This window comes from Gorilla gorilla, chromosome 16 (genome assembly GCF_029281585.2).
Source record: "Gorilla gorilla gorilla isolate KB3781 chromosome 16, NHGRI_mGorGor1-v2.1_pri, whole genome shotgun sequence".
NCBI lineage: Eukaryota > Metazoa > Chordata > Mammalia > Primates > Hominidae > Gorilla > Gorilla gorilla.
This window is the reverse complement of record NC_073240.2, coordinates 90245687-90783587: the sequence shown is the minus strand read 5'-3', so window position 1 is coordinate 90783587 and position 537901 is coordinate 90245687. Positions and strand designations below refer to the sequence as shown.

Genomic DNA, 537901 nt, shown 5'->3' with positions numbered 1-537901 from the left:
ATCCAACAACACTTACTATATACCAGGCACCATTCCTGCCCTAATGGAATTTCCAGTCTAATAGGTAGGAGATCAGACATTAGACAGATGATAATACAGATGAACATAATATGAAAAAAAATTTTTTTTCCGAAAAGAGGTTTTTTTGTTTTGTTTTGTTTTGTTTTTTGAGACGGAGTTTTGCTCTTGTTGCCCAGGCTGGAGTGCAATGGCGTGATCTTGGCTCACTGCAGCCTCCACCTCCCGGGTTCAAGCAATTCTCTTGCCTCAGTCTCCCGAGTAGCTGGGAATACAGGTGCCCACCACCATACCCCACTAATTTTTTGTACTTTTGGTAGAGATGGGGTTTCGCCATGTTGGCCAGGCTGGTCTGGAACTCCTGGCCTCAGGTGATCCACCCACCTCAGCCTCCCAAAGTGCTGGGATTACAGGCATGAGCTACCACCCGGTCTGAAAAGAATTTTAAGGGGAAAGTGAAGCATAGGATAAGGGACTACAATGGGTGAGCTGGTTAAGATTTTTGTTTAAACTTTAACGTATTCACATATTGCATTTTGTGACATATTGCATCACAAACCTTACCAAAGTGTATATTGTGCCTTGAGGTGTTAAGGGATAAGCAACAACCTAACGCAGTGAGATTTAAACTGAGATTTTAGGGGTAAGTAGGAGTTTAACAATGGCGGGTGAGATAGGGACAGGAAAGAGCAGGGAGGAAAAGTGACTGGGGCATCTTTGAAAGACCCAGACAGGAAGGAACATAGAGAGTTTGAGGAATGGAAGGAGGGCAGTGGGGCAGTGGGGCTGGGTGGTGGTGAGCAGGTGGTGGGATGAGAGAGAGGCCAGGGAGGCAGTGGGGCCAGTGAGAGGCTCTGGAGACCACAGAGGTAGCTTGGATATTCTACTGAGAATGATAGGAAGCCAGGGGAAGGTTTTGAGGACAGGAGGGACTTGATATGATTTGTGTTTTGAGAAGAGCGCTCTGGCTACTAGGTGGAAAATTGAATATGCAGGGGCAAGAATGAAGCAGTGAGACCTGTGAGGACATGCTGCAGACCATGTTGGGGACTGTTTTCCAAAGGGAGGAGCTAACACACAAGGAAGTGCCCAAGGCAGTCAACCCACTGGGTGCAGGAAGAAAATATTGAACTTCCGTTTCTCTTACTTTTTATCTGACAATGCACTCATTCATTGGATACCAGTGTTTTGTGACTACTGCATTTTTCATTAATCTGATTAAATGGATTGAAGGATTATCCAATTGAGTTTTAACTAAAACGAGTCTCAAAAAATGAACAAGTGTGGCCAGGTACGGTGACTCACGCCTGTAATTCCAGCACTTTGGGAGGCTGAGGCAGGCGGATCACCTGAGGTCGGGAGTTCGAGACCAGCCTGACCAACATGGAGAAACTCTGTCTCTACTAAAAATACAAAATTAGCTGGGCGTGGTGGCGCATGCCTGTAATCCCAGCTACTCAGGAGACTGAGGCAGGAGAATCGCTTGAACTTGCGAGGCGGAGGTTGTGGTGAGCCAAGATTGCACCATTACACTCCAGCCTGGGCAACAAGAGCGAAACTCCATCTCAAAAAAAAAAAAAGAAGAAGAAGAAGAAAAAAAAGAAAAAGAACAAGTGGCTTTACAAGATTCCTGCTAAGAAGTCTTATGTTGGAAGTCGTATTATTAATATTAACAATGCAATCACAAGCAAATCACATGAAAATGGTGGATCTGACATTCTTGTTTTCCTAGTATGAGATCTTTTTTAGCCACACTTTGAGATTAAAAAAGACAATTTGATCAAATCTTACATTTGTGTCCAAGTGAAATGTGGAATTAATAAAAAGCCTATTTGAAATGCGTGTTTTTATTATAGTTAATCACAAACCTTACCTAAGTGTATATTGTGCCTTGAGATGTTAGGTAAAATGATCATATGAAGTTATCACAATTAGCAAGACATTTAAAAACTGCCTGTTTTCTCTTTATGTCATCCTTTATAAATTTCTATTTTATGTTTTATAATACATATTAGTAGGTATCTGCATATAATTTGCCAGTTAGTAAATATACATATATTAGGGGTGCAGGGTCAGCTTCTATTTCTATATATTTCAAATTACATAAAGTATAATTCTGTCTTCATCAGGGAAAATACCAAATAAATGTGGAAACCGCTGGTCTGCTTATGATGGTGGCTTTGGTACAAGTGATGGATATGGTGAACTGTTGTTGAATTCTGGATATATAATACTTTGGATGTGGAGGTGACATAACTTGCAAACAGATTGTGGAACAGAATAATGATTTCTAGGCTTAGGGCTGAAAATGGAATGAAGGGTGGAGAAGACTCAGTGAGGAAGTGATGGGAAGGAGGGTGCAGAATATCAAAGGTTCTAGTTAACCCATGTTAGCTTGAAGATACCTAATGGACCTCCGAGCGGAGATGCCAGGTGTGTATGCAGTTAGATATATGAACTGGGCCAGGCACAGTGGCTCATGCCTGTAATCCCAACACTTTGGGAGGCTGAGGCCAGTGGATCACTTGAGGCCAGGAGTTTGAGACCAGCCTGGCCAACATGGTGAAACCCTGTCTTTACTAAAAATATAAAAATTAGCCAGGCATGGTGGCTCATGCCTGTAATCCCAGCTGCTTGGGTGGCTGAGGCATGAGAATCGCTTGAACCTGGGCAGCGGAGGTTGCAGTGAGCCGAGACTGCACCACTGCACACCAGCCTGGGTGACAGAGCAAGACTCCATCTAAAAAAAAAAAAAAAAAAAAAAAAAGATAATGAACCTGGAGCTCTGGGGAGAAATTGAGGCACAGAGGTAGTTTGAAAGGGATGAGTACTTAGCTGTCATTGAAAGTCCCAAGCCTGGATGAGAGGTTGGAAAGAGGAGTGGCCACTTGGATAGGAGGATGCTCTGGTCTGAATGTTTGTAGTCCCCTAGAATTCATATGTTGAAACCTAATCACCAAGGTAATGGTATTAGGAGGTGGGAGGTGATTAGGTCTGAAGGGCAGAGCCCTCATGAATGGGACTAGTACCCTTACAATAGGCCCTAGGTGTGGTGGCTCACACCTGTAATCCTAGCACTTTGGGAGGCCAAGGTGGGAGGATTGCTTGAGCCTAGGACTTGGAGGCCAGCCTAGACAACAGAGCAAGACCCTATTTATGCAAAAATTAAAAAAAAAAAAAACTAGCTGGAAGTGGTGGCACATGCCTGTGGTCCCAGATACTTTGGAGGCTGAGGTACATGGATCACTTGAGCACGGGAAGTCGCGGCAGTGAGTCATGATTGCACCACCTCATTCCAGCCTGGGCAACAGAGCAAGACCCTGCCTCAAAAAAAAAAAAAAATAGACCTAAGGGGGCTCGCTTGCTCCACCCACTATGTAAGGACACAGCTAGAAACCTCTGTCTGTAAACTGGAAAGTGGGCCCTCTCCAGACAACAAGTCTGCTGGTGCCTTGATCCTGGACTTCCAGCTTCTGGATTGTGAGAAAAAAAAAAATGTTGTTGTTGATAAGCCACTCAGTTTATGGTATCTTGTTAAAGAAGCCCAAAAGGACTAAAACAGTAAAATCAGGAGAATTTGGTGAATGTAAATCCAGTGAAAAATGGGTTTCAAGAATGAGGGAGTGGAATACTACGCAGCCATAAAAAGCATGAAATCACGTCCTTTATAGCAACATGGATGCAGTTGGAGGCCATTATCTTAAGCCAATTAATGCAGGAACAGAAACTCAAATACCGCAGGCTCTCGCTTATAAGTGAAGCTAAACACTGGATCCTTATGGACATAAAGATGACGATACCAGACGGTGGGAACTACTAAAGGGGGGAAGGAATGAGGGGAGCAAGGGTTGAAAAACTGTTGGGTATTATGCTCACTATCTGGGTGATGGGATCAATTGTACCCCAAACGTCAGCATCACACAATATAGCCAGGTAACAAACCTGCACATGTACCCTGTGAATCTAAAATAAAAGTTGAAACTATAAATACGTAATAGATAGAAAAAATTAAAAATGAAGCTGGGAAAAAAAGAATGAGAGAGTTGTTTACATTTTTAAAAGTTATCTTTTAGAGATGCTGAAATATTTTACCAACAAAATGATATAATGTGTAGGATTTGCTTCCAAATAACAGGGAGGGGAAGATGCAGAGGTGAGTCTGGGCAGGACTTCCCTGGCCGTGGGTTGGAGGTGGTTAGGCTGAGTGGTGTGTATGTGAGTCTCATTGTTTTATGCCCTCTCCTTCCTTTTATTTTTTTTTTTTTTGAGACAGAGTCTCCCTCAGGCACCAGGCTGGAGTGCAGTGGTGCGATCTCGGCTCACCGCAACCTCTGCCTCCTGGATTCAAGTGATTCTCCTGCCTCAGCCTCCCCAGTAGCTGGGATTGCAGGTGCGTGCCACCATGCCTGGCGAATTTTTTTGTATTTTTAGTAGAGAAGAGGTTTTACCATGTTAGCAAGGATCGTCTTGATCTCCTGACTTCATGATCTGCCCGTCTCTGCCTCCCAAGGTGCTGGGATTACAGGCGTGAGCCACCGTGCCTGCCTTTTTTTTTTTTTTTTTTTTTTTGAGACAGAGTTTTGCTCTTGTCACCCAGGCTGAAGTGCCATGGCGAGATCTCGGCTCACTGCAACCTCCGCCTCCTGGGTTGGAGCAATTCTCCTGCCTCAGACTCCTGAGTAGGTAGCTGGGATTACAGGCGCTGCCACCAGGCCCAGCTAACTTTTGTATTTTTAGTGGAGACAGGGTTTCACCATGTTGGCTAGGCTGGTCTCGAACTCCTGACCTCAGGTGATCCACCGGCCTCAGCTTCCCAAAGTGCTGGGATTACAGGTGTGAGCCACCACGCCCAACCTCATGCTCTCTCCTTCTGTACATGTTCAAAATTCTCCGTGATTAAAGGAGGCAGCAGCGGAGGAACACAGGGCATGATTCCCTCTGCCACAGGCTGCTGTGAGGTGGGATAAAATGAAGGCTGAGAATGGACTGTTGGGTTGGGCAAGGTGACGGGCACTAGATTGCTTTGACAAGAGGAGTTCTGCTGGAATGGCGGGCATCCAGGGATCAGGGCACTGGCAGAGGGGGTATGAGGAGAGGAAGGCAATGAGGACAGGCCACTCTCTTGAGCAGAGCTTTTTTTTTTTTTTTTTTTTTTTAATATAAAAAGGAGAGCTGAGAAATGAGGTGGTAGCTAGGGGACATGAGGAGTTTAGGAAAGGGTTTTTGATGTTTTGTTAACATCAGAATATTGCAGGAGATGTTGCAGTGTGTTTGTACTTGGTTGGAAATGACAGAGATTAAATGAAAAGCTGCTGATAGAAAAACAGCGCTGGGGAGAAAGAGGACTGTGGCAGTGCAGTAGCTGGGTCCGGGGTCGGCTCTGTGACAATTTTAGGGTTCTGTTACAAAAGAGAGAAGGGGAGAATGGATATTGAGGAATAACTAGCAGCCTTAGTCACACTAGGATTTGGGCAGGAACAGGGGTGAAAAGAGGAGGGTGAGTGGCTTGAGGATGGGACCCAGGGACAGGCAGTATTGATGAGAAATTATTAGGAATTCTTTCAGCTGTGAAGGCAGGAAATTGGACCAGAGTGGCTGAAGTAGATTGAAGATAGGTGGCTGCTGGTGTAGGGTCATTGGTTCAGTTGTGTCAGGGCCAATGACTGAGCCGTTCTCCTCCCGTTTACACAGGCTCATTAACCCAGGGAAGCTGCATACACCCTGGAAGGCAATGCTTTCATAGAAACCAGCCCTCCTTTCGAATTTTGACTTCCATCCCATTTGACTGAAATGGGTCACATGGCTACTCCTAGCTGCAAGGGAGGCTGGGACATTGGGGGAGATTGTCATGCTGGGAGTTGAGGTGTTGGATGGATCGTTTGCACAGATCCCAGGGTGCTAGGAAGGTATGAAGAATGATGATGGGGCAGTGGCAGAGAGACACAGTTAGCCGTGACTAGAATACTCAGTGAATGAGGAAGAGACCTGAAGAGGACTGTGACAAACAGGCAGGGTGTGGCCTAATGTCAATTGTTTCAGAAAGGCTGGGGGTTTATGGAGGACCGGAAGGGAGGACAGCTACCCCTATCTCAGGCCAACTGGAATGAGGATCATGAGAGGGAAAATAGCCCTCATTTGAGGAGGCCATAGGGGAAGGGTTGCCTGCAGGCATCAGCCAGTTTTCCTACAAGGCAAGAAGGTGAAGGGAATATTCAGAGTGAAGGCGGAGGGCACAGCGGGTTTGTGTAGGGGTGCACTGCAAATTCCAGAAGACACACTAGGAAGGCTGAGGAAGGGTGGGAGATGGGGTCAGCTTATGGCTATGCAGAGCTGTAAGGGGTTAAAAATCTACATGAGGAGGATGACCTGAGCTTGAGGGTGTCCCATCTGATAGTTTTAACTTTCTCTGAGGAAGGAGGCAAGACTGAGTGAGCGGGGAGTTGGAGGAGTGGGAGTTGGGGGAAAGAGGAGAAGGTTAAAGCAGCTTCTCCAGAGAGTGGAAGGCGAGTTGGCCAGGCAGCCATGAGAAAGGCCCTGGCTGTGTTGAGGGGCCTGGCTGTAGCTTCTCTCTCGCTCTTCCTGAATTCCCCAGGCGGAATTACCACACCCTTTTCTGCATTCCTATGGCATTTTTCTAATGGAAAAGTTTAAGAACAGCCTAATAGCATGGAATTTCTACCCCTGAAAAGCATATTTGTAAAAAAGCAAAAATCGAACCTGGGTTATGGCTCTCATACCTTCGGTTTACATCAGTGATTGGATTGAAATTGTTTTCAGTTGGCTAAACTGCTCCAGGAAAAAAAAAAAAAACAAGTGTGGCGAGGTGGCGAGTGTTGTGTCCCAGCCAACTAGTAAACTCAAGATATTTTAATTAAGATGAGAAAAAGAAAGAATAGCGAGAATGGGCCGGGCGCGGTGGCTCATGCCTGTAATCCCAGCACTTTGTGGGGCCGAGGCGGGCGGATCACGAGGTCAGGAGATTGAGACTATCCTGGCTAACACGGTGAAACCCCGTCTCTACTAAAAATACAAAAAATTAGCCGGGCGTGGTGGCTGGCGCCTGTAGTCCCATTGGGAGGCTGAGGCAGGAGAATGGCATGAACCCAGGAGGCGGAGCTTGCAGTGAGCCGAGATAGTGCCACTGCATTCCAGCCTGGGCAACAGAGCAAGACACCATCTCAAAAAAAAAAAAGAAGGAATAGCCAGAATGAGTTGAGGAGAGGTTTAATTACGCTTGGAGCTAAATGCAATCAAATAGATTTTTAAATGGTCTGTGTGTGAATGTGTGTGTACACTAGAAAACTCACACACACAAAAAGAACTATAAAAGCTTGAACTGAGGAAAAGAGTCTTGTTTGCATAAAAATAATGACCTTGGACCACCAGAATCCCACGTAGGGTGTAATAGATGGTAAGACCCCCAGAAAGCCATAACCCCTAATGGCCCTACAAATGAAGTCAGACAAGATAAGGAAAAACTGAGGATCTGGCATGGATAGCTACGGTCAGAGAGCAGAAACTGGCCTCTTCAGGGGTAAAAACTACCCTTAGATCAAAGGAGCTCAAAATATCTCCCTGCCAGGGTCTTGGTATGCTGTGGCCCAGTGAGTGTAGTGTTCTTCCTCTTCTTCCACCCTATAAATGATAGTGTTTATTGCACATGTCCAGTCCTTGTTCCAACTGTGTGAGATAGATATGGGCTGGCTGACAACACGAGTTCGTTGCTTTTCTTTTTAACTTTTGAATTTTAATTATAGATCAAGTTTCTCTCTCTCTCTCTCTTTTTGTTATGGATACCCGGTGGCTCACACCTGTAATCCCAGCACTTTGGGAGGCTGAGGCGGGCGGATCACCTGAGGTAGGGAGTTCAAGACCAGCCTGACCAACATGGAGAAACCCTGTCTCTACTAAAAATACATAATTAGCTGGGCGTGGTGGCGCATGCTTGTAATCCCAGCTACTAGGGAGGCTGAGGCACGAGAATCACTTGAACCCAGGAGGTGGAGGTTGTAGTTACCTGAGATCGTGCCATTGCACTCCAACCTGGGCAACAAGAGTGAAACTCCAACTCAAAAAAAAAAAAAAAAAAAATCAGACCAGGCATGGTGGCTGATGCCTGTAATCCCAGCACTTTGGGAGGCTGAGGTGGGCAGATCACCTGAGGTCAGGAGTTTGAGACCCGCCTGGCCAACATGGTGGAACCCCATTTCTACTAAAAATACAAAAATTAGCCGGATATGGTGGCACACACCTGTAGTCCCAGCTACTCAGAAGGCTGAGGCAGGAGAATTGCTTGAACCCAGGAGGTGGAGGTTGCAGTGAGCCGAGATCATGCCGCTGCACTTCAGCTTGGGCAACAGAGCGAGACTCCATCTCAAAAAAAATAAAAATAAAAGATAGACCAGGCGCGGTGGCTCACGCCTATAATCCCAGCACTTTGGGAGGCAAAGGTGGGCGGATTACCTGAGGTCAGGAGGTTGAGACCAGCCTAGCCAACATGGAGAAACCCCGTCTCTACTAAAACTACAAAAATTAGCCAGGCATGGTGTTGGGCGCCTGTAATCCCAGCTACTCAGGAGGCTGAGGCAGGCGAATTGCTTGAACCCGGGAGGTGGAGATTGCAGTGAGCCAACATCGCGCCACTGCACTCTAGCCTGGGCAACAAGAGTGAGACTCTGTCTCAAATAATAATAATAATAATAAAAATAAAAATAAGTAAAATGGTTAAAATATTCCTATGTGTAAAAAAAGGAAAAAAATATGTATATATAATAAAATAAAAAGAAATACAATGGTTAAAATGGTCAGCTTTATATTATCTGTATTTATTATAATAAAAAATCTTCAAGCTAGAAAAAATCAATTGAGCAAATTTGTATGGCCTATTTCTAGGTTTTTAATGCTAGTTCACTAACCTATGTGTCTTTCTCTGCTAGTACCACACAGTCTTGATTACTGTAGCTGCATAATAAATCTTAAAAGCAGGTAGTATGATTCCTAGCACTTTATTACTTTGTGTTGTTCAAAATTGTTTTAGCTATCCTAGTTCCTTTGTCTTTCTATATAAATTTTAGAATAAGCTTATCTATATCTAGAAAGAATCTTGCTGGAAGTGCTTGAAACTTAAAAATCAATCTGGGGAGAATTGACATCTTTGCTATGATCCTCCCAGTATGAGAACATGTGTATCTCTTCACTTAGTTAGGTCTTCTTGGATATTTTTCAGTGTTTTGTAGTTTTCAACATACAAGTTACGTACATGTTTTGCTAGATTTCTATCTAAAATACTTTTTTTTTTTTGAGACAGAGTCTTGCTCTGGTGCCCAGACTGGAGTGCAGTGGTGTGATCTTGGCTCACTGCAACCTTCACTTCCTGGGTTCAAGCGATTCTCCTGCCTCAGCCTCCTGAGTAGCTGGGACTACAGGCGCACGCCAACAAGCCTGGCTAATTTTTTGTATTTTTTAGTAGAGACTGGGTTTCACCATGTTAGCCAGGATGGTCTCAATCTCCTGACCTCGTGATCCTCCCACCTTGGCCTCCCAAAGTGCTGGGATTACAAAATATTTCTTTTTTAAAACAATCGTATATGGTATTTTATATATATATATATATATATATTTTATATATATATATATATACACACACACATATAAAGGAGGAAAATGTATATATATACACACATATGTATATATATTTTCCTCCTTTCTTTTTATTTATTTTATTTTATTTTATTTTTGAGACAGGTTCTGGCTCTGTTGCCTAGGCTGGAGTGTAGTGGTGTGATCTCTGCTCTCTGCAACCTCTGCCTTCCGGGCTCAGGCGATTCTTGTGCTTCAGCCTCCTGAATAGCTGAAATTGCAGGCTTGTGCCACCATGCTCAGCTAATTTTTTTCTATTTTTTTGTAGAGATGGGGTTTCATTATGTTGCCCAGGCTGGTCTCAAATTTCTGAGCTCAAGTGATCTGCCCACCTCAGCCTCCCAAAGTGCTAGGATTACAGGTGTGAGCCACCACGCCTAGCCCCCGATTTTTCCTCCTTTCTAATGTATGAGTTTAGTGCCATGCATTTTCTTCTTAGCACTGCTTTAGTTGTGTCTCACAAATTTTCACACATTATATTTTCATTTTCATGCAGTTCCATTTAAAAAACTTCCCTTGAGAGTTCCTCTTTGGACCCTAGGATTGTTTAGAAGTGTATTTAGTTTTCAAGTGTTTGGAGATTTCCCTGTTATCTTTCTGTTAATGATTTCTGGTTTTATTCCATTGTGGTTGGTGAATATATGCTGTATGATTTCAGGTTTTTTTAAATTTATTGAGGTTCATTTTATGGCCCAGGATATGGTGTATCTTGGTATAATGTTCCATGGGTGCTTGAAAAGAACGTGTATTCTGCTGCTGTGAGGTGGAGTGTTCTTCTATAAATGTCAATTAGATCCTGTTGGTTAGTGGTGTCTTTGAGTTCTTCTATATTTTGATTTTGAGTTTTTTGTTTTTTTTTTTTGAGATGGAGTCTTGCTCTGTCACCCAGGCTGGAGTGCAGTGGCGCAGTCTCGGCTCACTGCAACCTCTGCCTCCTAGGTTCAAGCAATTCTCCCACCTCAGCCTCCCGAGTAGCTGGGATTACAGGTGCCTGCCACCACACCCGGCTAAATTTTGTATTTTTAGTAGAGATGGGGTTTCACCATGTTGGCCAGGCTGGTCTCCAACTCCTGACCTCAAATGATCTGCCTGCCTCGGTCTCCCAAAGTGCTGGGATTACAGGCATGAGCCACCACTCCCGGCCTATATTTTTATTTTCTGTATAGCTGTTCTATCAATTGTTGAGAGAAATGTTGAAGTCTCCAACTATAATTGTGGATTTGTCTGTTTCTCCTTTCAGCTCTATCAGTTTTGCCTCATATATTTGTACAGCTCTGTTGTTTGGTGCGTACGAATTTAGAATTGTGTGTATCTTTGTATTCTTGGTAGATTAACCCTTTATCATTCTGCAGTATCCATTTCTAGACCTGGTGATTTGCTTTGAAATACTTTATCTGTTATTAACATAGCTATACTTTGTTAATTTAGAATTAATTAAGATGTTTGAGTCTTTTTTCATCTTTTTACTGTCAACTTACATATATTATTATATCTGAGATGAGTTTCTTGTAAATGACATATTGTGTCATATTTTTTTTTAAATCCTTTCTCCCAATCTGTCTTCTGATATATTTAAACTATTTACATTTAAGGTAATTATTGATTTATTAGGGCTTAAGTCTGCCATTTTATTGTTTGTTTTTCTGATTTTTTTCTCTTTTTTTACCCCTTGCTTACCTCCAGGTTACTTGAACTTTAAAAAAAAATCCATTTTGATTTATCAATTGTGTTTTTAAACGTATTTCTTTTGTATAGTTTTCTTTTAGTATTTTGTCTAAGTATTCATTATGTACGTATAACTTACCATGGTCTCCTGGTGAAGTATAGTAAAGTATAGAAAGCGTACCTCCTTTTGGCCAGGTGCGGTGGCTCATATCTGTAATCCTAGCACTTCGGGAGGCTGAGGCAGGTGGAGCACTTGAGGTCAGGAGTTGGAAACCAGCTTGGCCAACATGGTGAAACCCCTATCTTTACTAAAAATATAAAAATTAGCCGGGTGTGGTGGTGCATGCCTGTAGTCTCAGCTACTCAGGAGGCTGAGACAGGAGAATCACTTGAGCCCGGGAGGCAGAGCTTGCAGTGAGCTGAGATCACACCACTGTACTCCAGCCTGGGCAACAGAGCAAGACTCTGTCTCAAGAAAAAAAAAAAGAGAGAGAGAAAGAAAGAAAGAAAGCTTGCCTCCTTTTAAGTCTCTTTATCCTCTCCCACTTATAATTGTCTTAAATATTTCCTTTACAAATATTGATAACCACATTAGGCAATATTGCAATTTTTGCTTCAACCATCAAACATTTAGAATACTCAAGAAGAGAATGAAAGCTTATTGTATTGACCATAGTTTTACTCTCCCCATTGTTCTTTCTTCTTTCCTGATGTTCTAAGATTCCTTCTTTCATTATTTCCTTTCTGTTGTAAAGTCTTCTTTTAACCATTCTTTTTCTTTTTCTTTTCTTTTCTTTTGAGATGGAGTTTCGCTCTTGTTGCCCAGGCTAGAGAGCAATGGTTCAATCTGGGCTCACCGTAACCTCTGCTTCCCGTGTTCAAGCGATTCTCCTGCCTCAGCCTCCTGAGTAGCTGGGATTACAGGCGTGTGCCACCACGCCAAGCTTATTTCTGTATTTTTAGTAGAGACGGGGTTTCACCATGTTGGTCAGGCTATTTTTGAACTCCTGACCTCAAGTGATCCACCCGTCACTGCCTCCCAAAGTGCTGGGATTACAGGCATGAGGCACCGCGCTCGGCCCTTTTAACCATTCTTTTAGGAAGTAGGTATCTGGGGGTGATGAACTCTCTTAGCTTTCCTTCAGTAGAGAATGTCTTAATTTTTCCTTTATTCCTGAAGGATATTTTCACTGGATGTAGAATTCTTCACATAAAACTTCTAGACACAAAACAGTTCTCAAAACAATATTTGAAAATATTGTGCCACTTCTGCCTGGCCCCATGGGGCTTCCACTGACACCATGGGTAGGGGAACCTCCTTACCACAGAGAGATGGAGGGAGTCCAGCTTCCCACTCGGCCTTCTCTGACCACCTCCAGGCAGCGAGGAAGAGGGGTGCCTCGTTCTCACTTGGTTTTGGTGAAAGCCCTGGCTCTCCGCCAGGCCTCCTCTGCCACTGTCCCAGCAGGGAGGGAGAGAGCATCCTAACCTTTGGATGGATGTGGTTCCCCAAGTGGCCTCCACTGACTTTGCAGGGGCTGGGCCTCATTGCCACTGAATGGAGATAAAAGTGCCAGCCTTCCACTTAGCCTTCTCTGATACCACCCTGGCAGAAGAAGGGGCCACCTCTTTACAGCTGTGCGAGGGTGGAAGTCCAGGCTCCCACTCAGCTTTTCCACCATTTGTTTACTCTGTGGAGTTTGGCTGCACTAGAGTGATTATTGGCTAAAAGTTTCTGTCTGGCTAGGCTGCTCCTTTCCTGGTTGCTTGACTAGACAGCAGCCCTTCTTGGGGCTTCTCTTGTCTGTGTTCATTGTTGTATTAAGTTGTCAGCTTCTCCAGGATCCAGTTAAGATATAATTAAGGCAGAATTAAAACCTAGAGGCTGGGTGTCATGGCTCACACCTGAATCTCAGCACTTTGGGAGGCTGAGGTGGCAGGAGCGCTTGAGCCCAGAAGTTCGAGACCAGCCTAGGCAACATAGTGAGACCTCATCACTACAAAAAAAAATGGGCACCGTGGCTCACGCCTATAGTCCCAGCACTTTGGGAAGCCGAGGCAGGTGGATCACCTGAGGTCAAGAGTTTGAGACCAGCCTGGGCAACATGGTGAAACCCTGTATCTCTAAAAAAAATATATAAAAAATTAGCCAGGCGTGGTGGCAGGCTCCTGTGATCTCAGCCACTCAGGAGGCTGAGGCAGGATAATTGCTTGAACCCAGGAGGCAGAGGTTGCAATGAGCCAAGATCGTGTGCCATTGCACTCTAGCCTGGGCAACAAGAGCGAAACTACATCTCAAAAAATAAATAAATACATACATACATAAAAATTAAAATGTATTAGCTGGTTATGGTGGCACATGACTGTGGTCCCAGCTCCTGGGTAGGCTGAGGTGGGAGAATTGCTTGAGTCCAGAAAGTTGAGGCTATAGCGAGCCGTGATTACACCACTGCACTCCAGCCTGGACAAAAGAATGAGACCCTGCCTCAAAAAAAGAAAAGAAAAAGAAAACTCAGAGAACTCCTGCTGTGTCTTTCCCTGGGTCCCAAGTTCCCCAGCCAGTCTCCTTTCCCCTCAACCTTTCAGAGTCCTCTTATGTTTATTATATATGATATTCAAGAGTTTTTAGCTTTACATAATGGGAAGAATAGGAATAAATGTGTCTACTCCATTTTGTGTAGAACCAGAAGCTGTGGGAATCATTGTTTTCATTAAAACTTATCTCCTGGAAGAGCATTCCATGCTCATGGATAGGAAGAATCAATATTGTGAAAATTGCTATACTTCCCAAGGTAATTTATAGATTCAATGCCATCCCCATCAAGCTACCAATGACTTTCTTCACAGAATTGGAAAAAACTACTTTAAAGTTCATATGGAACCAAAAAAGAGCCCACATTGCCAAGACAATCCTAAGCCAAAAGAACAAAGCTGGAGGCATCATGCTACCTGACTTCAAACTGTATTACAAGGCTACAGTAACCAAAACAGCAGGGTACTGGTACTGGTACCAAAACAGAGATATAGACCAATGGAACAGAACAGAGCCCTCAGAAATAATACCACACATCTACAACCATCTGATCTTTGACAAACCTGACAAAAACAAGAAATGGGGAAAGGATTCCCTATTTAATAAATGGTGCTGGGAAAACTGGCTAGCCATATGGAGAAGGCTAGCCATATGGAGAAAGCTGAAACTGGATCCCTTCCTTACACCTTATACAAAAATTAATTCAAGATGGATTAAATACTTAAATGTTAGACCTAAAACCATAAAAACCCTAGAAGAAAACCTAGGCAATACCATTCAGGACATAGGCATGGGCAAAGACTTCATGTCTAAAACACCAAAAGCAATGGCAACAAAAGCCAAAATTGACAAATGGGATCTAATTAAACTAAAGAGGTTCTGCACAGCAAAAGAAACTACCATCGGAGTGAACAGGCAACCTACAGAATGGGAGAAAATTTTTACAATCTACCCATCTGACAAAGGGCTAATATCCAGAATCTGCAATGAACTCAAACAAATTTACAAGAAAAAATCAAACAACCCCATCAAAAAGTGGGCAGAGGATATGAACAGACACTTCTCAAAAGAAGACATTTATGCAGCCAACAGACACATGAAAAAATGCTCATCATCACTGGCCATCAGAGAAATGCAAATCAAAACCACAATGAGATACCATCTCACACCAGTTAGAATGGCAATCACTAAAAAGTCAGGAAACAACAGGTGCTGGAGAGGATGTGGAGAAATAGGAACACTTTTACACTCTTCGTGGGACTGTAAACTAGTTCAACCAATTTGGAAGACAGTGTGGCGATTCCTCAAGGATCTAAAACTAGAAATACCATTTGACCCAGCCATCCCATTACTGGGTATATACCCAAAGGATTATAAATCATGCTGCTATAAAGCCACATGCACACGTATGTTTATTGAGGCACTCTTCACAATAGCAAAGACCTGGAATCAACCCAAATGTCCATCAATGATAGACTGGATTAAGAAAATGTGGCACATATACACCATGGAATACTATGCAGCCATAAAAAAGGATGAGTTCATGTCCTTTGTGGGGACATGGATGAAGCTGGAAACCATCATTCTGAGCAAACTATCGCAAGGACAGAAAACCAAACACGGCATGTTCTCACTCATAGATGGGAATTGAACAATGAGAACACTTGGACACAGGGTGAGGAACATTACATTGGACATTACTTGGACACAGGGTGGGGCCTGTTGTGGGTTGGGAGGAGGGGGGAGGGATAGCATTAGGAGATATACCTAATGTAAATGACGAGTTAATGGGTGCAGCACACCAACATGGCACATGTATACATATGTAACAAAGCTGCACGTTGTGCACATGTACCCTAGAACTTAAAGTATAATAATAAAAAAGAATAAAGATTGTGTCTTACAGACTAAAAAATAATAATAAGAAAACACAAAACTTATCTCCTTTGGGCAAAAAAAAGAAAAAACCTTATCATCTTGGGTTATATTCAAGCAACCTCTTTAAGAGTTTGCCGCATTTTCTAAACTGTAAATTCTTAGAATGAAAGAACTGTGTTTTATTTGTCTTCATATCCCTAGTTCTTAACAGAGTAGGGACTCAATAAATACTTTTTTAAATTGTGTTGTAGTATGTTATTAAGTATTCATTACTTACCCAAAGGAAGTTAGGAATTTGTGCAGATACCGACAAGTTACCACTAGAGGGCAGCAGCAACAACTATTTACAAAGGGCTCTTAAGCCTGCATGCCACTCCGGAATTAAACCTTTCCCAAGAACTGCCTATCCTTAGTTTTCATAAGACAAGCAGAAGCCTGGGAACTGATTGTAGTTGAGCCTCCCAGGGAGACAGAGGACCCTGGGTGACTGACAGGCTGCACCTGGAACACTGGGGCCCCATTCTTTTGGAGAAAGATGCTTCTCCCTCTTCCTTGTAAAGGGAAGAGAATTCACATATTTCCAGCATCTGGTGGGACAGTCATGATGTGCTGGGTTCTCCTCATAGTGGTTCTGCAAGGCGGGCATTATTTCTTCCTTTTTTTTTTTTTTTTTGAGATGGAGTTTCACTCTTGTTGCCCAGACTGAGGTGCAATGGCACGATCTCGGCTCACCACAACCTCCACCTCCTGGGTTCAAGTGATTCTCCTGCCTCAGCCTCCCAAGCAGCTGGGATTACAGGCATGTGCCACCACGCCCGGCAAATTTTGTATTTTTAGTAGAGATGGGGGTTTCTCCATGTTGGTCAGGCTGGTCTCGAACTCCCGACCTCAGGTGATCCGCCCGCCTCGGCCTCCCAAAGTGCTGGGATTACAGGCGTGAGCCACCACACCCGGGCTATTTCCTCCCTTTTACACATGAGGAACTGAGGCTCAGAGGACCTCTCATAGCCAATAAGAGGGAGTGCTGAAGTTATGACCCAGGCCTGACTGATCCCAGTCTCTTTCAAGTAGTCTACACTGCTTCCCCCAGGAGATGCAAGGACAGCCTCTGCCCTGATACAGTAGACAGGAGAAGAGAGTTCCTTGGGCAATGGAGGGCCCAGCGTTGTGGCGGTAGAGAGCCAGGCAAGGGGACATGCGCAGAGGAAGCTGCATCCCAGCCCTCCCTGCCCCATGGCCTGCAGCCTCTGAGCCCTGAGCCCTGGAGCGGGTCTCCTGGGGACATGGATTTTCCTCTACATCATCCATTCTGCCCAGGGTCTTAGGACTCCAGTGGTACCTGGTGGTCTCTGGGGGAAGCCATCCCTTTGTGGCAGTATTTGTGGGCATGAGGAGACAGGGTTGGCCCTGAGCCACCTTTCTTTAATGCAGTGATGATCTACTCTGTGTTTAAGAGTTGTGTGATCTGTGGCCAGTGCAAAGTGAAAATGCAGGACCCCTTGTTTAAAAATTAAGAATTTCAAGATGGCGACATCAGAGCAGGAAACAAAGCACAGGTGCCTGCGAAGCATGCGAGCCTGTGCCATGATACACGTCACATGTCCATGAAACCAGCCATGTCTGGGGCACTATTTCTAATAAAGACATGATAACAGTGTCCATCTTTTAGGCACGTACTTTGCGCTATAGTCTGTCACTTTAAATATTTTATTTCTTTTAAGCTTTCTAGGGCTGTTTTTCCCCCCTGTGTGTTTTTATCCCTACAATGAGGAGGTTGGACTAGACCAGTTGTTCTTAACTCTAGTTACACATTAGAAGTACCTACGGACATTAAGAAAATACCCAAAGCTGGCCCCATCCCCAGAAATTCTAATTAAACTGGACTGGGGGAGGGGTCTGGGTATGTGAATAAACGGCTCCCTTGTTCTAAGACTCTAGTTTCTATTTGAGGGTGATGATGACAAAAATATCCTTCCCCTCCTTTGAAAAAGCAGCTGAGGGATCTGGACCACTCTTGCTGCAGTTGGGCAGGGAGTCTTGAGGTCTCAGGTCTGTGAAGTTTTGCTGACAGTCACACGAAGAATATGTGTCCCTGGTGGGTCTAGCTAAGGGGCAGGTCTCCTGGGGACATGGATTTTTCTCTACAGCATCCACTCTGCCCAGGGTCTACTCCAGTGGTACCTGGTGGTCTCTGGGGGAAGCCATCCATTTGTGGCAGTATTTCTGGGCATGAAGAGACAGGAGCGGCGTTCCTTCTGCTTCTGGGATCTTCCAGCTTGCCTAGCTTCCTTCGTAAAGCCAGAGCAATTTGCGAAAAGCTGTTATAGAGAAGAAAGCAACAGGAAAATAAAGTTGACCACACACTTTCTGAGTCCCTGGCATTGTGCTGAGGAGCATTTGAATTTGATCCTCCAAAAACTCTTCTGGATGAGTCTTTTTTTAGGTCCCCGTTTTTATAGCTCAGAAAGGATACGTTGCTAGGCATCACACAGCTGATGAAGTGGTCCCTCTACTGACTGCGGGGCAGGGGCCAGGACTGTGGTTCGGAGAGGCTGTGGAGGTGGACTGGGGTACAGAAGTGGTCAGAGAGGTGCCCTGTCCTCTATCTGACCTCTGCTAGCCTGAGGCCTGGGACCCTATGCTCTTCCTCAAGCTCCACCCACTCCTACCCCAGCAGTACTCCCTGGCCAAACAGTGTCTACAGGCCAGTTCAATCCCAGACCTTTGTGGGACTGGCCCTCCTTTTTCTAGCCAGGGGAGCTGAGTCGTGGCTACAGCCAGTGAGGTGCGGCCCAGGCCTGTCTTATCAGGACTGCAGAGAGCCCAGAAACCCCTCACCTGTGAGAATGATCTGGAACACTGGGTCCATTCACCGATCCGGAAACCCAAGGACAAAAGGCAGGTCCCCTGGGGAGGCCGCCCAGTCTCCTCATGGGAGCCCATCAGGAGATGGGGCTAACACAGACTCAGGCTGAAACTCTGTATAAAATCGAACACCTTCTCTGAATCCTAGTTACGCTGCAAAGAGCCAGAGTGTGGCAGCCAGGGTGGGAGCAGGCCACACCCTGATGGCCATCAGCCTCTGGCTCCCCTCAATGGGGGTAGCCTCACTTTTGAGGAAGGAGCTCAAATTCCCCTCACCACAAACACAATACTCAGAGGGGCTTGTAGAGGTTCAGGGGAGGTGTGAGGTCCCAGGTGAAGGAATGAGAAGGAATGGAGACCTCAGTTTGAGTTTCGGGGAGCGAGCAGGATTGCAACCTTCCTAATAGAGCCTTGGCCAGAGCAGAGGGGAGGGCTGCAGCTGAGGCCCCACCCTCCTAGGAAGCCACACCGTCCCCTTCAGGACTGTGGACCTGCAGTTTCACAACCCTGAGCTGGGCTAAACCAGTGAGACCTGGACCAGCTAATGGGAGCATGAGCAAAGATTTCTATCACACTGTGAATTCTAGGGCTGCCAAGTGATTTAAGAGTAAAGGGCTGGAGGATCCATTTTGAATTCATTCTTCAAAAGTGTAGGGTCAAATGAAAAGTGTTTTCTGAGATGAAACTATGATATGGGTTGGACGGTGGTGATGATCGCACAACACTGGGAGTATATTTTGTGTACAAGAATGTTTATAGCAACCTTATTCATAATAGCCCCAAACTGGAAACAGCCTAGATGTGCGTCAATAATAGGAAAATTGGTAACAGTGCTAGAATCACACAATGAAATACTACTCAGAATAAAAAAGATCAAACTACAGATACATGTGGTAACATAGGTGACTCTCAAAATCATTACGTTTAGTGAAGGAAGCCTTACACAAAAGAATATGTTCGGTATAATTCAATTTATATACAGTTCCAGAACAGACAAATCTAACCTATGGAGGAAAAGAATGACAAGAGTGGCTTTGTCTGGTAGGTGGGGCAGGGATTGACTAGGAAGAGGCAGGAGGTAATGGTAATGGGGTTGAATACTGCTCTATATCTTGGTAGGGATTGGGTTGCTCCGGTTTATTCATTTGTCAAAATTTGGAAAAGTTTCACTTAAGATGCTGCATTTTTTTGCTTATGAATTTCACCTCAAAAAATTAAACAAGGCTGGCCGAGGTGGCTCACGCCTATAATCCCAGCACTTTGGGAGGCCGAGATGGGCGGATCATGAGGTCAGGAGTTCGAGACCAGCCTGGCCAACGGTGAAACCCCGTCTCTACTGAAAATACAAAAATTAGCCAGGTGTGGTGGCGGGCACCTGTAATCCCAGCTGCTCAAGAGGCTGAGGCAGGATAACTGCTTGAACCCGAGAGGCAGAGGTTACAGTGAGCTGAAATCAGGCCATTGCACTGTAGCCTGGGCGACAGAGCAAGACCCCGTATCAAAAAAAAAAAAAAATTCAACAAATACTGAACTTTAGTTAATGAAAGGCATGCTGAAGTGATCAGGGGAAAAGGTGTTGATGTCTGCAATAGACTTTGGGATCCATAAAAAATAAAGTGGATTGATGGATGGATAGAGATGAGACGTAGCAAATGTAGTAAAAATTAATAGTACAATCTGGGTGATGGGTGTAGGAATTTTGACTGTAAAATCATTATGTTTAAAATTTTCTATTTAAAAATGCTGAGAAAAGATATATTGCTATATCATGGAGTAGCAAGTAAAATTTATGTGACTTTTCCGTGCTAGAACAAGAGTGTTTCAGCAGACCCTTGAATAAGTTTGGCCTAAAGCACCTGCTGTTCCCCACAGTTACGTACCATTACTGATTTTTTTTCCTTTCTTTCTCTTGGGAAGCAAATGAGCTAGCAAACTGTGCCTGATGTGTGCTCTGTCTCTCTCTCTCTGTGGCCAGAAATTCTACCTGTTTGCTGTTTTAACAGACTCAAGAGGGCTGCCCACTGCACTTGTCTGAAAGCTGTAACCAAGTTATGGTTGGTTATTTGTATGTCACTAAGGCCCATAGTTTCTGCCCAAGGAAAAGTGATAAAATAGGTCAGGTCACCTCTCCCCTTTAAAGCAGTTGCGTTAGTGTGAGCAGCATGGCTGAAGGTTGGCACGTGAAATTCTGTGTCGACATCCTAAGATTGAGATGAAATAAGTAGAGATCTAGACTCTTCGGAGTTTTTCTTGTTGTTGTTTTTTGTTTTGTTTTGTTTTTGTTTTTTAGAAACAGGGTATTGCTATATTGCCCAGGCTAGTCTCAAACTCCTGGGCTCAAGCAATCATCCTGCCTCAGTCTCTGAAGTAGATGGGACTATAGGTGCACACCACCACACCCCGCTGGACTATTCAGACATTTGAAAGACACTATTGTATCCGTAGAAGCTGAAAAACCAGAGTGGTTATTATGTGAATATCTTGAGTATTGTCTTAGGCAGAGGATAAAGAGAAGAAAAGAAAACCCCTGTGACTGGAGTCTGCCCCTTGGTGGACTAACTCTTCTGACTCATCATTTCATACCATAAAAAGTGGAACTACTGCCTTCCTGAATTGAATGCAACAAGGGTTTCAGACAATGAACTTCAAAGAAACACTGTGTTCCTTGTGGACTGCTTGGGGCATGCCCTTCGACCCCTGAGAGTTATCCTCACTCTCTCTTGTTCCTAGGGCCACTGTATTAGTTTCCCTGAACTGCCTTAACAAAGTCCCCAAGACTTAAGTGGCCAAAAACAGCAGCAATTTATCCTCTCACAAGTCTAGAGGCTAGACATGAAATCAGTGTTGGCAGGGCCATGCTCACCCAGTGGTACAGGAGGGACTCTCTCCCTGCCTTTTCTAGATTCTGGTGCTGGCTCTCCTAGTGTTTCTTGGCCTGTAGATGCATTGCTTCAGCCCCATGGCCAGCTTCTCCCTGTGTGTCTTCACATCCTCTTCCCTCTGCATGTCTTCTGTCTCTGTGTCAAATTCCCACTTTTTTTTTTTTTTTTTTTTTTTTTGAGACAGAGTTTCACTCTTGTTGCCCAGGCTGGAGTGCAATGGCGCGATCTCGGCTCACTGCAACCTCTGCCTCCCTGGTTCAAGTGATTCTCCTGTCTCAGCCCCCCGAGTAGCTGCAATTACAGCGCATGCCACCACGCCTGGCTAATTTTTTTATGTTTAATAGAGATGGGGTTTCATCATATTGGTCAGGCTGGTCTTGAACTCCTGACCTCAGGTGATCTGCCTGCCTCAGCCTCCCAAAGTGCTGGGATTACAGGGGTGAGCCACCGCGCCCAGCCTCCCACCCTTTTCTTTCTTCAACTTTTATTTTAAGTTCTGGGGTACATGTGCAGAATGTGCAGATTTGTTACATAGGTAAACATGTGCCGTGGTGGTTTGCTGCACAGATCAACCCATCACCTAGGTATTAAGTGAGCATCCATTAGCTATTCTTCCTGATGCTCTCCTTCCCCTTACCCCTACCAACAGGCCTGAGTGTGTTGTTGCCCACAACCCATGTGTCCATGTGTTCTCATCATTCAGCTCTCACTTAGAATTGTGAATATGTGGTGTTTGGCTTTCTGTTCCTGCATTAGTTTGCTGAGGATAACAGCTCCTAGCTCCATCTGTGTCCCTGCAAAGGATATGATCTCATTCCTTTTCATGGCTGCATAGTATTCCATGGTGGATATGTACCACATTTTCTTTATCCAGTCTATAATTGATGGGCATCTGGGTTGATTCCATGTCTTTGCTTTTGTGAGTAGTACTGCAATGAACATATGCATGTGTGTCTTTATCAAACTCCCCTTTTCGTAAGGATACCAGTCATATTGGAGTAGAACCCACCCTGATGACCTCATTTTAATTTGATTACTTCTGTAGAGGTCACCTCTACAGGTAGAGACTATTTCCAAATAAGGTCTCATTTATGAGTACTGCGGGTTAGGACTTGAGCTTCTCAGGGGGACACCATTCAACCATAACAGGCACTTTGGAAAAAAAAAGATTTGAGGAACATTGCATTCATTATCTCGTGTAATTGTTAGAATAATATTATGAGGTGCATTGTGGTTGTTTTTAACATCTGAGGAGACTAAGGTGGAGAAAGGCATTAGATGACTTGGTCACTATCACCACAGTTGACACTTATTGTCATAATGCGCAGCATTCATCCTTTTCCTTTAGTGACGGCATCCTCATTTCCGTAAAGGTAGAATTGCTTCCCCTCAAGTCCCTGGCTGTGCCCCCAAGCTCCTTCATCTCTAGCTTGTATATGTAAGCCATATTTAGACAGGATCGTTTGAGAAGGGCTGCCTATGGACATAAAAGTAAAATAATAAATTTTACACAGAAATGAGGGTATCCTGGTCATCATTTTGTTAGAGGCCCACTTTATTCAGAAATAGCATCAAGATGAATATATTCCAATATTTTGATTTGCATTCAGAAATTCAGGTTGAGCCTGGCACAGTGGCTCACGCCTGTAATTCCAGCACTTTGGGAGGCTGAGGCAGGAGGATCACTTGGGCTCAGGAACTCGAGACCAGAAATCTAGGTTGTTTCTAATATTGTCCAGTGGAATACTGTATGCCCGAATTAATTGTTCAAGTGGGGAAAAAAGGCATTTTATAGTCCACTTGATTATTTTCAAAATAGAAATATTTTTTTAAATCAGAAAATAAGAAATCAAATAAATGCTATTATTTAAAAATTTCAGATGACACAGTTACGAATATCATCCAGAATTCTACTGCTATTAACATTTTGACGTATATATCTGTGTATGTAGCTATTCTTTTAAAATGGGAGCATAGTATGTTTATTATTTCATAATTTTGACTTTTTAAACTTAAAATTATATTATTAGTAACTTTACATGCCAATGAGCAACTCCACATTATCCTATTTAAACAACAAGATGAATTGCTTGGAGAAAAATTCTTCCAGGTATAAAACCCAAACCTCGGCCAGGTGCAGTGACTCACGCCTGTAATCCCAGCACTTTGGGAGACTGAGGTGGGTGAATCACTTGAGGCCAGGAGTTCGAGACCATCTTGGCCAACATGGTGAAACCCTGCCTCTACTAAAAATACAAAAATCAGCTGGGCGTGGTGGTGTGGGCCTGTAGTCCCAGCTACTTGGGAGGCTGAGGCAGGAGAATTGCTTATGAGCGGAGGTTGCAGTGAGCCGAGATCGCACCATTGCACTCCAGCCTGGGAAACAAGGGTGAAGCTCCATCTCAGAAACAAAAGACAAAAAAACCCAATCCTCCTGTCCAGGCAGCAGGACCTGGTGGCAGTATCTCGGGGCTGCCTCCACCTCTGCCTCTGGCCTCATCTTGGTCCCTTTCATCCTCCCTTACCCACCTAACCAGCCTTCATGCCCCTCTGCAGTCACTCCAACATCAGCCAAGAATCTTACCTAGACTTTCTATACACTTATGAAAACACCCAACTTCATGTAAATAAACATCAACAGTGGCTTTACCAATTCCAAGTTTATTTTTTTTCACTTAGCAAGAGGTTTGAAGGAAGGCGATCCAGTGTGGGAGCAGCATTTCCACAATGTCCTGAATGTTTCAGGCCACTGTCTTTCCATTCCAGGGTCCTTGCCATTTGGCTTTACCCTCTGTGTGGTCACTAAGTGACTACTTCACCTCCAGCTTCATGTCTGTGCTCTAGACAGGAAGAAGGCAAAAGTAAGGCGGAAAGAGAAGAAGGAGGAAGTGGTGACACCTGTATTAAGAAACCAAAAAGTTGACCGGGTGCAGTAGCTCAAGCCTGTAACCCCAGCCTTTGGGAGGCCAAGGCGGAAGGATCACTTGAGCTCAGGAGTTTGAGACCAGCCTGGGCAACAAAGTGATATCCCCTCTCTACAAACAACAAAAAAATAGCCAGGCATTATGGCATGCACCTGTGGTCTCAGCTACCTGGGAGTCTGTGGCAAGAGTATCCCTTGAGCCCAAGAGGTCAAGGCTACAGTGAGCTGTGTTTGTGCCACGGCACTCCAGCCTAGGTGAGAGAGAGAGAGACCCTGTCTCAAAAATAAATAAATAAATAGAAAAAGAAAAGAAAGCAAAAGCTGTCCCAGAAATTTCTAGAACATTTCTACTTAGCAGAACTATGTCACATGGCCATGTAGCTGCAAAGAAGTCTAGAAAGCTGAGTATTTTGTCTGGATACATTGTCATCTTTAAAAAAAAATCAGGCTTCTGTTAGCAAGGAAACAAGAGAGAATGGATATATATATTTTTTTGTTTAGAAACAGTGTCTCATTCTGTTGCCTGGGCTAAAGTGCAGTGGCATAATCATAGCTCACTTCAACCTCAAACTCCTGGGCTCAACTGACCCTCCTGCCTTAGCCTCCCAAGCTCCCAAGTAGCTGGGACAACAGGTGTGCATCACCACGTCTGACTAAATTTTTGTATTTTTTTTGTAGTGATGGAGTCTTGCTATGTTGCCCAGGCTGGTCTCAAACTCCTGGCCTGAAGCAATCCTCCCATTTTGGCCTACCAAAGTGCCAGGATTACAGGTGTGAGCCACCGCACCCAGTCTCATTTAATCTTCACAACCTTTCAGAGGTGAGAAACTGAAGTTCAGAGAGGTCACATAACTTGTTCAAGGTCACTTGATAGTAAGTGGTAGGTTTGTTTGTTTGTTTGTTTGTTTGAGATGGAGTTTCCCTCTTGTTGCCCAGGCTGGAGTGCAATGGCGTGATCTCAGCTCACTGCAACCTCCGCCTCCCAGGTTCAAGCAATTCTCCTGCCTCAACCTCCCAGGTAGCTGGGATTACAGGCATGCACCACCATGCCTGGCTAATTTTGTATTTTTAGTAGAGACAGGGTTTCTCCATGTTGGTCAGGCTGGTCTTGAACTCCCAACCTCAGGTGATCCGCCTGCCTTGGCCTCCCAAAGTGCTGGGATTACAGGCGTGAGCCACCACACCCAGCCTAAGTGGTAGATTTTAAGTCAACTTTGTGTAACAAATTACTCATGCTACACCTTAAAATTATCTCAAACTCGGCCCGGCGCGGTGGCTTACGCCTGTAATCCCAGCACTTTGGGAGGCTGAGGCGGGTGGATCACGAGCTCAGGAGATCGAGACTATCCTGGCTAACACGGTGAAACCCCGTCTCTACTAAAAATACAAAAAATTAGCCGGGCATGGTGGCGGGCGCCTGTAGTACCAGCTACTCGGGAGGCTGAGGCAGGAAAATTGCTTGAACCCGGGAGGCGGAGCTTGCAGTGAGCAGAGATTGTGCCACTGCACTCCAGCCTGGGCGACAGAGAGAGATTCCGTCTCAAAAAAAAAAAAAAAAAATTATCTCAAACTCATCCGTGGGGAAGATACTTTGGTGGAGAACCATGACTCTGACAGTTTATTGTCTAGTAGGGGCAACAGACACAGACACAACTGATCATAACACAAAGCAGACGGAGGTGAGCACTTTAATGAAGGGACAAGGAACGTGCAGCAATGCCTCAAGGACAGGTGAGGTTTGAGCAGAGCTTTGAAGTATAGACAGGACTTGGGATTTTTGTAAGTTTCATTGTGGGAGGGTGTTCCAAGCAGAAAGAGCAGTATGGACAGAAGCAAGGAGGTGGGAAGCTGAGTTGAGCAGAGGCATTCACATGAGGCAGAGTGGGAGATAAGGGTGGGAAGCTGTGCTATGGGTGTGTTGTGGTTCTGTAACTGCCTAGCTCAGGAGTCTGGGCTTTATCTTTATTCTCTGCAGGCTGGGAAACCAGAGAAGATTTTGAACGAGGAGAGAACTGAAAGAATTGCATTTCGGTTTTCACTGGGGAGGAAAAATTGTGAAAGGAGAAGAAAAAGGGAAAGGCATGGATCCCAAAGATGTAGCCTTTGGAGGACAAATTTGTCAGCATTCCCCAAGTGCTGGCAGCCGAAGAAGACTCAAGCCTAGAAGCCCCACATTCACCCCAGCAGGCACCTGTGCAGACACTGACTTTGGTTTGGAGCTGATGGAGGGTGGGAGAGGAAAGCCTTTTATCCAAGCCTCTGGGGAACTAGGGGGAACAGAGCTGGGATGGTGTCCATAAAGCCAGGGCTGGGGACCAAGCATCAGGCCAAGAGGACCCTCCCAGGTAACTGCCTGTACCACCCTGTCCCCAGCCCACTGACTTTTACTGCCAAGTTGGGTGACTGTGCATTTAACCCGAGAGTGGCCTGGGTCCAGCCTGAGCTGCTCTTGCCATACTGGCAGGGGTTGAGGTGGAGACAGGGTTGGCTTGGAAAGACTTCAAGTCAAATATGAAGATAATTTGATTCATTCAGCTAATGGCCAGTTGGGATGGGCAATTAGTGCAATTAGTGTGAGAACTGAGTGGTGTAGGAAGTGTGGTCAGCATTGTTGGTTCTTAGCATAGACACATTCCATTTGAAGATGACAGGGAACACTGCACAAGTCAGAGGTGCTGAGTAGGTGACATTGTCCCCACAGGCACCTACAGGCCTAGTGTCCTCTCATCTGAGCATCTCTGACTTCATGGGTGTGGTCCTGGGGCAGCCCAGTTCTTTTTTCCTTAGCTGTTATGTTTATTCATTGAGTGTCCTTGTGTGTTTATCCTGATTACATTCATATACACACATACATATACACATACATATATAACCATACACATATACCTATATTTCTTACTAAAAGCTAATACTTGCTTATCACAGAAAATTTAGAAAATATGCATAAGCAAATTGAATAAATTAAAATCATCACCCAGAGTTAACCTCTATGAACCTGTTATGTAGTTCCTGACAATGCTTATTTCCCAGTGGGAACATACCACAAATAAACATTGTCAGGAACTACATAACATTTAAAAAATAGATTATATCAATTTTAATCAATTTTAAAAATAGATTATAGGCTGGGTATGGGGGCTCACACCTGTAATCCCAGCACTTTGGGAGGCCTAAGCAGAAGGATTGCTTGAGCCCAGGAGTTTGAGACCAGCCTGGGCAACATAGTGAGACCCTGTCTCTACCAAAATTTTAAACATTTAGCCAGGCGTGGTGGTATGTGCCTGTAATCCCAGCTACTTGGGAGGCTGAGGCAGGAGGATTGCTTGAGCCCAGGAGTTTGAGGTTGCAGTGAGCTGTGATTGAACCACCACACTCCAGCCTGGACGAGAGTGAGACCCTGTCTCAAAAAAAAGAAGGAGGAGGAGAAGGAGGAGGAAAAGGAGAAGGAGAAGGAGGAAGAAAAACACCATCTTGCAATCCCTAATCCTAATGAAGTAATTGATTCAGGCAAGTAGTATCAGTGGATGTTAAAACCATTAGGTAAAAAGTTTCTAGGGGGAAAATGACTGGTCTAAGGAAGAAAATACAGTTACACTGGAGGGAATCGTGTCCACCATCTTAGCATTACTGCTAGTAGGATGACATCCTGTGCTTTCCAAGGCGATGGATTAGGCAGTCCACATCACCTGGGATATATTCTTCCCAAAATATTAACCTGAGATCAATCAAGACTTTAAATCTAACTTCCAGTTTGTAGGAAATGCAAGGGATATGGAACATATTAAGTGACACCACAAGGAAAGAGTCAGATATATAGACAGAACAATTCAACTGGACACCGGCGTGGGTTCTTCAAATCAATGTTAAAACACACACACACAAACACACACACACACACACACACACACACAACAAAAAACAAAACCAGTGGGGATTCCTTGAGATTAAAGACACATAAGTTACATGATAACCGAATCCAATTCTTGGTCCACAGTTGGATGCTGCTTTGAATAAACCATCTAAAAAAATCATTTTTAGGGTAGTAAAAGAATTTTGTGTAAGAATAAGGTATTAGATGATAATAAGAAATATGTTGATTTTTTAAAGTGTTATGGTAGCTTTGAAAAGATGCCTACTGAAGTATTTAAGGATGAAAACATTTTAATAGCTCCTTTGATGTTGTCACTTTAAAAACTTAAGCAGAAAAAAATAGATGAAAAAATATGGCAAAATGTTAAAACTGTTAAATTTGAGTAATGAGTATATTTGGATGATGGGTATTCATTATAGTACTCTATTTTTCTATATGTTTGAAGTTTTTCATATTAAAACATTTTTAAAAATAATAATATTTGCTCAATGGCAAATTCGCTCAAACATTAAAAAATCTGGAGATGTCATATAGAGAGTGCCTGGCCAGATGCCTGGCTTCTCTGGAAAAATCAGAGTACCTGGCTGTTGGGCCCATATTTTCAAATGGAAACATCTGGCCCTGAGCAGTGGCTGCTCCTTCAGGTCCCCTCTGGTCCCCAGCAGTTCTCCTCTGCCCACTTCACTCAGTTTGCCTAAAAAGGCCCAATAAAACATAAAAGCAACAATGAAGCCATTGCTTCCAGGATATGTGGAGAAGGAAGGCCCCTGGTAAGAAGGAGGGACCAGCTTTATGCTGATGACTCCTGCGGCTGAATGAGAACCTGAGGCGATGCAGGTGGGTTCTGTCCCAGGCAGCAGGTCAGTACCCAGAGGCGTTTCTCAGGGTAGTGTGGTTGGCTCTGTGGTGTGTCTCAGTCATGTGATTTTAGGTCGCTGATATATGTGAACATTTATCATTATTCTTGGCTGCTCATGCACACTCTTCTTCTTTTAGGGTGTCCTTCACATTTTGAGTCTGTGCCTCCCAGGAGTAGGAACTGGAAACTTACTTCCCCAGCTTCCTTTGCAGCTAGGGCACAGACATGTGACCTGCTCTCCACCAATCAGATGCAACCTTGGAGCCTAGGAGTTGGGAAGTGAGAGTGGTTTTGACAGGGTGGTGGCAGAAGCACTCAGACTTCGAAGGCAGCTGTGGCAGGGTTGCGTGTTGGCATGTGGAGCCCTGCATCCACTACATGAGAGGCAGCGTGGCCTACGGGCAGCAGAGTTGTTTCCTCGTAGTGGCTCTGCCTTGTCACAGCTGTCAAGCCTGACCTCTGCCTTCACAGAGATTCCTCGAGAGGCACAAAAAAGCCTTTTCTGCTTAACTTGCCAGAGTGGGTTCTGTTGTTTGCAGCCAAAAACTCTGAGTGATTTGCCACTTAATCTCTCTAGGCCTCTTACTGTGAAGAATGAAGGAGATAACATAGCCTGGAAGCCAAGCTCTCTACTTCCCCCAGACCTGGTCATTCTGAGAGTCAGCCCCCACTGAGATGTGCAGCCCCAGGGTGCTGGGAAGGCATCAGCTGGGAAGGTGCAGAGAGAGGAAGCTGTTGTCATCTTAGTGAAATCTCCAAAAAGAGCCTTGTCTTGGCCGGGTGCAGTGGCTCACGCCTGTAATCCCAGCACTTTGGGTGGCCGAGGCAGGTGGATCACTTGAGGTCAGGAGTTCAAGACTAGCCTGGCCAACATAGCAAAACCCGTCTCTACAAAAAAAAATACAAAAAGTAGCCGGGTGTGGTGATGCATACCTGTAGTCTCAGCTACTTGGGAGGCTGAGGCACAAGAATCACTTGAACCCAGGAGCCGGAGGTGGCAGTGAGCCAAGATTGCACCACTGCACTTCAGCAGGGGCGACAAAGCGATATTCTGTCTCAAATGGGGGAAAAAAAAAAAAAGAGCCTTGTCTTGTCTACCTTGACATTAAGCATTTGATTCATGTTTCTTGACAAGGAAGAGTTAGTCTTGCTAATCAGATAGGGCAAATGAGAACTGAACTTCTTCCAAGCCACTATGAGCTGTTCCCTTTGGGTCCTTTTGAAACTCAAGAATCTCCTGTGATGAATACTTCTTTCACAATGCTCCCAGAGCTTAATGGATTAATATCACCTTGGTCTTGGGACTCTATGTTCCTTTGATCGTTTGATCCCCAAGACTCCCAAAGAAAAACGAAAGAAGAAGGCCACACCACAAATTCTGGTGTTGAGAAAGAATACATTGGAGTTAGCCAAATCAATTAGCCACATGATATATAGCAGCCATGTCTAAACACTGTTTTCTCTCATTTTTTAAAATTTATGAATAAAAAATGTCCTCTTTGGCTTCCCAAAGTGCTGGGATTACTAGCATGAGCCACAGCGCCTGGTCTAAACGAGGCTCTCGGACTCATCTGTACTGGTACCAATCGGGATGAAACATCCGCCTCAGAGCCCCCTCTCATCAGCCCAGGGGCTACTCACAGCACGCAGTGAGTGGAAAGAGGAAGACTTCCACTGCCCTGACTCAGTTGCATTTTCAGCTCACCCACCCCAATCTCCTTCTTAACCACCTGGGTCTGCCCACCTTCCTGCCTTCCTCTGGGATTTGATCATGGAACTTAATCCCCAAGGCTCACGTGGAGACGACCCAGCAACCCAACCATCCAAAAGTCAGGAGCTGAGTCACTGGGGCCACTTAGACTGCAGATTAATAATAATTTACTACTAATAATGACAGCCAACATATAGTGATGACTGTGTGCCAAGCACTGTTCTAAGAACGACACATACATTAACATTTCATTTTCATAATAACTCCATGAGGTAAGTACCATTATCTCCATTTAATGAGGTAGAGAAGTTAAGTGACTTGCCCAAATTTACACCATCTCATTCCCATGCTCCCAATTGCCTAATTACTCATAAGGGTAAGAGGCAAAGTGGAGAGTGAGTTGATAGAATTGTATCATAATTCCCAGGTGAGCTTTTCACTCTGAGAAGGTCTTGGAGGATGAGGACATTTCTCTAGACTTTCTGTGAACACGAGACAAGTCTTTTCTCAGTATTTTCAAGGGTTTGCAATGGCCCTCTGGGTGTTCAGTTGCCTAGACGAGCAGCCACAGGCGTGCAAGGAACCTGACATCTTAACGAGATGGCTTGGCTCTCCTGTGACCAGGTGTACAGTTCACTTAACCTCTTTGAGACTCAGTTTCTTTCTTTTTTTTTTTTTTTTTTGAGATGGAGTCTCGCTCTGTGGCCCAGGCTGGAGTGCAGTGGCGTGATCTCAGCTCACTGCAACCTCCGCCTCCCAGGTTCAAGCAATTCTCTGCCTCAGCCTCCCGAGTAGCTGGGATTACAGGCGCCTGCCACCATGCCTGGCTAATTTTTGTATTTTTAGTAGAGACAGGGTTTTACCATCTTGGCCAGGCTGGTCTTGAACTCCTGACCTCATGATCCACCCTCCTCAGCTCCCAAAGTGCTGGGATTATAGGAGTGAGCCACCGCGCCCAGCTGAGACTCAGTTTCTTTATGTGTTAATCAAGAATGAAGATACTACTCAGCTCATGGAGGTGCTGTGAGGATTAAATGAGATTATGCATGGAGAGTGTTTATGCAGAATAAATGAGTATTCATTGTAATTATTAGCTGTATCGTGTCTTCCCCATTGTCCATTATCCACACACGAGAGTTATATTCTATGTAACAAATACAAGGAAGATGGAAAGGCTCCAAGCCACGTAACTCTGCTAATCCTGTGAGAAGACTGTCAAACCTCTGAAGATCAAGGTAAAGCAGAGGTCACCAGACAGTGCTAACCTTGAACTGATACCTGCAGGATGTCAGCCACCTGTTGGGTGTCACAAAAGTCATGAAAAAGTAGAAGAAGACAAAACAAACCAGGAAGGGAGGCTTGTGACAGCCCTACCTTAACCATAAAGAAGGCACTAAAGGATAAGAAAATAGGGAAGACACTATACCTATTCAGGGAGAACTAAAGGGAAGAGAACAAAACAGGCTTGGTTTAAATCATCCTTCAGCTGCAGACGTCAGCGCTGAAGCCGGTGCCCTGCATTGCTCACCCCTAGTCCTTTGGGTAGTTTAATTTTAGCACCTTCTTTACAATTATGTTTTTCTTTTTTAAGAAAGTTATGAGTGTAATTATATAATATTTCATACATACAAAATATATTAAAAACTGAACAGTTTTAAAGAAAAATAATAGAATGAGTACCTATATACTCACCATCCAGCTTTAAAAATGAAGTTGCCAGTGCCCTAGAAGCCACTGTGTGTCCCCCTTCCGTGATTCCACACCACTCCCTCCTCACCATTCTTTTTTTGTTTTGTTTTGTTTTTTGAGACAGAGTCTCGCTCAGTCACCTGTGCTGGAATGCAGTGGCACGATCTTGCCTCACTGCAACCTCCGCCTCCCAGGTTCAAGTGATTCTTCTGTCTCAGCCTCCCGGACTACAGGCGCGCCACCGTGCCTGGCTAATTTTTGTATTTTTAGTAGAGACGGGGTTTCAGTTACTGTGTTGGCCAGGCTGGTCTCGAACTCCTGACCTCAGGTGATTTGCCCGCCTCAGCCTCCCAAAGTGCTGGGATTACAGGTGTGAGCCACCACGCCCAGTCCCGCATGACTCTTCTGAATTCTGGGTCACTCATTTCTCTGATTTTCTCTATCTGTGAACCACTATACATGCCTCCCTAAACGTTACGCTGTTAGCTGTGCCTGCCTCTCAACTTTACCTCCTTTCTTGTTTTCTTTTCATTTTTAAAAACTTTTTATTTCATTCCCCCAACCATCCTACTTGTTTGGGATTTATATGGTTTATGTCTGGTCTTTTTAGTGGTTATCCTAGCTCTGTATTTTTTTATTGTGGTAAAATATATATAACACAAAAGTTACAATTTTAACCATTTTTAAGAGTTTAATTCAGTGTTGTTAAATACACTCACATTGCTGTGCAATTGTCACCACTATCCATCTCCAGAACTTTTTCATCATCCCAAACTGAAACTCAGTACCCATTAAGAAGTAACTCTCCTTCCCCAATCCCTGGTAACTACTATTCTACCTTCTGTCCCTAGCTTTAACATGCATACCTAACATCATGAAGCCAAAAGTCAATCAGTATCTGTACATTCCTCCCAAATAATATAGGAACCTTAGAATGCTTTAATTCCAATCACACTTCCCTGACTTATATGGTATTCTCCCTCAGCATTTGAGCTTGTTTCCCACGTCACACACACAGATTTCAGAGTATTTAATATTTTTGTAAGGACAATATAAACTTAATCTTATTCACATATTTGCCAACATCTTTGCTCACCATTTCTTTTTCTCCTTCTTTCCTTCCTTCCTTCCTTCTTCCTTTCCTTTTCCCTTTTCCCTTTTCCTTTCCTTTCCTTCTTTCTCTCTCTTTCTTCCTTTCCTTCCTTCCTCTCCTTCTCTTTCTCTTCCTTTCTCTTTCTTTCCTTCCTTCCTTCCCTCCTTCCTTCTTTCCCGCTCTCCCTCCCTCCTTCCCTCCCCCCCCTTCCTTCCTTCTTTCCTTTCTATCTTTTTCTTTCTTCTCCCACTCTGTCACCCAGGCTGGAGTGCATTGTACAAACATGGCTCACTGCAGCCTCCACCTCCCAAGGCTCAGGCAACCCTCCCACCTCAGCCTCCTAAGTACCTGGGACTATAGGTGTGCAACACTATGCTCAGCTAAGTTTTAAAAATTTTTTGTAGAGACTGGGTCTCGCCTTGTTGCCTAGGCTGGTCTCGAACTCTTGGGCTCAAGTGATCCTCCTGCCTTGGCCTCCCAAACTGTTGGGACTACAAGTGTGAGCCACTTTCCCAGCCCCATTTATTTTTCTATCTCAGTTCTTCCATCTGGGATACCTGAAGTACATTGTTTAAATTTTCTTTAGTAATAATTTTTTTTGTAGCACACTCTGTTTGTGTTTGTCTGAAAATGATTTTATTTCACCATTCTTGAAAGATATGGAATCTTGACAGCTGTTTTCTCTTAGGACAGCAAAGATATTATTCTGCTGTCTTCTGGTTTCAGTTGTTGCTGTTGAGAAATTAGCCATCAGTCTAATTGCTATTTATTTGCAGATGACCTGTGTTTCTCTCCAGCTGCTTTTTGGATTCTATCTCTCTGACTCTTGTGTTTGTGTTATAGTTTTGCTGTGAGGTACCTGAGTTTGGATTTCTTTTTGTTTATCCTGCCTAGGATTCACTGAACTTCCTGAATTTGAGGATTAGTATCTTTCAACAATTCTAGAACATTCTCAGCCATCATCTCTGCATATTACATTTTTCCTATTTCATTACTTATTTCCCATTGAAACCATTATTTTATATAGTTGAGACTTTTCACTGTATCTCTTAATATTTTTTATCCTCTTTTTAATATTTTTCATCTCACTGTCTTTCTGGGCTGTATTTGTTGTATTTTCTTCAGCTCCGTATTTTCAATTCACTAATTCTTTCTTCTACTATATCTAATCTTAAATTTGAAACAGGTTGGCAAATCATATCTTATGAGCCAAATCTGGCCCATAGCTTGTTTTTAGGTTTTTTTGTTTGTTTTGAGACATGGTCTTTATCACCCAGGCTAGAGTGCAGTGGCACAATCACAGTTCATTGCAGCCTTGACCCCCTGGGCTCAAGCTATCCTCCCACCTCTCAGCCTTCTGAGTAGCTGGGACTACAGGCATGTGCCACCATGCTCAGATAATTTTTGTGCTTTTTGTAGAGGTTGAGTTTCACCATGTTGACCCAGGATGGTCTCAAACTCCTGCGCTCAAGTCATCTACCTGTTTTGTCCTCCCAAAGTGCTTGGCTTACAGGTGTGAGCCACCATACCTGGCCTTTTTTTATATGGTCTTTGAGCTAAGAATGTTTTTTAAATTTGTAAAGCATTGTAAAGAAAACCAAATAATATGTGACAGAGATCTATAAAAAATGATAAAGGGGATATCACCACCGATCCCACAGAAATACAAACTACCATCAGAGAATACTACAAACACCTCTATGCAAATAAACTAGAAAATCTAGAAGAAATGGATAAATTCCTCGACACATACACTCTCCCAAGACTAAACCAGGAAGAAGTTGAATCTCTGAATAGACCAATAACAGGAGCTGAAATTGTGGCAATAATCAATAGCTTACCAACCAAAAAAAGTCCAGGACCAGATGGATTCACAGCCGAATTCTACCAGAGGTACAAGGAGGAGCTGGTACCATTCCTTCTGAAACTATTCCAATCAATAGAAAAAGAGGGAATCCTCCCTAACTCATTTTATGAGGCCAGCATCATCCTGATACTAAAGCCTGGCAGAGACACAACAACAAAAGAGAATTTTAGACCAATATCCCTGATGAACATTGATGCAAAAATCCTCAATAAAATACTGGCAAACCAAATCCAGCAGCACATCAAAAAGCTTATCCACCGTGATCAAGTGGGCTTCATCCCTGGGATGCAAGGCTGGTTCAATGTACGCAAATCAAGAAACATAATCCAGCATATAAACAAAATCAAAGACAAAAACCACAGGATTATCTCAATAGATGCAGAAAAGGCCTTTGACAAAATTCAGCAGCCCTTCATGCTAAAAATGCTCAATAAATTAGGTATTGATGGGACGTATGTCAAAATCTCATCTTATAGCTCCCATAATTCCCATGTGTTGTGGGAGGGACCAGGTGGGACATAATTGAATCATGGGGGCAGGTCTTTCCCATACTGTTTTTGTGATAGTGAATAGGTCTCACAAGATTGGATGGTTTTAAAACTGAGAGTTTCTCTGCACAAGCTCTCTTTGCCTGCTGCCATCCATGTAAGATGTGACTTGCTCCTCATTGCCTGCTACCACGATTGTGAGGCCTCCCCAGCCATGTGGAATAGTAAGTCCATTAAACCTCTTTTTCTTCCCAGTCTTGGGTAGGTCTTTATCAGCAGCATGAAAACATACTAATACACATATGTCATTGTCATTTCATTTTGTCTTTATCCTTATCATAAGCATCAACCAACATTCCTGTTAGAGTTATGGTGAATTGCAACAATAGGTTGGCTATGGATATGAAAAAATGTTCAACATCAGCAGTCACCAGAGAAATGCAAATTAAAACCACAATGGGCTGTCATCTTACACCGGTCAGAAAGGCTATTACTAAAGAGACAAAAAAATAACAGATGTTGTTGAGAATGTCAAGAAAAGGGAACTCTTATATTGTTGGTGAGAATGCATATGAGTACAACCTCTATGGAAAACAGTATGAAGATTTCTCAAGGAACTAAAAATAGAACTACATTTAATCCAGCAATCCCACTACTGGGCTTCTACCCAAAGGAAAAGACATTAAAAAGATACCTGCACTTATATGTTTATCCCAGCACTATTTATGATAGCAAAGATATGGTATCTATCTAAGTGTCCATTAACGAATGACTGGATAAAGAAAATGTGGTAGACATACATATTGGAATGCTATTCAGCCATGAAAAAGAGTGAAATCATTTGCAGCAACATGGATGGAACTGGAGGGCATTATCTTAAGTGAAACAATTCAGACACAGGTAAATATCACATGTTCTGACTTATAAGTGGGAGCTAAATAATGTGTACACATGGATGTAGAGTGCGGAGTGATAGACAAAGGAGACTCAGAATGGTGAGGGGTTTGAAGGGGGTGGATGACAAGAGATTACTTAATGGGTATAATGGACATTAGCTGGGTGATAGATACACAAAAATCCCAGATTTCACCACTACGCAATTGATGCATGTAACAAAATTGTACTTGTACCCCATAAACTTATAAAAATAATTAATAAATAAGTAAATAAAAGCAAACATTGAGAACAAAAAAAATAGGTTGGCTATGGATACAAGAGTTTGGCAAAAATCAGCAAAAGTATGTTATAAGAATCAGTTGTCTATATGGAATTTACAACAAAGAGTATTATATATTTTATCGTTATTATTTGTAAATTATGTGCTATACATCCTTTATATCTGTACAATTTATGTGTGTATATATGCATGCTTTTTTTTCCACATCGTGGGGTGGACCCTAAGACTTATCTCCTGACCTCCCATCTGGGGCAGCCATCAGAGTGCAAGCTAAAATCTCCAGGATCCTGCAGAAACCCTCAGAGTACCAGCCAGTTTCAAGTCTCCTTAATCCTCAGTTTTGGGGTCTATGGATTACTTATGTTTGTGTCAGTTCACAAGGATATACCTAAGAGGATATACCTCAGTTCACTGAGGATATACCTGAAAAGATATTTTATTTAAATTTTTTTTGTTTTTTTTTTTGAGACGGAGTCTCGCTCTGTCGCCCAGGCTGGAGTGCAGTGGCGCGATCTTGGCTCACTACAAGCTCCATCTCCTGGGTTCAGGCCGTTCTCCTGCCTCAGCCTCCTGAGTAGCTGGGACTACAGGCGCCCGCCACCAGGCCCAGCTAATTTTTTTGTATTTTTTTAGTAGAGACGAGGTTTCACCACGTTAGCCAGGATGGTCTCAATCTCCTGACCTCATGATCTGCCCTCCTTGGCCTCCCAAAGTGCTGGGATTAGAGGCACGAGCCACCGCGCCCGCCCTTGTTTAATATTTTATTCAGCATTTAGGTTTTTCTTTAGGAGGATCATTCAGACTCATGCTTTCCATTGATTCCCAGCTACACAGGGCTTGGCTAACCTTTAGGATTTGCTTATTAATTATACCTGTTCACTCCACAAGGATGCAGACTCAGCCCTCTAAGTACGTGCAGCAAATGAGCAGACTATATCTGATTGTTATGCCACTTCCTGTCTCCTCATGAAACATGCTTGGATTTAGGGTGTGAGGCTTTGGGTGGCTCCATTGTTCTGAGTTGCTTTGTTGTGCTTTCATTTTGTGAATGGGTACAGGTAACTTTAGCTTGGGTGTGAGTTATGATTAGTAGTAGTAGTATTTTGGTTCTTCTGCAGTCCTGCTCAGGTTGAGTAGAGCAGCATTCCACAAAAAAGGGGGTGGGATTCATTTTAATTGGCATCCTTGGCTGACTGGTAAGCAGCTGGGCCCCTGTCTTAGTCTGCTCTAGCTGCCATCACAAAATACCACAGACTGGGTAGCTGAAACAACAGAGTTATTTCTCCCAGTTCTGGACGCTGGAAGTCCAAGATCAAATGTCAGCCAGCTCACCTCCTGGTGAGGGCTGTCTTTCCTGGCTTACAGATGGCTGCCTTCTCTCTGTGTCCTCACATGACAGTGAGCGAGCAAGCTCTCTAGTGCCTCTTCTCCTAAAGACACTAATGCTGTGGGATCGGGGTTTCACCCTCGTGGCCTCATTGAAACTTAATTACTTCTTTACTCCAAATACAACCACATGGGGGATTAGGGCTTTAATATAAGAATTTAGAGGGGAGAAAATTCAGTCTGTAGCAGGCCCTCTGAAGAGGAGGCTCAGTATGAGTTCTAGAGTCAGACAGATCCAAGTTCAAAGCCCAACTCTGCCATTCACTAACATTATGAAATATCTTTCTGACCCTCAGTTTCCTATTCTGAAAAGTAAAAACAAAAAGTTCAATTTCAGAGGGTGACTGTAATGATTACATTAGAAAACGTATAAAAAGCAGCCAGCACAGTGCCTGTCACACCACAGGGGCTCCACAAATAGTTGCCAAGATGATGTTAGTTAAAGTGTGGTCCGTGGACCAGCAACAGCAGCATCACGTGAGGTCCTGATAAAAATACAGAATGTCAGGCCCCATCCTGGACCTGCCAGATCAAGATCTGCATCTTAACACCATCCCCAGTGATTTGAATGCATGTTGAACTTTGAAAAGCACTCAAGAAAATGCTATGAGTTGGCCCAGTTTGGCAATAAGGCATATTGGGAATGCTGTGACGTAAATCAGGGGGCCATCAGGAGGAGCCAGGGCCAGCCAGCATTGTGATTTCGTTTGGCCCAGCTCAGCCCTGAGCAATGCTTGAATGGAGGAAGGGAAGGGAGCCAAAGCCTGGGGACCGAGACTCCTGAGAGCTGACCGCGCGCAAAGTTTCCCAACCATCTAACTGCATTGTCTCTAAGGGCAAAGCTGGGTGAGGCCCCAGCTGGTGCTGCTGCTATCTAGGGGCTCTGGCTGGTGGGCTGGGTCAGTGGTCAGCAGTGGATACAGAAGACTCTTCCTCAGCCAGTTTCTTTCCCGCCTTGTCTGAGCTACTGGCTGTTGAGAGAATCTACCACTTCTCTCTCAACTCTGGGCCTTTGCACCTGATGCTTTCTTCAGTGCTTTTTTCTCCTGGCTCTTTCCTACTCATCTTTGAACACCCAGCTTAAAGCCACTTCCTCCAGGAAGCTGTCTCATAATAATAATAATTAAAAACCTGTCTCATAATAATAATCCTCAGCTGCTCCTGTCCTCGCAGGTGTCTATCCAGGGCTCACTCTCACCACACTGCCGTATGGATGACTGTGCCCCTGTCTGCCTCCCTGCTAGCTCCTTGAAAAAGTCTAAACAGCCTTGATGTCTGGGCGATGAGCTTAGGATCCAACAGTGCCTCTGCCACTTTCCATCTCCATGACTTTGAACAAGTCTCTGAATTTCTCAGAGCTTCACTTTCCTCATTGGTAAAATGGAGACAGCTCTTTTGAGGCTTGAATAAGATTAAAGGAAACACACTACGCAAAACTTTGCAGCCACAATTCAGGTGTGCAAGAAACATCACACTTACTTATTTTCTTTAGTTCAGGTTAAGTCTGACTGCAGTAGGCTGGAGGGAAGTTTCATTGCCCCTACTGGGCCTTCCTTCCTTCCTTCCCTCTCTCTCTGCTCACACAGTAATATTGGAAACTTTCATGATGTGCAGAGAATGAGAGAAAGGCCTGAGATCTGGAGTCCCACCCTGGACATCAGAGATTTGTGCACTGGAGTGTGCAGGATGAGATAGCAGGTAATAGGAAGCGGTCCCACCTCCATCACACACCAGCTATGTAGCCATGGGAAATTTGCTTGATTTCTCTGACTGTCAGTTTTCTCCTTCTTAACATGGGGATAATGATAGTGCCAACTCCACAGGGTAGTTCTAAGCACACAGCTGATCTATAGAAAGCTTTTAGCATAGAGTGAGTGCAAAGCATGTTGATTTAAGAAAGGTTAACTAGGCCGGGCACAGTGGCTCACGCCTGTAATCTCAGCACTTTGGGAGGCTGAGGCGGGTGTATCACTTGAGGTCAGGCATTCAAGACCAGCCTAGCCAACACAGTGAAACCCGTCTCTACCAAGAATACAAAAATTAGCTGGACGTGGTGGTGGGCACCTGTAATCCCAGCTACTCAGGAAGCTGGGCAGGAGAATCGCTTGAACCTGGAAGGCGGAGGTTGCAGTGAGCCGAGATTGCGCCACTACACTCCAGTCTGAGTGACAGAGCGAGACTCCGTCTCAAAAAAAAAAAAAAATAGGAAAGGTTAACTATTGCTATTATTAGTATGTATAATGGGAGTCAATGTAAATTAAAATGATTATTATTGATGGTATAGTCAGCCATCTTGCTAATTCTTTTATTTCTAATAATTTGTTTATTGATTCTTTTGGTTTTCAATGTGATCGCATAATCTGCCACTATAGTTTTGTTTCCTCTTGTCTGAACTTTACTCCTTTAATTTCATTATCTTGTCTTATGACCTGACTTTGACCTCTGCAGCCATACTAGGTAGAAGGGGTGACAGTGGGCATTGTCCTCATGTGGATTTTAAAGGAGATGCTTCCTATATTCCCCACAAAGAATGATGTGTTCCCATAGCCCAGAGTTCCCCAAACTTTTTGGCACCAGGAACTGGTTTTGTGGAAGACAATTTTTCCATGGAGGGAGTAGGGGCGGCGGGAATGGTTTCTCATAAGGAGCATGCAACCTACATCCCTCACATGCACAGTTCACAACAGGGTTGGAGCTCCTGTGAGAATCGAATCCTGCAGCTGATCTGACAGAAGGTGGAGCTAAGGTGGTAATGCTCGCTAGCCTGCCACTCACCTCCAGCTGTGCAGCCTGGTTCCCAACAGGCCACAAATCAGTACAGGGTGGTGATGGGGGACCCCTGCCACAGCCTTTCAGTAAATTAAGGTAATCAGTGTGTTTACCTTCTTTCATGCCTATTTGTGGATCTCTCTCCACTGACCTTTAGACCCTTGACAACAGAGACTGCATCTGCCATGAACTGGACAAATTCCCCCAGGGTTGAACTTAGCAGAGACTGGCATTAGCCAAGGGTCTAGGCTGCCTGCTCCATCCTGAGGCTGCCCCTGAGTCCAGCCTTCCACCCCATCTCCTAGCCCTCACCTCTCTCGCCAGATACAGAGTCCACCAGTGTTTTGATCTTGGACTTTCCCGCCTCCAGAACTGTGAGAAATAAATTTCTGCTAAGCCATCCATTTTCATTATAGCAGCCCGAGCAAGCTAAGACACCAGGTGAGGGGTCTGGGGCCTGGAGGACCATTGGTAGAGTCAGGGCCTTGGGGACTTGCTTTTGGAAACCCTGCCTGACATTATGTAGGAATGTGAAATCCCTAACATTTCGCATTAAATACAAATTTGCCATAAAATAATTTGAAATTATCCGGGGACATTTCTTGCTCTTCTTTTTGCTACCAAAGCATACTTGTAAATTTTGTTACAACATTTTTCATATGTACAAAAAGGAGGTAAAGAATAATACAATACAAATCTGTGGGATTCACCACCTAACTTAAGGAATAAAATGCTACCTAGAGGATTGAAACATCCTGTGTGGCCTCTCTGATCCACTCTCCTTACAGCAGAGATAACTACCACCCTAAATTTGGAGGATATTGTTCCCATTCATTTCCTTAAACTTTATATATATTCCTTACAGAGATCTAAAGTGTTTGCCTTTTTTTCAATTCTGTTACAATGATCTATTAAAATAATTTTTGTAATTTTGCATGTGAAGTTATTTTGTTACGAGTTACATAAGTTATGATTGTTCTGATTTTTTAGTCATCGTTACTCACTGAAATTCTTGAAGAAGGAGAAAAATCTAGCCAATGAATTGATTTCAAGTGTTATGACATGTTTCAGATATAGTTTATAAAGTTGAAGTAATAGTGTGTTGTGTGGACATTTAGCAAAAGGGTCACTAATTTTGACTTTGCAGTTTTCCTTTCATATTTTGAAGCCAGTAATTTTTTTTCTCTAGTCTTATAAATGTTTATGTGAGTAAGAAAACCTCCTAGGACCTAGCACTTTAAGGACTTCACACTAGTGCCTCTCCCAGTCTTGCCACGAGAGTCCTCGATGGGTACACAGCAGCATTGATATCAGAAGCCAAACTAAAGGTGGTGGTTTGGAGCACCCGCTGAGCCAGGCCCCTGTCCTAAGCATTTTGCATCTGTTAATTCACTGACTCCTATAAGATAGGTGCTACTGCCAGCCCATTTTCCAGAAGAGGAAGTAGACACAGCATGGTCACGGCCAGGTAGAAAGGGGTGGGGCTGGGATGTGAACCCAGGCAGTTTGGACACTTCATGATGCTTGCTGCCTGCCATTTTCTGAGCCCCAAATGCACACACATATACATGTATTTTCTCAGACTCCTCACAAAAACCAGGAATCATCCCCATTTTACAGGAGAGGAGACTGGCCCAGAGAGGCTCAGGGACTTGTTCCAGGTCACACAGCTGAAAGTGACAGATTCTGTGATTCCAAACACTGCCTGTGCCTTTAAGTACTCCACACGACTGCCTCTCCCAAACTTGCCACAAGGCAGCCAGGATGAGTTCCCTATACCCACTCACTACCTCCATCTCACCCCTCTTTCTGCTGTACAACCTTGCCAGGGAGGGGGGCAGGCGGCGGTCCTGCACGTGTTAAGAGAGGGCATAGACAGCCACCAGGTGCCAGAGGACCTGACCTCACTGCAGTTGTCTGCCTCTATTAGCCCAGGGCCCCTGCAGTCAGGAGGAGGCTATTTGCAGGCCCTTGGCCCAGGCCTGGCCTCTCCTCACCCCTCCCCACCATCCTTCTCTTTCTCTGGGCTGCTGTCCTGCCCAGGGCAGCTGGCAACCTGGCTGGTTGCTTCCCAGGTGCGATAGTCTCAGCTGACTGCCTCTCCTCCCCCAAGATCGAGACTTATCGGTCATCAGAATCATTCCTGCCATCCAGACCCAGCTCAAGGTCATCCCCAGAAGTTTCCAGCACCTGCTTGCTGCACGGGCCCCCTTCTGCCTTGCCTAGAAATGGGGAGAGAGGGGGTGGCTGGTTTTTTTTTTTATGAGCCAGATCCTTGCCTGGAGTCCTCTATATTCCAGCGCAGGGAACAGAGCCAGAGTAAAGTTAGAAGGTGAAAGGACAGCAGGCTTCAGATCAGAAGACCAGGGTTTGGTCCCAGGCTCTGTGCCTCCCTTCTATAACCTTGGACTAGTCACTTTCTCTTTCTGGGCCTCAGTTTCCCAAACCAGAAAGGATGTTGTGGGGCTAGACACTCTCCACCATCCTTCCTTCTAGGAGTGTGAGACTAAATCTGTCCCCTGAACCAGAATATTGGGTTTGTGACAGTACTGAGTTTATTATATTAACATATAATAAAAATTATATAGCATATTATAAATTAATATTTTTCTTTAGTTAGAAATACTGGCAAACTCATCCCTTGCCATTTCAGGAAGAAGCCTCACTGACTGTTCAGCCAAGAAGGAAAGAGGAGACTAAGATGGACCCAACATCTAGAGAAGAGAAGGTGGAAGCAGAGGCAGAAGCAGGAAGTGGGAAGCAGCAAGTGGGAAGGGAAGCCCAGCTTTCCAGTTCTGGCAGTGCAGAGCACTAGAACAGTAGATGGAGCTTTTAAAAATGAAATGCCTGAACCTTACTGTAGCCAATCAAATCAGAATTTCTGGGAGTAGAGCTGGGTATGAGTGTTTTTGGAAACACCCCGGACGAGTGTGATGTTCCATGAAGGTCAAGAACCACCATTTAAGAGCAGTGGTTCTCAAACTTTGGCGTGCCTCTGAACCCCCTGAAGAGTTTGGTAAATACACGACACTAGACCCCACCTGCAGAGTCTCCCACCCAGCAGGTCTGAATGGGGCCTATATTCATTTCCTGTGGCTGCTGTAACAAATCACCACAAACTCGGTGTCTTAACCAACAGAAATCTATTCTCTTACAATTCTGGAGGTATGAAATTGAAAATGAGTCTCACTGGGCTACCATCAAGGTGTTGGCTGTGTTCCTTCTAGAGGCTCAGGGAGAATCTGTTTCCTTGCTTGCCCCCTCTTCTCGAGGCCACCTGCACTTAAAAGCTTTTTCCCACTTTGTCTGGTGTCTTGATTCTTTTTTTTTTTTTTTTTTTTGAGACAGAGTCTTACTCTGTCACCTAGGCTGGAGTGTAGTGGTGCAATCTCAGCTCACTATAACCTCTGCCTCCCTGGTTCAAGCAATTCCTGTGCCTCAGCCTCCCGAATAGCTGGGGCCACAGGTGCCTGCCAGCAGGCCCAGCTAATTTTTGTATTTTTAGTAGAGATGGGGTTTCGCCATATTGACCAGGCTGGTCTCGAACTCTTGACCTCAAGTGATCTGCCCACCTTGGCCTCCCAAAGTGCTAGGATTACAGGCCTGAGCCACCGCACCCGGCCTTGGTGTCGATTCTTTATGCTGTTGAGATCCTTGGAATGTATATGTTCTTCCATACCTCCCTTCTGTTTCCTTCACTGAAATTCAAAGTGATTGATATAACAGTACTTCCTGTAGTTTCTTTTCATTTTAACCAAGCCTAAATCGAAGTGTTTTTTTAAATAATTATAACTCCTATTTTCTTATAGGGATACACAAAATGAAGCAAGATTATATAAGTCAAAGGAAGTAAGAATGAATACGGTACAAGGCTAACGACATAAAATTGAACTAGTAATGAAGCTACTTTAAAAAGACACACCATGGAGTTGTGCATTTTTGCTGCAAGTGGGTACATATTTGGTGTAAAGTTTCCTGGCAGCCAAGACCAAAAGGGAAAACTAGTTAGTTACATAGTTCATAACTGTCCATGTGGTAGAAAATTAATCTACTGCTTAGGAATCTACAGCTGAAAGACCAGAAAGACCCTGTGGGAAGTGGGAAGCCACACCCTCAAGAACATCTTTCCAATAGATTCAAAGACAAGTTTTATGAAATGTTTCTTCTGGCAAAACACAGGAGAGTAAAGCTGATTCTGTAGGGAATGTTGTGAGTCCACCCAGGGATTCATTCTTCTCTTGTTCTGGCTTAAACCTGGGTTAATTTTAGAGTGTCTGGATCATCTGGTTGACCTTAAAGGAGAGTTAGATTCCCAGAAGAAAGAAGGTCGGCCAGTTAGGAAGCATTCTGTTGCTTGATAATTGCAAGCAACAGGAAGTCCAGCCCTATTGGCTGAAACAAATATATTTCTGGACTCGTGTGATTTGGAAGCTCAGTGGTAGTTTTAGCATCAGACAAGACTTTACTCAGAGCTTAAGTGCTCTCACCCTCCAAGTGTGGGAGTATCCTGGACCTCCCCAAAACGCAACTAAAAAGTTAAAGGCCAGCATAGCAGTGGGCCTGTGTAAGTCCTTCCTTCCTATAGTGACTTGTCAGATTAGGTCCGATTAGTCAGATTTTGGAAACTATTCCTATATTTCTTCATTATATTGACTGGAGAAGAGAAGGTGTTTTCCCCACCATTCTCAGTGAAAGTCCCGAGTTTCAATCTGATTGGATTAGATTAGGTCACACACTCATCCCTTAACTGATCACTGTAGACTGGAAAGCACTAATTAACCTAGGCTAGATTACATATCCTAACTTTGACCTCACTAGACCCAGGATGAGCAACTTGTCTGGGAACAGGGAGCAGAAACAGTGGAGCAGAAACTTTTGGGTTTTAGAATCAGACAGATCCAGGTTAGTTCATTTATTCATCAATTCAAAACACTGGGTGTAACATACCAAATAAAACATATCTAGTCCCACCCCTAACAGAGACATTAAACCAGTGTATCAGTCATCTATTGCCATGTAACAAACCACTCCAAAACTTAGTGACCTAAACAATGACCATTTTATGTGCTTACCATTGTGCAGGTCAGCAATTTGGGCTGGGCTCAGGTGGGTGATTCTTCTGGACTAATTCATGTGGCTGCAATTGGAGCTGGATGATCTAAATGGTCTCACTCCTAGGTCTGGCTGTTGATGTTGGCTGTTGGCTGAGCCAGGGGCTGCCAGCAGGCTAGCATGGGCTCTTCACTCAGCAGCAGGGTTCCAAGAGGACAAGCCCAACACACATGTGCTTTTCAAGCCTGTGATTATCAGGGCTGTACTGCAGCATCTGCTGCAATCAGTAACAACCACATAAGAAAGCAATGACAAGTTATGATTACTGCTCTGAAAGGAGTGAGCAGGATGCTGTGAGAGAGGGTTACTATTCCAAGTGGCACCTGGGCCAGCAGCATTGGCATCACCTGGGACTTGTGAGAAATCCAGCATCTCAGGCTCCCCTGCAGGTCTCCTAAATCAGAATCTACAGTTTAACAAGATCCCCAGCAGATGTGTGTGTAAGGTAAAGTTTCAGAAGCTGGTGACTATTAGGGGGGACAGAGGAGTGAAGGAGGGGGAAGAAACAGCACAGCTAGTTTATGCCACTTGGTGTGCTTCTCACATCCTTATAGTTTCTGCCGTGACCTGGCTACCAAGCCAGCAGGGGCCTTCTTCCACTGTCCTGGGGCTCCATAGGAGAGCCCCACATTCACAGTCTTACAGTGAGGACAGCTTTGGTTCAGTGGGTATCACCCAGAGGCAAGCGCCTAAAACTGGAGTTCCACTGGGCTTGGCAGGGAGCTTGCCCCTGATAGGTGGGAACAAATGGGGCCTCTGTTTATGCATACACAGTGCCAGGTGGGGACAGAGGCCAGTGTTGGAGCAGCCAGTTCTGAGCTCCCTAAAGACCCCTAGGAAAGCCAGACCCTCAGGGCTGCTTGGTCCATCAGCCCCTCACCTGGCATGGAGGATGATAGTGAGTTGTCAGGTCCACAGCCATAAGGCTGTGAAGAGGCTTTCCTGGTGGGCAAGTGGGTAGCATTCTAGAATGCCATGCTAGAATGACTGTGTGTCCCATTTGCACAGGGCAGTCCTGTTGACACCTGCCATCCTGTTGTAATTATTAATAATGCCCCTTCTCATTCTGGTTGGGATCATAAATTGAAAGGGTCACCCTACTTAAAGCCTGAGTTTAATCTCAGAATTCAGGAAGGTGCCTCTGAAAGAGCACTGGACCCTGAATCAGGAATAGGAACTCTTGTCTTGCCCTGCTTCTGGCAAGCTGGGGGACCTCAGGCATGTCCCTTTTTCCTTCTGGCTTCAGTTGCCTTATATGTCAGAATCAAGGGGTTGGATCAGACAATCCCTGCTAGCTGGGGAGTAAATGAATGTGAAACGTTATCCTTAGGGGTTCTGCTCCATCAGCTTCATGTTGATGAGGACATTGTTCTCTCTCCAGCATCTTTGATCCTATGTCCTCTGGGGACCCCACATTCTGCTAGTTCCTCTCCTGGTCCGCAGCTTGCAGGAACCCTGAACTCGTGTCTCTGAGGCTCTTCCTCGGGGCTCTGTGCCAGTGGGGCCACACTGCCTGTCTGCCTGCCTACTCCCCCATACTCTGCTCCACTGGGACCCTTCTTTAGCCTGTACTTCCTAGTTGTGTGATATTGGGGACAAATAACTTAATCACCTGTGACTGTTTCTCCATCTGCCATGGGAGATAGCAATGTCATTCTTGCAGGATCATGGATAGTGCACACAGCATCCGGCCCGTAATAGGGACTCACCAAGGCACTTCTATGCCTCATATGTCTTCAAATTGACCACCTGGAGGGCTCAGCTCAAGTCTTCAATGAGTTGAGAACTAAAGGAAGTGATTTGCAAGTGTGAAGACTCTAGAAGTTTCCTCTCTGTAACACTCTGCAACGCTCTGAACATTTCTTTTTTTAAAAAAAATTATTTACTTGTTCATTTATTTAGAGACAGGCTCTTTCTCTGTCACCCAGGGCAGAGTGCAGTGGTGTGATCACATCTTACTGCAGCCTCCAACTCCTAGGCTCAAGCTATCCTCATGCCTCAGCTTCCCAAGTAGGTGGGACTACAGGCAAGTGCCACCATGCTCAGTTAATTTAAAAAAATATTTTGTAGAGACAGAATCTCACTATATTGCCCAGGCTGATCTCAAACTCCTGGCTTCAAGTGATCTTCCTGCCTTGGCCTCCCAAAGTGCTGGGAGTACAGGCATGAGTCACCATACCTGGTTGTAAGTGGAAGTTTCTATGAAAGTTCTCACTCCTCAGCTCTGCCTCACAGACTACATGCTCCACCTGCCATTTGACTAATTGCAGGGAGGAAGGAGGGAAGCAAAAGGGACACTTTATCCTTTAAAAGGATCACATAGCTCCTGAGGGCTTTATCCTAGCAACACTATGTTGTGAAATCAAACTTTCTTGCCTGACTCTTGCTTCTGCGGTCTTACTTTGGGACATTTTGCTCCAGCAGAAAGAGCACCACCTCTGCAATCTGAGAGCCTTGTCCCCTCTGAACTCTACCTTTCTCTTTTTGACAAAGAAACATTGTCCCCAACTCACAAAATCATGGGGGTTATGCTAGGTGGGATTGTAAAGTATCTGTCCTGTGGTAGGACTCAATAAACTTAGAGCTTTTCCTGCCTTTTGCCCTATTGTCTTTCTGATTGCTGAGAACATATACTTTTCTGTGGGGCAAGATAAGAAAGCAAGAGTTTTAATGTTCTAGTTTCTATTGCTGCATAACAAATGATCCCCAAACATACCTGCTTGAAGCAATAGTTTTTTGCTCATGATTTTGTGGGCCAGAAATTTGGGAGGCTTCTCTGGGCAGGTCTTGCTGAGGATTTCTCACGTAGTTATGGTCAGATACTAGATGGTGCTGTCATCATCTGAAGGGTCAAATGGGCTGGGTGTCCAAGATGACTCACTCACCACTGGCAGAAGATGCTGACAGTTGGCAGAGGACTCCATTTGAGACTGTCAGCCAGACCACCTACATATGCCTCTTTGGCATGACAGTCTTGGCTAGTTGGATTTGTTACATGGAGGCTGACTTTCCCCAGGAGCAAGCAACTCAAGGAGACCAAGCAAAAACTGCATGACTTTTTATGACCTAAGTCTCAACAGCTACATACCATTGTTGCAGGACTTTTCCTTAGTTCAGTTAAAGATGGGGTCCTTGTCCGTCCTATGGCCATGAAAATTAAAGTTCACAGATGGTTTGGAGGGTGAGTAAAGCAGGATTTTATTGGGTGAAAAGGGGAAAAAAGGGGGAAACAGGGACTCTCGCAAGGCCAGAGTCCCTCCTGTAGAGCACTTCCTGCCCCCGCCTTTCGAATCCCAGGTTCCACAAAGGAAGAGGAGGAGCCTGACTCCTCACTGCTGCAAAGGGCGTGAACTTCTGTGGCTCCACCCAGTGCCCAGGCTACTTGGAGTTTTTTCTGGGGAGCCCCTCCCACCTGGCTGTCTCGCCATCACTTCTGCCATACTTATCTGTGGAAACCAGATTCAAGAGGATGGGACATAGAGCTCACTTGTCCTTGGAAGGAATAGCAAAGTTACATTGTTGGCCAGCATGTGGATGGAAGATTATTGAGGCCATCCTGTGAAATACAATTTGTCACATCTCCCAAAGTCATATGTAAATGTGAGCTTTTTAGCAGTCAGGATTCTTGCTCATAAACTACAGAAACTGGCTCTAGTTAAAGTGAAGATAACTTATTTGAGGACCTTTAGGACTCATAGAATTGATGGAGGTTGGAAGAACAAGATTGGAAAATGGGTCAGAACCAAGGAGTTCTGGAGGACTGGGTGGCAGGTGCCCCAACAAAGGAGAGAGCATAAGGGCTGTCCAGTCCAAATAGCCTGAGCCGCCACTGCTAGAATAAATATGACCTCCACGTACCCAGCTCTGAAGAGCAACACTTAGGAAGAGCGAGTTGATTGGTTGAGTCACATGCTTGCCTCCTGATTGGACCAGCATAGACAGAGGGAGGAGCCATTTGGACCTCTTACTTTCCTAGTGGGAAGCTAGGACGTCCTCCCGCAGGGATTGTGCTCAGTGTGAGATTCTGTAAAGGAGAGGTAGAATGCTTTAGGGGCTGAGTGGGGGAAGGGTGGGCAGATGTTGGATATTCCCAAACGGCAAATGTCCACCAGAGAACTCAAAGACTCAGACACCCCACCTGCTGTAGTTAGTGCCCACATTGCTACAAGGGGTGGAGAGCTGAAGAGGAAGCTCAGAGGGAGCAGAATATCCTCAAAATATTAAAGGACTGGCACTTTGAGAAGGGATTTGATTTGTTCAACACAGGTAGTTATAGGACAGATTTTTGGCTCAATACCAGGAAGAACTTAAATTTTTTAAAAATTATATGTTTAGTGTTTTGAGTAGGTAATACAGTCATTGAAAAAATATGAAAAGCAATGCTGTGAAAGTCTCCCTCCCACTACTGTTCCTATCCACTTACCCCTTACTTAATTCCCCACCTTCACTCCTGATGCTAATCTTAATAGTGTCTTGTTTATGTTGCCATAGATTATTTTTCCTTTTGAGTTTTTAAATTTTACTTTTGGCCGAGTGTGGTGGCTCACACCTATAAGTGAGACCCCATCGCTCCAAAAAAAAAAAAAAAAAAAAAAAAAAGGCTGGGTGTGGTGGTGTACACCTGTAGGCCCAGCTACTCAGGAGGCAGAGGTGGGAGAACTGCTTGAGCCTGGGAGGTAGGCTGCAGTGATCGCACCTCTGCCCTCCAGCCTGGGAGACGGAATGAGACCCCGTCTTAAAAAAAAAAAAAAAAGAAAGATAAAATTTACTTTAAAAATTGTGTTAAGATTTACATAACATAATATCTACCATTTTAACCATTTTTAAGTGTGTGGTTTAGTGACATTAAATACTTTCGCATTGTTGTGTGAACATCGCCACCATCCGGCTCCAGAACTTTTTTCTTTTATTCATTTATTTATTTTTATTTTCTTTCTTTATTTTTTTGAGACGGAGTCTTGCTCTGTCTCCCAGGTTGGAGTGCAGTGGTGTGATCTTGCCTCACTGCAACCTCCACCTCCCAGGTTCAAATGATTCTCCTGCCTCAGCCTCCTGAGTAGCTGAGATTACAGGTGCCCACCATCACACCCAGCTAATTTTTTTGTATTTTTAATAGAGATGGGGTTTCACCATGTTGGCCCGGCTGGTCACGAACTTCTGACCTCGAGTGATTCCCCCCGCCTCAGCCTCCCAAAGTGCTGGGATTACAGGCGTGAGCCACTGTGCTGGGCCCAGAAATTTTTCGTCCTGCGAAACTGACACACTGTACCCATCAAACAGGAACTTCCCATTCTCCCCTTCCCCCGCCCCTGGCAACCACCATTCAACTTTCTTTCTATGAATTTGATTACTCTAGATACCTCATGTAAGTGGAATCATACAGTATTGCCCTTTTGTGACTGGCTTATTTCACTGAGTATTATGTCTTCAAGGTTCATTCATGTTGTATCATATGTCAGAATTCCCTTCCTTTTTAAGACTGAATAATATTCCATTATATGTAGACACCACATTTTGTGGGTTTTTTTGTATTTTTATTACATATATATATATATATATATATAAAATGGAAATAGTGTCTGGCTATGTTGCCCAGTCTGGCCTTGAACGCCTGGACTCAAGTAATCCTCCCACCTCAGCCTCCCAAAGTGCTGGAATTACAGATGTGAGCCACCACACCCACCACATTTTATGTATTCACTCATTCATAGATGGACATCTGGGTTGCTTCCACCTTTTGGCTATTGTGAATAACGCTGCTATAAACATGGATGTACAAATATCTCTTCAAGGCCCTTCTTTTAATTATTTTGGCTACAGACCCAAAAGTAGAATTGTTGGGTTATATGGTAATTCTATTTTTAATTTTCTGAGGAGCCATATTATTGAGTTTTGAAAGTTCTTTCATATTTTAAATAGAAGTCACTTATCAGATATGTAAGTTGAAAATATTTTCTTCCAGACCATTATTTATCTTTTAATTCTCTTAGCAGAGTCTTTAAAAAATCAGAACTTCTTAATTTTGTTGAAGTACAATTTATCCCCCAAAATTTATGGATTATGCTTTTGGTGTCATGTCTAAGAAATCTTTTCTTTGAGAAGTCCTATTGTTTTCGATTTTACATTTAGGCCTATGATCCACATTAAGTTAAATGTTGTAAGTAATGTGAGGTATAGATTGAGGTTTGTTTTGTTTTGTTTTTCATATGGATGTCCATTTGTTCTAGCACCATTTGTTGAAAAGTTTATTCTTGGCTGGGCGCAGTGGCCCATACCTGTAATCCCAGCACTTTGGGAGGCTGAGGCAGGCAGATTGCTTGAGCCCAGGAGTTTGAGACCAGGCTAAGTAACATGGTGAAATCCCATCTCTACAAAAAATACCAAAAAATTTAGCTGGGCATGGTGGTGCACACCTGTAGTCCCAGCTACTTGGAAGGCTGAGGTGGGAGGATCACTTGAGCCCCAGAGGTTAAGGCTGCAGTGAGCTGTGATCAGACCACTGCACTGCAGCCTGGACATTGGAGAGAGAGACCCTGTCTCAAAAAAATGAAAATAAAAGTTTATTCTTTCCTCATTGAAATGCCTTTGCAGCTTTGTCAAAATTCAATTGACCATATATGTGTGACTCTGTTTCTGGACTCTATTTTGTTCTATTTATATATACCAGGAGTGTCCAATCTTCTGGCTTCCCTGGGCCACATGGGAAGAAGAAGAGGTGTCTTGGGCCACACATAAAATACACTAACACTAACGATAGCTGATGAGCTTTTTGAAATTGCAAAAAAACTCATAATGTTTTAAGAAAGTTTACGAATTCGTGTTGGGCCACATTCAAAGCCATCCTGGCTGCATGCAGCCCATGGGTTGCAGGTTGGAAGGGCTTGATGTATACTATCCTCTCACCAGTACCAACTGTCTTGATTATTATAGCTTTGGAGTAAGTCATGAAATTGGTATAAATTCTCTAACTGTGTAGTTCTTGATTGAAATTATTCTGACTATTCTAGTTCCATTTTTTTTTTTTTTTTTAGAGATGGAGTTTCGCTCTTGTTGCCCAGGCTGAAGCACAGTGGTGCAATCTTGGCTCACTGCAGCCTCCACCTCCTGGGTTCAAGCAATTCTCTTGCCTCAGCCTCCTGAGTAGCTGAGATTACAGGTGCCCGCCACCACACCTGGCTAAATTTTTGTATTTTTAGTAGAGACAGGGTTTTGCCATGTTGGCCAGGCTGGGCTCGAACTCCTGGCTTCAGGTGATCCACCCACCTTAGCCTCCCAAAGTACTGGGATTATAGGTGTGAGCCACCGGCCCAGCCCCATTGCCTTTTCATACAAACTTTAAAATCAGTTTGTCAACTTTTTGTTGTTGTTGTTGTTTGTTTTTTGAGACAGAATCTCTCTCTGTCACCCAGGCTGGAGTGCAACGGCGTGATCTCGGCTCACTGCAACCTCTACCTGCCGGGTTCAAGCGATTCTCCTGCCTCAGCCTCCCGAGTAGCTGGTATTACAAGCACACGATACCATGCCCGGCCAATTTTTGTATTCATTTTTAGTAGAGACGGGGTTTCACCATGTTGGCCAGGATGGTCTCGATCTCCTGACCTTGTGATCCACTCGCCTCGGCCTCCCAAAGTACTGGGATTACAGGTGTGAGCCACCATGCCTGGCAGCTTGTCTACTTTTACAAAAAAAAAAAAAAAATTCTGCTGGAATTTTTATTGAATTGCATTGAATCTAAATCAGTGTGGGAAGAATTTATATCTTAGCAATATTGAATTTTCCAATCCATGAACATGGTATGCCTCTTCTTTTTTTTTAAGTTTTCTTTGTTTTTGTTTTGTTTTGTTTTGTTTTGTTTTTGTTTTGTTTTATTTTGTTTTGAGATGGAGTTTTGCTCCTGTTGCCCAGGCTGGAGTGCAGTGGTGCAGTCTCGGTTCACTGCAACCTCTGCCTCCCCAGTTCAAGCAATTCTCATGCCTCAGTCTCCCAAGTAGCTGGGATTACAGGCACCAGCCACCACGGTCCTGGCTAATTTTTTGTATTTTTAGTAGAGACAGGGTTTCACCATGTTGGCCAGGCTGGTCTTGAACTCCTGACTTCAGGTGATCCACCCGCCTTGGACTTCCAAAGTGCTGGGATTACAGGTGTGAGCCACTGCACCTGGCCTCTTTGATTTTTTTAATTAGTTTATAGTTTTCAGCAGACAGACCTTGCACATATTTTGTCAGATTTATACCTAAGTATTTCATGTTTTCTGGTACTATTATAAATAAAGCTTCAATTTTTTTTCAAATTCCAATTGTTTATTACTAATATATAGAAATTTATTTGATTTTTTTTATGTTGACCCTTCCCTTTGATTGTTAATCTTCATTATAGATTAACTTCCCTCTTACCTTTCTCACATAAAGACTTTATGGCTATCACATTGCCTTAAGATGGAATGTTAAATATACTCTTTTAAATTGAGTGAGGAAATGAAAATCAGCTGTAAAGAAAGGAAAACAAACTATAGAGAAAAGAAAACAGACTATCACTAATTAATTTGTTGTAACTCTTATACCACTCTTGTATAGAAAATGCTGTAATCCCATTAAATTTGTTTTCTACCTGTATTAGCAAGAACTTAACTCTTAACTTTGGAGCACAAATCCCATTTCTCTGGAGTCTTTGTCTCCTGGATGATTATTTTCACCTTTTCACCTGAATAAACTTTAAACTGGATTCTGATCCTTTTAATTCTTTCAGGTTTATAGAGAGAAGATTCAAGCCTCAACAGGCCAGGTCAGTTGGACAAGGTGACCTTTAAGCCCTCTTCTAGCTTCATGAAAACAGATCTGAAACTTGCCTGATCTCAGGAATGGTAGTGAAAACACCATGTACCTGAACGGTCTGGTGGCAGGTATGTCCTGTGTACTTAGTATTCTCTAAGTTCTGGGAGGGGCAGGTTATCTGCCAGGAAGAGGCAGGAGATTCCAGCATCCTGATGTGCTTAGCAGTATCATCTCATTCACCAGACAGGTAGCCCTTGTGCCTCTCCACTAAGGCTAACTGCCAGGAGGATAAGGTGTGGGTGGGTTTTATTCACTGCTCCATCCTCAGAGGCTAGCAAAGTGCCTAGAAGAGGGAGAAATCTCTAGTGTTTATAGACAGACCAACACTCGTACCCTGAAAGGACACAATACCACAGGGGATTGGTAGAGGTAATGATTACAGGCAACAGATTGTTCAAAACAACTATATTTAGGCAAGTATATTTTTGCAAAACAACGAAAGCTCAGTGTTCCTTTCAAAATGAAAACTTTCCTTTTCCATACCTCACTATCAATTATTTCAGTCTCAGATATGCCCCGTTCTGTTTCTCCCACAATATTTGACTTAATTAACAATACGGTCGATTGTTTACAAGGAAGTTATTTCTAAAACTGTAGTTCAAAATCACATCTGATTTTTTCACCTGACTTTTGTGGTATAGTTGTTTTTGTTTTTAATGATGTTGCCGGGGTTAACTTTTTCCAAAAGTAGTTTTTAAGAGTAAAAAACTGGTGGGAAATCATAAATGGCCAAAGAGGTTAAATAAATTATGTTACCTTCATTAAGTAAAATATTTGCAGCCACTATAATGATGTGAAATTTTATTTACTGGTAAGAAAAGTTCATAAGGCATTACTGAGTGGGGAAAAAATCAGTTTATAAAACACTATGTATAATGTGATTCCACCTTTTGTTTTTAAAATATATTTTATATATTTAAATATATTAATATGCAAATATAAGAATACCTAAATATAAATATATAAACATTCTAGAACAATATACAACAAAATGTTGACAATGGTTATCTCTAGCATTTCAAATCATTTTTGTATTCTTCGTATTTGTTATAACAGGGTTCCTTTCTTTATTTTTTATTTTTATTTTTATTTTTTTTTTGAGATGGAGTCTGTCTCTGTCACCCAGGCTGCAATCTCAGCTTACTGCAACCTCTGCCTCCCGGGTTCAAGTGATTCTCCGGCCTCAGCCTCCTGAGTAGCTGGGATTACAGGTGCCTGCCACCACGCCCAGCTAATTTTTGTATATTTAGTACAGACGAGGTCTCGCCATGTTGACCAGGTTGGTCTTGAACTCCTGACCTCAGGTGATCCGCCCTCCTCAGCCTCCCAAAGTGCTGGGATGATATGTATGAGCCACCATGCCCAGCCAACAGGGTTTCTTCATAATCAGGAAAGGCTACTGTCATCTTATGAAAAACATTTCAATAAAAGTACATTTCCCTCTAAGAACACAGCTCTGGAATTATAATGTGAGTAAGTAGAAATGAACAAGAACTAGATCTAATACAGGTTTCATAAAGTCTTCTATTGCCCAGCTCTCTTGTGGCCCCCAGAGCTGTCCATCTTCACTTGCCAAACTGTGCCCACAGCGAGCCCCCTTAACTCCAAGTCCTGGTACTCAGCACCACCAGCCTGGGCCTGAGTACCTCTCCCTGAGCTGGGCCTGCATGGAGCAAAAATTGTGTAGGCAGCCAGAGTCCCAGCTGCCGGGGAGGCTGAGGTAGTGTTGCTGCTGATAAAGCCACTGTCCATCCAGCAGGGGTGAGACCCTTTAGACAATCTGTACAATCTCTGGGCGCAAGAGTTTTCCTTTCTCTGTCTTCCCTCTCTTCGTCGTCCCTTTCTCTTTTCTTTCCTTGCTTCAACTTTCCTTCCCTTGCTTCCACTTCCCTTCCTTCATTTTCTCCACCTGGAGAAAATTCCCTTCCTTCATTTTCTCCATCTCCCAAACACCTGGAGGTCACAAGGGACACAATGATGAATCACCCACAGTCCCCCTTAAGGGACCTGCAACTAGAGAGGGAAGCAGGTGAGTCCTAGAGTCCACCTCTGTGTGCTCCGTGCCCTGAGGGAGGGCCTCCTGGAGGAAGTGACATCTGCCTTAAATCCTGAAGGATGAGAATGAGTTGGTCAGGAAAGACAGTGGATAAGAGCCCAATCCTCATGGGCAAGTTGGTTGCTGCTTCAGGTTCCTGACTGGCCCTCCTGTTCCACAGGACCAATCCTGCCCAGGAAATGGCTTTAAGCCATTTGTTGGCTGGGGTGAGCTCCCTGGCCATCTCACACTACTGCCTCCCTGACAGCCCAGCCCACCTGGCCCTATGATGGCAGCAGGGCCTGGCTGATGCTCACCCCATAAATGCAGCTGAGTCAGGGTATGTTTCCATGCTCAGGACTTCCTGGAGGGGCTTGCACAACTGCTCCTGCCAGGTCATGGCCAGGTTTTCTAGTTCTCACCATCAGCTTGGCAATTCTTCCTTATTTTGAATCCAGATCCTTCCTGCTGCATTCAATCCAGTGTCTTCTGCTTTATCCCCAAGGTTTTAAAAAATGAAGAAAAACTGGTCTCCTTGTTCTGTAGGAGAACAGCTGTTCATCTAGAAAGCCGTCCCTCCTTCATTGTTAAGCCCTCGGGCTTTAAGCAAAGATGTGAGGTCTGCTTTAAGCAAGAAAGTATTTGGGATCTTTCTCATTACTCTCGCTTCGACCATGGACCACCCTGGGCACTCAGATCCATTTGCCATTTGGGGGCTATAATTGAATTAAAGACCAATTCAGAGATTATTAGCTCATATGGAACATTGATTGTCTCTGTGAATAAATCCACTACCCTCTCCAATTTTCTCCTAGTAACTAGTAACAGTTTTAAAAAGTATCCCATAACTAGTAACAGTTTTAAAAAGTATCCCTTAAGAAGATAGATGTTGGAGAGGTCAGTTTCAGGATGAGTCAACCTTGAAGTTAGACATGGGAGTTGGAGACCAGGATAGGAGTATTGCAGCAAGGGTGAGGAGGCTCACTAAGATCATTCAAAGGAGAACAAATAAACATCCATTGTTGTGTAATTTTAAAATGTTTTAATACATTCTACTCACGGGGTGTGGTGGCTCACGCCTGTAATCCCAGCGCTTTGGGAGGCCGAGGTGGGCAGATTACTTGAGGCCAGGAGTTCGAGACCAGCCTGGCCAACATGGCAAAACCCCATCTCTACTAAAAATACAAAAATTAGCTGGGTGTGGTGGCGCATGCCTGTAATCCCAGCCACTCATGAGGCTGAGGCAAGAGAATCTCTTGAACCCGGGAGGCAGAGGTGGGAGTGAGCCGAGATTGTACCACTGCACTCCAGCCTGGGCGATAGAGTGAGACTCCGTCTCAAAACAAAAACAAAAACAAAAACAAAACAAGAAAACATACATTCTATTCAACAAAGGAGAGGGAAAGATGGTTTGGAGGGAAGCGCTGGATACAGTCAGAAGGAAGCATCCATCGGGGAAGTTGGTTTGGAAGAGTTGGAATAAGGTCGGAGGCGGGAGTCTTGCCAGGATGGAACAGAATCCAGAACTGCTGCCTGGGCAGCTCCCACCAGAGCCAGTAGGGACCCTGAGGTTGGGGGACATGAAGGACTTTGGGGTCAGCGTGGCTACGCGGGCCTTTATCTCCTTCCTGTATTCTGTCATCGTGGATGGTAGCCTTCAATGGAGAGGCCACATGGGCAAGCCCTATCCTCCTACTCCACTCTATGTTCATCTGTCAAAGCCCTTTGAGTGCATCCTCAGTGCTCTGTAGGTCCAATGCTCTACCCACTTTAAGTTCCTGTAGGGAGTTGGAGAAATAAGTTGTGACATGCACACCCATGTGACTTTTGCCCTCTCCCTGCACCTTTAACTTCTGATTCGTCCCATGCATGCAGCTTCACCTGCACGTGCCCAGGGCATGTTCTGGTGTCTTCCCTCATGCCGAAATCAATTCAGTCCAGAGAGGAGGTGACTGGGAGCCACCATGGGGCATATCACTGGTCTTTAACTGGCTGTTAGGTCCAGAGGCAGGACAATCAGAGACCCCTCTCAGGGCCTTTGCTCTGTTCTTAGAGGTAGAAGGCAGCCTGTGCCCCAACTCCCTCACCCCCTACAAACCACACTCCAGGCAAGGGTGGCCAGCAGTAGTCTGTGGGTCGTCTCTTCCTTGTGAGCACACCCTGCCACAGCACTGCTTCACAGGAGAGAGACATGTGGACAAGCCCCATCCTTCTATTCTACTCTGTACTCATCCAGCAATTGCTGCAGAGCCACCCCATGGTGGCTCTGCAAGTGGCTAAGGATACAGGGCTTAATAAGACACCATCTTTTGTAGCCAGCCTCCAAGATGTATCCTTGGGATCCTTGCTTCTGGCATTCACACACTTCTTGGCCCCCTCTCACGTTGAATCAGGGCTGGCCTTGATCACTGGATTACAGTAGAAGTCTCAGCAGATGACTTCCAAGGTGAGGGCATTGTAGTTTCCACCTTGCTCTCCTGAATGGCTCGTTTCAGGGTAAGCCAGCCACCAGACCATGAGGACACTCGAGCAGCTCCATAAACAGGACCCTAGGGAAAGATACTGATAATATCTTTCCCCTGGATAATAGCTAGCATTCATTTTCCAGCCGTGTGAGTGACCTACCCTAGAAGTAGACCCCCAGCCCCAATCAAGCCCTTAGATGACACATGATTGCAACTACATGAGAGATCTCGAACAAGAGCTGCCCAGCCCTGACACTTCCAAATCCACAAAAATTATGACCGATTTTTTTAAAAAAGATTATTGCTGTTTAAAGCCACTGCATTTTGAAGTGATTTGTTATGCATTAGTAGATAATAAAAAGCAAACTGACTTAGCCGTTTTCACTACTGTCCTAAATTCTCTGCAACAACATCCCTCCTTATGTCCTGCACACTGGGTAAACTACAGCACCTGCCATGTCCTGGATAGATGCATGGGAGTGGAATTGCTGGGAATTAGGATAGGGGTATGTTGGCTTTTACCAGTTTATTTTCCCACCAGTAATGTATGAGAGCTTTATCTCCTCCACTTCCTCAACAACTCTTGGCATTGTCCGTCTTTACCATTTTAAGCCATTCTGATGAGAGTATCATAGAATCTCATTGAGATTTTATTTTGCATTTCCCTGACAACTAATGGTGTTGAGTGCCTTTTCAGGTGCTTACTGGCTCTTTAGGCACCCTCTTTTGTAAAATGCTTATTCAAGTCTTTTGCCCCCAATGTTTGTTGGTTTGGTTGCCTTTTTCTTATTGATTTGTAGGAAACCTTTATATATTCAGGATATGAGTCCTTTGTCAGATATATGCATTGGGAAAATCTCTTGTCCTCTTCTTAATCTTTTGATTAAAAGAGGGTTTTTTGTTTTAATGAAGTCTAACTTAAAATTTTTAAAAATTTATAGTAAGTGCCTTTTACATCCAGCTTAAAAGATCTTTGCTTGGTCATGGAGACCGCCCCCCACCCTACTCTGTTTGCTTCTAGGAGCTTTATTGGTTTACTTTTCACATTGAAGTCTATGATTTATCTTGAATTAATGTGTATGGTGTGAGGAAGGGGTCAGAGTTCCTTTTTTCCCCTATGAATATGCATAGAAAAGAACATCCTTCTCTCTGTAGAATTGCATCAGCTCCTTTGTTGTAAATCAAGTGACCATATATGCATGGATCCATCACAGACAGTTTTAAAGGTATAGATTTCCAGATCCTCAGCTTCTCTATGTCTTCTTTTCTGATGTGGATCTATTTGCCTCTACAGTCAAACCTCAAGCCAGTCTTCTTTTCCCATCTCATTCACCTTTCCAAATAAGGCCTTTAACCCAAGCCCAGTCTGACCATGGTGCCTGAACTAGACATGTGCAAACCGCTGGGAACCCAAACAAAGCGGCGACTGGAGAATGCACACCCCTGAGAGAAAGACCCCTTCAAAGCACAGAGAGCATCTGCTGTAGATATTGAGGGGAACAGCACCTTGTTCCATTTAAGGGACAAATTCTAGGTGGCAAGACTCTGTGCATTGTCTGTCTATTTTGCTTAGAATTAGAATTTAGAATTGAAATGTTATGGGCAGGCTTTGTCTTGAGGCTGTGTATTAACACATTTATTTGAGTTTGAAAATCATTTCAGATTTTCTTTTGATGGTTAGTAAGTCTAATTGGGCTGACTGGGTTGGCAATGAATTCTGGCTTTGCCAATTAGCTTATATGGCAGACATTTTCCATAAATTAAACAAACGAAATATGCAACTCTGAGGTTCTGGAGAAAATATACACAACATGAGGGAAATTATGGTTTTTTGCAGCTGTTAAAATTATGATATGAAATTTAGATGTCAACTTAAAATTGTGTAACAGAGTATGCAGTTTTCCAAAATTTATTTAGGGGATGTACAACAGGAAATGTTGAAGACCACTAGTCTAAGGCAGTGGTTCTCAACTCCGGTTGCAATTGGAATCACTTAGAAAGTTTAAAAGATGATGATGCCTGTGCTTCTCCCCAGGCCAATTAAATCAGAAAAGCCAAGAGGGAATAGTTTAAAAGCTCCCTGGGTGATTCAAAGTGCAGCGAGGCCTCAAACCACTTGCTCTGTCCTCCACCCTGCCCTGTTTCTCTGTACTCACGGCCATCTCAGCCCCTCTCCCTTCCTCACCCCCAATGCTCAAGGCTGTCTCTCCAACCCCCAGACCCATATCTAGCCCCAAGCCTAGACGTTACCTCTTGGACATTCACAGGCCTTTCAAACATAGCATGTCCCAAACCAGTCTTGGCAACATTTTTGATCACGCATTAGTAAAAACTGTGGGGAGTGTACATCCCAAAATATGCATATTAAAAAAAAGCATACATATGAATCACTATGTTAATATGTTATGTGCATTATTAAATGGTTATAAAACAGAAAATATAAAAGTATGAGGCCAAAAATTAGTATAAATATAGGTTTTAACATTTTCTCTCTACATTCTATGGACAACCTCCATGCCTTTGCACATGCTGATCCCTCCTCCTGGAATTCCTTTCCTACTTGTCCTCATGTACAATTTTCTGCTCATCCTTCAAGGGGCAGCTTGCAAGCCTCCGTTTAGACACCTCTACAGGTACAGCCGACCATGCCCTACCTCCATGGCACTGCCAGGGGACCCTTATAGGCCTCTGTCTTTAAACCTGTCATGGTATACTAATCCTTGGTGTTTGAATGTCTCTCTCTCCCCTGCCAGCTCAAGAACCTGTTGAGAGGAGCACCTAGCATAAGACCTGGCTTGTGACAGGTTTGTAATAAACACATTGATGATGCAGTGAGTTGAATAGTGGAGTGAGCGAAGAGGAGGTGGTCAAAATATCTAACAACCCGTGTAGTGGCTAGGTGGGGGATGGTGGTGGGAAGTTCAAGGGCATGGCACCAGCATCTGCTTGACCATCTGGTGAAGGCTTTCATGACAGAAGGGGAGAGGGCAAAGAAGTACATGCAGAAGAGACCGCAAGGGCAAGCTAAGCTCACCTTTATGATGAGCTGCTCTCGTGAGAACTAATGCACTTCCTAGAACTAACTCACTCCTGTGTTAATGGCATTAATCCATTCGTGAGGGCTCTACCCTCATGACCCAATCACCTTTTAAGGCCCCACCTCCCAGTTCCATCAGTGGCAACTAAATTTCAGCATAAGTTTTTATGGAGACACTCAAACGTACTATATATATATAGTACGCCTCTGCAGTCAAACCTCAAGCCAGTCTTCTTTTCCCATCTCATTTACCTTTCCAGATAAGGCCTTTAACCCAATCCCAGTCTGACCATGCTGCATGAACTAGGCATGTGAGATTTTATTTTGCATAAATATATATATGTATATATATATATATGTATATATACTGTGTTTCTGGTGTCCCCATAAAAATTAACATTTATATATATCATATTATATATAACATATAACATTTATATATCATATTATATATAACATATAACATTTATATATCATATTATATATAACATAACATTTATATATCATATTATATATAACATATAACATTTATGTATCATATTATATATAACATATAACATATATCATATTATATATAACATATAACATTTATATATCTCATTATATATAATATATAACATTTATATATCTCATATTATATATATTATATATAACATTTATATATCTCATATGTTATATATAACATTTATATATCTCATATTATATATTATATACAACATTTATATATCTCATATTATATATATTATATATAACATTTATATATCTCATATTATATATATTATATATAACATTTATATATCTCATATTATATTGTATATATAACATTTATATATAATATTATATATAATATTTATATATCATTGTATATATTCATATATCATATTATATATAATATTTATATATCATATTATATATAATATATAACATTTATATATCATATTATGTATAATATATAACATTTATATATCATATTATGTATAATATATAACATTTATATATCATATTATGTATAATATATAACATTTATATATCATATTATGTATAATATATAACATTTATATATCATATTATGTATATATAATATTATATATTATATATGACATTTATATATCATATTATGTATATATAATATTATATATTATATATAACATTTATATATATTATATATATTTATATATCATATTCTATATAATATTTATATATCATATTCTATATAATATATAACATTGATATATCATATTATATATATTATATATACCATTGACATATATCATATCATATATATTATATATAACATTTATCTATATACATAAACATTTGACCCTTGAACAACACAGGGATTAGGGGCACCAACTTCCCAGGCAATCAAAAATTCACATATAACTTTTGATCCCCAAAAACTTAACTACTAATAGGCTACTGCAGATCAGAAGCCTTCAATAACATGAACAGTCAATTAACACATATTTCATGTGTAATATGTATGATATATTGTATTATTACAATAAAGTAAGCAAGAGAAAAGAAAATGTTAAGAAAATCATAGGAAAGAGGAAATATATTTAGTGTTCATTAGGTGGAAGTGGATCATCATTAAAGGTCTTCATTCTCATCTTCATATTGAGTAGATGGAGAAGGAGGAAGAGGAGGGGTTGGTCTTGCTGTCTCAGAAATGGCAGAGGAGAAAGAGGTGGGGGAGGTGGAAGGGAAGGCAGGAGAAGCAGGCACACTCAGTGCATTTTTGTTGTTGTTGTTTTGTTTTGTTTTTTTGAGACAGAGTCTCGTTCTATCAACCAGGCTGGAGTGCAGTGGCGTGATCTTGGCTCACTGCAACCTCCACCTCCTGGGTTCAAGCAATTCTCCTACCTCAGCCTCCTGAGTAGCTGGGATTACAGGCACCCACCACCGCACCCGAATTATTTTTGTATTTTTAGTAGAAACAGGGTTTCACCATGTTGGCCAGGTTGGTTTCAATCTCCTGACCTCGTGATCCACCTGCCTCGGCTTCCCAAAGTGTTGGGATTACAGGCGTGAGCCACTGCACCTGGCCAGTGCACTTTTTATTGAGAAAAATTTGTGTATAAGTGAATCCATGCAGCTCAAACCTATGTTGTTCAAGGGTCAACTGTGTGTGTGTGTGTGTGTGTGTGTGTGTGTGTGTGTGTGTGTGTGTGTGTGTAGAGAGACAGAGAGAAGCAGAGAGAGAGTTTTTATAAGGAATTGGCTCACATGATTATGGAGGCTGCCAAGTCCCGAGATCTGCAGTCAGCAAGCTGGAGACCCAGGAGAGCTGACGGTGGAGTTCTAGTCTGAATGTCAGCAGGCTAGAGACCAAGGAAGAGCCAATGTTTTAGTTCAAGTCTGAAAGCAGGAAAAGCACTGATACCACAGCTGGAAGGCAGTTGACAGAAGGAGTTCCCTTCTCCTTCGGAGTGAGGGTCAACCTCTTCATTCCATTCAGACCCTCAACTGATTAGATGAGGCCCACCCACATTTGAGGGCAATCTGCTTTACTCAAATGATGATCTCATCCACAAACACCCTCATAGACGCACCCAGAAAGAATAGTGTTTGACCAAATGTCTGGGCACCCCATGCCCAGTCAAGTTGACCCGTAAAATTAACCATCACAGCAGCCAAGGCAGAAATGGAAGTGAGACAGTGGTGGTGGAGGAGCTGCAGCCAGCACCTGAGGCCCTGCCCTGCAGGAGGTCCTACAGAGATAATGCAGAGCTTACCAGGCCCTGTCCACCTGCCCACCCTCAGGGGCAGAGATACAGTCCTCCAGCCAGGCGCAAGGCTGTGCCAAGAGATTACCTCCAGCTTAGGGAAGAGTGTAGATGCCATACCCCAGTGGTTCTCAACTGGGGCAGTTTTATCTCCCAGGAGACGTCTGGTAATATCTGAATACCTTTTTTGTTGTCACAATGAGGGGGTGGTCATACTCCTGACCACTCACATCCAGTGGGTAGAGGCCAGGGGTGCTGCTAACACACAGGACAGTCCCCAAAACAGAGATTGATCAGGCCCCAAATGTCATTGGTGCTGAAGTTGAGGAACCCTGCCCTCACCTTCTTTCCTCCACATCTTCCCTCAAGCTGCTCGTGGCATGCCCTTCTCCACTAAGCCAACTTGTTAAACCTCTTCACGGCTGAGATCATGCTGCTTTCTTCTTCAGATCTGCCACCCTCTAGCTGGGTGACTTTTAGACAAGTGATCTGACCTCTCTGAGCCAGAGTTTCTACCTTGTAAAGAAAAAAAAATCCCTTCCTGCATGGTCAGCTGTCATGAAAAGGACACATGGTGATGGGCAGACAAAGACAAGGCTTAGCTTCGTGTTTGACTCCTAGGAGCGCCCAGTTCATGGAGGCTGCTGCTGTCACTAATCTGTTTCCATCTTCCCCTGGGAATCCTGAGGTTTATCTGTGAGCTTTTGGACTGTTGTATGGACAACATACTCTGCAGTAGCATGAAGAAGTGAGTGAAGACCCTCCCTTGAACCGTTTGCACTGAAAGAACAGAAGTCACATCTTGATATCTCAGTGCCTTTACAGTGCCAGGGGTGGGGTAGGTGCTGAGCGCCTGGTATGTGCTCACCCTATGCTGTACAACACACAGAAAGCTCCACAGGGTTTGAACTGTAATTAGGTAGAGGGTGTGTGGGACTCGCCTTGGGTCTCTGACTTTGGCTTCTGCTCCCAGCCTTGGATAGGCTGGTATTTTCTAGTAGATATCAGACTCCGGTTGATAGCACCACAGTGGCTTTTCTCCCAACTTTTTGTTCTACATATTATCAAGCCAACAGAGAAGTTGCAAGAATAGCCCAATGAACATGCATATACCCTTCACCTGGATTCACCACTTTTGTTTCATTTCTCTCAGTATATATGTTTGTGTGTGTTGGAGACATATGACATTTTACCTCGAAACCAGGCATCTCCTAGGAAAAAGAGCAGCCTCCCATATAACAACAATACAATGATAACCCTTAAAAAACTTTGCATTAATAAATCCCATTAGTTAATATACCATTCTTAGTTCCTTTTCCTCAGTTGTTCCAATAGCGTTTTTTTTTAAGATTTTGTCTTGATCCAGGAGCCAATCAAGAATCAATCAAAGCATTTTATGGATTTGTCACGTCTCTTTAGCCTACAATCTTTGCCCTCCTTGTTTTTGTTTGTTTGTTTGTTTGTTTTTGACATCCATCACACCTACATTTCTTTTTAAGACTCCAGACCAGTTGTTTTGCAGAATATCCCTCAATTTGAGTTTGTCTGCTGCTTCTGTGTGATTAAATTCAGGGTATGCATTTTTGGCAGGAATAGCACATTTGGGATTGTGTCCTTCTTGGAGCAGCCCATCACGGAGCAGCACGTGATGTCCAATTCCCCACTATTGCTGTTCTTATTTTTGATCCCATAAGTTGTCATGGAAGAGAGTTTTGCAGAGAGACCTACACCCTTTCCCCTCACTCCGCAAGCCACCTGCACTGAAGATCTCCCATGAGTATGGGGAGGCAGCCCTGTCTGTGGCTTTGAGAGACTAGAGATGATGGAGGCATGTCCAGAGCTGCTTCCCGGGGCCCCTAGCCCCTTCCCCGAGCCCTAATCCCAGCTCCCAACTCCAGGGAGGGCGTGGGACCCCCTCTCCTGGGCCCTGCCTTTGCAGACTTTTCAGAGAGCACCAGGGGAATGCCATTACCCACCGTCATAGAAGCAGCACCAATTATATTTGTGACATTTTTCAGTTTACAAAAGACTTTCCTATTGCTTTCTTTTCTTTTTCTTTTTCTTTTTTTCTTTTTTTTGAGATGAGGTTTCACCATATTGCCTAGGCTGGTCTCGAACTCCTGGGCTCAAGCAATCCTCCTGCCTCAGCCTCCCAAAGTGCTGAGATTGCAGGCCTGAGCCATTGTGCCCAGCCCCCATTCATTTCTAGTGGCAAATAGTAAAAGCTGCCACTTATCAAGTACATACTACCAGTCTCGGGGTTAAAAGCTTCATTATGCGTTAAGGTCGTCCCAGGTACTCCTGTCACCCTCTGTATGGATGGGGAAACCAAGGCCCAGAGAAGTTAAGCAGCTTGCCCAAGGTCCCCCAGCTAGGAAGTGGCAGGGCTGGGACTGGAGCCCGGGCCTCCTAGAGCCTCTGGGTCACTGTGCTAAGCACCAAGCTGCATGGTCTTTGAGCATCACAGCAAAATGAGAGCTGAGCAGCGCAGACACGGAGACACCCGTCTGCAAATCAAGGAAATCAGGCCCAGACAGGGGGTGTGATCTGACAAAATTTGTGAAACTGGGACCAGCCCCAAGAACTTCTGAGTCCTGGCCTAGTGTCTTGCCACAGCCTCGGGCTGCGTGTGGGACCAAGGCCAGAGATGTCAAGGATGCGAACAGTCATCTATCAAGAGGGATGAGTAGAGAGAAGGGTGATAGCAGGGACAGTCCCAGCACCACGCCCTCAACACAGCCACACCAGAGCAGGGGAGACTCCACCTCGCCTGGAAGAAAGACAGCCTGAACCACCTTTGCCTCGAAATCCATCTCCCTGCCTGCCAACGTGGCTACCACACCCTGCCTCTCCCTGGCTAGGGAAAGAACCATCGCGTCCCAGCCGTCAGTCATCCCTGCTTGTCAAGGCACACACATTTTAGGAGGAAGAGGCTGGTTCCTTAGGAAAACCCCTGCCTGGCCTGTTAGACTTGAGCAGCAGGTTTCTTAAACCCCCATCTCAGAGGACAAGGCAAGAATTCCACCTCTGGGTTGTCATCTGAAGTACCAAGCTGGGGTGGGGAGAGGGAGGTAGCCTGGAATCATGTGGTAGGGCATATATGAGACAAGAAAAGCCAAAGGGCAGAGGGTGAAGGTCTACCTATTATCTGCCCTGCATATCCTAGATCAAAGTCCACCTCTTCCATGAAGTCCACCCTGATCACCCCAGGGCCCATCAAGCTCTCCTCGGGTACACAGGAAAGTGCTCATTCTGCTTTAACCACTGGGGCAAACTGGTACCTCCTTTTCTATAGTGCAAATCTGGGGGGCATGCTTATATAGTTATTTGGGCCTGATATGGAGCTGTGTGCAGTGGGTGCTCCGTACATGTTTTAAATAACTGAATAAATTGAAAGAATCCATTCATCCATTCATTCCATTGGAAAAATAATTAATGGGCAACAACCACAAGCTAGGATCTCTTCTAGGTGTCCTTGCCCTTGGGTGCTGATGTTCCAATGTAGGAAGACACCATAGACAGATATGAGAAGCGCTAGGAAGAAACAGTGTATGAATGCTTGACATGGAGGTTGGGATGGGAGAGAGTGGGGAGAGAGACCTCCACCCTCCCGCTGTCTCATCAAGCCCCTCTAGCCCCAGCCCCCTTTACCCACAAGGACAGACACTCCGCAGAGCACCCGGGCCTTGCCTGAGGTGGGCGGGCAGGCTGCTGGCCATGCCTTATGTGAGCTGGAGACAGAATGTTCTGGGAGGGGACATTTTTCCTAGGCTTCTGGAATAGTGGCCATTTTTTCTTCCAGGAGCACCAGAAATAAAACTGCCGGCCACCCAGGGGAGAAACTGAGAGCTTGGCCTTTACTAATACCAACGGCAGTTGAGGAAGGGGACAGCTGCCTGGGGTGTTCAGAAAAGGGCAGTCACAGCTGGGCATGGTGGCTCACGCCTATAATCCCAGCACTTTGGGAGGCCAAGGCTGGCGGATCACCTGAGGTCAGGAGTTCAAGACCAGCCTGGCCAACATGGTGAAACCCCATCTCTACACAAATACAAAAATTAGCTGGGCATGGTGGTGGGTGCCTGTAGTCCCAGTTAGTCGGGAGGCTGAGGTGGAAGAATTGCTTGAACCCGGGAGGTGGATGTTGCAGTGAGCCGAGATCATGCCATTGCATTCCAGCCTGGGCAACAGAGTGAGACTGAGTCTCAGAAAAGCAAAGCAAAGCAAAGAAAAAAAGAGAAGAGAAGAGAAGAGAAAAGAAAAGAAAAGAAAAGAAAAAGAAAAAGGGCAGTCACATCAAAATGCTGCGGGCTGGGACTAGGGCACCGGCAGAGGAACTGATTTTCCCTGCCTCCCTCCATGGGGCCTTCCTTGGCCGCTCAGTGTACGTTGTACTCCTGGCCTCCTCTCTCCCGCTTTCCTCCCCTCTGCTCCACACAGCATGTATCACCCTCCCACATGCTGTCTGCTTTACCTATCTATTGTTAAACACAGTAGATAAGTAAGGTACATACTACCAGGTTGTTTGCCAACCTTCCCCACCATTCGTAGAATGCCAGCTCCACCAGGACTAGGATTGTTGCTTCATTTGTTCACTGCCATGTCTCAGCACCTGAAACAGTGCCTGGCACATACTAGGTGCTCAAAGAATATTATTCATTCCTTCCTCCATCCTTCCAGAACACTCCCCAAGTGCCTCTTCTGTGCCCCCACACTGTACTGTGAGCAGGGGACAGATTTATAAATAAGATGTTACCCCTGTCTTAACAGAGTTCATGGACCCTCTCGGGAATGAATGACTTCAGAGGGTGGTGTGCTCCCCACCCCCCTCATCCCAAAAGCTCTCTGTCCTAGCCCAACTTTCAACTTGGACCTCCAGTAATTGGGCCTGTAGAGCCTGCAGAGGTGGTGCTAGCAGTTGCTGCTGCTGTCTGTGGTCTCATCTTCTCAAATATTATGCAGGCGGCACTAGGAGAGGGCTTCACTGTCTCTGGGTGGTAGGACCTCACACAGGGGACAGGTGCCATGATCGATGTGGCTGGGAGGATGCTGGGTGTGGGAAAGAGAGGAGAATGTGGAAAGGAGGAAGAGGGCATGCTGGGAGGAGAGGCAGAGGAAGCCGAAGAGGGCAGCCTGCAAACCCCACACAGGATGAGACACAGTGAATGTGGTTGAGGTCACTCCAGGATCAAGGGTGAGGCCTTTCCTGGGTGACTTAGGTCCTGGCAGGGCTGCAAGAGGCTGTGAAGCAATGCACTCGGCTTGTCCAACCAGAGAGAAGGCTGCATGTGAGTGGGGAAAAGCAACAGAGGGGCTAGCTCCTCTGGGCTGGGGGGCACCTTGCAACTAGAAGCAGCTTTGGAAATGACCCATTCACAATCTTCATTTCACAGGTGAGGACGCAAGCCCAGAGAGGCTAAGAATTCGCTGAGATCACCAGCAGAGGGAGACACAAACTGGACCCACACCAGGCCAGGACTCCTTCCACCATCCCACACCTACCTGCCTCAATTCTTCAACCTTGATTACCTATCTTTCTCTGCAGAATCTCAAGTGGCACATGCTTTTCAATTGTTCCAGGCACTAGGAAAAAAATGAACAGGAACTGAGGGCATGTCACATGCCAGGCACTGTGCTGGGCTCTTCGCCATGCTGTATCTCAGAATAAGTCTCACCAGCTGGGTGCAGTGGCTCACGCCCGTAATCCCAGCACTCGGGGAGGCCGAAGTGGGAGGATCACTTAAGCCTGGAAGTTCAAGACCAGCCTGGGCAATATAGCAAAACTCCACCCCTACAAAAAATACAAAAAACATTAGATGGGCATGGTGGCACAGACCTGTAGTCCCAGCTACTCAGAATAAGTCTCACCAAGACCCGAGGGGAGATAACTGTCTCGATTTTACAGATGAGAGAGTAGAGACTCAGAGAGGTTGACAATTTGCCCAGGGTCACAAGAAGCAGAAGTGAAACCAGGGACGTCAATGCCTAGCTTTCCCTCTGCTCCCCCTATTCTGCAGGGGTCACACCACCCAGGCCCTCAGGCTGTGGAGGCTCTGACAGTTGGTCTTGCCGCAGAGAAAGGGATGAAGAGAAGACTTCTGGACTGGAAGAGGCTCCCTGGGCCCCTTCCTTGGTTGGTGATTGCTGGGGCTCACTGAGGTCAAGAGAGACCTAGCAGCTTCCTGGAATAAAACAAAGGGAGAAATACCATAAAGGGTTAAATACTATGGTATGTTGATATACTATAAACAAATAATTTTTTCTTTTTTCGAGATGAAGTCTTGCTCTGTAGCCCAGGCTGGAGTTCACTGCAACCTCCACCTCCCGGGTTCAAGAGATTCCTCTGTCTCAGCCTCCCAAGTAGCTGGATTACAGGCGCCTGCCATCACACCCAGCTAATTTTTGTATTTTTAGTAGAGACGGGGTTTCACCATGTTGGCCAGGCTGGTCTCAAACTCCTGGCCTCAAATGATCCACCTGCCTCAGCCTCCCAAAGTGCTGGGATTACAGGTGTGAGCCACTGTGCCCGGCCAGGATTTGTTTTTGAATGTTAATTCATGATGACCTATATTAGTTGAGTGGCCCAGAAACGTAACCCAAGAAAAAAACCATCTGATAACAGTGTCTCCCTTGAACCTTGTATCCCCTTTGTAGTCTGAAGCCCATCATTTGTACCTTTAGTCTACCAAATATGAAGGTCAAGGGCAAATGGCCTTCTTGTGCTGGCTGTGGGTAGTGACTGTGCTTGGCTGTGGCTCCAGGTCTGTCCCACTGAGCCTCTGCAGGGCTTGTGAGTCAGCATCTCTCTCCTGGACCCTGTGCCCTGCCCCATCAAGGAGTCCCCCAAGGGGGTCCCGGGTTCCAGCACCACAGGTGTGCTAGGGGACTCTGGAGGAGGTCTGGATGGGAGGGCAGTTCTCACAATGAGCAAGACACCCCGGCTTCCCTATCCTTTAAGCAGGCCAGCCTGGTGAGCAGGTCTTCCACCTGCCCCCTCCCGGCCCAGGCTTCAGGGACCATGCCACCCACTGCCCTCTATCCCATAACGCCACTGCTCCTGTGGGGAACCTAGATGCTCATGAATCTACTTGCAGCAGCCTCCCCCATCCCAGCCCTTGTCTCCCTCCCTCCACTTACTCCCATTGCCGTGTACTTGATGTTTTTCCCCCCAGCAGTGAATGCACATGCACGAAGTCAAACCCTCCTTCTCGCTCCTTCCAGAGGGGACAAGCAGAATGGCACAGTAGAAAGACTACAGCCTTTGAAATCAGACAGCCCAGGGTTTGAATCTCCAGCAAGTTCCTTAGCCAATCTGAGAACTCAGGTTTTTCAACTGTCGGATGTACCTACAATGTCCACTTCACAAGTGTTTAGTTGAGAATTTAAATATATATCAAAAGGATCCGGCAACCGCAGGTACTTAATAAATGGTCCCTATTGCTGGTATTGCTCATGCAGTGTCTGGCTGCTTCTTTGCCAAGGGAGTGGGGATACCCTGGTACCCCATGCTGGCACAGTGTGGCCACACTCAAGTTCCAAGCACCCTGATTAGGTGCTTAGCCTCAGATGTTATGCATGGCATTAGTGGCTTTTACAAATCCGGGATTTCAACTGGCAAGATTTTTTAAAGCCAGCATTGGCAAGAGTGCATGGGAAAAGTCACTGACCCCTGGCTCACAGGGTGCATGCTTTGTCTCATAAAATCTTTCTAGGGGAACATCTAGAGATATGTATTAAAACAGCTCTGCCTCCAGGAATTCACAGAAAGTTGTGCAAAGACTTACATATCTGGATATTCATGACAGCATGATTTGTAATACTAAACAAATAAAAAATGACCTCATCGCTTGTCACCTAACACTAGGGATTGTCTAGATAAAGCACAGTATATCCTGCTATAAAAGTTATGTTGTGACAGGCTGGGTGTGGTGGCTTATGCCTGTAATCCCAGCATTTTGAGAGGCTGAGGTGGGAGGATCACTTGAGCCCATAAGTTCAAGACCACCCTGGGCAAGATAGGGAGACCCCATCTCCACAAAAAAAAAAACTTAGCTGGGCACGGTGGCACACGCCTATAGTCCCAGCTACTCAGGAGGCTGAGGCCAGAGAATGGTGTGAACCTGGGAGGCGGAGCTTGCAGTGAGCCGAGATCACGCCACTGCACTCCAGCCTGGGCTACAGAGAAAGACTCTGTCTCAAAAAAAAAAAAAAAAAAAAAATTAGCTGGGCCTGGTGGCACATGCCTGTGGTTTCAGCTAATTGGGAGGCTGAAGTGGGAGGATCACTTGAGCCCAGGAGGTCAAGGCAGCAGTGAACCATGATCAAGCCACTGCCCTCCGGCCTGGGCATCAGAGCAAGACCCTATCTCAAAGAAAAAGAAAAAGAAAAAAAGTTATAGAAGTATAATATGGGAAGGTGTTTACAAAATATGAAAGGAGTTAAAAAGGCCATAAATTAGTATGATCGTTTGAAACACTCCCTCTGCTCCCCTCCAGCCCCTCTTCAATGAGCTAGGAAAAGACTAGAGTACATACACCAAAATATTAGTATTGCCTCTGGGTGGTGGGATTATGAGTGATTTTTACTTTCTTCTTTGTGTTTTTCTGTATTTTCCAAATCTCTACAATTATCTCTGTATTTTTAAAGAAAAATTAGAAAATCAAATTTATTTTGACAATACACAGACTAAGCATAGATTTTACCTAAATATTATGGTTAACTCATGTCAAGATCACAGATCTTAACCAGAAGACAGTTTCTGACTATAGATCAATGAACTTGTGAAAAACTCTTAAGTTGTTCTTACAATCCTTTATACGTGTTTTTTTTCTTAAAACCCTTGTATTTTGGAATAATTTTAGATTTACAGAAAAGTGGCAAAGACAGTCCCCATATAGCCCTTACTCAGTTTATCCTACTGTTAACATTTTACATAACCATGACATTTGTCCCAACTAAGAAAACAACGTGGGAACGTCACTATTAACTAATTTTCAGGCTTTATTTGGATTTTACCAGTTTTCCAATTAACATCCTTTTTCTGTTCCAGGGTCAGGTCTGGGGTAGCACATCACAGATGTCTCCCCAGGCCGCTCTGTTGTGTGACAGTGTCCCAAATATTCCTTGTTTTTCATGTGCCCTGTATGAATTTCATAATCAGAAAAAGAAAGGACAGATGATGATGCAGATGATGATGATGATGTTGATGATGATGACTTAGGTCTGGGAATTCCTTCTGATCTCACTGGGAGGCCAATGATCCCCCTGTTTCTCTGTTCAGCAGAACAAAAGGAGAAAGGCCCCAGTATCAACGGGACACACAGAATTTGGGGCACCCTGATCCTCCTGCCCACTGCCTTAGCCTCTGCTCCTGCCGCTGTCCCCCAGCCCGACGCGGGGAATCTTTTGGGGCCCTCGGCTTGGGTTGGGCCCCCGCCAGTTGGGCGAGCGCGCGGGCGGTGCCCGAGTCAGCTGCTCCGCGCCCCACGTGGCCGCCCCGCCCCCCTGCCCGGGTCTCAAAAGCCCCGCCGGCCTCCGAGCGTCCGAACCGCCCGCTGCCAGCCCGGCCAGGCACCCCTGCAGCATGGCCTGGAACACCAACCTCCGCTGGCGGCTGCCGCTCACCTGCCTGCTCCTGCAGGTGGTTATGGTGATTCTCTTCGGGGTGTTCGTGCGCTACGACTTCGAGGCCGACGCCCACTGGTGGTCAGAGAGGACGCACAAGAACTTGAGCGACGTGGAGAACGAATTCTACTATCGCTACCCAAGTAAGTCTCGCCGCCTGCAGGCCCAGCGGAGGCATATCCGCGCCGGTCCCCACCTGGCCAAGGGCTCGGCCCAGAGCGGGGCAGAGGAGGGGATCTACCCTGCGGACTCCGCATCTCGCCGGCCTCTGCAGGGCATGCGTGGGAAACTGTCAGATGTGCACAAACTCCTTTTCCCCGTGAAAAACTCGTAGGGAAAACACCGGGATGAGGTTTTTATTTGACCGCCCTCCCAGCCGTCAGAGCCCCCCAACAACCCTGTCAGAGAGCCCTGCTTGGTATCCTAAGAAGATCCGAGTCCTCTCGCCCCATTACCAAGCAGTGGATGACCTGGCTGCCTTGTCCAGAGGAGCGCTTACTCCAAATAAGCGCCAGCCCTGCTGCGGGCAGAGGTGTTGTGGGACCACTGGTGGGCCAGGAGGCCAGGACACCCACCCCCTTTTAGCTTGGAGAGGGGAAACAAGCGCCCCTGAATCTTCTGGTGTCAGCGGTGCTGTGGTTAAGAGCATGACCCTACAATCACACACCTCCCTTTCTCTCATGCTCTCGTGGCTCTTGCCACAAACCAGGTGGGTGGCCTCAGGCAAATGCCAACCTTCCTAAACCTCAATTTCCTCATCTACAGAATGAAGATAATGGTAGGACCTCCTTCACAGGGGTTGGGGTGAGGCTGTGGCGAGGAAGTGCATGTAAAGCTCTGGCAGAGTTGCAGTGGGATCCTTTCTTCAGAATGGAGCAATTGCTACAAGAGCACCAAACACAGGTGCCCTAGGACTCAGGAGCAGGGAGAGCTAGCCCAAGGTCACTCTGAGCTGCCCGACCTCTGGACTCCCAGCCCGGGGCTCTTCCCAAAATCAGAATGCCCTTGTACTTTCTGATTTTCCACTCCATCCGCCATCAGCCAATGACAATTATTCTAGCCGGTGGTGTTCATGTAGTCATTGACTGTTAGCTTTGAAAGGGACCCTAAAGCCCCTCTCTAGCAGCCGCCTATATCAACTGGTATTCCCTCCACACCTTAGACATTCTCGGCAACAGGGGATTCTCTATCTCCAAGAAAACAACTGCACACTTTCAGAATGGCAGCCTGCATGAAAAAAGACTGCGTTTGGGGGGCTGCAGGCTTGGTGGGAGCCAGCCATATTAAGTGGCTGCCAAAAAGTTATGGCTATCATGGGCTGCATTTAATAGTTACATGGTGCCTAGAAGGGAAGTAATAGATAAGGGGTGCGCCCCCTGCTGGGGAGACCACAGTTTCTCCTGGGCTCCATTTAGGGCTGTTTTTTAAAAGATATCTTAGACAGCTGCAGCCTTGGGATTCAGGCTCCAAATCCACTGTTCACATTGTCCACCTTTCCTCTCCTCAAGGGGGGGACTTTCCAGCAAACAGTGAGGCAGGCAAGCTTGAGACCCTCCTTTACCTGTTCTTCTCCCTCCCTCCCGCACTTGCTTCCCACTTGACCCCAGAGCATAAGGGGCAAGAACTCCCATGGGCGTTCACAGGTCCTCAATGTGTCTGGGGAGTGGAGGACCTCAAGACCTTAAATAGGCTGGGTGCGATGGCTCACACCTGTAATCCCAGCATACTTTGGGAGGCTGAGGTGGGAGGATCGCTTGAGCTTGGGAGTTTGAAGCTACAGTGAGCTATGACAGCACCACTGCACTCCAGCCTAGGTGACAGAGTGAATCTCTATCTCTCTCCCTTTCAAAAAAAAAAAAAAAGAAAGAAAGAAAAGAGGGAGAGAGAGACCCTATAATAGGAGCTGCAGAACCTCACCAGTGGGGAGGTAGAGTCCTTACATCTCCCCAGCTCTTATCCTCCTCCCACCACACTCGCCCACCCACCTTTCACACCCCAGCTTAACGTGTTCATGCAACAAGTGCTTATCTGTAGTGTGATCATACAATTTATCATCATCAGAGGACACCTCTGAGAGTGAAGGTGGTGCTGGTAGTAATTTGCTGGGACCCATGGATAAGCCATGACTGTCCTGGCAAACCAGGGCTATGGTCACTCTGGATAAATAAGTTGAATATCCTGGGTCTCTGTCCCCAGACTTTTTGGAAGCAGAGAGGGGCACCGTGGCACCCAGGGCCTCAGTGGGACCAAGTGCTCTGAGCAGAAGTGATCTGTGATGGCTTCCTGGGAAGTGGTGGATGGTGAGGAGGGGAGAAGCCGAGCAGCCAAGGGGGCCACTAAAAGGGGGTGCTGTTGCGAGGAGGGGCAGTGGTTCTGTGTGGCCCAAGAGTAGGGTTTGTGAAAGGGATGGGGTAAGGATGCTAACAGGGTGAGAGCCCCAGCATCAAGGAGGGCCTTGAGTTTCCCCTGCTAGTTCTCCTGGAGAGCTCTTGGCCACTGGAGCAGGAAGCAACAGAGGAGAGGGGTATAGGGAAAGAATCTTGGCAAGAAGTAGTGGCCACCCCTCCAACCGCACGTGCATTCTCTCCTTTAATCATCACCACCACCTGTGAGGGAGGTGGTGTGATGACCCCCATTCTACAGATGAGGAAACTAAGGCCAGAGAGGAGAAGTGTCTTGCAAAGGTCACTCAGCTGGGAAACCAGGGAGCGAGAGGAGCAGCCCTGGGGTCTGAGCCCACACTCCTGGCCCACTCTCCTCCCTAGTCTCAACCTTCCCCCTTTCCCCCGCTCCACTCACCGTGGCTGTGGTTAGGAGTTAGACGGCACAAGGCTTCCTGGCCCATGTGAGTCCCCAAGCCTGGGTTCCTGGGCAGCGAGGTGATTCCTAGGGGATTGGGGTGAGGGCAGGCTCCAAGGTGCCTTCCCTGTTCCTGGATCCAGGCCATCAGCAGCTGTGCGGGCCTCGTTTCTACTCAGGGGATTAGTGAAGCCTGCTGGGCATCTCCAGTTTCCAGAGGAGTCCAGCTCCAGTTCGCTTGGCCCGAGGGTAGCTCCCCAGGCATGGGCCCTGCAGCAGGTAGCAGGCATGGAGCCAGCTGGGGACTCACCTTGGCAGTGCCCTCGGAGGCCCATGATGCAGGCAGTGGCTGTGGCTGCTAAACACGCAGCTTCCCTATGGGCTGGTGCTCCAGGGTCTGGGTGAACCGCTGAGGGCAGTGGCTTCAGGGAGGCTAGCCCAAGGAGAAGCCACCAGGGCTTGGACTCCAGAAGCTCCCTGGAAGACGAAGGGAGGAGTGGGACACATTTCGGGAGATGACCCAGGGCGGAGGAAGCTCTGGTTTCAAACACCGGAAGGACTGTGTCATGAGGCCGAAGCAGGCTCCATTTGATAAAGGACGAGCTTACCCACAGGCAGAAGGCAGTGGAACTTTAGCATTAAACAGATCCCATTCGGGTGCATCACTGCATGGAAGAGCCAACCACGTCGCCACAGTGAGCCTCAGCATGCCCATCTTAAGGTAGAAATGTTATTTAAAATACAAGATCGCTAAGAAGATTCAAGATGACAGGTGACTGGTAGGGCACTCATCTCCTGGCATAAAGGGAGAGGACAGTAAATGCTGCCACTGGGCTTCCCCAGAAGGGAGTAAGTGCTCCTTCCATGAAGGTGTGTAAGTATCAGCACCTCGTTAGAAACATGGTGGAGTCACCTCTCCCTATATTAGTTGGAACTATTATAGCATTTAAATTCTTTTGTGCACTTCCCAATCACAAAATGCTTTTTGCCTGCCCTGTCAGGTGGGGCATTTATAATTTCCATTTTGTGATGGAGGTAATGGAGGTTTGAGAGGAGCTGGACACTCTCAGCCAGCCAGTGGCACAGGCAGGGTCACAGCCAAGCCCCCACCCCAGGGCCTACCTGCTTTCCAGGGTCTTCTGTGGCATTGCTGCCCCCTGACCATCTCCCCAGGAGATTTTGCAGTGTTGATGTGGAAGAGGTGGGCATGGAGTCTTGGGGGAATTGGGGAACTGGCCAGTAGGTCTCCAAGAAAACAGTTAGGCTGGGCTGCGAATGGGAGGGGGAGGGGGGCAGCACCCAGCCCCTGGAGGGCACCATCCTTCGTGTGCTGATGCAGCAGAGGGCAGGGCTGCAGAGGCCCATTAGTGTGGGACACTTTGTTCCCCTAGACTCAGCCAGCCTGGTGGGGGACTCGTCTACAGAGGGAAGCAGCAGGAGCTAGAATGGGGCTGGGGGCTGGGAGTAAGGGGAGAGGGAGAACAGCTGGGTACTGGGAGTAAGGGGAGAGGGAGAACAGCTGGGTACTGGTGTCCCCTGGAGGCCAGAGTGCCAGCCCTACCCCATCAGGGACCTCCAGGTTGAGGAAGCCAGTTCTGGGCAGCACAGCTGGAGTCACCAAAGCTGGGGAGGGAGACTGAGGGTCAACTTCTGTTGACCCTCAGCAAGTTGCCAACCCAATGCAACCTTGTCAGTCTTGAAAGAGGAAAAGAGAAATAATAACTTATATGAGGGGGCAATTGCTAAAGAGCCAGCTGCCTTCGCATAGGGCTTTGATTGGGTTATACCATTACATGTGTGCTACAAAGCTCTGCAGTGAGCACTGTCCAGGGGCTGTTACTATCTCCCATTTGACTGACAAAGAACCTGTAGATCTGAGAAGTTCTGTCCTTTGCTGAAGGTCCATACGGTTTGGACCCTCAAATCGTCACTATTAAAAATCTTTTTTTTTTAAATTTTTATTTTTTTGAGATGAAGTCTCACTCTGCTGCCCAGGCTGGAGTGCGATGGCACAATCTCAGCTCACTGCAACCTCCGCCTCCCGGGTTCAAGTGATTCTCCTGCCTCTGCCTCTCGAGTAGCTGGGATTACAGGCGTGCACTACCTTGCCCGGCTAATTTTTGTATTTTTAGCAGAGATGGGGTTTCCCCATGTTGGCCAGGCTGGTCTCGAACTCCTGACCTCAAGTGATCCACCTGCCTTGGCCTCCCAAAGTGCTGGGATTACAGTCATGAGCCACCGCGCCCAGCCTAAAAATCATTTTAGGTAGCATCAAACTTTATGAAACAGAAATTAATAAATGGATACATTTTGATGCTGAATTAAGACCAGTTTGACAGATAAAGAGAAGGGAAGCAAGAGGACAAATTGGGGAGGTGCCCAAGGAGAAGGAAGTGGGTGTCTGTGTTCCTGACGGAGGGAAGAGAAAAAAAGAGACACCCCCAGACAGAGTGAAAAGGAGAGACAGGGCACCCACCAGAGCAGAGAGAAGAGCAGGTTGAGAGGGGACAGGCAGGGAGGATGGACCAGGAAAGCGAGGGCTCCCTGCTCCTGCTCTCAGGCCACACAGAGGCCAAGGCAGCCCTGAAACCACACACACCTTCCCCTGCAGCAGCGGCTCCCTTGGTCCTCTCCAGCTTCGCCCCTGCCAGCATGTCGCCTCTATACCACCAGGCAACTGACACCCTTCTCATCGAAAGGACCCCACTTGCGGTGATGCTGTCTTTCCCCAGGGGCTCCTCCCACCTCCCTGCCAGCGTGTCCTTCGTCTTCTCTGCTAGCTTCAAGGCACAGCCAGTTCTCAGCTTGTGTCTCTCTCTCCCTTCATTCCCATATTGCAACTCACAGCTCTATTTGCAGGCCTGCCCAATCTCAGACCTCAGCTCCAAGCCCCCACAGCCAGGCTCCATTTCTCCCCCTAACCCCTGCCCACCAGCCCAGCCCTCACCCCCCTGGTCATCTGAAATTCACCACGGCCAGGCCAGACCCAGCACCTCCCTCCCACGCAGCAACCTCTTCCCACTGCCTTGTGTTTGTCAACAGCACTGCCATCCTGTCATCCTGCCAACTCCCCTCCCCGCTTCTGGAATTGTCATCTGAATTTGTCACCTCCCTCTCTTTCACACCTCTCTTCCAGTCTGTCACCCATCAGTTCTTCCCAGAATAACCATAATACCATTTATGGTGCTTCACATACATCAGCTCAATTTCTTCCACAACAGTTAGAAATGTGATAAACCCTGCAACACGATCATACATGAAATCATTTGCGCACATTGAGAAACCTAAGCCGAGGTGTATTTGTTCATGTAAACTCAGCACCGATGCTAAATTCAGAGGGAAGTTCAGAGCACCACCCTGGGGCAGGGCCCACAGCTCTCCCGCACTGGCTTGTACCCCTGCCCTTCAGTGTGCCAAGCCCCCTAAGCCTCCTCCAGGTAGCTGCTAGCTGAGGGGTCTGTGGCCTTGGCCTGGGCCTCAGGGAAGCCTGGAAGGGAAACAGATGAGGGCAGGCAAGGTGCAGGCAGCTGTGCCATAAGCATTGCTCCTGCAGCCTTGGCCAGGCTGCAGTGGGCACCAGAACCTGTCAGCCCTCCTGGTGGAAGGCGGACTGAGGGGGGCTGCAGCCCTTCCTGTGAAATCCCACCTGAGCTCCTGGACCACTGCTCAGCTGGCACACCCGGGTGCTTCTGAGACAATAACAATCATTCATTCATCCATAGCTATTAACTGAGAGTCGACCTTGGCACTCTCCTAGGTGCTGGGAATACCACAGTGAACAAAACAGGCATGGCTCTGCCTTCTTGGAGTTTTATAGCATAGTGGGATAGACAAACAAATGTGTAACTTCAAATTATAACAAGAACCGTGAAAGAAAAAAGGATGCCATAAGGGAGAGAACCTAGGAAAGAAAACAGGGTGCCAGAGGGGGAGAACCTATCTTAAATGGGTGGTCAGGAAGGCCTCTCTAATGAGGTGACAATTTGCTGAGATCTGCTGGCCATTCTGCAGGAACAGCATCCCAAGTGGCGGGAACACCATAGGCAAAGACCCTAGAGTGTGGGACTGAGAAGCAGAAGGGAGGCCAGAGCAGGTGGAGCACCAGGGGAGGTGAAGATGTGGGGAGGTAGAGATCCCCTGGGAGGCTGGTGGGTGAGGGAATAGGAATCCCCCAGGAGACAGGTGGGCGGGGCTGGGACAGGCCTGTCAGGGCCCTGAAGTCTCTTTTCCTTTTGACTTTTTACTTGGAAATAATCCCAAATTTACAAAAAGTTTCTCAAACAGAAATAGCACAAAGAAAGCTACACTCTGGCCGGGTGCAGTGGTTCACATCTGTAATCGCAGCACTCTGGGAGCCCAAGATGGGCAGATCACTTGAGGCCTGGAGTTTGAGACCAGCCTGGCCCACATAGCAAAATCCTGTCTCTACTAAAAAAAAAAAAAAAAAAAAAAAAATTAGCTGGGTGTGGTGGCACATGCCTGTAATCCCAGCTGCTGCAGAGGCTGAGGTGGGAGGATCGCTTGAACCCCAGGAGGCAGAGGTTTCAGTGAGCTGAGATTGCACCACTGCACTCCAGCCAGGGCGACAAAGTGAGACTATGTCTCAACAACAACAACAATAAAAGAACACTGTATACTCTAACTCACACTCAGCTATTTGCTCACTCTTTCTCTACACGGATGCACACGCACATACACACATGCACACATACACATGTGCGCTTTGTTTTTCTGAACCATTTGAGGGTCAGTCACATACGTCATGGCCCTCTACCCTTAACTATTCCAGTATATTTCCTAAGAACAGGGATATTCTCTTCCATAACCATAGTAATCAGCTTCATAAGTTTCCATTAATGCAATATCTTCACCTGTTTATATCTTATTAATATAATATCTTAATCTGTTTATATCTGATTTTCTCAATGGACCCAATAATGACCATTATAGCACTCCCCCCCCCATTCTCCCAGCCCCACCAAATACAGAATCCAGTCTAGAGTAAGGTATTAACTTTAATACCTTTTGTCATGTCTTTTAATCTGGAACATTTCAAAGTTCTTTTATGACTGATACTTTTCAAGAATACAGCCTTTCCCCTTGTTAATAGCATGTTCCTCGTTTTGTGTTTGTCTGATGTTTTCTCATGATTAGATTGGGTTCTGCAGTCTCAGCTAGAATCCCACCTAGGGGATAGGTCCTTTTCAGGGTATCACATGTGGAGGCATGAGTGATATTAATTTTGATCACCCAGTCAATATGTTGCCCAGTATAATTACTGTTATTTTCTTCCCCTGCAACTAATAAGCAGTCTATAAGGAAACCCTTTAAGACAATGCGAATGTCCTGTGCCTACTCAAAATTTCCCCCTGCATTTAGCATCCACTGATTGAATCTTTACCATGAAAATGATGATTTTCCAACTCTAGCACTTTTTCCATATTTAACAGTGTAGCCTCAGCATTCTACTGTAGGCAAGAGCCCTATCTGCTACCTCATTTATTTGTTTACCAACTTATTATCAGTATGATCTCATGAGTTCCTTTTTTAATGGTTTTAATTCATTATAACACATAATTGCTTTGGTGCTCAGATTGTCCCAGATTTGGCCAGTGGGAGCCCTTCCATCTGGCCCCTGTGTCCTGTGACATCTGCGGTTCCTATTTGTGTGTTATGCTTCTGCAATTCTCTTTGCTTCTCAAAGCTCTTTGTCTTCTGTTATTTTCTTGGAGTTGAGAACCATGCAACATAAGCGCTGAGAGGGCAGTTAAGATCATCCTAATACACCCCTTTAGTTTGGTCGTTGAGAAAACTGAGGCTCTGAGAAGGGAAGTGGCTTGCCAAGGCCACATTGTGAGTTGGAGAAGACTTGGGTCAGAACTCAGAATTAGGCCATGCCTGAGTGAACATAAACGATGACATCTGCCCATTTAGATCACCTACTATGGGGTAGACACTGTGCTAGATGCTTCTTTACATACACATCTGTGTTTAATCCCCACAACATCTGTGATGTAAGCATTGCAGAAGCAGGTGCCAAGCCCCGAGTTAAAATACTTAACTTTCCCAGAGTCATCCACCCAGAAGATGGAGTAACCGGGGTCCAAATTCAAGTCTCAGTGATGCGGGGATGTGTATCTGCTGGAGTCAGTGGTGGGATATGGGGATGTGATCAGCTATAACTGACGTGCTTGACCTGTCCAGGCTACTCCTTGGCCAGATGAGCATTGATTCTCCATAGCAAAGGAACAGGATTGCGGTGGAGAGGGCAGGGCATCATAGCCTCAGACGGTCTGGACTATCGACCTTAGACCCTGCGTGTAACCCACACCTGGCCCCAAATTCTGATGCCCAGCTGCCACCTCCAGCCTGGACCAGCAGAGCCACCCAGGGAGGAGGGTAGAACCAAGGAGCTTCCATCTCTCAAGGAGGGTGTTTGGAAATCTCTTGGCACTGCAGCCCAGTGGTTTAAATAGGCTAAGGTGGGGGCCCACCTCGGGTCCCCCCCAGCGCCTCCCTTTCTAGAGAGGCCCTTATGAAGGAACTGGAGGCTTACCTTGCCCAGCCCCAGGGTTCAGATGTGGGGGTGGGGGTGGGGGAACCGGGTTAGGATGGTGGAGCAGGGAGACGCGCCAGTGGCGGGGAAGACTGAGGCGCTACCCCGGCCTTCCTGGCCCAGACCCAGGGCTGGGACGAACCTTTGCCAGACCACCGAGTCCCGGGCTGCACTGTCCCCGCAGGCTTCCAGGACGTGCACGTGATGGTCTTCGTGGGCTTCGGCTTCCTCATGACTTTCCTGCAGCGCTACGGCTTCAGCGCCGTCGGCTTCAACTTCCTGTTGGCAGCCTTCGGCATCCAGTGGGCGCTGCTCATGCAGGGCTGGTTCCACTTCTTACAAGACCGCTATATCGTCGTGGGCGTGGAGAAGTGAGCGCGAGGCGGGCCCCGGGGGCGTGGCGGACTGGGAGGGATGGGGCTGGGCAGGTAAGCCTGAGGGAGGAGGGCGTGCCCATCGGCGGGACCGGGGCTTGAGGCTGGAGGGCAACTCCTCCTTTGGGCCACACTGGGCTTGCGAGAGACACACACACACACACACACACACACTCTCTCTCTCTCTCTCTCTCTCTCTCTCTCTCTCTCTCTCTCTCTCTCTCTCTCTCTCTCTGTCTCTCACTTCGCTTCCTGATCAGCGATTCTCCAGGGTGGGAGTCGTCCAAGTGTCATACATAGGAGGGTCTCCCTTCCCCTACGACAAAGGCTGCAGGGACTTGAGGCTAGACTTTCCTCTGGGGGCAGGGTCCGGCCGGGCCCGGCACATCAAAATCGCCCAGCCCCGTGTCCCGAGAGACCGCAGCCCACGGGACTCTGGTGGGAGAACTGGGATGTCTGCGCCAGCCTCAGAGGCTCCTTGTGAAGGAAACACCGAATGGGGACTCCAGCCAAATGGAGGTACCTCTCTCCCTGCCTTGCTTCACCGCCCCCACCCACCCCAGGGAACAGGTGCTGGAAACAGCTGTGAGACAGGTGTGGGTGTGGAGTGTTAGGGCTGAAGCCCCGCCCCCTCCTCAGCTTCCACAGGTGGAGCACCCTACTGTCACTTCTCAGCTCCATCCTTCTCATGACTTCTCTATGATGACTTGGCCTGATGAGCACCACCAGCCCCTTCTTGTCAGGTGACTCAGCCCCTCCCTCTGTTCTGCGGTGACCTCCTCCAAGCCTCAACACACCTCCCCAACCCACACCACCACCAACAGGTTATAAAATAAATTCACCCAAAGCCAACTTGCCAAAAAAATCAATGGAGAAAGTGGTCAGCTCACTGAATGACTCATTTATCAAACTCTCTATCCCACGGCAACTTATGAAACCTATAGCAATTTGTGTTGCTCTGGTCCTACTCAAGAGCCTTTGGGAGATTTTTCCTGCTTTAGCCAAGTTTTAGTTTATTGGAGGTTCTTCTTTAAGTCCAGTTTAGACAGACTTTTATTTCTGTAGACACATGACAAGGTCAGCTAAAGAAAAAAAAATGTTTTCCTCCATTCTCCCATCCTTCAAGAAAAAAAAATTAATTTGAGAAAAGTAATCATTGGTGTGTGAAAATGAACATTCATTAGCTCACTCATAAACTGTCCACAGAAAGGGCTTAGAGGCAAACTGGTATAAACCACCTTTAAAGGGCAAATCCCTGCTGTTACTTTTAGGATACCAACGAGATATGATAACCAGGTGTCTGAAATCTAGGACACATGTCAAATATTTGCAAAAAGTTACTTCATTCAAGCCAGATAATTAATCCACGAATTAAGAGAAACAGGAAAGATAGTTGACTGGATATGTGTTGGAACCAGTAAACAAGTCTTTTTGTGTATAAGACCCTTGACACGCATATCACCCCGAAGTTCAAAATGCACAAGAAATTATCATTCCCAAAACCATAGATCCAAAGTATAAAAACACCTGTAATATATATCATTGGCCACCACAGCAAAATAGCTATGGCTAAATGAATTTTTTTAATCTCAAAAAAATTCAAAGGGAATTATTACAAACCGTGAGTTAACAGGCTTTTGGTGAAGCAGTTGTTCAGCAAGTTGGTCACTTGAAAAACTGAGTTTGGACAAATTGGCTCTCAGGAGATTGATTTTTCAGCACCTGACTTGGAGCTGATTTCTGGTGCCCGGGGCTGGGATGAGCATGTTGTCCCCAGACCTGACCTTGTGGATCCAGAGATGTGGACCCTCTGCCTGGCTTCTGGCCTGTCCCTGCTGAAGAGTCTTCTAAGTCCCATCTGTCACTGTAGAAAGTGCCCCTCTTCAGGCCCTGCCCAAGCCTCCTCGGCCCTCCTGAGATGTGGCATCTGGATCTCCATCTCCCAAATGCTGATAGCCCAAGGGATGGGCCTTTCTGTTCTCTCTCTCCATTTTTTTTTTTTTTTTTTTTTTGAGACTGAGTTTTGCTCTATCACTCAGGCTGGAATGCAGTGGCGCGATCTTGGCTCACTGCAACCTCTACTTCCTGGGTTCAAGTGATTCTCATGCCTCAGCCTCCTGAGGAGCTAGGATTACAGGTGCCTGCCACCAAGCCCAGCTAATTTTTGTATTTTTAGTAGAGATGGGGTTTCACCATGTTGGCCAGGATGGTCTTGAACTGCTGACCTCGTGATCCACCTGCCTTGGCCTCCTAAAGTGCTGGGATTACAGGCATGAGCCACCATGGCCGGCCAATCTCTCTCTCCTTTCTAATGGTCACTTCTATCAAGATGAATCTTCCAGCTGCAGTTATGGGATCTTGGGCAAATAACTTAGCCTCTCTAATTCTCCATGTCTCATCTAAATGATGTGGCTAACGACAGTGCCTGTCTTGTATGGCTCAGGGATGGCACAGGAGGGCATATACAGTACTTAGTAGATACCCCAGAGCCTAGCAGTTAGGAACTGCCATCGCTCATTTAGCCAGGCCCTGCACTAGGCCCTGGGGACACAGCGGTGAATGAGGCAATAGTGGAGTGGACAGTCCAGTGAACTGGCCCTACAATTAGTTTCATTCTCACTCCTCACCCCATTCTCTCTCTCACACACACAGCCCTGAGCATGGAAGGGGAAGGGAGTCCCTTCTAGATGTGACAGCCCCCACCCACCCCATCAACAACTCTCCCGGCCTAAGAGCCACACTGAGGGTCTTGCCTTGGAATCCAGAGGACAGCTTTGCTGCTGGCAGGGGACAAGGAGGCCAGGCTTGGGCAAAGTGGGCACATGGATGGAATCAGGGTCTACACAATGTCCACTCAGCTGTCTGCCTCTTCATCAGCCCTCTGCTGGGCTGGCAGGGTGTTCAGGGTCCAGGCTTGAGCAGGACCTATGTACCTGCCCCTTTGCCTCCATCCTCCCTGCTGGCCTTCCTGCTCCCTCCTTCCATCCAGTACCACCCCAGCTCCCTCCTTCCTGCAGGAAGGCCCCCCTGCCTCTTCCCTGGACATAGATCCTCTTCATGGGTAAGGTAAAGGAAAGATCCCAATAGCAAGGCCCTGGTCACCAGCAGAAGAGGTGTGTGCAGAGTGAGAGATAAGGATCTAGAGGCAGAAACTGCATCTGGTTGGAGGAAACAGGAAGACTTCCTGAAAGAGGAGGCATTAAAAGGAGGTTCTGGAAAAGCAGGTAGAAGCTGCAGGGCAGGGAAGGACCCCAAATATGGGGCGTGTTCAACAATAGCAACCAGACCACATGGTGCCCTGAGCCCAAGCTGTCTGCAAGCAGTGGGGGCCTGAGATGGGCTGCACGGGAGGTGGGCATCTGGTGTGTGCTGCTGTACTGGTCCTGTCTCGTGCGGTTTCTTTTCATTCTTGGAGTAGCTCTAAATGTTAGGTGCCCATTAGTGTAGATGATAAAACTGAGGCTCAGAAAGGTTAAGCCACAAGCCCAAATCCATATATGACCAAAGTCCAGGGCCTCCAGTGCCACTTTTTGCTGTTGTCCCAGCTTCTCCACTGGCCTGTCTCCCCACAGCCTCATCAACGCTGACTTCTGCGTGGCCTCTGTCTGCGTGGCCTTTGGGGCAGTTCTGGGTAAAGTCAGCCCCATTCAGCTGCTCATCATGACTTTCTTCCAAGTGACCCTCTTCGCTGTGAATGAGTTCATTCTTCTTAACCTGCTAAAGGTGAGCAGGGCTCAGAATGGGGATGAGGTGGTGGGGGTGCTTTGGGGGACAGCAGGGTATGGAGAAATAGACAGCTGGGGAGACATGCCAGCCTGGCGAGTCACTTAACCTCCTGAACGTCACTCAGTTTTCTCATCTCTAAAGTGGGAGTAATAATATCTACCAGGCAGGTACCACAGTCCACCTAGCCAATCAATCCAGCACGTGGGCAGAGCAGGGCTTCCTTGAATGTTGTTTTTTTCCCCCTCCTTTCTTTCCCACACATCACATGGAATGAATAGGATATCCCGGCACATACTCTTGCACACATACCACATTTCCAGATTCCTCTGCCAAGAAAAGGAATCCAGTGTATTGAAGGGGCAAATCTGTAGGACAGGATCCCAGGTGAATGGCCAAGGTGGCCATGGTGTGTACGACACAGCACCAGAGCTGCCATTCACATGGGCCATGATGGGAGTGCTGCTCCCTCGGGGAGGTCAATTCAGTGGCTCAGATAAGAGGCACCTTAGACCTCTGACTCTATCTCAGAAGCCTCCTTGGTGCCTTTGGACAGTAGGGGATCTCACGTAGAAACTGAACCCTTTTCTTAGCACCCTCCTCTTCTACGTTTGGACTCTGTCTGGAACTCCCCCTCCTTGGCAGGGAGTGATTTAGGTCACCCTAAATTCAGTCATTCATTTTGTAGTTTTTTTCAGCTACCAGATTAGTCCAAGCTACCATATCTCTTCCTCCTGACTCATCTCCCCGGCTGCATTCTTGCCTTCCTTGCCCCTAAGGAAAGTCATCTCCAGCAGCCAGAGTGCCCTATAAATAATGCATAGAGAAGAGGCCAGGCACTGTGGCTCATGCCTGTAATCCCAGCACTTTGAGAGACTGAGACAGGCGGATCACCTGAGGTCAGGGGTTCAAGACCAGCCTGACCAACATGGAGAAACCCCGTCTCCACTAAAAATACAAAATTAGGCCAAGCGTGGTGGCTCACGCCTGTAATTCCAGCACTTTGGGAGGCCGAGGCAGGCAGATCACCTGAAGTCAGGAGTTCGAGACCAGCCTGGCCAACATGGCGAAACCCTGTCTCTCCTTAAAATACAAAAATTAGCCGGGTGTGGTGGCGCATGCCTGTAATCCCAGCTACTCGGGAGGCTGAGGCAGGAGAATCGCTTGAACCCAGGAGGCAGAGGTTGTGGTGAGCCGAGATCACGCCATTGCACTCCATCCAGCCTGGGCAACAAGAGCAAAATTCCATCTCAAAAAAAATAAATAAATAAACAAATAAATAAATAATGCATAGAAGACCATTCACCCACTGAAAATCTATCAGCAATTCTAACATTTCATTCAGGAGAAAATTCAAACTTGTTATAAGGCACTTCCTGTTCTGGCGCCAACTTTTCTCTCCACATGTTGTCTACTCTCTCCCCTTCTTATTGTCTACTCTCTCCCCATCTTCCTGTGCTTTGTCATAGTGTGCTGTCTGCTCTTCAGGCACAAAGCTGGGTCCCACCTCAAGGCCTTTGCAATTGCTGTTCCCTTTGCCTCCAAGGGTCATCTCTCAGTCCTTTGCATTACTGAATCTCAGTATGCATATCCCCTTTTTTTTTTTCTGAGATGGAGTCTCACTCTGTTGCCCAGGCTGGAGTGCAGTGGCATGATCTCAGCTCACTGCAACCTCTGCCTCCCGGGTTCAAGCGATTCTCATGCCTCGGCCTCCCAAGTACCTGGAATTACAGGTGCACACCACCATGCTCAGCTAATTTTTGTATTTTAAATAGAGACGGGGTTTCGCCATGTTAGCCAGGCTGGTCTTGAACTCCTGACCTCAGGTGATCCGCCTGCCTTGGCCTCCCAAAGTGCTGGGATTACAGGCATGAGCCACCACTGTGCCTGGCTTACCCCTATTTTATAGATGAGAAAGCTGAGACTCAGAGGGGTTAAGGGGCTCACCTAAGGTCACACAGCTAGTAGAGGCATCTGCTAGGCTGGGAGTCGAGAATCCCAGCCCTGTCAACAACCAGCTCTATGACCTTGGATGACACACTTACCTCTCTGGCTGGGTTTCCCCCATCTAAAGTGAAGGAGTGAGTCTGTGATTCTATTCATCTGAAATTGGTTCTGGGTGGGGAGGAAGGAGGAGGTTAAAGAGAAGGGGAGGTGAGTGTGAGGGGGACCAACATCAATCGGGCACCTGTTAAGTGCCAGGCCTTCGCCAGGGGCAAGTCGCCTGCATGAATCCTGACAACAGCCCTGCTACGGCACTAGCAGGTGGTGTAAATGCAGAGCTTGTCAAATGAGAGGCACAGAGGTGGAAACCAGTGGGTGACAAAGCAGGTAGGTCATTTGCCTCAGTTCTGCCTCTGCCTTACCTCCTCCAGCGGTATGAGCAAGTCCGTCTCCAGGCCTGGGTTTCCCCATCTGGGAACAACCAAATCTGCTGGGCAAGGACACCCTGGCATTTTGCTGATGGGAATCCCTACCTTCTCCCCATTACCAGTTGATTGGTCCGTGAAGGTCCTAGGCTCCATCCTGCACCCTGAAGAGTCCGAGAAAGCTGGAGCTCTGGGCGTGTGTGTGTGTGGCAAGACAGGGACGGCAATGAGGAGGGAGGGAGAGAAGGTGCCAGAGTCTGACAGGCCCCTTGCACCCCAGGTGAAGGATGCAGGAGGCTCCATGACCATCCACACATTTGGGGCCTACTTTGGGCTCACGGTGACCCGGATCCTCTACCGACGCAACCTAGAGCAGAGCAAGGAGAGACAGAATTCTGTGTACCAGTCGGACCTCTTTGCCATGATTGGTGAGAACTACCATGATGACCAAGGGCCACCATGATGGGTGAAGCTGGCCATGCTGGCTGAAGGCAGCCATGATGGGTGAAGGCGGCCATGATGGGTGAAGGCCACCATGATTAGACCTGATCCCCACGTGGTATGGTGCGTGGCTGCCAGTTCTCTTTGGGGGAAGGGCAAACAGAGTTTGCCTGTAGATACTTCTAGAATCCCATGTCTGTCCCCCTTCCCCATGAAGCTGAAAGAAGTTGGTCACTCATCCTGTATTTCCCCTAGAATGCCCCAAGGCAGACACAGTGGTAACCAGGGGCTGCTCTCCATCCCCTGGGCTAGGGCAAGATGTGCATTTCCACTTCCTATGTCCATTCATTCCAGAGAGGACACTGACCACACCCATTCTGGTCTCTCAAAACCCAGCCCTGCCCTCCAGGAGCTCCTCACAGTGTAGTGGAAGAGACAGCAGTGCCACCTGGAGGATCTCCCTACAGTAGAGAAAAGATTCTCCCTCCTGGCACTGTAGGAACAGGGTGGGGCATTTAGCCCAGAAATGGGGGTCAGGGTAGACTTCCTGGAGTGGTGTGGAAGGCTAAGTGGGGGTTAAGGAAGGCAGGGAGGGCCTTCCAGGAAGAGCCCCTGCATGACTAAAGCTGCAGAGGTGGAAACAGCTGGGTGTGGGGTCATCTCTAGAGCTAAAGGACAGGATGCATGCCTGAGCTGTGGGGCTGTATCTAATGCCTCTCCTCCCGGGCCCATTGGGCCTGTCTGGTCTGACCAGGCACCCTCTTCCTGTGGATGTACTGGCCCAGCTTCAACTCAGCCATATCCTACCACGGGGACAGCCAGCACCGAGCGGCCATCAACACCTACTGCTCCTTGGCAGCCTGCGTGCTTACCTCGGTGGCAATATCCAGTGCCCTGCACAAGAAGGGCAAGCTGGACATGGTGAGCATGAGGGCATTGGGGGTGTGGTTCTGACTGCCTGGGCCTGGAGGGCGCTGATCACCATGCCCTACCAACAGCTCGGAGGGGATCATCACACCCATCTTGCAGATGAGGCTGGGGGAGAAATTATTTGTTTTGAGTACATGGCCAGTTTTCAGCGGCACCCAGAGCAAGGATATTCTTTATCTTTTTTTTTTTTTTTTTTTGAGAATTCTTTATCTTGTTTTTTTTTTTGTTTTTTTGTTTTTTTTGTTTTTTTTTGAGATGGAGTCTCGCTCTGTCACCCAGGCTGGAGTGCAGTGGCGCTATCTCGGCTCACTGCAACCTCTGCCTCCCAAGTTTAAGCAATTCTCTTGTCTCAGCTTCCCGACTAGCTGGGACTACAGGTGCAGGCCACCATGCCCAGCTAAGTTAGCTAATTTTTGTATGTTTAGTAGAGATGGGGTTTCACCATATTTGTCAGGCTGGTTTCAAATTCCTGACCTCAGGTGATCCACCCACCTCAGCCTCCCAAAGTGCTAGGATTACAGGTGTAAGCCACTGTGCCCAACCTATCTTATAATCTGACACAAGCGTCTTGACATGGGCATATGTGTGCTGAGACACTGTCTGGAGTATCCATTATTTGGGGACACTATCACCATGCAGAGAGGTGGGGATTCAGGCACCTGGGGAAGAGAATCAGACACACAGACTGGCACACCTGTGTGTGTCCACACCCACCTGCAGGGAGGGACATGGAATAGGGTCAAGGACAGGGACTCTGGGGTCACACAACCTGGATCAAGACAACTTTCTGCCTCTTGCTAGCTCTGTGGTCTTGGACAAGTCATTTAACCCCCCTCACCTCAGTTTCCTCATCTGCAAATGTTGCAAGATAACTATCCTCACCTTGCAGACTTGTTGTAGAGATGGAAAGCGCTAACCCCTACAGCCAGCAGCACGGTACCTGGTACAGGTTAGCATTCAGACAGCAGCAGCTGGTGCATGCGTATGTCTAGACCCCATAGGCACTGGACGTGGACTTGCATCCATGGCAAGAACATTCAGACATGCTAGTCTGGGCACACAGGTATACATGGTATACATAAAACAACAGTGTGCTTGTTGTCAGGGCTCACCGGCAAGTGCACTAGCACATGGAAAATGCCCAGACCTGCTAGGCGGGATGGGTGGCATGTGCAGAGAGGCACAGGGAGCAGCTGTAGCAAGCCTGGGTGGGGCTGAAGTCCTCTGCAGGCTCCTGGCTTGCTGAGGTGAACTCCCAGCCATCCCTGGCTCCCAGGACCCAGGCTGCACCCTTGCACAGCCAGCAAGTGAGCTCCTCCAAGCCCGGTGCTCCAGGGAGAGGACTGAGTTCCTGCCTGCTCTGCCTGCCCTGCCCAGGTGCACATCCAGAATGCCACGCTCGCAGGAGGGGTGGCCGTGGGTACCGCTGCTGAGATGATGCTCATGCCTTACGGCGCCCTCATCATCGGCTTCGTCTGCGGCATCATCTCCACCCTGGGTTTTGTATACCTGACCGTAAGTGCCCCAGGCAAGGGGCTGGGGGCTGGAGAATGCTGAAGTCTTTGTGTTCCTGACAGTGAGCTGAGGGTTCCTAGGGAGGGGGCTGAGGGCTAGAGAATCCTGGGTCTCTGTGTATTTGAGGGTCTCTGGAATCCCGGCCTCCCCACACCCTTGATGCAGCCCCCGGCCTGAGCAGCACCCACCTCCCGTCTCCAGCCATTCCTGGAGTCCCGGCTGCACATCCAGGACACATGTGGCATTAACAATCTGCATGGCATTCCTGGCATCATAGGCGGCATCGTGGGTGCTGTGACAGCGGCCTCCGCCAGCCTTGAAGTCTATGGAAAAGAAGGGTAAAGGTGGAGGAGGTGCGGTGGGATGGAGCTTCCCCCTTCCTTCTCCCATCCCTTCTTCCTGCTATTCCTCTGGGACCCGACTGCATCTTTCTCCCTTTCCTTCCCCACTCTGGACCAATTGTTTCACGGGTCTCTCTCCCCAAACTCTGTCCCTTAGAGTTTTAGAGGCCAACTGATATGTCCGGTGTCCCCATGTTGTGGGTGGGAAGGCTGAGGCCCGTGGTACCCGGTCACATTTTTGGGATGGCAGCAAGCGGTTACTTGGCCTCTCCATGGGGCCCTGACCTGCCCCCTGTCTCCACCCCAGGCTTGTCCATTCCTTTGACTTTCAAGGTTCCAAGGGGGACTGGACCGCAAGAACACAGGGAAAGTTCCAGATTTATGGTCTCTTGGTGACCCTGGCCATGGCCCTGATGGGTGGCATCATTGTGGGTGAGCAGGAATGGCTGAGCCAGAGAAGGGGGGTGCTGCTGTAGGGCTCCCTGGGTGGAGAAGCAAAGGGAGTGCGGCACAGGTCAGCCTGAGCCCCCAGGAATCCCTGATCTCTGCACTTCTGGCTACAGGACTGGGACAATTTGGACCTCAGCCCAAGGGCCCCAGGAGGATTTTCCCAGCTGAGGGCAATGGCTGGGGTGAGCAGAGAGAAGGCACTTCCTGACATCCTGTAATCTCCAACTTTCTATAGGGCTCATTTTGAGATTACCATTCTGGGGACAACCTTCAGATGAGAACTGCTTTGAGGATGCGGTCTACTGGGAGGTGAGTTCCAGGGACTTGGCCCCCTGAAGGAGGGCAGCTGCGTTCCCTCCCCGCCTCCACTGCATCAGCTGGGCTGGGGCCTGGGGACCCAGATGCCGGGGGTGGGGGTCAGAGCCTACATTACCCTACTTCTTCATCAGGGGAGGCTGTGTCTCATGGAGGTTGAAGACTCTTCCCTGTAGACCCCAGGGCTTGGAGTGGGTGATGTGTACCTCTCTTTCTGCACACCCTAGGGGGGTGACAGAAGCAACCTATAGTCAGGGCTACAGCTGGAGTTTACTCTTGTCCCTAAAGACTCAGTCAGCTTTATTCTAGAGCAATGGTCCCCATGGTATGGTGCCCAGCACCATCAGCATCACCTACAGACTGGTTAGAAATGCAAATTCTCATGGGTGCAGTAGCTCACAACTGTAATTCCCACACTGGAAGGCTGATGCAGGAGGACAGCTTGAGCCTGGGGGTTTGAGACTAGCCTGGGCAACATAGGGAGACTCTGTCTCTACAAAAAATAATAGAAAACTTAGTCAGACATGGTGAAATGTGTCTGTAGTGCCAGCTACTCTGGAGGTTGAGGCAGGAGGATCGCTTGAGCCCAGGAGGTGGAGGCTAAAGTGAGCCATGATGGCGCCACTGCACTCCAGCCTGGGCAATAGAGCAAGATCCCGAGAGAGACAGAGAGAGAGAGAGAAGCGGAGGGGAGGGGAGGGGAGGGGAGGGGAGGGAAGGGAGAAGAGAATGAGAGAGAGAGAGAGAGAGAGAGAAATGCAAAGTCTTAAGTTCCTCAGACATCCTGATTCCAAAACAAGGGGGCGGGCCCAGCACGCTGGTTTAACAAGCCCCAGGTGATTCTGATGACAAACAAGTCTAAGCACCACTGTATTTGAGCAGCGGTTTTCAGCGCTAAGATGCACACTGGAATCACCTAGGGAGCTTTGACAGCATTCCAAAGCCCAAGCCCAAGCCCCAGCCCACAGAGACTTGGATTTAACTGCTCTGGGGTAGGGTCTAGACGTTAGAATTTTTTTAAAGCTTCCTCGGGGATTCTAACACCCAGCCTGGGTTAGGAATCACAGTGCAGTACTCAGCTTCAGTCTCCATGAGAGCCACCTGGAGACCTTCCCAGGCACCACCCCAGAGGTTCTGATTCAGTAGGGACCGGGACTCTGCAAATGACAAGCTCCCAGGTGATTCCATTACAGAAACTGAGTTCTGGACTGGGCGCAGTGGCTCATGCCTATAATCCCAGCACTTTGGGAGGCCCAGGCGGGCAGATCACCTGAGGTCAGGAGTTCGAGACCAGCCTGGCCAACATGGCAAAACCCTGTCTCTACTAAACATACAAAAACTTAGCCGGGCTCAGTGTCTCATGCCTATAATCCCAGCTACTCAGGAGGCTGAGGCAGGAAAATCACTTGAACCCCGGGGGGAGCAGAGGTTGCAGTGAACTGTGATTGTGCCACTGCCCTCCAGCCTGGATGAGAGTGAGACCAAAAAGGAAGGAAAAAAAAAAAAGGAAGGAAAGAAAGGAAGGAAAAAGGAAGGAAAGAAAGAAGGAATGAAGGCAGGCAGGCAGGAAGGAATGAATGAAGGAAGGCAGGCAGGAATGAATGAAGGCAGGCAGGCAGGAAGGCAGGAAGGCAGGCAGGAAGGAAGGAAGGAAGGCAGGCAGGCAGGCAGGCAGGCAGGCAGGCAGGAAGGCAGGAAGGCACGCAGGAAGGAAGGAAGGCAGGCAGGCAGGAAGGAAGGCAGGAAGGAATGAAGGAAGGCAGGCAGGCAGGCAACTGAGTTCTGCAGCATCCCACCCCTTTCAGCAGCTGAGGAACATTGTTCTAGATATGAAAGTGGTGGAATGTCACAGAACTCAGTTTCCTTAAAAACATGCCACAATCTGGGCTTTCTGTGACTTCAGGCTGGCCTCTCCCCATGAATCATGATTGGAGGTGCCCACCTGCCATTGGATGATGCAGGATGGCAGGATTCCCCTCATGCCTCCTGCACTGTCCCCTCATGACAAGGGTGAGGACCGGCCTGTGTCTGTGGCTCCTGGGACAAGGGGCCACCCATAATGCCTTTCACTTAGCTCTGTATTTTTAAAACCATACCAGAAGTTTTAAGGGTAATTTTAACTAATATCTACTATAAGGTAACTTCATGCACATAACGAATGTCTCTTAAATTAACTCTTTAAAAATGTTTTTAAATAAAAATGACTAAGCGCTCATGAAAGAAAATCTGGAAATACAGAAAAATAGAAATCCCGTCACCCTATGTCAAGCAATATTAATATTTTCTGGTATATTTCCATCTTTTTTTCTCTGAATAGATTTTTCTTACACGGTTGAAATTGTATTATTCACCCAATTTGGTATCCGTCTCTTTCTCCTTACCGCTCTATCTTAAGAATTGTTCTGTGTTATTACATTCCTAATAAACTTTCTTTTCTCACAGGATAATTATTTCTATTCTATATTTAATAAAGTCAGAACTTAAACTATTTTAGACACCACAATTAGAAACCAACAGATTTTATGCTAATGAAATAAATCAGAAATGTTATCAGTTCCCGCATGTAGAAGTTCCCTCTTGGTTCTGTTTTGATCTTTATAATTTATTCCAAGTTCACACCTCTCAGCTCTATATACCTTGAGCAGTACAGACGTCCCCCAGTAACCTCAGGGGATTCGTTACAGGATCTCTTGCGGGGATGCTCAAGTCCCTGATATAAAATGGCATAGTATTTGCATATAAGCCTACATGTATCCTCCCATATATTTTAAGTAATCTCTAGATTACTTGTAATACCTAACACAATGTAAATGCTGTATTGTTTTGTGTTTGTATTATTTTTATTGTTGTATTGTCATTTTTTGTTGTTGCTTTTTCTAAATATTTTCAACCTGTAATAGGTGTAACCTGCTGATACAAAATCCATGGGTATGGAGGGCTGGCTGTACCTGGTTGGGAATAACGAAGTTCTGTGCCAATGGAAGGAACACTATCAGGCAGTTCCTGAGGCCCTGAGTGGTTTACCTTGGGAGTGAGGTGGCTTCTCACAGGATGGGGATTGGACCAGTGTTCCCCAGGACCACAGATGGGGCAAGGGCAGGGCTGACCTGCCTTGCCTGCCCTCCACCTCTCTACCCACTTCTGGCCTTCCCTGCACCTTCCCCACCCCATTTTCGGACCTGTCTGCAGTTTACAGAGCTTGCCATACTGCCTTTTACCGCCTCTGCCCCTTACTCCAATTCATCTTTTAAAAGTGGGTTCAGCACAACTTCTCAGCATCCCCCAGGCTGGGTTATAAGCCTGTCGTGTGCATTTACAACTCTTACTGTCACTGGGTATTTCACTGGAATGCCTCACCATTGCTCTCATGGGGCAAGGACACTGTCTCATCCTTGCCATGCCTCAGCACCCAGGACAGTGCCTAATATAGGGTAGGGGCAGGACACCTGTGTTGAAGGACCACCCTGCTCTCCGTGGCATGTGATCCGCACGGCGATCACAAGGTGGCGCTCGCCACACACCATTTGCAGCTCCAGGAGGTTCTAGTCACCAGGGACACCCTTGCCTGGACTGGGACAGGGCCCTCGAAGTTGCATCCTCTCTCTGCAGATGCCTGAAGGGAACAGCACCGTCTACATCCCTGAGGACCCCACCTTCAAGCCCTCAGGACCCTCAGTACCCTCAGTACCCATGGTGTCCCCACTACCCATGGCTTCCTCGGTACCCTTGGTACCCTAGGCTCCCAGGGCAGGTGAGGAGCAGGTGAGCATGGGCTTGGCTTGGGGAATGACAGGGAGGTTCTCCCAGTGGGGGCCCAGCTCTCAGAATCAGATGCTACCAGCAAAGAGGCAAAAAGCAAACATCAAGAAATGAGGGCTTCCACCCCTCCTGCCTGAGGTGCAGTGGGCACACGGGGTTGGCAGGGGAGCTTCTTAGAGTCAGACAACGTGCATCCAGGACAGACACAGGAACGGGTGAAGGCACAAGGGCCTGGAAGGAATATGGAAGGAGACCTGGGGGCACACTTGGCTTTGTGACTGTGCCTGCTGGTGTGTGACTTTGAGAATCTCTTCACCCCAGAGACTGGGCCTCGATTTCCTCACCTATAAAAATGAAGCTGACAGGTCTGGCTGTATTCAGTTGCTCAGCTCAGATGAGACACACCCTCCCCTCTTTCTTTCCATCAACTAACACTTTGCCTCCTCTGTGGAATGCACCAAGCCCTTGCTCATGGCTTTCACATCTAACCTTCCCAAGATCTCTACAAGGCAAGTAGAATTACTGCCCTCATTTTAATAGATGAGCAAACTAAGGCTCGGAGAAGTTCAGGTTCTTCAAGATCACACAACTAGCAAGTGGAAAAACCGGGGTCCTTGCTGGTCATTGTTACTGTTCTTATTATTGTTATTTAACTTTTTTGGAGGCCAGAGCTTGGCAATAGCTGGGTCTGGGGCCTGAGTGATGTGGCAAGAGAGGATGTTAGGGTGCCAGGAAAGAGGAAGGTGAGGCTATGCCCAGTTGCCTTTAATGTCCACCCCATCCAGAAAAGAAAATGGTGCCTGAGAGGCTACAGCAGGACCCGGCAGTGACCCGCTGCTCTTGGCTGTCTCCCTGCAGGCTCCACAGACTGTCCTGGGGCTCCAGAGGAGCTGGTGCTGACCTAGCTAGGGACGCAAGAGCGAGCAAGCAGCACCCCCACCTGCTGGCTTGGCCTCAAGGTGCCTCCACCCCTGCCCTCCCCTTCATCCCAGGGGGTCTGCCTGAGAATGGAGAAGGAGAAGCTACAAAGTGGGCATCCAAGCCGGGTTCTGGCTGCAGAAGTTCTGCCTCTGCCTGGGATCTTGGCCACATTGGAGAAAAACTGGCTCAAAGTGGGGCTGGGACCTGGTGGGTGAACCTGAGCTCTCCCAGGAGACAACTTAGCTGCCAGTCACCACCTATGAGGCTCTTCTACCTTATGCCTGCACCTCGGCCAGCATCTCCTATGCTCCCTGGGTCCCCCAGACCTCTCTGTGTTGTGTACCTGGCAGCCTCCAGGAATAAACATTCTTGTTGTCCTTTGTAAAATGGTGTGAATGCCCCAATGGGGCCAGTTTGAGAGAGAAAAGGACCCAAGAGACCTGCTTCTGCCCCAGCCCTTACCTTCATCCAAGGGTACCACCCACACTGCAAGGAAAATCATCGCAGGCTGAACAGGCAGAACTTGGGTGCTAGAGCCTGCCTTCAGCCTGGGGCACCCAGCAGGGCTCAGCTCTGGGCTAGGGTCTTGCTTCAAGGCCCCTCCATCAGCTACTCCAGAAACTCAGCCCTTGAGAAAGCTGGCATCTCTGTTGTGCCCTCCATGTGGTCCTGCTCTGGGCACTCCACCAGGGCTGGGAGAAGGGAGGGAGGGCTCCTTTGGGCCCGTCTCCTCCTCCCCATCCCTTCCCTTCTTTCTCTCTGCCAAGCCAGCCTTCTTTTCCCCGGACAGTGGGGTAAGGTTTCAGGAGGGTAGATCTCCCAGGCTCACCACCACCCTGGGCAGAGTAATACACCTTCCTGCCCTCAGGGGCTCACAGTCTAGCTGGGAGACAGACCGGACCCTCAGAATCCATGCTGAACTCGGACAGGTGTGGCTGGACAGGAAGTCTGTACCCAGTTGGCTTCTCAAAGCAGGGCCACCTGAGCAGGGTTCTGGAGGCTGAATAGGAGTTTACCAGAAGGATGGCAAAGAAACAGCATGGGCACAGACCCATGGGTAGGAATTAACACGGTGAAGTCTGCTACTGGCTAGAAGAGATGTGAGGCAGAAGTGTGCCAGTTGGAGAATAAGACTTGGAATCCGGATCTTTTGTGGAGCAAAGGCTCCTGGGAAGAAGGGGTGAGGGAAAAGGGAGGAGGTCTCTCAGCCTCCAACTCCGCCCTCCCCCCCCTTGCAATTCACACACACACACACACACACACACACACACACACACACACACACACGGCTGCATGCCTCTTACCAGTGCAGGGGGGAGGGGAAGGAGGGATCTGAAATGCAACCTATTCATGTACCCGCGATGTAACACCCCTCATTTTCCATGCTGGGTAAAGACAAAAACCCTTTACAACCTGTTTCTGGAACTTGTCAGCAGCTGCCAAGAGGAGCATGTTAATTAAACGTCGGTAAAGATGGAAGCCGGAGACCCTGGCTCTAATTGGACAGTTTGCTTCACCAGATTGAAAAACATTGTGACAAAGGAGGAGGTGCGCGGCGCTCGGCAGGGGTGCGGCGTGGCGGGGAGGGAGCTGTGGCTTTGATTTCAGCTGATCTGAGCCCCAGCCTCCCTCCCCCAGCAGAGCCGCCTGGCCCAGCCCCATATGCCTATGAAGGGCCTGGGAGGGGCCCGCAGCGTGAGAGGGTGCGGGGTGGCGTGGGGGGCGGGGTGCGAAGGGGTGCTGGGGGGGGTTCCTGAAGCCCACCTCCCACCCCTCCCACCCCAATCCCAGGCACCACCAGGCCAACAGTATTGGGCCCAACCCAGAGCCAGGCTTTTAGGGCTCTGGGGCTCACCCCTCCTCCTGATCACATGACCTGGGTCCTGGGGGCTGCACAGGGAGGGGAGGGGGGCTGCACAGGGAGGGGAGGGGGGCTGCACAGGGAGGGGAGGGGGGCTGCACAGGGAGGGGAGGGGGCCAGCGCTGGCTTCCAACTCCCTCCTGTGCAATGTGCAGGCTACACTAAGAGCCTATGCCCAGCGCGTCTGTTACCAGTTGAGGATAGCTGTCCAAGTTCTTGGCATTTTGAACAAAGAATTAGACAAAATGCACAAAGCAAGGCAGCAAAAGCAGAGATTTATTTTAAACGAAAGTACACTCCACAGGGTGGGAGCGGGCTCGAGCAAGAGGCTCAAGAGCCTGGGCTACAGGATTTTCCGGGGTTTAAATACCCTCCAGGGGTTTCCCATCTGTTCACTCTATGCACATAAAGTAGTGGCCCGCGACCAGTCTGATTGGTTGCGGGAGGGAACCAATCCGAGGTACTTTCATTTCCAACTGCCAGGCAGCAACTGCCATACAGAAAAAGGAGGGGTTGAAAGGGAGTAGCCTCTGATAGCCAGTCAGCATGCATCGAACTTAGGTTCCCTGCCTCCAGACCCTATTCTCCTGCCTCATTTCCCCCCTGAGAGACATGATCCCCAGAAATCTTTATGGGAGACAGAGTGACTGATGGTCTTTCTTCTGTAACTGTGTCACCCTGACTTGAGGCGCAGTCCCTACCTATTGGGGATCCCCGAACTCCTGCCTTTATCTATCTAGTGGAGACTGGGTAGTTTCTTGATGGCCAGGGGTGCTGCCTTCATTTGGAACAGGCTGGAAACCTTGTCACAGGATCATCTGAAACTTGATGGTCTCTAGGTGAGAGGAAATGAATTTGGTTAAAAGATTTAATGGGAACTTCAGGGGGTGGATACCTATGCTGTCAGGAATGTTTGTTATAGGAATGAATTACAACAGTCTGCTTAGTTACTACAAAGGAAGTGATTCCAATCGTTTGAAAGAAAGCAGCTAAACTGCAAGAAATCTGAGAACATGGCTGCTATCATCCAGCCTACAGTAACTATGCAACAAAAACACCAAGGAAAGTTGGTAGGCATTTACTTGTCTTTTGACTGTCTGATGGAAACTTCAGGCTCCTGGTCCCGGGCTTCAGGTATCACAGACTTGATCCTTGAAAGATGTATCCAACTATCTAATCCTAGTACCTTGACCATAGAAGGCATAGCCAGTACCACTAAAAACGGTCCCTTCCATTGGGGTTGCAGTTGTTGAGCAGGTGATCCCTCCTTCTATGTTTTAACAAGTACCTTATCCCTTAGCCTGATTTTGGGTTGCTGGTTAGTTCCCGGTATGGGGGGGGGCCTTTGAGTTCCAAACTTTTGTAAAGCCTGCTGAAATTTGTCTTAAGTTAACTAGGTATCTTACTAAACTGGCTGTTTCTGGATCAGTAATTAAATCACTAGTTAAGAATGGCCTTCCATATAACATCTCATAGGGGGTTATATTAATTTTTGCTCTAGGGGTATTACGGATCCTTAAGAGGGCTATAGGCAGGAAGCTGACCCAAGTTTTTGATGTTTCCTGACATAGTTTAGCTAACACTCATTTTAGAGTTTGGTTAGCCATTTCTACTTTCCTGGAGGATTGAGGCCTCCATGCTGAATGTAAATAGTATTTGATTCCAAGAGCCTTAGCAACCCCTTGAGTTATTTGGGAGATAAAAGATGTGCCATTATCACTTTGGAGGCTCTGAGGTAACCCAGACCGGGGGATTATTTCTTTTAAGGGAAACTTTATAGCCTCATTAGCCGTCTCTGTTCTGGGTAGGGTAAGCTTTGACCCAACAGGTAAAGATACCTATTAGCACTCACAAAAACTTGTATCCTCTGCAAGCTGGCATATGGGTGAAGTCTAATTACCAGTCTTCCCCTGGGTAAGTTCCTCTCCTCTGGTCTGGTTCTATTAGAGGAGGCATTTTGTTTCCTGGGTTAAGTGCACACAGTGAGCAGGCTTGACAGACCTGCTTAACCACCGAAGCTAAGTTAGGCCCAATGAAGAGCCTGTTAACCATGGCCAGGGTGGCATCTCTCCCCATATGGAAGGAGTCATCCAGGGTTTTTATAATTCTCCATTGGGCTGTTTGAGGGAGATGTATTTTTGATCTCATATACCACCAGGATCTTTTTTTTTTTTTTTTGCCCCCCTTGCTCCTTTATTAACTGTTCTTCCTGTAGTGTGTATTTGGGATCCACTGGGAATCATAGAAAGTAATCAGTGCTAGGATCTGTTGGGATTGCACGCTGAGGGATGTGGCTTTGGCTTCTCTATCAACCTTTCTGTTCCCTTGTGCTATAGGGGTTAAGTCCCTTTGATGCCCCCTACAGTGGATTATAGCTATGGCCTGTGGCAGGTGTATTGTTTCCAATAGCTGAAGAATTTCAGGCCCATGCTTTATGGGGGAGTGTTTGCTAGCTAGTAGTCCCCTTTCTTTCTAGATTGCAGCATAAGCATGAACCACAAGGAATGCCATATTTAGAATCTGTATAGATGTTAAGCTTTTTATTTTGTCCCCAAATTAATGCTCGGGTAAGAGCAATGATTTCAGCCTTTTGTGCTGATGTGCCAAGGGGCAGTGGCTGGGCTTCGATAAGGGTGTTGTGATTGACTAATGCACACACAGCTCAGTGTTCCCCATTTGACACAGAACTGCCATCTGTGAACAAGTCCTCAGAATCTGGGAAAGGCTGATCTTTTAAATTAGGCCAGCTAACATATGCATGTGCAATGACTGGCTCGCAGGAATGATCTGTCATTGGGCCTATGGGTATCAATGAAGCTGGATTCAAAGTGTTACAGGTTTTAAGGGTTACATCTGGATTGTCTAGGAGCATGGCCTGGTATTTGGTTAACCTTTCCCTCATCACCCAGATGTGTCCTTTTATCTCTAAGACTGACTTTACCTGATAGGGGGTTAGAACTTCCAGTGGTTGGCTCAGGGTGATTTTAGTGGCTTCCTCCACTAACATAGCAATGGCTGCTGTTACCCACAGGCAACTTGGCCATCCCAAGGCCACTGTCTCCAACTTCTTTGAAAAGTAGGTGTTTGGTCTGGGTTCTGATCCTAATTTCTAGACTAGCACTCCCACAGCTATGCCATTCGTCTCTGCTACATACAAGGGAAGGGCTTAGTTAGGTCTGGAGTCCCAAGAGCTGGAGCCTGGGTAAGGGCCTATTTTAGCTTGGCACAGGCTTCTCTCATTTCCAGGGTCCATTCCATTAGCTCATTTTCAGGCCTCCTTGTTGCTTCATACAGGGGCTTTGCTATGAGCCCTAAATTTGGTACTCATATTCCACAAAACCTGGCCATTCCCCAAAAAGAATGAAGCTGCTGCTTGGGGTGAAGGGGCCCAAACCACATATGGCTTGCACTCGTTCTGGGGATACTTGCCAGGTTCCAGGTGTTAAGACATACCCTAAACAGTGGACCTGTTGGAGAGTAATCTGAGCCTTCTTTTTGGACACTTTGTATCACCTGTCAGCCAGGAAATGTAAGGTTTTTATAGTATTTTGGTCAGAAGCCTCTTGGGTTGGGCTACACACAAGAAGGTGATCCACATACTGGAGTATACTCCCGTCCTCCAATTGCAGACCCCTCAGATCCCTCTCTAAGGGTTGGGCAAAGAAGTGGGGGCTATCCCAAAAGCCTTAGGGGAGCACTGCCCAAGTGTTTTTCTCTGGTATTAGGATTTTCCCGTTCAAAGGCAAAAGGGTATTGAGACTCTGGAACCAGAGGAATGAAGAAGAAAGCATCTTTTAGGTGTAGGACTGAGAACCATTTTGCATGCCCTGGTACCTGAGCCAGTAGGGTATATAGATCCATCATCAATGGGTGGAGAGAGATAACAGCCTCATTAATTATTCTGAGAACCTATACTACCCTGTATTTCCCCAAAAGCTTTAGAACGGGTAAGATGGGGGTGCTGCAGGGAGAATTGCAAGGTTTTAAGAGCCCATGGGTAAGTAATACCTCAACTATGGGTGCTAGGCCTTTTCTTGCTTGCAGCTTAATTGGGTATTGTTTTCAATTGGGAAAATAGCTGGGGTATTTAAGCCATATTTTGACTGGCACTGCTGTTTTGGCCTTCCCTAGTTTCCCAGTATACCATACTAGTGAGTTAACCTGTTCATTAATGTGGTCTGGAACATTGTCTGTATTTTCTACTATTAGCAATTTCACCAGGTGATGCTTAAATTGTAGTAGTGCCCCTATTTTAACCATAGTATCTAGTATCTCTTCCCAACAGGGGGACTGGGCATCTTGGTACTACTAGAAATTCCTGTTGGAAGATTTGTTTCTCAAATTGACAAATCAAAGGAGGAGTAAACAATCTTTTTTATGGCTTTCTTTCCATTCCCATAACAGTCATGGACCGAGAAGAAAGTTTTCCTGTATAAGCAGTAAGAACAGAGTAATTTGCCCTTGTATCAAAAAGAAAATGAATTTGGGTGCCCATGACATACAGAGTTACCAGGGCCTTCTCAGTAGTAATTATGATATTCCTGGACAGGGGCAGTGAGGAAGACCTGGGGCCCCTTCAGTCTTCATCTGATTCCTCCTTGTGCACAGCTAGAGTTTTGCCTGATGAAGCTCCTTGGTGGGAGCAAAGGTAATCAATCCTCCAGTGCCAGGGGTCATAACTGGTGCCCTCATATTTTCAGCAGGGGCCTGGAGGGGGAGTAGTACAGTCCTTTGCCCATCTCCCAGTTTTCTTACACTTGAAGCAAGAGTCCTTTCTGGCATCATCCTTATGGCCCTTTGGGTTTCCCTTGGATGCTTTTTGGGCATTCAGGGCATTGCCAATGATGGCTGCCATACTTTTGGCTTGCTATTTTTCTTTACTCTGTTCCCTTTTTCCTTCCACCAGATCACGATTGTTATACACCATAAAGGTGGTATCAAGAAGCTGATTATGATTAGTTTGTGGCCCCATCTGTAGCTTTTGGAGCTTATGTCTAATGTTTGGGGTGGATCGGTGAATGAAATGTGCCACTGATATTTTGCTTTCTGGAGAGGAAGGGTCCAGATTAGTGTATTTTTTAAAGGCTTCCTTCAGTCTGCCATAAAACATGGCTGGATTTTCCTCCTTGCTCTGTGTAACCTCACTTTATCATAATTTACTGCCTTAGTTATTCCCTTTTTCATTCCTCCAAGGAGAGCTTCAAGAAATTTAGCCCAGTTGTTCATTCCCACAGGTGTGGTATAGTCCCAATTAGGGTGAGTAGTGGGGACTGTGTCTGGGCCCAGGTGATTGCCCTGCGGGTTTTGGGCAAATAAGTTGTCTGCTTCCTGGCGGGCAGCCTCAAAGATTCGTTCCTTTTCCAAAGGGGTGCAACAAGTTGCTAGAATGAATTGAACATCTCTCCATGAGAGATCAAAGGCTAAGGTCAAAGTTTGGAACCCATCTGCAAATTTCCTGGGATTCTCGGAATAGCTTCCTTGCTTTTCCTTACATTTGTTGTATATCAGTTACAGAGAAGGGGGCCTGCACTAGGACTGGCCCCTCAGCTCCTGCTACTTCCCTAAGGGATAGCAGGGCTGGCGGGGGAGTTGAATATGGTGTTCTTCTCCAAGTGTGAGGGGGACTTAGTACGGTCCCCGGTGTTTTGGTTTTAGCCTCAGGAGCACTTGGCAAGGGGCTATATGGGGGTGGTTTCTGTCACCCTGAGAGATACGTGGCCCTTGTAAAAAGCGGTTGTCTATATCTAGTTCTGCCTTTGGACTTTCCTTTGAGGGGATTATTGGGTTTCAGTATAGTGCCATGAAGGCCTGTACATATGGGATTTCTGACCATGTGCCCTGCCTTTTACAAAATAGGTCTAATTGCAGGATGGTGTCATAATTAAGGCTACCATTGACCACCCGCTGTTCCGGGCTGAGCAGCTCATAATGAGGTAAAACAGTATTGCAGAAAAAAAGAATCATACATTTTCTCTTTAGATTGTCAGGGTAAAGTTGATTTCAATGGTGGAGGATGTAGCCAAGCAGGGTACCAGGTGAAATAGATGGAGAGTGGCCCATAGAGGAATCAGGTGGAATCGATGGAGAGTGTCCTATAGTGGTCTGGAAAAGAGAAGAGGACTTTGGAAAGTGGAGGGCCCATTAGGTGACCCAAATTTTACACGGGTCATCCCCCTGGAAAAATTCTGGGCCCTGACTGGGGTCCTGGGGGGCATCCCTCTTTAGGGCCCCATCTTAGTCTGTCGGACGTCTCTGACCTTAGATCTGACACCACTATGGAATGGTTTCCTCCACCACTGATGGCCCACTATGAACTTTCCCTCTTGTCCCTGGATGAAGGCCTTGATTTCTAGAAATTAATTTTCAGTCAAACCTTTGGATTTTTTCCTATCCCACTTAAAACAATTATTTAACTTTCTAAATTTAGGCAAGATTAAATTGTACATAAATTCCCTTTTATGAATCCCCCCGCATGACGCATGACACACACAAACCATCTGCGCAAACCCTCTGACTTGTCCTTAGCCAGTTGAGTAGGGGAAGGGAAGAATTTAGCATAAGGAAACAAGGTTTAAGTCGCCTGAAACATGAGTTCACCCTGGATGGGCTGCCACTGCCAACTGCATCACACGGAGGGTTCAGGGATGATAACTGGACAAGACGGAAAAGAGCCCTTCCCCCTTCCAGGCAGGCAGCTATCCCCGGTCACTCCTTGGCCTTCAGGTAACACCAGAGAGTGGTCCTGGCCAGTTGCCCTCAATTACTAAGGAGCTGCTAGGAAACGGCCGCTGAAAGACTGAAAAAGAAAAGCACTTGGTCCCTCACCCAAGCCGGGCAGTTGGGGGTAGGCGCTTCCACATAGAAACCTTTTGTTTTCACCAGACAGTAGCCCCAGCCACAAACCTGCAGTTGCCTCTGTGCATAGGCGCTATCCCCTGAGGGTCCTGAGTTGGAAAGGAAAAGAGAAAGAGGAAAAAGAGAAAAAGAAATCCTAAACTTTGGGCTTACCTCCTGGCTGGTTCCCCAACATATGTTACCAGTTAAGCGTAGTTGCCCAGGTTCTTGGCGTTTTGAACAAAGAATTGGACAAAACACACAAACAAAACAAGGCAGCAAAAGCAGAGATTTAACTTAAACGAAAGTACACTCCACAGGGTGGGAGAAGCCTGGAGCAAGTGGTTCAAGAGCATGGGTTACACGATTTTCTGGGGTTTAAATACCCTCTAGAGGTTTCCCATTGGTTCACTCTATGCAAATGAAGTAGTGGCCTACAACCAGTCTGATTGGTTGCTGGAGGGGAAGAGTAGGCCCACGACCAGTCTGATTGGCTGTGGGAGGGGACCAATCAGAGGTACTTTCATTTTTCAATTGCCACGCAGACAAAAGAGGGGTTGAAAAGTCAGTAACCTCTGATAGCCAGTCAGCATGCATCGGCCTTAGGTTCCCTGCTTTCGGACCCTATTCTCCTGCCTCACCTCCCTGGGAGAGATCTGGGTTGAGGCCCCTCTTTCCAAAACCAGCACTGGGTCACATGATCAGGTAGATGTGACAAACGTGGGCAACTGAGAAGCTCCTCCTGTAAAGTGAAGGTCCTTAGAGAGGCCTGCAGAGCCCGAGTTTCTCTCCACAGGGATACAGGGGGTGCACACAGAGACTGCCCCATCGGTGTGTTTGATGGTTGTTGTTCAAGTCCCCTCTTTGTTCTTGACTTGTGAACATTGACACAGCCTGGCAGGGAGCACTGACTGCGCTGGGCACCATGCTGAGGGTCTTATGTGCCTCAGCTCATTTAGCCTCCCAGCAACCCTGAGAGAGAGAGAGGCTGCAGCGTTCCCATCTTACACGTGGGAAAACTGAGGCCCAGATGGGATAAGTCACTCAGTCAAGGTCACAGATCCTTCTGATTCCAGTGTCTGAACCTGGACTCCGTGTTTCCTGCTCTCTGGCTCCAGGCTCCAGGCATTTAGGATGACCTGACAAAAGGATGGGGTTCCTAAGTAGACAATACCCCTCCCAGGGCCTCCAGCCTGGGGTGCACAAAAGATGGGGTTACAGCAGGCTGGGGGGTCACTCTGGAAGGCCCTACACATGTTCCCTATCCTCATACACATGCCCAACTTGCATCTTCTAGGGTGGAATAGTTAACAAGGGCAGAGCCCCCACTTCTGTCCCCTCCTGCCTTGGCCCCTGCTTTGTCCCCCACCCCACTCCTATCCTGAGCTGCTGCCCAGTGGGAGCTCTGTTTAGGGTGGGAGGCCAGGCTGGGGCCTATGAGAGCCCCAGCAATACAGGAAAAGGAGGCATTGTGGCTCAGCCCCAGGGATTAAGAGATACAAATTGGATGTGGAGGGCTGAGGCCATTGACTGAAGTCCCTGTGAGCTGAGTTCCCAAGGGGGGAGCAGCCCAAGTCCTGTCCCTGGGCAGCCTGTGCCTGAACAGTGTCCAGGCAGCCTGCTGGGCCTAATCCCGTGGGAGCTGCGGCCCAAGGAGCCCCAGAAATACCGCTGCTGGGGAGACAGGCTGCCCTTGATGGGGTCAGGCAGCCTCACCCTGGATGCTCGGGGCGGCCACCCTGAGAAGGGTTGGGAGATGAGAAGGTGCACTCACAGGGGTGTGTGTGCACGTATGTCCCTGGCCTGGGCGTTGTATCTGTGTGGCACCCTCTAAAGATGGGCAACCCCATGTATTAGGGGCAGTGTCAGGCCCTTTGTGTGTCTGAGGTTTGGGGCACAGGGAACGGGGCCTGAGGTGCCTGACTGAGGGAGTGAGGCATGAGAATGAAAATGGCAGAGCCCCCGCCCAGCAGGCCCAAGTGGGTGCTAAGTGTATGTGTGTGTGTGTGTGTGTACTCGCACATCGTCTAGCGGGGCGCTTGAGAACAGCCCTTCAGAGGTGGCTGGAAGGGCTTTGCAAATTGTAATCAGATTAAGGGACCAATCACTTAGGGCTCTTGAAAAGGCCACAAGGTTCCTAATCAGCCCTGAGCGCCCGGCCCACAAAGCCCTGAGGAACTCGGCGGGAGTCGCCCGCTGGGGGGCCAAGGGGGTGGGGGGCGTTTTTCTTCCCTCGCTGTCTCTTGTAATTATGTCAATTTGCTAGCCAAATTGTTTGCTCGAGTGGACAGGGGGGCTTGTGCCCCATTCATGTGGTAATGTGGGAACTGGCCGGCCTCCTGACTGGGAAAATAGAAGGTACCAGGGACCCTTCTGCAGGGAGCAGGCGGGCCCAGGGGGTGTGGGGCGCCCAGGCCTCAGGAACTCATTCCTCACCGGTGTGGGGCTTTTTTCCCACCAATTCCAGCACCGTCCAGCTTGTGTTGTTCTCTGGGATGTCCCTTTGGGCTGGCTGAGATGAAGGATGGGGTAGGGAGGCAAGGACCCCCAGAGGGAGGGCTGGACAAAACAGGTGACCTCCAGGCTCCCTCAAGGTGAAAGTGGGCAGCTCTCTGTCCCCTGTGTCTGTTCCCTTATGGGACAGGCTGAGGCTGGAAGTTTGGGAGCAGCAGAGGACTCAGAGGTGCCAGAAAGACGGGGTCCTGAAAGGGTGAGTCTCACTACACACAGATTCAGGGACAAGCAGAGACTTGGAAAGAAGTTCTTACTTTGTTTCTTGAGCCTTTAGGCAGAGGCACCAATCACTGTGCCACCCTTTGTTTACACAGTAGATCACCAAAACTGACAGCAACACAGAGAAGTAGGTACTGGGTATCCCATTTCACAGACAAGACTACTGAGGCTCAGAGAAGCTGAGTGACTTGCCCAACGCCACAGAGCTAGGAGATGAGGAGCAGAGCTTTGAACCCAGCTCTATATGATCCCTCTGTCTCTTCTGCCCTGCCCCCACCATATGATGCCCCCGTTCATTCCTTCCTTCAACCAGCAAACAGGAACTGGCTGTCCCCCCACCCCAGTTCCGTATGATGCATTAAGGATGCAGAAGACTAAGATAACCAAGGGAGGGCACTGTCTTGGGGACGGTTAGCACTAGCTCACTGTGGTGTGTGCTGTGGTCACTGTCAGCATGGGGCTGTGGCACACAGCAGTGTCAAGCCTTGGACACATTGCTCAGGAACAAAGGTCATTAGGAACAATGGTTATCAGTCCAGACACAGAACCTGCAGTGCATGCATTTCCCTGCCTCCTGGGCTACTCAGAAAGGGTCTTCTCTCCTCCCCAGGTCCCCCTTCAGCATGTAAAGACTCCTCCTCTCTTCCCTGGGGGTGGCAACCCCAACAACTCTGTTTCTCAGATTTGAAGGCCTTGTCCACCCTGGCCACTTCCCTCTGGACCCACCTGGGTTGTCAGTTTCCCTGTGAATGTGAAGAGCCCCCTGTCCACAGGTGTTCACAAGGCCACTGTCCTCACCACCCACCCTACCCTCACCACCAGTGCCCCTCACTGTTCCATTTCAGGGCCATTGGGATCTGCCCTGCTGCCAGCTGGCAGGAGGCTGGGGTGCAGGGTGGTATTGGGAGTCAGGGTGTGGAGAGAGATCTCAGAGATCAGAACCCCTTATCCCCCAACTGGGAGAAAAGGCCAGAGTTTACGTTTACTTCCATATGGGATGATGGCCAGAAATTCATTCTTCTTAGAGCAAATACAACTGGTTAGGCAGTTACCATATGACTCCCACTGGGCAAAGTACTAGGAGGCAGGAGTGCAGGGAGGCCCAGGCACTCTGACCCTAAAGTTCCCCAGTCCTGTGAGGAGAGGCAAGACTGAAACCAATGACATAGTACCCAGTCCAGGACAGGAGAAGACTAAAGACCAATAACAGCAAACACAAGGCACTTCTATGTGCCAGGCACAGCTCTAGGCACTTTACATATATTATTAATTCATTTAATCTTCACAATAATCCTATGAGGTCAGTGCAGTTATTATCTCCATTTTACCTCATGAAGAAACTGAAAGACAGAAAAGTTGAGTAACTTACCCACAGCCACACAGCTAACTTCCAGAGCAGGCCCCTGACCTCACTTCCCTCCCTCCTGGCAAAACCTACAGAGAGCAGTTAGATTTGAAGGGGCAAACAGGAGAATATCCAGTCCAGCTTTCTGGAGACTATGATGTCTAAGCTGAGTCCTGAAAGACCGGTAGGAGTTACTCAGGCAAAGGATTGGGGATGGAGGGACCAGTGCCTGGGAGGCAACAGAACATCCAGGTCAGGAGTGGTGAGGCATGAGGCCGGAGGGGAAGGCAGGGACCTAAACAAGGGCAAATGTGGATCCTATACTAAAGCTAATGGGAATGAGTCATTGAAGAGTTTTAAGCAGTAGGGGTGACAGGATCGGGAACAGCATTCTCCACTCCCCCCTTGCTGTTGGGGATACCAACCTCAAGGCTTCATTTAATTCTAGGAATTAGTCACACTCGGTTTTGCCTCAGGACCTTTGCACAGGCTGTGCCTGATGCCTAGAATGTTTTACATACCCTATCCCATTCCATTTTTTTTCCATTGCTACATATGCCTTTTTTGTACCCCGTACCTTTTCTCCATAGCAGTAATCAAGTTTGTGTTGCTACACTTCTTTTTGTTTGTTTGTTTGTGTGTGTGTGTGTTTTATTTTTTTTTTGAGACAAAATCTCACTCTGCCGCCCAGGTTGGAGTGCAGTGGTGTGATCTCAGCTCACTGCAACCTCTGCCTCCTGGATTCAAGAGATTCTCCTTGCCTTAGCCTCCTGAGTAGCTGGGATTACAGGCACCCGTGATGGTGTACTTCTTTGTGCCATGAGCTAACGGCCAGTCTCCCCAGTTCCACAAGGGCAGAGACCCCTTCTGCCAAGGGATGAGCTGGGCACATTGCAGGATTGATCATTATTTGTTGCATGAATGAGTGAAAGAATGAATGCATGCATTCACTTTGGCTACACTGGGAGAATGAGGTAGAGGTTAGCAAGCAAAGATACCATCTATGAACACTTATGAGGCTTTTCTGGGACTGACCCAGGTCAGCGACGTGCAGGCTGTGAATGTGGGTGGCAGGCGTGTGAATTAAGACAATGGACATACTGAGGGGCTTGGGCATTAATTCTGATGCAGGACTTACAGGACCTAAACCTACAACCTGCTGCATTCTTCCCTTATTTGAGCATGGGCTATAAGAGTAGAAGACCCAGATCCTACCTAGAGAATTTTTTCCTCAGCCTAGAAACCCCCTGCCACCTTACACACCAAAAAAAAGTTGGAAAGTTGTTCTTCGAGTTGGGGAAGGGGATAACCAGAGTGAGGGGTCTGGGCACAGCACAACCAATCAGGATGGCAGGCAGTAAGAGTGGACAAGGCTTTCACCCCTGGAACTTGCTTTGGGTGCAGAACACCTAGCAGGACCCCCATGCTGACCCTCCTTTCTTTGCTTGCTGATACACTTGGACATGGCTTTTGGCCCCTGTCCTCTCTTTTCTTGTTTCCTGAAGGCACCAACAGATGCAAAGCCACCATATTAAAAGCTTTTATGCCTGAAACTCTCCTCAAAAAGGAAACAGAGCTAAGGACACAGGGCTGGACCACATAGGACCACTGGTAGAGACTGCTAATTGTCCCACTCTCTCTATTCTACCCTTCATAACTATTTGTAGAATAAAGGGGCATGTCACCTCTCAATATAAAACTACATTTCCCAAACTCCTTTGCAGCTAGCATGTGGTCACGTGATCAAATTGTGGCCAATAAGTGGAAGTGGAGTACACAACTTCCTAAGTCAGGCTCCAGGAAGGAAGCCCTTTTCTCTTCCTGCCCCTTGACATGAAGATGAAATTGAAGTTGCATGTTAACAAAGGCAGAGCAACAAGACAGAAAGAGTCTGGGTCCCTGATAATTATGGGGCCACCATTCCAGCACTAGGCCATCCACCCAGATTTTTATGTAAGAGAAGTAAACTTGTGTTTAAGCCCTATTCTTGTGGGTCTTTTCATGCAGCAACCAGACTGATATCCTGACAAATATACAACCCATTGTAGGAGGGATAGGAAGGGCTCAGAGAAGGGGATGTGGGTTGGAAACACAAATTAAAGTTGTGAGGATTTGTGAATCTCAGTTTGTAAATTAAGGTAATAACACCCAATCATTATATCACCCCTTTCTTCCCTCCCCAGCCTGGGAGAATTTTTCTCTATTCCAAGGGTGTTGGAGAAAGAAGAATCCCCTCCTTCCTTTGCTGCTCCAAGATATTGTGTCTTTGCTCACAAATCTGAATTTTTCTAGGGGCTTAGGCATTGAGAAGCAGAAGCCAGGAAGGTGGTAATATACCTGTGTTTCCTGGACAGCCCCATCCCAACAGGATGGCAGTGAGTACAGAGTGGACTACCCAAATGGGAGCAAAAGAAAGAAAAATACAGGCGTAGGGGAAGGACATAACTGATAGCTATTTACTTGGGCTCAGTGGCACATGTGTAACTGGGGAAGGGCCCAGAGTCTCAGCTACAGGGACACCAAAGCGAGGAAAGACATGCAGTTGTTCCAAGCCCAGAGATAGCTGGCTTCACTAAACAAAACAACATCCAAGAGGGTTTATTCATTAGCATTTTTTTTTTTTTGAGATGGAGTCTCACTCTGTCATCCAGGCTGGAGTGCAGTGGCATGATCTAGGCTCACTGCAAACTCCACCTCCTGGGTTCAAGCGATTCTCCTGCCTCAGCCTCCCAAGTAGCTGGGACTACAGGTGCGTACCACCACGCCCAGCTAATTTTTGTATTTTTAGTAGAGACGCGGTTCACTGTGTTGGCCAGGCTGGTCTCAAACTACTGGCCTCAAATGATCCACCCGCCTTGGCCTCCCAAAGTGCTGGGATTACAGGCATGAGCCACTGCACTTGGCCTCATTAGCATCTTGATATAAGGAAAAGAGGAGATGTGTTGCAGTTAGATAGACTTAGAATGAAATCCATCTTTGCTAATAATTACATGTGTGATCTTTGGCAGATCACCTCACTTTTTTGAGCCTCGGTTTCCTTATCTGTAAAATGTGGAAAATAACATCTATCTCAGAGTGAGTTGTAAGCATTAAAGGGGATAATTAGCACATAGCAGATGGAAAACAAATGCTAACTATGAATATGTAGGTATAAAAAAATAAATGACCCCCACTTTCTGGTATTCTTGCCCTTGTGTAACCTTTTCTCCTTTTTGTTTGGCAGGACCTGGAACTTGCTCCTAATCAATAGAATACAGCAAAGGTATGGGATGCAGGTGATTCTGTGTACATGGTTACGTGACTAAATAGATAGGATTGTAGCACCTGTCTTGCTGGAGTGTTTCACACTCTTGCTGGCTTTGATGAAGCAGGTGGCCATTTGAGGCCCAACTGAGAGTGGCCTGTAAAACTGAGGGCAGCTGACAGCCAGCAAGAAAATGAGCCTTCAGTCCTGTAAATGCAAGGAACTGAATTGTGCCAAGAGCTGCATGAGCTTGGAAGCAGATCCTTCCTCAGTCAAGCTTCCAGATGAGGAACCAGTCCTGACCCATACTTTGATTGCAGGCTTGCAGAGGGCCCAGCTCAGCCATTCCAAGATTCTTGACCCACAGAAGCTGAGATAATACATATATGTATCGCCTGCCTCTGAATTTGTGATAATATTGTTCTGCAGATATCTATATCTAGCCATCATAAATGATGTATGTAAACAACCACATATCACACATTTGTTTGGCCAAGCATGGTATCCCATCCCTCTGACCACGGTGATTGGCACAGATAAGGGCACTTGACAAAGCTAGGCCAATCAGCCTTCTTCCCTGGGATTTTGTAAACAAAGGCAGAGAAAAAGGAGCCTTGTCTTTCCTCTCCACTTACTCAGATGGTATGACGTAAGTTTATGGTTGTGAAATTCATGTTCTTCTCCTACAGCATGGAGGAAACGCTACACAGCAGGAAAGAATAAAACTGGCTCACAAAGAGGAGCCCTGAGACACACTGAAAAAGGCTGGTTGCCATAATCCGAGTAGCAGGGACTGCCACACCTGAGGCCAGCCCAGCCCTAGATATCCCAGGTACACGAGCCATTAAATTCCTCTTTTTGCTTGTCCTGGCTCCCCTTGTGTTCCCCGAGCTCCTGGAGGTCAGAGCATCTGCCAACTTCCACATAACGTCCCCATATGGCCCAGCTCAGAAAGTTTTTCCAGAATAAGTATAGTAAATGGTGACTGGATGTGAGAACCTTACTATATGTCAAGGTCCCCAAAGAGCATTCACTTATATGACCTTATTTGATCTTTACAAACAATCCTGCATAATCATTACTGCATGAGTTAGATGGTTTTGACCATTATTATTGGGAAAACCCCAATAAAATGGCTTAAATCTTAAGAGGATTTACGAATTCATATGAGAATCTCCCCAGGGACATTCCAGGCTCATAAGTCCATTCAGTTTTGCTTTCCTGTGAGTCTTACGGCTCCACACCTCTTGCCATTGGCTTCAACCTGAGGTCAATATAAAGGTGGCGAGCAGCTCTGGGCATCACATGCAGACCTAGCAATGCTCAGGGGAAGAGGAATAACCATCTCTTCCTTTCATGTACTTTCTTCTTTTCAGACATATTTTTAAGTGAAATTATATATATATATGTGTGTGTATGTATATATATATATGTATATATATATGTTGGTTTCATTTTAGTTCTAGAGTCTTTTTTTTTTTGAAAAATGATGTTATTTTGCATCTTACCCCCCTTGTGTTTCTATCAGTTTTACAACATTCTCTAATTCAGTGGCTCTCAAGTGTGGTCTGGACCATCAGCATCACCATCATCTGGGAACTTACTTGCTACAAACACTTGAATGAATGCCTCCCAACCTGCTGACTCAGAAGCACTGAGAATGGGCCTGACCATCTGCATTTTAGCGGGCCTCTGGGTGATCCTGATGTATGCTCAAGTTTGAGATCTACTGCTCTAATTAACTTATTTATTTATATTTTTTGAGACAGAGCGAGAGCTCTGTTGCCTAGGCTGGAGTGCAGTGGTGTGATCATAGCTCACTACAACTTCAAATGCTTGGGCAGAAAAGATCCTCCCACTTCAGCCCAAGTAGCTGGACTACAGGTGCACACCACCACACTCAGCTTATTTTTTTTTTTTAATAGAGACAGGGTCTCACTATACTGCCCAGGCTGGTCTTAAACTCCTTGCCTCAAGAGATCCTCCTGCCTCAGCCTCCCAAAGTGTTGGGATTACAGGACAGGTGTGCACCACCACGCCAGCCCCCACTCTAATTTATTTATCTATTTCCCTGTTGACATTCAAGTTGTTTCCAATTTTTGTTACCTGTGCTACCATACAACCCTTTTTAAGTGCTTTTGCATCCTGTAAGAACATCTCTTCTCTCAAATTTTTCCTGGTTAATTTTTCATGTTGACTTTTCCAGATGAACTCTTCCAGATGAGTGAGTCTGCTTGTAAATTCCAGTCTCAGTGGGATTACATTGAATATATGCTTTAATTTGGGAAGGATTGACATCTTGACAATATTGAGTTTTCCCATCAAATATTGAAATCCTACAGGATTTTTAAAGTATAAGTCACACAATTATATGTAATTTAGGTATGCTTTATTATTATCCCAAATGTAACAATTGTAGAAGATACTATAATGGTCTTCTCCTTTCACTGAATTTTATGAAATTAGGAACATAATAATGAAGGGTCAAGTGTATGATCGTCTTGTTTTTCTTGAGATTGTCTCATTTCTTATGTTGGACTCTCAATTGTTATTCAGCTATGCTTATGTCTCTTTTTGAGAGCAAAGAAACCTTTCCCAGAAATCCCCCTAATAGACTTCCCATGTTCTCTTGGCTATGACAGTTTTAACAACGTCGCCCTTAAATTATACCCCTCCCTTTGAGACGTGAGGTCTATACCCTCCCTTGAATCTGAGCTAGGTGGGTCAAGTTCCTGCTTGACCAATAAACTAGGACAAAAGTGACACTGCCAGTTTCTTAGGGCTCAGACCATAAAAAACCATCAGCTTCTACTTCTTGTCTCTTGGGACACTCACTTTTGGAACCCAGCCAAGCAGGAGTCCCCTGGCCCTCAGCCTAGGCTGGGTGACCAGTCTACAGCTGGCACAACTTGCCAGCCATGTGAGTGAGCCCTCTTGGAAATGGGTCCCTCAGTCCCAGTCAGCTTGGCCCAACTGACACCACATGGCAGAGACAAGTCATCCTCACTGATTCCTGCCCCAATTACAGTTGTGTTGAGCAAAAGAAATGCTGTTATTTTAAGTTTTGAAATAGTTTGTTAGGCTGCAGTAGCTGACTGTGCCAATGGCACAGCACACTTCGATGCCTCAACCACTCACTGGTGTGAGGACTGGGACCTCTGTGAATGACTTACTCCCCCCAGAACCCTCCCCCAGAGGGTGGGGCTACTGCTATTAATAGAACTGGGTTAGTTACCCTGTGGCTGGGCACAGTGGCTCACGCCAGTAATTTCAGCACTTTGGGAGGCCGAGGCTGGCAGATCACTTGAAGACAGGAGTTTGAGACCAGCCTGGTGGCCAACATGGCGAAACCCTGTCTTTACCAAAAATACAAAAATTAGCCGGGTGATATGGCACATGCCTGTAGTCCTAGCTACTCGAGAGGCTGAGGCAGGAGAATCGCTTGAACTCGGGAGGTGGAGGTTGCAATGAGCTGAGATTGTGCCACTGCACTCCAGCCTGGGCGACAGAGTGAGACTCCATCTCCCCCCAAAAAAGAAAAATTATCCTTGGGACTTTAAGTTGCTCAGCAAGTCAGTATACATAGTATCATAGTATTGTGTATACAACTCTTTACAGTAATATGCATGTATAAATGTATCATGGATATATAATGTGTAGTATGCAAGAAAGAGTGCATATTCAACTATACTTGCACAGTATTTTTTATTAAAAACATCTTGAGCGTGAATCATTACATGACTGTCAATTAAATGCATACAAGATAAACACCACTGTAAATGCTAGAAGAAGGACTCAATCATTGAATAAACAAAGGAATGAGCCTGGCCTATCTGCTCATCTTTCCCCTCAGACATCTACCCTGTTGGCCAAGTTTTGTTTATCCTTCTCTTGTGCCTGAAATGCCCCCACCTGAGTTGCTGAGAACAAGACAGTGAAGTGTCCCAAAGGCCATAGTTATGAGCAGCACACCAGTGCCTGATACACCAGGGATACACCAGGGGCTGCACCTGCAGCATAAATTGTGTGTGTGTGTGTGTGTACTTACACACATGGGTACTTGTGAAAAGCTGTGTCATGAAGGACCTGGCATTTCTCATGTTCCCAAGAGATGCCACCATGGCGTGATGCCAACCAGTAGCCCCAATCTCATCCCACCAAGGGAAGGGAAGGATAGGGGAACCCCCAGTATTTTAAATCCCATCCCCTAGACTGTACTTGAGGGTATTGTAGGGGAGGAGAATTTTATTTTTCACTTGATCCCCTCCTGTGCTGTTACCCTAAAAACCAATAACTTTTTTTTAATTTTAAGAATTTGAAAAATTGTGTCTCACCTGTTCCCAAATAAATGTAAACTCCTTTGATGGGCAGGTGGCGTCTCCCATCTGCAGCGCCTCCCTGGATCCCAGCATAAGCCCCGCTTCTGCCTTTCAAAGCGTGGTCTAGAACAGGTGAATCCTGGAAGTCTGCATCGTGGACCCAGCACAAGGGTCGATCTGGCTTCACCTGGGCTTCAGATGCCGATCTGGCTTCACCCGGGCTTCAGATGCAGGTGGGCCTGGCCCGGGCAACACAGCAAAGAGCAAATCGTCTGGGAGGGCGCTGATTCCCCTCAGAGCCTGAGAACCACAGAGACACGCCCCCCACCCCCTCCCGCATCCCACCCCTCAAGGGCACTGCCCACACCTGAAGCTGTGCGCTCCCTGCCTTCTCTCCTCCCTTGGCCTCTCACCTTCTCTCCTCTTGGTCTCTTTCCTTCTCTCTGTCACTCTGTCTCTGGCTCTCTCTGCCTGTCAGTCTTGTTCTCTGTCTCTCTGTGTCTCTCTCTATCTCTCTAGGCAGCCCCATTTCCTGTCTCTCTCTGTCTCTCTCTGATCCTCCCTCTCTTTCTCTATATTGATCTGATCCTCCATCTTTCTTTCTCTCCTCCTCTCTCTCTTCCTCTCTGCTCCCTTGCCTCCCTTCCCTTCTCTCCCTCTACGTCTGCCTCCTTATCTCTCTCTTCTTGTTCTCCCTCTCTCTCTCTCTGTGGCTGTCTCTATCTGTCTTTTTCTGTCTGTCCCACTCTGGTCTCCTCTCGTTCCCTCTCTCCCTCTCTGGAGGATGCTGCAGGATCATGCCAAGCCCAGAGGGAAGGTCAGGGCACCCTGCAGGGACCAGCACACCCTGCCACTAACATGTCACTTCTGCCTCCAGCCTGGGAAATAGCAGGCCTCAGGAAAGGCGAGGAATTGCAGTCGCTGGAGATGGGGCATCTCAATCGGGACTGAAAACCGAAAGCAGAAGCCACAGAGTCAGAGGGCTGCAAGCCTGCTCCAGGGCACTACGGCCAACTGGCATGAGTTTCTGGGCACCAGCTCTGCACTGCAGCCCTCTTCTGGCTTCAGGGCAAGGGGGACAGAGGGAGAATCTGGATTTGTGTGGCCACATTGGAGCTTCCCTTGCCTGCAGAAGAGAGGAGGAGGAACTCAGTGAGGCAAAACACAAAAGTCTCAAACTCCCCTCTCTGCAAGCTATGAATCAGTGTTTTTTAATTGGCAAATCTCCCATTTTTTTAAAAGTCTAAGTTTTCCCCTGAGGGTCTGGCACCACTGGGCTTACCCTGGCAGATCACTGCAAATTCCCCTGTCTCCCTGGCCCCTCCTCAGAGAACCTGGATGACCCCCTGTGGTAACCTGCCTGTCCTCTGTGAGCTCCCAACTGTGTGGTGTCTGGCAGAGCAGAGAGAGTCTTTGAGCAGAAGTAAAGACCCAAGTGCTACCACCAACTTATCATGTGACATTGGGCAAGACGCCCCTGCTCTCTGGGCCTCCGCTTTCTAATCTGTAAAATGGGAATTTGGGTGAGCCCAGCAGTAGGACTTACTTTTTTTTTTTTTTTTTTTTGAGACAGGGTCTCACTCTGTTGCCAAGGCTGGAGTGCAGCGGCAGTGGCATGATCACAGCTCACTGTAATCTCAAATTCATGGGCTCAAGGGATCGTCTCACCTCAGCCTCAGTAGCTGGGACTATAGATGTGCACCTCTACACCTGATTAATTTTTTTAAACTTTTGAAGAGATGAGGTCTCACTATGTTGCCCAAACTAATCTTGAACTCCTGGGCTCAAGCGATCCTCTCACCTCAGCCTCCCAAAGCCCCAGGGTTACAGGTGTGAGCCACTGTGCCTGGTAGGACTTACCTTTTTGAGCACCTGATGAAAGATATGGAGCTTCTTCCTAGAGAAAAAGACCTGTGCATAGAAGTGCCTGTGATTTCGGCAGTTCACCTGTCCCTCTCCTGGGGGCGCTGGGTCCCAGACTAAGAACCCCTGCTCCGCTACAAGGTCCCTTCACCCACCATCTCAGCCAACTGAGTCTGGGTTCAGGTGGACCCACCGACTGAGGTCTGACTGCTGGGAGCCACCCCTTCCCCGGTGAGCCAGGGCTCTGCCTGTTTCAACGGCAGTCCCTGCCGCCCATCGATATGCAGGAGGGGTCTGGGCTGGCACTAGATTAGCATAGAGCACTCCAGGAGGTAAAGGCCCACCGGGTGGCCTCTGTGTGCAGCGCTCGCCTTTGTCCTGGCCCAGGGACCAAGCAGGAGAGCCCAGGCGGCTCCTACACTTTTGACTGCCAGATGAAAAGGGGCGACATAAAGAGGCTGCCTGGGCCAAGCATGGGGGCGCTTTGTGTCCCTCCAGACGGAGTTACAGACGTCTGTGAAACATCAATTACAGCTGAATAAAGACGTCTGCTCAACCCAGACGCGCCTCCTTTCAGCTGGGAGGTGTTTCCAGGCCAGGCCGGGGATGCCTTTGGCAACCTAATTTGTGACTCTGTAAGCAGCCCTGGCATTCATCACACCCAGGGAGGATGGGAACAGTCTAGGCTGGGCTGGCGCAGTGCGCAGTACAGCTCCAGGAGGTGTCCTGGAATGCGGGTGGGGGTGGGGAGAGAAAGCAGCCACTGACCTCCCTTTCCCTCTCCTCCAGGCCAGGATGGTGGGGAGGGTGCAAGCTCAGAGCCACATGAATCCCCTGTATTAACCAGGCTCCCCACCCAGGCTTTCATCCATGATAAATTCGCTCCTTGCTCCGACAGCTCCTGGCTGTAACGAATTAGGGTTCACTGGTCCCTATCCCTGATGGGCTGGTGTGATGTGTTGTAAGGGGACAGGCAAAAAGAAAACCTCAGACTCAAGTCCCATGGCTACCAGAAAAGCTGAGCCCATTCCTTGACATCACTGAGTCACAGGGCCAACCCTGACCCACCACCCTCTTGCCATGTGAGATGAATAAGGCTGTATTTGCATTAAGTCCCTGTCCATCAATTACTTGCAGCCGGAAACAATTCTACCTGACCACACTCCTGGTTTTGTACTTTCAGAGTGACAGAAGGGCTTGTGCCATTTAGAGCCACCTTGGGAGGAGGTGACAGGGCCATGATGGGCTCGAGGACCCAGGACAGGGCACTGGTTCTGGGCATGGTGAACTGGGCTGCCCCTTTCTAAATGGTGGTGGTCTCTGGGATGCCCTTGCCTCAGGAGACCTCATCCCTGGGCAGTCTTGGGCAGCAAAGGTATTTCCTGAGGACGCCATGCACCCAGGGGCACTTGTCCTGAAATGTGCCCAGCAGGACCAGGCCAATGACCCTTTGACCACCATGTGTCAGACCCTGAACAAAAGCCAGTGAGCCACCTTTTATGGGGCTATGGAGGAGAAATGGCCCTAATAACAACCCTCTTGCTTCCTAAGCACCCATTTCTCACCCTATCTTGGATGAGGTGTGTTTAGAAGGCCCCAGAAAGCTGAAAGGAAGCCCCACGATCCACAGGACTTAGAGGCAACCAGTGGTGTGAAGAGGATCACAGCCTCCGAGCCAGCCTGCGTAGATATAATCCTGGCTCCACTGCTCACCGGCTGGGGGACTTCAGCAAGTCAGTTGACTTCCCCGTGCCTCGGTTTCTAGACTTGCCAATGTAAGGATGCAGGCCCTGGCACACCGGGAGCAGGCGGTGGGGCTGGGGTTCCAACCCGGGGTGGCCTGCCTCCTGAGCTCACGTGTGACCTACTCCCCAAAGTCCTGGGGAATGTGGAGCCTCAGTGCCCACTTTGGACCAGGACTGTGTTAGGCAATGGCCCAGAGGGAGGGGGAGCTCCCTCCTTTCCTCCAGCTCCTCCTCTCCTGGGTGTCACTCACGCCCATCAGTCCCCTGTTCCTGCTTGTGGCTGAGGCATCTGTAATGTGAGGAAGGGCCCAGGCCTGCATGTGCCTGTGTGCTTACAAGTGCATGTTGTGTACGAGCCTGCGTGCATGTGATTGTACATGTGTATGTGTCACAGATACATATGGTTGAGGCAGAGACCACGAACCTGCCTGATACTCTGGAGGTGCAAGACAAAGAGGGGCCACAGCCATGTCTGGATGATTGGGTGAGACCTGATGTGAGGCCAGCTAAGTAAGGCCAAGGAAACTGGGGTGGATGCCCCTGAGGAAGGAAAGTGAAGAGCAGGCTTAGCGCTGCCTTCAGCCCTGGACACTCACACGGCCAGGCCACAGGTGGTATTGTCTCAGGGCATGCATCTCCTATGACAGTGTGTACCCATTGGGGTGGGCAGGTACAGCTAAGAGAATGGGAACCATCTGCTGGGGGTGGGTGACATTTCTAGGAGCTTGTAAGTAAGCCTATACCAGATCTATGAGGACATACAAGATCATTCATATTAATCTTTTTGAATAGCTAATACTTTCTTTTTTTTTTTTTTTTTGAGACGGAGTTTCACTCTTGTCACCTAGGCTAGAGTGCAATGGCACAATCTCGGCTCACTGCAACCTCCACCTCCCAGGTTCAAGCGATTCCTGCCTCAGCCTCCCAAGTAGCTGGAATTACAGGCAGCCAACACCACGCCCGGCTAGTTTTTTGTATTTTAGTAGACACAGGTTTCACCACGTTGGCCAGGCTGGTCTTGAACCCCTGACCTCAGGTAATCCAACCACCTCAATCTCCCAAATTGCTGGGATTACAGGCATGAGACACTGCCCCCGGCCTTGGATAGCTAATACTTTCATCTAGTACAAAAAAAGTTTTGCGGTGAGAAGTCTCCTTCATGGCCTTGTCACCCATCTGCTCAGTTCTCACCACTCCCTAAAAGATAATCACTGTTATTAGTTTCTTATGTGTCCTTCCAGAGCTTCTTTGTACATAAACATGTACAAAGAAGAATGCATGACAATGCAAACGTGACTCTTATTTTCACACAAAAGGTGGCATAGTGCACTATGTCATGCTGTTTTTCTTTACGGTAGAGTGTCATGGGGATCTTTGCAACCTTTCTCTATCAGAGCAAGGAGATCATTCTCATTCTCTTACTCAGCTACATGGTTTCGCCAGAACCCATCCTCTCTTGAGGCTCATCTGGGTGGTTTCCGACCTTTTTCACAAATGATGCTGCAATGAATAGTCTTGCACATAAGTGAGTTCTCACAGCATGAGTGTACCTGTAGGATAAAGCCCCAAAACGGGGCTTGCTGGGCCAAAGCTTATATGCATTCGTAATGGTGCCAATCTTGCCAAATTGCCCTATAGGCAGCAGGTGCTGCCCCCAACCCACAGCCTATCATTAGGATCTTAACCAGGGGGGGTCACTGATTATTTTGGTCTGCGTTTCTTTTGGAATCAGCTCTCTGTCGGAGATCGAGAAGGGATTTCCTTCTGCAGCATGCTGGCCTTCCCCCTTCCTCCAGCCCTGGTCCAGGCGTACACTAAGCCATGCACACATCTTGGCTTAGCCAGCAGCAAAAAGGCCTTTCCAACTTTCCTAGCCCAGCACATCTGTGCAGGGGTCTGCACAACCACACACAGAGGCCCTGTTCATGCTTGTGACTGTCTCCCTTTCTCTCCTGCCCCTTCTCGGAAACAGTCAATAAGGATGGAGCTCCTTTGCCCCCAAACCCCTGCCACCACCACACAAATACACAAAAATCCCTTCTGAAAAAACTAACAGTAGAGCCCTAAAGGAAGAAGTACATCTTTCCATGTTTACTATTCAACAGATCCATGAGAGCCTACTATGAAGCTGGCACCTGCTAAGAGCTGCAAATGTGACCTTTGATGTTGGCCAAGTCTCTTGAGATTCAGGCCCAAGTGTCCTCTTGAGTAAAAAGGTGTATGGACTCTGAGGATTCCAAGTTTCCTTCTAGCTCCAATGACCTACCACCCCCAAATTGTGCTGTCATTGCATGTATATATCAATGGAAGAAGGCTTGGAAACACTTCCACAGGCTGACAAATCATGGCACTTGTTTGCAAGAATGGCTTCAAAGAGATCAACCCGGAGAGCCCTTTGCAAGCTGGTGAAGAGTTTTGCACATGCGTGCGTGTGTGGTGTGTGTATGCATGTTCAGTGAGGTCTCCCATGACCTCCTGCCAACTACATGAAGGCTAGGTTTTGGATCAGCCAGTCCTTGTTGGAAATCCTGATATGACCACTTCTGAATTGTGTGAAATTGTGCCTCTACTTGCCCCTTTATAGAAATGGGCGTTTTCACATTTCTCTCAGGTGGCTATTGTGAAAATTAAATGAGATCTTTTAAAGTGTGGGCACCTAGCAAGTGCTCAGCAAACATGATCTGATTTCCTGGGAGTGTCCGAAAGCCAGCTTCTGGGCTGCCACGCAAGGGCAAGCCAGGGTCAGGCTTGGAGGCGGACCGGCCCGGTGCCCCCCAGCCAGGCTGCTGGTGAGTCTGGCACCACCGTGAGCAGGGGCCCTGCGCTCTCCCTCCTAGGCGTCTGGACAGGCCGGGGAGGCAGACGAGGCAGGCGAGTGACAGCTGGGAAGGTTTAATTGCTCCTCAGTGGCTTGGGAGCACCTCCCTCCCTTGCCAACGATCTGCATTTCAATGTGAGAAGAGTGGGAAGTGGGATGCTGCTCAAAGGGGTTACAATGATTAATCATTTAAAAAGCAAGATCTTAATTACAGGCCGCAATTTTTGCTATTTAAGGAGTCCATTAGTTGCCAGAAAGAAGAAGAAAAAATTATCACAGGTTATTCTCCTCAGAAAGTAGAGTGGAGGGGGGAGGGACAGCAGGGGAGGGAATCAGCTGCTGCTTCAGATGGAGTGGGGGGCAGGGGTCCTACCCCAGGAAGAGGCCTGGGCAGGAGCAGGATGGGCCCTGCCTTGGTGTGTGGGCAAGGGAAAAAGCTGTTCAGAGGCCCCTGTCTCTCCCCAGCTTGGGCCTGCCTGGAATCCCACCTGTGGGTGTCCCGGGAGGCCTCCTCCTGGGCGTGGTAGCTGCTGGTCGGCCCCTCCCCACCCCCACTGACCCCTGACTCCACCCTGCTCAGGATGCAGGGTTAATTGCCAGGCCCTCCCCTCTGACCCCTCTGTGGATTTTAGTCTTGTCTGGTCTCTCAGCCCCTAGGGTATACAAAGGGGACTGGTGGGGCAACAGTGTTAGGAGTCAAATAAAAACAACCAAGCTTTAGTGGATTAATTGACTGATCCTCAGGGGGCTAACAGGTCAGAAGATCAAGGGCTAGCTTCCCTACCCTGGCCACCTAGAGGTCAGGGCACACTTCTGCCTCAGAGGAGGGCACTGCTGCCCACCCAGGAGATCCAGATCTGAGCTCCAAGCCTCCTCCTGAGCCCTGGCTGGCAGCACGCTGGATCCTAGAAAACAGCCCCAACGACAAAGGGGGTCCCACCAGTGGCAGGCTGGTGCCATGCAGTCAGAGACCATTCCTGGGGCTCATCCTGCAAGGAATGCCAGAAACCCCAATCCAGATTGCAGTGTGCCTGATGCTACAAGTACCAACGAAATCAATAACTTGGATGAGTGAAAAAATGAAAAGTGTGAGCTGGAACCAGGCTTCAGGCTATCCTTATTCCTATGATACCATATGTTCAAAACATGCTTGCAAGCAAGTTGCAAAGTTTACCAGCCTACCTAGAGGAAGGGTTTATTCCCCGCCAAGCCTCCTCGATATTGGGAGTAAAATAAATGAAATCTCCTCTATAAACAGTCCCTCCTGCCAGGCGGATTAAATGGCTCTGTGTGTGTGAGTCTCTATCAGCCTCATCTGTTCTAACATTTAGGCCCCCAGAGGGCAGGCTGCTAAATTGGATTGAATGATAACCCTAGGGATTTGGGGGAGTGGGGGAAGAGAAGACCCTAAGCACAGACTGACAACCTGGTTTGGAAATCAAAATAACCCAACTGATTTCTTGGTGACTGTACCTTTGTCCCTGCCTCCTCCATCCTCAGACCCACCTACCATACTGCTGAGGGGAGGAGAGTGTCTGTGTCTTTAATTGCCCTATTGCCACCTCCTGGGGTGTGAGCTGCACAAACCTACCTCTAGCTTCTTCTGGTCCCCCTGTCGCCCCCACCAATGCTGATTAATTACAGGGTTAGGCACCCAAAACAGGCAGTGACCAGTGCCTTTCACTGGTCACTGCCTTGAAGCCACGGTAATCAGCAGTTTTAGCTTGTCACTCTCTTGACACTCTACTTAGATCAGGAAATGGCAAACGTGATGGAAATAAGGACTTTATTAACTGTTTCCTCCTTTCCTAGTGATGGGGTGATGGGCAGGTGGGGAGCTGGGATTGGAGGATCGAGAGGGGTGTCGGACCTTTGGAAGCCTTCAACCGGTTGCCACCTGGGCAGGTGATGTGCAGACCCCGGAGCGACCGTGGAGCATAGCCCGGGACTTGCTGGCCGCACCTCCACGCACGGATCTCTTGCGCAGGTCATCCAGGCCTCTCATCTGCCACTGGGGATGGGATCCCTGCTCCGCCTGCCTCTGAGAGCTGACAAACATCTGCACCAGGGAAGGTGCTTTAACCCCAGGGAGTCCCCAAGGGCTTCTGGGTAGCAGGCCATCCTCTCTTCTGGTAGGGCCTGTGCCCCATCTCGGCTGCTGGCCCCGGCAAATCTTTTGTGAAAATTAGGAAAGGGCGCCCCCTTGGGGCAGATGCAGCCCTCGCAGGGCACAGAGCTTAGGAATTGGGGGAAGGCCCGATTTTAGCCCAGCACAGCCCCTCAGGGGCCTGTTAAAGGTGCTGCCAGGTCCTTCCTTCCCTTCAGTCTTCACAACAGCCCCTAAAACAGGCAGGTTGGTATCTGACACATGCAGAAACTGACGCTCCCTGTTCCAGGGTGCTCCCCTGCAAAGGGCCTCATGAGGCCTAGGACCTAGAGTCTCATATCTCCCAGGTAGACACCCCGGCAAGCTGCCACAGCACCCCCACCCCACAGAGACTTAGGATGGCATCAGGACCCAGTCATGAAGGGGGGCAGGTGACTCCCAGGCAACCCAGCCACCACCTACTACCTTCCCAGGGGGCGGCAGGCGGCAACCAGAACCTAGAGCCCTGCCACTACCCCCACTGACACAGAACACCCTCAGCTGCCCCGTGTAAGCCACTGCAGCCTGGCTTCAGAAGCACATTAGAGGGTCCCAGCCACCACCATCGTCTCTGACCGCACGGCACCACATGCCACAGACCCTGTGAGACCCAGGAACCCAAGCAAGACGACATCGTCTTGCCTGTACACAGCAAACTTCCCCGCCCTGGAGCTGGCCTACTGCCCCCCGCCCCTTTCTGCTTTTCCAGTAGGGTCAGTGGCTTTCAGGCATTGTCCCAGGAGGGTGGGGGCTGGAATCCTCACCAGGAGAACCCCAGCACCAGCCCCGGCAATGACTGGATGCCAAATGCTTGACTCCTTTTTTCATTTCTATCATATCCACAAATATTTATTGAACCAGGCACCAGGCCCTACCCGAGTGCTTGGGATCCACCAGTGAAAACAACCAATACCCCTGCAGTCTCGGAGCTGACATCCGAACTTGACTCAAAAGCATGAATAGGTGGGTCGGGATCATGGTTGGCTTCATGCCTTTGCTCAAATGTCACCCTCTTAATGGGGCCTTCCCTGGCCTATTTGCAGTGGCAGCCCCAGCACACCCTGTTCACCTTCCTGCTTTATTCCTCACCTTCAGCTCATCTCTGTGATGTACTTATTTATCTTGTTTATTGCCCACCTCCTCCACCAGAATGTCAGCTCTGTGAGGCAGGGATGGTCATGTGTTTTGTTCAGAGCTGTATATCATGATGCCTGGATCATCATGCTCAATAAAGGGGCTCAATAAAGGTTGTTGAATAAGTGAACAACACTCAGCCTTGCTTCACTGGCCGGCTCTTTCCTGTGCGGCCTGAGTTCCTCTCTCAGTTCCTCTCCCAAGCCCCGCCCACAGGTGCTCTCCTCAGGCTGTAAGGTTTGCTCCGCCCTCCTGGCTCCACCCCTCCCTATGCCCAGGATTAGTGGGAAGCCACAGTGGCCTTGGGAAGAGCATGGGCATCTGGGTGCCCTAGACCTCACCCAGGCCACTGACCCTGATCTGCCCACTGGGCCTGCCTGACCTGGTGCTGGCTTTGTGCCCACTGCCCCAGCTGTGCCCTCCCTCTTCCTCCCCTCCCTCCTCCCTGACACAGCAGGTGGACAGAGCCTGTGCAGCTCTAGCTGCATTGCCTCAGGGGGCAGCTTTCTAGCTTCTGGTGACCTGCCACCCTCTCACTCCCCTCTGAGCTCATGGCACAGTGGACAGCTACCAGCCTGGCTCACGGCAACCTCCAGCTCCTGGGCTCAAGCGATTCCCCCTGCCTCAGCCTCCCAGGTAGTTGGGGCTATAGGTGTGCACCACCACACCTGGCTAATATTTAAAATTTATTTATTCATTTATTTATTTTTTTGAGACGGAGTTTCGCTCTCGTTGCCCAGGCTGGAGTGCAATGGTGTGATCTCGGCTCACTGCAACTTCCGCCTCCTGGGTTCAAGTGATTATCCTGCCTCAACCTCCCGAGTAGCTGAGATTACAGGCACCTGCCGCCACACCTGCTAATTTTGGTATTTTCAGTAGAGACAGGGTTTTACCACATTGGTCAGGCTAGTCTCGAACTCCTGACCTCAAGTGATCTGCCCGCCTCAGCCTCCCAAAGTGGTGTAAAAAATTATTTTAGAGACGGAGTCTCGCTGTGTTGTCCAGGCAGGTCACAAACTCCCGGGCGCAAGGGATCTTTCCACTTCAGCCTCCCAAAGTGCTGAGATTTCAGGATTGAGTCACTGCACCCGGCTTACCATTTTCAAGCATGTTGACATTCAGGATTGGGCCTGAGCCCCTGAAACCAGCATGCAGGTAGCCAGGGCAGGATTGCCATGCCCATTTTACAGAGGCGGGCCCAGAACTCACAGAATGAGGCTCATACATCTCATACCTGAGGCTTGGGCCCAGAGCTAGTCTCGGAAGGTTCTGGAGCCCTTTGGGCTGGGACACAGTCCCTGCTGGGATCAGGGACCCGATGCCACCCTCTGGTGAGAGAAGCAGCCCAGTTTCTCCCTGCCCATCTCTGAAGATCCTTGCGGTTTATTCACCAGTTCATTCAATTCTCATTTTCCCAGAGACAGTATATGTCACAGAAGATTCAAACATACCCCTGAACAGGAAACTTTTCTGGGACTCGGTTTCTTTACCTGTAGAAGGGGCTTAATGATAGCATGTATTATTGTTAGTACTTAGTAATAGAATATAAGAGGTCATTGTGAAGAGTCACTGAGGTATGGTATATAACATGTTCTGCACATTGTCTGGTACATAGTAAACATTCATTATATTCATTAAATAGTAGCGATTTTTATTCTGGGTCTAGGCATAGAGATGCAGCTGGGTGAGAGACATAGACTCCCTTGCTCTGGAAGCCTTGTGTCCCCTGGGGAAGCCACAACCAGTGTGTCAGCATGCAGCGTGCAGGCCCAACCAAGGAGAAGCCTTGCAGAGGGACAGCTAAGTCAGCCAATGGGGCCACAAAGGCGCAAAGGCCTCCTAAAAGAAGGGACCACTAAGACCGGATGCATGCTCAGGAGCAGTCCAGGCAAGGAAGGAGGGATGGTGTCTTGCCCAAAGGCACGGCAGGTGCTAACGTGGGTCTGCTGGGGCAAGCGGAGGCAGACGGAGGCCAGCTTCAAGAGGCCTGTGCAAGCCCCTCTGGAAAGCTGGGACTTCTGGGGGAACTGGGGACATGGCACAGCTGAGCTCAGAGAACAAGAGGGTAGATAGAGAAGGAAGAGGGGCTGTAGAAAGAGGTGATGGCAGAGGGAAGAGAGGGGCATGGAGAGGGGCCAGGTGAGTGGGGTGCCCTCAGGCACTGGATCAGAAAGTCTCGGTGTGGGCTGGGGCGGTGGCTCACTCCTATAATCCCAGCACTTTGTGAGGCCGAGGTGGGTGGATTGCTTGAGGTCAGGAGTTCAAGACCAGCCTGACCAACATAGTGAAACCCCGACTCCACTAAAAATACAAAAAAAATTAGCCGGGCATGGTGGTGGGTGCCTGTAATCCCAGCTACTTGGGAGGCTGAGGCAAGAGAATCGCTTGAACCTGAGAGGTGGAGGTTTCAGTGAGCCGAGATCGTGCCACTGCACTCCAGCCTGGGTGACAGAGGGAGACTCTGTCAAAAAAAAGAAAAAAGAAAGGCTGGGCGTGTTTACCATCCAGCAAAGGGAGGTAAAGTGATAGGGAGAGGGGTCCTCTTTTCCAACTCAAATGGAGATGCCATATGGGCTAGCTCTGGTGCTGCAGGCAGGACCCCCGTGAGCACTCCCTCTGGACCCAAGCCCTGTTCTGGGAAGGAGTTGCCCGGCTTCCCGATAGCAGTCCTCCAAGCTCTGAGCACTCTTGGGCTGGTGAGCCAGTATGGGATGAGGAGGGGATCCCCTGGTGGTCCTCCCAGAATCCTCTCCTCCAAGAGCCAGGACTGTCTGTCATCTACTGTGCGAACTCACAAAACTCTCTTCCCCAGTCTGGGTCTCAGTTTCCTCATCTGTCAAGTGGACCCATTTCTTTTGTCCCCTCAGCTCCTAGTGTTGGCACACATTTAGTCTGGGGTGCTCAGCCGGCCAGCACCAGGGACTCCCTGCCACCTGGATCCCTTACTGCTCCCACACCAAGAGGACCTGTGACCCACGAGTTCAGGGAAGCCATGTGAAGGGCAAGAACCTAGTTGCTGGACTGAGCAGCCTCCTGCAGACATTCTGGTCTACACCGACCTGGCTCAGCCGGAGTCAGCCCCTCTCTAGAGCTGGCAAGAGGCCCAAGCTTAGCGCCTCTTCCAGATGGGGTAGCCCATTGCCCTCCCATATCTGACAGGTCTCCTTGTGCTCCAAGGGGCAGCGAGGGGTTGGAGTGTCTCTTGCTGCCTCTTTTCTGGCCTCATCCCCACAGCTGTGGCTGCACTCTCACCGCTACCCTGAGCTTCTGTGGATGCTGAATTCATATGAAATCTCAGAGGGAGGGCTCCTGGGTGGGCAGACAGATGGGAAGAGGAGATGCTCCAAGGCCTTCCTCCCTGACCCTGCTCTCCCAAGATTGTCCTCTGCCCTCATGTGCGGGGCCTGAGCAAGCAGGACAGGCTGCCTGGTTGAACTGGTGGTCTCATCTCAGGCAGGATCTAGGTGTATGATGTGGCCTCAGGTCTGGGCTGACAGAGGACAGTCTGGTATAACACAGAGGCCCCTGTGGGACCTCAAGCAGGCTCTGGGGAAGTCAGTGACCAGTGAGTCCTGAGCAGGAGGGAGCTAGAGCTAATGACTCTAGCAGATCTCATGAATGCTCAGAGTTGGGCCCGGCACAGTGACTCATGCCTGTAATCACAGCATTTTGGGAAGCTGAGGCAGGCAGATCACTTGAGGTCAGGAGTTCAAGACCAGCCTGACCAACACAGTGAAAAGTACATAGCAAAATACATAGCAAAAAATACAAAAATACAAAAAAATTAGCCAGGTGTGGTGGCATGCGTCTATAGTCCCAGCTACTTGGGAGGCTAAGGCAGGAGAATGGCTTGAACCTGGGAGGCAGAGGTTGCAGTGAGCCGAGATTGTGCCACTGCACTCCAACCTGGATGACAGAATGAGACCAGATGTCATATGACTTAGCATGCCAATGCTTAAAGGCTTAAGGAGAGGAGAGGAGGAGGTGAGTGAGACTATGTGACTATGTCTCAAAACAAACAAACAAAATAACAACAACAACAACAAAAACACAGGTGAGAGTTGAGCCAACCCAGGCTGAATCCTTGCTCTTCTGCCTTCTAGCCGTGTGACCTTGGACAAGTCATTGGACTTCTCTGTGTTTCAGTTCCCTGTGCAAAGTAAAAAGCAACAGTAGCACCTGTTCTAAAGGGTTGATATCACGGAATAGATATAAAGTACCTGGCACAGGACCTAACACTGAGTAATTACTCAATTAATGGTAACTATGATTATTTGTATTCCCATGGACAAGTGGCTACATGGTACTTCAGTGCCCTGAGCTATGTGACCTTGGGCAAGTTGCATACCCTCTCTGGGCCCATCTGTAAAATGAGGGACTTCAGTAGAGGAAGCCCAAGACCTCCCTTTGATGTAAGCTTTCTGATTTGTGGGCACTCTGCGTTGATAAGAGGAGACTGCTCACTACATTGTTTATATGAGCTTCAAGTCCTGGGCCCTTGGAGAGGACTGGAGGTAGAAGAAGGAGGAAGAGGGATGGAAGAAGGAGGGGACAGAGGGCCCAAGGAAGAAGAGGATGTGAAGCAGGAGGAAGGAAAGAAAGAAGGGGAGGAGGACTGGAGGGGAAAGCAGAGGACAGGGAGAAGAAAAAGGGGTAGAGAGGAAGAGAAGAAGAAAGAGGAAGAGGAGAAAGGGGAGGAGGAAGAGAGAGGAAGGGAGAGGAAGGAAAATAGAAAAGAGAAAAGGAAGAAGCACAGGAGAAGGGGGTGGAAGAGAAGGAGGAGAAGAGAGAGGCAAGGAAGAGGCATGAGAAGGAAGTGTCAGCAGCAAGTGTTCGGTCACTGCAGAGAAGTCCAGAAACGAGCTTGTTCCCGAGGACACCAGAAGGACCTGGGCTTGTTGGAGGCTAGAGCAGGGCTGGTTCTCTCTGGAGGGCTGATGTCCTGAGCCTGGCCCCTGGGGCTAGGAACGCCCTTCTGGATTCCAGGAAAGGACCTCTGGACCTTGAGTCACTGCCTCGTCAAACCCAGAAGAAAACAGGTTGGGTGAAAGCCATTGGCCACTAGGTGGGCCAGGATTTCCTTCAGGAGTGCTCCCGGGGCATATGGATAAGCCCAGGAGCGCCATCCTCAGTCCCTCTGTGGGGGTGAGAGGTGGACAGAGAGGTAAGGGATGAAACCAGGGTGAAGGGCTTTTCTGGCCCTTTCCTAGACAGGCCAGAGCCTTTAGACTGAGCAGAGGGGGCCACCCCCAGGGGATCGGCCGAGGCTGGGTTCCCAGAGAGCCCCGGTACCTGGGCAGGCCAGGCAAGGCAGCCAGCCCTGGAGTAGCCTCTGCAGCCTCGGCCATGTAGTTCACCCCTCTGGCATTCCCTGCTCCCTTTCCTGAAGGGGAAGCACAGACTTAAGTGTCAAAGATCCGCTACCTTGAATTCCACTGTGAGACCTCGAGAAAGTCACTTGACTCCTTTCAGCCTTGGTTGTCTATAAGAAGGGGTAGTACTAGTGCTAGAAGGACTGAGTGCAGTGACGGCGGCCCAGGGCTTAGCATGCCAATGCTTAAAGGCATAAGGAGAGGAGAGGAGGAGGTCAAGATGCCTTTCCTTCTCCCTCTTCCCTCCTTCACTCTGTCCCTCCTCTGGCGCAGGTGCTGAGTGCTCACAGCAGGCACGAGGACCCTGCAGGCATGCCTTCCGGTCCATTCCCAGGCCGTACCCCACTTTCCAGCTGCCTCTTGAGGTGGCCCACACTCAATCCACCACCCCAGGCTGCCTGCGTGTCAGCAAATCCTCCAAAAATACTTTGCAGCGGGTGAATGGAGCACACGGCGTCTTCCTGGGTCCTCCCTCGCCACCCCAGTGGTCAGCCTGGGAACCCTTTGCCCGTGTGTGTCCAGGATGGGCAATGGAGGAGCAGTAAGTCTGTGACCTCTGTGAATGGCTGGGCCCCCTGGGGGACGGGGGAGCTGGGATAGGCTAGATGAATAGATCTTGGGCACGGAAGTAGAAGGTCTGGGTCCCTGGCTGCCTAGGAGGGGGCAGAAGGCTGCCTTCTTGAGGAGCCTGGGAAACCCTCTCCCAGGCAGGCCACAGGCAGGGGTGGGAAGTCAGGGCCCGCGGGGGCTTTGTGCCCTGCACAATTGCAGCCACTCTTCTGGATAAAGGGACGGACAAAGGGGCCTTCGGAAGTGGCCACGCTGCTCAGCCCCAGGGAGGCCCCAGGAAGCCGGCTCTCACTGGCCGCCCACTCAGGCATCCTCTCCACACCCCCCACCACCCACCAGGGGGGCCAGCTGGGCCCCAGCCACCCACAGCCTGGGCAGCTGCATTGGGAGTGAAGGAAAGTTCCTTTGCCCAAGGGGCCTGGAAAGGACCAGAAGAGCCCCAAGGAGGGTTGAGTTTGGGGGTGGGGGAATGCTGCTTTCTTATTTCCCAGGACAGCAGCAGGAACGGGCGACGGAGGAGGGTGGGCTTAAGAACGGCCTTCAGGCCTCTGATGAACCATGGGCTACTTTTAAGTCTTCCCCCATGAGGAGCCACTGGTTTGCAGACAGAATGAAGCTCCTGCAGGCTTTCAAACAGCTCCTCTTCCGAACTATCCTCACATCACAGGACCCATTTCCTTAGCCAGCTGGTTTGTCAGATACAGGCACAGTACTCCAGCAAGTACCCCCAAAGCACCCCAACTCGGAATTCAACAAGACTGGGCTCTGCAGTTCTGGCTGTGGGACCTCAGCAAGCTTCACAACCCCACTGATCCAAGGTTTCTCCATCTCTCATACAAGTTAGAGCTACTGCTTGTAGGATGCGGAGTGCATTAAACGAGATGCCTGGGATCAAGCCCCTGACATTCATGACGATCTGGTCTCTAAATAGTAGTTATGTTCCTTAGGCCCAGTGTGAATGTGGAATGGTTATTAATTGCACGTTAGCTTTATTCAGAACCAGTGTTGGGCTAAGGTTTCCAGCAATCTTAGTAAGCAGAGTATGTTGAGGGTAAAGAGATGGGGGTGGTAAACACTCGTGCTACAGCATCCACCTGCCTTTTAATTTTGAAATGACTTTAGATTTGCAGAAACATTGCAGATGGTACAGTGAGATTCCCCTAACATTAACCTCTTATATCGCCATGGTACATTTGCCATAACTAAGAAATTAACATTGTTATAACACCATGAACTAAACTCCATACTTATTTGGATTTCACCAGTTTTTCCGGGAATGTGCTTTGTTCTAGGATCCAGTCCAGGGCACTGCATTGCATTCAGTCACCTGTGTGTCATGGATGAAAGAGCAGAAGGCCCTCTCTTCATCAGCTTTGCTCACTCCCAGAAGGCAAGGCCCGTTTCCTGGAGTGGGGAAACGACCCACACAAGCCCCCTGTCCTGCTGAGTCTCCCCATCAGGAAGTGGGATTCCTAAGCTCATCAGTGCATTTAGGAGCTCCCTTCCCATAGCTCTAGACTAATGAAGGAGTTCTGTGGCTTCTTGCTAGCATGGAAAGCTGAGGAAAGAGTGTCAGAACAGAAGCAGACCACACAGATGGGAACTGGGACACCCAAAGCATCTGAGAGGCCCTGTGTCCCTGCTGCTTGGTACACACATATGCACACACACACACACACACACACACACAGCCCCAAATCAGACCTTCCTGTAGCTCAGAGAGTGGTTCAGAATCCAGAACTCTTTTCCCCAACTCCAAGCACTTGAATGAGAATGAGAATGAGTCCCAGCCCATCCCCCAAGCCCACACCTGCCACTCCTCCGACAGAGCTGGTTGTGGTGCCTGGATGTGGGCACTTCTGGGTCCCAGCCCACCCTGGCAGCAAGAGTCAGCCAGGCTCCCAGGAGCAGTGGAGGGAAGCCCCCTTGGCGTGGGTGAAGACAGGACAATGCCCACTTTTTCAGGCAGCTGGCAGAGCCTGCCAGGCCCTGGGTGTCTGAATGCCCATTGGAGCCAGACACTGGATTCTGTTTCCCAGGCAGCCCCGTGCCAGCACCTGCCCCCACCCAGAGAGAAGGAGCCTTTCTTTCCTGCTGGCCAAGGCCAAGGCTCCCAAAAGAGCATCAGCAGCAAGAGGGGCTGACCTTTGTTCAGAAAACTGGGGTTTCCTGGCCACCCGTACCCCACCTCCACTTGGGAACCTTGGAGCTGGAAAGGGAAGTGTGTGTAAGGGCCTCAGTTCCCCTCTGTGAGTCTGCCCTGCTCCCTCCAGACCCTGAAGCTGCAGGACTGCCAGCCAGCCTTGGCAGGCCCCCTCCCTGCCCCCATCCCACCCCACCTATTCATCAAGGGCTCTGAATGCTAAAGACCTTCACAAGGCTCATCCTGTTGGCCTTGAAAGGGACTCACATTAAAGACTGCTGCAGGGTGCGTTTGGAGGGAGGGAGGGAAGAAGGGATTCCAATTGGAGTGACTGTGCCCACTTGGAAGGTTGCAGAATTGAGACCCACAGAGGTGCCTGATGATGAGCCCAGGCTCCCCAGCTAGGGGAGGGACATGGATTGTGTCTCCAGACACCAGTTCAGGATTTGAGTTGCATGTGGCTTCCAGGCCATTTGCTCTAATGACTCACACCACTAGTTCTGTATAAGGACGTGGATCAAGGTATCCTCAAGGGGCCTTGGATACTGCTGGGGTTATTTGCTATCCAATCCTGACAGTTCCATTTGGAGCCCGTGGATGAGCAAGTGCAGGGCCAGCTGGGATTTCTGGAAGGCCTGGGACTCACCCAGAAAACAGCCTCGGAGACATTTTGGTGTGGCTGTCCAGAAAGCCAGGCTGTGGGGCACCCTCTTCCATCAGGCCAGCTCTGGGAGATCCCTAAGCCTGAGAACTGAGGGCAGCAACACCCCAACCCCCCTCCCTGACAGCCCCATCCACTCACCCCTAGGCCAGAGAGAGGGAGCAGGGGTGGATCTTGTGCCCGTCACACACACCGCTGACATGTACAGAAACATACACACAGAGACACTAGACCCCCTCACCAATAGATGCAGGGAGACACAAAGATGAACACACACACACAAGCACACAGCAGACAATGGCTGTTGGATCTTTATCATGGGCACTGTGACGTGTGCCTGGCCCTGATCATCTCATTTACTCCTCACACAACACACAAATATACACAAAATGGGACCTAAGCAGAGAGACCAAGACACACATATTGGAAACCCAAAGACAAATACCTCACAGAGTCAGACACACAAAAAGGACAATCAAACCATGGACCCACAAAGATAAACACACCAGTGGTGTCCCAAGGGCCAGGAGGTAGGACAGAGCCAGCCAGGAGCAGGCAAGTACTTTTTCTGTAGAGAATTTAAAAGTCACCATGCTTTTGATTATCAACTTGCACTGCAATTCCTTAACCGTGTCCGTAAAACAATGCTCCATTCCCCTCCCCAAATTATTCTGTTAATTCTTACCTGTTTTATTCCAATTTTTTTATTGGGGTAAAGTATGCATAACACAAAATTTATCATTTAACTGCTTTTTCATTGTGATGTTTTAATGATTTTTAAGTGTGCAATTCATTGGCATTAAGTACATTCACGATGTTGTGTGACCATCACCACGATCCAGGACTTCTTCATCATCCTAAACAGAAATTCTGTACCTATTAAACAATAACTCTCCATCCCCCATCTCCCAGTTCCTGGTAACCTCTATTCTACTTTCTGTTTCTGCGAATTTGCCTTTTCTAGGTACCTCACATGAGTAGAATCACACATTTGTCTTTTTGTGTCTTAAACTGTTTATTTTATTTTTGTTAGTTATTTATTTATTTTTGAGATGGAATTTTGCTCTTGTCACCCAGGCTGGAGTGCAGTGATCTCGGCTCACTGCAACTTCTGCCTCCCAAGTTCAAGCAATTCTCCTGCCTCAGCCTCCCGAATAGCTGGGATTACATATCTAGGCTTCAAATATGCACATTTATATTACTTATCCTTTAGTTAACCTTGTGTTCTGCATGAAAGTTAATTCCAAGAACTCCTGGCTCCGCAGTTGGCCTCTAGACAGGTTTTGATGGTTGGCATCTACCCAGTCACTTCAGGTGCAGGCTGTGTCTCCAGGCCCTAGCTTCGTGATAGTGAAGTTGTAGAACAGAACTTGAATTGCTTAATTGTATTTGTGACTAAAATTTAAAACTGTGAATCAGAGAGCAAGCTGTGAAGCTGCAATAGTTTTTGTTTGGAAAATGCAAATTTTACATTACATAGGGAATATTTTATTGAATTTGAACAATACGTTTAAAATTGAAGTCTCTTCTTTGCAGTTTGTTAGTATTTTAGTCCTATTTAATTCTAATGTAATGTTATTCATTACTGGGACAAATCAGTATGTAAGTATATTTCCCCCCTTTGTTTAAATAATGTAATTTAAAACTATTTGCCCATTTTTTCCCTTTTTTAACTATAATGACTATTTCTTATTTTATTTATTTTTGAATTGGCATGAGTTTATATAGGAAATTCAATAAAAGAAAAATTTGGCTGCCTGCCATTTATTGTTACTCATTTCATGATTACTACTGCCAATAATTTTGTCTTACAGAAGAGGGCTGGTGTTAAAAATCTGCTCAGGGTATATGCTAGGTACCCCCTGAGACAGGTGTGCGTGCACACACACACACACACACACATGCGCACGTGCACCCTCTGCTAAGTGCCCAAGTCTGCTAATCACGAGTGAGTGGGTCTCTCCAGCCAATAGCAGTCCCGGTGGTGGGAGGGTGGGTCCCAGATTGGGCGCCGGCGGACAAGGTGGGGTCGGGAATGGACGGCAGGAAGGAATAGAAGAGGATTCAGGCCCCAGCGAAGGTCCTGAGCCACAAAGACCGCCTCTGCCGCCTACTCCTGCCCCTTGCCCCGTCTCTGCTGCACTTCCGAAATCTACCACGAGGTGTCGCTGTGGCAAAGCGATCCCCGCCTCCGGACGCTTCCGAACCCTCTCGGCGACGTTTGCTGAGCGCCCTCGGTGCCAGGCACCGTGACTGGCCCTGGGGAGTCCAGACAAATGAGGTACAGCCTCTGTCCCTGAGCACCGCACAGCCTGGCGGGGGGCTCACAATGAGATCTAGGTGTGCACAGCCTGGCGGCGAGCGAGGACGTGGAAGGGCGCTCAGAAGCGGCTGCGTCACGGAGGGCCTTTAGTCCCAGCCGGAAAAGCTCAGGCTTTCCCACGAGGCGAGCAAAGGTCTGAGCGGACGTGTGCTTAGAAAGGCGCTCTGTGTGCTATCATTTGTGTTTTAGAAACGAAGGAAGGGTGCAAAATAAAGACCATACATTGTGAGTGTTCATAGGATATATCTGGAAGATATTTTAAAATGGGGGACATTTGTGTCCTCAGAAAATGAGATTCGTGGCTGGGCACAGGGACGGGGTAACTTTCACTCCGTGTATTTTGTTCATTTTCAGCTATGGAAATGAATCACCTTTCTGAAAAATACATGAAACAAAAACTATTAAATTAAAATTTGTAAAGTCTTTATAATAAAAACAAGTCAGTTAAGATCATTTCAACTGTGTTGTGTAAGATGAGCTGGAGAGACAGAGGCGGAGGCAGGGAGACCTTCAGAGCTGGGCATTGGTCCTGGGGAGGAGTTGGAGGAGACCTGGCCTTGTGGGGAGGTGGGGTGTGAGCACACCGCTGGGCTCTCCAGCAGTGATGACCGGCACAGGGCTTGGCTTATGGATTTTTCTGGGGCAACAAAAATATAAGGACATGAAAAACAGAAGTATTGCTCCCAGATTTTTAAAAGGAAACTACAAAATCCAAATGAACAAATGTTTAATTAGATGTCTACAGAATGGAACTCATGCCAACCAGCCAATTGTCACATAATTCACAGAGCAGAATGTGAGTGCATTTTGATAGGTTTGACATGTTGCAGGCAGGGAAGCCCAGTGGGGGATCCCCAGGACCTGCCTCCATTCTATATTTCCAGGGCTGAAGCCAGGCACCAGGGAGGCTCAGAAGTCACATCCCATACCAGGAGCAAGTTTCTGAGGCTTGGATACTCTTAGATATCCTCATGCCAAAGCCCCCTCCTGCCCTAAGTGAGGAGTCTGAGCAGGCCAGGTTGAGGGCAGCCCCCAGCAGGAGGGCTCTTTCAAGGGTGTGTGTGTGGAGCAACAGTGGTGGGATAGCATCAGTGAGTGGAAACTACACCACAATAGTCAAGCCCACTCCCTGGACAGAAAAGGAAGCTGAGCCCAGAGCAGGGCAGGGACTGCCCCAAGGCCACACAGCCAGTTAGTTGGTGCACTGAGACTCATCCTGTCAACTCTGGCTTCCAGATCTTGGTGGCCTCCACTGGATCACATTGATGCCCTGCACACCCCAGTCCTGAAGCCAAGAGAGGACCTTCAGGGACCTCTTGGCCTTCCTCAGACAGCACTGCCAGCTATTCATGACTCCAGAGGGTTATTTGGTGGGATTTAGGAGAAAGTCCACATCCCAGGCCTTGCAAATGGCTGTGCCTCCTGGGGAGAGGAGTGGAGGGGAGGGCTTGTCCAGGCTGCTGGACATTTGCCAACTCTCAAGGCACAAGCCTGTGAGCTGGCCTTCCTGTGTCACAATTCTGTCACCACAGCAGGCCTCCATCACCAGCTCACCCCGCCCCATAATCCTGGTGCATGCAAAGGCATCTGGATTCCCAGGCTTGATTACATAAAAATTTAAAACTTCCATGAAGCAAAAAATACCTCATATGAAGGTAAATGAAAAGTGACCGATGGAAGAAGATGTCTACAACATAAGTAAAAGAGGAATGATATCTATAATATGTAAAGAGTTCTTATAAGTTAATAATTTTAAAAAATATGAGTAACCCAACAGGAGGCAAGGGTCCAATGAGGTAATAGCAGGAAAGGAGCTTTGCAGGAAGAGCTGGATAGGTTTGAGGGTGAGTGTCCTGGGAAAAGTTGAGAGGAGGAAGCTTATTCTCTCCTGGTAGGCACAGAACCAGAACTGAACCATCTCTGTCTATTCTTTCTTTCTGACTGAGAGGCATGAATATTCCCTATGCCAGTCAGCTCAATGGAAAACACACACACATACACACGCACATATGTACACACACACATACACCCCTAAGCAAACGTCCTCCTGAGAGCCCTTCTGTGAGTCTTCTAAGATGTTTCAGTCCCACAGAGGGACTCTAGACTGAACCATGAATCCTATGAGTAACAGGTGAGCTTGAGGCCTGGGGAAGACACTCGGCAACCTCCCTACCTCCGCTCCCTCTTTCTCCTTCCTAATAGAATCCCAGGCAACCACCCTATCGCAGGCCCAGCAAAGGATTCATGATTGGACAAGACCACAGGTTTTCGAGAGGAGCAGCTGCATCTCACAGGGTGTTTAAATTTTTGTGGAACGTAATTGGTAATGATGGGGGCACTGTGGGCATTTGGTGAGCAGGAATCGAGGTTAGAATTCCTGACAGTTGCACGTAGCAAAACTTTGGCCTGAGCCCCACATGACTTTCAAATGTTCCACTGGACAGAAATGTAGGTGAAAAATCTGAGCCTAGAATCTAATCTCATGTGACATATTAATAGAAAGGGTTTTTTGCAAGACTTTCATATATATTGAAAGCATACTGCAGCAAACCGCCACTGTGCACATTAAGGAGGCCTATGCTTTGTTTCACTGGTATCTTCCCAAGAGTTACCACCTCAACACAATCATGTCACTGGTAGCAATGTTACCAGTGGCGCTTTGGTCACCAAAACAACCCACCTATATTTGCCCATATCTGTTGCTACCGCATTCATGGAGCTTTTAGGCGCAGGTGAACGCATCTGATTGTTTCATTATGTTTTCTAGAATACTTTTGCCTGAGCATGTATCTTGAAATATATTTTATTAATTATACATTTCCTTTTGTTTTTCTTCTAGAGTTAGGGCATTGCATTGCTATTTTTGCAATTACATGTGTAAGTAGGTCCTACTTCTACAGATTTCATCAGGATAGTAATATTTGTTATGAGAAGGGAACCCTGAGCCTAATGGGATCGAGAATGGCTGGTCTGAGCCAGACGGCAGATGGAAATCCCCAGGGGATGACTATGGGTTCGTGGATCGGGTGGAGCAATTTTTGGCATCTTCACTCTTTGGCATGAACAAGGAGGCAACCACACGGGCCTGATGGCTACTGGCAGCCATCTTGTGTTCATGAGGGAAATGTTCCTGAGAATAAAGCCAATGTGGAGAACAGAGGTGCGGGACCTGGATCTTTGGTGATGTCACCGAGCCCTGATGCTACGGCATCCGAGGATACCCTGCCTCTGCATCTCCAGCCCTGTGAGGTAAATGTTCTTATGAGGAAAACAGTGGCAACCAACTGTTAGGTACAATGGCATGAATGGTTTGGGTTAAATGGCACTACTACCTCGGTTTCCCTCAGAAAAAGGGATCTTGGTGAGCATGGATACAGCTTCCTCTTACAGTGATGCCAACATGGCCATTCATGTTTCTGACCCTTTAACGGCCACCTTTAAAGGCCAGACTTCAGAGGAGACAGTAGCAGCTGCAGTCTTCTTCCTGCTATAGGCTTCTCTCCAGCTCTGAGAAATGTTCATGGGGCTCAAAGTGGGTGGGGCAGAAAGGCTATGAATCTAGGTCTCCTTAAGAGCTTCAGGCTCAGTATCCACTGTGTAAACCAAGAGTGGACCCAAGCCACAGAAAAGCCAGCCCGGCAGAATCCCGGCCTGTTGTGCACATCTGGAAGACATGCGGGAACTACCCAGTCCAGCTCCCTGTGTATCTGTCAGGGTAGGCTGTGTTATGGTGACAGCAACCCCCCAAATCTCAATGACTTGAAGCAACTATGTTTCATTCCCACTCCTATTTACATGCCCATTGAAGACGGGCAAGAAGCCTCTGCTCATCCAAGTCACTCCGGGACGCAGGCTGCAGGGAGTTCCATATTGACCCATACTCTCACCATTCCTGGGAGCAGAAGGAGAGCACAGCAAACCCCAAACTTACTGTCCCTTAAGGCTTCTGCTGAAAAATGTCACATATCTCTTCCCCACATTTCATTGGCCAAAACAAGTCACACGGCCATACCTGCCTTCACCAGAGATAGGGCGCATACTCCTCCTGCCAGGAGGGCCAGTAAAGGGGAAGACACTGCATATGAGGACAGTGTACAGCCTCCTACACTTGATTTGTTGTCATCTATGTGGTCACCCTGATTCTACCTGAGCTCCCAGAGGACCTTTCCATGACAGCAGGTCTGACTGTGCTGGCCCCCATGTGAGGGCCTTCAGGGGACCTCATCCCTGACCAGAGGAAATGCAAACCTTCAGCATGGCCATCAAAACCATTCATGAGGCCAGGCGTGGTGGCTCATGCCTGTAATCCTAACATTTTGGGAGGCCAAGGCAGCCGGATCACTTGAGGTCACGGGTTCGATACCAGCCTGGCCAACATGGTAAAACCCCATCTCTACTAAAAATACAAAAAATTAGCCGGGCATGATGGTGCATGCCTGTAATCCCAGCTACTTGAGAGCCTAAGGCAAGAGTATTGCTTGAACCCGGGAGGCAGAGGTTGCAGTGAGCCGAGATCATCCCACTACACTCCAGCCTGGGCGATAGAGCAAGACTCTGTCTCAAAAAACAAACAAATAAACAAACAAACAAAGAACAACCACGATCTAGCCTCTATTTACCTCTCCAACTCCTCCCTCTTTATTTGCTACTTACTCATTCAGCCATAAACATTTACCAAGTGCTTCTGTGTGCTGATCACTGTGCCAAATGCTGAGCATGAAAGGATGTACATCCCTGTGAGCCCCTTAAAAGCCCAGACCACCTCTTGTTCATATCCAAAGACTCCCAGCGGCAGCAGCCTGCCATGTGTTAAAAAAGAATGAGACAGCTGTGTACATCCTGATATGGGACCAAACCTAAAATAGAATGTGAAGTTTAAAAAAGGAAGATGCAAGCCAGCCACAGTGGCTTGCATCTGTAATCCCAGCTACTCCAGAGGCTGAGGTAGGAGGACTGCTTGAGGCCAGGAGTTCAAGACCAGCCTGGGCAACATAGCAAGACCTCACCCCACTACCTCCTTAAAAGATTTTTTTTTTTAATTAGCCAGATGTAGTGGCATGCACCCATAGTCCCAGCTACTCGGGAGGCTGAGGCAAAAAGATCCCTTGAGCCCAGGAGTTTGAGACCAACTTAAAAACAAAAGCCAGGGACAAGATGCACAACAGGGTGAACAGTGTGCTAACTTTGTTGCACAGTGTGCTTGGACACGTGGAAAATCTCTGGACAGACACAAAATAAACTAATATTAATGACTGCATCTGAGGTGGGGAACCCACCCCAAGGGACTGGGGGACCCACCTAAGAAACTTACCTTTCTTGTCTACCCTTTGTTTAGTTTGAATATTTTACAATGTGCTTTAAAAAAAAAACAAAAAAAAAAAAGTCAGGGCCTGGTGCAGTGGCTCACACCTGTACTGCCAGCACTTTAGGAGGCCAAAGCAGGTGGATTGCTTGAGGCCAGGAGTTGGAGACAAGCCTGGACAATATAGCAAAACCTCATCTCCACTAAAAATACAAAAATTAACTGAGGGTGGTGGTGTGTGCCTGTAGTCCCAGCTACTTGGGAGACTGAGATAGGAGGATCACTTGAACCTGGGAGGCAGAGGTTGCAGTGAGCTGAGATCACACCACTGCACTCCAGTCTAGGCAACAGGGCGAGACTCTGTCTCAAAAAAAAAAAAAAAAAAAAAAAAAACAGAAAAGAAAAAAAAGAGAAAAATGTTGTAGTATATGCTATTTTAACTTGGTTTTATTTTACACTCTCCTGATAAAGATTCAAACAGTAGACAAGAATATAAATGAAAAAGTACATGTGTCCCATCCCCTACCCACTTCCCCATGCCCAAAACCCAGCTCCTGGTTGCCCGTGCTCAGCTTCTTGTCACACAGGAAATGTGTACAGTCATTCCATCTTAGGGGTGCACTGCAGGGGATATTCTCTTTTCATGCTTTTGTGAAATTTTAAATTTTTCTCAAGAAGTGTATTGTTATGGAAATAAGAAAAAAATACATACTTTTCAAAGTGCTCTGAATTAAGACAGGGCTTGAGCCTCCTGACTTCCTCCTCCCTTCAACTTGGGAGAAACAGGCCTGACACTACCCCTGACCCTACTGCCATCCACACTGTCCCTGCCACCTCACTTTGGGAAGTGACTGGGCAGCAGAAGCAACCTTTCTAATTCCAGAAAAGGCCTCCAGTTCCATGTTGAATAAAATTCAACATGAATCCCTTCCTCACCTCCTCCTCTGACCTCATCACCTCAACCCTCCCCTCCCTCTCCAAGCCTCTGCCAACCAGGCCTCCTTTCAGATGCCAGAGTAGTACCACAGAGAAGAAACCTGTTGCCCTGTTGATTTTTCAGAGGGACTCAACCCAGGAATTCTCCTCTGTCTTGTTCTTCAACAGGAAGTCTCTAGAAATGGATCTGAAATACAGCAAAGGAAGAAAGGGAAGCAACTTGAAAAATCCCTCTTTCACGTGGATGTCAGGTTAAAAACGACTGGCCTTGTTAAAACCGCACCTTAATGAGGCTCCTTCCCAGCCTAATTGTCACCATGGCAATGACCCCTGGTGGCCATCTTTAATTAGCTCAGTCAGAGTCACCAAATGAGCTCCTCCAGCAAATTGCTCGCTAGCCCAGACAGTCACGCGGCCCCTCCTCTGTCCTCTGTCCTCTCTCTTCTGGCACAGGTGATGGGACAGAAAATTCTCAGCTCTGGTTTTCCTCTCTACCTGCTTGTTCTCCCTGGCATGGCCAGGGAGGGACTCAGACACTGGCAATAATAATAAAGTAATAACAATACTAGTGTTATGCTAAGCACTTTTTCTGTATTATCTCATTTAATCATCACAGTAATCCTAGGAGGGATGCACTATGATTATCCTTTTTTTTTTTTTTTTTTTTTGTTTTCTGATGAGAAAACAGAGGCACAGAGAGACTCAGTCAGTCAGTGGCAGAGCTGGGATTTAAACCCAGAGCATCTGGCTCCAGAGTCACTATGGCAGTCCCTCTGCTGGAGATGAAGCTCACAGGGTCTCCTGCTTCTTCTGCAGCATCATAAAGACCTGGAATTGCTTCCATACCCACTACTTTCCAGCTGTATGACCTTGGGCTACTTACTTCACTAGTCTGAGCCTGGTTCCTCATCTGGAACAGGGAGGGTCATTAAAGTGGGCTGAGGGTGGGTCAGGGGCAGGAACAGCCTCATCAGTTCTGTTCAATAATGACCTCCCATCTCCGCCAGAACCTTCCTGTTGTATTCACCCTGGTGTGGCTTTAGAAGCAAGATGGCATGGCAGTTAAGAGATACTAAATGAGGCCAAATGTGGTGGTTCATGCCTGTAATCCCAGTACTTTGGGAGGCCAAGACAGGTGGATCGCTTGAGCCCAGGAGTTCCAGACCAGCCTGGGCAACATGGTAAGACCCCGTCTCTAATATATATTATATATATATATGTAATATACATAATATATATTTTATATATATGTAATATACATGATATATATTTTATATATATGTAATATATGTGATATTTTATATATGTAATATACGTGATATATATTTTATATATGTAATATACGTGATATATATTTTATATATATGTAATATACGTGATATATATTTTATATATATGTAATATACGTGATATATATTTTATATATATGTAATATACGTGATATATATTTTATATATATGTAATATACGTGATATATATTTTATATATGTAATATACGTGATATATATTTTATATATGTAATATATGTAATATATATTTTATATATGTAATATACATTATATTTTATATATGTAATATACGTAATATATATTTTATGTATATGTAATATACGTAATGTATATTTTATATATGTAATATACGTAATGTATATTTTATATATATGTAATATATGTAATATATATTTTATATATATGTAATATACGTAATATATATTATATATGTAATATAATATATATAAATATAAATATATTAGCTAGGCATGGTGGTACGTGCTCGTAGTCTGAGCTACTCAGGAGGCTGAGGTGGGAGAATCACCTGAGCCTGCAATGAACCGTGACCACACCACTATACTCCAGCCTGGGTGACAGAGCAAGGACCCTGTCTCAAAAAAAGATAGAGAGATAATAAATGTCATCATCCATGTGAAGTTCTGAGCATAGTATCTGCCCACAGTAATGTTTAGTGAATATTAGCTGTTATTATTTTAAGTAAGTGGATATAAGCAATCCCTGCTGTCCAAACGTGGAGATGCCCCCCCAGAAAGAACTCCTCCAGAAGACAGCTAACAGGAATGAGAGGAAAAGAAAGTAGTACAGCTGGCGCAATTGCTGCCAGTTTTAGAATACACAGGCAATAGGCTTGTGCACCTGTGGGAGAATACACTGGGTAGCATGTTACAGCTGTGGACCAAATATGGTAGGCACTTGTGCTGGCCTTGCCCACTGAACACACCTACATCAACCTGATCAGGCTAGATCAGGAAGTCCAGGTGCTCACCACTGAGTCACATTCCATCCAGAAAGAAGAAAGATAATGGGCACTTCCCCTCCCTCCAGGAACACCCCCTGGAAGGTACACAAGATATTTCTGCTTATATTCAATTGACCAGGACTTAGTCACATGTCCACACCCAGATCCAAGAGAGTTTGGAAATGCAGTCCTCATCCTGGGCAGCCATGGGAAAGGGAGATGATCCTCAGGCTTTGCCACAAAACTTCAGGTCCTTCTCTATACCACCCCAGAGTGATATGTCTAAATTGCAACTTCTGACCACATTGAACTGCTTCATGGCTCCCCCATCACTTTCAGCATGAGCTCCAAGTTTATGAGCATGAATTATAAGGCTCTGCGGGGTCAAGCCCCCACTCCTTTCCCACTCACCCTTCATTCCAGCCATACCAAGCCACTGGGCATGTTTTGAATCACACAGGCTTCCATGACTATATACCCTTGCCTATGCTGGGAATGCCATTTTATCTCTTCTCCATTTAGTTAGAACACCACTTCCTCTGTAGAGCCTTTCCAGGGACAGGGAGAAAGAGGTGGCCAGGATGGACAGAAAAGGGTGAGCATTCAGACCAGGGCTGGGGAAGGAGGAGGCGTTCTTCTGTTCAGAGCTAAAGAAATACCTGAGCGGTAGATGTGCCAGACTTACTTGTACCAGAGGAGGCAAACTGGGGCTAATCAGGGCTTTTGAGACAGGAAAGGATCTTGGATTCCAATTTGTTCTTGTACCTCCATTTGACAAATGAGGAAACTGGGACCCAGACACAGGCAGTAACTTGCCCAAGGCACACTGCAGCAGAGTTCCCCATCAGTGCTCACATCACACTTTTGTTGCTAGTCTGTAGCCCACGTATAAATGTTTTATGGGACCATGGGCAGTCCTAAGTGTATTGCACAGAGAGGTGTGGCTTGTGCAGGGGATGGATCAGCAGGGGTCGCTCAGAGGCCTCACTCTCTCAGCAGCTCCCTTGGTAGCCCCAGGACACCCCAACCTCCCCAACAACTCTCCCAACCCCCTCAGCCCACTCCCCACAAGGCCACCGGGCCTGGGAGTTGCACCTGGCCCGGCCCTGCAGTTCCCCCATGACATCGGGAGTGGGTGCAGTGCAGCCTCTGAGGGGCCACCAAGACAGAGAAGGAACCCATGATAATCCATCTCCTGTGCTTGACCTGCTTCCCTTCTGTGGCCCCAGGACTCCTGAGAGTGGAAGATTCGTCCTTGTCTCTGCCCTTGGTGCATGAGATTGGGGGCATCGTGCTCCCCCACTAGATGGCGAACTGGTGACCATTGTTCCAAAGGTGGGCACGAAGCGAGAAAGGCTGCCTCTGCCTCTCAGGGTGGTGCAAGGACCACAGAGGTCCTCACTGGCTGTCGGGGAGCATGGCACTCTCACTGAGCCAGGGTTTCTGAGAGGAAAGCGGGCTACCATCTGCATAACCGACCAGTCAAGCAGAGCCAGAATGAGTTTGGGGGTATTATCTTTCTTGACTTGAAAAATAAGGTGAGAAGAGGTTTCTAGGGTGTTCCCGAGGCCAAGCCAGGCAAGGGAGGAGGCCCTGGAGGGCCTCATGTCTGGGCATGTGGCCTGCACATACACAGCCCAAGCCTGCTCTGACGGGACCCCTTCACTGAACTAGCTCATGTGCCCTGGTGCTCCCCATGCAGATCACATGTCATTCTGGTCAAGACAGGAGGCTACAAAGTTCTGATCCCAGAAAGGTAAATGTCAAACCACTTCGCCAGGAGGGATTTTGAGCTGAAATGAAGTAGAAAAGAAAAACTCTCCTAAACATGTGTACCCTGAGTGTCTTACTATGGCCCAGATTGGTTCTAAACTGAACTTTTGAAGCATGTGGAAGAATGAGGACCTGGTCTGTCAACAAGTCACTTACCTGGCTGAAACTGTTTAGTGCTTCACCACCTCTTGGTTCCTTCCCTGTGGCCTCCCCACTAGCTCCCAGATAATTTTTCTCTTCCTCAGCCTGCCTGGGTACCATTTCCTCCTGCTCTCTCTTCATTCTCCCTCTAATATTCCCTCCCTACTTCCACTTCTCAGAAAGGACCTCTGTGAGGCCATATCGAAAGGTCAATTGTCAATCCTCATCTTTCTTGGCCTGTCAGCATATTGGATACTTTTGGCCTCTCCTTTGTTCTTAAGACACCTCCACTGCCCCCAACCCCCAGCCTCAAGTACATCACTTTTTTTGTTCTCTTCTTTTTCAAAGACCCTCCCTCCCAGTTTCCTTTACTGATTTTCTTCAATTTCTTCCTCTAAAATCAAAGTACTCCAGTGTTCAGCCCCTGGAACACTTTTCTTCTTTGTACTTTTACTCTCTAGTGATCTCATCTGCATGGTTTTAGATAAGACCCATAAGCTGACCTCTCCCCGGTTAATATCTCCAGCCAGGACCTCTCCTCTGAATGCCAAGTTTATATGTCCAGTTGCCTACTAGACTATCTCCCTTGGCTATCTAGTAGATCTCTCAAACTTAACTTGTTCAGAAACAGCTTCAGATCCCCATCCCCAAAACTCTGCTCCTTCTTCAGCCTTTCCCAGTTCAGGAAACAGAAACTCCATCCTTCCAGGCGCTCAACCTCAAACCCCCAGGGTCATCCTTGACTCCACTATTTCTCTCCTACACACCCCTCTAATGTCTCAGCAAATGTAAGCAGTTCTATCTTCAAAATATATCAGAATTAAGTCAGTTCTAACCCATCACCACCATCCTGATAGGCGATTAATGTGGAAGAAGCAGAGAGGGGCTAGATCATTGAGGGGGAAGGGTCTCCTAGCTCTAGCAAGAACGTTTAAGTTTTATTCTGAATGATATGGAAAACCATATGAGTACTTTACATAGGATCAGACTTGCTTCTTGAAAAGACCACTCTGGTTACTGAGTGGAGAATGAATTGAGGAGGCAAGACGAGAAGTGGTGAATCCAGTTAGGTGGCTATTAAGGTTTCGGGGAATGATGATGGCGTGGACTGCTTCTCTTCCAGGCAGAATCTCCCATCTGAGATGGGAGAGCCCGTCTCAGAGGCGGAAAGGCTGACCCAGGATGTGCCTGAACAAGTGAGCCTCTGTCGGTGACCCCAACGGAGGCAGCCCGAGTTTCAGCACCACTGGGAGGACAGCTCCCATCTCGCCTCAGAGCCAGAGAATCCAGAGCCTCTGCACTGAGGCGAATCCTGCAGAGTCTCGGGGTCCAGCGCTGTCTCAGAGGCTGGTGGCTAGAAGAAAAAGGCAAATGCCCTTTCTCTGAAAACTTGTGTTTGCTACCCTTCATAATGGAGATAATGATGCCGCCACACCGCCAAGCCGGACCCTTATGGATTTTAGGGGTCACCAGTGGAAGGGGAGACCCAAAGCAAACCCTCTGAAAATAGCGTCTGTCACAGACACCGGAGTTTATTTTCCCGACTTTGGAAAATTTTAAAAGATGCCAGATGTGCAGTAGGTTGGGGGAAGGGGCGTTTCTGCGCAGCTCCTGGTAGTCTGCACTGCCCTGTTGTGTCTCTGCTAACAAAGCTCCGAAGAACTAAGCTGCTTCTCTGAGAGCTGGACAGTTTAATCATTCCAGACCCAGTGCAGATTTTCTCCCTCCAATGGCAGAGTTTCTCTAGGATGGGGTAGTGAGAGGCCTGCCCTCTACTCCTGGCCCTCGTAGCTCTGTCCTCTCTAACTGAATCTAGTTTCCCCTAATCACTTTTGAACTGGATTGATTTTTTAATCTGGAGCTCATCAGGATTCCTCTTCCAGGAGTTGGGGGATGCCACTTGGCGTCTGCACCTGGGGAAGCCTCGCTGTGCCAATTCTGGCTCCTAAAGGTGCTGTCAGGAGGGTCAGGGAAGATGGGAAGGGTCTCAGCTTTCTCACTCAGAAATGACCTTTGGGTTTCAGAACCCCAAAGAAGAGCTTTCTCTCAGCTTCCCTATGAGAGGGAAAAGGGAGCAGCAAAGACTCTGACCTTGACCTTAGGGATACCCCAGACCACAGTGTGAGCTCACCCTGTCATGGCCATCTGCTCCACAGTGCTAAACCCACCGTTTCTGCCATTGCCCAGGTACACATGGGCACCCTGTGCCCACCTAGCCTCCCTGCACTAGGTGGGGGCTTGATCCTTAGGCAAGCTTTGTCCTGGAAATGTCCCTTAAATGGGCCAGGCTCCAACTTCAGAACCAACCCGCTCTAAGGGATATCATAAGGCAGATGCAGAAGCGGGGGGGATGCCAGGACTAGGTTTTTGGTGTGAAGGCAAGGCCAGACCAGACCTAGAATCAAATCCCATCCCCTTCTCTTTTTGCTCCCTTGTTATGTGACCTGGGATAAGTCACTTTTCACTTCACTGCTCCCGGGCTTAGATTCTGCCCCTGTGAAATGGGGGGAAGTAGCTCCTCCCAAGGAGCTGCTGTTGGCAGTCACTGAAACAAAAGTAAACCTCTGGTCAACGCCTCATAATTGGTCCTCTGTTGATAAAATATGAATGCCCTTCCTGGAAAAGGGATACCTGAGGAGACTTCACAGAATTAAGGGAGACTTCCCCTCCCCCAACCAGCCCATATCCTGTATCTTTCTAGACCCCCGCAACCTCCAATGGGGACTGGGCAAATATACTGCCACCCAAAAAGTGAGGGCCTGAAGGTGACCTGTCCTCACCAGGTTCCCACTTCAGTTCCTCAGACCAAGACCCCAGGTGAAGGAGACCTCTGCCCTCAGCCAGAATTATCCTGTGTGCCTCTCCTCCCTCCTGGGGTCCCAGCACTCCATTTTAGGAACTTTAAAAGGGGCCTGAGAAACAACAGGAGGCTTCCAGCTGGCTGCCCCAGGAACAAGGGCATCCGCTCCCTTTCATCAAGACTTCCACTACCCCATCCGTAAAACTGGGAGAAAGACTCCTCAGATGAGGATTAAACGACACAAAAATCCAGCAAGGCATTCAACACTCGGTCTTGACAGGCGTCCACAGAGGTTTACAGTCTCCCTGAAGACGCTTGCTCGCACTCCACTGAGGGGCTGGTATTTTGGCTCCCAAGGGTTCAAGAGGTTAAAAGATCTGGCCGAGTTCACACAGTTGGAAATGTGGAGCTCGACGACTCCAACCCAACTTCTCTAGGAGCAGAGCGTCTGGGAGGGCAGAAGCCAAGCTCCTGAGCCTGCCAGGCCAAACGCCGTGGGCCAGGAGTGGTCAGGGGCGGCGGGACTGCCAGCTCCCTCACTAGATCCGCTGGTTCAGCCACTGTTCCGGGACCACTTGGGCCAGCAGGGAAGCGAGCGCATGCGCCCCCGGCCCCACCCTCTTCAGATCTCGCTCTCACCTACAGGGCCAAACCCGCCTGTTCTGGGGCAAAGGGAAAACCGTCTCCAATCATTTGCTCCTCAATATCTTTCTGATTCTGGCATCTTTTGAGCCGAGGTGCAACTCCTTTTTCTAATTAGCTGCTATGATGAACTGTCGGGAGCTCTGATATTTGAAAATATCTATGAAAACTACTCCATACATACATAGATGCATGCATATATACATAAACATATACCAGGGCCCCCAGATTAGCTGTCCCTCCAGCTGCCGACCCGCCACCGCAGAGTAGTGGACGACAAAACCTGGCGCTGCCGGAAGCAGAATGAGGAATGTCCCATTCAAGGCCAGATCCCATGTGGCACCCCTGCCCCATGCCAAGGTGGAGTCTCCGGGCTTTACCTCTTCCCGGTCTAGCCGCAGGGATGGGGGAAAGGTGGGGTGCGGGGGGATGGTACTGTTTCCACCCCAAAACTGCCACGAGGAGGCCCCTTGTACGCACGCCTGCAGCCCGGAGTGTCCCCGCCAGGCAGCTTTACTTCGCTAAGTGAGTTGTACTGAGTGCCTGCCCGAGCCGGGTGCAGCGAAGAAGCAGAGCTCCTGGTGGCCCTCCTGCAGCATAGGCACGCACCGACTCGGGATAGCGGCCGGGCACCGCCCTCAGCCCCGCGCTTCCCAGGCCAGGCCCCGCCGGGAACCAAACCCGTGCCCCGCTGCAGCAAAGCGACATTCGCCCTCAGGAAGTCGGCCCTGTAGGTCTGCTTTGGTTCAAAAGCACCTCACTGCGCCCTCTGCAAGCCCCCACTTCCCAGTCATCCTGACTTCACGGCGCCCCCCAGCGCTTGACGGGGGCACTGCGCACAGTAGGCGCTCGGTCAAGGGTAATTCCCTCCCTCCTTGCGGTCTGGAGCCGGCAAGTGATGACAACCTGGGCTCCCCCTGCTGGAGACCGCAGTAACGACCTGAGGCCCCATCCTCTCCGAACGCTTATTTTTTTTAACTACTGGAGACTCTCAGCCCACCTCCACCCCATCTCCGCCTCCTGCCAGTTACCGGGCAGAGGCTACCAGGAAGATCTTATTTTCCCACAACTTTATCCTGAATGCAAACAAAATGAAAAATGCACACATTTACCCAACAAATATTTACTGAGCACTCACTTTAATATTAATCACCACAGCGAACGCTGAGTACTTACTGCATGGAAGGCATTGTTGGGCTCTTTTACATGTATCAGCTCATTTAATCCTCACAACAACCCTAGCAGGGTGGTATTATTATTATTCCCGCTTTGCAGTTGAAGACACCCAGGCCCAAAAAGATGTGGCCAAGCTCTCTCAAAGAGGGGAACAGGCTTTGAACCGGGATGTCTCCGGATCCCTGGCTCCTAACCATTACATTACACCATGGAACGCCATGGTAAAATTAAAAAATATATATATATATATAAAAGACATCAGAAGTGGCTTCAAAGCATCCCTTGTTCTCTAATTCACCCTGTGAAATTTTTCCTACGAAGAGAAACAGACACACGTTTTACCTAGAGAGAGATGTTGAGGTTTTCTGGTCATTTTCTGGGTATGCATTTGCTTGGGCCACCAGCAGATATAAGAGTAATATTATATCTCCTGGTTGCCCCACATATTGAACAAGATGTAAGGTTAAAAAAAAAGTATGCAAACAACTACCAGTCTGAGGTCCCCACCCCATCACTTCAAAGCTGTACTTCCTTCCAGAATAGAAGAGAATGCGGCTCCATAAGACTCAGTGGACTGTTCTTCACTCCTAAGAAGTCAGGAGCATGAAGAAGCCTAACCTACCTCTTTTGGACACTCCTCCCACCCCGCCCCAGCAAACTGAATTAATCACACTCTTTATGAGCCTCTCCTTTGTTCCCAGAGACCCTGAATGGGTCCAGCCACTCCCCTCACTAAGAGCCTGGGTGCAACTTTGGTGGAGGTGATAAGTGCCATGGTAAAGGTACACTGTGCAGAGTGAGTTAGGGTGAGACCACCCACCTTGGGAAGGGGGCCACGGTGAGAAAGCCATGGATCTAGACCAGGAGTACAAGAATTTTAGAATGGAGAGAGCCCTTGGAGGCCAGCTAATGCATCACTTATCCAGCTCAAAGACTTGCAAGGTGCAGGGCCAGATGCGGTGGCTCACACCTATAATCCCAGCAGTTTGAGATGCTGAGGCAGGCAGATCACTTGAGACCAGGAGTTCAAGACCAGCCTGGCCAACATGGCAAAACCCCATCTCTACTAAAAAATACAAAAATTAGCCAGGTGTGATGGTACACACCTGTAATCCCAGGTACTTGGGAGGCTGAGGCACAAGAATTGTTTGAACCTGGGAGGCAGAGGTTGCAGTGAGCCGAGATCATGCCACTGAACTCCATCCTGGGCGATAGAGCGAGACTCTGTCTCAAAAACAACAACAACAACAACAAAAAAAAAAAAACTTCCAAGGTGCCACAACTGTGCCTTGGGCACAGGATGTTAAGTGATCCACTTCAGTCCCTGATACCAACATTCCATTGTGGAAACTAGAGACCCATTACATCACTTTCCTCTCTGCCCCAGCCTTATCTCTGTCCCCTGGCCCAGGCCTATCTATTAACTGTGTGTGTCTAGCTTTCCCATTTAAGACTCTAAGATCCTTTGAAGACAGGCTTGTACGTTACTCACCACTGTATTCCAAGCACTGGGCACAGGGTCTGGTAGAGAGTAGGAGCTGAACTAAATAAATGAATTATCCCACAACATCTCTGCCTGGCTATCATGCTGCCCCTATTGGAATCCTCCTAGAGATGAGGCACTAGCTATTTCTCCATGGGACTGCATCCCTGTGCGTCAGTTAGCAGGTGAGTTCTCCTGTCTGCAGACTCCCAGACCTAGTTATCACCCTCTGAGCCTTTCCTGAATCCTGAAAAAAGCTACTGATTGTACCAGACGGCCAGACACCTGGCTTCTGTCCTTGGAGCATGGTCCAATCTTGAAAAGGGAGATCTCTTCTCCCCAGAGGGCACAGGAGACCCACCTGAGCCCCAGAGAACCCAGCCCACTTGGGGGCTGAGTTCATAGCACAGTGTGTAGCTGAGTGGGGGCTTATCCTCAAAACTCCCTTGCATGTCTGGTAATGAGTGTCTGGGAGAGGCTGGCCAGAAAATATGGAAACACTGTAATGTCATGTTGGTTCTATAGTATTTTCCTGAGTTTTCACATGTCAGCGTGAGCCAGAGGATGGGCATGTATCCATGCATGTGTGTGCATGTCAAACTACTTGCACATAGGCTGAGCATGGACCTAGGAATGTGGCCAGAAGCAAGTCTATATCCTGGGGAGGAGGCGTGGTGTGCCACAGTGTGCACAGGCTGGTGAATGCCCCCAGAAAAACTGGGGTCTGGATGACCCTAAGGGTGTATATATGTATATGAGTATGCAGGAGTGTGTGTGTGTTCACAAGCAATCTGAGTGGCTGGCCGTGTGTGTGTGTGTGCACAGATATAAAGACAAACTGCAGTCTGGTTCTGTCTGGGTAACATGTGTGTGATGTGTGTATATTTACAAGTATTTCCTAACGTAGTTTAGTGACGTTGTAATCTTGTGGCTGAGCATGCATGTGTATATGTATGTGTATATATGTGTGTTTACAATGTAATCCCAAGCCTGCATGTGACTGACTAGTGTGACCGTGTGTGTTTGTGTTTTACATGCACATTCCAGCCTGGTTCCATACCCCAAGACCCCATAGAATATGAAGGTCCTCTGATGAGCCCAGTACATCCTGACGCTGGCTGAGTGCTGGGTGGAGTATGTATAGGTGACTGGTGTTCACCAGCAACCTTGACCAGCCACCAACCTTTGTCTGGTGCCCACTTCCCATGGCCCCTAAATTCCTCACCCTGATAGGACCCTGGCTGTCCTTGCTCTGGACTGCCTTCCCCAAGGAGTCCCTTTAACTCACAGCCCCTTTCCTGGCCAGGGGGCTGGGGGTTGGGGGATATTCATCTCGGGGAGTTTTTGTTCTGCCTCATGAAAAGCCTCAATGGCTGGGAATACCATTCTAATTACGGGGAAGCCCAGCTTATGTGGGGGACACAAAGGGCTGTGGTCTCATAGCAGCTCCTTCCATCCGTCAAATAAGGCCGTCTAATGACGGGGTGAGAGCTGTGAATGCCTAAAACAAACTCGAAAAGGAGGGAAAATAAAGCCGCCGGGGGCTTAAAATATATTAAATTACCCTGATTAGGAGCCGTGGCTTTGCAGGCACTAGTTGGAGAGGCTGGGGAGGCTGTGAGTCCCGCTATTCACGTCAGGGGGGAAGAGGGGTCAGTAGGTCGGGGGCGGGGGGTGTTCACAGAGCCCTAGCCCATTCTCATGCTAACACCAGGGACACACTGCAGGCTTACTGGGCTGGAAAATAGAAATGAATTTGCCGTAATCCTCCTTCTTCTCTCGTTCTCTCTCTCTCTCTCTCTCTCCCTCTGCAGCCCAGGAGAAGCTTTGCCTAATCACAGCCTGTTAGAGCCTGCTGGGCATTGGGGCAGAGCCACACCCCAGAGCCTGTGTCCCTCAGCCCTCTCATCCCCTTGCCCCTTTCTGTGGGGTCCAGAATGAGAATGGGCTCCAGGGCACACGTGAAGGAGCAGTAAAGGCAGGCGGTGGGGTTCCAGTGGATGGGGAGTGCCAGGCCCTTTTCCAGCGTACAATTATTTACAATCCACAATTACCCCTTTAAGCACATGTACACAATTCACAGACACAAATATCCCTTTACTCTTCACACAACTCCTCACAACACATCCCTTCACAAACACACACTTAGATAGGCACAAATACATCTGTACACAATATGCTTCTTCAAGGGCAAATACACATCTACTCCTTCAAGGGCAAATACAAATACACACAGGCACCCACGGAGCTCTTTACAGGCACCCACGCATGGAGACATAGCCCTTCTCAGATGGCCATAGGCTGCCTCCAACACACACATGCACCAACACGTGCACCAACACATATGTGCATACCCATGCAGACTCCTGCACACCCCTTCAGGCATACCTCCAGAACCACGACCTAGTACATCTGCAATGTTTCACAACGGAGGAAACTGAGGCTTAGAGGGCAGCGGAGGGGCCGCCCTTCCCCAGCGCTAGTTGAGTCAGCCCTGTCTGTAAGTGCTGCAGGACCTTGGATAAGTCGTTGCCCTCTCAGGGCCTCAGTTTCCTGCTATTAAAGAGGGTGTTTGGACTAACGTTCTAGAAAACCCTTCCAGCTCAGAAATTGGTTGGAGCCAGTCTCAGGGACTATCTCTTGTGTCCCTCCCCTGCTTCTGCACACTCAGGTGGATGTCCTCGCCTCCACGGTGCACATAGTGAATCCCTCCAGTGTTCGCACGGTTACAAACTAGAGGGTCCGTTGGGAGTCCCGTACCCACACCCTCGCAGGTCCCGCTGTAAGTGGCTCCGCCGTCCCGCCCGCCCACAGTCAGCTGCGCTTTCCTTCCTGTGATTTTGTCGGTGCGACTATCCCGGTTTGGGACGTGAGGGTGTCAGGTGTGGCTCTGAACCACCAAGCCCCACAGCGTGGCGCCAGGGACCCGGGAGAGGCGCCCGAACATGCTCCTCTCGGGCCCCCGGCGCCCTCTGTCGGCGGATCTGGAACAGGAGCGCCCGGAGAAGGCCCGACACGTGCACGTGACCCTGCGACCTGACCCCGGGAGTCTGCACAATGCAACCTGCGCCCGCTAGTTCTCGGCTTGGCCGTGGGGAGCCAGGGATCCCTAGGCCGGACTGGAACAGAGACCACCAGAGTGAACTGAACAGAGGGAGCGTGGGAAGCGCAAGACCGGCCCCGCCACCCCCTTCCCCCCCCCGTGGCCCCTAGGAACACCCCTATCTGCCAGCCCCCCACACAGAGCAAGCGCGCGCGGGGGTATGCAGGGCACCCAGGCCAGAGCGGGCACACCAGGGCCGGCTGCCTGCTGCTAGCGAACCTGAGCCCATTGGCCTCAGCGTTTCCATCCGTGATGTGGCAGCAAAAGTGTGCCAGGGAGAAGCCCCGGGAAGTTCAAGAACCTACCTCCCACCCACCCCAGGCAGAGAAGGCAAGGACCCGCGAGCCCCCACTAGATAGCCCACAAGGGCACCCGGCTCAGCCGAGGCTGCTGCTGCCCCTCTTTCCTGGAAGGCAGCGCCAGGGCTGAGCTAAGCCGCTTGCTGAAAGTCGGTCGGGACAAAACCTGAAACTGCAGTGGGGAAAGCTGGTGCAACCGAGATCCCTCTAGCCTGGGCATCGAGACGCTCTAAGTGGTGATCTGACGTCATGGGAGTTAAGCAGGGTCCTGGGGAACCAAAAGCCACCAGCTTTAAGATGGACGCTCCTGGTGTAGGCTAGATTGTTTCAAGGAACCCAGGGGTTTCAGTAGCCGACATGAGAGGGTGACCACAGATCCCTCCCTAACCCCTCCAAGGGGTCCGAGGCTTGCACGTGATGACTATCCAGGGGCCACAAGTACTCCCAAGGAGGGATGTGAGAGCCCAAATCTCAGGCTCTAGCACTTGGTGCTCCATCCTTGCCCCTGCGGACACGCTGCTCCCTACCTGGTCTCAGGTTTGCTAGGCCCTCAGTGGAGCTGTCTTTTTGGGGTTTATCTAGGTGGAACCCCACGTGCCTTCTCCCGGCTTCCCAGCTCCAGGTCAGCTTCCTGCACACTGCTGTCATGGGCGGAGGCACTCCCGTGGCCACCCCTTCAAAAGAACCAAGATGAAGGGGGGTGATTAGTGAGGGTGGGCTGTAGTGGGGAGATTTGGGGAGGTGGGAGGTTTGAGGACAAGCCACACTATGTGAGAGGGCTGGGCTTATGCTCTTTCCTGCGGCCTGAGTCCAGTCTGGAGGGCCTCGACCCCAGGGTTTCCGAAACGGCTGTCCCAGGCCTCGGGCCTGGCTGCACCATGCCAGTCGGGGAACCGGCCCTGGGGGAGCCCTGTTCTGCCCTGATTCAATTCCACTTCTCCTTGGTCTTCTGTGGGGGATCTGCTTGGGACCCCAAGGGACTCAAGAATGTGAACGAAGGGCGTGGCTGAGAAGGGTGAAATGAGGGCTCCTAAGAGAGAGGGAGTCGAGTTGATGCCTTTACCACTTCCACCACGCTCTGCTCCAGCCTTGCCTTGGGGGCCAGTCCCGGGCCTGGAGAGAGCGTGCAGGCGCCCTCTCTTACTTGTCCCCCAAACCTTTCCCGGCCGCGCTCACCGCCCATAAATTCCATAAATTTGTGAGGGCGCGCACACACCTACGCCATCAAGGCATTTAACACAAACACATAAGAGCAACGAATTCGAATTCCAGAATTTTCACCACATAAAATTAAGCTTCACCTGGGGAAGCTCATCCCCTGCACCTGGAGGTGGGGAGATGGCGCAGAAGAAGGCGCTTGTGAGATGCCCTGCGGAGCTGGAGGGAATCCCTACTCCCCGCCCTCTCGGCGGCTTCCCGCGGCCGCGACCTGGAGCCCTTGTTCCAGGACTAGGAAGGCTCGGGGCTGACTCCACGGGGACTAAACAAGCCTGCGTGGGCTGGAGGCAGCCCGAAAGCCACGAAACAGAAGTGTCTGGTTTTCCCGCAGGGGTCCGATTTGCAACCGGAAAGGCCGGAGATATTGGGAATTTGGAGCCGTTCCTACTTTAAAGCCTACGTCCAGAAGTCACCTTCACCCCACAGTGTCTGCCCTTATGTAAATGGCCCTCCCATCAGCTACCTCCCGTGAATCATAAAGACAAACAAGATCTTGTTATTTTTCTAGAATATTCCAAAAATGAGCATCTTTCTTTGGAGCGAATTCCAGCGGGGCCGAGCTTGTCTTCTCCGGCATGATGGCACCGCCAGGGCTCTGGGAGGATCTCCGGGCCAGGCGCCGGCCTAGTGACTGGGGCTGGGAGGAGCTGGGGAGGCATGGCCATTGGCGTTTCTGCGTAGAACCGCAGCCCAGGGATCCCGCATCCGGCCCCGCAGCAGTCTCGGGTTCTCTGGCGCGCCCGCTCGCCTCTCGAGAACCTAGTCCCCGCGCAGGCCTCCCCAGATCGGAGCCGGGAACACCCTCCAGCACGGTCGCAGGACCCCGAGGGTCCTACCCAGTCATTAGCAAGAGTCGAGGCTGGATTTTCAGCGGCCGCCTGCGTTCAGTATAAATGGAACGTGCTAGGAAACTCCGATATGCAGCGATTTTCTAAACATCCCGTATCCCTGAAACCCGTGTGGCCACCGCCATGAGTCATGCAAGGACTGGGCGACAGAAGCTCTGAGCTTCTATTTGTAAAACACAAAATAAATCGGGGGAGCTGAATGAAGACAAAGCCATTTTTAAACGTTCGATTGGTGAGATCTCCCCCACTTAGCAAACGCTTTCATTTTCAGAGCTGCCTGTGGCCGTACGCAGGTTAAGAAAATCGATTGTATTCCTGGGTGAATTCCACCCAGGGAACCGAGTCCTGGGAATGCGCGCCCATGTACACAGAAAGCCCACATTTTAGAAGGAATGTATGAGTGAAAAAGAAGCGAGTATTCCGGACGCAAATGAGTTTGTAAATTTACTCTCTTGCCTTCGTGGGGATCTTCAAATTGTTTACCCTGCTTTTATTCCCTCTGTGGTGCTGCCACGGGTGCGCGGGCTGAGCAGGCCGCCCTTCTCCCCACTTGGAGAACTCTGAAACCTGAGGGCCTCTGCCGGAAGCTGCTGTTCGGCCCATCCGGGTTCCCAGAGGAGCCACTTTTCCTCCTACTAGCCCGGGGATTGCAAAGCATCTGGATCCTTAAATTCTCTATCCCATATGCCCAAGACTTAAGAGCCAGACCCAGATGTGGGGCCCAACTGGGGGAAAGTAGGGGAACCCAGGGTACAGCTGGGGCCCACCCGACCAATGCTGGCAGGCACCACAGACACCTCGGTCCACCTTTCCAATATTTTGCTCAATGTTTGGGGTACCCAAGGGGCAGCGTGCCCGCATGTTGATGCAAGTGTGACCCCTGTGGCTGGAACGCCGGACAGGGCTTTCCTAAGGCCCTGCATTCCGCGCACTGACTTTTCCTATCAATGGGAGAGACGCAGGCTATTGACCCAACGGCCTCCTCCTCGCCGCCTATTGTCGCGGCTCAATCACGCACTTACCGGAAGAAAAGCGAGTTTATCTTAGCTTGGAGGAGCCTCGTGTTGCGAGTGTGTGTGTGTGTGTGTGTGTGTGTGTGTGTGTGTCTCAAGGGTGAGGGGAATTCTGCAACCAGAACTGCGCAGATGGGTTGTGGATAGACACTTTCAGAAAAGGGCCAATTTCCCCTTCACAATGAGCGCTAAGTACCTGATAAATGGGGTTGGTGTTTATTCATGAGCAGGTACTTGGAGAAGGCGATTAGAACAGCCGCCTGCGCTGCCTCGCCAAGGTACTTAAATCCGGGCAGGTGCAGCGCGGCGCGCGGCCCCAGCTCACAAAGCCCGCGGCCGCCGTGGAGCTGGGAGGGGCGTGAAAGCTGGTCGCGCCGGGCCCCGAGGGCGCGCTGCGCGCAGGCACCTTAGTCCTTTGTTCCTCACTCGAAGCCAAGGCCACTTCACCAAGGGGCGCCCCGGGAAAACCTCCCCTTTAATTACTAGGAATTTCCCTTCGTCACTCCTCTGGGAGCCCAGCCGGGCAACTATAGGTCTGGCGGCCGCGGAGACTCAGCGTGGGTCCAGGCTTGGCGTTTGCATAAATGCTGCCTGTGAGCCGTCTATTAGCTAACCGGCTAAGTAACTAACTAAAATAGGAAGAAACAGAACCCAGGCCTGGGAACCGCGCGGGCACGCGGCTCTGGTCGCCCCCGCCGCCTAGGCGCCACCTCTGGCGGTGCGGGCAACCTCGGGCTTTCAGGTTTTGTTTCAACTCCAAGGGGAGAAAATTGGGGTCTGTCTCTTTCTACAGCTTCCTGGCGCCGAGGTCGTGGGACAAACCCGATCTCGCCCTCAGAGCGGCTGCGGAATCTCTAACAACTCCCAGCTTTTGCTCACGAGAGGCGGCCTCTCCTCGACGCGCGCGGAGAGAGCTCAGCAAACGCCAAGACCTTGGGGGACAGAGCGCAGGATCCTCTGCGCTTGCGAACTGGGAGCAGGCGAAGGGACTCCTGGGGCTGCTCCCAGAAATCTTGTCTGATATACCCCTAGTAGCTCAGGTGCTTGGGGTACGTAGCGTCCGGAGGTCTGAGGCAATAATGGCTGGCGCACCTTCAGCCCGACTCCTCAGGCCTGCCCGGATGCCTCTTAAAAAAAAAAAAAATCTTTTCGAAAAGCAGATCCAGATTTTTCTCCAGTGCAGAAAGTCAGAGAGGAGAAACCTGTTTCAAACAAGTTGGATTCCCTTTGGGGAGAAAATTCTTTCAGAGTGATAGGAAACAAGGCACAGGGACCTGAAGTCACCCACTGCAAAGAACCCGACGGCTCTCTCGCCCGATGCAGATTGACCAGGAGGCTGTAGATATTAACGTTCATTACAGATTTTCTTGGAACTTTGGGGTTAGAATAAATTATAGATAAAATAATTATGATTCCCTGGGAAATTCGACATCCCGGATGTAAGCGCAAACCGAAAGTGGTAATCCAGGGGCGCCTCGGGAAGGAAAATAGAGGTGGGTCGAGTGCCCATGGCCTGGACCGCGCATCCACCAGCCAGTCCTCTACCGAGCAGGACTAGGGGCCAGATGTGCGGGCGGCCGAGATTTATTAAGAGAGCAAGTCTTCCTCTCGCATCTTTTGCCAGGACCTGAGTTAGGGTTCCAGGGTGAAGTGTTTTCTCCGGTTACAGCCTGAGTCTCCTGCGCCAAAGAGACGGGTGAGGTGGTTTGCAGGACAGTCTGGCAAGCCGCGGAGGGCCGAGACGCGCGCGCCGCTGCATTGACAATGTCATGCGAATAGTCTCATTGCACGACGGCCTCGTGTAAACATTACTGAGAGGTTGAGGAGCGCTGGCCTGGACGCTCAGCTCCGTACGCCGGAAAGGCATGTAGCCCACAACACCGGGCACAAGAAGCGAACGGCATCACCAGGCTGGGGTGGACAGAGCGCAGCCTCCCCTATGCCGCCCTCAAGATCATGGCCGGCCCCGGTAGGGGGCCCCGAATTTAGGCTAGAAGTAGAAAATATATGGGAATGGGTGGGGGAGTGGGGGATAAAGATGACGCATCACGAAGCAGTTTTTATATTTTCCATTCCCAAGACCTTTAAGGCACACTCAAGAGATGCAGGTGTGATCAGGAGGGCCACCAGTACTAACACTCACTATTGACCTTCTTCGCATGAAAGATTTAGAATAAATTATAAAAATACAATGAATGTGATTTCTAGGGAAACGTATGCCCAGGTGTAATCCTTGCAGCCCCCTCCTCACTTCCTTGGGGGGGCTCCCCACCCACCTTTTCCCCCAATCCCAAACCCTAACCCCTCACCCCTCGCTGTAAGCTTGTTTTTTCTCAAATGGAGAAAAGGCTCCCCAAACTGGCAGGAAACCATACCCTACAGAGGCATTTGAGCACATACATTCCGGGCCCGCGCAGGCACCTCCCGCCTTCTGATTTGTGTATTTCACTCTGGCTAAACCCCACTGACCTCAGGTCCCCCTCAGGCAGTCTAGTGAGTTAGGCCATGAGACCTGCCAAGCAGGAGCCCTGGGCGGGCACGGCTGGGTAAATCAGACCAAACGCACCCAAATCTGACTCCAGAACCACCAAGGGCAGAACCCTTTCACCCATGAAAAATTTTATGTGGTTTTGGGGTGCATTCGAACAGGAACCTCCAAAGAGTTTTGGTTACTCCAGCTACTATATCACAAATGCCTTATCTTTCTGTTTGGTGATAGAACCTCTATGTCCAGGCAGGAAAGTCAGGAACATTTCATTAACCTGGCATCCTCTTCATTGCCAGTCCAGTGACTGATGTAAAGCTGGTGCTACTAATGTCATATTCTAACCAGAAACCACCAGGCTAGAAGATAGCTCCTTGACTCACAGGGTGTGGTGTAGGCTGGCTCTTCCTGAGGCTCACTTCCCACCCCAGCTCCCTCCTCACTGCAGCAACCCCCTCCATGGGGTAGGACAGTGGTAACCTTCAAGATGGAGCCTCTTTGGGGAAACTCAGAGGAAGCCCACCCCTGCCCCCTTTCCCCTAATCCTCCATCCTCTCTCTTGGTTTGTGATGAAAGGACTAAGGTTCCTCTGACCCAGGACCAAACAAGGCAGGGATTAGGTAAGCATGTGATTGGGTAAGCAGGATCTCCCACCCACCTCACCCTTTGCAAAGCACCTTCACACACAGCATCTCCTATAATCCCCCACTTGCCAGGCCTCCCAAGGAGGCACTCTCAGCTTCCTTCAGGAAACAGAAGCTCAAAGAATGGATCTGGGTTACCTGGAGATCTCCTAGCAAGGAGAGGTAGAGCCAGGATTCCTCCTGGCATTCTGATTCCAAGTCCAGGGTGGTGGTCCTTGACCCTCCCCCCACAGTTCCAAGGAGGATGGGGGCATCTTTCAGGCAGCCTTGTGGGATAGTATGGGGACCTGACTTGGCATCAAGAGGTGAAGACATTCAATTGAACGCCACCGTCATTCAGTCCCCACTTCTGTGCAAGGTACATACCAAGAGTGGGGAGGGCAACAAACGTGGCTTCCACGGCCCCTGGCTCCGGGATGGAGAAAAGCTCCCTAAATTGGCAGGAAACCATATGCTACCAAGGACATGCCCAGAGCATGGGCAGTGCTCCAGGAGTACAAGGACAGTTCTCCAAGGACCAGATATAAGGCCCATTGGCTAATTGGACACCATGGTACCTCGAGTCCACTAAGGCCTTTAGAAACTATCTGGGACTTCTTTACAGAGTAGGCAGCTGTTTTACTCTGCTGGTAGTAGAAGTGGCTAGGCCCTTGAAGAGGCTCCAGTAAGGTAAGCAGCTCTTCTCCCCAAGACCTTGACATGCAGCCCCAGTGTGAGCTCTGCTAAGAGATCGCGATTCTAGTGTCCACTTTGATAATGGCCTCCAGCAAGTCCTTCTCCATCTGCTTGTTTCCTCAACTGCCAAGTGAGGGGGCTTGTAAAAGAAGGTTCCTAACATCTCTAACCTGGGCCTCTAAGAAGTGTGAGGGAGGGTGGCTACGAAGAACCCCCTGCTGACTTCTAAGGACACTGGAGAATGAGTTTAACCCAAGAGAAGTGCACATTTCTTTCTGAAATTTGGTCCCTAAATAAACAGTTTGATAGTGGGATAAGGCACATAGACCCTGGAGCCAGCTCCCTGGGTTCAAATCTGTCCCCGATCTGCCAGTGAATAGCTGTGTGGCCTTGGGTCACTTTACTCAGTCTCTCTGTGCCTCAGTTTCCTCATCTCTAAATCAGAGGTCCTGGTGAGGATTAACTGGCACAGGCTAGCTATTAATATGATTTGCCCACACCCCTGGATACAGCCTTGTCCCTTCCCAGTCCTCTTGGTTTCTGCCATGGACTGTCACCATTTCTGCCCCTGTTCCACTGCCAGGATTTCAGCCTTGCCTGGATCTAGCATCTGGTCAGGAATGGGATGAAGAAGGCAGGCACCGGTGTATTGCCTGCTTGATGGGTACCTTGCCTGAGTAAGCTTTTTACCTCAGCCTGTTACTTATTTTTGGATATAGAGAGAAATTGAGCCTGTCTCTGTCTCTTTCCTTAATAATACCCCCAAGTGGAGACACCTGTTTGAAAACACGTGTCCTTGGCTTTAAGGGGTGAGAGAGTGAGGGAGACCAAGCTGACCAGTCCCACTCATGAGGGATCCTATCAGAGGCAGGTACAGCACAGAATTTCTGATGTTTTTGTTCTCCTTACACACACACACACACACACACACACACACACACACACATCAGCTCCCTGAGGGCAGGGGCTTTTCTGTTTTGTTCTCTGCTGTATCCCCAGTGCCTAAAACAATGGCTGGCACAGAATAAGCACTGAATAAATAAAATAAATATAAATTACTTGAAAGGAGGCAGAAGCATTCCACTGACTAGATCTATTATACTTCCATAGCACGGTCTAGTCTTAATGTATTTTCCTCATCAATAGGTAATAGCCAGAGTTTATGGCTAAGAAAGTGAAAAAGAACATGCTTCAGATTTCTCTCCTTAAGAGTCATCTTGGCCTCTAATTCTCTCAATTAGCCACAGGGCCTTTCAACCCTCCCCCCACCCACACACTCACACCTTCCTAAGTGCTGAGAGCCCAGGAGAGACAAGGTTTCAAGGGTCTGTATTTAAGACATTGGGGGTCCACAAGACCTACTGGGAGTTTGAATTATTTGCGTACAGAATGAAGCTGCTATCATTCCACAGTCCTGGCACCCCTGGCACTTAAAGCACGTGGAGATGTATTGGTGTTGTTTTTTCTTTTCTGAGTGGGGAGGGGCACTGTTTTCTGAAAATGCATAGTGACAGTAAATTGTCATTAGAGGTGATTGCTGGTAATAATAATGGCTGTCATTCAAGGATACATTTATGACTCAGGCCCTGGGCCAAACCTAGCATCTTCTTTCATCCTCACAAGTCCATGAGATGAGATCAATTTGCAAATCCATTTTACAGATGAGGATATGGAGATCTGACACAAGTCACATGGTATGTAAGGGAGAGAGCCAGAATTTGAATGAAGGACTCCAAAGGAAGCTGTTCACTGTCCCCCAACCCCTGACTCCTTTCTGTCTCTGGGTGATAAGGAAAGCAAGGAAATCCACATGAAATGTGACTTGGGAGAGGAGGCATTTAGCCACTACCTTAGAAGCAAAGCTACAAAGTCAGTAGTATAGTAAAGCACAGTGAGTCTAACCCTTCCTGCCAAGTATAAAGCCTACTGGACCTTCTTCAGGATGTGAGACTGAAGGCAAGTTACTTAACCTCTTCATACCCCAGTTTCCTCTTCTATAAAAGGGAGCCATCTCCTTTAGTTGGGAGGACTAAATGAGTTAATATATAAATAAATTATTGTTCTCTCAGTCTACTGCAGAGTAGTATTTATACCACTGCTTGCCAACTGTGGCTGCCTTAAATGTCCTCATTTTACCCATCCAAATTAGGGAACCTACAGGAGAAAAATAGTGATTTGTCCGAGAGCTCAGGCCAGAAGTGCCCAGGAGGAAGAGGAAGAGTCTAGAGCAGCCTTTACAGATGGTTTTACAGATGGTTTTGCAGAAAAACGTTTCGCTTTCCCTTTTTAAAAAAGATGTAAACATCTTCCCAGGCTCCTCTGACATCAGCGTGTCAGTGATGAATCATCGGGAATCTAAACACACGCACTAGGTAGGTCAGTCTCCATTTTTAGTCAAGTTTCTGGTGGCTCCACAGAGACCTTGCAAAGGGGTCCCAAGTCATGTGCAGTTCATGAAACCTTAGCTCCTCTAAGCCCTCTGGGGGCCCCGTCAGATGAAGAGCAGAGCTGCACAGAGGCTGAGGGGATCCCTTCTGGCATTTCTTCTTCTTTTTTAAATTTTAAAGCAATTTGCATAGAATTTTTCTTTCTTTTTTTAACAGAGCACACAAAACCAACGTTTTCAGGCTGGTTCTTGCTTGCAAGTGAGAGACTTCATATGTGATGGAACAGAGGAGAGGAGCCCCTGGGAGCTGTTATATTTAAATCAATATTAAAAACAAAAATTTGACCATCTCAATGCTTGTTAGATTTATGTGTATGTATGATTTTTTTATTCATTCATCCAGAAATGACTTCATTTACTGAGTATTTACTAAGTACTCAGATGTGCAGCTGACCCTCTGCTGAAGGTGTCAAGAGAGGGAGAGATGTGGAGAAAATCTGGGTAGGCCTCCTGGAGGAGGAGGCACTGGACAAAGTTTGGCCAATTGGAGTTGGGAAGGAATGTACTCAAGTAGGCTGGCAGTTCAGCATGAGTAAAATCCCAGAAGTGAGAAATCCCAGGACAACACAGAGAAGAGGGGAAGGAACGCACAATGGGAGCAGTACAGCTGCAGGGAAAAGGCCTTCTTCCCCCTTCTAATTTGTTACTTCTAACTTGCTGTGAATTTAGAAGCCAAATATTGTGGATGTTAGAACTGTATGTAAAGCATGGGTACATAAATGACCTCAAAGCAAGCACCTGAGAGTGAAAGGCAGGTATAGGGGACAAGATTTGGGCCACTCAGAAGAAGCCCCCGTGCCCTTTCAACTTGGCAGTGCACTGGGTGAGGTATGAGCTAGGTACAAGCTAACACCTGTCACCGCACGGAATCCAGGAACTAGGCAAGCAGGGACAGCAAGAGGTCCCCCCCCCCCACACACACACAAAAGAACTCGTATGGCCCCTGCACTGCCACTAAGTCACTGCCCAGCCCAGCCCACTCCACCCCAGCAACCACCATTTGGCCCAGGACTTTATTTTAGGCTCTGGGAATGGGATGGGGGAGTGAGTGGGCACAGCTGATTCCCCTAACAGCTGAGCCACACACACATCTCCGGCTCTTCACGAGGGGCCTCAGGACCTGGCTGAGCTAGATTCTAACTATGATCCCCTCCAGCCAGAATCTGAGAGGAGCCAAGGAAGAGCCAGAGCCAGAAACACAGAAGGGGAGACCAAGAGGCTAGCCGAGGAGAGATGGGTGAGCCAAACGCCTTTGGGAAAGGCCGGCGATCTTACCGGGCCTCGGCTGGGCGCACTTGCCCTCCATACCCACCGCCCAGGCCTGGTACTCCCCAGAGCCCTGGAGCGACAGTGCGCCCCCCACCCCACCGGAGGCCCAGCGGGGCTGCCCAGCCGGTTTTCAGCACACCATCCTCCGCCCCGCTCCTTGGGGCCCGCATAGTCCCAGGCGGGGGGCGGGGCACAGGGATACGGGCGAACCCCGCAAAGGGCTCTTACCTCCGCGCGGGCATCCGTCCGAACAAGCACAGTTTGCCGCTGGGACTGCGGGGTTGGGGAGGCTCCCACGGGTTCGTATCGCGCCTCCACTCCCCCCTCCACCCCCTCCCCGGCCCGAGCCCCTAGATCCTTCGGTGACACCGAGCGGGGACGCCGGGACCAGGGGACAGGCGCCGCGCCGGCGGGAGGAGGAGGCTCCTGCGGGGCGCGGCGGGGCGGGGCGGGGGTCTCTGCTGGGCCCCGCCCGGAAGGGGACGTGGGAGCGATTATGCCAGAGAACAAAGGCGGCCGGGTAAGGCTCAGCGCCCCCCCGGGCCTGGCCCTGAACTTGAACTTGTACTTGACACTTTGTCCGGAAGATGGCGGGGAAGCCCATCTGAGCTGGGACGGGGCTCGTCCGGCCACCTTCCGTCCTGGGGAGGAGGCAAGCCCGCCCTTTTCTGCGCCCAGAGGGAGCCAGGCATCCTAAGGCTCCCGGCGCGCTCCAAACAATCTTGGGCTCGAGAGTCCTGAGATCCCCGCGTTCCCTCTGAGAGTGTGAGTGCGGACGAGGTCCTGGATCTCCGGGCCAGAGGAGTAGGCCGGGGCCCTACGCCGCGTCCCCCTCCCTCAGTCCCACCCTATCCCGGGCCTGGCCCGCCGCCCTCGCTGCGCGGGGCAGGCCGGATTCTCTGCACGTCGCGTCGGCGGCCGCTATTCAGCCGCTAATTGAACGTTAATGGCAGGTGCGGATGAGGTCACCGGAGCTGGCTTTTCTCACACATTTTTCATGCAAATTCGCGAAACTCTAAACAAATTTGAATAAAAAGCTCTTTGTGCCGCGCGCCCCCCAGTCGTCTCCCTCCCGCTCGGGGTCCTTGCTCCTCCCGGTGCCGTGGGGCTCGAGCCGGGAGCCCCGGGGAGCGCCGCCTGCCGGTCAGTGGTTCTGCCCTACTAGTGGTCAAACGCGGCCCGGGCTGCTGGGGGGCGGGTGAAAGATGTTTCATCTGGGGTCGTGGGCCCGGGCTAGGTTGATGGGGCCTTTAGGGAGGCAGTGTGTGCAGTTAAGTGCCTGGCATCTGGACAGACAAACGTGACTGTGCTGGCATCCTGGCTGCAATCCCCCCTCCCCCACCACACACGGAGCCACACGGGCCACTTTGGATGGCCAACTTGGCCTCACTCTCGTTCTTGGTTAAATAGGAATAAGGATAGTGCCCAGTTATGCACACAGATGTGAGGATTAAGCCACGATTTAATACACAAACTAGCACTTAGAATAGTGCCTGGCACAGTAAGTCCTGATTATTCTCTGCAGTCCAAAGGCCTTGTGAGAATGAATGCTGTGATGAAAGCAGGGTTGTGAATTTGCTCATACATGAAAAAACTTATCAGCGGCTTTCAAGAGACTCACCACCCCCTGCATCCCATTCTGGTCACAGAGATGAGATGTGGAGGCCTACTCCACTGCTTCCCAGCTGTGTGGCTTTGCCTATTTCTTAGTCTCTCTGAGCCTCTGCTTCCTAGTCTATAAGACAGAATTCAGTCTTATGGGGTCATTGTGAGAATTACATGAGAAGACACTGATGGAGGTTGAGAAGGAGCATGGGGGCTAGCTCCCAATCCAGAACCTCCAGGACCCCTCTCCTGAGGGCAGGGCATCCTCAAGGCAAGGTAGGCCTTGCACTGGCCATGACCTTCACTTCTTGCCCAAATGACCCTAGCTCAGGTCAAGAAGACAGACTTTCCAAGCCTTGTAAGACTTCTTGCTCCATCCTTTGCACCCATACCAGTGTCCCCACCACACCGCAAGACACAAGCAGTTGTTTTTGCTGGTGGCGGAGTGCTACTTTCCTCACTCATGTCCTCCTAGAAAAACTGACCAGAGACATGGAAGCCTTTGCAAAGAAAATTTATTCATTGTAGGCTGCAAGAAAGGCAGGGGGTTCACAGCATAGAAAGAGACCTCTCCCAGAGCTGGCCCTAGTACTCCCTCAGAACCTGTGGGGCTTGGAAGGGTCTTGGTGATTCAAGCTACCTGAGTGCCATCTCTGCCCTCCTACTTCTGCTTCTCCAGCCTCAGCCTTCCCAGAGCCCCACACCAGGCCAGCCTCTGGGAAGCACTGGAGCAGGCCTCGGAGCAATCCTCATTTTCCTGCCAAGGACCCCAAGGAACAGCCAATCCTGCAGGAATGCAGATGACCAGCAGCCATGGGCTCCTATCTGTATGAGGCTCTGTAAACCCCTCTCACCCCACTGCCCAGTTCAGGTTTGGGCAAAACCCAGGGGATGGCATTAGGTGGAATTGCAGGAGAAGCCCAGCTAAAAGACTATTTGAGGTGACCCTGCAGGGGAAGGGTTAATGTCTCTATATGTGGGTGCTGGCAAGGGGAGTCTGCAGCTTTAGGGACCTCCTATAAGTGGCCAAACCAAACAGGATCTCTTTGGGGTCAGAGTACAGACTTTAAAGTCAAAGAGACTTGGTTTTGATCTCAGTTCTGGCACTTACAAGCTGTGTGACTTAGGACACGTAACTTAACTTTTCTGGGCCTCGGTGTCCTCATCTGTAAAATGGGTGTACCAATGACACCCACACCCCATAAAATGATGAGGAGTCACTGCACTAAGGCATGTGACCTGGGACCTGACAGCCTTCTGCACTTGGTCACTCTTATTGCTTTTTTCCTTCCCAGTCCACTGGCCCCACAGCCAATTTGAAGTGATTGTAGCTGTGCCCAGGCCTCAGGGACCAGGTTTCCCAGGCCCCTCTGGACAGCCCCATTACGCCTCTTTCCCTGCCCCCTGCCCCTGCTCCCTCCCAGGCTACTGAGGCCCTACGGAGAGCTCTGCAGGCTGCTGCAGCCCCTGACCTAAGGCAGGTGTAGCCTGACCCTGCCCCCAGGGAGGGTGGTGTGCAGCATTACCTCTCAGAGACACTTTCCAGGCCATTTACTCTTTCAGGGATGAAGTAGGGGTGGCAATTGCACTCCTGGGCACCCGCACTCTTCTGCTCTGTGATGTCTTTCTCTCCAGACACATGCTGCTTATGCAAATAGGCCCATTCACAGCCCTGTTCCCCATCCCCCAGCATGGTGATACTTCTGGGCTGTGGCCAGATGGGAGCACTTCCCAGTTCACCATATCCAACACCTGGCATGACCCTGGTGCCTCTAAAGGCCTCTTCCCCCAAACAAGCAGGTCCTCAGGGCAGAGGGGCAATGTCTGCCCAGAAGGAAACTGGGAGCCAAGACCTATCCAGCATCCCCCACCCACCTCCCCTGTCCCTAGCCAAGCTCCTGGCTCTGCCCTTCACCTGCAAAGGAGCTCCAACAAACCAATTAACCTCTTTCGATTTGGTGAAACTGGAAAAATGACATCCACGTAAGCAAGACCCAGAGACAGTAAGCCTGGCACTTAGTAGGTTTTCGGTTAACACTAGCAACCATGATGATATGTGATTATTAGGCCCCAAAATGGCCCGTGGCTGAAGCCACCAGTGATTGTGGGATACTTTCTCCAGCAACATCACTACCACCCTCTTAAAGCACCCACGCCAACTTAGTTGACAGAAGTTCAGCCTATTACATTGAACCCCTTTACATCTTTCAATAAAAGTACCTTAGGAGCACTAAAAGAAAATATAACAGTATAGAAGAGTGCATTCCCCCATCCCCACTCCCCAGAGGTAGCCTTCCAGTACATACTTCCAGAAACGATCTGTATATAAGCATACTTATGACTCAGTTTTAAACATCTACAAATAAGATCATACTCCACAGCCTGTTCTGTAACTTATTCTATTCACCTTATCATGTGAACTGGCCAACCTTCCACATCAACTCATATACAGAGATCTACCACACTGATTTTTACAGCTGCATAGGTATTCCACCATATGAACGGACCACAGGTTCATGTCCATTTCTTTACTCTTCAAAAGAAATGCTCTGATGAACATCCTTGTATATAATTCTTTGGCAACTTTTACAAATATGCCCACAGAGTAAATAGTGCCATTTGTTTGTGACCAAGTATGTGTGCCTTTTACATTTTGATACTGCCACATTTCAGAAAATACTGTACAATTTACACTCCCTAACCGACAGTGCTGGACAGTGTCTTAAAATAGGCATGTGATGGTACAGAAACCACAAAATTAGCCAGCCAGTCGGTACAGGCCACAAAGGCACCCACAGAGCCAGCGAAGAATGGCACTGGACTAGCATGTTGTCCTTAGGGTGGTTCCCAGTGGTTTCTTCCTGTCCAGGCCTGTATAGGCTGGGGGCCCAAGGGTGCCCTGAATCAGAAGGGAGTGGGGCCCACAGGGGGACTGGGTGGAGGGCAGGCCAGCATGTCCTGCCTGAATGATTTCCTGCAGCCATTGTCTCTGCCCTGCCTGGTCTCCTTGGGGGGAGTTTATTCAGGGGCCTTTGGAGAGGGGCTACGCAGGAGGAGGGTATGCAGTCCTCACCAAAGGCACCCAGGAATGTGTCATAGGAGGGGGAGAAAGAGGAGGGGGGAACTCATCCCTGGGAGAGACGGGACGTCAAGAACCCCTGACTAATGAATAGCGAGTTTGCCCTTGAACCTCACTGGGTTTCGCCATTCTCAGGCACAGAACAAGAGCTGAGACATGTCTGAGCCCAGCTGCACAGGGACGGCGGCGGTTCATCTCAGACACTTTGACAGGCCGGGCCTTTTCCCTGCATAGCTCAGATCTGCCTCCGTGCTCCCCTGGCAACAGCACAGCAGCATGGCTCCTGGGTCTAGGCCCTGCCTGCTGTGAGCAGGAGGAGGGAGGAAGAGGAGCACCAAGGGGAGGACAGCTGGGGAGAGGGAGTCATTAACTCCTAAAAGGCTGGAGTCCCTTGCTTTGGCAACTTTGCCAGTGTGCTGCCCTTGGTCCCAGGCTGGAAACACGGTGAAGAGCTTCCGTTTGCTGGAGGCCTACCCAGAACGTTCCATGCACCTCAGACCCAAACAGACCTGACTAGGTGTGACAAGAACAGACACGGTGAAGAAAGAGATGCTAGGCCAATGGGCCAAAGGCAAAGGCCCTTGAGGGATGGGTTGGGGTACATTTTCCCAGGTCCCCTGCCAAGTCCCAGATGGGCAGATTACGGGGTCCTCCTCCTCCATCCTGGCCCCTGGCTGTTACAACCTCAGGACAGAGGCTACTTGTTCTCCCTTCCTGCTGGGCTTTTTCCCTTCTGAGGCTCTTGCATGTCCTGGGGTGGCTTGGCTCTGTATTCCAATCCTGTGACCTTGGCAAGAGCCACAATTCCTCTGTCTCCATTTTCATAAAAGCTGAAAAGAGGCTGTCCGATCATACTTCACTTCACAGGACAATCTAAAGATAAGAGAAATAATATGTGAGAAGCTTTGCACTCTGGGGAGGAAGGTGTCCTATAAATCTCATTCAGGTATTATTAGGGCTGAAACTAGGTATTTCTGCCCCCTGGGGAAGGAGGGGCGGTGGGCTGGGGGGAGGAGCTCCTCCAAGGTTGTCTCAGCACTTCCCCAGCAGGGCAGTCCTGAAACTCAAAAGCAAGAGGTCAGGAAAGTTAAGGGTTTATGTCTGTGGCCTTTGAAGCCTCTGGGTGCAGCTGGCACTAGAAGGTAAGAGAGAACATCATTTCAAGGTACTTTATCTGTGTTATTTCTATGCCTCACTGCAACTTTATGAGAAAGGTGTGGTTATCTTCATGTTAGAAATAAGGAAATAGAGGATCGGAGAAGCTAAGGAGCTGGCCCAAGGTCATGCCAGTCATATAAGATGCTGAGCCCACATCCATGTATCAGCTGTACCAGTGGAAGAGCCTCCTAGCTGGGATGCTGCGGAGAGGGGTCAGCACCAAAAAGTAGTGTTTCCCCCATGGTTGCTTCTCAGGGATTGGAGTTTTTGAGTCTAAAGGTTCTGGCCTAAGGAAGTGGAATGGGACAAATCCCAAGGAGAGCACTGCAAACCCACCTTGAGGGCCACCTGAGCAAACAGAGCCACCAAGGCAAATGCCATGCAGAGCAAACAGAAGTAGAACAAAGGACAAAGGCATCCAGATTAGAGGCTGGGAGTGCACCTAGGTGAGACTCATGCTCTCTGCCCAAGTCTTGCTCCAGGACAGGTTACTGCCCAGCCCCACATCCCTTGCCAGCAGTGAGCTGGGTTTTCATTTTTGTAGCCTCTAGGTAATGGTGCCTCGTTGCATCCCAGGTCAGCTTGAACGGGACAAAGCTAACTATGTTTCCTGTGAGCCAGGGGGCTGGGAGCAGGGGTTACTGGCAGGTAACAGAGTAGAAAAGGCAGGAAGAACTCCCAGATGAAAAAATGCAGGGCTAAAAGGGACCTCAGATACCATCTTATTCAATGTTCCTTTTCTTTTTTCTCTTTCTCTTTCTTCTTTAAGAAATAGGATCTTGCTCTGTCATCCAGGCTAGAATGCAGTGGTATGATCACTGCAGCCTTGGAACTACTGGGCTCAAGTGATTCTCCTGCCTCAGCTTCCCAGGTAGCCAGAACACTTGGCTAATTTTTTCATTTTTTAAGAATAGGGTCTCACTGTTCTCAAACTCAGGCTGTTCTCAAACTCTTGGCCTCAAGAGAGCCTCCTACTTCAGCCTCCCCAGTTACTGGGATTACAGGTGTGAGCCACTACACCTGGCTCAATGCTACTTTTCTGGATCCAGTAAAGGAGGTGGCTTGCCCAAGACCACTCAGTGGGAAAGTGGGCTAGAGTCCAAATCTCTGACTTCCAGCTAGGTAAGGTTGTGTCTTCCTATGCCCTTGTCACTTAACCAGACCACCTTAGGCCCTCAAAGGCATTAATTTCACCCAACAAGGCAAAGAGATAGGCCAGGTAAAATAAGTCAGTGTTGGCTAAGTGCACCACGTGTCCAGGTGTGGCCTCAGAAAGCCTGGGGCTGGGGGAAGACGCTGCCTGCCTTGAGGCCAGAATCTTTCCATGATGATAGAACATGGCTCCACACTACCCCAACACCACACTCCCATACTCCACAGTCAGATAACAGAAACCACGAACTTCCCCAGGCTGATGAAGAAATAGGCACGAGGAGTTAGATCAGAGAACAAACAGACCCTCTAATCCTGACCCATGGTGCTTTTGAGAAGAAGGGACAGGAAGGAGGGGCAGCTCTAGGGGACGTGAGGATGGCGAAAGCCCACAGAAGCAGCTCTTCCCCAGAGCCTGGTGGCAGGTCTGCTGCCAGCTTGGGGCAGGAGCTGGGAAGGCCCTCAGCTCACCGCCCTCTGCTTCCGGGTCCTCTTCCAGGTCAGGCAGGGTGCCCCATGCTAGGCAGGCCTGACTTGCTTGAATGCAAAGATCTCAGGATCCCGCATCCTGCAACCTCCTCAGGAGCTGCCCTCAAGGGATGTCTGTATGCTTGCTGATAAATGGACTCATGATGGGGCAGAAAGATATAGGGACAAGTTGTGCTCAGCTGTGCCCTCCTCCCTGGGTGATGATTTGGGCCAGGTGTCATTCTGACTGGTTGGTGCCCAACCTGTACAGGTGGTTAAATATTCTGAATATCACCACTGTCCCCATTCCCCAAATCTCAGCTATCTTAAATGACCTGGAGAAGCTTAACTCCTTCATCTCTGCCCCATATCTAAGGGAAAAGGAGAAGAAAAATTAACCCCACTGAGTGTTTCCCGTGTGCCCAAGAGTCTTCATAGCAGCTCCAATGGAGGTAGGGATTATGATGCTCATTTTACAAATGAGGGTTTGGAGGCTCTGAGACATCCAGGGTCTGCTGCAGAGTCATGGCAGAAGCAGAGCCCTGGGCCTCGACCCACAGCATCTTCTCCTCTGTCCCTACCCTCCAGCCAAGGTCCAAGGCCTGGGCTGCCCCAGTTCTGCTGAGCTGGATGCCTCAGAACCACTTGCGCTTGCATTCGCACCCCCACCTCAATTTCCTGTCTCTCCTGGCTTCTCTCAGGGCCCATCGCTGAGAGAATCAGGGGTTCATCTCAGGGGTTCTCTCCCCTTCTCATCTAGGCAGGGGAGCCATTCCACCCGGCATACTTGCTTAGTTCTAGACAAATCCCCACCCCGACTATCCCAACAGGTGACCAGGGGGATGATACCTGTGACTTACAGAGACTTCTTCTAACTGGGATTGGCAGCCAGAGGATTTGGGAGCTGGGGTAAGGGTGGGGGCAGCTACCAAACAATAAAATCTTAGCCATGCAGAAAGGGCCAGAAAGCCCTAATCTTGGGAACTTTCCTCTTGAGCGACAAAGAGGAGGTGATGCCCGACTGCGTGCAGGGCCTGTGCCTCAGCCCTCCACTGGGCACCACCCGTGCTGGGTCCAGCCCTGCCGGGCCACTGCCTTAGAAGGAGGAGCTGCGCTCGGAATGTGATTCTCCAGCTTTGCATGACACTCTGTTAGCAGAGTGCGACTCCCAAGATCCCCTGTCACCTCCTAAAGCCTCTGCCAGCCCGCCCCCCAGCACCACAAGGATCACCAGATTAAGGAGCTCAGAGCTACAGCTGAGGCGGCTAAACCCTGGGAGGTAGGAATGGGGAGGGGCAGGGAGGGCAGTGGGCAGCTCTCCCAAGGCCCTGCTGCCCTGCCTCTTCTCCCAACCCATACTGTAGGCAACTCTCTCACTCTATCCTTGCCATGAAGCGCTAACTTCTATCCTCTTTTCTTCATCGAGCTTTGGACTTTACCACCAGTTATCCAGCTTGAGTTAGGAGCAGCTCAGGGAGACAGGGAAAGGGGTAGAAAAAGAGGCCCCCCAGAAACAGAAATAGAAAGAGAGAGAGAGGCAGAGAGGGGAAAGGCAGCCCAAATGGAAGGAACAAGTGCACTGCATGTGGGAACTGGCTGGCACAGCAGCATGGGAAGGAAGGTCCCTGCTGGAAGGGAGGCCCAGGGTCTCTCCCCTGCCTGGCCTGAGTGGCTACCTGAGGTTAATTCCAGAGGCTCCTTGTGGGTGGCTCTGGTCAGCTGCCTGGCCCCAGTGCAAGATATATCCCACAACACCTGATGAGAGAGTGGGAGGGTGCCAGAGATGGGGAGGCTGGCAAAGAAGGAGCCAGACACCCTGACCACTGAACCTGAGACCCCCGCACTGAATAGCAGGGTGATGCTTCATCCCACTCCCCACCCACCACCTGGGGTTATTCTGAAGGGCTATGGAGAGGTGGGAACTCTGAAGTTTCCAGATGAACCCTGACCCTTCTCAGCCCTGTCCCCTGCCCACCCCCACCAACCCCGTCCCAGGACCTGCAAGGGGCAACCAGGACACATCCAGGGCCCAGGCCAGCAGCTGCTATCCCTCCAGCTTCTTCTTTGCCACTGCCAAGCTCCCTTCTGCTGGGCCAGGGCCTGCTTCTCACCACTGCAGGGTAGGGATGGGGAAGGGCTCCTCTGTGAAGACCTGGGAAGACAGGCTCTGCCTGCTCCTGGTCCTCCCCACACTCTGAAAACAGGAGCCCACACTGAATATCAACAGGGATGAAATCCTTCCTGCAACACTCCCCTCCACCCCAGCCAGAATTCATTAGTCCCATTCCTGTCATTGTGCTACATCAGTGAATGCTAAATCAACACAGTTTTGAAATGATCACCACTGTTATCACCATCAGAGGTTTTCTGAGCTAGAAGAGAGCCAAGAGATTCCTGAAGCTCAACTCACTCCTCTTGCCAACAAGAAAACTAAGATTCAGGAGTCGGGGTCACTTGGCCTGCCTGAGGTCACACAGAAGCTGGTAGCAAGGACATGCCTTACGCCCTGTCTACCAGACCCCTTTCCTTTCAGGGCCAGGCCTCTATGAGGTCCTAAAAGGGAGCTTCTCCATCATATCCCACACAAGATCCTGGTCCAACCACAGGCGGCAGGGGTCTGGGGACAGGGGAGGCCGTAATGCGATCAGCAGACTGGCCATCTGGCTCGGGGACGGAGAAGAGTCCAGACTGGCTGTTTCTGCTGCCCGGTCCCGAGGGGCTCTGTGTCGCAAGAGACAGACTGCCAGATGGACAGGCACTGGCCTGGGTCTGGGAGGAAGCCAGTGAGTCCCAGTAGTCAGAGCTGACCAACTTTCAAACATGGAGGGGTGGCAGGGAGAAGGCATAGGGAGCAAAGCCAGGCCCCCCAGAGGGCAGAGAGAGAGAACTACAGGATGGGAAAGCTGTGATTCCCCAGCCAGGCTCAGAGCCTGGCTCCCCAGGTAGGCCCAGCCCCTCTCAGCTCCAAGACCCCAGCCTACTGGCCAGCCACAAACAGGGCCCCCTCCGGGGAAAGGCAAACACATCTCCCCTGGCACCTTCTCAGACATGCATGCAAAACTAATTAACATGGGGAGACATGCGAGCAGCCGGCCAGCTCCACACCCTCGAGTCCACGCAAACAAGGCAAGCCCTTGTCCAGGGGACGTGCACAAAGCTTTGTTGCTAATTTAGGCATCTGTCTCTGTCTGGTCTGGTCCTCCTGCCTGCGCTGGGGTTTTTCCCAGCCCCTTGGACAATGCTGGGAACAGGCCCACCGATCCCTTATTCAAATCACACCCGGGACAATGAGCTCATTGTGCAGGCCACAGAAAAGGGGATGCTGGGGGTGGGAGTGTATAACGGGGCATCAAGGAGTAGAGAAGGGTGGGGGGTGTAAAGAAAATGGGAACCCAGGAAAGTGTTTACTAACACAGCCCCTGCAGCTGCCTTGGGCCCCCTTGCCCCCCCTCAACCTGGCTTGGAGCTGGGGGGAAGTGCTGGGACTCAGAGGTGGGGGGCCCCAGAGTAGAAGAAGGCGCAAACCTTCATTTTGTTGACCTCTCCCACCTTCAACAGTTTATAGCTACCTCTGCATGTCCAGGCCAGGCACATTTTTTAATAGGGTGGTTTGGGGGTTTGTTTTATTCTTACTTCAGGCTTAAATGTGCAGATCCCAACTGCAGAAGAGGAGACAGGGCTGAGGGGAGAGATGCTGGTGGCTGTGCAGGGTGGGACCTGCTGTCTCGGCCATTGTCTTCAAGCAATGTTTCATGTTCTCCTCCTTTCCAGCTAATAAATTAGAGAGGAGACGGTGAGCTGCGAAGGGAGAGGCTCCCCATGGATGGCAGCAGAGGGCTAGAAGGCAAGTCTGGGAGCTCACGGCAGATGGGGCTCACCCAGCCCAGCGGCTGCTCACACCACACCTGGTCAGACACTCGCATGCAGCCCCACACAATGAGCAGCATGGAAAAAAATACACACACACACACACACACACACACGCATACACACACACGCATCTCCTGAGGTCCCTGAGGAGGACAGCTGGGCTTTGAAATGCCCTTCCTCTTTACCGCCACCTCCCCCAGCTCCTTGTTGCACTGAGCGCGCCTAGACAGGCCGACAGAAACAGACACACATAGCCTGACACTGACACGCAGACACAAAAAAAACCACGCACACCCAGAGGCAGCCCCAGACACACACACTGACAATGGTGTAATGAATGCAGGAGGGCAAGTGCATTCAGTCAAAAGCCCACACCCTGGCTGCCCAGCACTGGGGTGGCTAAAAGGTTATGGAGAGGCTGTGAGCTGGCTCTCCCAAAAACCTCCTCCCCAGGGCTCCCAGGACTGCTGCTGGTGACACAGGAGGTGAAGTAAAATACCGTTTCAGGCATCCAGATGGAAGCAAATTCCTCCGGAGACAGAAAAGCATGGAACTGGTCTCAGCCCTTAGTCAGTATTGGCTGAACTGTCTGGAATTTTTTTTATAATAAAAGAAAGGGTGCTCAAAACTCATCTGAAGTCCCCTGCATTTTGAGACGATATACCTTGAAGCTGGGGCAAGGTGGAGCCTTGCTAGGACAGTTTCCTACTGCAGTACAATCCACAGGCTACAGTCATCCTTCTTGCTGTTAAAAAAAAAAAATTCTGTGAAGGGTATCGTAGGATGAAGAGGAACACAAATGGTTAAAGTATCAGAAACTCTTTAAAATGTGTTTCTGGGGATCCCTCTACCATCCCAGAGGAATGGAACTGTAACAGGTTGAACCATAAGAAATTGCCAATATTTGACTATTTTTCATCAACAAGAAAGAAATTTCATATGGGTCAACCTGGTAAGTGCTGGTTCCAAGGACCACCAAGGATATTTTCCCTTTTTAAATTAAATTACATTTTTTTTAGAGACGGGTCTCATTCTGTCACCCAGGCTGGAGTACAGTGGCGTGATAATAGCTCACTGCAGCCTGAAACCCCTGAGCTCAAGTGATCCTCCAGCCTCAGCCTCCCGAATAGCTGGGACTGCAGGTGTGCCATCATACCTAAAATGTTCCCCTTTTAAATGTCCTTCCCAAACTGGGTTATTTTCTCCCTGAAGTAGAAAAAAAAAACAGTATTCCAAAACCTAAATCTACCTTGGACCATCCATCTACAGCCACATAAATACACTGCACAAAGAGGTCAGAATAGCAGCTGGAAAGAACTGCGAACACACATGCGCAGCCCAATGCCCATGTCAGGAAGGGACCCACCTTCAGACTCTTGCCACCGGGGCTTCTGCTTCTCTTTTCGCTGTCTTCTGACTCCAGAGCATGTCCTAGATGGGGACAGAGGAACATGAGAGGGAAAATAGAACTGGAAATGGGTCAACTGCGCACCCGGCCTCTCCAACACTGGACTCTGCACGTGCTCTGCCTTGGAAGAAGCATCTCCTGGGCAGCCTCATAACTGAAGCACATGCTGTCCACTGGCCGCCATATTCAAACCCAAGGCCAGCCTCTGTGCATGCGGTATTCATCCAGCAAAACACCTCCAGGAGACCCAGGCAATGGAAGCCAGAGGGTGTGGACGCCACCCAGCGTAGGGAAGGCCTACTCATTGCCAGCATCTGGACATCCATTGGTCCCGTTGCTCACTGTCACAGAAGTCAGAGCACACTGCGTCTTCCTGGGAAATCACCCTCACCAATCTCTCTGGGGCTTCCTAGGGAAGGAAAGGTTGGAGGCTTCAGAAGCAGAGCCCAGCACTGCTCTGTGTCTCACCACCTGCTTCTCACCTGGCCACAGAGGAAAGCCTGTTCCATGTGTGCCCATCCTGCCCACCAGCAGCAGCTGCTGAGGGTGCACACTTCCCCTGAAAACCTTTCTGGTGGCTAAGGACCTGGGGCTCTATTTAAAGATATGGAACCACCTTCTATACAGCCAGATGTGGCACAGTCCCTCTTATATCCTTGACAAATGCTATGTAATTTCTGAGAGCTTTATCTTACTAACATACACACACCAACCTCAACAAAACCACCAAAATAGCAATAATAATAAGATGAAACTTACTGCTCTTTCCACTCCTGGAAGGTGAATGACAGAGGCTGCAATTTGGGCTTTAGGGCTGGTGAATTCATTTGCAGGACTAGGCCCAACCCAGGGGCTATAAGAATGACTCCCCAAAACCTCAGCTGTATGAAGAGAGGCAGCTGGGTATCCCCCATTGCTAACTTATATGCAGCAAAAACTGTACTCAGGATCCAACCTGGGTGCAAGGTAGCATGAGAACCAGGGTAAAATTCTAGCCTTGGTGCTCTGAACAGCATCCGATTTCTTCTGAGGAAGAGAAACCTACATGTGAATTCATCAAGATGTAAGTTATTGTTTGATTACATTTAAGATGTTTCCTACCAATCTCACAAGTAAATCTCCATAGATTACTGCTATTTTGATTTATAAAATCAAACTGCCTTTTAGTCTGGGTGTGGTGGCTCATGTTGTAATCTCAACACTTTGGGAGGCCCAGGTGGGAGGATCGCTTGATGCCAGGAGTTTGAGGCCAGCCTGGGCAACAAAGACCCTGTCTCTACAAAATAAAACACATTTTTTAATTTTTATAAAATAAATATAAAAGTCTGGGTGTGGTGGCACATGCCTGTAGTCCCAGCTACTCTGGAGGCTGAGGCGGGGGAATTGCTTGAGCCAGAAGTTCGAGGTTATAGTGAGCTATGATCAGGCCACTGTACTCCAGCCTGGCCGACAGAGCAAGACCTTGTCTCAAAGAAAAAAAAAAAGGTGTTTTTTTAAATGAAGAAAGGGAAACTGAAATGTCACAATTCTATACAGAAACAATGGAATCTAGAGAATTACAGTTCTAGCTGAGGCTAAACGACAGCTTAAGGTCATCACGGGCAAAGCATGACATGGCCTCTGACCCTGTTCTCCCAGGCTCTTGGGACATGGAGAGGGGCAGGAAAGCCAATAAGCCACAAACTGATGATAACTGTCAGACCCGGAGTGCCTGCTAATCTAGCACACCACCCCCGCTAGCCCGGCCTTCCAGCTCTAGATGGATATATGCCTTTCCACATCACAAGCGAAAGTGCTGGGCCAGGGAATGTGGTTTCCTTCTCTGTATCCCCAGGGTCTTGCCCAGAGGCTGACACATAATGTGTGGTCAATAGACATTGAATGAATAAATGAGTGTGGTAAGAAAAAATACAGTGTGGCATGGGAAGACTTCCAATTTCAGAGCCCTGCAGTTCCCTTGCAAAGTGGGAAATGGCTCCACAGCACAGCCCTGGGGCTGCTGACGTCCAGGCCAGGAACCATAAGAGGTGAGTGGCACAGGGTGGGTGTGGCTGCTCAGCTCAGGTTGGCCTGGGCAGCACAAGGCCTGACAGCCTCCAGTGCCCACCCATCTTGCACATGGTGACCATACCAATTCTCTTAGCCTGCTCCCTACCTCTGTCATTCTTATCCTCCACCATCTGACCTGACCTATACCCAAATCTCAGGCCCAGTCCAGCAGGACTCCTCCTCCCGCTTCATCTCCACCTCTAAGGTCCTGGTCAGAGAGTTCTCCCCATTGGTAGGGATGTCCTGTCTTGCCCTCTCAACAGCCTAGAAGACCTGTTTGGGCACAGTGAGGCTTCTCCGCCTCAATCTAATTCCTCTTCTCTTAACTCCCAAGGACAGAGACAAAACACCAAAACAACCTGCCCCTTGGATTTTTTGTGCCGCCTTAGGCTAGTAATGCTAGTTTCTCTGCTCCTAGAGGTCAGGGGTTCTCCCTGCACTGCAGAGCTTATGGCTGGTCTGTAAACAGCACAGCTTATCGTAGAGTGACTAACAGAGAGCTGACTGACCCTGGTCCCTTGCTGGCCACCTTACCTGGCCTTTACTCGTGACAAACCAGCAAGATGGGGGATGCATCTTGAGTGTCACAAGGTAAGTATTACTATTCTCAATTTTGCAGATGGGAAAACTGGCTCAGAGGAAGAGGGGAAGGGGTATCCTGTGGGTTCTGAATTAGGTCAGACCAACCCCTCCACCTGGATACCCACTGGGCCACACTGCCTCTGCCTCACACCACCATGGTCTTGGAGTCTGTGACCCACAGTAGAAGAGAGAACAGTGGACTCAATACTGGGTAAAAGAAGCTGCAGATTCAAAGGGAAGGGGTGGCTATAAACTTGAGACTTGTTTCTTTACTCCCTTTTCCCCCAGCACTCATCAAGGATGTAACATGCCTTCAGAGGCATGTGCCACCTCTCCTAACCTAAGGAGACAGCAGGAGCTATGGTGCAGAACTGGGCAGATAGGAGGAAGGCTTGACATTCTCTGCTTAAGGACAAGATGAGATGGGATAGAGGATGTGGGGCCCCTTCCCTCCTCCAGAAGATCATGTGTGCTACATCAGGGGGATATAACATTGCAGAAAGTAAAAGGCCAGCATCATCCTGAGCAGCCACAATCCCTTGGCACTGTGGGCAGGCTGGTAGGCTTGGGCCAACCCCCTAATTTTACAGACTGAGGCACAGCAAGGATATGGAGCACACAATTAGGAGATAAATCCGGACCGGGTGGTATGCTGCTCACCCCTCTAGCACCGCACCAAGGCTCCCAGGGGCCCAGCATGGAGCCCTCCCATCTTGATTCTCCAGGTGTACTGCCAGCCTCAAGCAGGAAACACTGCAGAGGCATCCTTTGGCAACCCAAATGAACTCATGCTGCTTCCCAAAGCCCAGGCTGATTCTTTGGGAGACAAGGACTCACTGGGGGCTGATAGTCCCTCCTATGCAAGGGCTGTAGCTCCTGTAACACACCCCATGCAGTCACCCAAATGGCATTTGGCTTAGAAAAGAAGGGCAAATCCCTGGTCAAATTTACTATTCTTTTTTCTCCCCAAGAGATGGCCCTCAAAGGAGATACAATATACAAAGCATTCGCACAGAACCTGGCAGTCAGTGCTCACTAAATGGTTCCTGTCCCCATCGTCATGACTCATTATGGCCTCCTCGATGCCCCTTCCTTACCTCCCAGGCTCATGTGAGGGGCCTTCTTTTTATAAACTCAAGGCTTACTGGAGCTGGAAGGCCCTTAACCCAGTCCAGGGTTTCCAGGGGAGGAAACTGGAGTTTCTGAGGGGGAAAGGGGGCTGGAGGCAAGCCCAGACCCACAGCCAGGGGCCCTCCAAGGGCAGAAGGCTAACTGAGGCCCCTCTGCCCTTTGACAACAGTATGAGCCCAGCATCTCCCTGGAAAATCTCTCTGAGGCCCTGAGGCTTGGCAGGGAGCCAGGGCAGGAGGCCTCTCCAAGAAGACGCTGGCTCTGAGCCAAGACGCATCCCAGAAGCTCCAAGCTCACGGAGAGCAGCACAGGCTGAGGGGAGGAGGTGCAGCCAGGAGAGGGGCAACAAGGAGCCCTCGGGCCAAAGGAAACAAACCTGCTGAAAGTGGGTTTGGCACGAACCTGGGATGCATGGCTGCCTTCCCATGCCCTGTGGTTTCTGCACATCTGGGAGACTATGAAATCACTGCTAGGGACAGGGGAAGGAGGACGACCCTCCTGTTATCTACAGCTGTGCCCATTCAAACTCCACTGGGGCACTGCTAAACCTTCATCCAAAGACTCTTCTGGGGTTTACCCATTGGCTGCCTTGTCCCCACCTTAAATGCTGAAAAATACAATGTTGCCTGCAGATTCAAGCCACGACTTCTGCCTCCAAGGACTGGGGGGTAATCCCCATTTAAAGGGCTGTACTAGGCACTCCCAAAAGCCCCTTAAGGCCCGAGGCTCTCTACTTGCCTCCTCTCTAGCTTTTCCATGGACCTCTATGCACAGAGCCCTGTGTGGCCAGAAGCCTCCTGGGGGGAGATCAGGATTAGTTACTAAGCACTGGGGATGGAGGAGGTCTTGAGCATCTAGTGTAGACCTCACTGTCCAATGAAAATATGTCAGTTCCAAGTATAATTTTAAATGTTTCAGAAGCCTCATTAAAAAGTAAGAATGAACAGGTCATTTTAACAATATATTGTACTTAACCCAACATTATCATTTCAACATGCCACACCGACCACATTTCATGAGATCAACAGCATGTGTGTCTAGTGGTTATCATAAAGGACAGCACAGCTCTTGACAACAGCAACTTCTCCCCATTTTCAGAAGAGGATGAGAATGTGGTCCAAGTATCTAAGAAAAGCACACAAGGATAGAAAGGGAAGCCCCAGCTGTGCCCATCAGCCTTTCCCTTCAGCTTCCAAATACATAGTCATGGCCTATGAAATAGATAATTTTATGATCAATCAAATTCAGGGAGACTGCAACATAAACCTATTTTGAAACAGACAACACAGAAAGGAGCAGAAATGAATATACTTGACATTACAAGGCTAAGGAACAAAGACCAACAGGAAGACACAAGAGGGAGGCTCTGGGAGACCTCTGCATTAGATGCCAGTCTTGCTAAGGACCTCTATTTGTACAATCTACGCTCAGGGCCACCTGGCTCCTATGGGGTGTAAATACTCACACTCCAGCACTGGGTTTGGTGAATTCTCTACCATGTATCCCTGTAGGAACTACCCACAAAAGCTCCTCTCTGCTTTAGAAGGCAAGAACAAGTCGTGCATTTACCCGGTGCTTCTAGTCTTCTTACTCCGAGTCGCCATGCCAACACACAGTCATAATTACCGAGGAACGCGTCAATAGTGGCAGCATTGACAAAGACACTATATCAGGGCCTGTAAGCTAAGCAAGGTCAGGCTCCTCGAAGCCCCCCAGCTTCCTTCCCACTTCCTTTATTCCACTCTGATCCATTTCTTTCTCTTCTTTCTCTCCCACCCAGATGGTCTCTGATTATATTTTCTCTGCAAAGAAAGGAACTACAGCTCAGCATATAAAACACTTTTGTAGCAGTTGGGAGACAGGTTCTCCTTGGAGTCCTGATTTTAACTTGTGGGAAAAGTCACTTTAACATCCAGGCCTCAGTTATTTTGCCGTGAATGGGGAGAATATTTTGGATATTGCCTATTCAGCAAATGGGTGGCTGCATTTAATTCGCCTTCTAAATTCAGGGCTGATTTGTGTTATCTGGTCGACTCTAAGATCATCTTTCTGATCTGCACCAGAGGTACCAGAAGCTCAGGGAAACAAAAGACGGTTCAGCTCAGAGAGGGAGCTGGTTTTAACACCTCAAGAACAGCAGGGCTTGTATTTCTCCCCAGGAAGGGCAAAAGTCTCAAAAAAGGAGCCAGGAGCAGCTGAATGGTGGGCTCTATCAGATTATAAAAAGATAAGTGGGACAGATGAGAACTATCAGCCTAAGTGACAAGCATCCTGAGGCCCCCAGTGAGAAACAGGACATGCACCCATTTAAAACGAGAGGTCAGAAAAAGAAGGCAGACAGCCATCACCAGAGCCCTACACAAGAGCGCCCCAATTTCAGAACACCCAGTGCACCAACATCTGAACTTACAAAGGAGATAAATTGGAGGCTGATGATTAGCATCACAAAATGATCATTCCCTTTGTAAAAGGCTTCACTGCAGGACTGCTTTAAATAGTGCATTTAAACCATGATCTGATTTGCTAAATTCGATTTATACACATCTACTGCCTAAGCTGGCGTGCGGCTGTATTTACATGTCTTCCCTTGGCACAGAGGAGGGGAGAAGCCAGCCATTATTTGGGGCCTTTAATCCTTGTAGACAGTAACTAATCTGGGGAGCTGAACCCTGTTTTTCTTCCACAGCTGGGGCTTTAGCTGCAAACGAGCCCTAGTTACCTACTCTGCTTTGCCCATGCAGATTATACCCAAAGATGACAGAATTTGGCCAGGATCTGTTGGAGCCTTTCTACCAACGGGGGCTCCCATCAAGAAGCACAACCCTCCCCACATCCAGGGGTGACACCTTTCCAGCCTAGAATTCCAGAGAATCTGGTCTGTTGCAGGGTCACTAAATTTATTCAGCACCTACAGTTATCATGCCAGGGATTCAAAGGCTACCTTTTGGGAGCCATGGAAATTTACTAATCTAAGCCACGTTCTGTGATTTGTACTTAAGCCATGGGAATCAAACCTGAACAAGTACAGAAAGGCTGACTCTCCACCCAAAGAGGATAAAAGAATGAGTCGGCCAGGTCTCATGGCCATTGTGCTGGTGGGGAAACCTCCCTCAGTTCACCTAAAGGGACTTGCAGGTGTCACTGACAACATAGTCCCCCAAGACACAAATGACCCCTTCCTATAAGGTTCAATAATGTGATGGGGCAGTTAGGAATAGGATGACTGCCAAAAGGGAAAACACACTACCCACCTCGTACCACTTGCCAGGAGAGAGACCTAGGGAATTAAGGATCAGGAACCTAACATTAAAAAAATAAAGGCCCCCTAGAAAACTGAAGTCAGGGACTTCCCCTCTACCACCGCCCCCATCCTCTCATTATCAGAAGTTTTAGCCCCACTCAATTATCAAATATTTAGACACCCACAATGATGAGTCCAGCCCAGCACTAGGAACTGGGGGCAAAGAAAGGAACAAGGCAGCATCCAGGTCTCAGCAATTTATAGTGAGGAATGGAGTCGCTAGACCACAATTAAACTATCTCCAAGTTGAGAAGCCCACTAAAGCCTGGTCATGAAAGGATGGGAACTGGACTGGGAGTCAGGACGCCTGGGTCTCAGTCCTCACTGCACGAGCTAATTTTGTGATCTTGGTGAAAATCACTTAACCTCTCTGGACCTGGTTCCTCATCAGTGACATGAGCAGTTGACCTACATAATCACTAAGCTTTACATTTTCTATAAGTCTTATGCAGGAAAAATGTTCATCTCTCTAAAGTCCTGATGAGCTTCATTTTAAAAACAAGGTTATAAACCATCATGTTTGCTTTTCTTGGCTGCCAGGAAGCTCAGAACAAACACATTATTCAGTCACACAATCTATCTGAGGCCAGGGCTTTAGACTGGGAGGTTGGGGGATGACAGGAGAGCCCTCACTTGTGAGGCAGGGCTGTGTGGGGATGGGGACTTGGATTCAGGAAAGGCTTGGTGCTTATTTGAAAGATGAAACCGCAGCGGTGATGAATCCCTGTGTTCCTGTGTATGTGCAGAGAGACAGGTTGGGAACGCAGGCCTTGGGGCAGATAGCCCCGAGTCCACAACCGGCTCTGCCACATCCTAGCTACGGTAAAAGCCACAAATAGTGAATCATCACCCTACCTGTCAAGGTGAGGCTGAATTCTCCTGAAGCTGTTAGCACTAGCCCTGGCAAAAAGTGGGACTCCAAAGACACAAACTAGTATTACTGAAGTTTCTTGGTCACTCTGCATATAAATGCACACGCCTGGGACCTGCTTCGAGGCCGCGGTGGGTCAATGCGGACAGCTAGAAAAACAGTGATTGTGCTTAAATTATTCACGAGGGTAGGATAGGGGCAAAGGAGGCAGAAGCGCAGAAGCTCTGGCCCTTAGGCCTGGAGAGGGCAAGCTCAAACATGCAGCTCCACTGCCCGGCCCGCTTCATCCGCATCTGACCCCCAGCCTGCCCTGCGATGGTGTGAATGGAGCCTCCAGGCCGGTCCTCAGTCCCAACCACACGGACGATGGAGGCCCACGGCTCCCTGGCCGCTCTCAGCGCTCCGAAGCACACTCAGCCCCAGGAGGGCGGCCACGGCCCGCTCGCCATTTTGGGCTTCGTGGTTCCAAGCAAAGGCGGGCGTTAGCCACGCACCTAACACTCCTCGAAAATAATCAGAGCTTGAAGCGCTCGCGGTTGCAGACTCCAAAATAACGCCATTGTTCCCCACGCGGGGAAGGCCGTTTCCGCCCCTGCCCAGGGTGGGCAGCCCAGTGAGGGGGGCTCTTACCGGACGCCTCTTTCTCCCCAGAAGCCGCGACACGCACAGCCGGGCTCGGCGGCTGCGGCTCCGGGGACCGGGCAGCCGCGACGGAGGGTCCGGCGGGCTGTGGGCAGGAGGATGGCAGCCACTCTTTCCTCTAGGCCTCGGGGTAATGAATAACCGGGCATCTGTCTGGGGCGAGCGGACAGGGCGCTCTCGACGCGCGTTCCGCTTCTGTGGGCCGCGCGGCTGGACCAATGCGAGGAGGGGCTCAGCGGGCCCTTGGCGCGGCGACCTTCCGGGTGCCCACGCAGCCATCTTGCCGCCCCTCTTCGCGCTCTCAAAATGGCCTCCCGGGCCCGCTGTGCGGACCGAGGGGAAACAGACGCGGGCCTGCTAGCGCCCTTCTCTCCTGCCTACCCAACCCCGGGCGTCCTGTGGGCGCGCGCCCCCCGCGCCCGCACTCTGGGGCCTGCGACGACCTTCCCGGCCTGATGCCAGTTCTGGGCTGCGGGCGCTTCGGGTTCGGAAGGCCGTAGGCCCAGGCGGTGCCCTGGTGTAGACGAGGTGTGAATCTTGGAAAGGATTCTTTGCTTAGGCTCTTGCCGTACCGCGGCTTCCGAGTTTGTGCCTGTTTTTCCAGTTTCCCTAGCTCTGGATCCAGATCCAGGCCCGCGGGGGCCGGCCTGATCCTGCGCGGGCGGGAAGCAGCCGCGCCACTCCCAGCTAAGGCTCTAGCAACCGAGCGCCTCAGGCTCCCGCGAACGCCGGGTGTCCAAGAAGCCGCCTCCGGTGCTAGAACCGCCAGAGCCGCCATTTACTTTGCGCCCACTGTGTGCTACACGCCGTGTTCTGCCAAATTATGTCACAGAGCACAACAAGCCAGCAGCAGGTGTATGGTTAAAGCCATTTCACAGGTTGAGGGTGAGGGATGACATTGGATCCGGGCCTAGGGAGGAGGGAGTCGTCTTGCTGGTGACCCAGGTAAAAACACAGGCGCACTACCAACCTGATCTTGGAATTTCCCAACCTCCCAACCCGCAGCCCACTCTCTGAGACATCTGGAGCGGAGTGCGGGTGCGGGCAGCCAGCTCCTCCACCCACTCCCTGGCTCTGGTCGCTCACCTCTCCTCCGGCGGGCCCTCCTACTAGTCAGTGCTGCTAGCTGCTGGCGAGTTCGTGACTGTGAAGAGGGCGCCGATCGCAGGTGGGAACCGCGCCAAGGAGGGAGGCACCAGCAGGGGAGTAACTGTAAAATAGAGCGGAGATATCAGGCACCCCCCACGCCCGCCCAGAAACGTGCCCGGCCTTCTTGAAGGTGCACTCAGGGTCGCGTAGCGGTGGCCTGAGGGCGGGGACACACGTCTTCAGGTCACAACCACAGCCTGGGGAGGTTGCTGGGCACCGGTGGCGCCTCAACCATGCCCTCCCAGGACGCAGGAGAGAAATCGGGTGGGGCACCGGCTAAGGGGGTTGGGGGTCGTGTTCCGTCTCACCTGGAGCTCCTTACCTGCCAGCTAGCCACGCTTCCAGCCACCCGCTTGACTACCGCAGGGGCAGGCGAGGGGAGCGACCCTCTGCCTGCTCAGAGCTGGAGCTCCGGAAATGGAGAACCGTGAGGTTCTCACCTGCGACCCAGCAAGCGCATCGCGGAGAACCTGCCCGAGACCACCAAGGGACAACCCTGGCTGCTCCGGACAGTGCCGCTCGTGAATACTGAGATTCGGAACCTTCCAGAGCTGGAATCCCAGGCCATTTTCCGCAGGCGCCAACTGTTAGAAATGCCATACCCCAAGCTAACCTGGGCCTCCCGGCAGCACCCCCTTGGCTCCCAGCCCCAGCCCTCTGGGCAATGCAAGTCAGTCCAGATCCTGGTCCCTTCAAATCTCTAAAGACATTTATATGCTCACCCTCCCCAGGCAGCCAAGCTGGGAACTTTACACCCATGTGCAACCCCGCTCCACAAGCCGTTTTTTGGGGGTCCCGATTCTCCCACTTCAGGCCCAGTGTGTATGGCATGCCCTGGGGGAAGAAGGCAGCTGGTCATCCGTCCTTCTATGTGATTTGGGGTATCTACTGGGGTGTTCACTGTCTCCAGCAGGTGGAATTTCAAACTTCAGGTCCAGACATTTATATGCATCCCTTGCCCCAGCCTGGAAAAAAGAGCTACCGTTTGCTCAGTGCCTACTGTATGCCAGGCACTTTATTTGCATATTTTACTTAATTCTCACATAACCCTTGGAGGTATGGGTACTATTGTCCCCATTTCACCCAGAGATGCCTGTGACTTGTCAAGGATACAGAGTCGTAAAGGCCAAAGCATGCAAAAGAACTCTGTCCCACAGGCATGGGCATGTCCCCAGCCCCCAGCTGCTGCCCTTCTGGAATCTGGACTGCCGGTTTATTAACCTGGTCCTGGATAGTCCTGAGTCTTCCACCCTAGTGCCTCAAATCAGGAATTTTCACCTCCAGAGGCAGAAGAGGCCACAGAGGCAAGCCAGTCCTGCTCTCCCCATGACCAGTGACGAGGAATTTCTGCAGCCCTTCTGGACACCCCAGAAGCATTTCCACCCCTCTTTAGCGTAGATCCAGAACCTTGAAGGAAGCTGGTGAAGTGTCACACTGTCCAATAATTCACTCCCAATTTTTAAAATCCTAGTCTACACTGTCAAAGAAGTGGGTGATCTCTCATTATCAGGATAATTCAAGCAGAAGAGAATGAGATGCATTGTCAGGGAGGGCTTGGTATTTTTACACACAACCCCAGTGGAGACCTAAGGAGACTCAGGAGCTAAAGAAAGCATTTTGAGGAAACGCTCCTCTCTTGAGTTCCTTACAAGGGATTTCATCCCAACTGATATTCAGGCAAGAAACCCTAGCTTTCCCAACCTCCATTCTGAGAGGTGCTTTTTCTTTAAATGACGTTAATGGGACATTGTTTCTTCTTTTTCAATGAAACCTCTGTAAGAGACAACCTCCATTAATATATATATATATGTCCATTGGGCCTGAGGTGAAAGAAATAAAAAGCAAAAGTGAAGGAAAAAAATAGGTTTTTCTTTTTCCGAAGAGGATCAAGGACACAGCCCCCACCTGTAGGCTGCCTGAGATGGCAAAGATGGCAGCTGTAGTTGACATGGGTGGGTACCATCGGACTTGGGAGACATCAGGACTGGGGTAATGGAGAGGACAAGGGTCTGAAGTCACAGTCTCCAGAGGGCAGAGGAGAGAGGTCTTTCATAAAACAAACTCAGGTCGATGATGTAAGTCCAGCCTACCCAGGAGGGTGGCCATGGTGCCCAAATCCCTTTCCAACTCCATCTTCCAAGTCCATCTCCACCCCGACAAGAGAGAGAAGCCCTGAGAAATACCACCCAGTACAGTTCTGCAATACACAAAGAGCCGGGATTTGACCAGAGCTAGAGGAAAGCAGCTCCACTCATAGCACCCCCTAATTCATGGGGGGTGGGGGGGACAAAAACTAGGTTGCAAACTGAGGGGGGTTGGGACAGTGAGGCTGACCAGTGAGGGGCTCCAGTGTCTGCACAGATGGAAGCTGAAAGGAAGTTCTAATTAGCACAAAGCCGGCACCTTCCATTAATAGCTCACCACTGCTCCTGGATGCCGCTGAAGGCAGCCAAGTTGGAACGTGTGAGGCTCACCTGTCCCCAGCTCATTAACAGACCTCGGGTGAGAACAGGGCTCTCCTGGAGGACAACCAGCCCATACCAGCTCTCCCAAAGGAAAAAAAAAATCTAATGACAGGTTTGACTTCTGGGCCCATCCAAGGGGACAGTGTTTAACACAAGTCCAGTGCTCCTGGACACAAGCTCAACCAGGCCTCCCAGGACATTGCTCCCTCCAGACTCTAAATAAATTCATTTTCAAAAGCCCTGGCATACATTCCATTTATATGAAACTCTAGATAGGTAAAACTAATCTATGGTAAGAGACATCGGAATGGGGACTGGCAGGGATTGACTGCTGAGAGGTAGGAAAGAAGTTTTTGGAATGAAGGAAATGAGGTTTATCTTGGGTGTTGGTCACATGAGTATAAATGCATTTGTCAGAACCCACAGAACTGTACACCTATGATCTGTTTCTAGGTGTAAATTATACCTCTATTAATATAGGTGCGTGTGTGTGTGTGTGCGTTTTTATCACACACATATCCATACAAAGGTCTCGGCCCCTGACTGTTTTCCCCATAGCCTGTGATCTCGTTGATGTGAAGGTTCACACCCTTTTCAAGGGTCACAGTGGAAAAAGAGGCCAGAGCAGATGGGGAAATGGGGCTGTGCACATCTCAGAAACACGAGGCCAGGGCCGGGCGGGGAGGAGGAATGTCTGAATTGAATCAATTAGCTGCAGAAAACTTCAGAAAAGAAGTAAGGCCCTTTATAAAAACAAAGCCCACTCCTTAATCCCCAAAGGCAATCCTCTCCCCCACTCCCATGGCCATTCCTCAGTAAACAAAGAAATCCCTCCTTCCATATCCACACCTCAATATTCATTATGGGCTGACGTTAAAGGCTGCATTCCAGCCTCCCAGAGTGCCCTAATGACTGGAAACCCACGGGCAGATGACTGAGGGCTCTCTCTCTCTTTCTCTTTCTCTCTCTCTGCATTCTCTCCCTATCTCCTCTGCCCATCCCGTGGCAGTCTGTAGCAGTGTTCTTTCTTTCCTTCTCTCACTTTCTTTCTTCAAATTAGTGAATAAGCAAACCAAGCAAATCAAGGCAAAGACATCCCTAACTCTACTTTGTTCATTTATTTTGACAAGTGCAGTTTAATTTTAATTATTTATGGTAATACTTCATAGTAGGCGAGTAAATGTGCCAGGGTATATTTGGTAACATTAATGAAGTCTGCCTAATAGGAACCTTCACTCCAGCACCCCGCCTGGAGAACTGCTTGCTGGAGAAGTGGGGTAAGACCACTGGTCTGTGGTAGGGTTTGCAATTTTTTGTGGGGGTGGGGAGGTGGGGAACTTAATGGGTTTGAGGATTAGCGAAGGGAAAATTAACCCGATTCTAGAGAAGAAGCAAATACGTAAGCCCATAATCATGTGTCGATGTGGATTGTGTGTATTTAAACACTGAGAGAGCACACTTTGTGATAAGGAGGCCCAGGCGTGCACACATGCCACATGCATATTTACACACGAATCTCAAATGTGCAAATCAGCAGAGGCCCACGGAAATTAGGCTCTGGGCAATTAAAAATTGAAATAAAAATGGAAAATGTGATACACAGAGTTCTGTATCTCTTCAAAGTGCCTTTCTCCTATTTATATGCGTCAAGTGGGCAAACACAGTGAAAAATCTGGATGATAATAAAAAAGGTAGGGGATTTCTTCAGCCTGTGATCACATAGGAATGCTCCCCTCAACACACAATGAACCATGAAACACTAGTCTCAGTCAATGCAATGTTGTTATTTTAAATGGGACTGATGATTTATAGCACCCCACCCTGTCTCCATCCTTAACATAACTGATTGTTAATATAAGCATATGATTTGGTATATAGACCATGTATATATATATATATATGCACACATAGAATGGGTATATTATATATACGTATGTGAAATCATTTAGTCCAAACACATAGGTAACTGGTACACCTTAAGATACATGCTTCAAGGCATTTATATTAAGATTATCTATAATGATAGATTTAAATCATAACATAATTAATGCTGGACTTTTGAGAATAGAAATATTTGACCTTTTTTTTTTAAGTACCAAGGGCTTCCTATTTCTCATCTCTGCTTTGTTTGTCCATGCCCAGGGTAGTGTAAGGACATTTCAAGAGACAGAAGTGGGTTATCACCTTGAGACCAACTGCATACCTGCCTCAGGATGGAGTCCAGGATGCCCCCAGAATATAAAAGTCTGGGTTTAGTCCAGCTCCTGGGGCAAGAAATATTAAACTTGGCCATTGCTGGCTTCTTTTACTGGATGATCCCACTTGAGAAAATGGGGCCTCTCCACCACTAAGGTATGCCAAAGGAGGAGGCCCCTTTCTTGGCACAGCCACGTGCAGAAGGTTAGGAATGTATCCAACTGACTCTCGAGTACCTGACAGGCCATAAATGCAGGTGCCCCTGGAAGTGGCCTCACAACAGCTTCCTACCCTCTCCAACAAGAGGGCTGTCTTGGCCATGACAGCAGGGTCATCAGCTGAAGGCACCTCATTCCCAGCTTTCTTGCCTGGCCCCAAGCTCCTTGAACCCTTCTCCTTAAAGCCATGACCTGGCTCTGGCGTGGGAAAGGCGGTTTGGAGCTTTTCACAAATCCAGTATCCCCTTGAACCAAAACCAATTAGCCTGGCCCAAGGTCCTGTCATTGAGGCCCTGGCCCTCTTTTCAAACCCCTGCGGCTCAATTGCGGTGAGGGGCTGGCCAGTGAATGCCGGGACCACTTAAAGTGGTGCTTAAGCCAGACCAGGCTTGAAGGAAGGAGCCAGAGCTTTAGGAGCTGCAGCGCCCCATTCTCAGAGCCACTGACCAAGGTTTTGTTCCAGCCACAGCCCCCACCCCGGCTCTATTTTTAAAAATCCTCCCTCCTCTCCCAGCTGTCTGGAGGAGAGATGAAAAGCTGGCTCTAGGAAGCCACGAGACACCCAAACTTGGCTGCCCTGGACAGAAAGGACATCCTCAGGTTCTGAATCCTGCCCCCAAAGGTCTTGCCCTCCCTGCTAAGGGAGAAGGAGCTGTAACACTGATAGAACAGCCAGTGTGCACTGAAGGCTTTCCATGCATGAGCCTGCACAGCAGCCCATCTTCTGGATGCAAAAACTAAGAACCAGGGAAGGCGACTTGTCTAAAATCACAGCACTTAACAGCAAGAAAATTGGGGGGAAGCGTCTGGGGGCTCCTGAACACCACTGTCTTCGGAAGAGAGACATAGAAGAGGATGAGAGACCAAGATGAGCCTTTATACCAGAGCTAGATCCTGGGGGGGATGAGAGGACTCGTGGAAGAGCCGCCCCAGGACAAACCCAGGCCCCTACCCAGGCCCCTTCCACACCATCCATTTGTCCCCTGCCTGACCCAGCTGAACTGTCCCTAGGCAAAATGGGGTGGGAATGCGGACGAGGCACCACGGCCTCCCTCCATCCGCCCCTCCCCACCACCTGTCCCCACCTTCCCTTCACACCCACCTAGGCAGAGTGAAGACTTGCCCTCTGCGATGGGCAGCACTGCCAGGGCGCCCTAGCCGTCGCCATGGTGACGCGCATCCCACCCTAGGTCAGAGCTGATTGGTCACTCTATCCAGGCTGGCGGAGGGGGCAGCCAAAGTCAGGGCGGGATGGGGGGAGCTGGGGACACCCAGCCACACCGTACACGAGAGATGCCAAGGGGGAAGGAAGGCCACTAAAATGGCGCCGCGGCCTCCAAAGGCCGCTGCTGTGGGTGCGCATACCCGGGTTGGAGAAATCCCGGCGGTTCTGCACCGGGCGGCCTCGCCTGGGCCCTGGAGGGCGCATCCGTCCCGCCTGGGCTGTCCCGCGGCTCATGGCCAAGCGCTCCTTGCCCAGCCCGGAACCGGGCGCCTGAGCCAGCGAACAGGCCGGCTCGCCCCAGCTGGCCGAGCCCGACCCGCCGCGCGCTCGGGCCAGGCGAGCGCGGCGCGGCGGATTAGCCCTGAGCCCGCAGCCTCGAGGGCGCGGGGCAGGCGCGTTTGGGGTATGAGGGCGGGGCGGGCGGCGGCCGCGCCTCTAATCCCGGCACTGCGTGTGGGAGCGGCCGGATCAGGGAATTAGCGCTGTAACTTCGGATTAGTAACGCTCGCTAAATGAGTGCCTAATTCCGACCCTTCATGCTTTTCAGCGTCGCGGCTGAGTCCTAGGAGGCCTCCTGGCCAGGCTCCCTCCGCGCTCTGGTCCCATTTCCCGGGAGGTCCGGCCGCGGCCGGCAGAGAACTCTCCGGCCTGTGGAGATCAGGCCTCAGGGCCGCGCCGCAGCCTCCTCTCGGCAGCGCATTTCATTGGCCCGGGCAGAGGCCCATGCAGTCCCACAGCGTTCGGAGTTGGGAGTTCGTGGACCAGAGAAAAGGAAGCCCCGGATGCCTCGCCCACCACGGTGGCTGTACTGATCGCTGCCCTGTCAGTGGCCTTCTGTGCGACCTTCCGTGAGCCACTGGGCCTTTTTACACCATTTCTAGGTGTAAAATGAAAGGAATGGGGTGAGGAGTATCTGAGATTTTCTAAGATTCTGGCTTCCAAGCTGCAGCAGATTCTCGGGATCTCCAACGCCTTTTTGGATGAAGAAAGAGTAGCACAAACCGGAGACAAAAATGAAGCCCAAACGTGGGGAGCCAGTAGCCAGAGGAGGCTTGGGGAAGGCCTTCCTGGGGCACAGGAATGGAGGAGACGAGGGGCTGAGAAGGCCCCAGACCCGTCCGGCTACTCCAGGTCCAGGCAGGCCAGAAGACGTTGATGGGCCCAGGCACCAATTTTGAGTCTGTGCCTTGGGCTTTAAGTGTCCAAAGGGGATTCGAACATTGCTCTAGTAGGGGCAGGCATTCGTACCAGGAGGCCGAAATCGGATGGGTTGGCCTCTGGCCTCTGGCCTCTCTCCGAGGGCCGTTTAAGGAAGGTGTGGGATGGGCTCCTGGAGATTAGAACTGGCATGCTCATCGCTCTCCGCAGCCCTGCTGCCGCGATCTTTCTCTGAAGCGGGAGGTTTGCATCAACAGATTTTCGTAGAAAGCGGAAAAATGCCGCGTTGCCCTCCCGCACAGACTCCTCCTTCATCAGACCCTTAACTCGGGTTTCAGACCTGCCCAGATGGTATGGGACGGTGGTGTTTAAAAACAACACTCATCTGAACTGTGTAGACACTGCTGGGAAGCTGCAAAGCCACCCTGGCAAGTGAAGGACTAGTTCTTGCAACACAGCAAATGGGTAGGGGTGGTGGGAGGGGAAGATCGAAGCCCGGGGCCCAGGGTTTGCCCACACCCGTTGGCCGGTGAGGGAGGAAGGCAGGGAGTGCAGGGCAAGGGGGCAGGAAGTGCTGCTCCGGTTTCCTCGGAAATGAGGTCACCATCAGCACACAGGCTCCCAGGTGCATTGGGAAGGGAGGGACGGCCCAAGGGATGCAGCCCATAGCCTCGTGAATCCCGAAACACTCTAGTCACCCTTCACCAGCCTCCTGTCAGAAAAAAAGGGAAACTGGCCTTTCAAAATGGAGGTGGGGTACGAAGGGATTCAGAAAACCTTCTGCCCGTGATTATCTCTGAGGAGAACTGGGGACCAAAGTAGGAGGGCAGCTGACTTTCCCTGCCTGGTCTTTTGTGTGTATTTTTTATTTAATTTTACTGTGAATGCTAACACACTCCCAGGGTTCACAATTCCAAAGGTATACGGTGAAAAGTCTCCCTCTACCATCCACCTCAGCCACACAGTTCTCCTCCCCAGAGCCAAGGGGTTTTCCTTTTGTACTGTTTGAATTTTCACCATTTACATATATATCCTATATTCAAAATAATTTTGCTAGGCAAAGAACAAAAAAGGTTTGCAGGCGTGAAGACGGAAAAAATATTTCTATTTTTACAAGAGGGCTGGGCAAAGGCTGGGAGAAGAGGGGCCGTGAAAATCACTGAGGGAGAGGCTCCAGGGAATGAAGTGAGCCAAGATGTACGTAAGGTGGCCTGGGGTCCAGCTCTGCCTTCTGAGCTGTGTGACCCTTAAGGAGTCACTTCGGATCCCCAGATCTGTTTCCTCTCATGTAAAAGGGTGAGGGGATGGGGGTCAGGGCTGGGTGGTGGTGCCAGTTCCTTTCAGCCTGTCTATCATAGCACTCACATACCCATATACTTAGAAAGCCCCCCTACCAATCGGGGAGTCTGAGCCTACCTTTCTTCCTTTCTTCCCTGAAGCCGGGCAGGGTCCCTTCCTTGGTCTACAGCCACTCGCTGGGGAGCTTGGGAGGTTTCCCAAGCTGCAGGAGCCCTGAGCTTCAGGACAAGCCAAGGCATCAGGGTGAAAAGTGACCTGAAGGCAGATGAGAAACTCGAGAGGGACCCTAGCACTGTGTGGGGCCGGGACCCCCACGCACTGAGCAGGGGCAAGCCCCACTCCCTGAGCCCAGTTAAGAGGGGCTGGGAGCCTGAGTGGCCGGGTGTGCTGCATTGGGTTGCCATGGGAACGAATTCAGATTTCCCCCAATTGCTTTTTTATTTGCTAGACATTGTAATACATCTTATGTCGTGACTTCTTGGGGCAGGGAGGAGGGGGAGCTCTGGGAGCTTGCCTGCACCTTAACCTCGCGGGAAGTTGGGGAGGCTTGGGCAGGAGCAGCCCGGTCGGGGCTGGCGTAGAGGTAGCGGGAGACTGAGCTCGGTTCCTCCCGCCCGCCCGCCGGCTCTTGGTTTGTATGCAGGGCAGGGCCGGCCCGTCGGGGAGGGAGGCCCCTGCCCTGGCCCCTTGCCATTGAGCGCACTCCCCGCCAGTTCTGCTCCGCTTCACGCTGCACACAGACCCCCCAACTGCACACAAAGGCAGCTGCCAGAGCCCGTGAAAAGTGATCAAATTATCAAGAACTTGACCTCACCGAGGGGCGAAGCTCCGGCAACCCCCCAGCCGTATGCTAATGGCGCTCAGGGGCTGACTCGTCGAATAATTCGATAAAGGCCGCATTGTTAGCGGCAGGGCAGCCCCCAGCCCACCCCATTCACTCCCTCCACCCACCCCCTACCGACCGCTGTCTCTCTCCCATCGCATTTGCATCCCAAAATCCCCGTCCACGGCTCCGGGAGCGGATTGTTCCAGCCTGATTTATGGGGTGAAGGCGAAGGCTGGCGCCTTCCCCTTCCAGCGACCCCTCTGCAACCCCAACCCCCTCCCTCTCCCCGGCCCGCTCCACTTTGGGGTTCCTGCTCCGGCGCTGGGCGATAGGGGTGGGGGACCAGGAAAGAGGAGGACTGGGGGAAAGCTGGCACTGCAAGTGTCCCCAGAGAGAGAGCCGAGGTCAGGTACCTGGTCAGGGCGCGGCCGCTCCGTCGAGCTGGAGTCCGCTGGGCCGGCGCTGGGCTCCTCTCGGCTCCTCTGGCTCTTGCGGGCCGGGCCGGGGCGGTCGGTGGGGCGGGCGCTCGCACGCAGAAGTTGTGAGAGTCATTTCTACTTTCGGTTATCTAGCTTTATGACGGCTCTGTGGCACTCATACAGCTAGATAACCAAAGAGAGAAACGGGCCTCCCTTAGCCAGTGCCGCTGCCGCGCCGTGGGCTCCACGTGCTGCTGCCTGCCGAGCGCGGGAGCCTGAGCGGACGCCGTGCCCGGATCCTGGGGCGCACGCGGAGAGCCAGAGGGGATGGACAGACACACGCACACGCTGACTCCCGCCACCTAGGCCCGCAGCCCCCGCCCAGTTCCCTTCCTCCCTCGCCCTCCCGGCGCATTTCTCCCCTGCTCCCCATTCCGTGCGTCCAGGCACCGGCGCTGCCGGCCTGCCTCGACGGCGTCCCGGGGCTCACGTAGGGCACCCGCGCGGAGCGCTTAGAGAGCCTCGGGCGCCCCGGCCGCCCCCAGCGCACTGGACCGCCGGCCCTCCTCTCGCAGGCTAATCGCCCCGCGGGGAAGTGACGTCAGTCCAGGGATCGGCCAATCACAGGCTCCCATTCAAATCCCAGCCCCCTTCCCGCGCTCCGCACCACCCAGCCTTACAATGGCCTCGGCGTTCACGGCTTCCCCGCCCCGAGGGCAAGGAAGCGCACCCTCTGCCCTCAGAAGCGTCAGGGCTGCGCGCCTGGGTGCGCACCGTCTGATCTTTCACCCAAACTCCTCTGTCTTCCTCCCAGGGCCCAGGGAGCCCAGTACCCACTGCGGACCATCAGAGTTTGGGAGACAAGAATGCTCGAGTGACAAGGTTTAGGGACGCGTGTGATAGGACGTGGCGATCTCCACAGGAGGGCCGAGAGCGCTCACGGAGAGGCCGAGAGCAGAAGCCATTTCACCTTTAACTTCTCTCTTCCTTTCCCCATGCCCAGCACTTGCAGTAGATCTAGCCCACGCGGCAGAGACCAGGGATTGGAGGAAGAATTAAGTGTCCCGGTGAGCGCAGGTCGGTGTCCCACCCATAACACCTGGCGCTCAGAGGTTCCTCAGCTACGCTCCACTTGGGCGAGGCCCTGGCCTTGGCCCTGAGTACCAAGCTGCTGGGTCCCTTCTCTCTCTCGGTTCCTAGGCACACTAAGAGTGTAAAACCGATTGTGCCAAGCACCTTGGAGAAGTCCTAGGCTCTCTCTTGGCTCCTGGTTAAATTCATATTTCACCAAAAATTAAAGCACAAAGCCATGCCTCCACTCTCCTTCTCCAGCTCTCAGCACACACCTGGCTACTCACTCCAAGTAGCCGCAACAGTGGAAAGGGACTGCCACCTTGGGTCTCCCAGAATCACCCCTAAACTGAGCTGGCAGCTGAATTGGTGGTACCATTGCAGCCTTCCAGATGTGAGTGGCCTATGAGTACCACTTCGTGCTCATGCCAGCCATCACCCCCTTCTTCCTTGCTGCTGTGGCTACCCTCCAGCCTTGAGCCCTATGATTCACCTCCGCCTGTCAGCCATCCCCAAGATGCAAAGGATTCAATATGAAAAATGCAATATCTTTGCTCCTAGATACCCCCAGAAAAATCTTAAGCTCAACAGCTAGGGAGAGATTTTATGTGGGACTGGGCAAGTGGATTCCCAGATTCCAGCGGTCAATACACGGGAGTCACAGAGACTCTCACTGCTGCTGTCTACAGTGAGCACTGTGGGGTTAGGTGGAGGTACCCGTGCAGATTCATTTTAGTGGGGTCTGGGGCACTGGGCCACTCTGAGCCAGGTAAAACCCTTGCAGGATGGGTTGGAAAGAAGGGGCCAAAAGTGGATGGTTTGGAAAAGATTTCATGATTTTACTAAAAATCCCTTCCTTCCATACACTCCCCTAAAAATGACACATGTGGATTTTGTCAAGTTCTGGATTTTGTCAAGTGCCTCTTTCCCCATTGCTTGTCTGTGGTTTGTTCTAATTTCATCCCAACTCTAAATCCGAAGCAGGTGACATCCTGCTCTCATCCCAGCCAGCTTGTGACCAACCAAATCTGCTATGTACATGTTTCCCTCGAAATCCCACTTCGCAGACACATTCCTTTTTCCAGAAGGTGAACAACGGCTGGACAGCTGAACCAGCAGAGGAACAGAGAGGCCAGCCACGGTTCAGGAAGGAAGCTCTGAATTTGGGCCCGAGACAGTTAATTCCATGAATTTCCATAATTGGGAGGCGCCCCTTGCTTCCCCTCCTCCTGCAGCTCCAGGAACCTGCACCCTCTTCCCTTCTTGATGTGTGTGTGGGCGGCCTTCTGAGCCCTAGTCCTTTCGGGGCCACCCAGGGGTGGGAAGGTGGGGCTGCGGAGGCAGGGAGGGGCCCAGAAGCATGTTTCACCTGAGAGACAGGGAAGAAAGAGAGGAAGCGAGGGGGAAGAGGGAGCGAGGAACGAGCCCCTCGGAGTGTGATTTAAGCAGGATGCTGCACAAAATGGCTCCTCAGCGAGACTCACGGTAACCGCGCGCGGAGGCCGGCCTGCAAGCCTAGGGCGGGTTGGGGCTTTGGGAGAAAGAATTAAAAGCCTGATTTTGATTCAGTTCAGATGCAGGAGGCCACTGTCATCAGAGCCACATCTCTACTGTCTTTTTGGGAAATCGAGTCCCTTCTTGGGAGCAGGTGAGGCTGACCAGGGGGACCCTGCTTGAGTGAGACCGGCCCCAGAATCAGTGCCTCCTCCATCTCACTGTAGCCCCACTCCCAGGAAGAAGGCCACAGAAAGACCGAGCCTCAAGGCCATAGGCTGCTGAGAGGAGGCTGTTCCGGTGGGTCAAGGCAGCTGCAGTCTCCGTGGGTTGGCAGCCGGCTTCCACACACAGCTTAACAGGAGCCCGGGAGGCCATCCAGGTCGACACCAGGCAGAAGCGCATTGTGTGGGCTGGGCACTGCCAGCTGAGGCTGGCAGACTGCTGGGCAGGCCAATTCAGAGACCAAGTGGGGAGAACCTGACCAGCCACCAGCATTGACCCAGATTGCCCCTTTGCCTGCAATTCAGGCTGGGTCTGGGTTCCATGAGCTTTCCCCACACCAAGCCCCTAGCCTTGGCCTTCAGCCCCAGCACAGTCCCTAAAGTTTCGGAGGATCAGGTACTGTGTCTGGCTGGCCACTGGGCACCCAGGCCAAAGCACCGGTGGCAGTGGTCGGGCCCTGGCCATGGTGCTGAGAGCTGCCTGCCAGGCCTGTCTCTCCACCTCCCCGCTTGCCCTGAACTTCTTCCACCTCGCCCCCTCAGTCCTAAACCCAGGCTCCAGGGGCACCTGCAGCTACCAGGAGAAGCTAACAGCCAGAGAAAGAGAAAGCCTCAGCGACTAGGTGCCTCCACTGAGGGCCTGGGACTCAATTTTTCGTATTCAAACCTCCACTGAGGAAAGAGAGCCCCTGGGCCGTGAAACTCCCATATCCAGATCAACGGAAACGCCCATTCCTGCTGCAACCACATGCATACCCTGCACTCCCTCAACTCACCAAATCTGCACAATACCCCCTCACACACTTGGCCCTCCATCTAGCAGCCAGCCTAAGACAGGTGGCTGGTACCTTGCCCATGCATGTACACGTGTACACTCTTGTACCCATTGGCAGTGGCAGCTGCTTGGACTCCAAGCTGGCTTTGGCCCAAGTTCCTGTTTCCTATTGGTAGTTACACAACTCAGCGCGGGGGACCTAACAACCCACAGGAGTGTGCCTTCTATTTCAGGACATAGCAAATTAAGCGGTTAAGTGGCAGGAGAGGGGGACAGTTCTGACCCTAGCCAACAGCCCTATGCAGGCACCCTTCTACTGAGACCAGACTTGCCCTGATCTAGAGGCTGGGAGCCAGAGGCCAATGGAACTCCCCAGGTGCTACTCCAGGCAGATGCAGCTACCCAGCCTGCAATTCAGCCTGGAGCTAGTGCTCCTTTCCTGAGCCCGACGGGTTCTTAATTAGGAGACAGTGTCTCCAGCCACAATCTAGGCTAAGTCCAGGGTGCCCTCACCCCACTGCCCCCTCCCTCCCTTGTTCCTTCCTCAGGCCCAAGCTTTGATTAAGCTGATCTCCCTATTGTCTGGAGGCCGGCAGGACTGCTAGCTGAGAGACCCAGCATTGGGCCAGCTCAGATGGACCCAGCTCCCTGCACCCAGGAGGTCCCAGAGCCTGCACACCCACCTTCATGTACACGTGGTCAGTCGAGCGGTAATGCTCTCTCTGGCTCCCACATCCAGCCTGTCTCCTCAGCAGCTGAGGTGTGGGCTCTGGGGAGGCCTAAACTGGGCAGGAACCTGAAAACACCCCTCCTGAAAAGGCCTGGACAAAGGACTACCCCTTCCCTGGGGTCTCCAGCAGCAGATACTGCTAATGGAAGTCCTGAGGTGGACCCTGTATGATGCCCCCATCTCAGTGCCCACTTAGCCTAACCTCTGGCCACTGTTCCTTGATTGAAAGGTAGACCCTCAAACTCCATCCTCTTCCCCTCCATGGCTTAAGAATCCCCCTCCTCCAGGATATGGGGACACAAAAGGGGGCTCCCTTTAGGCCCAGCACCTCGATTTCTGCCCAGCCACAAAGATTCAGTGTATTTTTCTGGACTCCAGTACTGCTTCTGTGATCTGACCCTGGAAGCTCTCCCAGCTTCTGTTACCTCCCTGCTCTGACGGGTCCAAACTGGACCAACTCCCCCACCAACCCTTCTGCCAAAGAAGCCCCTCACTTGACTCAACCTCCACCGCTGCCCATATTCTTCTCCAGCTCAGTGGAGCCTAGGCTGGAGGAGGCTGCAGAGATGCCCACAGACAGATCAAAGAGGCCTGTTCTGGGGCACGGAGTGGGGAGCAGAGTGGATAGGATTTCCCAACAACTTCCCATTTTAGAGGGGAAAAACGTCATAAACCTTGTCTAGAGTGGGTGCTGTGTGGTGCATTTTTCTCAAAATATTTTTCTCAGGAAGCTGCTTTCTAGGTTATTATTTTTTGTGGGGGAGGGGATAAGAAGGAAGGGGTACGGGGGCAGTGGCTAGGGAGAGGGCGATCCTGGGACTCACAGGAACCTCACTTCAGAAACCTTCCTTTCTGCTAAACCTGTCTGCAGCCCCACAACTTCCAGCCGACCCTGCGCCCTTCCCCTTTCCGCTCCCCCAAAGTCCTCGCCTCTGGGCGCTTCCCACTGCCCCACAACCCTTTGCCCGGGATGACTGGGTCCTGCCTCCCACCCGCAGTGGGAGCGCACCTCTCATCCCGCCCAGCGGCAAAGGGAAGCCCCAGCTGCCTGAGCTGCCCAAGGGGGCCGGGCAGAGATGCCCCAGCCCCCTCTCTCAGTCCAGCCCAGCTCCCTGACGCTGCCCTGGCCGAAGCCACCGCCCTCACTCCCTAGCCCTCGCTCCCCAGCCTTGCCGAGACACAGCGGGCAGTGGCACTTACGGACCGGGAAGGGGGCCCGGGCCCCAGCGAGGCAGCGGCGCGGGTGGGGCGGCTGTGGGGACCGCGGCTCCGCCACCCCTGATCAGGCGCGTTCCCGGGCTCAGGCCCAGCTCTCGCCGCTCTCCGGGCGCCCCTGCCCCGGCGAGCGCATGGCAGACAGCTGCGGGAGGCAGGGACGGCAGTGGCGGAGCGGGGGCTCCTGGCCGCGCGCCGCTTCTCTGGGCTCTGAGCGGCTCCCAGCGCCGCCTTCTCGGGCGGGCACGGCCCGCAGTGACGTCAGCGCGGCTCCCCCCGCCCCCCCCTTCACCCCGACCAGTGCGGAATGGAGGGGGCGGAGGAAGGCTGTGAGGGGCGCCCAGCCGTGTGCCTTGGCCTTTCCTCCCCACGCCCCGCTTGCCTCCCAGCTTTTCCCTGGGAGTCGCAACGCCATTCGTCCCCCCTCTCCTCCCCGCGCTGCCAGACTCACTCGGAGCCACCAGCGATCTGGGAGGCGATGGCAAGCAGCGGGTTGGAAGCCTCGCTGGCAGCTCCAGACTCAGGGATCCGAGCTGCTTTGGGAAGAATGGAGAGCTGAGGGCATGAGGGGCGTCCACCTCCTGGCTGAAAGGGGGCGTCTTATCTTTCCCCCCAGCATAGGTGTTGGTTAGGCTGGGGATATCCACGCTGGATTGGCTGGTCCCGGGGCCCCCGTGTGAGCTCAGAAGGGATCTTTTATCTCGGGAAAACGTGTCCCATTCGGAGCTGGGGATGCCCTCTAGGCTGGGTCCTGCTTCTCCAAGACCCAGAGCAGCCCTGCGGCCCTCCTACCCGCCATCTGCCCGAGGCTGTTCCCCCGCAAACTCGCTGGGCCGACTGCGCCCCAGAGCCGCTGTCCAAATGCTGAATCTGGCCTCCCCTGGGCTGGCTCCCGACGTCCCGCTGCCTATGGCTCCGCGTTTCCCTCAGGGGCAGGCAAGGGGTTCTGGGACGCACAACGCGGAGGCCCCAGGAAACTTTGGGGCTCCAAGATGATATTGGAAAGCTTCAGGATAGGGGGCGATCGGTCGAAGGGAGACAGAAGCCAAGAGAGCAGGCAGAGCAGCGCGCCTGGCACGCCGAACCACGCGCCCTTGATGACTCGCCCCGGGTCCCCTCCGCCCGTGTGTGTTTCTCCCACTTCCACAGCAGGGGAGGTCCCTAGGCTGAACTTGTCAGCGGGTCTCACCATTCATCACGAGCCAGACAGACAGGCCAAGTTCATGAGCAATACTGTTAACCCCTTGCAAGCCAAGCACCTCCCACAGGAGGAAGCCTCCTGGCCAGGGAGCGTTCTCTAAGGTTCCAGAGGCACTGCCTCCCAGGAACGTGGCAGCCACTGCTCCTTTCTTCTTTTCGGCTCGTCTCCTAACCATTTATTCCGTCATTTTATTTACACTTTTGGTTTCCACAGTCTTTCAAGTTCCTTCTCTTCTAAGTTAGTTTGATACCAGTATAACTGACTGCCTTTTAAATGTCTTTTTTTCCTATGTTGTGGCTGTGTTCATTGTGGAAACATTAGAAAATTTTGAAAAAATGAAATAAAATAATAATTGGCCCTATATTTTACTCCTAGTGGCCTGACTTTAAAATACAAACTATATATTCTCATAGAAGAACCTAGGTTGCTGGTTGTGCGGGGTGGGGAGTGAAGAAGGGGTGGAGAGAGAGAACCCAGTCTTTCTGAACTGGATGGGGAAGGAAAAACAAAAGCTCTGCGAAAGGGCTCAAAGAGGGAGCCCTATCCTCCTGTTAGAGGAGCCAAGGAGGGAAGCAGCGCCATGTAGGGCTAGACACAGGGGCCCAGACACCCCCTCCACTCACTGGTTCCTGTTCTAGCTCCAAAGCCCTAGGGAAGCTTCTCCTGGCCTTGACCGTGTGTGTGTATGTGTGCGTGTGTGTGTTGTGGGGGGAGGTGCTCTCTGCCCTGGGCGAAAGCTCAGTTCTGCTCCGGAACCCCAGCCATCTCCTGGAGAACTTTATCTGATTCTCCTTGCGGTCTGGTAGACTTGGGCCACCCCCTCCCCCATTTCCTATTGAAATCCTGGCGTCTGGTAGCTGGCGGCAACTAGGGCGACCTACCAACTTTTCCCCTGGGCATTTTCTCACTCCCTTCACCCCCCAGTGCTTTCTTTTCTTCTCCCAGCGCTCCTTTTGAAAGGAGGCACCCAGGCCCAGAACGTGTTCTGCAGTTTAACTACTTCTAAATTCTTTGTTCAGGTCACCCCGGGACTCCATTGTCCGCTATTGAGAGCGCGGGCAGGCCGCCGGGTGCGCCTCTGCCGTGCAGGCCTGAATCCATTAGGCCACCGATCCGGCCCCTGCAGCCCATTGACGCGCCTCTCTCGCCCGAGCGCCGGTGGCCCCCTCCCTTCCCCTCCGCTCCCACCATCAGCTGCCTTTTGGACTCCGCGGTGGAATCACAGAACGCTGCGGGTCCGCCCGCGGGGGTTATTTGGGTCTCGCTCTGTCTTGAGGGGCTGGTCACGGTGCAGCCTCGGATGATTCTTGTGGGCTCTGTCCTATCCTGCAAGCCTCTTCCGGGGTGCTGCCCAAACTCTACTGCTTGGCTGCTGGGTACTACTTGGACCTGCAGGGCAGATTTTGAGGGGGCTGCAGCCCCAACCTCAGGAATGGGGGTGGGGGAAGAACAGCCAGCAACATCCTTCCTCCAGCTTCTCCAGCTTTCCAGCTGCTCCCCCACAGCCCGGATTTCTGTTCCTCTCTTTGCTCCAGGCCTGCGCCCTCGAGCTTCCAGTAGGGTCAAGCCTCTCCTGAGCTGGGGGAATGAAAGGGGGGCCATCCAGTTTCAGGGGGTAGCACAGCAGGGAGGGCCGGCCGGTTCCTGCCCCAAACACGCGCTCATGACGCCCTCGAAGGCTGGTCTCCTCAGGAGGGTGACTTTCCCCCAGCTCACTGGAAAAGAGGCAAGAGTCGCTCTGGCCTCAGATGCACGTTCCAGGCTCCCAGGGTGACAGGGTACGGCTAGGGGGAGGAGGCTCAGTCCGCCCCTGAAGCCTCCTCCTCTCCTGCCTCAGGACTCAGGGAGACGCAGAGCTTGGGAGTCCCCAGGGGGCTCAGCTCTGAGGTGCGTGCCTGGGGAAAGTCGAGGTTCAGAGGAGCAGCGCTCCCAGAGCCAGTGTCCAGAAAAGTATGGCTTGCCGTTGCGTATCTTTTTCTCGGCGCGTGAAGGTTCCCTAACCCCGTAGCGAGCCTGTTCCTCCTGCTCTGGGGTTACTGGGTCACTGAGTCCAGGGCGAACATCGACGCCCAGCCACCGGGCTTCTCGAAATCACTCCGGCCTCTGCTGGGGCCCGCCTTCTCCAGTCTGAGAATCGGCCAAACCCTTCCCGGAAGCTTAATTCCAGGAGAGAGCCGTGGAGGAGCCACGGGGGCCGGCGCGGGTACCAGGAACGGGGGCGCAGGGAAACTTGGCCGGAGAAAGGGTGCGGATGGGGGTGCAGGGCGCAGAGGCGCAGGCTGGATGGTGGGCGCCACTCCCCGCCGGCCGAAGAGGGAGGGAGGGAGGGAGAAGAGGAACGGGTGGTCTCCGCCGCACCTTCCCCGACCGCTTGGCCAGGACCGCGGGGCGCGGGGCGCCGGACCTCGTGGAACCGCCGCGGCCTGGATCGGCGGCGAGGAGCCAGCTAGCGCCCCCTGGCGCCTCCGCCGAGCCGTCACAATGCCGTCGCCCAGTCCCCCATCCCGCCGGATTCCAGACCTGAGGCTGGGGAGGCTGGTGTCCGCGCACCCCCGAGACCTCGCCGGACTACGCCAAGCCTCTTAGAGGACGTAGGAGCTCCTGAAGGTCTCCCACGCTCCAACCCACGGCCTCCGCTCGTCCTGCCCCCCCGCCCCGAGTGCTCCAGTCGGCGGTGCTGACCTCGCAGCTCTTCCGCCCCATAAGCGCGGCTCTGCGCGCTGTCCAACAGCGCCCTCTGGCGGGCGCTCCGGGGAGATGCAGGTGAGCGCGGCTGAGGCTGCCACCGATGTCGAGAACGGCTCGGGAACCGGGTAGCGCGGGCGGTCCTTGGGCACCTGCCTGGCGGTTTGTGGCTAAGTGTAGGGGACGGAGATGCAGTAGTCTAAGGAGAGCTGGGCACCTCTTTGTCTCTCAACCACTACAGGTCAGGAAAGAGAATGAGGGACAGAGTGAAATCTCACCTCCTCTTCCACCTAAGACTGACACCTCTGCTATCTTGGCCTCCTTCAGGAAGGCTTTCTGGAGACTGAAGCGGACGGGGCAGATTTGGGACCCTACCCTCGATTCTTGCAGCCTGGCAAGAACCCTGCCTTCATGGCAGGGCCAGTCCATTTGCAGCTTTGCCCTCCCCATCTCAGTGGCTTTCTTTTCCGCCAGGGTCCCTCTCATATCTGCAGGGCCTCAGAAAATTAAGAAATAAAAGCCCTTTCTCATCAGATCCGGAGATCCCTTATTCCAAGGGCAAGGTGGGAGATGGGCAAGAGGTAACGATGAGATGAGCGAGCAAGGCCCGGGATTTGGAAGGTCTGGAGATGTTTCCCCAGGCTCCCAGCCCCGTGACATGAGTGTCCTTTCAGGCTCGGCATGGTGTTCTGTCTTCAGTCTGGCCATGCATTTCGATGGGTTTTTGACATTCATTCACTTATTCATTCAACATATATGTGCTGAGCTCCTGCTATATGCCAGGCACCGCTAGGGATAAAGCTCAGAAAGGGTAAGTAATGTGCTCAAGGTCACACAGCTGGAATCTGCCGGAGCCACAATGCAGCCTCAGCCACTCCAGCCCTACCTCTCCCCTCTCACCTGGATGACTTCAGAAGTCTCCTAACTGGGGCTCCACCTCAGAACTCAGCCCCCTCCAATATGGCATCCACACTGCTGGGGAGAGAGCTTTGTAAAAGGCCAATCTGATCATGTCTCTTCCTCGCTTGACAAGGGTCTTCTGGCTCCAAGAGAAAGCCTCAAGTCCCTCACAGGCATACGAGCTCCCCCTGAGACTTGTCACCCTGAAAACCTTGTTCCCGTTTTCAGGAACCCGACACTCCAACCATCCCAGGCATCTCTCATTTCCTTAAGGCCCAAGCTCTTGCACCCCTCCCTGCCTTTGTGTGCCCCTACAGTGTCTCTGCCTGGAATACTCCTCCCTCTGGGGTGTCTTTCAGATTCTCAGTGAATGTCACTCCTCCATGAAACTTTCTGACCTGAGCATATCCATCGTGGCCTCTCCCTTCACCTAAAGACTGGATGGGCCTAACTGGCCATACTTGTATGTCCTTCATCCTCCCTTCCCTGCTGACAACCAATTAATTGAAGCTGGCATGGCCACTGACCCCCGAGGGCTAATCCCTGGTCTGGCCTGAATGTACCAGGGTCTCTCCTGAGCACTGAAGTGAGACCTGGACTGAGAAGGTGTGCAGTCAGCAGGGGGAGCTCAACAGCCTCTGGAGTCAGTGCTGTGGTCAGTTCGGGTGATAAGCGGACAAAGAAACTGGGAAAATGGAGCAGGCGAGTCAATAAACTAGCAGAGAAAAGGCCATGGGACTGGCAAGAGATAAAGGGCAAGAGAGAGACTTTCTCAGATGGCTTCTGCCCTGCCCTAGCAGGGAAGTCTTGCTCCTTTCCTCTGGCCTGCTTTGCATAGGATTCTGTCCTCTGCCCCTGCCAGCACTCTGACCCCAACCTCCTTCTGCCAAGCCCGGCCCTTTTTCTCTGTGTGCCTTCCCGCCTAAGCAGCCCCTGGGCTGTACTGCAGGACAGCTAGCACGTCTCATGGTGGCCAGCCTCCTGAAGGCCTGGCACCATTCAGAACTGGCATAATTCAATTTCCCCAGAGCCAGCAGCAGGCACGCCACCACGTGGCAATTGTGACAAACACAGTTTGCAATCCATTTGGACGCCAGCTCAGAATGATGAGTTTATTGATTAACGTTTAAAATGTTTTAGGATTTGCATTTTTCAGATTTGTTCACAGGGTGAGAATTTGCTAACAGTTAACGATTACTGAGTGGGTATGTTGTGCCAAACATGACTCCAAGCACTTTGTTATTAATCTTCACAGCTGTGCTTATGCCAGAGCTGCTCTTACCATCCTCACCCAGCAGATGGGAAAACCCAGGCACAGAGAGGTTAAGCAATTTGCCTCAAGTCTCAGCTAATCAGCAACTGAAACAGGATGAGAGCCCAGAGTCCAAATTCCTAGACTCTATGTTACACTGCCTTTTAATAATAGTTCAATGCACCACTGCACTCCAGCCTGGTGACACAGCGAGACTCTGGCTCAAAAATAATAATAATAATAGTTCTATATTATCCCATTCCTGGTTCACATAATCCAAATGTCCATAAAACAAGCCAGCCAGTGCTTATCAGCAGACTCTATTGCAAGCCTCTTTCTTTCTTTCTTTTTCTTTTTTTTTTTTTGAGATGGAGTCTCGTTGTGTCACCCAGGCTGGAGTGCAGTGGCACAATCTCGGCTCACAGCAATCTTCACCTCCCAGGTTCAAGCGATTCTCCTTTTTAAAATGCCAATCTGATCGTGTCTCTTCCTTGCTTGACATCTGTCGGTAAGGGTCTTCTGACTCCAGGAGAAAGCCTCAAGTCCCTCACAGGCGTATGAGCTCCCTCTGAGACCTGTGCCCCTGAGAGCCTTGTAATCCCCAGTAGCTGGGATTACAGGCACCATCATGCCCGGGCAAGCTTCTTTCAACTCATCTGCTTCCCCCATATGACTGTGAACCCACTGAGGGGAGGAATGCTGTCTCAATTATCCCCAAACTCCTGGCTCCTGACACAGAAGACACAGTCAACATTTGGTGTATTGAAAAATGGCAACTTCCAGACATAAGAAGCTGTGGAAACACCCAGCATGTTTCTATATGTTTTCTTTGTTCCCATGGCAAATTCTGGCATCCCTCTGAAAGAGACTGCAACAAAAGCCTTTGAATTTTTCCACACACAACGTCCCCACACAGTGTACCCTGGGGCAAGTTTTGGAGAAAAAAAATCTAGGGTTCCTATGGACCACAAGTTTATCACAAACAAACAATTTGGTGGCAAGAGTGCTAACAAAGTTAGTTAAATGCCAACCTGTACTGTACAAACTAGAAAAGCAAAACTACTTTACCTAGATGCTCTTCAAACTAGTATTCTGGATATGAATTAGATGCACTAATTAGAAGCAATTTGCAAGGGGGAAGTGAGGCAGGGGCCATCTTCCAGCTACCTTTAAGCAATGCAGTGGAGATGTGGGGCTTTTCCACCAAGATGCTCCAGCGTACAAGTCTTCTGCTTCCTGATAGTCTAGAAGCAATGTCATAGTTGGCAGTGGTGATTTTTTTTTTTTTTTTTTTTTAGACAGAGTCTCGTTCTGTTACCCAGTCTGGAGTGCAGTGGCACAATCTCGGCTCACTGCAACCTCCGCCTTCCGGGTTCAAGCGATTCTCCTGCCTCAGCCTCCCAAGTAGCTGGGACTACAGGCGCACACCACCATGCCCAGCTAATTTTTGTATTTTTAGTAGAGATGGGGTTTCACCATATTGGCCAGGCTGGTCTTGAACTCCTGACCTCAAGTGATCCACCTGCCTTGGCCTCCCAAAGTGCTAGGATTACAAGTGTGAGCCACTGTGCCTGGTTGTATGATGACTTTTTGATCCCTGGACCACAACCACAGCAGTGTGTTCTTGAAGTCAACAGTTCTATGGGATGGCTCTTAGTTTCCTACCTCCCAGATAGTGACGGAAGTGGTAGCTCTTGCAGCTGGCTGGCTACTGTGTTCTGGGTGTCATTCCTGCAGACCTAGTCCACAACTACTTTTCTAGCCATTCCAACAATTTTGTAATCGCCTAATTCCCTATATTAAGTTTCTTTCTGCTTAAAACATCAGCATTGTTTTTAGTTCCTACACAAATCCTGGTTGATATTGTGTTTTTCCTTCCTTTGTTAATTTCCCAGACACTTCTTGGATATGTGGCACAGATCAGGCAGTGCACTGGGTGCTCATATCAGGAGACTGGTAAACAAACAGCTCCTGGCCGGGCACGGTGGCTCATGCCTGTAATCCCAGCACTTTGGGAGGCCAAGGCAGGTGGATCACCTGAGGTCAGGAGTTCAAAACCAGCCTGACCAACAGGGTGACATGGTGAAACCCCGTCTCTACTAAAAATACAAAAATTAGCCAGGCGTGGTGGCGCACACATGTAATCCCAGCTACTCGGGAGGCTGAGGCAGGAGAATCGCTTGAACCTGGGAGGCAGAGGTTGCAGTGAGCCGAGATCATGTCACTGCACTCCAGCCGTGGGCGACAGAGCAAGAGTCCATCAAAAAAAAAAAAAAAAAAGAAAAGAAAGAAAAGAAAAGAAAAGTAAAGAAAAGAAAAGAAAGAACAAACTCCTGCCCTTCCCAGACCTGTGTGGGGAGACCATCCTCGGGATGGCTGCTGCAGTGGACAGAGCTGGTTCTCCACCCAGATCCCCTCCCAACCTGCTTACTGGATCTGTCTGTCCATCCCCCAGCACCTGCAACCTCCTTCAGAGGACTGGAGCTTCATCAGCTGCATGAGCAGAGCTGCAAGTGCCTGGGAGTTTATGCTCTGACCCCAGGCCCCAAGCAGCCTGAAGCCAATGATGTCTTGTGCAGGAGTAGGAAAGCTCAGCTCCCTCAAGCGAGGACAAGCTCTAAGGTGCAACCCACACTCTGAAGCCCTCCACAGGATTAGGCTGAGGCTGAGACTTCACTGGAAATCCCATCCTTGCCTGGCTTCTGCCCCTTCCCTGGCCTGCTTCCCCCACTCCCCAGTTCTCCTGGAAGTCCTTCCCCAATAAATTAGCATGCGGATGATTGGGGTCTGCTTTAGGAAATGCTGACCTAAGATGGGTACCATAAATTAAAAGGGGCATCTGGGCACAGTGGCTCACGCCTGTAATCTGCCAAGGCTGGCGGATCACTTGAGCTCGGGACTTCGAGACCAGCCTGGCCAACATGGTGAAATCCCATCTCTACTAAAAATACAAAAATGAGCTGGGCATGGTGGTGCACATCTGCAGTCCCAGCTACTCAGGAGGCTGAGGCAGGAGAATTGCTTGAACCTAGGAGGTGGAGGCTGCAGTGAGTCAAGATTGTGCCACTGCACTCCAGCCTAGATGATAGAGACTCTGTCTCAAAAAAAAAAAGTGTGGGGGAGCATTGAGCAACTGAGTGTCCAGGCCAGTGAGGACTTTGGTCATCAGACTGAGTGAGTAGACAAGCCTGGAAGGAGTTTGTCCTAGAAAGAGAAGACCGAGAAGGTGCTTGGCCATTTTCTGCAACATCTGAAGGGTCCATCTGTGAGAGAGCGGGTGGAACAGTGTGGGGTCACTTCAGAAGTCAGAACTGCCCTTTGAGAGGGTGGATGGAACAGTGTGGGGTCGATCCAGAAGCCAGAACTGCCCTGTGCTGGTTAATTTCATGTGTCAACATGGCTAGGCTATGGTGCCAGTTGTTTGATCAAACACTGGTCTAGATGTTGCTGTGAAAGTATTTTTTTAGATGTGATTAACATTTAAATCAGTAGACTTTGACTGAAGTAGCTTATTCCCCATAACTTGCTGGGCCTCGTTCAATCAAGTGAAGCTTTAAGAGAAAAGACTGAGATCCCCCAAAGAGAAAGAGATTCTGCCCCCAGATTGCTTTTGGACTTAAGACAGCAAAGTCAACTCATGTTGGAATTTCCACAGCCCCAAAATTGTGTGAGTCAATTCTGTGAAATAAATCTCTTTCTGTCTGTCTGTCTCTCTCTCTCTCTCTCTCTCTCTCTCTCTCTATATATATATATATATATACACACACACACACACATATACACACACACACACATAGGCACACACACACATATACACACACATACACAGATACACACCCTATTGGTGGTTCTGTTTCTCTGGAACACCCTAACACATGCCCTAAGCTGGGGCCGGCTTCAGGTTGGTAGCAGCCAGCAGGGTTCACCACAGGAGCCTGTCAAGTCAGGGCAGTGTAGACACTGAATGGGAGTAGGGGAGAATAGGGACCCACACCCCAGGGACATGCAAGTCAGCAGCAGGAACACATCCTAAAGGCTCACTGAGGACGGCCCTGCCGCCCTAAGCCCTAGCTGAGCAGCTGAGCAGAGGCCGTGGGGCAGTGGAGCAGGGGGACCAACCCCAGAGCCTTTCCTGGTACCTCTACAGAGAAGTGTGTTGACCTGCCTGGCACCTGCCAAGTGGGGTGAGACTGGAGTTCCTCATCAGCTCCACTGGGGACTCTGAGCCTGAGACCAATGTTCTCATCTTCCCGAGTCCCATTTCTACCCACTGCTTATTTTCTGTGGGACTTAGGCCAACTGACAACTTTTTTGCACTTGAGTTTTCTTTCTTTTTCTTTTTCTTTTTTTTTCTTTTTTTTTTTTTTTTTTTTTTTTTTGAGACGGAGTCTCACTCTGTTACCCAGGCTGGAGTGCAGTGGCATGATCTCGGCTCACTGCAACCTCCGCCTCTCGGGTTCAAGCGATTCTCCTGCCTCAGCCTCCCTAGTAGCTGGGTAGCTGGGATTACAGGTGCGCACCACCATGCCTGGCTAATTTTTGTATTTTTAGTAGAGACAGGGTTTCACCACGTTGGCCAGGCTGGTCTCAATCTCCTGACCTCAAGTGATCCTCCCGCCTCGGCCTCCCAAAGTGCTGGGATTACAGGCATGAGCCACTGCACCTGGCCCTATCTGAGTTTTCATATCTGTAAAATGGGCTAGTGGTAGTCCCCTCCTCACAGGGTTATTGAAAGGGTTAAAGGGGACTGTTTTTAGAAAGCACTGAGAATAATGGCTGCAAGTAGGTGATCAATCCATGTTAGCCACTGGCAGCTACTATAGTTGCCTGAGATTTTCAGTAACCTGATTTGCCCAGCTAGGAGATGGGCTTCCTGCAGAGTTGGTGAGCTCTCTGTTGCTGGATGTGTGTAAGCAGAAACATGAGGGTGGGTGAACCAGGCAGGAATGCCCCCAGGCTGCAGGTCATCTGGGGCTTTGGCAACTGCATTCAAGCCTGTGTGCTGGGCACGTGACCCGGTGCTGCGCCCTCCTCAGGTTCTACCCTTCAGTGGATGCTGGTCTCCATCTCCTGCTTTCAGGCCTCAGTTTTCTGTCTCTGCCAAATCCCTATAACTTGGCTGCCTTTGTATCCCTTTTAGTGAGTACAGTGACCCTCCTGGCTAAGGCCACAGGATACCAACCAAGGTTTGGATACCACCCTCAGGCCTGAAATAAGTTTTCAGGTTCCTGCTCTGTCCTCAGAAGGAATCTGGCAGGCACTCTCCCTCTCTGCACACATCTCTGCCTGTATTAGTGACTGCTGCAATCCCCACACTATGACAGGTCCAGCTTTGACAGCTTGTAGAGCAACTGTGTTCAACTGGGTTTGCCTCCTGAGCCAGGGACACCACAGACAGTTTTGCAGGTTGGGAACTGCCTAACTCTGGGGGGCGCCCTTCACATGTGGCCTGGTCCTTCCCCTCAGCAGTGCATATTGCAAAGGGAGAGGAATTAAGGAGAGATGATGCATATCAGAAGATTTAAGTAAAGAGGAATGCCACTTATTTAAAAGTCCGGCCAGGTGCCTATAATCTCAGCACTTTGGGAGGCCGAGGCAAGAGGATTGCTTGAGGCCAGGAGTTTGACACCAGCCTGGGCAACAGAGCGAGACCCAGTCTCCACAAAAAAAATTAAAAAAAGAAAATTACGCAGGCATGGTGGCACGTGCTGTAGACTTAGCTACTCATGAGGCTGAGGCAGGAGGACTGTGTGAGCCCTGGAGATTAGGGCCGCAGTGAGCCACGATTGCACCACTGCACTTCAGCCTGAGCAACAGAGTGAGAAAAAACATAAAAATAATAACTTTCAAAAATCCTGGCCAGTCATGGTGGCTCACATTTGTAATCCCAGCACTTTGGGAGGCCGAGGCAGGCAGATCACTTGAGGTCAGGAGTTCAAGACCAGCCTGGCCAACATGACAAAGCCTCATCTCTACTAAAAATACAAAAACTAGCTGAGCGTGGTGGTGTGTGCCTGTAATCCCAGCTAGTTGGGAGGCTGAGGCAGAAGAACCACTTGAACCCAGGAGGTAGAGGTTGCAGTGAGCACATTGCACTCCAGCCCGGGTGATGGAAGTGATACTCTGTCTAAAAAAAACAAAACAAAACAAAACAAAATCCTAAGTTGAGATACAATTTCCTTTGTGGAAAAATGAAATTCTGCATTGTTTATGCAATGCACCTATAGAAAGTAAAGGTAAGCAAAACCTTTCCTTCTGCTGAGGCCTATGGAGAAGACCTTGATTCTTAATGGTGTGTGCAACCAAGGGGGAGGGCAGGAGACGCTTAGGTCTGTTAAAAGGTGATGGGCCAGGCACAGTAGCTCACGCCTGTAATCTCAGCACTTTGGGAGGCCGAAGCAGGCAGATCACCTGAGGTCAGTAGTTCAAGACCAGCCTGGACAATATGGTGAAACCCCGTCTCCAGTAAAAATACAAAAAAATTAGCCAGGCATGCTGATGGGTGTCTGTAGTCCCAGCTACTCGGGAGGCTGAGGCAGGAGAATTGCTTGAACCTGGGAGGCAGAGGTTGCAGTGAGCCGAGATAGCGACACTGCACTCCGGCCTGGGCGACAGAGAGAGTGTTGCTCAAACAACAGAAATTTGTTTCTTCTCAATTCTCATGGTGTTGGCAGGGCTGGCTTCTTCTGAGGCCTCTCTCCTCAACTTGTAGGTGGCCTCTGTCTTCTCCCCAGGTCTTCACCTGGTCTTCCCTCTATGTGTGTCTGTGTCCAAATCGCCTCTTCTTCTAAGGAGGACACCAGTCATATTGGATTAGGGCCCACCCCAACAACCTCATTTTAACTTAATTACTTCTGTAAAGACCCTCTCTCCAATTACAGTCATGTTCTGAGGTGCTAACTCTGGAGGTTACAACTGTAACACACGAATTGAGGTGGGGGGACACACTTTAGCCCATAAGAGACGGGCACCATCCCAACCCCATGTCCCACCTTGGCTGGTGAACTGCAGCCTGCTGGGGCCAGTGTGGGTTCAAGAGCACAGGAATTGTTACAATGCAAACACCACCTCCATCCATTTCCCCAAGTGTGTGTTCCAGGCTCACAGGCCTTAGCTGCCATTGGGTCATTGGGTCATTTGATCACCGGGACTCTCCTGCCCTGCTGGCTGAAGTCCCCACCACCATCCTTTCTGAAAGCCCGTTTTGATCCCTCTCTCCGTGAGAGACCTGCTGTCATGTTCTGACCACACACTCCCCTGTGCCCAGCTCCCACACACTCAGGAACCTGCCATCAGCAACTTTTAGCCATGAAGTCCCGTCTTTACCTTGGAAACACAGGCTACACCAGGCTGACTCAGCCCTGATTTCAGCCTGGCTGGGGAGGGAGGGTGTGTCCTGCACATTTCTCCTGCCCTGTCCCCACTCTGAGGCCGGCCAGATCAGGGGTGGCGTCATCTCACTCCAAGCTAGAGTGGGTCAGAACGTCTGTCTCTCCAGAGGTCAGTTTCCATCTGCCCAAAGCCTTTCTTCTGGAGACAGGATAGTTCTAGATCAGGAGGGATTTTGTGGTGTAAATCAGAGCCACGTTCCCGGCAGCCTGTGCAGGTGGCATCTGTGGGTGTTCTGTCTCAGCTAAATCGAAACTCAGTGATGCCACCCTTCTGTGTCACAGAGGCGGCTGCCAGCCCTGCTAACGGGTTAGTCATCACCTTAGAGCACATGGATCTGCAGAAACCATCTGGGGTGAGGGAGACCATGTGCGGCAAGAAATAAATGGAAAACAGCCTCAATGTCCAGGCTCAATATCCCCGCAAATATTATTGGTTAAGGGGTCATGCAATGCACAGAAAAATAATCATATCATGGTGCAGGTGAGAAAAACAGGTTTGTGGGTGCATGGTACATGCTGAGAATTACAAATATAGTAACATCACGAAGTGCCCTCACCAAAATGTTAGCAGTGATTATCTCTGGGTGATGGGCTTATGGAAGGTTTGAATTCTCTTCTCTTTGTTTATCCATGTGGGTTGGGGGATGGATGGTGGTGAGGGCCAGCTTGGGTCTAAGTGGGAATCAAACAGTCCAGGCTGTCCTACTGAATGGAGAGGGTTACAGCCAGAAGGCTATTTTCTTTTCTTTTCTTTCTTTCTTTTTTTTTTTTGAGATAGAGTCTCACTCTGTCACCCAGGCTGGAGTGCAATGGCACGATCTTGGCTCACTGCAACCTCCACCTCTGGGGTTCAAGCAATTCTCCTGCGTTAGCCTCCCGAGTAACTGGGATTACAGGCACTCACCACCACGCCCAGCTAATTTTTGTAGTAGCTGGGTGTGGTGGTAGTAGCTGGGGTTTCACCATGTTGGTCAGGATTATCTTGAACTCCTGACCTCAAGTGATCCGCCTGCCTCGGCCGCCCAAAGTGCTGGGATTACAAGCATGAGCCACTGCGCCCGGCCCAGAAGGCTATTTTCATGTTAGCTTTGAGAACTTTCTGAAATTTTATAAAGTCTGTAATAACAGTAATACTAATTGCTAACCTTTATAAGGTCTTTATAAAGGGCCAGGTATTTGCCAGGCGGTTTGCATTAAATTTGATGCATAGGTACCACTGGTGTCCCCACCTTACAGATGAAGAAACTGAGGCCAAGAGAGGATAAGTAACTCACTGAGATCACACGGTACTAAGAAGTGGTAGAGCCAGGATTCAAAGCCAACTTTCAGCCACTCACTCTGTCCACCCTTCAAAATACCCCATGGTCTCGAGAATGACTGTTTTCTGCCTGCTCACTGGAGGAGCAGGGTCCTCAGGTGCATTCTGAGGACCTGCTGGCTCTCAGGCAGGCCTCGGCGAGCCAACAAACTGTGCGCCTTGTCTCTGAATCCATGTGAGATGTTCCCAGAGGCTCTGAGGATCATTTGGGGGTGAGGGCTGGGGTCACTGGCAGGAGCCCAGGAGTGAGGATCACTATGTCAAAGTCATTCCAGCTGTATCCACAGGCTGGCGCTGCCAGGAGAAAGGCCTAAGGCATGCAGCCATTCCTGCTTTTTTTGTCCTTGTATGAAACTTGAAAAAAATTACAAAAATGGCACATGCCTCTGATCACAAAGCAAACAATGCAGAGGTGTATAAAGAAAAGATTGGTTAAGCCTAGTGGCTCACACCTGTAATCCCACATTTTCGGACTGAGACTCCATCTCTTAAAAAATTATAAGAAAAAAAGAAAAGAAAACAGTCATTTGCCCTCTCCAAATATCCACTTCCATGCTTGACACACTTTCAGGGGTGGGGTGGGAGTGAGGGTTGAGGGGTGTTTGAGTTACTCTGATTCCTCTGGGAGCCCCATCTGTGTTACTGCCCCCTCCCCAAAACACACACATGCCTGTCTCCCACAGATGGTCCCAAAAGAACTATGGTCCTCACCCAGGCCCCAGGGACTGGTCTTAGGGTGGCAGATAACCCAAACAAGACCCATCAGAGTCTTGGCCTGGAATTTTGTAAACTGGCTACAAGAGGGTCAGGTCTCAAAGCCAGGCGGATGCAAGGTGAGAGCTGCCACAGCCAGGGACCTGTGATATGGAGGAAGCTGGTCTAATCTGTAGAAAGGAGGAACGAGAGCTGGACAAGATCCCAGTGACGTCAGGCTCCTTTTGTCCCGTCCCTTTCTGCAGTTTGGCTGTATGTGCTAATAAGTTCCCCTTTTGTCTGCCAAAATTGGTTTTAATTAGGCTTCTGGTGCTGGTAGCCAATAGAATCCTAAGTGATTTGTCTTCCCCTCTGTGAAATAAGGGGACCGGACAGGCTGGTCTATGGGGGGCCTGTTGGCGCTGGCGATGGGGGGGCCCTTGGCCCTATGCGCTGGGATGAGCCGGGATCTGACCTGACTGTAGTTGTCTCAGCTCAGCGGTAAAGGGTCCTCAACATGTACCTCCCGCTTCAATGTCAGGCAGCCTGGCTCAGTCTTGGGATACAGCATTAAGGAGGTGGGGCCAAATGAATGAAAGGCATGTGGCTGCCTCCTCTGGCTCTCTCCTGCCATTATCTGAGCTACTGCTGGGCTCGCCAGCTCGGGGAGGGGCAGGGAAGCAGGCACAAAACCAAAGCCTCTGCTGAGGAGAGAATCTGCATGTATCACTGCAGCAAAACCTCACAAGCCCCCTATGAGGCTATCACCTTCCCATTATAGAGACAAGGATGCTAAGGCACAGCAAGCTCCCTTGTAATTTGCTCAAGGTCACACAATTTGGACAGGTGGAGCCAGGATTCAGACTCATTTCTTTCAGAAGCCTTCACTTCACGGCAGGCTCTGCTGCTCTTTGGCAAGGACCCTGACTCCCTCCAGGGCCTCTAGCCAGACCCGGGGATGGAAAAGAGCATCCTCTCTTGCCCAGTGGCTGGGCCACCAGGGACCCTGAAACTGTGCCTCCGTGGATGCTGGCGTGAAGCCTCAAGCCAAAAGGCTCAAGGGCAGGGCTCTCAGCCACATCTACCGCCATGTGGCCTCAAGCAGAGGGCTTCAAGAACCCCATTCCCTCATCTGTAAAACAGGGATAAAATGCCTCCGTTGCTTCCCTCACAGTCAGAGGGGCCCTCAGGTGGGGAAGCCTGAAGACACTGTCCAGCTTACTATCTACCAGTCATCAGACTTTCGTGTGCCTTTAGGAAGAGTTGTGCCCTCTTCCACCCTGGGCCAGACTCATGTCAAGGGCTGGGGCCAGCCAGGTTGCTGCCACTTTAACTCTGTCCCAGGGACCAGGGTGGCAGATAAGAGTTAACAGAGGAGGTAAAAGTCTAATTGCCCCCTCCAATTCCCACCTTTTTTTTTTTTTTTTTTTTTTGAGATGGAGTCTCTCTCTGTCACCCAGGTTGGAGTGGAACGGCACGATCTTGGTTCATTGCAACCTCTGCCTCCCGTGTTCAAGTGATTCTCCTGCCTCAGCCTCCCGAGTAGCTGGGACTACAGGTATGCACCACCATGCCCAGCTAATTTTTTTGTATTTTTATTAGAGACAGGGTTTCACCGTGTTGGCCAGGATGGCCTCGATCTCCTGACCTCGTGATCTGCCCACCTTGACCTCCCAAAGTGCTGGGATTACAGGCATGAGCCACCGTGCCCGGCCGCCTTTTTTAGTGACCAATTTTTTTTGTCTGTTTACCAAAAAAAGCAAAAAATCCTTCCCACCAAAAGATTAAATGTGGAAATTTTAGAAAATACATTTAAATCCATATACAGCTGATTCTCATGATTCAGCATTTGTGAATTTGCCTACTCTCTAATATTTATTTGTAATCCCTAAATCCATAGTCATGGTGTTTTCAGTCATTGGAGGGCATTTGCAGAGTGGCCATTTGTGAGGTTGAACAAGGGGACGCTCTGTCTTCTTGTCTCAGCTCTTGTGCTGTAAACAAATGTTCTTTCTGCAGTCTATTCCAGGTCACGCTTTTCACATATTTGTGCTTTTTGTTGGTGGTTTTGCTGTGTAACACGGCCTCCCAGCACAGTGCTGAAGTGCTGTCTACTGTTCCCAAGCACAAGTAGGCTGTGATGTGCCTTACAGATAAAATACGTATGTTAGATTAGCTTCAATCAGGCATGAGTTATAGCACTGTTGGCTGTGAGTTCAATGTTAATGAATCAACAGTATGTAGTAAATAAGGTGCCTTTAAGTGGAAACACACATAACACAAGGTTATGTAGTGATCATTTGATTGAAATGTTGTGAGCAGAGGCTCACAGGAACCTGTGTATTTACTCTAGGAACGATGCTTCCATATTTGCTCATTCAATGGTCATGGTGACTTTACAGACCATAACTACAGCCAATAATGAGAACTGACTGTTTATTCATCAGTCAGGGATGTCCATGATATTCAGTTGAATGATAGCTTTCAGTTACAGAATACTGGGTATTGGATGATCCCATATTTGAAATAAGTAAATAAATAAAGTTTTTAAAAAAGGCCTCTGGGTCAGGTGCAGTGGCTCATGCCCGTAATCTCAGCACTTTGGGAGGCCAAGGCAGGAGGATCACTTGAGGTCAGGAGTTTGAGACCAGCCTAGCCAACATGGTGAAACCCCATCTCTACTAAAAATACAAAAATTAGCTGGGTGTGATGGCACACGCCTGTAGTCCTAGCTACTTGGGAGGCTGAGTCACGAGAATCCCTTGAACCTGGGAGGTGGAGGTTGCAGTGAGCAAAGATCATGCCACTTCCCTCCAGCCTGGGTGACAGAGCAAGACTTCGTCTCAATTAAAAAAAAAAAAAAAGTCTTCTGTTTGTGTGTTTTGATGTTTGTTGGAACATGGAGAAAAGAGTGGAGAGATTCTACCTGGCTTTCCTGGGTGGAGGGGGAGCAATGAGAGGGGGAGATGATGAAATCTTTTCTGTTCTTTTCTTTTTTCCCTTGAGACAGGGTCTTGCTCTGCTGCCCAGGCTGGAGTGTAGTCCAGCTATGGTGCAATCATAGCTCACTGCAGCCTCAACCTCCTGGGCTCAAGCAATTCACCCACCTCAGCCTCCCAAGTAGCTGGGACTACAGGCGCATGCCACCACACCTGGCTAATTTTTTTATATTTTGTAGAAATGGGGGTCTCATTCTGTTTCCCAGGCTGGTCTCAAACTCCTGGCCTCAAATTATTCTCCTGACTCAGCCTCCCAAAGTGCTGGAATTACGAATGTGATCCCACTGCACTGCCCCTTTCCTTTTTTTAAAAGTTTTAGTTGAATATACTATTTAAAATACATATATTATATAAAAATAATGTATTCTTTTTGAACAGGTAACAAGTTCACAATTCAAAACTGGAAAGCCACAACAGGATTTAAGTCAGAGTCTCCCCCTTACCATGTCCCGCCACCTGGAGGCATCAATGGTGTCAGTTTCTTGTGTTTCTAGGAAGGGATGGAGACTTTGGAGCTCCCCTCAAGAGTTTCAGGGTGGAGGTGAGGCCATGGAGGTGATGAAGAGCCAGAGTTTGCTGCTTGGATCTCGCTCTGGGGGCGCCTGCCCCTTGGTGGGTCCGGCCTCCCCTCCCCAGCCTTATCTTCCCATCTGAGCAAAGCAGGGTGCCCCGGTGACCCTCCGTGCTGTTCCTGACTGGGGCTGGAAGTGCACTGACAGCTTCCACCACGCCTTCCCTCTCTGCCCCCACCTGGTGGAGCTTAGGTTCAGATATGGGGGCTCCAGCCCGACTATGGCCTCCGCCATCCACAGGCCTCTTCATGGCCCATCAGACCCAGGGCTGGCAGGAGGCTAGACAGTCTTGAAGGGGTCATGGAGTCTGGGCTCTGCCAGGTAAAGATGGCCCACTCAGGAGCCCAGGTAAGGATGAGCCAGGACAGCCAGACCCCACCAACCTCCAGAGTGAAGGGTAAGGAGCCCCGTGTTGGTGTGTCAGGGCAGCCACCTTTGCTTTCTGATTCTTGCAATGGGGCACAGTCCTCAGCAGGTTGTCTGTCCTTGTCCCTGCCTCTTGGGCACTGGTCATACCTCAGTGGCCTTTGTTGACATTTGGGAGCCACTGAGTCTCTCTGCAAACCCATGGAGGGGCAGCTGATCCCCATCTTCTCTTCCTATGGATTCCTGGGGCTACCTGCCTAGCCCAGGGCCACACACACCAGACGCACCCCTTGTCTGGGGCCAACAGGCTTCATCAGCAGTTTCCCACCAGCCCAGGCCCTCTGCTTTGCAAGATGCTGCTGGTCCCTGAGCTGAGGCAATTTAGGCCCCAGCTGCTAGCATTCAGCCCCTCTTGCCTGTGGCCTCTCGACTCCTGAGAGCAGGGTCAGAGGTTGACAGTGGTTTGCAGGAAGTTTTCAAGGGTAGCCAGGGCTGGGAGCGGTGGCTCACACCTGTAATCCCAGCACTTTGGGAGGCTGAGGCAGGAGAATCACTTGAGCTCAGGAGTTTGGGACCAGCCTGGGCAACATAGTGAGACTTCATCTCTATTTTTAAAAAGGAAAATATATTAAAAGATGATGTGATTATTATTTTTTTAAAAAGCAGTAACCACGCTGGACGCGGTGGCTCATGCCTGTAATCCCAGCACTTTGGGAGGCCGAGCCGGGTGGATCAGGAGGTCAGGAGTTCAAGACCAGCCTGGCCAAGATGGTGAAACCCCATCTCTACTAAAAATACAAAAAATTAGCTAAGTGTAGTGGCAGGTGCCTGTAATCCCAGCTACTCAGGAGGCTGAGGCAGGAAAATTGCTTGAACTTAGAGGGCGGAGGTTGCAGTAAGCTGAGATCGTGCCACTGCACTCCAGCCTGGGCGACAGAGTGAGACTCCGTCAAAAAAAAAAAGGGTAATCAGGCAGCTCCTCACCTAAATCCCCATCCCTGCGGAAAACAGAAAACATGAGCAACTCAGCCAGAAACACCAATGGAGCACTTGTTCTCTGATAGACTGTGCTGGGCACAGGAGGGCCCAAGGTGATGAAGAAACAGCCCCTGCTCCCAATGTGGGGAACCAGTGTGTGTATTCCCAGTCCCTAGGCCAGGTAGTGATGATACATGTCATGGCAGAGGTACAGATAAAATAGTACAGCCTTGCCTGCTAGATATTGTCTATTGGAACTTGGCCCCCATTCCCACCCTCTCCTGGGTTCCCCCAGGAATTACAGGCGGTAGAAGGCGAAGAACTACTTTTCCCAGATGCCCTTGCAGCTGGGGGTCTGGTTGTGACTTATATTCCGCCTGTGAAGAACACTCATGTAGCCTTGGCACAGACCAGGAAGCTCTGGCTGACAAGACTCTTTGGGGCTGCCCAACTCCAGGTGTCACTCTCCAGTCGCTGGTTTCATGTGTGGTGGCAGCAACAGTAGCTGTAGCAACACTGGCCTTCTTTCCTTCAGATTTTGGATCTAGATCACAGCTGTGATGGTGTAACCTTGAAGCAAGTCTCTCTCTGATGTCCACCCCTCCGGCACTTCTAATTGTCTTGATTCATGTAGGTCAAGCCCTGCATTACATCTCTTCTTGCTTGAAATAACCAGAATGAGCCAGGGGCGGTGGCTCATGCTTGTAATCCCAGCTCCTTAGGAGGCTGAGGAGGCAGGATCACTTGTGGCCAGGAGTTCGAGATCAGCCTGAACAACACAGCAAGACTCGCATCTCTAAAAAAATAAAATAAAATAATTTATCTGGGCACGGTGATGCACACCTGCAATCCCAGCTGCTTGGGAGGCACTGCTGTACTCCAGCCTGGGTGACAGAGAGAAGCTCTGTCTTTTAAAAAAGCAAAAGCAGCTGGGCATTGTGGCTCACGCCTGTAATCCCAGCACTTTGGGAGGCCGAGGCAGGTGGATCACCTGAGGTCAGGAGTTTGAGACCAGCCTGGCCAACATGGTGAAACCCTATCTCTACTAAAAATACAAAAATTAGCCAGACGTGATGGTGGCACATGCCTGTAATCCCAGCTACTCAGGAGGCTGAGGTAGGAGAAACGCTTGAACCCAGGAGGTGGAGGTTGCAGTGAGCCGAGATTGTGCCACGGCACTCCAGCCTGGGCAAAAGGGCAAGACTCTGTCTCAAAAAAAATAAATAAATAAAAATAAAATAAAACAAAAACAAAAAAACAAAAAAACTCAGTCTGTTTCCTAGTTCTTGGTCTGAACTCTGAATGATACAATGGGTACAGAGGCGAAAAAGAAATTTATTCTCACTGGGGTGGTTCATTTAACAAATACTGATTGGGCACCTCCTAGTGCAGGCCCTGTGCTAGGTGCTGGGGATGTAAGAGAATCCAGACAGAACCCCTGGCCTCAGGGAGCTCCCACTTTGATGGGGGAGAAGGTTAAACAATCTTAGTCCCTGCAATCCATGTACAAGGTGGAGTGGGAGCCCAGAGGAGGGCACTGGAACCAGTCAGCGTTCACCTGCAGGAAACACAGACCTTTCCAGATATTTTAATGAGAAAGAGACATAGTACAGAAGATTAGGTGCTTAAAAAACTTTGGAAGGGCCAGACAGTGGGTTCTCAGTGGGTCCTCCAGAATGACTTCCAGAATGCCACAGAACTGCCCTGTAGCAAAGCAACGACCCCGGCCACCGTCCCAGCCACTCCTGGGACTGCTGACTTGGCATCACTCTAGTCCTCCAAGCACTGCGGGGAGAACTGCCTGAGCTTCCACGGCCGGGATGTTCTGCCAGCCTCCTCATCACCCCATGGTGCAGCACCAGCTCTGGTGACGCTAGGCATCCTGTCCTCTCAGATGCGAATGGCCAGGGTCCCTTCTCACAATTCCCTAAAGAAGGTGATATCACTGGGATACTTTGTCACCATCTGCTTTGGATCAGCTCTATTGGCTGAGCCTCCCTCATGGATGTTTGTTCTCCCTCAAGCCTGGCTGACGCATGCCTACCTTGCTCAGGCACCTGCCTGTGTCCAGCCTGCTGGGGCCAGGGGAGCATGGCCAGATTCCTGGGAGGTGGGGCATGTGAGAGTGGCAGGCCCTGCTACACCTCTTGGCAGGACCCCACAAGGTAGTTTGAGCTGCTTCCTTCTTTATGCTCAGATAGCAATGATTATGTGATCACAACTAACCTCTGCCACCTCAAAGTCTTTCTGGAACAAAGCGGGCAGTAAATAAATAAATACAGACCAATCCAAACGAACGACCCTTTGCAACCAAGCATGTCCATCATTTTCCCTGAAGAAAAAAAAATACAGAATCTTTCCTCCAAGTCCTGACAATTAAATGAAAAAGCAACGTGGCTATTTGCTTCCAGACACAGGATGCGGGAGATGATGCTCCCTGACACGTGAGTACCTGCTCGCGGAGCCTTGCTCTTGTTTTCTTCCATTGCTTGGATAACTGAAACACTTTTCGTTCCTGGGATAGGATGGGTGTTTCCCCTTTCAACAGGAGAACAACACCATTTGCACAAAAGTTCTTGACCCCAAGAGTTTAGCCCAATATATTCCACAAAAGAAGGAAATACACTGTGAGAAAGAAATACCCACTTCTCTTCACCCCATTTACACTCAACCAATGTTTGGAGCTGAAAAGCTCCTGCGATAAATAAATTGCCAAAAACCCATCTACCGTCTGCAGCAGGCCCCAGGCTGTGGGTTGTAGGTCAAGGCTGTCAGCCAAGGCTGCTCTCGGCGGGCAGTGCTGTGCTGGGCTGGGCCTGGCTGGGATCTAATAGGTCAGGAGGTGGAATGTACAATTTTGCAGCTGGTGAAACAGGCCACAGGGCCCTGGCCAGGGCTCAGAACCCATGGGCGTTTCAGTCATTCAGAAACTGAAGGTTCTGCCCTTCTCTCTGAAGGACACACTGCCCTGATGACATGCTTCCAGAATGGATCCTTCTATTCAAGGGTCCGCTCTTTTTAATTTTTAAACCATTATTTTAAAAATTTGTTTTTAGTAGAGATGGGATTCACTGTGTTGCCCAGGCTGGACGCAAACTCCTCGCCTCAAGTGGTCCTCCTGCTCAACTTCCCAAAGTGCTGGGATTACAGGTGTGAGCCACCAAGCCTAGACTTCGAGTGTCCACTCTTTTTTTTTTTTTTAAAGTTTTTGAGACACAGTCTCACTCTGTCACCCAGGCTGAAGTGCAGTGGTGCAGTCTTGGCTCACTGCAACCTCTGCCTCCAACCTCTACTTCCCGGGTCCAAACGATGCTAATTTTTTTTTGTATTTTTAATAGAGATGGGGTTTCACCATGCTGCCCAGGCTGGTCTCAAACTCCTGAGCTCAGGCAAACTGCCCGCCTCGGCTTCCCAAAGTGCTAGGATTACAGGCATGAGCCACCGTGCCTGGCCCAGTGTCCACTCCTATTGGAACTTTTTTTTTTAGTAATTTATAGAAATGTTACTACTAAAAATCAATATTTGTTTAGTATGTGTAAGTATGCAAAAATATATCACAGATGGCAGTTTAATTTTTTTGCGTTTTCTAGTGACATACACATGTAGACTGAGATTCTTGGGGTTAACATCAACATTTTCAAAATTAAATTGTCTTATTGACTCAGAACCTCATCTTTGTCTTAAACTATGAGACATTAATGGAGTATCACCTTATTGCACATTGCTCAAAAAGTTTCTTTCTTCTGACCAAGGAACTTTTATTCAGGTATGACTTTTTGTGAGCTGGTTGACTTTCTTACTGGTGCTTGTTATTTTTTTTTAACACATTAAACTAAACGATATATCAAATGTATATTATATATTTTAATATATAAATTATATGTTGTATAGTTATATGTAGTTGTCTATATTTATATTGTATGTATGAAAAGTGACAGGAGTTTTCAATTTAGGGCAGAAATACATCACATTTCCTTTAAAAATACTTACCTGTATCATAGATACCTCCAGTATCATAGATTGTTGTGGAGCGAAGGTAATATTATAAGTAGTTGCAAACGACAAACTACAAAGCATTTTGCAAATCTAAGAATCTCACCTACAGCCTAGCTAGTCTCATCTCAGTGAAATTTAGCTGAAGACTTTTTTCAAAAAGTTCATTCATTTGTTTAGCAAATATTTAATAAGCACTCAATCAGTGAGAGCTCTTTCCACCACAAGTGACAGAAAATCCAGCCCAAACTAGCTAAAGCAAAAAGACGCTCTTGCCATTGGCAATCTCAACATTGACTGAATATTTGATGATATGAAGGCAATGCCATTAATTTTTTTGGTGGAGTGTCCTGATTGGCTCAACTTAGTTAATAAGCCTTGTCCCTAACTCCCTGAGCCAGGAGCCTTGGTCAAGAGCTAAGGAGGGACAAATTGGGATGGGGACAAGAATGACAGACGTCTGTCTCTGTGTGCCAGACGTACAGATGACAGGGCACAGTTTCTTCCCATCAGGAAGCTTCCCAATCCTGAAAAAATTATTTGCATTTCAATCAATTTCTTTTTGACCTGTTCGTAAACTGTGTGGAGTTGATGGAACCAATTATTCCCCCCGAAATATGAAGCATGTTTTGAAAACAGTCTATGGCTATCATCCTGAATTCCACACATAGGTCACAAGGCCACATTCTCATTTTTTTCTTTTTATAAGTTTTATTTATTTTTAATTTTTTTAGAGATGAGGGTCTTGCTATATTGCCCAGGCTAGACTGGAACTGCTGGGCTCAAGCGATCCTCCCATCTCAGCCTCCTGAGTAGCTGGGATTACAGGTACATACTGCCACACCTAGCCAGTTAAAAAAAAATTCTTTATCTTTTTTAGAAATGGGGGTCTTGCTGTGTTGGCCAGGTTGGTCTTGAACTCCTGCCTCAAGCTATTTTCCTGCCTTGGCCTCCCAAAGTGCTGGGATTGCAGGCATTAGCCACCACGCTTCACACTTCTTACTTCACACTTCTTACTGGAGTCTATCTTCTCTCATCTGTAAAATGAATAATAACAGCACCTACTTTATGGGGTCATTGAAATGATTAAATAAAATGCTGCTCTAAAGCGTTCAGCCTGGTTCATTTGCAAGTGGTAGCTGTTGATAAAGGAAGAGCGGTGATATTTTCTGTCTGTGGCAGAAATTGCTGGAGTTGGGCTTGGCAAACCTGAGAGAAGACCATGAAAGTCACCAGGAAGTAAGCACACGAGAGGGACTCTGGAGGAGCAGGCTGTCACCTGAGGGCCCCTTACTTAGCCAGCAGCAGTGATGTAGGAGGCCGCATCAGTGTGCACGTGCAGCGCCTGGCACACAGTTGTGCAGTAGGGATCCTCCGCTAGCATCATAAAGCCAGTATTTGCCGTGTAGTGCAGTTGCTGAGATCCTGGTTTCCATGAATTCAAATCCCAGCTCTACCAATGACCAGCTATAGGGCTTTAGGCAAGCTGCTTCGCCTCTCTGTGTCTCAGTTTCCTCATGGGTGAAAGGGGATAACGGTACCTCTATCCAAGGGTCGATGTGAGGATTCACTTAAGTGACATATGTGAGCCCTTAGAACAGCACCTGGCAGCTAGCAAGTGCCGGTTATTACCAAGCTCCAGGCAGGTCCTGGAATTGAGCTGAAAATAAGACACAAGGTCAGTCCCTATGGGCATTTACAGCAGTGGAAGGGGGAGATTTTAAAAAAATCATCATTAGTTACAACTGAGGTACATGCTTTGAAAGTATAGGGTGTTCTCGCCCAGCGCAGTGACTCAAGCCTGTAATCCCAGAACTCTGGGAGGCCAAGGCGGGTGGATCACTTGAGGCCAGGAGTTCCAGACCAGCCTGGCCAACACGGTGAAACCAGTCTCTACTAAAAATACAAAAATTAGATCCACATGGTGGCACACACCTGTAATCCCAGCTACTCCGGAGGCTGAGGCACGAGAATCGCTTGAACCTGGGAGGTGGAGGCTGCAGTGAGCTGAGATCACGCCTCTGCACTTCAGCCTGGGCACAGAGCAAGACTCTGTCTCAGAAGAAGAAGGAGAAGAAAAGTACGGAGTGTTTTGATGAGGACAGGGGTCCTAATGAACTTTGCCTCTTGCTCTGTGGGGGGAGAGGTCCAGGGAATTGTGGGAAAATGTAACTGTTTCTCAGGAACTACTATCAAGGACAGACTTTTCTAGAAGGACGTGGGGGAGTTCCTAGAAAAGGAGGCAGGGGAAGTGGAGGAGCTGGGTTCAGAAAGGCCTGGAAACAGGGTGTAGCCTGGCAGGAAGGGTGCAGGCCTCCAGGTACCCTCCCTCAGCAGGAATCAGTATCAACCATTTTTGTCCTTGTTGAAGATTCTAATTCCAGGGCCAGGGCACTAGGCTAGTCTCAAGTAGTCTATGGGAGGAGCAGGCATCTTGATGGACATCTCCTGAGACTGAATCTCAGGGGAGGCCAATCAGGCCCAGCAACAGCAGCCCCTGTGGACAGTTGGGCCAGGGGTTCTTAGCTTTTTTGTGTCATAGACACCTTCTTAGAATAGTGTGTTTCTTTTTTCTTTTTTTTTTTTTTTGTTGTTGTTGTTTTGGTGGGGAGCGGGGAGATGGAGTCTCACTCTGCTGCCCAGACTGGAGTGCAATGGTGCAATCTCGGCTCACTGCAGACTCTGCCCCCCGGGTTCAAGCGGTTCTCCTCCCTCAACCTCCCGAGTAGCTGGGATTACAGGCGTGCACCACCATGCCGGGCTAAGTTTTGTGTTTTTTTTGGTAGAGATGGGGTTTCGCCATGTTGGCCAGACTGGTCTTCAACTCCTGAGCTCAGGCAATCCATCCACCTCAGCCTCCCAAAGTGCTGGGATTACAGGCGTGAGCCACTGAACCTGGCCTAGAGTAGTGTTTCTGTTTTTAATTTTTTTCTGTGAAATATGTTTTATTAATTTTTATTTCAATAGGGGTACAGGCAGTTTTTGGTTATATGGAAGAATAGTGTTTTTAAGCACATAAAACATGAAGGATTACAAAGGACACCAAAGGTATTCAAATATTAGGACAAATAGGTAAACTTATTAACTAACAGGATCTAGAGGCAGTCTAGTAACCACTGTTATTTTGAAGTACAGATAAGTGCAAACAAATTTTGAAAAATGTGCAGCACTTGTAATGCGTTATGAAAATATCTGTGGTCGCTGGAGGGGACAAAGTCACAGGCACTGTTAATACCACTGTGGCTGACAGCCTATGCTCATAATTGGAGGAAATGCCAAGTATCAGTAGGCGGTTAGAAGAAACAAGATGAAAATGTTTTCCCCATTCAGGGACTCCCTGATTTAAGCTGAGAGCCTCTCCTTCCAGTATTTTGTAAAAGTCAACAGTTATGTGAAAAAAAAAAAAAAAGAGAGATGAATTTCTGATTGATTGTATTTTTTTGGCAAAACAAAAAAACCACAAACATTAAAACATTGTGTATATTAAGTACATCTAGAAAAGTGTATGCAAAATATTTCATATTTAAATAGAAGGGACCAGGGCTCAATGCTGCTTGGCCCGGGGCTTCTCTCTACCTCTCCACGTGGCGGGAGCAGGTGAGGGTCGGCATCAGCCCGCAGGGCCGGCGGAGGATTGTTTCCCTGCACCCCACTCCTTAAAAACGCGAAAGTCAACTTCTGAAGTCCGTTCACGGTGTCCTGGGATCCACGCTGGACGGCGGCGGCCGACTTTCAGCTTGACCTGAATTTTATTCCTAATCAGCTGTGTGATCTCGGTTGGTCCCAAACGTCTCTGAGCCTCCCTTTCATCTGTGCAGCTGGGCCTCCAGACCCCAACCCCCAGGCGGTGCTTAATCACGTAGACCTTATTCTGCGTGCACTTTACCACAGTTCACCAACCACCGAGCGCTGAGAGCTGTTGAAGCACCTGGAGCAACACAAGACGGATGCGGAGACTGGAAACAGCTGGGGAAGGGGACAAGCTCCAGCCGCGCTGTGGGCCAGAGGATAGCATCTGCGGGCAAATTCAGGTTCAACGGAAGGCAACATTTTTACCCCTCGAATTGCTCTGGACGAGGAGGCAGCACCGGATGGGCGAGGGAAGGAGCCTCGCTTTGGCTGCGAGTCCCAACTCTTGCCAACCATCAATTGAGTATAAATTGAGATTTCTGTACAGGATGCCCCTCCCTCTCCACTTTCCTCCACCTGCGTCGGGGTGCGAGAGACCTGGTACATTTTAGAAATGTGCCTCCGCTGAGACACGTAGGCGAACAATCTCGCAGGGACTTGCTGGGCGTGGTTACTTCCGCGGATCTTGGCGTTCTCACATCTTTGAAGTGCGGTGAGAATCGGCGGCGACTACGTTCACATTGTCCCAACACTTCGTTCCTGAGGGAGGAATAAATTAAAAGTTAGTCATAACCTCCCTGCGACCGCGGCAGGACTCGAACCTGCAATCTTCTGATCCGAAGTCAGACGCCTTATCCATTAGGCCACGCGGCCAATCGGTTGTTATCGTGTCTCGAGCATCACATAAAGATGTCACCTCCGCCCACTAGCTAGCTCGGGACCAATCCACCTGCTCCTTGAGAAGGGGAGGTTGGCCTTTGGTTCGCGCGTTCCGCAGGGAGAGCTCACCCAGAAGTCCCCCTTCTCCCCCCGCGGGCGGACCGCTCCATTGGCGGCCCTCCTATTGGTCGCACTGGGAGTCTCCCGCTTGCCTCTCGGGTAGCCGCGGGACCTAGCTGGGTGCAGACGGGAAGTTGCGGCTGCCAGCGAAGCGGACCGGCGGGGTGGAGGCCACACGCTACCCCGAGGCTGCGTAGGCCGCGCGAAGGGGGACGCCGTGCCGTGGGCCTGGGGTCGGGGGAGCCGCAGACCGGGAAGCACCGTGAGGACCGAGGTTTCCGGCGGGTTCGGCGGGTTCGGCGGCGGGGAGGCCAGGTCGCTGAGCGACGGCGGGGCCCCTCCCTCTCCAGTCAGGGAGCGAGGCCCGGAGCAGGGCGGCGGCTAGTCCCAGGGCGCACCGCGGCGCCTCTGCCGGGCGCAGGCGGGCGGCGGGGCGCACGGGGGTGGCCGCCGACACCCCCTGCAGGACGCTGTCGGCCGGGTGGGCCGTGGTCCGGGTCCCGGGGGACGGCGGCCCACCCTGCGGGTTCGAATCCGGGCGCTGGCACCTCTCGACGCTAGGCCCTAGGGCCGCGCCGGTCGCGGTAATGGCAGCCACCATTTGCCGAGCGCTTGCCAAGAGCAGGGCCGCACGACATAGGCGCCCTGTGTCCCCCAGACAGCAGCCCGGTGTGACAGGCAGAATCCGTAACCCCATTTTACAGAATAGGATATCAGGGCCTAAGGAGCTTTGCCCAAGGTCACACAGCGCGAGAGAGCCAGAAGCGGGGTTCAAAACCGCGTCGCCCTACTCCAGATACTGCTCTCTTACTCGCTGCCCTCGGCTTCCCCACGTGGGTTCACTGACGAAGTTGCGTGGACCCCGGTTCCCCCAGGAGGGGTATTGACGTTTCCCAAGTTTTGAGGCTTAAGAGAAAATGCAACTGAAGCGCCTGGCACAGTGTTGGGGACGCAGTAAATGCTCAAGGAATGATGATTATGAATACACCTATTACATATATGGTAAAATAACGCTTTATATTATCTGTCTCCTTTAGGATTTGGGGTGGAAGGCAGGCATGGTCAAACCCATTTCACTGACAGGAGAGCAGAGACAGGACGTGTCTCTCTCCACGTCTTCCAGCCAGTAAAAGCAGCCAAGCTGGAGCCCAAAGCCAGGTGTTCTGACTCCCAGCGTGGGGGTCCCTGCACCAACCATGAGCCGCCTGCTCTGGAGGAAGGTGGCCGGCGCCACCGTCGGGCCAGGGCGGGTTCCAGCTCCGGGGCGCTGGGTCTCCAGCTCCGTCCCCGCGTCCGACCCCAGCGACGGGCAGCGGCGGCGGCGGCAGCAGCAGCAGCAGCAGCAACAGCAGCCTCAGCAGCCTCAGCAGCCGCAAGTGCTATCCTCGGAGGGCGGGCAGCTGCGGCACAACCCATTGGACATCCAGATGCTCTCGAGAGGGCTGCACGAGCAAATCTTCGGGCAAGGAGGGGAGATGCCTGGCGAGGCCGCGGTGCGCCGCAGCGTCGAGCACCTGCAGAAGCACGGGCTCTGGGGGCAGCCAGCCGCGCCCTTGCCCGACGTGGAGCTGCGCTTGCCGCCCCTCTACGGGGACAACCTGGACCAGCACTTCCGCCTCCTGGCCCAGAAGCAGAGCCTGCCCTACCTGGAGGCGGCCAACTTGCTGTTGCAGGCCCAGCTGCCCCCGAAGCCCCCGGCTTGGGCCTGGGCGGAGGGCTGGACCCGGTACGGCCCCGAGGGGGAGGCCGTACCCGTGGCCATCCCCGAGGAGCGGGCCCTGGTGTTCGACGTGGAGGTCTGCTTGGCAGAGGGAACTTGCCCCACATTGGCGGTGGCCATATCCCCCTCGGCCTGGTAAGTAGGGGCAGGGTTGGGGACATAAGCAGGCATGGGGGCCCAGCTTAATAGTTTGTTTCAGTGAACATTTTCTGAGGTTCTGTTATGTGCTGGGTGCTCACGTAGGGAGCACTGATGTGTTGAATTAGGACTAGACCCCTGTTTATGTGGGACTCACTTTCTGGTGGGAAGATCACAGGCAGTAAGCAAATATCCAAGTAAATGTCAGGCAGTAAAGGCCATGCAGAGAATCACAGTAGAGCGCTGTACATGAGACCTTCGGGAGGCCACTTAAGATCACCGTGATTTGGTGCCTTTACCCCCTCTCCTAATAGCGTCATGAGAAGTTAGTCTGAAAAGTCATTTGAACAGTGTTTCTATTTGGGGAGCTATTAATTATTTTGGGCAGTAGAAAGCTCCCTTTTGTGGGACTGTCCCAGGCAGTATAGGACATTTAGCATCCCCAGCCTTTCCCATAAACGCCAGAGCAACACCCCCCCGCCCCCCTGCCCCCGCCGCCAACGTTTCCAGATGCCCCCTTGAGGTCTCAGGCATCTGGTTGACCACCCCTAGTTGAGAAACATTGCTTCCTTCCCCCCAGCCTTCCAAGCAGGCATTTTGGTCCCAAACAAGTATATCCAATTTCTCTTTTCTTTTTAAATAACTTTCTAAGTGCTACCCAAGTTTCTTTTTCAAACAATGATGGCAGTACTGTTTCTCCCCTTTTTTTATTCTTCATTCCAGGATTAAAATACTATTTACAACCTTAATGCTTTCAGGCATGGCCAGCAAAAAAGTTGGCAGTTTCTTTATTCCTATTGGAAGCTACATCTTTGTAAAGAAAGCTGCGAAATGTTAAATATGCAGTTGAAAATGGTGAAAACATGGCTAAATAGATAAGGTAGGCATTAATGGCTGAAAAGAGCAAAACTAGATGATTCTGCATTGATTGAGTTCCAGTTACAATGAGAATCACACTACTTAGAATATGTAACTTGATGGTCAAAGTAAAGGGGAATACCGGCCATCATTTGAAAAGATAAAGTAGGCTTTGGTGGCTGAAAGAAAATTAGGAAACCAGTGACAAGAAAGATTTGTTTTTTGATCTGTCGGTCATTTTAGGCCAAATTACCTCAAGTCCCCTTTTCTTTTCTCTTCCTCCTTCTTTCTCTCCTTTTACCTCTCCTTTCCCTCCCTGTCCTTCCCGCTCTGCCCTCATTCTCATTCCATTCTTGCCAGTGGTACTCAGGGCATTGCTTAGTTGACCTGATGGCAGAAGTCATTGTTAAGGCCTGGGCTCATGCTGGGACCTTCCTCCTGGGAGTCTGACTGGTGGGTGGGGGTGGGTACCACATGGTGCCCTAATAGCGGTCCACTTTGAATCTGGGCATGCCCCTGCCCCTTAGCTGAGTAACATTAGGTACCTGACCAGCCCACGATTTACAATGGGAGGAGAAGCCTTAGTCAGCTATGAGCCTCCCGCAGGGCAGCTTCTTCCCAAAGGCTGTTGGTAAGGGCTTCGGCCATCAGGCTAGAGGGACGTCTCTCCGGCCATCAGCATTTTTCTAAGATTCACAGTAAAACTAGTATTAATGGCATGGATCCCTACTCATCTTAAATTTGGCTTATTTCTTTTTAATCACTAGTTTATAATATGGCTTCATGCACAGCTGCAGAGCTGCATCTTGACACCAGTGTGGCTTTTTACTGTAACCAAAGTCCCTGTTACCACCATGGCCTCAAAGATTTGGCATTCTTTAGCCTTTTTGTCTGCGTTGTTTTAAGGGCTTTGACATGCTGAATTAAAATGTGGGGGGGGGGGAGTGGGGATTTCTTTCAGTCCCTTGGCTTATTTTCACCATTTGGAGTATGAGCTAGATTTTGTCAGGTTTAAAACTAGGAACCTCTTTTTGCTTTCTCTTTGAAAGAAGTTAGTTTTATATGTGTTGAATCTGTTGAGGCAGATACTCCTTTTTCCCTTCCATAAAGGTTGCAAGGAGCTCCTTCGCAGCTGTGTTGTCCACACGTGGTCTCGTCACTCACTTTGATGCTGAGTGGGCCTTGATTGTTTAGAATAATCTGTGGCTTGCAACAGGCATTTCCTCAGTGGCCATTCCCCTACACCTAGCCTTGTGGATCTTGAGCAAACTGCAGCCTTTTCCTGAATCAGTGTCGGGCCCCCAACAGGCAGCACTCATCCCCTATCCCTCCCACCCCAACCCTGTCACATACACATACATTTTCTCATTCTGGCACTTTCCCTGGTTCTCACTGAGGGTGGTTGCTTCTCCAAGGTGTGTGATTTGCTCTTTGTCCCCCAGAATCTTTTCAGCTGTGAGATGATTCATCCTGTACATGTGTACAGCATTTGTCATTTTTTTTTTTTTTTTTTTTTTTTGCCAATTCAATTAAATCTCCACCTTGGGTTCTGTTATTGTCTATCTCCTTTACTAGTACTTTGAACAGTAGCTGGTTTGTGCCTGTAGACATGAGGGGTTGATAATGTTCATAAAACCTCAGAGCTAGATGCAGACTCAGTGAACGCTGGGCCTAGCAAACACCTCGATAGCCCAGGCTGTAATATAATACCTGCACGTAGGTCTAATAGCCCAGTAGTTCCATTTTTATGTGCAGAAGTTTAAAGAAGCTTTTGTAGCTCTTGCCCGCCAGCACACACACCCACTCTGCCACACCTGACCTGTAGCTGTTTCAGTTAGGAGCACCCTTTGGTCTCACTTGTGTCCCCAACTGCCAATGCACCATCTGGCATGTGGTGGTAGGTGTGCAGTGGGTGTTGTGGAGTGGAAGTTTAATGTCTCCATGGTGAACCTGCCTGCCTCTCACCTCCCTCAGGTATTCCTGGTGCAGCCAGCGGCTGGTGGAAGAGCGTTACTCTTGGACCAGCCAGCTGTCGCCGGCTGACCTCATCCCCCTGGAGGTCCCTGCTGGTGCCAGCAGCCCCACCCAGAGAGACTGGCAGGAGCAGTTAGTGGTGGGGCACAATGTTTCCTTTGACCGAGCTCATATCAGGGAGCAGTACCTGATCCAGGTAAGGTTCCTGGGGCCAACTGCAGGTTCTGGCATGGGATGGGCCAGGAGCCCTAATCTCAGTGGTTAGGGAAGGTACTCCTTTCCTGGCAAGTGTCTCTGTTGCCTTTGCTGAAGCCACAAGGCCCATCTGTTGACCAGCTGTGCCTCTGGTCTCTGTGCCTAGCTGTTTTATGTCCCCGGGAAAGCCTGGTATAGGACCTAAGTTGTCACAAAGTAATAATGGCCTTCGTCTCTGTGGCATTTTAGAGCTTAGCATGGGTCTTGAAGGTTTTGAGCCACAGCCTGGGCTCACTTCCTGCCTTAACCACTGATGACTACTGTGAGCGCCTTAACATTTCTAAGTCTTAGTTTCCTTTTTTATAAAAAGGCAGACATAACAGAAATATCATAGGATTAATGGGAGGGTTGGAACAATGCCTGCATGTCAGACACTCAGCACTCTGCCTGGTGTATAGTAGTGGCAATTCTTAATTTTATGAAAAGTGTTTTTTCCTTGGATCTTCACAACAGCCCTAGAAGATAGGCCAGGCAGGAGAGAGCAACCTTACCCTATAGCTGAGGGTGCTGAGGCTCAGACAGCCTTGTTGACATGCTCAGGGCCACAAAGCTTTTGAGTGGCAGGGTTGGGGCCAGACCAGATAGCCCTGAAGGCTTTATTTTGGCCACTCTGTATCTACGTTGCTCAGAGCTATCGTTGGAAGCTGCGAAGGACTTGCACATTGGGATTGAGCCAGGCCTGCATCTTAAAGGGTGGCTAGGATTTGGGAAGGCAGGCCCCTTACAGGTGATGGGGCAAGCATGAACAAGCATGAGGATTCTGTATTTGGTGTTGAAGGCTGTGTGCTGGGAGGGGAGGCTGTTTGAGGAGCTGAGGTGGGGCTGGAGGTCCACACCACCAAGCAGTGGTGGGCTGGCCCCACAGTTGCAGCCTCCCTCCTTCCCTTCCCTTTTCTCCTCCTCCTCCTCCTCAGGGTTCCCGCATGCGTTTCCTGGACACCATGAGCATGCACATGGCCATCTCAGGGCTAAGCAGCTTCCAGCGCAGTCTGTGGATAGCAGCCAAGCAGGGCAAGCACAAGGTCCAGCCCCCCACAAAGCAAGGCCAGAAGTCCCAGAGGAAAGCCGGAAGAGGCCCAGCGGTGAGAGCACACTGCCGGTGGGCAGGAGCGTAGTGCTTGGGACCCCCGCTCACCAGCCCGTCTGGCCCGAGGCCAGGCTGATCTGCCATGTCCCTTGCTCTGGTTCCCCAGATCTCATCCTGGGACTGGCTGGACATCAGCAGTGTCAACAGTCTGGCAGAGGTGCACAGACTTTATGTAGGGGGGCCTCCCTTAGAGAAGGAGCCTCGAGAACTGTTTGTGAAGGGCACCATGAAGGACATTCGTGAGAACTTCCAGGTAAGGTGCTGGAGGGGGCTCTGGGGACATGGGCTGTGGCACACCCCTAGCTGCACTTGGGGAGATGCAGCTGCCAGGCCTGACCCTGAGACCTGCTGGTGGTAATGGGATGGCTGCCCACCTTGCGCCTTCCTGTCACCTTGTGCCAGGACCTGATGCAGTACTGTGCCCAGGACGTGTGGGCCACCCATGAGGTTTTCCAGCAGCAGCTACCGCTCTTCTTGGAGAGGTGAGGGGGAGCCCATGTGGGAATCTCTGGGGGGTCAGTGCATTCCTGGTACCCGGGCCCACTGTAATCAGGTGGCGCTGGTTCTATCTCAGGTTGGGGACCTTAGCTTTTCTAGGCTGAAAGAATGGAGCCCTTCTGTCCAGTGGTGTCCATCTGGGCTCTGGACTCTGGATTTGACAGAGGCCCTGGAGGGGAGGGCCATGGAGTTGTGCTTGTGTTTCATGTGCATGGTCCTGCTTTACTGTGCACCTTCTCTAACTAGATCCTTAGCCAAGGGCTTCACATACAGCGTGGTTATGTTTATTAATGAGTCTGTCTTATGAAGTGACCCTTGTATGCTGAAAATTCAGGTATATTTGTACCAAAGATATGGAAAGAAAAAAGAAGGGAGGAAAATTTGGGTATAACTTTTGACTCCCTCAGAGCTTAACTACTAATAGCTTACTGTTGGCTAGAAGCTTTACTGAAAACATAATACATATTTTTTATGTTATACATGTTATATACTGTATTCTTAAAGTAAGCTAGATAAAAGAAAATGTATTAAGAAAATCATGAGGAGAAAATATGTTTACTATTCATTAGGTGGAAGTGGATCATCATAAAGATATCTATCCTTCACGCTGAGTAGGCTGAGGGCGGGGGTTGGGCTTGCTGTCTCGGGTGGCTAAGGCTGAAGAAAATAAATGTGTAAGTGAACTTGCACGATCCAGACGTGTTGTTTAAAGGTCAACTTGTTTTACCACCTAAGTTGTGAGGTTCAGGCATGATGTTTTTCATGTATGGGATTATTAGCACAGTGCCTGGCACAGAGTCATTACTCCACGTGTGGCAGCCATTTTCACTTTTGCCATCTATATTTCCCACATTACCCCTGAGGATGGGATGATATTGTTCCCATTTTATAGATGAAAGAACTGAGGCTCCGAGAGATGGGGTTGCTTACCCAGGGATGAGTAACAGTAGAGCTGGGATTTAATGCCCTGTCTGTTTGACTTTTGAGCTGTGCCATGTCAGTGGCTGGGTTGAGGCTTGCTAAACCAGCTCAGGGATTGGGCCAGTCTTGCCTCCCATGGTCATTTATGGCAGCTCCTGGTGTTTGCCTCCAAGGTGTCCCCACCCAGTGACTCTGGCCGGCATGCTGGAGATGGGTGTCTCCTACCTGCCTGTCAACCAGAACTGGGAGCGTTACCTGGCAGAGGCACAGGGCACTTATGAGGAGCTCCAGCGGGAGATGAAGAAGTCGTTGATGGATCTGGCCAATGATGCCTGCCAGCTGCTCTCAGGAGAGAGGTAGCCAGGCCTTGGGTGGGCAGGATCTAGGCAGGGGACTGGCAGGTGGGCGGCCTAGCCTTCGGCTTAGCCTTAGCCCTGCCCTAGTGGACTGGCTCTGTAGGTACAAAGAAGACCCCTGGCTCTGGGACCTGGAGTGGGACCTGCAAGAATTTAAGCAGAAGAAAGCTAAGAAGGTGAAGAAGGAACCAGCCACAGCCAGCAAGTTGCCCATCGAGGGGGCTGGGGCCCCTGGTGATCCCATGGATCAGGAAGGTGGGGAGCATGGGCGGGAGGTAGGGTAGGGTAGGGGTTGTCTCCGGGAAGGTCCTGTGATTGAGGGGGTCCTTCGAAAGGGTTGCTCCAGCCTTCTGGAGATGAGCGGGTGGGAGCAGATCTTATTGAGAGTTCCTTCTGCTCCTGATTGTCTTCCCCCACCCTCACAGACCTCGGCCCCCGCAGTGAGGAGGAGGAGTTTCAACAAGATGTCATGGCCCGCGCCTGCTTGCAGAAGCTGAAGGGGACCACAGAGCTCCTGCCCAAGCGGCCCCAGCACCTTCCTGGACACCCTGGGTGAGCCCTGCCCACCCCCAGCAGTGTATCTAGAGTCTACCCTTGCACCATTCTCAGGACAGCCCTGGTCTGGGTTCTGGCACAGAGGCATCATGCACATGTATACTTATTGACCTGCTGCCATTCAGTCACACTGTCTTCCAGTCCTATTCTCATTTGCTCACTCTGGACCGGCTTACTGGACTCATTCAGCACAGTGTTGTGAGCACCTGCTGTGCAATGGCCCGTGGCAGCCACTGGGTGTACACGCTGGAGCATAGTTCCTCCTTTCCAGTAGTTGTTTTTCCTAGGAGGAGCCAGGCACGTAGACCAGCCAGTGCAGCTAGTGTCCATAGGTAGTTCTGACTCTGCCTGGGGAAATAAATCAAGAAGGCTTCCTTGAGAAGGTGCCCCTTCCTTTGAGCCTCATAGGGTGGCAGAGATGAGAAAAAGGGCAGCCAGGGTGAGCAGCAGGGTGCCAGCTTTGCACTTGCATGACCCTGAGAGCAAGTGTCCTGAGTGCCTTGCTAGTCTCACCCTGGGCTCAACTCTGGTGAACAGCCTGCAGGAGAGCACCCAGAAGGACTGGTGTTTCTCTAGAGGGGTGGGGAGGGCAGATCTGCTCCCTCCTCTGGTCAGTTACCCTGGATGAAATGGAGCTTGGGAAGGAGCCCTGCCCGTCCTGGCTTCTGACTAGTCCAGTGGGACTGACTTAGTGTCTTTGCTTTTGAAATATTCTTCTAGAGGATTCCATGGGGGTCCTGGCTAAAGCATCCCAGAGGAGGGGATGGCGGCTGTAGGCTGGGGTCACCAGAAAGCCCCAGGGCTTTGGAGGGTGGGTGGGGACATTGTGAGAGACAGAACCTTCCCCCCAACAACTGCCCTTACCATTGTGACACTGCTGTCTTCCTTCTGGGACGTAGATGGTACCGGAAGCTCTGCCCCCGGCTAGACGACCCTGCATGGACCCCGGGCCCCAGCCTCCTCAGCCTGCAGATGCGGGTCACACCTAAACTCATGGCACTGACCTGGGATGGCTTCCCTCTGCATTACTCAGAGCGTCATGGCTGGGGCTACCTGGTGCCTGGGCGGCGGGACAACGTGGCCAAGCTGCCGACAGGTACCACCCTGGAGTCAGCTGGGGTGGTCTGCCCCTACAGGTAAGGCTCAGGCCCAGGGGAGGAAGGGGCTGGAGCCTGGGGACCCCTTCCCCTGGCTGGTCAGCTCAGGCTAGTGGAAAGAGTTTGGGTTCAAGAGTCTGGGTTCAGAGGAAGGGAAAACAGGAAAAAAATTTAAACACACACACACACACGCACGCACACACGTTCGTTCAGGTTTTTCTTTCCATGGCTACCCTTACCCTCTGGATCTCAGAGCCCTGGGAGGGAGTATGTTGAGATGTTCACAGTGGGGAGGACTAAAGGCCCTACTCTTGGGCCCAGAAGCATAGCTGCCTTCACAGGAACATGCGGAGGGCTGTTACACGTAGCAGGGAGATGGGCTTTTAAAAAAGTGTATATATCATTTGAGTGATAATTATGGGCCAAGCAAGCAGTGCTTCCCTCATTTGTTCCCCAAGGAGTCCCATGAGCTAGAATGGTTATCCCCATGTTGTAGTTGACAAAGGCTTGGTTGACTTGTTTAAGATTACAGACCCTGAGCTTTAGACAAGCAGGTGTTGGGGAGAAACTTACAGTGGCCCAGAATTAAGAGTCCTGGCTCTTCAGGGCAGCCTGAGTCTCTTATGGGGCCATGGGACCAAAGGGGATAAGACTGGCCTTGCTCCTTTGAGCCCAAGGGTAGGTGAGCGGACAGGAGCCAGCCTGCAGCTGGGCCTTGGGTCCTGTCCTCCCGCTGCTGTGCTCTCAGAACTTCTCTTGAGACGGCAGCTCTGTAATGTAAGAGGAACTTGGATTTGAGTGAGACAAGGCCTTGAACCCCAGCCTGCTGCCAGGGTGCTGTCATTTTCAGTTTGTCAATCAATCCCTGTCTAAAACCCGGGAAAGTGCTATCTGGTTCTGCCTCAGAGCTGATTCTGAGGACTAAACAAAGGGAATTGTGGAAGGCACTAGCAAGTTGCCTGGCCCAGAGCGGGCGTCTGGTAATCAGAGGCTGCTGCTGCTACTGTTCTCTGCCCAGAGCCATCGAGTCCCTGTACAGGAAGCACTGTCTCGAACAGGGGAAGCAGCAGCTGATGCCCCAGGAGGCCGGCCTGGCCGAGGAGTTCCTGCTCACTGACAATAGTGCCATATGGCAAACGGTGAGGGCAGGCTCTGAACCTGAGCTTTGGGGAGGGGAGGTCTCTGTATTCCACCCAGGGAAGGGGCAGCCTTTGGGTGGGAGGCTGGCACTGGTGGCTCACCCCAGACTGGCCTGCAGTGTCTGAGTACCATGCAGGGAGGGGCTGGTGGATTGGGGCCTACCCAGTCCCCTGCTTCACTGCCTTGGTCCTTGGACTGCTCCAGGTAGAAGAACTGGATTACTTAGAAGTGGAGGCTGAGGCCAAGATGGACAACTTGCGAGCTGCAGTGCCAGGTCAACCCCTAGCTCTGGTGAGCGGTGCGCCGGCTCAGGGGTTCTCTGGGTGGGTGCTGGGTGGAAAGGGCTTCCTCTTGCCCACCTAGTTCTTCCCAGCCAGAGTTCCCTAGGTCTTGGGGGGTTGGAGATGCCACCCTGCCCCTGGGAGGCCCCACACGTGTTGGAGGCCAAGGAGAAAGCCTGAGACCTCATGGCCATCTTGTCATTTCCCAGCTGATGACGACAGTTTCAGGCCTTTTTCCCACCCCCTACCCCATGGCCCTTGCTGAATGCAGGTGCTGGAGCAGGGCCTGATATAGGTGTGTGGCCCTCACAGACTGCCCGTGGTGGTCCCAAGGACACCCAGCCCAGCTATCACCATGGCAATGGACCTTACAACGACGTGGACATCCCTGGCTGCTGGTTTTTCAAGCTGCCTCACAAGGTGTGTCCTGGGTCATGGCCTGTCCTGTGGTGTTTCCTCATTCTGCTCAAGGCCCACAGCAGGCCTTCAGAGTGACACACCTGAGACTATCCTTTTTGTGGGAATGACTAGTAGTGGGACAGAGTGTGATTTCAGGCACATACTGTCATCTCTCAGCTTTTGTTTTTCTAATGAAAGTCGGGTGGCAAGGGGCATGGTGGTGGAATTAAATGACATGGGGCACGTCGTATGTTTGGTATGACATCTGGTACATGATAGGTTCTGCCGATTTGTTATTATGCAGGGAGCCAGGTTTGCTTGTGTCTGTGTGTCTTAGGGGGCATGTGTGTGCACGTGTATGTGCGCGCGCGCGCGTGCGTAATACAATCAGGGATTTGCCTCAGACTGCTGAGGTTCTGGGCTCAGTGTTGGGAGGAGTGCAGGTACTCACGTTGGTTCCCCACCCAGGGGTCTGCCACCTGCCTCCAGCCCCTGCTTCCTTTGCTCTGTCCAGGATGGTAATAGCTGTAATGTGGGAAGCCCCTTTGCCAAGGACTTCCTGCCCAAGATGGAGGATGGCACCCTGCAGGCTGGCCCAGGAGGTGCCAGTGGGCCCCGTGCTCTGGAAATCAACAAAATGATTTCTTTCTGGAGGAACGCCCATAAACGTATCAGGTGGGCCACCATGGGAGGAGTCCTGGGATGTCTTTCCCCTCTCTTCCCACCCAGGGACCCCTGACTAACCCTGGATTCCCACAGAGGGCCAGCCTGACTATGGTCTAGAGGCCTGGCTACTTTTGGTCCTGGTGCCATGGACCTTGGGCAGGTCTCCCCTCTAGCTTCAGTTTCCCTGTTAATGTAAAAAGAATGGTGCTGTAGGACCATGAGAGCCCTTCGTAGCTCCAACAGAACTTCTTGGTGTAACTGCTGGAGCCATGGGATATGGCTGAGGACCATGGAGAGCTGGTGGCCTGTAAGCCCTGTTGGGGGCTGGGAGCTGGGTCTTCTAGTCTGGAATGGCAAATGTATTCATCTTGAAGGCCATTTCCAAGGTGGTTGTGGCCATCAGCACACTGGCGAGCAGAGTGGGTGTTGGGATGGTGAAGTCTGCCTGTGTGTAGGAAGAGGCATTGGTGGAAGGAGCGCCTCATGGATGCCCCCCGGAGAGGAGCGGAAACTCGCTCGGAGGCCTGGCCGGTTCCCAGATGGTTTATGCTCTTGATTGGTGTATCATAGGGCCCTAGGTCTTGGCTGAGCCAGGGCTCACCTTGAGTCCAGTTAGTGAGGCTGGGTAATGGAGTATAGCAGTCCTGGAGGTGGGCAGGTGAAGGCCATGGTGGGATGCGGGATAGATTCTGCTTCCCATGGCTGTGCTGAGCCTCACCTTGTCTGTCCCCACAGCTCCCAGATGGTGGTGTGGCTGCCCAGGTCAGCTCTGCCCCGTGCTGTGATCAGGTATGGTCTGCTGAGTGGTTGTAGGGATAGGAGAACTGAGGTGAGGTGGTAGGTCCTAAGGCCAAAGCAACCTGCTAAGACCCATTTCCTTCCCCTGCACCCCACCAGGCACCCCGACTATGATGAGGAAGGCCTCTATGGGGCCATCCTGCCCCAAGTGGTGACTGCCGGCACCATCACTCGCCGGGCTGTGGAGCCCACATGGCTCACCGCCAGCAATGCCCGGGTATGTGACCTCTGCACCTCTGGCCCCTGCTCTTCCTCTCCCAGGTCTGTAGAAACTGGGCTCCAAGGGCCTTTAGGTATTTAGTGAGGATCATGAAAAGGACCCTGTGATCTGGGTCAGGCAGGACTCTAGTCAAATCTGGCTTCACGATTCCTGTCCACTCCTTCAGTAAATGTGTTCTGGGCACCTGCTCCTGGCCAGACAATGACAGGCGTAATAGCTACAGCTCTCATGGAATTTAGATAGGACCATGTAGGTGAGGGGTCTGGCATAGCGCTAGGCATAGAGTAGATTCTTTACCTGTCACACCAATTGCTGATAGGTGGCCATCTCTGGAACTGTGGAATTTCAGCAGTGCTGTCTGGCATTCTCTAAAGCCATCCCCTCAGGAAAGGCTCTAGCTCTTTCTCAGTCAACTCTGGCTCCAGGAATGGGGTAGGAGGAGTCTCATTTGGGTATCTCACTCTTCCCACAGCCTGACCGAGTAGGCAGTGAGTTGAAAGCCATGGTGCAGGCCCCACCTGGCTACACCCTTGTGGGTGCTGATGTGGACTCCCAAGAGCTGTGGATTGCAGCTGTGCTTGGAGACGCCCACTTTGCCGGCATGCATGGTGAGCAGGAGCCGGGGTTGGGGCAGCCCAGCCCCTCAGGTAGCATATTGACAGTTCTGATGAACATTGGGCAGAATGTTCCTGAGCTGCTTTTCTCACTCCTGCTTGTCTTCCAGGCTGCACAGCCTTTGGGTGGATGACACTGCAGGGCAGGAAGAGCAGGGGCACTGATCTACACAGTAAGACAGCCACTACTGTGGGCATCAGCCGTGAGCATGCCAAAATCTTCAACTACGGCCGCATCTATGGTGCTGGGCAGCCCTTTGCTGAGCGCTTACTAATGCAGTTTAACCACCGGCTCACACAGCAGGAGGCAGCTGAGAAGGCCCAGCAGATGTACGCTGCCACCAAGGGCCTCCGCTGGTGAGGGTCCCTCTCCCATCCACTTTAACACCCAGGACCCGAGGCCTGCTTTACTGTCCTTTAGTACTCCCATCTGTTCTATCTCCTGCCCATTACTTGAACCCTCACCTAGCCCCTCTCCTTCCACACCTGTGTAACCTGGTTCCAGGATGATTTGTCCTATTGTGACATTTGGTTGCTTTATAGTCAGCCTTAAACAGTTTTTCCTCATGGGAGTAAAGCTATACTTTTGGTATACTGTTACCAAGTGGTAGCATCTTGACAATTCTGATTATGCTGCATAATCAATAATACAGGGGTTGCAAACTTAGATGCCTACAGGGAATGAGAGCAAATGGAGTGGGTGGAAGACAGGAGTTGACAGGAGGGCGCTGTGGCAAACTGGAGCATGTAGGCTGATGTTGATACTGGAGAAAGCATTACCAGGCCTCCAGGTTACTTAGCCTAGCTCTCCAATTTGTTTCCTCTGATAGTACTGCATACTGTGTGCTCAGGGCCTTAGCAGACTCTCTGGAGGGTTCCAAAAACATTGAGGTGCAACTTCCTGAGGTACAGTACACTGTCCACATTTAATTAGCTGGCTCATTGTGCAAACTTCACTTTCTCGTGAACAACTAAAAGTTAAGTATGTGATAAATGATATAATGGTTGATGACTATAAATGCAGGAAAGGGGAGCTGAGTATCGTCCAGTGGATAAAGTGAGGTCGGGTAAGGCTCATACCGTGAGCAGCGTGTGCTGGTGGAGGCGAGAAAGGTGGTGGGGCTTTAGTTGTGGACACCTTTGAAAGTGTCACAGGAGTTTGGACTGTGGGTGCAGGTGGTGGGGAAACCATTTATGCAAGTGAGTGACGTGTCTCTGGAGCCTTCAGGCGACAAGCCTTGTGAGGTCTGCAGGTTAGATGGAAGCTGGGAGTTGTCCAGGGTTGTGGCAGTTGAGAAGGGTAAGCCAGGCCTGGCTGTTGTGTTTTCTGCTTCAACAAATGCCCCCTCCCCTTCGGGGTGTGGCGTATTCTTACCCCTGTCCCCCCAAATCTAGAGTGATGGCCCTTGCTGCCTCCTGAATAAAAGGCCCGTGTTGGTCATTGGGCAATTCAGTGTCTAAAGAAACAGGACAGTAGGAATAGTGGTGCCTCCTGTGCTGGAGTCTTTGTCCTTTATTGGGCTACCATGGGGTGGCCCAGGCTTTGGGGCTACAAAAGCCTGGGCTGCATCTCTTTCTAGCTCCATGATCCTAGGCAAGGCACTTAGCCTCTCTGAGCCTGTTTCTTCCTCTGAATAAAAGCCTTTAGGGGACTGGCATGATGCCAGTGTTTTTAAAAGTTGAAGTGATATGTGAACATTCCTTGCCAAGGCACTAGCGTGGCACAGGAAGCACTCCCATGGAATGATGGTGATAACACTGCCCCCAGGTATCGGCTGTCGGATGAGGGCGAGTGGCTGGTGAGGGAGTTGCACCTCCCAGTGGACAGGACTGAGGGTGGCTGGATTTCCCTGCAGGATCTGCGCAAGGTCCAGAGAGAAACTGCAAGGAAGTAAGAACCTTCTTTGTGTTAAGGATGGAGGGGAGGGGTCTGGACTTGCCCCAGAAGAGCTTGGATGCTTTGTTTTTTAGCTTTGAGATGCTGAAAGACAGTCTGCCCTCTGTTTCTGGTCCCTTAGGTCACAGTGGAAGAAGTGGGAGGTGGTTGCTGAACGGGCATGGAAGGGGGGCACAGAGTCAGAAATGTTCAATAAGCTTGAGAGCATTGCTACGTCTGATATACCACGTACCCCGGTGCTAGGCTGCCGCATCAGCCGAGCCCTGGAGCCCTCGGCTGTCCAGGAAGAGGTATCTTGCTACCTTTGGAGCATGGGCAGAGGGGCCCCAGGGAGGGCAGGGCAGAGCTCCCCGTGGACCTTACCAATGTTTGTAGGTGGGGCCAGAGTGAAGCTTCTCTTGGGGCTTCTACCCTAGAGTTAACTGGTATGTAGCATAGCCCCTTTCACCTCTGCCCACCTTCCCTTCCCAGTTTATGACCAGCCGTGTGAATTGGGTGGTACAGAGCTCTGCTGTTGACTACTTACACCTCATGCTTGTGGCTATGAAGTGGCTGTTTGAAGAGTTTGCCATAGATGGGCGCTTCTGCATCAGCATCCATGATGAGGTTCGCTACCTGGTGCGGGAGGAGGACCGCTACCGCGCTGCCCTGGCCTTGCAGATCACCAACCTCTTGACCAGGTATGCGGGGCCCATGGCCTCTAGCCTGGCCATGTGCTCCTATGTGGGGCTTTGGGTGAGCGTTCCTTGGGCCAGACTGGGCAGTTTTGAGTTTTCATCCCCCTAGAAATGAATGTTTCAGCTTATTTATTTACTTCTAATTTTTAAAAAGTTGTAGAAGTCCTAAAAAGACTAGCCTCAATTCGTAAAAAAAAGAGTTCTTGGGTTTGAAAATGTGAAATACCAAGACTGATCATTAAAGAAGCAATGAGGTTAGGGGAATTGTTCCGAAGAGTGGTACTCACACTTTTCTATTTTGAAAATCAAATGACAGAAGCCTTTTCTCATTTCATAGAAAATTGAGATGTTTTTCTTTCTACCATAAATGTTTTCTTTCTTAAGTAAGTGCCAAAAGTTTGTTATTTGACTGCTAACAGAAAACACTGTTAATGGGGACACTCAAATGTGATTTTAAAAAATATATATTATATATTGAGTTGTATTTTCTTGTAGTAAAATTCCTAGTTCATATGGATGAATTAAATATTACCGTTCCATGTTGATCTGCCACTCAGAACCAGTTTGGGAACCATGATCTATCCTGATTATTGGGTAAATAACAGATGTTTACAATATTCAACATTGTTCCCATTGCCCTCTTAATCATCATCTCCGGGAGGTTATGCTTTAACAAAGCTAAAAGTCCTCATTTATGCTTCAAACTCTGGCCCAATTGGAAGTGATTTCGTATATTAATAAAGTGTACCAAACTGGAAAAAAAAAAAAAAAGTATGTTGAGTCCATAATTGCATTTCAGTATCTCATTGGGAGGTTAGGCTGCTGGATGGAAAACAGTGCTGGACCTTCACCTTTCTTGACTTAGCTAAGTGAACAGATGGGGTGTTGGTCCAGGGGAAGCCCTGCTCTAAGGGGTGTGGGGTCATTGCTCCAGGAGTGATGCGTCTGTTCACAGGAGGGGCATGACTATGAGAGGAGATTGGGTCTCTTTCAGGTGCATGTTTGCCTACAAGCTGGGTCTGAATGACTTGCCCCAGTCAGTCGCCTTTTTCAGTGCAGTTGATATTGACCGGTGCCTCAGGAAGGAAGTGACCATGGATTGTAAAACCCCTTCCAACCCAACTGGGATGGAAAGGAGATACGGGATTCCCCAGGGTGAGCACAACACATTTGTTCCTCATACACATAGGATCTGAGGTGGACTAGAAAGTGGGTCTTGGAGAACAGGAAACTTGGGGCCCCAGAGAATCCACTCTTGACTCAGGCTATATTCTATGCTAATTTCAGTTTATAAGGTGCCCTGTGTCCAGAGTGAATGTGATATGATGTTTCAAAAATGAAGACAGCAGAGCTTCAAATATTCTACGTGTACCTGTCCCCTACTTCAACCACAGAAGAAATGTTTAAAGAGGATTTATTCTAGAGTGCATTCTTGCACTCTATAGGTGACAGACAAACAAACTGTGCTTTAAATACCAAACAAGTAAATCAGAAAGCTTATTATCTATCTAAAATGTATCTAAGACACACTTATATGAAAAGAAAACAGACCCTCCTAACATGTAACATTACCGTTCGTGGCAATTGTTCTCAACCTTTCACTCTCCTTTTGACCTTAGCATTAAGCTCCTTTGCTCACTTCTGAGCTCTCAGTTACAGTTCTTGAGGTGGCATCCTAACCAATTTGCACTATCTATCTTTCAGGTGAAGCGCTGGATATTTACCAGATAATTGAACTCACCAAAGGGTCCTTGGAAAAACGAAGCCAGCCTGGACCATAGCACTGCCTGGAGGCTCTGTATTTGCTCCCGTGGAGCTTCATCGGGGTGGTGCAGGCTCCCAAACTCAGGCTTTCAGCTGTGCTTTTTGCAAAAGGGCTTGCCTAAGGCCAGCCATTTTTCAGTAGCAGGACCTGCCAAGAAGATTCCTTCTAACTGAAGGTGCAGTTGAATTCAGTGGGTTCAGAACCAAGATGCCAACATCGGTGTGGACTATAGGACAAGGGGCATTGTTGCTTGTTGGGTAAAAATGAAGCAGAAGCCCCAAAGTTCACATTAACTCAGGCATTTCATTTATTTTTTCCTTTTCTTCTTGGCTGGTTCTTTGTTCTGTCCCCCATGCTCTGATGCAGTGCCCTAGAAGGGGAAAGAAGTAATGCTCTAATGTGATAAACCTGCTCCAAGGCAGTGGAAATAAAAAGAAGGAAAAAAAAGACTATCTTCTCATCAAAGCCTGTGTTAGTCATGCTTTCCCCCCTTTCCCACTCACAGGAGGTAATTATGTTGAAGAAGAGGAAGGAGTCCTCCAAAGTGTAGAGTAATAAGACAGTGCCACCTCCTCCTTTTAGGACTTTTGCTATACTGAGGATACTTATGGGACAAAATGACAAGAGAAGAAGCCATTGACATCAAAATGCTACATGACTCTCCTGAGTGCAGCTGCCAAGTGGGTAAAGAGAGTGGATGGGGCCAGGTACATTAGAGCCTGGAGTGTGATCATCTGAAGAATGCATGTTCAAAATTCTGAAATCCAGGGCACTTGTATTGTAAACTTCCAGTTTTGAAATGGGAGTGGGCTACTGACTTGCTATTTATTAGACAAACCTAAGATGAAAATCTTAGGTGCTAGAAGTAAGGAAACATTGGGTTCTGTTTCAAAGATGGTGCAGGGATGGGGATGCGGTACTGTCACTTGGTAAGAGTAAAGGGAGAGGAACAAACCACAAGGGAAAAGGATAAGACATTGGCATGAATTGAAGGAAGAAGCCTTAACCCAAACTAATGAGTGGCCTTTGAATGAGGGCATGACATGAGAGGTAAACTAGTTTCTGAGCCAGACTGCTATAGCTGGTCATCATCCAGTAGTTTAAAAGATTAACAGGAAGAGGACCCACAGCAGGACATTGTTTTGTTACCACCTACTTCCTGGAAGTGTTTATCAAACAAGTCGGGGCAACTTCATAGGATTTTGTGTGGTCCAAAGTTTACAACCCTTCTGAGAGTCCTTGGCTCTCATCTTTGCCTGGTCACCTTTTAGCCCTTTCCCATTCTGTTGCCCTTCCACTAATCTGTGACTGCTCCCAGATAGGCTGCTAACCAGCTAGGAAGAGTGGCTGGGCTCCAGACAGAAGCCAGCACTGACCTCTTCATTTTCATCTTCGCCATCCTCTCGAAGAACCATGTCTAGGATGTTTCCTTTGATCTTGAAGTCTCGTGAGGTGCTGAGCTTCATGTGCTGCATCAGGTTCACCTATGACAAGATTGTAAGCATGGGACATCTCCCTACTCATAGGTCCTGCCAGAACAGCTTACGCCATTTTTAGTTCACCTCTGAGAAACCTTTCCATTTCTACCTGAAGCAAGCACGCACCCACTTCCTTCTGTATGCTGGGGTTCAGGTCATCAGATCAAGAACAGCAAAGAGGCTGAGTGTGGTGGCTCATGCCTGTAATCCCAGCACTTTGGGAGGCCAAGGTGGGAGGATCACTTCAGGCCAGGAGTTTGAGACCAGCCTGGGCAACATAGTGAGACCCCATCTCTACAAAAACAAACCCAGAAAACTAGTGGGGTATGATGGCATATGACTGTAGTCCCAGCTACTCTGGAGGCTGAGGCCAGAGGATCACTTGAATCTGCACTCCAGCCTGGCTGACAGAATGAGACACTGTCTCAAAAAAAAAAAAAAAAAAAAAAAAAAAAAGGGATGGCAAACACACAAATGGCCCAGAGTCTCTTTTCCTCCATTGTGCTGCTTTAGTTTGCCAGATCTGTCAAGAAGGTAAATGGGAATGGTAGCACATAATAAGAGAATGTTTACCTTAGACTTCTTAGAAAGGTGGATGAGAAATTTTTCATACTGTTCAATGGCAAAGATGAGGTTAGGGATTGGCTTGGTTTCCCGAAGAACTCTGGCCTAAGGGCAAAGAACATAAGACTTAAATTTCAGGTTCAACAATTTTTGAAGTTTTCCTCTGAAGCTATCACTTACAAAACTGTATGGCTTTAGGGGAAAACTAGTCTGTCTCCCAATCAAATGCAGTTGTACTTGCATACCAGTAATCTAAAATTTTTGGCAGTTCAATCTGGAAGGACCCAAATGCCAGTAGAGATAATTGCACTGATCCATTTCATTTATAATTCCAGTATTTGTTGTTATCTAGAGAATGGCTGAGGAGGGCAGGATCACTTGTAGAAATTTAGTTGCTTTTCTGACTTGATATTCTTAAGCCTATTTTGGCCCTAGCTCTATTTCCTTGTTCTGGTCTGGGTATGAATTTTCACTGCTGGGATTATATATCTTTCCCCCTAACTTGAATTGTAATTTGTAGGTCCTACATTGTGTGTGTGTGTGTGTATTTTTAACCCATGAGGATACTGTACAAATTTTTTTTAACATTATCTTGGAGTTAATTCCAGAGAGCTGAACATTTAGATGTTTATTTTTTTCATATCTCTCCAGTATAAATATACTATAACCTCTTTAGCCAGTCCTCTATTAATGGATATCTTTGTTTCTAATATTTCACTTTTATAAATAACGTTGTGAGGACCATCCTGTACACAGGCCTGTATATCCTAAAAGTGAAACTGTTACATCAGAATGGGATTCAGCAGTCATTGCTAAGCCTCTGGAGAGGCTGTACTAATTTTCACCTTTGCCAGCAATGTACTAAGTGCCTCCTTTCCTGTACCCCCGCTGACTCTTACACATCTTTTAGGGAGCACCTTTTGCATTCACCAACTTTACCTAAAAATAATTTCTCCCAATTGAGTAGCGTAAGTTATTTTACTATTTCTATTTCAACTCAAGATTTTCTGGTGCTTCCTGAATAAAACATGTTTTTGGTTCAGAGGAAAAATAAGATGCTCCATCTGATCATAAAATCCCTGAGTTGAGAAGCAGCCATGTATATAATACACACACCTTTTTGTAACAGCTTGATAGAGCTGTAATTCATATACCATACAATTCACTCACAATGTATTTTTTTCAGTATTTGCAGAGTTGTGCAACCATCATCACAGTCAATTCTAAAACATTTTCATCACCCCCAAGAGAAATTCTATACCCTTTTTAGCTGTCACCCCAGTCTCCCCATCTTCCAACCCACCCAGCTGTACGCTACCACTAATCTAGTTTGCCTTTTTAGATTATTTATTCTGGGCATTTCATGAAAATAGAATCATACAACACGTGGTCTTTTTGTCACTGGCTTCTTTCGCTTAATGTTTTCAAGGTTCACCAACAACCATATTTTAACGGTCAGTGTCAGCAGCTTACCATGGCTGTGGCAACGGCAGCAGGTTTCTCCTTTTTCTCTCCCGTATAGTTCAGGCTCTTACTCTTATTCTAAAGAAATAGAAACACATTCTCTTATTCCTGATGATTTTTCTATAGAGCTAGCATGCTAGTGGTAATTTTTTTTTTTTTAAGACAGAGCTTTGCTGTTACCCAGGCTGGTGTGCAGTGGCGTGATGTCGACCCACTGTAACCTCTGCCCCCCGAGTTAAGTGATTCTTGTGCCTCAGCCTCCCGAGTAGCTGGGACTACAGGCACGTGCCACCACACTCAGCTAATTTTTGTATTTTTAGGAGAGACGGTGTTTTGCCATGTTGGCCAGGCTGGTCTCGAACTCCTGGCCTCAGGTGATCTGCCCACCTCAGCCTCCCAAAGTGCTAGGATTACAGGCCTAAGCCACCATGCCCACCAACTAGTGGCAATTTTCTTAGAAGGTAATTACACAGGGTATGAGGACCAAGTCTGGAGTAAACAGGACTATCTGTGCAACAGATGTTAGAAGATGGGGAAAAAATGTGATGCTTTGTAATCCTCAGATATTTTTTCTTTTTTAGTTGTTGAGAGGTTTACAATCTGTTGTTCTTAGAGCTGGCACATGGAAGTTGAAGGCAGGACTATTACTGCAGTGGGTCAGCCAAGGGGCTGGTGAGGTACTAAAGAATGGTTAAAATGGGGACTGTCAAGGTGGTAGCAGGAATGTTCATTTCTATTTCTATTTTAGCCAGTGAGCTAGAAGGATCCCATAAAGGAGAGGAAGCTGAGGAGGCTGCTGCAGGGCCCTGCAGTCTTCCCACTTACAGGCAATCACCAGATATATTTTATTTTCGTTACTCAGCAAAGCCAAAACCAGATATATTTTATGTGCAATGGGTTATCATGCTCAAGAAGGGTTTAAAGGGTCACAGAACACTTCCCTGTGTTGTAAATTATTGGGTAGTAAAGAGCTCCTGGAGAGGGATGAAGAACTAATAAAAGGAACCAAAATGTAAGATTCTGATAAAGCAAAAGAAAATCAAGACTTGAGTCAGGAGAGACTGGGGAGAAAAACCACCCAAATGTAACGTACAGAAATGTAGGCAGCTTTTTACCTCAAGGGGAGTTCTAAACCTTCTTAGGAAGGGAACATACCATGCTCCACGAGGACAACAGAATAAAGAAACAGACCTGAAAATACAGAGAGGCTCTGCAACTGGAGCCATGAGAGAAACAGGAGACTTGTTCCACATGCCACGTTCTGGAAAATAAGGAACTGCAGACATTCCAGAGGGGCTGGTATGCAGTAATCTGTTTGTGGCCCTGGAAGGCAGGGTAGAGGATGGAAGAGGGTGAAGGCAGCAGAAGAGGGCAACGAAGCAGTCACGGATCGACCTCACTGACCAAGTGGGAAGTGAACCATCTTCCCAGAGGTTGTGTCCAAGATGGGGCCCTGTTGGAACTCCTTAGATCAACCCTGTTCCCTGCCCATTCCAACTGATCCGGGCAGGCAGGACTAAAATTAGAGCCAGAAGAGAAGCATCTTTTTTTGAGGTGGAGTTTCACTCTGTCGCCCAGGCTGGAGTACAATGGTGCGATCTCAGCTCACTGCAACCTCTGCCTCCCAGGTTCAAGCGATTCTCCTGCCTCAGCTTCCCGAGTAGCTGGGATTACAGGCACGCACTCCCATGCCCGGCTAATTTTTTTTTTTTTTTTTTTTTTTTTGAGACAGAGTCATGCTCTGTTGCCCAGGCTGGAGTGCAGTGGTGTGATCTCGTCTCACTGCAACCTCCACCTCCCGGGTTCAAGCAATTCTCCTGCCTCAGCCTCCCAAGTAGCTGGGATTACAGGCGCCTGCCACCATGCCCAGCTAATTTTTGTATTTTTTTAGTAGAAATGGGGTTTCACCATGTTGGCCAGGCTAGTTTCAAACTCCTGACCTTGTGATCTGCCTGCCTCAGCCTCCCAAAATGCTGAGATTACAGGTGTGAGCCACCGTGCCCTGCTATTTTTTGTATCTTTAGTTGAGATGGGATTTCACCATGTTGGCCAGGCTGGTCTCAAACTCCAGACCTTGTGATTCTCCCACCTCGGCCTCCCAAAGTGCTGGGATTACAGGCATGAGCCGCCATGTCCGACCCTTGAGAAGCATCTTTTAAAGGTATACAGTTCTGGGCAGGATGCTAAGAGTTGCAGCAATGGTTTTTGTTGCTTTCTTCCCATTGAGATCTAAGGAACTGGGGAAATGAAGAGGGGGCTACAAGAGAATTAACAGTTCACTGAGAGGTGTGGAAAATGCAATCCCCATTTCTAGATAAGAGCTGGAGTTAATGGAACCACGCATGGGCTCTTGCCCAGGGGCACTCATTAAATACATCTCACAAAAACAGAAAAATGTAAAATGTTTGCCTGCAGATCAGCTGACTTGTCAGTAAGGCTTTAAGTCAAATATGGATGGAGGAGGAGGAAAATGCCTAGGGAGGAAATGAAACTGATTACTGTGTAATGAGGGGAAAATAATAGCAGTCTAGGAAGTAGTAGTGATTCCCAGAAGAAAATGCTAGAAAATGGGGTCAGAAACACGAAAATCAAAACCTTCCAACATTTTACGTGTCAACAAGTACCAGGTATGACTCTAGAGCAATGGTTGACTAACTATAGCCCATAGTATAAATCTGGCCCACTGCCTGTTTTTGATAAGAAAATTACATTGGAACATAGCCATGCTCATTTATTTGTAAGTTGTCTATGGCTGCTTTTATGTTCTAATAGTAGAGTTGAGTAGGTGTGATAGAGACTGTATGACCCACATTTACTATCTGGCCCTTTACAGAAAAAGTGTTCCAATTCCTGCTATCGAGTCTAACTAGCTGGGTTCAAGTCTCAGATCTGCCTTTTACTCATGGTCTGTTCTTGGGCATTCTGATTAACCTTTCTAATCTTTTCTCATCATGCATATGGGGATAACTACTAATCATAACCTATAGCTAGGATGAATGAGATGATGTATGAAAAGAGCTTAACACATCAGACACAAGGTAGAGGTTCTCTAAGCATTACCTGTTCTAATAAAATTATTAGACAATGTGACTTTTGAATCATAACAAGGGTAGTAAATAGCATTTAACAGCAGTATTTCCCAAACTGTACTCTATGGAACATTATTCTGCCAAATAGTAACATTTGTTATTTTTTAAAAAATGTTCTTGAATAGGTCTGAAAACTACTAATGAACATAGTTGGAACTCTCAGCACTGTTTTTATTTTTCTTGAGACAGGGTCTCGTGCTGTTGCCTTGGAGTACAGTGGCATGATCATGGCTCACTGCAGCCTTCAAGTCCTAGGCTCAAGTGATCTTCCTGCCTCAGCCTCCCAAGTAACTGGGACTATAGGCAAACACCTGGCTTAAATTTTAAATTTTTTTGTAGAGATGGGGTCTCACTGTGTTGCCCAGGCTAGTCTTGAACTCCTGGCCTCAAGTGATCTTCTTACCTCAGCCTCCATTAACCACCATGGCTGGTCTTAGCACCTTTAATATGCAAATGGACACCACGAATCTCTAAGGTGAAAGATATACGGTATGAGCATCTCTCCCTGAATTCCTTTTTTTTTGAGGACTGTCTCAGTCTATATAGCATATTTTGTGAAATGTGTCTTTATAGGTATCATTAAGACTTGGAGATGAGGAAACTCAAAACCCAAATATGGGAATGGACAGATATATATCCTATATATAGACAACAGATTTGTTTGACGAATGGCACCCACATGAAAATTTACAAGCATGAGGTTTGAGAAAGCATTCCTGCAAGCATTTGGGTGAGATAAAAGGAGAGGACCAGAAGTAATAGCTTTATGACAGTTGACTACTGGCTGGATACAGAAAATGGATGATGCATTCCTGACCCAGATCACAAAACTGACACAAAGGCAAGGTGACACAGAGTCTCAACTATCAGCCCATTACTAAGAACTCCTTCAGCTAAACCCAGATGACAGCCCACTTGATGGCTGATTCTTTTTTTTTTTTTTTTTTTTTTTTTTTTTTTTTTGAGACGGAGTTTCACTCTTGTTGCTAGGCTGGAGCACAACAGTGTGATCTTTGCTCACTGCAACCTGCGCCCTCCAGGTTCAAGCGATTCTCCTGCCTCAGCCTCCCAAGTAGCTGGGATTACAGATGCCCGCCACCATGCTCAGCTAATTTTTTGTATTTTTTGTAGAGATGGGGTTTCACCATGTTGGCCAGGCTGGTCTTGAAGTCCTGACCTCAGGTGATCCACCCGCCTCGGCCTCCCAAAGTGCTGCAATTACAGGCGTGAGCCACTGTGCCCAACTGATTGCTGATTCTTAAAAGGAGGGGAAGAGGCACCCTGAATACACATAATGAGGCAAGTTACCGATAGAATGATATTGTGCCTGTAAGTGATGCAGAAGCAGAAAACAAGTGAAGCATCACTATCAAAGTGGTCACGATCCATTGCTTTAATAATTGGTTCTAGAATCTTGGCTGAGATTGACACTTAGTGGACCCATTCTCTTTGATTCCTCAAAGATCAGTAACAGCCCTGTGATACATTTACTGCATGACTAAGTGGCCTTAGGAGACAGTAGATCTCTCGTTTCTTCCTCTTTCCAACCAGGGGTGATTTTGTCCCTTAAGGACAACTGGCAATTTCTGGAGACATTTTTGGCTGTTACAACTAGGGGGCTGCTACTGGCATCTGGTAGGTGGAGGCCAGGGATGCCACTCAACATCCCAAAATGCACAGAACAGGTCCCACAACAAAGAATTATCTAGCGCAACATGTCAATAGTGGTGAGGTTAAAAAACTGGTTTAAGCAAACAGTAAAGGAGATTCAAGTACTGCAGGAATCTGATGGTATTTAGGACCAAATGACACTTACAAAGCCACGTCCTTCCACTTCCCTGAAAGTGCCCTCACTGCACTGCCGTCTCATCACAGCCCTTCTTCATGTGCTTGCTGCTACTCTGCTCACACTCCCAGAGGATGCCTCATGGCATGGACTTTCAGTCACCCAGGAATAAACCAAGTCCTTGAGCCCGAGCATGCTTGTTCCTTCCTTGCTCCAAATGCAAACATATATGCTTCCTTTCTCCAAATTAAGTGAAACAGTTTTCTTTACATAAATAAAGATGTCCTTGCTGCAAAGCCCTCAAGCCTTGGCTTGGTCTCTGATGGGTACCTCCAGCTTGTGATAAGCAGGGAAAAAAGTTTATATATGCTCAGTTCAGGTGATCAATAGTCCCCTGGGCATGTAAGAAATCCTTTCTTGAAGACCTATTGGGTACTGCCTCTGAATCTCTTACCTGTACATAAGAAATGAAAGAATAACACAGGGGGGTCAGATGAGAACCAGACAGCTTCACCTGCACAAGGGAGAAGGAAACCAATGTAACCAGCAGTAAAAGTGCTTCCCCCATTCCTAGGAAAGGCATTCTCAACTCACCAGCTTTTCCATATTTTTTGGAATTCCTCCGGAGCTCTGACACACCTGGAGATACTAATAAAAAAAGATTCCTAGATTTAGTAGACTGTCCTATGAAACTACAAGTGACTGCTGCAGTGAGCTTATGGAGTGTGAATCATCATTCTGACTGAAGAGGGAAAAGAAAAATTCACAGAGAAGCCAAGACACAAGCTTCCTTATTCCTCTCCTCCAAAGCTCCTAAGCTTCCCAGACAATAGGTAATGAAGGGTTTGTTTCTGACTTGCTCATTTCTTTAAAAATTCCTCAGGCTGATAGTCCCTGCGTGTAAAAAACCAACAACTTTGCTGTTTTTCCTTTTAAAGATGCCAATAAAGAGAAGAGGCTCTCAGTATTTCCACTACAGCAGCGTAGCTAGAGCTAAACATTCTGAGAGAGCCACACTGCTGTGATGCGGGGTGGTCCACATCTTTCTTGGATTATCTGTGCCTTTCTAAGTATTTAATATGGATCATTGCTAGAAACATAAAGGGCAGGGTATGCCTTGTATTTTTATAAAAAATAATTTTCTTCCCCACCTTAGTACTTGATCTATAAGGCATTTAACACCTACATGTTAAAGGAATGAAAAAAGGAATAAACATCTCTTTAAGTGTCCAGACTGGTTAGAAATGGTATAATTTCTATGCATTATGGGCCCAGATTTAATTCTAGGATAGTTATAGTTTAGATTAAACCTTAGAAGGTATTTAAAAGAGGCATTCATTCTCAATCAGGTGCCACATACATGCCAAAGAATTAAGGGCCTCCAAAAGCAGATTTTTACTTTATTTTTTTAATTTTTGAGATGGAGTCTCACTCTATTGCCAAGGCTGGAGTACAGTGGCACAATCTCAGCTCACTGCAACCTCCGCCTCCTGGGTTCAAACGATTCTCCTGCCTCAGCCTCCTGAGTAGCTGGGATTACAGGCGCCCGCCACCACGCCCGGCTACTTTTTGTATTTTTAGTAGAGCCGGGGTTTCACCATGTTGGCCAGGCTGGTCTCGAACTCCTGACCTCAGGTGATCCGCCCATCTCAGCCTACCAAAGTGCTGGGATTACAGGCATGAACCACCGTGACAGGCCCAAAAGCAGACTGGAATTATAAACTGTTTTTCCCTGGCCTGTGGAGATGCCTGCCACCTACTGACCAAACTAAAATGAAACCATGACCTGCCAAGATGGAGGCAAATGCTCTCTTGTTTAGGGGCATTCTGCAGCAGTGGGCTGCTGCCCCAGCCTCATCTCCTGGCTCACTGGGGTAGAATGGTGGGGCGAATCTGCTTGTCTCAAATACTCACATATCTGACAAGGGCTGTAAGTGTGGTGTACATTTTGCACAAGTCCTTTAACAAGGTGTCCACACAGCTGCCTGATGGCAGAGCTGTCTGCACCAGCTCGTGGAAAAATGTAAGCAGAGTTCCCAGTTGCATGATGATGGCTTTCTCAACAGGCTGATTTGGTAGGGTTGCCTGAGAAGAGGCCTCTTCTAAAGGGAAATAAAATTGGCACATTCAAACCCAACTTCATTTTCTAATTAAGAGTAAAGGAGATTTAGAAATTGATTACTACTAACTAGAAAGTCTTTATGGAAAAACGAACATTCAATATGCAGAGTGAATTAATAATCGTGCTGTGATAAGACATATGATCTTCTACTTCTTTCATCACATAGGAAAAAATCTAGCTTAAAGGCAAATAAGAAATTTAGCTCAGGGGCTCCATTTTTATGCACCGGCCCAATATGAATTTTGACCTTGCTCATGTCAATTCCTGGAATCCCAGTTGAACTTATCTTACCTGATAAGGTTTCTTGGCTCACTTGTCCCTTAAGCTTGGTGATTAGCCAGTCCACTTCTTCTAGAACCTTCTCGGCCTGACTCAGAACAAGTAACTGAAAGAAAAGAGTGCCTGGTGTGATTCACTACACACAGCTGTGGGGGTAATATAATAACTGTGGTCACCTGGCCACCTACAGGTGGGTTACAGGCCTCAGGACACAAGCCGCCATAGGACACAAGTCACTTCACATGGAGTAGAATGGAAAGAATGACAAAGCTATTCCCCATGGGTCAGGTACAACACTTACACAGACAGTGGGGGCAGCCGTTCTCAAATTCACTATTGCAAAGTGGTTTGTTTTCTCCACCTCTACATCCTGGAGAAAAGAAGAGAGGTGAGACCTAATGACAGTAAGGTTGTTCCCTTGACCCCCATCCCCACACAGGGTATTGTACTGAAGGCTCATTATAGTACCTGGTCTATATCTCCCAGATGCCCGTGGATATCCTGGGACAAGTCACGCAGCAGAATGACAGGACTCTTATACGAAACATGCAGGCTGAAGAGCAAGTTCATCAAGCTCTTGCAAAACAAGGCATCCTCTAGGAATAGGAAGAAAAGCAAATTAAAAGGTAAGTTGTGGCCAAGTGCAGTGGCTCACGCCTGTAATCCCAGCACTTTGGGAGGCCGAGGCGGGTGGATCACCTGAGGTCAGGAATTCAAGACCAGCCTGACCAACATGGAGAAACCCTGTCTCTACTAAAAATATAAAATTAGCCGGGCATGATGGCGCATGCCTGTAATCCCAGCTACTTGGGAGGCTGAGGCAGGAGAATTGCTTGAACCCAGGAGGCGGAGGCTGCGGTCAGCCAAGACCGTGCCATTGCATTCCAGCCTGGGCAACAAGAGTGAAACTCTGTCTCAAAAAAAAAAAAAAAAAAAAGTCAAGTTATAACCCAGTCAGGTCCCTCAGGTATGTGTACAGGGTGTGTGGGGTGGAGTGCCTAACCAGAAAAGGAGGTAGCTTGTCATGTCTCAGGCACAACATCCCAGTGTTACACATACTACAGCCAAGCAGCTAGTCTGCAATGATGCCTCCTTATCCACATGCCCAAAGAAGGCAGACATCTCCCATCATTAGTCAAGATTACTGTGTAACTAGCATCCAGATCAAGTACATTACGAGTATTCTAGGGACTCCCTCCTAACTTGCCCCACCAAGGAAACTGCTATCCTGACTTCTAACGTCACAGATAAATTTTGTCTAATTTTGAACTTCATCTAAATGGAATTCTACAGTAAGTACCCTTTCTTGTGTCTGGCTTCTTTTGTTTTACAGTACATTTGTGAGATCCTCTCCAAGTTGTGTGTACAGGTAGTTTGTTCATGCTTATTTGCTGTATAGGATTCCACTGTGTGAATATATCATAATTCTTTTATCCTTTCTACTGCTGATGAACACTTAGGTTTGTTTTACCTACTAAAATAGTGCTGCTAAGAGAATTCTTCCACATTTTTCTGTTGTGATTCGAATTGTTGAGTCATAGGCATATGTTTAATTTTAGTAGATATTGCTGAACAGTTTTCCATAGTGGTTATACCAATTTCTACCTCCACCCCCAGTGAATGAAAGGTCCAACTACTCTACATTCTTGCCAACACTTTGACTTGGTATTAGGTGTCTGTTTCATTTTGGCCACTCTGGTGAATGTGTAATGAATGGGGAATACCTTTTCTTTTCCAAATGCCACTGGAGGATAGTGATTTTATATAAAGCCTTTAGGAAAACATGGCAGGAAACTTACCCCGGCTGTTTTCCTTGCAAATCTTTGATGTCCAGGATAACATCTGCACAAACTAAATTAGAGATCATTCAGATATTAAAGAAACATGCCAGAGATAGACCTAGGTGTTGTCAGAACAGAAGAGTTCTAGACCTTTCCATATCTAAGCAAATCAGCTGCCAAAACATGTCCTTAGATCTCAAGTGGTAATATATGATGAAGGGCATAAAAATAAGTCCAAAATTCTAAGAATTATGAGAATAATATATAATTTAATTCTCAATGTCTGTGTCCTTACTGAGGTCCAAAAGTTTTAGGGTCCTTACACCTGAACTTCCTCTGCTTCTACCATTGTGGTCTAGGGCTAAAGCACCCTCTTTTCTTTCCCATGCCCCCAGACTCTCCACTTGAGGATATTAGGTTATCAGAAAGGTGTGGGAAAGAGAAATCCTAGCTATAAGAACAGTAGAATTAGCATTTAGAAGCCAAAAGAACAAAGGAGGTTAGAAGAGAGAAGGGCAGAAAAAAGAGAAATAAAAGAGGCAAGAAACCAGATAGAATTTTCTTAGCTAAGTGAAGGAGACTTAAGGTCTTCAGATAGCAAGACAACTTTCTGCTTCAGCAGTTCTTTCAGCTACAAAGGCAGTGAAATGTGGTTATACTTAAGTGTAAATGACTAACAAGAATGCAGTTTTGATCTGTTGAGGAAAAAGGTAAATTAAGAGGCTAACTGAAAGCTCTCTACAAACTGATATTAAAAGATCTTCAGAATACCGTGTTCAATGAAATAAGCAGGATGCAGAACAAGTTTTTGTGTGAAGAGGGGTAGGATTGGGAATAAAACTCTATATTTACTTGGAAAGGAATAAAGAAGGTTGAAGGACACAAAAAACTAAAGGTGTTTACTTATTTGGGGAGAGGAGGAACTGAACAGATGGAGGACATGGGTGGGGGACACCATTTACCATAAATCTCTTGATAATCTCTGGTTTTCAAATCATAGGACTTTATTACCCATTCAAAATTAAATTCAAAAATTTTTGGCCGGGCGCGGTGGCTCACGCCTGTAATCCCAGCACTTTGGGAGGCCGAGGCGGGTGGATCACGAGGTCAGGAGATCAAGATCATCCTGGCTAACACGGTGAAACCCCGTCTCTATTAAAAATACAAAAAACTAGCCGGGCGTTGTGGCAGGCGCCTGTAGTCCCAGCTACTTGGGAGGCTGAGGCAGGAGAATGGTGTGAACCCGGAAGGCGGTGCCTGCAGTGAGCTGAGATCGTGCCACTACACTCCAGCCTGGGAGACAGAGCGAGACTCTGTCTCAAAAAAAAAAAATTTTTTTTAAAAGAGACTACCTGAAGTTAAGGGAGAAGGGGTAGGTGGTAAAACGTTTAAAAATCTAAAAGTTTAAAAGTTTAAAAAAGAAAATTTTTTTAATTTTCCTGAATATTTTAGCCTTCCTAAATCCATTTATTTTCTCTCAAATTTCCCCCTGCCCCAATTATCTATTTCTTTCTCAGTCCTTTCCTCTTTGCAGCAAAAACAGCAGTATGCAAGAACGATGATGAAAGCAAAGTGGGGGTGAGCTGTTTGGAACTGGGATGAAGTAACCAAAGGGACTTTCTTTGGGCAAACCTGGAAGTAGGACGACAGGAAGCAGCTCTGCTTTCTAGTGCCCAAACACCTTCATACTCCCAGGCTACAGTCTTCTGAGGCAAGGGCTCACATAAAGAAGAGTATACCGCAGGGCTTCATTGTCTTTCTCAAGCCCAGGAAGTAGATGTGGTAGGAGCACATAGTCCTGGGCTCCTGAAGGTACTCTATCATCCTACAGGAAAATTACTCCTGAATGGTACAGACCCCCAACAAGTGGTCCTTCTCTTATTCTTCTGTGTGTGAATGCTCATGTGGGTGCACAGCTCTACATCTACGTGTGCACACTTACACAAACATACATACAACCTATCTCTGCAGAGGTGTTTCTGCTTTGGGACTATAGTTATACTTTCTGAATTAATCATCTTTGGTTGAATTTCCTCCAAAGTCAGTACCAGGTAATTGTGCTGAGAAAGTCAACTGCTGAATGTCAACTGCCTTCTTCATAATTAACAAACTTTCTTCTTAGAAAAGAAGGGGAAACACCAAGAGTGGCAAAGAACACAGGTTTAAGAAGGTTGAAGGCACCAAAGATCAACACAGGACTCTTTCTGTGGTGTTTCACTCTACCCTGAACAAACAAAACAAAAGCAGTATGTTCTTGCCCTGTATGGCTGCATGTAAGTATGTTGTGGTAGACACATTACGTAGGAAAGAATACATCTTATAGGTCTTATATTAACTCAGGTGTATAATTAAACATATTATGTAAAATAAGCTCAATTTCAAGAGGACATTTAGATATACACTTTTCTGATGCAATAATCCTTGCCTTCTGAGGAATGCTAAATGGGATTAAGTGAGTGGTACTAGTACCTGAGGAGAGGAGGGCTCCAGTAACTTGGACAAACTGGTAAGAACAGTGACTAGCAGGAGGGCTTCTTTGCTATTAAAATCTTCCTCTTGACTGCTAAGTAAATTCAACAAGGACCTCTGAGAAAGGAAGGCACACACAGCAAGCAATGTTAGCAGACACGTTCCTATCAGGAAGAAGAGGCATCTAGTCAGAGACTCCTAAGACTAGGACAGAAAGAATTCAAAGCTACCAAAATTCTAAGAGGATAAAAATCTGAAAATAAACCTGAATTGAGCAGTAGTTTCTTAAGCTGTTTTTGACCATAAACCTCTCTGAGAATGCTCCTGAAAACTGGCTCTTTCCGTTCCAACCCCATGCTAAATGTAGATAATGAACTACGTATCCAATTTCTGGTGGCTCACAGCTCCCTGGAGCCTATCCATTGATCTCAGGCTTAGCCCAGGCACCAAACCCAGCATTCCTTATATACCTTCCCTGTTACCTGAAATAACTATGTATTTGATTATTTGTCAGTGTCTTTCTACTATAATATAAGCTCCATAAGGTTAGGAATATTTTGTCTCTTTTGTTCCCTGCTACATCCCCACCACCTAGAACTGTTTCTGGCACATGGTAGGAACTTCAGAATTACTTGTTAAATAAAAAACTCCTGTGATAGAACATCCTGATATTTTGACAACTATTGGTTAGAAACTAACAAGCTTTATTATCCAGTGTTTACGTAGTCTGTCAGACCAAGCCAAATTATACCACAGACTCAGAAAACAAAAACACAGACTCTATGCCTTGAAAGCTCCTGTTTACATCAACTCAAACAGTGGTCTTTAGAAGTAATGAGTATTGCAGGTTGGGGTGGCTAAATACATATCCTCACTAGGGTCCTTTTAAATACATTATCTTCCATTCTGAGAGCTATGTCCTGTTGCCTGTATGACCCAGAAAAAATTCTTCTCCTACTTGGTCACTGTCTGCCCATTCTTACCAGCTGCCCCTTCTAACAGTTCCTTTGCAAAGCCTCTCAGGCCAGTACAGCAGCTTCGCAAGGCTTCTCACCTGAAATTGCCGGATCTGGAATGCTGTTCTCTGAGTGACACTGACATCTGCATCTTCTCTCTCTTCTCCTTCCTTATCTGTGACATCTAGGAATGGAAAAGAAACTCTTGTCTTCTTTGATATAAACTCATACTTTTTGGCCTTTTAATAGCTAAAATTTTTGAAAGCCAAAAAAAGTCTAAAGGCAGACTTAAATTTCTAAAATTTTGTGATTTCTATACTATATTCCATTTTCCAGCCACTCTTTGTGGTTGAATGTAATCCAGTAGGTGCCAATCCTGAATCCACTAGATGTCACTCCTTAGCAACATTAGGACTGTTCTCAAGTGTCTTCTGGTAGGTTAACAAATGGAATTAAGGGGTTGAGCTAAGGAGAAACCTAAATCAAGCCTATTTATTGATACTGCAATGCTCACCCAGAGCTCTGAGAAACTGCTGAATCTTGGGCTGATAGAACTGTTGCACAGCACTGAATATTTTCTGTAAACCCTCCAAGCACAGCAGTGAGATGCTCTTTCCTTTCTCTTTCTTTCCCGACTCTTCCACTGAAGTAGGAATTGAAGTGTATCTCCATAGCAAGACTCTGAAGCAGGAGAAAGTGGTATTGTTTTTAAAGACAGGTTCACTGAGATAAAATTACAAACAGTAAAATTCTTACCCTGTAGGTGAACAGTTCTAGAAGTTTAAAAAAACTTACATGGTTGTGTAATCTCCCCACAATCAAGGTATTTCTATCACTCTAAAAGTTCCCTTGTGCTCACTGATAGTCAATTCTCTCCTCCCATTTCCAAGCAACTACTGATCTAATTTCTGTCCCTATGGTTTTACTTTCTACGAAACATCATACAAAAATGGTTATCATTCAGTATATAGCCTTCTGAGTCTGCCTTTAACACAGCAGACTCTGTATTCATGAGGGATATTGCTATGCAGTTTTCTTGCAATGGTCTGGGTCTGGTTTGGTATCAGGGTAATGCTGACCTCATTAATTAAATGAGGGTGGAATATGTTCTCTCCTATTTCCTGGAAGAATTTGCACAGAATTTACATTACTTCTCCCTTAAATGTTTGGATGAATTTACCACTGAATAGACCTAGATCTGAAGTTTTGTGAAAAAAGTTTGAACCACAAATTCAATTTCTTTGAATAGAGATAAGATTACTCAGGTTTTTTTTTGAATAGAGATAAGATTACTCAGGTTTTTGTTTGTTTGTTTGTTTGTTTGTTTGTGGTCTTCCTGCCTCAGCTTCCTGAGTAGCTGGGACTACAAGTGCATACCACCATGCCCAGCTAATTTTTGTATTTTTTTAGTAGAGTTGGGGTTTCACCATGTTGGCCAGGCTGGTCTTGAACTGCTGACCTCAGGTGATCCACCTGCCTCGGCCTCCCAAAAGTGCTGGGATTACAGATGTGAGCTACCACGCCCGGCCAGGTTGCCTATTTTTTGTTGAGTGAGCTTTCAAGAAATCTGTCCATTAAACTTAAAAGTTTACTGGCATAAAATCATTAATATCCTATTATCTATTTTTTAGCATCTGTAGGATCAGTAGTGATGTCCCTTCTTCCTCAATTCTGCTATTTGTAATGTGTCTTCTCTTTTCCAGATTAGTCTGGCTAAAGTTCATTAAATTTATTGATCTTCTCAAAGAACCAGCTTTCTTTTAATGTTTTCTATTTTAATTTTCTGCTTCTTCATAGTTGTGCTTTTGTCTATTTCCTTCCTTCTGATTACTTTCATTATAATTTGCTCTTCTTTTTCTATTTTCTTAATGTGGAAGTTTATATGGGAGATTTGAGATTTTTAAATCACTAACTGCTTTAATTTCCTCAATAGTGCTTTGGCTGGATCATATCTTTTGACATGTTGTCTGTTTGCTTCCATTCTATTCAAAATGTTTTCTAATTTCCCTTACGACTTTTTGACTATGGGCTATTTAAAAATGCATTTAATTTCGAATATATGGGGATTATCTAGATATCTTTCTGTTACTGCTTTCTTCTTTAATTCTGTTTGGTCAGAGAATTTCTACTTTTTTAATTTGCTGAGTTTTATGGCCCAAAATATGGCTTATCTTGGTGAATACACCATGTGCACATAAAAAGAAGTGTGTATTTTGAAAGTGCTGTGGAGTGTTCTTATAAGTGTCAATTAAATCAAGCTGGGTGACAGTGTTGTTCACTTCTTCTACCTCCTTTCAGTAGATTTTCTATCTACTGATTTTTTTTTTTGTTTTGTTTTCTGTTTTTTGACTATGGAGAGAGGGCTGATTACATTAACTAAGGATTTGTCTATTTTTCCTTCAGTTCCATCAGTTTTTGCTTTAAGTATTTTGAATCACTTAACCATTATGTAATATCCCTCTTTTTTTCCCCGATAATAGCATAACATTTTATATGTGACTAACAATCCATATCAAAGCAAGACTAGAAGCCCTGGTAACCCAAGAGCTCAAGGCCAGCCTGGGCAACACTGCAAACCCCATCTCTTTAAATGAAAAAAAAACAAAAACAAAAAAACAAACAAAAAAACAAAAGCCACAGTGGCTCAGGCCTGTAATCCCAGCACTTTGGGAGGCTGAGATGGGCGTTATCGCTTGAGCCCAGGAGTTCAAGACGAGCCTGGGCAATATGGTGAAATCCTATCTCTACAGAAAATTAAAAAAAAAAAAATAAGGGCCGGGTGCAGTGGCTCACGCCTGTAAACCCAGCACTTTGGGAGGCCGGGGTGGTGGATCACTTGAGGTCAGGAGTTCGAGACCAGCCTGGCCAACATGGTGAAACCCTGTCTCTACTAAAAATACAAAAATTAGCAGGGCATGGTGGTGCCCTGTAATCCCAGCTACTTGGGAGACTGAGGCAGGAGGATCACTTGAACTGGGGAGGCCGAGGTTGCAGTAAGCCAAGATCACGCCACTGCACTCTAGCCTGGGTGACAGAGCAAGACCCTGTCTCCAAAAAAAGTAGTAAATAAAATAAACTAAAATTAAAAATTAAAAAGTAGTTGGGCATGGTGGCGTGCACCTGTAGTCCCAGCTACTCAGAAAGCTGCAGTGGAAGGACTGCTTGAACCTGGGAGGAAGGGGTTGTAGTGAGCCGAGATTGCACCACGGCATTCCACCCTGGGCAATAGAGCGAGACTCTCTCAAAAAAAGCCAAAACAACAACAACAACAAAAAACAAAAGGGGGGGGGGCGCCAGGGGAAGGCAAGACTAGAAAAAAGACCCTATGTCAATGACTGCACTTTTTTTCACTCTTTTGAGACGGAGTTTCGCTCTTGTTGCCCAGGCTAGAGTGCAATGGCACAATCTAGGCTCACTGCAACCTCCGCCTCCCAGGTTCGAGCAATTCTCCTGCCTCAGCCTCCCGAGTAGCTGGTATGACAGGCATGTGCCACCATGCCAGGCTAATTTTTGTATTTTTAGTAGAGACAGGGTTTCTCCATGTTGGTCAGACTGGTCTCGAACTCCCAACCTCAGGTAATCCACCCGGCTCGGCCTCCCAAAGTGCTGGGATTACAGGCATGAGCTGCTGTGCCTGGCTTTTTTTTTTTTTTCTTTTGAGAGTCTTGCCCTGTCACCCAGGCTAGAGTGCAGTGGTATGAACTCAGCTCACTGCGACCTCAACCTCCCGGTTCAAGTGATTCTCTTGCCTCAGCTTCCTGAGTAGCTGGGATTACAGGTGCCTGCCACGACACCTGGCTAATTTTTTATATTCTTTCACTCTTAAAATATGTCCAACCTCAAATTACCTTCATCCTCTGTTCCCAGTTTGTTCTCTTGGAGACACCACAGCCAAGTGGAATAAGTTTCTAAGGGGTGGGAGTGGCTTACCGAGTTATGTCACAGAGGTTCTGAAAGATCTTGTCTGGGTTTTGGCCATCAGGGCCACTCACATGCCCTGTTTCCTTTAGCTGCTGTACTTTCTGCAGAGCTACATTCACTGCATAGCGCATAAACTCATTGCTGGACCTGAGAACAGAAAGGCTTTCTTGGTGGCTTTGGATACTATCCCTAGAGAGAGACAGAGAGAGAGAAAGAAAAAGGAAGATTCCCTTACTGCTATTGGTATATGGAATTAAGCTTTCTAGAAATTGTTCAGAACAGTAGCACCCAACAGAGCTTGCCAGTAAGTTCCGACTGGCAGACTCTAGGCAGCCCAAGCTATAGTCACTGCTATGGCTGCCCTTTTACAATCGTTATTCTTAGTGGTTCCTCATTTTCTCTCCCTCCCCAAATCCTTTACTTTGATAAAATTTAAATGTCAGTCTTAGTCTTTTAGTTTTTTTTTTTTTGTCCCTTTGTATTTTTAATTCAGTCACCCCCCTACCTTTTTATTTATTTATTTATTTATTTGAGGCAGAATTTTGTTCTTGTTGCCCAGGCTGGAGTGCAATGGCATGATCTCGGCTCACTGCAACCTCTGCCTCCTGGGTTCAAGTGAGTCTCCTGCCTCGGCCTCCCAAGTAGCCGGGACTACAGGTGCGCACCACCATGCCCGGCTAATTTTGTACTTTTAGTAGAGATGAGGTCGCACCATATCGGTCATGGCTGATCTTGAACTTTTGACCTCAGGTGATTCACCCACCTCAGTCTACCAAAGTACTGGGATTACAGGAGTGAGGCACCATGCCTGGCACCCCCTACCTTTTTAAATCTGTTATATTGTACAAGCTACTTATATAGATTTTCTTAAAACACGCTGCTGGAATTCATCCCTATCTTTTCATTTATTAGCCCACTGTTTCTCATTTGTCCTTTAATAATTCAAGGTACCTATTTAAAGTACCTACCTAGGATTGTCCAGCTTTTATTTCAAGAAAAATAAAACCTCCTGACTTATTTCTTACTGTAAACAATCCAAACGAAGTGAAACAAGTGAGCCTAGGTAGGTATACGATCCTCAGGGAGTGGCTGTCTTTAAGCACTCTAGCAGAACCTTACCTGAAAAGAGCAGTGAGAAGACTGGACACAAATTTCATGGACAAAAGACTATCATTTGTCTTGTTGGCCATTTTAGTTTTGGCTTTACCAGCTTTTTCATTAAGAATGTCAGAGAGTTTTTTGTAACACATAAATAAGCTCAGAATGTCCTCAAACCTATTCTTACTGTAAAAAACAAAAAAGAGACCGCTAAGGACAAACATCAGAATATTGTGGTTTACTTTTACATATGATAATAAAGAAATCACAATGTTTCTTTAAATGTCATATTTTAGACATAACATTATAAATGAAAAGAACTTCATTAATATAATACTCCCAGGTCACAGCAATCTACCTGGGTTTTGTTTCCCCTGGTGTGACCTTGGCTCACTGCAACCTCCGCCTCCCAGACTCAAGTGATTCCCCTGCCTCAGCCTCCCGAGTAGCTAGGACTTCAGGTCCCAGCCACTACCACCTGGCTAATTTTTACATTATTAGTAGAGATGGGGTTTCACCATGTTGGCCAGACTGGTCTTGAACTCCTCACCTCAAGTGATACACCCAGCTTGGCCTCCCAAAGTTCTGGGATTACAGGCGTGAGCCACCGCACCTGGCCTCCCCTCCCTTATTTATACCAGTCCCTGCAGAGTATTAAAGTCCAATACTACCACCAATCAAAATTTCCATGTTAAAATTAGGAGTTCTTGAATTCAGGGTCTGGGAAATTCTGAGTAAGTGAAACCCTGCTGGAAGGCTTTCATTTTATAGGCCTGGTAAGCATATACTTCAGGGCTCTCTAGTGGAAAGAACACAGTTTAGTCTTAGACTAGCTGCTCATTTAAGAGACAGTGTCATCGTCTGTGGTCTGTTTACTGCCTAGAATATTGCTACAGTAAAAATATGTAAATAAAATGGAGAATTCATCAAATTACAAATGGAGTTACAGCAATACCTTACCTGAAACTACTTATGGAGAAATTGTATTCTATTAAAACCTCACAAACTCCCATCACAAGAAAAGCACAGATATTATTTTTTATGCCAGTACTGGTGCTCTGAGAAAAATCTGCTGATTTATCCTAAAAGACACAAGATAAAAATTAATAAGCTACTAAAGAACTCCATCATTCAATACAGCTGAGGACTTAGCAATTACCAGTTCAAAGTCTTCCAGCTCACTCTTAATCATTCTATTAGTAATGGACTCCAGTATATCATCTAGGTCTTCGTAGAATGCCTCTTCCTCCTCCTCTTCCTCCTCTCCCTGCTGTAAGGGTATGACTGTATTCTTATACCAGGCCAAACAATGCTGAATACAACACAGCAGATAATCCTGTAGGAGAAAATAAGTAAATTAAATACTCGAGTGTTGACGGATAACTTATAAAGTTGTCCATAACCAGCAAATAATTCTTATCTATAAGGCTAAAGAAAATGATTCATTGGCGTTACAAATTAAGTCCATCTAAATTAACAAAACTGGGAAAATTAATTGAACAGCAGCATCCTTTTCTAATGCTTCCCCCCGAAAATTGGCCTAAGTGGCTGACACCTCAAAATGCAACATTAGATGTGCTATCTCTGGTCTGATAAATAACCCTGGAGCTAGGTGGTGAAGTTAAATCTTCTCTAGTTCATTTGAGTCCCAGAGGCTATTCTAAAGATAGAGGTTTATGTTGAGGGAATCTTTAGGAGACCAACACAGCATCTTAGATCTAGGCTGAGGACATCTCATGTCACAGAAGGCACAAAAATGAAGGCAAGATATGACAACTGAAAGACTTCCTCCTTTCTTCTGCCATGAGTTATAAGTCACTTGGGGTGGGAGTTTCCATTTTTATCCTCTTCGCTGTCCTTCTGAGGCTAGATAAGAACAGAAAGTCAACCAGGCCTAGCTCCTCTGAAGGTTCAACAGTGCCAATCCTAGTTCAGCCTAAATCATATACTTCCTCCAGACTAATGAAGCAGGTCCCCTAGGTTCATCTGTTCGTAGGTGACATCATCCCTCTCCCCATTCTAAAGTACATTTATTTAGTGAATGTAATCAAAGATTCATAAATGAGATAAAATATTCTCTGGGGGAAGTGATGGAAGCCTTGATTTAGTAAAGGGCTAACATGGAGATAACTTACCAATAGATCCAAAATGATAATGGTTCAGAAATGATAAGCAGGGAAGACTTAAAAGTAAACATTCATTGGAAGAACCAGGAAGAGAGTTTCACAGGGAAAGGTATCTCTTTGCAAAGTTCAATCCTATCCTTAATACTAAAAATAATGGTTGAAGGAAGAATAAAAGTCTCACCAGTGGTTCTTGTAGAGAGATCTTATCTCCTTGGGTCAGAATACAAGCTTCTAATTTCAGAGGAGGCAGCAGATCAGGTTTTGGCTCGTAGAACTGTTTTAACTGTGTATAGTAAGAAAAAAAAAACATCTTGGCTCATAAATGCTTTTTACTTTTTTAACTTGTCAGGTGAAAGGTATCTTTAATGCCTAATGCCTTCTAACACACGTTTCCCAACTGTTCAAAGAACAATGCAGCCAAGTTTTTATTTCTTTGGCTCACCCACATCCTGTGCTCTTGCTTTGGATATTGTACAGATTAGGATCATCTTTACTATTCCAATTCCTTCTATTCCTAAACTTGTACATGCAATCAACATTTTCAGTTAACTTGGAGGTTAAAAATACAGGATCCAGAGTCAGACTGGCTGAGTCCAAGATCCCAGTACCACTACTTATTACTGGTTTTTATAAAAGTATCTGTACCTTAATTCCTCATCTTAAAAATGAGGATATTATTAATAATCATTGTATAAGGATTAAACATGACAATACATGTAAAGTACTTCAAACAGTATTTGGCATATAAGACAGCCAAAAAAAATATGAGTTATTATTTTTCTCCTTTTAACTTTTGGAGTCTGCAGAATTTTACTGGCCTGCATATTAACCTGAGTCAGAAAGTGCTATTCTATGCCTTCAAACATAATTTTCTATTTTTGTTAAATGTGTGAATGTAGATGTGTTGATTACAGTTTGAAAGATATAATATAGCTGACAGAATATAAATTTTATATAGGATCAAGCCTAAGGCCAGATGAAAAGCTTTTGATGGACAGTATGGGAACTTCCAATAATTTCACACATCTGAGACCTTAATTTCAAATGAAACTTCATAACTATCACAAAGCAATGGCATTGAGAGACAGCAAACAAAATGATAGACTAGGAGTCTAAAGGAACCCTCCTGGTAGAGAGTCTCTATATGAATTCTTCTAGTCTTGAAGATTAGAAGAATTTAATCTTCTAATTTAAAAATTTGTTAACTGAAAAGTGCAGAAAGGAATGTAAAAGACATCCATGTATCCATTACCCAGATTTAAGAAATAATATTTTGCTATATTTGTTTTGGATTTTTTTCTTTCAGAAATATAACATAATGGATACAGCTGCAATGGTCCTTATATAAATGGTTCTTCAAAATGTCCTTCTGACTTAGGATACAGACTGTTAATTCACAAGGATAACCGCTAGATGATGGTATTATGGCAGACAGGTAAGTGGTGACCAAGATAAGACAACCCAGAACAGCATAACATACCCACAGCATGTTCACAAAGTACCAATGTACTAGTTGGGAATTATTTTATATTTTGAAAGGTCTAAAAACCATCAACTGTCTCTCGATCCTTGATGGTCTGTTTTCCATATATCCATAAAAATGTATTTTACCTGTGAGAGCAGAGTTTGCATGACTGAATTAGCCAGCTGAGAGTTCCTTCGAAGAACATCATAAAACCCCTAAGAGGAATCAAAGAGAAGAAATAAGCGCTTTAACAGAGATACTAGTGATTTGGACAATCATAACTTAAAAATAACACTTTCTTTATCCTCTTCTCAGTTTTTTCCTATTGAGACCATATTTGACGGTCCTAAATGCCCTAATATAAATGACCATATTTTTTTCCCACCCAAAATGTCCTAGTCTTAGTTAAGAACTGCTCAGAGTAAAATCCTGGGGAAGCCAGGTGCAGTAACTCACACCTATAATCCCAGCACTGTGGGAGGCTGAGACAGGCAGATCACTTGAGGCCAAGAGATCGAGACCAGCCTGGCCAACACAGCAAAACCCTGTCTCTACTAAAAAATACAAAAATTAGCCAGGTGTGGTGGCACATGCCTGTAATCACAGCTACTTGGGAGGCTGAGATATGAAGGTTGCAGTGAGCTGAGATCACACCAGTGCACTCCAGCCTGGGCAATAGAGCAAAACTCTGTCTCAAAAAAAAAAAAAAAAAAAAAAAATCCTGGGGAGAACTTTCTTTCTGGAACCTGGAAAAGAGGTTATACAGTTCATCTGTGAGTAAAAGCAAATGAGAATTGATCAAAAAAATTTTTTTGTTTAAAGAAAAGAAACAGGCCAGACACAGTGGCTCATGCCTCTAATCCCAGCACTTTGGAAGGCCAAGGCAGGAGGGATCACCTGAGGTCAGGAGGTCGAGACCAGCCTGGTCAACATGGTGAAACCCCATCTCTACTAAAAATATAAAAATTATCCAGGCATGGTGATGCACGCCTGTGATCCCAGCTACTTGGGAGGCTGAGGCAGGAGAATCGCTTAAACTAGGGATGGGGAGGTTGTGGTGAGCTGAGACCCGAGACTGCACCACTGCATTCCAGTCTGGGCAACAGAGTGAGACTCCATCGGAAAGGAAAGGAAAAAGGGGAAAGGGGAAAGGAATGGAACAAAGGAAAATTAATCCTAACAGCAATTAAAATATTTTATGAATGTGTAATAATAAAAAGACACTTTGTCTTGGCACAAAAATCTACAGGCAAAATTTTAAAATGGCATACAGAGATACATAGTACACATAAAGGAGGCAATGATGTCTGAACAAATGGTTAGCTTGGGGGAAAAGCTCCTCATATATATTATCATACAAATTCAGGATGAATAATTAAGTAGCTAAACGTCAAAAACAAATGCATAAAAAAAAAAAAACCTCAAAGAAAATGTTAGTGAATATTCATTGGAAGGATTTGGACTTTCTACAGATAAAATAATAAAGATGGGCCGGGCACGGTAGCTCATGCTTTTAATCCCAGCACTTTGGAAGACTGAGGCAGGAGGATCGCTTGAAGCCAGGGCATTTGAGACCATCCTGGGCAACAAAGTGAGACCCTGTCTCTACAAAAGGTTAAAAAAACAAACAAACAGAAAAATTAGCTGGGTGCAGTGACTTGTGCCTATGGTCCCAATCGTTTGGGGATGGGGTTGAGGCAAGAGGATTATTCGAGCCTAGGAGCTGGAGGCTGCAGTGAGTTAGACTGCACCCGTGCACTCCAGCCTGGATAACAGAGCAAGACTCTGTCTCTTAAAAAAAAAAAAAAAAAAAAAAGAATAGAAGACATCTCAGAAGAAGAAAATCAATAGATTTAGTAACCAAAAATTATTATTTCTTTAAGTCTAAAAGGATCATATTAAAAAAAAAGCAAATGGCAATCTGGCATACACTTGCAACTAATATGACAAGTTTTATCACTACATAAGGTATTTTTATATACCAATGATATACTAAGACTGATGAATAAATGAACAGCAATATTCTAACAGGTTTAAGTCTATGGTCCACTTCATGTTAATTTTTTTTACTTTAGAGCTAAATAAGGGTGAAGATTTTTTTGGAGGGGGAAGGGGCATATCAAGGACTGCACAAGAGTTAACACATGAAGTCTAAGACTGCCTATCCTTAGTGCACCTTTGCCAGCTGGTGGCTGAGAATTAAGCTGGTAAACAGTTACTTACACTGACACAAAGCTCACCCTAAAGAAGAGTGGCTCACTGTGCCTTAATTGTTTAAACAATGTGGTTTATACAGAATATGGGCGTACCTAATTTTATTGCAAGTTGCTTGATTGCACTTCGCAGATATTACTTTTACAAATTAAAGGTTTGTGGCAACCCTACATCAAGCAAGTCTGTCAGTACCATTTTTCCAAAAGCATGTGCTCACTGCATGTCTCTGTGTCACATTTTGGTAATTCTCATAATATTTCAAACTTTCTCATTATTATTGTATGTGTTATGGGGATCTATGATAAATGATCTTTGACATTACTATTGCAATTGGTTTGAAGAGTCACAAATTGTGTCTATATAAGATAGTGAACTTAATTGATAAATGCTGTGTATGTTCTGACTGTTCCACTGACTGGGCCATCATCCCATCTCTCCGCCTCTCCTCAGGCCTCCCTATTCCCTGAGACAAAACAATATTGAAATTAGGTCAATTAATAACCCCTACAATGACCTAGAAGTATTCAAGTGAAAGGAAGAGTCGCACGTCTCTCACTTTAAATCAAAAGCTAGAAATGATCCAGTTTAGTAAGGCATGTCACAAGCTGAGGCAAGTCAAAAGCTAGGCTTCTTGCACCAAAGAGCCAAGTTGTGAATGCAAAGAAAATGCTCTTAAAGGAAATTTAAAGTGCTATTCCAGTGAACATATGAATGATTAGAAAGCAAAACAGCCTTATTGCTGATGTGAAGAAAGTTTTAGTGGTCTGGTAAAAGACCAAGCCAGCCACAACATTCCCTTAAGTCAAAGCCTAATCCAGAGCAAGGACCAAACTCTTCAATTCTATAAAGCCTGAAAGAGATGAGGAAGCTGCCAAAGAAAAGCTGAAGCGAGCAGAGGTTGGTTCATGAGGTTTAAGGAAAGAAACCATCTCCATAACATAAAAGTGCAAGGGGCTGGGCGCAGTGGCTCACGCCTGTAATCGCAGCACTTAAGGAGGCCGAGGCGGGCAGATCACGAGGTCAAGAGATTGAGACCATCCTGGCCAACATGGTGAAACCCCAGTCTCTACTAAAAATACAAAAATTAGCTGGGTATGGTGGCGTGAGCCTATAGTCCCAGCTACTTGGGAGGTTGAGGCAGGAGAATCGCTTGAACCTGGGTGGCGGAGGTTGCAGTGAGCCGAGATTGCGCCACTGCACTCCAGCCTTGTGACAGAGTGAGACTCAAAAAAAAAAAAAAAGTGCAAGGTGAAGCAGCAAATGCTGATGGAGAAGCTGAGGCAAATTATCCAGAAGATATACGTAACATAATTGATCGAGGTGGTTATATTAAACAACAGATTTTCAGTGTAGATGAAATAGCCTTATATTGGAAGAAGACTTTATCTGGGACTTGCCTAGGTAGGGACGAGAAGTCAATGCCTGGCTTCAAAGGACAGGCTGACTGTCTTGTTAGGGGTTAATGTAGCTGCTGACTTTAAGTTGAAATCAATGCTCATTTACTATTCCAAAAATCCTAGGGCCCTTAAGAATTATGCTACATCTACTCTGCCTGTGCTCTATAAATGGAAAAGCAAAGCCTGCATGATAACACATCTGTTTATAGCATGGTTTGCTGAATATTTTAAGCCCACTGTTGAGACCTACTGCTCAGAAAAAAAAAGATTCCTCTCAAAATATTACTGCTCATTGATAGTGCACCTAGGCATCTAAGAGCTCTGATAGAAATGTACAGAAAGATGAATGTTGTTTTCATATATGCTACCACAATATCCTCTGGGTGAGTTATATGCTAATCACAAGTCAGTAGTTGTATTTCTCTTAGCTGTACTGTCATAATAACTAGTGATTTAATCAGACGTTCAGTAAACTGTTGAAAACCCAGTGCAAAAAGAAAAAGAAGTTGCTTTTATAAAAACTAAGTTAGGCCAGGCATGGTGGCTCACGCCTGTAATCCCAATACTTTGGGATGCTGAGACAGGTGGATCACTTGAGGCCAGGAGTACAAGACCAGCCTGGCCAACATGGTGAAATCCCATCTCTAGTAAAAATACAAAAATCAGCTGGGCATGGTGGTGCATGGCTGTAATCCCACGTACTTGGGAGGTTGAGAAGCAGGAGAACTGCTTGAACCTAGGAGATGGAGGATGGAGGCTGCAGTGAACCGAGATTGTGTCACTGCACTCCAGCCTGGGTGACAGAGCGAGACTCTGTCCCAAAGAAAAAAAAACTAAGTTCAATGTTTGGACAGTCAGTCTCTCAAACCAATTTCTGATAAATTAGAGGTAACACAATTGTAAAAAGAGAAAAAACTGAAGCTATCTAAAAGATTTTTGTGCTAAACTATATCTGAGGTAGCTTAAAGTTTTTATACCACTTTAGGTAAACACAAATTTGAAACTATAGGCAATAAATTAAGGGTATGGGTTTGTATGAGAGGCAGGAAGTAAACTTGTAATCATTAACAAAGCAAAACAAAGGACTTAGTCTTAAGACTGGCAAATTTATAGTATATTTAAATATTTCAAATTAAAATAAAATATTTAAGGTCTATCAACTGTGTTTTATGATTTCTCACCTTAAAAAAATTTTTTTTAGAGACAAGGTCTCACTCTGTTGCCTGGGTTGGAGTGCAGTGGTGTAATCATAGCTCACTGCAGCCTCACTGCTGGGATCCTCCTGCCTCAGCCTCCTGAGTAGCTGGGACCACGGGCACATGCCACCACACTCAGCTAATGTTTTTTATTTTCTTATTTTTTGTAAAGACAGAGTCTTGCTTGATCCTCCTGCCTTGGCCTCACAAGATGTTGAGATTACAGGTGTGAGCCACTGTGCCCTGCCTTAAACAACTTTTTGACTAAACATCACTAGCTACTGGTGCTGACTACATCAAGTAAGAGCATAGCTACTGTACTTTTATAATCAGGAAAGAAATTACTAAAATAAAAATTATTAGTTGGGGGTTTGCTACATTCTTTCCATTCTACGGACTTACCTCATAAAGCATGAGTCGAACATCAGCTTGCTGGCTTAAGCATCTCCTCAAACTATCCATGATCTCAAGGCAAAAAGTTTCATTGGCGACAGAATTGTAATGGCTGTGAACATCCACATGAACCTGAAAGGAAGACAGGCCAGTTCACGTCTATCTTACCAAAGCTGTTTCCAATAAGGAGCTAAACGAGCCTATGTTCTTGGTCAAAAAAAACTTAGCTTTCTCCACATGCCAAACCCCAGGGGTGAGACACACAGTATAATCATTACCATGCAGTAGTAAGTGTCACTCTTATTCTGGTTTGGAATAAGAGAATTTTTAAGCATTTTAACAAAATTAACTGTTCATATTCCTTAAGATTTCCTTGACAATATCAATTGCTTAGGAAGGTACACTGCTTATTTCAAGCCACTAGAATCCAGTAGTAATAATATACATAATTTTATTTAAAAGGTCTAAGACTTCTTCAATAGCTAGAAGAATCTCACTCTTCCACAAATTCTAGAAAGGTTTAGAGGAAGACAGTCTTTTGTTTAGAAATGGACATGACAAAGAACTGACATCCTTTGTGTAAATTACATAATAAAATCAGCAATTATAGACCAAGAATTCCTAATCCTTACTCCAGGCATCACAGTAATGTAGTTCATACTGCCTGAGGCCAAATCCTTCTTCCTCCCTTTCTTGGTTATATAACCTTGGGCAAGTTATTTAACCTGGCTCAGCCTCAGTTTCCCTGTCTTTAAAATGGGGATAATAACACACAAATGATACCTAGTGTTCCTAATATTTAATCTATGCTATATGTTATAGACAAAGCTTTATGAAGTTATACCAAAGCAATAAAGTGAGGATTCCTAGTCAAACTGTTATATATAAATATGTCTCCTATTTATAAATCTTATAGTACATCATTTAAATTATGAAGACAATTTTATTGCTCCAAAGCCTAGATTACCAGATTATTATAAAAAGTTTTGTTTTCTCAGATTACAAGGTGTAATATATGTTCCTGTGCAAAGTAAATACACTGACATAAGAAAATGGGATAATAATAGTATCTAGCCTCAGAGGACTGCTGTGAAGATTAAATGAGATAATAAATGTAAAGCACTTTAGCACAATATCTAGCACCGTGCTATCCAAAAGAAATATAATATGGGCCGGGTGTGGTGGTTCATGCCTGTAATCCCAGCACTTTGGGAGGCCGAGGCGAGTGGATCACGAGGTCAGGAGATCGAGACCTCCTGACTAACACAATGAAACCCCATCTCTACTAAAAATACAAAAAATTAGCCAGGCACGGTAGCAGGCGCCTGTAGTCCCAGCTACTCGGGAGGCTGAGGCAGGACAATGGTGTGAACCCGGGAGGCAGAGCTTGCAGTGAGTTGCAGTGAGCCGAGATCGCGCCACTGCACTCCAGCCTGGGCGGCAGAGACTGACTCCGTCTCAAAAAAAAAAAAAAAAAGAAAGAAATATAATATGAACCACAAATGCAAGCCATGTATGTAATTTTATATTTTCTAGTAGCCACATTAAAAAAGTAAAGAGAAAGAGATAAAGTCAAATTTTAATGTTTTCTGTAACCCAACACATACAAAATTCTCTCTGAAAATGTAATCAATATTAAAAATTATTAGATTTTTACATTCTTTTATTTCAAAATCTGGTATGAATTTTCCATGTATAGCACAACACAATGTGGACTAGCCACATTTCAATCAAATGTTCCTTTCAATAGCCACACTGAGGACAGTGGCTACCATACTGGATAGCACAGTTTAGCATACAGTAAATCTGCCATTAATGAGTGTTAGCCAATATCATCATCATCATCATCATCAGCACCATCATCATCAACAGACTCTTTAGTTCTAGGATCATTCTTACAACCATAACAGGAATAAAAGAAAACAGTGTGCATTTCATCAATGCACATGAATGATATGCACACACTACAAGTTAACATAAATAATTCTTACCTGACTGACACTAAGAGACTGACTGCACTGAGAGGATGACAGGCTGCCTAAAACTTTAAAGTTCTTCAGGAGCAGCAAAAACCCAGCAACTGCAGATTTTCGGGCATCAAGCTGGCTAGCTCAGAAATAGAGAAGTTAACAAACAGTACTATTTCACAGGAATATGCTTCTGAGTCAGAAAAATCCAGCTAGTTGCATACAGAGAAGGCATATGTATAAACAATGAAGCGCAGAGCAAAACAAAGTGAATTTATGTACTCAAAATAAGGTATCAGCTGTTCAAAGCAATTTATAGTACAGAAATTCAACTGACTTTTTTCAATACTTAACTCATGATACTCTACTTCCTTCTATCCTGCTCTCAAGTCTATGTGAGGAATAAGAAGAGTGCTGAGAGACTGTAAAAATGGCTGGTTACTCAAATGTAAGAAATTGCTGATTTTGCCATGTTTGAAGGAGTGCTTCCCCTTCATATGCTCTCTTTCATCATAGGATAATGTAATATTTGATGCCATGTAAACTGTCCATCCAGAAAATGTCACACTTGTCTTCTCACTGAGGCGCAATGATTAATTCATGTTAAAGACGTTACAACATAATATCTCAGTCTATTAGCTATGCCTTTGGGTGAGGAGTAACAAAAACTTATAATTCTAGAACAAAGATAATAGCATATGGCTTAGTTGTTCCTCTGGACACCCATGAATATATTATAATATGGCCAATATGATATTAATTGGGCATCTTATCCTCAAAGTACCAAATGTTTTTCACATATTACTGTCTTATATTTTTAGGAGATGGCAAGATCATCTCTAGCTTATATACTAAGAAATAAAGGAAGAGATGTTAGGAGGGATTGGCTAAGCTACAAATAAAACTCATTCCCCTCAACAATTAATTTGATCTACTAGCCTCTAGATCATAATTCAGATGTTCACTAAAATGAGATTCTTAAGTATATTCTTCTTGACTAAGGTACTTTCCCCTTTGGAACTGCTGCCAGCTCAGGTTTCAGAGTATTTGACACTAGAACATTACCCTGAAGATTATTCTAATGTAATAGACCAAAGTACTCGACATCACAAGCTCTGATGTTAGACCTGACTTTGAATCCTTGCTCCACCACCAACTACTGTTTTACTTTTGGAAAGTCACTCATCTTCTCTAAGCCTAAGTTTTCTTATCTGTAAAATGGGAATTGCAATAATTCTTACTTCATAGGGTTGCTCTGAAGACTAAATGAAAAAAGCACATAAAGCACTTAGCAAAATGCCTTATTTGATGAAATTGCTCTGCGGGGCTAGGAATTCTCATGATCACTGTGAACAGGTGGTATTAGGAGATGGCAGAGATAACTTTAGCTCAAACATCAGATGACAACGTCTTCCTATGATATAAAAAGATGCTACATACTTGGCAAACATAGCTTTCCGAAGGACAAGTATCAAGGAGTCTCTCATTGACATGCTGACTTTGAGAAGGGGCTGAAAAAGAATCAGTGGGTAAAAACAGAACAAGTTTGCTTAATAGCCTTAGGTCATTTCTACCCAATACTGTTACCATATGACTTCTATAAGGAAGCTTACTTCTGTTTTATATACGTTTTAATGTTTATTACAGTTAACAAGGACAATAGTATACTCTGAAACACTAAAATGAAACTGGTTGCGAATGCCTTTGTAAATCTATTGTACTCAATAATGTTCTAAGAGAGTTTTAATTACTTCATTAACTTGAAAATGAGTTGAGAGAATAGTGTTATGGATAGGAAATAAACCTGGAAAACAGTCTTGCTCAATGCTCTTACCCTTTTAATGCAAATTTTATGTTTCAGACTAAAGTGGAATAGAATTTCTTAGACATATATATTTATACAGAAATGCATCAGGCTTCCACTAGACAGTTAAACCTCAGTTTTGGCAAGTTACCTGGGAATCTGAAGACTTACCTGCACTGCCTTAAGCAGCCTTTGTACAGTCTGAAGGGGCAGAAAGGACAAATAGTCAAAAGCTTCTGTGACTTTAGAAGAACAACTTTGAAGAACTAAGGGTGCATACATGACGATATTTGAAAGCAGGTCTGAAAAACAGAATCTATAATCAGTTGTCTCAAATAACTAAAGATAACTGAAATAAAAGAAAAATACGGAGAAAGAAATGTAAAGTCTTTTGTTTCCTTTCTCAAATAAGTCAAGTATACTGCAATACAAATTTCTACTGATTCTATATATACTTTTTCTCCAATGTAACCAGGATAATTTTAGCTTTTTTCTGATAGTTTCAATTTCTATAAAAATTAAACTGCCTAAAAGAAAGGAAGAAACCGATTACACTGCCTAGACATAAGTAGTAGCACACATCTTCTTATTTCTAAGCTAAAATAAATCAATAAATATTTCTGAATTTTTACTATGCACAAGCATAATATGGTCCTATTAGGAACATAAAAGTATAAAACATAGTCTTTCTTCAAAAATTTTAATAATTTAGTTGGAAGTAAAAAGATTTTTTAAAGAATTAAAGAGGTAAATCACAGAGCAATATCAAATATCTATTAATTCCAAACATAGTTTATTGCCTACCAAATGGTAAAGGGAGAGTTTAAATAGGAGTTCAAAGGAAGAAGAGCTCATTATGAGTTGGTATATATTAGGAAAGCAATGAGGAGAAGGAACTTAAACTAGGTTCTAAAAGATGGGGAACATTTAAATGCACGAAGAACCAGAAAGACCTACATATATAAAGGGAAAAGTATGAGTAAAGGTATGAGAAAGGTAAGTATAAGACATATTCAGAAGATGGTAGGGAAATCAATGATGCTGGGGTGAAGAATCCAGGAAAGTAAATAACTGACTTTAACATTGGAAAGGTAGGGTGGGATCAACTTGTCAAGCACCTTCGGTGCCAGGATAAAGAACTGACAATCTGGCCGGGTGTGGTGGCTCACGCCTGTAATCCCAGCACTTTGGAAGGCTGAGGCAGGTGGATCACGAGGTCAAGAGATTGAGACCATCCTGGCCAACATGGTGAAACACCATCCCTACTAAAAATACAAAAATTAGCTGGGTGTGGTGGCGCGTGCCTGCAGTCCCGGCTACTCTCAAGGCTGAGGCAGGAGAATTGCTTGAACCCGGGAGGCGGAGGTTGCAGTGAGCTGAGATAACACCACTGCACTCCAGCCTGGGTGACAGAGTGAGACTCCATCTCAAAAAACAAACAAACAAAAAGAGCTGACAATTTACTAAAGAACATATTGATGATTTTGTAGTCATAAGGTGGTATTTTAAGAATACTAATCTGTAGTAATATGCAGGTTAAATTGCTGCAGGGAGAAGAAAAAGCCAGGAAACCAGTTAGAAAGCTGTGGCAGTAGTCTAAATTCAAGGTTGTAAGAATAGGAATTAGACACTGGATGTGAGGTTGGGAGGAGGAGGGAATAAAAAGATAGAAACAATAACAGTATGAGGGAGAAAAATGACAGAACTTAGGTACTAAGTGTGTTTGAGAAAATAAAAGGTAATTCCAGCCTCCAGGACCTGGAGAACCACGCTTCAAATAATGGAAATAGGAGCAATGAAAAGGAAAATTTGTTTGAAGGGAACTGTATTATATTTGAGGTAAAAGAAAAACTGGTCACAGGCAGGAAAAGAAGCAGACTCTTACAGTAATCAGAGAACTTACCTAAAATGTTTCAGGGGAGTTATAAACAGTGATGAATGACGCAGAGAAATTTTTAAAATTGGTGATGAAGGCTAGTAAATTTAGACATTAGGAGTTATGTATTAAAAACAGCAAATTCAGGCCAAGCATGGTGGCTCACGCCTGTAATCCCAGCACTTTGGGAAGCTAAGGTGGGTGGATCACCTGAAGTCAGGAGTTCGAGACCAGCCTGGCCAGCATGGCGAAACCCTGCCTCTATTAATAATACAAAAATTAACTGGGTGTGGTAGCATGCGCCTGTAATCCCAGCTACTGAGGAGGCTGAGACACGAGAACTGCGTGAACCCAGGAGACAGAGGTTGCAGTGAGCTGAGGTTGCGCCACTGCACTCCAGGCAACAGAGTGAAACTGTGTCTAAAAAAGAAACAACAACAACAACAACAACAACAAAACAGCAAATTCAGAGGTTACCAGAGAGAAATACTATGCAGTTCAAATGTCAAGGCTAAAAGGACCAGGAAGTCAATGAGTGGCAGCAGCAGGACAACACTCATCTGAGAGGTATTAACAAAAAGAGAAAATGTTGAGCAAAATGGAAGTTTTACTTATTGGTTAATTGTTGCTTTCCTTACTAACAGCTACAGCCTTTTTGACAACTGACAATCCCAGACAACATAAATGGATTTCCTTTATTGGCATCCTATCAAAGATACTGCATTTAAATGCTCATTAAAATTTTTTTCCCAGGACCAAATGATTATGACATTTAAATGAAAATATTTCTAAAAACTTTATTCATTCTTTCAAAGTTGAATACCTAAGAAATGACTGATGGGAGAAGATGCTCTGGTAACAACCCTGTTGAGGACCTGCTCCAAAATTTCTTGTCTGATCATCTCATGGATCTAAAAAGAAAAGAATAAATAAAATATTCCTGGGTGACCCTTCAGCTTTTAAGTATATCAATGCATGTCAGGCAGGATGAAGAACCGTTTGGATATGAGTAAAACTCAAAAAATCAGAATATAATGTGAATCATCTGGAAAGACATAATCACTCAACTTTCCCCTTGTTCTGTGCTTAGATGATTCATTAGTAGGATAAATACCATGTTTATTAGCCTAAAAGTACAGATCACATTAAAGTATTGCTACATATAAGGTTCAGCATCAAACAGGATCAATTCTACTTAGGTATCCATTACCTGACAATATCCATATTCCTGACAGTATACATAACTTTTATTCTAAAAATTAAAATGTAAAAGCCCATGAAGATTTCTAGAAACTTAAAAGATCTTCCCTAACCCCTTTCTCAGTTTCTAGAAGCACAGCAGTTGCTGTTAAAAAGACCCATTCTGAATTTTCACTTGAATTGTAGTTAAAATTCTTACTTGAACTTGATTACTTTATGGTACAGACTAATTCGTTCAGACCTCAGACTGTTAGTGACTTAGTAGCAATTTATAAAGATGCCTTGATAAAGCCGACATCTACGTGAAATCAAATGGAGCCTCTTTAGTTTTGAAAAATAATAATTTAAATACAAAAACATACTCTAAGATAATGTCTTTAACAATATCACTGTTAAGCAGGGTAATTTATATCATCAAATACACTGATAACTCTCAAGAACTATTCTGACATTTACTTCATAGTTCTGGATTAGAACACTAGATTTACATTTAGATCAGCCTCCCAAATAAACATTTTCAGCAGACACTCTTGGTGTGTAGCTACATTAAACAACTGAACATCAAGAAGACTTAGAGGAATTACTAGAAAAGTTGTTTAACCTCAGATATGATCTAACATTTTTTTATTCAAGAGAAAATAAATTTTTGAAAACTGTTTCAGAAATTAAGATTGAGATGTCAGTGATAATTTGGTAATAATGTCAAAAAAATGTACATTTCCCATTTTGGTTTCTTCAGAAACAATGAACCAATAAGTATGATTCTTTTTTTTTTTTTTTTTTTTTGAGATAGGATCTCACTTTGTTACCCAGGCTGGAGTGCAGTGGTGCAAACACAGCTCACTGTAGCCTTGACTTCCTGGGCTCAAGTGATCCACCTCAGTCACCTAAGTAGCTGGGACTGCAGGTGCGCGCCACCACACCTGGCTAATTTTTGTGTTTTTTGTAGAGATGAGGTTTCGCCACGTTGCCCAGGCTGGTCTCAAACTCCTGAGCTCAAGTGATCTGCCCACCTCAGCCTCCCAAAGTGTTGGGATTATAGGCTTGAGCCACCATGCCCGACCAAGCATGATTCTTTTTTTGTTTTATTTTCAGTAAAAATTCATAAGCATGATTCTTTAAGCTTGATGCTCTACAGTGACCTAAAAAAATTTATTCTGTGTAAAGGAACAGCATTAAAACAAAATAAAACAAAAACTAGAAATGGTTTACTGCTGGAAGAAGAAGGAAAAATCATGAAAAAGCTATCTTATATTCAAACTTCTAGGTCAGAAACAATTGGATTAAGTGGAATAAATGAAAAACTTACATAAAAGAATAAGTAAGTAAGTATTCCATCAAACTGGATCTATAATGTTTCAATATTATCCTAATCTCTGTCATATATCCTCTGTCAAACTAATACATACTCAAATTTCCTTGTCCACCAAACTCCCAGGCAAATGCCAAGCCCTACTTGGATTATTTAAACAAAATTAGGGAGTGGTTGCCAAAATAGTGTCTCACCTTAAAAGTTTCCAACAGGATATTAGCTCCGAGCTTACATGCATGCTGGTTTGGCATTCTAGAAAGACTTGGGCTGGTTTCAATAGTTTTTCCATCATGAACCTTCTTTGGCCCATATGAATCCATCAAAATGAAACCAAGTTCTACGAGGCCCTGAGTAACATGGTCCCAACTATGAACACTACAAGAAAACAAAGCTTAGTTAAAAAAGAAAAACTTAGTGAGATATTCTTACCTTTATACTCATTGCCCTGTTATACATCTCCCAAACTTGACCTAGATAATCAACGTACTCTGCATATAAACCTTTTCTTTACACACATCGTCTGACAGAATTCTGAATTCCTAAATGTACCATAACGGGAACAGCAGGCAAGTGGTCTCCAGTGACACACAGAATACTGGGAAAATCCAGAAGCTAGACAGTATTAAAAAAATTAAAGATTCCTATTCAAGATTTCATGATGAGAAGTTCATTGCTGCCTCTTCTATTACCCTACAGCACTGACAACGCTTATGTAGAGGCTTACAAATTAGCTCCCCTCCATAGACAGAGATTCTCTAGGAGAGAGGTCATAGCATAGTCATATTTTTACCCACATTGCTTAGCACAAGGGTGGCATATAAAAGACACTCAGTAGATATTTATACTATAAATGGATGAGTGATCTGGTGTCAACAGCATAAGCTAAAACTACAAATAATCTTTTGTAAAAGAGTAGAATCATTGGTGGTTTTATACCACTTAATGTTATACCCCACAGTGGAAATAATGTGAATATAACCTTTATCCATTATATCTGTTAAATTGCAACAAATTATAATGCAGCACTACAGAATGAAGTAGACAGTTATGGATAAATTATAACACTTTAACAGAGTTAACAATATTCATACTCTGAAGAGCCAAAAATTCAATTACATAAAATGGAGAATGCATTATTTAAAGGTTCATTAACTGACTGGGGCAAGCATGTGTAACTAACCAGCCAGTTATTTTAGAGGATCTAATAAGGCTATCCAAATATCTCCCGGCTGAGGTTTGGTCCCACCCAGTGGCAAGTACCCACTCCAGGCTAATTATACATGGAGATGCTTTCAAGTCCTATGACGGTTGAGATTTCCAGAAGATGTGAAGCTTTCCAGGAATTTCCTGGTTAGTGAGTACCTCCTTCTTTAGCCCAACTTTAAGAGATTGGGTTGGGAAAATACTGGAGACACAACTATAAACCTCAGGAAAAAGAATAATCAGATACAAAGATTAAAAAGCTTTAAGGCCTAACAATGGGTAAAACACTCAAACAATAAACTCTAATTTCAAATTTGCCCTACTGCAAAGCTCATGTAAATTCAATCTATTAATAAACAAGAATTCCAGGCCTAGAAGAGGCCTACCATAAATTAACCTTAAATTATGAAACTTTAAAATATATTTAATACACAGTGAAAGCATGACATAGTAAAGACTGTTACAACAGCTAATGTATATCCTGAAATTAAAATAAAAACCAGGACAGTTACTGATGTTTTCCATGTGGTTTTAAATGAATTTGTCTAAACTGGCTAATCAATAATTCAATTCCAACCGTAAGCTCCAAATTTCAACAAAGTAAATAAAACTCTTAATGTTTTTTACTCACTTTAAAAAGAGGCCATGAGTCAGATGCAGTGGCATGCACCTATTGTCCCAGCTACTTGAGAGGCTGAGGCAGGAGGATCAGTTGAGCCCAGAAGATCAAGTCTAGCCTGGGCAACATAGTGAAAAGTTCCTACGTCTTCAGAAAAAAAAAAAAAAAAGAAGAAGAAAGGCCAAGCCAGGCACAGGGGTACATGCCTATAGTCCCAGCTACTGAGGTGGGAGGATCACTTGAGGCCAGGAGTTTGAGGCTTTACCGTGCTATAATAGAGCCTGTGAATAGCCATCGCACTCCAGCCTGGGCAACATAGTGAGACTGTTTCCTTTAAAAAGGAAAAGAAACGGCCAGGACCGGTGGCTCAAGTCTATAATCCCAGCACTTTGGGAGGCCAAGGCAGGTGGATCGCTTGAGCTCAGAAGTTCAAGACCAGCCTGGGCAATATGGCGAAACTCTGTCTCTACAAAAAACGCAAAAATTACTTGGGCATGGTGGAGCGTGCCTGTAATACCAGGTACTCGAGAGGTTCAGGTGGGAGGACTGCTTGAGCCCAGGAGGTCAAGGGTGCAGTGAGCCAAGATTGTGGCACTACACTCCAGCCTGGGTGACAGAGTGAGACTCTGTCTCAAAAAAAAAAAAAAGGAAAGAAAGAAAAGGAAAATAGAGAATTGTAATATCACGGAATAAACAAAAGCCAACTAATTCAGTTTTGTATGCTTGCTGTCAAGGTGGCCAAGAAACCAGGGCCTGAGATTCAAGGATATTTCCATAGGGAAAAAGTATGCTCTACCAGTTTTAAGAAACTGAACCTCGATGTGTGACGTCAACAGCTGTTAAGTCATCAGTTTCTCCTCACAGGCTGCAAGTATGATATCACATTGCATTTTCTAACATTAAACACCTTATAAACCTTTTGAGATATGGTTCACCAACTTACCTATTCTTCACTACTTCCAAGATCATGGTTGAAACATAAGATCTATGAGGAACTAGATTCTGAAGAAATTTTGAGCCTTGGAGGAGTTGAAGATCCTTAAAGCTCTTTACAACCGAAGTCTTTAAAAGATCAAGCACCTTGAGTATAGTTAATAAAAATAAATGAAAAAAAAATAAATAAAAGATCAAGCACCTAACAGAATGAAAGAAATAAGAAAATAAAGCAAATATTATAGCTCATGCTATAAATCTTAACCTTATAACTGTTCCTATGAGCTGCCATTCACATATATCCCTATGACAACTATTTTAACTAGATGAAGATGTTACAAAAATTATGACATTCAGTGGGAACTTTAAGGAGCTGAAGACAAGCCTTCCTTAAGAAAAAAGGGGGAAAAAAGGCTAAAAGTCAATATAAATATTACCCACAACCTGGAAAGAAAAAAAGTGTAAATTTCATCCTTGCAACTAACCTACTCTTGGGAAAGCTACAACACAGTAAAACTGCTGGTGAATATCCAGCTAAATTGTCCCTTCCTCCAACTGGGGCTGTGTGGTATCCTTCCACTCTTATTCCCACCTCACTACCTAGCTTACCACACAACAGGAAACGGAGGAATAAACCAAAATCCTGGAAAAGTTTTCCATCAATCCCCAGAGAACAGAGGGGACATACATGTCTTATTGCAGCTTTGCTGCTGGCAGGAAGGGGATAAAATTGTTTAGGAACGGATACAACAAAAACAGATTTCTGTGATTTTTTTTTTTTTTTTTTTTTTTTTTTACCAACTACAGAAACAAAATGGCATTTTAAAAAAATACCTGGTCCTGAAATCTTTGTATTCTTGTTACAGACAGAAGAAGAGCAATGCTGAAGGGACTTAAGTTATTATTGGAATCTCCTTGCTGTCCTACCTAAAAGAGAACAACCAAAAGGAAGTCATTTACTTACATTTTCTTTTTTTTTTTTTTTTTAAAAAAAAAAAAAAAGATTGGGTCTCTCTGTTGCCCAGGCTAGAGTGCAGTGATGCAATCATAGCTCACTGCAGCCTTGATTTCCCAGGCTCAACGGATCCTCCTGGCTTAGCCTCCCAAGTAGCTGGGACTATACCATGCCTGGCTAATTTTTTAATTTTTAATTTTTAAATTTTTTGGAGAGATGAAGTCTCACTATGTTGCCCAGGAGAGTCTCAAACTCCTGGCCTCAAGTGATCCTCCCACCTTGGTCTCTCAAAGTGCTGGGATTACAGGTGTGAACCACCACACCTGGTCCCATTACATACATCTTAAAAGTATAACAGCCTATTTAACAGTAAGTCCCTTGGCCGGGTGTGGTGGCTTATGCCTGTAATGCCAGCACTTTGGGAGACTGAGGCAGGTGGGTCACTTGAGGTCAGGAGTTCAAGATCAGTCTGGCCAACATGGTGAAACCCTGTCTTGTAAAGTAAAAAATTAGCTGGGAGTGGTGGCGCACACCTGTAATCCCAGCTACTCGGGAGGTTGAGGCAGGAGAATCACTTGAATCTGGGAGGCGAAGGTTGCAGTGAGCTCAGATTGCGCCACTGCAGCCCCCAAAAAAGTCCTTATGACTCAAGAGACATAAAAAACATTTTTTAATAGTAATAAAAATAGGTCCTTGAATGGATGAGAAATCCAAATGTAAGAGCAAAAATTGTAATATTTTTAGAGGAAAACATATAGAAAAATTTCAAGACCTTGGATTAAGTAAAGATTGCTTACATACAATACCAAAAGCATAATTTCTACAAGAAAAAATTGATAAACTGGACCTCACCAAAATTTAGAACTTTTGTACTTCAAAAGATACCATTAAGAAAATAAAAAGACAAGTCACAGACTGAGAAAAAATATTTGCTAATTATATACCTGATAAAGAACTTGTCACCATTCATAACAAAGTTATTGAAAAAATAAAAAAGAACTTGTCAGTAGAATATACAAAGAATTTTAATTAAGAAGACAAACAACACACTCAAAAAACGGGCAAAAGATTTGAATAGGCATTTCACCAAAGAAGGTATTAGAACAGTTAATGAGCACATGAAAAGATGCTCAATTATCATCAGTCATTAAGAAAATGCAAAGTTAAACCTCAATGAGGTACTGTTTCATACCCATTAGAATGGATATAATAAAAAAGACAGACAATAACAAATGTTGGCCAAGACACAGAGAAATAGGAACCTTCACATAGTGATAGTGGGAATGTAAAATGATACTGTTTTGGAAAACAGGCAGTTTCTTAAAAATATAAACATAAATTTCTCATATAAGCCAGCAGTTCTACTCCTGGATATATGCACAAAAGAAATAAAACGTATGTCCACACAAAGACTTACATTTGAATGTTAGTGGCAGCATTATTTGTAATAGCCAAACAGTAGAAACAATTCAAATGTCCACCAGCTGGGAGACTGCTAAACAAAACTCATATATATCCACACAATGGAATACTATTCAACAATAAAAAGAAATGAGCCTGATATGGTAGCTCACACCTGTAATCCCAGCTACTCAGGAGGCTGAGGCAGGAGGATCACTTGAGGTCAGGAGTTCACAGCAAGACCTCCATCTCTTAAAAAAATTGTTTACCAATTAGCCAGGCATGGTGGTGTGCGCCTGTGGTCCTAGCTAGTCAGAACTCTACAGTGGGAGGATCACTTGAGGCCAGGAGTTTGAGGGTGCAGTGAGCCATGATCATGATATTGCACTCCACCCTAGGTGACAGAGTGAGACCATGTCTCCTAAAACAAACAAAATAGAAAGAAATGAAATACTGACATATGCTACAACACAGGTGAATCCTGAAAACATTACACTTAATGAAAGAAGACATACACAAAAGACCACATATCATATAATTCCATTTATACAAAATATCTGGGAAAGATAAATCTATAGAGACAGAAACTAGGTTAGTGGTTACCTGGGACTGGGAGTGCTAATGCAGATTAAATGGGCATAAAAGATCTTACAGGGTGATAAAAAATGTTCTAAAATTGGATTATAGTGACAGTTACAAAACTAGGTAAATTTATGAAAAAAAATCACTGGATTGCATGCTTAGAATAAAATAATTTTGTGCTATGTAAATTGTGCCTCAAAAAGTTTAAAGAATACATTTTCAAGGCCTAGAAAAGATACTAATAAAACAAAAAAAATGTAAAATAAAACAGCAATCAAATGGAAAACAAAAACAAAACAAGAGAGTGGATCAAAATACATAAAGCTGGTAAAAAGGCCAGTAATATAGTTACTACGAACCTAAATTTAAAAAAAGAGTGAACAGATACAGAGAAGATAAAGAAGTTTTAAAGCCTACTCAGATTATGGTCTTTAAATATCCTTTCCTACAAAAGGGACCCAGGGCTTTTTAGAGACATGGCTAGCATCAGGATGGGGCAAAGAAAGTACTATGGTGAGCCTTGGGCATATCATGCCACAAGCTCAAAGACTAAATGGGGTCACATCAAAAGAACACATAAGCTGACTTGAAGGATCCAACTGGCTAAATTTGGGTAATTTTGTGCTCAAAACAAATAATGACAGTAATGAATAATAAGTACATTGAATTTAAAAAGGTTCATGAGTGCATAATGATATTCAAAACAATAGGGAAAGGAGAGGCTCTTTTTACAGAAGAATGCCAGCTAATAATGCCGAAAGAAAGATGCAATTAAAATTTTCTAATTAAAATTAGAATTCCTTGGGAACAGATTGTGAGGACAAAAAGAAAAAAAAATAAGATATAAAATTTGAATTCCTGGTATAATTACTGATTTAGGCCAAGAATCATCAATAGATGGGAAAACGAAAACCTTGTGTGAAATGTTGTTGGGAAAAGGATTTTCAATACTATCTCGAACTATGATCCTATAGATTTCTTTCTAATACAAAGGGATACATATGTACCTATAAATGAAGAAAATCAATGGTCATTTTCTTAAAAGCAAATGATTTAGCCTCACAAATAGTAAGGTAGCTAATACTATGTTCCTCCTGATGTAATGCACAGAACAGTGGTTGGCAAACTACATACAGCCTGTTGGCCAAATCCAACCCACTACCTGTTTTTGTGCAACCCATGAGCTAACACTGGTTTTTATGGTTTTAAATGGTTGGGGGGAAAAAAAAAATCAAAGGAAGGCCAGTGCAGTGGCTCACACCTGTAATCTCAGCACTTTGGGAGGCCAAGGCAGGCAGATCACTTGAGGCCAGGAGTTGAAGACCAGCCTGGCCAATATGGCGAAACCCCGCCTCTACTAAAAATACGAAAATTAGCCAGGCCTGGTGGCATGCACTTGTAGTCCCAGCTACTTGGGAGGCTGAGGCATGAGAATCACTTGAACCTGGGAGGTGGAGGTTGCAGTGAGCCAAGATTGGGCCACGGCACTCTAGCTTGGGTGACACAGTGTGACTCTGTCCAAAAAAAAAAACAAATCAAAGGAAGAATAATATCCCACAATATAAAAACGGAATAAAATTCAGATTTCAGTGTCCATAAATGGGAAAACAGCCACACTCATTAGTACATTTTGTCTGTGGCTGCCTTCTTGCTGCAATGGTGAAGCTGAGTAGTTGTGACAGAACCTGCATGGCCTGCAAAGTGTAAAATATTAGTATCTGGCCCTTGCAAGAAAATGTACACATCACTTACGAAGTATTCTTGCCAAAAATGTTTAACTTGAACCCAATTGTAAGGAAACAATCAGATAAATCCAAAAATGTGGGACATTACACAAGACAAGTGGGCTGATGCTTCAAAAAAATCAGTCTAAAACTAGAAAGAAAGAACAACCAAATGCAATGCATGAAGCCTGATGAGAGCCTGGAGCAGAGGAAAAAAAAAAACACAGCTGCAAAAGACATTTTAGAGACAACTGTGAAAATGTGAATAGGGAATATAAATTAAATACTATTATGGAATTATTGTTAATTTTCTTAGATGTGATGATGGTATTGTGATAATGTGTCCTTATTCTTAGCATGCTGAAATATTCAGGCATTGAAGTGTTAGGGTTTGGGTTTCTGCATCTTACTTTTAAATGTTCAGAAAAAGAATATGTATGAGAGAAAAAGTGAGGTAAATGTGGCAAAGTGTCTAATAATTGGTCAATCTAGGTGAAGGGAACATAGGTGTTCTTCACGCTATGTAGTGTTTTAACTTTTCTGAGTTAGAATTTTCAAACTAAAAAGTTGGAGGAACAAATATATCTGTACACTACTTTTAATATAGTTTAAAACACTTCTGAGTTTTATTTTACTGCTTTACAAATACTTCATGATGAATGACTTAGCATCACACAACTCCACGATATGCTACTAGATGCAACATCCTAATTCATAAATGAGAAAGCAGAGGCCATAGTTGAAGGTCACATAAGACAGTGACACATAATCTACTTAGAATTAGATTTTGAGTTTCCTGCTGAATAGTTCTCAACTTTTTTCCCACTTTTTTGCATTAGAAATTTTGAGGGTTTTTTAAAATAGAACTTTCTGGCTTGCTTAAGGATGCGGTATACTGCTAAAATGAGGACATTAAAAAAAGGGAGTGTGGTAACATCATGTATTTTCCACTTTTAAAGTAAAAAAAAAAAAAAAAGAGATCCTCCACACCCAGGGTCATTTTACAGTATTTATTTCCTGTCATTAACTGGCATAACAGTGGCTTAAGTTCAAACACTTTCATTCAAAAAGACCCAGATCACCTTACAAGTTTGGTGCTACCTTTAAGTGTTTCACGAGTTCTCTGCCTAGTTCATAGTCCAATTTGATGGCAAACACAATGTGTAGAATAATGGTGCCTTCCACATGACGAAGTTCACCTGATGGCACAGTAACAACATCCAATAGCCTAAAAGATTCAACAGAAAGTTATGAGCTATAAGGTGCAGTGGCTCATGCCTGTAATGCCAGCACTTTGGGAGGCCAAGGCGGGTGGATCACTCGATCCCAGGAGTTCAAGACCAGCCTCTACTAAAAATACAAAAAAATCAGCCCAGTGTGGTGGCATTCCTATAGTCCCAGCTACTTGGGAGGCTGAGGTGGGAGGATTGCTTCAGCCCGGAAGGTGGAGGTTGCCGTGAGCCAAGATTGTGCCATTGCACTTCAGCCTAGGCAACAGAGAGACCCTGTCTCAACAACAACAACAAAAAGGTATGAACTATGGTTTTTGAGTGAGAGACAAGGACAGGTGCTACGATGAACAAGTAGACCAACTCAAGCTAAACTCATACAATCACTGAAGGCAGGTGTTTACTAGAAATTCTACTGCCCAATTCTCTGCTCCTGTCTGTCTGTCTATCTATCTATCCATCTATTTATCTGAGACAGGGTCTCGCTCTGTCACTCAGGCTGGTGTGCAATGGCATGATCATAGCTCACTGTGGCCTCAACCTCCCAGGCTCAAACGATCCTCCCACCTCAGCCTCCTGAGTAGCTGGGACTACAGGCATGTGCCACTATGCCCGGCTAATTTTTCTATTTTTTGGTAGAGATGGAGTTTGACTATATTGCCCAGCTGGTTTTGAACTCCTGGGCTCAAGTGATTCTCATGCCTCAGCCTCCCAAAATGTTGGGATCACAGGCACGATTCACTGTGCCCAGACTCTGCTTCTTTTTACAAGATTTCGTAAAATAAATGTGTATAGTCATAATTTCTCCTTTTTTATCTCACAATCTCTTCCTAGTACAATCCAATTCAATCAGGCTTCTATCCTCTTTCTACCCTCACCCCCGCAATAACATTAGATTATTTTTTCAAGGGTCACAAATGACCTCCAAGTTGTCAAAAACAATAAAGTCCCATCTTAATTAACATCTCAGATCTGACACAATTAACCACTTCTTTCTTGAAAAATTTTCTTCTCTTAGCTTCCAGGGCATCATCACTGGCCTCTTCTCAAAAAAAAAAAAAAAAATTTTTTTTTTTTGAGACAAGGATTCACTCCCATTGCCCAGGATGGAATGCAAAGGTGCAATCTCAGCTCACTGCAACCTCCGCCTCCTGAGCTCAAGTGATTCTCCTGCCTCAGCCTCCCAAGTAGTTGGGACTACAGGCATGCGCCACTGCGCCTGGCTATTTTTGTACTTTTTGTAGAGATAGGTTTTTACCATGTCATCCAGGCTGGTCTTGAACTCCTGAGCTCAAGCAATCTGCCTGCCTCGGCCTCCCAAAGTGCTTGACCTTGAAATGGTGGAATGCCTCTGAACTCAGTCTTAGGTTTCTTTTTCTTCATCCTTTCCCTTGATAATCCCATCCAGTCTCTTGGCTTTAGTCCCTTCCAGTCTTATCCCCAGTTCAGCCCGCTCCCTACTACTCCAGAGTACCTGCTTAATGTCTCCTTATGGGACCCTAATATATATCTCAAACCTAGTGTGGTCAAAAGTGAGCTAATTAAAAAAAAAAGTGAGCTAATTATTTTCTCCAAAATCTGATTCTCTGTCAGCTTATTCTAATTTAGTATCTAAGACCACCTTCTCTGCTGGGTGTGGCAGCTTGCTCCTGTAATTCCAGCACTTTGGGAGGCTGAGGCAGGAGATCGCCTGAAGCTAGGAGTTCAAGACCAGCCTGGGCAACACAGTGAGACCCTGTCTCTGGAAAAAATTTTTAAAATTAGCCAGGCTTGGGCCGGGTGCAGTGGCTCATGCCTGTAATCCCAGCACTTTGGGAGGCCAAGGTAGGCAGATCACTTGAGGTCAGGAGTTCGAGACCAGCCTGGCCAATATGGTGAAAGCCCGTCTCTACTAAAAATACAAAAAGTAGCCGGGCGTGGTGGCACGCACCTGTAACCCCAGCTACTAGGGAGGCTGAGGCAGGAGGATCGCTTGAACCCAGGAGGAGTTTGTAGTGACCTGACATCATGCCACTGTACTCCAGCCTGGGCAACACAGTGAGACTTCCTCTCAAATAAAAAAAAAAAAATTAGCCAGGCATAGTGGTGGGTGCCTGTAATGCCAGCCACTTGGGAGGCTGAGGCAGGAGAATCACTTGAACTTGGGAAGCAGAGGTTGCAGTGAGCCGAGATCACACCACTGTACTCCAGCCTGGGTGACAGAGACTCCATCTCAAAAAAAAAAAAAAAAAAGAAGTAGCCAGGCTTGGTGTCACGTGCCTATAGTCCCAGCTACTTGGGAAGCTGAGGCTGGAGGGTCACTTGAGCCCAGGAATTGGAGGCTGTAGTGAGCTATGATGGTGCCACTGTACTCCAACCTGGACAACAGAGCAAGACACTCTTAAAAAAAAAAAAAAAGAAATAAGAAACCACCTCTAATAAATTGCTCAAGCCAAACTAACTAAATTCTTTGTCTCTCGATTTCCATATCCATAAAGTAGAGGTAAAACAGGGTTGTGAGGTTTAAAGTGCTTAGAATAGCACCTGGCACAGAATGAACATCCTACAAATGTTTGCTTAAAAAACAAAAAATCCGGCCAGGCACGGTGGCTCACGCCTGTGATCCCAGCACTTTGGGAGGCCGAGGCAGGTGGATCACCTGAGGTCAGTTCAAGACCAGCCTGGCCAACATGGTGAAACCCCATCTCTACCAAAAATACAAAAAATTAGCTGGGCGTGGTGGCGCATGCCTGCAATCTCAGCTACTCAGGAGGCTGAGGGAGGAGAATCTCTTGAACCCAGGAGGTGGAGGTTGCACTGAGCCGAGATCGTACCACTGCACTCCAGTCTGGGCAACAGAGTGAGACTCCATCTCAAAAAAAAAGAAAGAAAGAAAAAACAAAAATCCTTGGCCAGGCACAGTGGCTCATGTCTGTAATCCAGCACTTTGAGAGACCGAGGAGGGTGAATCACTTCAGGCCAGGAGTTTGAGACCAGCCTGGCCAACATGGCAAACCCTGTCTCTGCTAAAAATACAAAAATTAGCTGGGCGTAGTGGTGCGCACCTGTAGTACCAGATACTCAGGAGGCTGAGGCAGGAGAATCACTTGAACCTGGGAGGTGGAGGATGCAGTGAGCTGAGATCATGCCAATGTACTCCAGCCTGGGCCACAGAGCTATACTCTGTCTCAAAAACAAAACAAAACGAAACAAAAACCCAAAATCCTCTTTCTCAGACACGTCACACCGTTCTGCCTTTGTATTATTTCCCTACCTGAGAATGTTCTCTGATCTGTATATTATGGATCTTATCATTCAGGCTTCAGTTAAAATAGCACATCTGAGAGAGGTTTTCCCTGACCCAATCTAAAGTAGCTATACTGTCAGTGGTAGATCATCCATTTGAATTACCTGCATAGCACTTTTACTATAATATTTTTCTTGTTATTTATTTTCTTTCCTCTTCTCACTAAAATTGAAGTTCTACAAGAGCAGGGACATTGTCTGACTGGTTCAGCACGGTAGCCCCAAGGCTAAACAGTTCCTGGCAGAGAGCTGACACCTAATAAATAGGTTTTAAACTTGCAGCTTATAGGACAATTACTTTCCTGGAAAGGTGAAAATGAAAGAGCTGAAGGGATCATGTTATTCTCTTTATTACTGAGTAGCTAAGAGAAGATTAGAAAAGTTTTGTGCTGAGGTGAAGGTAGGCGGTGAGAGAGAAGAAAATGAAATAGCTAAAATACACAATGAGAAGATGAATTTGTAAAAATGATCTTTATTTCTACACTATAGTACTCACTCGTCACCACTCTGTTCCTCATTGTGCTGCTTATCTAGTGCACTGAAGAAGGCTATGATTCCTTCCAAAACACTCTTTCTGCTTCCCTGAAAACAATACAAAATCGGTAAGGTCTCCCAATTAACAGCAAAATAACCAAGTTGAATTCAAAATAGTTTTCAGCTTAAAGAATTCTCCAGTACCAATTTAAATAAATAATCTATGACTTAGACTCAAACTAAGAATGTATAGAACACTTTCATGTTGAAACAAGATTTGAAATACCTCTTACTGTAAGAATTTATGGGGCCTATAGTCTACCCTTTCTGAGATCTTTATCCCTTTTACCTCCACAAAGAAAATGTGGCAATACAAGAGATAATGCATGTTTTCCTTGGATGAGAAGTATGATCCTTTTACCAGACCAAACCACTATACGTGAAATGAAAGCATCTATGTTCGGCTATGTTTGCTCACGTGAAATGAAAGCATCTATGTTCGGCTACGTTTGCTCTGCTATATAAACCAAGGGTATGAATAAGTTGAATGGTCATAACTGGTCATACCACCAGAACTAAGGAGAAACAATTTTCCGTTTGTACCTTGGAGGAGAGAACCAGAAGCTGATAGACCAAAGGTGGTATTTCTTGAAGATTCATCTTGGAGAACATGCTCAATGCTTTTTCCACCACAAATTCCACCTCTTCTGCAGTCAGAGGGACATCCCTGTGGATCAAAGATTCTAAAGGCTATAGACAGTGTCTAACTGCCTTGTTTTCAGAAATTCAATTCAGGGCTTTACAGTGGTTAAAATTCCATTAAACATATTTTAAGAAATAAAACTTGGGAGCAGAGAATTAAAGAGATAATACATTATTATAACTGTCCCTTTTGATTTTTCTCTAATGAAGAACCTTTAAGGGAACCAATAACCTTACCTAAGCAAAGTCATTCTTATAAAAAAAATAAAGTTATGTTTTAAATAAGTAAGTAAAGCCAAAAAGGAGGCAGGAGTGAGGAGGGAATCTGTGAATCTGTAACAGAAAACATAACTACTAATATTCTTACAATCAGGAGAGAGTGATGTTTACGTTTGCTATAGTTTAATTTCTAGCAAGTAAGTTCACAAAGCAGGATATACAAAGAAAAGGGAAAAGATGATGCTTACTTGAACATGGAGGTGAGTTGGATTACATATTGCTGATCCCACCTGGTAGAAGAAAATGACAAATTTTATTTCTTTCCAACTTATTTAGATATAACTTTGTAAAATTAATGAGGACAAAAAAACAGGGCCAATTCAAGTTTGATTTTGCAATACCGAGAAACAAGATCAAATAAATACCATTTAAAACAATGAAATAGCAGTTGTTAACCTACCCGACTCGCAAAGATGATACCCAATGTTGGTGAGGTTGTGGAAAACAAACTCTCTTCACATACCGTTTTAGGGAATGTATGACAAGCTGGCAGTAGTTATCAACTTTAAAAATGCACATAATCACAGATCTACCCAATTTACTATTTGAAATATATGCCATGTACATGCTTATAAAAGGTCATCTAGATATATAAAGATGTTCAGGCCAGGTGCAGTGGCTCATGCCTATTATCCCAACACTTTGGGAGGCCAAAGTAGGAGGATCACTTGAGGCCAGGAGTTCAAGAGACCAGCCTGGGCAATAAAGCAAGATTCCCATCTCTATTTAAAATTAAAAAAGACATTCATTGCAACACTCTTTGTAATAGCACAAAAACTGGAAATAACCAAATAATCTGACAATTGTAGATTAGCCAAATAATAGATTACTGCAAACCATTAAAAAGAATGATGTAGAGTTGTATATGCTGACATGGACAGTTGTATTAAATAAAAAATGCAAGGTATATTACAGTATGTATTGAATAAACTCTTGTGTAATTAAAAACAAATTAATTGATAAATACGTGCTTAAAATGATTTATGTAAGGGATCTTATGTAAGGAACCATAAAAGCAATTATCTCTGGTTTAGATAATCTTGGGTATTCCCTTCTTGTTCTTTTTAACAAACCTACACGCAATCACAGTATTATATAACATAGTAATCTCTTTGTTAATTATATGGTAAGAATTTTTCATCTTTGATGTATACATTTCACTTTTAATAGGCATAAATGTCATGGAGTGGCTCTACCTTAACTTACATAGTTTACATGTCTCTATTACTGTATGCTTATACTGGTCACAAATTTCTGTGTTGAACATGTTCATATGTGAGGATTTTCTTGTATGTTGGAGTCATTCTTTAATGTAGATTCCCAGAAATACAATTACTGGTTAAAGGATACATCACTTGTATATTCTACTCCCTCAAAAAAAAAAAAAGAAAAAAGAAAAAAAGAAAAGATGCAGCAGCAGGGTGACTTTCCCAGCCTTCACGACCTTGAGACTCCAATAATGCTTAGACTGGAGCATTAAACACACTAAATTAACATTTAATTATGTGTATCTTAACACACTAAATTGCTGTAAGAAGATACACAGTCAAGCAAATAAAACTATATGAACAGTCTTAGAGGACAGAATATAGTAAATCATTTCTTTCTCACTAATCCATTGCAGACTAAATAGTTTTATAGTGTTATATTAAAAACAACAAAAAAGAAGGACTTAAAACCTTCACAGACATAAATTCCTGAAATAAAGTGGTTTTTTTTGGCCACTTGTATTCCTAAGAAAGTTATACATATTAACAAGACTCACCTGCCAGAACACAGGGTGTTAATCAACTGTTTCTTACATTCTTCCCCACTCAGTACACCTAGAAATGCAAAATATACTGAGCAATAAATTTGATTATGTGCATAGAGAAAAAGCCACTAAAGTTGGAAGAAAATTACCTTTTCCATAAGCCAGATTTTCCTTTTTCGTAGCCAGGGCAGTGAGAATGATAGGTAGTAACTCCAAAGATTTTCCATTCACTAGGCTGCCTTCTCTGACAGCACTAATAAACTCATTGGCTAATTCAACCAATAATGGTCCTGGAAAATGGTGAGCCTAAAAGTTCACAGGATAAAGGAAATCTCAAGCAGAAATCCAATGTTTGATATATCTTTCTAAGAAATAAAGTCTTTTGCTGAAATAAATGAATTGACCCAGATCCAGAACTGGTCCCATAAGGGATTTATGGAATCATTCTGCTCTGTCTGGTACGTAGTTATAATTGTGAAGGGCTTCAAAAGTTAGAATCCTGTATCGGTTCCCTGATGTTTTCAGATATGCCAGCTCTTCAAAGAGATATATGTCCATGGTACCAGAAATGTAATATGTACATCTAAGTGGATTATAACCCATTCATCTGCTTTTTTTTTGAGACGGGGTCTCACTCTGCTGCCCAGGCTGGACTGCAGTGGCGCAATCTCGGCTCACTGCAACCTCCGCCTCCCTGGCTCAGGCGATCTTCCTGCCTCAGCCTCCCAAGTAGCTGTGACCACTGACATGCGCCACCAGCCCGGCTAATTTTTTTTCTTTTGTATTTTTGGTAGAGATGGGGTTTCACCATGTTGCAGAGGGTGGTCTCAAACTCCTGAGCTCAAGCGATCCTCACCTCAGCCCCCCAAAGTGCTGGGATTACAGGTGTGAGTCACCATGCCCGGCCTGCTTCTTTGTTTTTTAACAACAGGTCTTACTCATAAATAAGGACTATGCTAGGTTGGGCACTTAAGTTTTCCTTCCCTCAACAAATTACAAACCCCCAAAAATCTACCCCCAAATAAAAGTTTTTGTTTGCCATCTTACCTCCAGCATCAGTAATCCTATGATCTCAGACGCTATTTCTTTCTGCAAATCCCCTGATTCCACCAACTGGATACAACAAGTGTATATCTTACGTCTCCTAAGTGTTCCAGCTTCCTCAGAGCAGGGGGAACCTTATTGTTTTAAACAGGGGGTTCAGAAACAAGTCTTACAACATTGACAGGTAAATAGGAAAAACGAACAGGTTTGTAGTTAAATACAAAAAAATAGAATTATCAAACGACTGATTACTACGGTGCTTAGAACAGCAATGGTTAAGGGCTTTGAAAAAGTGCTTCATTTAGCCAAAATAAAGGGACTAAAATGTCATCTTTTCTTCATCTACCTATTAATTTATTTTAATAATTACAGGATGAAGTAACCTTCTAATAGGTCTTACAGCTTTTGAGAAGTCCAGTAACCCAAATTTAATAACTAATCTATTTTCTTCAGACTTCTGCAACCGTTCTTTAAAATCACAACATTTAGCAAGCTGACTTTTTTAATGTGCTCTATACAAATACTTGTGAACTTTTAATAAGTTGAGTGCTTTCATTTTGATAAGGGGATCTCCATTTGATATTTTCATTTGTATAACTCATTTGCAGTCTGAAAATTTTTTTTTAGTGCCAATCCTGGAACATATCATTAAAGTTAATTTTCTTTGCATTTTAAAATATCTGGATCATGTAGAAAAAGTGATGAAAATAAATCAAAACAAAAAAAGATAATAACAAGCGTTGATGAGGATGTGAAAAAATTGGCATCCTAATCCAGCCACATTGGAAAACAGTTTGGCAGTTTCTCAAACAGTTAAACATAAAAAGTTTCCACATGATCCGGCAATTCCACTCCTAGATATATATCCAAGAGAAAGGAAAACATGTCCACACAAAAATTTATACACAAATGTTCATAGTAGTATTATAATGGCCAGAAAATAGATACAACTTAAGTCTTCATCAACTCATGAATGGAAAAATGTTGTATATCCACATAATGGAATATTATTCAGCAGTAAAAATAAAGTACTGATACATATTACAACATAGAGGAACCTTTGTAACATTATAAACGGAAGAAGTCAGTCACAAAGGACCATATATAGAATGATTCCACTAAATGAAATGTCCAGAATAGACAAATCTGTAGAGACAAAAAGTAGATTCGTGGTTTCTTAGGACTGGAATGGACTAGGGGTTTGGAGAGGTGACATCTAAGAGATGCAAACCTTCTTTCAGGGGTAAGGAAATTGTTTTAAAATCAATTGTGGTAATGGATACACAACTCTGAATATACTAAAAGCCATAGAATTGCTCTTCCATTTAGCAGTAGTGTACATAGGCAGTTGCTATTCATCTTTAATTATTTCCTTTTCTCTGATATTTCTATAAAATATTTAGCAAGTTTCCATACAGGTTGACTCAACCAATCTTGAAAGTTCTTTCATGAATAGGAAGATGTGTTTTTGTACCCTTGCAGCAGAGATCTAATTTACTTGGGGGAAGAAAAATAAACCAAGTTAACATACCTAATTAAGAGTCCAAAGACACTTTTAATTTTTGCCTTGTAAAATTTTATCCTACCAGAATTTATAAAACCACTATAAATCACAATCTGCAACAACCTAAACTAGCCCTTGTTCAAGACAAGAAAACAAATATGTCTCACCAGGCATGAAGAATCTCTATATAAGGCACCTTAAGATACCCCATTTCATTAAACCCCAGAGGTTACTTGCCCTTTGCTAAGCATGGATTATGTATTAAACATTGCTGTTCTCTTCTCCACAATCTTAAAAGCACAAGTAAACCAAAGCAGATTTTACGAAAAGCACATTCTGTAATTATAGGCCCCCAAATCAGCAACACAATCTCAGGTAGCCACTTCAAACTCCCCTCAGTAAAATTACTTAAGTCCACTAGACAGGAAACTGCTGCTGTAGTTGATTCTGTAGAATCCTCAAAACATGGAAAATGTTCCAGTGGGGCTTCAAACAGTAAGAAAAGTACCAAAACTAAACAAATCTACCAATGAATGCAGGAGACAGACAGAAGTGACATTAATTATTATTACCTTTGAAGATGGCTCTCAGGAGTGCTCCAGCAACTTTTCCTTTCACTGCTTGATTCTGAAGGAGATTAGTCAACTGCAAAGAAAGAAAAAGCTACAAGTCTCTGGCAACAGTCTTTTACCCCAATGACCTAAACACTCAATATGAAAAAGTACTCTTCTGTCACGTTCAGATCATTCAGAGACACCAAGTATTACAAACACCATAATTTTTAAACAGAGGAGGGTATATCTTAATATGATCCTGGACTGTCAAGACTAAAATCTATTCTCACTCATTCTATAAACATTTATGTTTATAACTTAGCACTAAGTTGGGAACATACATTCATCCAACAAATACTTTTTGAGCATGTTATTTTCCTTAGGCATGTTATAAAGATGAACAAGACAGACATAGTAATTTGACTCAGAGTTCATAATAGAGAAGGAGGGGAAAGGATGGCAGAAAAAAATTGTAAAAGAACCAAATAAGAGGCTGAGATAGACAATAAGTGAGGAAAGGAAGGAAATTTCATCTAGGGTAGTAAGGGGAAGCTTCTCAGAAGTAGGTGACATTTAAGTAGAGACCTGGAGGACAAGAAGGAGCTAATTATTCAAAGGAGTTAGAGAAGGATATTCCAGATGGAAGTATGATCACGTGCAATGTCCAAGAAGCAGCAAAGAACCTGGCATATTTGAGGCCAAAGGCTTGCTTAAAAAAAAAAAAAAATCAACATGGCTGGAGAATAATAAAGAAAAGAGTAGTAGAAGATGAGTTTGAAGAGAAATGGGAAAGGACCAGATTATGAAGAATCTTACAGGCCATGGTAGGAAGTTTAGCTTTTGTCTAAGTGCAACGGAAGTTACTAAAGAGAAAAGAAGGAAGTGGGATGATAGATTTTTCAAAAATCATCCTTGCTCCTTGCGTGGAGAATGAATTATGGGGGTTTAAGAGTGAAATGGGGATACCTGTTAGTAGACTGCTACCATGTTTAAGAGAGAGATGACAGTGGCCTAGACCAAAGTAATAGAGGCATTATGAATTGAATTGTGTCCTCCCCACAACCCCAAATTTCATATGTTGAAGTTCTAACCCCCAGTATTTCAGAATGTGACCCTATTTGGAAATTGGGCTCTTGTAGGTGAGATTAGTTGAGGTCATTAGGATGGGTCCTAATCCAAAGACTAATGCCCTTATAAAAAGGGGAACTCTGGACACAGAAACACAAACAGGGGGAATGTCAGGTGAAGATGAAAGCAGAGATCAGGTGATACAAGCCAAGGAATGCTAAAGGTTGCCAACAAACCACCAGAAGCTAGGTGAGAGACACAGAACAAATTCTCATAGCCCTCAAAAGGAACCAATCCTGACAACACTTGATCTTGCACTTCTAGTCTCCAGAACTGTGAAACATTACATTGCTGCTATTTAAGCTACCCAATTTGTGATACATTGTAACAGCAGCCCTAGCACACTAATACAGGAGATGAAGAAAAGTAGATAGATCTAAGATAAATATTTGAGAACTAAGAATACAAATTCCTTAGTTTGGAAGGGAAGTAGGGGGTGGTGATGAAGGAAAAGAAATCTAGCCAGGCGTGGTGGCTCATGCCTGTAATCCCAGCACTTTGGGAGGCCGAGGTGGGCAGATCACAAGGTCAGGAGATCAAGACCATCCTGGCTAACACGGTGAAACCCCGTCTCTACTAAAAATACAAAAAATTAGCCGGTCGTGGTGGCAGGCACCTGTAGTCCCAGCTACTTGGGAGGCTGAGGCAGGAGAATGGCATGAACCCGGGAAGCGGAGCTTGCAGTGAGCCAAGATCACGCCCCTGCACTCTAGCCTGGGTGACAGAGCGAGACTCCGTATCAAAAAAAAACAACAACAAAGAAAGAAATCAAGGAGGATTCCTAAATTTCTGGCTTAAGCAGCTAGCTGGTGGATAGTGGCACCATCTGTTTGCGTGGTGAAAATTTGGGATGAAGGAAGCATCTAAATAACCCTGAGAGCTTACTAAATTTCCAGGATCTACCCACAGTTTATGATTCGGGTCTGCTGTGAGGCTCAGAACCACTACTCTGAGATATCCAAGTGGAAGTGCCAAATAGATGACAATGAAATATGCCAAGTGGAGCATCAATGGAAACAGATGAGACCATCCAGGAAAGAATATAAAGAGAAGAGAAACACCGAGAGTCAGTCATTAAAAAGAGAAGCAGCTGCCAGCAAAGACAATGGAGAAAGTGAAGTCAATAACATTGGAGGATAATCTCGAGAGAGAGGTGTCACAGAAGCCAAGACTAACAAAACAATAAACTATCTCTTCCACAAGTACATGAGGCTGGTGTTTCTAGCTGGAGTCCATCTCTCTATTAAATATATAATAAAGAAGTATCTGACTACTCTTGCCTATACCTTCCAACAGAGTACTTGATCCTTGACATAACCCTTAGAGCAGCAGTTCTCAACCAGTGATTTTTGTCCCCCAGGGGACACTAGACAATGTCTAGAAACATTTCTGGTTGTCACAACTGGAAGGATGCTGTTGGAATCTAGTGGGTAGAGGTAAGAGATGCTATCAAACATTCTGCAATGCACTGGACAGCCCACCACAACAAAGATTTATCTGAGCCAAAACATGAGCACTGCCAAGGCTGAGAAGCTGTTGACTCTTTTCGAAATAGTTCAGTTTCAACAGAAAGCAATGTGGCATAGGAAGAGGGAAAAAAAGCTGGATCCAGAATCAGAAGCCCTGGATGTAAATCCTAGCTATGCCATTTACTAGCTATATAACCTCAGGCAACTTACTTAATCTGTTATGTGTGTCCATTTCCCCACCTCAAAGGACTGAGATAAAGGGGAGAAGAATTTGCACAGAGCCTAACACACGACAAGTACTCAACGAATGTTAATTTTCTTCTATTGCCTCTGTCCTCTACTCCCCTTCTTCCTCCTTCCACTTATGTGATCTTCAGTCTTTCTTTGACCATGTTCAGTTATGCTTTTTACTACATTTTAAAACTCGGAAATAGAGCAAGTAAGATTTAAGTATCCCTGTTACCTCAGAAGGCTTTAAAATTTTTAATTGGCAGACTGTAACTACCAAGTTAACAGCATAATCCAAATAAATTTTAGTTTTTAAAAAATAGAACATTCCTCATTTTGTGTTGTCTGATGTTTCCTTGTGGCTAGATTGAGTTTATGCGGTCTCACAAGAACACAGGTGATATCGTGTCATTCTCGGAGTATCACATCAGGAAGCACATGATGTCCATCTGTCCCTCATTGGTGATATTCTGATCCCACTTTATAATTACTTCCCCCACCCTGTCCCTTTGCCACCAGTAAGCAATTTATAGGGAGACACTTTAAGATCATGCAAATATCTTGCTCCTCATCTAATTTTCTTCCTGTAAAATGGAAATGCCCAGCAGAAACCACTGTTATCAGGTTATCAAAGTCAGTATCACCAGGAATAACACTGACATCAAGAACTCAGTGATTTGATACACTAAAAAGGGCATGGTACCATTTCTGTGGTCCTTATGCCAGGGATACATGACATTGGTCCAATCATGAGACACCACCAAACAGGCCCTAAATGAGACACATTCAGCAAAACAACTAATCAATACTCCTCAGGGCTATCATGATCAACAGAGATAAGGAAAGACTGAGAACTATTGCAGAGTGTAGGAAATCAGGGGGAAATTACAACTAAGAGCAATGTAGGATGCTGAGTGGGATCCTGGAACATAAAGAGAACATTAGTGAAATAATTACTGGGGAGAGTTGGAATAAGGTTCTTAGCTTCATTAATTGTATCGTATCAATGTTTTTAAAGTCCCCCTGGATTTAACATCCATTGGTATTTCTTGCCTGGTTCAATCTTTACCATTACAATTGCAAAGGAATGATTTTCCAACTCCTGCACTGTAAGCAAGAGAACTCCTTTCTACCCATGTATTCATTTACTTACTTTACTTACCTTACTTAGAGACAGAGTCTTCTTTGTCACCCTGGCTGGACTGCAGTGGCACAGTCATAGCTCACTATAACTTGAAACTCCTGGGCTCAAGCAATTCTCCTGCCTCAGCACCCCTCCAGTTAGCTAGGAATACAAGCGTGTGCTGATATGCCATGCTACTTTTTAAATTATTTTTTTGTAGAGGTGGGTTCTCACTATGTTGTCCAAGCTGGTCTCAAACTCCTGGACTCAAGTGATCCTCCGTCCTCGAACTCCCAAAGTGATTTATTTATTAATTATGAGTATGGACTTATAAATCTCTGTATTTTTCAATGGTTCATTATTGAACTTATTTTGATGCTCAAATAGTCCCAGATTTGGCCAAAGGGAAACCCTTCAAGCTGGCTCTTCTGTCTTTGTGACACGCCCCCACTGTCTTTTTTGAGCACTTCTTTACTTTCTGGTATAGCAAGATGTTCCAGGTTCATCTTGTATCCATCCTGCCCACGCATAAACTTATCCATTTCTCTGAAGAGCCCTGGTTCCCTTGAGTGAGGAATGGTTATGAAACAGCAAAGATCTAGGTGATGGGTGTGTTTGTTGTTACTATGGCGTCTTTTTAAAATTTATTTATTTATTTTTTTATAGAGACAGGATTTGACCATGTTGCCCAAAGTGGTCTTGAACTCCCGGACTCAAGTGATCCACCCACGCAGTTTCCCAAATTGTTGGGATTACAGGCGTGAGCCACCGCACCGACCAACTATAGCATCTTTGCTTCATAGTTCTTTCAGTGGAGAGAGCCAGGAAATGTATGCATGTTTATACCCATAAAAATATACATGGGGCCAGGCATGGTGGCTCCCGCCTGTAATCCCAGCACTTTGTGAGGCCAAGGCAGGTGGATCATATCTTTCATTTTAATTTATATTTCTCTTATTACGAGTGAAGTTGAGCATATTTTCTTATGTTTAAGGCCATTTTTACATATCTTTTAGTGATTATTCTCATGTTTTTTGCCTTTTTTAAATACAGTTTATCTCCCCCCCACCCCCAACAAGTTATTTATGAATTAGGGATATTAATCCTTTTTCTGTGATACGTTACAAATATTTTTTCCCAGTTTGCCATTTGTCTTTTGACTCTGCTTATGGTATTTCTGGCCACAGAAACTTTTTAACTTATATGTAGACAAACTTATCTTTTCTTGCATCTATATTTTGTATAACAGTTAGAAAGCTTTTCACTGCACTGAGCTTAAAGAGAAATTCATCCATGTTTTCTTCTAACATATACTTAAGTTACTTATTTATTTATTTATTTTTAAGAGACAGAGTCTCACTTTCACCCCTGTTGAAGTGCAGTGGCACAATCATAGCTCACTGTAATCTGAACCTCGTGGCTCAAGCGATCTTCCCACCTCAGCCTCCCAAAGTGCTGGGATTACAGGGATAAGCCCCTGTGCCCAGCCCTAACATTTATTTAGATTTGTTTTTTACATTTAAATTTCTGATTCATTTGGAGCTTTCTCTTGAATATGAGAAACACATCTAATTTCATCTATTTTTTCCAAATGTCCATCCAGTTGTTCCAATATCATTTGTCAAAGATTATCTTTATTTCAGTGTTTTAAGATGTAATTTTATTAGATACTAGATTTTACTTGTAGCTGGGTCTATTTTGAGACTTTCCATTCTTATGCATTACCTATTCTATTCTTTGTATCCTATTCCGTTTCTGTTCATCTACTCATGCACCAGTACTGCACTCTTATTTATAAAAGTTTTTGTGGTGTTTAGTCTCTGCTATGGTTAATCCTCTCTCAGAGCTCTTTTCAGCTTTTCCCTAACTATTCCTGTGTGTACAATTTGCTATATGAATTTTGCAGTCAACTTATCTAGTTAAACAAAATAGCTCAATGGGATTTTTACTGGTATTAAATTGATAAATTAACTTTGGAAGAATTGACATTTTCGTGATGTTCAGACTCCCCAGTCAAGAACAGGGGATATTTTCCTAGTTTTCTACTTTGTCCTTTAGAAGTGTTTCATAGTTTTTTTTCACATGGGTTTTGGACATTTCTCAGGTTTATTCCTGTTTTAACTTTTCTGTTGCTATTGTAAATGGGGCTTTCTCATTTACTGCACCTTTTTTTTTTTTGAGACGGAGTCTCACTCTGTCGCCCAGGCTGGAGTACAGTGGTGTGATCTCAGCTCACTGCAACTTCCGCCTCCCGGGTTCAAGCAATTCTCCTGCCTCAGCCTCCTGAGTAGCTGAGACTACAGGCATGCACCACCACGCCCAGCTAATTTTTCTATTTTTAGTAGAGTTGAGGTTTCACCATGTTGGCCAGGCTAGTTTAGAACTCCTGACTTCAGGTGATCCGCCTGCCTTGGCCTCCCAAAGTGCTGGGATTACAGGCGTGAGCTAACTGGCTATTATGTATGAATGCTACTGATTTTTGCATATTAATTTTATATTCTGCTACCTTGATGAATTCTGTTTATAGATGGTTTTATCACAGATTCTCCAGGGTTTTCCAGGTATACTATCATGCCATCTACAAAGAGAGACGTTTTATATTTTCTTTTTTTTTTTTTTTAGATGGAATCTCACTTTGTTTACCCAGGTTGAAGTGCAATGGTGCAATCTGGGCTCACTGCAACCTCCACCTCCCAGGTTCAAGTGATTCTTCTGCCTCAGCCTCCTGAGTAGCTGGGATTACAGGCACACACCACCACGCCCAGCTAATTTTTATATTTTTAGTAGAGAAGGGGTTTCACCATGTTGGCCAGGCTGGTTTCGAACTCCTGACCTCAAGTGATTTGCCCACCTTGGCCTCCCAAAGCGTTGGGATTATGGGTGTGAGCCACTGCACTCAGCCTTTATTTTTCCATTATTATGCCTGTGATTGTTTTCTCTAGGTTAAATGCATAGGCTAGCCAATCAGAACATTATATAGTAATGGAGACAGTAGGCATCATTGCTTTATTCCCGGCCTTAGAGGAAATGTCTCTATGGTTTCCCACTAAGATGCTGACTCTAAAATTTAGATATATACATTTTATGATGTAAAGGAAACAGCCACCCATTCTGATTTTTCTCAAGTTTTTATTAGGAATGAGTGTTGAATTTTGTCAAAGGCTTTCTCTGATCCATGAAGATAATCGTATAATCTTTATAGTAATATACTTTCAAATACTGAACCAACCTTGTATTCCTGCTATTAAATCCCACTTGATCATGGTGTGCTTTTTTAAAATGTGGTGTTGCAATCTGTCCCCTAATATTTAAGACTTTTATATCAATATTCATAAGTTACATTAGTCTATATCCTCTTTTTTCTATGCTATCTTTATGAGGTTTAAGGTTATACCTGATAAAGATAGCATAAAAAAATCAATGTTATATTTGTTTAATTCAATGTTATACTTGCTTCATTCAAAGAACTTGGAAGTTTTCCTTTATTATTTATGCTCTGAAACAATTTATGTAGCATTAGGACTATCTACCTGATCTCTAAAGGTTTGACAGAAGTTTCCTGCCAATCTATCTGGGCCTGGTGTTTTTGTATGAAGTAGTTCCTTCATAACTTTCTCTTTTCTTCTATGGAAACTGGTCTGCTTAAGCTTTCCATCTCAAATTGGCTCAATTTTATTAAACTGTACATGCCTAAGAAATTATCCATTTCCTCTAGGTTTTCAAATTTATTTGCACAGGAATCTACTGTAGTCTCACAGTATTTTTTGAGATTTTCTCTGTATTAACAGTATTTCTCCCTTGTCATTTCTCATTTTGTGCATGTTTTTACTCCACTGTTTTATTATATTAATTAATGGTGTTTTTTCCCCCCACAAAGAACCAAGATTTTGATTAATTTGATCCACTATTTTTCTGTTCTCTACTTTATTAATTTCCACTTTTATCTTTAGTAGTTTCTTGTGTTTTTTGTTGTTGTTTACTTTCTCTTTTTTCTAGGTTTTTGAGTTGGGAATTTATTTATTTTCATTATTTCATTTGTATTGATTTCATTATTTCATTTGTTAAACACTTGTTTTTAACATTATTCCATGGATTTTAACATGTAGTATTTTTGTTATCTGTAATTATTCTTCAAAAATCCTGTAATTTGTTTGTATCTCTTTTCCTCCAAGAGTTATTTAGAAGGTATTTTTTTATTTTTATATATACATATATTTTTATTATACTTTAAGTTCTAGGGTACATGTGCACAACATACAGGTTTGTTACATATGTATACATGTGCCATGTTGGTGTGCTGCACCCATTAACTCGTCATTTACATTACATTTACATTAGGTATATCTCCTAATGCTATCCCTCCCCCCTCCCCACAACAGGCCCCGGTGTGTGATGTTCCCATTCCCGTGTCCAAGTGTTCTCACTGTTCAATTCCCACCTATGAGTGAGAACATGCGAGGTTTGGTTTTTTTGTCCTTGCGATAGTTTGCTGAGAATGATGGTTTCCAGCTTCATCCATGTCCCTACAAAGGACATGAACTCATCATTTTTTATGGCTGCATAGTATTCCATGGTGTATATGTGCCACATTTTCTTAATCCAGTCTATCATTGTTGGACACTTGGGTTGGTTCCAAGTCTTTGCTATTGTGAATAGTGCCACAGTAAACATACATGTGAATGTGTCTTTATAGCAGCATGATTTACAGTCCTTTGGGTATATACCCAGTAATGGGATCACTGGGTCAAATGGTATTTCTAGTTCTAGATCCCTGAGAAATCGCCACACTGTCTTCCACAATGGTTGAATAGAAGGTATTTTAATTTCCAAGTAAAAGGGTCTTTGCTTTTTGACTTTTAGTTTCAGTCTTCATTTCCAGTTTTATTACATTGTGATCACAGAGAATAGTTTGTAGTAATTCTACCTTATGGGACCTACCCATGTTTTCTTTGTGCTCTAGTATATGACATGTGATTAATTTTTATGAACATTCTATGCGTTTAAGAAGATAATATACTCTTATCAAAGTTCTCTGCAAATATTTTAAATATTCTTTATATTTTCCACCTCTTTACAATCTGTGCTTTATTTAGTTATCCTCAGCTCTATATTCCACTTTACTAATTTTCTCTTTAGCAATGTTTTGTCTACTGTTAAACCACCTACTGAGGTTTTCATTTCAAGAAGTTTTCTTTCATTGTTTTCTAAATCCATCCCTTATTTTGTGAGTTCTATTCCTTCATTTACATCTTCAAATATTTTAAATACTAGGTCAGGCAGAGTGGCTCACACGTGTAATCCCGGCACTGTGGGAGGCTGAGGTAGGTGGATTGCTTGAGCTCAGGAGTTCAAGACCAGCCTGGAAAGCATGGCGAAACCCCATCTCTGCTAAAAATACAAAAATTAGTCGGACATGGTGGCACATGGCTGTACTCCCAGCTACTCAGGAGGCTGAGGTGGGAGGATTGCATGAGCCCAGGAGGTTGAGGCTGCAGTGTGCTGAGATCGCCCCACTGCACTCCAGCCTGGGCAAGAGTGAGATCCCACCTTTAAATAAATAAAGTTAAATACTGTATTAAGTATTTGTGTTAAATAATTAAAGATTTTTTTCAGATTGCTCTAAATCCTTGAATATGAATTTTCCCATTTCTGTTTGAGTCTTTCTTGCCACAGGACTTCTTTATGTGTTTTATAATTTTTTACTCTGAGTTCATCTTCTGTGGAACATTTTATCAAATGAACTGCCTGCATATATTACTGACATGCTTAACAAATTTGTAGAGGATAAAAAGGTGATTAATATGGTCAGCAGAATCATACAAAATGATCTTGATGGAGTAAAACAAGATGAATCTAAAAAAGGTGACAGTTAACAGATATAAAGTTTGTTGTTTTGGTAGTTGTTTTTAGAAACTGGGTCTCACTATGTTGCCTAAGCTGATCTCGAACTCCTGGCCTGAAGGAATCCTCCCAAAGTGCTGGGATTACAGGTGTAAGTCACCATGCCTGGCCTATATATAGTTTTTAACATGGATTCTAAAAGGACTTCAGAGATAAAGGAAACTTAGCTTAATATCAACATATACAAAAATAAATATAAGAGCAATGAGACTACAATATAATGTTGCTGCCAAAAAGCTGATTTTGCATTAATGGAAAAATGAGGTAAATATTAGCATTACTCTATCCTAGAGTCAGAAAACATCTGGAACACTGTCTTCAATTTGACAGTGTTCATGCCTTCAATTTGAGGCATGAAACTTTAAATAAATAATTTAAATGCTAGTTTCAATCAAATCTTGTCTACAGAATGATTCAAGTTACAACTCACGCAACAAGTCATCTCAAAAAATAGCTATAAAGGCAATCTTGGATAATTTCAAAGAAAAAAAAATCAAAGAGCAACACTGCATCAATTCCTAGTTAGTATGTCAGATAACACACACTAAGATGCACCTTGCTTCAATAACTACAACATTAACACATAAAAATTCCCTTAAAAACATAATACTCATCAATTGACAGAAAAAGGAAAAAAATCCCATGATACTCAGTGTCTTTACTTGTTTATACATATACCTTGAAGAGGGATTCTTTTCCAGGCAGGGACCTGGATAGGATGAGATCACTTATGGAAAAAGGAGCAGTATATCAGCTGAGAAAGAACATTAGGGAGAATAAACAGCCTAACATATAAGGCAATTACTATCCCATTTTATAATCCTACACTTATAGTGAAAACAGAGGCCCTAATTTTTACTAATAATTTCAAAATATTTTGCCGCTTATAAACTTAATTTCTTTATGGAAAAATACAGAGAAGCATCAAAATGCAAAACTAATGTCTCAACCAGTAACTATAGTCTGGATATTATCTTCAAATAGGATTGTTCTGAGGACCATAAAAGTATACTAATTTGCTTTTATAAATACAGTTGTAAAAGCATTCTATTCTTAAACTATTTCAGGTTTAAATTTGGTCACAAATGCCCTCAAGTAGTCTATTTCTCTCATTCCCTCACCCCAATTTCTTTACATCTATAAATTATTATTAAATAAACCCTTGTCTCCTACAGTGAATGGGGAGTAGATAAAGAAGCAGCATAATTTTTCTTTCTCACATGTGCTTTGAATGTGTCATCACGCCTGACATTTACTTTTAGCAGAACATGCTTCCTAATACTCACATCACCTTCTCTCAGGGTTTGAAGAAATTCTTGCAGTTTGTCTGCTGTTTTTTCTGCTGCTAGAGATAAAATCTTCTGGTCCATTGTTGCTCATATCACAGAACTACAAGGGAAAAACGTCAGAGGTGGGTGAAGATTCCAGAAATAAACAAACTTGATTTGTTTTCCTTCCCTGTTAACTGAATATTTCATACCTATTATGCAATGGGTGCTCAACAAACTTAGGACTATCTTTAAGTAGGTGATTCTTTTTTCTTCTTCTTAAGCTCAGTGGCAAGATGATTCTTAACCTAACCAAAATAATCCTGAAAATTCCCTGGAATTGCCTTATTAGGAATCTGTATTCTAATCAAGTGGTTTCATAATTTTTGCCCACACTTGTTGCCATCTACTCACCATACTACCTAGAACAAAGCTTCCATTTAACAGCATGTCAAGTATGTAATACATTATATATTACCATAAGCATGTAATAAAGTATTTGACAAATAAATGAATAAACCAATAGCACTATAAATGCTATATGCCAATTAAATGGTATAAAAACAAGTGAGAAGGGGAGCCCAAGAGTGTGAGGCTGCAGTGAGCTATGACCATGCCACAGTACTCCAGCCTAGGCAACAAGGTAAGACCCTGTCTCTTAAAAAAAAAAAAAAAAAAAAAGAGGCCGGGCACCGTGGCTCACGCCTGTAATCCCAGCACTTTGGGAGGCCGAGGAGGGCAGATCACGAAGTCAGGAGATCGAGACCATTCTGGCCAACACGGTGAAACCCCCGTCTCTACCAAAAATACAAAAAAAAATTAGGTGGGCGTGGTGGCGGGCGCCTGTAGTCCCAGCTACTCGGGAGGCTGAGGCAGGAGAATGGCGTGAACCCGGGAGGAGGAGCTTGCAGTGAGCGGAGATCACGCCACCGCACTCCAGCCTGGGCGACAGAGCTGTCTCAAAAAAAAAAAAAAAAAAAGAAAGGAAGAAAGAAAGAAAAGCTGAGAAGTTAACAAGGTAAAAGATGTAACTGTGTTCTTAAATGTCAAGGCTTCGCAGCAGAGGAAAGCTTGAACTGGAACTTAGAGATTAAATATAGGTAGTCAAGACAACCAGGTTGTATACATTATGGAGAAGGGTATCATGAACAAAGGCATTCATACGGGAAATGAGAAATTTCTTTGGGGAAAATGAGTAAAATGGCTGAGGTAGAATCCAAGTAGGAGAATAGTGAGTAGGAAGGCTGGAAAGATAGGCTGGGAGTAAACAGGTTAAGGAATTTAGATTCTATTTCGTAAATTACTGAGAACCATTAAAAAATTTGAGCAAAAGACAATCTCACAAGATTGCAAGTGTTTGAGGAAACAGAACCTAGCATCTTTGTGCAGATTAAAGTGGGGAGAAGGTAAGAAGAAACAGCAAATGCTAAGAGACCATTTGGAAGTTATTTTAGTGGAAATGATAAAGACCTGTACTAGGGTGGTGACTGGAGAATAGAAAAGATGGGATGAAATGGAGGCACATGAAGTAGATAGAATTCAGTGAGTAGCTATGAAAATAGAAGGGGTAAGTACAGCCTAGTAGAAAGAAAATCTGTTCCTCCTCTTCTTCCTCCTGTGTTTCCCGTCTCCCTAAATGGTACCATCATCCACTCAGCTGCTCAGACCAGAAACCTAGGTAACATTCTTAACAACTTTGCCTTCATCCTTCACCACATCCATTACCAAGTCCTGTCAATGTTACCTACTAAATATCTCCCAAATCTGTCTACTTTTCTCCATCTCCACTACTGACACATTACTCCAAACCACCACCATCTCTCACCTGAACTACTGCAATCGTTTCCTAACTTGTTCCCTTCTACGCAGCAACTAAAGTGATGTTTTTGAAACACAAACCTGATTATGTGACTTATCTTCCCTCCATGCCATCCTCATCTTAAAGCTCTTCAGTGGCTTCCATTGCTTTATCAGTCCAAAACCCTTAAGTAAGGATAAAATAAGTCCTGCAAGTTCTGACCCATGCCTACCTCCCTTTCATCACTCTGCTCCAGCCATGGAGAATTGCTTCCAGTCCTTCAAATCTCCAAGTTCTTTCTGCCACAGGCCCTTCCACATGTTTCCATCTGGAACTTAAATAAATATTCCTGCTTCCATCCACTGCCCCCCAATCTTTTATTACTAACTCCTACAAATCCTTCAGATCTCAGCTCAATCCACATCTCCTCAAAAGCTCAGTCTAGGCCAGGCGCAGTAGCTCACGCCTGTAATCTCAGCACTTTGGGAGGCCAAGGCAGGCGGATCACGAGGTCAAGAGATCCAGACCTTCCTGGCCAACATGGCGAAACCCCGTCTCTACTAAAAATACAAAAAAAAAAAAAAAAAATAGCTGGGCGTGATGGCACGCACCTGTAGTCCCAGCTACTTGGGAGGCTGAGGCAGGAGAATCACTTGAACTCAGGAGGCGGAGGTTGCAGTGAGCCGAGATCGCGCCACTGCACTCCAGCCTGGCAACACAGCGAGACTCTGTCTCAAAAAAAAAAAAAAAGAAAAAAAAAAAAGAAAAGCTCAGTCTAGGTTAAACGTTCCCCTAGTACATCCTCTCATGGCACCAGTAAACTCTCTTACATACTGTCACTAATTTTTAATATTACATGTGTAATTATCAGATTAACAAATGTTATCTCCCACTAGACTTTAAGTCCCCTAAGGACACGGGCCGTAGCTGGTTTTGTTTATCATTGTATCTCCAGCACTTAGCACAGTACCTAGCTCAAACTAGGTAACAAATATTTGTTGAACAAATTATTGAACCCCTATAATAGGGAAAACACTGAACCCAGCACTTTACATTCATTAACATGACTCCCACAACACCACCTACTAGGTAGGTGTAATATTAGCCCCATTTTAGATTAACAACTTTTGGGATTCAGAGATTAGGGAATTTCCCCCAAGATTAGAAGGCTACCAAGTGGCAGAGAGAGAAGTGAAACCCGAGTCTGTCCAGCTCCAGACTCCAAGATCCCATGCTTTGAACTACCGGATGCAAACAGGACACACCAAGCTAAAAAGGTGTCCAGCCAGAAGGGGCAGGCGGCTTCGAAGGGGGATACGTTTAAATCAACCTAGGCACATTTGCTAAAATCATCCTAAAACCAGAGGTAAGACCAGAGGCGGGTGGCTGTGAATTCCCTGAACGCGAAGTAGATTCCTTGCCAAGAGACGCTGGGGAGCATCAGAGGTCTGAAGCCAAGATCCGAGAATGGCAGAGCCCCGCCGGCGGGAAACGCCGCGGCCTTCCCTTCCGGGTTCTTCAGTTAACAAGCCGTGAGCGCAAATACAAAAACTATAACACGAAGCAGCTGGTGATGGAGACCGCGACCGGACAACAAATGCAAACCAAGGTTAAGGGAAATTTCTCAGAAGAGCTGACCCTCGGCCAAGGGGGAAGAATTTAACAGAAGGGGCTCCGACTGAGGCACACCCCTAGGAGGGAACTGCGAAAGCTGAGGCAGGCGGCGGGAGACAGCGGAGCGCGTCTACTTTCCACGCCAGAGAAAATACCAGAACGCCAAGTCAGGACAGGAGCCTCCTTTCCCCCACAGAACCGCTCCCTCCCAGGGGCCCAGTCCTACAGCCCGAGCAACTCGCGAGCCGCTCTGCACTCACCTCGGCCTCACCTCCGCCACAAACTTCCAAAAAGCCCGCTCAACCCAACGCCGCCACACTTCCGTTACCCGTAACAACAAGATCCGCCCCCGCGGCTCACTTCCGCCGTCCGGGTGCCTGCGGGCGGGGCGTACCATGAAGACTGAAGGGGTGCCGGGAAGCGTGCGGGAGCGTCCCAGCTCACAGTCGGAGGGGGGCGCTGCCTGTCCGAACTCGCGCTCGGGACCGCCGATGAGCACGCGCGGTGGGACCTGAGCGTGCCCAGCGCGGTGTCCCGACGGGTTCAGCTTCCCTCGTGTCCTGTTGAGGGAGTAGTCAGTGCGGGAGGGGACTCACAATTGGTGGCCCCACAGGTCTTGGCACTGGAAAAGCCTGGAAGGCAGAGGCGGATTTCATACTCCACCTTGTGCCAAGGGACGGTAACCCCTCAGATGTAAGCCGCCTGTGGCTAGGGGTCTTAATGGACTTTTGGGAGTTGTGGTTTTTGTTTGTTCTCTGTTTTGTTTTGTTTTGCGCCCCCCTTGCGTAACCCCAGCGTTTATTGCATAGCCTGGCAAAAGCAGCGAATATTTGTTAAATGAACAACTGACAGTGGAGCGAAGACCGACAGAGGGTGGGCCGAGATTCTATTTTGGGTTGAGGGAGCACCTTGTGCAAAGGGTCTGAGAGCAACGAGCAAGCAACAGAGCCCCTGGCCAGTTCAGAAGGCGAAGGTGCTCGGTGGGAGTGGGAAGGCAGGGGTTTCTAACTCCTTTTCATATTGGGGGCAGTGGGGAGCCGCTGAAGGGGAAGGACATGACTTCGCATTGTAGAATGCTGTCTCGGGCAGGTGAGGACCGCAGAAACTGTTCAAAAGAGATGAGCCAGGTGGGGCGGACCAAAGGCAGGACCCCCTTAGAAGACTGTAAGTTGTCCCAGAGATAGGTGGTGGTGGCCCAACCTTGGCAATGGGGACAGAAAGGAGTGGACCGCATGTGAAAGAGATTAGGAGGTAGAGATTTAGGAAGCCCAAATATCCGGATTTGAGGGGGTGTGGGCGTTGTTGAGGAATGTTCAGGCTTGAGCGACTGGGGTTGGGGGGCGGGGAGTTAATCCTGCAGTTGACTAACACAGGGAGCACAGGAAAAGGATGATGGGGTGATGATGAGCCCTTCAGAGTTGGACTCACCAAATTTGAGGTGCCTGTGGGATGGCAAGTGAAGGAATGCTAAGATCAGGGAGTCAGTCTGGAACCTGACTCGACTCCCAGCCCTCGGGGGTAGAACGGGTCTACATGGCCAGTTATTGAAGAAACAGAGCTATTGGAGGAGAATGGTTCCTCTCAGCTGTCTAGACCTGCTCCTTGCTTGTGACCCTTCAGCATTTTTTTCCTTCTACATTTCTGTCCCAATACTGAGCTGTGATGTTAACTAAAACACGGCAGCTTGAGGTAGAAGATGATTCCTGAACGGAATCCTTTGCCTTGCCAAGGAAATAGATGACTTTGCCTTATCTCCCCACAAAATCTCCCAGGCTGCTTCTGGGATTCAGCCATGAATCTGTGGGTCTGGGTAGCTAGAACAAGCTCATTAGCGTCTCCGAGCCTCCACTGGCGCATCCCAGACGTACTTTCTGAATTGCCTGTGTGTCTGCCCACTGGCATTGATGCCTCAGGGTTCTTGTCTTCTCTTGCTGCACGAATGCATCATCTGTGTTTTCCATTTGCATTAATAAGTTACATATGCAAAAGAAGAGAAGAACAGATTCATTCAGATTAACAACGGTTTTTCACCGTGGTGCAGGCTTCCTTAACTAAGGAGCAAATCTTATCCGTCTGGTTCACTGACTGGACACTATACACTGAGAAGCTAGTGATACACTGATTCTAGAAAATACATCCAGTTAAAAACAGGTTTACAGTAATGGAACTAAATGTTCTTCAGACCTTGTCAATAGTACTTGTTTATCTTAACAACATTATAGCTACTAATATTTACAGGAGTCCAGAGAAAAAGAACAAATGGAAGCCCCTTACCATTCCCAACTCAGTCCTACAGTGTGAGGTCTCAGGCTTCCTATGCCTGCATGTGGACACCCAGCCTGAAGATCCACACCATGACTGCCCCACAAAGCTGCCCTGTAGCCACCCTTTCGGTCTAGGGCTGTACATACTAGCAGGTCCGCTCTAGGGAGGGTGGACCTAGGAAAAGGCCTATCTGGGCCCTGGAAGCAAATTTGAGGATGGTTAAGTAGGTACCTAGAGCGTGATCTAAAGGAAGGTGGGTGGGCACATCCTCTGGACTCTGGGCAGAGGAAAACCAATAAGGCCCCCACCCCGCCCAAGAGCTCCAGTTGCTCGGGATTAAGGGCAGTGCTGCTTGAGAGAATGATCAAGGTAACACATATAAAGAGCCAAACTTAGAAGCACATGAAAGTGTTATTTCCTTCCAGCAATCCCACTACTGGGTATATATCCAAAAGTATTGAAAGCAGGATCTCAGAGAGATATTTGTATATCTGTGTTCACAGTAGTACTATTTACAATAACCAAAAGGTAGAAACAACACAAATGTCCCTCACTGTATGAATGGATAAAATGTGGGACATACGACCGGGTGCGGTGGCTCACACCTGTAATCCCAACACTTTGGGAGGCCGAGGCGGGCAGATCACGGGTCAGGAGATTGAGACCATCCTAGCCAACGTGGTGAGACCCCATCTCTACTAAAAAAATACAAAAAATTAGCTGGGCATGGTGGTGCGTGCCTGTAGTCCCAGCTATTTAGGAGGTTGAGGCAGGGGAATTGCTTGAACCTGGGAGGCAGAGATTGCAGTGAGCTGAGATTGTGCCACTGCACTCCAGCCTGGTGACAGAGCGAGACTCCGTCTCAAAAAAAAAAAAAAATTGTGGGACATACATACTATGGAATATTATCCAGCTTTAAAAGGAAGGAAATTCTGACACATGCTACAACATGGATGAACTTGAGAACATTATGCTAAAGTGAAATAAGCCAGTCACCAAAAGACAAATACTAATGTACGTGATTCCGTTTATATGAGGTATCTCATCAAATTCATAGAAACACGCCGGGCACAGTGGTTGACACCTGTAATCCCAGCACTTTGGGAGGCCAAGGCGGGTGGATCACCTGAGGTCAGTAGTTTGAGGCCAGCCTGGCCAAAATGGCAAAAGCCTATCTCTAGTAAAAATATAAAAATTAGCCAGGTGTGGTGATGGGCGCCTGTAGTCCCAGCCACTCAGGAGGCTGAGGCAGGAGAATTGCTTGAACCCGGGAGGCCAAGGTTGCAGTGAGCTGAGATCATGCCATTGCACTCCAGCCTGGGTGACAGAGCAAAACTCCGTCTCAAAAAAAAAAAAAATTCATAGAAACAGAAAGAAGGTTGGTGATTATGGAGCCTGGGGGGAGGGGAAATTAGTTATTACTTAATGGGTACAAAGTCTCAGTTTTGCAAGATGAAAAAGTTCTGGAGATCTGTTGCACAACAGTGTGAATATACTTGACTTTACTGAACTATACACTTAAAAACCGTTAAGATGGTAAAAGAAACAAACGCAGTACTACCTGGATAGCTCACAGGTTTGTTAAGGAGAACTGGTTTACTCCACCTGGAAGAAATTCCAGTTTGGTAGAGTTTGAGGCAGAGGTTTACCTGCTCACTATTTATAGCACCAGTGTGTAGTAAAGTGCCTGGCATAAGGTAGTGCTTCATAAGGTTTTTGTTGTTGTTGTTTGAGACGTGTTGGGAACAGGCCCCCAAATCTGGCCATAAACTGGCCCCAAAGCTGGCCATAAACAAAATCTCTGCAGCACTGTGACATGCTCCTGATGGCCATGACACCCACGCTGAAGGTTGTGGGTTTACCAGAATGAGGGCAAGGAAAACCTGGCCCGCCCAGGGCGGAAAACCACTTAAAGGCGTTCCTAAACCACAAACAATGGCATGAGTGATCTGTGCCTTAAGGACATGTTCCTGCTGCAGATAACTAGCCAGAGCCCATCCTTTATTTCGGCCCATCCCTTTGTTTCCCATAAGGAATACTTTTAGTTAATCTACAATCTGTAGAAACAATGCTTATCACTGGCTTGCTGTCGATAAATACATGGGTCAAACTCTGTTTGGGGCTCTCAGCTCTGAAGGCTGTCAGCCCCCTGATTTCCCACTTCTCACTCTATATTTATGTGTGTGTGTCTTTAATTCCTCTAGCGCTGCTGGGTTAGGGTCTCCACGACCGAGCTGGTCTTGGTAAGTGGTGCCCATACATGGGGCTCTATCCCAGGTCAAAGGGTCGCCAGAGCGACGGTTGGAGAACGTGGAATTAAGCTGGAGGACACCCGAGTACTCTTAAGCAATGCCCATGGTGAGTCAGAAAGGGAACACAGAAGCATCAGGGTAACAGTGGGACAAGTGTGGGCTCTGGTTTGTTCCACCTTGGAACCTTTTCACACTAATGATGAGGAGGAAGGAAAGTATAACAAAGTAACAGAAGAGGTAACAGCAGGTTTGTTTGCCAGCTAAAGCTAAAGTGGCAAAGGAGGAAGAGGTTCATCCCTACCCTTCTGCACCCCCTCATTATTTTGAAGAAAAAGAGTGGCCTGACCCTCCAGATCTTTCTTTTCTGGAGGACACTGGGTGAAAACTAGTTGCCCCAGTGACTGTTAAAGCAGTTCCTTGAGCAACCGCTCTCAGTTCTATTCAGGCAGGAATTCAGCAAGCTAGATGAGAGGGTGATATAGAGGCTTGGCAGTTCCCTGTTAGGACACACCCCCTAGATCAATAGGGAAATATTATAGCTATATTTGAGCCTTTTCCTTTTAAATTACTCAAAGAATTTAAACAAGCTATTAATCAATATGAGCCAGGTCTATGCCCGAAGTGTAAAAAAGGAAAACATTGGGCTAATCAATGTCACTCTAAGTTTGATAAAGATGAGAACCCAATTTCAGGAAATGCCATGAGGGGCCTGTCCCGGGCCCCATTCCAACCTGGGGCATTTCTGGCTCAGGCCACTCCTTCACCCCTGTACAATGTCTGTCCCCCGCCACAGCTGGTAGTGCCGCAGTAGATTTGTGCTGCACAAAAGCTGTGAGTCTTCTGCCTGGGGAACCCCTGCAAAAAGTTCCAACAGGGGTCTGTGGACCCTTGCCAGCAGGGAGGATAGGATTACTTCTAGGTAGATCTAGTTTAAATTTAAAAGGACAGCAAGTACATACAGGAGTCATCAATTCAGATAACAATGGGGAAATTCAGATTGTTATATCTACTTCTGTTCCCTGGAAAGCAGAGCCAGGAGAGCGCATAGCACAGCTCCTGATTGTGCCGTATGTGGAAATGGGGAAAAGTGAAATTAAACCAATGGGAGGATTTGGAAGCACAAATAAACAAGGCAAAACAGCTTTTTGGGTGAATCAAATTACTGATGAACGTCCTACCTGTGAAATAGCTATTCAGGGAAAGAAATTTAAAGGTTTGATAGATACAGGAGCAGACATTTCAATGATTTCTCTATGGCACTGGCCATCTGCGTGGCCAATTCAACCCGCTCAATTTAACATAGTTGGAGTTGGTAAAGCCTCTGAACTATATGAAAGTAGTTATATTTTGCATTATGAAAGGCCCGATGGACAACCTGGGACTATTCAATCAATTGTAACTTCTGTACCTATAAATTTATGGGGAAGAGATTACAACAATGGGGAGCACAAGTTCTAATTCCAGAGCAATTATATAGCCCTCAAAGTCAACATATGATGCATGAAATGGGGTATGTCCCTGGTATGGGACTAGAAAAAAATTTGCAAGGTTTGAAGGAACTGCTTCAAATGGAAAGACAAAGTTCCCGCCAAGGTTTAGTATATCATTTTTGATGGCAGCCATTGTTAAGCCTCCAGAACCTATACCTTTAAAATGGTTGACAGATAAGCCAATTTGGATAGAACAATGGCCACTAAGTAAAGAGAAACTGGAGGCTTTAGCAGACTTAGTTATTGAACAATTAGCAAAAGGACACATAGCTCCCAACATTTTTCCCTTGGAATTCTCTAGTTTTTGTAATTAAGAAAAAATCAGGTAAATGGAGAATGTTAACTGACTTAAGGGCCATTAATTCAGTTATACACCCTATGGGGACATTACAGCCAGGACTGCCTTCTCCTGCTATGATTCAAAAAAATTGGCCTCTAATAATCATAGATTTAAAAGACTGTTTCTTTACTATCCCCTTAGCTGAGCAAGACTGTGAACGGTTTGCATTTACAATACCTGTGGTAAACAACCTGCAACCTGCTAAGTGTTTTCATTGGAAAGTGTTGCCACAAGTCATGTTAAACAGTCCAACAATTTGCCAGACTTATGTAGGGCAAGCAATTGAACCTACTCATAAAAAATTTTCAGTGTTACATTATTCATTATATGGATGATACACTTTGTGCTGCCCCTACTCGAGAAATATTACTCCAGTGTTATGATCACTTGCAAAATTTGATTTCTTGCCCTGGTTTAATTATAGCTCCTGACAAAATTCAGACTACTACTCCTTACTCCTACTTGGGGACCTTAGTAAATGATACTACCATTGTGCCACAGAAAGCAACCATATGTAGAAATCAACTGAAAACATTAAATGACTTCCAAAAATTACTAGGGGACAGTAATTGGATACAACCTGCTCTAGGCATTCCTACCTATGCCATGAGTAAACTATTTTCTATCCTTAGAGGAGATCCTAGTCTCACTAGCCCTCGGCAATTAACAAAGGAGGCTGAGGCAGAGTTACAGCTGCTTGAAAAGCAAGTGCATAAGACTCGAATAAATAGAATAGATCCAGAAAAGACTCTAAATTTGCTAATTTTTTCAATTCAGCATTCACCTACTGGTGTTACCGTCCAAGAACAGGACTTAGTAGAATCGCTTTGTCTTCCACATACTAATTCATGGACTCTAACTCCTTATTTGGATCAAATTGCTACTCTGATAGGAAATGGGAGAACTCAGGTTGTTAAATTACATGGATATGATCCTGGAAAAGTTATTGTCCCTCTCACAAAGGCACAAATACAGCAAACTTTTTTTTTTTTTTTTGAGACGGAGTCTCACTCTATCACCCAGGCTGGAGTGCAGTGGTGCAATCTCGGCTCACTGCAAGCTCCGCCTCCCAGGTTCACGCCATTCTCCTGCCTCAGTCTCCCGAGTAGCTGGGACTACAGGCGCCCGCCACCATACCTGGCTATTTTTTTTTTTTTTTGTATTTTTAGTAGAGATGGGGTTTCACTGTGTTAGCCAGGATGGTGTCAATCTCTTGACCTCGTGATCCGCCCACCTCAGCCTCCCAAAGTGCTGGGATTACAGGCGTGAGCCACCGTGCCTGGCCAGCAAACTTTTATAAATAGTCTTACTTGGCAAACTCATTTAGCTGATTTCATGGGTGTTCTTGATAATCATTTTCTGAAAACAAAATTATTTCAATTTTTGAAAGTAACTAGTTGGATTTTCCCTAAAATAAGTAATTTAAACCAATTGAAAGTGCTGAAAATGTCTTTACAGATGGGTCTAGCAATGGTAAAGCTTCTTATTCTGGCTCAAAAGGTAAAGTTTTTCAGACGCCCTATACTTCAGCTCAAAAAGCCAAGCTTGTAGCTGTAATTGAGGTATTGACTGCTTTTGATATGCCTATTCATGTGATTTCTGATTCTTCATACGTGGTTCATTCCACACAATTAATTGAAAATGCTCAGTTACGATTTCATACAGATGAGCAACTGATGACTTTATTTACCCAATTACAAACAGCAGTTAGGAGTAGAAGGCACCCTTTTTATATCACTCACATTAGGGCTCATACACCTCTTCCAGGACCTTTATCTGAAGGGAATCAAATGGCTGATCACTTAGTTGCTACTGCAATATCTAGTGCTAGACACTGTCACAATTTAACCCATGTTAATGCCTCTGGTCTCAAACGCAGATACGGCATTACCTGGAAAGAAGCTAAAGCTATTATCCAACGATGCCCAAGTTGCCAAATGGTACATTCCTCATCTTGCATAGGAGGAGTTAATCCTTGAGGATTGGAACCTAATTCCCTTTGGCAAATGGAAGTCACACATGTTCCCTCCTTTGGGAGACTAGCTTATATACACGTATGTGTGGACACCTTTTCTCACTTTGTCTGGGCTACATGCCAATCAGGAGAGTCTTCTGCCTGTGTTAAACGTCACCTTTTGCAGTGTTTTGTGGTGATGGGCATTCCAGCTTCTATTAAAACTGATAATGCCCCAGGCTATACTCGCCAAGCTCTAGCCACATTTTTCTCTATATAGAATATTAAACACATTACTGGCATCCCATATAATTCTTGAGGAGAAGCCATAGTAGAAAGAATGAATCTCTCCCTGAAATGACAATTGCAAAAGCAGACTGATGGAAACAGGGACTACGGAATACCCCATATGCAACTGACTCTAGCATTATTGACTTTAAATTTTTTGAGCCTGCCTAAAAGCCAGATGCTATCAGCAGCTGAACAGCATCTACAGAAACCAGCTACAAAGACAGAAGCAGAACAACTGGTTTGGTGAAGAGATCCGATAACAAAAAATTTGGAAATAGGTAAAATAATAACTTGGGGTAGAGGTTATGCTTGTGTTTCTCCAGGCCAGAATCAACAGCCAAGTTGGATATCATCAAGACACCTGAAACCTTATCATGAGCCAGATGCCGAGGAAGAGATTCCGGGAGGATCCCGAGGATCCCCCAGTTGCAGCCATGTCAAGCCTGATGCCGAGGAGGACCCCAGCTGTCACGAGCAACACCTGTTGAACTCAGCCACCTACCTGGGGACAGATCAAGAAGCTGTCACAGATGGTGGACGAAAACCTGAGGAAAGCGGGACAACCAGTCACAATGAGTAATTTTATGATAGCGGTGATCACCATTGCCATGAGTATTCCTTCAACAAGGACTGACACAGAGAACAATTATACTTATTGGGCATATTTATCAATCTTGGCTGGCAGTAATGCCTGGATGTAATCACTCTATGACATAGTTACACATGCTTTCTGATCTCAGTATTTCCCATAATAAACGAGCTCCTATAATTGAGGCATACCGCCCTCAAAAACCTATTTGTAAACAGAATTGGACCTGGCCAGAAATAATTAATGTATTTGTTTGGAAAGATTGCACTGCAGAACAGGCAGAGGTGCTGCACAATGATTCCTATGGAATCATTATTGATTGGTCCCCTAAGGGGAAGTTTAGCTTGAATTGCACTTCTCAGTCTGCATGCCACAGCCACACTATGTTCAGCTGGTCTAAACAAAATGGTCAGATGGTAGAAATGGTAAGAAATACAGCAAGAGTTCCTATTATCTGGAAACATGGTGGTATAGTACCACCTCAACCTCAAATGATATGGCCCACTGTAGGAGCTAAACATAAGGATTTGTGGAAACTATTAATGGCTTTTAATAAGATCAAAATGTGGGAAAGAATTAAAAAGTATCTAGAAGGACACTCTACAAACTTGTCTTTGGATATTGCAAAATTAAAAGAACAAATATTTAAAGCATCCTAGGCACACCTGACCTTAATACCAGGAACTGGAGTGCTTGAAGGAGCTACCAACGGATTAGCAGCAAGTAACCCATTAAAATAGATAAAAATACTTGGAAGCTCTGTGATTTCAATGATGACTGTGCTTTTAATCCATGTAGTTTGTCTTTGTATAGTCTGCAGATGCAGATTCCGATTCCTGCGAGAAGTAGCTCACCGTGATAAAGCTGCCTTTTCTTTTATCATCTTGCAAAAGCAACAAGGGGGAACATGTTGGGAACAGGCCCCCAAATCTGGCCATAAACTGGCCCCAAAACTGGCCATAAACAAAATCTCTGCAGCACTGTGACGTGCTTGTGATGGCCATGATGCCCACGCTGAAGGTTGTGGGTTTACTGGAATGAGGGCAAGGAATACCTGGTCCACCAAGGGCAGAAAACCGCTTAAAGGCGTTCCTAAACCACAAACAATAGCATGAGTGATCTGTGCCTTAAGGACATGTTCCTGCTGCAGATAACTAGCCAAAGCCCATCCCTTTGTTTTGGCCCATCCCTTTATTTCCCATAAGGAATACTTTTAGTTAATCTATAATCTATAGAAATAATGCTTATCACCGGTATGCTGTCAATAAATATGTGGGTCAAACTCTGTTCGGGGCTGTCAGCTCTGAAGGCTGTCAGCCCCCTGATTTCTGACTCCGCACTTTATATTTCTGTGTGTGTGTCTTTAATTCCTCTAGCACCGCTGGGTTAGGGTCTCCATGACTGAGCTGGTCTCAGCAGAGACAGAATCTCGCTCGGTCACCAGGCTGGAGTGCAGTGGCTCAGTGCAACCTCGGCTCAGTGCAACCTCCACCTCCCAGGTTCAAGCATTCTCCTGCCTCAGCCTCCTGAGTAGCTGGGACTACAGGTGCATGCCACCAAGCCCAGCTAATTTTTCTATTTTTTAGTAGAGATGGGGTTTCACCATGTTGGCCAGGATGGTCTCAATCTCTTGACCTCGTGATCCACCTGCCTCGGCCTCTCAAATTGCTGAGATTACAGGCATGAGCCACCGCGCCCGGCCGTGCTTCATAAGTATTTGCTAAATGGATGCAAAATCATCAGTATAGCCTTAGAAAAATATGGGTTTAAATTATCTCAATGAAACGAGAAATTTCATAACCCAAATTTTGACGTAAAAGATATATTGTTTCTTTTAAGCTCCCTGTGAATTTGCAATCATTTGAAAGTAGAAAGTTCAAAACAAACGCAAAAGTGTTAGCTCTTTTCTCCCAATCTGTTTCCTGTTTCTCAAAGGCCTGGAAGAGAAGAGGAATAGAAGGAGAAAGGAAAAGAAGCAGGGTGGAAAGTAATACATGAAAACTGGCCCCTTACAATTGGCAATATTTGATTAAATCATATAGATTATCCAATTGTGTTAGTGTTCAATTTTTTTGTATATTTAGTAGAGATGGGATTTCACTGTGTTAGCCAGGATGGCCTCAATCTCCTGACCTCAAGATTTGCCCACCTCGGCCTCCCAGAGTGCTGGGATTACAGGCATGAGCCACTGCACCTGGCCATTTTTGTTTATTTTTTATTTTTTTGAGATGGAGTCTCACTGTGTCACCCAGGCTGAAGTGCAGTGGCACAATCTCGGCTCTGTTCAATTCTTGATTTTGATAATTGTACCATGATTAATTAAGAGAATCTTAGTCCATTCAGGCTGCAATAACCAAATACCATGGACTGGGTGGCTTCTAAACAACAGAAATTTGTTTCTTACAGTTCTGGAGGCTGGGAAGTTCAAGATCAAGACACCAGCAGTGTTGGTATCTGGTGAAGGCCACTTTCCCATGGATGGCACCTTTTTGCTGTGTCCTTGCAAGGTGGAAGGTGTAAGGCAGCTCTCAGGTGCTCTATTATAAAGACACTAATCCCAAACCCCCGCCTCCTAATACTATCTCTTTGGGGCTTGGGATTTCAGTGTATGAATTTAGGGGAACCACAAGTATTCAGATCAAAGCAGAGAATGTCCCTGTTTTTAGGAAGTCCACGCTGAAGTATTTAGGAGTAGAAGGGCATCATGTCTGCAACTTAATGCTAAAACAGTTTAGAAAAAAATACGCTTGGACATATTGAGAGAATGAAACAGCAAACATGAAGTGTTAACATCTAGGTGAAAGGCATGTGGGAATTCTGTGCACCATTCTTGCAGCTTTTCTGTAAATCTGAAATTATGTTAAAATAAAAAGTTAAAAAATACTGGCCCAGTTGCAAATCCAGTGGACCTCTCTGGTCTATAAATAATCAGCAAACTGGGCCTTTGAGGTGCCATCTCAGCCCTTTTCTGTGGAGAGGTGGATACCTGTTCTCCATCTTCTACTTTGCCCCTCTTCTGCTATCATCCTAGATCATCCTCATCCTACATGTGGCCACTTGGCCACTCCCCTCTCCACCTCCATGACTTTCTCCTCCATGTCACCTCAGCCACTCACTCTCCTGGTCATACCCCAAGCCACCTACCAAATCACTACTTAGATAGCAACCTCTCAACCATCCAATTAGCCTGCTCAACTACTCTCACCTACCTGTTCTCTAATCTTCACTGCCTCTGACTCCTCATCTTCAATTCCAAGGTTAAATAGTTAAACCACATTTTTGCAATATTTATTTATTTATGTATTTATTCATTTATTTATATTTTTTGGGTTTTTTTTTTTTTGAGACAGAGTCTCACTCTGTTGCCCAGGCTGGAGTGCAGTGGCATGATCTTGACTCACTGCAACCTCCGCCTCCCAGGTTCAAGCAATTCTCCTGCCTCAGCCTCCCGAGTAGCTAGGACTACAGGAGCATGCCACCACACCCAGCTATTTTTTTTTGTATTTTTAGTAGAGACAGGGTTTCACCGTGTTAGCCAGGATGGTCTCAATCTCCTGACCTCATGATTTGCCCGCCTTGGCCTCCCAGAGTGCTGGGATTACAGGCATGAGCCACTACACCTGGCCGTTTTTGTTTGTTCGTTTTTTGTTTTTTGTTTTTTTTGAGATGGAGTCTCACTCTGTTGCCCAGGCTGGAGTGCAGTGGCTCAGTCTCGGCTCACTGCAACCTCCACCTCCCCAGTTGAAGCGATTCACCTGCCTCAGCCTCTCGAGTAGCTGGGATTACAGGTGCCCACCACCACGCTTGGCTAATTTTTGTGTTTTTAGTAGAGACGGGGTTTCACCATGTTGGCTAGGCTGGTCCCAAACTCCTGACCTCATGATCTGCCTGCCTCAACCTCCCAAAGTGCTGGGATTACAGGCGTGAGCCACCGTGCCTGGCCTATTCATTTATTTGTTTTGAGATGGTTTCACTGTTGCCCAGGCTGAGTGCAGTGAGGTAATCATGACTCACTGTAGCCTCAACCTCCCAGGCTTAAACAATCCTCCCACCTCAGCTTCCTGAGTAGCTGGGACTATAGGCACGCACCACCACACCCAGCTAATTTTATTTTTTGTAGAGAAGGGGTCTTGCTATGTTACCCAGGTTGGTCTCAAATGCCTGGACTCAAGCAATCCTCCCACCCCAGCCTCCTAAATTACTGGGATTACAGGCATAAGCGACTGCTCCTAACTTTTGCCCCCTTTTGCCTTTCTTTCCATCCCATTCACTCAGCAAACCCTAGCCCTGTATGAAGCCAGCTCTATTCTCTTGTTGGAGCTATACTTCAGCTGCTGGATTGTGCTTGAGAAGTAACGTGTGTTTAAGTGGGTGCCCCCGTCTCAGGTGGGCCTTCAGCACTGTCAGATAATCTTCCCCAGTAAGTTTATCCTTCCTTTCTTCATGAAGTTGTACTTGACCCGCCCCCACACCCCGAAAAAAGAGAGAAAAAAATAAGTGCCGTCAGATGGAAGTTTGCATTAGCTCCCCACCATCAAGTCTTTAAACTCAGTGTCCTCAGCACTAGTTCTTTCCTCCAGCTCCCTGTAACAGTGGAGGGTGTTCCACCTTCCCGGCCGAGGCTGGTCCCTCTGCTGGAGGGACAGAGACAGCTGCTTAAGGTTTCCACCTCTCAGCGAGGACCTTACTATCACCCCTCTCAGACCTTGGTCTTTAACCTCTAACTTTCTACAGCTGCCCTTTCATAAACACATCTTCTCCTTTGGTGGTGAGGAGTTAAAACCAAGTTCCCATCTAATGGCACCTATTTTTAGCCCCCTTGAAGTAGTGAGATCATCTATGGAGAATAAAGGAGGAGATGGAAAAGTCTTCCCCATCCATCTAAACAAAACAACCCCCTGGAGCCCCCCCCCCTTCCCTTACAGTTACTGCCCTCTTTCTCACCTGCTTTCAGCCAGATTTCTTGAAGGAGCCATCTATTGTCTTTCTCTGTGTTTCTGTATCTCGTATTCATTCCTCTGCCGTTCTCTTACCTCTGGTAATTCACCAAAACAGCTGTGGCCAAGATCATGGCAGCTTTCTTGGTTTTTTGTTTTTGTTTGTTTGTTTGTTTTAGATGGAGTCTCGCTCTGTCGCCCAGGCTGGAGTGCAGTGGTGCAATCTCGGCTCACTGCAACCTCCGCCTCCCAGGTTCAAGCAATTCTCCTGCCTCAGCCTCCTGAGTAGCTGGGATTACAGGCACCTGTGGCGGGAGCACTTGGCACTCCCTTCTGTGACCTCCTGGGCTCAAGGAATCCTTCTGCCTCGGCCTCCTAAGTAGCTGGGACCACAGGTGCAAGCCACGACATCAAGTTATTTTTTCTATTTTTTTAGAGACAGGGTCTCACTGTGTTGACCAGGCTGGTCTGAAACTCTTAGGCTGTCAATCCTCCCATCTCACACCCAGCTAATTTTTGTATTTTTAGTAGAGATGGGGTTTCACCTTGCTGGCCAGGCTGGTCTCACACTCCTGACCTCAGGTGATCCGCCAGCCTTGGCCTCCCAAAGTGCTGGGATTACAGGCATGAGCCACTGTGCCCAGCTGCCTTCTTGTTTTTAAATCCTGTGGACAGATTTAATCCCGTCTCGACCTCCCTATAGCACTTGGCACTCCCTTATAAGACTCCGTGTCTTATAAAGCAACATTTCCCCAGTACCTGGCATAGGGCCTGGTACATAGTAGGTGCTCAACAAATTTTATTTTATATTTACATTGAAACAGAATTCTTTGAATTGTGGAATATAGCATCTTAGGGCCTAAGGGATCTGGCCACCGCCTTCATCTTTTCACTTATCTCCTACCCAAACCCTAGGCTCCAACTATACTACATAGTTGCAATTCTCCAAACCAGCCAAACTCCTACTTTTCCATATTTTTTAAATGTGCTGTTTACCGTCTGGGAGTCCTTTTCAGGGACACCTACTCCATTTCTCCACATTGTCTCCCTGGTGAAACTTTTGCTCTTTTGTTAGTTTGAAAATCACTTTCTTTAGGAAGTCCTTCTTAATTCCCCCCAGCAGAGCTGTCTTCTCCTTCCAAGCTTCTTCTAGTTTCTTTCCACAGACCACAGCTATCAGTGATTCCCAAGCATGTTCAGAGAAACAATGGTTCCAAAGTTGTTCATGAAAGGGTTGCACTGGCTCATAAATTTGGGAAATGCTGAGTTAAACTGGTTTTTTGTTTCTTTTCTTGAGAGAGGGTCTCACTTTGCCACCCAGGCTAGACTGCAGTGGCAAGATCATAGTTCACTGCAGCCTTGACCTCCTGGGCTCAATCCTTCTGCCTTGGCCTCCTAAGTAGCTGGGACCACAGGTGCAAACCACAACATCGAGTTATTTATTTTATTTTTTTAGAGACAGGGTCTCATTATGTTGACCAGGCTGGTCTGAAACTCTCAGGCTGTCAATTCTCCCATCTCAGCCCCACAAAGTGCTGGGATTAAAGGTGTGAGCCATTGTGCCCAGCCTAAACTGGTTTTCTAGATTTCTTTGCTGCAGGACTTCTCAGAGCCTTTGCATTGCTTACTTTCATTAATAACTTCCAATATAATTTGTAACATTTCTCAAACTTAATTAACCAAAGAACAACTCCCCATTTTTGTGGAGCATTTTTTGACACTACCACATAGATCATTTCAGAACCTTTGTCTTGTCGTAGAACTTGCCCTATTTTATAATTATTTTGTGCAGGCCTCTCCCCTTCTAAACTGTGGGCTGCTTAAGGCAGAGACAGTATTTTATTTATCTCTGGATGCACAGTGCCTAATATATAATAGCTACTCAATACATGTTGGTTGAAAGAATATGGGAAAGGGAAGGTAAGAGAGGAAGGGAAAGAATGGTGAAATAAGAGAAAGAAGGCTTCTTGAGGCTGGGCATGGTGACTCACACCTGTAATCCCAGCACTTTGGGAGGCCAAGATGGGTGGATCACCTTGGTCAGGAGTTCGAGAGCAGCCTGGCCAACATGGTAAAACCCCATCTCTACTAAAAATACAAAAATTAGCCAGGCATGGTGGTGGGTGCCTGTAATCCCAGCTACTCGGGAGGCCGAGGCAGTAGAATCGCTTGAACCTGGGAGGCAGAGGTTGCAGTGAGCCAAGATCGCACCACTGCACCCCAGCCTGGATGAAAGAGCAAGACTCTGTCTAAAAAAAAAGAAGAAGCCTTCTTGATTTTTACATTTAACATCCCAGAAACCCAGTACTTAGATTCTACCATAAATATTTTATTCTACTTGCTTCATCACATCTATCCATCTCTCCATCTCTCGCATCAGCCATGGATCCATCTTCACTTCGTTTTTACTTGTGTGTGTTTGCAAGCTTATTTTTCCTCAGATCGTGGAAACACCTTAATTCTGAAATCCTCTTGGAACAAGCATCCTGATAGACTGTATTGTTCAGCTCCTCCTTGCTCATTCCCAGCACCTCCCACTCTTCCCCTGACACAGGCAGGCCTCTCTTTGTGGAATGAGCGGTGCCTCCTAGAGGGAGGGAACTTTTTAGAGCACGAAGAGTCTGCCCGCCCCAGGGGTCAGAGACTCTGCTTGCTCGCTCTCATTACCATGTTTAATTTTAAGGAAAGTGCAGAATGTTTCCGGACTTGGGTTTTCCCACTTCTCAAAGGAAAGGTTGAGGCCTAGGATTCCATAAGGTCCTCCCTATCGCAGGATAATTATTACTGACCAAAGAAGGGATTGCATTGACCAAACTCTTGCCCACTGGAACTGCTCCCAGGGAGGGTCAGGTGATGCCACCTTCCCCAGGAGCCAGGGGGCAGGTGTGAAGTCCCTGGGCAGACACCCCTGTGTTGATCTCGCTTCTTGAGGGGGGAGAGCCTTGTGTGTTGAATGCTGAGAGGGCTTTAGAATGGCCGAGACTCCATTTCTAACCAGCTGTGTGGCTTTGGGAAGACCCCTCACCTCCCGGACTCTCAGTATCCTAGTCTATGAAAAAGGGGATTATACTCTCTCACATCTGGAAGGGTTGGCTGAGATAAGGCTGGTAGGGCACAGGCCACGGTACAGAAAGGGGGCACGACAAATGTGAGTCATCCCCATGCCCGCCTTCAGCCAGGCAGAGGGCAGCAGGCCAGGGAGCCCATAGTTGTCTGCCAGTGTTGCCAGCACAGGTGTCTGGGCCAATGAGGGTGCATCTCCTCTCACAGAGGCACTATTGTTCCCACCAGGGGAGCTGGATGTGAGCGTGACTCTTGGGAAGGGAGGAGGGAAGATTAGAGGCACTAGAAGGGCTGTGAGCAGAAGATAATGCTGCAGAAAGCTCTGCTCCCCCAGAATGACCTCGTGGCCTGCTAGTATCCCGAAAAGTTCTGTGCAGCCCACTTCTATCAGGGCTGGGCCATTAACTCAAAAGTGTTCTTGGTGCACAGGAATGTTCTTTGTGACGGAGTCTATCACCCAGCATTGACAGAGCCTCTTCTGAGCCCTCATGGTTCCTTCCCACGGGGCAGCCTGGGCTCTCATTCTCATTATCTCCAAGGAGCCTCGCACTCTATGAAGTACCTGGGAAAAAAACCATCATCCTATCTGTATTTGTTTGCTATGGCTGCCATCACAAAGTACCATAGACCAGGTGGCTTAAACAACAGAAATTCATTTTCTCACAGTTCTGGAAGCTGGAAGTCTGAGATCAAGGAGTTGGCAGAATCAGTTTCCTCTGCAGCCTTTCTCCTTTCTTTGTAGGTGGCATTCTCTCCCTATGTCTTCCCATGGTCTTCCCACTGTAACTGTCTGTGTCCTCTTCTTATAAGGATACCAACCATATTGAATTAGGGCCCACACTAATGACCTCATTTTAACTTAATTGCCTCTTTAAAGGCACAATCTGTAAATAACAGTCACATTCTGAGGTTCTGGGGGTTAGAGCTTCCACATATGGATTGGGTGGGTGGGGAGTGGACAGATGCAGTTTGGCCCATGTAGCATCTTACAGGTGAAACAACTGAGGCATAAGAGGGTCAGTGGCTCGTACTGGGCAGGGCCAGACCTAGAATCAGGACAGGAGACCCTCCCTCTCTGCCTCCACTCACAACCCAGCCTCCACTTGCCTGTCCCAAAGAGGAAGAGGATGGTGGGTGAGGGCAGTCATCCGTCTGACTCCCTACCAAACCTCCCAGCTGGTGGCAGTGACAGGTCAGGCAAGCCACTGTGCTGGGCACAGACAGGAATAGCAGAAGGGGAGATATTCTCTAGGGCAGTGCTTTTCAAACTTTTATATGCATGGGGGAATTATTATACCTGGTGAACTCCATTAAAATTATTTATTTATTTATTTATTTATTTATTTATTTATTTATTTATTTATTTTTGGGTTTTTTTGAGTCAGGGTCTCGCTGTGTTGCCCAGGCTGGAGTGTAGTGGCTGTTCACAGGTACAATCATAGCTTACTACAGCCTCAAATTCCTGGACTCAAGAGATCCTCCTTCCTCAGCCTCCCCAGTAGCTGAGACTACAGAGCTGTGCCACCGTTCCGGCTAAAAATTAAGTAATTTTAAGTAATTAAGTTAAAATGAGGTCATTAGGATGGGCCCTAATCCAATCCAGGCTCTGACTTGGCCTCTCTGGGGAAGGGCCCGAGACTCTGCATTTCCCACAGGCTGCCAGGTAAGGCCAATGCTGCTGGTTTCTAGACCACACTGAGCAGTAGCAAGGTTTAGACCCGCCCACTCCATGAGAAATAGATGTCATTCTAAATTTTCTAATATCACATCAAGAAAAGTAAAAAGAAACAGGTGGGCCAGGTGCCATGGCTCAGGCCTGTAATCACAACACTTTGGGAAGCCAAGGTAGGAGGACAGCTTGAAACCAAGAGTTTGAGTCCAGCCTGGGCAACATAGTGAGACCCCATTTCTATAAAAAATAATTTTAAAAATTAGTTGAGGCCGGGCGTGGTGGCTCATGCCTGTAATCCCAGCACTTTAGGAGGCCGAGGCGGGCGGCTCACTTGAGGTCAGGAGTTCAAGACCAGCCTGGCCAACATGGTGTAACCCTGTCTCTACTAAAAATATATACAAAAATTAGCTGGGCACGGTGGTGCCCACCTGTAGTCCCAGCTACTCGGGAGGCTGAGGCAGGAGAATCGCTTGAACCCAGGAGGTGGAGGCTGCAGTGAGCTGAGTTCACATCACTGCACTCCAGCCTGGGCGACAGAGCAAGACTCCATCTCAAAAAAAAAAAAAAAAAAAATCAGTTGGGCAGGTTAGTGCCTGCTGATAGTCCTAGCTACTCAAGGGGCTGAGGCAGGAGAATTGCCTGAGCCCAGGAGTTGGAGGCTGCAGTGACCTATGATCGTGCCAGTGCACTCCAGGCTGGGCGACAGAGAGAGAGTCTACCCCTAAAAAAAAGAAACAGGGCTAGGCGTGGTGGCTCACGTCTGTAATCCCAGTAATTTGGGAGGCCAAGGTGGGATGATCGCTTGAGTCCAGAAGTTTGAGACCAGCCTGGGCAACAGAGTAAGACCTTGTCTCTATAAAAAACAAACAAACAAAATATGGCCGGGCATGGTGGCTCACGTCTGTAATTCCAGCACTTTGGGAGGCTGAGGCAGGTGGATCACCTGAGGTCAGAAGTTCAAAACTAGCCCGGCCAACATGGTGAAACCCAGTCTCTACTAAAAACACAAAAAAATAGCTGGGCATGGTTGTGGGCACCTGTAATCCCAGCTACTCGGGAGGCTGAGGCAGAAGAATTGCTTGAACCCAGGAGGCAGAGGTTGCAGTGAGCTGAGATAGTGCCACTGCACTCCAGCCTGGGTGACAGAGCGAGACTATGTCTCAAAAAAAAAAAAAATTTTTTTTAGTTGGATGTGGTGGTGCACTCCTGTGGTTTCAGCTACTCAGGAGGCTGAGGGAGGAAGATGGCTTGAGCTAGGGAGATCGAGGTCGCAGTGAGCCATAATCATGCCACTGCACTCTAGCCAGGGTGAGAGAACAAAACCGTCTCAAAACTGCACTCTAGCCAGGGTGAGAGAACAAAACCGTCTCAAAACTGCACTCTAGCCAGGGTGAGAGAACAAAACCAAGTCTTAAAAAAAGAAACAGGAAAAATTAGCTTGTGTGTGTGTGTGTGTGTGTTTTTTGAGATGGAGTCTCACTCCATCATCCAGGCTGGAGTGTAGTGGTGTGATCTCAGCTCACTGCAACCTTCACCTCTAAGGTTCAAGCGATCCTCCTACCTCAGCCTCCTGAGTAGATGGGATTACAGGTGCCTGCCACCACGCCCAGCTAATTTTTGTTTTTTTGCAGAGACTAGGTTTCACCATGTTGGCCAGGCTGGTCTCAAACTCCTGACCTCAAGTGGTCCTCCCGCCTTGGCCTCCCAAAGTGCTGGGATTACAAGCTCTAATATATTTTTAACCCAATATATAACAAACATGATGATGATAATTTCAGAACATTAAGCCTTATAAAAAGTGTTAATGGGATATTTTACATTATTTTGTTTGTACTAAGTCTTTAGGTACTTTATAGCACATCTCACTTGGGACTCTAAATTCTTATGAGAAATACTTCACAAAATTTACAGTTGAAAAAAATAGGATCACACATATAAATTGTTCTAAACCTACTTACAAGCTTTCAAAACACTGAATCCAGTATTAGTTTTTAAATTTAAATTTAAGTTAATTAAAATCAAATAAAATTAAAAATGTAAGGCTGGGCACAACAGCTCATGCTTGTAATCCCAGCACTTTGGGAGGCCAAGGTGGGGTGATCACTTGAGCTCAGGAGTTCGAGACCAGCCTGGCCAACATGTGAAACCCTGTCTCTACTAAAAATACTAAAATTAGCTGGGCATGGTGGTACGTGCCTGTAATCCCAGCTACTTGGGAGGCTGAGGCATGAGAATCACTTGCACCTGGGAGGCGGAGGTTGCAATAAGCTGAGATCGCACCACTGCACTCCAGCCTGGGTGACAGAGCGAGACTCTGTCCCCTGCCAGACTCCCACAAAAATTTAGTTCTTGGGTCGTATTACCCTATTTAAAAAAAAATTTTTTTATAGTGAGACCCAATCTCTAGCATTACCCCATTTCAAATGCTGAAAAGCTACATGGGGCTAGCGGCTACTGTATAAGACAGCATAGGACTAGACCACCAGGAAGAAGAATGACATAAATGAAGGATCCCCAGCTCCACAGAGGACTTGGGACAGAAACAGCCCAAGACCCAGACAGCAGCCAGAGTAGGAGCCCAGGGAAAAGGCTTTTGGAAACAAAGAGCTCGAGGTGACTCAAGTGCACCTCCAGATCTAAGCACCAGGCATTGCAGCCTGCTCTGGAGGAAGGGGTCGGCAGGAGATGGGGTGGTGGGAAGAAATCCCAAACCTGCCAAAGTAGGAATGGGTGGAAAAGCAAGAACTATGTCCAGGGAAAATAAAAAAGCACTTCTGGGGTTGGATTCTGGAGAGCGACCTGTGCAGGGGAGCTTGACCTTGTCCTGGGCACCTCTAGGAGGCAAAACCAGGACCAAGGGTGGTCATTATAGGAAGCTGCTTGGGGCTCAAACCAACAATGAGGTTTTAAACAAGGAGAGCTCCCCAGTAATGGAAACAGGGAGCTTCCCGCCCTTGGAATCCTAGACAGAAAATGTTCTACAGGAATTACCTCCTCCTCATCCAGTGGAATAGCAAAACAGAGGCTGGGAAGTTACCTGTTGAGAGGCTGCAGAGGGGTTTCTTCCTGTACAAAGGATTGAATAATAAGTTCCCTCCAGTTAGGCACCTATTGATACTGTATTTGGAGTAACTGACCTTTCCAGAGGACTTATTGTCAGGCAGCTAAACCCCTGAACTAAGCACTTTACTGCCATTTCATCCGCACTAAAGTCATGAGCCTGGTCCTCTAGTTTTCTACACTTCTTAGAGGAGGAAACTGAGCCGATGAGTTTTGAAGTCATGTTTCCCGGCCAGAAGATACTCGAGCGAGGCTTTACAAGCGGGCAGTCTGGTTCCAGGGCATGCCGCTGCACCACACTGCCCAGAAGGAGGCTCAGCCTGTCTTGTCCTCTCCCTGCTTGGCCTTAACCAGCCACATTTCCCAACTGACCCCACTCACTGCAGAGGTGAAAACTACCACGCCAGGTCCTGCTGGCTGGGGGAGGGGTGGGCAATAGGCCTGGATTTGCCAGAGCTGCCACTGTAGATGTAGTCATATTTACGATTTCCCTTCACCTCTTATTACCCTGGTGGTGGTGGTGGTGGGGGGTGCTCTCTCAGCAACCCCACCCCGGGATCTTGAGGAGAAAGAGGGCAGAGAAAAGAGGGAATGGGACTGGCCCAGATCCCAGCCCCACAGCCGGGCTTCCACATGGCCGAGCAGGAACTCCAGAGCAGGAGCACACAAAGGAGGGCTTTGATGCGCCTCCAGCCAGGCCCAGGCCTCTCCCCTCTCCCCTTTCTCTCCGGGTCTTCCTTTGCCCCACTCAGGGCCTCCTGTGAGCCCGATTTAACGGAAACTGTGGGCGGTGAGAAGTTCCTTATGACACACTAATCCCAACCTGCTGACCGGACCACGCCTCCAGCGGAGGCAACCTCTAGAGCTCCAGGACATTCAGGTACCAGGTAGCCCCAAGGAGGAGCTGCCGACCTGGCAGGTAAGTCAATATCTGGGGCCTGCCTGGGCCAGGGAGCCCAGGACTGGGGTGAGGACTCAGGGGAGCAGGGAGACCACGTCCCAGGATGCCTGTAAAACTGAAACCACCTGGCCATTCTCCAGGTTGAGCCAGACCAATTTGATGGCAGATTTAGCAAATAAAAATACAGGACACCCAGTTAAATGTGAATTTCAGATGAACAGCAAATACTTTTTTTAGTATTAAAAAAGTTCACATTTAGGCTCACGCCTGTAATCCCAGCACTTTGGGAGGCTGAGGCAGGCAGATCGCCTGAGGTCAGGAGTTCGAGACCAGCCTGGCCAACATGGTGAAACCCCATCTCTACTAAAAATACAAAAAATTAGCCAGGCATGCTGGTGGGCACCTGTAGTTCCAGCTACTCAGGAGGCTAAGGCAGGAGAATTGCTTGAACCCGGGAGGCAGAGGTTGCAGTGAGCTGAGATCGCACCATTGCACTCTAGCCTGAGCGACAAGAACAAAACTCCATCTCAAAAAAAAAAAAAAAAAAAAAAAAGTTCACATTTAATTGGGCATTCTGTATTTTAATTGGTAAACTGAGATGGCAGGGAACAGCATCAGCATGGTGTGAGGGATAGGCATTTTTTCATTGTGTACAGCTTGTAAATCAGTATTTTTAAAACTCAAAGTTAACGGCTTGGGCATATTTAGAAAAGAGTTGCCGCACGGACTTGAACCCTGTATTCCTAAAATCTAGGATCTTGTTCTGATGGTCTGCACAACTGGCTGGGGGTGTCCAGCCACTGTCCCTCTTGCCTGGGCTCCCCAGGGCAGTTCTGTCAGCCTCTCCATTTCCATTCCTGTTCCAGCAAAACCCAACTGATAGCACAGCAGCATTTCAGCCTGTCTATCTCTGTGCCCACATACCTGGATGTCTACCAGCCAGAAAGATGGCTTAGATTTGGTTCCTGTGGGTGGATTATGGCCCCCAGAACTTCCCTGTGCTTGCTGGGGCTGTGGAGTGGAAAGAGCAGGAAATGGGGGACCCTCCGATACTCTATGGGGATCCTCCAAGTCTCTTTGTGCAAGTTAGGGTAATAATCAATATGGAGCTAAGAAAGAGAAGGGGAACTATGCTTTAGAACAGGACACTGTGCCAGGAGCATTGCAGAAATTATATGGTTTTCATGACAGTTCTTTTTGGTAGGTACTGTTATTATCCTCAGTTTGCAGATGAGGAAACTGAGACCCAGAAAGGTTAAATAACTTGCTAGGGTCACACAAGTCATAACTGACAAAGCCTGATTCCAACCCAGGTCTCCCTAACCTTTAAGGTTTCTATGACACCAGCTCTCCTAGGGAGTTTGTCTGCAGATGTCTTGGCTCTAGGTGTCAAAAAAAGACTTGGTGTCAGGCAGGCATAGGTTCAAGTCCCAACTCTGTCACTTACCAACTGTGACTAAGTGATTGAACTGACCATGGAACCTGGTCACATGCAGGAGTAGGATGGTGAAGGGTTCTTGAAGGCACTTAGGCAGGACATTTAGGCAGGAGAGAAAACCTGGAAACAGAAGAGCTGTCTCCAAAAATACCCTCTGGGGAAGCAGGTTGTCATGTGGGCCATGAATGGGATCTGTTCTGGTAACCAAGCATTGCTTATGTGTCTATTACATTTCATAACACTTCCATCCTACTTTACAGGGAACAACCAAGACTGGGGTTAAATCACACAGCCTGCAAGTGGAAGAGAAGAACTCGAACCCAGGTCCAACTTTTGTGCCACAGCAGGCTGCCTCTCGGTCCTGACAGGAAGTCACAACTTGGGTCTGAGTACTGATCCCTGGCTATTTTTTGGCTGTGTTACCTTGGACAAGTCACTTATTCCTCCTCCCGTTTCCTCCTATGTAAAATGGAAATAATAATGCTGACCCTGGGTCTGAGAGAGTGGATTTGAAAGTACTTAGTGCATCCCAAAGCACAGAACACACTTCCAGTCTCGTGATTATGTACTTATGTAACTGGTCATCACCCATCTTGAGAACGAATGCATTGGGGAAAGGGCCATCCACTAGGCTGCGAAGTTTCTGAGGGACTCCTTTGGGCTGGAGAAGGATGGCCACAGGAGGGAGGAGAGATTGCTTTATCCTGCAGTGATCATGTCATTGAGAACAGAGCCAGATTCTTTTTCTCCTGGCAGGGCCAACTTGTTTTAACATCTAAGGACTGAGCTATTTGTGTCTGTGCCCTTTGTCCAAGCAGTGTTTCCCAAAGTGTAGCCCAAGAACCATCTCCCTCAGAGCCACCAGGAAGTGCTTTAAATTGCAGGTTCCTAGGCCACAGCCTGCACCTGCAGAGTCAGAATCATGGAGGTTGGGGCCCAGGCACCTGCATTTCTAACAAATGCCTCGGGTGATTCTGATGCAATTGAAAGTTTGAGATCCACAGTTCTGAGACAATAACAGAATGGTTTTTCTAACCCCTGCAGCCCTGACTTCCTATCCTAGGGAAGGGGCCGACTGGAGAGGCCAGGACAGAGAAAGCAGATCCCTTCTTTTTCCAAGGACTCTGTGTCTTCCATAGGCAATATGTCAGAAGGGGTAAGTACCCTGTCCTCCAGGGCTCTCCTCCACCCACCTTCCCTCTCTTCTCTCTCTTCCCTCTCCCTCCCTCCTTACTTCTCTATCTTCTGCTCTGCCCAGGAATATAGGCACACACTTCTATAACCCCTCTGTGGGTCCTGACCCCACAATAGGAGGAGGCTTAACAACGACCTTGAGCAAAAGAACTGAAGGTCTGAGCAGGCCCATTTCCCTGGCTGGCTCAGGCTGATGCGGTTGGCTGTTCCTCTTTTTCCTTTCTCTGCCCAGGTGGGCACATTCCGCATGGTACCTGAAGAGGAACAGGAGCTCCGTGCCCAACTGGAGCAGCTCACAACCAAGGACCATGGACCTGTCTTTGGCCCGTGCAGCCAGCTGCCCCGCCACACCTTGCAGAAGGTGAGGTGGCTGACAGTGCGGAGAGGAGCAGCCTAGGGAGGCAACATGAGGGGAACATGACTGCATTCTCTCTCCTGTGAAAAGAGTCCAGCCTCGGCACTCCAGATCATCCTGGACCTGATAGACTGGCCTGTTCTAAGGTCCTTCCTGGTGGTCACGGCTATGGCAGCAACTGGGTTGACCAGACACCCAGCCAGGCCAGCCCAACCCAAGACTACGGCCCAGAGCCTCGGAACTAGGGCCCTCTAAACTAGGCTCAATATGAGAAGCATTGGTTTGGAAATGGCCCCGGGGAACAAGGATCCAACTGCTGCCCCTGCTAGAGAGGCAAGAGACTTGAGTTCCAGAACCAGACCTACTTTCAGCTTGCTGTGTGACCTTAGGCAGATTGCTTTCCATATCTGGGTCTTGCCTTCTTGTATCTATGAAAGACGGTTGGTGGACTAGCTCAGAGGTGATCAGATTGTGCTCTGTGGAGGCTGACAGAGCTGTCTTAGGGCTGCTGGGGAGGATGAGAATTGGCTGAGCTGAGCCTGGGCACCCAGCTTCCATCTCTGCTTCCTTGGGCATCTCAAGGGAAAGGTGCTATTAGCTCCTTCACACTTTACTCCCCCTCCTTTCCCTTCCCTCCTCATGCTGTCCAAGGAGAGAGCTGCCTGAGGCGCACGGAGGAGTTCTCCTGACCCAGCAGAGGGGAGGAATGTGAGGCTCTGGGCAGGAGGCAGGCTGCCATCTGCCAGAGAGCCGTGTTTTTGAAAAAATCAGAATCAAGCCTGGGAGGCAGCAGAGTGAAATGATGAAAAGAGGAGTCCCAGCTCCACTCCTTTCTCTCTGGGTGACCTTGAGCAAGAATATCTTCACCTTTATGAGCCTCAGTCTGCTCATCTGAGAGATGGGGATAAGAACACCAACCATGATGGTCTGTGGCAAAGATTAAAAAACACAGTGCATTTAAAGGACTTAGCAGGTTGCTAGGCAAAGGCTCAGTGAGTGTAGGCAGTCATTTTTAGAAACATTTAGACTGTTGGCCATATTCTGCAAATATCCGGGATGAACAGTTTGACCGAATTCTCTCCACACACAACAGTCTCAGGTGTTGCCAATGCAGATGCTGCCCCTGGGGCAGAAAAGCAAAGCTGCGGCTGCAGACCCCTGGGCCCCCTTGGCTGGTCTAGCTCTGGCAGGAGACTCATCACCTGTGTGTCCTGCCCCTCACCCGCACCTAAGTTTAACTTCATGCACACCCCACCCTGTTCCAGGCCAAGGATGAGCTGAACGAGAGAGAGGAGACCCGGGAGGAGGCAGTGCGAGAGCTGCAGGAGATGGTGCAGGCGCAGGCGGCCTCGGGGGAGGAGCTGGCCGTGGCCGTGGCGGAGAGGGTGCAAGAGAAGGACAGCGGCTTCTTCCTGCGCTTCATCCGCGCACGGAAGTTCAACGTGGGCCGTGCCTATGAGCTGCTCAGAGGTGAGGCCCGTGCTGGAGGGACGGCCCTGGGAAGACGGGAGGCCACGAGGATGCTATCCGCTCTCATCCTGGCACTGAACAGGCCTGCTTCCATACTGTGGGCAAGTCAGTTTCTCTGAGCCTCCACATCCTTACCTGTAAAATGGGTCAGCTCTGATAATGAGCGAACGAATGAATGAATGAAGTGTGTCAGGAGCAGATTTCTAGAGGTCTGAGTCCTCTCAACTCTCTCCCAGTCTTGGGATTCAATGAGTAAAACTTGGGTACCCGATTTGGGTGACGAGGGGAGGAATTTCCCCTCCAGACCCCCACCATGAGAACCTAAGCTTTGGCTCTGGAATGCTGCAGGAAGGTGGATAATGCCTCGCTCAGGGCAGTTACCTAAGCCTCATGTGCAGTGGAACTGAAGATGGTGTCAGACCTGGGAATGAACCCCGGGGACAGAACCGCTCTGGCACTGCTGGCTGGATGAAGACAGGATGCCTCAAGAAATCATCGGCCGGTTGCGGTGGCTCACGCCTGTAATCCCAGCACTTTGCGAGGCCGAGGCAGGCAGATCATCTGAAGTCGGGAGTTTGAGACCAGCCTGACCAACATGGAGAAACCCCATCTCTACTAAAAATACAAAACTAGCCGGGCGTGGTGGCGCATGCCTGTAATCTCAGCTACTGGGGAGGCTGAAGCAGGAGAATCGCTTGAACGCAGGAGGCAGAGGTTGCGGTGAGCTGAGATCGTGCCATTGCACTCCAGCCTGGGCAACAAGAGCAAAACTCTACCTCAAAAAAAAAAAAAAAAAGAAAAAAAAGAAAAAAAAAGGGGTGGTTCCCTCAAGAAATCAAATCTTGGGCACTGGTGGACGGAAATGGGGTCTAAGTGGGCCCTCTGCAGGCTAATGATTTTCCTTTTCTTACTTCTTCCTTCTCCAAATGGTAATTCAGGGCCATGCTGTGCCAAGAACTGTTTTAGGCCAAGGGATGCAGTGGAGACAAAACAGACAAGTTCCCTGCCCCGGTGGAACTCATATTCTAATGGTGGAAACAATACATCCAATAAATAAAGTAAAATTATATCGGGTTAAATAATGGTAAGGAATAAGGAAAGAAATTAAGGAGGTGGATATAAAGTCTTGAGGGGATGAAGTTTTAGATAAAGTGGCCAGGGAAGTCCCAGTGCAAAGGGAATTTTGAAGAAAAACCTGAAGGAAATGAGATATCTGTGGGGAAGAGCAGCCAGGGCAGAGGGAACAGCAAAGACAAAGGCCAGGGGTTGGGAGGTGCCCAGAGTGTTCCAGAGCAGTGAGCAAGTTGATGTGGCAGTCTCTTGGCAGAGGTGCCCAGGTCCTCTAGGGGCTCAAGTTTGGTGGTGCAGGCCACAGAGGTGGGGAAGTGTTCAGGATGGGTAAGGATGGTGTTTGTGGACTGTAGAGGTGCTGCTGGAATCAGGAGCTCTGTGTCCTGCTTGGGGTTTGGATTTTACTTGGGAGCTTCTCCTCAGCCCTGTGCACACCTCACCACTCAGCTTATCCTGTGCCCAGCTGAAAAATCTGTGTCTTGTCCCCATGGGGAAGAAAATAACAAGTAATGATTATCCTCATATTTAAGACTATGCCTCATGTTTGCCCAAGCTTATGATGATGTTTACACCTTGAATCTCATTTGATTGCACAACAATTTGGTGAGATAGGCCACTATCTAGACTATCTAGAATAGATAGGCCAATATCGAGATCCCATTTTTTGGAGAGGAAACATGGGGCTCAGATAGGTTGAGTAGCCAGCTCGGTCACACATAGGACCTGGCAGGAGGCCAGGTCTCTGAGTCCCACTAGGAGGGATGGGGTAGGGATGGGATGGCTCCCTGAGGGGGTTCCTCTCCTCTCCTTCCCCCAGGCTATGTGAATTTCCGGCTGCAGTACCCTGAGCTCTTTGACAGCCTGTCCCCAGAGGCTGTCCGCTGCACCATTGAAGCTGGCTACCCTGGTGTCCTCTCTAGTCGGGACAAGTATGGCCGAGTGGTCATGCTCTTCAACATTGAGAACTGGCAAAGTCAAGAAATCACCTTTGATGAGGTTAGTGGGGGCTCGCCTGGCTCCCACCCTGTGGGCTGGGTTCCCTCCCTCAACCCTGGCCTCTACTGGGCCCTCATTCCTGGTTCTCCAGGAGGCAAGGTCTGTAGAGGGGGAAAGGTGGGCAGCCACCTGCCACCTAGCCCTTTCCAGGTAGGGAGAGAATTCCTAGGATGTGCCAGGGCAGCTGGAAAACCCAGTAGCTTTGCAGGTGGGGCTTGATGGTCAATAATACATGGCTCTTCCTGGGTATCCCTGCCAAGTGCCAAGTGGGGGTAACAGCTGTGTGCCATGAGCTGGGGGCTGCCCTGCCAAATGCTAAACGCTGAGAGCAACAGAGAGAACAGGGATTAGTGGACTATAGGCTGGAAGAGATTCTGGAAAGCACAGGTTCCAATCTATTTAGGAGCCCGAGTTCTTTGTGCTTGTATGTACACAATTTTTCTTGTCTGAGCCGTTAAGGGGGCTGCCCCAAGTTGGGGAATTAGGGTTTGTCTTGGGAGAACTTTGGCATGTGTCACTGAGTCTGAAAAAGACTCCTTTAATTAAAAAAAAAACTGCTACAAACTTATTTTATTGTATTTATTTATTTTTGAGATGGAGTCTCGCTCTGGTCACCCAGGCTGGAGTGCAGTGGCATGATCTTAGCTCACTGCAACCTCCGCCTCCTGGGTTCAAGCGATCCTCAAGCCTCAGCCTTCCAAGTAGCTGGGATTACAGATGCATGCCACCATGCCCAGCTAATGTTTGTATTTTTAGTAGAGACGGGGTTTCACCATGTTGGCCAGGCTGGTCTCAAACTCCTGAGCTCAAGTGATCTGCCCACCTTGGCCTCCCAAAGTGCTGGGATTACAGGCATGAGACACCGCACCTGGCCCAAACTAATTTTAGATAATGCTATCTAGTTGTGCCAACACAATTTATTAAAAAATCCATCTTTTTTCAATGACTTGAAATGCCATCTTTATCATGTTTTATATTTTCATATGTGCTTGGTCTATTTCTGGACTTTCTATTCTGTTCCATTGGTCTCTTTATCTATTCATACTCCAATATCATACTGTTTTGATGATAGAGATTTTGTGGCATGTTTAATCTGTTAGGGCTAGTTTTGTCCTTAGTGATCTGCTTTTTGGGGGGCTTTTCTAGCTACTTTTGCATGTTTATTTTCCCCTATGATCTTTAGAATTAATTTGTCTAGCTTTAGGAGAAATATTAGGAGTATGTTTTGGGGATAATATTAAACATAAATAACAAGCTTGGGGAGAACTGGCTTCTTTCGGAATGTCACATTCCTGGCCAGTTGTCCTATCCACAAATGTGAGATGCCTTCTGTTTTCTTCAAGCCTACTTTTGAGTTTTCAGGAGTGTTTTAAAGATTTCTTCATAAGCTATGATTGTGCTACTGCACTTCATCTGGGGGGACAGAGAGAGACTCTGTTTCTGAAAAATAAAAAGTTTTTAAATTTTTTTCCTCACAACGTTGTGCACATTTTTCATTAAATTTGTCTTAGGTATTAATTTTGTTGTCATTGCTAAAAATGGGGCTCTTTCTTCCATTATATCTTCTAGTTGGTTATTGTTTGTATAAATGAAGGTTATTGTTTTTGTTTTTTAATTGTATATCCCCCTATTTTACTGAACTCTTTTAAAATTTATGTTAGTTTTATAATGGATTCTCTGGGGTTTTCTAAGTATACTATAATACTATCTGTAAGTAGAGGAGATAGTTTTTCTTCTCCCTTTCCACTTCTTATGCCCCTGATTTTTTTTTTAACAAATTGATTGCATTGGTTAGTACTTTCAATATAGAATTAAATGGTGGAAGAGATGGTGAAGTCTTTATCTAATTCCTGATCTTAGTAAGGATGCCTCTAGGGTTTTCCCATCAAATAAGACACTGGCTGTAGGACTGAAATGCACACCTGCCTATCTGTGTGTATTAAGGAAGAGACTTAAATATATATTTTTTCTTATTACATAAGTGATATCTACTCATTTTAGAAAATACAAAAAATTGGCTGGGCGCAGTGGCTCATGCCTGTAATCCCAGCACTTTGGGAGGCCAAGGTGGGTGGATTGCCTGAAGTCAGGAGTTCGAGTCCAGCCTGGCCAACATGGTGAAACCCTGTCTCTACTAAAAATACAAAAATTAGCCAGGCATGGTGGCAGGCACCTGTAATCCCAGCTACTTGGGAGACTGAGGCAGGGGAATCGCTTGAACCCGTGAGGCAGAGGTTGCAGTGAGCCAAGATCGCACCACTGCACTCCAGCCTGGGCGACAGAGCAAGACTCCGTCTCAAAAAAAAAATATTACAAACAAATTTAAAATCATTTGCAATTCTACTACCTAGAGAGCTCTACTATTGACATCCTTCCAATCTTTTCATACATGTATGCATGCACATACACACACACACACGCACACACACACATTTTTCTTTTTTCTTTGAGACACAGTTTTGCTCTTGTCGCCTAGGTTGGAGAGCAGTGGCGTGATCTCGGCTCACTGCAACCTCTGCCTCCCAAGTTCAAGTGATTCTCCTGCCTCAGCCTCCCGAAGTAGCTGGGATTACAGGTGCCTGCCACCATACTCAGCTGATTTTTTTGTATTTTTAGTTGAGATGGGGTTTCACCATGTTGGCCAGGCTGGTCTTGAATTCTTGACCTCAGGTGATCCACCTGCCTCGGCCTCCCAAAGTGCTGGGATTATAGGCGTGAGCCACCACACCCAGCCCACACATTTTTCTTACAATAATGGGATTATATTCTACAATAATATATCATGCACATTTTCCTGTATTATTAGTCTTCTGTATTGTTTTTAATTGTTCCAGAGTATTCCATGGCATAAATGTACCACAATTTCACCACTTCCCATTGTTGGACATTTAGGTTGTCTCCAATGTTCCCACAATTGTAAGAGTACTGGGATAAACCTTCTGGCCTCTAACCATGGATGTGACATTTGAACTTGTTTTCTTGGTATACATTCACAGAAGTGGAATGTCCGAGATCAAAGCCTGCAGCAAATTACCCCAGTGAAGAATGTACCAATTAGCTCTCCCCTCAGGACCTCAAGCCTTAATTATTGTTGCGGGTTAGATCTCACAGCCTGTTCTCTCTGTGCCCAAGATCTTGCAGGCATATTGCTTCATCCTGGAGAAGCTGCTGGAGAATGAGGAAACTCAAATCAATGGCTTCTGCATCATTGAGAACTTCCAGGGCTTTACCATGCAGCAGGCTGCTAGTCTCCGGGCTTCAGATCTCAGGAAGATGGTGGACATGCTCCAGGTGAGGCTTAGAGTTCTGTCGCACGGCAGCCTCCCACAGCTGGGGAGGCTGAGAGGCTGGGCCTCCTTTCATGGTGTTTGCAGGGAACTGAGAAGTTGGACCACCTCGTGCCATAAAAAGCAGTGACAGCCACAGTCCCAACCATAAGCACTTGCATAGTGATTGACAGTTTGCCAAGTATTCCCTTTCATTCTTCCATCGACTCCTTGAGAGCATTCTCTCCCTCCTTCCCTGCTTCATTTTTCAAACCTGGAAACGAAGGCTGAGAGATTTAAGAGACATCTCGAGGTCACACAGCAATAAAGCGGCAGAGGCCACACTTGAACCTGCATCTTCTGACCTGGAATCCCGTGTTGTCTGTCCACATATGTTGCACTGCCTCTCTTTGAATGTGGATTCACCCCGAGAAAGGGATTATCACTAACCCTCTGATAACTCACTCCTATATGTGCTGACATGTCAGGTGTCCTTTCTTAGAGCCATCTTAGATCTGCTCTGTGTATTTGGGAAAGGAGGGGTGGGAGGTGGAGGTTGTGGGAGGGGCTGATGGACAATGAGGGGTGATAATACTGTTCCTGTCATTTGTAATAGTTTGCAGTCCCTTCGGCAGGCAGGTGGGTTTGAAAAAACTCACCAAAAGGCCAAGCAAGGCTACTTTCATTTCTTTTCCTAATTCCCAGTTTAATTTGCATCAGCAGGGAGAGGGTTGGGTCTTATGAATCTTGGGGCTTCCTCCCTGCAGTCTGGGCCACAGTGAGCCAGGGATCCCTAGTTGCTGGCCTGGAAATAGGACCTTCAGTGGGCCCTTCTCCAGGGCAGCCCTGTGATGCTGGACAAGTCTGTTCTATGCCATGAGGAGAGGCAGCAGGGAATGAGTGGGAGCCTCTGAGGTCACTGGGGCCATGGGGAACGGGGTATCTCTCTGTCACCGCAGGATTCCTTCCCAGCCCGGTTCAAAGCCATCCACTTCATCCACCAGCCATGGTACTTCACCACGACCTACAATGTGGTCAAGCCCTTCTTGAAGAGCAAGCTACTTGAGAGGGTGAGTACATGGGCCGCCCAGAAAATGAGACAAGAGGGCCGAGGGTAGGGCCTCACCTGAGCCCTCCTCACACTCTACCATGGTCCTGAGCTACGTGGATCCCACTGACACCCAACATGGAGACCTGAGGAGAGGGGTGTTGCCAGGCAAAGACTGCACATGATGGGGCTTTGTCCTCCTGCCCCTTTCCTCCCTCAACCCTCATCCTTAGGGCACCTCCTCCTGCTCAGTTCTGTCTCCCTTGCTTCCCTGCAGGTCTTTGTCCATGGGGATGACCTTTCTGGTTTCTACCGGGAGATCGATGAGAACATCCTGCCCTCTGACTTCGGGGGCACGCTGCCCAAGTATGATGGCAAGGCCGTTGCTGAGCAGCTCTTTGGCCCCCGGGCCCAAGCTGAGAACACAGCCTTCTGAAAACATCTCCTGCCAGCTGAACTGTAGTTAGAATCCCTGGGCCTCTCCTCAACTGTCCTGGACCCAAGGCTAGGAAAGGGCTGCTTGAGATGACTGTGGTCCCCCCTTAGACTCCCTAAGCCCAAGTGAGCTCAGGTGTCACCCTGTTCTCAAGTTGGGGGATGGGGAATAAAGGAGGGGAAATTCCCTTGAAGAAGAAGAACTGGGGATAGTTATATTTCCACCTGCCCTTGAAACTTTAAGACAGTGATTTTTGTGTAAGGTTGTATTTCAAAGACTCGAATTCATTTTCTCAATCATTTCCTTTGTAACAGAGTTTTATGACTTAGAGTCTGTGAAAACAGGTAAGGAGCCTGGGTTAAAATATCCCCCTATTCACCCCAAAATTGCAATAAAAGAAGATAAAAGAGAGAGGATATATGTTCAAATGATTTGGCAAACACAGCAGTCCTGGTGGCCTCTAGGCAGGCTGGGAGTTTTCCACACAGAATTCCAGGGTGGAAGAGGCCTGGAAGTGGCTTCATTCAGGGGTGGCCTCCTCCCCTTGCTGAGGTGCAGTCTGACGTGTGTGGGGTGGTCAGGAACTTGGATCTCTTTCCAGGGTGGCAGTCACGTTCCCTCCGTCTGTCTGGGAGAAGGAGTCTCTCCACCAAAAGCTGTCTCCTCCAGTCCCCTTGCCTGGATGGACAGTTCTACTTAGAATTATAAGTGGCATCTTCTCTGAGCACTCACTCAGTCCTCAAGTTATAGAGTTAAAGCTCTTTTTTTGTCTTCACTCTCAGGCATTTTACGGTGATGAACTTACACTTTCCAAATCTGCATTTTTTTTTTTTTTTTGAGACAGGGTCTCACTTGTCACCCGGGCTGGAGTGCAGTGGTGCAATCACAGTTCACTGCAACCTCAAACTCCTGGGCTCAAGCAAGCCTCCTGCCTCAGCCTACTGAGTAGCTGCGACTACAGGCGCATGCCACTGCACCCAGCTAATATTTACATATTTTTTGTAGAGGTAAGGGTCTGGCTCTGTTGCCCAGGCTGGTCTCCAACTCCTAGCTTCAAGCCATCCTTCCACCTCAGCCTCTCAAAGTGCTGGGATTATACTTGTGAGCCACCATGCGTGGCCCAAATCTGCATATTTTGACAAATACAAATGCTTTCCTTCTATGGAGTTGGCTTTCCTCAAGTGCTTGGTGATTTTCGGGTGTGTGCTCATTTCTGTAGGTGAGAATCCCTGTTAGATGCCCTGTTTGCTGAGCATGCTGTTCCCTCTTGGGGAAGTGCTGGCTTCTTCTGGGCATGGGTCTCCTAAGCATTGACAGATACTTTTTCTAAGATGCTACACTCATTTTCCCACATGGAAGCAGACGCTGGCTGGCTAGTGGCAGTAGGCGAGGCTTGTTGTTCCCACCAAGGCATCCCAGTCAATCAACCCAAGACTTGTCTGCTCTTGCCTGTAGGGTCACCCCCATTCTTTGTGGGTATCAAGCACCCTTAGTGCTGCACCTACCTTTTGGGCCAGGATATTCCAACCGTTTTCTGGACTTTGGATTCAATTCAGTCCTATCTGCTTTCACACCTTTGGGAATTTCTCTGATCCACTGAGAGTTCTCTTTCTTGCTTTTCAGTGAGGCTGTGTACATGTTCATGTATATGTCAATGTATACATATGTGTGTGTGTGGGTATACATATATATTTATATATACATATATATATGCACTTATTTCTTACATACTTTCTTTCACTCCTAGGGTTTGTAGTGTATGCTCATTACCCAAGAAACTTCCTTCTTTATAACATTCACAGTCAACAAGCCATGGTCATAAAATCCATGAAAATGAAAATGGTATTTGCATAGGACTCCTAGGCTGGAGGAGGAATCACAGCAAATTATTATGGGCAGAAGGGTAGGAGATCAACCAGTGAGGATTTTGTCCCAAATGTTGAGGCTTCATTTTTGCAAATGAAATCTCACATGGAACCTTGGTATTTAAACCTAAAAAGGGCAGGCATGTGGCTCATGCCTATAATCTCAGCACTTTGGGAGGCCGAGGCAGGAGGATTGCTTGAACGTGGGAGTTTGAGACCAACCTGGGCAACATGGTGAAACCCACCTCTACAAAAAATACACAAATTAGTTGGGCATGGTGGTGCACGCCTGTAGTCCCCACTACTCAGGAGGCTGAGGTGGGAGGATCACCTGAGCCCAGGAGGTCGAGGCTGCAGTTAGCCATGGTTGTGCCACTGCACCCCAGCCTGGACAACAGAGGGAGACCCTGTATCAACAAAACAAAACACAACACCAACCTAAAAAGAATGAAGCTGCTCTGGTAGAAGGGGCCTCACCCTGAGAGATCGCTTATGAACATCTGGAGCTAAGAAGGTATTTCAAGTACGAGAACTGTCAATGGTGCTTTGGGGTCATGTGAGAAAGGAATAGAGACTAGTGTTTGCCAAGGTGGAGGGCACTGGTGACCTGCGTGGAGGTGTTGATGGAAGGGGGTGGTGATGAGGCTGAGTTAAATAATTAAAAGGAATGGGTATTTTTGGCCAGGCGCAGTGGCTCGTGCCTGTAATCCCAGCACTTTGGGAGGCTGAGGTGGGCAGATCACTTGAGGTCAGGATTTGAGACCAGCTTGGCCAACATGGTGAAACCCCATCTCTACTAAAAATACAAAAATTAGCCAGGCGTGGTGGCAGGGACCTGTAATCCCAGCGACTTGGGAGGCTGAGGCAGGAGAATCACTTGAACCCAGGAGGCAGAGGCTACAGTGAGCCAAGATCGCGCGATTGCACTCCAGCCTGGGCAACAGAGCAAAACTCTGTCCCCAAACAAACAAACAAAAACAACAACAAAAAAATTAGCCGAGTTTGGTGGCGGGGACCTGTAATCCCAGCTACTCAGGAGGCTGAGGCAGGAGAACTGCTTGCACCCGAGAGGCGGAGGTTGCGGTGAGCCGAGATCGCACCACTGCACTCCAGCCTGGGTGACAGAGAGAGACTCCGTCTCAAAAAAGAAAGAAAGAAAAAAAGAATGGGTATCTTTTACGTTTTCATGATATACTTCTAATTGTTCCTTAAGACCTGGGTCCTAAATCTGAGGGAAACACTGGTTGATCCCTATCCACTGACTCCCATCTTCCCCTGAGCCCCGAGCTGCCAGGTGCCCTCCTGGACACAGTCCAGGTCCACTCTGAATTTGTGGCAGCTCTAAATATATAAATGAAATCAGGCACATGCTGAGCAGAAGACTCTTGGGGCAGCCCTAGCTCCTACTCAAACCCGAATGGGATGCTGGGGTCGTCCCTAAGGTCAGCAGGGCTGGGGCCTTAGCTCAGGGCCCCCGTCTGATAAGAAAACCAAGTGGCTTTCTGAGAAAGAAGCCGTAGGGTTGGGATCCCGCGAGCCGGCTCTGACTGTGTGCTCGCGCCGCCCCCTGCTGGCCGTGCCCTGACACTGCCCCTCCAGGGACAAGCTGGGCAGGAGGGTTAGCTGGGTGGGCTGGGCCAGACCTTGCCTGAGAAGGTGGTGCCGCTTTTGGGGAAACGTGTCCGAAGACTACCAATGTTAAAATCTGACGTGCTGAGCTTCACAAAATCCCAGCTGCCTATTGTGTGATTCCTACAAATGGCCCCCACATTATTGGAGAGAGACAATAAAATACTCTTTTGAAGGCCACCAGCTATGGGAAGGGGGACAACAAAACATGAATTTTATGACAACGATTTGGTGCCCATAACAACTTCCTTTTTGGGGACATCTGTTTTTTTTTTTGTTGTTGTTTCTTTTTTTTTTTTTTTTTGAGACGGAGTTTCGCTTTTGTTGCCCAGGCTGGAGTGCAATGGTGAGATCTCAGCTTACCGCAACCTGCACCTTCCCGGGTTCAAGCGATTCTCCTGCCTCAGCCTCCTGAGTAGCTGGGATTACAGGCATGCGCCACCACACCCAGATAATTTTGTATTTTTAGTAGAGACAGGGTTTCTCCGTGTTGGTCAGGCTGGTCTTGAACTCCTGACCTTAGGTGATCCTCCCACCTTGGCCTCCCAAAGTGCTGGGATTACAGGCATGAGCCACCACACCCGACACTTTCTGGGGACATCTGGGATAAGGCAGGGTTTCTGCCTCATCAAAGTAATTTGAGAGTTGAAAGGTTGCGGCAATGCATTTCTGCCATGCTAATGTGGACGTTGGGAGAATGGAGACAGCAGAGTCTGGAGGCAATTCGTCAAGCGGTGGGTGGAGGTCTCAGGAAGGAAACGGGCGCCAGCTTCAGAGAGCCTCTCAATGAGACTGGCCACTGCCTCGGGTTTACCCAGGGGAAAGTGGAGGAGGTTAGTGCTGCCTGGGGGCCTGGCAAAGCCTTACTAGAAGAGGTATACCTTTCTCTTAACTCAAGCTAGCAGGAAAAGAGGTGAAGTGGACTATTGCTGATCCCACCCCCCCCTTTTTTTTTTTTTTTTTTTTGAGACAGAGTCTCACTCTGTCACCCAGGCTGGAGTGCAGTGGTGTGATCTCGGCTCACTGCAACCTCTGCCTCCCAGCTTCAAGCGATTCTCCTGCCTCAGCCTCCCGAGTAGCTCGGATTACAGGTACATGCCACCACACTCGGCCAATTTTTGTATTTTTAGTAGAGACAGGGTTTCACTATGTTGGCCAGGCTGGTCTCGAACTCCTGACCTTAGGTGATCTTCCCACCTCGGCCTCCCAAAGTGCTGGAATTACAGGCATGAGCCACCATGCCTGGCCTCTGATCCCACTTTCGGTTAGGGGCTTGGCTCTGGAGTTGAGGAAGCTCAGAAGTGTCAAATCTGGAAGCTTGTGGGATCTCCTGGAGCCTCACTACTCAAAGGGTGGTCCAAGGAGGGCTGGACCTTGGAGCTCCCCATGGGGAGCCACATCTCAGACATGCTGCATCAGAATGTGCATTTTTAACAAGACCCCAGAGGACTGCACATTAAACAACCAATCAGGCCCGGCACAGCGGCTCACACCTGTAATCCCAGCACTTTGGGAGGCTGAGGCGGGAGGATTGCTTAAGGCCAGGAGTTCAATACCAGCCTGGGCAACACAGCAAGACCCTGTTTCTACAAAAAAAAAAAAAGGAAAAATCAGCCAAATGCAGTGTAGTTTTAGCTACTAAAGAGGCTGAGGCAGGAGGATCTCGAGTCTGGGAGTTCGAGGCTGCCTGAGCCATGATCACACTACTGCTCTCCTATTAATAATGGGCAACAGAGTGAGATCCTGTCAGATTGAGGAGAGGAGAGAGAGAGAGAGAGAGAGAGAGAGAGAGAGAGAGAGAAGGCAATCAATGCTTACAAAACCGTGGTTGTCCACCTCCCAGCAGGTAGCTCAAATGTGCACTGCTTTAAACCCTGTATGTTGACATATGGAGGTGAGGATATGGAGGAGCCCCCACTCTAGTAAGTATTCATATCTGTGGGTTTAAAGGCAAACCTTGCATGTGAGCAGAGAACAGAGAAGAAGGCTGAAGGAGCCCTGTGGGAAGACTGCAGCTGACAGGCTAGATGTCCCAGAATAAGCAAGTTCCACTGTGGGGCTGTGCCCGGAAGTCGCCTTGCCAGTAGGCAGGACATGTATACACCTTGATTTCTCAAGGTGCCCACATATGAAGGAAAAGACAAGGATCAGAGTTTGATGGTGCACACAACGTGGCTCGTCAGCACTTCTGAGCCCAGGAATGTTTTTGGAAACGATAACCAGGCCGGGCTCTGCTTTCCTCGCAGCCCATCAGTTAGATGCTTTGATGTGGAGCTGGACCATGTCAGACACTTTGCTTGTAGTTTCTACCTTGGAGATGATGTATGAATGGGAACCAAACAGATAAAGCCAAACCACTGTCCAAAGTAACATCAGCACTCTGAAAAATATCATCTGAACCTCTCAATTATCCTGAGGTAGGCATTCTTAGTATAATTATTCCCGTAGGTAAATAAAGTAAATAAATAAATGAATAAATAAATGAATAAATAAATAAATAAATAAATAACAATCTGAGGTTAAATCCTGCTTAGGATCAAAGAGCTAGAAATGGCGAGGATGGGACCCTGACCCAGCAACTCTGGCTCCAAATCTCTCTGGCTCTGTTGTTACTTGTGCTTTGTCTCCAATGTTTGTTTCACTTATTTCTGGGGATGGGAGAGGTGCAGGCAGAAGGGAGAAGAAACAATGAAATGAGAATTTCATATATTTCAGGTTAATTTCACCAACTATCATCAGATGAGGAGGAAATGACTTTAAGAGGAAACCAGTCTTCAGCAGAGATGCTGGGGTAAATGTGGTAGATAGCATGACTCAAAAGGAAGGTGTGGGTGACACAAAGCCACATGGAGAGAGGTGTTTAATTTTATCCCCTTTGGGGAGGGGTTCACCAGTTCGAGGCCAAATTGCCCGTCATGTCTTTCAACCACTCTGATATATGGTAGCACTTTCATGTAACTCCCTCTAAAGACACCCAAGAGAGAAGTGAGGAGGGGAGGCTGTCACATGAAGGGCCATCCAGTAAGGTGTTTGATCCTCACCAAGGGAAAGTACTCCCTATAGGACTAGAGCAGAGAGGCTAGTTAATGAAAGGTAAAATAAAAAGTAGCATGACTGGGGCAGTGAGTGAGGTGTCACTGAACACAAATGCTGTACGGCTGCCTCAGGAGAGGGCAGCTGTGTGTGCTACTGGTCCTGCCTGACCACATTGGCATGCAGCTGGCACTGACCTCCCTAACGCCCTAGACCTGAAATCTCTTCCATGTAGTCTTTTCATAGGTGGTATTCTTTGCAAGTTGGTTTTCTTGGGCCAAAATAGTCTGGCTATATTGTGGGGGATATGAATCGAGGGGAAGCTTGCTGACCAGAGAGGGAAGAATTTTGAAATTTGCCACTGGGCATTTTTAGGTTTTGTTAATGCACAACTTCTAAAGCTAACACTCCCCACCCTGCCTAACTTGACGAAGGTTTTGTGTGGCCAAGGATGAAAGGGAGCTGTGAGTGTCTCTTGGGGGTGGTAGAACCCTCCTGGCTGAGCCAGTGCTTGGTCCTGGGAGACCCTTAGGTTGGGTTCAGACAGATTCAAAGAAGAAAACACCACCAGCACCCAACCAACCCAATATAATCTTGACTTAGGAAATGTTCACTTAGTCTTTTTTTTTTTTTTTTTTTTTGGAGACGAAGTTTCACTCTTGTGCCCAGGCTGGAGTACAGTGGCGTGATCTCGGCTCACCACAACCACCACCTCCAGGGTTCAAGTGATTCTCCCGCCTCAGCCTCCTGAGTAGCTGGGATTACAGGTATGCGCCACCACGCTCAGCTAATTTTGTATTTTTAGTAGAGACAGGTTTTCTCCATGTTGGTCAGGCTGGTCTCGAACTCCCGACCTCAGGTGATCCACCCGCCTCGGCCTCCCAAAGTGCTGGGACTACAGGCGTGAGGCACCACACCCGGCCTCACCTGTTCTTTTCAAAGAACATCATTGGAAAAGCATACAAATCACACACGGCAAGCACCATTTACACCTTGCCTTGTATTTTGTCTTCATGATTCACTTTAAGAAGTGATTAAAACACTGAGGCTGGGCATGGTGGCTTACAACTGTAATCCCAACACTTTGGTAGGCCAAGACAGGAGGACTACTTGAACTCAAGTTTGAGACCAGCCTGGGCAACATAGCAAAAAACTAAAAACTAAAAAATTAGCCAGGTGCAGTGGCAAGTCCCTGTAGTCCCAGCTACTTGGTAGGCTGAGGCAGGAGGATTGCTTGAGCCCAAGAGGTCAAGGCTGCAGTGAGCTGTGATCATGCCACTGCACTCCAGCCTGGGCCACAGAGCAAGAACCTCTCTCTAAAAAATAAAAAAAGTAGAAAAGAGATACTTCACTTATTTTAGTTCTTGGCTTTCTTGCCTGGAGAAGATGGGGTTGTGAAGACACTTGTGGCCTGGTCACGGTTTTGGTATTTGTTTGCAAGGATGGACTAACATCAATTGTGGTGCAGAAATGGGGTTTTGTGTATTTCCATTAATCTCATACTTTGGTGAAGACACAGGAAGAATCCTTTCAGACGGAAAACTGCCACTATACAAAGGACACATAGCCACACCACATTTTTAGTCTTTATTTTTTAAGTAAATTCCATTGAATCAAATATAACAAAATTACAGTTTTTGTTTGTAATGATCTTTGTTCACCACCACGCAATCATAGTAGAATCAAAAGTAATATGAGAACAAAAAATGATCAAGGACATCGATGTTTAGTATAATTTCTTAATAAAGGTAAATATCCCCATATTTAGAAAAAATTGCATTGCTAGTTGCAAATCTTAAACACGTCAGTGCTGAAGGATCCTGTATTTCCCCCCAAAGATCCAGCAGCACGGAGGCTTTCAGAACACAAACTCAAAAATATAGTATTTTCAGGGCAGCATTTTAAGTTTCAGAAAACCCAAACGAAACAAAACAAAATCAGAATCAGGAATGTGAAAGTGATGGTGCTCTAAAAATCAATCTGGAAGCAGATCTGCCAACATAAGAATGTGGTTGAACAGAGTCTAACCAGGAAAAGGAGAGACGCAAACTCGCTCCCCCTCCCCCCTCGCCATTGCCCCCGCCCCCAGCGAGCAAGCCGCCCCCTGCTCTGCGCTGTCTCTCCAATGGCGTCCGCCTCCAGGGCCACGGCGAAGCACGAGCAGATCGTGGTCCTCGACCCGCCCATAGACCTCAAATTCAAAGGCCCCTTCACAGATGTAGTCACTACAAATCTTAAATTGCGAAATCCATCGGATAGAAAAGTGTGTTTCAAAGTGAAGACTACCGTGCCTCACCGGTACTGTGTGAGGCCCAACAGTGGAATTATTGACCCAGGGTCAACTGTGACTGTTTCAGTAATGCTACAGCCCTTTGACTATGATCCGAATGAAAAGAGTAAACACAAGTTTATGGTACAATTTTTGCTCCACTAAACACTTCAGATATGGAAGCTGTGTGGAATGAGGCAAAGCCTCAAGAATTAATGGATTCCAAATGGAGATCCCCAATGAAAATGATAAATTGAATGACATGGAACCCAGCAAAGCTGTCCCACTGAATACATCTAAGCAGGACGGGCCCACGCCACAACCACACAGTGTTTCACTTCATGACGCTGAAACAAGGAAACTAACAGAAGAGTGTAAAAGACTTCAGGGAGAAATGATGAAGCTATCAGAAGAAAATCAACACCTGAGAGATGAAGGTTTAAGGCTCAGAAAGGCAGCACATTCGGATAAACCTGGATCAACCTCAACTGCATCCTTCAGAGATGTCACCAGTCTTCTTCCTTCACTTCTTGTTGTAATTGCAGCCATTTTCACTGGATTCCTTTTCTTTTTTTGGAGACGGAGTCTCACTCTTGTTGCCCAGGCTGGAGTGCAGTGGCATGATCTCGGCTCACTGCAACCTCCGTCTCCTGGGTTTAAGTGATTCTCCCACCTCAGCCTCCCGAGTAGCTGGGATTACAGGCACCCGCCACCACACCCAGCTAATTTTTGCATTTTTAGTAGAGAAGGGGTTTCACCATGTTGGCCAGGCTGGTCTTGAACTCCTAACCTCAGGTGATCTACCCGCCTCGGCCTCCAAAGTGCTGGGATTACAGGAGTGAGCCACTATGCCCGGCCTTCATTGGATTCTTTCTAGGGAAATTCATCGCGTAGAGCAAAGCATGCAGAGTGCTATTTCTTTTTTTTTTTTCTCTTGACCAGAAGATTTGTTTACCTACCATTTCATTGGTAGTATGGCCTGCGGTGACCATTTTTTTGTGTGTGTACAGCGTCATACAGGCTTTGCCTTTAATGATCTCTTATGGTTAGAAAACACAATAAAAACAAACTGTTTGGCTACTGGACAAATTGTATATTACCAGATCATCACCAGCAGCTTTCAGTTGCACTTCAGTCCTTTATCACATTCATAAAGAATTGTTCTGGAAAGTGAGGAGCCCCTCTTCCCAGGAGCCGCCCCATCTGGGAAGTGAGGAGCGCTTGCCTGGCCGCCCAACTGTCTGGGAAGTGAGGGGTGCGTCTGCCTGGCTGCCCACCCTCTGGGAAGCGAGGAGCGTCTCTGTCCGGCCACTGTACCTTCTGGGAAGTGAGGAGCACCTCTGCCTGGTCACCCACCATCTGGGAAGTGAGGTGTGCCTGTGCCTGGCTGCCGCACTGTCTGGGAAGTGAGGTGCGTTTCTGCTGCCCGCCGCCCCATCTGGGAAGTGAGGAGTGCCTCTGCCCGGCTGCTACCCTGTCTGGGAAGTGAGGAGTGCCTCTGCCCGGCCACTGCCCTGTCTGGGAAGTGAGGAGCGCCTCTGCCCGGCTGCTGTGCAATCCTCCAAGTATGAAGTGACAGCCTTGTGTGTGATCTTTCTGCCCTCCCCAAGTTTGCATTTTCGACATTAAAATTTACTTTTTAATTAAAAGTTTTAAATTGGAGAATTAAAAAAAAGTAATTTCAGCTTATTATTACTAGAGATGCATGAAAGCTCTACCCACATACATGCTAGGAAAAACAGTTCAGAAAACACGGGGCACTGACTCTTCCAAAAGGAGCAGCTGTCTACTCTGCGGCCTGCTTCCAAGGGCCACTGTGGGAGGAAGCCTGGGCTGCAGCGCTCCGAGGCAGCAGCAGCAGAGACGGGAAGGAAGGAAGCAGGCCTTGCCTTGTGTGGCATTCCAGTTCCCTCTCCCAGCAGGGGCCAGATTCCCGTTCCTTAGCTTCAACTACAATTTGGCAAAAGCAATTCTAGTGTAATCGGGGGCAGTGAGGGGTGGAGGGCGGTGAGAGGTTTACTTCCCTCTGCTTAGATAACAGAGGTAGAAGAAACCCTTTCTGTCAGTTGCTTGGCCTCTAAATGCCACAGGCAGGCTACTTTTCATGGCTGTTCGAAGCATCCAAGCAATCCAAAGTGGCTTTGAACAACAGAGTAAGGCCAAGAAGGGCAAAAAGGGACCAGAGCTGAGGTGTTTGGGCCAGTTCTGGATCACTCATACTGTTGAGGGAGGGGTGGGGGCATAAGATAACAAGGAGCCTACAGGCCACTTGAGGAAATTCTCTGGTTTTGCTGCAGCTTCGCTTCAAACTTCCACAGCAGAAGAGTTGGAGTTCTAATGCTGCAATATCGTTGTAATACCAGGGATTCTCTAGAGGCAAGTTAAGGCTTTCTGGGCAAAGAAAACAATTCCAGATGATACTGTGATAGAATGCTACAGTGAAATGCTTCTTAATGACTCTCCTGTCCTGCCTAAAGGACAAAGACCTATGAGTGACTTCAACTTGACGTGATGTTTCAGTGATCTTTACTTCAGCTCTAAGTCAGAATCAACGCCACAGGAAAAGAAAAGCTTCTTACATCTCAGACATCTGCTTGCTGAGCAAACACAAACAAGAACACATGTATTGTTTCCCAGGAGCTGGCAAAATAGATCTCAAGTCACACAGTTACAAAGAGAGCTCTCATTCAGATGCCGGGCATATAAGCTCAGCTACCCAGAAAGTTCAGCTTTAATGAAGACTGTAGTTTTAGAATGAAAGCCTGAGCAGGAAGGATTTCTGCCCTGGGAATTCTCAATGCTCTGCCTGAGTCGCACTGGAGGATGGAGATAGGCTCCTCATTCCAGCGGCCAGCACCTGCCACAGTCACAAGACCACCCTCGGAACAGCAAGGATCTTACGATGACAATGGGGACTCTGAAGAGAAGCCAGTCAAAGACACAGGGCTTTGGACAAGATCAAGGGTCTTCACCAGGAAAGCTTAACGCAGAAGCCCCCTCCCTCCAAGTCTCCTCAGCGTGAGCCTTGAGCCTCGACATAGCTGTTTCCACCTGCAAGGGCTGGAGAAGCCAAGTTCACGCAGATGTTCAGCAATGTTCCAGCAAATGACGTGTAAATAGAGGAAGTGGCCTTAGAGACGGTCTAAGAGGAGGGAACAGGCTCAGAGAGGTGAGGTGATTTGCCCACGATCCAGTGTGAATTAGAGACCATTAGGACAAGAACTCAGGTATATTTCCACTCTTACGGTGACTCATAAGGTTCCCAGTAAGTGTAAAATGCTGCAGAGAGGTTAAAAGAATATTGTAACAAACAGCTTTCTGCTTTCATTCTGCTCTGGAATCATTTGTGTAAACTCACAGCAGGAAAAGATAACAGTTTTCTTCAAGTCTGTTAAACTCACTTCTAACATAAAAACATTAAAGAAACTTGACACCATTTTTTGAGTCAGTTAATCCTAATTTGACTGGAATCCGTTACTTGTAAGTGTCTTCAAATTGCTTATGAGACACGGAGTGCTACAGGAGAGATGTGGGTGCTTCTCCCCATTGGTTTTTAACATATTATTCCTGCAATGGAATTGTCCAGATTGATGCAATTTATAGCCTCAATTTGATTCTGAAATATATTCAAATACTCTTTAAAAATTCAGCCTTGTTTTAGCCCAAATAGAACCTTACTAGCAAGAGGGGGATTCATATAGTCATCAGAAATGAATGACTTTGGGAAGAAAGGCAAGGACACCTGGAGGAAGGAAAAAAGATGACCTATCTATAAACTGCCACTCCCTCATTTATCAGGCAAGTTTGCAGCTCTGTAAATTCAATGCCTCTGTGCTCTCATTCAGGGACAAACAAGAATTTTCCTGTAAGACAGCCACAGTCACATTCTCATTTCCATGCCTAAGAGCCTGAAGCTTGAACAAAGGGCTTCAGTTAGTTTCATATGAGCCAAAATGGAATGTGAGTGCCATTCAGAGCCACACACTAAAAAGATTTCAGCTGGGACACTGGCTCCCACAGTCCTGGGGGAACAAATTCCGGTTGTGTGGCAACAAAGGCTATGCTGCCAGCCCTGCCTGTCCTCCACAGGGGCCACCAGGACTGCCGTGCAGACCAGGCTCCAGCCTCCCCCACACCGGTTTGTGTGACAACAGGGCTGTCTTTTCTCTTCCTGAATTTCTGAATGGAGCTGGTACATGGGCCAGCCACTATTTTGTCAGAACAGGTTAAGGGGTGTCGCCTCAGGCATATGAAAGGAGCCTCTCGCTCTTCTGGGGTGGTGATTCAATCCTAGGAAGTTATTGCTTGGTTTACCTATTCTCATAAAAAGTCTTGAGAAATGAAGGTAGTAGTAGCAGAAATATGACTATGAATCTTCTAGATCACAGCTGTAGTTGGGGGAAGGGAAAAGTAACAGAGGAGAGGGACTAACTTCCAAATTGAGCGGGTAAAGTGCCAGTCTGTGCTAAAAGAACGTGAAAAGGAAACTTATTAGAGAAATAATACACTGGGGGGAAAGTCATAATGATAGACGCTGGTGAGTGCCAGAAATTATACCAAAGCGAAGTTGAGACCACAGAAATCTCAGTCTTCTGAGATAAGGGCTGCTTTTGATGTTATTCGGATGATTTGGTGATTGTCAGAAAACAACTTCTTCAGGTTACAGACCTGGACCCATGCCCACGGGTCCCGTCAGTCACTTGGACCTGTGCCCAAACCACACCCACCTGTGGCCCTGAGGGTTGGCATTCTGGTGCCCAGGTGGCTCCTTTGATCCCTGAAACATCCATGCAGACCCACTACTTATATTCCAGTCTGTCCTGGAGTCAAAGGAGATGAAGGAGGAAAAATATCTTTTTAAAGTATCCAGGCAATTTTACTCATAGTTCTGTTTAGTTCCAGATAGCAACTGCTGATTGTTCAAAGTGCAGGGTTTTTAGATATTCAAGTACCACAGGATCGGAGAAAAGGAGTACTTGAAACCTAGAGTTGTGTTTTCACTTGAGAAGACACACTTTGGAAACACCTATCCAACAGACTACAAATATAGGCTATTAAATTAAAAATCTGGTTTCAAAATAATACCCACTTAGGTTGGAAATATCTTTCTCCAAACTCAGATCCAACTTTTGAACTGTTTGGTATCAAAGGCAAAGTTAGAGGGACTTGGGTTTAAAAACTAAAATTACAAGTGCGTGCTTAAAAAAAAAACAACTCAAAACATCTTTTTATCAAATAAGGGACACACCCACACAAAAGGCAAACGATGATATCTACATGCTTAGACTGGGAGAGCAGCTCCCAGGGTCCCCTGGAGGGATGTTCTCTCAAACCTCAGTAAACTGAGTTTGTCATTGAACTTTGAACCTGGTAGTGAGCTCAGCAATCTACCTGGTCCAAGTCCCCCATTTTAGAGGTGAAGAAATTGAAGTCCACAGCGACTTTGTCCAGGGTGAAAAGCAGAGCCAGGGCACAGCCCAGATGCTCAGCCCACCCAGAGCCCTTCTGAGACATCACACTGTGGTCACACGATGGCAGCTCCATAGCCGGCCTTGCTGCTCTGGAGACCGTGGGAGCTAGAGGACACCCCTGATTATGAATTTCAATAAAACGAGCTACAAAGATGTTTCCAATTTAAGGGCGCTGTTCAACAGCATTTCCAAAATTTGCTTGGTGATGAGAATCATCTGGGGCACTTGTCAAAAATTAAAATCCCCAGGCTCCTTCCCAGACCCAGTGAATCAGCCTCTCCGAGGGGAGGGACCTGGGAGGCTGAATTTTTAACAAGTGCCCCACGTAACTCTCAGCAGCAGCAAAGTGTAGGGAAATGGTCTTAGGAGACAGGGTGAAAACTTGGCTTGTGACTCAAAGGAATTTCCTTTGCCGTTTAAGAAGCCACACTCTGGCCTGGGAAGCCCGGGTTCTCAGGCTCCCAAGCTGAGCTGTGTCTTCAGCATTGGCCTGGAAGGGTGAGCTCTTTTTAAGGTCTATGTAAGGACACATACAACCACCACAAAATGACATACATCCTTCACTGTTCTCAGGGAAAAGCCTTTTGGTGGCAAAGCAAAATCGCTATTCAGACACATTTTTAATAGGGAAACTAGATGTACTTGGCTTAAAAGCAACCAGATGCTGAAACTGGACAGAGGGCAAGAACTCTGTCACTTGTCACCATGACTAACAATGCAATGGAGAAAACCAGTAACTAAGCACAAAAATAGCCTGGAGCTCCCAGGAAGAGCTGCCTACTCCGAGACAGGTGTGCATGGTGGGTGCCCCCTGCTGATGGTGTGAGGTCAGATCCAGGTCACTGAGGGAGATGCGAGACCTGAAACAGGGGGTGAGGGGACGCAGCTTCCAGAGGAGGGCTGCTGGAGCGTGCCAGAGTCCGGAGGCCTCACTCCAGGTCGGCCTCCACCTGCTCCGTGTCAGAGCACTGCGACTTGTTACGCTCCCATTGGCAAATGGCGTTGGCGTACTCCACCACCAGCTTATCCATCCATGTCAGGGGCTCGGGGAACAGCACAGAGCCCTCAAAGAAGCCCAAGTGGCCCCCATGCAGAGGCAGCACAAACATGACGTTCTCTCGTTTCTCTGCAGGGGAAACGCAGCTGAGTGAGTTACTGTTCTCTAGTTTGCTCCAGGACAGGAGGTGCAGAGGTGAGCTGGCTAGGGTAGCCTGGCTGTCCCCGCAGGGTCACCTAAGTGGGCATCCAACCTCTACTCACTCTGCCTTGTTCACCAAAGAGGGGGCAGGCAAGACAGTGGCATCTAGCAGGTTTTAGAATACAGCTTGGCTTTGGAGCTGAATGGGCACCAGCTGAAGAAAGCCTTAGAACTCTAAAGGGTTCTCAAACTTGGCTGCATATTAGAATCAGTTGTGGAGTTCTTAAAGCTCCTTAACCCCAGGCTGGCCCAGATGGATTAAATCAGAATCTCTGGGGGTGGGAGGTGGGAGAGGAGTGAGGGAAGGGAATTCCCAAGTGTTGGTATTGCTTAAGCTCCCCAGGTGATTCAATGTGTTTCCTAACTTTGTGCATCAAAATCACTTAGGATATCTTATTAAAATGCGGATTTTGATTTAATAAGCCTGAAGTGGGAGCTGAGATTCTGCATTTTTAAAAAGTTCCCAGGTGATGCCCATGGTAGTGGTGGGGGCCAGGCTCTGAGTAGCGATTCATGGCATTTACAGTATTTTTACTAGAGAACGAGGAGAATTCAATGGAGTCAATGAGTTTTCACTACAGACATTTATCTTCAAGATCCTTAAAGCTGCACGTTGTGTTAAAAGATGCCCAAGCTCTCAACGCCACGTGCTAAGTGGCCATCCTGAGAAATAATAACCTAGAGCTTGACTTTATTTTTTATTTTTTTGGGACAGAGTCTCAGCTCACTGCAACCTCCACTCCCGGGTTCAAGCAATTCTCATGCCTCAGCCTCTCCAGTAGCATGTACCACCATGCCCGGCTAATTTTTGTATTTTTAGTAGAGATGGGGTTTCACCATGTTGGCCAGACTGATCTCAAACTCCTGACCTCAAGTGATCCACCTACCTCAGCCTCCCAAAGTGCTGGGATTTATAGGCATGAGCCACCACACTTGGCCCAGTTGCTTCTATTTGTATGTTTCAAGCAGATGGAGAGGCTGTCACAAGAGGTAGCAGAACCGGATTTTTTGTTTTGCTTTTCAAGTCAAATTTTATTTTATTTTTTACTATTTATTTATTTTTAGAGACAGAATCTTGCTCTGTTGCCCAGGCTGGAGTGCAGTGGCACAATCATAGCTTGCTGCAGCCTCGAACTCCTGGACTCAAGTGATCTTCCTGCCTCAGCCTCCTGAGTAGCTAGGACTACAGGTATGTGCCACCATGCCCAGCTAATTTTTTTTTTTTTTTTTTTTTTTTTTGAGACGGAGTCTCACTCTGTCACCCAGGCTAGAGTGCAGTGGTGTGATCTCGGCTCACTGCAAGCTCCGCCTCCCGGGTTCACACCATTCTCCTGCCTCAGCCTCCCCATGCCCAACTAATTTTTAAGTTTGTTGTGGAGATAGGGTCTTATTATATTGCCCAGGCTCGTGTTGAATTCCTGGCCTCAAGTGATCCGCCCATTGCAGCCTCACAAAGTGCTAGGATTACAGGTGTGAGCCAACACACCTAGTCTCGAATTTTAAATCTAAATATCTCTTTATGTCAAACTTTCAAACTTAGGGGAACCCTAACCCTGAGATAATCTCATGGAACCTCAGGTGACTCCCCAAAGCCCTACTGGCTATGGATATACATGGTGGTCCTGTCTCATGCCCTGGGAGGAACACGAGGGGGGCCTGATGCCCAAGCCCCATCACAGCCCGAGGACTATCAGGCTACACAGAATAAGAACACTGACTGCTATGAGATGTCTTTCCCTAAAGAGGGTGGTCTCCAGGAGATGACAGCATGGTGAAGGTGACAGAATTTACTGTGGCAATTTGCTGAGCTGTTGAGAGGGCAGCAGGAAGAAACACTTACCTGAAAGAGATTTTGGAATGGTTAGAAGACTTTCATGCACCAACGGATCGTCAGCTGCATTAACCAGCATGAGAGGAACATAAATCTGCAACAAGAACAGAAAGCAGAATTAAACTACTGATTCCCATTTTCAGACCCCATCGATTCAAGGCTCAAACTCACTGCTGGACATGTTTTTGAAGCAAAGGGAAGAGGGTCACAGCTCAGCTTGCTGAACAGGTACAGGAAGGATGCCTTGTATTCTCTGGCAGTGTGATGAGTTACATCTGCCATTGTGATTACTGCCCTGAAAGCAGGAGTGTGTAGAAGCAAAGCTTCCTGATAATCATCAAGTGTTTCAGATTAGCCACGCCTTTTAGGAAATGACTTTGCAATGAATTATGTACATATTCATTCAGTTTATATCATGGGAGGGGAAAATGAAGTGCACTCCATACCAGACAAATGAGATTCTACAGGAATCTAGGCCAAGGCTGGGCACAGTGGTTCGTGCCTGTAATCCCAGAACTTTGGGAGGCTGAGGTGGGAGGACTGCTTGAGCCCACAAGTTTGAGACCAGTTTGGGAAACATAGTGAGACCCACAGCCCAGTCTCTATTTGTTAAAACAAACACAAAAACAAAAATAGAACAAATCAAAATAATCTAGGTCAGGTTTATGGCTTATGCCTATAGTTCTAGCTACTCAGGAAGCTGAGGCAGGAGGATCACTTGAGGCCAGGATTTCAGAGCTGTGGTGAACTATGATCACGCCACCGCACTCTAGCCTGGGAAACAGAGCAAGACCCTGTCTCTTTAAAAAAAAAAAGAAAAGAAAAAGAATCTGAAGGTTGAAAACAGGAACAGGCTGGTGGATATTGGAAAACCGTTGGCAGGGTTGCATTCAACATCCACTTTACTAAAACAGCCAATAGCCTTCTTTTTCATTTTAGTGGAGATGGTACTGATAGGGAGACTCAGATGTCATTGAACAGCCATAATGAGGCAGTGAATGATTGTGGTATCCTGTAGGTCTCTGATGTTGGCTCTAGACAGCTCAACATTCCTACAATGGCTTAAATGACGACATCAAAAAGCCTGATGATGCTAAACTAGGAGGGATGGCTGATAAGACAGCACAACTACAGTTTCCAGTGATCTGCTTTAGCCAGGGGAATGATGGGCCAAACCTACAGGTGGACATTGAGAAGGATAAATGGGAAGTCCTGTGTTTGGATAAATAGGGCAATAAATTGTGCAAAGACAGAATGAGAGGGACTGGCTTGTTGGTCATTCAGGTAAAACAAACATATGGAGATTTTGGTTGGCCACAAACTTAATCACACAAAGTTTATTGTAGCTGCTAAAAGTTGCATTAATACAAACAAGTCTACCTTATCAACAGACATGCTCAGCTGGGCACGGTGGCTCACGCCTGTAATCCCAGCATTTTGGGAGGCTGAGGCAGGCAGATCACGAGGTGAGGAGTTGGAGACCAGCCTGACCAACATGGTGAAACCCCATCTCTACTAAAAATACAAAAATTAGCCAGGCGTGGTGGCACACGCCTGTAATCCCAGCTACTCAGGAGGCTGAGGCAGGAGAATCGCTTGAACCTGGGAGGTGGAGCTTGCAGTGAGCAGAGATTGCGCCACTGCACTCCAGCCTGGGCGACAGAGCGAGACTCCATCTCAAAAAAAAAAAAAAAAGAAAAAAATAGACATGCTCATCATTACTTTGATAGAGAAACACATCAGTTTTACTCTGTGCTTACCAGATCATGGCAGGAATTTTGAGCTCAGTCTTAGGCACTATGGTAACAAAATACAGAATGGCCAAAAGAGGGTCCCGGATGGTAAGAAATCTAGACAGATCTCATTGATCTGGCAGAAACCAGACAGGATTATACTGTCAAAGGAAGACTAAGAAAAAAGTGGGTGTTGGAGCAATTTTAAAGGCCCTCACACAGACATGGGAGCACACCAGTCTAAGGGGCAGCTCTGGGATTAATGTATGGCAGTTACAGAGGGAGAGAGTCGGTTCAATAAACAAATCCAAGCTAAAAGAGCGTTTGGAGCCAGATTCCAGCTGAGCTTCCACCAGGAAAATTTAGGAGAGATATTTGTGGTATTGTGTGCGAGGCTGGATGGAGCAATGCTAATTCTGAGCCAGTGATGGCCACTCACCCTGTGCAGGTACCGCATGCAACTTTCCTCCTCATAGTATTCCTTCAGGGAGTTATAGCCATGAAACTTCCTGCAACACACCAGAAAAAGAAAAACAGAAAAAGGACAAAATATTGGTCTTAAGATCAGAATGCTGAGCCGATGATGGCTCCAGTTCCTCACGCTAACTTGTGGCATTGGTAGACAGAGGCAGGAGCTAGGCCTGAATGCTGAGCTGATTTTATGACTGTTCCAGATCCTGCACTAACTCATCATATCAATGAAATGTACGCAGGTAGCAAGGTTCAGGGTTAAGAGCACTGGCTTTGGCATTGGGGTTCAAATCCTGCTTCGGTTATTTACTGGCTATGTGACCTTGGGCAAATGGTTCAACTTATCTGAGCCTCAGCTTCTCCTGTATAAAACGAATCTGAAGACAGGGCCTTCCTCAATGGAACTGTGAGACTTATGATGTTAAAGTGCTTACTAGCATCATGACCGACCCAGAGTAATTACCCTGTAGTAATTGTTATCTATAGTAATTATCAGTGTATGTTACATCTCTTGTGGCAGTATAAAACCAGATGTCACTATAGATATGGAGAAACTGAAATTCAAGGACATTTACTGGAACTTTCCTTTTAACAGAGTTCTTAGTGGAGTAACAGGACCACTGTGAATTGGAATAAAATATGTATTAGGTAACAGAAATGAGACTGTCATTCAAAGTTACCAATTCTGTCCCTTTATCTCTGACTACTGCTCCATATCTCTGACTACAGAGCAATAGAGATAAACTGGCATGTAACAAAACCTTCAGTGCTCAGCATGAATGAGGGGCCGCAGCTCTGCTCTGCTCTGTGCTCCCAGAGGCCCCTCAAGGTTCAATCTGGAGCTCCGACACCAGGAGGCCTAGGCCAGAAGATCTCAAAACCTCTTTCTGACACAGATTAGGGCCTCTGGCTTCTGAATGGTGGGTCTTCCTGTTTTGACTAGGGTCTTTAAGCTATCCTCCCTCCCCCAAAGCTGTGGATCTCATTAGACATCTCTGCCTGGGAATGGCCTGGAAAGCTCAGGCTGGACTAGTAGGGCCCTCTTGACAGGGTGGAGGCCAAGTGTAGAGATCATCTCTAAGATGCCTGTCCTTGTGAAATCAGTTCGTTTGCAGTCTCAGCAGGCAGGAAACGCATTGTTCCATCCCTCCAGTATTACTGGGATGGATCTCTGAGGAAGCCACCAAGACTGGTTATGATCATAAAACTGCACTTTCCAACGCTATTAAAGAGGAAAGACTTTGGAGAGTGTTGAGAAACATTCTCTTCTGGGCTTAAAAAATTTAGGAGATGAATGGGAAATTTAATTTGTTTTTTCTTACCACACACCACAATACAGTCACACACTTCATCTGAAGTGAGGGTGGGTAAGATTCATTTTTCACCTTCTGAACATACCAGCAATTTCCTAGTTTTCATTTCCTTTGAGAAACTGTTAGCAGGCATATTTCAACGTTACTTGGTGTAAGAAGGCTACTAAAATCTCATAAGGAAGCAAGGCAGAGATCCTATACCCTTAGGTCAATATCTGCCTATCTATTAGATGAAGAATAATTGCTTGCTTTAAACTACATCTAAAAATATCAAATAATTTATTTTTTATATTTTAGGGACAGGGCCTTGCTCTGTTGCCCAGGCTGGGCTCCAGTGCAGTGTTGGGACCATAGCTCACTGTAATCTCAAACTTATGAGCTCAAGTGATCCTCCTGTCTCAGCCTCCCAAGCAGCTGGGACTACAGGTGTGTGCCACTATGCCCGGCTATTTTTATTTTTCAGTTTTTTTTTTGTAGAGACAGGGACTTGCTATGTTGCCCAGGCTGGTCTCAAACTCCTTGCCTCATGTGATCCTCCAGCCTCAGCCTCCCCAAGTGCTAGAATTACAGGCATGAGCCACTGTTCCTGGCCTCAAATGATCGTTAAATGAAAAGGATCATGTATTTAAAGAGAATGATGAGATCAGAGGTCAACTTTTCCTTTTTCAGCTGAGGCTAACCTCAATCAGAAACTACTGGAGCCAGGAAAGAGGCCACTGTCAAGGTTGCAACCTCAGGTGCCTGGAGGAGAGAGGCAGATAAAGAGTAGATGAATGAAGTGGGCAGTATTTGTGTCTCACACTCAGAGTGGAGTCACCATGCCCCAAAGTAAGAGGCTCTGTCCATTTTGCTTGAAACACATAGTCCTCTTGGTCTATCTTCTGTTTTTCTACTTTTTTTTTTTTTTTTTTAAATTTTGAGAAGGGTCTTGCTGTGTCACCCTGGCTGGAGTGCAATGGCATGAACATGGCTCACTGCAGCTTCAACCTCCTGGGCTCAAGCGATCTTTCCCCCATGACCTCCCAAATCCTCCTAGAATTACAGGCGTGAGACACTGCCCCCAGCCAGTTTTTCTACTCTTGTTAGAGACACAGAGAAGTACAAGAAGTATTTCTTTTGCCTTTTACTCCACTGCGAAATGCAGATTTATGTGGCACCTGACACTTGCCCTGGTGTTGAGGCAGGACAGGTAGGGTGAAGACTGCCCATGCTAGGGCCCGCACGCCCCAGCTCCTTGAATCAAGCTAACTATGCTTTGTAGGAATGCAGAATGAGTGGTTGGATCCTTTTCCTATTTTCCAGGAGAAACTAGAAATTTAAATGTTCCTGTGAAATCTTCTGTTTTTAAGCACTAGACACTTACTTAAAGGGAGAAAAACACCCTTAACACTCCAGTAGGCAGAGCAAACACTAGTGCTGGGCACAGCTGACCTGCAGCCTCCTGCCTGGCACCCTGCCCCAGAGCGTCCCTCTCCCGCCTGCGTGGACACACCTCATCACGTTGTCATCAATCTGCATCAGGGATGTTGCTGTGTAGAGCCGGCTCAAGTCCGTGTCTTCCAGGCTCTGGGGTTTCTTAACATGGTCTCCAAAAAGAGCTTGCCTAGAGCAAACACAAAAGCAAACAGATTAAGATGTGGAGGATGAACAACCATGGCATAGCCTGCTTCCTTGCCACAGCAAGCCAGGAGGGAGAGCCAACGTGGTCAGTTAGAAATATAACCTTTAGCCTTTGGAACGTCCCAGAGGATGAGCTGGCGCTGTTAATGTCAAAACCTTATTTCCCTTTTCAGGGGTACCCAGACAAACTAAAGACTGGGTTTGAACCTAGTTGAATATTAAAAAACCTTCAGCACAGGGGAGGGGGGCTCAAGACGGGCCCTGTGGTGAGTGGTGGGCCGTGGGCCAAGCCGTAGGGGCATCATCCTTACATGGTGTTGACAATGTCCCCCTTGGCAGAGACCCTTCCCCTTAATGAGCTGTTTGTGTCGCTTAACAAGGAAGACTCAGTGTGCAGGAAGGAGTGGAAAACAAACAAAAAGCGAGGAAGACAAGGGTTAACTCCTTTAGCATTTGGGTAAACCAACAGCTCTCTAGTGTCTTAGATAAAAGCTAACATCTATTCAGGAGAGCAATCATTTTTTTTCCCAACCCCCAAGTGGAACCAGCATTTCTATTAAGAAAAAATCCATCTGGAGAGGATGACATTAGAGGTAGGGGTCACAACGTGCATTTCTGACCTCTCTTCCCAGCAAGGGCTCTCAGTCACACAGCTGGAAGAGGACTGAATTTGTTGAGGCACGGCCCTGCGGTAGGAAGGATTTATTATGCCAACTTGGTATTCTGCGACTCATTCACAACCTCTTTTTTTTTTTTTTTCAAAAGACTATTAGGAAGATTATATACCTACTGGATAGAATGTACAAATTCAAAGTTAACCTAAAATTTCTAAATGTTTGGCTTTCTGTAGTAAATTTGAAAAATGTGAATACTTAGAGTACACTCAAAGGACTCTCATAATTTGAACCTTCTAGACTAATTAGTAGCAAGACTGGGTCCTTTAGCAAAACAAATGTTTCCTGGGAGGAGTCACTTTCGACACCAGAGGTGTGGAGACACAGACAGAGGACTTGGACTTGGTGTCAGAGGCCTGGATCCACCCCTTCTGGCTACAAAACGTCTGCAATCTCCAGACCCATTCAAACTCAGCTGAGCTACACGCACCTCAGTGCCCAGCACACAGCTGAATCTCAAACAACATGAGCCAAGTGGGAACAGCTGATTTTCCAGCCAGCACAGGGGACATAAGTCTCCCTCTGCTCTCCTTCCAGACACAAGGACACAAGGACATGTCTGGCAACGTGGCAGCCTGATGGGGCCTTCAAGCCCAGCCTTGCTCAGGCGCCATGTGAACGCCCACCCGTAGGAAGCCCAATCTGGGGTGTGTGGCCTGCTTTAGCCACTGGAAAAAAGAGAAGAAGAAACTGATCATTTAGTCACATTGCTTTTTCTGGGGTGATAGCAAAAATCCCCCAGATTTTTTTGAGCGAACGGGTGTGTCTCGGGTGCTGGGAGCAATCAACACATGCCTAAGCCCTCCAACACTCTCCAGTTTGGTTCTAGATGTAGGATTTACAGAGGGGAAGCAACAGAAAAGCAACTTGGGCAGGGATGAGTTGGCTTCACAGAAGCAGGAGAATTGAGATGGACTTTAAAGGATGGGCTGAGTTCCCACCAGCAGAGAAATGGGAGAGTATTCTCAGCAAGGGCAGTAAGTGGTGTGGCAGAGGCCAGGGGACACAGGAACCTCTAAGTAGCCTAGTCCAGCTAGAGGGAATGAGAGGTGTAGGGGAGGAGGCAGAGATGTCAGCAATAATAATAATCATAATGAAAAAGTCATTGCTAATATTTATCTGGTGCTATGCATAACAGCACTGCTCTAAGCACTTGACAGGTTAACCCACCACAGGATTACGAGGCGGAGAGGCAGGACGAGCATGAAGAATAAGGAGAGGCTCACACTCCGAGCAGGGAGGCGCCGAAACCATGCCCTGAGCCTCCTGTCCCGCTGCTGCTTAGTCAGAAGCCCAAGGGCCAGCCAAGAATGAGTCCTGATCCCCCAAGCACAGAAGCATCCTATGGGGAAGGTCTCCTCAATAATGACAGCCAGCTCGTGACTGCTCTAATTTGGGAGAAAAGGGTGTGGAAGTGGTTCATTGTCTTAGATTTACTGGGAATTATAAAAGCATAAGGCAATTTGGCAAATTCAGTAGCTTGGGACAGGTTTCTTTTTTTTCAGACAGGGTCTCGCTCTGTCACCCAGGCTGGGGTGCATTGGCGCAATCTTGGCTCGCTGCAACCTCTGCCTCCTGGGTTCAAGTGACTCTCCTGCCTCAGCCTCCCAAGTAGCTGGGATTACAGCGGCACCATCACCCCCAGCTAATTTTTGTATTTTTGGTAGAGATGGGGTTTTGCCATGTTGGCCAGGCTGGTCTCGAATTCCTGGCCTCAAGCTATCTGCCCGCCTCAGCTTCCCAAAGTGCTGGGGTTACAGGCGTGAGCCACCACGCCTGGCCAAGACAAGTTTGTTTCTAATCAAGTCACAAATGCAGGCAGCAGAGAGTCTGTACCACGCCTGCCTTTTTTTTTTTTTCCCCTGAAGGAACAGGAGTCCTGGCTTTTCACAGTTCCCAGATGAGCTCAGGAAGGAACTGTCTGTCTCCTGAGAGAGAACGGAAGGTGACCTACCTGTGCGAGAGGATGATCTTCTTCATGTTGTCGGCCATGAGGAAGTTGTAGAACCGCCGGCACTGATCCCATTGCATGAAGGTTTCCTGGGCCCTGGAAGAACCACAGCAAGTGAGGGTGACTGCGGTGTGGGGGTGCAGGCAGGCAGCCAGGAGGGGGCTCTAGCCATGGGGTGAGGTGCTTGTGTGGAGAGGGCCGGCTCTCAGGCTGTGGCCTCTGCATTAAAACAGAGGCTCTAACATGCAGAGCTCAAACACCTGTGGAGAAATCTATGGAGACACCAAGACAGCGCAGGGGAAGGGGACCCCGGCAAAGGCCCTCTCTAGCGCCAGAGGCTTTGTTGGTAGCACCCCCGACACTCTCTTCTAGCACCTGGGCCTTCTCTTAGTCACTGAGCCTGCCAGGACCAAAGTCTGCTTCAATTGTCATGTGAACACTCTGTATTTGGCTCCCTACCTGGCAGGCAAGTTTTCTGGTTTAATGACTGGCACATGGAAGGGGAGAGCGGGTGTGGAGGGGAAAACCTAAAAAATCTTCTGTCATTGCTGATCAAGAGGTAAAGGAAAATCATTAACTGGGATCTCCTCCAAATAAATCTATCTTTTGATTAGCCTTATACCATTGGAGAGGCAAGGAAATCGAAGTGGAAGTAGACAGGCCCTTAACCCTTTGTAGGCACAGCTGGTGGGGCTGGTCTGGAAGTGTCTTTCTGCCTCTAGGGCTAGTGTGTGACTGGCACACTAGTGTGTGGCTGTGAGGGCCACACTCTGACCCTTCAGTGGCGGCAGTAGGCAGGTGATATTATCCCTGTTTTCCAGAGCCCAGGTTCTGCCAGCAGCACATGCAGAGGGAGGAGACAGCACCACGAGCCCTGGCCATGTGCTTCCCCAGCCAGATGTCCATGACCACACAGCAGGTGAACAAACACCAGTGGGCTCACTCCCACCAGCCATGCCTGCTCAGCCCTCCCCACTCACTGCTCTCCTCCCTTGGGCGTGAATCCAAACGCAGGCGGACACTGAGTCCACACTCATTACAGGGAAACTTTTATCTTGCAGGTTTCAAAATCTCCAGGCCTGACTCCACCCTGTGAATGGATCTGGACGTCACTACTTCTACTAGGTTCCGTCTTCCAGATGGTAAGTGAGGGGACCAGGTGGTTTGTAAGGTTTTTTGTTTTGTTTTGTTTTTTATTATTTTTTCAATCCAGGGAGTTTATAAAAGTAATTTTATAAAAGTAATTTCCCCAAAGCTGCTACAATTTTAGAATGGCAAAATTCCACAGTTTTGGAGTGACAAACATTTCCCACAATGTCGTGGTTAAAAAATAAGAGGTAGTGGGGAGTTAAGAATGAAATGGTTTGTGAATTTAATGGTCTGCAATGTGCTCATCAAACACAGGCTAAGCTCAAGGTGAAGACTAACACCACCTTGAAGGGTCAAAAGGCCACTGCATAAATGTGCAGCCAACCCCCGCCCAACTCTAACCAAGCACTACAGGAAGAGTATAGGACCAGATCACCATGAGGGACCCCTGCTAAAGCGGGACTGTGCTCACCTGCCTGTGGTCAGAGGGAAGGGGGGTCACCCAATCACCGAGCCACAACCAGCTGCCTCTCCTCTGACTTTGGATCCAAGCCACCCAGAGAGCCAGTGGTCTCTGGCAATCCCAGCTTTCTCTTACCTGGGTTCATTTCTCCCTTTGCTGACCTAACTGAAGGGATGCTTTTCTTGCATTGCAGACAGGCTGCAGAGGTAGGGAAGGGAGGAGGGTGTGGCCATAAACAAGATATAAAAAGATGCTGCAGCCCTTGATTTTTTTTTATTGAAAACACCACAGGCACTGCTTGTTGAAAGGTTCTAGGGATTCACAGGGACCCAGGGCTCAGGGAGGGATCAGGACAAGGATGCTGGGACCAGTATTCCACTCTGTTTATTTTGGCTAAGATTGATTTTTAGTATCTTTGGTTTACCACTCAGTATATGTAGGGGATGTCTTTTACCTTTGGCTGTAGAATTAAGGAATTGAAACTTAAATTTATATTGCTTTAATAAAAGAATCAAGATCAATGTATTACATTCATCTCATATATATATATATATTTTTTTTTTTTGAAAAGGACTGATGTCTTCAATACCAACAACAGCAAACTGAAAGGCAATAAAAGAAAGGGTAACCTACAGACTAAAAGAAACCTACAGACTAAAAGAAACATAGACAAATCAATAAATGCAAATGTAGGAAGTATGTGGATCCTGATTCAAACCAGCCAACTGGCAAAACAAACAAACAAACAAACAAACAACACTTCCATGAGACAATCAAGGGAATCTGGACACTGACTAGAAATGGGATGCTATTAGGGAATTATTGCTAATTTTTTGGGTGATGATGGTATTTGTGGTTATGTTTAAGAAAAAGTCCTCAGAGTCTTTTAGAGCTACCTAGTGAACTACTTACAGATGAAATGATATCTGCAACTTGCTTTAAAAGAATATAGTTTCTGAGGGAGTGGTTGAATGGATAGGTGTAGAGGAAACAAGATGGGGGTATGAATTCATGTTATTGGAGCTGGTAGTGGCTACACTGGGGTTCAGTTTTAGATGCAAATCACAAAATGGGCACGAAACCAGGGGAGTTTAGCTCTCTAGACACTGCACAAATACCTTACTTGCCTATCCAAGTTCTTTTTTTGTTTTTGTTTCTTGAGATGGAGTCTCACTCTGTTGCTCAGGCTGGAGTGCAGTGGTGTGATCTCAGCTCACTGCAACCTCCACCTCCTGGGTTCAAGCGATTCTCCTGCTTCAGACTCCCGAGTAGCTGGGACTACAGGTGTGTGCCATCATGCCCAGATAATTTTTTGTATTTTTTTAGTAGAATATGGGGTTTCGTCATGTTGGCCAGGGTGGTCTAGAACTCCTGACCTCAAGTGATCTCTAGGTCTCGGCCTTCTTCCAAAGTGTTGGAATTACAGGCGTGAGGCACTTCACCTGGCCTGAATATCCAAGTTCTTGACTTGCCTCTAGATAGCTATGTTCTCCAGAAGAGAGAAGGGGTGGCAGGAACTGCTCCCCAGGCTGGGCCAGATATTGGTCCACCAGGATAAACTGGCTGAGGACACAGGAGAGAAGTGTGGAACCCTGGGAGGGGCAGCTCAGGCAGAATTACAGGGAGGGAATGGCTTTGCAAAATTCAGAGTGAATCTTGCTGGAAGGAGGGTAGGTTTCAAAACTTCAGAAAGAACCAGGATGACTCCAAAAGGAAAGATGCTTTCTGAAAGTTGCAAAACTCTCAAGAAGTGATAATCACAAATGAGAAGAGAAAATTAACCCCCAAACCCAGTATAGTTTCACTGGGAGTCTTTTTTGAGAATAATCCATAACGATTTTTAAAGAACTCTGTCCATCCATTGATCTACCTATTACCAAAATAAATAGAATTCCCTGAAAATGCCTTCATTTCTAATCAATGTAACATTAAATTATAATAAAATATTACCCATACTGGTTTCACAGCCATTTTCTAGTGAGAGATTTCTCTTTGGACTGTTAAAAGAATTTTAAGAGGTGTTGTGGAAGGCAATGGATTTTAATCCCTCAGAAGAGGGTCCCAACAAACAGGCATTTACAATTAGGTTCAGAGCAATCACTTGGGCAAGGAAGAGCTGAGCCAACCACTATGCTGCTGGGGTAACTGCTTAGAGAAGGCTCAGCTTTCCAGTTCATATTTTGCAAAGTGAGTGGACCAAGTCCTGATGAAAAGGAATTAAAGTCAGAAGAGAATGAACTGGGGAAAGAATGCATCTAATGGTACCCAAGTGAATTCAGATCTCCTGGCTCAAATAAATTATGTCTCAGAGTGCTGAGAGACTATAAGAATAGTGAAACAGCTTTCCTGTGGTCTCTGAAAAAATATGGAGAATGAGAATGAGGTTCTATAAGAGTGGGATGGGCAAGCATGACCTTAACACTCCAAAAAGGGAAAAAAGGTAAGGGCAGTATGAATTAAGATTGGAGATGAATTAATGGGATGTGGATGTAGACGATACTAAAAAAATACCTTGAAAGCAATATGCTAATGAAACCTTAAGAATAAAGTACATTAAGTACTTTCCCATAATGCTATCACACCAACCTAAGAAGTATTTTTACTTGTAGAAGGAGGAGATTTCTTTCCAGGTTTTGCCTATATACAGTTATATTTTTAAAAAATTATGATAAAAACACATAACATAAAATTTACTATCTTTTTTTTTTTTTTTTTTTTGAGACAGAGTCTTGCTCTGTCCCCCAGGCTGGAGTGCAATAATGGCATGATCTCGGCTCACTGCAACCTCCGCCTTCCGGGTTCAAGAGATTTTCCTGCCTCAGCCTCCTGAGTAGCTGGGATTACAGGTGCGTGCCACCACACCTGGCTAATTTTTGTATTTCTAGTAGAGATGGTGTTTCACCATGTTGGTCAAGCTGGTCTCAAACTCCTGACCTTGTGATCCGCCTGCCTTGGCCTCCCAAAGTGCTGGGATTACAGGCGTGAGCCACCGCACCCGGCCCTTCCCTACTTTTAATATATACATTCTGTCGTGTTATATATTTTTCTTGATTTTTTAAAATAAAAGCTGCCTTGTTTCCCACTGAGTTGGTATATTATTAATTTATTTAACTATCTCCCATGCTGGACATGTGGATTATTTCTAATTTGGGCACTATAAGAGAGTAATCCTGCAGTGGGGGCAAAACCAGGACCAGCCCAGCCTGCAGAGAGAGGAAGGGGGCACGATCCTAGGCAGGCTGGCCAAGCCCAAGACAGGGCTCCTGCCTTGAACAGCTGGGCCTCTGGGAGGAGGGATGGTAGAGCCTCTGGACCCAAAAGACCCAGCCAGAAGGTTCTGGGCTGGTAGCAGGTTGCCCTTCAGGGGCAGAGTCAATCTGTAAAGAGGTCATCATCTCCAGCTAGCTCAGCTTGCATGTGAGCAGAAGAAAACCATGTTTGTACCACACAAGGGAGTGGGCCAAGAGTTTTTGGTACCTGCCAGGCTGGGCTTTGTTAGTTCCACTGGGGTGGAAGGATGGGGCAGAAAGATGGACTTCAGACTAGAGTAGGGATGGCCACCTACCAAGCCCCTTTCTTCCTTATCAGAATCTTTTCCTTTTGCAGGATGTACTTTTACAGGAATGAGTTAGAGTCTCTCATTATTCTGATAAAAAAAATTAACACAACAAAAAAACCCACAAAAAGCCCCAAGGCACTAAGGGCAACCATGTGGTCAGGTCGACTTCACAACCCAGTGGTGGAAAAGCTGAGCTGTTTCCCAGGGTGAAGTTCTGTCCATAGAGTCTCATTTAAACACTGCAGTTTCCCCCTCTTGGTTTGGCTGTGATTCAAAATTACTGATGGCACAAAATTACTGTATTTTATAGCTCTTCAACTATAAAAACAAATTTTAGGAAAGTCCCAGTCTCTGAGGGAACTTTATGAATAATATTTGCTTTTGCCATAAACTCATCTCTCGCCTGAAGTTTGCCCATCAAAAGCAAGAGAGAAAATATCCCCACCATTTGGCAGGAAAAGTGGTACCTGCCTCTTCCCCATGGCAGGAAGGCCTTGCTCAAAGAATGCTAGGATGTTCAGGTTTACCTGAACCAAGGAGGTCAGGTCTTAGTGATGCTAACACATCCACTTAGCCCGGAGTATAATGTGCCTTTAAGGAGATTTGAAACACTCCTCTGATAATTCCCCTACTGTCCTGTAAGGAAGCAGTCCTTGGGACTGGCTTTGTGGAAGACAATTTGTCCACAGCCTAGGGAAGGCAGGAGCAGGGGGATGGCTTCAGGATGATTCAAGCACATTACATTTATAATGCACTTTTTCCCTATTATTATTACATTATCATACAGAATGAAATAATTCTACAACTCACCATAACATAGAATCAGTGAGATCCCTGAGCTTATTTTCCTGCAACTAGACAGTCCCATCTGGGGGTGATGGGAGACAGCGACAGATCATCAGATATTAGATTCTCATAAGAAGATGCAAACTATCCCTCACATGCGCAGTTCACAATAAGGTTCATCCTCCTGTGAGAATCTAATGTCACTGCTGATCTGACAGGAGGCGGAACTCAGGCAGTAATGTGATCAATGGGGAATGAAACTACTGCTTTGCCCACTGTGACCTGCCCACCGCTCACCTCCTGCTGTGCGGCCTGGTTCCTAACAGCAGTTGGGACCCCTGCTGTAAGGGGCTTCTGCCCCTGGCCTGGGCCCTGTGCTACTGTCCTCCTCACCCTCACCTCCTTCAGAAATCCCTCCTCACGGACCCCCCACTTGACTGAGGACCTTCTTGGCACCCATATGCCTAAATGTTTAATATTTTAGTAACATGTATTTGTTGCTTTGTGGCTTTGTAGATATCACTCTGCTGTCTTAAGTGCTGTGAGGTCCTCAGATACAGACTATCTTTTACACCCAAACTGCAATAAAATGCTTTTGTTTTAGTTTTATTATTACTGGTCAATTCTGTAATATAAGATTGTTGAGGGCTTTCTTGGGAAAGAATTTATTTTACCTGAAACCAGACCAAAAATGCTTCCCTCCCCATTTTCTTTAAGCTCCATGAAGGCAGGGAATTAGTCAGCCTTGTTCAAGGCTGTGTCCCTGTTACCTAGGAGGATGTCTCACCACACAGAGTCCCCAGGCGGGTTGGCAGCTGTTTATGCTGAGGGAACATGTTAAAGTCTGCCGGACACCAGGTGATTTCAGGGCATCTGTGTCCCTCCTTCAGTGGTTCAGCACATTTAGGTAGAAGGTGAGCTAGTTTAGCAGCAGCTAGACTTTGCTAACTACAGCAAGCGGGTGGCTGGCTTCTCTCTGAGCCTTCAACAGGCTCTGGCTAGATGAGAGGTGAGCTACGGGAGGAGAAGCCAGAGGGAGGGGTTCACTGAGGAAGCGGGTCTCCAGATTCAGCTAGGAGAGATTTACCAGATGCATGAACTCTCGTGTGGCCCCTGCAGAGGCAGACGGGCCTCCCCGGCTCCACCTTGGTGTGATGGGAAGCACTTATGCAGCTGCCACCATCCCAGTGCTGAAAGGCTCATCACCCTCAAGCCTTGGCAGGAAAAAAAAAAGGTTATACTGGTTTAAAGTAAGGAACTGTGCTCCATTTATTGCATAGATCTGGTTTAAATGTTGAGGGTACCTGAGCCTTGCACCAGCACACACAGGACAACGGTGTCTCTCTGACCTCGTGCCAGTTCCCATATGCAGGACCACATGATCTTAGCCTGGACAAGTTAGTTCTCTGTGCTCCAGACAATAAAGTTGCAACTTGCTCTTTGTTGCATGAGGTTGGTGTGCCAATAGTTAGTTATGTGTATGAAGCCCTCTGAGGTCTCAAGGAAGAGGCTGTGTAGGCTATGTCTGCAAAATGTATAGCACCTCACAGATTTTAGTTTCCTAGCTTCTTGAGCCTTCTTTGCCTTAGTTCAAACACCTTAGTTTGCTGCGTCAATCATGTGCTCTTGCTGACAGCAGATGGCGCTACTGCAGCAAAATGAGATGAAGGGATTGTCATGTTAAGATTTTGTGCATTGAAAAAAAAGAAAACAAAACAAACGTCCTAGTTCTGCTCCCTTGGATCCTGGGGTAGGCCCCTTGCTCATGTCTTTCTTATCCCAGTGACTGGGCCCGACAGGACTTTGGTTAGTTCTGGTTACACGTGGCTATGAGCTGGGAGTTGGATATTTCTAGTCCCACCAAGATAAAGGCACATGTCCTCTCAGCTGACTCCCCAGTGTCCAGAGGAGTGAAGGAAAAGATTCCTGGTAGGAAGATGGGGGACTAGCCTGGTCCTGGAACGTGAGAGCTGGAGAGACCACTGAGGTCACTAACCCCAGGGACTGCTAAACGTAACTAAACTGAAAACTCGCCTATGAAATGTATCCAAAATGCAGACTTCTGAGGTCCCATGCCTCCAACTTCATGAATCAAAATCTCCAAGGGTGGGGCCCAAGAAACAGAATTTCTTTCTAACATGATCCTCCAAGTGATTCCTTATGAAGTGAGGCAGTCACTAGTTCACTGGACCGGTCTTTGTGATCCACTGATCGAACCCACCTCCTTCATTTTACAGTGAATGATGATGATGACAATAATGAAAATGAACAGTGGCTTACGTTCTGCGTGCTGGGCACTGTTCTAAGCACTTCACACGCATCAACTCATTTGACTCTCAGTGGTGCTATGAGGTAGGTACTGCTTATTATCATCATCCCCATATTGCCGGCAAGGAAAAATAGAACCCAGACCTTGGCCCTGGGACTCAGGAAGGGTTTCATCAGAGATGTTTCTCATGTCTATCATGGGTACATTTAGATCATCTTTTTCAGCCAGCTTTAAGCCTCATAGGGAGAGGCTGAATCCTGGGCCCACATGTGTCTTTTGGGTGTGCTGGCTTTAAATTCCAGTAATATGTATTTTTAGAAATAATATAGATGGCCTCTATCCATCAGAAAGTAACAAGGTATGTTTAAAGTGCAGCATGAGATATACAGGTGAGGCAAAAAGATTCTTTGAATAACGATAAGGACTGTTTGGCATTAGACTGGATCAATAGGGAGGTGTTTTTAAACTTTCCCGTGTGTTTCAAATTTTTTCATCAGATTTTTAATAACTGGTTATACTCATTGGTAAAACGAAAGACACCATGAAGAGTACAGAAAAAAATATGAATGTATTTGAAGAGCCTGGAGAGATGTGTGTGTATAGTGTGAGTGTGTGCATGTGTGTGTGAACGTGTGAGTGTGGTGACTCTTGAGAGACCTGGGACAGCAGTGATCTTGAGGGGAATCAGGGCGGATGACCACGCCCTCCTGGGACTCATCCTGTGGGGCATCTACTGGCAAGAGACTAAGGGGTGGGAGAAAGCTTGACCCAGTAGATCAGCTCCTTTGTGATGATGCCTGGGATGCCTGAGAGAGACAAATACTTAAAGGTGAGGACACTGATTAAATGATTTCTACAGATCCCTTCCAGATGCCATCTGAGACTCATCTCTTGCAGGAAGGAGGGATCTGGGATCCTAAGGCCCAGCTTTCAGATCCCAGCTTGCCAGTCTCCTGTGCTCTTTCATTAATCCACGTTTCTATAAAAACTCCTGAAGCCTGAACAAATTAAGTCACCTGACAGAGATTCCCTAGGGAGACAGCAACTATCAAAGGCGGTTTTGACTTCTCCAGTTACAGATCTGATCCCAAAATGCAGCTGCATATCCCAGGCTTAAGGGGTCTGATGGGGCATCTCCACTGTATGATATGCCAACAGAACAAGGTGAGTCCAAGACTCAGAAACTTCTACTCAGTCGGCCACAGTGTCCCCGGTCTTCACAGAACAGTGTGTTGTGCGTCGGGACATCTCTATAAATAAGGGCTAACTGAAGGCCCTGATGGAAGGCGGAGATGACTCACCTCAGTGCACTGTACCCCTGGCACACGCTGACGCAGCACAGGACCTTCTCTTGGTTTGCCTGAGTCTCCCCCAAGTATTTGCACACGATGTTACCACCCAGGCTGAAGCCCACGACCACCAGCTGGGTCAGGGGATATGTCTTCTTGATGTAGTTCACCATGGCTCCAAATTCCCACGTGCAGCCTGTGGGCAAAAGGGTGAGATTGCTCAATCATTTCAGGTGCATCCTATCTGGAGAAAATGCAAGCTGGAACGTTACTAAATGGGTGCCAGTATACTAAAAGAGAGAGAAATATATATGTGTATATATACGTGTGTGTGTCGGGGGATGTGTGTGGAGAGAGAGACAGAACTGCTCTTTGGCTATCCAGAGAGAAGTTCCCAGATGCCCCTTGGGATAAGAGGAAACAGGGCCTCAGCAGTGCCCAAGAGTGGAGGTACCATGTATCAAATGTACAATGCTTCTTAAAAGGTAGGTCACAAGAACCGTGTCTAGATGCTCATGGATATCAAAGCAGATTTCAGGGTGTGCATGAGCACATATGCTCACACACAGACCTAAATAAAAGCTAGGCCAGCCTGGACAAAATTGTGAGACCCCATCTCTACACACTACAGGTGTGTCCCTGTAGTCCCCGCTACTTAGGAGGCTGAGGCAAGAGAATCCCTTGAGCCGGGGAGGCAGAGGCTACAGTGAGCCAAGATCGCATCACTGCACTCCAGCCTGGGTGACAGAGTGAGACCCTGTCTCAAAAAAATAAAATAAAATAAGTAAATAAATAAATAAATGCAAGAGCAGAATCCTTTGAGATTAGCTTCCTAGGCTACAAATTGGGATGCTATACCCACGTATATGATGATTCATGGTGTTAAGAAAAGTAGCAAGTGGATGTTATTTACAGAATCTTCTTGACAGAGTTGGAAAGGAGAGGAAAGATAAACTTCAGTCCAGAGGGACTGCCAGGATGCTCTGTAGGATTAGGGTAAAACGTTCTTGGTGACATAGGGACAGGGTGCCAAGGGAGGCAGGCTCATTCAAAAATACACAGAGGAGACCTCTGAACAGAGAGGGTGTTTGGGCCTCATTTGCCAAGGAGAGATGATCTCAGCTGGTGTCCCCTTGGGAAGTTATTGAAGCCATGTTATGTCTCAGCAGCTTTGCTAAGAGGAGGAGGTGAATGGCCATATTACAAGTGAAGGGATTCATCACACCCTTCTAAGGCCCAACCTCAAACTCTGTAGGGAGCCAATTTAAAATCTAACATGGAAAGATAGGGATGTCGACGCAAAGCACGTACAAAATAGACTGGCATGAGAAGAGTACGGATTTACAATGGAAATGGGAGTTGTTGACTTTGGCACCAGCTCAGAGGTTTTGGCCTTCTTAATAGAGTTGAATAGCTCCTTCCCTAATCATCAAGCCATGGGGGAAAGTATCTTTTGAACCTGGGGTAAACTCCCCTTATATCTGTCTTCTTTTGTGGTAGGATGTAGCCTAAGCCAGGCCGGCACAGCCCCATGCAGTTCTTAAGCTGCAGTGTGCATAGAATCACCTGGAGAGGGTGTTAGAAATGAGCATTCCTGGGCCTCAACTCCAGAGAAGCTGATTCTGTAAGATGGGGGCCAAGCCCAGGAATCTATAGTGACTTTGTTTTTGAGTAGGTAATTCATGCCCATGGTAGAAAATTCAAATGCTGTAAAAGATGGAGTGAAAGGTACGTTTCCTATATTCTTTTTAAAAATACCAGTGGTAACATACACATTGTTTGGTGCCTCATTTTTTCCCTTTACAATATGTCTGGCAATATTATGCATCAATACACTTGAAACTGCCCTATTCTTTTTTATTTTTAATGGGGTATAACATACATACAGGAAAATGCACAATCAATGAAGTTTTACACATTTATACCCAGGTAAGCCTTGCCCAGATGAAGATGCAGAATATTTTTGACACCCCTGGAGGCCTCCTCATGCCTCTTCCCAGACAGTATCCCCTATACTTTTGACTAATCATGATCTGGAAATGCTGGGGGCTTAGAAGGAGCTTAAGCAAGAGATGCCTAAAACTAAGGGAAAAACCGGGCCAAGAGCTGCTTCCTCCCAAACAGCAGGACCCAGGCACCAACTTTGAGAAGGCAGCTCGTCTCCCTCTCCAGTGAGATAGTAGAGGATCAAGCTGCCTATTTTTCTCCCTCTTACACTCAGCAGAGGCTGGGGCAGTTTGCAGGCCTTCAATAAAGAGTTGCTGAATTGAGTGGATTCTGATGACAAGGCCTCTGAATGGGCCCTGAGGACAGGGAAGGAACAAAAACCTGGTCCAGAAGGATCCTTGAACTCTTAACTTTGGAATGTGAAATGCCAGACTGTTGTCCCCACCGAAGTCAGATTCATTCAAGTTTCTTTTTGTTTGTTTGTTTTTGAGACAGAGTCTCGCTCTGTCACCCAGGCTGGAGTGCAGTGGCACAATCTTGGCTCACTACAACCTCTGCCTCTCAGGTTCAAGCGATCCTCCTGCCTCAGCCCCCTGAGTAGCTGGGGTTACAGGCATGTGCCACCATGTCCAGCTAATTTTTGTATTTTTAGTAGAGACAGGGTTTTGTCTTGTTGGCCAGTCTGGTCTTGAACTCCTGACCTCAGGTGATCTGCCTGCCTCCGCCTCCCAAAGTGTTGGGATTACAGGCGTGAGCCACTGCCCTGGCCAAGTTTCTCTTTTTAAGAAGGTAGCAATGAAAGGAATATTATGCCTCCAGGGAATGCTGGATTTTAAAATGTAGCTGTGATGTAAAAAAAGGGGACGTGCAAACAAACAGCTGAGAGTACGATGAGCAATTAGCTGCATTATCAGCTTCTACACCAGGCAACAAATAAAAAATTTAGAAATCCCATAGGAGACATCTGTTCACCTCCCTTGGGCCATAACAGGCACTGAAAACCAGGCCTTAAAGGAGCAGCCTGGCCTCATGGCTAAGTGAAAAGGCTCTGTGGCCAGACTGCTTGGGCCTACCACTTAGTGGCCCCAAATGTTCTCAATTTCTCTTTGATGACAAGTAACCCCCGTATACAGCGAAAATCTTCAGCTTCCAGGCTCCTTTCTGGAGGCTTAGAACCTACAGGAATAGGATGAGGCCTGGGAATGGGAACTTTCAACAAACAGCCCAGACAATTCTTGTAGTGAGGAAACTGTGCAAAATACTGTTACCTTGGGTAAGTTACCAAACTCTCCTAGGTCTGTTTCATCATGGTAAAATGGAAGTAATAAGAGTAAAGACTTCGTAGAGTTGTTTAGAGATCTGAATAAAGTGATATACATAAACAGCTTAGATCAGGGTCCAGAGCATAATAAGCATTCAATGTTAATGGCTATAACTGACTCTAATTATTTTTTCTTTTAAAAATATGTAAGTATACCCATGTTTATAGCAGCATTATTCATAATAGCCAAAAAGTGGAACCAACCCAAGTGTGCCTTGATGGATGAATGGATAAGAGCAATGTGGTACATGTGTACAATGCAATATTATTCAGCTTTAAAAGGGAAGGACATCCCGTCACATGCTACAGCATGGAAGAAACTTGAGGACATTATGCTACATGAAGTAAACCACTCACAAAAGGACAAATACTGTAGGATCCTACTTATGTGACATACCTGGACTAGTAAAATTTATAGATGGAAAATAGAATGGTGGTTGCCAGGGGCTAGGGAGAGGGGATAGGGAGTTATTGTTTAATGTGCATAGTTTTAGTTTTGCAAGATGAAAAAATTCTGGAGATTGGCTGCAAAACAATCAATATACTTAACACTACTGAACTGTACACTTAAAAATGGTTAGGATGAAATTTTTTTATGTACATTTTATCACAATTAAAAATATATTTAAACAAGAGTGTAACTGATCTAAAATTTAGGGTTTTCTCTAGTGTTCTTCAACCTGATTGCATATTAGAATCACCTGGGGATTTTTTTAAAAAAAAGCAGGAAAAATATTTATTATAGGGTATTAAATGGCTTACTGAATCATTGAGAGAGTTAAAGAAATAGCCTCAAAGCCAAACACCTGGTGAGCTTCTAAAACAACCATACTAATGCCTGGGGCCTCCCCAGCTTCATTAAGTCAGAACGTCTGGGGGTGGGATCTGGCCATGGGTGTTCTTCTACAAGATCCTCAGGTGCAACCACCGTGGCTGTGGCGCACTGCTCTAAGGAAAAAGGCTCTCTCCAGCTCAGACCAATGCGAGAAGGCATTTTTTTGAAGCACTCTCTCATCTCTGGGCCACCCCTTTTCAGACTCCCTTTCCTTTCTACTTGCAGTAAACAACCTTCATAGATGGGGGCGCTGCTTAGCCTTTCGGAAGCTTAGCCTGGTAGCAGTTTTCTAAACATTTCCTCAAAGCAAGGTTTCCACAGGTAGCACATCGCCGTTCAACACAACCAGGCGCTTCCTGTAGATCCACTAATACCTAACAAAAAGAAAATGTAAATGCCTTTAAATCCATGTAATTGCTTTCTGGTAATCTTTCTTGTAAAGAGTGAATTGGAAAAGCTGCACGGAGGTTATATATTACTGCAAGAATGATGCTCTAGCTCAGTGGTTCTCAGAGTGTGGCCCCTGAGCAAGCAGCATCAGCATTGCCTGGGAACTGGTTCAAATGCACATTCTTGGACCTCACCCCAAACCCACAGATTCAGAAACTCAAGGGGGTGGTGCCTAAACAGAGGGCTTGCTAAAATGAGCTTGCAGGACCTCACCTCCAGAGATTCTGATTCCACTGGTCTGCGTGGGCTGAGAATTCGCTTTTCTAACAAGTTCTCAGGTGAGGCTGATGTTGTTGGTTCAGAGACCACACTTTGAGAACCATTGTCCTAGTTGACAGAAAAGCTGGATGAAATCTTTAATTTTCTTTTTTTTTTTTTTTTTGGAGATGGAGTTTTGCTCGTTGCCTAGGCCGGAGTGCAATGGTGCGATCTCGACTCACTGCAACCTCTGCCTCCCGGGTTCAAACGATTCTCCTGCCTCAGCCTCCTGAGTAGCTGGGATTACAGGCGCCCACCACCATGCCGGGCTAATTTTTGTATTTTTAGTAGAGACGGGGTTTCACCATGTTGGCCAGGCTGGTCTTGAACTCCTGACCTCGTGATCCGCCCGCCTTGGCCTCCCAAAGTGCTGGGATTACAGGTGTGAGCCACTGTGCCCGGCCTCTTTTGTCTTTTAAAAGTGCAGCTCGAAAAGATGCTTCATGTCGCTCATTGTTAAATAGATGCAAGTTAAAACGACACTTAGAAATCATTTTCCACTGCCCATGTTAGAAAAGATGAAGTTTGCCAATACCCAGGACTGGAAGGAGTACGGGTAACAGGCCCTCTGGTCCATCCACTGATGAGGGAGTAGTACACATTGGTATAGGCCTTGGAAGGCAATGTGGTAACATCTGTTCATGTTTTTTAAAGTACAAACCTTTGGTCTAGTAATTCTGCCTTTGGGGACTTTATACTGCATATATATGTAAACATGTACATGCAAGAATGTTCACCGCAGCATTTTGGTGTTTGTAGCAGCAAAGGTTTGGAAACAACCTAAATTTCCATCAGTAGAGGACTGGTTAAATGAAGGACTACACTGTGGTGAAAAAGGATGAATCTGGCCGGGCGCGGTGGCTCATGCTTGTAATCCCAGCACTTTGGGAGGCTGAGGTGGGTGGATCATTTGAGGTCAGGAGTTCAAGACCAGCCTGGCCAACATGGTGAAACACTGTCTCTGCTAAAAATACAAAAATTATCCAGGCAGTGGTGACACGTGCCTGTAGTCCCAGCTACTTGGGAGGCTGAGGTGGGAGAATCGCTTGAGCCTGCGAAGGGAGGTTGCAGTGAGCCAAGATTGTGCCACTACACTCCAGTCTGAGTGACAGAGTGAGACCCCGTCTCCAAAAAAAAAAAAAAAAAAAAAGAATCTGATCTGACATGGCCTCTCAGCCATCTTAAGGGATAAAAACAAGGGGCGAAACAGTGGGGCTGGCACCCTCTCCCGTGTTTGCTTGGGTTTTAAGGGATTACATACACACATATCTGATTGAATATTCACTGGGAAATCGCAGCAGATATTGATTTCCTGGGGAGAAAAACTGGGGGTCTAGGGTAGGAAAAAGATGTAGTTTCACTCATTGTACGTAGCCTTTGGCACACTTTGACTGTTTTTCTCATGTATGTTTATTTCTTTTTAAATATGAATCTAACCAGTTTTAAAATCTAGCAAAAAAATAAGGGGAAAAAAAAGATGTTTACATTTCCTCAGGCCAGTTTCGACAATGCTAAAGACACCCAACATATCACTCATGCTGGAGCAATGGTTTGTGCTGGGGACATTATTTGCCTGCCTAAGAAATAGTACTGAGAAACTTATTTTAAATTGTTATTAAATATTTACTTCTCCACCGCTTCCTAAGGTTTCTGCCTAATTTTGTCATCTCTTAGCTAATTATATCTTTATGTTTTGTTCCAACATTGAATGAGACTCTATTAGATTATAAACTCCATGAAGCAAAGATATTCTTGCTCTTGTTCACCACTGTATCTGTGAGGCCAGATACTTGGTGGGCACTCAATCAGTGTTACCTAAATGAATGGATGAAACAACAGATGTACAATGTTCAGCCTCTCTGCTAGGAACTTAAACACAGACAAGGAAGCAGATTTAAAGACATGAAATGACTTGTCCACCCTCACATAATGAGTAGGGCCATGTCTACTCATGACCGTGTCTACTCAAAGTCCAACGCTAGACTTTGGACCATGTCAACCCCAAAGCCCAAGCCCCTTGCCTTATATCACAAATCTACTTAGGTAATAGTACGCCAGAGATTTATGCTTCAGTTATTAAACATCTTACTCCCCCCAACCATTTGATTCCTTTTATTATTTTTATTCTTATTTTTTTGAGACGGTCTCGCTTTGTCTCCCTAGGCTGGAGTACAGTGGCATGATCATGGCTCACTGCAGCCGTGACCTCCCCAAGCTCAAGACGTCCTTCCACCTTAGCCTCTTGAGTAGCTGGGACTACAGGCACATGCCACCATACCCAGCTAATTTCTGATTTTTTGTAGAGATGGGGGAACTTGCCTGGGAGGTTCCACTATGTTGCCCAGGCTGGTCTCGAACTTCTGAGCTCCAGAGATCTGCCCACCTTGGCTTCCTTTCCCAAAGTGCTGAGATTACAGGTGTGAGCCACTGCACCCAGCTTTGATTCCTTTTAGACCCATCTATCATTACTCAGGTTTGAGACTAATTATTTGAGACCTAGAGCAGATGTTCAGATGTCATTGGGACAGTTACAAAACTCAGATTTGCTACACTACTGAGGAGCAATTACAGCTAATTGTGTAGGCACTTTGGGAGCCTCAATTTAATTAAATCCAAACACATCTGATCTGGATAAAGGGCCAACCCTGCCTGATGTCAGACAGACTGCTGGATGTTCTGTGAAGAGATGCCACCTCTCCCATGCAAGGGAAGGGCAAAGGCATGGTGCCCAGCTCCAGGATCAGCCTTCTGGAAGGTCCTCCTGGGATCTCCCCTGATGTCAGTTACCAAACACCTTTAGTGCCTGGGAGCCTCTCCCTGGCCTGTTATTACTAACAGCTACATTAATCTGTTTTTAAATGAGGCTCTATGTATTTAATTCTTATGGGATTAGCACTAGGTAACTATATAATCTTGCTGCCGCTTTTTAAAGTAAGATGAAATCTGAAACACTAGCTGGGCCTTAGACAGATGAGTATTACACGGCCATTTTGGAAAGGCAACTTGCTGGGAACAGGAAAGACCCCTCACCTTTTTCTCAAGCCCCTACACCTAAAGAAGGACAAGGCAAAGGCTGCCTGAAAGCTATTATTTCAACAGCCACTTCCCCAAATGACACTAGCATGACTAAATAGGCTAAAATACAGGGACCCGAGACTTGGTGTTCCTTGTGGATGGAGACTCTGAGTCATCTCTGTATGTTCCATGCCAGGCCCATGCCTGGCATCTGTGGATATGCCACAAAATGTCAGGTGGATAAGAAGGAAGTTTGAATCGTCTGGAATGAAGGCACACAGTACTCGCCAGCATGAGTAAGCAGGGGACATGAAAGAGGTACTTGAATATCTTTCCCACTAAGTTTAGCCTAAGAGAAAAACACAGTTAAGCTAACATGGCTCGCTGACAGGTGGGCGGTTAGGGGCCTAGCAGTCCCTGTCACTTCCATAGTAAAAGTATGTGAGTCATTTCTTAAAGTCAAGGGGAAACTATCGTAAAGCTGAGTCATCCAGGAATACAATAGCTGTAGAAATAAAGTTAAGGCCCCTTTGTGCTATCAAATTAGTTGGCCTTGTCCTTATCTCTGAAATAAAGATTTTTAAAAATGAGTGTTTTCAGCCTTGTTTCCCCAGGTATAGGATGCCTAAAACTGCCCTCTTATGGCTAAAGGTTTAAGTATTCAGATATCATCCTGAAAGTGCAGAACTCACCACTCTTGGCCACTGTTCTGCTTTGGATATGACTCCCTGACACACCTCCTGAAGCTCCTGGCCCCTGGCTCTCAGCAGACGATCTTGCCAGGTGTTTTACTACGATGTCTGAGTTCTGCAAACTCACTACCTTCACTTTCACATTCTCTCTCTCCCTTCACCCATCTCTTCCTCCTCCCTTCCCATTGTGCCCTTCTGCCATTATAAAACTCAACTGTTTAATGCAGAGGCAACACAATTCATAACTATGAATACAATTCAAAATTGAGTCTACACCAATGAAAATGGTAGATATGAGAAGCTTATGGAAACACCTATGTTTATGATCTAATAGAAGATTGTAAGATATTAAGCAGTAAAAACAAAATAGAAGTTCCTTAAAAATCACTGCCTGAAGCTCTTACAGTGAGATGTCTTGGATCATGGGTGATCTCTACAGCATGCTAAAGGTAGGTAACCCTACATCCTAGTCTCTCCAAGAGGGTCCTGGAATGTATTGTTCTGATGCAGTTATTAATAAAGTTATGAATTATTATAACGTTATTAATAAAGTCCCTTTTTACTCTCAAAAGTGTCTCAATTGGAATGTGTAATTAGATGGAGGGAGATGGGGTCTCCCTCCCTTCTAAGATGGAAGTCCCGTCCTCTAAGCAAGACCAAGTTTTCTGACCTTACCTTGAGGTTCCAAAAGATTGTTTGTATCTATGTTTGTTTGTTTTAAGAGATAGGGTCTCACTCTGTAGCTCAGGTTGTGCAGTGGCATGATCACAGCTCAATGTAGCCTTGAACTCCTGGGTACAGCTTCTAGAGTAGCCGGGACTACAGACATGAGCCACCATGCCCAGCTAATTTATTTTTATTTTTTGTAGAAATGAGGTCTCACTGGGATTAAAGGTGTGAGCCACTGTACCCAGCCCAAGAGATAATTTTTGTTTTGTTTTTGAGACAGGGTCTCACTCTGTCACCCAGGCTGGAGTGCAGCGGCATGATCACGGTTCACTGCAGCCTTAATCCAAAAGATAGTTTAAAAAACAAAAAAGTTCCTGTATTAAACCCAGTTGGACATTAAAGATTTCCTCCTCCCAGCAAGAGAATTCAATGCTGTGATTTCACGTACTTCCTCACAGCTTGATGTCTAATGCCAGAGAGTCAAGAGTTTAGAAATAAGGGAAGGGCCCACTTCTTCCCTGTTTAAACTCACAGGAAAAAGCAATTTAAATATTCGAGGCCATTTTCAATGCCAAATGCCCCAGCTTGGTGTTTTGGTGGGAGATGGGTGCTAAGTTCTTAGAAGGCTCGTGATCCTAAGGGACTCAGTTACCTTTGGGGAGCCAAAGCCAGGTTATTTTTATTCCTTTCACTTGACATAGAAGATATTGTTTTTAATCCTATTTTTTTCTCTCTTTAAATCAAGATCAAACTAATAAGATCCTTTGTTACTTGGCTCTTGATTTTCTGGTGATAAAACTTTCAACATATGAAGGTATGATATGGAGGCCAGAATAAGCACGAGATGGAAAATTCTGGTTTTCAGTTTATTCTTTGGCTAGTGGATTTGATCTACCTCTTCTTTGCTCTGAACATGAATACTGGACTGTTGGGATAAGGCACTCGGCCAAAGAGAGACAGAAGAAGCAGAATGCTGCCTGAATTCACTGGGCCCCTACAGAATCACTGACAAAAACACTCACATTCCAAACATTGTTTAGTTTAGAAGGTCAATTAAGTCAATAAAGAGTAAGCCAACATGTCTACTGCTGCAGTGCCCCGATTAAAGATTAGGCTCTTTATAATAAATACACTTCAAGAAAATCTTCATGACTTCTTCATCTTCCTCTATTTCCAAGTGTTATTGACTTCACCCACATGACAGGGTTGTTTACCTGGCCTGACCCAGTAGAGTACCCTATTAGTTAAAAAAATTTTTTTTTAGAGACAAGGACTTGTTATGTTGCCCAGCTGGTAAAAAATTTTTTTTTAGAGACAAGGACTTGTTATGTTGCCCAGCTGGTCTTGAACTCCTACCCTCAAGCTATCCTCCTGCCTTAGTCTCCTGAGTAACTGAGATTACAAGTACATGCCACCTCGCTTGGCACAATAAGAAATTTAAGACAGTTTGGTAAACTTTACTCTTGTAGGTGTTCTTCACATTTATTTTTACTCAGGTTAGCTAATGTCTTTATCAAAAGACACATATTTAATATTTTCCAGTTTAAAGAATTTATGAACTATACAAAAGTAAGTGTGAGGAATTTTTTTTTTAAACATTTTTTAGAAGGTTAAAATGTAGCATGTACTACAGTAAAAACATCTTTCCAGTACTGATTTTAAGGGCTGGCTCTGAATATAGAAGCCAGTAGCTTTGAGCTGGAGGCGTGTGGCCCAAACAGATTTGGCCAGGAGGCCAACAATGAAGGTTGTCCAGCTGGAAAGCAAGCATTGCATACTGCAGAATAATCACCACGGCCGACATCCCTGTACACAGAGCTGTAACTCAGACTGAGCTCAAAGAAGGAAGAATTTTATGCTCAACACGAGCAGGTTCTTAAACTCGTCCTTGCAGAAATTCCAAAGTTCACATGAGGTCAACTGTATGAACTGGATGCAGAGGCAAGGTCATTTAACAGTTCAAGTAAATGTTTACCTTTTCTCCTCTAAGGTGGCTCACAGAAAACACAAAGTTAGAATGAAGGGCCAATGAAGATGATAATCGTTATTGTTTACTGGTATTTGCTGGACTCTATGCCACGCACTTTTATATTATTGCCTTTTTTTTTTTTTTTAAAGACAGGGTCAGTCCCTGTCGCCTAGGCTGGAGTGCAGTGGCGTGATCTTGGCTCACTGCATTCCTGGGCTCAAGCGATTCTCCTGCCTTTGCCTCCCAAGTAGCTGAGATTACAGGTGTGTATCATCACACCTGGCTTTTTTTATTTTTAGTAGAGACGAGGTTTCATCACGTTCTATCAGGCTGGTCTCGAACTCCTGGGCTCAAGTGATTTGCCCGCCTGGGTGTCCCAAAGTGCTGGGATTACAGGTGTGAGCCACCATGCTGGGACTTATTGCCAAATTTCTTAACAGTCTTTCTCAGCTTTCTCGACCAGGCAGTCAAACCTTCAGCTATTGGACTCTAAAGCACAGGTTCTCTCCCGCTGCAGGCCTTTCCTGACCATCTCTCTCTAAGTGATACACTAGATGGAGGAGATTAACACACAACAATATAAAAATTAGAAATGCAGATCTGGTCCCTGTCTGTGAAAAGGTTGCTGTTGGCAAATATACCTTCTGGACAAACCTAACCAACAAGCTTAGACCGACTGTGACTGTGCACCCTCCTTCCCCAACTAGATGGTGAGAGTTCCTCATAGACTGGGATCTTCCTGAAGGCAGGGACTCGAATCCACACCTGTATTCCCATCGCAGAGGCTGGCCCCATCATTGTCTGGAGGATGCTGGCTGAACAAAAAATCAAAGACCAAACCCACAGGTCCAATTCTGTGGCTCTGAGATGCTCTTGGATGCTCTTTTGCCTTAAACCTAAAATGTATCTGACTGGGAACTATTTCCTCACTCCTTAGTCTCTTACACGGAGAGGCAATGGAACCTGTTGTTCAGGAGCACGGATTCTAGGACTAGACTGCGAGACTGCCTGTGTTTGAAGCCTGGGCTGCCCACTCATTAACTCTGTGATTTAGAGCAAGTTAGTCATCCTTGCTGGGCCTCAGTTTCCTCACCTGTAAAAGGGGTGTGACTGATTTAATATATCCTACAAAGTATTCAGAACAGTGCCTGGCACACAGCAAATGCTATGTAAGTGACAGCTATCAGAACAGTAATGACCACTACCACCAAAGTGGGGAAAATGTCTTTTTAAATACTCAAACATCACACCTGCTCCTCTGTATTCTAATGAACAGTATCCTAAATAGGAAATGAACACTACCACAGAGGTGGTATTAAGTTAGGGTTAAGAATCACACTGATTGAAGGCTGGTTCTGCCACTCACTAGTCGCATGACTCAGGGCAAGGTACTTAACCTCCCTAAGCCTGTGAAGTGGAGATACTAATTAAAACCTACCTCTGAGGCAGTAAGGATCAAGTGAAGTAATGTGAAAGCACATGCCTGGCACTCATTAGAGTGAGATAAATGGTAACTGCTGTCACGAAGAATTTTCCTTAATGAATTTATCTTTCAAAGGCAGCACGAAGGGTTCTAAGTCACAAGAATGCATAATTATCCATTTAGGAAATTCTGTGCAAGGCAGATCTGTTTTCAACAATTTCTAATCACATTAGCAAAGCTTATGTGGTTTGGAACAGAGTTGGGTTGATAAATGGGAAAAGATCCTTTATAATTTTCTCAGAGAAATCGGAGGCAGGTGCATAACAGGAAAAGAAGAATATAGAGTTTCATGTTAATGCCCTCTTTAGTTTTCTTCTGGTCAAGATCACAGTTGCAAAAAGCCCAAAGGGTATTCACAGTGACTTGAATGCCTGGCATCTGCTCAAAAGAGAGGCAATTTGCCTAAGGGAAGACTCACATATAGGGCACAATGGTTTGGGATGTACTAGTTTGTAAAGTATCATTTTACAGTCACAAACTGTCAGTTCCCATCTCAGTAGGCATTCAGTAAACACTGATGCAGTGAATGCTTTCTAGGGTCCAAGCAGGATTCTAGACACTGGGGAGCTACAGCAGGGAGTGTGAAAACTGCCTGCTCTCATGGAGTGAACTTTTGGGATGGAGAGACAGATGATAGACATATAAACAAATAATTTCACAGATTATGAAAACAAATCCTTAATTTCAAATCTTAAGTGGCTTGAAGAAAGTGAGGAGGGGCATTAGATAATGACTGGGGTTGGGGGGGGGACTTTAGATGAGGGAGAGGAGTCAAGGAAGGGCTCTTTGAGAGGGTGGCATCTTGGTTGAGACCTGAGTGACAAAGAGAAGCCAAGTGAAGACCACAGAAGGGCCTTCCAAACAGAACCCGGGCAGTCCTGGGATTAGCAGGCACTGGAGTTCAGTGCCTGGAATTTCCATACACTCAGGGTGGGAATAGGGGGCCTGATGGTGGACTGCAGTATGTCCTGGGGATCCAGAGAGCTCCTCCAATGTCACATCCAGTGACCCCACCTGGAAGAGGCTTACTTGGTTGGGGACCTATTAAAAATGCGTGGAAGGAGATTGAAAAGTGGCATAAGAGACCTATCAGCCAATTGCAATATATGGACCTGACTTGGATCTTAAATTGAACAAACGAATTAAAACGGGGAAAAAAGCAGGAAGACAATGGGGAAATTGAATTGCTCTTCAGGAGTACTGTTTTAAGTGTTTCCGTTGTGATGATGCCATTGTGCTTCTGTTATGTTATGGGCTGAATGGTGTCTCTCCCAAGATTCGTATGCTGAAGTCCTAACCCCCAGTACCTCAGAATGTGACTGTATTTGGAGATAAGGCTTTTAAAGATGTAATTAAGCCAAAATGTGGTTGTTAGGGTGGGCCCTAATTCAGGATGACTGGTGTCCTTTTAAAGAAGAGATTAGGACACAGAGAGATACCAGAGACACAGGTGACTGTAGTGTGAATCCACAGCAAGAAAACAGTCATCTACAAGCCAAGAAGAGAGGTCTCAGAAGAAACCAACCCTGCGGACACCCTGATCTGGGACTTCTAGGCCCCAGAACTGTGAGAAAATAAATTGCTCTTGTATAAGCCACGCCCACTGTAGTATTTGGATATTGCAGTCTTAACAAATGAAGACAGTTTACAAAGAGCCTGTGTATCTTAGTGATGCACACTGGAAATAGTCACAGATGAAACTGGACAGGCTGTCTGGGGCTTGCTTCAAAATAATCTTTGAAGCTGGGTGTAGTGGCTCACGCCTGTAATCCCAGCACTTTGGGAGGCCGAGGTGGGTGGATCACTTGAGGTCAGGAGGTCGACACCAGTCTGGCCAACATGGTGAAACCCTGTCTCTACTAAAAATACAAAAATTAGCTGGGTGTGGTGGCGGGTGCTTATAATCCCAGCTACTAGGGAGACTGAGGCAGGAGAATCACTTGAACCTGGGAGGCAGAGGTTGCAGTGAGCTGAGATTGCACCACTGCACTCCAGCCTGGGCAACAGAGTGAGACCCTGTCTCAGAAAATAAATAAATTAATTAAATTAAAATAAAACAAAATAATCTTTGAGAGGGGATGCAAGAAGGGAGTAAAGGAAACAAGATTGGCCATGGGTTGAACAATTGTTGAGGTTGGGTAAAGGGTACACTGGGGTTTATTCTACTATTCTCCCTACTTCTGCATATTTTGAAATGTCTGTAATAAAAAGTAAAAAAGCAAAAATAAAAAAATAAAACTAATGAGGGAACAAGGAGTAAAACCTGTATCTGTGGCTCTGAAAAACCTTGGCTATACCTGAGACTCCCTGAGAGCTAAGCCACTGGCACTGGTATCTTTTAAAAGCTCCCATGGGAAATTCTAGTGTTGACAACAAACTGACCTACACAAAGAGAACTAGGAGTTCTTTTAGGTAGAAATAAAGGAAGACTTGAAGGAAAAGGTCATGCTCCTGGATGAGAAAAGTAAGTATTATAAATTTTTCCACTTTAATTTATAAATTAAAGTTCCCCTTCAGAAATTGTGATAAACTGTGTGAGAGTTTACCACCAATAACTACTTTCCATCTCTAGGAAGGATGCTTCTCCCCCACCCCACTGAAGTTAGGCTTGGTCGTGTACTGTACTTTGACCAATAAATTGTGACCAGGAGTGACCTCTGTCATTTCTGAGGAGAAGCTTCAAGAGCCACACTCTTCCCACCCTCTGCAATGTTCCAGCAGGTAGCTGCTCCATGGGCCTGGTTCCTTGAGTGAGGACCATAATGATGGAGACACAGAGGCCCCTCAGCTAAGCCATGATGGATGGATAGTATGGACAGAAATAATTGTTTTAAACCACTGAGATCCAAGTTGTTTCCACAGCATAATCTAGTCCACCTTGACTAATAAGACAAAAACTCAACATGGAACTTGACACAATAATTCTTTGGTTCAAATGAAAAAAAAAAAAAAACAGGTAGGCAGACAAGAGCATACTCTGAAACAGCCATGAGTCAGGGTTGGTACCATCAGATATCAGGCCATATTGCAAGGCAACAATAATTAAAAATTGAGAACAGTACTGGGTGTAGAAACAAAAGTTGACAAAGATCTTTGTACTAAAGTATAGAAAGCCCACACATCAACAACTAACACACTTACATGAGGATATGATTAACTATGACAAAAGGTTTCCAGTTCTAGCATGTTAACTGTGGACCTGCCTCAATTGACCAGTCAAAAGTAACAAACACGGGCTTTGCTCTAACGTGTTAGGCCACCTTTGGTGAAGGATTGCTCCTTTTCCACCAGCCCAGGAAAACATTTATTAAAAACTTTATTTTAAACTAAAATTACATCAATAGCACCTAACGAAACACTAGCGCTTACTCTCTCTAGGCTCTTTGAAGCTACGAAAGATGTTTTAATTTTTACATTTCAACAAAGCATCCAAATTCTGGATTTCTGACCTTTTTAAGGTCCTATTTGTTTGAGCTTATCCTCCAATGGTTAAAAGAAATTATTAACAAGTAAAACATGTACTGATACACACAAAAAAACAAATAGTATGGCTAGAAGAAGACACCCTTTTTTTCTAGGTCACCTGTCTTTCTAGAACATTTCTAAAGTATAATAAACTACAGAAATATACTTCTAAAATTCTGATGAAATAAAATGTAACAACACCATCCACAAATTAAAGGAGATAGTTAATTTTCAAAATTGGGGGCCTGAAGCTCTCCCCTGATGGATTCACCTCATCTCCAAGGGTTTTTCATGCTCACAGGCACTCCTCAGTCCAAACATACAGTGTTCTTAAGGCAGCTGTGAATGCTGCTCTTCTGCATGGGTTGCCCTTCCATAGCGCACTCCCCTGTCTACAAACTCCAACTGTTCATGAGTGCCTCTGTTTAGGAGCTCATCTTTGAGAACCCAGCTCAAATGTCTTTCCTGGGAGAATTCTTCCTCCCACAACTTGACTCCTCGCCCATAGATCGAGGCTGGTTTCTCCATGCTGCCGCAGCACATTCACCAGGCCCGCTGTATTAGTCCACTCATCACACTGTATTGTAATTCCTTTTTTTTTGAGATGGAGTCTGGCTCTGTTGCCCAGGCTGAAGCGCAGTGGTGTGATCTCGGCTCACTGCAACCTCCGCCTCCTGGGTTCAAGTGATTCTCCTGCTTCAGGCTCCCAAGTAGCTGGGATTACACGTGCCTGCCACCATGCCCGGCTAATTTTTGTGTTTGTAGTAGACACAGGGTTTCACCATGTTGGCCAGGCTGCTCTCAAACTCCTGACCTCAGGTAATCTGTCCGCCTCAGCCTCCCAAAGTGCTGGGATTACAGGCATGAGCCACCGTGCCTGGCGTTGTATTGTAATTCTTTAACGATACTCGCATCTCCCCGGCAGAACACATCTTATTTATCTGGGTCACAAAGAGCACGGTTAATCTCTCACCAACATGAATATACCTTCAAGTATTTGAATAAGAATAAACCTGGCTGGCACAGTGGCTCACATCTGTAATCCCAGCACTTTGGGAGGGCAAAGTGGGTGGATCACTTGAGCTCAGGAGTTCGAGACCAGCCTGGACAACATAGTGAGACCTTGTCTCTACAAAAAATTAAAAAATGAGGTGGGAAGCTGGCTTGAGTCTGGGAGGTTGAGGCTTCAATGAGCCATGATTGCACTACTTCACTCCCTCCTGGGTGACAGAGTGAGACTCTGCCTCAAAAAAACAAAACAAAACAAAACAAAACAAAAAGAATGAACCTAACATACAATAAATGTTTACTATATGTAATCAACTGCCTACCAAGTCCTCAGTAACCCACATTTAATTGTAGCTCCACCTTACTGCAGCTGAAGAATCTGGAACTGAGTTTAAGAAACTGCTCGAGCCACACAGCATCAGTGGCAGTGCTGGGGCATCGGATCCAGAGCCTGTCTCCTGATCCAGGTACTCTCTGGGAGCAAGGCCTGCACTTAACCTATTCTTCTCTGCTCTTCAGCTGCTGGTCTCCCCTGACCTGGTGTGGTAACGCCTTCCAATCTGGTCTCTTTGGCCTACAGCCCCAACAGTACAGCACTCTGGAGCTGGGAGGCCCAGACCATACAGACCCAGTTACTCTGCTATCTCTGAGATGATTCCGGCAGCCAGATCCAGGCTCCTCTCTTAGCTCTTCTACTTACTGGCTCTGTGCCCTTGCCCAAATCACTTAACCTCTCTGTGCCTCAGTTTTTTCATCAGAATTTTACGGTCCCATGGGTTGCTGTGGAGAGAAAAGAGATTGTGCCTACATGTGACATCAGTACTGTGTCTGGTGCACATTAAGTGTTCCCATTGGCACACAGTAAGTGTTCACACTGTACTGTTAGTGCTCCCAAATCTCAATCCTGGCCCTGCAGCCAAGCCATGCCTCCCCCTCTTCTACTTGTATAGACAATCTATATATCCAAGCACAGGACATTACCATTATTCCCCATTGTTTTCTTTGTGTTTGATTTGGCCTATTTCTGACTTTTGGGTCCAGTTCTGTCTCCCACATACTCACTATTCACCCTGTGCCTGTGCTATCTGTCAATCTGGACATTCACCTATTTATTTATTTATTTTTTATTTTTTGAGACGGAGTCTCACTCTGTCGCCAAGGCTGGAGTGCAGTGGCGCCATCTCAGCTCACTGCAAGCTCCACCTCCCAGGTTCACGCCATTCTCCTGCCTCAGCCTCCCGAGTAGCTGGGACTACAGGTGCCCGCCACCACGCCCGGCTACTTTTTTGTATTTTTAGTAGAGATGGGGTTTCACCGTGTTAGCCAGGATGGTCTCGATCTCCTGACCTCGTGATCTGCCTGCCTTGGCCTCCCAAAGTGCTGGGATTACAGGCTTGAGCTACTGCGCTCGGCCAAATTCACCTATATTTTCAAGCTACTGACCAAACTGCTGAACAGAACGGAGTCTGTAAAATGGGTATCTTCAGCTGTGGGTGTGAATACAGAAGAGGAAATGAACTCAGGGCACCCAGCACCCTGCTTGTGACAAAGCAGGTATACCTGTTCATGCTTCCATACCTGTGACCTTTCCTTACCTGCCCTTGTAGGAGACAGTGCCCTTGCATGTTACCAGTGGCAATGTAACTGGAATGACCTTGCTGGAGGTCAATCTGACCAGATGTACAAATATGCATAAAAAAATGTTGACTCTGCAATTTTACTGGGCATTTACTCCAAGGTCATTCAAGAGAAAATAATTCTATGTACAAGACACAGTATTTACAGCATTGTTATTTAAAATGCTGAAAAACTTTAAATAATTCATACGTCCTACAAAGATAAATGGTTAAATAAACTATAACAGAGTAGTAACAGCAATGTGGCTCTTAAACAGATTAAACATCTTTATGTTGGTGAATATAAAGTTATTTAAATAAATCACCATAGATATACACGCTATGACAGCAATAAATAGAAACTATGTATACATTGATAGAGACAGAAGGGTAGTTGGAAGAAATAGAAAATTATAGTTATGGTGAGATGATAGATATAATTTTTGGTTATTTCCCATTAAAACATATTACAATTTATTTGCTTATAACATCCAAAATATTTGTGCATATACAGATGCATATTTTATGTGTTTATTGTTTATGTATGCATATATAATCTAAAGAGAGAGCTAATAAGAATCAAGAACAAGCAGTCCAGAAGCCAGAACCTTAGCTAAAACAGGATTTTTTTTTTTTTTTCAGACAGAGTCTTGCTCTGTTGCCCAGGCTGGAGTGTAGTGGCATGACCTCTGCCTCCCGGGTTCAAGTGATCCTCGTGCCTCAGCCTCCTGAATAGCTGGGATTACAGGCGTGTGCCAGCTAATTTTTGTATTTTTAGTAGAGACAGGGTTTTGCCATGATGGCCAGGCTTGTCTTGAACTTCTGACCTCAAGTGATCCACCTGCCTCAGCCTCCCAAAGTGCACTATTTATGGTGAGGGGTTGGTTTTGAAAATGTCCAGTAAGTCATGAACAGATACTTTTGAAAAGGACAATAAAAAGTCTGGGCGCGGTGGCTCATGCCTGTAATCCCAGCACTTCGGGAGGCCAAGGTGGGCAGATCACGAGGTCAGGAGATCGAGACCATCCTGGCTAACACGGTGAAACCCTGTCTCTACTAAAAATACAAAAAAATTAGCCAGGCGTGGTGGCGGGCACCTGTATTCCCAGCTACTTGGGAGGCTGAGGCAGGAAAACAGAGTGAACTCAGGAGGCGGAGCTTGCAGTGAGCCAAGATCGTGCCACTGCACTCCAGCCTGGGTGACAGAGCAAGACTCTGTCTCAAAAAAAAAAAAAAAAAAAGACAATAAAAATTAATTTCTAGAGAAGGGATTACAGGCATGAGCCACCACACCTGGCCCAGCTAACACAAAATTTTAATTCAAATCAACAAGCATTCGTCGAAATACGAGATCTAGTTCCTGTTCCCCAGGAACCTAAAATCCAGTGAGTTGCTACTGTGCCAGGCTCCCTTCCCACTGACATTCACATGCCTCATCACACCCTTGCCTGTCAGTCACAAGAGTCCTGAGGAATGAGCATCAGAACAGCACAGTCCTGAAGGTCATGAGCTCTGCTACCTGATCTACCTGGCTCCCAGCCCTGCTGTGACTCTTACTAGCTAGGGGACCTTGGGCAAGACTTTCCCCTGTAAGCTTCAGTTTCTGCCTCTGTGAGGGTGGTTATAGTGCCCATCTCAAAGGCTGGTGTGAGGCATGGCATCATCAATGCCCAGTACAAGTTGGCTGTTGATATAACCGTGTGACCTACCATCTCTTGCAGATGGGCATAGGTTTGAAACTTAAAGAAAAAACAAGGCAGAAGCAGAAGTAGCAGCACACTTGCAGAAAAAGGGAGGACTCCACTTAGCCATGCTTACCATAGGTGAACATGCGTGGCGAGGTCAATTCAATGTTGGGCAGGGCACCCAGGTGGTTCAGCACGGCGCACCGATAGCCATTTTTCTGGGCGTAGTCAACGAAAGTGCGGATGTATTGCTTCTCGCTGTGATTGGCAATTCCAGGGCAGATGACCATGGTGATATCATCTATAGGGTAGAGAAAGAGATCCTGATGTATCCAAGAAATGTGACATGATAAATGGACACAATTACACTTCACTGGTCTAGAAAACAAGGGGAGGGAATTCAACATACATCTTTCACTCAGTTCTATGGGGAAGAATTTTTCCCTTCTAGCTGGAGCTGTCTATATCAGTGCTTCTCAAGCTATTTATAGTGAAGGGTTGGTTTTGAAAATGTCCAGTAAGTCATGAACAGATACTTTCGAAAAAGACAATAAAAGTTAATTACTAGAAAAATGAAATGAAAAATATACAAACCTCAATTTTCTACTATAAGATTCAACAAATATAAAATTACTGTCACATTGCTATAGAAGTTCCTGAACATTACTCTTAATTTCTGTAAGAAATTCTATATGAATGAATGAATGAATGAGAAGATAAAAAGTGGTGTTTGCACAGACCTCTTTGACCCAGCAACTTTACTTTCAGTTATTTATCCGACAGATGTAATTGTACATACGTAAAATAATATATATGCATTAGGTTGTGTTCAATCATGCAATACATATTCTTTTGCATATGGCTGAACACAATCTAAATGCCCAGAAATAGGGGTCTGGTTGGATAAATTATTGCATATCTAAGTGATGAAATATTATGAAGCCCTTAAAAATAATGAGACATCTTTATATACACTCATGTGGCAAGCTCTTCCATAAATTAAGTGAAAAAAATGCTAAATGCAGAAGGGGGTTATAATAATGCTGCCTTTTGTGTGGAGAAAAAAAGATATCTGTATTTACAAATGCATCCACTATCTTGGAATCACACACAAGAACCTTGAGAGTGGGTACCACTGAGCAGGGGTAGGGATGGAGAGTAGAGGACAGAGAGAGAGATACTTTCACTGTATACTGTTAGTACCTTGTGAACTTTCTATCATGAATGTGAATTGCCTACTTAAAAATACGAATACATACTTTTCTTTAAAAGAAAAGAGGTGCTTAGGTCATTAAATTTGATCATAATTTTTCTTCAAATTAAGATTTTTAAAATTTAGAAATTCTTAATGCTGGTAGGGAAATGTGAATTAGTAAGCAATTTTCCAATATGCATAAAGAACCTTAAAAATTTTGTAAACTGTTGGATGTAGTGGCACACGTCTGTATTCCAACTATTTGCGAGGCTGAGGCAGGAGGATCGTTTGAGCCCAGTAGTTCAAGGCTGTAGATCATGATGACTGTATCTGTAAACAGTCACTGTACCTCTAAACAGGGCAACACAGCAAGACTCCATCTCTTTATAAAATTTATAAGCTTCCACCTAGTAAATTCCAATTCTTGAAATCCTGCCTAAAATTTTCTGATGAAGGATGATATAATTATTGATAATTACAAAGTTGTAAATAAGTTAAATGCCCAACCATAGAAGAATGGTTAAATTATAATATAACCACATAGTAGAATATTAAGCAATCATTAAAATTGTGTTTTTGAAGACTTTTAGAGTTTTAATGACATGGGAAAGTCTTTATAATATAACATATGATAATTCAGATTTTGGAAAAACAATGCATAGAACTGTAAGAAAATGGAACAAAACATTAATAATATATGTTGGGTGACAAAATTATGGGTGATTCTTATTTTTTAAATGTATTATTCATATTTTCTAAAATCAGTACTTATTCCTTTTATAGTCAGAAAAAAAATCAGAAAAGGTGGAAAAGGGCTGTTTTTCTTAAAGTACATCTTAGGTACAAATACTGCCTTCCCTAGAAGCACCTTTGTCAGTCATTTTTGGGGGCAGGAGTGATGGAAAAACATGAGCAAGTACAAGGAAGAATCACTGTTCTGCCCTTTTCAACTTTCCATGTTGGTCCTGGTAGGAAGAGCAGATGGTCAAACTAAACTTTGTGCTTTAGTGGTAGAAGAAGAAAAAGCATTAGAAATAAGGGAAAGAAAACAGTTAACTGGGTATGGTGAATAAATAAATATTGGAAAAACCAGCTACAGATTTATAAACACAGTGTGAACTCCTCACCTATTCATGTATTCATCCCTTCCATGGCTGTTTATTAGAAGCCAGCTATTCAGGGCTCTGGGGATTCCTACATTCTAGCAGATAAATAATACACAAGCACACAAATAGGTTTAGAGAGTAGAAGCTACCACGAAGAACTAAAGCAGGAAGTCGTGATGGATTTACTGAGAAGGAAACACTAGTTAGGGGAGTCAGAGACAGTCCCTCTGAGGAGATGACATCTGAGCTGAGACCTGAATGACAAGGAGGAGGCAGCCATGTGAAGGTCTGGGGACCAGCATTCCAGGCAGAGGGAATATCAATTAAATCTTTGTCACCAGCTACTCAGCAGTTCTAGCCACTTTAAATACCTAATATGTTTACTGGAATTTACCCATAAATAAATACTGAGTTCCTATTAAAAAAAAAAAAACAAAAACTAAGGTGCTTTTGAATACTATAGAATGCAAAAGACATGTTCTCTTTTGGTAGCAATAGCATTCAAAAGGATGCTTCTAGTAACTCCACTTCCTCAAAAGTCTTCATTATGAAGCATTTTAGAATGAATGTTATTTGTATAGGCTAGACAGAACAATGCCAAATTCCAGCAGCAATGAAAATTTCAGTTATCTCTCAGAAATAGGTGTCCTAGACCACTGCATGATAGATATGACCTCAATGTGTCTATTTGTCCAGGGAAACCTAAGCAAAGGGAACCTGGGAGCCTTTTAATCTACTGTTATCCAACAAACGCCAGCCTATACTGCATCTCCGAGCTTCAGTTTCCTCATCAGTAAAGTAGGGATAGTAAATACCAGCCTCACAGCGCTATTTGAGGATTAAATGAGATAACAGTATACACGAAGCACTGAGAATGGTCTGGCCTCTGTTGCTGTCATCAACCCAGAGGCCTGGTCCTGGGGTGCCTGGGCTCCAAGCACTCCCTCATCCCCTTACATCAAGCTTCTGTATTTCACGAAAGGATTAAAAACTATTCTACGGCTGGGGGCGGTGGCTCATGCCTGTAATCCCAGCACTTTGGGAGGCCGAGGCAGGCAGATCACGAGGTCAGGAGATCGAGACCATCCTGGCTAACACAGTTAAAACCCGTCTCTACTAAAAATACAATAAAAAATTAGCCGAGCGTGGTGGTTGGCGCCTGTAGTCCCAGCTACTCGGGAGGCTGAGAAGGGCGAATGGTGTGAACCTGGGAGGCGGAGCTTGCAGTGAGCCGAGATCGTGCCACCGCACTCCAGCCTGGGCGACACAGCGAGACTCCGTCTCAAAAAAAAAAAAAACAAAAAACTATTCTACAATGAGTTCTGAAGAGCTTTACATGGTGACTGGCAAACACATGCTGAAGCTAACCTTTGCGGGCTGCTCCTAAGTGACGAATCCCAGCAGGCTTCCCAACAGCCCCTGATGCCATGGGCAGAGTCAGTGGCACAAGTATTCACACTGCTGTGCTCTCCACTGACTAGTGCTCCTTCTCTGAGTGATGGCTCAATCACACAATCTAAAGCAGCTCACCTCCAACACAGTGCTCAGCCAAGGGCTCGAAGAGGTCGAATGTAGAAGTGGCTCCATCAGACATAGTGATGAACTTCCGGTGCCCATAAGGATGTGGCGACCTCACCCTTCCCATCTTCCCATACAAGGCTGTCTGGATGTGTCCACTTTTCCCCCAGATCAACGGTGGAATGTATCTAAAGAAAGGACAAGGGAGGTCAATTTTCTCTACGTTCCTTGAGCAACGTTCTGAAAAATCTTTTAGCAAAACTCTTTCAACCTATTTTTTTTCCTGGCAAATTCTGCACACAAAGCATAAACATGAGGCTTTTATTACGTTACATCCGTGCCATGATTTACCGCCTTTCCCCATTTACTAATACACTCTGCATCAGATTAGCTTTAGAAATCAACCAGGACATATATATAAAGAGGATTTCAATTTAGGGTAACTGTTAAGTAATTCAACATGGCTTATTTCCATAATATAGAATAAAAAGAAAGCAAGTGATATATTTTGAACACATTCTAACTTGACAGGTTAGCTCATTATTAAAGGAGCTGATGTATATGAAATAGCACAGCGCCTACACTCACTAAAAGCTCACTTCTTCTTTCCCTAACGAGACAGGCCACAGCTGTAGTGGTTACTCCATTAGCCAAACCTGCTACTCTCAGTTACTACTGGGAAGGGCTGCAAATTCTTCTAAGAGCCTGTAAGTGCCTTGTGGGGTGAGGGCACTACTCTATGCTCCAGAGAATATGCTGTAAGGGCAGTGCAGTGTAAATATTTGTTGGATTGATTAAGGATAAAGGCTTGTTAGCCTAAGCAAGGCATGAAGCCTCGCTAACAACGGTGCATTGTAAAAACACAGAGTGACTCATGGCGTTGGTAGGAAATGCAAAAATCACAAATAGTTAATTACCAGGAAAAGAAGATGTTCCAAGTTACAACTAAGAAATGATTATGGTTTACAACCACAGTACAAGGTGACTGCATTTACTGAAACTGCTGTTGGTTTCACTTCCATGGCTTTTAGCCCAAGCTTGATGGTTGTCCAGGATTTGTATCCTATATAAACTGGAGTCGTATAATATAAAATGGTAGTGACGTCAATCATTCCCCTCTGTATTATATGGCAGTGGTGAGTGTTTTATTAATAATTTACCTTAACCTACTTGTCAATTCCTGCCTATCATTTCTCTCAGAACCAGATGATCCCCAAAACCCGTCTTTGATTTACTCCTTGTATGTGTGTGTAATTAATCAAATCTACACAAAGTTAAGAGAAGTGAAGCTATCACCTTAAGCAAACCAGTTCCCAGACAAGCTTCCTTTTCAGGGGAGGGGAGGAGAGGAAAGAGTATTTTAAGACCTTAAGGACATGAAGCCACTTGCCAGCATAACACCACAGGTGCAAATATCACTGCAAAAGCCATGGCATTTGGAAGACAGGCGAAGGCATTTATAAGAGCTGAGTGGATTATGACAGTAACAAAAAGCAAGCTTATAAAAATGTCAGTTGGACAACCAAACACTATACAAGATCTAGATACAGAACTTATAAAGGATTTCAGACTACCAAGTTAGATAATAAGTTTTGCATAGAGGAAGAGGACTATCCAAGAAATTAAGCTTTTGATCACTCCTGGAGGAAAGTTTAAAGAAAATTTTGTTTATAAATTAAAAGTGGAAATATGCTGAGCTTAAAAATATCAGAAGAATGAGTAAATTTCATATGCCTACCTTCTGATCATGTTTAGAATACGATATAATCTCAGAAAATAGAACAAAAGAATGAAGTAAAATTTCTTTTTGGCTAGTCACAGATTTCACATTTAATGATGACACATGTGACTGTCCTGATGCCACATTCCCAGTTTAGAGTCAGGTCACCTCCTCAAAATCTTGGCAGCAGCCCCCCAAGCGGCCTCCAAGCCTCTAGTCTTGCTCTCACCTACTCCATCATCCACCCGCCAATGGAGGGGTGATCTCAGCACACAAGCCTGGCCCCCACCCTCCACTGCATGGGTCCTCACTTGGCCTAGGAGGCCGGCTACACCCTGGTACTCGCTTAACTTTTTGCCTAAGCTCAAATAAACCTAAACTACCAGGCCCAACTCCAGCCAGAACAGGGACACGTGGTGTTGAACTACTTTTATCTGAGGAGTCTTTGCTCAAGCTGTCTCCTTTGACTGGAATGCTCTTTCACACCCAGCGTTTCTTTGGGCCAGCTACTACTTGTCTTTCAAGACTCACTTCCAATCAGGTTGCTGGGGGGAGGGGGTTGCCCCTTCTCCATGCACAGCTCCGTCCTAACATCCAGGTGACTTGATTACTTTAGATGCTGTTTTCAAGCCAACCCCTCCTGGTGCTCATTCACCTCTGGCTCTATCCCCAGAGCACTGGACATACATTACACACCTGGGGGAGATTTGCTTCAATGAACAGAATATAGAGACACTTAGTAAATCTAAAAGGACAAATATATGTTTTTAAAATATACAAAAATATATTTAAAAATAATATGTGCCATAATAATGTGAATTCAGCTATTACATGATTGGCGTTTGGCGACTGTCCTCTTTCCAGCCTACCTAACCTCATTCTCAGAGTGGGGTGCAGTAATTCTCAGTGTGTGTGTGTGTGTGTGTGTGTGTGTGTGTGCGCGCGCGCGCGTGTGTTAGGGATCAATTGCCTCACAATCACTTGGGACTTTCTCAGTTCAATGTAAGATCAATTATACACAGTGGAAGTCTCACAAGGTTTAATTTTATGACAATACCTACTGATAAAACACTGTTTTTAATTAACTTCATAATAATACAACACCAGGGTTTACAAAATTGAATTTTTAGACTGCATTTACTATGGTGGGATTCAATGTGTAGTTGTTTGTTTATATAACTTATCCACAGACCACAAGAAAAAAATTTAAAAACAAAAAACTGAATAGGTGCCCAGTCACATGGTTTAGGTCAGGAAGGAAATATGGACTAAAACAATAGAATAATTTGAAATTTATATAAACATATAAATACTGAAGAAATGCTGCTAAAATGGTACACGAAGGAATATGCTTTTTCTATCTATGTGGTAGTTCGAAAATGTAGCGGCCAATAATTCCACTTATTCCATTCTTCTGCCAGGAGCTAGATTCCCTCCTTGTGATCTGGACTGGCCTGTGGCTTCTCTGGGCTTACAGAAGGTGGCAGAAGAATTGCCATGCCAATTTAGGCCTGGCCCTTAGGAGATATGGCTGCTTTTGCACTCTCCTCCTTGTAAGCCTGATGAGAGGGCACACAGAAGGCACCGTGATGGAACTGAGAGGTATGTGCGTTTTACATTTTGTAGATACTGCCAAGTTGCCTTCTAAAAAAGATGGGTCCATTTACATTCCCACCAATAATGAATGAAAGTACCTGTCTTCCTCACCCTCATTAATAATTGGCATTATTAATCTTTTACATTCTGGCCACTTTGATGGGCAAAAAAATGAGTATCTTGTTTCAACTTGTGTTTAAGGTTGACCCAATCTATGGTTGAAAAAAAGTTGCTTGTTTGAATTTGCATTTCCCTGATTCATGTTTACTAGTCATTTGTATTTCTCTTCTGTGAACTGTCTGTTGATATCCTTTGTCTATTTTTCTATTGATTTATAAGTATTGTTTTATTATCCCTACATTAAGCCATTATCTATTATATGTTACAAATGTTTTCTCCCAATCTATTGTATATTTTAACTCTATTTTATGTAGTTTTTCTTTTTTTTTTTTGAGACGGAGTCTCACTCTGTCACCCAGGCTGGAGTGCAGTGGAGCGATCTCGGCTCACTGCTACCTCTGCCTCCCGGGTCCAACAGATTCTCTTGCCTCAGCCTCCCTAGAAGCTCAGATTACAGGCACGCATGTCATCACGCCCGGCTGATTTTTGTATTCTTAGTAGAGATGGGGTTTTACCATGTTGGCCAGGCTGGTCTTGAACTCCTGACCTCAGGTGATCAGCCCACTTCAGCCTCTTGGCCTCCCAAAGTGCTGGGATTACAGGTGTGAGCCACTGTGCCCGGCCCTAGTTTTTAATCTTTTATGGTTAAAAATATCTTTTATAGTTATAAAAATATCTTTTATAGTTAAAAGTATCTTTTATGGTTATATAACAAGATAAAGTTAAAATATACAATAGATTTTGTTGTGTTTTGTTAAAACCTTTGTGTTTTGCATTTTGTTTTAAAAAGAGCTATTGCAATACCCAATTATAAACATAATTCCCAATGTTTCCTTCTATTACTTCTATAGTTTTAAAAAATGTATTAACCTTAAATCCACTTATTTTTATAAAATGATGTGAAGGGAAGATATAATTCATTTTTTTCTGACAGACTAGCTCACTGTCCTTGCACAATAAATGGCCTATCCTTTCCCTACTTTCAGTTGACATCTTTAATATACACCAAGTTCTCAATTAAATATTTAGATTTGGTTCTATACTTTGTATTCTAGTTTATTGATCTATTTGTCTATGCATATGCCAGTATGACACTGCTTTAATTAATATAGCTTTATGAGATACTTTGACAGTTGATAGCGCAGGCTGCCTTTGTTATTTTTCAAAATTTTCTTGGCAGATTTCAGCATTTTATTTTCCAGATGAATTACAGGATTAGCTTGTTTAGTTCTATAAAAATTTTAGATTTTTGAGTGGAAACATGCCAAATATATATTACCTAGGAGATAATTGACACCTTTACAATACTGATGAGTCCCATCCAAAAACATGGTACATCTCTCCATTAAATCCTATAGTAAAATTTCATTGCTTTCTTCACAGAATATTCCATTTTTACCATGCTAATTTGCATGTCTTTCTGTCTGTATTTTTTGAAGCTATTCTTGAGTTGAAGCATCTGGGCATGTTTTACCCTTAACTCCCTGAAAGTAGGAACAGTCTCTTCTACTTCTTTACTAATCCTTATGGTATTGTGGCCAATGTTGCGCCATGGCCAGCGGTTAGTAAATGTTTGTTACTAACAAACAAGCTGGGCCACAACAAAATATAGAGGCCAGCCTGTCCTTATCTTCTGAGCCTATTTATAATCGACATCTGGCTTACTAACAGAATTGCTCAGTGGGAAAGACCACAAGGGTCTGGATCTCCCTCCCACCCCCCATATACATACGTACACACACACACACACACGTCTTTGAGCAGATGAAGCTCACATAGGCACGGACAGCTGCTGTTTTAAAAAGAGAGTTGAAAAAATAAAGTTGACTGATGCTCATCTTTGCCTTAAACCAGTGGGTGACCAATTCTTCCTTATGGTACCTAAGTTCCTTGGCTGTAAATCAAACTATTTTATAGCTAGTGATTAAACTCAGACTTCACTGTTATTTCCTTTGATTCTCCCTTGTACTTCTCTACCAAATTAGCACAGGACTTGGCACACACTAGATGTTTAGGATATGTTGTCTGAGATTGAGTCCTCACATCTCAGCAAGTTGCAGCAAGTCCTTTCCAGCGAACAAAATGCCCATCAGCAGCTACTCCTCAGCATTTGAAGTTTCTGTCAGATAGGATGCATTGCTTAAAGCAACAAAACCCAACTCTGACTAACTTAAGAAAGGAGTACACAGAAGGACACTGGGGTGCCTACTAAATGGAAAAGAGGCTGGAGAACCAAGCTTGAAATGAGGGCAGGATCCAAGAAAGAAACCAGGGGGCTGTTCCAGGGATGTGCTTTTTACACCATCAGTACCAGTGTCCCCCCACCCTACTCAAAGGTCAATGTCCCAGGAGTACGGCAACTAAAAGGGATGCCTTCAATTTCAGAGTGGGTGGGCGACACACTTTGATTTATTACCTGCATGCAGTGGGAGAGAAGAACTTCCCCAAGGGGAAATTTGTATGTCCTTAGAAAGGAAGAATGAATGCTAGGCAGCCAGAAGGGGACAGACGTCCCCTGAAAGGTTTTGAGCTGGGCTTGTCTTTGATTCAAGAGGCTTCTTTACTGCCCTGATACCCCACGGCCCACATTAAACCATCATGTTCCCATCTAGTTCTTCTGAAGGCTCATCTTTCTGTCCCTGTCCCCAGCTCTTGGCATTTCACATACTTCTCAAATGTATTTATTTGAGCATCTGCTTTACCTGCAACACAATGTACATAAGAAACAGGAGAAACAGGTAATCTCCTTAAGTGTTGTTTTCTTCTCCCCATGCATCCATTTTCTAAAAGCAAATCTGAGCACACAAAAGGGCTGAAGTGTTTTTTTGTTTTGTTTTGTTTCGTTTTTGCAATGGAGTCTCACTCTGTAGCCCAGGCTGGAGGGCAATGGCACCATCTCGGCTCACTGCAACCTTCATCTCCTGGGTTCAAGTGATTCTCCTGCCTCAGCCTCTGGAGTAGCTGGGATTACAGGCACCTGCCACCACGCCTGGCTAATTTCATATTTTTAGTAGAGATGGGGTTTCACCATGTTGGCCAGGCTGGTCTCAAACTCATGACCTCAAGTGATCTGCCTGCCTTGGCCTCCCAAAGTGCTGGGATTACAGGTGTGAGCCACTGTGCCCGGCCTACTGGAGTTGTTTCTTCAAGGAGACATCTAGGAAAGTAGAGTTTCTAAGACTCCTGGTCAATGATCTTTACTGGTCTTAAAGCAGAGTAGCACATTTTGAATTCATCACTTTGTCCCCACGACTTTTTTGAGGTAAAATACATATAACATTTTAAAGTCTACAATTCAGTGGCATTTAATACATTCAAAATATTGGGCACCCATCACCTCTATCTAGTTCCAGAATATTTCATCACTGCAAAAGGAAAGCCTGTATGCATGAAGCAGTCACTTCCCATTTTCTCCGTCTCCCATTCCCTGGCAACCACTAATCTGCTTTCTGTCTCTGTAGGTTGACATATTCTGTACATTTCTTATAAACAGAATTATCAACATGTGACCTTTTGTCTTGGGATTTTTCACTTAGCGTAATGTTTTGAGAGTCATCCATGCTGCAACATGTTATCAGTAATTCATTCCTTTTTATGGCTGAATAATATTTCATTGTATGAATATACCACATTTTGTTTATCTTTTCATCAGTTATAGACACTGAATGGTAGGCCCGGTGTGGTGGCTCACGCCTGTAACCCCAGCACTTTGGGAGGCCAAGGCAGGCAGATCACTTGAGGTCAGGAGTTTGAGACCAGCCTGGTCAACATGGTGAAACCCCATCCCTACTAAAAATACAAAATTAGCCAGGCATGATGGCACATGCCTGTAATTCCAGCTACTCAGGAGGCTGAGGCAGGAGAATTGCTTGAACCCAGGAGGTGGAGGTTGCAGTGAGCTGAGATCGTGCCACTACACTAAAGCCTGGGCGACAGAGTGAGACCGTATCTCAAAAAAAAAGAAAAAAGACATTGGATGGTTTCCACTTTTTGGCTATTGTGAATAGCACTGCTGTGAACATTTATGTACAGGCTTTTGTTTGAACATCTGTTTTCAATTCTCTGGGTTGTGTCCCAGGAGTGGAATTTCTGGGTCATATGGCAATTCTATGTTTAACTTTTTGGGGATCCTCCAAACTTTTTCCCACAGCAGCTGTACCATTTTATATTCCCAGTCAGGAACATACAAGAGTCCCAATTTCTCCATATCCTCACCAACAGCTGCTGTTATCCATTGAAAGGAAATTACTATAGCTATCCTAGTGGGTGTGAAGTGGCATCTCTTGGTGGCTTTGATGGGCATTTCCTTTATGACTAATGATCTTGAACATCCCCTTTTGACTTGAGGCCATTTCCTTCTACTCTATCTCTATTTTCATCTCTATGTCTAAAATTAATCACATTTTTGTTTTGTTTTGTTTTGAGATGGAGTTTTGCTCTTATTGCCCAGGCTGGAGTGCAATGGTGCAATCTCAGCTCGGTGCGATTTCGGCTCACTGCAACCTCCGCCTCCTGGGTTCAAGCGATTCTCCTGCCTAAGCCTCCCATGTAGCTGGGATTACAGGCATGCACCACTATGCCCAGCTAATTTTGTATTTTTAGTACAGACGGGGTTTCTCCATGTTGGTCAGGCTGGTCTTGAACTCCCGACCTCAGGTGATCCACCCGCCTCGGCCTCCCAAAGTGCTGGGATTACAGGCGTGAGCCACCACACTTGGCCACAATTTTTTTAAAAAATGAATTAGTTGATAAATATATACTATCAGTCTCCTGTTTTTCTCCCAATGGTTCGTTCAAAGAATCAACTGATAATAAAACTGGCAATAGTTAAAACTGCATGTGGTAAATTGAATACTGGGATTGTCTAAAAATTGACAGAAGAATCTAGTTTTCATAAAAACATTTAGACCTGTAAAATTTAACTTAGAGAAGTGGACTTGGTGGAACTAACAGCCGCAAGAGAACTTGCTATAGCAGAAGCTATGGTCATAATATATGACACAGACAAAAAAACGATTAATGACTCCAGTCTTTGTAGTAAATTTAAATGGAAAACAACCCTGATGAAGATAAAATTTAACTGTATTGTATTAAAAAAAAACCTCATCATGGAATCGAATTGGCTCAGCAGACTTTATTTTAGAAAATATTTTCCCAAAGAAAAATTCTTTAATGTTAGCCTAACTCTGATGAAAATATTTATATTCAAAATGTCACTGGGTTCAACCCCTCCTGCATTCAATGGGAACGCAGGAGGCTAGAATCCGACTGGTACTCCGTTCCTGCATGTTCCTCCTTCCCAGCCCAACCCAAGACAAGAGACTTGAGACCAATAAATGCGACAATATGAGCTGAAAAGTAAGGAACTGGGTGGAGAAGAAGATCCCAAATGTGGTGATGGCTCAGGGGCTGTAGAGGGGAAGGCTGGGCAGGCCACTTGCTGAGGAGCTCCGTGGGGGTCCTCTGAGTAGTCTGGCTTCTCCTCCTTAACAAGGCAAGAGTAAGGCTCATGATTTCACAGATTAAAAAGGAATGAGAGGAAATAGTTACCATGCTCTAATTTAGCTGCAAGAACGAGATACATGCTAAGGCAAATGCCACTGGAATCTTACTACAGCAAAGAAATTATGTCACCCGGAGTGAAACCTGGGGTCTCTCCCTTCGCAACTTCAGAAACATTAAGGATGTCCCCCCAAGCTCTTTAACAAAGGAAGTCAGGGATGTTTGAGGTACTAATCTCAGTGGTTCTAGCATCAAGAATTTATTTACCTTTTTTCTTTGAACACGGCATAATAAATAAAACTGCTATTTTATTTATCTATACAGCACTTCATAGTTTTTCAAAGTCCTTTTTAAAATGATCTCATTTGCCTTCAATGACAATTTTGTGAAATGGGCAGATACTGTTAACCCCACTTTACCACAGGGATCCTGAGGCTAGGGAGTTCATGGCTTGGCCACACTCACACTGCTAGTCAAGAGCAGGGTTGAGACTTCAACTGGGGCCTTGGCCACTGTGTCCAGGGCTTATTTGGATGATAAAACAAACATGATAAGGACAGATAGATGCTTTCATTCTAGAGACTGCTATGAGTCTATTAGTCATCCTTTAAAAATATTAGTTATCTAGAACCAATGTGATGAGACCAAACATATCTGGAGTCGTCAACAGCCAACCTCTACCTTTAAAAATATATCAAATTAGCATGTATATATTCTGATGCTGGCCATTTTAAAGGTTATCTTGAACTAGGGGCTTTTCAGCAACATGGAGAACCCTGGTAGATATTCCTGATAGAAATCTGTTTATTGAGGAGCTGGTGAACGTGGGCTTCCAAGCCAGAAGCTGGCACTAAACAGGAGAAAGGGTAAAGAGACCAAGTTCTGGGGCTCAGGCAAGTACTAAACAACAGTAGTCACAACAAAGGGGGATCACTCAGGAGTAATGCCCTCTTCCCCTCTTCCTGCTTTAACTTTTTTTTTTGAGACAGAGTTGCCCAGGCTGGAGTGCAGTGGCGTGACCTCTGCTCACTGCAGCCTCCATCTCCCGGGTTCAAGCGATTCTCGCACCTCAGCCTCCTGGGTAGCTGGGGTTACAGGCGCACGCCACCATGCCTGGCTAATTTTTGTATTTTTAGCAGAGATGGGATTTCACCATGTTGGCCAGGCTGGTCTTGAAGTCCTTACCTCAAGAGATCTGCCCACCTCGGCCTTCCAAAGTGCTGGGATTAACAGGTGTGAGCCACAGCGCCTGGCTGTTCTGTTTTTATAGTGGGGTCACATGTCGCCCGCAGCTTGGTCCTCAAGTTAAAAGGCGAAACTATCAGGCTGGGTGTGGTGGCTCATGCCTGTAATCCCAGCAATTTGGGAGGCCAAGTGGGAGGATTGCTTGAGGCCAGGAGTTTGAGACCAGCCTGGGTGACATAGGAAGACCTCATCTATACCAAAAAATTAATTAATTAATTAATTAATTAGCTGGGTGTGGTGGCGCATGCCTGTGGTCCCAGCTATTTGGGAGGCTGAGTTAAGAGGATCACTTGAGCCCAGGAGGTCAAGGCTGCAGTGAGTTATGATTGGGCCACTGCACTCCAGCATGGGTAACAGAGTAAGACTCTGTCCAACAAAAAAAAAAAGTGAAACTAAACTATTAACTATAATAAAGTTATGCCCTGAGCATCCCTTAGTAACACACTGTCTCTGGGCAAGGGGAGCCCAAGCAGTTCTCCCTCAGTGCCACGAAGATGGCTGGGGCTGTGGATAAGCACAGATGGCACTGGTGGCTTGAGGTTAAGGCCATGTTGTGAAACAAAGGAAATGGAAAACAAAAACACATCTTTAAACGTGAAGATACAGTAAGGTGCTCTCTCTCGCAGGAGAGACACACAGGCCCTGGTACCAGCAGAGGTGACGTGAGGCTCCCAGATCACACGCAGGGGGGGCCTGTGCTCCTTTGAATGGAGAAGCTGGCAGAAGGGTCAGCACAAATAAGGTGGTGTGTGTATGCGTGTGTCTGTGTGTGTGTGGGGATCTCTCTCTTAATCTGTAGAGTTGAATTTGCATAAGTTAAATGTACATATGTAACTCCATTATATATTAGAAAGCATATCAAGATAATAGCTAACTATATTGTAACGTTAAAAAAAAAGAAGAAATTCATCTTTAATTTATCACCTGCCTAAATTCCAAAGCATCAGGTACAAGAAGGAATTTCAAGCACAGAGAAGTGTTTTTGCTGGATTCTGCTGGGCAAACACAGCCACCTCCAGTATTTGCCTGGAACTCACTCTAGAGGTTTATTTAAAAGGTCATCCAGCAAAATGAATGGCTATCTTCTCCAGGGCTTGTGACCATAAAATGTCAGGTCCACAGGTCTTTCAGTAGAGCTTGAGGAAAAGAACTGCTAACATAGCACATGAGGGGAAGCCTCACAAGTCCACAGGCTCTGACTGTTCCTAACACAGGCTGCTCAGCTCTACACACCGGCTGTGTCACTTTACACTCTGCCCTCAGACTCTCCTCTTTCTGCAAAACCCAAGTCCAAAGGGACTCTTCAGCCACTGAGGCAAAACGCAGAGGTGTTACATCATCCTGGGAAGCCCTCCCAAGAAGAAAACTCTCTCCATCAGGGCTACAGAGACCTGCTGCGTGGCTGCTCCAGACAACCGCACACTCAAATGGCTGGTGATGTCCTCTGCTGGCTGCGTGCTGAAACTCCGGTGAGATTCTAGTTAGGTGCCAAGACTGTTAGGAGACATAGGCTCGGGATGTTTCCTCAGTTTCCAGAGAGAATGCCCATCTTGACAGGCCCTCCACTCTGCTTACTTGAGTGCACACACTCAAGGGAAGAAAAGCAAATTTTTCATTTCAGAAAAAAATATTTGTCCACTGAGAAAAAAAGGTGACCTTTACTCTGACAAACAGATTTGTTTTGAGAGTGACAACATGGACTGAGGATGCCCAACTAGGAGTGTGCTGCTGGCACCTGGGGCCAAAGCAAAGATGTTATCAGGTCCGAACCTGCCTCTACCTATATTTTATTTTGGCTCTTATATATTGATTTAATAAAATTCAACAAATACGAGTGCTGTGAGGCATACAGAGATTAGAGCCGGACACAGTGGCCGCCCTGGTGGCATTCGTAATCTGAAGGTAGGATGCATGATGAATACACAGGCAGCTACTGTCACAGACAGGAGCGGTGGGCAATGGGGTCAGAGGGATAGAATAGGACGATACTATGGGGAGACAATCATGAGGCTGAGAAGTACCAATTTCACTTAGTGCATCATGGGGAGTACCAGGATCTCAGAGAGAAGAGATATTTCTGAGCACCAGATCTCTGCATCAGGAGCTGGGTGAGTCATCATGTCTCTAGTTTATTTATTTACTTATTTTTAGAGACAAGGTCTTACTCTGTCACCCAGGCTGGAGTGCAGTGGTACAACAATGGCTCACTGCAGCTTTAACCTCCCATGCTCAAGCAATCCTCCCATCTCAGCCTCCTGAGAAGCTGGGACCACAGGCACATGCCACCATGCCCAGTTAATTTTTTTTTGGTAGAGACAGGGTCTTGCTATATTGCCAGGGCTGGTCTTGAACTCCTGGGCTCAAGCAATCCTCCCACCTCAGCCTCCCACAGTGCTGGAATTATAGAAGTGAGCCATCCTGCCCGGCCTTCTAGCTTAATCTTCACAATTCTGAGCAATGGTGTCTTCCCCGTTTTAAAGATAAGGAAAAAAAAAGCAAAAAAAAAAAGCTAGGATTAGAGGACAGGTCTCTGATTCAGTCCAAAGCGTTCCTTACTTTATCACACTCAAGACTCATCAACTCCCCCAACCAGAAGTTAAAATAACAGCTTTGTGCCTATTTTCTCCTGTCTGATCAACTGTCAAAATGTTCTATATTAAATAACATTTCTTCAAATTGAAAACTGAATTTGTTGGAGCTTCTCTACAGTGGTCTTCACAGGTCTTTGAAAAAAAACATTTCTTTCGTTTTGCATGTTTTTCACAACTGTAACTGACTTCTTGTTAAAGGAGTTTTTTTCTGCAGAAGATACATCTGGGGGCTAATTAATTTGAATATTCACATTTAATTATCTCTAAGATAAGGCAGAATGTTAACAAAATCATACTGAATATCTCCCCAAAGATCCAGGAGAGCGATGACAGTGAGAGCAAGAGAGGATGGAAGTGCCTCTAGAAAGGTGACAGGTGTTTGATTTGGGGATACATTTTTACCCTACTTTCATGGGTGAGAATAAACCCAGGAGGACAAGCATCAGTGGTGGGGGAAACACTGGGAGTGAAGCTTTGTGGCAGCTCCACGAGTCTGCAAACTGAGTTCCAGGCCTTCCTGTGTGTGCACATGTGCATGTGCATGTGCATGCATGTGTGTGCACACAGGGAAGGTAAGGAAGCCGGCAAGGGCCAGAGTTTAGGAGAACATTTTGTCAGTTCTTTTCCAGATCCTGAACTGCCAGAGCCTCTCTGCTCCACAGGCCTGGAAGCCAGGGCCCCTGCTGCTCCTACCACAGACACCTCTGGTTTCTTTTCTGGCCTATCTACCCCTAGCCTGGTGGACCTGAAGCCAGGAGGTCAACAGCAGGTCCTTCGTGAGCCCATCCCACTGGGCTTCACCCTTCTCCACTAGGACACAGCCCCCACTGGAAGCCCTTCTTTTCAGGAGGGCCAGATGTGGAGTAGACCCTGTGTGCACATCTCACCAGTCCTGCTGGGGAGGTAAGGCTGAGGCTGGGAAAGGGCTTCCTCATTAGCTTCAGGAACAAACACCTTGGGCCTTTCATCTCAAAATGGCAGTGACATATTCAGCTTCCCGAACACCCATTAATAGGCTCATCAGAAATCCACTTTGAACACAGCATTTTCCCCTCACTGGAGGCAAATTCTTCTCCACAGCTGTCACACATTACATTTTCACTGTTGTTGCTAAATGCTCTATTCCTGAATTGCAGGATCTGTACAGGAAAATTCCAATGCAGAGACTGTTTCTGCCTGAAATGACCAAAAGTGGCCTGAGGAAACAAAAGAGCAATCCTCTTCCGTTCCCGAACTGGTTTCTAAATACAGGACGGAGGCCACTGGGCCAGGCTGGTACATCTGTGACCTTTGTGCATATCGTGCAAACTATAAAATATGAATGTTAGGAGAACAGCCCCATGAGTTACAATAAAACCACTTAAAAAGAAACTACTTTTTTGCTCCAAGGAAAAATAAATGTGCTTTTCTAAAGTTCAAAGAAAACCAGTTAAAACCCCTCAGAACTGTATCCACATGTTAAATGCATCTGATCCCACTATCTTCCTGTTCACAAACAGCACGCGGAACTGGTCACATCCTCCCTAGGCAGACCAAAGCACAGTCCTCTCTCCTCACGTTGCATTTCAACCTGGTTTTGACACCACGCTTTAAGTAGGGAGGCAGTTTATTAAGAAGCTCCAGGGTTCCACTGGAACCCTGGATCCGTTAGAGAACTGGTCCTGCAAACAGCCAGTCAAAGATTAGTGACCTAACTTTAGGAGAAGGCACCACAATTCCCAGACCGGGGCTGCCAAGGTGCTAAGTGCAAAGTTCCCAGACTCACTCTGTGCTAACCAAACAGGATGTACGCTGACGCTCAGAACACAGAGCACCCGTGTCTTGTCCCCATCTGCCTAGTCACCTCCCCTGAGGACATGCACATAGATGCCAATGGTCTGCTCTTTGTCCAACCCAGTGCCTTTTGACTACTTCCCAGGCCAAGGCTACCTCAAAATCTGTGCCAGGGTTATGGGGGAGGGAAGATTAGAGCTGGAAAATCACATTATATTTGCCACTATTCCTAGTGGAGGAAAACTCAAATACCTAAATGTGAAGCCCCTGGATTATCTACACAGAATGCTCTTTTAAGAACACGCGAATTAACTAGGAGCTGCGCTGGCTGGAGAGCAATGTTATAGAGCGGAGAGAGTGAGGAGGCTGCACCTGGCTCGCGATATCACAGCCATTGCAGTACAATGAGCTCCATAGAGATAGCACTGGGGCAAGTGAGAGCCAGATGGGCACTGGGCAATTCTGTGCCTTGCTGAGGAAAAATAACTAAACACGGGCAAAGGAGACCCTAAGAAGCCAAGAGAGAAAATGCCATCATATGCATTTTTTGTGCAAACTTGTAGGGAGGCACATAAGAACAAACATCCAGATGCTTCAGTCAACTCCTCAGAGTTTTCTAAGAAGTGCTCAGAGAGGTGGAAGACCATGTCTACTAAACAGAAAGGAAAATTCGAAGATATGGCAAAGGCAGACAGGGCCCATTATGAAAGAGAAACGAAAACCTGTATCTCTCCTAAAGGGGAGACAAAAAAGACGTTCAGGCTGGGTGTGGTGGCTCACACCTGTAATCTCAGCACTTTGGGAGGCTGAGGCGGGTAGATCACCTAAGGTCAGGAGTTCGAGACCAGCCTGGCCAAGACAGTGAAACCCCGTCTCTACTAAAAAAAAAAAAAAAAATTGCCAGGCATGGTGGCGGGCGTCTGTAATCCCAGCTACTCGGGAGGCTGAGGCAAAAGAATCGCTTGAACCTGGGAGGCAGAGGTTGCAGTGAGCTGAGACTGCGCCATTGCACTCCAGCCTGGGCAACCAAAGGGAAACTCCATCTCAAAAGAAAAAAAAAAAAGCTCAAGGATCCCAATGCATCCAAGAGGCCTCCTTCGGCCTTCTTCCTGTTCTGTTCTGTTCTGAGTATCGCCCAAATATCAAAGAACATCCTGGCCTGTCCACTAATGATGTTGCAAAGAAACTGGGAGAGATGTGGAATAACATTGCTGCAGATGACAGGCAGCCTTATGAAAAGAAGGCTGCGAAGCTGAAGGAAAAATAAGAAAAGGATATTGCTGCATATCGAGCTAAAGGAAAGCCTGCTGCAGCAAAAAAGGGAGTTGTCAAGGCTGAAAAAAGCAAGAAAAAGAAGGAAGAGGAGGAAGATGAGGAAGATGAAGAGGATAAGAATGAGGAGGAGGAGGAAGATGAAGAAGATGATGATGAATAAGTTGGTTCTAGCGTATTTTTTTTCTTGTCTATAAAGCATTTAACCTGTACATAACTCACTCCTTTTAAAGAAAAAAACTGAAATGTAAGGCTGTGTAAGATTTGTTTTTAAACTGTACAGTGTCTTTTATTTTTTTTTTGTATAGTTAACACACTACCAAATGTGTCTTTAGATATCCCTGTCCTGGTGGTATTTTCAATAGCCACCAACCTTGCCTAGTACAGTATGGGGGTTGTAAACTGGCATGGAAATTAAAAGCAGGTTCTTGTTAGTGCACAGCACAAATTAGTTATATATGGGGATGGTAGTTTTTTCATCTTCAGTTGTTTCTGATGCAGCTTATATAAAATGACTGTTGTTCTGTTAAGTGAATACCACTCTGTAATTGCAAAAAAAAAAAAAAAAGAAAAGAAAAAGTTGACATTCTGAATGCTTCTAAGCAAATACAATTTTTTATTAAAAATAAATAAAGAAAGAACACACCAATCAAGAGATGACTTTAAGGATTAAAATGCTGACATTTGACATCAGCATTTGTACTACATCTTGCCTTTCTTTGATGTGCAGAAAACAACTCATAAAATGGCAAGCAATGATGTTAGGAAAAAAATAGGTTCTACAAATATTTAATGAAAATTATGTTTCTTTTGTCAGTAATTATATAGATCATTACTAATAAGCCATACTCAAAACTTGACCCCATGCTTGCTCCCAGGGAGTTCACAACCAAGAAAAGGAGATAAGAAAACTTTATAATGCTCTTTCGGGCTCAAAAGACTTGAATAAATGAACTTGCATTGGAAAACTTGGCATCACAAACATGTCAATTTTCCCTAAATTACCTATAAACTTAAGAGATACACAATAAAAATAATAAGATTTTTATATGTGGAATTAAGCATTCTAAAGTTTATTTGGAAAAATGAACCAGCTATAATAGCCAAGAAAAGTATGAAAACAAGCAGTGCTGGGGTATGAGCACCGACCCACTGCCCACAGCAAAACATAGTACAAAGCTGCAATCTGCTGATGGTATATGTTCAGGATCATCAACAGAACACAAAAGACTGGAAATATGCTTAAATACATCCAGGAAATTTAGTTGGTGAAAAAGGTGGCATTTGAATAATGGGGTAAAGATGGATTGTTTAATAGTGTTGGACAAAGTGTAGCCACCTTGAAAAAAATTATGTTGGAGCCACACCTCACACCAGGATAAATTCTGGAAGGATGAAAACATTTCAAAATAAAAATGAAATCATTCATATGCTAGAAGAAATTCTAGGCTTTTAAAAATAATCTTCCAGTGAAGAAGACCTTTCTAAGGAAACCAGAAATCCCAGAAGCCACAAAAGAAACAATTGAAAAATTTAATTATGCAAACATTAAAAAAAATTATGCGGTCGGGCGCCGTGGCTCACGCCTCTAATCCCAGCACTCTGGGAGGCTGAGGCGGGCGGATCACGAGGTCAGGAGATCGAGGCCATCCTGGCTAACATGGTGAAACCCCGTCTCTACCAAAAATACAAAAAAAATTAGCCGGTCGTGGTGGCGGGCACCTGTAGTCCCAGCTACTCAGGAGGCTGAGGCAGGAGAATGGTGTGAACCCAGGAGGCGGAGCTTGCAGTGAGCTGAGATCACGCCACTGCACTCCAGCCTGGGTGACAGAGCGAGACTCCGTCTCAAAAAAAAAAAAAAATTATGCATGGCAAATACCACTATGGGCAAAGTCAAAAGGCAAATGACAAACCGAGAACAAATATTTGCAATTCATATCACAAAGGGCTAATTTCCCTAGTACATAAAGAGCTCCCTCAAATGATTAGGAAAAAGACCAATGACCATCAGAAAAATGGTTAGAGGCCACCAACAGGCAGTGAACAGAAAAGGAAATAAAAAGAGTTCTAAAATATGAAAAGATACACAGTCTCTTTAATCAAAGAAAGACTAATTAAAACCACAGTGAGAAAACATTTTTCACCTACCAGATTGGCAAATATCAAAAAGTAGAAGAACTCCTGATGTTGGCAAGGTTTTGGGGAAATGTGCTCACAGTGCTGGTGTGGAGAGGCTTGAGGGCAACAGCTAACAAAATTTTCCACGCATATCCCCTTTGACCCAGTAGTTCCACCTCTAGGAGTTTATCCTACACTGACAGGTGCGCTTCGTGATGAAAATACAGAAGCATTCAATGCAACATTGTGAAAGCAAAAGATTACAAATAAAGGAAACCTCTATCTAGGAGACTGGTTAAACAAACTATTTTTTTATGGAATACGAAGCAGTCAAGACATAAATGGAGGAAGCTCTTTCAGCACTCCTATGGACAAATCTCTGAGTGATATTTCACAAAGAAAAGATGGAAGGATAAACAAGAGCCGACTGACAGCAAGGGCAACACGAAGGAGGGTACAAGGTCATAGGTTCTATTGGCTGATGAAAGAACCTCTGGGAAATGCAGCCAGGCTTCTTGACCAGGGTGAGCCTTGAGCACAAATGTAAGAGGAAGGAAATGATGCAGCTGCTCTGGAGCTTTCCGTCAGAGGAACAGTTACAAAAAGCTGACAGAAGCCACTGTTGATGGCTGTGGGTTAGCCCTGTTGAAATGGCAGCCCTCCCCTACGGCATGTGGGCACAGGAAAACATTTTCTCAGATGGTCAACAACTCCATCCTTGAGAAACGCCAGCTTAGGCACCAGACCTTCATCTTGTCCACAAAGTGAGAGAGCACCACAAAACCATGCAGATAAGCATGTTCTAGAAAGTCCTACTAAAGCGAAGTCCATCTCTCTTTACATATAAAGGACAAATGCAAAGGACAGTGCTGCTGTCACTGCTTATACTTATTATTAGGAATGAACAAGATAATGGCTTTCAAAACTATGAAAGATGAAATGCATATTCAGAGTCCTCTTAATTTCATATCAATTTGAAATAGCTATAAGAAATTAGAAGCTTAAAAATCACCCATATCCTCACAAGCCTTACAAAAATATTCTCATTTTTGTTTCCTTTTCATCTGTATCTATCTGAAAGCAGAGTATTTACATAGTTACAACAATGGTGCTCAGATAGAGATATATAATTGTCTTCTGCTTTTTTCACTTATTCTCTATTTTTATAGATAATTAGTATGCTAAGTTCTGAATGTCTGCATAAAATTCTATCCTGTTTATTAGCTATAGTTAAGGTAGGGAGCAAACATTTATTTAGCCCCTTCTATGGGCATGTTACATAATTCAATTTGTCCCTTACAGCGATTCTTATTATTAGGACCCCCTTTACAGACAGAAACTGAGTGTCCAACAGTCTACTGCACAGCAGACCCTGCATTTGAACTCTGTGTGCGTCTGACCCGACAGCTCTTTCTTTCCCCTGCATTATATTGCTGCTGCCTCCATTGTTGGATGCTGCTATTCCCAGTTTTTACTATAATAAACAATACCAGCAAAATACCTTTACATATTTTGTTTTCACCTTTCTTGAATTTTTTTTTCATGTTTTTCAACTTCTGTTTAAAAAGTCCAACAGGATGCCTCATCTGTCTCCTGACTCCTGCCCCTGAGAGATGACTATTCTTAACTCCTTTAGTTGTCCCTACCATCCCACACTTGCCTTTATTTCTTAATGCCATGCTTATCCTGCTTATGCTGGTTCTTCAATTTCAGTTTTCAATAGCACCTATTGAACTTCCTACTCTGGAGGGTGCTAGCTCTCTCACGTCTCCCCTAAGACATACATTTTCCCCTCCCCCATTCTTTTCAACACTGTTACAGCAACACTTATGGTTAAATTAATTTTCAGTGTTTATAAAATTATAATTATGGAAATATTAGCCACAAAGAAGTCATATATTGTATTCTTTTTTGTGAAATTTTTTATTTTCCCTCAAGTTATCACTTTTATCATTTCCTCATCAGCTTAGTTTTCTATGTGCCAATCACCAATTTGTCTCCAGACTCTAGGGGACCTGTGAGTCTCTCAATAGTCAGAAACCAGTTTTGCTTTTTCTTGGACACACCGCTGAGGAGTCCCTGTGCCTGTTCCCCTCTGGAAGGGCTTCCCATCCTGCCCCTTCACCTCTCTGCTGTGTCCTAGATCCCAAGGCCACACCAGATGCTATCAGACAACAGAGAAGAGAACCATAAATGTCCAGAAAGCATTCATCAGAGAGAAGGTGATTATGTTCTCTCAAATAAAGAGGCTGTGTAGAGGTATGAAGGAATTCCAGGTAGAAGGCATTGCAAATGTAAGACATAGGCAAGAGAGAACATGCAGTATGAGAAAATGTGGAGAGATCTGATGTGTCTAGAACACAAGGAATGTAGGGAAGAAGGAGCGAGGGCTGATGCTGGACCTCGCCCTACGGACAGTGAGGAGCCACTTGGTTTAAAGCAGGGGCATGGCATGATGAATTTGTGCTTTAGGAAGATAATTTGGTGGCCTGCAAGATCAATTAGAAAGGGTAGAGAATGGAGGGAAAGCTATTGCATTCTTCCAAGTGAAAGCTGATGACGTCCCGCAGTGAAGCAGAGGCACTGAAGGAGAGATGGAGTGAAGGACAGAAGGAAGGAGGCCCGCATGACACAGGCTGCTGCCTGTGGCCATGATTATTCTCCTCTTCTCTGGACACAGGTGAGTGTGTGCTGCTTCTCAAGTCAGGCATGGGCACGAGCCTTGCTTTAAACCAGGGGCGTCTAATGTTTTGGCTTCCCTGGGCCACGTTGGAAGAATTGTCTTGGGCCACACATAAAATACACTAACACTAATGACAGCTGATGGACTAAAAGAAAAAGAAAAGCACACAAAAAATCTCATAATATTTTAAGAAAGTTTATGAATTTGTGTTGGGCTGCAACCAAAGCTGTCCCAGGCCACATGCAGGCTGTGGGCTATGGGCTGGACAAGCTCTCAAGCTTGTCCAACCTGCCTTATTTTGTTGTTATTGTTCTGTTTCTTTTGTAGGCTTTTAGCAGCCTAAAGCCATGGTTTGTAGTTTCTGTCTCTAGTGATAAGCAAAAAAGAGGGGTGCGGAAGGGGCTTTACCGGCCCAACCAGAAACAGAAACTGAGAACCCATGACTGTATTATCTCCCTTGGACACCCAAACCAATGAAATGGGAAAGGAAATGACCAAGTGCCATTTCCGGTAGCAGCCTGTAAGAGCCAGTGTGTGAGGTGTGACATTGCTCTTCCTGGCTCGGTGATGACCACGGAAGCAGGTGTTGAGATGTCACCTCCATCAGCTGGGGTCCTGGTGGGACGACAATCAGCAGAGCCCTCCTGCCCATTGAAATAAACACATAGCATGAGTGAGAAATAAACATTTGTGGCTTTAAGATGTGCAGGTTTAGAGGTAATTAGTTACCACAGTATAAACTAGTTTACTTTGACTAATACGATGTCCAACTTAATATAATTTTGACAATATTGCCATATTTTCCTCTGAGTATCAAATAATATTTCATATTTTAAGTCTTCATTGTTACCAAGTCTTAACATTATGAGGTGCTTATTACATAATTATGAGGTGCTTATGTGGAATTTGTCTAGGCACATCTTTTACCCACTTATCCACTGATGTCCTACTGACATTGTGTGCTTGTGTGACCTTCGTGTACATTATGTCTTTTGCTATTTGTACAACTGATCTAGCTGATAATATTAAAATAAAAATAGCTACAATAATAGCAGCTATATTTACTGAACTCTTACACATGCCAAGTATCCTATAAATCATCTTACATGCTGTTCTTTTTTTTTTTTTTATCAGCATACTGAACCTATGAAATAAGTGCTATTATACCCATCTTACAAATGAGGAAATAGAAGCTCGGCAAGGGGAAGCCACTGGCCAGCAGGGGGCAGGGCTGGCATCTGAGCCCAGGTGGGTCTCACTGCTGACCTGGACTCTGGATTCCCCGGGGGGGGCAACAGCTCGCTAACTTCACCCTCTCACTTGGGCCCCCGGATTTACCCTCTCAATCTTAGGGGAAAAACCTTCAATCAATTTGGCTTTCTCCTCCAGTTTCCATTTTTTCTCCTTCCTTCTCTGGTGTTTGTTTCCTGACTCACTTCTTTGGTTGCTATTGTGCTGACCTGTTTATTCACCTCACTCCTGAAAACACATTCTCAAAAATCCCTGATCCTTTCTGGCCAAGGTAGATGGCCTTTGGTCAGCCCTCATTCTTCCTGAGTTTCTGACACCCTCTTCAATGTTTTCCTTCTCTGGCTGCCATGGAACTGGAGGCTGCTGGTTCTCTCCCTACCTTTCTTACTGCCGGTCTCTGTCTCTTCCACCCTAGCCATGGCCTGCCTCAGCCATCAGTCCTTAGTGTCTCTCTCTGCCCACCCCCACAACCTCCTCTACTTGCAGCTGATCTGGAATCTACACATCTGGTCTTGAGCTCCCACCTAAGTTCTAATGCCATAATTGCACATACCCCTGTGCACATCCTGTGGACAAGCCCCAAGCTAAACAACTTTCCTTGAGAAAGCAGCTTCCCCATTAGACTTCCCTATTTCTGTCAATGATTCTATTCTCTCAATCGCTCAGTAACCTCAGCATAATCTGTGATTCAGCCCTTTCCTCTGATGCCCATGGCCATTCCATTATCCACCAATACCACTGATTCCACCTTAGAAGACCTCTGGAATTTGTCCCATCCTTCCCTTTCCAACCACCTACCACCAGTGTTCACAGGATCAAGCCCAAACTCTTCCTCTCTGGGAATTTGAGACTCCTCATGATCTGATCTCCTCTTCCTCCCCCCTCCCCCCCCCCCCCACAGACCCTAGGGCTCTCTGCTACAATCAAACAGCTCTCAGCTCACCAGATCGTGGCACAGGGACCTGGTGAGGAGCTGGCCATGAAGCAACTATAGAGACCAGACCAGTGATGGGGCCCAAAACCCATTAGCAAACAAAATCAAAGGGCACAGTGAGCAAAGGGCAGACTGGGTGGCAGGGCCAAACATGATGCAAGCAGCACCAAGATCATTTTTGGGAGTTACAAGAGAGACAATCAAAGTCTAGCCAAATGAAGATCCATGGAATTAGGAGACAAGAATAGAGTAGCTGTGGTGACGGCAAAGCATTGACAACGTGGATATGTGTCAGTGGCAGCAAGGCCTCTACCACCTTCTTATCCTGCTGACTGGTTGGAAGGCCCACAGGACAAAAGGACAAAGGTGGATGGGTGAAAAGTGTTGGCCTGGGCAGCAAAGCCAGTTTTCTGCCATGAGTGCTTGTTTAAATAATTGATTTTACTGGTTCATGCTCACACCAACGTCTGTGCCTTCTCTCCTAGTGTCCCATCTATCCAAAGCCAACTAATCTTTCAGGATTATGGAAGACCTCATCAGTCAAGCCACCACAGGAATATCCCCTCCTTCTCTAAATTCCTTTATCACTTACCTGAATTACTCCCTCTGTCTATCACATGTTCCTACCAAAAGACTCTACTGAAGTTAGTGTGTACTGACTATGAGAAGCAGCAACCATAGGGAAGACAGAAAATTTTTAAGACAGTCTCTGTCCTTAAGCCTCTCAGAATACACTTGAGGTGTGACGAGAGATACATATGTGGAAAGTTATTGTTTCCATCCTTGTCCTTAGGTAAGAGCCAATGAGACAGAGACAGGTAAGAGTCAGGAGCTACTAGAAGAGCTACGATTTGAGAAGGCCTGAGGATTCTGACAGACAGAGAAGGTGGAAATGTGAGAAAAAGTATTGTGTGTGATATAGAAGGGGCTGAGTATGGTGTACAGACGGTGAACAGACTGGAAGAGCAGGTAACTAAATATTACTAATTGACTAATTCTTAAAATATACATATATATATATGTATATATATATTCACTGAGAAGAATCTTCCTTTATTCAAATCCCAAGGAAGGAAAAGTCCATACTGCTGTGGCTTGGCAGGTTTCAACATTTTAAAAAGCATTTATGGAGTTTCTCACTTTACACCAATAAGAAATTACTGTTCAAGCTTTTGTGATCTGGCTGAAAACACCAGTTCAGGGTCTTGCCAGCAGGAGGATTTGGTGCTACATATCACAGGAAAGTCAGGTTGGTCATGGCAATGGCATTAGTACTCAGTGGAAGGGTAGAAAAACATATAACCTGCTGTTTCTCACAAATCTCTCCCTTCCTGGGAGGCTACAGATGGTTCTGGATCAACCACTGACCTCCAGGCGGGGTTCCCAAATGTTTTGGATTACAGACTCTTATAATGGCTACCTCAGAAGTTAAGCCATCTGGTTTGATGCCATGCACCCACGCTGACCCAGAGCCCTCACTCTATGATTAGAAACTGACAGCAGGTAGAGTTAGGGTGGTTCACAAGCTGCCACAATGGCTGACTCATTTCCATGGCTCACCGTGATACTACACTGCAGGCAGCTACCTCAGGCAGATGGAGAGCCTCTGAGGAGTACCCAGCCCTTGGTACTTGGTAGAGGGCACTTCTCAGTCTGACTACTGACAGTCATGGGGTAGCAAACAGCAATGGCATCTCATCCAATCATGCAAAAAATCAAGTCTTCAAGGACTACAGCCTTTCTGTATTAGTTATAGCTTTCTAGAATTTCATGGAGGGGTAGATTTCCTTATAAACTCAGGAAAATGCTTTCCTTAAGTAAACATTACACCGTCTAATAAATTCTGACCCTAAAGCTCAGGCTCCCAAACAGACTCCATTTGCAGAGAAGTATTCTTGATGCTGCTGAAGAAGACTGGGCTTCTAAAGCCAGTCACTTCACTCACTGTTGCTTCAGACAAAGAAAAGCGTAAACAGCCATCAGCTCTTCACTCTCCACATCACTGCATGACACTGGCACTGAGAGTTTAGGAAAAATTCTTACTTACCCTCCAGAATATATTTTCCAAGTCAGTTTACTGTCTTAATTTTATTTTACCATAAAGTATATACTATTTTGTAGTACAAAGTGTACTATCATAGTGAAGGAGGGCATGCTGAGAAGCAAGCAGAGAAAAAGAACAGTGGAGATCAAAATTGGCAACCTCTGAATTCACAGGGTCAGTAAAACATGAGAGGCTGATAAAAGTTGGCTATCGTTAGAAATTCGAGACCTTCTAGAAAACAAGGTCCATTTCCTGCTCCTGGATAGTGGAGCAATTTTCAGTCAACCACACATTGAGAAGGAGTATAAAAGTAGATCTGATTCCATGTAAGTCCTGTAAAGCAAATGAGGTGTAAGCTAAAAGTTAAGGATGAATGGTGAACCAAGGTGGATTCTGAAATCGAGTCTGGGAAGGGGTGACACAGAGGGGTGACTCACAACAGGACCTTACACATGGAGCCAAGGCCCACTTACCATCCACGTGTACTGAATTTGATACCACGTGATGGAATCAGTTGTAGCATATACTTCCTTTTGGAAGACATATACTCCTTTTTTGGAGACATAGTAGGGCCCTGAAGAGTAAACTCAGGTATGATGAATAGGGCGGTATAAGGGTCATACATTTTTGGAAACCAGAATTGGTTGTTTTAAAGAATGCTCGGCACATGAAGGATGAGGCTTTTTCCATCTGAACTAAATCATGGGAGTCTTGACTATTTTGGATTCCGAACCTTTTTTTAGATCTTTCAGGCTTTGGCAATTCCTATAAGAAGGCATAAAGTCTCTAAGAAGAAGCTACAATCTGTATCTAGGTTAGAGAAGGTGGATGAATTCTGCAGCAGACTCAGACTTGGTGATCTTGATTCAATATAGGAGACTTCAAAGATGGCGGCACTTTTCTTCCTGATGTGGCTGGCCCCTTGCATAAATGACCTGCTACAGCAGAGACAGGGCAGGCAGGCAACATCCAAGATAGTGAGTAGTCGAGAGGGTGAACAACTTATCCCTGTTTGCCCTGGAATTCCCCGGTATTAGTACTGACAGTCCCATGCCCCAGTCCTGAGCAAACTGGAATGTTTGGTCAGCCAAGTAATAAAAGAGTGTCCCAGAGTCAGCAGTTTAACTTTCTTACTTTGACAGTTTTGGTTTGGGCTATTTCACCAGAAACATGAGCAATTTTAAGATGAAATTGCCTAAAAGTTTGACTTATTGAGGCTAGCCCTTAATATTTAGCCTCAATCAAGATGATTTTGAGTCTTCCATTTTTCAGGAATTTTCTAACAATATAAGTTTGCAGGTGAATATGCTCTGAAGGTCTGGTGGCTACAAAATAAGCACATCAGAACACTACAGTTCTGCCAATCACTTGTTAATAGTTTACCAGAAATATCCAAAGAAATATTTGCACAACTCTTTTTTTTTTTTTTTTTTGACATGGAGTCTCCCTCTGTCGCCAGGCTGGAATGCAGTGGCGCAATGTCGGCTCACTGCAACCTCTGCCTCACAGGTTCAAGTGATTCTTCTGCCTCAGCCTCCCCAGTAGCTGGGACTACAGGCATGTGCCACCATGCCCAACAAATTGGTTTTTTTTTTTTGAGACAAAGTCTCACTCTTGTCCCCGAGGCTGGAGTGCAATGGCACGATCTCAGCTCACTGCAACCTCCACCTCCTGGGTTCAAGCAATTCTCCTGCCTCAGCCTCCCGATTAGCTGGGATTACAGGCACCTGCCACCATGCCCGGCTAATTTTTGTATTTTTAGTAGAGACGGGGTTTCACCATGTTGGCCAGGCTGGTCTCGAACTCCTGACCTCAGGTGATCCACCTGCCTTGGCCTCCCAAAGTGCTGGGATTACAGGTGTTAGCCACTGCGCCCAGCCCTAATTTTTGTATTTTTAGTAGAAACGGGGTTTCACCATGTTAGCCAGGATGGTCTTGATCTCTTGACCTCGTGATCCACCCACCTCAGCCTCCCAAAGTGCTGGGATTACAGGCATGAGCCCCATGCCCAGCCTGCACAACTCTTAAAACAGATAAAATCAGGTCGATGGAATTAAGGCTCTTGGCAATTAGGAATTTATCCTGTGAAAAGGACAAAGCTTTAGTGTTCAGCCAAGAAGGAAAGGATCTAAATCTGATGTGGAATGTCTGTGAGCAAGAGGGAATTAAGAGAAATTTAAGTCAAAGATAATGAAATTCTTTTCAGCTTTAACTTGCTATATATAAATAAGCTGTGCTGGCTCCAGAATTTTTTTTACCTAGGAGGGGCCTAGGGTGGCAATCTGACTGGAAGAGAGTGTGTGAAGTTGCATTTGCCTGATGCTTTAAGATTGAGAAAACACCAACTGTCCATCTCAAAGCTCCTAACCCCAGCCTCTGCATTGGTACTGCCTCTGCAAAGAAACAGCTTTATAACAAGGAGGCAGAAAAGAAAATGGAAGAAGTGGCCATTTCATATACGGAGTCCCGTGCTCTTTAGATCCAGAAAATAACTGCATATATTGCACTATCAGAGAGATTTGAATTAGTGCTTTTCTGTAGTGTACTTCTAATTATTTAATACTTCCTTGGTACACTAGGACAAAAATAGCATATTTTGCATATCTATGACAAATATAGTGTTTGTACACACAGAACTGAGCTCTTATTTGGGGCAGATAAAAGAAAAATGGATATTTACTGTTAAGAAGTATGTACAACAGCAATAGAGAGGGAGTTGGTACTGTTCAAGAGAAAAATCAAAAGTAGATTTGCTCTGCTTTATTAGAAATAATTAGGGGCTGGGTGTGGTGGCTCACACCTGTAACCCCAGCACTTTGGGAGGCTGAGGCTGGAGGATTGCTAGCCCAGGGGTTTGAGACCAGCTTGTACAACATGGTGACACAGGTGAGACCCTGTCTTTACAAATATATTTTTAAAAATTAGCCAGCCATGGTGGTGTGGACCTTTGGTTCCAGATACTTGTGAGGCTGAGATGGGAGGATCTCTTGAGCCCAGCAGGCTGCAATGAGCCATGATTGTGCCATTGTACTCCAACCTGGGTAATAGAGTGAGACATTGTCTCAAAAAAAAAAAAAAAAAAAAAAAAAAAGAAAGAAAGAAAGGAGAGAAAAAAAAAGAGAAATAACTAGGAAGCACATTTGTGAGGTAACTGATTTTTAAAAAGTGCCTCTAGAAAATTTCCATAATTAAAAAGCTTGAAAAACGGATCTTTTAAAAATGCCTCCCCACGATGAGTCTCAGAGAAGTAGATCCTCAAATGCTCATTAACCAAGGCTGATGGATGACTAATCGGCAGGAAACTAAAGGTCTGGACACATTATGATGAGAACAGCATTCCAATTGGATTTTCGTTTGGAGCTCATACTCCGGTGAGTGAAGAGAAAAAGGGAAAAACACGAGATGAATCCATTATGGTCTATGGAAGGGCCACAGGGCTCCTCCCATTCTCTTATGACTACCTGAAGCAGCTTCCAGGCGGACACGTCCAGAGAGGGCACCATGGCATAGGAGAGCCAACTGTTATTTTTGGCTTGGTGTTAGTGGGTATGCCCCTCACCCCTAAGTTTCAGGTGTCTCTCAAATCCACAGAGAACAATAATGTCCAGTTCTTTTTAATACAGGTGGCAGCTGGTTGCAGAAGAAAGCGATTACCTTTGCATCTCTGGGGAAGAAAGTACCCACATACCTGTGGCTGTGGTTTTCATCATACTGCCTCCCTTCTCTGGACTCTGCAGGGGCTTCTAGATGTCTCTTGGATCCAGTGAAGACAACTCAACTCTCTGTGTTTAGGCCTATTAGCCAAGTCCTCCATCACACTCCTCCTAAATGCCTTCATCTTTAGCTATAAGACAGCCCATACTGGCAAGCTTGCTAACGACTGAAAAAGCAGCAGCCTGGCTTCCCACAGGGCAGTATGTACATTTTAATAGCAGGCTTCCAGAGACAGGGCACCTGCTGCCTGTCTCTACTTCCCAACCGGGACCTGGTGATGAAAACTTCAGCCAGGCCCAGAGGGAAGGGTGGAGGCTGTGAACTGCCATTATGCATATGCCTGGGGTTGTCCTGCCTTAATTTAAGACCATAAGCAATCCATCTTCTTCCAGAAACAGGGTAGAGCCTTCCCAGATCAACAAAGCTCTGTCAGAGCTGAAGGTACACCTGATTCCCTGGAGCGCCACTGAACAAGCCGGATACAGTGCAGTTTGTTTCTCCTGGGCAGGCACACATGGCGTCTGCCAAAATGAGAACATCATTCACTTACACCTGTTTATGGAAAACAAGATACAGAATGGCATTGTACTTGAGATTTGGAACCACCAGGAATCCTGTTCTGTCTCCCCAAGTATGCGGCTCTTGATCTGGGGTGTATATTCCAGTGATAAAGAAAAGAGACACAAATTCTCATAAAACAAGATGGAACATTTTAAACGGACACAGAAGTTATATGTTGGGGAAACATGGTAGGAAGATGGAAGAAGGGCTCATTCTGGCTAAAGAGGAGTAGGGCAGCAAGTTAGAGAATAGTATCTCAGAACTGATGCTATTTAAGGCAGGGCACAGGGGCTCACACCTGAAATCCCAGCGCTTTGGGAGGCCAAGGTGGAAGGATGGCTTAAGGCCAGGAGTTTGAGACCAGACTGGGCAACATAATGGGGCTCTGTCTCTACAAAAACAATTTTAAAAATTAGCTGGGTGTTGTGGTGCCCACCTGTAGTCCCAGCTACTTGGGAGACAGGCAGGAGGACAGCTTGAGCTCAGGAGTTTGAGGTTACAGTGAGTTACGATTGCACTACTGCACTCCAGCCTGGGCAACAGAGTGAGACTCTGTCTCTTAAAAGCAGAATTGATGCTATTTAAGTTTTCTTATAGGATAAGAGGGATTTTGGTGCTGAGAAAAAAGAGGGGATCTGGGATAGTGGGGAAACAACAGCCCAAAGGTCAGGTACTTCACAGGCAATGAGAGAATGCTGTGAGTAATGAGGCTGGACAGGTAGGTTCATGCCTTGGCTGCTGGCCTGCTTGAGGAAGCCAACTCGAGTAGTATTATGACAGATGGGTAGGTCAGAGGCAGGGAGGTCATAGTACACTTTTGTAAACACCCAAGGGACTGGTAGTTACACAGCTGAATACATACACAAAGCCCCTGAGCTATATACTTAAGATTTGTATATTTTACTGTATGTAAATGATAGCTTTAAAAAGTACTTAAAAAAAAAAAAAGCCAAAGGGAGACAGTGCCAGCCTGTCCAGGAGTACGGGGGCTGGGAATAGTTAGAATAAGACAAGCACACAAGAAAACCAGTCTCTTTACCCTGCAGTCAGGGACCCTCTCCCAGGGTCCTTCCCCTAAAAAGACCACTCTGATGTTTGCTAACAAAGCAAGGGTACCAGAATCAGAAGATGTCCGTGCTGAAGGGCACCATGGGAGACACACCTATTTCATTTTACATAGAAGGAAACCAAGGACCAGAGGGGCTATCATTTTATCCAGGGTTCTGTGGCCAGTTTAGAGGTAGAAGACCTAGGTTTGCACCCTAGTTCAAATTTCAATTCAAAGCTCTTTCTCTGCCCAACTGTTGCCAGCAGCCATCAGGAAATTTGAATGAATGACAGAATTCTGAAGCTATAAAAAAGTCAAACGTGAGTAGACAGGTAGCAGCATGGGTGAATGTTCATGGCAACGTTCATCATGGTTTGGTGAAAGCAGGTTACTAAACAATATCTATCACCGTGATTTTGTGGGGGCAAGTATAAGGAGAAGGAAAACCACAGGGATGATTGTCCACATATTAATAGTGCATTATCTCTGGGTAGAATTATAATTTTTTTTTCACATGGGAGGTTTTCTGGTAAAAACTGAAAAACCTGTTAGACAAATTCCAAAAGAGCTATAGGGCCAGTGTGGTGGCTCACGCCTGTAATCGCAGCACTTTGGAAGGCCGAGGCGGGCGGATCATGAGGTCAAGAGTTCAAGACCAGCCTGACCAACAGGGTGAAACCCCATCTCTACTAAAAATACAAAAATTAGCTGGGTGTGGTGGCATGTGCCTGTAATCCCAGCTACTCAGGAGGCTGAGGTAGGAGAATCACTTGAACCCGGGAGGCAGAAGTTGCAGTGAACCGAGATTCGAGATCGCGCCACTGTATTCCAGCCTAGGCAACAGAGTGAGACTCTGTCTCAAAAAAGGAAAAAAAAAAAGAGCTATAACATTTATAGATAATTTTTGTGTGCTCTACCTTTTCCATTTAAAAAAATGAATATGCATTAAAGTTTTTATTGAGAAAAAAAGATTTGTATGACTACCTAGATTTTTGTCATAATTCCGAACTGGGCGTCTGCTTGTTTCACTAAAAGTAAACACTTCATGAGAACAAAAAATGAATCACTAGGTAAATATTGATCTGTTTCTAAGAGAACAGGAGACATAACATCCCACTGAAGCAAAGTTTTCCTCCAGACATTAAAAGATTAATTTATAATGTATCTTTGGGTAAATCATCTTAAAACAGATTTTCAAATTGACTTTAATGCTGAGGGGGAAAACAGTAATCCCTGCTCCTCGAGCATGCTTTCGATGTTCACCTTTCATCAACTTTTTTTCTATACCAGAACAGTAAGAAGACACGTCCTGATTCCGCGCATGTCATCATAACCAGCTACCTGCGGTCAGGATTACTGACTAATATTCACAGCTTGTTGTAAATCAGTTAACAGAACTTTCCAGCCTAGGCGAGTGCTTGTGAAGGCTGCAGACAGGCTTCCTTGTAGGAAAAAAATCTTCAAAGTCCCAGGAGAAGCACTTTCCCTCATAACAGACGTGTTTCCTGCCCTTAGCTTTCAACACATGGGAGGTTGTTACAGTCACGTGACACAGAAAAAGACTATGAGGGACAGTAGCTTCCAGTGGAGTGACAGAAACAGAAAGAGGGTCAGATGGGAATCAAAGGTCACCCAGGGACTGTCATCATCAGGGGCTGGCCTCTGCCTCAATTCTCTCACTTGTACCCAAGAAAAGTCCCTGTTCACTTCCCCAGAGATAGGAAAGCAGCCAACCTGGTGTCACACTCCAGTTTGAGTTCAGTTTCCCTCTCTGCTACTCCCAGTTTCCTCATCCCTAAAATGAAAGGAAAAATGAATCCAACCCTAAGGTTGGTAAGACTGAATGGCATAACGTCTATGAAAGTTACTCAACAAATTTCAAATGCAGTAGTAACGCGGACAAAAGAGAGTGGTAATGTGAAAACATTTTGGTGATATGAGACATGAACACAGGATACAGTGATTCCTAAAATTAGAATCTAAATCAGAAATAAGAGGTGAGTTGAAGGATGGAGGGGCAATAAAGTGAATCCTTTTGCCCTTTAGTCATTTGTCATGTTCAAGTCAGATTGCTCGGCTGTTTAGAATTTAGCTGCTTAAGTAATGCTCCAACATGCTCTAAGAGGGCTGGTCCTATCATCAAAGGGAGAGGCTTTGGAAGGAAATTGGTTCTGGAGAATTTGTCCCTTCACATACACCTTCAAACCATAGCTAAGTCATAAACAGTCATCAGGTTTGCCTTTAACCTAGGCTGACCTCCACCCCTCCCTAGTTCGGGCTTCACCAGGAGAGAGGGTGGCAATCAGCCGATGACCAGGGGGCTCCATGCTGATGCCCCTGGCTCAGGCTGATGTTAATTTTCTAAACACAGCCACGAGGTCCAAGGAGATGGGGCTGGGGATGCACTTCCATAGGAGGAGGTGGGTGGGAGCCATTTCAGTAGAGGTCACACCTTAGACTCATCAAGAAAATGTGCTAGAGAGGGAAAAAAGCAAAGAGAAACTGTTGGGCTTAATGTCTCTGGATTATTTTTAAAAGGAAAAAAAAGAAAAGGAGGTAAAAACTGCCACAGTCAGCTTTCTTTTACACTTTGAACAATTAGTATGGAATCAAACCTTACATGATGTTTTTCTGGAGCCTGGGCAATAGCAGCTTTTGCATGGCTTCCTCCCTCTAATTACTCAGGAACCAATGCTGGGTGGAAATTTGCACTCATCTGCACAGAAACTTGCAGGGTTTTAAACACTTTGGTTTTCAAGAGCTCTCTAAAAATGAGATGACAAAAGAACTGGGTCTAGCAGTCCTACCCAAACTGTAAGCTGAAAGTGAGTGCAAATTTCAGTACCAGTCGAAGTTATTGATCTAAATTAAGTATTAAAAAAAATTCAGGCCGAGCGCCGTGGCTCATGCTTGTAATCCCAGCACTTTTGAGGCTGGCAGATTACCTGAGGTCAGGAGTTCAAGACCAGCCTGGCCAACATGGTGAAACCCCGTCTCTACCAAAAAATACAAAAATTAGCTGGGCATGGTGGCACGTAGTCCCAGCTACTGGGGAGGCTAAGGTAGGAGAATCGCTTGAACCTGGGAAGCAGAGGTTACAGTGAGCTGAGATCATGCTACTGCACTCCAGCCCGGGTGACAGAGTGAGATTCTGTCCCAAAAAAAAAAAAGAAAGAAAAAAAGAAACATTCAAAATATGACTATGACAAATACTGGATGATTTTCAAAACATATACCGTGCACACCCTTTGCAGAGCTGATTTTTAACTGCAAACACTGCATATAAGAACACCATGTCCTTGCTCTTGTGCCTGGCTGTGGAGGCTACTGTAATAAAAAGTCCCCTCAGCAGGGGCAGTTCCAAATTCAATATGATGACATTTATAGTGGCCACCACTATTATGCAATATCTCTCTTGACTTGGGGTCATGACATCACTGTCACAACTATGAGAAAACTGCATAAGAATACCGCACATGTACACCCAAAACACCTAAAGCCCATAATGGTAGCTGTTCACCCTTGGCCAACAGCATGTGAAAATTAACTAGACAACTACACAAAGCAGGGGCCCAAACTCTCAGATGCTCATTGCCCATTTGTCTGCTCTTAGAAGAGAATCATTCACCCAGTGTCCCCAACAGCCAAAAGAGGTGATGAGAGGTGGTATCAGGATGCAGGGAAGAGCTTCTACCACCATTGGGTCTTAGCAACTGCATTAGTCACGTGCTGAATGGACACACTTGAGGAAGACATCTCTCTGAGTAGCTGCAGCCTGAGAAGGCACAGGCAGAATGGAGTAAACTTGAAGAAGCACAAAGTGAGTGAAGCAGCATGACAAAAGGAGTGGGGAATTCAGACCCAATGTGCACGAGGCTTGGCCTGAGCCCTGGAGGAAGACACAGTCATTCAGAAGACATCTATAGGGAAAAAGTGAACACTGCATCTCTTGAAAACAGTATGTGTGACACAGAGTGCAGATTCCCTTCATTTTACAACTACAGTTTCCTCTATCAGAAGCAGAGCCTGCCCCTGCTGCCTCCAAAATACAGATCTGGAGGAAGGTGCAGTGGCTCATGCCTGTAATCTCAGCACTTTGGGAGGCCGAGGCGGGCAGATCACTTGAGGTCAGGAGTTCAAGACCAGCCTGACCAACATGGCGAAACCCCGTCTCTACTAAAAATACAAAAATTAGCCGGGCATGGTGGAGCACACCTGTAATTCCAGCTACTCCAGAGGCTGAGACACCAGAATCGCTTGAACCCGGGAGGTGGAGGTTGCAGTGAGTCGAGATCATACCACTGTACTCCAGCCTGAGTGACTGAGCAAGACTCTATCTAAAAAATAATACAGATCTGGGCTTCTATAGGGAAACCTGGTTCACTCAGACAAAGCACTCTCTTTAATGCATTCTCTTAGCTAATGCTTGGTACATTTTTCAACAAGGCAGATGGAGAGTACTCAACTAATGGATCTGTGCTTTTTTGCTTATTAATTATTTTGGGTGAGGATAGTTTCTCCATCCTAGAACTGGCAACAGAGCATTCGTTAAAGGACTAGAATATTGTCCAACTTTTCCATATCTGCCTAAAAATGACTACTATTTTCTGCAAAGTCCCTGTCATGGATAATGACATCACACTGTGGAGGAAGAAATGTTTCAGGCAACAGAGATCTGATTCTCTCCTACCCTCCAGGATTCAAACACTAGACTGCAATCAGACTGTGGCTATTTTAACACCAGTGACGCCATATCCCATTGATGCCTTAAGGACACGATGGGAGAAGATTCTTCTTTGAACATCACACAAAGCCAAATACATCAGCAGCTGAGCATACAGAGGGCATGAGGTCTACTCACTCTTTGGTCAGAAGAGGACAGGACTTGAGCAGAAAGCGTGAGAGCCCCGAGTCCTGGAAGTAGAGGTCAGGTGGGGCTGTGGGGCTCTTCAGGTTCAAACACCGGACGATCACGTACAGCACAGCAGCCACTGCAGCCAGCTTCACTCCATCAAACACGGCTGGGAGTTCGGGGGTCTCCAGCATGGCATTCATCTTGATCTGGGGAGCAGAGGCACAGGTCTAAGTTTACAAGCACAGCGAGGACGGGTGGTGCCCACCACCCTACAGACGCGTGGTGGGCTAAGAGATACTGCCAGTGACGGTGTGTCACAATTCAGATGTTTCCACAGGCTCCTGACAGGCAGACACCACCAGCATCTTACAGCTACTAATCAACTGGCCATAATCCAAATCACAAACAGTCTGAGCATGGATAAACTGGGTACTGTGTTTTCTTTTTATAATTTCACAAGCATTTCTAAGATGAGCAAATCAGAAAATTGAAAAATGCTAAGAATAGTGTCCTTTATCGGAGGGGGAAAAATAAGATCAGTCGAAGAGGTGGCTGCAGGACTAGGGGTAGCACTTTGATTTTTGTTAACAGGTCATCCTTTTGTTTTTTTTCCTCTCTGTAGGCTTAACCTGCACCTGGTGCCCCTGGTGTGTGTTAAATGTTGTGTTTACAGCCTTGAACAGAAACCCGGAAAGGACTGCTGGTGCCACCAGGTGTGGTTGTACTGCCTGCTGGCTTCACCCCTTTATTTGCAGAGCAGGCTGAGATAAAGCAACCTCAGCCTGACTCAGCCATCTGCTCCCCACAGGCTCCCCAGTGCTGGAGTCTGGGTCAGACTCAGCCCAGGTCGCAGCGATCCTGGCTACTAAGGGTTTCAGGAATGAAATAGAGCTCGGCTAGTTTGTTTTGTTTTGTTTTGTTTTGTTTTTTCCCCCTGCGGAGGCTACCTGACTGTAGCCATTAGTCCAAAATTAGGTTAAAAGTAAACCAAATTGACCACTAGGTCAAAATCTAAAATTGGAATACAGAAAATGTATATGCTTATCTGGCCTTTCCCAAGCTCTCCCAATATTTCTCTTTTGAAGTAACTTTACCTTATATACAACACACACACACACACACACACACACACACACACATACCTCCAAACATATAAAACCAAACATAACCAATGACAAAAGCAACAGCAACAAAAATCCAGTATTTTCCTTGCTGCTCGGCAGAAAAACAGAACATCAGCTGTTAACCTTAAAAATCAGGGAAATCACAAGCTAACAAAAAAGAGAAAATGGTAACTCTCATAGCCAAGGTAGCTATGGCAACAGCTTCCCCTGGAATGGTTTCAAGTAGCCTCTGCTAACAACAGTCATCATGAGAGTTCTGGTAGCCAGTGCTAGAGACAGGATAGGCAGAACAAAACAATCTCCACCAACTGTGTTTGGGGTATAACCGACTGAACTTTCCTAAGACCTACAGTAAGTCCAGAGAGGACTCAGAAACCCTTTTCTAAACTTGAGGTCACTTTGGCAGAAAATCTCTGGCAGGGATTCCTAATTCAGTAATGAATGGAAGTAAAAGATCACAGCTCCGTAACTAGTCTTCCACCAACAGGGCAAGACAAGGATTTTAAAAAACTTACCTGACACAATTTCAAATCAAGGCTAGACCATGAATATAAACTCAGCTACACTGAACTTCTGTGAGGAGACAGTTTTCCTAAAACTCAACTTCTGGGCTGGGCACCATGGCTCATGCCTGTAATCATGCACTTTGGGAGGCCAAAGTGGGTGGATCACTTGAGCTCAGGAGTTCGAGACCAGCCCTGGCCAACATGGTGAAATCCTGTCTCTACCAAAAATACAAAAATTTGCCGGGCGTGGTGGCACATGCCTGTAATCCCAGCTACTTGGGAGTCTGAGGCAGGAGGATCACTTGAACCCGGAAAGCATAGGTTGCAGTGAGCCAAGATCACACCACTGCACTCCAGCCTGGGGACAAGAACGAAACTCCGTCTCAAAAAAAAAAAAAAAACAACTTAACTTCTGGTGACACTCCTCCTCACTCCTGGGGTCATATCCCCTGAAAGCTATCTATAAACCCCTAAAACAAGGATCCTTAACTTGGGGTTTGTGGGTTCCCTGTGGGATCCTACGGTCTAAGAACCCCGTGAAGTCATGTGAAAGTTTGTGCACATGAGCAGTTTTCTGGGCAGAGGGTTCGCAGCTTTAATCAGATTCTCTAAAAAGGGTCTGTGGCCTAAAAAAGTACATAGCACTGCACTAAGATGCCCAATAGGTTTAACCTGTGGCTGCCATTTCTCACCTTGTCCAAACCCTGCCACGGATGCCAAACAAAGGCTAAACAAATGTCCAAGATGATGCAGCTTGTTAATATAGGCTTTTAAGTCTCCACATTCTAGTAGAGGACCAAAACTAAAATCCACCAGAAATTCTCTGACTATATATGCTGGTAATACAGAACTGAACTAGAAGTTCTTCCTCATCACCTTTGTTGGAAACAGAACAGGGTAATGCAGCAAGTAGTTTCTACCAGTTTCCTTGTTGGTTTGGGGTGGACTTGTTGAATTAAACAAGTAAGTCCTTCCCTTCCCACTTCTATTCACTGCTTCCTAACATAAGGGGAGGAGAAACAAAAATAAGAGTCTCAGCAATACATACCAATGTTACTTATCCTTCCCACTGCAAATACGAATTTTCCTTGAAGAGTTGTACAGCTGGGCCGGTCAGGTCAGATCTCTTATTCAAACAAACCTAAAAGCTAAAAAGATTGGATGGTAATGTTTTAAAGAACGAAAAAGAAGCAGTTTAATTGAAACGTAAGCACAGTCAAGTTCCTCTGCATTTAAAGTCTTTAGGGAAAAGACAATTTTGTTAATTAACATGTATGCCACACTCTTGAATGTTTGGCCTTTTTAACAAGCCTGCTGCGGGAAGGCTTTGTGAATCCACCAAGACTGACAGGCTCTCTCTGGTTTCTAGGACAAGTTTTCTGCTGTGTTCCTAATTCTGGCTAAAGCCAATTCACACTGCTTTGAAACTTTATCTCACAACATAATCTCCAGAAATGCCTAACAGGACAGGTAACATCTCTGTGTGACCAGTGAAATAACTTAGCAAGGCTTGAGATCGAGACAGCACAGCCAGTCGACTTATTTGTTCTCTTCCAAACATACAGCAGGGACAGAAAAAAATATGAGCTGAGAAAAGTAATAGGGCACAGATGGGCTCAAAAACAAAGTACCAGAAACAGAACAGGGCCAAAAGCAAAAGGTAGGGGATTGCATTGCTTGTAGGGTCTGAGTTCAGACCGTGGCCAGAGGCTGGCTGCTGAGAAGCGCCAGAAGCTAAAAGTGCTTGCTGTCAGATGGGGGACCTGAGCTGAGCCTACTGCAAGAAGCTGCTAAAAGATCTATGGCTTCCAAAGCAGCAGAAGCAAAAGAGAGAACATGGGGGAAACAGCCAATGTTTATGCAGCACTATCTACGTGCTAAGCTCTGTTCTTCAAACTTGACATATGGTAGCTCATTTAATCCTTCCTGTACCCTATGAGGTAGATGCTATTATTACCCCATTTTATAGACAAGGTAACTGAGACATAGAAAGTTTAAGTTACTTGCCCAGTGTCATACAGCTGGTGGGTAGAAAAGCCAGCTTTCATATCTGGCCCAAGAGATCCTCCTCTTAATCACCATGCTGTGCTACTTGAAGGCAAGTAGAGAAAGAAAGAGAGGCAAGCAAGAAAATGGATGGTGCAGGAGACACACACGAGACACCAGAGGCTTGCCCAAAGTCAGACAGCTGTAAACAGCAGAGCTAGGACTCAAGCCCAATTTTTTTTTCTGATTCTACCACACCAAAATGACCTCAGAAGAAAAACAAAGCCCGCTGAAGGAAAGAATCAATTAACCTTCAGAACAGTCTTGCCCAGCTTCCAATTATTATCTGTCCCTATTCTGAGACAAATTAGTCATAGAGGACCAGGCTGTGGTGAGGTGGGGCCGGAAGAGCAAAGTCTTCAGCCACATCACAGGCCACCTGACCCCACAGGCTTGGCTGCCAAATGAAAAACAGGGCATGGACCAGATCAAAGATCCTAAACTGGCAGCCCATGGGGCAGGCAGTGTTGCATTCAGCTGGCATTTAAAAAAAATTAATTTATTCATTGCCATACTATTAACACCAGGAGATTTCAGATAAAAATCTAGATTTCTGGTTTCTCTTGGAAATAAAATCAGAAGATATGGCAACACAGGGCCAGCATTCTCACACGGCAACAATGGACAGAGCTGAGCAGGGCTGCTCCCTTCAGACCCAGCAAGCTCTCTCCAGGTGGCCACAGTCCCCACCACTCTCTATTAGTGGGGACCTCAACACTGATCCCTGGCCCGCTTTAATAATTTATGGTACCTGAATGGTCCCCGTAAGCATCTGAATATGCAACCTTTGGAGAAAAGCATCTAAGGTCCCTTCTAGCCCTGAAAAGGTCTGTGTTGACTGAATATTTGAAAGATATACAATCTATATCTATATACATATAAATAAAAAATCCCTAGAAAAAATGATGGAAAGGCAGAGTGGCAACGCTGATAGGATAACAAGATGTAGTGCCTTTTATTTATTGATATTTTCATTGAGGTTTATTTATACCTTAACTCTTTCCACAAACTATTTGAGACAGCTTCAAGAAAACACCCTTACTGAATCTATATGCATAGGGAAAGATATGGAAATGTGTAAGACTGGTGACTGCTTTCTGATAGTAAGTGTCCCCTTCATCCTTAGTAGCAGAAACCTGGGAAATGTGCCCAGCCGAAAAAAAACTACATACCCGGCTTCCCTTAGCTAGGTGAGTCCATGTAACTAAATTCTGGTCAGCTCTGGAGGGGTAGATCTAATTTTTGGGAAAGCTCCTTAGAGGGCAGGGAGTTCACCCTTTGTCTGCCCTTTTCCCTTCTTGCGTCCCTGGAATGCAGAAAACATGGCTGCAACTCTAACAGCCCTCTTGGGCCATGAAGTGACCTTGAAGTCTCTCTAGGAGCCCCATTAAGATGACAGCAGGGCAGAGAGACAGAAATCTGAATTCCTGACAACTTAATGGAGCCACCATATCAGATCTAGACTGCCTATCTCAGGACTTCTTTTACATGAGAGAATGAGCAGTTGAAGCCACTATGACTTCTAGACTGTTTTACTTGGCAATTTCTAAAGATATAGAAGGAAAATTATATATTCAAATCTTTATGAATGCTAAAATCACTGGGTTATAAGAGTATTGGTGACTTCTTTTTTTCTATTTCCCAAAATTCATAATGACTACAAACATTTTTATTATTAGAACAAAGCTTTAAAATAGCAACTAAGAAAATCTAAGGAGAAATTTTAAAACACTGGAAAGGAAAATATGTATGTCAACATACACAACAATTATGTATGTGATAAAGCTTTAATGCATGTGATTATGCTTTAATTAATTTATCTGAGCTTTCTGACTGTCAGGGGGAAAAGGGAAACCCAGTCAGACCTATGGTTTCCAAAATGGAAAGAGAGCTAACATATATTGTGCTCTTACGCCCAGTGGCATAAGAGATACTCAGTGGAAACAGGGCTTATCTGGCACAGAATTATTTTAAAAACATGTGGGACTTTATGTAAGGGGACCTTGAGTGATGTGACAGACAATGTCCTCCCACAACTTTTTTTAAATAGCAAATGCAGTAGAGAATTAATTTCCTCAACCCTCAAAAAATGCCAAGGTTTTAAAATTCAATTCAATTCAGGGAAGGCAATTCTATGAGAGATTTATAATTATTGTGGTCCAACTACACAGCCTCGATCCAAGGTTTCAACCTGAAGTCCTGAGGTACAGGTCAGTTCTGCATGTCCCTGGGGATACTCCCTGGAGTTTCAGCAGGCTTAATTAAGTACCTGACTACCTCCTGTGCACCTAGCACTGTGAAGGTTGGCAGTTAAGTAAATTCTCATTTTAACCAGGGAGAAAAGAAATTTATGTTAAGGCTATCTGTACTTTAGAAGCTTAGATAAAAATCAGTCCAGAAAAAAAAAATTAAGCAAGGAAGTCCTCATGGAGCAGCTAGATCTAGAACCCAGCCTTAGCGAATGAAGTACAGTTGTTCCTCCTTAACTGCAGGTTCAACCAACCACAGATGAAAATTTTTGAAAAAAAAGACAATAAGGCCGGGTGCAGGGGCTCACGCCTGTAATCCTAGCACTTTGCAGGCCGAGGCGGGCGGATCACTTGAGACCAGGAGTTCAAGATGAGCCTGGCCAATATGGGGAGACGCCATCTCTACCAAAAATACAAAAAAATTAGCCGGGTATGGTGGCACGTGCCTGTAATCCCAGGCTGAGGCAGGAGAATCGCTTGAACCTGAGAGGCGGAGGTTGCCACACTACCACACTCCAGCCTGGGCAACAGAGAGTCCGTCTTAAAAAATAAAAAAAAAAAGAAAATAAGAGAAAAGATAATATAAAAAGAAAAATTTAAATAAAAGCAATACAGTATTTAAATTATTTACATCATTTACTTTGTAATAGGTATTATAAGTAATCTAGAGATGATTTAATGTATATAGGAGGATATGCATAGGTTATATGCAAATACTATGCCATTTTATATCAGACTTGATCATCTGTGGGTTTGGTATCTGCAGGGGAACTGGAACTATTTCCCCAAGGATATACAGGAACAACTGTATAAAATGTAGAAGCATGTGTAAGTATGAGTGTGTGCATGTACGTGCATATACATAGGTATTAAATGAGGAGATAAGTAATTTTAGAAGAAAAATTTTCACATTCACTTTATCTTGCTGCATTTTGTTTTATGGTATTCTTTTTCCCCAAGTCTGACTTGTCATTATAAATTAATATTCTGAACTTGTTCTAGATACAGCAAACTCTGATTCCATTGTATTATTTTGTGTGGCCCTCCCCACTTTCCAGGCAGGTGAAATCCAGTTAAAATGAACATCAGGCAGCCTAGATAGGGAAAAGAAGTCACAGAGAACAGCTGGAGGGCTGGGTATGTTGCAGATGAAAAGGAAGCGTCTCCCTACCCCCACCCCAAACCCAGCTCCACCTTCATGATGGGCTGGGCTTCCTGTGTCCCTGCGGCAATCCCTTCTCTGTCGGCTAGCCCACACCTTCCCTGCCATTTTATGAATGGGATTTAGGTGCTGTAAATGGTAGTCAGAATTCCATTTATAGTCTGCATTAACAAAGGAAACCAAGGTGCTGCCAAATGCCCAACATCTAGTCACCAAAGGAACTCCCAGTGTTGCCCCTGGTCTCTAAGACAAGCTTGACTGGTATTTCCACCAGAGGTGAAGGCCTGAGCTGTGTCTCCCACGCCTCTTTCTGCTCTCCCCTGGCTAAAAGCATTATTTTCAGATGGAGGCACAGATAGAGTGAGAAACCGCCACTGCACTGGGAAAAGCTCCAGTCTGGGGGCTCTGAGACCTGGGTCCTAGTGTCTGCTCTGCCCTTTCCTGGCTGACGACCTTGAATCAAGGCACTTAACCTTTTTGGGCCCTAAAGGCCCCATCTGTAAAATGAGAAGGTTAGATTAGAAGTAGATGATGCCAAAGGTCTCTTTCAGCTAGAAATGTCTGAGATTCTAGGGATAGAATTGCGGTCCTCGGCTAAAGAGCACAGGAAAAAACTATCGCTGTACTTTGTAACAGAAAACGGCCATTTTCCAGCCTACTTCATAGACAATTACACAGTAAAATGCTTAAGAACTAACAACCCTCAGGGCCTTTGTTCTTTCCTCAAATAAATTAAACAGTTATATATTTTCTTTCAGCTGTGCCAATAATTTCATCATATTCATTCCACCTGCATGGGATCGTGATGCTTTCAGCCTTGGAACACCAATATTCACTGACAGGACACAACTTACAGTGCGGAAAGCACGAACAAACAGAGCAGAGAGATCCCAAACAAAGGAAACCCATTATCTGGTGTAGCAAGTTGAATAGGGACCCTCCCCACAAAATTCATGTCCATCTGAAACCAGTGAATGTGACAGTATTTGGAATTGGGTCTTTGCAAATGTAATCAAGTTAAGATGGGGTCGTACTCATTGGAGGGAGTCCTAACCCCATGACTGGTGTCCTTGGAAGAAGTGAAATCTGGATACAAAGACACAGATACAGAGGGGAGGAGGCCACGTGAAGATGGAAGTGGAGACTGGAGCCACGTATCTACAGCAAGCAATGCCAAGGATGGCTGGCAACCATCAGAATAGGAGACAGGCGGGGAATAGTCTTGCCTTCAGAGCCTAAGGAAGGAACCAACCTTGTAAAACCTGTTTTCAAACTTCTAGCTTCTAGAATGGTGAGAGAATATGCCCATATTACCTCTCCTGACTCAGGAGTTCCACGCTCCTGTCCTTAGTGGCTGAAGGGACCGTTTGCCACTTCCTTCTGAAAGGCCCCTTGTTACTCAGACACACTCCAATCAATTCAGATGATAGCTAACTGACATGAACACCCACAGATGACTTGTTAACATAATACAAATTGCATTCTGTGAATAAATACTTATCGGCTTGGCTTCTTTGCCTCTGTGATTCAGCTATCAGAACCATCCTTTCCTTTCCTCTTAGCTATCAGCAAAGTGAGAGAGCTCAGAGGACACAGACAGCTGGGGGAGGGGGAGATCTCTCTTCCTTGCAACCCTCAAGGACCTAACATAACAAGCTTTGATACTTATGGGTCCTAAGGCAAATACCTCTCAAGGAAAACCAAACCAAACCCCTAAAGGATTTCTCTGTTCCAATTCCATCTGGTTGAAGATGTAAATTTCATTTAGGGTCCAGTCCTGCAGTGACACAGCCAGTGCCAAATCCAGCCACAGTGTTTGTCCTGGGGCAAGTTCCTTAATCCCTCTGAACACCATCTGTAAACTGAACATGTTAATACATAAAGAGCATTTTAAAACAATGCCGGCATACAATACTACCGTATTTTTAATATTTTGGGGTACTACCGCAAAATATTCGCTATTACCATCTCCACTATTAAACTTTCCTCCATTTTGCCTCAGTAAACAACCTAAGTTGACAGATAGAAACGACCACAAAACATACTCCTTCCTAACTGACACACAAGTCTCATTAGCAATGAACTCACTAGCTGATTAACTGCTTGGGCCTCCTCCAATGAGTTTAAAATTAATTCCAGGACATACTCTTCTTGATTCTTCTAAAATGGAACCATGTTAGACTTAATAAATCACTGGATACTAAGTGGTGATCATCATGTCCCATAAACAGTTCCAAGATGCATTGTTCTTGTTTTCTGTGCTAAAATGCATCCTTGGCAGTGCACAGCTGGAACCCCTGCTCCTGACACCACCCCTCTCCTGCTGAGGGGCTTCTCCTGCCCATGGAAAGACTACCCATTCTTCCCTGCAGGTAAAAATCCCCTCTTGCCTAGCCTGGCTCTCCCAGCAAACTGTAATGCCCTGAGATAAAACTTTGTCCCCCAAAGTACCCTGTGAGGATGTCAGGAGAAGCATAGCAGAAGGCCACAGCACACCGCCCCAAAAACATGGTCTGTTTCCATCCCATGTCATTCTGATTTTTCAGCCTCTTTGGTGGCAGCTTAGATAAAAGTACAACCCCATCTTAACTTGATTACATCTGCAAAGACCCAATTTCCAAATAAGGTCACATTCACTGGTTTCAGATGGGACATAAATTTTGGAGGGTCACTATTGAACTTGCTACACCAGATAAAAGTGGTCAACCTTAAATGTGGGCAACATGATACCCTTGGAGAGAAAGTAAGGAGGAAATGGGCCACCTTCTCCCCACTTTATCTGCCATTTAACTAAATTAGTCAGAGCCATCATAGGGGGAAAAAAAACATTCTGCAGGGACGAAAACAAGGCCAGATGATTTTGGGGAGAAGGCCTAGCCATCCCCGTCTGAGTTGTGCCTTTGTGTCCTCTGAGTCATTCACTGCCATGGGATGGGAGAGCCTCAGAACACAGCCAGGAGGCTTCGGGAACTGCACAGCCCTGGTGACCCGGCCCTGTTCTCACCCTCGGTAAGGTCTAATGAGGTGAGTGAGCACCTTAGCCAGCAGCTCACAGACCCACCTTTTAGCAAATCGGTGTTGGTCTAGGACCGCGTGTCCTCCCACAGAGGGTTCTGTGGAATGGAGTCTTCACGGTGCTCAAATACTCTGGGTTTGTTTGTTTTTGAGATGGAGTTTCGCTCTTGTTGCCCAAGCTGCAGTGCAATGGCACAATCTCAGGTCACTGCAACCTCTGCCTCCTGGGTTCAAGCCTCCGGAGTAGCTGGGATTACAGGTGGGTGCCACCATGCCCCACTAATTTATTGCATTTTTAGTAAAAACGGGGTTTCACCATGTTAGCCAGGCTGGTCTCGAACTCCTGACCTCAGGTGATCCACCTGCCTCGGCCTCCCAAAGTGCTGGGATTACAGGCGTGAGCCACTGCGCCTGGCCAATACTCTGGGTTTTAAAAGACCACCTCTCGGCTGGGCACAGTGGCTTACATCTATAATCCTGGCCATTTGGGAGGCCAAGGAGGGTGGATTGCTTGAGCCCAGGAGTTCAAGACTAGCCTGGGTGACATGGAGAAACTCCGTCTCTATTGTTTAAAAGAAAAAAAAAAGACCTCCTCTCACCACCACCACCACCTCAAGCCAGAAGGGCTGGGAAAGCCCTGGAAACAATAGGGCCAATCCTGTTTCCCAGAGATGCTGAGAAACACTGATTTTTGAACATTAACTAACTCAAGCCAGGGACTGCCCTGAAAGGGCGGGAGTGGGTTACCATAACAAGGAAGGATAAAGCCCCTGGTTGATCCAGTCCATCTCTTACAAACCAGGTCCTACAAGGTGAAGGGATCATCAAGTCACACACAATTTAGTAGAAGAGAACTGGAGGGATTGACAGATAATTAAATGTATTTACGGCAAGGTTGCCCTTTGTTGTATTCAAGATAAGTCCTTGAAATTGTCTTTCTGTGCAAACCTACTCATGTGATAACAGTTTTATTTAGCCATATTTCTTCCACAAAGTCATAAGGTCACACACTCAATCTGCTGGAATTTCAGAAAATAGTCTACAAGTTCTCAGGGGGAGTCAAGTTACCCAATGCAGGAAAACGTGAACCTCACATTTAAATGTCAGGAATGGCTACTAACCCATGAGCTTCCACAAAGAAAGTTACCAAACTAAAAATGTCTGAAGACTGAGTCACCAGTTAAACAGGAACATTTAATCGGGCACTTTTACGCGCCCTTACTAAAATACTGAACGGAAGCTGGCCTCTTCCACTAGCAAATAACCCTGCTGAAAGAATAGTACTGGCTATGAGAGAACGAATGGGTAAAGCACTTAGTAAAATCACAGGCAAAATTGTTTTCTCTTTCACTGAGAAACCATGAATCCATACCTGAGAACAAACAAAAAAATCTTACACCAGGTGTTTCCTCTAGGGAGGTTCTAGATTTTTCTAAGAGAACAGGCATATGAATTGTGAGATTTATCCTAAACATATTTTTAAAAATCTATACCATAATTAAATTCTTTAATATCAGAACCCAATGAGCTCAAGTGCCTAGTTTACTGGAATTTTTAAGAGAAGGATACAACTGAAGAAGAGGGCATCTCCAGATTGATTGTCCTGGGCACCATAGAGATGCCACCCACTCTTCTATGTCTGGAAATAAGCTTCCAGAAGGAGGAAATGGAGATGGGGGTGGGAGGGCAAGACCCAGTGCCTGGCACAACCGTTGCCTGAAGAACCACTCACCCCATGTAACTCCCTAAGGCAGGCAAAGAAGAAAGTTTCACCCAGACCTGCAACAGAAAAGGACTTACAGCTACTCTCAGTTAATGAGAAAATAAAAATAACTGGGACTCCCCGTTCCTGAGGGTTCTGGTTTCCCAACGCCGACTGGGAGCAGACAAGGCTCCCAGTGCCCCCAGTACTTGGCTAATACACACTGTGGGGCCCGTGATGAGAGCATTAACACGTGCAGCCCATTATCACTCTAACAGTCTTGCATTTCACCATGGCAGGCATCTGTGAGGAAACCCGACCAATGACCAATGGGCCACGCCCCTCTCCTCCCCTGCCAATTCAGCAGGGATGAGAACAAGCCCAGATGATTTTGCCAAAGGAGAGACTTGCTCGGCCCACTCACCCCAGCTGGGCAGAGCTGAGGTCACTCACCCATCCATCTCTTTCAGCTGTGTGGCTCTCTGATGCTGAATTCTGCCACCTGGGAGCAACAGCGCCCCTCAGGGCTCGGCCACCAGACCCTGTTACACAGGGAGAGACAGCAGAAAAAGCTCTGTGCTCCTTGCCCTCCAAGACCAAGAGAAGGTTCTGGGGGCAACAGTACATGGTGTGCACAGCATTTTGAGGCATGCTTTACTTATTTCTGTTTTATAAATACCTCGGACGCTGTGAGTAGAAACAGGATCTCCTGCCAGTTTAGAGCAGAAGGCCTGAAGGTCACATGGATTCCTCTGTGACCAAGTCTTAGGAGACAAATGCTACCAGCTAACTCCAGATAAATATGAAGGATTCATCTGTGCCTGAAATGAAAAAGGGATATTGTGAGATAGGCACCTATCTGGTGCTGAACATGCCAGCCCAACACTGGGCCTCCAGGGAGCCCTGCCCAGCTTCCACCATCAGTCCTGCTGATTATGAGAGCTAAAGAGCTTTGCCCCCAACTTGTAGGTCACAGCCCGAGTGGAAAGACCCAGAGATTCTGGATTCTGGATGTCAGAAGAGGGAGAGGATCCCATTTGTGTCTCTACACTACTTGTCTCCAGTGCCATCTGGAGTTATTCCAACCCTTACCCCCCTGAACATTCTGTGCTGTACAGCTCTGGGCAGGTCACTTGCACTTTTGGAGGATTTTGAGGCCTAACTTAAGAGTCCATGTGATATAACTGAATGACACAGGGGCGAAGGTTTTGGAACTAGGAGACCTGCATTTGATTCCAGATTCTGCCAAGTGACCTTGGGTGAATTATCTAAACATTATGAAGATTTGTTTTTTCTTCTATAAAATGGGGGAAGGGAGGTTACATTACACGTTACTGAAGGAAAGAAGTTGATGAAATTCTGTAGGCTAAAAAAATGACTTAAAATAATAAAATATGCACAGATATCCTCAAGATAAGGTTCGTAAAATGCTTTCAGCTCTTTAGCAGAAATCTGCTTTATTAAATATTTCAAGATTAGAAAAATGTTAGTTTTAAAGCAACTGCTAAGGAATTGTAACACATGAGGAGGATGAGAATTGGTCCCCAAGTAGTCCTGAGCTTGGCTTTATCACATCTTTGCATTGAGGATACCGAATGATCTAAAAACTAAAAACTCGAAAGGAAGCCCTCTGGGTTGATGTATTTTAGGGTCTTAGCTCAGTGGATTGCTTTTTCAAGTAAAGAGACAGAAGTAAGTTCATGCCCTCAGGTGTTCCTCTCTCCCGTCTGTCCACCACAAACACTCCACTATTGTTCCAAGCCTCACTCCTCCTGCCTCCCACTCTGGAAGTAAGTTTTCTCAGCCTTCTTTAAAGCCCAAGGGCAATCCCACCTGCCACCCCTAGCCTACCAGCAGCCTTCTTCCTTTGGTTTTTGTGCAAACGTTACCTGTATCAGGCAGGCATTTGCTCCGAGTCCACCTCTAGTCCACCTAAAAAATACTCTACACTACAGAGCAGGAGTGCCCCACATGAAGCAGATAGCTATGCCACTCACTCCTCAGGAGCTCTTCCTCCGCTGGGCTTTCCCAATACATTCGTCTTGCCTCCTCATCAGTTTCCTGGGAGGCAAGGAACTGGCCATCAAGGAAGATGGTTTCATAAAAAATGGCAGAAATATTACTCTGAGATTAGGAAAGAAAATTACCCCTCTTACCAAAAATTAATTCACTGGCATAAGTAGGGAGCACCCTCATGGATAAAGCAGTGGCTTGCAAATAAAGAGGACAGAATCTGCGAAAAGGCATCAGTACCACTGGGAGGGATGTTTTGCAAACTACGCCCTCCTGACATTCCACCTCGCTCCCCACAGGGACGAAAGACATCACTCTAACCTCTGTGGGGGCTATGAAAGAAGTATGATATACAGCATCCATAAAACAATTGGAAAATAGTACAACAAATCTGTATATAATGAAGTACTAAACTCTGAAGTACCAACTATAAATACTAGAGGAGTTCAAACAAAGGAGGCAGAAAGAAGAAGGAGGTGGACTCAAAGCTGGGAACCACTGGAAGAGATGTAATAGAAGAGAAGGTGAGAAGGAGGGGTGGATGCAGACGTCAGGCTGGGCTCACAGTTGAGCCAAGGCCCAAGAATGCTGGGCGGTCAGGAAATGGGCAGATGGACAAGAGGGATGTGTTTTGGAGCAGTGGCAGTGAGTCATTATGGAATGAAGCTTCAGTGCTTTACTTACAAGGGGAATTCCAGACATCAGCCTGGAAAATGACGCCACACAGGTGCTGCCTTGGCTGTGCGCATAGGGCTGTGCACTGTTGTTCATATGAGGCGCTGAGGTGAGGCCATAGGTGTGAGAAGCATTTACCTGGCTACAAGTAACCTGACCCATGGCGATGTTGGACAAGCACTGACGTTCACCATTTGAGCCCCACTGCAAGCCCTTGATGGCATCTAACTAGTTTTGTACAACCTGCTGAACCATACAAAGATATTCACTGGGGGCCCATCCCCTCCAGCCCTAAAAATCATACTATTTCTCACCTTCACACTATGTAACCACCCTTTATAACTAGGACATTTGCTAGTCTCTTCTCTACATAAAAGTGATGATTCATATCTCTTTCATCTCTGTTGGGGGTTCTGATCTATGTACTTGTAATTCAGTCCTCATGTTTAAATTCTACACAAATTTAAATTTAGGGTGTTGAGTGCATAGTGGACACTGTAAATATTTACTAATTGACTAAGTCTGTGGCATTAACCTAAAGCATTATCATTGTGGTTCTCTGAACAGAAGTTTCTTACCAGATTATTACATTAGGCGGAGAGGTACAGGCCTTTATGAGTAATTGCCACGCCACTGTACATCAGGAGAGAAAGCTCACTGTGGCCTGGGCTGTCAGCAGCTTTTGGATATTTAAAGAACATCTCAAAGTTCAAGCAAATAATTATCCATCCAAAAATGAGAGTTTTCACTTTCCACTGCTCAGAGGAGTTACTGTCCCAAGGCATATTTCTTTCACACTTTCCCCATTTGTCTCAAGAACATCTCACTGGGCTCAAAGATCTACTCCAGAAACTGCTGTCTCACAAATAAAGAAATATATTCAAAGCTAAAACAGGATGTTGGAGGTAGCAGAAGAAAGGAAAGGCCCGCAAATAGAAAGTAGATGGAAATCTACCCATTGATTGTTGACATTCAGTTAAATACTGAAATACCATTAGAAGACTCATGATTTCTGCTATTCTCTCCAAAATATACAATGGAACAAAATTGTCTATGGTATTCTCCAACTGACATGAGCTTATTTGGTCCAGAAAATATAAAACTCAATACAATTAACTGTAGTTTAACCTAGATTAAGAGGCTGGTGAAATTATAAAATAAGGTTCCTCTTTTTTTGAGATGGAGTCTCTCACTGTGGCCCAGGGTGGAGTGCAATGGCACATCTCGGCTCACTGCAACCTCCGCCTCCTGGGTTCCAGCAATTCTCCTGCCTCAGCCTCCCGAGTAGCTGGTATTACAGGTGCCCGCCACCACACGTGGCTAATTTTTTGTATTTTTAGTAGAGACGGGGTTTCCCTATGTTGGCCAGGCTGGTCTCGAACTCCTGACCTCGTGATCCACCCACCTCAGCCTCCGAAAGTGCTGGGATTACAGGCGTGAGCCACTTTGCCTGGCCAATAAGGTTCCTTTTTAACATCTAAGGAAAACGGAAAAATATTTCTACAAAGATTTCTGCTTCATTGAGATGCTTTCTGTAGATGTACATTGGTGGTGGGGTAGAGAGGCTACTTGCAGGATCTGGACACAGACAGATTTGACCTGAACTGCAGCTACACTACTTACTAGTTGTGTGACTTCGGGCAAGTGGGAGGATCACTTGAGCACAGAAGATTGAGGCTACAGTGAGCTATGATCGCACTATTGCACTCCAGCCTGGATGACAGAGTAAGACCCTGTCTCTTTAAAAAAAAAAAAAAAAAAAATTAACAACACAATGTGAACTTGGGAGTGGTGTGCTCACCAGAGAAGACAAAGGAGAGACTTCATTCACCAAGGCTGGAAGATCCCAGTCCAGAGCCAAATGTCTGGGTCCTCAAGCCTGGTTAGTCTGGTCTTGACTTGCCTGTGAGCAATCATGACCGATGCTAATTTAAATGTCTTCTACAGGTAACATGGATCACACACACGTTCCTTCTCCCATTCCAGACCATAAGCTCCTCTACCGGCTGCCCAGACAAAATATTAAATCTGTGAACCATAAGTTAGGGTAAAGACTCTCATCCTAGAATCTAGTATTGTTCTTTGGCTCTGATACTGTTATCTTTAAATCACTGTATCTTTATTATTTACTTATTTTTTGAGACAGGGTCTTGCTCTGCTGCCCAGGCTGGAGTGCAGCGGCATGATCTTGGCTCACTGCAACCTCCACCTCGTGGGTTCAAGCAATTCTATTCTCATGCCTCAGCCTCCCGAGTAGCTGGGACCACAGGTGTGCACGACCATGCCCAGCTTAGTTTTATATTTTTCACCATGTTGGCCAGGATGGTCTTGAACTCCTGGCCTCAAGTGATCCACTTGCCTCGGCCTCCCGAAGTGCTGGGATTACAGGTATGAGCTACTGCACCCCGCCTTTTATTTATTTATTTTAATTTATAGAGACAAGGTCTTGCTCTGTTACCCAGGCTGGAGTGCAGTGGTGCAATCATAGCTCACTGCAACTCTGAACTCCTGGGCTCAAGTGATCTTCCTGCCTCAGCTTCCCAAGTAGCTGGGACTGCAGGTATGTGCCACCACACTTGGCTAATTAAAATTTCTTGTTGTTGTTGTTGTTGCAGAGGTGGAGTCTCACTATGTTTTCCAGGCTGGTCTCCAACTACTGGCCTCAAGTGATGCTCCCACCTTAGCCTCCCACTGTGCTGGAATTATACAGGTATGAGCCACTGAGCCTGGCCAAATCATGATAACTTTAAATGAAGGAACAAAGCTAGATGATAGGAAAATATCCTATTTGTGTAGCTCTATCGTTTATAAAGTGTTTGTGATTTTAATACATTACCTCATTTACTCCTCAAACATGTCACAGAATGCATTTGTGTTGACAGTGAAGACTGAATGCCTAACTTACTGACAAAGTGCATCCTCAGACATTACCTCATTTGGTGCTCACAACCGCTGTGAGTTACTATTAATGCAAGCAAGGAAACTGAGGCCCAGGGGACCTCCCTGTGCCAGGCCCTGGTGAGGCTCTAGGAATACAGAGAAGCAAGGCACCCATCCATCTTATAAGCTGTTTGCAGAGCTGGATGGATTCTGATCACTTCAGCCTTGATAATTCAGCCTTACAGAAGCTCCATGAGGCCTCTCTGCTCATCCATAAGAGACTTAAAGAAATCTGCATTCCTCTTATAAGCTCTTTTGTGGCAAAGTGCTGATTTCTCTTGCGATGTCAGTGCAACATCCAGAATTTCTATGTAGAGTCAATAAATAGACTGATGGGTGATATTAATGATAGATGGAGGGAAAGGAACTATGTTTTCTAAATTGGGAAAAATATCCTTGGCTATAATCTACTTGGCATTTTCCATCATCCCACTATTTAGAAGGGTACATTTGTCAACATCATTGACAAGAATGAGCAAGCACTTTATTTACATGATCAGAATAGAGGAGGGAACTGCAGCCAGGATATTTGGAACCTGAGAAGCTAATGTCTACAGTGTGAATACAGTTCAGGCCACACAAGGAGCTGGAAGGGGCTGGAAGCTCAGTTAGCACTGTGGAAAGCCTCCTCTATGGCCCATAGTGGGGCACAGGGTGTTCAGGCCCCAGGGAAACTCCTCAGGACAGAGTGTCTGGCACAGCGTCCAGCAGGGAAAGAGCTCAATAAATGCCTGCTGAACTCTGAATTTTTCTCATTCTCTGAATGAGAAAAAAGAACATTTCCCAGCTGTGAGGACTCTAGCACAATCACATAATCCTAGGAATATTGTATGTCCCTCAATTTTTAGGAAATAGTAATGACATAATTGAATACATGAGAAAAAGTAATAGGATGCCAAACAATATACGTAGAAATTTGCTAAAATTTGCCTGGGTGCCGCGGCGCACATCTGTAATCCCAGCACTTTGGGAGGCCGAGGTGGGTGGATCACTTGAGCTCAGGAATTTGAGACCAGCCTGGGCAACATGGTGAAACCCCATCTCTACAACAAACACAAAAATTAGCTGGGTGTGATGTAGTCCTAACTACTGGGAAGGCTGAGGTGGAAGGATCACTTGAGTCTAGGAGGTGGAGGCTGCAGTGAGCCCAGATCCTGCCACTGCAATCCAGCCTGCGTGACAGAGTGAGACTGTCTCAAAAAAGAAAAAACAAGAAATTTGCTAACATGTATAATTCCATGTTAAGTGACTAAAACAAGGAGCAGAACAACATGTACAATATGCTACCAGTTATATAAAAAAGAAAGAAAAAGAATATAGATGCATACACATTTGCTGGGACACATATAAAAGATCTCTGAAAAAATATACAAGATACTAGTAACATTGAGTGCTTCTTGGGAGGAAGTTTTCCACTCTTTACTATGTTGTACCTTTTGAATGTTATAACACATGAATGCATTATCTGTCAAAAGTAAACAAATACCTCTACTGGACAGACTACCCAGTTTCTCCAACAAATTACAGGGAAAAGAAGAAAAAAGAAAAGAAAAGGGGATCTATAGCTTAAAAGAGACATAAATGGTAGAGCAATCAATCATAATGTCTAATCCTTACTTGAATCCTAACTCACAAAAATTAAGCTTAAGGAGAAAAACACTTATGCCATTTTTAAACAATTGGAAATTTGAACAATGATGATATTTGATGATATTAAAGGATTAGCGTTAATTTTTCAAAGAGTAATAATGGGTGTTTAACAAAGGAGTCTTTATATTTAAGAATTATCATGGAAATATTTACAGATGCAACTATATGATGTTTGGGATCTATTTCAAAATTAATGTGAGCTGGGAGAAGTAGCTAGGAAGACAGAGTAAATGTGAGTGGTTATGAGTTGATTATTGTTAAAGCTGGGATGGGTTTTGTGGGGCATGGAGGTTCATTATATGATTCTCTCTACTTCTGTATATCTTTAAAATTCCCAGAATAAAAAGCTAATAAATGAATGAGTGATTATTTAGCAATATGACAAACAGTCCTGCTAGTCACAAAGGCCCAAGCTCACCCCAACTTTCAGCTGCGATCAAGCCTCTACTGTCCCTGGGCTGATGAGTTGCCTGTGGAAAATAAACTTGAGGCTGCTGCCAGCAACTGCAATTCTGGCAAGAGTTTAGGTCACGCAAATATCAACAAGAAAACTTTATCACTCACTCCAAAAATAAACAAACAAAAAGAAACAGAGAAATTAGTTTTGGAAGTCTTCCTTTCATTAATGTAGAAGGTAAGTGTTGGCTGCACGTACAAACGGGTGTGATGACTTGTACCTGCTCCCCTGTAAAGTGTCTTTCCCAAACCCATAAGTAATTTTTGTCACTCTCTTTGGGAGTGTTTCTCAAGCTCTCCAAATAACTTTATCACTTTCAGGGTCTGAACAGACAGGACCTCAAGGCAGAAAACCAATTATGTCAATTAACTCTTCAACTCAGCTAATATTTCTAAAATGGTCAGCACATGGAAACGAGCCATATGAATGACACAAACATGACTGGAAACCTCTGTCTGCCTCCCAGAGCTTCGATTCCTGCACTGGGGTCTTTCAAACTCAGGTACCAAATGGCTTCCTCCGAGGGGAAAAACTAGTCCTGCCAGATGCCCCTGGTTACATTACTTTGTGTTCGATTCTTAAATTTAAATTAAACTACTTTTATCCAACTGTTATTTATTATATTATTTCTTAAAATGCACAAACAGTACAAATAGTACTCAGTATGGAGCATAAACTTCCTTTGGTACTTTTATGATTACAGAGATCCAGGCACATTTATAAAAACATAAAATTACTCAAACAGTAAATTCAGATGAGCTACATTAATGTAATGAGACTAATGCCATTTTTCAGACCTGAAATACCTGCAGACAATGTCAGTGTGGTCCTGCCTGTGCCTGGGCAGGTTCTATGGATCCCGAGAGCCTACACTGACAGGTACAGTATGACAAGTCCATTCTCACACTCCTTTTCTCGCTGGGACCACTGCTACAGCCTTCATTTACACAGTGCTGTGTGGTATCATTTGAGTTCACTTGATGTTCTCATATCTTTTCTGTGCGAAGTTCATCTCTGTATTTTTCTCTATAGTGGGGTTTACCTGGCTTCGATTAATCAGAAATTCACATACAAACGGGGGAGGCACTGAGACGGCGTGGGTGCACCTTGATATTATAATTAGGTATCCCAACATTCCAGGACAGGCTTGTAAAACATTTTCAATTATCATTAACACGAAACCAAAACGTCTGAGTTTGTAATCTAATGAGAACCCAAGGAACCTCAAGGACATATCCTCAGCCCTGGATTGGGAAATCCATAGCACAAAATGAACGTGATGGTGCTACAGGAGGAAAGCAAAAAGTGTGGTGGGGACACGGAAGAGAGGTCATGCTGTATCTCAGAAGCCATCTGGGCCATTACCGGGCATACCAAATCTTGGATTTAGTAAGTTTAAGTACATGCTTCCAAAGAACTTATGTGTAAATACCACTGAAGAGCCTTACTTAATTCCAGCGGGTTGCTGGGGTCTCACCTCAGCCCCCTCCCACTCCTCAGTCCTTAAGAACTAAAACGTGGCACTTCAAACACGACAAATCCAGGCTTCAGGAGTCAAAGAACGATTTCCAGTATCAGTTCACCTCACTATAAGGTGCTACAATTGCATATTAACATTGTGTAGTCTGTACCACCTGAAAAACTGGGCGCAAAGCCCCGTCAAATGCTGCTGTGGTTAGGTTAACTAAACTAAATCAATGGCCTGATTTCCCAGAAAAAGAGTAACGAGCATTGTTTAAGGAAACTGCAAAAGAGGAACCTCTCCTTGAGTAGAATCCTCGACTTTAGGCCCTCCCAAACAGCATAAATCAATGGCCATTAACTCAACCTTTTTAGTAAGCTAAATATGTCCTGCTTAGAAGGTGCTCTTTAATCTGAGATATTGATCTTCCAACATTTTTGGTGCTAAAATATCTCCTTTTTTTTTTTTTTTTTTTGAGACAGAGTCTTGCTCTGTCACCCAGGCTGGAGTACAGTAGCTCAATCTTGGCTCACTGGAACCTCTGCCTCCCGGGTTCAAGTGATTCTCCTGCTTCAGCTTCCCGAGTAGCTGGGATTGTGAGTGTGCACCACCATGCCCGGCTAATACTTTGTATTTTTAGTGGATATGGGGTTTCATCATGTTGGCCAGGCTGGTCTCGAACTCCTGGTCTCAAGTGATCCGCCTGCCTCGGCCTCTCAAAGTACTGGGATTACAGGTATGAGCCACCGCACCCAGGCTAAAATATCTTTTTAGATGACAGGGCTTTTGTATTTCCTTATTTGTTTTTGTTGTTGTTGTTGTTGTTGCTGTTTTGAGACGGAGTCTTGCTCTGCCGCCCAGGCTGGAGTGCAGTGGTGCGATCTTGGCTCACAGCAGCCTCTGCCTCCTGGGTTCAAGTGATTCTCCTGCCTCAGCCTCCCAAGTAGCTGGGACTACAGGCGCACACCACCATGCTCAGCTAATTTTTGTATTTTTAGTAGAGACAGGGTTTCACCATGTTGATCAGGCAGATCTCAAACTCCTGACCTCAGGTGATCCGCCCGCCTCGGCCTCCCAAAGTGCTGTCACTACAGGCATAGTGACACCAAGCCCTGCTGTATTTCCTTATTTGAAAGAATTAAAATGTAGCAATCCATGTTGGGCTTCCTGATTTTTGTTTTTTATTGCCCTCATTGACATGACTAAGTAAACAGTACACAAATACACGCCTACAGTGACTGTACCCATAGGGAGGCAATCTTTCAAAGCTCTTCTTTTATCCAAGATAAAATGAGAGGCTGCGGCAGGAAAATCGCTTGAACCCGGGAAGCAGAGGTTGCAGTGCACCGAGATCGGGCCACTGCACTCTAGCCTGGAAAAAGTGGAACTGATAACACCACCTCCCTCTCCTCACCTTATGTAACACAGTATCTGTGGTACAACTGGCTAATAATGTGGGTGCTCTGCAATGAGCAAAGGCCAGAAGGTAAGGACTCTAGATTAGACTAACAGACTAAAGATTCCATTCAATTTCCAGGTGGCTCTAAACCAGACTCAGAGGTAAATAAAAGCAAGACGAAGGTTAAGGCACATTCAAAGGAAAGAGGAAAAAAAACCCGAGAGGCAAGACCTGGGAGCCACTGAAGACTATAAGACCATGTTTAAATCAGTGTGGTTATTTAAACACAAGCCTAGCCATAGAAAGTTCAAATACGAAGAACCTTGAAAACTTTCTTCTTAGAGTCGGCATCAGTGGAACCCTTTGTTAGCGAGGCCAGGTCAGGCTCAGACCTTGGAAGTTTAAAGCGGTTTGGAGATCTTGGGAAATACTTTCAAGGACAGCAACAAAATTATGTGTGGGCTTGGGGAAGATGCTTTACAGAGGAGCAGCTGTGAGAGCTGGTTTTTCCTGGGGTGAGACACTTAAAGCTACCCAAACAGAAAGTGCTGTGACAAAGGGCAGGCTTCCTCTTGGATGCCCAAAGGCAGGACAAATGGAGTGATGCTGTGGTGCAGGAGACGGGATGAAATGCAACAGAGATGCTGGAAATGAGGCCAGGCACGGTGGCTCACGTCTGTAACCCCAGCAATTTGGGAGGCTGAGGCAAGAGGATCTCCTGAGGTCAGGAGTTTGAGACCAGCATAGTGAAACCCTGTCTCTACCAAAAATACAAAATTAGCTGGGGGTGGTGGCGTGTGCCTGTAATCCCAGCTACTTGAGAGGCTGAGGCAGGAAAATCGTTTGAACCCGCGAAGCAGAGGTTGCAGTGAGCCAAGATCGCGCCACTGCACTCCAGCCTGGGCGACAAAAGTGAGACTCTGTCTCAAAAAAAAAAAAAAAAAAAAAAAAAGCATGAAAAAAGATGCTGGAAATGTGACTTGGGGAGGCCAGGAAGCTTCTCTGGAGAACAGAGAGCAAACAGCAAACTTTCCCTGGAAATGCTAGCACATTCTGCACAGACGGCAAGGCGAAGGGCCCAAGGACCAATGCGTTCCTCACTCTCCAGTGCCCCAGCTCTCCCTTCTCAGCTGACCTTTAGAAGCTCCCCTGCACCTCCCCCAGGCTCTCACAGAAAAGAAAAATATTTGCCTCCAAATATTCACAAGATCTTTAAGATCTCCAGCAAAGCTGCTGCCTAAATAAGACTGTTTTTCAGCATCCTTAGAAACAGAAAACAGATATCTAAAATAGACGGCCTTCATAAAAAATGACGTGGAAGCTCTTTTCACACTGCCAAGAAATATTAAGTGAAAAAGGCAAGGTTCCAAATAGCATGTATGCAGTGTGCTACCATTTCTGCAAAAAGGGGTGGTGTACAGAATATGTTTGACGAATTTGCTTACAGATGTATAAAATCCCTTGGCAGTTCAGGGACCACTTCTGGAGGATGAAGAAATCGCTAATGCTGGTTGCCTCTGAGGATCGGGGTCAGGGGTACACACAGATGTATTTACTAGTTAACCTTTTGTGCCTTTAAAAAATTTTCTTTCATCATGTGAATGTATTGCCTATTTTTAAAAACTAAAATTTGAATTAAAAAATTTTAAAATTTCTATTAAAAACAATTTTAAAACAAAATAGTTTTTAAACAACATACCAAACTAATTTGTTAATCTTGTCAACTGTGTTCCTGGCACACACCAGATGCTTAATTTGTTGAACTTAATGAACCTCCACTTAAAGACAACAAAAGAAAATCAGAAACCAGGCAAATCCAAGGGTACCAATGTTCCACTTCTCTAAAAAGCTCTTCACCTGTCTGCTATTTATTGTGAAAGATCAGACAATGAGTCGGTGTGTAACAAGCCCCTCACCCAAATGGCCCCAGTCCACAAGCTTCAGGGGTAATGGTGGAGCTTATCGTCTGTCCACACCAACCATTTTACAAACAGAAAACATTCAATCCAAAAATATGATGCCCTGGACAAGACAACAAAAATCAATCTGCAGATATGAAAATCCTGAAAGGAGATAATGTAGCACCTGTATGGTATCAACAAAGAAACAGCAGCACAGGGCTTAAAAATGTCCTATTCATGCACTGGCCAAAAAGGCTGAACCATGAAAGGCTGCTGTAAAATCCTGACACCAGACACATTTAAGAGGCACCCTGAACTGCTCATTGCTCTGTTCCTGGGGATAGCTTAGCCCAAGATGAAACAGAAAGGCTTAAGCAACTCATGCCCCACATCATCTATACTCTGAAACTGGTCATGGAGTACTCAAAACTCACAATGCAATAAAAATGTGAATACTGTAAGCTGTAGGTCATGGTAGAAATTCTGCCACAAAAAATTCAATTATATTGGAAATGTCTCTCTCCCGGGGCTTTTAAACGAGCCAGATTTTAGGCAAAAAATAAGACAGACTCTACCCCTGTCTCCCATAAGACCAAAGAAATTATTTCCTGCTCGGGGCAGGAGCTCTGAACAAGGGCAGTGAGAACCACTACAGAGGTTATGGGTCCTGCCGGAGATTACCAGGAAAAGGCGTAAATGCTCAAAGCAACGAGTAACAGTAAATGAGAAGCTCTTCCACCAAAATATTGAGAAAAGAGAGTGAGAAAGAGAGAAAGGGGCCCATATTAATACACAAGCAAAGAAATGAAAACTATTATTCTAAAATGGCTGATCTCTAGAACAGCTTAAACAAAAACCGAAATTCAGAATCAACTCAAGAAAAATAAAGCATGAGAAGGTGCCATTTAATGAAGTGATAATCTTTGGTTCAATCTAGAAAACAAGTAAAAACAGAAGAGAAAATCAAAGGTGACTGGATTCCTGCAAAAAATGAAAGTGGCAGGCATCTTTTCATCAAAAGGGAATTGGCTGGCACAGTGAGAGTGCCTATTTGTCAGACCCATGCAGGCGATAAAGGAAATGAAGGTGAGAGTAAAAAGGGAAAAAAGTGAACGACCCTGACTAAAGTGAGAGGAAAAAGACCATTCCATTGTACTTGCCATCTGGTTTATTTCAAGCTTTGGAAAAGAACAGGAAAAACACAGATAAACCAGTGAACCAGCTAGATTGCCAGCACGGATCAGTCACACACTTTTGCTTCTGCCAGGCCAGGCAGGCGCTGCTGGTGCTCCCCCTACTCGAATGACTAAGTAACTTCCTTAAATGCAGTTGACACACAATACCTGAACTTCCGAAAAGCACTTAATGCAGTGGCTCATAAAATCTTAATATAAAAATGTTCATCCATTTAGAATCAAGCTGCATCACACTCATCGCTTGGGAGGAGGGCTGAAGAGAGGGAATACATATTTGGAAGGACACCATGGACACGGGTATCATCCAGGACTTTACCATTTCCAGGGATTCCCACCCCTCACTGCCTGCTTTTAACGATAATTTTAAAGGGTTCAGAGCCTAAGAAGAAAGTAACTGCAAGGGGGAACTAACATAGAAACTAAATTACCTGAATCAGAAAAATAAGTAAGATATAAAATGCAACATGACTTGGAAACCCCTTGCAGCTGTCTGTGTTAAAATGAAATCTGGAATATGTTAAATGAATTGGGGGGGTGGGGGGAAGGGGACTGGGGAAAAAATTAGCTCTTGATAGAGTATTGGGTGGTGGATATGAAGAAAAATGTACAAAAAGGCAACAGAATATCATATCTAGCAAATCTATTGTGCTTACCCTGTGCCAGGTACTGTTCTAAATGCTTCAGATGTAGTAACTCCATGCACTTCTCAAAACAATCTTCTAACATAAGTATCATTATTATTTCTGTTTCAGAGGTGAGGAAACACAGGCACAGAGAAGTTAAGTAGCTTGCCCAAGGTTGCACAGCCAGTAAGAGGCAGGGCTGGGATTCAAATCCAGGCACTCAGGCACCAAAATCTGTCCTCCTAACCTCTCTGGACTCCCCTAGAACTTAAAACACTGAGAATGGGCAAACTAAGCTTGGAGTGAAATAAGTCATGCACTGGCTAGATCTAAATAAAGTCAAGAGATCAACCCTTAGTCATGGGCCTGTGATGACCAACCAGCCCTGTGACCACTCCAGGCCTCAGTTTCCTCACCTGTGCATTGAGGAGACTGAATGAGAGTCCACCTAATTAGACTTAGATAGAGATGAGCTCTATCTAAGGTGCCTTCAGCTCTAAAATGTCACAGTCCGTGCTGACTACCAGCTGTATATGGACTGCTTTCTGACTAGATGTTCAAAGATTAATTCATCCTAAAACACACAGCAAGGTGTGTTAAGATTCTTTCTCTGCCTCCTGACCTTTAGAAGATTATTATGTTCTCTCTATTCCGGCAAATGACAGAGGGTAGTGAAGGATTTCTCTTTTGGACTCTGCTTAATGTGGCTGTAAGGAAACGGCCTTCGAAAAGCTCTGGGCACAAATCTTGTTGACTCTGCCAAACCTGCAGTCTCTCCAGGTCCCTCTGTGGAGCCTGTTCTTGGAACATGCCTTTGGATTTGGTTACTGGAATGCAGGTGAAACTGACAAACTGGAGGTCCAGCAACCAAAAAAGAGAGATTGGGAAGATTAAGAGAGCGGTCCACGGTAGTTCAAATACAGGGAGTTTCATAGTGGCTAAATAAACCTCTATCTTTTTGTATAATCCAGTCTCTTTGCTAACACCCACTCTTGAGAGCTGAAACCTCAAAATTCATTATGGGTGAATTCAACAGCCACTTGGAACCTGATGGACCCCCAGAAGTACTCTTCTCAAGCTAGGCATCAAAGGCCACTTAGAGTGCATTTGTGGGTAGAGAAGGCCCTTACAGATGGGTCATGCAGTCCTCCCTTGGGAGTCCTAAGCATCCCACACAGGTGGCTGTCATCAGGCCACTGCTTGGACATCGCCAAGGTCGAGGCGCTAGCTGCCCGGCCTGGCAGGCAGCCTCCTGCGCTGCTGGACAGCTCTAGCTGTGGGAAAAGCTCACGAAGGGCCTAGAACAGTGCCGGTCGCGGGGCCGAACTCGGTAAATGTGCTTCCAAGTGGGTCAAAAGCTGCCTTTCTAGAACTTAAACCCACTGGTCCTGCGTGAGCCCCTGGAGCCCCGAAACACAGAGGCCTCTCGGGTATCTCGGGCTGTAATCAGGCCCCTCGGCCCTCTCCTTCCAGGTGCGGATCCCGGACCTTCTTCGCCAAGCCTGAACCGGCAGACCCCTCCCCAGGCCCCTGAAGACCCAGGAGTGAGCACCAATGGGGGAAAGGCCGCGGTCGGGATTGTCCCCAACCTCGGTTCCTCCGGCAGAAGGGGACAAAGGGCCTCAGGAAGGCGTATCCCCCGCCGCGATCTGGGCTGTCCCCACCACTGGGCAAGCCAGCCCCTGGGACCCCCACGGCGCCAGATGACAGGCCCCCCAGGATCCCCTCAGGCTGCGGCGTGATGGGCCGAGCTACTCCGGGGACCTCAGGGCTCGGAGATTCGGTTCGACGGGTCCGGGGTGCGATCCCCACTCCGCCGAGCTCGCTCGGCCGTGGCTTTACCTGCGTGTGATTGACTACGGGTGCTCAGCTCGCCCCCAGTCTGGTTCCTGCAGCTCCCCGGCTGCCAGCGGCGCTCATGGATATACAGCCGGAACCCCTGGCCAGTGCAGCTCCCGCCGCTACCGGCCCCGCCCAAGTAACTGCCGCCACGCCCCTGACGACCGCTTCTGCCACGCCCCTAACCACGGAAACCGCTTGTTCATTGGGCAGTTCAGCCGCTTCTCCACTTGCCCCGCGAGCTCATTGCGTCTAGGAGGGGATCCATTGATCAGCGAAGCTGTTCCTCAGAGTGGAGGCGGGATTCTTAGGGGAGAGCTCCTCAGCAATTGGTTACATTTGACGGCTTTAGTCCAGGGACCCAGACGCTACTGGATAAGGCCAGCCCGGAGTGGGCGGGGAAAGGGGAGGAGGGCTAGAAAGTGGGTAGTGTTTGATGTCGATGGGGGCGGGGTGAAGAGAGGGGTAATCGTGTCCGCAAACTGCTTTAGAGGGCTGGGTAAGGTCAGCTGTCGACTGGGCTCAGAGGAATGAGGTCGGCTGGTAGCTCAGCTGCTGGTAGCTCAGCTGCGGCTCTTATGGGTCCAGGCCGACTGACTGACTCACGTGTACTCAAATTTCGCAGGGGGTGAAATTTGAGGTCATATCCCGGGAGAGAGGAAGAAGGGTCGTGAGTCACCGAACCCGAAGGAGAGGAAAAGATGTGGAGGCAGCGGTCTATGGCCTCTTCCAGCTCCGGACGGGGGATGGGGACGCTCTGGGCAATACGGGCCTCAGTTATTGTCCCACTGTCCTTTCAACCCTTAACCAACCCAGTTGGAGGCCGCCTGGAAGAATGTAGCCTTGGAACTAGGGCCTGGAATTGGGGCTCCTACCGGTTGTGTGGGCTTGGGCAAGTCACTTAACCTTCCCGCATGCTCCCTTCACTTGGCAACTGAGGGTAACAATAGTAGTTGATGAGAAGATTAAATAAACTCTGATAAATGCCAACAGTGGCTGGCACTCAACAGGCATTCAATCAAGGCTGATTCTTCCCCCATCACCCACTCACCTCAGCCGGCTGGGAAACTAGGCCCATTTCTAAAATTCTATGAGCCTGAAACTGCTTTTGCAATGGCATGTTGTGTACCAAGAATAGAACACTTGAGCGACTTGAAATGCAACCCCTGTAGGGCAGACAAGGCCACCCTACCAAGGCCCCATAGGGCTGGGAGAGAGGGAGCAGGGGATGAAATGAGAGGAGCGATTTAGTCAGAGAAGGGAAGTGGCATTTGTTGCCATGTAAATTTTTCCCAACATATTTCAGGTTGTGACAAGGAACAATGGGCTGGCTCAAGTTTTATGGAGCGTAACCAAATAACATCCTTTGAAGGCTGATCAGCACCGGACCAGAAATCATTGCATGAGCTCTATCTGTCAGGGACCCCTGAAACCCATTCCCCATTCTGAAGGTGTAGACATCACAGAGTGTGGACAGAAATAGCTTCTCAGGCCTGAATGTAGCCCCAGACCCTTTGTGTCTGTGTTTGAAAGAACTCAGAGCCATGGTACATCAGAGTGAAGGAGAAGAAAGAATCCTTTGCCATTGCTCTATTTTTCATTCAGTTGTCATGTTACCTTGAAAAAAAAGGTTTCATCTCAGTGTTTATATATTCTTCTGTATTCTCTTTCATCTTGGAAAAGAAAAACCCAGGCTTCAGTAGCAAAGTCTCTTAGTGATGAACCCCATCGTCCAGACTCTGATTTAAAACAGTTTGGACTTCCAAAAAAGAGCTTTAGATTATCACTAGATAAGTATATAAGGTAATGCATATGTTAACTAGCTTGGTATAGCTATCCCACAATGTATACATGTATCAAAACATGGACCGGTACAGTGGCTCACGCCTGTAATCCAACACTTTGGGAAGCTGAGCTGGAGCCCAGGAGTCTGAGACCAACCTGGGCAACATAGTGAGACCCCGTCTCTACAAAAAATTTAAAATTTAGCCAAATGTGGTGGTGCATGCCTGTAGTCCCAGCTAGTGGGGAGGCTGAGGCAGGAGGGTTGTTTGAGCCCAGGAAGTTGAGGCTGCAGTGAGCTGTGATCACACCACTGCACTCCAGCGTGGGCCACAGAGTGAGACCTTGTTTGACAAATAAACATAATAACATGATAAACATAAATAAGTAAAGCATATTGTACATCATAAATATATACAAATTTTGTCAATTAAAAATTAATAATAATTTTAAAAATAGGCTGCGCACAGTGGCTCAAGCCTGTAATCCCAGCACTTTGGGAGGCCAAGGCAGGAGGATCACCTGAGGTCAGCAGTTCCAGACCAGCCTGGCCATCATGGTGAAACCCCATCTCTACTAAAAATACAAAATTAGCTGGGCATGGTGGCACACACCTGTAATCCCAGCTACTCAGGAGGCTGAGGCGGGAGAATCGTTTGAACCCAGGAAGCAGAGGCTGCAGTGAGATTGCACCACTGCATTCCAGCTTGGATGACAGAGTGAGACTCTGTCTCAGAAAAAAAAAACAAAAAAGATTTGTCACTAGTTTTGGAGGGGTGTGTACACATATCTATGTACACATTTAGTTCTGATCCACAGTTTTCTGGTTCTTGTCTTTAAATAGTGCTGCTTGGTAGCCATACACATGGCTGCATGCATGTTACGGAAATAGGCCCAGCCCAATACAGGTTTGCTTCTGCCTGTGTTTGCTAAGGGAAACTGAGATGTCTTGTTAGGCCCTGAAAAGCATGAAGTGGCTCCTGAGATCCAGGATGATTTCTCCAACTTGATTCAGAGCCACAAAAAGCAGCTGTTAGGAGTAGATTGCAGATGGGCTCGCCATTGTGTAAATGGCTTTTTTCTCCCATCTCAGGAACATAGGTTCAGCCACCAGTTCCAGAAAAGGACATCTTTCCAGTTCAGGAATTCTAAAACACAATTATGTCACAGAGGCTCAAAAAGAGGCACAGACTGAGCTCAGGAAGAGGAGGAAGAGTAAAAGGATCCGGGCATCTTCTCTGCAGCTCTGGCAGGCTTAAAGAATGATCCATTATCGTCCCTCTCCCTCTCCCTCTCCCTCTCCCTCTCCCTCTCCCTCTCCCTCTCCCTCTCCCTCTCCCTCTCCCTCTCCCTCTCCCTCTCCCTCTCCCTCTCCCTCTCCCTCTCCCTCTCCCTCTCCCTCTCCCTCTCCCTCTCCCTCTCCCTCTCCCTCTCCCTCTCCCTCTCCCTCTCCCTCTCCCTCTCCCTCTCCCTCTCCCTCTCCCTCTCCCTCTCCCTCTCCCTCTCCCTCTCCCTCTCCCTCTCCCTCTCCCTCTCCCTCTCCCTCTCCCTCTCCCTCTCCCTCTCCCTCTCCCTCTCCCTCTCCCTCTCCCTCTCCCCACGGTCTCCCTCTCCCTCTCTTTCCACGGTCTGATGCCGAGCCGAAGCTGGACGGTACTGCTGCCATCTCAGCTCACTGCAACCTCCCTGCCTGATTCTCCTGCCTCAGCCTGCCCAGTGCCTGCGATTGCAGGCGCGCGCCGCCACGCCTGACTGGTTTTCGTATTTTTTTGGTGGAGACGGGGTTTCGCTGTGTCGGCCGGGCTGGTCTCCACCTCCTAACCGCGAGTGATCTGCCAGCCTCGGCCTCCCGAGGTGCCGGGATTGCAGACGGAGTCTCGTTAACTCGGTGCTCAATGGCGCCCATGCTGGAGTGCAGTGGCGTGATCTCGGCTCGCTACAACCACCTCCCAGCCGCCTGCCTTGGCCTCCCAAAGAGCCGAGATTGCAGCCTCTGCCCGGCCGCCCCCCCTTCTGGGAAGCGAGGAGCGTCTCCGCCTGGCCGCCCATTGTCTGGGATGTGAGGAGCCCCTCTGCCTGGCTGCCCAGTCTGGAAAGTGAGGAGCGTCTCTGCCCGGCCGCCATCCCATCTAGGAAGTGAGGAACGTCTCTGCCCGGCCGCCCATCGTCTGAGATGTGGGGAGCACCTCTGCCCTGCCGCCCCGTCCGGGATGTGAGAAGCGTCTCTGCCCGGCCGCCCAGACTGAGAAGTGAGGAGACCCTCTGCCTGGCAACCGCCCCGTCTGAGAAGTGAGCAGCCCCTCCGCCCGGCAGCCGCCCCGTCTGAGAAGTGAGGAGCCCCTCCACCCAGCAGCCACCCCGTCTGGGAAGTGAGGAGCGTCTCCGCCCGGCAGCCACCTCGTCCGGGAGGGAGGTGGGGGGGTCAGCCCCCCACCCGGCCAGCCACCCCGTCCGGGAGGGAGGTGGGGGGATCAGCCCCCCGCCCGGCCAGCCGCCCTGTCCGGGAGGTGAGGGGCGCCTCTGCCCGGCCACCCCTACTGGGAAGTGAGGAGTCCCTCTGCCCGGCCAGCCGCTCCGTCCGGGAGGGAGGTGGGGGGGTCAGCCCCCCGCCCGGCCAGCCGCCCCGTCCGGGAGGGAGGTGGGGGGGTCAGCCCCCTGCCCGGCCAGCCGCCCCATCCGGGAGGGAGGTGGGGGGGTTACCCCCCCGCCTGGCCAGCCGCCCCCGTCAGGGAGGTGAGGGGCCCCTCTGCCCGGCCGCCCCTACTGGGAAGTGAGGAGCCCCTCTGCCCGGCCAGCCGCCCCGTCTGGGAGGGAGGTGGGGGGGTCAGCCCCCCACCCGGCCAGCCACCCCGTCCGGGAGGGAGGTGGGGGGATCAGCCCCCCGCCCGGCCAGCCGCCCTGTCCGGGAGGTGAGGGGCGCCTCTGCCCAGCCACCCCTACTGGGAAGTGAGGAGTCCCTCTGCCCGGCCAGCCGCTCCGTCTGGGAGGGAGGTGGGGGGGTCAGCCCCCCGCCTGGCCAGCCGCCCCCGTCAGGGAGGTGAGGGGCGCCTCTGCCCGGCCGCCCCTACTGGGAAGTGAGGAGCCCCTCTGCCCGGCCAGCCGCCCCGTCTGGGTGGGAGGTGGGGGGGTCAGCCCTCCCGCCGGGCCAGCCGCCCTGTCCGGGAGGGAGGTGGGGGGGTCAGCCCCCCAACCGGCCAGCCGCCCCGTCCGGGAGGGAGGTGGGGGTGTCAGCCCCCCGCCCGGCCAGCTGCCCCATCTGGGAGGGGGGTGGGGGGGTTAGCCCCCCGCCTGGCCAGCCGCCCCGTCCGGGAGGTGAGGGGCGCCTCTGCCCGGCCGCCCCTACTGGGAAGTGAGGAGCCCCTCTGCCCGGCCAGCCGCCCCGTCCGGGAGGGAGATGGGGGGGTCAGCCCCCTGCCCGGCCAGCCGCCCCGTCCGGGAGGTGAGGGGCGCCTCTGCCCGGCCGCCCCTACTGGGAAGTGAGGAGCCCCTCTGCCCAGCCAGCCGCCCCGTCCGGGAGGGAGGTGGGGGGTCAGCCCCCCGCCCGGCCAGCCGCCCCGTCTGGGTGGGAGGTGGGGGGGTCAGCCCTCCCGCCGGGCCAGCCGCCCTGTCCGGGAGGGAGGTGGGGGGGTCAGCCCCCCGCCCGGCCAGCCGCCCCGTCCGGGAGGTGAGGGGCGCCTCTGCCCGGCCGCCCCTACTGGGAAGTGAGGAGCCCCTCTGCCCGGCCGCCACCCCGTCTGGGAGGTGTACCCAACAGCTCATTGAGAACGGGCCATGAAGACAATGGCAGTTTTGTGGAATGGAAAGGGGAGAAAGGTGGGGAAAGGATTGGGAAATCGGATGGTTGCCGTGTCCGTGTGGAGAGAGGTAGACATGGGAGACTTCATTTTGTTCTGTACTAAGAAAAATTCTTCTGCCTTGGGATCCTGTTGATCTGTGACCTTACCCCCAACCCTGTGCTCTCTGAAACATGTGCTGTATCCACTCAGGGTTGAATGGATTAAGGGCGGTGCAAGATGTGCTTTGTTAACCAGATGCTTGAAGGCAGCATGCTCGTTAGGAGTCATCACCACTCCCTAATCTCAAGTACCCAGGGACACAAACACTGCGGAAGGCCGCAGGGTCCTCTGCCTAGGAAAACCAGAGAACTTTGTTCACTTGTTTATCTGCTGACCTTCCCTCCACTATTGTCCTGTGACCCTGCCAAGTCCCCCTCTGCGAGAAACACCCAAGAATGATCAATAAAAAAATAAAAAAAATAAAAAAGTGTTACCTCTGCCACAGCAGGCTGGGGACAGAGTTTATAATAGAGTTTCAATAATAATGATGAGCAATATTAATTTTCTGGTTCTTTTTATTAATATGAAATTCTTTATTTGGATCAACAGATAAATGATTATCAACAACAAAAAAAAAAAAAAAAAAAAAAAAAGAATGATCCATTATCATTTTCCAGCACACAGAACTGTTTCCTTAATTGTCTCTGGTTTCTGTTTCCTCCCTTCTGCTTGCAGTCTTGCCATATTCTGTTTAATCATATTATTTCATTCTATAAATCATTTCTGAGGGAGGCCATTTAGGAGACAAAATGGACTTATTTTTGCCTTCAAGTTTAGTGGCCTGTTGGGATTGAGGATTTGGTGAGCCTTGGCCTGAGATAAGCAAGTGTTGGGATGTGGCTGTAAAGTGAATTTTCAAAACCGTGACAGTACCTTGTTATAAAAAAGAACAAGGGAGAGGGTATGCCCCAGTCACCTTCTGGGATGGCCAAAGCTGCAGGACTTCATTAAAGTAGAACTGCTGCTAACTCAACTGGGGCCTCTGCAGGATTTCCTAACCTGAGAAAGTCAAGGTACTCTGGGAGACAGCAGGGAGCAGTGGTTGGAGCAGATAATGTGTTCTATTTATTCTTTTAAGGAAAATCAGCAATTCACTCAGTTTGTCATTTTTGTTATTCTGTGTCCTCGGGGGATGGTTCAGAGAAAGGGGATTTGGAAGCTCTACTGCTGGGGCTTGGATCCTGATTCCATCCTTCCTAGCCTTGTGACCCTGGGCAAGTACAGCACATCTCTGTGCCCTACTTTCTTCTGTAAAATGCAGAGGACAGTGAAGTGCTTGTCTCATGGGGTCCTTTGAGTGGCAGATGAGTTCACAGATGCAAAGTGCATCAAACAGTACCTGGTACATACCTAAAAATGTTTAATAAATGTTTGCCACAGCTATTATAGGGGCCCATTTCAGAACCTTCCTCTAAGGTCCTCACTCATTTTCTAAGTTCTAGCCCTCAGAAGTAGTGATCACAGGATTCAGGATTTTTAGAAAATATAGATAGACTTTATTTTTTAAAGCAGTTTTAGGGCCAGGCGCCGTGGCTCATGCCTGTAATCCCAACACTTTGGGAGGCTGAGGTGGGCGGATCACTTGAAGCCAGGAGTTTGAGACCAGTCTGGTCAATTGGCGAAACACCGTCTCTACTAAAAATACAAAAATTAGCTGGGTGTGGTGACGTGTGCCTGTAATCCCAGCTACTTGGGAGGCTGAGGCAGGAGAATCGCTTGAACCTAGGAGGCGGCGGATGCAGTGAACCAAGATCATACCACTGCACTCCAGCCTGGGCAACAGAGGGAGACTGTCTCTAAATAAATAAATAAAGTAGTTTTAGGTTTATAACAAAATTAAGTGGAAAGTACAGACAGTTCCTATATACACACTCTCCAACACATGCAGGATTTTTTTTTTTTTTTACACTAGCAAAATCTCACCACCTGGTGCGAGAAACTTTTCCTTTCGAATATGGTTACCAAAAACGGTTTGAGGACTGAGTTAAGGTTTTTGAGACTAGACCTCTTCAGTGTAATCATTGAGAGGGAAATGGAAAGGATGAGGCTAAGAGAATAATAGTAAAAGCTGCAGCCTGGAGGTTCATAAAGTATTCCTGCAGTCATGACATGGTGCAGTCTGAGGGATCCAATATTGTGGCTTTATTGTCACACCCAGTGCAGTCTGCATGCAGTCTAGGAAGGAGGTTCAGAATGTCCTGTTACCAGGTCGACTGTCTGGCTTCTTACTGGTAATGGAGATGAAGTTTGTTTAGAGGCTTTAAGTCCCAGCATGCAATAGTTCCATGAGGACAAACTATGATGAAATTCGAAATGTGGTCCTTTTATTATTAGAAAAGGCTTTCTGGTGGCCAGTGAAAACGATCATGAAAAATAATCTTGTCTGTGATTTGAGCTGCTTTCTTAAGCTATGTGTGAGTTGTCTATAGTAAAATCATAAGGTGAACACTCCTGGCTTATGCCTGTTGTCCTGGCAAAATTTTAATAGTGCCCTCCCTCCCACCAGGTGACTCTCAAATAGTCCCAATTTGGTTGATAAATTTTATGGTAATATTTATACTTACATATATAGGACCCAGTACTAAAAATGCTCATGAAACACACATACACGCACGTGCACGTGCATACACACACAGATGAAAAAGTGTTCTAATCTTATAATCAGATACATACAGAATATCTGACAGGTGACTGGCTAACGATGACTTCTTCTTAGTCACCATGCATTCCTCTTCCTGATGTCATTCTTAATTACAGAAATAAAAATGAGTTTTTCATACTATTAATTGCAAAACAGTCAATAAAACTTGTGCATTAAATAAGCTCATCATACACCCTTTCCTACATAATTTTATGTTATTGAGCTATTTTAAAACTATTTCCGGAGAAGGCGAGATGCAGTGTAAAAAAATAACAACAACAACAAAAAAACCCACAAAAAAACAAAAACAGGCCGGGCACAGTGGCTCACACCTGTAATCCCAGCAGTTTGGGAGGCCCAGGAGGGTGGATCACTTGAGGTCAGGAGCTCAAGACCAGCCTGGCCAACATGGTGAAACTCCGTCTCTACTTAAAATACAAAAATTAGCCCAGCGTGGTGGCAGGCGCCTGTAATTCCAGCTACTTGGGAGGCTGAGGCAGGAGAATCGCTTGAACCTGGTAGGCGGAGGTTGCAGTGAGCCAAGATTGCACTGAGATTGCACCACTGCACTGCAGCCTGGGCAACAGAGTGAGACTCCGTCTTAAAAACAAAAACAATTTCCATCTTTCCAGAGACCCCTATATTATTTTACCATATATTTAAATTAATTTACAAGACAGTAAACATTTTTTACCGAGCAAGACATCTAATACTAGAAAGATAGACAGAATCATGAAGTCCCATTCATTCCTAGGTGGGGATGGATATAGGACAAATGGGAAATATTGACGAGATAACTCAAAGGACTGAGCAATAAGCACAGAGTGCAATCAGTGTCAGCAATAATTATTCAGAGGAGGCAGCAATTTCTTCTGACTTGGATTCTTGGAGATTTGAATTGGTTTTTGAAGGTATATGGGCTGAATTTGGTAGGGCAGCATTGGCGGTGAGGGAGCATGGCATTCCAGGTAGGCCTCTGACTAGATGAACACAAGATAGTTTGTCCATAGAAGAGTCAAATCGGGACCCAGTAGGCGAGAAGATGAAAAAAATGGATGGGGCTGGTGGTGGAGGCCAGATAATGCCTTCGTCTTAGTTAATGGCTTCGTCTCAGCCCCTTGGGTATTTGGATATCCTCGCATAGTTGCAGAGCAAACATCCCAAACTCCAGGCATCTGCAAACCACATTGATAATTTTGACCCTATCTCTGTACTCTCTGCTTTATTATTTACTTAATAATGTTATTAAACTGACTCAACTTTTAAAATTAAATACCTTATTCAGCCCCATCCTAAACCAGTGGTTCTCGACTGGGGGCGGTTTCATCCCTCAGGGGACACTTGACAATGTCTGTGGTTGTCACAACTGCAGGGGTGCTGTTGACCTCTAGTGGGTAGGGGCTAGAGAAGCTGCTAACCACCCTCCAGTGCCCAGGACAGCCCCACGACGAAGAATTATCCCAAATGTCAATAGTGCTGAGCTTGAGAAACCCTGTGAGCCGAAGCAATAATATATGTGATATTGCAGGCTTCAAGTGTGATTATAGTTATTCTAATTACATTAAAATCATTTCATAAGGATTACATTTTATTATTTTTATTTATTAATTTTTTGAGACAGAGTCTTGCTCTGTTGCCCAGGCTGGAGTACAGTGGCACGACCTTGGCTCACTGCAACCTCCATCTCCTGGGTTCAAGGGATCCTCCCACCTCAGCCTCCCGAGTAGCTGGGATTACACACGTGCGCCACCACGTCTGTCTAATTTTTGTGTGTGTGTTTTTAGTGGCCAGGCTGGTCTTGAACTCCTGACCTCAAGTGATTCCCCCGCCTCGGCCTCCCAGAGTGCTGGGACTATAGGCTTGAGCCACTGCACCTGGCCAACTATTACATTTTTAAATATTACATTTTAAATTTATGTTTTTACGTGTTCTTCCATGTGCTACTCTATAATCATCTCTTGTATCACCCACAATGCAGACGTGGCATTTAAGTTACATTTGATTCAAGATATTTGTATGCTAGGGTTCATAGCACCATTATTCATAATGGCCAAAAGGGGGAAACAACCCAAATGTCCATTGATGGATGAAGGGATAAATAAAATTGGTAAGTACAAGTAATGGAATACTATTCAGCTTTCACAAGGGATGAAATTGGCCGGTGCAGTGGCTCATGCTTGTAATCCCAACATTTTGGGAGGCAGAGGCAAGAGGATTGCTTGAGCCCAAGAGTTCAAGACCAGCCTGGGCAATACAGTGAGATCCTGTCTCTACAAAAAAGTAAAAAAAAAAAAAAAAAAATTAGCTGGGCATGGTGGCATGCTCCTGTAGTCCCATCTACTTGGGAGGCTGAGGTAGGAGGATCATTTGAGCCCAGGAGGTTGAGGTTGCAGTGAACTGTGACTGTGCCACTGTACTCCAGCCAGGGAGACAGAGTGAGACCCTGTCTCAAGAAAAAAAAAAAAGAATGAAATTCTGACAATTCTGACACATGCTGCAATATGGATGATACTTGAAGACATTATGTAAAGTGAAATTAGCCAATCACAAGAGGACAAATACTGTTATGATTCCACTTACATGAGGTGCCTAGAAGAGTAAAATTTGGGCCAGGTGTGGTGGCTCATGCCTGTAATCTCAACTATTTGGGAGGCTGAGGCAGGAGAAGCACTTGGACCTGGGAGTGAGAGGCGCAGTGAGTTGAAATTGGGCCACTGCACTCCAGCCTGGGCGACAGAGTGAGACTCCGTCTTAAAAAAAAAAAAAAAAAAAAAAAAAAAAAAGCCTCCTTTTCTCTTTACCTTATCTCTTTGGTAAGTTGTCAGCCTGCTATGATATCACATACAGCCGTTAGCCTCCACCAACTGCTGGCTGATTGTTCTTTCGTGTTTGATAATGCCCTGGAGGCATGAATTGCTCCTGTCTTGTACATTAAATTTGGGCCCCTTTGCAAGGGTAATCTTTCAGGTCAGTCTTTGAGACTTATTCTAACACCAAGAGGGCTCTTCTTAGCTGATGCTTTCGCTGGTTCTCTCCAGAACACTTCTAGCTGGTCTACAGTTCAGCTTGTTGCTTGAATGGAGTTCCCAGGCTCCTCTTAATTGCTTACCAACAAAATCTTCATTGTTTTTGAGAACACCCTTACACTTGAACTTTCCCACATTGTGTTCTACATAAAGTGTTTTCTTGGGAAGAACTTCAGAGGTCTCTGTATCTACGGCCTTCCTCTCCCCTTGGGCAAAACCTCTGCACCACTGCTCCGGAGCTTGGGGAACTCAGGCAGAGACAGTGGCCCCCTTATCTCAGGATGACAATCCTGCTTTATGAGCAGAGTGCTGGACAGAGCAGTAGCTTTTGCTCTTCTGCACTTGCCTTTCCTGTAAAGAATCTCTGCCCCATGAGCAAGCTGAGGCCAGAGTAACACAGGCTCCAGAATTCTCAGCCTGCCATGGCCGAGGTGGAGTTTCTGCCCTATGATTGGGGGCTAGGTTTACGAAGTGAGCCCCAGATTTATCAGCCAGTCTTGTCCAAAGTAGAGCTTTTGCAGCATGAAGCTGGAGGGCATGAGAAATGCTGGCAGCCACCCTCCCAGGGAGATATAGTAGCCCTCAACTGAGAGCTGGGGGAAGAGGTAGCCCGTGTTCTCGGCTTCACCTACTTAGAGTAACTTTTCCATCATGCTGAGCTAGAAGAAGGAGGGAGGAAGTCTTTTGTGGTACAAATGTTATTGACTCTCACTGTTCTTACTGAGACTTAGTACATTTTCTTGAATAAAAGTTTATTAATTTGCTGCATCCCCATAAAACAATTTCCAAAGGCTTTAAATAGTTGTGGCTTTGATCTTAAGTAATTTCCAGAGGTTATGGTCATTTCACTGGGGAGAGGGTTCATGGAGCTCCTCATGCTGCCATTCAGAAGTCATGGAAACCAAAATGTGTCTGAGACAGATCTCTATCCATGTAGAGGTTTATTTTGCCATGTAGAGGTTTATTTTGCCATGTAGAGTTTATTTTATTTCTTCTTCTGGGAGAAAGAAACACAAGTTACCATAGTTCTTCTGGGAGAAAGAAACATAAGTTATCATAGGATCTGTGGCCTGTGCTTTTTCCAAAAAAGGTTTTTCAGGACTTTAGAGAGGAAAGGAAAAAAAGAAGGAAGGGTAAGCAATGAGACAGGAGATTACTTTCCTGTGAGGCTTTGATTAGCACTCGCTGAATCTACATTTTACATGTGAAAGGGGCGGGTAGAGGAACAGTCAATTATGTTAGTTTTCTTGCTTGGTAAATCTACATTTTACATAAAATATGTAAACACAGAGTAGAGGAAGAAATCTAATATGCATTTGTCTTGGGTGGGCAGAGGAATTATTTCTAGTCTGGTCTTTGTCCCATACCTGTGAAGATAAGATGTTAATCTACATAGTTGGCCAGGCACAGTGACTCATGCCTGTAATCCCAGCACTTTGGGAGGCTGAGGCAGGTGGATCACTTGAGGTCAGGAGTTCGAGATGAGCCTGGGCAACATGGTGAAATGCCCATGTCTACTAAAAGTACAAAAAATTAGCCAGGCTTGGTGGCAGGCACCTGGAGTCCCAGTTATTCAAGAGGCTGAGGCAGGAGAATTGCTTGAATCTGGGAGGCGGAGGTTGTAGTGAGCCGAGATCACGCCACTGCACTCCAGCCTGGATGACAAGACTCTGTCTCACAAGAAAAAAAAAAAGAAAAAAAAAAAGCCTACATTGTCAGGGTGAGATTCAACACAACTGTGTTTTAGGGGTAGTTTATCGGGAGGATATGTATTCTGAAAGATTTGGGACCCACAAAAAATTTCCTTGTAAGCAATTGTGAGGAAGTCCACCTGGGGAGGTAGATGGCCTTCCGTTATCACATACTCATTCCTAACTATGTACCCAGAGAAAAACATGGACAATAACGTTCATAATAGCACCATTTGTAATAGCTTAAGGCTGTGAACAGTCCAAATATCCAAATGCAACGATCTGTTTAGGAGCAAAAGGAAGGCAGTTTTTGTGTGACTCAGTTTCCAAGCTTAATTTTTCCCTTTGACATAGTGAGTTTGGGGTCCCAAGGCTTTATTTTCTTTTCACAGTTATATGCCCTATCATGATGATTTATTATAAAGCCATATTTTAGTCCAATTAATCTGGAGGCAATGTTCAGAGAAAATTAGAAATAGGAGAGGTTGGAGCCAGGTAGAAGAGATAACAGGTTATTGCATTAGTTTCAATATAAGTTGTTAAGGGCCTGAACTAGACAGTGGAAGTAAAAAGAAAAGAAGAATAACAGTGATGTGAGCATAGATTCTTCAGGACTTACCCACAGATTAAATATGGGGTGCAAGAAAGAGAGAAGGGTCAGAGATGATCCCAAGGGGGTTCTAATATGGGAGAGAAAGGCAAATTTACTTTAGATCTGTTGAGATTTTGGTGACACATATATTCAAGGGAAAGGGAAAATATGACATCATTACTAGAAAGGGAGCATTGGTGAGCAGGGGAGAGGCTGAGTTTTGTAGACAAGGGTATTTGGAGTCATAGTTTCTAGGTAACACGTTGCAAAAGCTGTCCACAGTACAAGGTAATGGAAGTCATAGGCATAGACAAGTTTCAGAGAGAAAGAAAAGCAGACCAGGTTAACTTGAACTTGGGAGAATGAAACTTGGCAGGAGGAGAAAGACAGTGAAGGAGCTTGAGAAGTTACCACCACAAAGGGAGGAAGGATTGACAGCTAACATTTATAAAACCCTTACTAAGAGACAAGCACGATTCTAAGAGTTTTAGATTTTTTTAAATATTTAATCCTCCCAATAACTCCACAGGGTGAATATGATTATGCCTGTTTTACAGATTAAGAAACTGAGGCCAGAGAGGTAACATAATGTGCTTGAGGTCACAAAAGTGATATTAAGTAAACCCAAAATTAAAACCTTGGCAACGTGAGCATGCATAATTCTCATTCTTAAGTATGTACCCAAAGAAACACACGGACAATAACATTCACGATAGCACCATTTGTAATAGCTTAAGATTGTAAACTGTCCAAATGTCCACCAACACTAGAATGGATAAACAGGTTGTAGAACATTCATATTCAATGGAATACTAAGCAGCATTGGGAATGAACAAATCATTACGATAAGCATGCCACCAGCATAAAGGTGAGTGAAAGAAGCCAGTCATCCAAGAAATGTATGCTATGATTCTATTTATATAAAGTTCAAAAAGAGGTAACACATGGCTGTGGTGTGAAAAAGTCACCTGACCTTTGTGAGGTGGTAGAGACTGGGAAAGGGCCTGAGAGGGGGTTCTTGGGTACCAGTGATGCCCTGTTCCTGAGCTGGGTGGTGGTTACACAGGTGTGTTCACTTATGAAAATTCATCAAGCCGCTCACTTATGATTCATGTACTTTTCTGTGTGTAGGTAACAAACAAAAAGTACTAAAAAACAAGAAAGCAAAATAGAACCAGGCCATCTGATTTGAGGAACCACCCCCTTAACCACAGAGTGATCCAGAGAAGAAAAATGTGGAAGGGGACCTTATAAAATTATAAACTTAAAAGAAATTGAAGAGATAGATCAACCAAATGGAATGTATGGGTCTTATTAGCATCCAAATGAAAACAAACCGTAGCTGGGTATTATGGATCATGCCTGTAATCTTAGCACTTTGGAAGGCTGGGGCAAGTGGATCACTTGAGCCCAGGAGTTTGAGACTGGCCTGGGCAACATGGTGAGACCTCATCTCTACAAAAATACAAAAAAGTAGCTGGACATGGTGGCATGCACCTGTAGTCCCAGCTACTTGGGAGGCTGAGGTGGGAGGATCACCTGAGCCCAGGAGGTAGAGGCTGCAATGGGTCATGATCGCACCACTGCACTCCAGCCTGGGTAACAGAGCAAGATCCTGTCTCAAAAAGAAACAAAACAAAACAAAACAAAAATTAAACTGTAAAAGACAATAACAAAACAATTGGGGAATGAATATTAATTATATTATGATTATGTTTTATAAAAAGTCCTTCTATTTCAGAGATACATATTGACATACTGACGGATGAAAGAATGTCTGGCATTTGCTCCACAAGAATGAGGATACGAGTGTTGAGATGAAAGATTGGCCATGGATTGATCATTGCTGAAGGTGGATGATATCTACCTGGACTTCACTGTACTTTGTCTATTTGTTTGAGTATTTTGTGAAATAAGAAGTTTTTGCAAAAGAGAAGAAGAAAACTAACGTTCAGTGTGTTAGCAAAGGAACTGATTCCCTTGGCTCCATATTTTTAAATTTGGATCTCCATTGAGAGAGAAACAGAGCAAGCACATGGGTCACAGGACTAAAGGAGAGAGGGAACGTGTGGGTGGAGCATGAGCTTGTGATGCCTGCTCCTGTGGTTTTCTCTCTTCCTCTACTCCTCCACTGGAACAGTTCTGGCAAAGGCCACTGTGACCCCCACTCACTGCTGCATCCAGCAGTTGGCTTTCAGTTCTTCTTTACTTGACATCTTGGTAGCTTGGGACTCTGGTGGCCAGGCCCCCTGCTTGGGAAGCACCTCTGGTTTTCCTTTGTCCATTTCATAGCCTGCCCCATGGACTCTTCTTCCTGTGCCTGATTCTTCAGTCCTGGGCCTGTCCTCAGCCTGCTGCTCTTCTTCCCCATACCCTCTTCCCTGGTGGTTCTGTCCTCTCCCAGCGCTTGAGTTGCTGCCAGGGCTGTCTTTCTAAACAGCAGTTCTCATCAACTGATTCCCTTGTGAAAACCCAGGAATAGCTTCCCATTGCCCAAATGATAACATTCAAACTCTTCCTGGAGGTACAGGAGGCCCTTCAGCATCTTTTTGCGCCTCCACTTCCTTTCTACCTTCCCTCTCTAGCCTTCCCTCCTTCTCCTCCCCTTCACACCCTCCGAGTCAGCCAGTGACATTATCAACACTTCTGGAATGCACCAGGCTGTTCCTTGCTCCCATACCTTTGACTCGATCTGGACTGCTCACCCACACACTTCCCTACCTGGAAAACTCTACTCATCCTTTGAGACTCTGCTGCAAGCTCACTCCATCCATAAAGGCTGTCCTCATCTTCCTGTGGAGTCCATTCATCCATTCAATCATCCATTCCTAATAGATGTAGATGCAAAGACCTATGATAAGGCTGAGTGGTGGGGGCAAGAACCCACATCATTCACACTTTACCTCACAGTTCCTATCTCAGGTATTGCCTTACTTACATGATAGCTGCTCCCAAGCCCTACCCCTTGAGGCCAAGGAGGGTGACTTATTCCTCTTTGTACCCAAGTGATAGTAGGCACTAAAACATGCTTGTTCAATTGAATTGAAAGAGAAGAATTACCGAGAAAAGGCCTCTGGGTTTGGCCATTCAAACACTTTTGATAAACTTTGGGTGTCTCTGTACTAAAGTTTAGGGTTGGGGGTGAAGGGAATGGGGCTTTTTCTCCTGAGGGCTAAGGAGAAGCTAGGAATTGGTACCACTGTAGGCCACTTGCTTGAGAAATGTTATCAGTGATATGAGGCAGGAAACAGGATGACAGCAAGATTGAGTGATGGCGGAGTTCAGCATATTTTAAAAGACAAATAGGGAAGAGCTAGTGAAACTAGACTTGAGACGCTGGTGAGAGGCAATGTTCCAGAAGAAAATGACAAAGCAAGCTAGGTTCTTTTCTTTGTTGGGGAGGGGTTGGAGACAGGTGAACCTCATACAGGCCTGGGGGCAGCTCTTCCTCTAAGATGGAAGGGAAGGCTAGAAAGTGGAGGAGTCATAGCAGCCACTTCGGGTGCCTGCCTTATGCCAGACTCTTTCATTTCCATTACACTTAATCCTCAGTCTTCATTTTCAGATAAGGAGAATGGCTCAGTGTTTCAGTGGTTTTCCACCTGGTGACACATTAGAATCCCCTGAGGAATTTGTTAAAACAGTGCATCTGGGTCTCACTCCCAGCTTTCCTGATTTAATTTGATCTGGGAAAGAACACTGGCATCAGAATTGTTTAAGATCTTCAGGTGACTCTTTTTTTTCAGATGGAGTTTCGCTCTTGTCCCCCAGGCTGGATGCAGTGGCATGATCTCTGCTCACTGCAACCTCCACTGCCCGGGTTCAAGCCATTCTTCTGCCTCAGCCTCCAGAGTAGCTGGGATTACAGGAGCACACCATCACGCCCTGCTAATTTTTGTGTATTTTTAGTAGAGACTGGGTTTCCCCATGTTGGTCAGGCTGGTCTTGAACTCTTGACCTTAGGTGATCCACCCACCTCGGCCTCCCAAAGTGCTGGGATTACAGGCGTGAGCCACCATGCCCGGCCCAGGTGACTCTTATGTACAGAGTGGAGAACCAATGTAAGAAATCTGTCAGAGGTGACCCACTTACTGGGATGGAATTTAATTCAGGTCCGCCGATCCCAAAGCCCTTTCTCTTTCTCCTAGCACTGTGATTCTGAGTGTGGGTCCCACAGCAGCAGCATCGGAAACACCTGGGAGCTTTTCTAACAAAAAGAGTAGTTTTAATCTACTAAGTGAAAAACTCTGGGGTGGGGCCAGCAATGCGGTTTAATAAGCCCTCCAGGTGGTTCAAGTTTGAGACCCACCGCTCTGAAGTCTTGCTACTCAGTGTGATCCACAGATGTGTAGGATCGATATCATGATGTTAGAAATGCAGAACCTCAGGTCCCCCAAGACCTGCTGAATCAGAATTTGTGTTTGGCAAGATCCCGAGATGCTTCGCATGGTTACAGTTTGAGAAGTAGTGCGTGAGGCCACTAGTTTCCAAACCTGGCCAATGATCAGAATTAACACACTTTTTAAAAGAAAACTACAGATTCCCTGTAATCCTAGCACTTTGGGAGGCTGAGGAGGGTGGATCACCTGAGGTCAGGAGTTTGAGACCAGCCTGGCCAACATCGTGAAATTCTGTCTCTACTAAAAATACAAAAAAATTACCAGGCATGGTGGTGGGCACCTGTAATCCTAGCTACTTGGGAGGCTGAGGCAGGAGAATCTCTTCAACCTAGGAGGCGGAAGTTGCAGTGAGCCAAGATCGTACCACTGCACTCCAGCCTGGGCAACAGAGCAAGACTGTTTCAAAAACTACAGGTTCCCTAGATATTCCACACAAGTTTCTAGCTAATCAGGTCTGAGCTCACACCTAGGTCCCTTTTTTAAAGCTCCCCATAAATCTGATGATAGATTAAGTTTAGCATTGCTCCACAATGCTGCTGTCTGTAGAAGTGGGAATTTTCTGAGTATATTATTTGTCCCAGGCACCTCAAAAAGTGCTTTCCTCACAACTAGTCTTGCTAGATTTAGCAAATGAAAATACAGAATGCCTAGTTAAATTTGAATTTCAGATAAAGAGCAAATACTTTTTTAGTATAAGTATGTCTCAAATATTGTGTGGGCTATACTCATTAAAATTATTTTAAGTAGTGAAAACAGGTTTAGCAAACTTACTAGTTAAAAATTAAATTGTATTAATATGATCAATTTAAATTTAGGAAAAGTTTCTAAAATTATGTATTGTTTATCTGAATTTCAAATTTAGCTGAGCATTTTGTATTTTACTTGGCAGCTCTACTCACAAAAGTACTGAAGTTCCAAGGAGAAGTTTGGCATAACCATATTGAGGGCAAGAAGAAGCAGAACTTGTCAGACATCAATAAGAAATGGATGAATGGGTGAATACCAAAGATATCATGTAGTGCTGCCTCAGTCAGCTTAGGCTAAGTTATCCTGCAGTAACAAATGACCTTCTCAACTCAGTGGCTAAATAAACCCCAAACTTAACTTTCCCTTCCCTCCCCTCCCCTCCCCTTTTCTTCCCTCCCCTTCCCCTTCCTCTCTGCCTCCTGCTCATCCTTCCCCTTCCCCTCCCCCTCCTGCTCATCCTTCCCCTTCCCCTCCCCCTCCTGCTCATCCTTCCCCTTCCCCTCCCCCTCCTGCTCATCCTTCCCCTTCCCCTTCTCCTTTCCCTCCTTTCCTCTTTTGAGACCGAGTCTTGCTCTGTCACCCAGGCTGGAGAGCAGTGGCACAATCTCAGCTAACTGCAACTTCTGCCTCCTGGGTTCAAGTGATTCTTGTGCCTCAGCCTCCCGAGTAGCTGGGACTACAGGCCCCCACCACCATGCCTGGCTAATTTTTGTATTTTTAGTAGAGACAGGGTTTCGCCATGTTGGTCAGGCTGGTCTCAAAATCCTGACCTCAAGTAATCCACCTGCCTCGGTCTCCCAGAGTTCTGGGATTACAGGCATGAGCCACTGCACCTTGCCCAAACATTTGTTGCTTATTTGCATTACATATCCATAGAGGTCAGCTATCTTCCTCCTCATTCTGTGACCAAGGCTCATAGGAGGTTTCTAACTGAGACATTTTTGTTCTCCTCAAAAAGGAAAAAAATAAAAGTGTGACATGACTCTTAAAGCTTGGGTGACCAACTATCCCAGTTCGCCCAGGACTGGGGGTTTCCTGGGACACAACACTTTAGTGTTAAAACCAGAATAGTCTTGTCTTCAGGAAACTGAGGTTGGTCACCCTACAATAAAGCTTCTACCCGAAAGTGGCACCCACCACTTCCATTGGCCAAAAAAGTCACATGACCAAGTTTGTCATCAGGGAGTGAGCATTATAATCGTCCAGTATTGAGGGACCCTGTAGGATAAACATACCCAATAGCAATAACTTAAGCATACCCTTAGAATGACCCTGTATGGCAGACACACCTGAGTGTGTGCTCTGAGCTAGGGAATCTGGGAGTGGTCAACCCAGAGATTCCTTCCTGTCTATGAGGAACATGTGAGCTCCACCCCACTCCCTTCCTGTCTGGTGGAATGTGGGCCGTATAAGGGATGGAGGCCATTTGTTTTAGGTTAAATGCAGGTTACCAGGTGAAGGTTGTTAAGGGGAGGGTGTTAAGTGAAAATGCTGTATAAACTGCATGCTGTTTGCAAGTGGTTGCGTTTTTCCTGTCCAGTCTGCCACTGCTGAAGACTCTCCCCTGTATGTAAGCCCCAAATAAAACCGTATGTCTTTTTTTTTTTTTTTTTTGAGATGGGGTTTTGCTCTTGTTGCCCAGGCTGGAATGCAAAGGCACAATCTTGGCTCACTGCAACCTCCACCTCCCGGGTTCAAGCGGTTCTCCTGCCTCAGCCTCCCAGGTAGCTGGGATTATAGGCGCTTGATACCATGCCCAGCTAATTTTTTATATTTTTAGTAGAGATGGGGTTTCACCATGTTGGCCAGGCTGGTCTTGAACTCCTGACCTCAGGTGATCCACTCGCCTTGGCCTCCCAAAGTGCTGGGATCACAGGTGTGAGCCACCGTGCCCAGCCAAAACCCCATGTCTTATTTGCTACCTTTGGGTCTCTTCTTTGACCTCTTGAACCTGGTGCCTTCCCTACTGAGGTTAATTAGGGTTCAGCAAAACAGACCCATGGAGAGGAGCAATGAGTATTTAATAATGCAGTCTACTACAGAGAGCAAGTGGGGGCACACTTCAGGAAGGCACACGCCTTCATTAGGAGGAAAATAGAAAAGGAAGGCCCTTCCGGACTACAGAGCCAAAGGCCATGAAAGAGAATGGCATGAGGAACCCCCTTCCTCCAGGGGCAGGACTAAGACCTAATCTAGAAATATTCCCTCTCCCCAGGATAGGGGGCCCCTTATGATGTCAGCCCAGTGGAATTTCAAGATGTCCATAGATCAGTGATTACCCATATCTGCTGTCCACATGCTATTCTAGAGGCTTGCCCACTCCCTCATGCCTTGAACCTGTAAACACTGTGTAACCTTGACCAATATCATGTCTCTCATTCTTTCCTTTCTAAATAATGTTAGAAATGCAGAACCTCAGGCCTTCCCCCAGATCTGCTGAGTGTTTATTGAGATTACCCCATCCCTGTTCTTCTTTGGCCCATGGGGTATGTGGAGGGCTGATAACTAGACTTCTTAGTTCTGGATCTCCAGACCAAGAGGAAACCACATCCAGACCCAATGTAGGAACTACCATGAGATCTTTGACTTAATGTCTGATGCTTGTATTAGGGATGCAAATAATTGTGACAAGGAGGGATACTACGGTAGCTTGTGATACTATTTCAAAATATCTGTTGCCCCTCTAGGAGTGTTCCTTCCAGGTCGCTTTCTACATAGGGATTATATTTGTAACCCACTGACCTTAGGCTTAGCCATGTGACTTGCTTTGGCCAATAGAATGGAGCAGAATGAACACATGTCACTTCTGAGGAGGAGTTTGAAGAAAAATCACATGGCTCACCATTGTCTCTTTTTCTTCGGCCTGGAGACTAGTAATGTTCCAGATACAGCCTGCTCCTTCAGCCTGGATCCCAGAGCAGAGTTACAGCCAATCCACAACATCTGTATAGTATAAGTGAGAAATAACTGGAGTTATAAGCCACTGAGATTTTGGTGATGTTTGTTACCACAACACAACCAAGCCTACACTTTCTTCCTGATACAAGAGTAAATAGCAGGGCATGGTGGCTCATGCCTATAATCCCAGCACTTTGGGAGGTGGAGGCAGGTGGATCACTTGAGGCCAGGAGTTCAAGACTAACCTGGCCAACATGGTGAAACCCTGTCTCTACTAAAAATACAAAAATTAGCCATGCATGGTGGTATGCACCTGTAATCCCAGCTACTTGGGAGGCTGAGGCAGGAGAATCACTTGAACCTGGGAGGCAGAGGTTGCAGTAAGCTGAGATCATGCCACTGCACTCCAGCCTGGGTGACAGAGCAAGATTCCATCTCAAAAAAAAAAAAGAGTAAATGAACAAGATGACAGGAGAATGCTTCTGTGTGATTCCATTTTTACAAAGTTTGCAAGCAGGCAAAACTAAACAATATATTATTTAGGAAAAAACCTGGAGTGGCAAAATTATAAAGAAAGCAAGAACATGAGTAACGCAAAACTCACAAGGGTGGTTACTTTTGATTGAGGGTCAGAGAAACACAATTGGAGAGTTCTAAACTACTAAATTATATTTACTGTTTTGTGTGTGAATTTTACAACTTAAAGAAAAAGATTATGCCTGTAATCCCAGTTACTTGGAAGGCTGAAGTGGGAGAATCATTTGAGGCCAGGAGTTTGAGGCCAGCCTTGGAAAAATAGTGAGACCTCATCTTTAAAAAAATTTACTTAATTAGCCAGGTGTGGTTGTGCGTGCCTATAGTTCCAGTTGCTCTAGAGACTGAGACAGGAGGATTGCTTGTGAGCCCAGGAGTTTGAGGCTGCAGTGAGCTATGATTGTGCCACTGTGCTCCAGCCTGGGCAACAGAGAGAGACCCTATCTCTTAAAAAAAAAAAAAAAAGAAAAAAGAAAAGAAAAGAAAAGAAAAAAAGAGCTTGTCAGACTGTTTTCCAAGTGACATACCAATATCTCCTGTCCATGTGCTGTTCTAGAAGCTTGCCTTTGGGAGGCTGAGGTGAGTGGATCACAAGGTCAGGAGTTCAAGACCAGCCTGGCCAATATGGTGAAACCCCATTTCTACTAAAAATACAAAAATTAGCAGGGTGTGGTGGCATGCGCCTGTAGTCCCAGCTACTCAGGAGGTTGAGGCAGGAGAATCACTTGAACCCGGGAAGTGGAGGTTGCAGTGAGCTAAGATCTAGTCACTGCACTCCAGCCTGGGCAACAGAGAGAGACTCCATCTTGACAAAAAAAAAAAAAAAAAAAAAAAAAGAGGAAGCTTGCCCACTTCCTCATGCCTTGAACCTGGGAAAACTCTGTAACCTTGACCAATATCATATGATGCCATATGGTGCTCTGTGACTTCTGAGGCCAGGTCATAAAAATGCCATGCACTTGTGCTTTGCTTTCTCGGGACACCTTCCCTTGGACCCCAGTTACCAGCTAGTCTGATGAAGCCCAGCTAGCCCGTGTGGAGAGAACACATGGAGGGACCACGTGTAGGTGTTTGGGCTGAAAGCCCAGCTGAGGTTCCAGCCAAACCACCAGACATGTGGGTGAAGACGCCTCCGGATGACTCTAGCCCCCAATTGTTGAGTCATTCTCAGCTTTCAAGTCTTTCCAGCTGAGGTCTCAGACACCAGGGAGCAGAGGCTAGCCACCCCTTCTAGTTGCTGTCTAATTTCCTGACTCAAAGACTCCGTATGCAAAATAAAATGGTTGTTTTGTGCTACTTACATTAGGGGTGGTTTGTTATGTAGCAGTACATAACTGAAATCATTTATACATGCACACACACAGAGTTTGTGTGTGTGTGTGTGTGTGTGCACGCACATGTGTGTATGTATAAGAATTTCTCCCTTGGGCCCTATAAAAATAACATTAGATGGTTAGTTGCCCACAGAATGCTCTGTGGGAGACCCTGAGGGGTAGAAGTCCTGTAGGGGAGAAAAACAGAAAAAGACTATGAAGTCTAGGGTTTGGTCTTTGAGAAAGAAATTCTCCCTTCTTCTATGGTAAAGAAGAGGAAGGTGATTCAGTATTTGTGGCCAGAGAGTCCCACTTGACCATTTCTTTCATGTGATCATTCACTGGTTTATTGAAGAATGAGTTCATTCATTACACAGTGGCTGATCATCTACAGGCATCAGGCTGTGAGTGGAGAGCCCAATGTGTCATGGTACCTACCTCAAGGTTTGGACTCCCGGAGCCCAGAAGGGAAAGATGGAGAACAAGTGAATAGAGTTTGCTCCACAGAGTGTTAGGATAGTAGCAGGCAGGAGGTGCTGTAGAACTCCAGCCAGGTCTCACAGAAGACATCTGGGGTGTTGGAGAAAAGCTGAGTATTGGGAAAAAGGCTGAGGCAGGGCTTGCATGTCTGACATAATGTAAAACAGTCTTGGAACATGTCTGGGGTCCAGGGTCTAAAACCCCTCATGGCCTTTGGAACACCAAGCTCTGTGCCAAAGGGTGGAAACCTGCCCTGCTGCACCACAATCTAAGCCCAGGGCATAAAACCCCTTGTGGCTTGGACAGAATCCAGGGCTCAGGGCTTAAAACTCCTTGAGGCCTCTGGAATGTATCCAGACTTGCTGGCTTCTTGCTTCTGGCACTCCCAGGCTATTAGATCGATTGTATCTTAAACTAGAAGAACATGTTTCCCATTATCTCAAGTAGCAGAACATGTTCCATATGCTTCAAAGAAAATGCCAAACTGTCACAGTTGTAGATCATGTGCTGGATACACTGCTTTCTTTCAACCCCCACATCCTCACCACCTGCTTCTTTGTTTGATCACCAATAAATAGTGCGGGCTTCCAGAGCTCGGGGCCTTAGCAGCCTCCATACTAGCATTGGCCCCCTGATCCCACTTTATGCACTCTTGTCTTGTCTCATTCCTTTAACTCCACTGGACTTCGTAGCCCCCATGGCCTGGTGTTGGGTCTGATCACTCCAACATGGGGCCCCACCATCAATTCACATCTCCTTTCTCAACTGTATAGAATCTGGAGCAGAAAGAGCTGTGAATCTCAAGACTTTCTGCCGCTTGTTTATTCAGAGTCCAAACTCCCTAAGTGTGGTGACCTCACAAGTATCCAGACACATTTTCCAAACTTCATGGCATCTGGAGAAAGGATGACTAACACAGCTGTGCCATGCCACTGTGCAATCAGGCACTCAGCTGCAGACACCAAAGGGAACTGTTTCACCACAGCTTGACTTGGCCTCTTGGCTGGCCCATGGCTCTCTTGGTCTGCCGCAACAGGTACCCTTCACTGAAAAGGTATCTTGCTGAGCACAGGTTTCTGCCCAGACCTCCTGCTGTGGCTTAAGACCTCCAGCACCTCCTATTTACTTGTGTGAGCAGGCAGCCATGTTCCTCCATGCCTCAGGAAGGAAATATGATAGGAGAATGCCTTGGTGACAAGGATGCCCAAGGTATTGGGTTGAATTGTGTCCCCCCAAAATATATGTTCAAGTCCTAACCCCTGGTATCTGTGAATGTGACCTTATTTGGAAATAGGGTCTTTTGCAGATGTAATCAAGTTAAGATGAGGTCATACTGGATTAAGGTAGGCCCTAATGCCAATGACTGGTATCTTTATAAGAGAAAGGAGGAGGAGATTTGAATACGGAGAGATACACAGGGAAGAAGGCCAAGTGCAGATGCTGGAATGATGCATCTACAAACCAACACCACTAAGGATTGCCAGCAACTACCTGAAGAGAGGAGAGAGGCAAGAAAGGGATCCTCCTTCATATCCCTCAGAAGGAACCATGATTTTGAACTTCTAGCCTCCAGAACTGTGAGAGAACAAATTTCCATTGTTTTAAGCCCCCAGGTTTGTGGTAATTTGTTACAGCAGATCTAGGAAACTCAGGGAAAAAATCCTAAATATTGCATAGCTTTCTCTTTCCAAAGAGAGGATATAGAGGAATGGTCACAAACACAAACATTTTAGTGATGCACACACCTGGTCCAAACTCTGAATCAATCATTCACTCGTTAATGTCTTTGGATGCATGATTGAACCGGAGTTTCCTTATGTGCAAAAGTAATAAAATGTACTCTTCAGATAATGTATGTAAAGTGCCAGGAACATAGCAGGTATTATGTAAATGGTAGATAATACCAGTATACTAGCCTCAGATTCCATTCTCTGCAATTACCAAGGAAGCCTTCCTTTTCCCCAGGATCCTGCATTAGGACAGAAGCAAGCAGAGTGCTGTTATTTCTATATCATGGGGGGCTTCTGGAAGGAAAGAGTTAGCACATGCTTGAAGATAACCAAAGCTAGAGTCTGCGTAGACATAAGGAGGGTGAGGCAAAGTGGGGAAGCTAAAACTTCTCTGGAAAATTGTGGAAAAGCCTATATTCATTTGAAATACAAGGGATATTAGTCAATTATGCTGCATTTAGTGAAATGCCTCCTTAATGTGCATTTAAACAATGTAATGTCTAAGATCATTGTTTGTTCTTAGGAAGGGAGTGTTTGGCATTAATTTTATCCAAGAGTAAGCTACAGATTGTCAGGAAAAGAAACAAGAGGCCCTCAGGAGGAAGAGGAGGCATATCATACACCAGAGGTCAGGACCTCCCAAGTGGTGAGACTGGGGATGCCCAAGTCTGCCCTGGACAATTCTGTTGAAGCCCCCTAACATGGTGTTATTCTAGACCCTTAATTAACATTTCTGGAAAATGTGCTATGGACAATGATTCTAAATGAGTTTGCCATAACGGGTGGATGGGAGTAGAGGCAGAGGTGGAGGGGTATTCTAAACTGATAACAACCTAGTAGGAAGGAGGATTTCCTTGAAGGAGGAGGTGGAGAATCACACCAATGATGGAGGAGGGGCTCTCTGAGCTGGAAATAACTGGATGCATTGAGTCGGGAAAGGAAGGCCAGGATCCAAGATGCCCATAGCACCCATGTTTTTTCTTTTATCCAGTAGACTTACATTTAGGCTCTATATTTTTGGGGAGGAGTGTACATACTCATATGATAAAATTACAGAGAAAAGCATGGGAATGGTTAACACAAAAATCAGGATAGTGATCCCTCTCGGGGGATGAGAGGGCAATGAGATGGGGCAGGGCCTGCAGGTGCTTCTGAGGTTCTGAGAATACTCTATTTCTTCAGCTGGAGTAGGATACAGCCTGTTCATTTTGTTAGCATTCTTGAAGCTTAACATCTACATTATATCATCTCCTGTGTGATATGTTTCTCAATACAAACTGGAAAGATTGTTCATCACTGAAAAGTCTATTAAGCAAAAAAACTGTAAATAATCGAGCGTTCATTGTTAGCAATCTAGTTAAATAACTTATAAAATATCTGTTGAACAATATACCAAATAGTCATTAAAAAGAATAATTTAATTATACTTTGTTGACATGAAATGATGTCTAGAATATATTAAGTGGAAAAAGCAGTGTAAAGAACTATTTGTACCAAGTGTCCATCAACAGATAAATATAAGAACACAATGTTGGCCGGGCGCGATAGCTCACTCCTGTAATCCCAGCACTTTGGGAGGCCGAGGTGGGCGGATCACAAGGTCAGGAGATCGAGACCATCCTGGCTAACATGGTGAAACCCCGTCTCTACTAAAAATACAAAAAATACAAAAAATTAGCCGGGCATGGTAGCATGTGCCTGTAGTCCCAGCTACTCAGGAGGCTGAGGCAGGAGAATTGCTTAAACCCAGGAGGCGGAGGTTGCAGTGAGCCGAGATCGCACCACTGCACTCCAGCCTAGGCAACAGAATGAGACTCCGTGTTAAAAAAAAAAAAAAAAAAAGGACACAATGTTATATATAAATACATACAAAGAAAGGAAATTCTGACACATGCTATAACATGGATGAAGCTTAAAGGCATTATGCTAAATAAGCTAGATACAAGAGGGCAAATACTGTATGATTCCACTCAGATGAGATACCTAAAGTCACCAAATTATGCAGGGACAAAAAGCAGAATGGTGGTTGTCAGGGGCTTGGGGGAGGGGTAATGGGGGTTCTTATTTAATGCAGGGTCCTCAACCCCTGGGCCATGGACTGGCACCTGTCCATGGCCTGTTATGAACCAGGCTGCACAGCTGCACAGCTGCACAGCAGAAGGTGGTTTCAGAGGTGGAACAGTTTCATGCTGAAAACATCCCCGCTACCCACCCTGTCCGTGGAAAAATTGTCTTCCATGAAACCAGTCTGGTGCCAAAAATGTTGGTGACCGCTGACTTGATGGGTACAGAGTTTCAGTTGGAGAAGATGAAAAAGTTCTGGAAGTGAATCGTGGTGATAGATGTACAACAATGTGAATGTACTTAGTGCTATAGGACTGTACACCTAAACATGCTTAAAATGGTAAATTTTGTTATTTATGTTTTACAACAATAAAAAAACTGTATGTATAGTATGAATACTCCCCTTTCTCTTTGTGTTTATGTGTGTGATGTGATGTGTGTATGTGTGTGTGTGTGTATGTGTGAGAGAGAGAGAGAGAGGCAGAGATTAATTGAGAACGCATATATAGGAAAAGAGTCTGGCAGGACTTATATTAATATGTCAGCAGTGGTTATCTTTTGGTAGTCAGATTACTGGTGATTTTTATTTACTTCCTTATACTTCATGCTTTTCTATATTCTAGGAGTTTCGGTTATGAGCAAATTTTTCACATGTAATAAGAAAAAATAAACCTGACCTCAAAAGAAAGGAATTCCATACTCTATCAAGAAGCAGCAATTTTTGGCCAGGCGTAGTGGCTCACACCTGTAATCCCAACACTTTAGGAGGCTGAGGCAGGGGGATCACTTGAGGCCAGCAGTTCAAGACCAGCCTGGCCAACATGGTGAAACCCCATCTCTACTAAAAATACAAAAATTAGCCGGGCATGGTGGCCTGCACCTGTAGTCCCAGCTACATGGATGGCTGAGGCACGAGAGTCACCTGAACCCAGGAGGTGGAGGTTGCAGTGAGCTGAGATCATGCCACTGCATTCCAGACTGGGTGACAGAGTGAGACTCTGTCTGAAAAAAAAAAAAAAGCAGCAGCAATTGTGACTGATTAAACAGACCTGACATACTCAAATGAGCAAGATAAAAGAAAATGAAAAGGAAGTTATTCTCCAATAAAAGTAATGCATTCAGTAAGCACCGGAAATCAATAAGGTGAGACGGGCCGGCTTTAGCGTCTCTTCTTTGACGTTCTCATGCTCATGTGATAATCGAACAGCTTCTGAAACTGCTCCTATTCTTTTATTGCTAGTCTTAGAACCACTCCCCAACCCCTGGCCTTCCTAAATGTATTTTTTAAAAATCAATTCCAACTGGGTGCGGTGGCTCACGCCTGTAATCCTAGTACTTTGGGAGGCCGAGGCAGGTGAATCGCTTGAGCCCAGGAGTTCAAGACAAGCCTGGGCAACGTGGTGAAACCCTGTCTCTACAAAAATTACAAAACTTAGGTGTGGTGTTGTGTGCCTCTACTCCCAGCTACTCAGGAGGCTGAAGTGGAGTTAATACTCCCTTCTTGAGCCCGGGAGGTCAAGGCTACCGTGAGCCAAGATCACACCACTGCACTACAGGCTGGGCGACACAGTGAGACACTGTCTCAAAAAACAAAAACAAAAAACAAAACAAAAACCCACCCACCCCCCCCCACAAAAACAAACGAAAATCAATTCCATAACTTCCTCCAGTCTTACCTGTAGGGTACATTCTGCCCGAATGCCCGAACAACCTTTATATTCCTGACAAACAGCAAACTTGGGGCCTTTAACACCCTTCTTCACACACTCTGCTTTTTCCTGGATATCAGCATAGCCTCAGGACCCTAGCCAGCTTTCCTTTCAGCCTTCAGGTTCAAAAGATTTCTTTTCATCTGTGTGCTGTATCTTCCAGCATTCCTATTTTTGAAATAACCTCAGGCTTTGGTGGTAGCTGTGAGCTTAAACCTTATTGCTCTGCCTGCTCCAGTTCCTTGAAGCCTGGCCTACTGTTCCCTCACTGCAAGCTCAGTCACTTCTGACTGGTGTAGCTTCAGCCTCCTGATCATGCAAACTATGGCACAGGCATATTATGAATAGTTAGGCAGCTATTAATATGTTTGCCTTGGGAAAATACTCTTTTTGAAATTATCTTTTTTGGGCCAGGCACCGTAGCTCACATCTGTAATCCTAGCACTTTGGGAGGCTGAGGCAGGCAGACTGCTTAAGCCCAGGAGTTCAAGACCAGCCTGGGCAACATGGCAAAACCCCGTTTCTACAGAAAAATACAAAAATTAGCCAGGTGTGGTGGTGCACACCTGTAGTCCCAGCTACTGGAGAGGCTGAGGTGGGAGGATGGCTTGAACTTGGGAAGTTGAGGCTGCAGTGAGCTGAGATTGTGCCACTGCACTCCAGTCTGGGTGATAAAGTGAGACCTTGTCTCAGAAAAAAAAAAAAAATACAGATCTGTTTTGAATTGTTTAGATTCAGGAGGTACACGTGCGGGTTTATTACATGAGTATATTGTATAATGCTGGGGTTTGAGCTTCTATTGAACCCATCACCCAAATAGTGAACATTGTACCCAGTAGGTAGTTTTTCTTTTTCTTTTTTTTTCCGAGATGGAATTTTGCTCTTGTTGCTTAGGCTGGAGTGCAATGGTGCGATCTCAGCTCACTGCAACATCTACCTCCCGGGTTCAAGCAATTCTCGTGCCTCAGCCTCCCGAGTAGCTGGGATTACAGGCACATGCCACCACGCCTGGCTAATTTTTGTATTTTTAGTAGAGATGGGGTTTCACCATGTTGGCCAGGCTGGTCTCAAACTCCTGACCTCAGGTGATCCACCTGCCTTGGCCTCCCAAAGTGCTGGGATTACAAGGCGTGAGCCACCATGCCTGGCCCCAAGTAGGTAGTTTTTCAATCCTTCCCTCCCTCCTTCCCTCCCTCCCCATTTTTGGAGTCCCCAGTGTCTGTTTCCATCATTAAGTCCATGAGTACCCATTGTTTAGCTCTACTTATAAGTGAGAACATGTGGTATTTGATTTTCTATTTCTTCATCAATTCATTTAGGATAATGGCCTCTAGCTGCATTCCTGTTGCTGCAAAGGACATGATTTCATTCTTTTTTTTTAATGGCTGTACAAAATACTCTCGATCCACATTGCATATACAGTCTTGATTTCAAATGAAACTTAAAAAGGCACAGGACAAAACTAGGAAAGAAATATTTAAAAAATACTAATAGTTTGCTTCTGGGTAGTGAGATGATGGACACTTCCCCCCTTTGTCTTTATTCTTATACGTTTCAAGTGTTCCACAGTGAACACAAATCACTTAAAATCTGGAGGAAAAAGCTTCAAACAACTTCCTACACATAAAAGAAGAAACAGATTACACTTGGACTTGGGGCTTTAGTCTTAACTGCTAGGCTTCTGTGTATATCAGGGTGGCCCATTGAGAATGTGACCTATGTTTTGTCTTTTTGTTGTAGCATGAGTTTCCTGTTTGTACTGGGATGGGGCAGAGGGCAGATAAGACTTTAGGTTTTTATATCTGTGTTCTTCATGGTAAAGCTGTAGTATGGAGAAAATGAGCGAAAAAACTCTTTGTTTTGGGAGGAGTTAGTGTTTTTTTTAAAAAGGCTGGCCGGGCGAGGTGGTGCATGCCTGTAATCCCAGCACTTTAGGAGGCCGAGGTGGGTGGATCACCTGAGATCAGGAGTTCACGAGCAGCCTGACTAACACGGTGAAACCCCGTCTCTACTAAATACAAAAAAATTAGCCGAGCATGGTTGTGGGTGCCTGTAATCTGAGCTACTTGGGAGGCTGAGACAGGAGAATTGCTTGTACCTAGGAGATGGACGTTGCAGTGAGCCGAGATCATGCCATTGCACTCCAGCCTGGGCAACAAGAGCGAAACTCTGTCTCAAAAAAAAAAAAAAAAAAAAAAAAAAAGGCCTCGGAGTGGTTCTTAGGGGCTGGTGTTGAAGGGACAAGCTTTTCAATGAGACACTGCTGTCTGAATCCAGTTCCTGCTTTGAATGGAAAAGGCTGCATAAATGCCTGGAAGACCTGGGAACCAAGAGCCAATGCACTGGGAGACCAAGAGGGGCCCCCAAGTTCATGGAGGACCTGCGTTCCACAGCTGGCCTGGGCAGGGGACAGTGGAGTGAGGTTTTCCTTTGGCCACGGACCCTGCAGCAAGAAGAAGGAACAGCGGCTCTGCAATAGGAGACTCAAGTTTCCCATTTCCCATTGACAGTAGAGTCTGGTGGACTTCCTTGGTGGCAGATTCCTCTGCGATGGCAGCCTGCCCTCCTACCTAATTTCTGGGGATCAATTACTGCCCTCGAACCCACCATCTCTGGAATGGCACCTGCGACTGCTGTGCCATTCTGTATATTATGGGGTAGCCGGTCATACTTCTCAAGCCCATCCCTACGATAGAGTTAAATTCTCCAATTCATGGTTCAAGAGGTTTTTTTCCCCTTTCATTCCATCCATACCACTGTCTGCCCAACATTGTGACAAGAAATTCAGGGCTGCCTTCCCAAGTTATGAGTTGTGACCAATGATCAACCTAACGAATTTTGATCAGATCTGTGGGTCAGAAAATTGGAACAGGAAGTAATCTGTAGGCATCTCCTAGGGACAAATAAATAGCCAGTTTGGGTTTCCTCCAGGTCTGGTCTAGGCAGGCAGGTGGTCAGAACCATGCCAGCTTGTCTAGCCACAGCGAACATTTTGTGAGGATGTGAGTGGGTGTCAAGTGGCTCGCCTGGGTGGGCAGAGGTACCCCTCTTCCTGGATCCCCTGGCATATGGGCATTGGTGAGACTGCAGAGCTGTGACCAGGTACAGCAGAGAAGAGAGCCCCAAACATGGAAGAGGGCATGATGTGAGATGCTGGAGAGGAGAGAAAATTTCCATTTGGCTTTTTGAGCTTCTTGTCAGGTTCTCAGAGCACAGCAACTTGGCAGCTCTCTGCGTGCCCCATTCCTAGTCTTCCTTCATGAATTTTTCATTTCAGGCAAAGAGCCCTTATCTTTCGCTGGAGCTGCTTTCCCATCAGCTGGTGACTAGGCAGATGAAGGTTGCATTAAGGCAGGAATTATCCATCCCTTGAGAGAGAAACGGCACTCTGTGCCCTTGAAAGGATGGCTTCTGCACCACCACCCATTACTGCAGGCTTCTGTCCAACGTTGGATTGCTGTTTTTATTGAGATATTGTTGAGGGCTGAAAGAGAAAGGCTTCAAGGGCAGATACTGTGGTCTTGTCTGAAGGGTGAGGTCTTTCCTGCTGCCAATCACTGGACATGAGGGGGCTCCATAGCAGGAAAGAGGAATTAAGAAGGGACTTGGCCTGTCACAACCCAGATTTCCAGGAGTCTCGATGTCCAGGGGCACTCCTGAGGGATGGAGGGAGTTAAGGATGTCATCTCTTCTTGCCCCCATCCCCTGGGCCCAGAGCAGGAGAAGCTCCTGCTGTGCACCTCCTCGGGCCATGTTCCTTTCTACAAAGGGAGTCCATACACCCACCCAAGACTAGGCTCCGTGTACCAGGACCCCAGAGTTTCTGTCCAAATTACAGCAAGCCCTCTTCCGTGGCTGCGGGGCATCTTCATTTTCTCTGGGTCTCTCTTCCCAAGAGTGGACCTCACTACCTGTGTTCACACGCTAGGTACTAGGAGTGGCCAAGGGGTAGCTGTTTTCAGGGTTGTAAGGGGTGTGGGTGTGGAGGAAGCTTGGATGTGTGAGCTGGAGTATCCACGCGTATGTGAGGCTCCTCACGATCTGAGAGGATGAGCGTGGGTGGGTGGACCTGGGGCCAGAAGTGCAGAGCCAGGGGAATGGATCTCCAAGGAGGCTGAAAATCCTAAAAGTCAACCTGGTCTTTTAGGTGGTTATGAAGGTATCTACCTCAAGGCGGAAGGATGGAGCATACTTCATTTAAGGGTTTACCAGCTTGACTGAACAACTTGAAAATATGCAGACATAGAGTATGTGAGCTTCCATTCGTTCTCTTGCCTGGTGCCCCACAAATGTTGGTGGGCTTAATTTGTAAGTGGGGAGCTAGGGAGTCCTAGTCCTGGGGTCCCTGATGGACTGGGTAGAGGGCGAAGAGCTGCAGGAAAGAAGTCAGACCTGGCAAACTAAAGTTTTGACTCACGGTGTCCCCTGAGTCTATCTTCGTTTTCTTAGTCCTCAGCTTTTAGGACAGTGTGATTGGAAAGTTCTGGCAGGTTTGTTTCTTTCTTTTCTTTTCTTTTCTTTTTCATTCCTTCTTATTAATAGCAGGTTTCACTGGGAAGCCGCATGACGGCAATAGATGGCCCCAGTTGGAGAGGGAGCAGCGCCACCCTGAGGCCATGGAGGGAATGGCAGCAGGAATGGGGGTGAGCCCAACGGGGCCTGCCTCTCAGGAGCCCATGCACCAGGCACGCCCCCACCGTGATTCCACGACCATGGCTAAACAAGAAGGGGCTGTATTCTTACCCTCTTACCAAAAATAGCATTTTCACCATTGAAGCTTCCCAAAGAACTCTCAGCTGTTTGCTAACCATGAAAATCAATCCTTGGAGTTCCAGAGGCGGCCAGTCCCCAACTTCCCAGTGGTCACTGTGTAACCCCTGCCCTACCTCATCTTCAGAAACCCCATCACCACTGCGCCAAACCCCAAAGGGAAGTGGAGATGAAGGAAGGGAATTAGCTATGAGCAGCTTAGAAGAGCTAACCCGGGGGTGGCTTCTCAAGCAGAACTCACATGCTTACAAAGGGGCTTCAACAGATCCTTTACCCTTTTCACTTAACACTTTTAAAAATGGTATCACGCTGGCCTGGCGCAGCGGCTCATGCTTGTAATCCCAACATTTTGGGAGGCTGAGGCAGGGGGATCACCTGAGGTCAGGTGTTCAAGACCAGCCTGCTAACATGGTGAAACCCCATTTCTACTAAAAATACAAAAAATTAGCCGGGCGTGGTGGCGTGTGCCTGTAATCCCAGCTACTCAGGAGGCTGAGGCAGGAGAATCGCTTGAACCAGGGAGGCGGAGGTTGCAGTGAGCCGAGATGGCGCCATTGCACTCCAGCTTGGGTAACAAGTGCAAAACTCCATCTCAAAAAAAAAAAAAAAAAAAAAAAAGGTATCACTTATAAACTGGATTAACAGTGTGAAAAAAATTTAATGCCTACTGACTATATTTACTGACTGCCTGCACACAAACTCTGACAGGTAGAGATTGCTATTGTCCCATTTTACAGACAAGAAAACTGAGGCCCAGTGAGGTGAATGACTCACTCAAGGTCATGTTGTAATAAGTAGTGCTGCTGGGTCTGATTTTTTTCATTGCACTGTTCTATCTTTTGCAAGCACCCTGAAGGAATTTTATTTTTTTATTTTATTTTTTTGAGATGGAGTCTCGCTCTGTCGCCCAGGCTGGAGTGCAGTGGTGCGAACTCGGCTCACTGCAAACTCCGCCTCCCAGGCTCACGCCATTCTCCTGCCTCAGCCTCCTGAGTAGCTGGGACCACAGGCACCTGCCACCATGCCTGGCTATTTTTTTTGTATTTTTAGTAGAGACGGGGTTTCACCGTGTTAGCCAGGATGGTCTCGATCTGTGCCCGGTGTCTGAAGGAATTAAAGATTCAAATTCCTGCCACAATCCTGCACTGGGGCATGGTGTTCTTTCTTACTGTGTCATTCAAGTTGCAAAATCCATACATATTCTTGTAACTAGGCAAATATCTCCAACGCCATCTCCTGAGGTGAGCAATATTAACAGTTTTGTGAGTTTTTTTCCTATTATTTTCCCTAGGAAGATACGAATAGTTACAAATTAAAAATTCATAGAGGGATTCCCACCTCCATTTACAAAATTTTAATTAAAAGCAAAAATCAGGCTAGGTGTGGCAGCTCACATCTGTAATCCCAGCACTTTGGGAGTCTGTGGTCAGAGGACTGCTTGAGGCCAGGAGTTTGAGACCAGCCTGTGCAACATAGGCAGACTCTGTCTCTACAAAATATGTTTAAAAATTAGCTGGGCATGGTGACTCCAGCTACTCAGGAGGCTGAGGCAGGAGGATTGTGTGAGCCCGGGTGGTCAAGACTGCAGTGAGCCGTGATCACGCCACTGCACTGCAGCCTGGATGACAGAGTGAGACCCAGTCTGTAAAAACAAAAAAGCAAAAATCACATTATACAATTAATTTGTAAACTACATTTTCCCTTAGCCACATACCATGATCATTTTGACAAGTAATATTGATTCATCTCACTTCATCTCACTCTTAACAGCAGTTCAATATTTCATAGTATAGAATATGCTATGGATTATTCAACCGCCCCCATATTGGTAGACATCCAGGGTGTTTCTAGTGATTTTTGCTATTATCAATAATATTGTGATAAACATCTCTGTAAATATTATAAACTAGTAGGCTGGGAGTGATGGCTCACACCTGTAATCCCAGCACTTTGGGAGGCCAAGGCCAGCGGATCGCTTGTGGTCCGGAGTTCAAGACCAGCTTGGGCAACATGGTGAAAACTCATCTCTACAAAAAAAGATACTTAAAATTAGCTGAGCATGATAGCATTTGCCTATAGTCCCAGCTACTCAAGAGGCTGAGGCAGGAGAGAGAGGATCATTTGAGTCCAGGAGGCAGAGGTTGCAGTGAGATGAGATCGTGCCACTGCACTCCAGCCTGAGCGATGGAAATGAAACCTTGAATCAAAAAAAATAAATAAATAAATAAAAGAAACTGGTGCTTTACTTTTGTGGGAGATAGTCCTAAAAGTAGGATAGTTAAATCAAAAGATAGACACATTAAAACTGGACACAAACTAAATTACCAACAATAGGAGATTTAAAAAAAATTTTTTTAGACTGGGTTTCAATTCATCACTCAGGTTGAAGTACGGTGGCGCAATCATGGCTCACTGCAGTCTTGAACTCCTGGGCTCAAGTGTTCCTCCTTGCCTCAGCCTCTAGAATAGCTGAAACTGCAAGTGTGCGCCATAGAGATGGGGTCTTGCTAGGTTGCCGAGGCTGGTCTTAGACTCCGGGCCTCAAGTGATCCTCCAACCTCAGCCTCCCGAGTCACTAGGATTACAGGCGTGAGCCACCTTGCCTGGCAACAATAGAAGATTGATTAAGCACATTGCACACAATGGAATACCCACTACATATAATGACAATTTTTAATTTATTTAGAAAAATGTTTTTTTTAGAGCTGTTTAAAGAAGAGCCATGTTACAAACAGTACATATAGTATTACCCTATTTTATAAAAATATATGCAGAGAATAAAAGACTTTGAGAAAGAATAAACACTGAAATATTAACAGTGGTTGTTTCTGGGTTACAGGTGCCTTTTCTTTTTTTTTCTTTTTTCTTTTTTTGGAATGGTGTGTTGCTCAGTTGCCCAGGCTAGAGTACAGTGGCACAACCTCGGCTCACTGCATCCTCCTCTGCTGGGTTCAAACGATTCTCCTGCCTCGGTCTTCCAAGTAGCTGGGACTACAGGCGTGCACCACCAACCCTGGCTAATTTTTGTATTTTTAGTAGAGATGGGGTTTCATCATGTTGGTCAGGCTGGTCTCAAACTCCTGACCTCAAGTGATCCACCCACCTCGGCCTCCCAAAGTGCCGGGATTACAGGTGTGAGCCACTGCACCTGGCCAAAGTACAATTTCTGACATGCATACATTTTGGTGGCACAGCATAAATTCTTTTTTAAAAATCCTTTTTTTTTTTTTTTTTTGAGACAGAGTCTTGCCCTGTCACCCAGGCTGGAGTGTAGCGGTGCTATCTCGGCTCACTGCAACTTCCACCTCCTGGGTTCAAGCAATTCTCCTGCCTCAGCCTCCCGAGTAGCTGGGACTACAGGCGTGCGTCACCATGCCCAGCTAATTTTTGTATTTTTAGTAGAGACGGGGTTTCATCATGTTGGCTAGGCTGGTCTTGAACTCCTGACCTCAGGTGACCTGCCTGCCTTGGCCTCCCAAAGTGCTGGGATTACAGGAGTGAGCCACTGTGCCTGCCTTTCCTTTTCTTATTTTGGCTTGTCTATGTTTTCTACTGCCTCTGCAGCAATGTGTTAGACTCTCTTGGGCTGCAGGGGGAAGAGACCAGCTCAGGTGCTGTACTTGGCAAGGGAGTGGTCATTTCAAGGCTCCATGCGGAGGTGAGGCGTCCAGGAGGCTGGCACCTTAATTGGGAAAATGAGAGTTCTGGCAGCTTGGCAGCCGCTAGAAGCAAAGATGTGAGCACCTCTTTACCCTGCAAAGGCAGTGGGACTGCTCTTGCTCCAAGGGGCGCCATCATAGGTGTGTCTTTGCCCATTTTTGCCTTGGCTTCCGATTCACCCTTGAGTCTCTGCTTCTCTTGTCGCTCCCAAAGCCTGTCTCCATTCTCCCCTCCTCTCGAAGGCTGTCCTCATGCATGATTCTTCCATGGCCTCTGCTTACTGCCTCCTGTGTCCACCTTCTTTGAGGGCCTTGCACTCCCTTCAAATCCCCCAAGAAACACTATCTGATTGGGTGGTTAGTATTGGGAGCTGCTGTTGGTCACAGCGCTGGCCCCAGGCCATGTCAGAGGGCACTGCTCAGTCAGCAGTTGGCTGCCTTTGTTTCTATAAGGGTCCCTGGCCTGGTCAGTTCTACTAGGGTGGTGAGATTATGCTGCATGTCAGTTATCCACTGCTACTGCCGTACTCTAATACCTGTATTAGTTTGCTAGGGCTGCCGTAACAAAGTACCACAAGTTACCACTGTCTCTGGGCTGGCTGTGACAGAGCAGAAAATCAAAGCTGCCCACAGGCCGGGTACGGTGGCTCATGCCTGTAATCCCAGCACTTTGGGAGGCTGAGGTGGGCGGATCACAAGGTCAGGAGATTGAGACCATCCTGGCGAACACAGTGAAACCTCTTCTCTACTAAAAATACAAAAAATTGGCCAGGCGTGGTGGCACGTGCCTGTAGTCCCAGCTACTCAGGAGGCGGAAGCAGGAGAATCTCTTGAACCCGGGAGGCAGAGGTTGCAGTGAGCCGAGACCATGCCACTGCACTACAGCCTGGGCGGCAGAGTGAGATTCCATCTCAAAAAAAAAAAAAAAAAAAAATGCTGCCCACCAAATACTAGCTCCCTTCCTGGACTATGTTTTCATAGGTCTAGTCTAAGACACCCTGAGGTGGAAAGAATTTCCTAGAGAAGACAAAATGTCTTGGAGAAAGGTGAAAGGCAAAGGGTACATCCCCTCAGGGAAGAGGGGGCCATGAGGAGGGAGAGGTCTGTGGCTTAAACCACAGAAATGTGTTGTTTCACAGTTCTGGAGGCTGAAGTCTGAGATCAGGGTATTGGCTGGATGGGCTCCCTGTGAGCTCTGAGGATCTGTTCCATGCTGCTCCCCTGCTTGTGGTTTGCAGGCAATCTTTCGAGTTCCTTGGCTTGTAGAAACATCGTCCAATCTCAGCCCTCATCTTCACATGGCCTTCTCCTTGTGTGTGTGTCGTGTGTGTGTGTGTATGTGTGTGTGTGTGTGTCTGTCTCTGGGTCCAAACCCTCCTTTTTAATAAAGACACCAGTCATATTGAATTAGGGATTAGGAGGCATTTACATCAAACAGTACTGCTTTGGCCACCATGAAATTCTAAGATTAGCCTGCCTGCTGATTTCGTAGTAATTTAGAATTTATTTCATCACTTTCTCCTGAATACTCTAATATGTAATTATACATGTATGTCAGCTGATAGTTTTGCCGTTAAATGCAATTAGAATCAGCCTTATGATTTCTCAAATTTAATCTCCTCCTAAACCATTCCATGCCCCAGACAAAAAAGACCTTGACCTAGGGCAGGTCCAGCCCCACAATGAGGTGGGCCACAGGGCTCCCATCTCCCTGAAATCTGAACTAAGTAATGCTATGAGTAACCTAGTTGAATAATACTGTGGGGGTAAATCTGTTTCCATCCTCTGGCCTAAGATCTCAGCCTCCATGTATGGTATTGTTCCCATGGGAAAATGCATTCCAAATTCCAAACGACTGATTTGCATGTGAACTTTCACTCTGGAAGTTAGTGACTGCCAGAATATATTCTCCTGTGGCTCAGTCTACCAATAGCTTCTCACGAGTCCTGTTCTCTGTCCACCTCCTCACCTCCCACCTCCCCTATATGTACCCTCAATATTGACATGGTACCTCTATTAGTTTGTTCTCACGCTGTTAACAAAGACATACCTGAGACTGGGTAATTTATAAAGGAAAGAGGTTTAATTGACTCACAGTTCCAGATGGCTGGGGACACCTCACAATCATGGCGGAAGAGCAAGGGATGTCTTACATGGCAGCAGGCAAGAGAGAGCATCTGCAGGGGAACTCTCCTTTATAAAACCATCAGATCTTGTGAGACTTCTTCACTATCACGAGAACAACATGGGAAAGACCCGCCCCCATGATTCGGTTATCCACCAGGTCCCTCCCATGACATGTGGGAATTGTGGGAGCTACAATTCAAGATGAGATTTGGGTCAGGGCACAGCCAAACCATATCAGTACCTCAAAGTGAAGCTTCACCCAGGTGTTCTGTCCCTCCCTTGAGCCGTTGTATCCTTAGGCCTGAGCTATGGTGTTCATCTTGCTTTACCTGGGTTGTAGAGAGCTGTGCATGAGAGTCTTGACCCTCTCACAAAATCTTAGGATTCTTGAGAGTGAAACTGTATTTCCCACATCTTTGTATCCTTCCAGGAAGAGTATGAGGTATATAGGATTTATGAAGCATCTACTATGTGCCAGGCTCTGAAACAGTGCTTTCTAGCATACTTATTATTATTATTATTATTATTGAGACAGAGTTTCACTCTTGTCACCCAGGCTGGAGTGCAGTGGCATGATCTTGGCTCACTGCAACCTCCGCCTCCTGGGTTGAAGCAATTCTCCTGCCTCAGCCTCCTGAGTAGCTGGGATTACAGGCGCGCACCACCACGCCCAGCTAATTTTTGTATTTTTAGTAGAGATGGGGTTTCGCCATGTTGGCCAGGCTTGTCTCCAACTCCTGACCTCAGGTGATCCACCCACCTGGGCCTACCAAAGTGCTGGGATTGCAGATATGAGCCACAGTGCCTGGCCTATTTTTTTTTTTAACTTATCTTCCAGATTTTAGCCCAGGACCTGGTACATAGCAGATGCTCAGTAGATCATTCTCAAAAAGGTTTTAAATCCCCAGCCTGCATGCAGCCTCCTTTCCCTCAGTCTCCTGGCCACTTGTGCATGTTTTCCCCAAGCTCCCTAACTCATGGGGGTAACTCAGGCTGCCCTTGCCTTCCTCAGGGCTGGGGGAACTGGGCAGGTGGCAAGATTAGCAACCTAGAAACAGTTGCCTGGCATCTGAGGGAAAGCCAGCCCTCTCCTCTCCACCTCCCATCCCAGCAGATGGGTTCTAGTGAGTTTGTGGGCTCCCTTGCTCCAACAAGAACGGGAACAGATTGGATCCCCAGGACTCACAATGTGGGAACATGTGCAGTGGGTGGAAATGTCAGTTCACAAACTCAGGTGCACATGAAGTTTAACTTTGTGTTTTACAAATCAGCTAGTCTGCTAAACTGGGGGGAACTTAACCCCGGTTCTTGAAGATGTGTTCCCTGCTCCTCCCTGACCCATAGCTCCATGGTTGTTCTCTGGGTCTGGAATCTTAGGCTGTGTGCAAAGCATTTCTTCATTGGACACATGTCCACATGGTTGCTGCTGAGACATCTGCCATCCCTGCTCCATAGGCTAAGGCCCAGAGTCTCGGCAAATTCCATCTAAGTGACCCCCGCCCCATGACACTCTTCTGTGATCCTTCTCTGGGTTCATGTGTGTCGCTTCTGGGATCTACTAGGGAGACAGGCCAGGTCTGCTCTGTTCCTTGGACCCATGACCTCTCCCTCCTCATAGCTCCTCTGCCCTGGGTGGATGAACCCTTTGTCTTTCATCTTTCTCCAAGACATTTTGTCTTCTCTATGAAATTCTTTCTACCTCAGGGTGTCTTAGACTAGACCTATGAAAATGTAGTCCAGGAAGGGAGTTAGTGTTTGGTGGGCAACTTTTATTTTCTGCTCTGTCACAGCCCTGCCCAGAGACAGTGACCACAGAGCCCACTACTTGCACATTTGGAAGAATAGAAAAGAGAAAAATACGGGGGAGGAGCCAAGATGGCCGAATAGGAACAGCTCCGGTCTACAGCTCCCAGCATGAGCGACGCAGAAGATGGGTGATTTCTGCATTTCCATCTGAGGTACCGGGTTCATCTCACTAGGGAGTGCCAGACAGTGGGCGCAGGTCAGTGGGTGCACGCACCGTGCGTGAGCCGAAGCAGGGCGAGGTATTGCCTCACTCGGGAAGCGCAAGGGGTCAGGGAGTTCCCTTTCCTAGTCAAAGAAAAGGGTGACAGACGCCACCTGGAAAATCGGGTCAGTCCCACCCGCATACTGCGCTTTTCCGACGGGCTTAAAAAACGGCACATGAGGAGATTATATCCTGCACCTGGCTCGGAGGGTCCTACGCCCACGGAGTCTCGCTGATTGCTAGCACAGCAGTCTGAGATCAAACTGCAAGGCGGCAGCGAGGCTGGGGGAGGGGCGCCCGCCATTGCCCAGGCTTGCTTAGGTAAACAAAGCAGCCCTGAAGCTCGAACTGGGTGGAGCCCACCACAGCTCAAGGATGCCTGCCTGCCTCTGTAGGCTCCACCTCTGGGGGCAGGGCACAGACAAACAAAAAGACAGCAGTAACCTCTGCAGACTTAAATGTCCCTGTCTGACAGCTTTGAAGAGAGCAGTGGTTCTCCCAGCATGCAGCTGGAGATCTGAGAACGGGCAGACTGCCTCCTCAAGTGGGTCCCTGATGCCTGACCTCCGAGCAGCCTAACTGGGAGGCACCCCCCAGCAGGGGCAGACTGACACCTCACACAACCGGGTACTCCAACAGACCTGCAGCTGAGGGTCCTGTCTGTTAGACAGAAAACTAACAAACAGAAAGGACATCCACACCAAAAACCCATCTGTACATCACCATCATCAAAGACCAAAAGTAGATAAAACCACAAAGATGGGGAAAAAACAGAGCAGAAGAAATGGAAACTTTAAAAAGCAGAGCGCCTCACCTCCTCCAAAGGAACACAGTTCCTCACCAGCAACGGAACAAAGCTGGATGGAGAATGACTTTGACAAGCTGAGAGAAGAAGGCTTCAGACGATCCAATTACTCCGAGCTACGGGAGGACATTCAAACCAAAGGCAAGGAAGTTGAAAACTTTGAAAAAAATTTAGAAGAATGTATAACTAGAATAACCAATACAGAGAAGTGCTTAAAGGAGCTGATGCAGCTGAAAACCAAGGCTCGAGAACTACGTGAAGAATGCAGAAGCCTCAGGAGCCGATGTGATCAACTGGAAGAAAGGGTATCAGCGATGGAAGATGAAATGAATGAAATGAAGAGAGAAGGGAAGTTTAGAGAAAAAAGAATAAAAAGAAATGAGCAAAGCCTCCAAGAAATATGGGACTATGTGAAAAGACCAAATCTATGTCTGATTGGTGTACCTGAAAGTGACAGGGAGAATGGAACCAAATTGGAAAACACTCTGCAGGATATTATCCAGGAGAACTTCCCCAATCTAGCAAGGCAGGCCAACATTCAGATTCAGGAAATACAGAGAACGCCACAAATATACTCCTTGAGAAGAGCAACTCCAAGACACATAATTGTCAGATTCACCAAAGTTGAAATGAAGGAAAAAATGTTAAGGGCAGCCAGAGAGAAAGGTCGGGTTACTCTCAAAGGGAAGCCCATCAGACTAACAGCGGATCTCTCGGCAGAAACTCTACAAGCCAGAAGAGAGTGGGGGCCAATATTCAACATTCTTAAAGAAAAGAATTTTCAATCCAGAATTTCATATCCAGCCAAACTAAGCTTCATAAGTGAAGGAGAAATAAAATACTTTACAGACAAGCAAATGCTGAGAGATTTTGCCACCACCAGGCCTGCCCTAAAAGACCTCCTGAAGGAAGCACTAAACATGGAAAGGAACAACCGGTACCAGCCGCTGCAAAATCATGCCAAAATGTAAATACCATCGAGACTAGGAAGAAACTGCATCAACTAACGAGCAAAATAACCAGCTAACATCATAATGACAGGATCAAATTCACACATAACAATATTAACTTTAAATGTAAATGGACTAAATGCTCCAATTAAAAGACACAGACTGGCAAATTGGATAAAGAGTCAAGACCCATCAGTGTGCTGTATTCAGGAAACCCGTCTCACATGCAGAGACACACATAGGCTCAAAATAAAAGGATGGAGGAAGATCTATCAAGCAAATGGAAAACAAAAAAAGGCAGGGGTTGCAATCCTAGGCTCTGATAAAACAGACTTTAAACCAACAAAGATCAAAAGAGACAAAGAAGGCCATTACATAATGGTAAAGGGATCAATTCAACAAGAAGAGCTGACTATCCTAAATATATATGCACCCAATACAGGAGCACCCAGATTCATAAAGCAAGTCCTGAGTGACCTACAAAGAGACTTAGACTCCCACACATTAATAATGGGAGACTTTAACACCCCACTGTCAACATTAGACAGATCAACGAGACAGAAAGTCAACAAGCATACCCAGGAATTGAACTCAGCTCTGCACCAAGCGGACCTAATAGATATCTACAGAACTCTCCACCCCAAATCAACAGAATATACATTTTTTTCAGCACCACACCACACCTATTCCAAAATTGACCACATAGTTGGAAGTAAAGCCCTCCTCAGCAAATGTAAAAGAACAGAAATTATAACAAACTATCGCTCAGACCACAGTGCAATCAAACTAGAACTCAGGATTAAGAATCTCACTTAAAACCGCTCAACTACATGGAAACTGAACAACTTGCTCCTGAATGACTACTGGGTACATAACGAAATGAAGGCAGAAATAAAGATGTTCTTTGAAACCAACGAGAACAAAGACACAACATACCAGAATCTCTGGGACGCATTCAAAGCAGTGTGTAGAGGGAAATTTATAGCACTAAATGCCCACAAGAGAAAGCAGGAAAGATCCAAAATTGACACCCTAACATCACAATTAAAAGAACTACAAAAGCAAGAGCAAACACATTCAAAAGCTAGCAGAAGGCAAGAAATAACTAAAATCAGAGCAGAACTGAAGGAAATAGAGACACAAAAAACCCTTCAAAAAATTAATGAATCCAGGAGCTGGTTTTTTGAAAGGATCAACAAAATTGATAAACCACTAGCAAGACTAATAAAGAAAAAAAGAGAGAAGAATCAAATAGATGCAATAAAAAATGATAAAGGGGATATCACCACCAATCCCACAGAACTACAAACTACCATCAGAGAATACTACAAACACCTCTACGCAAATAAAACTAGAAAATCTAGAAGAAATGGATAAATTCCTCGACACATACACTCTCCCAAGACTAAACCAGGAAGAAGTTGAATCTCTGAATAGACCAATAACAGGATCTGAAATTGTGGCAATAATCAATAGCTTACCAACCAAAAAGAGTCCAGGACCAGATGGATTCACAGCTGAATTCTACCAGAGGTATAAGGAGGAACTGGTACCATTCCTCCTGAAACTATTCCAATCAATAGAAAAAGAGGGAATCCTCCCTAACTCATTTTATGAGGCCAGCATCATCCTGATACCAAAGCTGGGCAGAGACACAACCAAAAAAGAGAATTTTAGACCAATATCCTTGATGAACATGGATGCAAAAATCCTCAATAAAATACTGTCAAACCGAATCCAGCAGCACATCAAAAAGCTTATCCACCATGATCAAGTGGGCTCCATCCCTGGGATGCAAGGCTGGTTCAATATATGCAAATCAATAAATGTAATCCAGCATATACACAGAACCAAAGACAAAAACCACATGATTATCTCAATAGATGCAGAAAAGGCCTTTGACAAAATTCAACAACCCTTCATGCCAAAAACTCTCAATAAATTAGGTATTGATGGGACATATTTCAAAATAATAAGAGTTATCTATGACAAACCCACAGCCAATATCATACTGAATGGGCAAAAACTGGAAGCATTCCCTTTGAAAACTGGCACAAGGCAGGGATGCCCTCTCTCACCACTCCTATTCAACATAGTGTTGGAAGTTCTGGCCAGGGCAATTAGGCAGGAGAAGGAAATAAAGGGTATTCAATTAGGAAAAGAGGAAGTCAAATTGTCCCTGTTTGCAGATGACATGATTGTATATCTAGAAAACCCCATTGTCTCAGCCCAAAATCTCCTTAAGCAGTCTCAGGATACAAAATCAATGTACAAAAATCACAAGCATTCTTATACACCAACAACAAACAGAGAGCCAAATCATGAGTGAACTCCCATTCACAATTGCTTCAAAGAGAATAAAATACCTAGGAATCCAACTTACAAGGGATGTGAATGACCTCTTCAAGGAGAACTACAAACCACTGCTCAAGGAAATAAAAGAGGATACAAACAAATGGAAGAACATTCCATGCTCATGGGTAGGAAGAATCAATATCGTGAAAATGGCCATACTGCCCAAGGTAATTTATAGATTCAATGCCATCCCCATCAAGCTACCAATGACTTTCTTCACAGAATTGGAAAAAACTACTTTAAAGTTCATATGGAACCAAAAAAGAGCCCGCATTGCCAAGTCAATCCTAAGCCAAAAGAACAAAGCTGGAGGCATCACACTACCTGACTTCAAACAATACTACAAGGCTACAGTAACCAAAACAGCATGGTACTGGTACCAAAACAGAGATATAGATCAATGGAACAGAACAGAGCCCTCAGAAATAACGCCACATATCTACAACTATCTGATCTTTGACAAACCTGAGAAAAACAAGCAATGGGGAAAGGATTCCCTATTTAATAAATGGTGCTGGGAAAACTGGCTAGCCATATGTAGAAAGCTGAAACTGGATCCCTTCCTTACACCTTATACAAAAATCAATTCAAGATGGATTAAAGACTTAAACGTTAGACCTAAAACCATAAAAACCCTAGAAGAAAACCTAGGCTTTACCATTCAGGACATGGGCATGGGCAAGGACTTCATGTCTAAAACACCAAAAGCAATGACAACAAAAGCCAAAATTGACCAATGGGATCTAATTAAACTAAAGAGCTTCTGCACAGCAAAAGAAACTACCATCAGAGTGAACAGGCAACCTACAAAATGGGAGAAAATTTTCACAACCTACTCATCTGACAAAGGGCTAATATCCAGAATCTACAATGAACTCAAACAAATTTACAAGAAAAAAACAAACAACCCCATCAAAAAGTGGGCAAAGGACATGAACAGACACTTCTCGAAATAAGACATTTATGCAGCCAAAAAACATGAAAAAATGCTCACCGTCACTGGCCATCAGAGAAATGCAAATCAAAACCACAATGAGATACCATCTCACACCAGTTAGAATGGCAATCATTAAAAAGTCAGGAAACAACAGGTGCTGGAGAGGATGTGGAGAAATAGGAACACTTTTACACTGTTGGTGGGACTGTAAACTAGTTCAACCATTGTGGAAGTCAGTGTGGGGATTCCTCAGGGATCTAGAACTAGAAATACCATTTGACCCAGCCATCCCATTACTGGGTATATACCCAAAGGACTATAAATCATGCTGCTATAAAGACACATGCACACGTATGTTTATTGCGGCATTATTCACAATAGCAAAGACTTGGAACCAACCCAAATGTCCAACAATGATAGACCGGATTAAGAAAATGTGGCACATATACACCATGGAATACTATGCAACCTTAAAAAATGATGAGTTCATGTCCTTTGTAGGGACATGGATGAAATTGGAAATCATCATTCTCAGTAAACTATCACAAGAACAAAAAACCAAACTCCGCATATTCTCACTCATAGGTGGGAATTGAACAATGAGAACACATGGACACAGGAAGGGGAACAACACACTCTGGAGCCTGTTGTGGGGTGGGGGGAGGGGGGAGGGATAGCATTGGGAGATATACCTAATGCTAGATGACGAGTTAGTGGGTGCAGCACACCAGCATGGCACATGTATACATATGTAACTAACCTGCACATTGTGCACATGTACCCTAAAACCTAAAGTATAATAATAAAAAAAATAATTAAAAAAAAGGAAAAAAAAAGAAAAGAGAAAAATACAAAGAGGAGGGGAACAAAACTCATAGATGAATATATCAAAATATTTATCCCAACCTGATATACCTTGTAGATTGCCTTCAACTCTAGATCTCCTCCTCCTCCTTCTTCTTCTCCTCTTCCTCCTCCTCCTTCTCCCCCTCCTCCTTCTCCCTCCTCTTCCTCCTCCTCTCCTCCTCCTCCCCCTCCTCCTTCTCCTCCTCCCTCTCCTCCTCCTCCTTCCTCCTCCTCCTTGTCTCCTCCTCCTCCTCTCCTCCTCCTTCTTCCTCTTCCTCTCCTCCTCCTTCCCCTTTCCCTTCCCCTTCTTCTCCTTCTCCCCTTCCCTCCTCCCTCCTTCTCCTCCTTCCTCTTTCTTTTCCTCCCCCTCCCCCTTCTTCCTCTCCTTCTCCTTCTCCTTCTCCTCCTCCTCCTCCTCCTTCTTCTTTAAAAAAGAGATAGGGTCTTGATCTGTTGCCCAGGCTGAAGTGCAGTGGCACAAACATAGCTCACCCTAACCTTGAATTCCTGGGCTAAAGTAATCCTCCCACCTCAGCCTCCTCAGTAGCTGGGACTACAGGCATGAGCCACCATGCCCAGCCCAAACCCCAGCTCTTCTGCTGAAAGCAAACTTGCCCCCTTAGGGTGCTAGAAGAGCTCAGGCAGGGTTGGCTGCCACCTTCTGAGGGACTGTATGTCTTACTGCTGTCTGTCTTCTCCACAGCCCTGTTGGTTACCTTTTCCTAGCTACTCCCATGGTTTTGGGAAGAACATTTGTCAGAATGGTGAAGGGAGGGCCCCTGGGGCTCATCCCAGTGGTCAGCATAGGCATCAAAGCAGATTATGGCAAGCCCTGGAATATGTACTAGTGGAGGAAACCAATGGTGCTGGGCAAATTAAGAAAGAAGGTATAGGCCGGGCGCCGTGGCTTATGCCTGTAATACCAGCACTTTGGGAAGTTGAGGCGGGTGGATCACTTGAGGCCAGGAGCTTGAGACCAGCCTGGCCAATGCAGTGAAACCTTATCTCTACTAAAAATGCAAAAAAAGAAAAAAAGAAAAAAAATTAGCCAGGCTTTGTGGCACACACCTGTAGTCCCAGCTACTTGGGAGGCTGAGGCATGAGAGTCACTTGAACCTGGGAGGCAGAGGCTACAGTGAGCCAAGATCACCCCACTGTACTCCAGTCTGGGCGACAGAGCAAGACTCTGTCTCGAAAAAGAAAAGAAAAAACAAAAAGTCTCCAAAAAATAAATAAATAAATAAATAAATAAAAAAGAAAGAAAGAAAAGGAAATAAAAAAGAAAGAGAGAAGGTATAAATTTCCAGGAGGGAAGTAACCAGGACAGGAAGTCTTCATGGAGGAGGTGGCACTCGGTGTAAGGATTTAGAAGAGATAAGAGGGAGGGAAGGCAGGAATGATGGTCTAATTGGGGAGCTGAGAGGGTGTACTTGGAGCATGTGCTTCAATAAGAAAAGTGTCTCAGTTTCTAAGCTAATGTTGACCTGGTAAAAAGATGTTTGAGGGAGTAGGGTAAAAGCAAGACTATAGTGTTATGGAGAAGGTGGCTGAAATCCTCAATAGTGTCACTGAGTGGTCCTAAGCAGGCTCTGGATCCAGGCTGCCAGGGTTCAAATCCTGGCTATGCTATGCAGCTGCTGCATGTTCTTCAGCAGGTTACAAAACCCCTCTGTCCCTTGAGTCCTCAGCTATGATGTGGAGACAATAATGTACTGGTGTCCAAAAGTGGCTATGAGGATAAGTTTAGAAGTTTAGAAGTATAAAGGGCTTAGATGAGTGCTCGGCACATAGTAATGCTCACTGTATGTTTAGCAATAATGGTGATGGTGATGGATAAGATAATGATGGACACCCCTCCCAACCAAACACCCGGGTGACCTCTGGTTCCGACCCCCTCCAGGCCCTCCTGCCCTGATGTTTGACGTCAGCTATGCCTCTGACTCCAGGTAGGGGAAGATGCTTATGCCCTTCCAGGTCTCAGGTTGCTTATTCTGTGACCATCTGACCCCTAGCAATGCTGTCTCAGCCCCTCCGGGCCAGGTCTGGGTGCCGTGGGCCCTGCTGATGAGGTGGTGTGTCATGCCTGGTCAGCAGGGCAGGCCGAGGGGCAGAGCTGCTTTCCCCAGCAGGGGAATAGAGTTGCGCCTTGCCTCAACTCTGCCTCTCACTGGCCTCAGTTTTCTTCTTAGTGGCCTCCTAGGACATCTACCCAGATGCCCGGACAGAGGCACAGGCTTGGCTCAGGTCTTCCAGCCAATGAATAGCCAAGGCCAGATTCACACTAGGACAGTCTGGCTTTTAACTGCTGCACTAAGAGTCACTGCTGTAGATCCAGACATCAAGGAAGGTTCCCAGAGTCCTGGTGCCTCAGTGCCCTTAGGCGGGTGAATACTGATGGGTGGAGACAGAATTGTTACAAATATATAATAAGTTATAATAAAGCAGAATTCAATCCAAAACTCAGAAGAAAAGCAGTCCCCTCCATTCTATTGCAACCCCCCTCTAAACTTCGTGGTTTAAAACCACAAAACTCACATTTGCTCATGATTCTGCAACGTGGGCAGAGCTCGGCAACGGCAGTTCATCTCTGTTCCACGTGGCATCAGCTGAGGCTGCTCCACCGAGGCTGCAGGATTCAGTTCCAGAATGGCACATTCACGTCACTGGAAGTTGATGCTGGCTGGCAGCCAGGGCCTCCTCTTGGCCTCCTTACATAGTTAAGTTAAACTTCTGCAGCACAATAGTTGGGTTCCAAATGGGAGCATCCCAGGAGGAAGCATCCCAGGCCAGGGGTAGGCACTTTTCAAGCCTCTGCTGGCATCTTCTTGCTAGAGCCCTATTGGCCAAAGCTTGTCAGCTGACCAAGCCCAGAGTCAGTGTGGGAGGAGACTACACACAGTGGTGAATACTGGGAGCTGTGGTTTACCGAAGTGTCTGTCTGTCTGAACTTCTTTTTCCTAAGGCTCGCTTTGGTGCTCCTGACACTCTCCCATCAGCCTCCTCTGGAACCTGGTTCCATCCAGTATCCTCTCTCTCACCTCGTCCATTGCTCCTTCTTCAACGAATCCCTGCTTTCAGCCAACAGACCCACTCAAGCCACAGCTATCCCCAAACAGCTCCGTTCAGCCCTGCGTCTCCCTCAAGGTGCCGTCCTGTCTCCCTCCATTCCTTTGCTTCCAAAACCCTTCAAATAGCTGCTGAATGCTGGAAGCAGAAAAAGTTCCCTAAAGCCAATTTGCTACATTTATGAAATATTCTAGGCTGGGCACTGTGGCTCACGCCTGTAATCCCAGCACTTTGGGAGGCAGAGGGGGCCAGATAGCTTGAGCTGAGTTTAAGACCAGCCTGGGCAACATGGTGAAACCCCATCTCTACAAAAACATACAAAAAAAAAAAAAAAATTAGCTGGGTGTGATGGCAAGCACCTGTAGTTCCAGCTACTCAGGAAGCAAAGGTGGGAGGATTGCTTGAGCCTGGGAGGTCGAGGCTGCAGTGAGCTGTGATCGCCCTTTGCACTCCAGCCTGGGAGACAGAGTGAGACCCTGCCTCAGAAAAAAAGGTATCCTTACCTGACATGGAAAAATTCCTCTGGGCACCCATTAGGGGACAGACACCTCCATTTACACTCATCCTTTTAAAGCCTCTTATAATTTGACCCACAATATAGACATCAAAAATAAGCTTGAGGGAGGCCCAGCAGCCATGGTGGCAGACAGGGCTGGCAGGTAAGGCTCTGGTGGCCACTGACCTGAGGGAGAGCAGCCTGCTGACCTCAGCCAGGGCTGCAGCAGTGGGGCCAGTGCCAGACAAGGTGCTCCAAGGGGCTAGGACCAAGTGCAGTCATCTTTGCCTCTCTGGCATCTAGCAGCATTGACTAGATGCTCACACACTCGAGAAATATGTGTTAAGTGAACAGTCCCTGTGACAATCAAGCAGACTTTATTCTTTCCGATGACACACCTCCTCTGGCCGCCACTGTCACCCTGCAGAGCAGAATCACTCTTCTGCGGGGAAGCTGGAAGGGAAACAGGCCAGGACAGCCTGGGTGAAGCAGGACTGTGTTTTGATGAGCTGAGCAAGCCTGGGTGCGGGACCCTGAGGTTACGTAGCAGACCAGGGACCCCAAGGAAGAGTGCATGGATTTTGTGGGCAAAATCAGCCCATTTCAGAAATAGTTGGTGGTTTAATTGAGCCTGTGGACCAACTTGCAAAAGCAGCAGAAAATGAGAAGAGGAAGGTAGTTGGTGCTTGGAACTTGCTCCAATTTATGGCAAAACAGAGAGAAGCCCAACAGCAACAACTTCTAGCACAAACAGCAGAAGAGAAAATGTGGCTAAAAAGGTGGTGGATTGAATATGAAGCCTCGTGGAAAGTAGATGCACAGAAGGAAACACATTTATTGGCCAGTTTATTTTCAGATGTGACTAACGACCTGAGTATGTCGTGTGAGATGGAGTGTGAGGAATGCAGCCTTTCTGAAGGTGATAATACAAATCTGGAGGGGGCTTGTTTTAAACTTTAGTGCATATCTGCTGGGGAATATTGGTGCCATGTAGCCAGCAGCCACGGCAGTACAGGTACTCATCTCTGGCATTCTTAGTCTGAACTAAACAGTCTGTAAATGTTGATCCTTTTTTTTGTTTTGTTTTTGTTTTTGTTTTTTTTTCTGTAAATTCACAAAGACTTGGAAGGAAGAGCAATAAATTATTGTTTTCCAAACAAATAAACTTGAGAGAAAAATAATCCTTTTTCTCTCTTTTTTTTTTTTTGAGATGGAGTCTCACTCTGTCGCCCAGGTTGGAGTGCAATGGCGCAATCTTGGCTCAGTGCAACCTCCGCCTCCCGAGTTCAAGTGATTCTCCTGCCTCAGCCTCCTGAGTAGCTGGGATTACAGGCTCCCACCACTATGCCCGGCTAATTTTTGTATTTTTAGTAGAGATGGGGTTTCACCATGTTAGTCAGGCTGGTCTCGAACTCCTGACCTCAGGTGATCCGCCTGCCTCAGCCTCCCAAAGTGCTGGGATTACAGGCACGAGCCACTGTGCCCGGCTGAGAGAAAAATAATACTTTTATGTATATGCTTTTATAGGCACAAGATATCTCTAGAAATATCCATGAGGAACTCTCATATTTCATCAGATCTAAGATGCCCTCAATTATAAGATATACCATTGTTGCATGCACAAGAAAGAAAAAAGACTGCTAAATGGAGAGGCAAAAGATTCAGAATAGCCAACACAATGTTGAAGAAGAAGAACAAGTCGGAGGACTGATACTACCCAACTTCAAGGCTTACTATAAAGCCACGGTAAACAAGAGACTGTGATATTGATAAAAGAATAGGCAAATAGATGAATAGAACAGAATAGAGAGCCCAGAAACAGACCCACATAGCTATACTCAACTGATGTTTGATAAAGGAGCAAGGATAATACAATGGAAAAAAAGACAGTATTTTCAACAAATGGTCCTGGAACAACTGGACATCCATATGCAAATAAAAAAAAAAGATTTCAGACACAGACCTTGCACCCTTCATAAAAATGAAGTCAAAATGGCTCACAGACCTATATGTAAAGCACTAAACTATAAAACTTCTAGAAGACAACATAGGAGGAAATCTGGATGATGTTGGGTATGGACATGACTTTTTTGATGCAACACCACAGGCATTAACCACGAAAGAAATCATTGATAAATTGGACTTCAATAAATTAGAGAAACTTCTGCTCTGTGAAAAACACTGTCAAGAGAATTAGAAGACAAGCCACCAACTGGGAAAAAGTATTTGGAAAAGAGACCTGATAAAAGATTGTTATCCAAAATATACAAAGAATTGTTAAAGCTCAACAATAAGAAAATGAACAACCCAGCTGAAAAATGGACAAGAGACTGGAACAGACACCTCACCAAAGATTTTACAAATGAAGTAAGCATGTGAAAAGATGCTCCACATCATGTGTCATCAGGGAACTTCAAATGAGATCAACAATGTGAGGACCCAAACACGTGTGTTGCTCCACATCCTCACCAGCATTTAGTGTTGTCAGTGTTCTGGATTTGGGTCCTCTCATTGAATCAGTGTGAATGAATGAATTCTCATTCATTGCTGATGGGAACGCAAAATGCTACAGGTTCTCCAGGTTCTTTGGAAGACAATTTGATGGTTTCTTTTTTTTTTTGAGACAGGGGCTTGCCCTGTCACCCAGGCTGGAGTGCAGTGGCAAGATCATGGCTAACCGCAGTCTCTAACTCCTGGGCTCAAGCAATCCTCCCACCTCAGCCTCCTGAATAGCTGGGGCTACAGGCATGTGCTACCATACCAGGCTAATTTCTAAAAAAAAAATTTTGTAGAGACAGAGTCTTCGTATGTTGCCCAGGCTGGTCTCAGACTTCTGGATTTGTGATCTTCCTACCTTGGACTTCCAAAGTGTCGAGATTGCAGGCATGAGCCACCACACCCAGCCTAATTTGGCAATTTCTAACAAAACTAAATATACTTTCACCATATGAACTAGCAACTCTGCTGCTTGGTATTGACCCAAATGAATTAAAAACTGGTGTCCACACAGAAATCTGCCCATGGATGTTTATAATCAGCTTTATTTATAATTGTCAAAACTTGGAAGCAAGCAAGATGTCCTTCAGTAGGTGAATGCATAAATAAACTATAGGTACATCCAGACAATGGAATATTATTCAGCACTAAAGGAAATGGGCTTTGGGTCATAATAATGTGTCAATGTAAGTTCATTGATTATAACAAATTTACCTCTCTGCTGCAGAATGTTGATAGTGGGGGAGGCTGTGTATGTGTGGGGCCAGGGAGTGTATGAGAACTCTCTGTACTTCTAAATTTTGCTGTGAACTAAAACTGCTCTAAAAGATAAAGTCTATTTAAAAAAAGACTGCCAGTTAACTATATGACATGATGCCATAACGACAGCCTTGCATGACACATGATTGATCACACCAGCCCTTCATGGCCTTGAAATTTCTTGCATCTATTCTGAGAGATCTGGCAATTTCCCCAGTCTTAAACTGCATTGTCTGGCATGAATTTGAGTAGATAACATTCCTTTATCTCTTTTGGGTATCTTCCACTTTGGGGTCCTCAAATGGACCAAGCATGCATCAGCAGCATCAATATCACCAAAGGGATTGTGAGACATGTGGAATCTGAGGCCAGACGCGGTGGCTCACGCCTGTAATCCAAGCATTTTGGGAGGCCGAGGTGGGCAGATCATGAGGTCAGGAGTTCGAGACCATCCTGCCTAACACGGTGAAACCCCGTCTCTACTAAAAATACAAAAAATTAGCTGGGCATGGGGGTGTGTGCCTGTAGTCCCAGCTACTTGGGAAGCTGAGGCAGGAGAATCGCTTGAACCCGGGAGGCTGAGGTTGCAGTTAGCAGAGATCGCACCATTGCACTCCAGCCTGGGTGACAGAGCAAGACTCCATCTCAAAAAGAAAAAAAAAAAAAAGAAAAAAACAAAAAAGAAATGCGGAATCTGACCCATGCCAGACTTAGT

At 46.5% G+C, this 537901-nt stretch overlaps 6 protein-coding genes, 5 long non-coding RNA genes, 2 other non-coding genes and 3 pseudogenes across 40 annotated transcripts; 8 read left to right on the top strand and 8 right to left on the bottom strand.

The window, feature by feature from the left end:
* Positions 1-74501: 74501 nt before the first annotated feature.
* On the bottom strand, positions 74502-75216 carry LOC129526908 (uncharacterized). The gene is made up of 2 exons (XR_008671705.1): positions 75144-75216; positions 74502-74658 (listed from the first exon to the last, which is right to left on the bottom strand). It is a non-coding gene; the product is annotated as an uncharacterized lncRNA (long non-coding RNA).
* On the top strand, positions 75026-100023 carry RHCG (Rh family C glycoprotein). 2 transcript variants are annotated; one of them, XM_019011269.3, is made up of 11 exons: positions 75026-75286; positions 84683-84869; positions 88445-88595; positions 91245-91392; positions 92160-92326; positions 93713-93850; positions 94052-94188; positions 94499-94623; positions 94877-94950; positions 98566-98707; positions 99574-100023. In XM_019011269.3, exons 1-10 carry the CDS (start codon positions 75103-75105, stop codon positions 98692-98694), a joined length of 1440 nt encoding a protein of 479 aa, XP_018866814.2. In that variant the 5' UTR covers positions 75026-75102; the 3' UTR covers positions 98695-98707; positions 99574-100023. The 2 variants fall into 2 exon arrangements, with proteins under 2 accessions (XP_018866814.2, XP_004056786.2); XM_004056738.3 differs by having other exon boundaries at positions 98566-98718.
* Positions 100024-101958: 1935 nt separating this feature from the next.
* On the top strand, positions 101959-118146 carry LOC129526907 (uncharacterized). Its single transcript, XR_008671704.2, has 5 exons — positions 101959-102336; positions 114702-114784; positions 115633-115671; positions 116343-116485; positions 117182-118146. It is a non-coding gene; the product is annotated as an uncharacterized lncRNA (long non-coding RNA).
* Positions 118147-152043: 33897 nt separating this feature from the next.
* On the bottom strand, positions 152044-171854 carry LOC129526899 (post-transcriptional regulator MKT1L-like). Its single transcript, XM_055362771.2, has 3 exons — positions 171479-171854; positions 161180-161326; positions 152044-152503 (listed from the first exon to the last, which is right to left on the bottom strand). Exons 1-3 carry the CDS (start codon positions 171852-171854, stop codon positions 152490-152492), a joined length of 537 nt encoding a protein of 178 aa, XP_055218746.2. The 3' UTR covers positions 152044-152489.
* A 1499-nt stretch (positions 171855-173353) lies between these two features.
* LOC101143818 (uncharacterized) lies at positions 173354-203728 on the bottom strand. 7 transcript variants are annotated; one of them, XR_004067408.3, is made up of 6 exons: positions 203516-203728; positions 193653-193776; positions 183949-184013; positions 183082-183327; positions 182346-182483; positions 173354-176807 (listed from the first exon to the last, which is right to left on the bottom strand). It is a non-coding gene; the product is annotated as an uncharacterized lncRNA (long non-coding RNA). The 7 variants fall into 7 exon arrangements; XR_002002930.4 differs by lacking the exon at positions 203516-203728 and adding an exon at positions 202394-203177 and having other exon boundaries at positions 183247-183327; XR_008671684.2 differs by lacking the exon at positions 203516-203728 and adding an exon at positions 199960-202384 and having other exon boundaries at positions 183247-183327.
* An 8848-nt stretch (positions 203729-212576) lies between these two features.
* LOC129526950 (uncharacterized) lies at positions 212577-213449 on the top strand. Its single transcript, XR_008671768.2, has 2 exons — positions 212577-212994; positions 213158-213449. It is a non-coding gene; the product is annotated as an uncharacterized lncRNA (long non-coding RNA).
* Positions 213450-237808: 24359 nt separating this feature from the next.
* TRNAR-UCG (transfer RNA arginine (anticodon UCG)) lies at positions 237809-237881 on the bottom strand. The gene has a single exon. It is a non-coding gene; the product is annotated as a tRNA-Arg (tRNA).
* Positions 237882-238346: 465 nt separating this feature from the next.
* On the top strand, positions 238347-256017 carry POLG (DNA polymerase gamma, catalytic subunit). 2 transcript variants are annotated; one of them, XM_055362943.2, is made up of 22 exons: positions 238348-239862; positions 242698-242893; positions 243867-244034; positions 244146-244292; positions 244442-244521; positions 245632-245814; positions 245918-246069; positions 246240-246366; positions 247269-247505; positions 248485-248605; positions 248811-248897; positions 249200-249307; positions 249801-249961; positions 250688-250741; positions 250850-250967; positions 251443-251578; positions 251695-251941; positions 253353-253475; positions 253603-253771; positions 253953-254161; positions 255153-255313; positions 255863-256017. In XM_055362943.2, the coding sequence occupies exons 1-22, from the start codon at positions 239204-239206 to the stop codon at positions 255937-255939; spliced, it is 3720 nt and encodes a 1239-aa protein (XP_055218918.2). In that variant the 5' UTR covers positions 238348-239203; the 3' UTR covers positions 255940-256017. The 2 variants fall into 2 exon arrangements, with proteins under 2 accessions (XP_018866503.3, XP_055218918.2); XM_019010958.4 differs by lacking the exon at positions 255153-255313 and having other exon boundaries at positions 238347-239862; positions 255863-255903.
* Positions 255556-327732, bottom strand: FANCI (FA complementation group I). Of its 18 annotated transcripts, none has more exons than XM_055362936.2 (40): positions 326911-326994; positions 325648-325764; positions 325138-325221; positions 323257-323359; positions 312140-312212; positions 310067-310197; positions 309169-309325; positions 309032-309089; positions 307455-307496; positions 306889-307012; positions 306308-306393; positions 302399-302525; positions 297470-297562; positions 296646-296782; positions 294075-294255; positions 292192-292279; positions 289664-289794; positions 289129-289199; positions 287713-287827; positions 285731-285853; positions 280668-280736; positions 279238-279339; positions 278090-278266; positions 277891-278012; positions 276952-277116; positions 275842-276021; positions 272426-272592; positions 272010-272095; positions 270956-271072; positions 268505-268556; positions 267174-267301; positions 267007-267075; positions 266718-266811; positions 266219-266406; positions 264899-264952; positions 264759-264818; positions 259439-259507; positions 257975-258070; positions 257300-257407; positions 255556-256293 (listed from the first exon to the last, which is right to left on the bottom strand). In XM_055362936.2, exons 4-40 carry the CDS (start codon positions 323338-323340, stop codon positions 256231-256233), a joined length of 3987 nt encoding a protein of 1328 aa, XP_055218911.1. In that variant the 5' UTR covers positions 323341-323359; positions 325138-325221; positions 325648-325764; positions 326911-326994; the 3' UTR covers positions 255556-256230. The 18 variants fall into 18 exon arrangements, with proteins under 18 accessions (XP_055218911.1, XP_055218914.1, XP_055218916.1 ...); XM_055362939.2 differs by having other exon boundaries at positions 325648-325768; positions 326911-326980; XM_055362941.2 differs by having other exon boundaries at positions 275842-275979; positions 326911-326978.
* Positions 327733-331005: 3273 nt separating this feature from the next.
* On the top strand, positions 331006-361154 carry RLBP1 (retinaldehyde binding protein 1). The gene is made up of 10 exons (XM_031002309.3): positions 331006-331273; positions 349316-349482; positions 351163-351285; positions 351947-352058; positions 352329-352457; positions 353717-353921; positions 355810-355988; positions 359121-359279; positions 360214-360324; positions 360580-361154. The coding sequence occupies exons 4-10, from the start codon at positions 352047-352049 to the stop codon at positions 360736-360738; spliced, it is 954 nt and encodes a 317-aa protein (XP_030858169.2). The 5' UTR covers positions 331006-331273; positions 349316-349482; positions 351163-351285; positions 351947-352046; the 3' UTR covers positions 360739-361154.
* Positions 361155-368838: 7684 nt separating this feature from the next.
* Positions 368839-482718, bottom strand: ABHD2 (abhydrolase domain containing 2, acylglycerol lipase). 2 transcript variants are annotated; one of them, XM_019010970.4, is made up of 12 exons: positions 482473-482623; positions 466994-467135; positions 457189-457288; positions 454517-454716; positions 419496-419671; positions 415798-415965; positions 395264-395447; positions 385800-385892; positions 383044-383154; positions 380207-380276; positions 378044-378128; positions 368839-376131 (listed from the first exon to the last, which is right to left on the bottom strand). In XM_019010970.4, the coding sequence occupies exons 4-12, from the start codon at positions 454708-454710 to the stop codon at positions 375935-375937; spliced, it is 1278 nt and encodes a 425-aa protein (XP_018866515.2). In that variant the 5' UTR covers positions 454711-454716; positions 457189-457288; positions 466994-467135; positions 482473-482623; the 3' UTR covers positions 368839-375934. The 2 variants fall into 2 exon arrangements, with proteins under 2 accessions (XP_018866515.2, XP_004056779.3); XM_004056731.5 differs by lacking the exon at positions 466994-467135 and having other exon boundaries at positions 482473-482718.
* Positions 369391-370198, top strand: LOC109023487 (vesicle-associated membrane protein-associated protein A-like; annotated as a pseudogene).
* Positions 431707-435465, top strand: LOC115930828 (high mobility group protein B1-like; annotated as a pseudogene).
* Positions 450173-450234, bottom strand: LOC115930870 (U7 small nuclear RNA). Its single transcript, XR_004067462.1, has one exon. It is a non-coding gene; the product is annotated as a U7 small nuclear RNA (small nuclear RNA).
* Positions 482719-493514: 10796 nt separating the features above from the next.
* LOC129526946 (uncharacterized) lies at positions 493515-533207 on the bottom strand. Of its 2 annotated transcripts, XR_008671761.2 has the most exons (5): positions 532905-533207; positions 522437-522797; positions 506368-506499; positions 504027-504127; positions 493515-494751 (listed from the first exon to the last, which is right to left on the bottom strand). It is a non-coding gene; the product is annotated as an uncharacterized lncRNA (long non-coding RNA). The 2 variants fall into 2 exon arrangements; XR_010131069.1 differs by lacking the exons at positions 506368-506499; positions 522437-522797.
* An 864-nt stretch (positions 533208-534071) lies between these two features.
* LOC115930797 (intraflagellar transport protein 20 homolog) lies at positions 534072-534797 on the top strand (annotated as a pseudogene).
* Positions 534798-537901: the final 3104 nt, after the last annotated feature.

Excerpts from the sequence above, each read along its gene's own strand:
- RHCG (XM_019011269.3), top strand. The coding sequence starts at position 75,103 with ATGGCCTGGAACACCAACCTCCGCTGGCGGCTGCCGCTCACCTGCCTG. Across the intron at positions 84,870-88,444 it reads ATCGTCGTGGGCGTGGAGAA|CCTCATCAACGCTGACTTCT; the intron begins GTGAGCGCGAGG and ends GTCTCCCCACAG. Across the intron at positions 93,851-94,051 it reads TGGGTTTTGTATACCTGACC|CCATTCCTGGAGTCCCGGCT; the intron begins GTAAGTGCCCCA and ends TCCCGTCTCCAG.
- LOC129526899 (XM_055362771.2), bottom strand. The coding sequence starts at position 171,854 with ATGGGCTTCCCCGCCATCTTCCGGACAAAGTGTCAAGTACAAGTTCAA. Across the intron at positions 161,327-171,478 it reads GGACGGATGCCCGCGCGGAG|GGGTGGCCACGGGAGTGCCT; the intron begins GTAAGAGCCCTT and ends GTTCTTTTGAAG.
- POLG (XM_055362943.2), top strand. The coding sequence starts at position 239,204 with ATGAGCCGCCTGCTCTGGAGGAAGGTGGCCGGCGCCACCGTCGGGCCA. Across the intron at positions 244,522-245,631 it reads CTACCGCTCTTCTTGGAGAG|GTGTCCCCACCCAGTGACTC; the intron begins GTGAGGGGGAGC and ends TTTGCCTCCAAG. Across the intron at positions 251,942-253,352 it reads GCCACCAAGGGCCTCCGCTG|GTATCGGCTGTCGGATGAGG; the intron begins GTGAGGGTCCCT and ends CACTGCCCCCAG.
- FANCI (XM_019010950.3), bottom strand. The coding sequence starts at position 323,340 with ATGGACCAGAAGATTTTATCTCTAGCAGCAGAAAAAACAGCAGACAAA. Across the intron at positions 309,090-309,168 it reads AAATCTGGCTTATGGAAAAG|GTGTACTGAGTGGGGAAGAA; the intron begins GTAATTTTCTTC and ends TTGCATTTCTAG. Across the intron at positions 267,076-267,173 it reads ATCTGGGAGATATAGACCAG|GATGTAGAGGTGGAGAAAAC; the intron begins GTACTATAATGA and ends TCTTTTCTCCAG.
- RLBP1 (XM_031002309.3), top strand. Across the intron at positions 352,458-353,716 it reads CCCGCCACACCTTGCAGAAG|GCCAAGGATGAGCTGAACGA; the intron begins GTGAGGTGGCTG and ends ACCCTGTTCCAG. Across the intron at positions 359,280-360,213 it reads AGATGGTGGACATGCTCCAG|GATTCCTTCCCAGCCCGGTT; the intron begins GTGAGGCTTAGA and ends CTGTCACCGCAG.
- ABHD2 (XM_004056731.5), bottom strand. The coding sequence starts at position 454,710 with ATGAATGCCATGCTGGAGACCCCCGAACTCCCAGCCGTGTTTGATGGA. Across the intron at positions 395,448-415,797 it reads GCCACGCATGTTCACCTATG|GCTGCACGTGGGAATTTGGA; the intron begins GTAAGCATGGCT and ends TTTTGCCCACAG. Across the intron at positions 383,155-385,799 it reads AAGATCATCCTCTCGCACAG|GCAAGCTCTTTTTGGAGACC; the intron begins GTAGGTCACCTT and ends TGTTTGCTCTAG.